This window comes from Rhineura floridana, chromosome 6 (assembly GCF_030035675.1).
Source record: "Rhineura floridana isolate rRhiFlo1 chromosome 6, rRhiFlo1.hap2, whole genome shotgun sequence".
Lineage (NCBI taxonomy): Eukaryota > Metazoa > Chordata > Lepidosauria > Squamata > Rhineuridae > Rhineura > Rhineura floridana.
Window position 1 is genome coordinate 81,066,639 of NC_084485.1, and position 406,323 is coordinate 81,472,961.

Below are 406,323 nucleotides of genomic sequence, written 5' to 3' on the forward strand. Positions count from 1 at the left end.
GAAAGAGGCAACCAAAATGGGAAGACCAAGAACAGAACCTGAGCACAACAGCACTCTATCCACTTGTGATTCCCAGTAACTGGTATTCAGGGGCATACCGCCTCTGACAGTGGAGATAAACACAGCCATCATGGCTAGTAGTCATTGACAGGCTTATCCTCCATTAATTTGTCTAATCCTTTTAAAAACCATCCAAGTTGTTGGCCATTACTACTTTTGGTGGGAGTGAATTACATAGTCTAACTATGCATTGTGTGAAGTACTTTATTTTGTCCGTCCTGAATCTTTCAACATTCAGCTTCATTGGATGTCCCCAAGTTCTAGTGTTACGAGAAGAAAAACTTTTCTCTGTCCATTTTCACCAGGCCATGCATCGTTTTACACACCTCAATAATGTCTCATCTTACTCTCCTTTTCTCTAAGCCAAAAAGCCTGAACTGTTATCCTCTTTCCTCGTAAGGGAGTTGCTCTATCCCCTTAATCATTTTGGTTGCCCTTTTCTGAACCTTTTCCAGTTCCACAATATCCTGAGGCAACCAGAACTGTACACAGTATTCCAAGTGCAGTTGTATCATAGATTTGTATAACGGCATTATAACAGCGGTAGTTTTATTTTCAACTCCTTTCCTAATTGGTCCTAGTATGGATTTTGCCTTTTTTATAACTATCATAAACTGGGTCAACATCTTCATCGAGCTATCCTCTACTACCCCAAGGTCTCGTTCCTTGTCAGAATAAGACCTTGAAGTCATAGTGGACCTAGGTTCTTTAGAAATTATAGGATAATACTGCTGATATTTAAAAGGCATTTAATAGTTCACTTGGACGTAGGTGATGAACATGATACAAAAAAGTGTTTGTTTGTTATAGTCATTGTCTTTACAGACATAAAAGAGTAAATTGGTAGAAGGCAACCACTGCTGCGGAATGGCAAATTTTCAAGGTAAAGAAACACTGATTGTGAGATGATTTGGCTTAGTGAAGTCTTTTGGAGGTAATGTGAATCTGGCTAAATAAAGCAGTGTTGTAAAATCTCTAACTAGAGAGAAAATTTTTAAAGTGAGATATCAAGTAGCCATGGCAGAATGACAATGAACATAAGAAGTTGCCTTACAATTAGTAGGATCATCAGTCCATTGAACCGAGTATTGTCTACTCTGACAGGCAGTAGCTCTCACAAGATCTCAGGTATGAGCCTTTCTCAGTCCTATTACCTGAGGTTTTAAGTAGATATACCAGCAACTGAACCTAGAACCTTCAGCGTTCAAAGCATACGATCTACACTAAGCTATGCCCCCTTAATAGATGAGCAGCACTGTACTGTGTTCTTTTCTCCTACTAAAAATTCAAAAGGACATTTGAATCCTGCCCCATCTGCTTCCCCACATTAATATGTTATCCTACATTTCTCCTTAAACCCCAATCTGTTTGGAAATTCCTTTGCTCCCTCTCTTGCTTTCTAACGATTCTTTCTATTTGTTTCAGCAGCTATTTCTGTGGGAACTCAACTCATTTTGCTGAGACGCAGGTAAACAGATTGAATCCCTCTTGTAATTTTATGAGGAACTTTTGACACCTTTTTGTTCTCTTCCTATTTTTTTGCAGCTGAAGCATCACTCAGTCTGTCTGCTGCTCTTGTTCCTCTCTGAATGTATTCATGTCTTGCAGGCCACGTTCACAACAGACTCCTTTCTGCAGAATAAGCTGGCAGCAGAGCATACTTTTATTTATGTTTTAGGAGGGGAGTACATTCTATACTCCTGGAGATGCCTTGAAACAGACTGTCCCGTTCCCTCTGCAACTCCAGTTTGTATATTTTATATTTATGTTTTTGACGTTCAGATCATTAAATTATGCTTTCCCTTCTTGAGACACGCGCCTCCGTGCTCTGGCCTGGAGCTGTTTCTTCTTGAGAGGACCCAGAACAGTATCTTGCTAGATCTTCTGGAAGGAAGTTCCTTTGGCATGACTTGGCGCTGCCTACTCTCGCTTTAGCAGGGACTTGCTGCTGTTGCTTTTCCGCGCCAGATCAGGTAAAAAACAACAACAAACGTTTGCTCCATTCGCCACGTGGGGGAAGGGAAGTGGAAAGGAGATTACGAGGTACTGCAGGGAGAGCTTCCATTGTGTGATGGGGGAGGAATGCAAGACCTGAGCCCACCATGCTGTGGGATTGTCAGCCCTTTGCCTCTGCTGCGTCCTGCGTCAGAAGCGAGTTAATTTTTCCAGGGTATCCACCTTTGGTGTGGTGGGGAAGCAGACTGTCTGCAAGCAGTAATGTGGTCTTCGCAAAGCTTCCTCTGGCCCTGGTCACCTGTGGATGCCATTGGCGCTTTGCAGTTTGCCCAAATCCACACGCATTACCGCGATCGATGGAGGATTTTTTTTTCTCTTAGCGGCTTGCATCAGTCTAGGTCGGATATGCTGGTACTGGTACCGGTACCTTCCTTCCTCCCTCCCTTCCCTCCGTCCCTCCCTCCCTGTATTCTTTTTCAGTGCCTGGAGTTTCTGTCTAAAACTGTTATTATTCTGACCCCCGACCCTTCTTAATCTCAGCAGAGGACAGCGGTCGTCCCACGCTATTCCTCAATTGGCCAAAGAGGATATTTAACGCAGTTCCGCCTACAGTTGAAGGGGCGGGGAGGGAGAGGGGGAGAGAGAGAAAGAAAGAAAAATAAAAAGATGCGCCCCCCACTGATTGGACGCTCTGTGTCTCCCCTCCGCTCCTCGCCTCAAATGATTGGACAACTGCGCACCTTCTTCGGTACGCTTGAGTGGGAAACCCTCCTCGCCTCTGATTGGGCGGTGGGAAGCCCCCCGCACTCCCGCAGTAGTTGATTGCTTTGTGGAGAATGCCCCTTGCCTTTCGCCATTGGCCATCGGAAGTCCCGCCTTGTTGTGTGATTGGTGATCGACCCCTCCGCCCCCGAGGCCGGCTGGTACTGCCCCCGCTGCCCGGCATGGCGGGCGGCGGGGCAGCTAGAAACCGATCCCGGAGGAAGGGTGGCCGGGATCTCCCTACTGTTCTGGTGAGGAGATGGGCTAGGGAGGGAGGTGCTGGGATGATGATGATAGTGATGGTAGCGCAGAAGGAGGAGGAAGAAGAGGGGAACTTGAGTTCCAAATCTGCATCCTCTGTGGTTTTTTGCCCGGGTCAGCCTCCCGTCCCGCAGCGATTTTTCTTATTTACGCATTTCCCGGTCTGTTGTTCCTTCTCATGTGGGCCTTCCCTGCTAGGAGTCTTTTCTCCAGGAACCCCCTCTTCCTTCTTTTCCCACTCTCACTGCCCCGCTGGCTTCTCAGGTTACTCCCCTCATTGCTCTCATCCATTCCCCCATGTTTGGCCACAAGCTCGAATTCAGCACCTCGCCTTCCATCTCTCCCTGTCCATTAAAGATATGGCCTCAATCTCGCTGACTAAACTATTCCTTTTTGGACACCCATCCAGCATTGTACTTGATTTTGAGAATCTTTCTGTCTTGGTTTTCGCTTCAGGATGGGATTGGTTGTGATTGAACACTTGAATGGGAAGGGGAGTACACTCCTGGGTCCGGTAGGTAGGTGATCAGTTATGCGGGTGCTGCCTGAAGTCTGTTCCCAGAAAGGTGGCTATCTCTCTTTGGATGGCCAGCTAATATGTATTCCTCTGTGTCAACATTTTCTGTGTATATGTGAATGGAAGAGGAGAGGACGAGGGAGGAAGAGCTAGCAAGAATGATGATTAAATCTGGAATGTGCCTGGAATCTTTTTTTGCCTCATCCTTCTTTCATATGTGGTTGCATCATATGGGTTAACTGTTCACCTGTGTAAATGAATGTTAACATATGAGTTCATTTTCTAAATAAATTCTCCAACTGCATCATCATTCACTGACTCAAAAGTGAAGGTCAACAGAATGCTGACTGTGACTGTAACTCAATCCTTTTTGTTTAGAAGCAGAGGTAACCTGAAAGGCTCCATTTAGAAATATAAATGCATTTGCTGCCAAAGCCAGCCTTTTCTTACAACCTTTGGAGGCCAAGGGCAGAGCTGTTGAAAAATAATCTCTCTGGATTGTACCAAATGTTGCAGAAGCATTGGTAACATTTATGTTGAAAGTCGCATGAGAGTTTGCTGATAATAGGAATCAATAATGCCTGACCACTCACTTATTAGAGGTATCTAGAAGATCTGATCCCTGTCTGATAGGGAGTCTTCTGTTCTCTCTGATGTATTTGAACCTTTTACCTAACATACTAGTTTTGATTGTGCAAGGATTTTTTTTAAGTGGACACATTTGAGGCAAAGCTTATCCTTTAGGACAATTCCTGAGAACAGAAAGAGATGAAAGAACAAAGAAGACCCATTGCTTATTGCGAGAGTTTAGCTATTGGCAAAAGTTTTCTGTCAGGAAGGTATTGGATCTTCTAAAAACCTTTGGTCAACCAACCTTCTGTGACTTGGAACCAAAATGCTTGTGCCTACCTTTAAAGCCCTAAATGGCTTGAGACCTGAGCACCAGGTCTCTCTCTTACATTTGAGGCTGCCCAAATACTATCAACAGAGTATTTCAAATTCATCTCCTGAAATTAGACATGTTCTCAGTTGTGGCACCCTGCATGTAGAATGTGTATGCCCCAATGTGCATTGTGTTAATCTTTAGTTGACTCTTTTCCACAGTTCTTTATCTAGTTACCAAGTTAATAGATTTCCTCTTCGAGATCTTCACAGCTTGCTTGGAATTTCATTAGGTTGAATAATTTGATGTCAACTGTATATTTGACTACTTTACTGTTCTAATTCAGGCCATTTTAAAAAACAAATTCAGTAGCCCCAGTCCCAATATTGACTTTCATATTTGCATGTTAGGAGCTGTGCCAAAGCTAGTCAGAACAGACAGAAGAGATGGCCTTGAGTTGAGCAAAGAGGGCTGGGCTACAGTTACATTTTTATAAATATTTTGTATACAGTCATTATTGTTGCAAGTTCTCCTTGCTGCTTTCATTTGATGGGGGCAAGTCTCAATCTTAAGATACTTTTATCATTCCTTTGAATTAAGGAATTTGTTTTGAGCATATATTACCTACTCCCTAGCAGTATGGCATTTATTATGGACTGAAGCTTGTGGGTATCAGTCCTGCCACAATTCTGCTAGAAATGTCAAAACGATGATGAGAAAGAGTCACTCTTGTGACCCAGTCATATGGATCTTTACTTGGAAGTAAGTCCTACAGTGTTCAGTGTGGATTATTTCCTAGTAAGTGGTTTGGTGTTATGTTTCAGTGCAGCCTTAGGCATCATTCCTGTACACTCTTACCTGGGAGGAAGTCCATTGAACTTATTAGGGCTTAGTTCTGAGTAGACAGTTACATGATTGAACTGTTAGGCTGCAATCTAATAATACTTACCTGGGAGTAAGTCCCTTTGAACCCAACAGAACTTACTTCTAAGTAGACATGTATTAGATTGCACCCTTAGTTCCCATTCCAGAATGTGGAGACATTTCCTTTGACAGCTAAAGGGTCAAGGAAATAAATTATTCTTATTAATTTCATATATCATTCACTTTATGTAATGAAAAGTCTCAAAGCAACTTGACAAAATAAAATACAGTACATGAAAACAATTAAACCATAAACATTGAAATGACAATACAAAATCCATAAAATGCTCCTCTGACAATATGTTAATAAGGAATCAGGTCCTACCCACCTCACTAAAAGATGAGCACTAATGTAGGAGGCAACATTAACTGAAGGGATGAGTGAACAGAAATGTCTTCGCTTGGAGTCTAAAGACAGCCAGGGATAGTGCTAGGCATGTCTCCCTGGAGAGGCTTTTTCACAGAAGAGGGGCTACCACTGAAATGGCCTGTTCTCATGTGGCCACCGTCCACACCTCCCTTGGATGAGGCACACAGAGAAGGGCCTCCACTGGGGACAACAGGGTTCAGGCTGGTTCATATGAGAAGAGCCAAGTCTTGAAGTATTGTGGTCCTGAGCTGTATAACCATACAAAAAGAATTATTTTGAAGTGCATATTTAATTTATATCAACACCTGGTACAATTTTGCAATGTAATAATGTGAGCAAGAATAATTGTGTTTGTGCCAGTTTCATTAGATCTAGCACAGCGTACAATACTTGCATTAATCCTGTGTGAAAATTTTTACAAAAGAGCTCTAGTGGTCAGAATTGGATGTTCTTGCCTTAAGCAACTCTGTCCTTTGTTATTAAGTGCTGCATTTGTATTATCATGAGAGGGGGTGGGAGTCTCTGAGCAATGGCAGCTGTTGAAATGTAAGCTCAACCTTTCCTCTGAATGCTACAGTTACATAGGAGGCAGTTAGATTTCCAGGTTGCCTAAATGTGATTCTGGGGCTCCAGCTGGCTGTCAAATGGGATTTCTGCAGTATATTTCTCTTCACAGCAAACTGGTGGGAAGGAAGTGAACAAGCAGTGCAACAGCAGGATACATACAGTGCATATAGGTGTTCAAGGCATGAGCTTTCCTGGTCAATTATTCATACAGGGTATTAGAGCATAGGGAATTTGCTTTCAAATAAATGGGTCTCTGGACTACTTGAGGGTGACTTCAGCATCCATCAGTTGTGTCTCTTAATATTACATGTGAGGAATGCTGGTGGAAATTCTAGGTGTTTGTCTCTTGCAGTCTGTTTGAAGTGTGTGTCCTGAAACAGGATTTGAAAAATGTACAAGGTACCAGGATAATTGAAACAAGGATAATTGGAAATAGTGGTCAGACTGAGAGACCCAGTTTAAACTACCACATCAGATGTTGAGCGGCATACTGGAATTTGTACTATCCTTCAAGCCAGTTTGACTTTGTTTTTCTGAGTTCCTTTATTTGGCCAGTGCCCGGTATGCTAGTACTTCATTTCTTTAGTTGTTAAAAGTCAAGAGGTACTCTGTCTTTTAATTTCCAGAGTGCTTGCTCAGTATTACCTCTTAAGTGGCCTGGTAAATATATACTGCAAGTGAGTTTGTCACTAATTGAAAACATCTTTGCATATGCTTGCTAAACTTCATTCAGTTAATGAGCCTCCTAGAAGATGAAGTAAATTATTATCTCTTTTCCACATGGCCCATCTGTGTGGCCCTGTGTTTTATTTTTGCATTGCTGTGTTTCCCTAGACTCGGGGTAACTGTCAGTGAAGAAAAAAGGTGTACCAATCCTACTGTCTTTTAAATAAATAAAATGAGACTTTTTTTATAAAAAAGGTGTGATTACAGTCATGGTAGCCTCTACATAATGCAAAAATGTGCCCAAGGATTTAGGTGAAGGGTAGCAGCCATTTAATATTGCAAGATTCTGTGTAGTGAAGCCTCAGAAAACAAGAAGGCCAAATGATGGTGTCTTTGTGTCTGCACACTCACTCTCTGTTCAACCTCCTCCCCTAATAAAGTAAGAGGCAGGGAGCTTGGCTATTGGTCTAATTTTCCTTTTTAAAAGAAAGCCAGCATAATTCAGATGTAGGATTGTCCTGTATACTGAAAAAAAAATATTTTGGCTCTTTAACAAATATGTGGGGGCCACATTGGCTAATTCAAACAATAGTCCAAACCATGATTTGGAGGCTTGGGAACAACCATGGGCTAGAGTGCTCTATTCTTCTTTGGTCCTTTCCCTCCTCATTCACGTGTACAGCTTAATCAATTACTTCTTTTGATCAAACGATAGTCTGCTAGTTCTGAAATAAGTAGTATATTATAGTTTGATCAAAACAGGAAACAATGATTAAGTGGGAAGGGGAAAGTGAGACTGCTTGAGCTTGGGGCACATTGTCTACCTCTAAAAACATGGTTTGGAGGGTTGCCTGAATTCAGCCAGAGTCTTGTTTTGCTGTTGTAAAAGAACACAGCCAAAACCCATTTCTTCACAACATTCATGAGTTTTATCATAGAAACAGTGACCCATACATTAAGTAACCAGTCAATTGTAGATGGTGGCTTTATATTTTTCCACCTCTAAGTAATAATCATTCTTGTTGCTTTTATAAGATGAGTGATTATTTCCAGTTTTTTTGGCTCCAAAATGGGAGTGGTTTTAATGGAACTGTATGTCTAGTCATTGTGTTCTAATATTAGTTTTCAGTACCATAATTTTTGGACAGTTCCAGAACATGTGGATCTTGTTAGCACTCTGCCACATGTCCAGCAACTGCCATGGCCATGTACATATATCTTATTTAATCTTAAAATACCAGTGGTGCAGGACTTTGCAGGAGCGTTATCTTAGATTTAAATATAATTTGTTTTGGGAAAATGTTGCCTTATCCCTGTGGTATACTCAAGACTGCATTGTTAAAGGAAGGGTGAAGAAACTTGGGAGGGAGCTAAAACTGTATATGTTGCAGTGTTGAAATAGGCTATATTTGAAGGATAAATGTTTGTTGGAAAATGGAAATGGACTGCCTTCAAGTTGATCCCGACTTATGGCGACCCTATGAATAGGGATTTCATGGTATGTGGTATTCAGAGGGGGTTTACCATTGCCTCCCTCTAAGGCTAGTCCTCCCCAGCTGGCTAGGGCCTGCTCAGCTTGCCACAGCTGCACAAGCCAGCCCCTTCCTTGTCCACAACTTCCAGCTGGGGGGCAACTGGTCTTCTTGGGACTATGTAGCTAGCCCAAGGCTGCACATGTGGCAGGGCACGTAACCTCTGAGCCACTCACTGTGGGGGTGATCTTTAGCTGGCCCTTTACACCCAGGAGACACGAGCAGGGATTTAAACTCACAGACTCTGGACTCCCAGCCAGTCTCTCCTCCCCGCTGTGCTATACCAGCTGTAAATGTTTATTAGGAAAGTTTAAAAAGTTTAAATGAATATGAATGATACTCTTAAAACTTGTACACATTAAAGCACTCAAGTTTTGTGGCACAATAATTTCAGGTGTTCCATGTATGTTGAATAATTCTCTAGTGCCTTTTATTATTTATTTATTTGATTTGTATCCTGCCCTTCCTCCCAGCAGGAGCCCAGGGCAGCAAACAGAAGCGCTAAAAACACTTAGTCTTGTGGAATATTTCTTAATTTTTAGTTTATCTTGTTTGAAGATTCGATGACTGTTCTGAACAGAGGGCATGTTTTCAGGAGCAACCCCTGATTCCCCCCCCCCAAAAAAACCATGCAGTTACTCAGAACTGTATCCTGTTCATTTCAATGGAAAGTTCTTCCATGTAGGAGTATAGAACTGGGATATTTCTGTTACTGATAAGAATGCCTACATCATATGTTTGTTAGAAAGGGAAAATGTGTGCTGCTTGATATTTTATGTATGCATGTATTATACTATAGAGGGTTCAGTAAAGTAACTACAAAATGCAAGGCTCAGACTGGTTTCTTTCCCCCAGGTCTTATAGAAGAGACAATTCTATATGAAGATGGGACTGCTGGTGTTTATGCGTAATCTGCTACTAGCCCTCTGTCTCTTTCTGGTGCTGGGATTTCTGTATTACTCAGCCTGGAAACTGCATCTTCTCCGATGGGAGGATTCAAGTAAGTATGTTGCACAGGCCATTCAAGAGCCTCTGTAGATGTATAGCTAAGTAATTTTCATTGGTTTCAGGTTTGCCACAGTGAAACAGCCTGGGACATACCCAAGCAATTGTTGGATCCTTTCACATGCTGTGGAGATTTATCTTCCTCTTAATGCTGTTGTTACCTAGATTAAGTAATTGGAACATTGTAAAATGAATTGTGGGTTTCCTGCCCTTGTTTATATAGATCCCCCCCCCGTGGCTGTATGTGACTATCATTTATATTGCTGCAATTAAGTGAGCCTCTGAAACTTGTGTGAATTTTTATTATTGTGATGGTGGTGGCTCTTCATTTCTTTAACTTTTATGTGAGTTGAAGCATGTTATGTAATGTTATGTTACGTTTTATTTCTAGGCCGCCTTTTGGCCAAATAAGCCCCCAAGGCGGCTTACACACAAATAAAAATACAAATACAAAATGCAAATAAAAACAATACAATTTACAAAAAAAAAAAATCAAACTAACAAAGTCCTAACATCTCTAAAAAAAACAGGAGCAGCAAACCAAAAGCATAAAACTTCCTGGTAAAGGGCAGTCCCCAGAAAAATGTCACTAAGAGCAGGGGTGGGGGGCAAAGCAGGTGGAAAAGCATGCCCCTTGATGGTCCCAGCACAGTCCCATCCCTGCAGCAGCATTTCTCAGTCTGCAGCTCTTCCTGATAAGGCCCAGGCAGAGGGGTGGGGCAAGGCAGATAGAAATGCTTGCCCCTTGTTGGTCCCAGCAGTCTCATCCCTGCAGCAGCACGTCTCAGCCTGCAGCTCCTCCTGATAAGGCCCAGGCAGAGGGGTGGGGCAAGACAGATAGAAATGCTTGCCCCTTGATGGTCCCAGCACAGTCCCATCCCTGCAGCGGCATGTCTCAGCCTGCAGCTCCTCCTGATAAGGCCCAGGCAGAGGGGTGGGGCAAGACAGATAGAAATGCTTGCCCCTTGATGGTCCCAGCACAGTCCCATCCCTGCAGCGGCATGTCTCAGTCTGCAGCTCTTCCTGATAAGGCCCAGGCAGAGGGGTGGGGCAAGACAGGTGGAAATGCTTGCCCCTTGATGGTCCCAGCACAGTCTCATCCCTGCAGCATGTTGTTACCATTTGTTTTCTTTTTCCTTCATTCAACTTCTCTGTACAGGCACTCATCAGATTATGGTTTTGTACCAGCTGTACAAATGATTTTTATATTGTTTCACTACGTTTGCTACAAACCAATACACAACTGAGTTATAGGAACATTACCCACAGACAGGTGTAATAATTGTGCTGGTATTTGTGTGGAGTCAGAAGCAGCTTCAGTGCCTAGCTTACTCCTGTATTAGGGCTTTGGCTACTGAGGTGGAATCTGTTCTAATCTACTCCCTACTTAAATAGAGGAACAAGATTTATTTCCCCAAGACTTCATTAAGTCCAAAGAAACCAGAGAAATTGTTTTGTTGTTGACTGTTAGGTTCAGTCCAGGATGCGACTGACTGGGTGAGCAGTTTGTGCAGAATAATCTGGGGTTCTCCCTTTGGTTCTGGAGAATTCAAAAGTCATACTTTTGTGTCATTTTGATTGTCCCAATAAAAGTATAAAAGACTGACTGACTGACTGACTATTGCCCAACTGTTCAAAATACATTAAGTTCATAGTTGTATCAAAGAGAGGAAAGTTAAAGATTATGAAGCACATTATAAATGGAAGGATAAATAACTACCATGTAATTTGATCACACAGCTTCTTGCATGTTGTATCCTCATTCCATTAGGACGGGGAGGCTCAAGTGTGGCCACGGGAAGGGAGAGGCAATCAATCTCTGGGTGAAGAGTAGCTCCTCTCAGCAACAATGCTGCAGCTGCTAACAAGGACCATAGAGGAGGTGGTGGCAGTTGCCCCTGCCCCTGAAGGCTCTTGACCACCTGTTGCTATCAAGGAAAAGCAGGGAAGTTGCAGCTGCTCAAGTGGACAGACATTGTTATGTGCCTTCAAATTGATTAAGACTTAGGGCGACCCTATGAATCGGTGACTTCCAATAGCATCTGTTATAAACCACCCTGTTCAGATCTTGCAAGTTCAGGTCTGTGGCTTCCTTTATGGAATCAATCCATCTCTTGTTTGGCCTTCCTCTTTTTCTATTCCCTTCTGTATTTCTTTTTAGTTTTTTTCTAGTGAATCATGTCTTCTCATTATGTGTCCAAAGTATGATAACCTCAGTTTCATCATTTTAGCTTCTAATAATAGTTGTGGTTTAATTTGTTTTAACACCCAATTATTAGTCTTTTTTGCGGTCCATGGTATCTGCAAAGCTCTCTTCCAACACCTCATTTCAAATGAGTTGATTTTTCTCTTGTCTACTTTGTATTTTCACTGTCCACAGTATTCGCAAAGCTCTCCTCCAACACCACATTTCAAATGAGTTGATTTTTCCCTTGTCCACTTTTTTCACTGTCCAACTTTCACATCCATACATAGAGATCGGGAATGCCATGGTCTGAATGCATTTGAGGACCTTTTCTAGTTCTCTCATAGCTGCCCTCCCCAGTCCTAGCCTTCTTCTGATTTCTTGATTATTGTCTCCATTTTGGTTAATGACTGTGCCAAGGTATTGATAATCCTTGACAAGTTCAATGTCCTTGTTGTCAACTTTAAAGTTACATAAATCTTCTGTTGTCATTACTTTAGTCTTTTTACATTCAGCTGTAGTCCTGCTTTTGTGCTTTCCTCTTTAACTTTCATCAGCATTTGTTTCAAATCATTACTGGTTTCTGCTAGTAGTATCGTATTGTCTGCATATCTTAAACTACTGATATTTCTCCCTCCAATTTTCACACCTCCTTCATCTTAGTCCAATCCTACTTTCCTTATGATATTCTCTGCATATAGATTAAATAAATTTGTTGTTGTCGTTATGTGCCTTCAAGTCGGTTACGACTTATGGCGCTATGAATCAGTGACCTCCAGTAGCATCTGTCATGAACCACCCTGTTCAGATCTTGTATGTTCAGGTCTGTGGCTTCCTTTATGGAATCAATCCAGCTCTTGTTTGGCCTTCCTCTTTTGCTACTCCCTTCTGTTTTTCCCAGCATTATGGTCTTTTCTAGTGAATCATGTCTTCTCATTATGTGTCCAAAGTATGATAACCTCAGTTTCATCATTTTAGCTTCTAGTGACAGTTCTGGTTTAATTTGTTCTAACACCCATTTGTCTTTTTTGCAGCCCATGGTATGCGCAACCAATCGGTTTCTCCATATTCTGTCCTTACAGTACCCTCTTGTCCAGAGTATAGGTTGCATATCAGGACAATCAGATGCTGTGGCACCCCCATTTCTTTTAAAGCATTCCATAGTTTTTCATGATCTACACAGTCAAAGGCTTTGCTGTAGTCTATAAAGCACAGGGTGATTTTCTTCTGAAATTCCTTGGTTCGTTCCATTATCCAACGTATGCTTGAGATATGATCTCTGGTGCCTCTTTCTTTTCTAAATTCAGCTTGGACATCTGGCATTTCTCTCTCCGTATATGGTAAGAGCCTTTGTTGTAGAATCTTGAGCATTACTTTACTTGCATCGGATATTAAGGCAATAGTTTGATAATTACTGCATTCCCTAGGATCCCCTTTCTTTGGAATTGGGATATATATTGAATGCTTCCAGTCTGTGGGCCATTGTTTTCTTTTCCATATTTGTTGACAATTTTTTGTCAAAATTTGGACAGATTCACTCTCAGTAACTTGTAGTAATTCTATTGGTATGCCATCTATTCCTGGTAATTTGTTTCTTCCAAGTATTTTAAGGGCAGCTTTACCCTCGCATTCTAAAATTTCTGGTTCTTCTTCATATGGTTCCTCCATGAATGAATCTGTCATCCTGTCATCTCTTTTATATAGTTCTTCAGTGTATTGCTTCCATCTTCTGTTTATTTCATCTTGGTCAGTCAGTGTGTTCCCCTGTTGATTATTCAACATCCCTACTATTGGTTTACATTTCCCTTTAATTTCTCTAATCTTTTGGAATAGGGCTCTTGTTCTACCTTTTTTGTTGTCCTTTTCTATTTCCATATAATTATTGTAATAGTTCTCTTTGTCCCTACGTACTAGTCGCTGTATTATTGCATTTCGGGTTCTGACTGTGTTTCTATCTCTTTTTGCTTTTGCTTTCCTTCTTTCTTTAACCATTTTAACAGTTTCTTCAGTCATCCATTGAGGTCTTTCTCTCTTTTTAACTAGAGGTATTGTCTTTTTGCATTCTTCCCTGATAACGTCTCTGACTTCTATCCATAGTTCTTCTGGTTTTCTATCAACTAAGTTTAAAGCCTCAAATCTGTGCCTGATTTGAGCTTTACATTCTTCTGGAATGTTATTTAAATTGTATTTTGGCTTTGATTGCGTTGCTGTTCTTTAGCTTTACTCTGATTTTCACTATTACCAGTTCATGGTCTGTACCGCAGTCTGCTCCTGGTCTTGTTTTCACAGAAAGTATGGAACGTCTCCATTTTCTGCTACCAGTTATATAATCAATCTGATCCCTATATATATATATATAAAATGTTTTTATTGGTTTTGGGTAGAACAGAATACAATAGGAGTTCTTGTACCTATAATGCTCTAGGGAGATAAGCATATATTAAATGGTTATTGTCCTGTATTGTTTTCCAGATAATTATCCCAATGTGGACTGCCAAATTTGACTATGCAAGGCTGGAGGCTTGCAAGCCCCATCACTTTGACTAACAAAAACAATAAAGCTATGCCATTGTTCATAGAACTTATCTGCATCTGTTCATTGTCTCATTGCTTTTGAACTATGTTAGTTTTTCCATAAGTACTAATTTCCATATTTCCTGATACCATTTATGAATCATGTGTGGGTCAAGTGTTTTCCAGGAAGCAGCTATCACCAGTTGTGCTGCTATAAAAAGAAAGTTTGTCAGGGTTTTGTGTACGATTTTATTGTTGGCTTCATCAGCGATAAGTAACAGAGCCAGAGATGGGTCTAAATGAAGGGATTGATTTGTAATCTTGTTAATTTCATTAAATACTTCCTCCCAAAAGGGAACAATCAGCACACAAGATCACCACATATGATAAAATGTACCTCGCTCCCCACACCGTCTCTAACACAAGGGGGAGAGCTTGTTATTGATTCTATGCAGGGTGTGGGGAGTGAGGTACCATCTGAAAATCAGCTTCAGTGCATTTTCACGGATCCTCGAAAAAACAGAGGCTCTAGTCCAAATACCATTCCAGTCAGATTCTGTGATGTTTTGACTAAGGTCTTTGTCCCAAGGGACTTTATGGTTTATAGAGGAACCTACTGTTGTCTCTAGTAATATGCCATATATTTTTGATCACCCCCTTGCCATTTCCCCAAGGAAGGAAAGATTCAAAGGGGGTTAGGGGTCTTGTCACTTGCTGGATGATAATTGGTATTGTGATGAAATGGTGAATTTGGTGAAGTTGAAACCAGGATGTTTTAATTTTCTTGAGCTGAAATTTTAGTTGGTCAGGCGTTTTGGGATGGCTACCTATATAAAAGTCTCTAATGCGGTAAAGATCCGCCTTTTCCCAAACTTTGAACTGCTGAAATTTATTCCTTTTATAAAGCATGGGATGATTGAGAACAGGGGTCAAAGACGAAATCAAGGGTGGTGGTAATTTTGAGTGCCAGTTTTTCCAAATCTGATTCCTATATTGACCATTTGGTGATGTCCATGTGTACAGTCGTCTTTTTGGTTGCTCAAAAATTGTGTTTGCAAGAATTCAATAAGTCTTTTTCCTGCTTCATTTCTACCTCCAAAGCCCCATTTCCCCACAATTTCTAGTTCTTCTCTGTTCCCTACTTTTGCATTCCAGTCTCCCATGACTATCAGAACATTTGTTTTGGTGTGTGATCAATTTCTTCCTGTACTTCTGCATAAAATCTCTCGAATTCTTCTTCTTCTGTGTTTGCCATTGGAGCATAGACTTGGATGATGGTTGTTAATAGGTTTCCCGTTAAATCTCATTGATATCACTCGCTCAGACCTTGCTTTATAGCTCCTAACTGCTTTTGTTACATCACTTCTCACTATTAAAGCAACCTCTTTCTTCTTAATTTCTCATTTCCTGCATAAAATATTTTGTAGTTGCCTGATTGAAAATGTCCCATTCTTATTTTATTTATTTATTAAATTTCTTAGTCGCCTATCTGGCTGGTTCTCCAGCCACTCTGGGCGACGTACAAATTAGCATATCAGTGCAATAAACATTAGAATCTGAGCCAATAATAATAATAAAATCTATCTACACATCTAATAACATAGCAATCCAGTAAACATTAAAATCTACACCAATAATAATAATAATAAAATCTAATCCTCCGCAAAGGCCTGCCTGAAGAGCCAGGTCTTCACGGCCCCACGGAAACTCATTATAGAGGGGGCAAGGCGGAGATCATTAGGGAGGGAGTTCCACAGGGTGGGGGCCACAATTGAAAAAGCCCTTTCTCTAGTCCTCACCAATCTGGCTGTTTTCACTGATGGGATAGAGGCCTTTCTGAGGCTGATCTTGTTAGGTGGCATAATTGATGATGCTGGAGGCGCTCCTTCAGATATCCATTTTAATTCACTCATGCCAAGTGTTGTAATGTCGATGCGTTCCATTTCTTTCTTGACAATTTCTAACTTTCCCTGGTTCATGATTCTCACATTCCATGTTCCTATTGTGTATGTCGTACAACTCCAGACTCTCCTTTCGCATCTGTCTGCATCAGTCTCTGGGCTTCCATTTGGCTTTGACCCAGTTGTGTCATTAGGCACAGCGATAGTTGTGCTTGTCCATTGTTCTTCCCCAGTAGCTTGTTGAGTGCCATCTGACCTGGGGGGTCTCATCTTCTAGCACTATCTCATGTTGCATTTTGGATACTCTGTTCATAGGGTTTTTGTGGTAAGAGGTATTCAGAGGCGGTTTACCATTGCCTTCCTCTGAGTCTGGATGCATCTTAGTCTGGTGTCTCAGCTTTGACTATTCCACCTTGGGTGATCCTGCTAGGTATCTAGCCTCTTGGTCTAGACTCCTACCACGTTGCTCTCAACTTCTTTGACACTCTCAAACTCCCTCACCACGTTAAGGTGTGCCTCCTAGAGGAGAAAGTGGACAGATAGTTTAAGAAAAATAGCAGCAGCAGCAGCACTAGCTATAGCAGGAGCCCAAATGTGTAAATGGAAGGGATTTAAGTTGTGGCTCAAGCACATCAAAGAGCAGTGTATTTGTATGTCTGAGACTAACAATTATTGCATTTGGATGAAACAACAGGTATAGGGAAATAAACATTAACAATATATTAACAAAGAAATGGCATAGTCTTGTTTTAAACAATTGTAATGAACCTATGAAGTTGCCTTGTATGAAGTTCAATGTTGTATTGATCCATCTAGCCCTCTATTTCATCTGGCAGCAGCTCTCCATGACCTAAAGCAAAGATTTTCCCAGGCTTGCCATCAGAGATCCTTGTAATTATAAATGCCAGGGACTGAATTTAGGACCTACTGCATGTGAGGCATGCCTGCTACCAGTGAGCTTTGGTCCCTGTGCACTTGGCATCTGAGGTGCAATGTTAGCATTAGATGGTTTGTGTGATGTTTATTTTTCAAAGGAAGAAGCTGAGGAGTGTGGGTGAGCTGACATATGTAATACCTTTGGCTGATTCTGCTTTGACTTGACATCTACCAGAACATATAAAATCATGACATCTGTTATCTCTCAGCTATAGAATATCCTTACTGATTTAGCTAAAATCTCTTGACAAACACTCCAGCCATGACCCTGTAAAAACCTGTGACTGCTGAAGCCATTCAGTTGTCAGATTTCAGCCTGTATCAGCTTCCTGCTGAAACATACACTCAGGTTCTTACTCATTGCTTCCTCCAATGGTTGTACTGCAAAAATAGTCAGAGGCAAGAAAGCACAGGATGCAGTCCTTATCTTTTCCCAGTCTGTCTGTTCCTATGGGAACAGGAATTAGACACATGATCAAGTAGTCAGACACTCGCTGCTGCTAGTAGGTTCTGGTTTGCTTCCATATTTATGGTAGCAAGCCTTATTGAGAGGTAATCTGAACTTGAATTCCAAACAAAAAGAGTTTTAAGACTTAAAAGTCTCCAGGATTCCTGTTTCTGACCATCCCCAAATCTGCACCATCTTCAAATCTGCTCTGGAGAGTTAGGGAAAAACCCAGAACAGATTTTGGGGATGCATGGGGGGAGGAGATGGGATCATTCCAGTGCACAAGGAAAAATCCTTGTGCTGACAGAATGACCTATTTAACGCTATGCTGAATACCTGAAAAAAACCCTTGCATAAGTTTAAGGTATGTATTTATACCTCTGACATGATCAAAGTATTCATTTATTCCTCTAAAACTATCAAAAGTGTACAACTTGGTATGTGTAGTATATATATATATATTTAAAAAGTACATCATTATGCTGTCTTGAATTGCTCAGGGAAGTGGCACACATTAGTCTAGTTTGTGTAAAAAAACCCAATGTTTTAGTAATGAGCTGCAACCACTACCACAAATCTGCACATTCGGCCTGCGAAGCTGAATGCAGTGAAGTATTTGATGCTTGATATCCATAATCTCTGTGTTTTTGCAGTCCAGACAGAAAGCAAATACAGGATGTTTATCAACTTAGGCTGCATACATCCCATACCTTTAAAGCACATTCAAAGCACATTTCTCCCTACCCCCCTAGAAATCTGGAAACTGTAGTTTATGCCTCACAGAGCTACAGTTCCCAGCACCCTTAACATACAGCAATTTCTAGGACTACTTGGGAGGGAGGAAATGTGCTTTAAAGATATGGGGTGTATGCAGCTATAGTCTTGCGTTTGAAGAGGTGGCTTATAAGGTGGAAAGGCCTGCATTAGAATTTGTGTCTGCAGTCTAATTGTATGCTATTGGTTGTGTTCTGTCTGCTCTCCAGCATGTGGATTATTTAGTTATTATTTATTAAATTTATATCCTCCCAGAGGAGCCCTGGGTAGCAAACAAAACACTAGAACACTCTAAAACATCTTAAAAACAAAAGTTTAAAACATATTTAAACAAAACATCTTTAAAAACATTTTTAAAAAGCTTTAAAAACATCTTAAAAAGAGACTTTAAAATATATTAAAATGAAACATCTTTAAAAACATCTTTTTTTTAAAAAAAGCTTTAAAAACATCTTAAAAAGCAATTCCAACACAGATGTAGGCTGGGATAAGGTCTCTAATTAAAAGGCTTGTTGAAAGACGAAGGTCTTCAGTAGGTGCAGAAAAGACAACAAAGATGGCTCCTGTCTAATACTTAAGGGGAGGGAATTCCAAAGGGTAGGTGCCATTACACGACAGGTCCGCTTCCTATGTTGTGTGGAATGGACCTTCTGATAAGATGGTATCTGCAGGAGGCCCTCACCTACAGAACATAATGATTGACTGGGTATATAAGGGGTAAGATGAACTTTCAGGTATTCTGGTCCCAAGCTGTATAGAGCTTTGTACACCAAAACGAGAACCTTGAACTTAGCCCAGTAGCTAATGGGTGGTCAGTGCAATGCTTTCAGCAGTGGGTAACATGTTGGCGATAGCCTGCCCCAGTGAATAGTTGTGCTGCTGCATTTTGCACTTGCTGAAGCTTCCAGATCAGCCTCAAGGGTAGCCTCACATAGAGTGCATTACTGTAATCCAGAGTGGAGGTTACCAGTGCATAGACAACAGTGGTCAGGCTATCCCAGTCCAGAAACACCCACAGCTGTTTCACCAGCCGAAGCTGATAAAAGGCGCTCCTAGTAACTGAGGTCACCTGTGCCTCTACCGACAAGGATGGATCCAGGAGAACCCCCAGACTACTTTTCTGCTCTTTCAGAGGGAGTACGACCTCATCCAAAGGAGGCGATTATATCAAACTCGGAAACCACCAACTCGCAATGCCTTCATTTTGCTAGGATTCAGACTCAGTTGATTGGCCCTCATCTAGCCCACCACCAAATGCAGGGCTTGTACGGCCTCTGATTCAGATGTTACAGAGAAATAGAGCTGGGTATCATCAGCATATTGCTGACACCTCATCCTAAATCTCTTGATGACTGCTCCCAAGGGTATCGAAAGCTGCCAAGAATAACAGGGTTGCACTTCCCCTGTCCTCCTGATAAATGTCATCCATCAGGGCGCCCAAAACCGATTCAGTCCCATAACCAGGCCGGAACCCAGACTGGAATGGGTCAAGATAATCTGTTTCATCCAAGAGTACTTGCAATTGTTGCACCACAACCCTCTCAATCACCTTCCCTAAAAAGGAGGTATTTGTGACCGGCCGGTAGTTGTCACAAACCAATGCGTCCAAGTGGGCTTCTTCAGGAGTGGTCCTGCCACTCTTTCAAAGACAGCCTCTTTCAGGACTCCATTAATCTCTGGGGACAGACCATTTTAATCTACCCACCACCTCTGCGGGGTAGGATTGGAAACATAAGTCTAAATTTCACCAGGAAGTGGTCTGACCACAACAAGGGGTTACATACACCCCTCCCATCTCCAGAACACCCCTTCCTCCATCTGGAGCTAAAACTAAATCGAGGGTGTGCCCTGCCCTGTGTGTCAGACTGGTAACAACTTGAGGCAGCCCCGTGGTCGTCATGGAGGCCATAAAGTCCCAAGCCGGAACACTAGAGGCAGCCTTAGCATGGACATTGGAATCACCCAGGACTATCGTTCTGGGCTCCTCCAATACCACAGCTGAGACGGCCTCCGCCAGCTCGGTCAGAGAAGCTCTAGGCAGCAGGGTGAACGGTACACCAGCAGCAACTCTAGTTTACTGTCTCCTTGGCCCAACACCAGGTGCAGGCCCTCACAGCCAGCTCCAAGACAGAGTGTTTCCTGGTGACAAAGATGGAAATTCTATGGATTACAGCAACCCCTACCCCCCTACCCCCATCCCTGCAGCCTGTGCTGGTGTTGGACCTAGTATCCAGGTGGGCAAAGCTGGGTCAGATCAATTCCTCCCAGCTCACCCACCCAGGTCTCAGTAATACACACCAAATCGGTACCCTCATCTATGATCCAGTCATGGATGCGTGTGGTATTATTGTGTGCCGATCTGGCGTTAAGCAACAGCACACACTGGCCAGTGGGCATAGTAGATGAGCAACCAGGAACCTGTCCATGGGAGGAGTGAGAGCAAGGAACAAGGCATAGCTAGCCTTTTTCTCATCTTCTATGGTAGCTCATCATCTCCCCATGGCTATACCTCCCTCTACCCATGATTACTGAAATTGGGGTGGCATCACCCATAATCACAGAAATTGAGGTGGCATCACCCATGTCCCTCCTTACCAAGAGTCCTCCTAAACACATGAAATGAACACAACAAGAATCATAGAATCGTAGCATTGGAAGGGGCCTGCTCAATGCAGGAATCCAAATTAAAGCATACCCGACAGGTGGCTGTCTAGCTGCTCTTGAATGTCTCCAACGTTGGAGAGCTCACTACCTCCCTAGGTAATTGGTTCCATTGTCGTACTGCTCTAACAGTTAGGAAATTTCTCCTGATGTTGAGTTGAAATCTGGCTTCCTGTAACTTAAGCCCATTATGTCCTGGACTCTGGGACTATCAAGAAGAGATCCTGGTCCTCCTCTGTGTGGCAACCTTTCAAGTACTTGGAACAGTGTGTCATATCTCCCCTCAGTCTTCTCTTCTCAAGGGTAAACATGCCCAGTTCTTTCAGTCTCTCCTCATAGGGCTTTGTTTCTAGTCCCCTGACCATACTTGTTGCCCTCCTCTGAACCCGTTCCAGTGTGTCTGCATCCTTCTTAAAGTGCAGTGTCCAGAACTGGATGCAGTACTCAAGATGGTGCCTCACTATTTCTGAATAGAGGGGAACTAATACTTCATGTGATTTGGAATGTTAATGCAGCCTAAAATAGTGTTTGCCTTTTTTGCAGCCACATCACACTTTTGGCTCATATTCACCTTGTGATCAACAACAATCCCAAGATCCTTGCATGTAGTATTGCTGAGCCAAGTATCCCCCATCTTATAAATGTGCATTTGGTTTCTTTTTCCTGGGTGTAGAACTTTGCACTTATCCCTATACGGTTTCGGCCCAGTTTATCTGAAGGAGTGCCTCCAGAATCACCAATTATGCCACCTGACAAGATCAGCCTCACAAGACCTTCTCTCGGTCCCACCGGTTAAAACAGCTAGACTGGTGCGGACCAGAGAGAGGGCATTTTCGATTGTGGCCCCCACCCTCTGGAATTCCCTTCCTTTTGATCTCCGACATGCTCCCTCCCTGATAGGTTTTCGCCAAGCCTTAAAAACCTGGCTATTCAGGCGGGCCTATGGAATTGGGGAGGATTAATTTTTATGAGGTTTTAACTGGAATTGCTTTTAAATTGATTATGATTATGTTTGCTGGTTTATTATGTTGTATATTATGTACTGCTTTTATTATTGTAAGTCGCCTAGAGTGTCCACTAACCTGGACAGATAGGCGACCAACAAATAAAATTTATTATTATTATTAAATTTCATTCTGTTGTTTTCAGCCCTGTGAGTACAGTTTTGTAGCCAACTGTGGATCCCCCTGATAGTTGTTCCATCCAGCCCACATTTAGCTAGCTTGCTAATCCAAATATAATGGGGCGCTTTGCTGAAGTCGAGATAGATTATGTCCACAGCATTCCCACAGTCTACAAGAGATATCCAAAGAGCCCACCAACAAAACCTACCAGGACCAATTTTCCTAGTATGCCTCTGAGTGAATTGGAAACAACCAGACCCACTCACTATCTTCACACAGGGCACATCTATTCTATTTCCCCCCCCATCCCATACCCAAGGAGGGCCAGCCTTCTGCCACTTGCAGACTCTCATTCTGAATGCATCTGTCAACTAATAATAATGAAATAATAAAAATCAAATAATAAATAAACTTTCTCCTATCATTCAGTTCATTGCATAGTTTTTTGCGTTCTAATTTGATAGCCTGTTGTTTAGTCTGACATTTCAGCCCTATTGAATTATTCTACCCTCACGTGACTGCTGCTACATTATGGGGAGAGCAGGGCTGAACTCATTGGCCCCACCCTATGTCCCCTATTAGCACTGACCCTTGCTATTCATGTTTTGGGGCTGTAGATTTGAAGGAAGGAACCTGCTCTTTACGTGTAGGTTCCTCATGCCGTTTAGAAATCTGCACATTCAGGGATCTGAACAGTGATGTGGGTTTTCCCAAGAATGTCGAATTGACAATTTGCATAGAGTATTTGCATAGGACATTTTTCAGTTTACATCAGATTGTTTTTATGTCCTAAATTCTAGAGCAAGGCCTCCAGGCCACTCATGGCCACTCAAGGGGTCCAGTTTAGCCCGTGAGACCATTTTCCTCAAACCACGCCCACCAGCTGATGTCACTAGTGACATCCAGATCATACAGCCAAGGTATCAGGATTTAATCACTGCTCAACAGCTCAGCATAGATTAAAGCCCCATGAAAAGTGCCCTTTGAAGCAGCGCACGTGATTTATTTCAAGGAGGCTTTCACAAAGGCTTTAAGACAGCTCCTGCCCTCCTGTTTGCTCAAACACGAGTGCAGGAACTGCCTTAAAGTGTTCTTGGTTGGGGAGTTAAAGGGGGAGGGGGAGACTTGCAAAAGTATTTTCCAAGTCTCCCTGCATTTCCTTTTAATTTTCTGTGATCAGGGACTTAAAGGTGTTGGAGGGAAGACTTAGAAAAGTCTCCCCTCTCTCCCACTTCCCCTTTCATTGTCCAATTGTGAAGAATTAAAATGGAAATATGAGGAGACTTGGCAAAAACTGGCTCATGGAACCAAAAAGGTTCCCCATCCCTGCTTTAGAGAGTGATCCAGTTCAGCATCTTCATTTTAGTTACATCTTGTAAAGAAAGCTAAACACTTTGAAACTGCCAATTTACATCAGATTTCTTTATGTCCTAGGCTGTAGAGAATTATGTAGTTCAGTAGCAGTTCAGTACTAGGAAAAGTGTAATATAGACACTGGGAAAGGGCCATTAGTCCTTGGGATCAGGTTCAGAAATGGTTGGAATAATGATGACTTCTCGTGGGCTTGCATAGCTTGCTAGCTATCACCCTAAGATCAGTACTATTGCTTGTGTCAGATGTACATACTGTGTCAAATTTTGACACAAATACCCCTGTGTGTTTTGGAGACATTGCCAAAATACTTAGATTCACATTTGAACAATAGGTGGAGATATAAGTAATAAATGGTTTGTTAATTAAAATGAGGGTTTGTGATAAATGGGTTACATCTCTCTCTTTCTCCCTGCCTTTCTCCCCCCACCGTACCTTGTTTGTCTTGATAAAAATAACCAGCCTAAAGTTTAGCTGTTACTCAAATGAGTACAGTAGCTCATGTGTGAGTCTGAACAGGTGTTTAGTTGTAAACACTGTAAAATTGGGATACTAAAAATGAGCCAGGACAGCCTAATGGGCAAAATAACGAGGGGGAGATTGGTGACATGAGTGTGCCTACAGGGCAGAGTGTCCCTGCTGATAGTCTTGGGGGTGCCAGGCTGTAGAAGGTCCTTCTGACCTTTCCTAATCAGTGCTTGTACTCTGAATTGGAACCTGGGACCCATTCATATACAATGCAAGCTGTTCTACCCAGCTCGGGCTCTTCCTGCCGTCTTTGTGCTTCTGGCTATTATTGGGTATTGAGGCTGAAGGAGGGGGCAAACCCGTGATGTGTCCGATTCCTGTTGGCTGCTGTAGCTGGAGAACTTCTCTTTAGAGCTTACAGTGTGGATTTTAGTCCTGAGAGCACCTTCTGTTTTGCCCCTTATATGGGGTCTTTTTTGCCAGTTGAGTGGAGGTGTTGCATGTCCTGACCCTCCCCTGGGCTGCTTGGCAAAAGGTCTTTCTATCTTTGAGTGAGTGCTGAACCCTCTTTCCAGAAGGGCTGAGTGTGCTCTACGCAGGTGTCCTGCCCGGTGAGTAATGTGCATAATGTGTGAGCACTTTCCCTTCCGTTTTGTGCATGTTGTGCTCCAAAAGGGTACTTGGAAATAGCATAAAGGGATTTGAATCCCTCTCTAGGGATGTCAGGGAACTGACACTAGTGGAATTGTTGCTGGCTGTGACATTGGGGCTGATGGGAGTGGGGGTGCTGTGATGTCATATTGCATGTTTGGGTGTTGAAATGCAAGGAGTTGTGCTGGGGGTGTGCCCTGATGTTGTGAGTTCATTGGTTCTCTCTGTGTCAATTTTATGCGGATGCTGTCCTTGGCAGACCCTGAGCACAGATTAAATATTTATTTTATTTATTTTTATTTATTAGATTTATATCCCACCCTTTCTCCCTGTAGGAGCCCAAATATGGTGGCTATTTCACCAGCATAGTAGTGGCATATTTCTGGTCCCAGTATAATGGGCGTATAAGATTGCTCTGCATCACAATAAAGCATCCAAGAATAAAATTACTAAGCTTTCTTAAAATGGAAGTAGTCCTGGATGAATAGTCTTGATGTGGTTACATGCATTAGGAGTTTGAGCAGTGAGTTTTGGCAACACTGATTCACTGTGGTGGTATTTATTTATTTCATCTATATACCGCCCCATAGCCGAAGCTCTCTGGGCGATTTACAGCAATTAAAAACAATAAAAACAAATATACAAATTTTAAAAAACAAAAAACAATTTAAAAACACAGTTTAAAAATACAATTTAAAAACACATGCTAAAATGCCTGGGAGAAGAGGAAAGTCTTGACCTGGCGCCAAAAAGATAACAGTGTTGGCGCCAGGCGCACCTGGTCAGAAAAATAATTCCATAATTTGGGGGCCACCACTAAGAAGGCCCTCTCCCTTGTTGCCATCCTCCCAGCTTCCCTCAGAGTAGGCACCTAGAGGAGGGCCTTAGATGTTGAGTGTAGTGTACGGGTGGGTAATTAATTAAATTTTTAAGTCACTTTTCTATACACATATGTGCACTCAGAGCAACTTAACAGTTAATAAAAAAGTAAAGTAAAAGATTAAAAATATATAAAAAGTTAAAAACCAAAACAGTACATATTGCAAATATATTCTTGCACTGTGCTGTTGGTGTTGCTAAAACTCTAGGTGTCAAGTATAGATGACTAGTTTTGTTTTTTTTTAAAGTACAGATGACTAGGTCTGTAACCCTTTTTTGTACAGACTGTTTACTATCACAAAATTATTTGTTTTTAAATTGTTTTGTTAATGTGTTGGCTGCCCTGGGCTCTCTTGCGAAGGAGGGTGGAATATAAATTCAATAGATGATAATGTGCTCCGTAATTTGGTCCATCAACACTTTCTTTTCTTTTTTTAATGTAAAGAAAAAATGTAAATACGGAATTGAATCCTATAATATTACTTTGAGTGTAACGTAGTCTAATCACATTATATTTTTAACTGTGTGACTGGAAGTTGAGTTGCTTGTCTTGTCTTTTAGGCTCTGAAATAGGACTTTAAGAATGGGTATAAATATTTTTTGTTTCTATACATTGCTTGAAGGGCCTCTTCTATTCCTTTTGGATTCTAAAAGGTTGCTTTAAAGTCTTTGAATCAGAAGGGACATAGATGTACGATGATGATGATGATAGGTTGCTTGCTCTAATATTATCTTGTATACAAGCCTTTTCTAAACCACAAGACCATGGCTTCCGCAAGAAAGCTGGTGGGCTTGCATATGAGTCTCAGTTATATGAGCTGGAAATACATGCTACTTAACAAGTAATAATGAAAGCAATTTTAATGAAAAGTCTGGCATCAATAGGAGGTTATTATCTTTGCAAACATGGCAGACACTCAGCAATGTGAGGTTGAACAAGATGCTGCCAGAATCCTTAATTGAAGAAAAATGCAAATACATCATCTCTACCAGGATTCCCTGTGCCGTGCAACAACTCTGCAATGAAAAGTTTTATCTAGAACCGTGTGCGCAACATTTGGAGCACGTATGTAATTGAAGAACCAATTACTCAAGGTTATAGCTCAAGAGCAGCTGATAGTCCCAACATAACCACTTGGGATCAAGAGAAGCATGAATGGAGTTCATTTTATGCAACAAGGCTTTCCCTTGCATCTCTTCCACTGCAGCCCATTGTACTCCCATGCATGTCTGGTATGGGATGTGCTGTGAGGGCTAGTGCTTGATGGTAGAAATTTGGGACTTCTCCTTCTTGCATACCTATAAGAACTCAGTTTGCTACACCAATGAGACAACAGCGTGAGACTTCCACTAGGTATTTTGATTTTCTTATCCACTCTCTACTTTTAGGTTCATAACAAAAGTTTTGTAAGAATTGTCAAATTCAGGGTGTTTGTACATTTGTAGTTTGTTAGTGTAGTGCAAATTACATGACAGGCATTAGTTTCATGTGACACCCATATGGATGTTTGCTTTTTTTTGAGTGAAATTTACTTCCATCAAGACCAGCAGTGCATACCTTCAGAAATTTCACGTTCTTCTGCGGTTAGTGTGCATTGTCACACCCACTTTGTGTGCTATTTTTATCAATCAATCTTTATTGTTATGGTCATAGACCCACAGTATAAAATTTAACAAATAATACAGCATCTATAAAAACACTACGTATTTATACAAGTATACTCATGATAAAAAAGCTTTAAAACAAGGAAGACTTTCTTAATGTCTGGGCTAGATTAAGAAATTTAGCAACGGATTGTGTTGTCATCTTATCATTGTCTGACATGAGGTATTGCAAGTACCAGTTAGAGGATCTACCAGGATAACGATTGAGTGTGGGGGGGATAAATCTAGAGCGTTCAGCGTTATACAAATTGCATTGAAGCAAGGTGTGAGCCAGGGATTCAGTCTCAGTGAGAGTACAGGGACAAAGTTGCTTTGCTAGGGGGATGCCTTGAAAGCAACCTTCAAGGATCGCCAAGGGAAGACAATTAAATCTTGCTTTAGAGAATACCATACGGTATTTTGAGATGGACAGGTTTGACAGGTAGGCGGCATGATTGGGGAAAACAAAGTTCAGGCCTAACGACAGAGGAGAACAAGTAGTGTTGGCCCTCGATCTTTAGTATTGGAGATCAATATCTTTAATACGTTGTTCTATGATGTATTTGGCTAAGACCGGATCCATAGCAGATAGAAAGTCTAATGAAAGACCAAGCAGCTTTAACTTGTTCTGAAAATTCTTTGCCCAGGAGCTAGTAAAGGGGTCTTTCCATATAAGATGTAAATAACCCTTAGAGGGATCAGCGTAGATCACTTTGATCCAAAATCTAAAGGCCATAAGCCACGCCGTGCATTCAGTGGAATAAAGCCCAGCCTCAAGACAGAGACCAGCAGCGGATGCACAGCGGGGCATACCAAAGATAGTTCTCAAAAAGCAAGATAAAACTGCTTCAACCTTGGCATTAAAACCCGGGTCCAAATTGGGGCCCTGTATAGAAGTTGGGAAAGGGTTTTGTATTTGAAAATTTGAATTGCTGCAGGAATGTATTGCCCTCCTGTGGCAAAAAAGAAAAGAATTATGGCTTTGGTAGTATTCAAGGCAGATTGAACCGCAGAAGAAATATGAGCAGTCCAAGAGAGTGTTGCCTGGAATATAACCCCCAGGTATTTAAACTGTCTGACTTGATCTATACACTGGCCCTTAATGATCCAGGGATGGATGGATATACGACGTGAAAAAACCATGATCTTAGATTTAGATAAATTAATAGTTAAAGAGTTTTCAGTGCAATATCCCATAAAGGCACGTAGAAGCCGTTTTAAGCCGATATTCGATAGGGACATTAAAATGGCATCATCGGCATATAGGAGCAAAGAGCATTTAACCCCAGCTAAATTGGGAGGGTGAAAATTATCAGACAAACAGCAATTACTCAAATCATTAATAAAAAGATTAAAAGTCTCAATGTGTGGATGAGACGATGGTGTCGGGTGGAAGGGTTTGGATTTGTTAGGCACTGGGGAACATTTTGGGACAAGCCGGGCCTGTACAAAAAGGACGGGCTCCACTTGAACCAGAATGGAACCAGACTGCTGGCACTTAAAATTAAAAAGGTGGCAGAGCAGCTTTTAAACTGACTGAGGGGGGAAACCCGACAGGAGCTGAGGAAGGTCCGGTTCGGAATAAACCCTCCCCCCTGGGATAAAAACCAAAGAAATGATGAAATTTTAAAAGGGGTAGGCCTAGAAGTAGGCATTGTGAGAGCAGGGGCACAGGATATAAATTCAGAAGAGCAAAATTACCGGGACTTCCCAGGAGGATCCCTACGCCTGTGCAGCCTCTGAGACGGGCTCCCGTCTTGGATGAAACTTATCCAGTTTAAATTCAGTCAGAAGGCTCTTTTCTGACTGGGAATAATTTCTTCCGGTTAAAGAAGAAACGTGAGATTTCCCACATAGCTCTGTTTTGATTGTTGGAGTCTGGAATTCGTCAGAATTGTCTGTCTTCCAGCAGCTCAGACAGAGCGAGGATTTTTATGCTAGCTCAGCTGGATAAGTGACCCGTTTTTTTTTTATACGGATTAACAGGCAAACATCCTCCTGTCTACATTCATCATTTTCTTATCTATACAGCTAAAGAGATTTGTCAAAGTAACAGCAATTGAGATAACCTAGGTGAGGTAAGACTTTCCTTTTTTTTGTTCGCGGAGCTAGGGGGGAAGAAAATATAAATAGCTTATCTTTTTTTTTTTATTGCAAAAAGCTGACATGGAAAATGGCATTCTAAAGATTACAACGGGCGAGAGATTTCTGATTGGAGGAGATAAGAAATCTATTTGATCTATGGCTGGGACTATTTTTTCTGATCTACTTTTTTTTTGACGAATCTGCTCATTCTCTCTGCTACTAGCTATTTCGACGCCGTGAACTAAAGCTGTTCTTACACTTTCAGGCAGATAAGAGATAAGGGCTGTCTAGCGTGTGATGTTAGTTTGTTGGAAAAATTAACTCCTTTGTAACTGGTTAAAGAAATAAGCTGCTCTTTGTTTGGGACATTGAAAATTGAAGGAGTTTTGTTCCTTTGGCTTTAAGAATGACAATTAAGAAGACCATGGATGTACAAGAAGGGATTTTATCTCTAGACATGTTTCAGAAAATAATGAATGGGATTAACTCAATAAAACAAGAACTGAGAAATAATAGACAAGCGTGGAGAATTGAATTTTACGAAATGAGACAGGAGCTGAAATAAACTCAGGATTCTATGAGAAAGGAGAATAAAGATAGATCTGGAAAACAAAAAAAAGATGAAAGAGAAATTAAAGGCAAGGTTCAAACTATGGAGATTGGCTTAATTATGGACATGAAAAAAGATTTGGAGTTCCTGGCTGTGATGGATCCTGGAGACAAATATTACAGTTTGGAATTCAGCGCTGTCCCTGAAGGAATTGAAGAGATTGGAGATAAAGATATTATCGGTTCAAAAAAATTCTTGGACTGGAAGGATCTGATGGAACTTGAAATGGAGAAAGTTAACAGAATTAATTCCTGTCTTGTGTCAATGGAAAAACCTTCAAGAGATGTACTAGTGTATCACATGGAAAAGAGGAACAGAGATGCGGCTTTGCAACAATACTTCAGTGATACGTTTGGATTTGATGGCAAGAAAATATCTGTGATGGAGGAAATTCCTATCAGACTTTTATTATATGACTATGACAGCAAGATTTTTGGGTGCGTAAAGATGGAAGACGGAAGATGGACCCAATATGGATAATGACAGAAGAGCGATTTAAAATCACTGGACTTAGTAGATTTGATGAGTTGGATTAATTGGCATGTTTATTTAGAAAAAAAATTGATTGACATATATCTCAAGGATTGGAAACTTCTCTTTGACTTTTTGTGGAAGATTAAAATGATATGATGTTAATGAGATTTGAAACCAACTAAGATAACCGTTGGAGGAAGGTGATTCTATAATCTATTAAGAGATAGGTCTGTTACATAGTATAGATTTATAGTTGAATTATAGTGTTTTGAAATTACTGGATTTAGTAGATTTGATGAGCTGGATTAATTGGCATGTTTATTTAGAAAAAAAATTGATTGATATATATCTCAAGGATTGGAAACTTCTCTTTGACTTTTTGTGGAATATTAAAATGATATGATGTTAATGAGATTTGAAACCAACTAAGATAACCGCTGGAGGGAGGTGATTTTATAATCTATTAAGAGATAGGTTTGTTATATATTATAGATTTATAGCTGAACTATGACAAATCGGAAGTCAATATTTTTATATATATGTATTTTTTTTTGTATTGTATTAGTTATTGATTTGTGTTGTTTTCTTTTTGTATTATTTTGGTTTTGAAAATTAGAATAAAAATTAATTGAAAAAAAAAGAAGAAGAGCAAAATTACCACAGGCCAAACCACAAGTGCCAAAGACACTTGAAGAGAGACACTGCTTACAAGTGCCTGTACGCTAATGCTAGGAGCCTCCGAACCAAGATGGGAGAACTGGAGTGCTTGGTCTTAGAGGAGAGCATTGATATAGTGAGCATAACGGAGACCTGGTGGAATGGAGAAAACCAGTGGGATACGGTTGTCCCTGGATATAAACTATATCGGAAGGACAGGGCAGGACGTATTGGTGGCGGAGTCGCTCTATACGTGAAAGAAGGCATTAAATCCAGCAAGCTCGAAACCCCAAAAGAGGCGGACTTCTCCACAGAATCGTTGTGGGTGGCGATACAATGTGTTAGCGTGTGTAGGAATTGCGTGTCCGGCTCTTTACAGGTGAACAGCGAGAGGAGTAAGAGATCCACACACACACTGTTAACTTGAATAAGAGTCCTTTACTATGGACATTAGGGACAGCAAAAAACACAGAGAGCTCACAAGACTTTTACAGCTACAAAACCTTCTTACAAGAACTTCTTCCCCCACAGAGCTTCTTTCGGTTTCTCTCCAGCCTTTTGTAGATAAGGATGGCCTCACTGGGCACAGCTGCCTGCCAACGTCCTTGATGCTCACCCTGGCTGGATTAACCCCATAATTACAGTTTTGCTCATCTACTCTTGTGAGGCACACACACACATATATCCAACACCATGCCCCAGGAGGGACTTAATACTGGGAACGATCTATCGTCCCCCTGATCAAAATGCTCAGGGAGACCTTGAGATGAGATATGAAATTGAGGAAGCATCCAAACTAGGAAATGTGGTAGTAATGGGTGACTTCAACTACCCAGACATAGACTGGCCGCATATGTGTTCCAGTCATGACAAAGAAGCAAAGTTTCTAGATATTCTAAATGACTATTCCCTAGACCAGTTGGTCATGGAACCGACCAGAGGGACGGCAACCCTGGACTTAATCCTCAGTGGGGACCGGGACCTGGTGCGAGATGTAAGTGTTGTTGAACCGATTGGGAGCAGTGACCACAGAGCTATTAAATTAAACATACATGTAACTGGCCAATTGCCAAGAAAATCCAACACGGTCACATTTGACTTCAAAAGAGGAAACTTCACAAAAATGAGGGGATTGGTAAAGAGAAAGCTGAAAAACAAAGTCCAGAGGGTCACATCACTCGAAAATGCTTGGAAGTTGTTTAAAAACACTATATTAGAAGTTCAACTGGAGTGCATACCGCAGATCAGAAAAGGTACTGCCAGGGCCAAGAAGATGCCAGCATGGTTAACGAGCAAAGTCAAGGAAGCTCTTAGAGGCAAAAAGTCTTCCTTCAGAAAATGGAAGTCTTGTCTGAATGAAGAAAATAAAAAGGAACACAAACTCTGGCAAAAGAAATGCAAGAAGACAATAAGGGATGCTAAAAAAGAATTTGAGGAGCACATTGCTAAGAACATAAAAACCAACAACAAAAAATTCTATCAATACATTCAAAGCAGGAGACCATCTAGGGAGGCGATTGGACCCTTGGATGATAAGGGAGTCAAAGGTGTACTAAAGAACGATAAGGAGATTGCAGAGAAGCTAAATGAATTCTTTGCATCTGTCTTCACAGTGGAAGATATAGGGCAGATCCCTGAACCTGAACTAACATTTGCAGGAAGGGATTCTGAGGAACTGAGACAAATAGTGGTAACGAGAGAGGAAGTTCTAGGCTTAATGGACAATATAAAAACTGACAAATCACCAGGCCTGGATGGCATCCACCCGAGAGTTCTCAAAGAACTCAAAGGTGAAATTGCTGATCTGCTAACTAAAATATGTAACTTGTCCCTCGGGTCCTCCTCCATGCCTGAGGACTGGAAAGTGGCAAATGTAACGCCAATATTCAAAAAGGGATCCAGAGGGTATCCCGGAAATTACAGGCCAGTTAGCTTAACTTCTGTCCCTGGAAAACTGGTAGAAAGTATTATTAAAGTATTATTATTGTTCCCCTTGAAGGAACAGGTTCGTAGTTTGGGGGTCCTTTTTGACCCTTCCTTGTCGCTTGAGGCTCAAGTAGCCTCGGTGGCACGGAATGCGTTTTACCATCTTCGTTTAGTAGCCCAACTACGCTCTTATCTGGACAGTGATGATCTCGCCTCAGTTGTTCATGCTCTGGTAACTTCTAGATTGGATTACTGTAATGCGCTCTACGTAGGGCTGCCCTTGAAGACAGTCCGGAAACTTCAGCTAGTGCAAAACGCGGCAGCCAGGTTGTTGACGAGGACCGATCGGTCCGCGCATATAACACCTGTCCTGGCCCATTTGCACTGGCTGCCTATTCGTTTCTGAGCCAGATTCAAGGTGCTGGTGTTGACCTATAAAGCCTTACACGGCGTGGGACCACAATATCTTGTGGAACGCCTCTCCCGCTATGAACCTACCCATGCACTTCGTTCAGTATCTAAGGCCCTCCTCCGGGTACCAACCCATCTAGATGCCCGGAGGATTGTTACTAGATCTAGGGCCTTTTCTGTAGTGGCCCCCGAATTGTGGAACAGCCTACCTGAAGAGATCCACCTGGCGCCTACAGTACTTTCCTTTAGGCGCCAGGTTAAGACCTGGCTATGCTCCCAGGCATTTTAATGTTTTTGTTTAATGTTTTAGCTTAAATTTTGCTGATACTTGTTCTTGATTTTATTGTAACATTGTATTTTAACTCTGTTGTACACAGCCCAGAGAGCTATTAGCTATGCACGTTTTATAAATGAAATGAAATAAATAAATAATAAATTAACTAAGCACATAGAAGAACAAGCCTTGCTGAAGCAGAGCCAGCATGGCTTCTGCAAGGGAAAGTCCTGTCTCAGTAACCTATTAGAATTCTTTGAGAGTGTCAACAAGCATATAGATAGAGGTGACCCAGTGGACATAGTGTACTTAGACTTTCAAAAAGCTTTTGACAAGGTACCTCACCAAAGACTTCTGAGGAAACTTAGCAGTCATGGAATAAGAGGAGAGGTCCTCTTGTGGATAAGGAATTGGTTGAGAAGCAGAAAGCAGAGAGTAGGAATAAACGGACAGTTCTCCCCATGGAGGCTGTAGAAAGTGGAGTCCCTCAAGGATCGGTATTGGGACCTGTACTTTTCAACTTGTTCATTAATGACCTAGAGTTAGGAGTGAGCAGTGAAGTGGCCAAGTTTGCTGATGACACTAAATTGTTCAGGGTTGTTAAAACAAAAAGGGATTGCGAGGAGCTCCAAAAAGACCTCTGCAAACTGAGTGAATGGGCGGAAAAATGGCAAATGCAATTCAATATAAACAAGTGTAAAATTATGCATATTGGAGCAAAAAATGTGAATTTCACATATACGCTCATGGGGTCTGAACTGGCAGTGACCGACCAGGAGAGAGACCTCGGGGTTGTAGTGGACAGCACGATGAAAATGTCGACCCAGTGTGCGGCAGCTGTGAAAAAGGCAAATTCCATGCTAGGGATAATTAGGAAAGGTATTGAAAATAAAACAGCCGATATCATAATGCCGTTGTATAAATCTATGGTGTGGCCGCATTTGGAATACTGTGTACAGTTCTGGTCGCCTCATCTCAAAAAGGATATTATAGAGTTGGAAAAGGTTCAGAAGAGGGCAACCAGAATGATCAAGGGGATGGAGCGACTCCCTTACGAGGAAAGGTTGCAGCATTTGGGGCTTTTCAGTTTAGAGAAAAGGCGGGTCAGAGGAGACATGATAGAAGTGTATAAAATTATGCACGGCATTGAGAAAGTGGATAGAGAAAAGTTCTTTTCCCTCTCTCATAATACTAGAACTCGTGGACATTCAAAGAAGCTGAATGTTGGAAGATTCAGGACAGACAAAAAGAAGTACTTCTTTACTCAGCGCATAGTTAAACTATGGAATATGCTCCCACAAGATGCAGTAATGGCCACCAGCTTGGATGGCTTTAAAAGAAGATTAGACAAATTCATGGAGGACAGGGCTATCAATGGCTACGCTCTGCCACCCTAGTCAGAGGCAGCATGCTTCTGAAAACCAGTTGCCGGAAGCCTCAGGAGGGGAGAGTGTTCTTGCACTCGGGTCCTGCTTGCGGGCTTCCCCCAGGCACCTAGTTGGCCACTGTGAGAACAGGATGCTGGACTAGATGGGCCACTGGCCTGATCCAGCAGGCTCTTCTTATGTTCTTATGTTCTTAAAATTAAAAACTGTTGGAGCCAGAATACAGCCCTGACGCACCCCACTAGAGGCCAGGATGGAATTTGTCAAGCTTCCATTGGCGCCACAACGAACGCGAATGGAAGTGTGATGATAGAGGCAACTGATAAGAAAGAGCAATCTCTTATCTATAGTGGAATGATACAGCTTGGCCCAAAGTTTTGTTCTTGAGACAGAGTCGAAGGCCGCTTTAAGGTCCATGAAGGCGACTGATAAACCGTTGCCAAGGGAGGAGGAATACTTCTCGACTAAATGTGTTAATATTAGACAGTGATCAATTGGAGATTTACCCTTTCTGAACCCGGCCTGCTCTCTGCCCAGGATATTTTCCTCCTCAATCCAAGCCAGCAGCCTAAGATTAAGATAACTGGCATATAGTTTACCTACAATAGATAGAAGGCTAATAGGCCTGTAATTAGCAGGATCACTTCTGTCACCTTTCTTGAAGACAGGGATAATTACAGCCTCAAGCCACATAGAGGGTATTCGACCAGAATGGTTAATGTGGGAAAATAGGTTGGCTAGTAAGGGTGCCCACCAGTCGATGTGCCTCTTTAGCATTTCAGAAGGGAAGGTGTCAATGCCCAGGGCTTTGCCACTCTTAAGGTTGCTAATCAAAGAGGTAATCTCTGATGACGTTACAGGAGGCCAGGAGGGGAGGGAAAGAGAGTCCACAGAGGTCAAGGGACACAATGGCCAGGTTTCATCGTCAGAAAACAGAGCAGAGAAATGGTGTTCCCAAAAAGCAGGAGGATTATTGCATTGAGAAGGAGTGGAGGAACAAGAGCATCAGTCACAAGAGACCAGAAAAGTTGAGAATTTCTATTAATGGAAGCACTAATTAATGCTTTCCATCTATTTTGGAGTGCTAATCTCTTTTTAGAGGAAAGTAATTGCTTGTATTTCCTTTTAGTAGTGAAGTATTCAGGGGGTAATGCAGAAAGATTTTCTGTCCTATAAAGCTTGTAGATCGATCTCAGTTGATTCTTAGCCTCAGAACAGCTTATCAAACCAGCGGAAAATAGCGGGGCTCGCTACGGTATTGGGAGCATAAAAATTAGGTGTTAAAACCGCATATAAGGCGGAAGATAGTAATGAGTAATCGGCCAGAACAGCGGAAGCATCAGAGGGAGCTCCAAGGCCTGCATTCACGATTTGAGATCTAAGAGCCACAGCCCTGGGGGAGGTGAGAGAGCTAGCTACCTTATTTGAGGAAGTGACGGACTAACAGATCCTCTTATAGCTGGAGGATGGATCCTTGGCTGCAAATTGCGGATGAGCAGCAGAATGACCGGGCTCAGTCAGTGATAGTGTAAAGATTAAAGGGAAATGGTCGCTGTCAAATTTAGCTGCTATTGTAAAATTAGAAGTCCGAGGAAGCAAAGGATAGGAAATTAAAACAAAGTCAATCACACTACTGCCATGGGAAGAGGTAAACGTAAATTCTGGGCTACTTCCTAATTCTACATATCCATTTAAAATCAGGAGATCATACAGATCCCTGCGTAATTTACTTTAAGATCGTTAGAAGATCTTTGATAGCTGGGCATATGGTCGGAGGAGTCGAGGACGCCCCATAAGGGCGAGTTTAAAAGGGCGTTATTATTAGGACCAATTCTTGCGTTAAAATCGCCGAGAATAATAAGATTTGCCCTGGGATAAGAAGAGATAAGACCTAAAATAAATATCTCCAAAGTATCCCAGGACAATTCTATATTTATTTATTTATTTATTAAATTTATTAGTCGCCCATCTGGCTGGTTGTCCAGCCACTCTGGGCGACGTACAAGATAAAAAACAATACATTAAAACGTTAAATTTTAAAACCATAACAGTAAAAACCTAACCCACCCCAAAAGCCTGGCTGAAGAGCCAGGTCTTCAAGGCCCAGCAGAAGCTCATCATAGAAGGGGCATGGCGGAGATCATTTGGGAGAGAGTTCCACAGGGTGGGGGCCACTATTGAAAAAGCCCTCTCTCTAATCCTCACCAGCCTAGCTGTTTTAACCGGTGGGATCGAGAGAAGGTCTTCTGAGGCTGATCTTGTTGAGCGGCATCCCTGACGATGCTGGAGGCGCTCCTTCAGATAGACTGGGCTAAAACCGTGTAGGGTTTTAAAGGTCAAAACCAACACCTTGAATTGGGCCCGGTAAACAACCGGTAGCCAGTGCAACTCCTTCAGCACTGGAGTGATGTGATCTTGCCAGCGGCTGCCTTTAATCAGACGAGCCACCGCATTCTGTACCAGTTGCAGCTTCCGGACCGTTTTCAAGGGTAACCCCACGTAGAGTGCATTACAGTAGTCTAGGTGAGAGGTGACTAGGGCATGTACCACCGGTGGAAGCAGATGGTTGGGAAGGTAGGGGCGCAGCCTCCGTATCAGATGGAGTTGATACAGCGCCGCCCGGCTCACAGCCGAGACTTGAGCCTTCATGGACAGCTGGGAGTCAAGAATGACCCCCAGGCTGCGGACCTGGTCTTTCAGGGGCAATCGTACCCCATTGAGCACCAGGTCCACATCCCCTAGCCTTCCCTTGTCTCCCACAAACAATACCTCGGTTTTGTCAGGGTTCAGCTTCAGCTTATTCCTTCCCATCCAGTCACTCACCGACTCCAGGCACTTGGACAGGGTTTCTACAGCCAACCTCGGTGAAGATTTAAATGAGAGATAGAGCTGCGTGTCATCCGCATACTGATGACATTGCAGCCCAAATCTCCTGATGATTGCCCCCAGCGGCTTTATATAGATGTTGAACAGCATCGGGGAGAGGATGGAACCCTGTGGCACCCCACAAGTGAGAGGCCAAGGATCCGAGACCTCATCCTCCAATGCCACTCTTTGGTACCTACCAGAGAGGAAGGAATGGAACCACTGCAATACAGTGCCCCCCATGCCTAACCTCTTCAGGCGGTCCAGGAGGATAATGTGGTCAACGGTATCGAAAGCCGCTGAGAGATCAAGGCGGACAAGGAAGGTGCATTCGCCCCTATCCCATGCCCTCCTCATATCATCTACCAAGGCGACCAAGGCTGTTTCAGTCCCATGTCCAGGCCTGAAGCCCGATTGAAATGGATCCAGATAATCCGCTTCCTCCAAGTGCGCTTGCAACTGCTTTGCCACCACCCGCTCAACCGCCTTGCCTAAGAATGGCAAATTTGAGACTGGGCGAAAGTTGTTCAGATCTTGGGGAGTCAAGGAGGGCTTCTTTAAAATTGGTTTTATTACTGCCTCCTTGAGCGCTGATGGCATTACTCCCTCTTCGAGAGATGTATTTACCACCATCTTGATCCCCTCACCCAGTCTATCTTTGCAGCTCATAATGAGCCACGATGGGCAAGGATCGAGTAAGCAATTGGTTGGCTTTAAGGTTGAAAGCACCTTGTCCACTTCATCAGATGGAAGAAGCTGGAACCGATCCCACACTACCAGAGCACCACTGGTCACCTCTGGCTCGCTCACTGTGTCCACAGCGCACGGAATAGCACTCTTAATACGATCAATTTTCTCCACAAAGTGTTTAGCAAACTCATCACAGGAGGCCTTACCATGTTCCATTGGTTCCGGAGCAACTGGACCGACCAGGCTCCAGACCACTTGGAACAGTCTCCTGGGACAGCACTCTGCAGATGCAATAGAGGCAGCATAAAAATCTTTTTTTGCTGCCCTTATTGCCACATGATAGGCTGCCGCAGCCGCTCTAACATGTGTCCGATCGTTGTCAGAGCGAGATTTCCACCACCGGCGCTCTAGCCGTCTCACCTCCCGCCTCAGAATTCGCAACCGTGGGGTGAACCATGGTGCCGTCTGAGCTCTATTCAGGGGGAGAGGGCGTTTCGGAGCCACCCGGTCTAATGTCCCGGCGATTGTGGCATTCCACCCCTCCACCAGGGTCTCAGCCGAGTGGCTGTGTGCATGCTCCAGAGAGTCCCCAAGCGCATTCAGGAATCCAACAGGATCCATCAGACGCCTGGGGCGGACCATCTTAAAAGGTCCTCCACCCCCACGGAGGGTTTGTGGCACCGAAAAGTCCATCCTCACCAAGTAGTGGTCTGACCATGACAAGGGGGTGATGGATGTACCCCCAATTTTCAGATCACTCCCCTCCTCTCCCGAGACAAACACAAGGTCGAGTGCATGACCGGCTACATGGGTGGGCCCCATTGTAATAAGGTGCAGCTCCCAGGAAGCCATGATTTCCATGAAGTCCCGAGGCGCCCCAGTAAGGATGGCCTCTGAATGTACATTGAAGTCCCCCAATACCAGCAGTCCTTCTTAGAAGTAGCAGGGGGAATGTAAACATTGATAAATAAAAAGGATGCAGATTTAAATTTCAGTAGGCCTGCAAGGGCAAAGTTAGCACGTGCACCCAGTACCGTGAAAATTGCTCGGAGAGAAGTGGATATAAGAATCGCCAAACCAGCCCTGGGTCTACCCCTACCGTCAGTAGCCACAGCAGTTAGCTCATACGTGGCGTATCCATTCAGATAGATACTATTAGTGGACCAAGTTTCCTGGAGGCAAATCATCTCATGCTTTTTAAGGAATTCCAAAACGTTCGAGGATGATTTTTTTGAGGCCCAGCCAGCAATATTGCACGAGAGGGTCTTAAACAAATCCTGGGGAGTATCTGCTCCGCCCTGAGTAGCCCATAGAGCATCGGCACATGGCCCAAGGGGCGGATCAGCAGAAGAGATTATGTAAATCGAGGATTGTCATTCTAACTCAGTGATCTGGTTAAGGTCACCTGCTCTGTCTACAAACACAGAGCCCACACTCCTCAAGAGTCTACCCTCCGGCAGCTGGATAGTACCAATGGGGGGGGGGCTTAGCAGGGAAATGTCCCAGTTCCTCAGGATCAAGATATCTGACACGAAGCCATTCAAGGCCTGAAGTTAGGGCCAGCGAGTGAGGCCTAGGATGCTTGGAGGGGTTCAGAAGATCTCCAGAACTATTAGCTAGATTTTGTTGGCACATGGGGGAAGATAAGGGAATCTGATTTTGGATGGGAGAGAGAGGCTTATCAAGGCGATACTCCTGATCGCAGGGATAGGCCTTCGCTTTAGGTTCACCAGAATTGGAATTGGTTTTCGGCTGATCGTTAACCAACATCAGTGGTTGAAGTGGAAGGGTCTTATTATGAGTAAGAGTGTCAATTAAGGAGATAAGTCTAGTGATAATCTGTTGGGATTGAAAGGGCAGAAATTGGAAAGATTTTAATAATTCTATTTCTTCAGAGACCAAAGTGTACATGGACAAAGTAGAGTGATCAGGGGGAGCAGATTTGAGGGAAAGTCTGCTAAGATTAGAGTGCAAGGGAGAAAGGATTATTAAACTGGATAAGAGAGTAGCAGATATTCTTCTTGTTGGAAGGGTTGGTTTCTTTAGAGAACGGGGGAGAGGGGTTTGGTTAATGAACAATCTAGATATTGGGATATTTGCCTTAAGGAATAAAAATTTCTGCTTATAAAGTGAAAGCACAGATGCCGGAGATGTAAATGTGACTATAGCACGCGCATTACATTAGTTATAAAACAAATATACAATATCAATAATATCATCAAACTGCCCACAGTGAGGGACTATTTTATGCAGCAGGTTTAGAAAATGTGTTTTACCTTGAGAAAAGGAAAGCCAACCCTTTGGTTTAGGGAAATTTGAGAAAACTAGTTTTTGGTTGTTCAAAATCAGATTCCACTTTTGTTTCGCTAGGGGGAGCAGTAGGTATCATGGTGTCTTTTGAGGGAAGGATGCAGTCTCAAGAATATATTGCCAGGGATCTTGAATTCCAACTGATGGAGATGCAGTTTCAGGGATATCATTTAAAGACGACATCGGTATTTCACGTGGTAACACTCTTGGTAGCCCTGGAAGGCAAGGTAAATTAGGTTCAGAGTTTAAGTTATTAGGAGAGAGATTAGGTTTATTAGGCTGTATAGAGACTTTCTTTTCCTTTCTTATAGGGGCAATGGGTGGTGGAGAGGAGGCAAGAAGGTTGAAGAGCCTTTTAAAATTTAGCCCATTTCATCTTTTTATTTTGTTAAGCTTACCATTACCTGCCTTCATGTTTTTGGGTTTAGGGTGAGCTAAAGATTTATGCTTTGCCTTACGACTGGGACAGTTTGCCGACTTCTTAGAGACTTTAGAAGAGGATTGATGTGGTGCTGAAAAAGTTTGTGGATCATTGGCTCCAGTAGCTTGGCCCAGGATAATTGCATAAGGATAAGATTTATGAAATTCAGCTAGCACCACCAGGAGATTATAACATTTCGATAAAAAAATTTTGACTAGGTCCAGGTCTTTGGTTAGCAGAAGGAGTGAAGCCTCAAGGTTAGAAGCCCCAGAGGAGGTAGGTCTCGTCTCCACCACTAGCTCAGCAGAAGCCTGTTGAAGGATAGAGTTGATTAATGTACTGAGTTGAGAAGGAGGAGAGGGAGCATTGTCTGTAGGGTGTAGGTTAATTGATGCAGAGAGTAAAGTCCGATCATTTGGAAAGGTAAGGTCACGTCTCGTACACAGAGGAGACAAGGCAGGGGAGCACAAATAGAGATTGGGCAGATGCTCAAAAGGGCGGTTTAGGGGCATTACTGCCTCAATTTCAGAAGCCAGATTAGGACCCCCGGTAGACCTATCGAGGAGGGGCAATCCTGCTTTATTATAATCCACCGACCAACCCAAGTATTGGGAGGCCTGAGGGGATGTTGAGGGGGCTTCATCATCCGGCAGCTGAGGACTTCCGGCCTCGCCCTCAACCTCTGTTCGATCCATTTCTAGATGATTCTCTTTAAAGGGGAAGTATGAAGAGATTTTAGTTTGTTTTTTGACTTGTTTCTTACTTTTAGTACTTTTCTTTTCCTTCTTCCTCTTGGAGGAGGTTAATGCAGGGAGTAAAGCTTTCCCCGAAGCCTTGCTTGCTTGTCAAGTGAGAGCCATGGCTGCCAGTAATTTAAGTAGTTTATGACGGGGAGAAAATGCAGGATTATCAGTAGTTGTGCTAGGCTCACTTAGAGCTCAATTAAAAACTCAATTTAGCACTGCACATAATGACAAATACAAAGTAGGGCAAAAAAGCCTGAGCTCAGCAGACTAGATAAGGTAAAATTTACATGCCGAGGCCAAATTATTTATCCTTTGCCAGCCAGCAGCCCGAAAAGCAAAGATAAAAGCAGCCTAAAACCGAAACTTCTAGGAGCAGCAGAGCACTCAGCAGCAAGCAGCAATATTTAGCAGTCCAGATCCTGAGAGAAGAATCCGGCTGTCTCATAAGTATACCGAACGTTATTTTTGTAAAGCTTGGAGAAGATTTATGATCTGTTCTTACTTGTTTATACTGGGAAGGCTGAAAAGTTCCGAGCAACGTCCGAAAGCTCAAGCGATGAAGCGTTATTATAAAAAAGCACAAGGAGGACAGCTATTCGGGGCTCAAAAGAAATATAGTTGATATAAAATCCCCAGCAGCGGTAGCACAAATAGTTTAGTCTTAAAATAAAAGCTGTAAAAACAGATAAAATGAAAATAAGATAAGGAGCTCCCAGCTTAGCATCCTCCTAAGTCGCCATCTTGTGTGCTATTGTCCTTCCTTTATCCAAGAGTCTTGTCTCTAAGCATTTAGTTTGTATACAGTAGGGCCCCGCTTTACGGCGTTCCGCTTTACGGCGGCTTTCTTTTTTAATTTAAAAGCTATTTTTTCTCTTTTGCGACGTTTTGTGCCGTTTTCGTGTCATTTTTGCGCGATGCGGCCCATTAAAATCAATGGGGTTCCACTTTACAGCGTTTTCCACTTTACGGCGAGGGTCCGGAACGGAACCCACTGTATAAGCGGGGCCCTACTGTACCAAGGAGACAGCTGTGTGATACTTGCACTAGGTATGCTGATTCCTTTTACTGCTTTTGGTGCATACGAATCAGACAGCTCTGCAAGAATTTTGGCTGTATGTCAATTCATATTTATATTTATTTTCCTTCCCAATTCCAATTATTTTTAGTTTTGTTTTTTATTTTTCCTTCCCCTAGAGCCAGTCTCATTCAACAAATTTAGTTTGAGATACTAATTAGATAACAGTGTGTTAAATGTATTAGATATTTTATCTTTGCATTTCTCTGTCCTTTGTTGCTTGGTTCAGGTTCATTTTTGGGAGAGAAGGCCTGTTAGAATCTTCCATGTTGGGGTCATGTATTCACATGTGAAGTTTTTAAGTGAAGGTTTCGTTTGTATTACGTTCCATCCCAGTTGTCCCCTTTTCCTTATTGATTAGAGCTTCTGCAGCCAGTGTTCAGCATATGACAGAATTGTTCATTTTTAACAGATTAATGTATAAACGTATTATTTATAGTATGTTTGATAATTGATCTTAATGCTGTTTGTTTGTTGATATGTATGCTTTTACAGATTGCCCTTGATAAAGGGTCTTTGTCACCCAAAATGCGTCAGGCAGCAATAAAACTACTGTTTTCATTTTTGGCTGTCTGCTGGCTAGGCTCTTTGAGGGTTTCCCCTCTTTTCATCTGCGGTACCTGTTGGAAGCAGCACTAGCTGCTTCCTTGCTGTTTCTTTCTGCCTTCTCTGTGTGCAACCTCATCAGGATCTACTCTGAGTATGATTAATGTTGGATATAACCATTTGCTTTTTCTGTGCTGTGTTGCAGAATCATGGCACACACTGTATCAATCACATTAAACAATATTTTAAAGCCCTTTGTGCAGTAGCTCAGTGTTCTGTGTCTTAAAGTAGATATTTGTTAACCACTTGAGGGCAGTAGACTTCTTCTCTTGCATTCTTTAGAAATTCTATTCAACTTTGATCCCTCCTCCATCAGTGCAACATAAATATGTTGAATATGATCTTCTTCCTGCTTATTTTTCTGTATTTAACTTCCTTGCTTTCCTGCCTTTGGTGCTATTCATGGTGCTGTTCTTCTGTCTACCTGTCTCCCAGGTGCTCTTCAGGATTTTTTTAACATTCCAAATTGAAAAGAAAAATTGGAAGTGAACAGAGATGACAAATGAGTCTGTATTGTTATAGTATACATCACACTTTGCTTTTTACAGTAATTTGCCCTTTCCTAATGGAATAGAACTATGTTCTCTTGAACAATCCTGACCACCTCCTGCATATTTTACAAATCTCTCTGTCTTTCACCATTAGCCAACTAACAGCTTTCTTCACTTTACTACTCCTTGCTTGTGGTGAATTTCAGTCACCTGAGTTATAATCCTCTAACTAAAGATCTCAACCTGAACACTTACACCAATGTGTAGACTGACCCTTACCAGCACCAGGGGATTTGTGTGGTTTATATTCCCTAGTCTCCACTACTGAAATGCTGTTTTGAATACTGGTGAATATGCTTGAAGATTCGTGGCTCTCCACTCTGAAACCCTCTTGAGGCCAGAGCCATATCAGAAGATGCAAGATATAAATCATAATTGGTTCCATTTGACAGTCTTGGTATTTTCCTTATTAGGAATTGTTCATTTCTTCACCAACGGGAGAAACTAGATTATTACATGGAAACCTTTTATTGCATTTGAAAATGTTCCACCAGAGCCCTGGGCTGTTGGTGTTGATCACAGATGTGCTTTGATTTACTTTTGTGGTGGCTGTGGGAAGGCTGGACAGATACCAATATGTAACCAGGACAGCTTAATGTCTGGATTTGCCTGCTATTTTTTTGTTAGTGCTATCTCTACTATGGTGGTCTTTAACAACTACAATCTTATCACATTAACCCACAGTTACTATACTTTCCTTGCTGGAGAATGTTGGAATTATCCAATTTCCCTTTTAAATTTGTGTTCATTATTATTAATGAATGTGTAATAGAACAAAAGGAAGATGTGATAGCCTATGTAATAAGTAAATTGCAAGCTACAGATATAAAATGAATGAATAAAAACACACATACATACATATATTCTCAATGCTGAAAAACATGGATACACACATATATTAGTATTATGCTTACTTCTTCAAAATTCAATAAAAGATCAGCGTTCTGTCACAAATTTCTCTTTACTTTCTCTTTCATCTCTATCATGATCATCATCATCATCATCAACAACAACAACATTTATTACCCACCTTTCACCCAAAAGTCCCAGGGTGGGTCACAATAATGTTAAAATCCAACATTAAAAACAACCTAAAATCACAAAATAGAGTGGGTCCTAAAAAAAATGTCTCTATTGTCAAAGGCCAGGGTAAAGAGGTGTGTCTTCAGCATTTACCTATAAGTATACAATGAAGTTGCTAGATGCACCTTGGTGGGGAGGGAGTGCCACATCTTAGGGGCCATCACAGAGAATGCCCTCTCCTGGACCACCACCCTGAGCTTCCAAGGGTGGCAGTTGCAGAACTATCAAAAGGACCCCCACTGCTGATTTCAATACCCGGGAGAGCATGTAGGGCAGGAGGTGAACTTTCAGATACTGGGGACCCAAGTCATTTAGAGCTTTAAACGCTAATGTGAACACCTTAAAATAGGCCCTGCAATGAAGTGGCAACCACTGCAGCTGTTTTAAAACAGGGGTTATATGAGATCTAAAGGGAATACCCACCAGTAATCTGGCTGCTGTACTTTGAACCAGTTGAAGCTTCCGAATCATCTTCAAGGGCAGCCCCATGTAGAACACATTGCAATAATTAGAAGTTACCAAAGAATGGAGTACTGAGGCCAATTTTTCTCTGTCCAAAAAAGTTCATAGCTGGCAAACCAGCCAAAGCTGGAAAAAGGCACTGCTAGCCACCGAGGCCACCTGAGCCTCCAGTGACAATGTTAGATCCAGGAGTACCCCCAAGCTGCGGACCTGCTTCTTCAAGGGGAGTGCAACGCTATCCAGAACAGCCGTCTCCCCACCTCCTGGACATGGGAATTCTGGACACATAACACCTGTCTTTTGTAACACTTTTGCTTAATTTTATCAATTCCATTTTTACATGTTGGAATTCTATGATTTTCTTTGCAGCAGTCAATAAATTTGAAATTAAAAAAGAATGCTCATTTTTGTACTATAAAGTTCCAAGCAGCATAAATTTTGATTCTATAGGCAATTATAATTAGTAACAATATCTCTTTTTATTTGGTGTCAAAAGTATTACAGGACACCACATGTGTAAAGAAACTGCTGTAAAAAAAGTTATATATCTCTCAAATAAGATAGGTAAGGAATTGATCTTTTAGCATGGCAGAACCTACACTCTGGAACCTCCTGCCTATAGACATTAGGCAGATGCCTTCTCTGTACTGTTTTTGGCGCCTGCTAAAAACTTTTTTGTTTAGGCAAGCCTGCCCGAATGTGTAAAGTTGACATGTATTTTAGTGTGTAATTTTATTTTAGAATGTATATTTTTAACTACTGACTTTATTTATGTTTTGTAATTTTTAATTTGTGTTTAACCCTGACTTTTATTGATAATTTCAATGTATATTTTATTTTATGTAAACCACTTAGAGATTTTTATGATTAAGCAGTATACAAATTCCATAAAATAAATAATGTGTGTTGGTTTTGTAGATCTTGTTCAAGTTATATGGTGTTAAATACCAACAGTTTTATTGAACCTTGTAATAGCTCTTTTTCAAATTTGTGGAAATGGGTTCTGTTGCTTTTATAGTAAAAATAAATTTTGTTCCACCTGTTCCCACATTGGATTTGAGATTTTCTGTTTTTGTAAATGTTTCATTATTAGTAATTGGCAAATTAAAGGCAATTATTCTTTAGCTTTTGAGGCTGTTGTGGTCAGTTTTTCAAATTCCGAAAATTGTGTTCTCCATTTGCTATGCCTTATTGCATCATTAATAAAATTTTAGAAGTGAAAATGCTGAAAGCATTGTACATTTTCAAAATGTAGTTAAAAACTTCCTTACAACAGAAACCCACAACACACCTGAATAGAAGTATTGGTTGCTGTAGGAAAGCTTTCATTATAAAAATAAAATACTCTTTGTTTCAGTTTATTTATTGTGATATTTTGTATTTCTGTACTTTTAATCTTTTGTACACCGCCCAGAGAGCTACTTGCTATGGGCGGTTTAAAAATGAAATAAAAATAAAAAATAAAAAATAAATAAAAAGTAATTGGAAGTAGAATTATGGCTACAACCTTAAACACACTTACAAGGGATTATGCCCCTTTGAAGACGGTCAGACTTAAGACTTACTACTGTTGTTGTTACATTTATTGCCCACCATTCACCAGCAGGTCCCAGTGTGGGTTACAGAAATGTAAAATACAGTATTAAAAACTATTAAAACACATTACATTCACAAGAATAGGGTGGGTCCTGAAAATATATTAGTGTTGAAGGCCAGGGTAAAGAGGCATACGTCTTTAGCATTTGCCAAAAACTGTATAGTGAAGGTGCCACACACACCTCTGTAGCGAGAGAATTCCACAACTTAGGGTCTGCCACAGAGAAAGCCCTTTCCCAGGTCACCATCCCCTGAACCCCTGAGGGTAGCAGAACTACCAAGAAGACCATCTCAATAGGTACCACACCCCTGCCGCATGAGATACCCATGTTCAGCACAAACCTCACCAGGGAACGATGAATTCATGACACCAGACTCGCAATGAGTCCCCCAATCAACAGAGTCTTACCAATCCACTCTGTTGTCCTGCCTGAAACGGTCGAAGACAGATGCAAATGAGTGGGTGTACTTTTCTTTAATAGATTTAATAGAAAGTTTCAATTTAGAGCGCTTCATGAATCAGTTTACAGATTACACAGGATTCAGTATCATAACCAGGAATAGCTAGGCGTGACTACACTGTACTAAGATGTTGTTGCAGCAGTTAGACATGCCTCCTTACCAGCCTGAAGTAAGGAGGGGTGGGCTCCCTACTTGCATGAGGAAAGTGTCACTTTTGGGAGCGTGTGTGCACACATGCACTTCTCAGAGAGACAGTGGAAACTCTGGGCTGAAGCTACAGCCTATGTTTGAGGTGAGGGCTGTTGGAGAAAGGTCCTCCTCCACAGGAGGAAGGCAGCACGGCAGTGACAGCAGGGTGAGCGAGAAAGGGGAGTGAAGAGAAAGTGGAGAGAGAACTTCTTGACCAGGCAGTGCCTCCTCAGTGGTAGCTGGGTCTACAGGGGCAGAGCTGTCACTATCAGCAATGCGGGAGCCTTCAAGCTCAACTGTGTCTGGAGACATGTCACTAGTGCTTTCCTCCAAGTCTGGTTCCTCCAAGTCTGGTTGCTCCTCCTCCTGGTTGCTCCATGCCCATTCCACAGGGCTCATGACATCTGTGGCAAAAATCAGGTTGAGGTTACATGTGTCGGACCAATTATGTACTGAGACAGCCCCATGGTTTGTTTGTTTGTTTGTTTGTTTGTTTGTTTATTTATTTATTTATTATGCTTGTATACCGCCCCATAGCTGAAGCTCTCTGGGCGGTTTACAGTAACTAAAAACAAATACAATTTAAGGCATCTTTTAAAACACAATTTAAAAATTTAAAACAATATAAAACACATGGTTGTCATAGAGGGCATGAAGCCTAGTTGAGAGAGCCTCAGCATGGATATTAAAGTCCTCCAACAGTACCGGGCAGGGGTTCTCCAACACCATGCCTGAGCCTACCTCTGCTAGCTTGGTCAGGGAAGTTGTAGTGCAGTGGGGTGAGCGGTACACTAACAATGCCCCCATTCTGTCTTTCTGGCCCAACACCATGAACAGTCCTTCAAACCTAGACACAGTGCAGATCGGTCTCCTGGCAAGGGAGATGGATATTTTATGGATGAAGCAAACCCTCCTCCCCGTCCCTCTGATCTAGACTGGTGCTGCATTGAATACCTGGGTGGTCACAGCTAAACTAGCATAAGGCCACCCAGCTTATTTTCCCAGGGCTTGGTTATGCAGCTATTGCATTTGCCGTAGACAGCAGATGCTGGGGACAATGGTGTAGCTCCCTTTGCTGGACCTCCCAAGCCCCCAGTCATTCCCCTCTGTTGAAGGACAGTAAATAAGTTTCACCTGCTAGTCCAGTTGGCTTCTGTACATGGAATGGGAGACACCGCCTTGTCTTTCATCTCAGGAAGCAAAATGTCTTGGGCCATCCCTCATATCTCATATTCTTATAATTTTTAAAGTCTTCCAGATATATGGCAGATTCTTTAGATGGATGCTGTAACTATCCAATTCTGTCAGCTGCTAAGGTACTGTGATGTTAGTAATGTGAAATGAAACAACTTTCTTACTGCCTGATTAATGTATGGAGAGGAAATCCCTTTTTGTAATAATTTAGGTGATTTCTTATTATTCCAAATATAGATAGTCCTGCCATTACTGTAAAGTTTGCATGGATATGTATATGTTTGCAGAGTGACGGGAATGAAACAGATGGAGTCCAGAGAAAAGAAACTGATATTATTTTACTGAAAGTGAACTGAACAAGAACAGTATATGATATGAGGAAAAATAAAACAAAGACATTTATATTTCTTAGGTCAGACCTACCACAGGGGAAAAGCTCCTTTAGAACTACTTTGCTCTCCAACTCTACCAACTGTCGAAACTCAGCAGTCTTCCAAACTGACAGATAAGTCCCAACTGACTAGGACCTTCAGAGTCGGCTGTCCGCCAGACCAATAACAGAATTAACCCCTGAGGTTACTTGCTGACTGATTCCTGGTATTGTACTTCCAACAATATGTTGGTCCATTTTCTAAAACCCACAGAATTTTTAGAAAGAATAACCATTTTCATGGAGGTTACTTTGCCAAACCAAGGCAATGTTATCCTATCATTTCCTTGTTTATTTATTTATTTATTTATTTTATTTTATTACATTTCTAGACCGCCCTATAGCAGAAAGCTCTCAGGGCGGTGTACAACAAGATTAAGATTATCTCATAATGTAGTGTGATTAATTTTTAGTGAATCATTTCAAAATGCCAAGATATTGAACAGTGTTAGTTGCCATTTTTAAAATCCCATAACTGTTGTTTGTTAAAGTATCATTTAGAGCTGGGGTGAGGAACCTTTTATAGATTGAGGGCAACTTTCCCAGGGACTTCATGCCAGCGATGGGTGCAGCAGTGGATATGGCTCTGTCTTTGTACAATGGGCTGCAGTCTAGTCATGCAAAAGTAGAGTTTTTTCATGTACTGGTCTCCAGGAAGGCAAGCAAGAGGCATTAGAACAGTTCAAGGACACATTCTACCCCATCCTTCCTATGTTGAACAGGAAGATGTGAAGAGGGTTTCTGAGTACATTCAGTTGAATGCTGTTGGTGCCTTTGCACTGAGGAATCCTGATAACCAGGGTTCCTCATTCAGTGTAGTGGACCCAAACCTGTCGACCTCCCTTCTAATTGAGATTAGATAGGCACCCTCCTTGTTGAGCTTCAGGCATACAACTAAGACTTTCTTGTTCCAGCAGCACAGTGGGGAGAGCCTGGCTGAGAGTCCAGAGTCTGTGAGTTCAAACCCCTGCTGACTTGTGTTGCTGATAACTTTTCCCTACAGAAAGTGGAGGAAGCAACCAGAGGATCAGCTATCCTGGACTTGATTCTAACCAATAGAGATGGTTTGGTGGATGAAGTGGCAGTTATGGGAATTCTGGGGGAAAGTGACCATGCTATACTTAATTTTAAAGGAAGCAAAAGCTGAGTAGCCATACATGTACCCTGGACCTCAGGAAAGCTGATTTTAATAAATTCAGAACAATGGTTAGTAAGGTTCTGTGGCAATCAATCAATCATTTATTACAGTCAAAGACCAGCACTATAAAATATTAAAAATCTCTAACACTCCCAGTGCTTTTATGCTTCTGTTCTAGCCTTTTAATATCAGCAAGAATAGAGAATTCATCCAGTTTTCTAGCCTTCCTATACGCTGCAAACTCACCAATATTTTGCATCCTAAAAACTGCTTTCATGCAGTCCCAGACTGTGGTCTGCGCAACATCTGGAGTAGAGTTGGTGAGAAAGCAGTCCTTAATATTTTCCTTCAATCTGTCCACCATGTCATGCAGCAACTGTAGAGGTATGTGCCAGGAGTGAGAGTGTGCTGGGAGACCCATGAGATCTAAATTTAGTGACAGAGGGGACACAGTAATATTCCCAGTTTTAGAGTCAGAACCCTTCTGGGCAAGAGTCTGTAACTATGATGAGATCTAACCAAGAATATCTTTTAAACCTTCCAGAATAGTCTCAAGTCAATGGGTGTTGCAGTTGCCAAATATCCTTCAGCCCTGCCTCTCTGAGAAGGTTGGAAACTGTCTGAGCCAGAAGCTGCTCTCTCCCCACCTCCGTTCCTATCCAGCCAGTCATCTAGCGCTACATTAAGATCACACACCGCGATGATCTGCCCCTTTTAAAACTTCGCCAGAGTATCCAAAAAATGAGAAAGAAAAACTTCTTGGGCAGAATTTGGGCCATATACTGAGGAGATAGTTAGCCACGTGCTCCCCAAAGTACCATTCACCAATACAAAGCTCCCTCTTATCATCCACCATTGTATCCATAACAACAAAGGGACAGTGCTGTGCAAAAATAACTGCCACTGCCCTTGACGTAGAATTTCCCACCACTAAAATTCTCTCACCCAGCCACTACCCCCGAAGAACAGATTTGTCCCCCTTTTTATGATGCGTCTCTTGTAAAAGAAGGATATCAGGCTTCAGTTTCTTCATCATGGACTCTACCCTGGCCCTCTTAATCACAGACCCCATTGAATCATACTACCTTAAGTGAGGATCTAGCCATGGGTGTCCATAGTTAGGATAGCCAGATGAGAAGCTCTACTAAAAGTTGAAAGCACTTGTCCATGTCTCTTCCTAACTGTAATGTTATGAAACTTCTACAGGAAAAAAATACAAACATTAACCCATAAAACAAACAAACTGTTAATTCTCATACAAAATCCTCCCGGGAGGGAAACCTGTGTCCTTGGGTTCCCATGCCAAAGGGAAATACTTCCATGCATCCCAGGGGAGGAGTAGAAGAGGGGCATGAACTTAAGTGATAGCAAGTCCACCAAAATAATTCCCGTCCCCGGAACCTTGGGTTAAGGCCGTGAAGGTTGATATAATGGGGCAGAAACCAGTCAGAAAAGCTCTGTCCTTGTGTTGAAGCATACGAAAGAGCTTATTGAGGTGCAACAGAGCACCCTATAGAAAACAAAGACTGTCCCACAACTCATATGCAACTGACATGCATGTAACAGGCTAAATAAATAAATAAAGGAGACTGAAAAGTCTGCACCAAATAGTTATTCACTTCTGCTTTTCTATACCCGATCCACCTGATGGGTTCTGCTGCTGCTCCTCTTCCTCACTTACCACTCTCTCTGATCCCAGGAAGGCTATCTTCAGTTCGGATAAGATCTCCAGTGCCTGAGCTTTTGAAGTTGCTGACCAAAGATGGCCATCATGGTGGATGATCAGTTGAAAGGGAAATCCCCACTGATAAGGGATTCCCACCTTGCAAAGTGCTTCAGTAACAGGTCCAAGTGCCTTTCATCTCCTCATTGTTTCCTGACTCAAGTCCTGGAAGACTTGAGCTGGTTGACCATGGCAACTGAGATTCTTTGACCCACTGAGCATTTTGTAAAGTTTGTTTGTTTGTAAAGACAAAAGGAAGAAAGCGATAGAAACAAATAATAATATCTTTGGGGAGGTTGCTGTCAGAGAGACCTGCTCCCAGGGCCCTTTGCGCCTTCTCGATGACGTCTGCAGTCAGATTCAGGTCTGGGCAACACTCATGCAGCCAATTCACTAGAAAAGATACCATGTCTTGCCCTTCTAAGCCAGATTTCCTATTCTCCTGATCCTCCACCTTAAGCTGCAATGCTCTGATTACCCCTGACATTTTTTCTATCTTTCTTTGATGCTTCAGCCCCTGCTCATATGCACTGTTCGCTGTCGTAGCTACATCTGAGATCTTGGCTATCAGATTATCAACTCTGTTTTCAAGAGGTTGTAGTAATTTTGCCTAGTCACTGTTCAGATCTCTTCTCAATAATTGCAATTAATCAGGAAAAGGTTCACTGTTACATGACCGGGCCGCCATTTTAGCAGTCTTTGGGGCTTTACCCATGTCTTTTCCTATTGCCAGAGTCAACTCACTGTCTGAAGAGTCAGAGACGCTATTTCCTGAATCCAGAGGATAGAAGTGTCCTTGAGACCTTTTGAAAGGTTGAGTAGGTCATTGCTGCATAACCAGAGCTCACTCTCAGGTCAATTTCTTGTCAGTTTCAGCTTTCAGTAGCAGTTAGGCCCCATGAACTGGAGAGCAAAGGCCTCAGGCACCCATCTTGATTGCTAGCCAAGCCAGTTAGTTGACTCGCTGGTGAACCACGTTCCTCTTCCTCTGTGTGTGTTATGTGTCTTCAAATCAATTATGACTTATGGCGATCCTATGAATCGGTGACCTCCAATAGCATTTGTTATAAAACACCCTGTTCAGATCTTGCAAGTTCATTATCTGTGGCTTCCTTTATGGAATCAATCCATCTCTTGTTTGGTTTTCCTCTTTTTCTACTTCCTTCTGTTTTTCCCCAGCATTATTGTATTTTCTAGTGAATCCTGTCTTCTCATTATTTGTCCAAAGTATGATAACCTCAGTTTCATCATTTTAGCTTCTAGTGATAGTTCTGGTTTAGTTTGTTCTAACGTCCAAGTATTTGTATTTTCAATGTCCATGGTATTCGCAAAGCTCTCCTCCAACACCACATTTCAAATGAGTTGATTTTTCTCTTGTCCGCTTTTTCCACTGTCCAACTTTTACATCCATACATAGAGGTTGGGAATACCATGGTCTGAATGACCTTGACTTTAGTGCTCAGTGATACATTTTTGCATTTGAGGATCTTTTGTAGTTCTCTCATAGCTACCCTCCCCAGTCCTAGCCTTGTTCTGATTTCTTGACTATTGTCTCCATTATGGTTAATGACTGTGCCAAGGTATTGATAATCCTTGACAAGTTCAATGTCCTCGTTGTCAACTTTAAAGTTCTGTTGTCATTACTTTAGTCTTCTTGACGTTCAGCTGTAGTCCTGCTTTTGTGCTTTCCTCTTTAACTTTCATCGGCATTCGTTTCAAATCATTACTGGTTTCTGCTAGTAGTATGGTATCGTCTGCATATCTTAAATTATTGATATATCTCCCTCCAATTTTCACACCTCCTTCATCTTGGTCCAATCCCACTTTCCGTACATGTTATGCATATAGATTAAACAAATAGAGTGATAAAATACACCCCTGTCTCACATCCTTTCCGATGGGGAACCAATTGGTTTCTCCATATTCTGTCCTTACAGTAGCCTCTTGTTCAGAGTATAGGTTGTGCATCGGAACAATCAGATGCTGTGGCACCCCCATTTCTTTTAAAGCATTCCATAGTTTTTCATGATCTAAACAATCAGAGCCTTTGCTGCAATCTATAAAACACAGAGTGATTTCCTTCTGAAATTCCTTGGTCCATTCCATTATCCAACGTATGTTTGCAATATGATCTCTGGTGCCTCTTCCCTTTCTAAATCCAGCTTGGACATCTGGCATTTCTCGCTCCATATATGGTAAAAGCCTTTGTTGTAGAATCTTGAGCATTACTTTACTTGCATGGGTTATTAAGGTGATAATTCAATAATCACTGCATTCCCTGGGATCCCCTTTCTTTGGAATTGGGATATATATTGATGTCATCGCCCCATCAGAGGACTCATCAGACAAGGATGACTCGGGAGTAACAGCAGCAGACCCAGAAGCAGCAGACCCAGAAGGAGAAACGGAGGAAACTCCTGAGAACCCAGCTCCTTCTCCCCCTCAGCTGCAGAGCACCCCAGACACAGCTGAAGCCCTTCACCCAGACGCAGGCAGTGAACAGGAGACTCCCCCCTCACCTGCAGAACGTAGACAGCAGAAGGTCAGGCAGAAGAGGGGCAGGCCTGTCCACTTAAGGCCAAAACGCTGAGGGCTCACACCTGCTGACAAACCTGCTCCTTAAAAGTCACACCTTGGCTTCAGCTTGTTGCTGACTACAACGTCAGGCATGACCACTGTGTGTCTTCCTATCTCCTGAACCTTGACTTGGACTGATCTCTCGGCAAACTAGACCCGGACCTTCACTGACATCTCTTCTGGATTTCTGGCTTGGCACATAAGCTTCAAACGGCCTCTGCCCTTATCTTGCTTCCTCCTTGCTAGCCTGGCAGATTTATAGCCAAGCTGGCGGCTGAGGACTTACGGCCTGGCAATTACCAAGGAATCTCCAGCCCTGCCTGCACCCCCACCGACACTGCTGTCTCAGTGAAGAGCTGACAATTGAATGCTTTCAGTCTGTGGGCCATTGTTTTCTTTTCCATATTTGTTGACAAATTTTTGTCTAAATTTGGACAGATTCAGTGTCAGTAATTTGTAGCAACTCTGTTGGTGTGCCATCTATTCCTGGTTTGTTTCTTCCACAGCAAGTTCCACCTCACATTCTAAAATTTCTGGTTCTTCATCATACGGTTCCTCTGTGAATAAATCTGTCATTCTTGCATCTTTTTTATATAGTTCTTCAGTGTATTGCTTCCATCTTCCGTTTATTTCAACTTGGTCAGTCAGTGTGTTCCCCTGTTGATTATTCAACATCCCTACTCTTGGTTTAAATTTCCCTTTCATTTCTCTAATCTTTTGGAATAGAGCTCTTGTTCTACCTTTTTTTATTATCTTCTTCTATTTCCATACAATAACTATTGTAATAGTTCTCTTTGTCCCTACGTACTAGTTGCTGTATTATTGCATTTAGGGTTCTGACCGTGTTTCTGTCTCTTTTGGCTTTTGCTTTCCTTCTTTCTTTAACCATTTTAAGAATTTCTTCAGTCATCCATTGAGGTCTTTCTCTCTTTTTAGCTAGAGGTATTTTCTTTTTGCATTCCTCCCTGATAACGTCTCTTACTTCAATCCATAGTTCTTCTGATTCTCTGTCAACTAAGTTTAAAGCCTCAAATGTGTGCCTGATTTGATCTTTATATGCTTCTGAGATGTTATTTTTTGGATGAGTTTCAGTTGGTACAGCTTGAGGACGTTGACAAGGTGCTTGGACTGGTGCGTGCAACCACTTCTAGGTTGGATCCTTGCCCCTCTTGGCTGATAAAAGCTAGCAGGATTGGGACAGCCGGCTGGGCCAGGGAAGTGATTAATGCCTCATTGCGAGAGGGAGTGGTCCTTAGCTGCCTGAAAGAGGCGGTAGTAAGACCACTTCTGAAGAAATCGTCTCTGGACCCAGAAAATCTTAATAACTATAGGCCGGTAGCAAATGTTCCAATCCTGGGCAAGGAGTGGTTGCCAATCAGCTCCAGACACTCTTGGATGAGACCGATTATCTGGATCCATTTCAGTTGGGTTTCAGGCCTGGTTTTGGTACGGAGACAGCCTTGGTTGCCCTGTATGATGCCCTGTAACGGGTGGTTGCTGGCCAGCTCCAGGCGCTATTGGATGAAACTGATTATCTAGATCCATTTCAATCGGGTTTTAGGCCCGGTTTTGGCACCGAGACAGCCTTGGTCGCCCTATACGATGACCTTTGTCGGGAGAAAGACAGGGGGAGTGTGACTCTGCTGATTCTCCTTGATCTCTCAGCGGCTTTTGATACCATCGACCATGGTATCCTTCTGGGGAGACTCACTGATTTGGGAGTTGGCGGCACTGCTTGGCAGTGGTTCCGCTCCTACTTGGCGGGCCGTCTCCAGAGGGTAGTGCTGGGGGAGCATTGCTCGACATCCTGGGCCCTCCAGTATGGAGTTCCGCAGGGGTCAGTTCTGTCCCCCATGCTTTTTAATATCTACATGAAGCCGCTGAGTGCAGTCATCAGAAGTTTTGGAGTGCGTTGCCATCAGTATGCTGATGACACACAGCTCTACTTCTCTTTTTCATCTTTTTCAGGTGAGGCTGTCAATGTGCTGAACCAATGCCTGGCTGCGACAATGGACTGGATGAGAGCTAACAAACTGAGGCTCAATCCAGACAAGACTGAGATGCTGTTAGTGGGCGGTTCTCCTAACCGGATGGTGGATGTCCGCCCTGTTCTGGATGGGGTTGCACTCCCCCTGAAGGAGCAGGTTCGTAGCTTGGGAGTTCTTTTAGAACCATCCCTGTCATTCGAGGCACAAGTAGCCTCGGTGGCATGGAGTGCTTTTTATCAACTTCGGATGGTGGCCCAGCTACGTCCCTATCTGGACAGAGAGAACCTCGCTTCAGTTGTTCATGCTCTGGTAACCTCTAAATTAGATTACTGCAATGCGCTCTACGTGGGGCTGCCTTTGAAGATTGTTCGGAAACTGCAGCTCGTGCAAAATGCAGCGGCCAGATTGATAACAGGGACCCGGCGGTCCGAACATATAACACCGATTTTGGCCCGCTTGCATTGGCTGCCTATATGTTTCCGGGCCCGGTTCAAAGTGCTGGTGTTAACCTATAAAGCCTTATACGGTTCGGGACCACAATACCTGATGGAATACCTCTCCCGATATGAACCTACCCGTACACTACGCTCAACATCGAAGACCCTCCTCCGGGTGCCTACTCATAGGGAAGCTCGGAGGGTGTCAACAAGAAAAAGGGCCTTTTCAGTGGTGGCCCCCGAATTATGGAACAATCTTCCTGATGAGGTACGCCTGGCGCCAACATTATTATATTTTCGGCGCCAGGTCAAAACTCTCCTCTTCTCCCAGGCATTTTAGTATGTGTTAAAATTGTTTTTTAACTTTTTTAAGAATTTAAAAATTTTAAAGTTGTTTTAAATTGTCTAAATATGTGGTTTATTGTATTTGATGTATGACTGTTGTGAACCGCCCAGAGAGCTTCGGCTATGGGGCGGTATATAAATTTAATAAAATAAAATAAATAAAATATTTAAATTGTATTTCGGCTTTATGATTGCTTTGTTGTCCTTCTTTAGCTTTACTCTGATTTTCACTATTACCAGTTCATGATCTGTACTGCAGTCTGCTCCTGGTCTTGTTTTTGCAGAAAGTAAGGAACTTCTCCATCCTCTGCTACCAGTTATATAATCATTCCTATATTGACCATTTGGTGATGTCCATGTGTACAGTCATCTTTTTGGTTGCTCAAAAAATGTGTTTGTAAGAAACAAATTATTAGCTTCACAGAATTCAATAAGTCTTTTTCCTGCTTCATTTTTATCTCCAAAGCCCCATTTCCCCACAATTTCTAGTTCTTCTCTGTTCCCTACTTTTGCATTCCAGTCCCCCATGGCTATCAGAACATTTGTTTTGGTGTGTAATCAATTTCTTCCTGTACTTCTGTGTAAAATCTCTCGAATTCCTCTTCTGTGTTTGCTGTTGGAGCATAGAGTTGGATGATGGTTATATTTATAAGTTTCCTGTTAAATCTCATTGATGTCACTTGCTCAGACCTTGCGTTATAGCTCTTAATTGCTTTTGCTACATCACCTCATGTCGAGCTCCAGCTCCCTCAGGGGGATCAAGGAGGGGGGCTGGATGAGCTTCAGCTCCCTCAGCTAGGGCAAGTGGAAGAATCAGAGGGTGTTGAGACTTTCGAGGACAATGAGAGGTGTGTGTGGTTGACACTGTGCCAGTTCCCACGAACAGTTCTCCCGCCGAAGAAGATTTTGCTCCACCTCCAGATACCCCAACAGAGCCGTTGGGAATGTCCTGGCACGTGTGCCAACTCCATTCCCCCTGAGCTCCCCTCCTGACACTTCAAATGCTTCCCCGTCTCCTGAAGCCGAGCTGGCACCTATTGAGCCTGTACTGTCAGATGAGCCGGCAGAGGCACGCTCCCTGTCGCCCTGCGCGAGATGTTGTGAGAAGCACTTCGGTCAGAGGGAGGGTCTTCGAAGGAGTCAGAGATTATGGGCAAAAACCTTTCCTACTTAAGCCAGTGCCCCCCTCACCTGGGTGCTGAGTGAACTTTCTTCACACGCTGCAGAGTATGCTTAGGTAGCTTAGTTAGGGACAGTAGTGAGTTAGCTTAGCTAAGTCTATGAAGCGCGCTGCCTTTGATGTTTCAGTTAATCTAATAAAACAAGAATTAATTTCATCCTTGTCTCCGTCTCGTGACTCACACTCTGGGCAGGACACCACACTATTAAAGCAACCCCCGTTTCTTCTTAATTTCTCATTTCCTACATAAAATATTTTGTAGTTGCCTGATTGAAAATGTCCCATTCCCATCCATTTTAATTCACTCACACCAAGTATTGTAATGTTGATGCGTTACATTTATTTCTTGATAATTTCTAACTTTCCCTGGTTCATGCTTCTCACGTTCCATGTTCCTATTGTGTACGTCGTACAGCTCCAGACTCTCCTTTCGCATCTGTCTGCATCAGCCTCTGGGCTTCCATTCGGCTTTGACCCAGTTGTGTCATTAGTCACAGCACTACTTGTACTTATTCATTTTTCTTCCCCAGTAGCTCGCTGAGTGCCATCTGACCTGGGGGTCTCATCTTCCATCACTATCTCTTGTTGCATTTTGGATAGTCTATTCATAGGGTTTTTGTGGTAAGAGGTATTCAGAGGTGGTTTACCATTGCCTTTACAAGTGGTAGGGTTGTTATTCTGAGGATTTGTATTTAGTATTGTGATGATTAAATCATTCCTAATAGGACTGTCCTTTGGTGGTAGATTGAGTTCTGCAGTAACTTGAATACTTGAGGTGCATTTCTGCACCTCTACGGGCCGTAAGGCAGCTTCCTCACTCCTTTTAGGGTTTTTCTAGCAGTTGCACTGGTTCACAGTGTTCCCTTGCTTTGTTTGGGCAACAATTTTTCCTCATCTGCTTATTTACAAAATATGATTTAAAAAAGTCTAGTTCCACCATGATTTCATCTTGAGCCTCTGGAGGCAACGCACAAAAGAAGTCCAAAAACATTTTTCTTCATTAACAAGAACTTTTTCCTCAAAGAGGGGTTGCCGTGCTGCATGAACCCAAGCATCTTCACTCTTGTTGTGCTCACAAGTGTGTGGGACTTTATTATTGTTAGTCATTTCATTTAAAGCATCAAAATTGATTAGATTTTTAGAGTGACCAGTCTCTACAGCAGAGCAGCTTTCTGAGCTTATTTTGCAGTACTGTATGTATCCAGCGCTGGGGGGGGGGAGAGCTAGGTTCTCAAAAAATGTTGAGATTAAGATATTGCTCTCAGTGAAGGCATCTCTAGAGGCAAACACAACATTGGATGAACTCTATTCTCTAAAAGTAGCTACTGCACGATAATGAATGTAGTTATAAAATAGATACTCCACGTGTACTATATTGGCTGAAATAAATAGACCCGGGAGGACTGTCTCCAGAATTACCAGAAGATGCAATTTACATTCATGCTGAGTTAGTAACCCCTTAAGTTTGGGGTAGTTGTTTAAAATTAACTTTTGGCAATTCAAAACTAAATTCCAATTTTTGCCAGTTTTGGTCTGCTTCTGAAATGAATTTCTTGACGACAGGATATATGTCCGAGGATCTTGCATATCAGTATTCCACACATGGTCCTGAGATTGCATTGGTATAGCGTGCTGTATGGAGGGGCCGAATTTACTTTCAAAAGTGAATTTATCATTGACTTCCACAAGTTCCTTACTCTTAATTCCCTCCCTGATGTTTTGCTCAGCTTTCTGTTTAGGACTTTTCCCGGTGTTTTGTTCAACTTTTTGCTTAGGACTTTTTCTAATAGTTTGAAAAGTTTTTCAAAGTCCATTTTCTTACAGTATGTCAGCTTTATATTTTTAATATTTTTGCTCCTCTTTAAGTTATTAACCCCCTTCTTTGAATTGCTGGACCTTTTCGCCTTAGACTCTCTCCAATATGCTTTTCTGTTCAGCACAGTTAGCTTTTTTGTTTGAGACTTGGAGTTACATGTATTGCTCAAATCCTTTATAAAACCTTCCCCTCCACTCTTCATTCCTTTATGTGTTTCCATCAATATTTTTAAAAGACTGTTGCTCACAGATAAAAAGGATTTAAAATGTTCAATCTCTTTCATCAGCAAATAAATCCAACCCTCAGTTGGTAAACAATCACCATGTGGTGACTCAATTTGAGTTGAGGGTTCATTTTGATTTATTTTTTCTTCATTGATGGCCAGCTCCTCAATTTGCTTAAGCATTAGATCATTTACTTGGTCATTTAACTGATTGCACTTTGTAGATGACTATGTTAACCCTAAGGGTGCCTTGTGCTCAGCAAATGCCAGCTCTGCATAGGATAAGATTTCACTATGATCTCGAGTGTTTCCTTTACAGTCCAGAGTCCAATCTAAGATGGAATTTGGGGAGTGCAAGGGTATATATTCAATTCACTAACAGGCAAAAAACCTTGCAGTTTAAGAACGTACCTAAGAACATACAACAGATACTTCTATCAAACTTTAAAAAGCAGGGAAATTGGGCAGCTATAGTGAATGCACCAGGGGAGCAGGAGACCTGACCTCCTCTCTGAGATATTATACTGCCCTACAAATTTGTCAAAATGCAAACATAATTTGGGTTGGTCTTTCACAGTCCAATCCACTTCCTGTGTAGCTTGGAAGAATTTGTTAATATGTGCCTCTGAGCATATGGTGAGTGGTGGCAACACCTGCCATCTCCAAAGATGGAGAATTACCTTTTTGTAAGTTTGTTGGTGTTTTTATTTATTTATTTATTATTTATTATGAGATTTGTTAGTCGCCCATCTGGCTGGATAACCAGCCACTCTGGGCGACGTACACGATAAAACAGTATATAAAACAGTTAAAAATTTAAAAACACAGTAAAACTAGCCCATTCCAAAAGCCTGTCTAAAAAACCAGGTCTTCAGGGTTCGGCGGAAGCTCATTATAGATGGGGCATGGCGTAGATGATTTGGGAGAGAGTTCCCATAGGGTGGGGGCCACAATTGAGAAGGCCCTCTCTCGAGTCTTCACCAGTCTAGCTGTTTTGACAGGTGGGATCCAGAGAAGGTCTTCTGAGGCTGATCTTGTTGAGCGGCATCCCTGTCGGTGCTGGAGGCATGTTCTTCTTACTTTGCTTCTTTTCTGTGTTACTCCTGTTTCTACAGAGAATCTAACCTAGAAAAGTATATTTCTCTCATTATTCATCCTGTATATATGGCTGTATATATGGCTGTTTTTATACGTTTAATTGTTGTATATTTTAGTTGTATTATGTGCTTCGGAGAGAGTTTTATCCATCAGGCAGGGAGACTTGAGGGGGCCCCAATTACCGTAGTGACAGGCAAAGGAAGGTATGGCGCTGTGAGAAGGACGTGCCAGGTAAGGGGAACGCGGTCCAGACATGTTGTGGCTGTGCCTTGTTCCGGTCCTTCCCACACCCGCAAGGTTGTTGGTAGTCCTATCAGCCAACTCTCAGATCTCCAGTTGCTGTTATTAAATGCCAGATCGGTATATAATAAAACCTCCCTCGTCCACGATTTGATTGTGGATGAGGCAGCCGATCTGGCATGTATAACCGAGACCTAGGTGGGTGAGCAGGGAGGAGTTGGTCTCTCTCAGCTCTGCCCACTGGGGTACTTGGTTCAGCATCATGGTAGATCTGAGGGTCGGGGAGGTGGGGTTGCTGTCGTCTATAAGAGTTCCATCTCACTCACCAAGCACCATGTTCATTCAGTTACTGGCCTGGAGTGTTTGCACCTTGTGTTGGGCCAGAGGGACAGGCTGGGAATCCTTTTGGTGTACCGCCCACCTTGCTGCCCAATGGCTTCCCTAACTGAGCTGGCGGAAGTGGTCTCGGATATATTGTTGAGGTCCCCCAGACTAATAGTACTGGGGGATTTCATGCCGAGACCACTTTGTCTGGCGCGGCTCAGGACTTCATGGCTTCCATGACAGCCATGGGGCTGTCTCAATATGTTAGTGGTCCAACACATGTATCGGGGCACACTCTAGACCTTGTTTTTGCTACTGAGCATGGGGAAAGTGATCTGGATGTGGGGAGTTTTACAACACTCCCTTTGTCATGGACAGACCACTGCTTGCTGAAGTTTAGACTTTCAGTAACCTCTTCCCTCTGCAAGGGTGGGGGACCTATTAAAATGGTCCGCCCCCGGAGACTAATGGATCCTGAAGGTTTTCAAAGGGCTCTGGGGGATTTTCCGGCTGATAGGACTGGCGCTCCTGCTGAAGCCCTGGTCGCTCTGTGGAATACGGAGATGACCCGGGCTGTAAACACGATCGCTCCTGCACGCCCTCTCCTGTGTAGAGCTCATACAGCTCCATGGTATACTCCGGAGCTGAGAGCGATGAAGCAAGATAGGAGGCGGCTTGAGCGGAAATGGAGACGAACTCCCGACGGATACAATTATGCCCTGGTTAGTGCTTCGACTAAGCTCTATGTAGGAGCAGTGAGGGCAGCTAAAAAACATCATTTTGCTGCCACTATTAAATCATCTCTTTGCCGCCCAGCGGAGCTCTTTCGAGTTGTCCGCGGCTTCTCCATTCAAACCCTCCGGACACGGTGGAATCATCGGAGGCCCGCTGTAATCAGTTTGCCGATCACTTCCAGAACAAGATCTCATGTATCCGCCAGGACCTAGACTCTCAAGTTATAGCAGTAGATCCTAGTGAGATGTCCGGAGCACAGTCTTGTCCTGTTTTGTTGGATGAGCTTCAGTTGGTTCAACTCGAGGACGTGGACAAGGTGCTTGGACAGGTACGTGCAACCACTTCGGTACTGGATCCTTGCCCCTCCTGGCTGATAAAAACTAGCAGGAATGGAACAGGTAGCTGGGCCAAGGAAGTGATAAATGCCTCTTTACGAGAGGGAGTGATCCCAGGCTGTCTGAAAGAGGCAGTGGTGAGACCACTCCTGAAAAAGCCTTCTTTGGACCCAGACAATTTTAACAGCTACAGGCCAGTGGCGAATGTTCCATTCCTGGGCAAGGTCTTGGAACGGGTGGTTGCTGGCCAGCTCCAGGCGCTATTGGATGAAACTGATTATCTAGATCCATTTCAATCGGGTTTTAGGCCCGGTTTTGGCACCGAGACAGCCTTGGTCGCCCTATACGATGACCTATGTCGGGAAAGAGACAGAGGGAGTGTAACTTTGTTGATTCTCCTTGATCTCTCAGCGGCTTTTGATACCATCGACCATGGTATCCTTCTGGAGAGGCTCGCGGAGTTGGAAGTTGGAGGTACTGCTTGGCAGTGGTTCTGCTCCTACTTGGCGGGTCGTCTCCAGAAGGTAGTGCTTGGGGAACATTGCTCGACACCGCGGGCTCTCCAATATGGGGTCCCGCAGGGGTCAGTTTTGTCCCCCCTGCTTTTTAATATCTACATGAAGCCGTTGGGAGAGGTCATCAGGAGTTTTGGAGTGCGTTGTCATCAGTATGCTGATGACACGCAGCTCTACTTCTCCTTTTCATCTTCTTCAGGTGAGGCTGTCAATTTGCTGAACTGTTGCCTGGCCGCGACAATGGACTGGATGAGAGTTAACAAACTGAAGCTCAATCCAGACAAGACTGAGATGCTGTTGGTGGACGGGTTCTCTGATCGAATGGTGGATATATACCCTGTCCTGGATGGGTTTACACTCCCCCTAAAGGACCGGGTTCGTAGTCTGGGAGTCTTTTTAGACTCTTCCCTCTCACTTGAGGCTCAAGTAGCCTCGGTGGTTAGGAATGCGTTTTACCAACTTCGGTTGGTAGCCCAGCTACGTCCCTATTTGAGTAAAGAGGACCTTACATCAGTGGTACATGCTCTGGTAATCTCACGTTTGGATTACTGTAATGCGCTTTACGTAGGGCTACCTTTGAAGACAGTTCGGAAGCTACAACTAGTTCAAAATGCGGCGGCCAGATTGCTGACAAGGACCAAGCGGTCCGAGCATATAACACCTGTTCTGGCCAGCTTGCACTGGTTGCCAATATGTTTCCGGGCTAGATTTAAAGTGTTGGTATTAACCTATAAAGCCTTATACGGTGCGGGACCACGATACCTTGCGGAACGCCTCTTCCGATATGAACCGGCCCGTGCACTACGTTCTGCTACGAAGGCCCTCCTCCGGGTTCCAACTCACAGGGAGGCCTGGAGGGTGATGACAAGATCTAGGGCCTTCTCAGTGGTGGCCCCCGAACTATGGAACAGTCTCCCCGAGGAAGTACGCCTGGCGCCGACTCTGCTCTCCTTCCGGCGCCAGGTCAAAACCTTCCTATTCTCTGAAGCATTTTAAGTTACACTGATTTACTTTTAAAAATGTTTATTGTATTGGATTGTTGATTGTATTTTAGTATTATTTTGTTATTCATTGTATTTTTATGCTATTTTATGTTCACCTCCCAGAGAGCTATTGCTAGTCGGGCGGTATATAAATTTAATAAATAATAATAATAATAATCCTAGAAATCTGTGTCATATTTATTTTTTATTAATTTCAAAGCCTTTTTATTGGTCAGTGTCATATGAAGGTGGAGGAGGAGGGGGAAGGAGGGGATTTGAAGGGGATGGGGAGGGGAAGGGGCAAGAGGAAGGGGATAGGAGGAGGAGGAGGGGAGGGCAGGTTTGATCATTTGCATGCTTTTTGAGTTTAGTGGGATTTACTCCTGTGCAGTCATGCTTAGGATAGGTGAAATTGACCTGGGGGAGTGGCAGTGAGAGGAGGAGGAGGAGGGGCAGGTATGGGAGGGGGAAGGGAGGAGATTGGATGGATGGGCACTGGGCAGAGGGGATGCCCATTTCCTTTCCAAAAACAAAACATTGTGAACAATATCATTCTTTTTCAGTGTTTCCCCCACCTTTTTGTTCTACAGCAGGCACATGTAGTCTCCCACCCAAATTTAAACCAAAGCTGTCACTGGACATATCCACACCAGACCTTTATTTCACTTTAGACAGTCATGGCGTCTCCCAAAGAATCCTGGGAAGTGTAGTTAGTGAAGGGTGATGAGAGTTGCTAGGAGATACCCTGTTCTCCTCACAGAGCGCCAGTCAGAGCTGCTGACTGTTAAACCACTCTGGCCACTGGAGCTCTGTCAGGGAAATAGGAGTCTCCTCTCAGCACCCTTCACAAACTGCACTTCCCAGGATTCTTTGGGGGAAGCCATGACTGTCTAAAGTGAAATAAAGGTCTGGCATGGATGTGGCCCCCTGATTAGATAAGCCTAGCAGCTGTGAGTCTGGCTTTTAGAACACTGATAGTTGGTTCTTACTGAGCATCCCCAGCCTTATCATTAATAGTTTAAAGGTAAATTTCTTAAATTAATTAAAAACCAGCCAGGCATTTTTTAAACTTTTAAACAGCAGAAGATGAAGGTCAGAGTATGGGGGCAAGGTTAGTAATAGGATTACAGGTACACTGTGAACATGGCTGATTTTTAATTAAACAAATATGTTATGCTATGTTATGTTATGGTTTATTTCTAGGCTGCCTTTTGGCCAAAAAAGCCCCCAAGGCGGCTTACACACAAATAGAAAAGCACAAATACAAAATACAAATAAAAACAATACAATTTACAAAAAATCAAGCTAACAAAATCCTAGCATTTCTAAAAAGCAACAACAGCTAACCAAAAGCATTATCTTCCTGGTAAAGGACAGTCCCCAGAAAAATGTCACTAAGAGCAGGGGTGAGTGGACAAAGCAGATGGAAAATCTTGCCCCTTGATGGTCCAAGCACAGTCTCACCCCTGCGGCAGTATGTCACGGTCTGCAGCTCCTTCTTATAAGGTCCAGGCAGAGGGGTGGGGCAAGGCAGGTGGAAAAACGTGCCCCTTGATGGTCCCAGCACAGTCTCACACCTACAGCAGTTGTTGTTGTTGTTTTTATTATTGTTGTTGTTTATTTCTATCCCACCTTTTGGCCAAAAGCCCCTGAAGGCAGCTTACAAAAAATAAACACAAATATAGAAATACATATCAATAAGAACAGTACAATTTACAAAAATTAAATAACAAGGTAATAACATTATAAAAAAGCAACAGTAACAACTTTCAATGAAAATACAACAAATCACACTTTCCTAACACTTTCCTAACAAATTCCTAACAATCAGACAATGTCTATGAGAACTCTGACAGAAAAAAGTCCAAAAGGCGTCTGTTTTATTTCTCTCTTTACACTTTGAACTCTCGATTCTCTCTGACTGTTTTGTATATTGCCATGAAAATTTTGTTTAGCAAGCGTTTCTAAGTTCAGGACTATACGTTTTGTAATGTTTTGTTTTGAAATGAGCTTATGGGAAGCATCAGAATGGCATGGTGGGTATTTTCAATTTAACATTGCAGAATGCGAAAAAATCCATGCTGACTATAGTATACAGCCACTCTTGTGGCTGTACAATCTCATTTACATCTTCTGTGTTAGGGGGGAAAAAGAGTGATTTGTGTTTGTTTTTTAGGTTTGTTTAAAGGGACATACCCTTCAAGGGGACAATCCCTTGAGTCCTATAGCCTTTTCTGGTGAGCACCATATCTTTTAATGCAGTTTCCGACACTGGCTTCCCTGAATAGAAGTTTGAGCTGTTTAAAGTGTTTAGACTGTTTTAAGCAGTTTAAATGCATCCACCCCAATTTACCCTACTCACTGCTCATGGTTGCTTGCAATGTCGGGTTACTTGCAGCTGGAAGGATACCTTATCTCTTGTTTCTTTTCTTCTTCTGCTCAAATCACTGTATTTACAAAACTCCTCGTTTTCTGTTATTAGAGCTAGCAAAGCTAGCAAATGCAGCACAAAGGTGAGTATAAATAATAAATATCAGAAAGCTGTGGTATACCAGATAGGAATCACATCGAGCTCAGACCAAGTTAAAATAACCAGAGTAAAGGTTAAAAATTGTAAGGATGAAAGTTTTTTAAAAATTTTAAATTTAAGTTTTTTAAAAAGTAAAAACCCCACAATATAGCATACATACTTTTAATTAACTTCTTATCAGCAAAGGCTAGCATAGTTACAGCCCTTATCTAAAGCCAATTTTAATAAACTCAGAACAATGGTAAGTAAGATTCCGTGGCAAGCGATCCTAATGAGAAAAGGAGTCCAAGATGGGTGGGAGTTTCTAAGAGAGGAAATTCTAAAAGTAGAATGGCAAACAATTCCACCAAGGAAAACAGGGAAGACAGCAGAAGAAGCCAGTGTGGCTTCACAGAAAGGTTAGAAATGACCTGAAAAGGACACATACAGGAAATGGAAGGAAGGCCAGACCTTCAGGTGCATCCATAGTACAGTAGGGCCCCACTCATACGGCAGGTTATGTTCCAGACCCCCTCCTAAAAGCGAAACCTGCCTAAAAGCAGAACTCCGTCAATAAAATGGCCCTACTGTAAAAGACAGAGAAAAGAAATTGTGGTACAGCTACTCGATGAAGATGGCAAAATGAGAATAGATGACAAAGAAAAGGCAGAAGTGCTGAATTCCTACTTTGTCTCAGTCTTCTTCCAAAAGAGGGTCTATGACCCTCCTGGGAAACGGCAGTTGAAGGGGCAGGATGGCAGCTTGAAGTTGATAGACAAATGGTCAAGGAATGCCTAATCACTTTGAACGAGTTCAAATCTCCAGGGCCCGATGAACTGTGTCCTAGAGTGTTGAAGGAACTGACTGAAGATCCCTCAGAACCACGGTCTATTATCTTCATGAAATTGTGGAAGATGGGCAAAGTGCCGGAAGACTGGAGGAGGGCTAATGCTGTCCCTATCTTCAAAAAGGGCAAAAAGGAGGAACCGGGGAACTGCAGACAAGTCAGCCTGACATCAATCCCTGGGAAAATTCTAGAGCAGATTATAAAGCAATCAATCTGTAAGCACCTCAAAACCAATGCAGTGATTACTAGAAGCCAACATGGATTTAGCAAGGACAAATTCTGCCAGACTAATCTTATTTTTTGATCGGGTAACCTCCCTGGGAGAATGTGGGAATGCTGTGGACATAACATATCTCGAGTTCAGCAAAGCTTTTGACTTAGTGACCGATGATATTCTGATTAGCAAGCTAGCTAAATGTGGGCTGAATAGAAGAACTATCATGTGGATCCACAGTTGGCTACAGAATCGTACTCAAAGAGTGCTTATCAGTGGCTCCTTCTCAAACTGGGGGGAGGTAACAAGTGGGGTACCGCAGGGCTCAGTTCTGGGCCCAGTGCTCTTCAACATTTTTATTTATGGCTTGGATGAGGAGGTACAGGGAATGCTTAGCAAATCTGCAGATGATACAAAATTGTGAGGGACAGCTAATACTTTGGAAGACAGAAACAAAATTCAAAGGGTTCTTGATAGGCTGGAGCACTGGGCTGAAAACAACAGTAAGAAATTTAACAGGGATAAGTGCAAAGTTCTACACCTAGGAAGAAGAAACCAAATGCACAGTTATAAGATGGGTGATCCTGGGCTCAGCAATACCACATCTTTTATCTTGTACGTCGCCCAGAGTGGCTGGACAACCAGCCAGATGAGCGACTAATAAATTTAATAAATAAATAAATAAATAAATAAATAAATGCGAGAAGGATCTTGGGATTATTGTTGAAGGATCTTGGGATTCAGAAACTGAATATGAGCCAACACTGTGATGTGGCTGCAAAAAAGGCAAATGCTATTTTAGGCTGCATTATCAGAAGTATAGTTTCCAAATCATGTGAAGTACTATTTCCCCTCTATGCGGCACTGGTTAGTCCTCATCTTGAGTACTGCATCCAGTTCTGGACACCACACTTTAAGAAGGAAGCAGACAAACTGGAACAGGTTCAGAGGAGGGCAACGAGGATGATCAGGGGACTAGAAACATAGCCGTATGAGGAGAGACTGAAAGAACTCAGCATGTTTACCCTTGAGAAGAGAAGATTGAGGGGGAGATATGATTGCACTGTTCCAAGTAGTTGAAAGATTGCCACACAAAGGAGCGCCAGGATCTCGTCTTGATTGTCCCAGAGTGCACGACATGGAATAATGGGCTCAAGTTGCAGGAAGCCAGATTTTTAATCAACATCAGGAAAAACTTCCTAACTGCTAGAGCAGTACGACAATGGAACCAATTACCCAGGGAGGTGGTGGGCTCTCCAAACCTGGAGGAGCAGGGGGTTGGACTCGATGGCCTTATAGGCCCCTTCTAACTCTATGATTCTATGGTCATCACTACTGATTAGTTTCCAGGCTCAGGTCAATGTGCTGGATTTGAACTATAAAGCCTTACGTGGCTCAAGAACCCAATAATTCAGGGACTGTGGCTCGCCACATGAATCAGCCTGGATGCTGTGGTCTTCATGAGAGACCCTTCTATGTACCTCATCCAGGGAGCTATGGAGGGTGCCAACACAAGAACAGCTTTTCAGTGTCCCCCCCCCTTTTTTTTTATAAATGCTTTCTCCAGGTCAGTTTTTAGGCACCAGACTAAGATGGGTTTATTTACCCAGGCTTTTAGTGGTTAGGTTTTTGAGAATCATACTCATGTATTATTTTATTTTCTACTGCGGTGCTCATCTGTTGGGTGGAGTAGGATTTGTCCCTTTTGTTGTATTGTTGGATGAGCACTTTTAGGAAATATTTGTTTTGTATGATGATCTTTTTATTTGGTTTTTAATTAATTTTGTTTGTATTTTGTCTTGTTCAGTTGCTTTCAGACTTTTTTGTATGAAGTGACGAACAAATTGGCAAACAAATGCAAATAATAACTGATATTAAGCAGAGTTTCCTGTTTTAGACATAGTGAGAAATTCTGGCTTAGTGCAAGCCAGGAATGAAGATCCAAAGCTGGCACATGAGGGGTGAGGTGAAATGACGCAGGAACACTTAGGTCTGATTCTCATTCCCAGCTTCATAAGCCACGATGTTTATGATGCCACGAAAGACTGGCCAAACTGGTCCAATTAGTAAAATCCTGTTCTTAAGAGCAACAAAACTGACAGAGGAGAAGCCTGATGTTACCCCTGTAAAAGGGAAATTTAGATGAAATTTGTCCATTTATCTACAATGTTGCCTCAGGTTTAAGGACATAAATAGAGCCTGCTGGATCAGCTAGTGGCCCATCTAGTCCAACATCCTATTCTCACAGTGGTCAGCCAGATGGCTGTGGGAAGTCTGCACGCAGCACAAGACCACTTTGTAGATTATTATGTTTATTGTAGACAGCTTCAAGAGAATGTTTTAAATTATCTGTGATATTACCACCATTTCATTTTCCAGAGTACTGAATATCCAAAGATCATCAGTCTTTAAAGGACACTGCAGAAGCCCAGTGATATTAGATGTTGTGTGGAAGTTTACATCCCCAATTATGGTGAGATGAAGGGTCATCCCCTTCAGTGCATAGTATTCTGCAGTCTGTCATGCAAGCGATGTCAAGCATTTGACACCCGCACTGATTTGCACACCTTCTGTTCCAAGCTGTATTACTTATTTCTGTATTATCTTTCTTACAGTTCAGTTGTTGAATATGGTGGTTCTGAATCTGTATTCAGTAGCGCTAGGAGTCAAGATTGTGCATGTACCAGAATTAAGTCATTTCTTAAAATTTGCACAAAAAAGAGGATATCACAGGACGGTTTTGCAAATTTACAAAATGTATTTCAAGGAATGAGAATTAAAATGTTTCATGGAGAAACTTCAAGAAACTGCTTAAAGTAGGATATGTTCAATTCAGCTTTGGGAATTACACTGTTATGTTGTTCATTGGTGGTATGAATGGCTCCTTGTTACATATTTTCCATTTATTCTGCAATTGCAATAAACAAAGGTTTCTAAGTATAGATGACTTTTTAAATTTAATGTGATTCTACTTTGATTATTGACCAGGACTTGATGGACTTGGTTTAAATCTGGCTTGGTTAGACCCTTTGCAGATTTATTTGGAGAATCAACCCATGTGTGTTACAGCCACATGTTACTGGTTGTGTAGTTCTACTACCTGTACAAGATCGGTGGTGTGTTTGTGGAGACCCAGTTCTGGAGGCCTTGGCTCAGTACATACTTGAGTGTCAGTTATATACAGACATTAGAGAAAGTTACTTAGAGCCTTTCTTAAAGAAAATGAAATATTGGGGTGTAAAAAAGAAACTGGGCTTTCTGTTACAAACAACAAATCAGTATGTGATCTGGAGGGTCTCTGCATTTGCAGTTCTTGGATTCTATCTCTAAAGTGTCATAGAGATTTGGAGATATGAGACCATAATGAAATGTTATTTTGCTTCTTGTTATAAGTAAAGCTCAATATATTTCAAAGCTAGTCATATATCTTATTTATTAATTTTAGTTGTGATTTTTGATGTGTGAAAGTATTTTAATGTCTTAATGTTTTGTATTGTTCAGTGCTGCAATAGACTTTGTACTTAGCAATAAACGTATTGATTAATACTCAGTTCATTGATATCCAGTTCCCATATTATCCTGACCACATGAAGGACATCCTCTTCTGAGTGCACTCAGTGAGCGGTCACACATTATGTTTCCTGAAATATACAAGCAATTGAGGGCTGCAGAAGGGCAACTGAGTGTTTAAAACATCTATGTCCATACATACAGAGCTATGCAAGCTGGGCCTCTCATTCGTGCACTCTGGAGCTATACTTCTTGGGAGCATTTCTCCAAGAAACAATTAGTTTTAAATAAAAAAAGAAAGATGTCCCCTCCCCCCCGGGTTGTTTTATTCTGTCTTTCTCTTTCCAATCAATGTTGTAAGTACTTTACAAATTAAGCATTTGGTTCCAGTTTTCCCCTTCTGAGTCATCCTCAAATGCACTTAAGGTTTTTTGCCTCATGCAGACTTAACTAAACAAATAAATATTTGTCATATGGACTCATTCAGTATTAAAACAGTTATTGGCATGATTTTGAACTGCTGTCCCAACTGAATAACTTCAGTTCCTGTATTCACTAGAGAGTTTATTTACTATTCCTTAGGCATAAATGCCTGATTGGTAACGAAAGGTAAGAGGAGAGGCCTTGGCAACCAAAGCCTGGAAAAATTTATTTGAGCCTAAACACAGATTTCAATTGGCCATAGCCTGCAAGCCTATGCATACTTACAAATAAGCTCAATTCTTCCAAACAAACCACAATCAGGAAGCCAAGAGCTTCAGATTGTGGCTTGTTTGGAGAGAAACAAACCAGAAGTGCTGGTTTGAACATAATGCTAAGCCAGCTGCTCCATGGTTTGTTTCCCCACTTGACTAAGGGAGGAGTCCAGTAGGAGAGCTCGAACTGCATGCGCGCAGCTGGTGGACAGCATGGTTAAACAAGCCATACCTTGTGTCTGAATGCGATCTCTGGCATTTACATCCAATTTAACATGCATACGATTGCATTGATGGAGAATACTGCCTTTCATCCTGCATATTCAAATATTTCCATAAAATTTTAATCTTCCTGATGTCCCTAATACAGCTAGTGATGCCAAGTAGGTATACAAGAAATGAAAAAAATAATTATGGGAGGATTTTGGGGTTTTTTTGTTCGATTGGGAGTTTGTATTTTTGTAACTTGGAAGAGCACTATCATATGTTGCACAAACAGTCCAGATTGGCTCAGAGCCTGAAGGTCTTGATCTCCCTGATGGTTATAGTAATACCAAAATCATCTGTGTATATGCTTGATTATGTTTTCTTCTGTTGGTAGAGAAGGGTGCAGACATGAGGAAAAATGTTTCCCACTTCTCTTTTCCCTGCTCTTGGGCCTTTACATATCTAATGTGGCACTGCTCCCTCTCTTGATGTTTGGGGTGTGTGTTCAGGTGGCTGCTGCTGAAGGGGGCAGGATCAAACCTGAAAAGCTTCCATGTGTATGAAGCATTGCACACCGTGTGTTGAAATCCTGGTCCTTCCGTCTATGTCCAGCTGTTAGGGTTTACCAGAATCCTTAATCTAATGTGTGTCTTAGCTCAGCTATTATCCAGCCATTTTGAACCCAAGCTTCTTACTGCCTAGCCTGTTCGTATATTCCAGCTGTAATTAGCCTTCATCTGGATGGTGTCTGTCTCTGTGTTAACAATTCCATTGGATATAGGGATTTTTCTTGACAAAGACAAATATATTTCTTTTCTTTTTTTAATGCTTCTGACAATTTTCTTTATTAGACCCTAATGGGACTGTTGCAGTGAGCATTTCTAGTAGGCTTCCTCTTGCTTCCTGTGCTATTTCCCATATCCTGTAGTACAGGAATGGAGAACCTGTGGCTGTCCAGATGCTGTTGGACTTCAGCTCCCATCAGTTCCAACCAACATAGCCAGTGGTCAGGAATGATGGGAGTTGTAGTCCAGCAACATTTGGAGGGCCACAGGTTCCTCATCACTGTGGTAGTTTGCTGGTTTTTTGGGAAGGGGATGTTGGCCTGTTGTCTTGCAGTACTTGGGAACATCCAGTGGTGTTCTTGTTTTACAGTGTCCAAGGCATCCAGTACAAAACATGTGTGCATATGTGGTTTTTTAGAAGTGATTCAGATTGCCTTTCTGTTAATCAATCTTTCTCCCTTTTTTTTTGTAAGAGAGCATATTGTGCTGGGACAAATGAATGAAAGTGAGATAAAGTGAAAAGAGAGTCTAAATTGTGACTGGGAACTAAATCCATAGTTTCTGTTTCTGCAGTAAAACCCAGATTTAGTTCTGGTCTCTTCTGTGCCCTATATGGTTTCAGACTGCAACTCTCATCAGCCCAGGCTGACCAATGGTCAGGAGCGATGGGATGGGAGTCCTCAGCATCTGGAGGGCACCATGCTGGCTTTTCCTGAAGTAGGCTAATGTTATCCTGTTCTGATGTTTGAAAGTGCTTTCCAGAATACCTACATGATGCTACCTTTTCCCTTCCTTTAAATCCCTACTCAAAATCCACCTTTCTGTGAAGCCTTTGGCACATCTCTCTAGCTCCTACTGTAACTGAGCCTGAAACTAAGGCTATACATTTGCAACTACAACCACCACGTGTTGCTTCTCTGTTTTACCCCTGCTACCACTTCTCTCCTCTTGCTCAATTGTTTTCCCTCTATCGAATTTTAGATTGTAAGCTCCTTGGGTCCTGCCCATTTGTTTTCTGCAAAGTACTACAATGATGGTGCTAAATAAATTAAATAAATACAGTAGACAGGGTTGTATAGAAGTCTGCATGCTTCACAGCAAAGAGTCTGGTATCTGGTGAAAATTTAGTGCGTTGAGGTTAAAATTTTGCTTTATTCTTAAATGAAACTTTTTGGTTGAAATAAGGTTTTGAGCAATCTTGTGAACTGATGGTCAACTTGGGCAGGGCTTCCTTCCAGTGCAGTAAGCATGGGGCTGCCTTGTGCAGCTCCCCAGTTTTTGCTGTTTCCTTATTTTAAATATTGTACTGGGATTACTGAGGCTTTTTATCATATATGACTGGCATACTGATTCATTTATCAGTCAAATATTCCTTGAAGTCATGATATTATTCCGTGTCCTGCACTCTGGGATGATTGAGAAGAGTTCCTGGTTCTCTCCTATGTGACAGTCTTTCAAGTACTTGGGAGAATGCTATCATATCTTCCCTCGGTCTTCTCTTCTAAAGGCTAAACTTGCCCAGTTCTTTCAGTCTCTCCTCAAAGGACTTTGTTTCTAGTCCCCTGATCTTCCTCATTGCCCTCCTCTGAACCTGTTTCAGTTTGTCTGCATTCTTCTTAAAGTGCAGTGTCCAGAGCTGGACGCAGTACTCAAGATGAAACCTGACCAGTGCTGAATAGAGGGGAACTAGTACTTCACATGATTTTGAAACTATACTTCTGTTAATGCAGCCTAAAATAGCATTTGCCTTTTTTGCAGCCACATCACACACTGTTGGCTCATACTCAGCTTGCGATCAACAACAGTTCCAAGATCCTTCTTGCACACAGTATTGCCAAGCCAAGTATCACCCATCTTATAACTGTGCATTTGGTTTCTTTTTCCTAGGTGTAGAACTTTGCACTTATCCCTGTTAAATTTCATTTTGTTGTTTTCGGTTTACAAACTAGTTTTCATAATTAGTGGAAGTAGTAAGCCTAGTAAGGATTAATGTATCTTTTTTGTTTTTCTAATCAAATTGATGCTTTAATAATACTTGACTGTTATTTGAGTAATGTTTAATTATTTAGTTGATGAAATATTTTTGACTTGTCAAATGGCCAACTCTGTCTGTCACCTTGTTCTTTCTCAGAATTGTTCTCAAAAGCAAGCATTTCTGTCAAAATAAATTATATTTATTAATACATATATTGAAGCCTGAATTCACGTGAGTGTAAAGCTGAATAGGCAGTCTTTTTAGCTCTGAGAGCCATCTGAGGTGCTGGGTCAGGGACCTCACACTTGCACACACACAAATATACACACCCTCCTCCCACATAGCCTCCCCCCGTAATCATCTCTGTCTGTCTGTCTGTCTGTCTGTCTGTCTCTCTCTCTCTCTCTCTCTCTCTCTCTCACACACACACACACACACATACCGCTCTGCCTCATCTCAGCATGAGAGGAGGCATGGGATAGGAACTTTATTTTGCTCTTTTTGAATACTTTTTTCTCTTGCTCTTCCCACTCCGCTCCCCCTATCTGAGTTGCAGTTCCTTCCACTGTCACCACAGAGCTCTAGTTGGTATTCTCAGTTCGGTTTGTCTTTCTCTGTTGCAGCACTGAGTTCAGTGCTGATGTTGCTGCCTCTTGCTGCCATCTTCCTTCTTCTGATTATAGAATTCACAAGCTGTGTAGATGCTGTACTTGGTGCAGCTATGGTTGGAGGAAGCAAAAAGCAACATAGCGAGTAGACAGGTGGCAACATTGGCTCAGTTCCTCAGTGGAGATTTTTAAAACAGTAATGGGTGGCTGGCAAGAGTGTGGGCCTACTTCTATCCTGTTCACATATTTGATGTCATTTTTTGAGAAGTCATGGGCCTATTCCTGAGTTATCATGGGCCTGTTTCTAGTAGCAATGTGGTTTGTTTTTTTGTTTTTTGTCATGGATGAATGTATCCTGGGAAGGAATATATTCTATAATGGCAGTTGGCAGAAACAAGCATTTCAGAAACATGGATCCTTTAAACAGAAATCTGTACTCCATGTTCCTTCACTTTTCCTCATCTCTGTGTGAATAGTACAGGAGTTTGTTTGAACATGTTTTAAAACTGCCTACTTGATTATGGGTGCAGAATTTATTATCTACTAAGGTGAACACTCAGCTGTGACTTTCCTGATTAAAGATGCCCATTGATTTTCAGAAAATTTGTTTTTGAAAGTTCATAAAATTTGAAAATAATTGTAAAATCTTAAGCAGTTGCTGCTTGGCTCATGCTCCATGACCTCAAAACCACTGTGCACGTGTGTACATTGAAAATTCTTTTACACGCATACGTAAAAACGTCATATTTATGGAACAAATATGTGTTTACCACAGCATGTATTATACAGGTCCATGTGCTAGGAAGTAGAAGAGTTAGCCACAGTTCCTTGCCACAAGTACATAGGATAGCAAACACATTCCCTATTGTTTAATGTACAACATGGCCCTGAATTTCAACTGAGTGAAGATGTTTTTGGAGAGTAGAGAAGGACGATAAGTAAGGGTTATATCCAACCAAATAATTGTGCACATGGAACAACTTCCATGAGCACAATGGAACTTTCCCGCCTTCTCCTTCCCTCTGCCCCCACCTCAAATCTGTTCCTAAGGGAACAACCAGAGCCGATTTGAGGATGTCCAAGGGTAAGGAGAGGGAGGGGAAGTTTCATTTTGCTTGTGAAAGTAATTCTGTGCAAACACAATGGTTTAGTTAAATATAACCCAGAGTTGGCACATAAAAAAATGGAATAATTTTATGTCTTCTCATGGAGGTTTTAAGAACAGTTTCTTTGCACAATTAGTTTTTCTTTTTGTTTCTTGGCCTATAAAGATGATTCAGCATGGGGAAAATATAATTTATCATGAAGTTTACATTGGTTAGAGGCAGCTGGCAAAGGTGAATAACTTCACAGCCTAGTTGTAGGCCTAGATCTAAAGGTGCAACAAATGCAATGTAAAACCAGAGAGTTAGAGAGATTCTCTGAAACAGTGTGGGAGGTGGCTTGGGGGGCTACAAAGGAAAGGGGAGTTTATAAAAATAGCCTCCCCTCCCTTCTATCCTCCATTGGGAGCCTTTGCTGGACTGTAGTCCCTTCTGTGAACAGAAGAAGCCCTTCATTTTTGGAAAGGCAACTCAGGACCTAACACTATAAATTTAGCTGGTTTTCTGAGTGCCAGTTGCATAAATGTGTTCCAGATTAGGTATGCATCTACATAGACATCCTATAATCTGTGTTTATTGTAGTGATGTCACCTCATTCCAAGAGATTAAAGCCTGCTAATGTTATCCTTGAGGTATCCGTGTTGGAGAATGTACCGTATGAGAAATTAACGTTTCATACCTTTAGTTGAGCAAACACTCTGCTGTTTATTCTTTATTCCAGTAGAGGGCACTGTTGCTGTAGACTATTTTCATGCATTTGGAATTGGTGATGACAAGGTGATATCTGTGAAAATTGTGTAGAGCATTTGGGAGTGGGGCTTGAAGAAATTCTAATTAGTTGGCTGCTGCGGCCCTTGTTATAAAGTTGCTGGAGCCTTCCCATTCCTTTCTGCTAGCTTAGAAGTAGACTCCCATGTGGTTCTATAAAGCTATCTTGTAAATAGTGTGGCACAGCTTTCTAGTTGTCTAAAGGATGCTCCCCTTTCAAGGAACATAAAGTGCTCTCATGAGGATGGTAATTAAAGGGGGCAGTGGATCTTGACAAATCATTTGATATACTGTGTTTGCCTGTTAGGACTGTATCTTGCTTGTCTCCACTTCTCTTTCTCGTTGTCTTTATTGTGTAACTAGGTAGCTTGTATTTTGTTGCCTTTCCCTCCTAATGGTTGCTTTGAGGTCCTCCCCTTGGATCTTCCATCCAGTGACATGTTACTTTCTGTTGTCTCTAAGCCCACTTTCATCTCCTCAGCTGTTTTGCAACTTCTACTGAAGAAGGGCCGTAGCTCAGTGGTAGAGCATCTGCCTTGTGTGCGGAAGGTCCCAGGTTCAATCCCCAGCATCTCCAGGTAGGGCTGGGAGAGACTCCCTGTCTGAAACCCTGGAGAGCTGCTGCCAGTCTGTGTGGACAATGCTGAGCTAGATGGACCAGTGGTCTGGCTCAGTATAAGGCAGCTTCCTATGTACTCTCAACATTTTGACTCTCCGCTCTTCCATATTTTGGAACACTGAAGGTTTGCTTCAAATGAGTGTGTTGAAATATCCCAGATGCTCATTTCAATGAACTTAAGTTAGAACTATGGTTATTTGCCATATTGTTGTGAGTGAGTGTGTATTTTATGTATTTGAGTTTTTGGTATTTTTCTTTTTGTATTTATAGTTTATAATGTGCCTGGGGAAGAGATCTTTCCATCTAGCGGGGAGACATGAGGGGGCCCCAATTGCCGTAGTGACGGGCAGAGGGAGGTATGGTGTTATGAGAAGGACGTGCCAGGTAAGGGGAACGCGGCCCAGACATGTTGTGGCTGTGCCTTGTTCCGGTCCTTCTCATACCCGCAGGGTTGTTGGTTGTCCTCTCAGCCAACTCTCAGATCTCCAGCTGCTGCTTTTTAATGCCAGATCGGTTCATAATAAAAAACCCCTCGTCCATAATTTGATTATGGACGAGGCAGCCGATCTGGCATGCATAACCGAGACCTGGGTGGGCGAACAGGGAGGAGTTAGTCTCTCCCAGATCTGCCCACCGGGGTATTTGGTTCAGCATCATGGTAGATCTGAGGGTCGGGGAGGTGGGGTTGCTGTCGTCTATAAGAGTTCCATCTCACTCACCAAGCACCATGTCCATACAACTACTGGTCTGGAATGTTTGCACCTTGTGTTGGGCCAGAGGGACAGACTAGGAATCCTTTTGGTGTACTGCCCACCTTGCTGCCCAGTGCCTTCCTTAACTGAGTTGACGGAAGTGGTCTCGGAGGTATTGTTGAGATCCCCTAGACTATTAGTACTGGGGGATGTCAACATTCATGCCGAGGCTACTTTGTCTGGGGCGGCTCAGGACTTCATGGACTCCATGACAACCATGGGGCTGTCCCAATATGTTAGTGGCCCAACACATATATCGGGGCATACACTCGACCTTATTTTTGTTACTGGACATGGGGATGGTGATCTGGATGTGGGGAGTTTTACATCTCTCCCTTTGTCATGGACAGATCACTGCTTGCTGAAGTTTAGACTTTCAGCGACCTTTTCCCTCCGCAAGGGTGGGGGACCTATTAAATTGGTCCGCCCCCGGAGACTAATGAATCCTGAAGGTTTTCAAAGGGCTCTGGGGGATTTTCCGGCTGATAGGACCGGCGCTCCTGTTGAAGCCCTGGTTAATCTGTGGAATGCAGAGATGGCCCGGGCTGTCGACACGATCCTCCTGTGCGCCCTCTCCTTTGCAGAGCTCATTCAGCTCCTTGGTATACTCCAGAGTTGAGGGCGATGAAGCAAGATAGGAGGTGGCTTGAGTGGAGATGGAGACGAACTCCTGATGAATGCAACTATACGCTGGTTTGTGCTTTCACCAAGCAGTATATAGGAGCGGTGAGGGCGGCGAAAAAACAATATTTCGCCGCCACTATTAAGGCATCTCTCTCCTGCCCAGCGGAGCTTTTTAGATTTGTCCGAGGGCTACTCCATCTAGGCCTTCGGACACTGTAGATACTTCGGTGGCCCGCTGCAATGAGTTTGCTGAGCACTTCCAGCATAAGATCTTACGCATTCGTCGGGACCTAGACTCTCATTTTATAGCAGTTAACCCTAGTGAGGTGTCTTGTGCACAGTCTTATCATGTTTTGTTGGATGAGTTTCAGTCGGTTCAGTTCGAGGACGTGGACAAGGTGCTTGGACAGGTACGTGCAACCACTTCGGTACTAGATCCTTGCCCCTCTTGGCTAATAAAAAGTGGCAAGGAGGGAACAGTTGGCTGGGCCAGGGAAGTGATAAATGCCTCCTTGCGAGAGGGAGTGGTCCCTGGCTGTCTGAAGGAGGCAGCAGTGAGACCACTCCTGAAAAAGCCTTCCCTGGACCCAGAGGATTTCAGCAGCTACAGACCAGTGGCAAATGTTCCATATCTCAGCAAGATCTTGGAATGAGTGGTTGCTGACCAGCTCCAGGCGCTATTGGATGAAACCGATTATCTAGATCCATTTCAATTGGGTTTCAGGCCCGGTTTCGGCACTGAGACGGCCTTGGTCGCCCTGTTTGATGATCTATGTCAGGAGAGAGACAGAGGGAGTGTAACTCTGTTGATTCTCCTTGACCTCTCAGCGGCTTTTGATACCATCGACCATGGTATCCTTCTGGAGAGGCTTGCGGAGTTGGGAGTTGGAGGCACTGCATGGCAGTGGTTCCGCTCCTACTTGGCAGGCCGTCTCCAGAAGATAGTGCTTGGGGAACATTGCTCGACACCGTGGGTACTCCAATGTGGGGTCCCGCAGGGTTCGGTTTTGTCTCCCATGCTTTTTAACATCTATATGAAGCTGTTGGGTGCGGTCATCAGGAGTTTTGGAGTGCGTTGTCACCAGTACGCTGATGACACGCAGCTCTACTTCTCCTTTTCATCTTCCTCAGGTGAGGCGGTCAATGTGCTGAACCGTTGCCTGGACGCGACAATGGACTGGATGAGAACTAACAAACTGAGACTCAATCCTGATAAGACTGAGATGCTGTTGGTGGATGGTTTTTCCAATCAGATGGTGGATACATATCCTGTCCTGGATGGGGTTACACTCCCCCTAAAGGAACAGGTTCGTAGTCTGGGAGTCGTTCTAGACTCTTCCCTGTCACTTGAGGCTCATGTAGCCTCTGTGGCACGGAATGCGTTCTACCAACTTCGATTGGTAGCCCAGCTACGTCCCTACCTGAGTAAGGAGGATCTTACATCAGTAGTACATGCTCTGGTAACCTCACGTTTGGATTACTGTAATGCGCTCTACGTAGGGCTACCTCTGAAGACGGTTCGGAAGCTACAGCTAGTGCAAAATGCGGCGGCCAGACTGCTAACAAGAACGAAGCGGTCTGACCATATAACACCTGTTTTGGCCCGCTTGCACTGGCTTCCAATACGCTTCCAGGCCAAATTCAAAGTGTTGGTATTAACCTATAAAGCCTTATACGGCGCGGGACCTCAATATCTGTCGGAACGCCTCTCCCGCTATGAACCGGCTTGTACACTACGGTCTGCTACGAAGGCCCTCCTCCGGGTCCCGACTCATAGGGAGGCCCGGAGGGCAGTGACAAGATCAAGGGCCTTCTCAGTGGTGGCCCCCAAACTATGGAATAGTCTCCCCGAGGAGGTTCGCCTGGCGCCGACACTATCATCCTTTCGGCGCCAGGTTAAAACCTTTCTCTACTCCGAGGCATTTTAATTTTTTGTTAATGATTGTAATGTTTGTAATTTGATTTTAGCCTTTGCTGTTTTTAGATTGTGAAATTTGATTTTAGACTGATGTTTTGTATTATATTGTATTTTATTGTATCTATGTTCACCGCCCAGAGAGCTATTGCTAGTCGGGCGGTATATAAGTTTTAAAAATAAATAATAAATAAATAATTGTGGAACTTTCTTCTGTTTTGGAAAGTTGGGGGGAAGGCTTTGCCCTAACTCTTTTCTGCATGGGTATACAACCTAACTTAAGCCCTTAAACAGGGATAGCTAACCTGTGACCCTCCAAATGTCACTGGTATACAACTTCCAGCACCCCTTACCATTGGCCATGCTAGCTGATGAGAGTTGGAGGGCCACAGGTCAGCCACCCCTGCTTTGAAGAACTCTGTTACACCCCAGTAAGTATGTCAATATTGCCTCTACAGAGCCTGGTAATATTAGTGTATAAGTAGGCAGCGAATGGATGTAGATTTTTTGTCACTACTTCTGCATTTGCATCTATCAGTCATTGCCTTAGAAGCATTTTGCATTCTATGTCACGCTGTACAGTGATGCAGCAACATTGGGGTTCTCTGCATCTGTATATACTGGTCAATTACAATTGTCATGAAAGTCAGAGCTCTTGTTCTTATTTTGATCCCAGTAATTGAGACACAAAACAGGGAAGAAAAAACACCCCCATTAAAGCCAAGCCCTTGAGCTTCATAGGGCTCTTCTTTAAGTAGAGCTTAAAATTGATGTATTCCTCATGTCCATGGCTTTGTTGCAGAAGGGTAGAACTGGGTATCTACCATGGCATTTGGCTTCCAGAGAATTTCACAGCTGGTTCACATCATCCCCCTCCCCACTGTAATGTTTTAAATTGCTGTTATGGTATTGTGGTAAAAACCACATATTGAAAATCATGGGAAACCAAAGTGATGTTCAGGATGCTGCTAACTTGTGTGTGATTTTTACCATGTAGTTAATAAAACCACTTGCTCATATTAAAACTGAGGAAAAAGCATGCTTCCTGATGTCAGTTCTGTCTCAAAGATGACCATGTAAGTAGTCTTTCAGCTTTCTTCTGAATCAAAATAAAATAAAGCAATTGTCTAACTCGTATAACTCATACAAAGAATTTCAGCATTTTTCTGAGACAAAAAATAAAGCAGTTCCCTAAGTTGAAATACATTGCAATGCCTCATGCAAAATCTCCTTCCACCATAATGAACCCACCGTGACAAATGCCCTGCAGAGCTCAGTGTCCTTCTCCAGTGGTTACCATCCCCCTGCTTTTCTATTCTTGCTGTCCCTAAGATCCCTTACTTTCTGTTTCTCTGCCCTAAGTCTCACTAAAAATTCTGTTATATTTTAACACTTAAATCATAGAAGCAGAATAAAGCAGGCCAAATGCAAAAATATGAAAATTTACTTAATTCTAATCAAAGATGTGGCAGATTTTTTTTGGTGCAGACAACCATTTTTGCACAGAGTAAACATGGTTGTATTATTTGAAGAGAGCTTGAAATTAACACAGATGAGTGAAAGGTGAGGTTTCTTACTGTCTTTTTATGTCACTAACATACCTCCTGTCCACTTCAGTGGAGGTCTAATAAGCAAGTGAAATTGTGCAGTGCCTATCCCTCATTTCATTTGTGTAAGTTCAAAAAATGCTCCAATCAAGAGAGTGAATTTCCCAGTGACAAGCCTCTTTGCTCAGGGTTGCATCACCAAAGGTTCAGATACAACCTGTCTGGCATCTTTTTGTTTTGAGAGACGAACAATCCTCTACATGTTTGACCAAAAGTGAGTCCCATACAGTTTAATGGGGCTTACTCCCCAGTAAGCAAGTGTAGGATTGCAGCCTTAGTTAATTCTGTTTGTTTCATTATTTTAAAATACTGGAAAGGACAATGAATATGCATGTACATTTATATTTCTGCAAACTGACATATTCTGTTGGAATAATTTGGAAACATTTATTCAATACTCTGTTTTATCTTAATGGTCAACTTGTATTGTATACTCCCCCACATAGCAGAATTCTCTGTTGTTTCTTTCCTTCCTCCCCTACTGTTTTTTTTAAGTTTAGAACTACATTCTGTCCAGCATTACTGTCAGTGAACAGCAGTACATGCCCCCAAAAGAGATATGTTGCAGAAAATGGTCTCTTTTGTAAATCTTTTAACTACAGAGACTTGTCAAGGAGAATTGAACTGAAGAGGGAAGACAGCTGCCTCATAATAAGAAGATTAATAAAATAACTATTGCCATTTATGAGGAACTCTGGTACTAGAAATAGCCCAGTAAACTGACATAGCTGTAAAGCTTTTCAGTCCTATGAGTGCATGATACCTTTCCTGTATGCCTGACGTGACAGGTGGGTGGAAATATTCCAAGAAATGGTTAGGAGGAAATGACAGATATTTGCTCAGGTCTTCCTCTTTCCAGGCTTTGAGCAAGAATTCATGGCTAAAGTGAATTTAAAATGTGAAATTCTTATTTGTGAGGTGTTATTCATGAGATGTTTAGTGACAGGATTGGCTGGAGAAATAGGAGCTTTATTTATCCAGAATCACAAGAGATGCTCTGTAAGGGTGTATGGCCACATAAATAATACAGAATGCTCAATTCTTGTAGGTTTATTTCATTGTTTTCTTGAGCATCTCCTGTGACCTCTGCCTTCAAACGACTCTTAGGTCATTTGTGGTGTGTGTGTGCATGCGTGTGTGTGTGTGTGTGTGTGTGTGTGTGTGTGCATGCATGCATGCATGTGCACACACACATACACACACACATTGTTTATTTATAAGATTTCTTAGCTACCCTTCACCATAAATTCCTAGGGCAGGTTACTACACTAGCATATATAATTATAAAAATGATTAAAACCATTGCAGTGATAAAATGCATAAAGCCATTCAAAATGGATCAGAACAGTATGCATTCAGCAAAACAGGTGGGTCCCATAAAACAAAATACCTTAACTGTCAAACACCAGGGTAAAGAGGTGTGTCTTTAGTATACATTGAAAGCTATACCATGAAGATGTTAGACATACATACATACAAACACACACAAAAACGGTGACCTCCAAATAAGTGGGTCAGACTTCTTTCCTGCTGAGCTCTCCTGCTCAGATTGCCCACAAGCATCATCTTGCTACAGATGTCTGCTGGAGCAGAACGCCCTATTAATATATTGGCTAATTGGTGGTTACTATTAAGTAAAGCTGGCACTTTCCTCTCCTTATTGGGGTATATAAAGGAATATGAACAGCTGCTTTAGAAGAGCCTTGGTGATTTATGACAGAGTTTCTAGATATTTGGTAATAATTTTCATGTTTTATGATCAGATAAAATATTTCTCTGCATTTACACTTCTAGAAGCCATAGGATGTTGTTCTCACTAAATCGTGTCTTTCCTAAGTGCTAGTTTGAGAGACCTTGTTGTGGTTTGGTTTTCATACTCTGTGTGGTGCAAGGAATGTTTTTCTTTTTGAAAACGTTCCAGCTCTATTTGTCTAGAGCTGGAATAGTCTGTTTCCTTGTCATCTGCTCTTGTTTTAATAGTTTCATGACCATACTGCTTTTTGCTTATAGGAGCTTACTGGTAACTCACAGAGCCTGGTCTCTGGCTTATTTAAAATGTCCAAGCTTTTCCCATGAAGCAGATCCTTTTCTGCTCTGAGATCATGATCCCATTTGTGGGAATTTTATTTTATTTGAGTTTTTTGGCCCCTTGTCAGAGCTGCAGTGGGCTTTCTCAGTTTTTCAGTTTGGAGGCTTTCAAACCAAGTATCTCTGGCAAATGACCCCTGAGCAGAGGAGGACAGCTCCATTGGCCCTGAACCTTTCCTATTCTGTTCCTAAAATACAAGTAGCTTGATTTGTTGGGACTGCTTTTACTTTATTATTTATTACACTGTAGGTCACAGAGTTTATGGAAGCACAAGCCTACTTTGTCTGTAATTTTTAGTTTAAAAATAAATTATGTTGCTTTTGGTCTTTTTATTTTATGCCTTGTTTTTCTGCAAAGCGTGTTCACTCCTAACTTGGGTCAATGATCATGTAAGGCAAAGAAACATCTTTGGACTCTCAGCCCAAAGTTACAGCCATTGTGAGTCAGCCAGCCAAGGCCTATGTCCACGAGGGCAATTGTAGAAAACCAGAGGCATTCACTGCGTCTGTTCAGTGTCAGCTTTCATTGAATAAATGTCTTGTTCGAGCCCTTGTAATGAAGAGAGAAATGGGGCACTGCCACTTCATAGAGAAAGGGTGTCTGGGAGACCTCTTAGTCACAAGATAGTTTAGTTTATGTCACCTGTTTTCTCTCTCTCTATTCTTTCTTGTGCTTCAACCTTGCCTGCCACTTGTTCATGTTGTCGGTGGAATTGATACAGGCAAGCTGTATCTGTGTAGAGCTGTCATTAATGAAATTGCTGGCAATTCTTTAAGCAGCCAGGCCAGGACTTTTAATGTTTTGGGAGGTTTTTGGCCATACACTTCCTTTCTGAGAAACCAAGCAGCATTGCAGCCTTTATGGGAAGAATGTTCATTTGAGGGATGCCTGGCACAGCCATAGTTTAAGGGAAATCCTGCTTCATTCATAATGGGCGATTACATTTGGGATAAATATTGCTATTTTAAGAAGTTTGTGTTTGATCTGCCCTTGTACTTGACCGAGAGCTTTAATGATTTCATCTCCTCTCTTTGGGCATATGTAGAAGGTATTTGTGATACAGATTTACAGCATGCAAATCTGCATATTTATTAATTTGCAAAAGGATACTGTTCAAAGAATCCTTATATTCTCTTGCTACAAAAATTGTAACTACTGCTTACATTTCAAATAACACTAGTTAGAAACAATTTACATAAACCTGACTTGGAGTAATTGTCATGGGTGTTTCAAGGAATTAGAAAATCTCCTGTTGAATGACACAATATAGTTATAAACTGGTTCTTTACTTCATTCGTAAGGGTCCTTGAAAGCCTAGATCTTCCCAACTGAATTGGTTGATCATCTTTTGGGCGTTCTGGACACACACTGAGAAAGAATCAAAATTCTTGTTCCTTTGTAACCAATACCTCAGTGAATCCTCTCTATTTACATAGGTATTATTTCAAGCAAGGATGGAGGGAATGGGTCAGGCTCTATAGGAGCCTGAAAAATAGTCTGCAAGATTCCTCTCCCTGGGTGCAATAATGAGTTTTCACATATGTACGCATGTGTGTGTTTGCAGATGTAGGGGTGGCCTGTCTATATGTGGAAAGAACATAATACGAGAACGGTAAGAGATGCATTTTGCCAGCTGACAGATCTTAGATTTTGAGGGGGGGGGGAGTTGTAGAATTCTGAGTTTTACATTTTTGTTTGTGGATTCAGAACTTGGAAGAAACTTTGAAAAAACTGCACAATATGAGCCAGCTTTTAGTTTTCATGGTTTCTTTAGAGCCATCAGGGTCAACTTGGATGACTGCCATCTTTTATTGGTGAAGCAGTTTACCTGAGCTTGCCAAAATCTGTTCCTTTGACCCTTCAAAGTATGCTTTCTGTTCCAAGGCAAGTGACATACTAGCATAGTTTTCAGCAATCTAACGGTGTCTCTCTTTGTGTATATAGTAAATATATATATAGTAAATTTGATTTGAAACTGGAGAAGACCAGATTTCTTGAGGGCCACATCAGCTTTGTGCGATTAAAAAAACCACTTTTCTAGTGGAGTTGCAGCATTTTTATATAGAAATTTATGATTTAATCGTTTAATTGTACCAGATTTGTCATTTACTGCACTTGCAACTCTGCAACTTTATTTAGCTGTTGCAGTATTGTTAAAATTTACAGCTTTTGTTTACATCATAGTAAATGTTTATATTCCCCCTAGCAAAGGAAAAAACTCTACCAAAAAACAATTTAAGAAGTTAGAGTCTTATCTGTCAAACTTGACAGACTCTTTTCCTGAAGCCATTTTAATCCTAGCGGGGGATTTCAACGCCAGAATGGGCGCATCAGATAATGACCTATATTCCAAATATCACCTAGAACCTCCGTTGATAGATGATCCACCAAGTATCCCTTTAAGACAATCTAGGGACAGAGGTATGAATTATGCGGGTCTATGTCTAATGCTTATGTCTGCAAAACTAAACCTATCCCTCCTAAATGGCCGTACAAGAGGTGACCTTGAGGGAGAGTTAACCTATTTAGGGGCCAGGGGAGTATCTGTTATAGATATGATCTTTGTCTTGCTGCAACTTTTTGCTCAAATTAAATGCTGCAGAGTCTTGGCACGTCCTGAAAGCGATCATTTTCCGATAACTTCTATTGTCCATGGTACAAATAAATCCCCTTTTTTAGAACAACGAACATTCGCTGTGACGGATGTTGAGGTACGTCCAGCGCGGATTAAGTGGATCCCTAAACTTCAGGAAAAGATCGCTGAAGGTCTAAATTCCTTTGAATTACAGACCATTAAAAACCAAATTATAACAGCCACTTATAGTTCCGTAAATTACCATCACTTATATCATCTAATAAATAAAATCCAAGATTTGATAAGACAAGATCCTAGGGAGATAATGAGAAGGCCTACCCATAAGGTGAACCTTTGGTTTGATTCTGAATGTTATGAGGCAAGAACACAAGTCAAATCCTTACATCAAGCATTTAACTTGCATAGATCTCATGAACATCTAGAAAAATTTAGGGCAGCTAGGAAAATGTTTAAACAGTTAATCAAACGGAAGAAGATTATTGCCCTAAGACAAACGTGGCAAAATCTCCTCCAGGCTTCTGAACTAAAGGATTCGACTATGTTCTGGCACATAATAGCCCAACAGTGGCCTAAATCTAATTTCCAACTAGAATGTGCCATTGCACCAGCCATTTGGGAAAACTATTATACTACTCTATATCAGGGAAATTATATTATGGATGATCCCCTAGTAGACCCTTCTATAGAATTCCCTGTTTGGTCACCTGTTACCTCGGCCGAAGTCTTAGATCTTATAGCCACCCTTAAATCAAACAAGGCACCAGGGCCAGACAATATCCCTCCAGAGGTCTTTAAAGCAAATGCAAAGTGGTGGGCCCCCACCTTGGCTGCGCTATTTACCAATATTAACTCTTCCATGGTTATACCACAAGGATGGGGCGCTGCTATAATAATTCCAATATATAAGAAAGGATCTCGGTTGAACCCAGCAAACTATAGACCGATAAGTTTGCTTAATATAATAAGTAAGTTATACACCACTTACCTCTATAGGAAATTATTAGACTGGGTCAACCAAACTGATTTGTTAGCACCTGAACAAGCTGGCTTCCGAATAGGACGATCATCGTCTGACCATGTCCTGGTTCTTCAGCACCTTATCACCAAATATAGTAAAACCAACGGCCATGCTCTATATACGACCTTTGTAGATCTAAGAGCGGCCTTTGATTCTATATCCAGATCAAGACTTTGGCTCAAAAGCAAATTTTGGGAATTGATAGGCGTCTTTTAACCTTGATACAGGGCTTATATCATAACACTTCCCTGCAGATTCGATGTAATAATCAAGGCCACTTAACAAAACGAATTTCAGCTTTCAAGGGTGTCAAACAGGGGTGCATTCTTGCACCCCTATTATTCAACATCTATATAAATCCTTTAGTGGCCAAACTCACATCTATACCATCGCACCCTCCAATCTTATTATCTATCCCGAGATCCTGCCTGTTATATGCAGATGATATACTGCTCCTTTCGCAGACACCCATTGGCCTTAAAAGACTTTTGGCAGCTCTGACATCCTTCTGTTTTGAAGAAGAACTAACAGTTAATCGACAAAAAACCAAAGTTCTTGTCTTTACTAAAAAAAAGACAAAACACATTTGGAGGATCGATAAACTGCCGATTGAGCAAGTGAAAACTATCAGATACCTTGGTATTGTATTACAAGCATCAGGTTCCTATCAGATGCATATTTCCTCCCTGCTAACTACCAGACGTACAACAAAGGCCTTACTATCTTTCTTTTATACCAAAGGGGGCCAAATTATCTCTCACGCCATAAAAGTATTCATTGCTAAAATTCTCCCACAACTCTTATATGGGGCCCAAACTAGTACATATACTAACTTTACCAAACTAGAAGCCATTCAAAACTCCTTTTTAAGATCAGTATTAGGAGTTCCTACTTGTGTCCCAAATTACATATTGAGATTAGAATGTGGTCTTCAATCTATTGAGTCTTGTGTATGGAAATTGAGAATATTATTATGGCTGAAATTGATTTTTAGTCCCATAGGTCTGGCTCCGCATGTACTTTCAGATACATTTTGTTCTCCTTGGGAAAAAATGATCCACGATAAACTATTAAACCTAGGTTTTTCTCTGCCTTATATTTTCCATCTGGGTTATGATTCTGCTCGTGTGATAATCAAACAACGACTTAGAGACATCGATTTCCAGCATCACTTACTCCTTGTAATCCAAAGTTTTTCACCTTAATGTCATACCTCTCGACTCTGGAACTCCCCAACTATAGAAGGGCTTTTACCCTAATTAGATTAAACATACTCCCATCTGCTGTATTGTCTGGCAGATATAATAAACCCCCATATTCTGAGAGAATCTGCCCTGTGCTGATGGAGAAATTGAATCGAATGAACATGTTCTTCTTCGTTGTATATTTTATCATGATATAAGATATGAATTAATTGCGCCTATTTTGTCGTCTTTTCCAGCTAAAACGGATTCTTTCTACCTAGATTATTTATTAGGTGATTATAAACCGGAGGTGACACTTGCTGTTGCCAAATTTAGTGCTGCTGCTATTAAACGTAGGAAAATAAAGGTGCAATAATTTAGTTTTAATGTTTTCTTTCTGTATACTGTTTTTACTTGATTATATATTTTTCTGCTGTTAAATCAAAATGATCCCATCTATACTTGTTTATACTGTAATATTATTTTGTACTGAAGGGTCAATTTGACTGTAAATAAACTCAACTCAACTTTATGGCTATCATCTCTTCATGCATTTTAAAAATAATTGCTTTAGGAATATATGAAGGCACATATGTTTCTCAGTCAGGCCTCACAGGAGTCCCTCCAACATTTGTGGTCTATGGAGGTAATTTAGCAAAACACACACAGAGCAAGACTTTGTAAAGCAATCTCATTTTAAGGAAGTAGTTCATTAAAGTAGAAAATGCCGAATTTATTTGAAATGTTTTTTACAGTCAGGTGTGTGTGTGTGTGTGAGTGAGTGAGAGTGAGTGAGTAAGAGTGAGTGAGTGACAGAAACAAGATTTTGTCAGCGTCCGTACCCTCATAAACTATTTGAACAGATTCTCTGTGTATACAGCTTTATGTGTGAGGGAGGATCTTGCAGGGTTTGCTCGCCAACAAGTTTACTGGCAGGGTACATTTCCCAATAATGTTGTCTCAAAAGGGCTGCCGTCTTTACATATTTGTAGAGTTGTCGCTGCAGTTTATAAATTGACCCTTCCACAATCCCAAATTCTGTAACAGTTCCAATAATATGGCTATTGGAATACTTGGAAAGTTGTGATTCTATTTGTGTGTGCCCATAGCGTGGCGCTGTTGCTTAAATTTTTGTAATAGTTTGTGTATACTGTGAAATAGAACAATTGGAATTATATCAACTTTGGAGCATACCTGTGTAAGTGATTAGAGTATCTGCATGCCTGCACCTTTAGGAAGGCACCTAAAAATAGATAATGATGGAGGTGTACCTTCCTGGGGAGTGTTCCACAAGCAGGGAGCCACCACTGAAAAGGCCCATTATCATGTTGCCACTGTCTGCACCTCCCCTGCAGGGGGCATATTGAGAAGGGCCTCAGATGAAGAACACAGGGTCCAAGTTGGTTTATGTGGGGAGGGGCAGTCCTTGAAGTTTTGGGGTCCTGAGCTGCATAAGACTTTATAGGTCAAAACCAGCACTTTGAACTGAGTCCGGAAACTAATTTGGAGCCAGTGCAGTCATGCCAGAATAGGTGTTATATGTTCCGACTATCCTATGCCAGTTAACCATCTGGCTGCCAAATTCTGCACCAGCTGCAGTTTACGAACCATCTTGAAAGGCAGCCCCACATATAATGCATTGCAGTAATCCAACCTAGAATTACTAGAGTGTAGACAACTGAAGTTAGGTTGTCCCTGTCCAGATAGGGGTGCAGCTGGGCCACCAGTTGAAGCTAATGAAAGGCACTCAGCACCTCTGGGGCCATTTGAGCCTCAAATGACAGTAAAAGATCTAGAAGTGCCCCTAAGCTACATACCTGCTTCTTCAGAGGGAGTGTAACCCCATCCAGATCAGGCCATGCCCCACCCATCCTGTCTAGCTGTCTTGCCATAGTCTTGCCATAGTAGCTGTGTTGCCATAGTAACTAGATTGACCAAGGGAGAAAAGTGGACAATGCAGATTTACTGAATTGTAGATATATATCAAGTTAAAATGAAAGTATGCACAGAAAGTACATGTAATTAAAATACTCTATATTATAAAGATAGTATAAAATATGAAATGTACACTAAATCTTTGATTAACAACTTGCATGAATTAAGATTAATGTACAATCTCTAGAATGAAAGAGGTTGCTTAATCCATTTGAAGCTATTTATGTTACAGGCATTTTTTTGGGTGTGCCCACTCTGATTGATAGACACTTTGATCTGGTTTTATGAGTCTGTATGAGATAAGGATGCCTGTGATAAGTGTCTTCTGGAAGAGGACTAGAGTTGATCAGATATCTTTGTGCCCGTTCTGCTTCTATGTTTCCATGGAATACATGTGCACAACACTGGTCTCACTAGTTCCTGCAAGTTGGATACTCCCGATGTTAGCCCTGTGCACATTCAGTGAAATGTTGTTTGTTTTGCAGGGGCCCTTCCTCAACAAAGGTAGGAAAATGCTATAGTAGTGTTGCTACCTTTTGATGTCCACACTGGAAGATGAAATGTCAGCAAATATATAGCAATAGAAATTAAGTCTATTGAGGGAATGATGGAAAGAGGCCAAGTCAAGGTTGCATTAGCCTAAGATAATCTTTCCCAACCTGGTGCCCTCCATACATTTTAGACTACAACTCCTATTAGCTGTAGCTGGCTCTGCCTGGGATTGATGGGGTTTGTAGTCCCAAACATCTGGAGTTGCATCATGTTGTGGAAGGCTGGTTTATCTGTCCCTTTCTGTGTCATTCATACAGACATTCCTTTGCAGTGAGGATGTGTTGTCTTGGAAGCAGCAGAGTATGTTGGTGCTTTTGGGAATCCATTTGTACTAAGCCATCTAGAGGAGAATTTCTGTGTAGTCTGTAGTGATATGCTATTTCTGTGTTTGACTAAGAAGAGCCTGTATAATATATATTCAGTGCAGGGAGAGACATGTACGTACCAGTTATTTCTAACTCTTATAGGATAGTTCAACAGAATTCTGAGTCTATAGGTGAAATGAAAGGGAATACTGTAAAGGAACAGTTCTACTGGATGACAAAGCAAAGAACTAATTGTGTAGCATGTGTTTCAGTACTATTGGCAGTGTTCTGTTCTCTTTAAAGCAGCGTTACCCAATCTTTTTCGACCCAACGCCCCTTTGCAAAATCTTTTTGTGCCCAATGCCCCCCTCAGATTAAGTATATGCCAATGCTTCCTATTATACTTAATATACTTAACAACAAACATTCAGTTTATCTGCATTGTTTCATTAAACAAGTTCATTTAAACATCACAGAAACAACAGGTAGCGAGTGTGTCCCATTCCTGAAGAAAACCAGCGAATAACTGACTGTCTGTGTCACCCGTTTGCACACGGCACTCATCCGTTGGAAGAATGCGCCCTCCACCAATACTCCCAGCTTATCAAACACTCTCTTGTGATTGGTTCCAATATCCCTCAAGACAGCATCGGAACATTACCTAGTGCCGGGGCGTGGCTAATATCCCCATTCCTTGATATGACACTGGACGCTATTCAGAATTTCTTTACTAAAGAGCACACACTTATAGTGTTATTTCCATGAACTGAGACTATTAAATACATTCTAACTGGGGACAAAACAGTTTAAAAATTGATGATTTGTGTATTAAATAAAATTAAACTTAAATGCTTCAACTGTCGCATCAGACCGCCAAATGTCAACGCCCCCCTAATGAACCCAAACGCCCCCCTAAAGTTTGCAGTCATGCCAATGCCCCCCTGAAAGGCTGTAACGCCCCCCAGGGGGGCGCTACCGCCCACGTTGGGAATCGCTGCTTTAAAGCATTTTGAACAAAGGTTCAGAAATGTGTTAATAACTCTGGAGGAGGTACTGGTGACTGCCAAAAAGGCCTGAGTGGCTGATGTAGGAGGCTTCTAGCCCAGACAAGTGAGAAGCACCAAAACAAGACAGGAACTCCAATAGTTGAGGATATACATTATTATGTTAGCAGCTTAGTAACCTTTAGACAAGGTGCAGATTCTCCAACTCTGCAGATGTTGTTAGATTCTGACTCCCATCCGCCCCAGCCAGCATCACCAATAGTCAGGGATAATGGGAGTTGTAATCTAGCAGCATCCAGAGAGCCACTGGTTCTCTACCCCTGACTAAAGAGTTTCACATATCTCTTCTTCAGATATAAATCAGAACAAGGGCCCTGGAACTGATGGGAGCAATCCACTGAATGGTTGGGTCCTCTTAACATATATAGTGGGTAACCCAACCAACTGGCTGTAAGACTGGGAGCAAGAAGAATAAGCCTTCCTTGTTAGTTATTAGCAGGTAGAGCAGTTTCTTATAGCTCACTTCTCTTGGTGTGGGTGAGGAAAGGGGATAATACATATATGGTGAGGTGTATGGGGTATTCCCATGCACCTTTAATTGGTAGTGGTTATATAAGGTGGCAGTGACCAGTGGAGTGGACGGAACTGACTCTTGACAGATTGCTGCACATATTTTTTTTACTATGCTCTAATACACATATTATGTATATCCTTTATAAGTGGAGTGTTGGTGAATGGGTAAAAAGCATGTTTGTGGTCCAATACCTTTCTGACAAACACAACATACATGATACATTGTTGCATGTGATTTTGACAAATACATTTTGAGATAACAAAATTTCTGATTGGGAAAGTAGGTGAAATATTGACTAGCAGCAATCTCAATATTCTGTTTCTCTCATTGTGTTTAAGAACTAACTGTTGCTAGTTAGGTGTTTGCATTTCATTATTTTTTTTGTAAAAACTGCTAGCAGGTTATTTGGAAAGAAACATCATAAACTAGACTTCTATTTCAGGTTGTTCTTGAACAAGCGACATGCAGAACTGGTTTTGTGTGAATGAGGAGAGTTTTTCTAATCAATACATTTGTGCAATAATGTATAAGAAAGCTTTGGCTATGGGGTGGTAAATAAATGCAATAAATAAATAAATAAATAACTAGAAGTCAACTAATATAATTCTTCCTAATATTCACATTTGTGAATTAAAGCTTTGTTTTGTACTTCTTCTAATGATGCTTGGTTTGGTGTAATACAGTTAAAAAGCTATGTGTGTATATGCTTCAGTCTTAGTATTTCTGTGAATGGAATCCAACTTGGAATGGAGAAGGGGATCTGGCACTAGACTCAGCATTGACTACATGAAATAGCAGGGCACTGTTCCAGGAAGCAACACATCATGTGTTAACCATGCCTTTGAAATAATTTATTCACAGATTTGTGTGTGTGTGTGTGTGTGTGTGTGTGTGTGTGTGTGTGAGAGAGAGAGAGAGAGAGAGAGAGAGAGAGAGAGAGAGAGAGATTGCTTCCAGGAACAGCTACAATCAAGTTAATGTCAGTGTCAAGTGGGATTTATGTATAGAACCGCATATGCATGATAGATGTTCATTGGATTTGTGAATAACATGCAAGGTTGGGGAAACTGTCGTTATTAGTAGAAGCTACTAGCTGGAATTTTGTCCTGTGATCTTGCTTTTCATTGGAAATTACAACTTATTTTTGAGATAGGATCAAGAGATCCCAAGCAGTTTGCATGATACCACCCACTTGACATGTAACGCTCAGCCAAGCCATGGCATAGTATGAATGCGCCAATGTGCCAGTTTCCAGAGCAAATATCATAGCTGCTGTGCTTCTCTTCTGGTCCTGCTGCTGCTGCATTACCCGAGGTTAAGCCATGGTTTGGCTTGATGTTACATTTGAACCTGAGCTCATGGTTTATCTCACTACAGACAAACCACAAGCTGTAGTCAAGATTTGTTTTTCATTTACCACTCATGATTTGTCTGGAGTAGAGAAACCAGAAGCCTGTGTTTGGAATGTAACACTAAGCCAAACCATGGCTTTGTCCTGGGTTCCACAGCAACAGCAGGACCAGGGAAGGAGTGTAGAGGCTATGATCTTTACTCCAGGAACTCACATTTTGCTCATTCTCACTAAGCCATGGGTTAGCTTAGTGTTACATGCAGACTGCCCACTGCAGCACACTTTTTTGTTTTGTAATGCTATATTATATATTTCCAAATGTTTTAAGTTTCCCCCTTTTTAGAACAGGTATTTCTTATGAGCCTTGGAGTATGCTAGCACAGGTGATTCCTGTAATCAAGGTTGGCACTTCAGCTGTAAATCAGATGTGTGAATGCAGTACCTGGGGAAGCAAAGGTACAAATTGGAACATAGTTTTGCATACTAATTATGCTTCTGTCTTTGTGTGTGCTACAAGCTACAGTTCCTGCTATAAGGTGAAGGACTTCATCCAGCACTCTTAAAAATGCTGTCCTGACTGTGGAATTGGAAATGTCTGGGCAGTTGGTATGAGCACTCCAAAATGCCCATTCCAACTTGCACAAGCCTGTTTGACTCATTTGTTTCTTGAGAAATTGGTGGTAATGACAGCAATTATAGCAGCTAGAGGATAAAAGGAGAAAAACTAGTGACAAATCTTGAATGAACATAGGCTAGCTAGAGCCCATTTTACTGCTTCTCCATAGCAGTATCAGCAGTAAAGAAATATAATTTTTCTACCACCATTGCAACATGCACAGTGCCAGCTGGTGCAGGGAACACTGGATCATAGAATCGTAGATTTGGAAGGGGCCTATAAGGCCACTGACTCCCTGCTCAATGCAGGAATCCAAATTAAGGCATACCAGACAGGTGGCTCCAGCTGCTCTTGAATGTGTCCAGTGTTGGAGTCCACCACCCCCTTAAGTAATTGGTTCCATTGTCGTACCGCTCTAACAGCTAGGATGTTTTTCCTGAAGTTCAGTCGAAATGTGGCTTTCTGCAGCTTGAGTCCATTATTCCATGTTCTGTTGAACAGAGATTCCGGCCCTCCTCTGTATGGCAACCTTTCAAGTACTTGAAGAATGCTATCATATCTCCTCTCAGTCTTCCCTTCTCAAGGTTAAACATGCTGAGTTCTTTCAGTCTTTCCTCATAGAGTTTTGTTTCCAGTCCCCTCATCATTCTTATTGCCCTCCTCGGAACCTATTCCAGTTTGTCTGCATTCTTCTTAAAGTGCGGGGTCCAGAACTGGATGCAGTACTCAAGATGAGACCTAACCATTGCTGAATAGAGAGGAACTAATGCTTCACACAATTTGGAAACTATACTTGTGTTAATGCAGCCTAAAATAGCATTTGCCTTTTTTGCAGCCACACCACATTGTTGACTCATATTCACCTTGTGATCAACAACAATCCCAAGATCTTTCTCGCATGGAGTATTGCTGAGCCAAGTATCCCCCATCTTACAACTGTGCATTTGGTTTCTTCTTCCTAGGTGTAGAACTTTGCACTTATCCCTGTTAAATTTCATTCTGTTGTTTTCAGCCCAATGCTCCAGCCTATCAAGATCCCTTTGAATTTTGTTTCTGTCTTCCCAGGTATTAGCTATCCCTCCCAATTTTATATCATCTGCAAATTTGCTAAGCATTCCCTGCACCTCCTCATCCAAGTCATTAATAAAAATGTTGAAGAGCACTGGACCCAGGACCGAGCCCTGTGGTACCCCACTCGTTACCCCCCCCAGTTTGAAAAGGAACCATTGATAAGCACTCTTTGAGTACGATTCTGTAGCCAACTGTGGATCCACATGATAGTTGTTTCATCTAGCCCACATTTAGCTAGCTTGCTAATCAGAATATCATGGGTGACTATGTCAAAAGCTTTGCTGAACTCGAGATATGTTATGTCCACAACATTCCCACATTCTCCCAGGGAGGTTACCCAATCAAAAATGAGATAAGATTAGTCTGGCAGAATTTGTCCTTGCTAAATCCATGTTGGCTTCTAGTAATCACTGCATTGTTTTCAAGTTGCTTAGATTGATTGCTTTATAATCTGCTCTAGAGTTTTCCCAGGGATTGATGTCAGGCTGACTTGTCTGCAGTTCCCAGGTTCCTCCCCTTTGCCCTTTTTGAAGATAGGGACAGCACTAGCCCTCCTCCAGCCTTCCGGCACTTTGCCCATCCTCCACAATTTCATGAAGATAATACACAGTTGTTCTGAGGGTTCTTCAGTCAGTTCCTTCAACACTCTAGGACACAGTTCATCGGGCCCTGGAGATTTGAACTCGTTCAAAGTGATTAGGCATTCCTTGACCATTTGTCTATCAACCTCAAGCTGCCATCCTGCTCCTTCAACTGCACGTTTCCCAGGAGGGTCATAGACCCTCTTTTGGAAGAAGACTGAGACAAAGTAGGAATTCAGCACTTCTGCCTTTTCTTTGTCATCTATTCTCATTTTGCCATCTTCATTGAGTAGCTGTACCACCATTTCTTTTCTCTGTCTTTTACGGTAGGGCCATTTTATTGACGGAGTTCTGCTTTTAAGCAGGTTTCGCTTTTAGGAGGGGGTCTGGAACATAACCTGCCGCATGAGTGGGGTCCTACTGTACTATGGATGCACCTGAAGAAAGCTTTTTTGTTGCTTTTGGCATCTCTCGCTAACCTCAGCTCAGCTCATTCTCAGCTTTAGCCTTCGTGACACCATCCCTGCAATACCATGCTACCTGTCTGTACTCTTCCTTTGTGGTCTGGCCTTCCTTCCATTTCCTGTATGTGTCCTTTTCAGGTCATTTCTAACCTTTCTGTGAAGCTACACTGGCTTCTGCTGCTGTCTTCCCCCTGTTTTCCTTGGTGGAATTGTTTGCCATTCTACTTTTAGAATTTCCTCTCTTAGAAACTCCCACCCATCTTGGACTCCTTTTCTCATTAGGATCGCTTGCCATGGAATCTTACTTAACATTGTTCTGAGTTTATTAAAATTGGCTTTCCTGAAGTCCAGTGTACGCATATGACTACTTCCAGCTTTTGCTTCTTTTAAAATCAAGAACTCAAATATAGTATGGTCACTTTCCCCCAGAGATCCTGTAACTGCCAATTTATCCACCAAATCATCTCTGTTGGTTAGAATAAAGTCAAGGAGAGCTGATCCTCTAGCTGCTTCTTTCACTTTCTGTAGGAGAAAGTTATCAGCAACACAGTCAGGAATTTCTTGGAGAGGCCGTGTTTGGCAGAATTTGTCTCCTATCAAATATCGGGCTAATTGAAGGCTCCCATTACTATTATGTCATTCCTCCTTGAAACATTGGCAATTTGCTTCTCAAAAGTTTCATCCTCATCTTCTCCTGGATTTGATGGTCAGTAGTAGATTCCAACTACCATGTTCTTTTTATTCCTTGCCCCATTAATTTTAATCCAGATACTCTTGGTGGAGCTATCAAGCTCTTCCTCCTGTATTTCTGTGCAGGGATATATATTTTTAACATATAGAGCGACTCCGCCTCCCTTTCTATTCCTTCTATTCTTTTTGAACAAGTTATATCCTTCAATTGCTGTATTCCAGTCATGGGAGTCAACCCACAAAATTTCAGTTATACGTATCAAGTCGTATTTACTCTCCTGTATTGAGAGTTCAGGTTCGTCCTGTTTGTTTCCCATACTCTGGGCATTAGTATACAGACATGTGATTTATGATCTGGCTTCCTTCCTAAATTTTTATGAAGACTATTTCTAGAGCCATTCTCTCAGTTCCTTTTATGGTCTGATCCTTTGCGATCTGCTGTGACCTGTTTGCAAAGCACTTTGCAGATAAAATTGCTTGCATCTATATCAACTAGACTTCTACATTAACTGCAAAATCGGTCCTAAACATATCTGTAGTCTCTGCTTGTCTGATTTTCTGGATCCCTTTCAGTCTGTTTCAGGTTGGGATTTCGCAATACTGTTTTCTGAATCTATAGTCGTCCTGATTATATGGTAGGGAAAAGCAAATTGGAAACTGCACTGATGTTAAAAACCAGGCTAGTTAGGCTGATCTGTAAAATAATCACATATTTAGTTAATTGAATTTTGCTAACTCTTTCTGCATCAGTGACTTAGTTACAGGCAACTTTGTGGTATTCTGCATATCTGGACAATGGTGATCAACGATGAGAAACATGGTTTTCGCTGGTAATCTTGGTGAATGTTTTGGAGGTAATTGATATACCATATTTGTACATTACTGCATGATAGTAGCCTATGAGAAATATCCAGGTGCTCAAAAATTCTCAGGTACTCAAGAACAGGCAGTGATACATTTTGTTCCCAGCCAGCATCCAGTATGAATTACTCATATCAAAAGGTTTTTAAAACTCTCCAATTTTTGGTGAATATGTCAGTTTTGAAAAAACTTTTCTCTTCACTGGTGACCACTGCCTGCATTTCTTTAAAGGAGCTGCCAGATTAGTGTTGATGCCTCACTATGTTTGGTTTGGATTCTGGAGAATACTATTCCTGTGGTATGTAATGCAAAAACTGCATCACACTTTTATTTATTATTCTTGTGGGACCAATGGTTTGTTTTGTGATTTTTCTGGACTCTATTCAATACAGCATACAATCTGTATATAAAATTCTATACTTTCAGAATAAAGATGGCTTATTGCGAAACATGGTTCTGCTGAAAACTTTATTTCTTTGGACACACAAGATTATTATTTCCTTTGGTTTGTAATGGGTTGAGGGAGACTGCAAGGGAAAAGAAAGTGGGAAATCATTCTTACAAGACATTGGCTTGGATCCCAAAATATTTTAACTTAAGGAAATTCACAGAGGTTTCCCGTCCCCTATTTCCCATTGCAGCCAACTGCACACGCACACACACACGCATGCACACACACACACACAAACTGAATCTCTCTGTAGGCTTGAGGGGCCCTTCTCAATAATGGGGCAAGAGACTGCTGTGGGAAGGGAGAATCACCTAAAATTTGGTGATATCCTCCTCCCTCAGCAGGTCACCACCACTCATCCCACATTGTTCAGGGAGTCACAAGTGGCTGGGGGTCAGGGGGAGAAGGGATAAGAAACTTTTCTTCCTTCAGATTTCCATTCAGTCACATAGCTTACAGAGTCACCTTAGTCCAGTCATTCTCTTTCTGGTTAACCTACCTCACAGGGTGGTTGTGAGGATAAAATGGGGGACAACCATTTGTGATTTCTTAACTTTGTTGGAGGAAAAATGGGATACAAATGTAACAATTTTTTTTCTAGAAGAAAATATCAAACTTAATAATACACAAACAGTTAAAGTGTTATTAAGTGGTAAATTTCATTTCTGTTTAGGAAAACCTAGGAATAGGAAGCATTATGATAATTCACATCTGTAGATGTTCTGAAAAAGACATGCCAGGTTTGGAACATGTTAAGCCGAACAGAATTATTGCTTTAATACAGTATTCCACTTGCAGTGTGGTTGCAGATGAAGGGGCAGAAATATACTGCGTTGTTTAATAATGATAAAACCCACTGGATTACCATTTTTTCTCTAAAGTTTATTCACCATATTTATTACGTTTTATTTATTGCTGATATTCAGCAATTTAAGTGGTTGTTATGATGCACCATCCATAAACACAATGCTTTTCTAAAGAATGAGATGACTGGTCCCTGCCCCAATGGCTTTACAATCTCTAAACAAACACAAGGGAGACAGCAGAAGATAAGAAGAGAAATGGAAGTTGGGGTAAACAAAATATGATAATTTCCGTTACATGTATGTAGGCTTATTTATTGTTGGATATTAGAATTTGTGTCAAAGGCATCATGGAAAAAGTGAGAAGGGATTTGAAGGAAGAGAAGGCAACTTGGGAGGCAGCTCCAGGCATTAATAGGTCTTCTGAGGGACCAGGAGGCTTTTGGACAGCTGGGGATGGTAGAGCTGGAGGAGTGAAAGTTGCTGGCATGTGGTCAGGGAGACGAAGGAAGTGAATAATATTTTTGTCAACTGTGAATCCCCCCCCCATACATACACCATTGAGGAGCTGAATCTTCCTTCAATCCTTTATTTCATTTAGAACATTTATAAACTGCTTGATCAAAGACTTCTCCAGTATTGTTTTCTGTTCCTTCTGTTTTCAGGCTTCACCATGTTGTTTACGCTTAGTAGCCCTATTTTGGAGACAGGAAATTATGAATAAACTGGCATTTTATCAACTGAATTCCGTATTTGTCAGCTGGCCTCTTTCAGTCTTTGCCTCCATGATAATTAAGAAACAAAAACCACTGCAGTACTTTCAAAGTCTAGCTGAAATGTTAGTACCTTCTCAAAGCCAGTGGGGAGCTTGCTCCCTACTGCCTTTCTCCTGTGGGCCGAGTGTTCTGGTAGGACAACTTACCCCTTTCCTGGAAGGAATATAATTCTAGGCCAAAAGTATTTTTATGCTTCACTCCAGCGTGATTGATCAGCTGCACATGTAGCAGAAAAATGCCATGGTTAGAATTTCGCTGCTGAATGTGTAGCCAGTACACTGATTTTATTGAGGAAGAGGAAATAGGAGCCTCTTATAAACAAGTAATGGATTTATATGACAAGGGGAAAATGAACTTGTACTCTTGTGTTACAGATTCAGTGGTTCTTTCCTCTGACTCCGTTGGACGTTCAGTAGGCTCAGGTACAACATTCCTTTCCCCTCCCTTCCCCTCCCCTCTCCCGTAAAACAACCTGCCATTTTATTTATATTTGACAGCCATGTTGGGAGGCAGAGAAGAGGCTGTCAGGCCTAGTTCAGGATTACCCCTCAAGGTAGCCTTTGAAAGAAATCTACTAGATCCCAACTGGTGGGCCACCAGATGTTGTTGGACCACAATTCCCATCTTTCCTGACCATTGGCAATGCTGGCTGAGGCTGATGGGAGTTGTGGTCCAACAACATCTGGTGGCCCACTAGTTTGAAAAGGCTGTACTAGATGAACACATGTCTTAACAAGGAATTACTAAAAATTATTTAGTGTAACATGGTAACTCAAAACCACTTAGGGTGGGAACTTATTTGTTTGTATTGCATTTTTATTGTTTCAGTTGTGAATTTGATTAAACATATGTTCTAGATCAGCCTTTCCCAACTAGTGGGCCACCAGATGTTGTTGGACCACAACTCCCATCAGCCTCAGCCAGCATTGCCAATGGTCAGGAAAGATGAGAATTGTGGTCCAAAAACATCTGGTGGCCCACTAGTTGGGAAAGGCTGTTCTAGATGGTGGACACAATAGAAGCAGGCTGATGTGTTCCACATTATGAGACTTTATTGCAGAGACAGGGAACCTGTTGCCTCCAGGTATTTCTGGAATTCAACTCCCATCAGCCCCAGCCAGCATGGCCAATGGTCAGGGGTGATGACAATTGTTGTTCAACAAAATCTAGCGTGCTGCAGGTTCCCCATTTTAGCTTTTGTGTTCCTTGCTACCTGCCCTCTTTTCTCAAACACTGGTAGACTGTTGATTGCTAAAATGGTATTCCTCAGGCCCCATATGCTGTCCCACTTTGCGTACCATTTAGTGGAAAGGCAGGATACAGATTTAATTAATGATGATGATTACAAGATTCCTCTAGGCAGAGGGTTTAGCCACAACTAACATATACATACACATGCACACCTCACCCCCCCACACACACACACCATAGAGTGCATTATACACTAATTGGAGAAAAATGTTCTTTCAAAAGAGGGCATTCAGTTAAACAGGTCACTTATCCATGCATGGGAAGAAATGCATGCGAGAAATTGGTTCAGGAGGGATTATGGAACTGTGTAAATTTTTAAATGTTTTTGTGGAGATATATGAAATTAGAACGCCATCGAGAAACTTCTTTTTGCTTCTGGATTATGACTGAATCCTATAATTTGACTAATTTGAGCCACTTGGGCCACGTTTAGACACACATGATCCAGCAGTGCATAGACCGTATCTGCAGTGTGCTGTCACTAGGATGGATCAGTGTTCTGGCTCATAACCACACAACACAAGTGCTGATGTTCTGTTAAGGGAACATGTAAATACTCTGCAGTGTGGGTTCCTGGAAGAGGAGGGATGGGAAATTTCTCATTGTCCAGATTTTGTTACAGCCATAAAGAGGTGTAATGCCCCTAATAAAAGATGCTCTGTTCACCTTCCCTTTAAAAAACTAGTCCAGTTCCTCCCACGCTCATTATAAGCTTAATTTCAGGATTTCTGATTGTACTTTGGGAAGAATGTTTGCTGCCTTCCAACATGGTCACAGGCTCCTGCCTGCACAATAATCAAGCACAGCTTGCTGCCTAGCACTAACAGCAAAGCCCTTGTGCAAAGGATGCTGAGTTACTAACCTCAGACTTGGTTTTGTAAAAAGCACAGGCTGCTTCTTGTTCTTCTTACTTCATTCTTGAGATTGTGTTCCTAAAAGCTGGTCTTGCTCACAGATTGCCCAGCTTTGCTTGAAGAAGGAAAATATCCTTAAGTTTTAAAGAGAAAACGGAGGGGTCCAACTTAGTACTGTTCAAATGCTCTTGCAATAGTGTCTGTATGACTGGTGAACATTATGTGGTGCTAACAGACAATGAAAAATAAAAGAATTAGTTCCTCTGCCTGCCTCAACAAAATTCCATTATTCTGTCTTGATATTAAAGTAGCCAGCTATGGAGAAGAAGCTTGGAAATGGTCCCAGTTCATTAATCTGCTGCATGTTAAACTTATTTAGTATTAAGAGCTTTGGCTTTATTGTGCTTCAGGCTCTAGCTACGATTTAAAAAGAAGCTGTGTGATAAGTTTGGGTTGTGTGGTCTCTTGCTGGACTGAGGGATAGCTTTCCTTGTTGAAACAGGAAGGAGGGAGAGAAAATCCACATCTCTTGTGCCTCTGTCATCTCTCCCATCACATCTTGCTGCAGCCCTGGGAACAGGCAAAGCTAAGAGAGAACCTGTTGCTATTCCACGCCCAACTATTCCTAGTAGGTACTGCTTCAGGTTGGGGAGAAAACAAAACAAAAATTAAATGATACATAAACTGAAGAAATTATAGTTCTGGACATGTTTCAAGGGTTGGAAACCTGTAATGGGTGATTTGGGAGTGGACATATGCTATCTCTGCTCCGTGGGACTGGGCTTGGATGACTTTGATATTAACTTCCAGCTCTGCAGTTTTCCAATTATATGAATATATAATAACTCTGAATTTGGTTGTATTTCATGTTTACACCTGATTTTTATCCTATCCTTTTGTTTTTGTTTTTACCTTCCAATTGATTCTTAGATTCTAAACAACTGAACTCAGAATCCTCTGTAATTTTATGAATTCCCTTCAACATTCATAGCACTAGAAGTTTTAAATAGAAAATCACTACTGCATTATATAATGTCTTCTGTCTTTTAAAAAGTAAACTAAAATAGGTGATCTGATTGTGCATTTTCATCCCAAGAAGATACATTGCTACTTGAAGGACTACCTGTTTCCACATGAACTGGCCCACGTGTTGGAGGCCGTAGCCCTACCATCAGAGATTATGCAGACAGCAATCAGGGGAAGGTCCTTTACAGTGGTGCTGCCCTGATTCTGGAATCTCTTGCCTTGACTGCTCACCCGGAGCCTATCCTAATATGTTTTGAGTACCACAACCTTTTAATTTGTCCAGGTATTTAATTAGTTTTTAAGTGCTATTTAAATTCTAGTGCTGTTTTGCTTAACTCAGTTTTATTTTACTGTTTTTACTGGCTTATTCTTCTTATGTAGATTTTTATCAGCTGTTTTGAAAGCTTTGATGTAAAAGCAGTTTAGGAATAACTTGAATCAATTAATATTTATTCTGTTTACCCAAGTGCAGGATGCTGCATGCTTGCCCCAATCTGAACAGTGCAATGTGATGTGTGAGGGCCTTGAGAGAGTTCCATACTCTTATCAGCCTTCTCACAACCTGGTGACCTCCACATGTTTTGAACAACTCCCATCATCCCTGAACATCACCTGTTCTGACGTGGACTGTTGGAAGATGTAGTCCAAACCTTCTGGAGGGTACCAGATTGTGGAAGGCTGTCCTATATAATGCCTAAATGTTGACCTTTGGTATATATTGTCTGCAGGAAGGGTTTTGTGGCTATATATCTTCCTATATCTATATTTTTCTTAGGCTGCCATCATGCAGTAGGACAACAGCCATCCGTGGTGGCAGGTGGGCTAGGTGCGGCAGGGGGCGAGCGGGGAGAGGGGCGAGCAAGGAGGTGGGGATGATGCTGCAGGGCCATGGCTGGTAGCAGGCATGACAGGTGAGTGACTGGGGCCCCAGCAGCTGGGCAAGCCATGGAGAAACAGTCAGGACAGGCGGGGGTACCTGTTCCTGTGCAGCTCACCTCAGTCAGTTGCCTCCTCACGGGAGAAAGTCTAAAGGGGGGGAGGAGGCTTGGTGACCTGTGGCCAGGTACAGGGGAAGCTTGGCTTGATCTAAGGGGAAGGGGAGTTTGGCAAAGCCTGTGAGGGGGGTTGGTATTCCTGGGGTTAGGTGCTGGGATTGGTGCGCATAGCACTCAGGCGCAGAAGCCATGTGTGTGTGTGTGTGTGTGTGTGTGTGTGTGTGTGTGTGTGTGTGTGTGTTCTCATGTGGAGTCTTAGGCTGCGAGCACATGAGTTGCCTACAGTAAAGCGTTTTAGTTGGCCACACATGGAGGAGGAACGGGTTGATCTGCCAATCACTTGTGAAGTCCCTTGGAAGTGATTTTTTTTAAAAAATAACTCAAGCAGATCCCACCAGGTTTTACAGTAAAAAAGGCGGGGTTTGACTAGCGTCATGTGCCCCCGTTTTCAGAAGAGAGGTGGAGAGGCATTGGAACCGGCAGAACAGTAGCGTCTCTACCCTTATTGTCTATGCACTTTATAATGCATTAGAAGTAGGCCCTCCAACACCTGAAGCCTCAGTTGTGGTAGTGAGGAATTTGGAACACTTCTGTCCTTCTAGCCTTGCTTCTCACTTTGAAGTTTCAGGTTGGAGCTTTGCTCACTGTTCTGGTTTAATGCCTCAATTCATTTTTCCAATGTCCTCCTCCAACCTACAGGATATTGTGGTGCCACATGTCCCTGAAGTTGTGAACCTGTCTGACAGCATAAGCCTGTGTATTACATTTGCACCTTCCCTAACCAGGCTATTTTGTATGACCATTGGCTGTACTTTTTCTTACCTTCTGCTGACTTTTGCATTTCTACTCCAGTATAGGCCTGGGCCCTCTTCACAGGAGTCTGCGTACAGCCTCTGGGGACAGGAAGGGATGCCTTTTGTTTTGAACTTTAAAAGCATCAGCACATCTTCAGATTCTACCCTCTGTATGTGCTGAGCTATTTTCTTGTGAGATTATTTCCACTGTGCAGAAGGGAATTCAATTTAGATTTTATCCAGATATTTAAAGATCCAACCACTACCCTTTTTGCTAGTCATAATGAAGTGAGGGTAGTAATCTGCCCACATATAATGGATTAGGGTAAAGTAGCCTAGTTGCAGAGGGATAGCCTGTTTGCTCTCTTATTTTTTTCTAATAAAAACAAACCGATCATTGTAGATGTGCATTTCAGCAGTGGAGATGGGGAGGACACATAATTTAAAAACAATTCATAAAATGGCAGGCATTGCTGTTGGAACAAGTGTTGTTATGGAAGGCTTAGAGCAGGGGCTGGCAGACTTCAGGCTTGATGGATCTTTGTTTTTTATTAGAGCCTTGGGAACCACCAACCACAGCCAGATACAAAATGGTGGCACAACCAGTCTTCTGCAAACTTAATAATTAAAGACCTCTGAACACATGCTCAGCCCAGCAATTTGTTTTCAGGACCAAAACTGGTCCTATAACATATAAATCCACTCCTGGTTTCCCCTCAAGCCTTCTTTCTTTCCGCAATTTAATTTAGAAGGGGGTGGGAAGCCTTTTATTGTTGTTGCTGTTAAACCTATAAGTTAAAAATTCTTGCTGATCTACTGGAGATCCTCCCTATATCTGTCAGTGTATTCTGATCAATCTTCAGCCCACCCCTGGCCTACAGAATACATCAGCCAGGAACCTAGTCAAGAACTTTTTGACTCTCTCAGAGCAAAAACAACAGACACAGAAAAATCCTTCTACTAGTGCCATCTGGTGACTAAACTGTAGAGTGATACTATCCACAGAAGTAGGTAGCATTTTAATGTTCACTTACTCTTTTTTTTTTAAGGACTGTATCTTAAGTGAAATAACAAGAGGACACAGCCTGGGAAGATGGGAGGGGGAGTAGTAGTAGTACTTGAACTTTTTTTAAAAAAAGTCACATAGTAAACAAATAGTTGGGAAGTGTGTGTATGTGTTTTATGATTGCCATAACATTCCAAATTGCAAGATCTCAATAACTTTTCCTAGTGACATTGTATTTTGAATAGACTACTAGAAAATTCAGTGTTCCTGAAACAGACACACTTTGTTGATGGAAGATTTCTGGATGACATACAAAAAAAGAACAACAGTTGCAGAGTTTTTTTTCAGTTTTAGTAAACTAATCATTGAGAAAGGCCAGCTCTGAGTTCTAAGAGAGGATTAATCTTCACAGAAGAATAAACTTCGGTGAAGAGGAGAGCAATTTTAAAGAGCTTTCTTTTGGAGTGAAATTCTTGAACAAAATTAATAGGGATATAGATTTGATTTTACAAGCATCTAAAGCGGTATTGTCCAACAGTTGATAGTAAAATAAAACTGCAAAAGAGCACTTAGTGTCTATTTAAAGAGAATCATGTCCCATTCTGCAATACCCTTTCATTGTGTGTGTGGTAGTAGAATTATATTTGTCATCTGTGTACCGACTCCTTTCAACAACAGTATTGAGAATTTGACAGTTGGCTGGTTTAGTGTTCTCTGCCACATCATGAAAGTTTCCATGCTTTGATGAAACTGAATATGTCATGGCTAATCAGCTGCTTTCTACCCATAGTCTTGTGTGGTTAGAAACTTAAATTGCATAATACAAAGGCCACCAAAAGAAAAAAATCTTGAATTCATGGACTGGATTCCTGAATCACAAAGCTCTCCTTACCAATATTAGTGCCCTGGAGGGATGCTGTTATAGAACCATGAATGATCTATCTGTTGTTTGTTACCAGATCAGCCAAGAAACAAGCTTGTGTAAATGAACCAAATGAACTAATACATTAGCCTGCGTTCATCTCTCTCTCTGGGATTAGGGAAATAGATTGCTGCAATTAGAGGACTTTTACAGTTCTTGAATTGCTTGTTCTCTCTCTCTCAGACCTGCCCCTGATGTGACCTCTTTCTGTATTACAAGTTGATTGCTTCTGGAGGAGGGCCTGCTCCTGGGAAGGACTGATACTAGTGAACAGCATCTAGTATGTCCAAGAGAAAACCTCCCAGAGAGTTTAGCTGCCATGTCTTGTCTTTCCTTAGGACATTTCCCAGTCCTTGCAATTCCTCTAATATTAGACTTTGGTGAAAGGGTTCTATGATTGAATTGTGGCTATCATTTGGAGTTGCTTACTCTGGAGTTAAGGGGAGAACTGCATTAGAGTTGTCAGGTTCAGGGCCTGAGACTGATCCTGTATCTTTAGGAGAAGAGAAAGTCAGCCAAGTGCAGGTGTTCTTGCAACACTGTAACACTGAAAAAATATTTTCTGCAAATACTATTACACAATGAATGTGGGTGAATATTTAAAAAATCCCCCTCCAAAAGGCAAATGTGAAAACTTTGCAGAAGGGGCTTAGGCTCGTCTCCTGTGTGCAGGAGCTAAAGACGAGGGACTCATTAAGAATTCACTGTACAATTAACTTACAGTACAATGTATATATGTCCACTCAGAAGCAAGTTTCTTTGTTTTTAATGGGGCTATATGTAGGTATAGGATGGCAGCCTAGGCTTTGATTTAGGGTTGACATTAGGAAAAACAGGATTTGTGTACCTTTAACAGCTGTATGGCAGGCAGAAATTCAACAGGACAATCCTTTTCAATTAGGGAAATACAGTCATGGGAATACCTTCACCATGACTACTCTCTAATTTTGTGTTATGCCAGGCCTCTATGGCAGCCATGTTGTGACTGGTGCCCTTAGCACTCTCTCAAAATTTGAGATTTGGTCCAAAAATGTTAGTGACCCCTCCATTACTGAATCCAGCCATCAGTCCAGTACCTGCATTGTGGTCTCCTCTGATTAAGATGACAGCAAGAAATACAGCTAGATGTCAAACAAATACTGCTGCCCCCAAATACCTGTTGACTGTTCCCTGTGGCTTCATATAGGGACAGAATCAAATCATAAGGGACCTGTAGCATAATTGCCAAGAAGCTGAAGGCACCCCTTCCTACTCTTTCGGACCAGTTCTGCAGGATGGAGTGGAACTGTGCCGCCAGTTCCCAACCTTCAAAGCCAGAGGTGGGGAATCTCTGGTCTGTGGGCCTTATTGGGCCTGGCATGGGTCCCAGTTTGGTCCATGAGGCCATTTTTCCCAAACCATGACCACCCTGTCCAATACATGACATTATATGTGACATCCAGTGTGGGATAAATAGACACATAGCTGCCAATGCACAATTGGGAGTCTTAAAGTGTATTCCTGATTGTGCATTGGCAAGAGGGGCTTGATGGCAGAGCAAGCTGGCTGAGATGGAGAACTTGGTAGTGCAGCCAACCATGGCCCAAAGTGGGACATGGGGAAGTCCAGTGGGTTTGAAGTCACTGCCTATTAGCTGATAGGTGCAGTAACTCCAAGCCCGTTGCATCAGCAGCATAACAGAGTTCCCTGTGGAAAACTTGGTCGTCCAGCTGATCCATTTAGAAAGCAGGCTAGAATTCTGGTACTCTGAAGTGCCACTGATCAGCTGAGGGCTTGGTTACAGCTGATAGGTGGTGATTCCAATCCTGCAGGATTAGCTGCACACTGAGTTCTTAATGGAATTCCAGTTGATCCCTGCAGAAAGCAGGGTTGAAATCACAGCTGGCAGGCAGTAACCTCAAGCTTCAGCTGATCAGCAGCACTTCAAAACACCATATAGAACTCTTTGCAAGCCCTGTGTGGTGCTCTGAAAGTCTGACCATCATCACCGGATGTCATTGTGACATTAGATGATTGACAGGTGGCTCCTACCCCACCCCACCCTGGCCAGATCCAGTATCCCACCCCTGCCCAAGGTGAAATCATGGTTGATGGTATCAAAAGCCGCTAATACAGGTCATCAAACGGGCCAACCAAGGACATTTCAGTATCAAAACCCAGGCTAAAGCCAGATTGAAATTAATCTAGATCTCTTTCTTCCATGCATGCCTGAAGCTGAGCAGCCACTACCTTCTTAAGCAGCTTGCCCAAAAGGCGATATTTGGAAGTGGGCAGTAGTTCTCAAGTATTCTGGGTCCAGGAAGGGCTTTTGGGGAGTGACACACCACTGCCAACTTTAAGGCAGCTGATACTGCCCCCTTGTACAATGATGCATTAACCACCCGCTTTACCTACCCATCCATCCCCTCTCTCACAAGCTATGATGGGCAAGGGTTGAGACTACATGTGGTAGGCTGGATACCTAATCAAGTCCCAACAACTGAAACTGGAACCTCCTCCCAAACTATACTAATGGCACCAAATTCAGCATGAATTCTAGTAACTTTACCCTTGTAAACTTGTAAAGACAACAACTTGTCTTACATATACTTGGACCATAGCTTGTTAGATTCTTCTAGAATGTGGGGATTATTTTTCTTCTCTTTCGAAAATTCAGGGTAGTCTTCAAGACAGAGAAAATTCGCTAGATGGAATTAGACTGAAAGTTCTATGACTGAAAAAAAAAACCCTCTTCTCCAACCATCATTAGCCTTTAGCTGTATTTGGACATAAGCTATACCACAGTTCAGTTCTATGGGGATGAGTCTTCTTGGGCATTCATGTTCCCCTTCTCCTCTGCAAAGAACAGACTGACAGTTTTCATTTAGCTTTCAACTAACCACAGTTACTTGTTTTGTCCAAACAGAGAACTTTGGTTAGTATTAATCAAGCCAGAACTGAAAACAGTGAAGCTAAATTGTTTCCCTAAAGCAAAGTTAGTATTAATCAAGTCAGAACTGAAAACAGTGAAGCTAAATTGTTTCCCTAAAGCAAAGTTAACACTAACCACAATTTGTCCTGCTCAGACAGTTACACTGGAGGTGGCAGGGGGAGGGAGGAGTGTACAAGTCCTGTGGCTGTTGCATTTAATACTAAACCATAGTTTGGTGTTACATGTGACCCAGGCCTTACTTTGTATTTCATGTGAAAGGGTCTGTAGTGTACCCTGCATTGGCTAATTCCAGAATGGTTGGTAATTTGTCAGAAACATCTTTTAGCGCTCATGGTGATAGCAGAAGGAAGCTAGTTCATTAGATCAAAATGATGGTTTGGAACATAATTGAGATTCTGGGAATGGGAGTGCTTTTGTTCATGGACAAGTCCAAGATCCAGAGGAGAATCTTGTTGCCAGATAAGGGAGAAGCCTTTTTCACCAATTTCCCCCTGCAGCCCTCTACACTGCCTTTCATGCTGCTTTAGAGAACCCCAGCCCTCCCAAATAGATTTGGGAGAGCACAAGGGGGAAAGAGGGAGTTAGTAAGAGGCCTCTCCTCAGTAGGAGTGGCTTGTGAGCAGAACTCTGCTCAGGGGATGTTCCTACCAGTTGGAACAAAATCAGAACCATAGCCAGTATATCCTGATAATAGTTGTAAATAATACAGTCTCATTTAAAGGACTAATTGTTCACGGATTATGAAAACATTTTATTTTAAGTTCTGTGATGATGGGAAAATTTGTCTCTAGAGTGCTCCAGATTGCTCTATGTCCGTGCTACCCTGAGGACATCTCTGCCTGGAGCAGTAGAGCTTTGTCTGCGTAAGATAAATAATTGCCACAATAGCCCATAAAGATTTACTAGATTCAATGGACTGTACAAGCTCATTTACTCTGCAGTACTTTTCCTCGTTTTCCTCTGGTTCATCTTTGGGTAATAGTGCTTAGTCCATGTTTTATGTTCCTGACAGTTTAACTGGGAGTTGGCTGATGGTTTGCCAATTCCTGCTGTACTTCGGTTGTCAAGTGCAGCAGTTCTTTTGTATTATTGGTCTCATCCCACCTCCTTTCTCCATTAGCTATGGGATATGAATATCTCTGGGTGGGAATCTCTATAGAAGTATTCTTTATCTGTTCTTGCAGTAAAATATTCCTATGTCCTATTATTTATTATTTGTTATCTTTTGCAGATCAAGCTGACTCACCCCAGAGGTCACCAAGAACTTGTGCACATTACTTTTTGTTAATATTATCTTTGACATTTACTAGGGAATATGATACAGCTTCTGAAGCAAAAAATCTATTTTGTGAAGCAGTCACTTAGGAATGTTTAGCTGCATTTATACAAGGATACATAGCACTGAATGAAATCACAATTTATGTAACAAAGACCTCCATGTGTCCAAGTACCTCACTTTTTAGAAAAGAAAGGGCAAAGACGATACATATTCCCTTTCTTTTTTAGTTTAGTTTACTTTTGTATAAAAGGTTTCCTGGAATTTCCTTAGTGTTGAAGGCTGCCCTGAATTTACTACAGAGAAGAACAAATCTTCACAAACTTGAAAATCTTCACAATCCTTACAATTCTTTTGTCTCTGACATTATAGTTGTAATATTTACTCTTTTTGGACCAGTGGTGTCAGTTCTTGGTTTATTCAGAAATGATCTGGAGCTGGCACAGTGCCACTGAGAAGTGTTCTGGATGTAAGCCCAGAAATGGAGTTTCTGAGGAATCTAGTCTGGCATTTTCATGGGAAAGAAAATTATACTGAAAATGCTGTGCCTGAATTACATAACTTGCTGAATACTCAGCAGCAAAGAATGACATTCATAATTGAAGATTGTTTACGTGACATTTTTCTTGGTGAGGAAGATATAAAGAAATAGGGTATAAAGTATCATTCTTGACATAACTAGAATAACTTCCATGCATCTGTTAAGCCTTTTCTGTTGGATATTATCCACAAGAATTAGCAGGCAGATATAAATAATGTTCTCAGGATTATACAAACAACCGACCTACCAAGTAGTTGCATGCAAACTATGGTAAGTGGGTAAACAATCATCAATACCTACTCATCTGAATTTGGGATGGGAGGGTCCTTTCCCCCAAAAAGCTGAAACAATCACCACACAGCCTCATTGTGCTATCACTTCTCATCCACGCTCACCTACCTTTGACAGTCTGCATGGTTAACTATTGAATTGTCATTTAATTTGTTTTTTCAGTAAAACCCATTTTCTGAAAAAGTTATTATTTCATTGTTGTTTCCACCATCCTGAGGACCTTACAAGGGCATTCCACTATTCAGAATTCAACCCATACTACCTCATGCTAGGCTCTTGTGTATTTTAGCAAATGTACTAGTTTCTGGGCCCGTTCTACTAGACAAGACAATAACCTATCTTCTGGCAGAATAGAGCCAGCCTTGCAGTGGTAAACAGTTCCCCTAGCACATTTGAGCTATATTTCCCCCCAGTTATTTGTATTCCATAGGGTTTATTACCTGGATGTGGAGAAGTAATCTGCCGATGTGTATAGTGACATAAGTCTCAAGCAAGCATGGTAACAGTCCATTTCCAGTAAGAAACAATGATCAGAGAGATCAGTCTGAACTCTGCCCAACAGCATGAATTCCCTAACTCCTTGGATACATTGGAACCATGAAACAGGATTCTCAAACTAGAAACCTGTTATGAACATAAGCACGGGCACACCCCATTTTACAGAACTGTTAGTCTCAGACATTAGAAGGCAGGATTCAGAGAAGACTAAAAGTTAATACCAGTGCACTTCAAAGGAAGGTTTTATGGTAGCCAAAGTTTACTATGTACTATACACTTCTGTTACCATTATCCAAACGTGCAAAAATGAAAAGATTCCTCAGTGCCCTTGCTGAGTGGTGTTATTAGTAAACTTGAAATGAATTAACAATAATCTCTACTAAAATTAGCCTGATTGCCCACCTATGCTCCATAACTTCTATTGTCTTTGCAAACTGAGACTGTAACAAACCCAGTGGCACACATACAATAATTGGATGGAACTTTATGCACAGAACTTGGGTTGGGCATGTTCCTGTAACCAGTACAGACATATTTATAGATCTGTGCCATAAATGTGCACATGGCCCCTCAGCATGAAAGTGCGGTGCAGCTCTTCTTCCTTAATGAGGGCAGAAATAATTGACTCTGCAAGAAGGAGTGCTGTCAGGTAGGTGCTGAAGTTGTAGTAACTGTGTCCTTTGATTTGACTTATGTACTGTATATAGTTTTTTCATAATGATGCTTATGGAGTATAGTTGTTTTTGTGGTTTTGTTCTTGATGGATGCACAGTAGAAATGAATCAGTTTCCTTCTCTCTGTGTAAACATGTGGATGCAGCTGGAAAATGTGAAGGTGAATGGGTTGTACATGTATTTGCTTTTTCTGCTCTGTTGTCTGGGTGGTCTGTTGGGAGCTCGGCAATTAGACTAAGCATTTCTCACTTAACTGTCCAGCAGCTAGACTGATCCTAGATGTTCGGATGAAAGTTCCATATTTGTGCCAGTGTTTAACTTGGCATGAAAAGTGTATAGTTTATTGAGCTTGATATGCTTGGCTGTAAGTCTGCTTGTGTTATTGCTGTTATACTTTTAGCATTAAATTGTTGGCAGTGACTAAGCTCTCATTTGAGGATTCCTGACAACTTAGAAGAATATGTTTTTATCTCTTTTGACTCCAGGCCCAGTGTGTTTTCTGGTATAAAATTGTTTTTTTGTACTTCTAAAATGCTGGGGTTATCTGTGAGCCATTGTCTTATGTGATGGTCCTGCTTATATTGTAAATATGGTAAGTGCTGGTTATATAGAAGACATATGGTAAGTGGAGTGAAAGAGGAGGGGGAGTACATGAGCAGTAGAATGCTGGATGATTAGCTGAGCGTTTGAATAGCTGGAAGTATAAATGGAAGAATGACAGTTGAATCAGGGTGGTGGATGTTGGAGGTTGAGAGAGGTGAAAGAGAGGTTGTGGTGGATGTTGGAGGTTGTTGTTGTTGAGAGTGAGTCGGAGTTCTGAGGCAATTAATGAGAAGTAAAGTACATGTCAGAACATATATGAAACCATAAGCTTGTCAACAAAGTAATTAAGTAATCTTGTTATTTCTAATTCTTAATAAATATTTCTTGGTTAAATAAAAGCCTGATTCCTTCAGCTGGGATACACATACCAGGGGGAATAGCAAAGTAACCAAGGCTGAACAGTTTGTATCGAATGGTGGCAGCAGCGGATCAGAGGAAAGTGTATCCAGTCCCACAGAGAAACCCAGGGCTGTATGCTTCAGAGTCAAGGGGCTGCAGGGGGGTTTACAAATTACCTATACCCATTGACACAAGGTATCAGAATAGCCAGGCAGAGACTAGACACAGTCTATTGGCTAAAAGGGTTACAGAGTGTCAGGTGGTGCTGCCTAGCAGTGAGATCTTTTGAGATTGGTGCTAGTGCTGTAAAGGGTAAGAATAAACCTGACGTTCCTGTCTGCTGGTAGCCACAAAGTGAGAGCTTCACAGGTGGTGCTGGGGAAGGACGTCACATCTTACATAACACACAGAAAGATATCCCCTTGCCTATTTTGTTTCCACACTTTAATGTTTCCACACCCCCTAGTTGAATCAGATGGGCTTGAGTTCCTCTTTATGTTTCTTAGTTTAGTAAAATCAATTTTGGCAGTTCTCTAATCATTCATTGGTCAGTGTTTTATTTATTTATTTATTTATTATTTGATTTATATCCCACCCCTCCCAGCAGGAGCCCAGTGTTCTCGTGTGTCAGGCCCAGGATGTGACTCAGGAACCAGACCAACGGCTGTAGTTAATTCGTGTTTTATTAGGGTAATGTCCAAACAAAGACTGCGTTTTCTCATGAAGCAATACAGGGATACAGGTCCTGCGGCACTGGGAGAAAGTTGACAGAGCAAGGGACTTCTTCCTGCCTGTTCTTTAAGAAGGGGCCAAACGGGCGCGCAATCTTTCGCTCCTCCTTAACTGCCCCTCAGGTACTGCCCGCCTTCCCCCCCTTCTCTCCTGTCTTTTCAGCTGTCTGCGTGTGCGCGGTGAGGGGGGAAGCATCACCCCCTCCTCTTCTGAAGTTTCCGATTCCAGGATGGGGGATAGGGGAGGGGCTGATGGTAAACTGCCTCCCCGCTTTTCGGCTGTGAGCAGCCCTCCCTCTTTCCCCTCTTGCTCTGAGCCTGAAAGAGGGGGAGGCGTGAGAATGTCCAGGGAGGGCTCAGGCTCCCCGTCGCTAAGCGACCTTATCACTGGCAGTTCCTCTGTTTCGTCTTCGCTCCAAAGGGGGGAAGTTCCTCCCCCTTCCCTCTGCCATCCATCCGAATACTCTTCTCCCAACTCTCCGGGATCCAGCTCCCCGGGATTGGGACCCCAGCTCTGCCTTCCGACATCGTGTAGTGAAAGCTCTCTAGGCTTCTAGTGCCTTTTATTTCAAGCACAGCTCTCTATGATGTCTAGAATAGCTGTGAATCTCAAATCTTTAAGGCTGATCCATTCATTAGTATCTTGTTTTACTTTGAATTGTCCTTTCTTAATTCTTACTTATAAATAAAAACAAATCTTATGATGTGAAATTTCTGGTTTGGATTCATGGAATAAAAATCTTTATATCCGATTTTTAAAACATGCTTTTGGAAAATTTGAAATATTTGCAGCATCTCTTTGACAGTGCCAAATTTGGATAGCCTTTTCAGCTGCAAAGTAGAGCATATAAAATTAACCTGGATTGATATTATCATGTAGACACAAAATTCATTTTTACAGAATCCATATGATTCTGTTTTAACTTTCTGTGTAGGTCAGAGACATCCTGTTTTACGCTGCTCTTGGGTGACTGGGGAACTATTAGTATTTTTAGAATTCAAAGCAAGAGGGAAGCTGTGTTATATGTAGGTATATTAAAGTTTAAGTATACAGGATATGTAACTTTAACATTGTTCCTATACCCGGTGTTTCCAAACAGTTTGTTTGTACTCCTCTCCTCTTAAATAGAACTGCATATCTGCAAAATTTCTTTTGCTACTCTATTGATTTTTTTTTTTGCATTTTTAAAAACTGCCTTTTCTTACTACAACTAAGTGTTATTTGAAGGGGAAGCATATAGCTGTTCAGCAATGAATAAAAGATTGTATGGCTACAGTGGAATAGTAAAGGTTCACTGGAGTTCTGTTGCATTTCATTTGTGCCTGAAAGAGGCTTAAAATTCAGCTTGCAGAACAAATGCAATCAAATTTCTACTGATGTGTATAAGATTTTGTATGTTCTTGGGGGGGAAATGGCTGAGATCTCCATCCATGCAGATCCCCACCCCAGGGGATTGATGATTGTTGTGAATTTCATTGCTCAGGAGATGGAAGTAGCAAATTCTACAGTACTTAATCTTCAACTGAAGGCATTGGAATTCAGTTTCCATTCTCTTTATTACATTTACATTACCTGAAACTGTGCCTAGACAACATTGCTTCTTGCCTGTTACAGACCTGGTGTTGGACAAGGCTTTATTCAGTTGTTTCCTCACAACTTTCACATGTCTAAGCCCACAAAGAAAAGTGTTTTTTTTAAGTATGTGTTGTAATAAATACTACATAGTTCTGCAGTTTCTCAAAATGTGATATTGTTAGTGGGAAAACTCAATATTGTTAATCTTGTCTTTTAAAGAGAATGTTGTGTTTTTGGCGAGGTAATGGAATTCTTTTTTTTTTTACTTGATGAGGACTTGTAAATGCAACCTGTAAATTTTGCACATCAGCACTTGAAGCAGCTGGAAGCAGGCAGCTGGGCTGCTACTCCAGAATGCTATTTGGACTGACATCTTTGTAAGTCCGCCACTTGGAACAGATTGGGAAGATGTTAATACTCATGTTGTAGGTTTCCGCAATGTCCTTTTTAGTGAAAAGGCAATAGTTAAATGGAGTTCTTGGCTATGCTTTATACAGACTACAGCATGAGGAAATATATAAATAACCAATCGAAAATAACAATCTTGGGACATCTTGTGCTGTTTTCCTGGGTAAACATATTTTGAAGGGCCCCCCACCCAGTAAATGTAGGCTTTGCATTTGATTGTGGCAAGAGTTACAAAATAGTCTAGAAGAGGGTGAATATCATGGTTCAGAAAAGTTGCAAATGAAGTGTATATAGAAAGGAAAATGCATCTTTATTCTTTTTTTCTAGTCTCTTTCTGTAAAATAGTCCATCTATTTCTGACTTTAGAAATTAAGAAATTATTTAAGCACTTGTTGATTTCCATTAGGGCTGCCAGGTCAGAATCATCCCAAACCCTGAGATTTCAGGGGCGAATCCTAGTGATGTCATAGGTGGGCATGCCCTAATGATGTCATGGGGCAGGCCCTAGTGATGTCATTAAGCATGATACATTCAGCATCAACCACACTTGCTTGGAGCATACCACACTCAATACTCAAACAAAAAAAATTATCTGATTGGAAATTAAGATAGAAATCTTAGCTAAATGAGGGTGTTTCCAGGTGAAGCTGAAGTGATGGGATCATTCCTTCTTACCTGCTTAGAGATCCTGGGTAAAGAACATTTAGCCTATTTGCTTCTGGCAAGAAGGTTTTAAGTGCCCTCAGGCCAGGCCAGTCACCAGAAGGCCGTTGTAGGAAGAAAGCCTAGTGTTGTGGGGATGTTAGATGGAAGCACTCAGGAGTAAAGATGGATGCCCCTGAAGGCTGCAATTCTGAATACACTTACTAAGGGACTAAGTCCCATAGAACTCAACAGGACTTACTTCTTGGTAGATATTGGTAGGATGGTGCTGTTGGTAAGTCTTGACTAGGGATCCTCTGCAGCGATAACCATATCAACGCAGGATTGGCAACCCCCTGCCTGGAATGCCGTGCCTACCTTTTGACGTGGTTGCTCCAAACTTCTTTACAGACTTGGTCCCTCACTATAGAGAGGGGTTTGAGAAATGAGTAAGAGTTAAGAAGATTCTCTACTCTTTCCTGTCTACTCTGTGGGCTGCTATAAACTCACTTTGACAGTCAACCCAATTCCAATGAGTAATAATAGACAGAGAGAAAAAACACATGGTTTGGTGTACCTTCACAGACAGTAGATTGGGAACAACAGCAATTGAAGCTACACTTCCCAGTATGTGAATTCTCTTTTAGCACTATTGGGCAAGAAACAAACCATCATGCAAATAACAAGGTGCATCATGAGTGAGTTTAAGCGGGTTGAGTGGAGTGCATGGAACCACTGTTGTTGCTTCTATGGATGTAAAGGAGTAAGGTCAGAGGTAAAGGAAATGCAAACAGAAAAAGAAAAAGAAAAGACAATGATAGTTTCCTAAATGCAATACCATACCAACAACAACAAGATTCCTATGAGTAAGGCAGAAAACTCAGCAAAACCAGTCAGGGTTCCTAACCAAAACTAAGAAAATCTTGGCAGCCAGTGAGCCAAGGTCATAGAAATCCCCATGCAGCACAACCTGACTCCAGGTCTTCAGTTAGTGTAGAATGCTATGTCACGATTGCTAACATGAGTGAGACCCTATCAGCACATAATACCTCTCCTCTGAAATCTGCACTGGTTGCTGATTTGCTACCAGGCCAAGTTCAAGGGGTGCTTTCCATGTTATGGGTGCCACATAGTACTTGTTCTGCTCTTGTAAGAAATCGATACTTCAGTGTGGTAGTACCTATGCTTTGGAACTTCCTGCCTATTGTCATTAGGCAGGCACTTTCATTATACTCATTTTGGCACTTACTAAAAACATTTTTGTTTAGGCAAGCCTACCCACGCATTTTTTAAATCTGTTTTTAACTCACCCAATCCAGAATTCAGAATCATGCCACGTTAAGCTGTTTTGCAACTGTTTAATACTTGTTTTATGGTTATTGGATTTTAAATGGCTTTATTTCTTTTTGTGAGCTACCTTGGTTTCTAACCCTACCTCATAGGGTTGTTGGAAATATTCCATATATACACACACTGGAGATGTAAAAATACATGCACCCCATATAATAGTTTATTGTCAAAACCAGTTGGCTATTGCAGAACATTTTTTTAAAAAATAAGTATTAGTTTCCTGCCAAATAAGAGCAGTAACATCTAAGTAAGCCCTGCCTAACTGCTTAAAAAAAGATCAGAGGGGGAGAGAAAGATTTACAACACAGTCCTTTTTTATGTTTACTTAAAAGTCCCATTGATTTTCAGCAGAATCCTAACCAAATCTACTCAAAAGTAAGTCCTGCTGAATTCAATGGGGTTAGCTCCCAGGTATGTGGAATTAGCACTGCAACTTTAGTCCCAGAAAAGCTTCATACTGGGAAGGTTTTCAAAACAGGTTACGAATAAGACAAATAAACTGCCCTCTTCCAGTAAAATTTAAACTTGTTTGACTCCTTAATTAGAAAAGTATTACAATGCAGCGTGTACAATTTTTAAAACTTCTGTTCAAAAATTATTTGAAAGATAAAATGTATAATATGCCATTTTTGCAGGTACTTAAAAAAAAAACCCTGCATGTACACTTTTATGCCTACCAAGATCTTGCTATGATCTTCTGTTGTAGTGCAATCCTATGCATGTTTACTCAGAAGCAAGTCCCGATCCTTTACAGAGAATGTACTCTTTATGCTGCTGAAAGCTATATATTTACTGAATTCCTGATGTGAGACAAGCAGGAAAAGAAAACTGTGAGTTTAGCTATTGCCAACAAATCTTGTCAATCACAACCCTGACTTCATTTATTGGCTAAAAACCTGAAAGTAGGGTTACCAACCGTACTCTTTTAAGAGTACATGTACTCTTTTTGAGATGGTGCAACAGCATACTCTTACTTTTCACTTATCAAAGCCAAATGTACTCTTTTTGAAATAACAAAATGATGGTAACCCTACCTGAAAGGGCAGGGATTAGAGTAGCCAGTAGTAACAGAAGTTGTGGGGGAGGGCAGCAGACATTTTGGTTTATACCTTTTGAACTAGACCACCTAGAAACATAATATTTTTTAAAATGAAAGCGAAGAGTCCGGATATTAAGGTGAGTCACCCGGAGAAGACCCCCTAAGACCGGAGTCTCCGGGCAAAAACCGGACACCTGGCAACCCTAATTTCCATCTTAAAAACTTTTATACCTTTCACAAAAGAGCTTCTGCTCTCTGGTGGAGCACCAGACAAAGAAGAGTGGTTTTGCTTTAATTACCTAAACTCTCCTGCTTTTGTCTTTCAGAATATGACAAACTCGGGTTTCTCCTGAAGCTGGATTCCAAACTGTGAGTAGAACTATGGAAATACCCTTTCTTGATCTGGCAGTATCAGTTTTCTTCAGTGACAAAATAAATTCTGATCCTGGCTCTGTGGGGTAGGGCTCAGTAGTGTGGCACAAAATTAATAGAGTAGGGTGGCAGCTTCTTACTACTTAGCTCACAGATTTTACTGTTGGTCAATAAAAGATCCAGAATCGCACATTTTGTTCATGATAGCTGATTTACTGTGCAGTCCTTTATGTATCTACTCAGAAGTAAGACCAATTGAGTTCAATGGGAGTTATTCCTAGGTAAGTGCGTATAGCAGGGGTGGCCCACCTGCAAGCCATGTCCTGTCCCCCAAGTGATTTCTGGTTGTCACCAAGCCTCACCCCACCCCCAGTTTGGCAGCGGTATAGGTATTTTAAACTATTACCATTACTATTATTTCATTTTTGCTGAGCAGCAAGTAGCACTGTTGAGCCCCATCATTGCAGTGGTATGGGCAAAGAGGTTTCAACCTCTTCACTGAGACCATTGTGACGACAGGGATGTGATCTCCCCTTCCACCTGCTCATCAGATCGATCTGAACTGATGTGTATTCTTGTCTAGTCTTGAGGAAGGTCTGTCACCTCGCATTGTGTGTCATAAATTTTAAAATGAGAACTGAATTTAAAAAACAGCAGGTGGCATTCCCTGAATGGGTTTCAAAGGGCAGAAACTTGAAATCATTCACCTATGCAGTATTCAGGTCTTAACTGTGTTAGAGTTCTGTAGGCCAGAAGTGTGGTAAATTAGTCAGTATACTATTATGGTCTCACATGTTAAGTCCTTGGAATGATTATGTTGTCAGTAAAGACTAGTTCACATGCTCACTGCTCTAGTGATATTCTTATTGAATTAATTTTATTCCACTCTTCAGCCAAAAAAGGCTCCCAGAGGGGTTAATTGAGGTTATTAGTTACAAGTTCTAATGACTAGCTAGGGTGGAAAAAATCAAGGAGAGGAGGCACAAAAAGTTACATTAATGGAGTGGTTCTGCACCCCTTCTTTTCCCTCTGCTGCAGCCTGATGTAATGGCTGCTGCCAGGTGACAGCCGATGGAAGAAAGAGCCTGGCTTCTCAGCAAAGTTAATTGTGGCCTTGCACCCCTTCTTTTTCCTCCTCTGTTGCAGCCTGACATTAATGGCTGCCGCCAGGTGAAAGCTGATCTGTAGAAGGAGTTGTAGACCAAAGTGTCTGAAGGGCACCAGGCTGGTGAAAGCTGTAGTAAGGGCACATGGAGTTATCTGAAAAAGGCAGTGACAAGATACAAGAGGAATGATGTAATTAAATTTGCTCATGTGATTTCAGATGTTCAGATTTCCTTATTTGTGAGTGCTTGTTTTACACCAACAGTAAATGTGCAAAAATGAAATAGTGCCTATTTAACAATTGCCAGCAATTGCATTTAATATTGTGCTTTTTCTGTTGCTTCATTTCAGGTTACTATTTAATAGCCAGTGCAGAAGTATAAAACAGGTGTGAAATGAAGACTAGATTGAAGTAAGCTGTAACCAGTGATAAGTTCCAGAACAGAAACTGTGTTAGACTTTAGCAGTAAGAAGATAAAAGTGTGGTGCTGTAAACTAGGGGTGGGAAGCTGTTTCCACCTGGCAGACCAGATGCTAAGGTCCTCCAACCATTTTGATATTATGTCAGGTGTAACATTTTCTTTTGCCCTTGCAGTTTGAAATCAAGGCTTTGCACAGGGCTTTGCAAGTGCCACCTATCAAGTTGAGGGTAGGTGGGTGTGGTTTGGGGAAAGTGACCTCGCAGGCCAAATTAGAACCCCTGCTGGGACTAATTAGTGCCTCAGGACAGAGGTTCCCCATCGCTGCTATAAGCCATGCTGTCTAGTTTGTGGCACAAAGCTTCTTCCACAAGCAGAGGAAGCTTTCATTACATTCAGTCACATATATGCCATCTTCTACCTTCTGAGAAGATAGGTTAAGGTATGACAACACCAGCGATCTTGTATTTCAGTTCTTCATGTATTCTTCCTTTTAGTTGTCCCTGATGTTGCTCAATATTCCCCTATTGGTTTTCAGCGTGTTTCCTATCTGTATGTACTGGTTTGCATTTTAACCCATCATATAGGGTTAGTGAAATATTGTGGCCAGGATCCAACCTTCCTGTATGTAGAAGACTGGAAGCAAACAAGTTTGGTCAGTGAACAGAGAGGAATAGAATTGTCTGGCCTGCTTGCCTTATTCTCCTTCCTCCTGACCTGCTTTCCTCCTTGCTGGTCAGCTAATGGCATCTGACACTGTATCTCCTCTTGAGTGCTTTCAGTGACTTAGGTCTGTGGATGGAGCTACTTTTTGCTCCTTCTGCAAACTTGCATGAGAACCATTTCATCAGTGGATGTACCCAAAGTGAAGCATGCTTTAAGAGTTCTACACTAAAGGAAGAATGAGACAGACCAATGTACCTCATTCCTCCCAGCCCTTCTATCCTTTGAGATCCTCCTTTCTCACTGACTTCCGGTGCTCTGTCCTTCTCAGGTAGAGGGGCTGGATCACAAGCTGTATTAATTAGGAACATTGGAAGCTACCTTCTGCCAGGTCCCTCTAAACCAGTCCTGTCTATTCCTGTCTAGGAGGAGGTTGTTCACATTACATGCTACACCAGGGCAGAAAACCTTTTTGGTTCCAGGGGCCAACTCTGACAGGCAACCTGTCAAAAACCCCTTCTGCAGGGCTCTTCAGCACCTGACAGCCAGCTTTGGGAAGTGCTGAGCATAGTGCTGGCAAAGCACTTCTTTCTCCCCACCACATCAGCTGGGGTAGGGAGGGTGGGAGAAGCCTGCATTTTATAGGCATCTCTGTGCATGCAAGAAGTCCCTCTCACAGAAAGCAGGTTTCTTCCCCCCTCCCCAGTGGGGAGATTTCTATTTTTTCCTCACTATTATCCAGCAAAACTGCATATAGCATGTTTTTCTTTGAGCTTTCTATCTGTCTATGATGCTTACTATTATTTATTTATTTATTTATTAAATTTATATCCAGCTCTTCCTCCCAGAAGGAGCCAAGGCGGCAAACAAAACACTAAAAACATTGTAAAACATCTTAAAAACAGACTTTAAAAGCATATTAAAACAAAACATTTCTAAAAACGTCTTTTTTTAAAAAAAAGCTTTAAAAACATCTTAAAAAGCAATTCCAACACAGATGCTTAAAAGTCTCTACTTAAAAGGCTTGTTGAAAGGGAAAGGTCTTCAATAGGTCCCAAAAAGATAACACAGATGGTGCTTGTCTAATATTTAAGGGGAAGGAATTCCAAAGGTTCGGTGCCACAACACTAAAGGTCTGCTTTCTATGTTGTGTGGAATGGACTGCAGGAGGCCCTCACCTGCAGAGCTCAGTGATCAACAGGGCATATGCGGGGGTAAGATGATATTTCAGGTATCCTGGTCCCAAGCTCTATAGGGGTTTGTACACCAAAACCAGAACCTTGAACCTGGCCCGGTAGCTAATGGGCAGCCAGTGCATATCCTAATATTGCATCAACACAGGACTCCAAATTCAGTATTAAATTATTTTATTTTAGTCTTCAAAAATATGTGGTTGGTTGCATAAATATTGGCCTCCAGTAAGTCTTAGTGACATCTCAGACAATTTGGGCTTGCGGTTTGCAGAAGCAATTGTATTGAAGAGACACTGTTTCTTCTTTTTTTATTCCAGTTTGATCTTTGGGGGACAGGTTTTCTTTTTATAAGCATGATAATTTTAAAGTTTCAGTACATTTTCATTAAAAAAATAATAAAGGATAAATTTTTATTTATATAGAGAGAAGTTTCAGTGGATGTCTCCAGTGAAGGTAGCAATGTCTTGCTGCAAAAATGGAGGATTCCAAATGTGGAAAACAATATTTTAGTATATTTGCAAGAAAGTCAGGGGAAAGGGTTAAAATTAATTTCTCTGCAAGCTAATCCTGGGGCAGGGAGAAGTTCACAGTGGAAGACATCTGGGCATGGTGCTGCATGGATATTAGGTTCTGGCTGATGACCCTGTTGACAGAAATGGTTTCATTATATGGCTGTTTTGTAGATGTGATTGTTCCTGTGGAATTCTTCTGATGATATTTAACTCTGTACCAGTGCCTTTATTGGTGATGGTGTCTCCATGTATGTATGACTTGGTGAAACAGGGCAACAGAATTCAGTTTCTGCTTACTGAGTTCTGATATGGAATTCTTTGTCATTTTACTAATAAAGATAAAAGAAACAAACATTCTTGTTAGATTAGCTCTTGAATAATACATATCCCTTGGCTCACAGCCAAGATGCATCTATATTTGGGAAGTTATTCAACTGGTGTAAATACAATGAGGCATTTCACATTTGGCTGTTTATGACTTTCTATTTGTTGTGATCTCTGCCTTTTTTACATTGTTGACATCCAGCCTGTACTGTTTGCTGTGACATTAGTCATACTTGCTATGTGCACAACTAGGTAATGATACTTGGAACTATTTTGTAGAATTCATGGGAACTGAAAGGAGAAAAGGAGACTTCCAATATATCATCACTATATCAAGGGGAAAGAAATATTAAGAGTGAACACTGTTGTGAAATTTCATGAAGGCTAATATTGTCAGGCTGAAGTGCTGTCAAATAAGCTGTGTTCACACTGAGAATGAAAAGATGGGGTTCAGAAAAGAGGGCAATTCATAGGTTTTTTTAATTAGATGGTAACTTGCACATAAAGCTTTAATCAAATCAGTAGCTGCTATGCATACTGACAGGCTGACTGTAAGCTGAATGTCTCTGGTGGACATTTTAGGCACTATGTATAAATTATGTCAAGCTATAGATTGTAGGCCTGTGTCTTGACCCATATAAACTTAACTTGGCAGTCATTCCTTTATCTAGCTGCCTGTCACTAGAAGAGTAGCCTTGCATCAACAGTTTGTGATTAATCAACACCATAAATAATGGCAGATGATAGTATTACTGCAGCATGTATTTTGAAGCACAGAAAGACAGTTTTGCTAAAAACTGCAGAGATTTGATACAATACTTGTGAGGTGGTGGTAGGGAGGGGGAATATAGTATTTATTTGGCTGCTGCATTAGTTGCAATGTTACAATCAGGTGCTCTATGTACATACATTCACAAGTCTGTAGCAGTGTTGCCTTCAGGAAGATGATATAACTTAAAGGACCTATGGGAGGGCTTCCCTAGTAGCCAGACATTGTGCAGACTCTGAGGATTTGTCTTTGTTTTATTACATACTTGTGTTATAGCTCCCGTATCTACATTAGATATCTTATATGTGTATGCACATATATACATGTTTTATGTTTGTATGTGTATGCATAATACATTTATGTATGTATGTGCATATTGCATTTTATGTATTTTAATAGTATTTTATACATTTTAATTTACTGTAATTTTTAATGTTTTATTCTGTATTTTATTGTGTATTTTATTATATAAGTGTGCAATTTTATTGTAGCCGCCCTCAGTGCCCTATTGGGCAGGATAGAAATATTTTAAATAAATAAATAAATAAATAATAAATTAGAAAGGACACATTACATTCTGACTGTAGACTTTCTTGTAAGAAATATAGTGTGTAGAATGGAGGCCTTTGTCCAAAATAAGAGGAGAGCCAAAAATAATAAGCTTCACCCTCTCAAACCCAAATGAAACTCAACCCAGACTGTGAGAAGACCATAAAAATGGAGGCAGCCTAAGCTTAGGAACCCATGGAGCTTGAATTACTAGTGTTTATTTAAATATCTTCCCCATGCAGCATTAATGAAAGCTTAAGTAGATTCCTTTACCTCCTCATTTCTGGGATGGTCTTGCATACAGTGTTTTCCACTAGAAGCTGAAGACAAAAACTTTTAAGAGGGCATAAATGAATACTGTGGCAGATCTGACCACTTTTACACATGCCTTCGTAGTGCCCTATGTGCTAAACCTAATTCAGATTAGATTGCTGCAGTGTGCTCTTTGTGATGCTGCCCATATAAAGTGTTCAGTTGGTGCAAAATGCTGGGGTCAGCTTCCTGCAATATATTACTCTAGTTTTACACAAGCTGCAGTGGCATCCTGTTTGTATCCAGGCACAATTCAAGGTGCTAGTTGTTATTTAGAAAGCTCTAAATGATTTAGGACCAAGTTATTTAAAGAACCTCTTCTCCCCAGCCTTGGTCGCCCTGTATGATGCCCTCTGTTGGGAGAGAAACAGGGGGAGTGTGACTGTGTTGATTCTTCTTGATCTGTCAGTGGCTTTTGATACCATCGACCATGGTATCCTTCTGGGAAGACTGGCTGAGTTGGGAGTTGGAGGGACTGCATGGCAGTGGTTCCGCTCCTACTTGTCGGGTTGGCTCCAGAAGGTGGTGCTTCGGGAACATTGCTCAGCACCCTGGACTCTCCAGTATGGGGTTCTGCAGGGGTCAATTCTGTCCCCTATGCTGTTCAACATCTACATGAAACCATTTGGTGCGGTCATCCGGAGCTTTGGAGTGCGTTGCCATCAGTATGCTGATGACACACAGCTCTGTTTCTCCTTTTCATCTTCTTCAGGTGAGGCTGTCAGTGTGCTGAACTGGTGCCTGGCTGCGACAATGGACTGGATGAGGTCTCATAAAGTGAGGCTCAATCCAGACAAGACTGAGATGCTGTTAGTGGGTGGTTCTTCTGATCTGATGGTGGATGTCCAAGCTGTTATGGATCGGGTCACACTCCCCCTGAAGGAGCAGATTTGTAGCTTGGGGGTTCTCCTAGAACCATCTCTGTCACTTGAGGCTCAGGTAGCCTCGGTGGCACAGAGTGCCTTCTACCAACTTCGGTTGGTGGCCCAGCTACGCCCCTATCTGGACAGGGATAATCTGGCTTCAGTTGTCCATGCTCTGGTAAACTCCACGTTAGATTACTGCCATGTGCTCTACATTGGGCTGCCTTTGAAGATGTTTCGGAAACTGCAGCTTGTGCAAAATGCAGCAGCCAGATTGGTAACAGGGACCAGACAGTTCAAACATATAAAACTGATTCTGGCCCGCTTGCATTGGCAGCCTGTATGTTTCCAAGCTTGATTGAAGGTGCTGGTTCTAAGCTATAAAGCCTTACACGGCTTGGGACCAGAATACCTGATGGAATGCCTCTGCCGACATGAACCCACTCATACACTACACTCAACATCTAAGGCCCTCTTCCTGGTGCCTACTCGGAGGGAAGCTGGGAGTCTGGCAACAAGGGAGAGGGCCTTCTCAATGGTGGTCCCCAACTTATGGAATGATTTACATGATGAGGTGCGCCTGGTGCCAACACTGTTATCTTTTCGGCACCAGGTCAAGAATTTCCTCTTCTCCCAGGCATTTTAGCATGTGTTTTTAAATTGTTTTTTTTTTTAAAAAAATCTGTTTTTAAATTTGTATGTTTGTTTTTATTGTTTTTAATTGCCGTAAACCACCCAGAGAGCTTCGGCTAGGGGGTGGTATATAAATGTAATAAAATAAATAAATAAATAAATTGGAGGTAGAACATAACCATCATGATTAGTAGCTATTGATGGCCTTATTTTCCATGGATTTGTCTAATCTTCTTTTAAAGCCACCCAAGTTGGCAGCCATCATGGCCTCTTCCATTGTGCTGAATGAAGAAATACTTTATTTTGCCTGTCCTGAATCTTCCAACATGCCCATGAGTTCTAGTATTATAAAAGACGGAGAAAATTTTTTATCTTATCCATTTTCTCCACACCATGCATAATTTTGTATACGTCTACCATGTCACCTCTATTCACCTTTTCTCTAAAGCCCCAAATGCTACAACCTTCCCTCATAGGGGAGTCTATCTATTCCCTTGATCATTTTGATAGCCTTTTTCCAACTCTACAATATCCTTTTTGAGGTGAGGCAAGCAGAACTGTATACTGTACTCCAAATGTAGTTGCCCCATAGAGTTGTATAACAACATTATGATATTCGCTGTTTTATTTCCAGTTCCTTTCCTAATGATCCCTAGCATGGAATTCACGTTTTTACAGCTGTTACACACTGGGTCAACATCTTCATTTTGCTGTCCACCATGACCCCAAGGTTTTGTTCCTGGTCAGACACCACCAGTTCAGACCCCATGAGTGTACATGTGAAATTAAGAGTTTTTGCCCTGATGTGCATTACTGTACATTTGTTTACATTGAATTGCATTTGCCATTTTATTGCTCATTCACTCAGTTTTGGAGAGGTTTCTTTGGACCTCTTCACAATCCCTTTTTGTTTTAACCACCCTGAATAATTTAGTATCATCGGCAAACTTGTCTACCTCGCTGTTCCCCCTATCTCTAGATAATTTATGAACAAGTTAAAAAGCACAGGTCCCAATACCAATCCTTGGGGGACTCCACTTTCTACATCCCTCCACTGGAATAACTGTCAATTTATTCCTACTCTCTGCTTCCTAGCCATTTCCTGATCTACAAGAGGACCTCTTCTCTTATTGCATGACTGCTAAGCTTACTCAGGAGTCTTTGGTGAGATACTTCGTCAAAACCTTTTTGAAAGTCCAAGTACACAATGTCAGCTGGATCACCTGTATTTATATGCTTGTTGACGCTCTCAAAGAACTCTTAATAGGTTAGTGAGACAGGACTTACCCTTGCAAAAGCCATGCTGGTTCTGCTTCAGCAAGGCTTGTTCTTCTGTATGCTTAGTTATTTTATCTTTAACAATATTTTCTAAGTTCATCGCAGGAGGCCTTGTTCCATGTCTCTTTGACTTCAGAAGCTTGGCTGGGACTTCTTAGTAGCAGTGCTAAGGTTATGGAATTCACTCTTTTGGCCTTCAGGCGAGGAGTGAATGAAGACATTCCTGTTTCACTAGATATTTGGTTTGTTTTAATTCTCCTACCATTGTGGTTTGTGGTATTGCTCCTGTTTCTTTTATCTCTCTGTTATTAACCATATCTTATTGCAGCAGTTTTACTGTATATTGTCTCTTTAAATTGTTATAAGTCATTTGGAGGACTTTGTTGTTGAAAGGTGGGGTAGACATTTAAAAAAAACAAATAAAAAATACCAGCACCTGAGTGACCTGCCTGAGCCTCCTGATTTGAATCAGCTCATGATATTAACTTAGCGTCACAAGTATAGAGCACCAAATAGTTGCACCCAAGTCTAAATATTTTTTACCAGTCCAGTGACTTATAATTAATAGGATGTGTTGAAACTCACTCGAATCAGAGGCAGTTCTAGAACTATGAAATGGCGTTGCAGTGGGAGTTAAATTTGCTGTGATTTCCTTGACTTGTGGATGGTGCATAATAGTGGTAGGTTTGTTGGGGTGGGGTGAGGGACTAGCATTCTTTGTGCTGTAGGAAACATGGTATAGCTGGAGCCAATTTTGCAGCTGTCAACATAGGAACACTGGCAGTTTGTAAACTGAAATTGAAATGTAAAAGTACTCTTTTTATTCTTATTAAAAATGTCCTGCCCATCACTCTCAGATTCAGACTTGGAGGCTCTGGAAGTCTTTTTCTCGAAAGCTTTATTGCACCACTTAAAAGGACTTCAAGACATAGACTAAAGTACAGGTTACACAGGTGGTTCACAAAACCAACAGCATGCATGACTACGCAAGCTCAGACGTCACAATAGTTAGTCACACCGCCAAGACCCTCTTAAATAGAATGTGGGCAGGCATCTTATTTGCATGGGAATTGTCTTTCCCGTGCATCTTGCACCGCGTCCTTGGCAATGGAAGGGGTTGGTGCCTGCCAACTTCCCCTCTGGCCCTTCCTCTTCCAAGTGCTCAAACTGGAGCCGGTTCTCATCCCCTTCAGAAGATGGGGCAGCTGGTGGCCAGCTTGACAGGGATGGGGAGGGCTATTCCACAGAGCAAGCTGGCTGCAGCTGGCTTTCATCTCCTTCAGAGGGAGGAGCGGAGGGAGGAGTGGGCAGTGGCTGACTTGACAGGGATGGAAAGGTGGCATGAAGGCTTGTCTTATTAACCCCTTCTGCAGGAGTCTGCTTCTTTGAACTCCAGCTGTCATCTGACAACTCACAGCTCTACCCATCCACACCTACAGCCCCCTCTTGCTGATCCCTGGGCCTGTCCCCTGGGTTCCATTCCTCCTCCTCATCAGAAGGAACTTGCCAAGGGGTTCATGCCAAAAAATGGTGTTGGCACCTACCAGATGTTTGCTTTAACAAATAATCAGCATATCATCCAGCACTTGGGCACTTTTCTATAAAATAAAAAAGGATAATTACAATACAATAAAACAATGTTTAAATAGACAGAAAAGCTCTATTTGGCAAAAAGTGAAAACTGTTCCCAGGAAAAGATGTGCGTGAATAAGTGTTATTTCTGAATTCTTCAATAAATATGGCAAAAGCCAAATATCTGAACACAGCAGGTACCAAATCTCCATACTGAGGTCCAAAGCCTGCTCCTAGCAGAGCATGCTCCAGAAGGCTTTAAGGTGGGATGGTGGGATGGGAGTTGAAGCTGCTGGAAGCAGTGAGGGAAAAACAGCATAAAAAAAATAAATAAAAAGCACCGTAGGAAGAAAAGGAGAGAAATGTTGGCTTCCTATATTGATATTGATACTAGTTATGTATTATCATTTCCCAGTGGAAAGGAGCAGTGCTGACAAAAAAGTGGCCATAGGCCCAAGCTGGAATAATGATGGGTAGTTTTGGCCATCCTGGACATAGCCTGAGATTTAACGTTTGCAGCTGTTGTCCAAGATGCCATCCCCCAACTTGGCTGGAGCAACCATTACCCTCCAGGCCTGGAACAGATTTCCATTGTGGAAGTGACAACGAAGATGTGGATGAGCCCTCACAAGGTGACTGTCCTGAAAGTGAGCCTTAGGAAATATGGAGTAGTAGAGGACAGTCTGCTGAAATGGCTGTGGGGAGACACTCTCTGGAGTCTCTAAAGCCATATAAAGCAGCCAACATCCCACTCAAACAGGACAGCTGAAAGAGTCCCTGGTCCTAACACCTGGGTAACTCTGCAAGATTGATGAAACTGCAGAAGTATTCAGTGTGGTATGTAACATTTCTAGATGCTATCTTCTGGTTTAGGTAGGTGAAAAGTACCAAAGGTTCATATTCAAAAAGGAAGTATAATCAGTTGACAAGTCAATAGTATCAGGGAGTAAGTATAGAAGTGTTAAGAATCACTATGTTGTAATTATTTTTAGTTCGTTATTGTAGTTTTATTGTACTGTATTGTACTGTTTATGGTTGACAGTGGTAATACTGTGTTAAAACTGCTTTAGTTAATGTCATAAGAAGCTAGTGTACCTTGTTTTTATTTCCTTCTTTATGTTAATATAAAATATTAGCGTACCTGGTTTAGAATTCATGGCCAGATTTTGGATCTTTGTGAGAATCTGTCTGAGTACTGACAGAGTATCTGTCAGGGTGCTGTGGGACAGCAGTCTTTTCATTCCTCTGCGGTGTTTTCTCTGATGTGGTCCAGGTTGGCTGTATGTGTTACATAAGTATTCAAGCTGGCTGTGAATGTCTTTGTGACAGTTTTAAAAAGATTGAGATCTGTAGTGGTTGATAGGACCAGAAAAATAAATACTCTTGGATGAAGTTAAAGGGTAACAGTGCTTGAGAAACAGTGCTTGATAAAAGACTGACCAAGGGGTTATGAGTAGTGCTGATGAGCAAATGGAGCTGAAAGCTATTGTTGAATTGCAAGCCTAGTTTTGCTTGTGGCACTTTGGAACAGGAACCTTTGTCACATTTGGAAAAGGTTAACAAGTTTGTCTGTGACTCCAACGGCTTTGTGGGTAATTGTGGGTTTTATGATATACATGCGCATACAATCCTGGTATGGCACCAACAGGTCATCACTAGTCAAGAAAGGATTTACCCAAGAATATTATTCTTTTTAGGATCAGTAAAGAATACACTTTGGCATTTTGAATTTAATGTTTTTAACAGCTTTCAGGGCAAGCTGGGGAAAGATATCTTTATGTATTGTGCTAGATATTTTATGTAAGTGTAGACATTCTGAATGGATAATAGGGTGGTGGTGTGACTTTTATTCACTGTAGATGTTAGCTGCTCAGATACAAGCACAAGGATATTCTTAGTTGTATGGACCTTAAGCAATGAATGCATGTGACATGAAGAGTTGTATCTAATGATGGCTTTTTGCTAGTGCCCAACTCACACGAGGCAGAGAAACAAATTTTCCTAAAGTCTGAATTTCTGTTGTACAGCGATGCTCCTTATAGGTGGGGCAGTATCAAGGGTCAAATCTCAAAGCTTATGAATATTTTACATATTTAAAAATGTTGAGTTCAGTTCACTACCTAAGGCATGCCATTTTGTATTGTCTTGAACAGCCTTTCCCAACTAGTGGGCCACCAGATGTTGTTGGACCACAGCTCCCATCAGCCTCAGCCAGCATTGCCAATGGTCAGGAAAGATGGGAATTGTGGTCCAATGACATCTGGTGGCCCACTAGTTGGGAAAGGCTGGTCTAGAATAATGGGAACCTGTGCATTCTGCCAAGACTTGAAGGTTTGGAGAGACTTCTTCAAAGAGTGGCCTTTTTTTTAAATAACCCTGCTTCCTGTACCTACACTCTGGCTTTGCACTGCCTTTTCAAAGAAGTTATTATGCTATGACTGCTTAGATGCCCTTAAGCTTTATTAAAGATGGTGGTTCCAATATTTGTATAGGAGAAGATGGAGCCCATAGAAATGGAAGTGCAGTTGCCATAGTAACTGTGATCCTGTGAGATCGCTCTATTTCCTTACTACTTTTAAGCTTAAAAAATGTTTCCCATGATTTATTATGTAGTGGTGGTATGGATAATACAGGATCAGTTTGTTTTTAAAACCAAAGTGCTCTGCTGAAAAAGCAATCATTTTACATAAGGTACATATGTAACAGGTTACAATTGTTGTGTGGCCAATATTCTTTCTGTATTAGTCAATAAAACCTTGAAAATGGGGAAATAAAGGCAGTTATTGAGTTGTATCTAACAATACCTACCCATAAAATTTGTGAGGCTTGGTCCTTAATAGTACAGTATAGTAAGATGGAGTTGGTGGTGACAAAATGGGGCACAAAAAAGCAAAGCAACTTGTTTGTGTCACATACCAAGTGGCTGTTAAAAAATACTTCATTCTCCTCTGGCTAACAGACACATTAGGTGCTCAACCACAATACTTTTCATTAGAATATAAAGACATGCCCATGGATTGTGGGAGAGGCTAAGTGATTGGAAAGTAAACTCAGGAAACAATGGTGTGCCTGTGATAACAGAAATGTCAGCTCCCTCCATTCCCACACTGGCTGGTAAAAATTGTGATAATTGGTTAGACTTGCTCTGCAGATAACAGCTTCACAAGACGTGTAGATCTGTCATGTAACAGAAAAATAGTCTGACAAGAGATTCTTTGTTAATATTCACTTTCATTCTTATTGGAAAGTTAAAGTTTAAAATAGCATCTGGGATTCCTTTCTTGGTTCCTACAGTCCTACAGTGGCAGGGAGCATGTTAGATGCCAGATGCCCCTTAGGATGGTTTGATGCTATCCCATTATGATTTAAGATCCCCCCCCCTTTGCTGCTCTTAAGTATTTGAGGAAATGCTATTGGTAAAAGGATTAAGGTGGCACGGCTGGCACTTACTATATATGACCATCTTAATTCTTTTTCTTTATTCACAGGCCTCCAGAGTTAGCATCAAAGTATGCTAACATCTCAGAGGGTGTCTGCAAGCCTGGATATGCATCTGCACTCATGACTGCCATCTTCCCAAAGTAAGTGACCTGTTCCCTCAGGTTTGTGCATTACAGTCCTGTTCTTCTATCAAAATATTTCCCCGTTTGTGGTAGATGCTGCTTTGATGATGACTGAGATAGTATCATAATTCATGGATTCTTGGAGCTATGTGGCACTGTTCTTAGTGATGTAAAAATGATCAGGGATGTCTGTGTGCATGTGTGTGATGCACACAACTAAATAAATGTTTAACTCTTTAGAATGAAAGGTTAATCTTTCTTCCCTCTTGCTATGACATTGTAGATAGAAAATAGAGTAGGTAAAATAAAACAAGCTAAATTTTATGAAGCCATAATCAATGCCACTTAACATATTTTTGAAAGGTTTAAAACATTGCCTCTCCAAATAGTATCATGTCATTAAAAGTCACTAGCTAATTTGTGGGTAAAATCAGCACCTTTCATAGTCTAAAACTGCTCTAGAACAGGAGTACATAGGATCAGTACTTGTAAATTGCTGAATATAAATTTACATGCATGCACATTACTTGATTTCTTATTATGACTGCCATCCTTTGTGACTTTTAATAATGTGGAACTGTGCCTGAATAGTCATGTATTGTTTCTCCTCTCCCATTTCCTTTTCTTATATATCCCATCTTATTCGATTGGAAGTTGTGGTTGAGGAATTGTTTTATCCAAAGTTGATTGTCCATCACCAGGCCCAGCCCTATCATGAAATATTTGTCTCAAGTGGCAGATCATCAGAGATAGCCAAGTAGGAGGCAGTGTATGGTGGGACTTATTTCTGGATAAATGTGCCTAGAATTGCACTGATAAATAATCAGTTGTGCCCACAAGGCTGACCCTACCATTAGTCAGAGTGAAGGGGCTGCTGTGATGCCCCTGTAAATGTTGTACAGTAATTATGGTAAGTGTCAGTTTTGTAGGGTAAATGTAGTGAGTGAGAGGGGGGAGTACATGGGTTGGAATGTTGAAGAATACTGAGTTGTGATTGGCAGAGCGTCTGGGTGGTTGAAGGTACAAATGAGAGAATAACAGTTGGAGAGTGGTTGGTTGTTGTTGATTCTGGGTTTTGGAGAGGTGGATTTGTGTTTAGGTGGGTAGTGAGACAGGTTTTAGGACTAAGATATATAAAGAGAAAACTATTATGTGTAACCACATGCATGTTGACTGAACTTAAAGTAATCTGGTTTATTCCTTGTGTTAATAAATAAATAGTTTTGGTTTAACAACATGCCTGATCCTTGGCTGGGATATTACAGACCAGATCAAATACCAAAGCTGGGAACAGTATCAATGGTGGCAGCAGTGAAGGGATAGTGTAACAGCACCAGGTATCCAAAGCAACCCAGGGCTGTAATCTTTAAAGGCAGAAAGATACCGGGGGGTTGTGGCCTGTAAGTGCACCCAGTCACTACGTAGCAATCTGTGGAGGAGACTAAGGCACAGTCTCAGGGCAGTATTGTGTTAAAGAGTGTCAGGTGGTAGCGCCTAGTAGTGGGATTGTGAGAGACCTGTGCTGGGGCCAGTGAGAGATCTCTTACAAAACCAGACCCTGAGTAGGGGTCTGACAGTTGCCTCAGCTACCTAATTGTAGGTGTCGTGAAAAGGCAGAAAATAGTTATTTAATTTATTATTATTGTACATCCTTCTCCACATGATCACTTGATTCCTCGCTTGATTTTGCTGCCATCAAGTAGCTTGTGTGTGTGTGTATCAGACTTCTTTATAGTGAAATTTGGATCTCAGATAAAAATAAAAATATGTTGTAGTATGATGCTGCTGGTATTTCTTAAATATATGCATATATCTGACAGCATACAAGAGAATTTGCGAGCCAAAGGGAGGCACTGACTAATCTTTGACTTTAAGTATTGCTGTGTCCTTGTTCATTGAAAGGATCTTTCTTAACTGGAAGCCTTTGGTCATCTAAGAGTTCCATTGCTAAATAGCTTTTGACCTTTCTTTGGGAAGAAGGGTCTGGCTTTCAGCATTTAATACAAGGGTCTCCAGTCCTGTGGAATATGTCTGCGGTGTACAGGACACAATGTGACAAGTAATGAAGATTTTCTGCTCACAAACAAGCTGCAGTGTGCAAGGTCTGTCTGCTTGCAGTTTTCCAGTTCATTGTTTTGTAGAAAGAACAGAGAAAGCATTTGCAGCATGTTGATAACTGCTAGTCTGCCATTTAAAAAGGATCCAAGCTTATATAACTCATTTTGAAGTTGTTCCAGTAGTGTTTCTCAGTGCAAGTGTGTTGGGATATGACTCTCCACTTTAATGCAACAAAGTATGAATGCAGTTGGGTTTTATAGTGGGACTTCAGGACTATCCATGCAAAAAGTATGAGTTCACTGTACATCAGCAATGAATGATGTACAGATGTGTAGAATCAGAAGGTGGTGGTCACTTTTTTGTCCAATTTTGAGAACAATTTAGTAAATAGAAAAATGTGGTCTGATTGTACGAAAAAAGGCTCTAGGATTCTGCACTAAAATTTCATAGTCTTCAGAATCTAAATTCTTCAGTTAAGATAAACTAAATAGACTTTGAAAATATGCTTTTTTTTAGTAGGAAATGGTATTTAGTTTCTATAAGCAGGGGTGCTTATAGTGGGCCAGATCTTTATCTCCTCTCACCTTCATGGGGCCACTACCTGTCAATCATCTGATGTCATTAAGATGGCAGGTGAGTTATAGATGGGCAGGACTGTCAAAGCTGACCTGTGAGGGTTGGGGGAAGGGTTTGCTTTTCTAATGCATTCCCTGCAGGGAACATGCTGGCAAAGCAGCATTAAGCAGGATTGAACCCTCCGTTCATCATCTGATGAGCAGAGGGTTCAATCCTGCTGGCTGCAGGCATGTGCATCACCAGCATGTTTTCTTACAGGGAACATGCAGGTGAAGCAGCAACCAACAGGATTGGCCTCTGTGCTCATCCAGATGCCTCTGGCTGCCAAGGATTGCTTACCAGTCCATTCCCCATAGGGAATACACAGTGAAGCAAACCCCAGCAGGATTGAACCATTTGCTTACCAGCTGATGAGTGGAGGGTTCAGTCCTGCTGTGGTCAGTTTCATTAGTGTATTCCAGTGATGTCACCTGATGGACCTGTGGACATGGTTTGAAGGAAATGGCCTAGTGAGCCAACTTGGACCCCTGGTCCCCATCCCTGGATATAAGGGAATGGTATGGGATTGTTGGGTCTGCCTCATGGAAAATGTGAGAATGGAGGCCAGTAGATATGAAGGACAAGGCAACCTGGATGAGGATTAAGTCCAGAGGGTGGTAATGTAGCTATAGCCTCCTCCACATCTGGACTGGTTTTTATTTTATTGGCTACTCTCCTGGACAAGCAAAGGGGTTTTCCACATACCCAAGCCTCAGGCAGCTCTTACAGATCTTCAGATAAAGAGATGTGCATATTTAGGAAAGAGCTACAGAAGATCAAGAACAGTTGGAGAGCTGATGGCACATCACTAGCCGAGGATGTCTTGGTTCACAGACCTGAAAACCATGTCATTACAGGTGGTCTAGATATTCCAGTGTGTCAGGTGCTTCTTATTCATATCCATCTAAACAATCATTCCCAGCCACCTTGAATTCCATGACGGAGAAAATGTGGGATATAAATGTACTAAATGTGCCTTGAGTGTTTGCACCTTGGGTTGGGTCAGAGGGACAGACTAGGGATTCTGTTAGTGTACCCCCCACCCCGCTGCCTAACAGACTCCCTGACTGAGCTGACGGAGGTGGTCTTGGAGGTTTTGATGAGATCCCCTAGACTATTGGTCTTGGGTGATGTCAACATTCATGCCGAGGCCATCCTATCCGGGGTGGCTTAGGACTTCATGGTTTCCATGACAACCATGGGGCTGTCCCAACATACCACAGGCCCAACTCATGTAGCAGGTCACACTCTGGACCTGATTTTTATTACGGGACATGATGATAGTGATCTGTGTATAGGGAATCTTACATCTACACCTTTGTCATGGACAGATCACTGTTTGTTGAGGTTTAGACTCACAACGACCTTTCCCCTCTGCAAGGGTGGGGGACCTATTAAGATGGTCCGCCCCCAGAGGCTGCTGGATCCGGATGGTTTTCAAAAAGCCCTGGGGAGTTTTCCGGCTGATAAGGCTGGCGCTCACGTCGACACCCTGGCTGATCTGTGGAATGCGGAGATGACCCGAGCAGCTGACGTGATCGCACCTGTGCGCCCTCTCCGTTGTAGAGCTCAGTCAGCTCCATGGTATACCTTGGAGCTGAGGGTGATGAAACAATATAGGAGACGGCTTGAGTGCAGATGGAGGCGGACTCCTGACGAATGCAACCTTGCACTGGTGAATGCTTATAACAAGACGTACTTTGGGGCGGTGCGTGCAGCAAAGAAACAACATATCACTGCCTCTATTCAAGCCTCGATCTCTAGTCCGGCGGAGCTGTTTCAAACTGTCAGAGGACTTCTACACTCTGGCACTAAGGATGAGATGGAATCTTCTAAAGCTCGATGTGATGAATTTGCGAAGCATTTCCAGAATAAAATCTCTTGCATTCGCCAGGACTTAGACTCCAAACTTATAGCAGTGGAATCAACTGAGGTCTCCGGAGCACAGCCTGGTCATATTTTGTTGGATGAGTTTCAATTGGTACAGCTTGAGGACGTTGACAAGGTCCTTGGACAGGTGCGTGCAACCACTTCTGTGCTAGATCCTTGCCCCTCTTGGCTAATAAAAGCTAGCAGGGCTGGCACCGCCGGCTGGGCCAGGGAAGTGATTAATGCCTCACTAGGTGAGGGAGTGGTCCCACAATGCCTTAAGGCGGCGGTAGTGAGACCGCTTCTGAAAAAATCTTCCCTGGACCCAGATAATTTGAATAACTATAGGCCGGTAGCAAATGTGCCATTCCTGGGCAAGGTTCTGGAGAGGGTGGTTGCATCCCAGCTCCAGGCTCTCTTGGATGAGACCGATTATCTGGATCCATTTCAATCGGGGTTCAGGCCCGGTTTTGGTATGGAGACATCCTTGGTCGCCCTGTATGATGATTTGTGTCGAGAGAAAGACAGAGGGAGTGTAACTCTGTTGATTCTTCTTGATCTGTCAGCGGCTTTCGATACCATCGACCATGGTATCCTTCTGGAGAGGCTGGCGGATTTGGGAGTTGGAGGCACTGCTTGACAGTGGTTCCGCTCCTATCTGACAGATTGTCTTCAGAAAGTTGTGCTTAGGGAGCACTACTCAATACCCTGGGCACTCCAATATGGAGTTCCGCAGGGATCAGTTCTGTCCCCCATGCTCTTTAATATCTATATGAAGCCGCTGGGGACGATCATCAGGAGTTTTAGAGTGCGTTTTCATCAGTATGCTGATGATACACAGCTCTACTTCTCCTTTTCATCTTCTTCAGGTGAGGCTGTCAAGGTCCTAAACCGGTGCTTGGCCGCGATAATGGACTGGATGAGAGCGAACAAATTGAAGCTCAATCCAGATAAGACTGAGATGCTGTTAGTAAATGGATCCCCTGACCAGTTGGATGTTCGACCTGTTCTGGATGAGGTTACACTCCCCCTGAAGGAGCAGGTGCGTAGCTTGGGAGTCCTTTTGGACCCGTCCTTGTCACTTGAGGCGCATGTGGCCTCGGTGGCACGGAGTGCTTTTTACCAACTTAGGCTGGTGGCCCAGCTACGCCCATATCTGGACAGGGAACATCTTGCTTCAGTTGTCCATGCTGTGGTAACCTCAAGGTTGGACTACTGCAATGCACTATACGTGGGGCTGCCCTTGAAAACGGTTCGGAAACTACAGCTTGTGCAGAATGCGGCGGCCAGATTAATAACTGGGACCAAGCGGTCGCAACATGTGACACCAATTCTGGCCGGCCTGCACTGGCTGCCTATTCGTTTCCGGGCCCAATTCAAGGTGCTGGTTTTAACCTATAAAGCCTTACACGGCACGGGCCCACAATACCTGGTGGAACGTCTCTCCCGATATGAACCTACCCAGGCACTACGGTCAACATCGAAGGCCCTCCTCCGGGTGCCTACTCAAAAAGACGCCTGGAAGGTGATTACAAGAAAGAGGGCCTTCTCGGTAGCAGCCCCCGAACTATGGAACACCCTTCCTGACGAGGTACGCCTGGCGCCTACTTTATTATCTTTTCGGTGCCGGGTGAAAACCTTCCTCTTTACCCAGGCATTTTAAATCATTTTAAATCATTTTAACCTTTTAAATCTTAAAATTTTGTATCTTGTATCTTTGTATCTGTATTTGATATTATTTAAGTTGGCTGTGTTTTGTCTGCTTGTTTATTGTGTTTTTAAGGATTGTTTTAAAAATTGAAATGTAATTATATGTCGTATTGATTGTACACCGCCCAGAGAGCTTGCTACAGGCGGTATAGAAATCGAATAAAATAAAATAAATAAATACTAAAGAAGTTAGCTGCCTGAAAGGTGGCCAGCAACAACTTGAAGGTTTTGGTTACTCCAAGTATGTGCTTTCTGCTTGCAAGGCTCATCTAACAGGGTCTATATGCTACTACTAGCTTCTGCTTCAGAGGTTCTAGAATTTTCACAATCAGGATTGCACAAGAGATTCTGCATCATTCTCCTGAGATGCCACGTTTCTGATTCAGTATCTAGAAATGTGAAGGCCCAGAAATAAACTGGTAAAATTTGGGGGGAAACTGTTCCCTTCCCCCTTTTTAAGTTGTTTTTGTTTTTTTCTGAAAAATTGAAAATAATGAAGAAAAAATGGATTATGGAATGCTTTAGTTTAGCATGATGAATAAAATGTTTCATTGAATCTTGGTCCCCCCATTTTTCTCAGTTCTTTTTATAGGAATGGATGCTTTATGTCTGCTTGACACTGTGGAGGACTAGTGGAGACATAAATAATTTTCTTTGTTATTAATGTTGATGGTTTCTTCTGTTTTTTTAGTTGTTTTTTGCCTGCTCCTCATAAACTGGCAAAACAAAAGAGGTTCCTTACAGTTCAGGTGTTCCTTACAGTTCAGGATCTTGTAGATCCATTTGTTACCAAAAAAAGTAAAAAAAATTAAAAAGTAAATTCAATTTGTAATAATTGTTTGAATAAAATGTACTTTTAATATACCAAATACGATAATTTTATGCCAAATCAACTTGTACATAATTACATTTTATGTTCCTGAAGTAACAAAGTGACTTTCAATCTGTAAAAACTGCTAATATTGCATTTTTTCAATTTTTCCAAAACATTCCATTTTTTTCTGAAAAAATGGGAAAAAATGATTTTTTCCCCATGGCTTCAACATTTCTGGAAATAATACATCTCTATCAGTATCTATATTGAATTTGAGGAGCAAGGGATCCAGCAGTCCCTAAAAAGAGTAGTTCTGATGTATTCACTCTCCTGTGCACCTGGAATGTTAACACCATTTTGTAAGAACTAGTGGTAACTCCCTTTACACCTCTGGCATCCATTCCACTGAAAGAGCTCACCTTAAAGACTGTCTTCCTTTTGACCATAGCTATCTGTAGAGTTTCATTTCCTACCATCATAAGATTGGTACTACAACCCAACCCTGCTTTCACCCATTTTCCATAGATCTCAGTGTGTTTTTCCTATTTTTCTGTTCTAATTCTTCCCTCTTGGGAAAAGAAATGCAACATATTAGATATATACAAGGCTCTGAAATTCTTCTTAGGATGCAGAATGTTAGTCAAAGAGAGAACCTATTTATTTTCTTCATGAATTCCTTTCAGGGTAAAAAGATCCCTACTATGGTCTTATCTAGGCAACTCAAAGAATGCATCCCATTAGCTTGCATTTCTTGGGTAGGGAACCCTCCAGGGTATTATGACCCATTCCCTCAGAGTAGCAGCAACTTCAACCAGCGTTGGGGTTTGAATTCTGGGTGAGGAAATCGGTAGAGCAGCCACTTCAGTGTCAGTTCATAATTTAATGAGGCACTATAAGACTGATAACATGCTCATTTACAGGTCCCACTTCTGAAAGGTGTGTACTGCAGAGTATTCTGGAAGGTTGAATTTTTGAGGGAAGTCGTACACAAGATGAAACTGGAAGTTTTGCCTTTTTTGTAAATTTCTTGTTCTTGATGGGCAGAAGGCAGACTGGTTCATCTGTTATTGGAGTCCGTCTCTATTGTCTGATTTAGGACAGTTAGACACCTGGGGATGTTCCTCTGTCCTGTCCCTTCACTTTTCTTCCTCTGTTCTTAATTGCATGTTAACAAGTTTGCTAAGTTACTGCTAGGTTGGTAAATGCTTGGAGCACATTGCTTATGCAAAGTTTGTGGGAGCCCATCTTTCCAGAAGAAGACCAAAATGGAGGAATACCCTTTCTGTGGCCAAGAATAGGGACAATCCTAGTCTGCCCCATGTCCAGATAAGGCAAAATTCCTGTTTTTCAGCGGTGGGTGCTCAGTTAGGTGAACTGTAAGGCTGCTGCTCCATTCTAGCAGTGACATTTGTTCTTAATGATAGATGCGTATGTGCTGGACAAGATGAATGGTGCATAATATCTGTCATAGCAGGGCAATATAGGTAATAGTAGTTTTGGTGAAGCTACTATAGGGTGAGTTATTATTTTAATTATTACATTTTAGAAGCTGTCAAGTGTATTTGGTATCACCTTTAAATTAAAAGCTGGAGCATTTCAAAGAGATGTATATGTAATGTTTCTGTGTTGCTTTCTTCACACTTTTTCATCATGTGCCTGTGACAGCTTCATAAAACATAATCTGTTTTCTCCAGTTCAGCTTCAGCAAGTATCCTTTTAAACCACAAGACAGCAGTCCTGTTGCTGTAAACCCCCTGTTAAATTCAAAGGCTCCAGGTTTCCTTGCAGATTAATTTAGCTCTCCACTGAGCCAGCAGTATCTGCTCCAGCTATTAATTCTTTCGGTTAAAATGAGATTATCAGCTTAATACTTTTGCCCCTCTTACCAAAGCCTTTGAAATCTTAAAAGGGAGGGAAGATGTGCCCATTCATGACCTAGTCTGATTTGATAGTTTTCTAGTGGCTATGTTGCATTGTAATCTTTGTATGACCCTTGCTCCCTCCCTCCCCCTTTTTGTGATTCTAGGACTGGTATCTTGTGCCATTCTGCCTTCTGCAAGATGGTCTGATGGGAGGATTGAATTAACAGTGATACTCCCTCAAGTAATTAGTGAACTATATTCTTATTTGATGTGTGTGGCAGTGGGAGAGCCAGGAAATATAAAATACTATATTTTTCTGGTTGACAAATTAGTGGAGATTAATAGTTTTACTGTTAATAGTTAATAGTTTTGCTGTTTAACATCTATATGAGGCCCTTGGGAGTGGTCATTAGGAGATTTGGGGCAAAGCTTCAGCAGTACACTGATGATACCCAGCTCCATTTTTCTGTACATCAGAATCGGGAGAGGCCGTGCAAGCCCTGGACTGCTGCCTGGACTCAGTGGTGGGCTGGATGAGGGCCAGTAAACTGACTCTGAATCCTAGCAAGACAGAGTCGCTGTGGGTTGGTGGTTCCCAAGTACAGATAATTGGTCAGGTGCCTGCTTTGAATGAGGTCATACTCCCTCTGAAAGAACAGGCCTGTAGTCTCAGGGTGCTCTTGGATCCATCTTTGTCACTAGAGGCCCAGGTGACCTCAGCGGCTAGGAGTGCCTTTTACTGGCTATGGCTGGAAAGACAGCTGTGGCTGTTTCTGGACCGGGATAACCTGATCACTGTTGTGCACGCACTGGTAACCTCCAGGCTCAATTACTGTAATGCACTCTATGTATGGGGCTGCCTTTGAGGTTGGTCTGGAAGCTGCAGCTGGTGCAAAATACAGCAGGGAGACTGCTCACTGGGGCAGGGTATCGCTAACATGTCACCCTGCTGCTGAATGAATTGCACTTGCTATCTATTAGCTACCAGGCTAAGTTAAAATGCTGGTTTTGGTGTACAAACCCCTATGTAGCTCGGGACCAGGATACCTAAAAGACCGTCTTACCCCTTATATACAGTACCCAGTTGATCACTGCGCTCTACAGGTGAGGGCCTCCTGCAGATGCCATCTTATCAGGAGGTCCTTTCCTCGAAACAGTGGACCTTTAGTGTAGTGGCACCTACCCTTTGGAATTCCCTCCCCTTAAATATTAGACAGGCACCATCTGTGTTATCTTTTCTGCACCTCCTGAAGAGCTTCCCTTTCCAACAAGCCTTTTAAGTTGAGACCTTATCCCAGTCTGCATCTGTGTTGGAATTGCTTTTTAAGATGTATTTAAAGCTTTTTTAAAAGATGTTTTTAGTTTTGTTTTAATATATTTTAAAGTCTGTTTTTATGGTTTTAGAGTGTTTTTTTGTGCTTTTGTTTGCCGCCCTTGGCTCCTACTGGGCGGAAGGGCAGGATATGAAAAATAAATAAATAGTAATAAAAATTCTGTTGGTTCATAGAAGAGGAAAAATGAGACAGTACCTTTTTATATTGACCAACTAAAATGCTATAAAGATTCTTTTCAGTTGCATAAAGCTCTCCCTTGGTATGATAAAGGTTAAACAAATTGATATTGTTTTTCATGGTGCTGTTGTTTATCTAGTTTTGCCAGGATGGTCCTTACACAGTGTTGGCAGACTGTTTTAATACCAAGGTAGAAGAAATCTATTAAACATACACTTAACTCAAATACAAATAGTCCATGCTGTTAAAAGGTTCATGTTGTATAGAAGGTAGTAAACAGTGGTGAGCACAGCCGTGGCACAGAAGCGCTCCATTTGGAAATGCACGTCTCCATCTCTAACACCATTCAGGCCTTCCAAAACCCTTGGAAAGCAGACTGGAAAAAGCTAAGCTCCTGTACTCTTACATGTTCCATAATGGACAGTAATTCAGAGTGAAAGTGTTCCTAACATAGAGCAAGTCCTATAGGGGCATTATACCTGTTACCATAAGAGCCCTGCTGGGGTGACTGGTTGTCAAACCCACACATGTGACTTTTTTCTCTTTCAGCAACCATCCCATCTAGCCACTGTGCTTCTGACATCTATGATTGGTTTTTGAGGCTGCAGGTGGCAGGCAGGCAAGGTGGGAAAAGGACAAATGCCACATGATGTGTCTGATTCCTGCATATTTTTTTGTTGCTAAGTGCTTAGGGAATTATTCTGTGGAGCTAATAGTGTGTGTTTGAGCTTCCTCTTTTTTGGCCTTGATAATGACTACTTTTTGTCAGGCATGTAAATGGTATGTGGGGATGCTGTTCTACCTCTCCTCCTGTTGGGGCTTGAACTCCTATCTCTAGGTTCCCAATCCTGTGCTAGGTGGCTCTCTCCTTGTTCCCACCTCAGCACATCTACTCTGCTTCACAGGAATGATGCACATATAATATATAATACTCAACAACCAGGGTACTGATGCAAATGCAGAAAAACAGCAGTTTTTCCAAGAAGGGGATTGAAAAAGGACTGGATGGTGGGGGAGAATCCACTGAATTATCAGCAGATTCAAAGTGCAGGTTCAACTTAGCACTTTGACAGACTTAGCTATGACATTTGTTGGGAAACATGACCCAGTCTCATTCACACTACACAGACAGAAGATTATGGGATGTTCCTGGCCATGGTCAAGGGATGTGTGGGTCCTAGAAAGAACATGCATAGCCGTGGCAAATTGGCCACTCTGCTGGTGGACATTTTATGGGGATGGTACAGGACTGACTGCTGTTGGAGAGTGGTTGAAATACAGGTGGAGGAAGACAGAGGAAATTGGGATGGTAAAATGGAAGAAATAGATTTGTGGTGAAGAGCTGAAACTGCAAGTATTGTATGGATTGTGGATCCAGCCTTGCTGGATCAGGCCAAAGACCCATCTAGTCCTGTCCTCACAGTGACCAATACATACTGGTGGGAAGCCTGCAAACAGGACCTAAGTACAACAGCACTCTCCGCACTTTCGATTCCCAGCAACTTTTTTTCTGAGGCATATTGTCTTCGACAGTGGAGGTAGAACATGGGCTTTGTGACTAGTAGCCATTGATAGCCTTACCCTCCATGAATTTGTCTAATCCTTTTTTAAAGCCATCTAACTGTCAGTTGCCATCATCATCTCTCCAGCTTCTGTGGAATCCTGATTTGTAACTCCACCAGCATGACTCCTGAATATGGGTGTAATTAAAAAGGCATGAATTGCTAGAGAGAGCCTCTGGACACTTGCAGCGGTTCATGAATCATTTTCTCTCCCCCTTCCCAAATAACCAGCTAATTACTAAATAAAATATATCAGCTTTCAAGCTGATTAGCCCAACTCTAGGTTAACGGGTGGCAGATTGTTTTATTCCCCATAACCTTTTATCATGATGAAGTGTGATGTTGCTGTCGCCACCAAAGCAATGTGAGTGGGTGAACAAAGAATTCTATCCCTGCTCCATTCTCCACCGTCCGTACCAAAAGAGGCCTGCTGAGCCCAGTGCTGCTGTTGCTAACAGACAACAGTAGGTAGATGGACAGGCTAGCAAAGGAATGCCCACTCAAATGCTGAATGGCCTCCAACCATCACCTCTTTCTCACAGAATGGCCGCCCCTCCTTTATCTGATTGACGTCCAAAATGGAAGAGAGGGCATCTAATCAGAAGTTAATGGCAAAAAAGGATGTGCTTACATTGCAAGAAGTAGGTAGGCCCAAAATGAGGAGGAACTGGGTGCAGTGAAGGGGAGAAAAAAGTCTTCCTCCTCCTTTTGCTTGAATACCATGGGTCCTTCCATGGGTGCCAGAATGGGTCTTCATGGGAACACCTGTGCCTGTGGGTGCCACATTTGCACCCCTGTCCAGCCAAATAAAAAGGAACTTACAGAGGAGATTGGATTTTTTTACCTCCTCCTGAGCATTACTCACAATTTTGCCTTCTTTATTCAGCACTCAAAACCTATTAAGTGATTCTAAGCACATACTGAAAAATGTATACTATGCAAATGTATACAATTTATTATTTTGTTCAGCACTGGGATATAAGAAGGAGGGGTTTTTTAGTATAAAGAATATAGACAAGCTCTGTGAACAGGTGCAGGATATCTGATACTTGGGAAAGCTGGGTTCTGGTTGCAATTGCTCTCTGGCAATTCTAAGATGCTCCTTCTCTGGAAATGTTATAGTACTGTATATGGATGTTCTCAGAAGTGCCTATCATGGCCTTTGTTTAGTCTGGAGAGCATATACCAAAGCAGATACTATTAAGGACTTTTATTAGGCTTTCCACTGACACTTGTGGTCATAACTGAGAAATTTGCAAATAACAGTGACACAAGGCAGTGATGGCTACCTTGAGGTGAAGTCATGACTTGGAATAGAATTTTCTCAACTTCTGGGCCGTCGTCTCCTATACTGAAGACACATTTCCTCCCTTTTAGTGCTTAATGCTAATAGCTTCCGTTGTTAATCTCTGTGTTCAGTCAAACTAATCACATCAAATCCCCAGATGAAAGATACAATTATAGCTGGACACATTCAACATATGCCATGTTGTTTTATGTTTTATGTGTGAAATGGATGTTCACACTAGGGATGGGGGGGAATATCCACTAAATTGGATTTAGTACCAAATTCTGACTGAATTTGACAGTCTGCTATCTTTTCGGACTGGCACTGATTTCTTGCGGCGGGCTGTGGCAGCAATCAGTATGGATTTTTTGTGGCGGAGTGCAGCTGCAATTGGCATGGATTTTTTTTCTGAATTTCCCCCCAAATTTTATGTAATTAACTTTGTAATTCCCCCTCTAGGATGCACACCTTAACATTGTGAGGGGGTTTGAGAGTGTTGAAGAAGCTAAGAGCAATGCCGTCAGGAGTCTAGACCAAGAGGCTAGACTCCTAGCAGGGGCACCCAAGGCGGAATGGTCAAAGCTGAAATACCAGACTAAGATGCATCCAAACTCAGAGGAAGGCAATGGTAAACCACCTCTGAATATCTCTTACCACGAAAACCCTATGAACAGAGTATCCAAAATGCAACACGAGATAGTGCTGGAAGATGAGACCCCCCAGGTCAGAAGGCACTCACCGAGCTACTGGGGAAGAACAAAGTACAAGTAGTGCTGTGACTAATGACGCAGTTGGGTCAAAGCCGAAAGGAAGCCCAGAGGCTGATGCGCACAGATGCGAAAAGAGAGTCTGGAGTTGTACGACACACACAATCGGAACATGGAATGTGAGAAGCATGAACCAGGGAAAGTTAGAAATTGTCAAGCAAGAAATGGAACGTATCAACATTACAATACTTGGTGTGAGCGAACTAAAATGGACGGGAATGGGACATTTTCAATCAGGCAACTACAAAATATTTTATGCAAGAAATGAGAAATTAAGAAGAAATGGGGTTGCTTTAATAGTGAGAAGTGATGTAGCAAGAGCAATTAGGAGCTACAACGCAAGGTCTGAGCAAGTTATATCAGTGAGATTAAATGGGAAACCTATCAACATAACCATCATCCAAGTCTGCTCCAACGGCAAATGCAGAAGAGAAATTGGAGAGATTTTACGCAGAAGTACAGGAAGAAATTGATCACACACCAAAACAAGATATGATGATAATCATGTGGGACTGGAATGCAAAAGTAGGGAACAGAGAAGAACTAGGAATTGTGGGGAAATGGGGCTTAGGTGACAGAAATGAATCAGGAGAAAGACTTATTGAATTCTGTGAAGCCAATGATTTGTTTCTTGCCAACACATTTTTTGAGCAACCAAAAAGGCGACTGTATACGTGGACATCACCAGATGGTCAATATAGGAATCAAATTGATTATATAATTGGTAGTAGAAGATGGAGAAGTTCCATACTTTCTGCAAAAACAAGACCAGGAGCAGACTGCGGTACAAGTCATGAACTCGTATCGAAAATCAGAGTAAAGCTAAAGAAGAACAACAAAGCAATCATAAAGCCAAAATACAATTTAAATAACATCCCAGAAGCATATAAAGATCAAATAAGGAACAGGTTTGCGGCTTTAAACTTAGTTGACAGAGAACAGAAGAACTATGGACTGAAGTCAGGGACATTATCAGGGAAGAATGCAAAAAGACAATACCTCTAGTTAAAAAGAGAGAAAGACCTCAATGGATGACTGAAGAAACTCTTAAAATGGTTAAAGAGAGAAGGAAAGCAAAAGCAAAAGGAGATAGAAACACAGTCAGAACCCTAAATGCAACAATACAGCGACTAGTATGTAGGGACAAAGAGAACTATTACAATAGTTACTGTATAGAAATAGAAGAGGACAACAAAAAGGGTAGAACAAGAGCCCTGTTCCAAAAGATCAGAGAAATAAAAGGGAAATTTAAACCAAGTGTAGGGATGTTGAATAATCCACAGGGGAACACACACTGACTGACCGAGATGAAATAAACAGAAGCTTAAAGCAATACACTGAAGAACTCTATAAAAGAGAAGATAGGATGACAGATTCATTCACGAAGGAACTGTATGATGAAGAACCAGAAATTTTAGAATGCGAGATGAAAGCTGCTCTTAAAATACTTGGAAGAAACAAATCACCAGGAATAGAGGGCATACCAATAGAGTTGCTACAAGCTACTGAGACTGAATCTGTCCAAATTTTGACAAAAATCTGTCAAGAAATATGGAAAACTAAACAATGGCCCACAGACTGGAAGCGTTCCATATACATCCCAATTTCAAAGAAAGGGGATCCCAGAGAATGCAGTAATTATCGAACTATTGCCTTAATATCCCATGCAAGCAAAGTAATGCTCAAGATTCTACAACAAAGTCTCTTACCATACATGGAGCGAGAAATGCCAGATGTCCAAGCTGGATTTAGAAAGGGAAGAGGCACCAGGGATCATATCACAAACATACGTTGGATAATGGAATGGACCAAGGAATTTCAGAAGAAAATCACCCTGTGCTTTATAGATTACACCAAAGCCTTTGACTGTGTAGATCATGAAATACTATGGAATGCTTTAAAAGAAATGGGGGTGCCACAGCATCTGATTGTCCTGATGCGCAACCTATACTCTGCACAAGAGACTACTGTAAGGACAGAATATGGAGAAACCGATTGGTTCCCCATTGGAAAGGGTGTGAGATGGGTTATTTTATCACTCTATTTGTTTAATCTATATGCAGAACATATCATACGGAAAGCGGGATTGGACCAAGATGAAGGAGGTGTGAAAATTGGAGGGAGAAATATCAATAATTTAAGATACGCAGACGATACCATACTACTAGCAGAAACCAGTAATGATTTGAAACGAATGCTGATGAAAGTTAAAGAGGAAAGCACAAAAGCAGGACTACAGCTGAACGTCAAAAAGACTAAAGTAATGACAACAGAAGATTTATGTAACTTTACAGTTGACAATGAGGACATTGAACTTGTCAAGGATTATCAATACCTTGGCACAGTCATTAACCATAATGGAGACAATAGTCAAGAAATCAGAAGAAGGCTAGGACTGGGGAGGGCAGCTATGACAGAACTAGAAAAGGTCCTCAAATGCAAAGATGTATCACTGAACACTAAAGTCAGGATCATTCAGACCATGGTATTTCCGATCTCTATGTATGGATATGAAAGTTGGACAGTGAAAAAAGCGGATAAGAAAAAAATCAACTCATTTGAAATGTGGTGTTGGAGGAGAGCTTTGCAGATACCATGGACTGCGAAAAAGACAAATAATTGGGTGTCAGAACAAATTAAACCAGAACTGTCACTAGAAGCTAAAATGATGAAGCTGAGGTTATCATACTTTGGACACATAATGAGAAGACATGATTCATTAGAAAAGACAATAATGCTTGGAAAAACAGAAGGGAGTAGAAAAAGAGGAAGGCCAAACAAGACCTGGATTGATTCCATAAAGGAAGCCACAGACCTGAACTTACAAGATCTGAACAGGGTGGTTCATGACAGATGCTCTTGGAGGTCTCTGATTCATAGGGTCGCTATAAGTCATAGTCAACTTGGAGGCACGTAACAACAACATCTTTGTAATTTCCTATAAGTTGATGCATTCGTAACAGTGTGTAGGTGTGATAAGTAGGAAAAAATATACCACGTGGAACACTGTGATCATTTACATAAGAATTTATGTTTAAAAATTATGCAATTCTTTTCGCAACCAAAAAGAAACACTCCACAGCGGATCGAATTGGCAAGTGCCAAAGCAAGCGGGAACAAAAAATGGGCAGATAGGGATAAAAAAATATTCAAGCAGATTGGAACTAGGGCAGCGAACTCGATCCCTAGTTCACATCTCCACAAAATCCTATGCTGCTATTCTAAGATATTGTCAACTGCTTACTAACCTTTTATCTTACCCAGCTTACTTCCTGTTTCTAGCTTTACCATAATTCTTGGTGACACCAGGCTGCTCCTGAAAAGACCAAGAATCTGACAAAGTTAAGACTGCACATTTACCTGGGACTAAGTCCTACTGAATACAGTGGAACTTATTTCTGAGGAAACATGCATAGGATTGTGCTGGTAGTGGTATATTACATTTAGTGAAGCACTTTGCACTTTCATTGGGATACATAATGTAAGTGGGTATTGTCTGATACATAAAACCAATAGCACGGTATTACACAAAGCAAGTCCTCTTTCTTTGCATCTGTCCTCTTAACAATCTGTTTTTCAAACTTGTGTTAGGAGTAAGATGGTTATGCTTAGGGGTATAGTCCTCCAGAGTTGTGGGGAGCCATAGACCCCTTATGTTTTTGGGAGCAGGGTCCCAGCCAGGTTCCTATGTATGAGCCAATCATCATGAAAAGGGATGATGTTAGCCACTAAAAGGAGTCCTTGACCTTTCATGCAGATTGAAGCCAATCAGAGTGAAAGGAGGTAAGTGAGCCACTGAGAAGACTCTTCTCAGCAGCTAACACAGCCTCCCCTTTCATGCCAATTGGCTCCTTGTGGAGTGTGGGCTCGGAGACAATATGAAAGCAAGGTTGCCAAAGAAAAATGTAAGGGTGTGTGCTTGTGAGGGGGCATGGTGTGACTATCATGAAGGGACCCTGCACCTCTGAATTTGCCACTACACTACTGGTTACACTACTGCAGTATTTAAAAAATGGTCTCTTCCATATCTATGGTAGGATATAATCTGGTAGATGCAAGATTAATAACTGGATCACAAGAGTTAAAGTATACAAAAAGCAACAGAAAGAGGACCTGCCTGTATATTGGGTGCTGTTTATTTATTAATTGGCTGATTGCCAGCTTAACATCAGGTATCAAAGTGCTTCAGCTGATGTAACTGAAATATAGTTTCATGTAGCTACAACTGGGATTCGTATTTGGAGAAATAGAGTAGATTGAAAGCAAGGAGTAGGCAAGGTCCACACTAAATCTGGATGTGGAAGTTCCTAGTGTGTTTTCAGCAGGATGCAGGCAATCTGACCCTCTGACCTGACAAGGCTTGGGCAGGGATATAGAGATGGAAACAATTTCAAGAACCTGAGCAGTTCCTGGGGGAAAAATTCCCATTCTAACATTGCCTAGGCCTTTCACACTGTCTAAGTGATTTGATTGTAATTTGTGATCTAGGGCTTGGGCCTGCAGCATCCTTCTCTTAGGACATATGTTATGTTTGTATACTCTGTATACATGGACTCATTAGGTTTCAATTCTCCCCTTCCCCCAAAAAAGAAACTTTGAGACCTCATGGCTTTGAAAACAAAATACTTGGATGCATGACGGAAATTTGCATGAAAACTAATAGGCAACATATCCACCAAATTGATATAAAATTTATTCTTTTCCCTTTTTGAGAAGCTATCACTATTGAGAAATTCAGCATTCCAGGAATTTCTGCCTGAAAATAAAATACTAAAGTCAGATATGCATGGCTTGTGTGCATAGAATACAGTGCATAGAAAAAATACAGTGCGTACATCAACCATGTTCAACCAATTTTCATTGTTTGATTCTTTCTGACATCTTTCTGGGGACTGCCCTTTACCAGGAAGATGACTGCTTTTGGCTTTTAGTTGTTGCTTTTTTAAAATCTTAAGCTTTTTGTTGTCTTATTTTTTTGTGAATTGTACTGTTCTTTTCTTACTTGTATTTTGTATTTGTATTTTTTTGTGAGCTGCCTTGGGGGCCTTTTTGGCTAAAAGACAGCATAGAAATAAACTATAAAATAACATAATGCACATAAAATATTTTTATTAAAGCCGTGGAATTATCCCTATTCTTAGGGGGGTACGGACAGCGCCAAAGGAACTGTCTTTACATGTTGCCGCCTGGGCTATTAGTGTACCCTCTGATGATGATGATGATGATGATACTTAAGAAAAGTTCTATATACAAACTAAATGCTCATAGCTCTTCATATACATTATCTCAGTAATAATGTTTATCCCCATATTACAGATAAGAGTGCTGACACTTGCTTGAGGGCTCAATGAATTCATGACTCTCTTGAGATTTAAATTTCCTAACTATTGAGCCATTATTTTAGGCAGCAAGTTCTATCCAACATCCAAAGGCAAGTTTATAGTCACTTGAAGTATGATCATGCCTCTGCAGTTTATATCAGTTGTGGTACATCATGAAGTGTATTGCAGGAGTGATGACATGATTGGAGACAGGGCCAGGATCAGCAGAACCGATAAAAGTAGCACAAAATACACTCAGAGGGGAATTTGCCTGTTTCTGGAGTTTGGACTTTTGCCTAGTGGTGAAAGTATCTACACAATAAAACAGCTATGCTTATTTGGCATACGTCCATGTTAGTTCCAGAAAAAGAGATAAAAATTAGGTAAAATGTCCAACTCAGTTTTGTGGACTAAAGAGAGGTTTTGGATTCTTGGCTTATTTCAACATTGGTCAATTTAATTTAGAATGGAGGGGAAAGGCCAGCCTTGGATACCCCTGCAGCACAAGGTAGAGAACAAATACTTAAATTAACATACCAGTGGTACACCACTCCGACTCTGCTGTCTAGAATAACAGCAATGGTTTCTCCAACTTGTTGGAGAGGATGCCAAATGAAGGGTACGTATTATCACATGTGGTGGTCATGCCCCAGGGTGACAGAATTTGGAAATTTGTTTTTACCCAGATTATAGTTAAATGGCCATTGGACATGACCCCCCAACTGGCATTACTTAATCTGATTGATGGAAATAATGCAGACTTAAAATGCAAAGAATTAGTCAGGTGTCTGTTCAGCTGCTTGATTAACCATAGCTAGGTTCCGGAGGGACCTTATCAGGGCCACAGCTGATTATTGGCATAAAAAAATCTGGCAACTGGCTGTGGCGGAAAAAATCACTGCTAAATTGAGTATTGAGGGGGGCAAGTAAAAACTGACTATTTTATAGGAGAATGGTATAATTTCATTTGTTTTGTTAATGATGAAGCTAATAATATGATCCCTCCAGCACAACATGTATGGCTATGGAATGCTTGATCACTTTTACTGTATTACAGTATCAGTCTTTGCTTGATGCTGATACACGTTAAGAAATGAATGGAATTTGATAATGTTATGTCCCTCTCAGCATTTGACAACTTTAATACCTCTTTAAATACTTACCCCATGGCTTCCTTTGCAGGGTTCAATTAGTCAGTTTATTAGTTTAGTTGTTTAGTTTCTTGTTAATATATGGGAGGAACAGAGAGGGTCTCAGATTATCAACAGCAATAAGTGTAAAAGGATTTAGTAAACTCCATTACCTGTAATCAGTATATCCTGTTACATTTCTTCTTTTATTGTTGTGATTGCTGTATATTTTTCTGGAGTCAATGTAGATCTTTCTTTTTCTGTAAAAAATAAAAGGTTAATTCCAGACAAAAAAAGAATGGAGGGAAAAGGTGGCTGTTATATATATGAAAAGGACTATAAAAATTTGCATTCACATCAGAAAATGTTGCTTTGCATATAGCTGGAAGCTTTAGCTACTTTTCTGATGAAGAGGTCATCTGCGCTTAGATGACCTCTGTCCCAGGGTGATTGATATTCAATGCTAGTCCTACTCAGAGTAGATCCATTGAAATTAATGAAGCTATTCATGTCTATTAATACTGACATTGAATATCATCCACTAATTTCAGTGGATCTACTCTTAGCTGAATACAGCCTCCAGATTTGGAGCTATTCTTCCCATGAATTTTAGATTTAGAGCCTTCTTGAATGTTATAACAATACCTATAATTTGACTTTCCTTACAGAGACTTTATTTATTTAAAATACTTACATCCTGCCTTTTGTGGCTAACAGTTTTTATACTTTCACTTATCTATAGTATTAATTAATAGAAATAAATTGAGATTAATTAATTAAAATAAATTAAAAATCCAAAATTCTAAATTCTAAAAAAATTCCATATTAGTAAAACAGTAGTGCCAATAAAAACAATGTACCACACACTCAAACCCTATCAGAACTTGTCTTAGCATGGCACCTAAAGGTCAACAGAGAAGACAAGCATGTGTCTGTGGGGCAGGCATTCCTCAACTAGGACACCACTACAGAAAATGCCCTTTCTGCGATCGATGCCTAAATGCTGAAGGCAGAGGTGCATGATGTAGAACCTCTGAGTATCTTCTTTAAAAGTGGGCAGGTTCACATGGGAGCAGGCAGTCCTTTTTACAGTGAATATACATTCATTTCCTACTATAGACTATCCAAAACTTTATGATCCTAATGATTTCATATCTGCTCCAGAAATTAACCTGATTATGAATCAGAGTTTCTCCTGTGATGCAGATAACTAGTTTACACAAAGATGGAATATTAAATAATGAAAGTCTTCTAGTATAAGGAAGAATATTAGGGAAATTAGAAAATCTCTTTTCTAGAGATCTCCAGGGGGCAAATGAAATATAGGAGTTCCTGTTTTTATGAGTTGACAGACTCCCCCCCCGAGGGGGGGATCCCAAATAGCACAGATTACCCAAATTGCAGTAGATAGCAAAGACAAGAGTCTAGAGGTTTGAGTCATCTCTGTGTTTGTGATTACTGAAAAAATTAGTACCAGATGAATTATCTGCTAATAGATTTGTTGTTGCCTTCAAGTCGTTTACGACTTATGGTGACTCTGTGAATCTTTTTTTGGATATATTCATAGAGTTTTCATGGTAGGTATTCAGAGGAGCTTACAAATGAATAAAACAGTGAATGGCATTGGTATATTGTTTGGCACCATGTGGCATACATGCCTTTGGAAAGTATACAGTATAAAGTGCAGATAGGATCATTTTGTCCCTTAGAATCCAGTGTAAGACAAAAATTAGCTTGAGTCACAGTTTGTTTTTATGGGTCTGTAGCCTGCTGTTCCCAAGAAGTGTCTTGAATTTATCTGGGGAAAATCCAAGTAGATTAATATGCTCTGAAGAAGAGAGTTGTTCTGAGGAGGTTTGAAACTCAATGAATGTTATATTTTCTGAAGAAGCACAAGTGGAAGATTGTGCTACCCAGTGGGAAGGCCAGACAATTCATGGGCAATTGGCAAGTTCAGGCTGTATCTGGGAAGATGAATCCACATACTCTGAACACATAACATACAACTGGTAACTGGTGGAAAGGATTTGGGTGTTTATTTTTTGAGTGTGGGGACAAGAAGGGTAAAGTCATTTAGATTTCTGTTCTGCATATATATCTCTGTTTCACAATTTAAAAAATCCCTGAGTTAAGTGGATTCAATATTCAAGATGAGTTTGGTCAATGGTCCACAAATTGTGCCTTGAGTTTGGTAACCAACCATTATTTCCTAGTGCCAATCCTACTACAATATATTATTATTATTATTAATTATTATTATTATTATTATTTCCATTTATAGACCACTTACTATCTAAAAGATCTCAAAGCGGTTTACAATAGAATACACAAGGTACAATAAAAACATATCAAATTAATTTACAAAGCAAAATACATAAACAGTATCCACATACATAAACATATACATAAACACAGTATAAAAGTCAGAATTCACCAAGGGAAGCCAGTAAGCCGCCCTCCCCACTCTATGCAAGTGTCAGAAAACTAAAATTATATTGACCATAGAGGAGGGCGACAAGCAGGTAAAAGGTTATCACTCCCCTGGTGCAGCATGCAGCCATTTCTCTTGCCTCTCCTTCCTCCCGGGGGAGGGGTGGTGGGACCTCCTACTGGCTGCGAGGCTCCGGGACTCAAGCCTCGGCGGGCCTATGTGTCCATTGTTCTGAAGGCGGAGCATGTCTCTGGGAGGCAGGTTGTGATCAGAGAGCAGGACGGGCTTTAGCTGGGGGCTAATTTCCCATAATTCCTTAGAAAGAGCACATAAATTCTATACACTAGAGATGGCTGGCATAGAAGCCTGCTTTCAGACACAACTGGAGGAGTATGAGAGATTCTTTCCTGCAGCATAGTCCCCCACACTGCCCCAGTAACATCCGTACAGAAGTACCACGCTGGTCAGCCAAATGACTTGGTCCATTCCCACCTTGGGTTGCTCCTGGGGAAGAAATCATATTATTTGGCCAACCCACATAAATTCTTTTTTATAGACATTATTAGAGAGGTATGGACTGGGGAGAAATTCAATTCAGTTCACATTTAAAGCTGAACGAATCAACAGTTGATGGCATCTTGTTAAGCCAAATTGTCCAAGAGCATCAATTACCTGGAGCTTCAAGTTACCTATCTTGATTCTGTTGAGTCTTTTGGAAGCAGATATTGAATCAACTCATGTTAGTCTACACAGGCAACATTGCCATGAAGGTATGTATGAACAAGCAGGGAAGTCCAAGTCCTTTCTGCAGAGGGATGTTATGACCCCGCTTCACTGGGTCGAAAGCAATCATGACAGCCAGCCAGCAGAGTACTTAATCTTGTGTTCTTCAAGCTGCTGGTTCTGAGACTTGGAATAGCAGAAACAGACATTCAGCTCTTCAGATGCTCATCAAATGCTAAAGCATGCCTTGTGGTCCTTGCCAAAGGTTAGAGACAGATGTGCACCAAAGGAGCTGTTGTTTATCTCACTCTCTTAATGCATTTGATCTCAAACATCTTCAGAAGATACACAAGAAACAGGTGCTGATCATCCCAACAGCACCTTAATGACCCGGTAGCAGGTTTAAATGGATCAGTCTAATTCCAGTCCATGTCACTTTCTCATGTGTTCATTCATTCGACCTGTACCATTTTGTTTCCATGTTGATCTGCATTTTTTGAAAATCCACATTTAAATATGTGTTTTTGAGTATATTTTCTCACCAAATGTCTACACCTATTTTATCTCAAAAGTGGAAGGACTGTGACTCAGTGACAGAGCACATGCTTTGTGTGCATATGGTACAGGTTCAATCCCTGGTATCTCCAGTTAGGGCCAGGGGTGTAGCTGTCCAGGGTCTCTGGGAGTCTTAGACCCTTTACTTTTTTGGGATCAGAGTCCCTGTCTCCAGCATCCTGTGAGCCAATCAGCAAGGAAGGGGAGTGTCTTAGCCACTGAAAAGAATCTTCTAACAGGCTTCCTTGACCTTTCCTGCTGATTGTAGCCAATCAGAGTGAAAGGAGGTGAGTCAGCTACTGAGAAGTCTTCTCAGTAGCTCTCCCCTTTCATGCTTATTGGCTCCTAGGGATATCTATTGTGGGAGAAGGCATTAGCAAGGATCTCATTCTCAACCCCACAACAAAAATGGGGAGGGCCATTGCTATGACTAACATGAAATAACCCTGCACTTCTGAATTTGCCACTGTACTACTGCTTATCAGTCACAGCTCTGACTTCACTCATTGGCTAATAACATTGACAAACAGGAACAGCCAGGCCAGCTCATTTCACATAAATTGCTTAAAGGGTACCTGTATATTTTACTCCATAACTTTCTTTCTAGGAGGGCTAGAGACAGTTGGATGACCCCATCCTAAAATATCATACATAAAGATCAATTACAAAAATACTTTAAAAAAATCCACGTTATAACAATTAATTTAAAATTGAAATGTAAATTTATATTTTTATTGTTGTACACCGCCCAGAGAGCTTTGCTATGGGCGGTATAAAAATTGAATAAAATAAATAAATAAAATAAATAACAACCAAATAGGGCACCATCTTATGCATCAGAATACACATGAAAATCAACTACAATAATACAATGAAAATTCCTCATTTTAGAACATAACAACTGAACAAAATATCCTCTATTTTGAATAAACAAATAAAACAAAATATAAATTTCACATTTTTAAATAACATATGTAATTGACAACGAAGCAAAAGAAAAATTCTTTCCAATCCATCATATATCCAGTCAGTTATACAATTAAACAAACCATCCAATTAGATTCCCAACCACCATACAATGGTAAACACAATGTATCTACAACTAAAAATGCCTTCTACTCAGTTCCGTTCAAGCACTCACAACAATCAGACATGTAAATCAATGTTTTTCAAACAGTGGGCCAGAATTGTAGTAGTAGTAATAGTGAATAATAATATTAATAATAATCTGGAAATAGAAAGCAAGGGATAAGGAAGAAAGAAATGCATATAAAACTCAGAAGGAGTGATGAAAGAAACTGGCAGTTGACCAGGACGGTGGGGGAGGAGAATAAGGTACAATTACTCATTTCTGAACATCTGCTATAGATTGATTCCACTGAGCTACACATTTGCATCTGTGAAGTCCTTAATAATCTCCTTGATAATGGGTTGGTATGATGGGATAGATTTGGGGCATATTAGTGAATACATGAGTTATGAACTACTTATGTCTAGGACAATCTGTAGTTGCAATGCATTCTTTGTAGCTGGGTGTATGTTGTGTGTGTATTCATAGGTAAATAGAAAAGACCAGTTAAATGCTATTGATGCTGTATTCTTAATATCGTTCATTTCCAAGTAAGTCATTAAACTGCTGTTAAACCATTGCCTTTATGAAGCAAAGTTATTCCTTGTCTTGCTAACCCACTTGCCCCACTGAAATGAATTAGCCAGGTTTTCCCATCAAAATTAATTGCTCTTGGTTTATTATAGAGATTGTTTGCCCTCTTCCAAGGACTGTTTGTTCCCAACAGTGTGTTTTAGGATATGTTTGTATGTGCTGGAAGTTTTTTTCAGCCTATTTTTTGTAAAGGTCACCTTGGGTTCAGAAAAGTTTAGAGAGCAGTAGCAACTAAAATAGACCCAAGTAAATTCAGTAAGATCAAGGAAGTGGTTGATCTGAAAAATAGTTTTTCCCTTCAGATGTTACTGACAAAATATTCTTAAATTAACAAGTGACACAGTCCATCTCTTATAAGCAGTATTTTGGGTTTCCCCCCTTATTCTATTGCTTTCCTGGTGCATACTGCCATTTGAATGGTTTTACAAAGGTCTATGTATTGAAATCCATAAATTTTCATGGGTGATGGGGGGGAGTGGGATAATGGGGTATTTAATTATTTACCTGTAGAGTGTTCTTTATACGTAAACGGTGAAAAATATTTTTAAAAAAAACAAAAAAAACCCAGTGCTGCTTAAAATTAGCCATATCCATTATGAACTATAAGCCAAGGGTTGTATTCAGCGTAGCATTAAGTCACTGGTTCCATCAGCACAGAGATTTCTCTTTGTGCAGTGGAACATTCTCCCCCTCTCCTCCCCCCACATGTCCCTTAAATCTGTTCTAGGGGTTCCCCCAACCTTCTGGAAAACAATTGAGGATTCCACAGGGCATGCACAAGGGGAGGAGATTTGGGGGGAAAGTCCTGTTGTGTTAGCTCTAATCCTTGCACTAGTGCAGTTATTTAGTTAAATACTGCCCCAGTTATTTAGCCATTATTCAATAGAGTAAAAATAATCCTTTATTATTAACTGAATGAACAAATGGAAAAACAGCCACATTAGTTAATGTAATTTAAAAGAGTTTCAGTATCCAAACTGGATATCATCCTGGCAATATGGATTTTTTTAAAGTTTGGGCATTAGATATTAGACTTACTATAGAGTTAACCACAATTTTATTATGGAGAATTTCATGCTCTTGAAGATTCAAACAACAATGTGATTGCAAACCCAGGTCCTACTGGTCTTTGATAATTGTAGACTCAGCTGAAAAATATATGTTATCTTGAAATGATTAACACTGTCAAAATAATAAATAATAGGAATTCTACAAGTCCTACATGTCATTGCCTGATGGTAAAAACAGATTTCTTTGCCAAAGTGACTGAAATGTAAATGCTAACACTGTGTATTTTACTGGATAGTCACATCAAAATAGTGTAAGTGAAAAATGAAGAGCATAGCATCTTTGTCTCAGTATATGTAGGGGTTTTTTTATCCAGGTAATCTTTCTTTATGATCCTTGTTTGTTAGATGTATTGTGTAGACCTGTCCCCCTCTCATGTTTCTGTGGCTAGATCATGTAACCTTTCAATGAGACCTTTACTATGTTGCATTGTTTACTCTGAATGCATAAACATTATACATCAGTGAGCTTCATAATGATCACAGGCCAACAGTTTGATGTCCTTCCATATTGTCCTTCCAAATAATCCTGGAATGTACCTTGGAATAGGCCTTGGCTTCACAGAGTCTTCATAATGCAATCAAATAGGCAATAAACAGCAAGTACTTGACAAGGAAATCTAACCCTTATGCATTCTGGGCTGTCTTGCACAGTTTTCTAAATAATTCAATAAGAAAAAAAGTCTGCTTGGTCAGATTTGCTTTGCAGGGGATACTTTAGCACAGTTGTAGTTTGGGGCAGGTATTTTAAGACTGATTCTGATATAAATGCTTTCATTCATAGAGAAAAACATGTGAAGAGTATTATGCTGGAATGCAGAATACTTGTACACTTTGCATTCAGATTTAACATTTTTCATATGTGCTTCTCTGTGGAAGAAAATTGTGTATTATACCTTATGTTGTTAAGCAATGCCTCAAAGGGGAAATAAATTGATATTTTAAAATAAAAGATACAACCATAGCAAGATGTAACTGTCATGGGAAGAGCTGAATGTTGGAAACAGGTAGTAACTGATGCAATAAAAAGAAGTGAGTAGTGCATCAGGACTGAGTGAACGGAAACCATCTATATCTGAATGGTTGAAGTAAATATGTAAAATGAAGTGTTAATTGACTATATTGTTCCTTGATTAGGAATTCTCCACACACACCCTTGAGACTTGGTTACAGATGGGGGTACCCAGATCATGAAATCATCTAGAAGCACTATTGGATTATAGCCCAGTCTGGAACTAGTAAGAGGCAGATGTTCCTTGACATAAAGGAGGGGCCAACCTAGGTAAGTCAGCAGAGGCAGTGTTCAGAAGGAAAGGATCCCCTTCAGTACAGACCTTTTGGGATTTGGTCTTAGCAGAAATCAGCTTTGTTATAAACTACAATGTTGTACAAGACCCAAGGTTATGTTTGCTTTCCACATTTGAAGGAAGTAACCTGGTAGAAAGACAAAAGTAGAATTCCATAAAAGAATATGGAATGAATGCTGGTACCAAGCTTACACTGAGCTCTCACAGCTCTTCGAGGACAGGTTGGCCAGAAGGAGAATAGCAAGGAGCACAGACTACAGGTGGGAGAACTATGCATATTGGACATTTTGGTCCAGTAAAGATTACCAGCCGGATTCATCTACCTCTGGATTTCTTGAATCTTCTGTTCAGCCATACACTCACTCAAACTTAGTTTCTACCCATATCCAGGTAGATATCATAGGACACCATGATATGGTGCCACTCCTTGGAGCTGCCATTATTGTGAAAATTGCTAGTGTGTAGTGCTGTTTTCAGCCCAACAGTGGGCTTCTGCATGATGGAGTCTGTTGTGTGTTGTTAGTTGTTGGAATAGGGAGGAAACATTTGGAAGAGAAATTTGTCTTTTCAGTATTGACTAAAGATTTTAATTGTCAGTAGATTAATCCATGCTTGTTGCTAAACACTGTGATGTCACTTTTCTTCTCATATTTTTTCTTTATAATAACATAAAGAATCTGTCATTACTCACTTTGCTTGGCAGTACAAATATTGCTATGGGGAAGGGAAAGGAGTTTTACCCTGAATCACCTATGTTAATTCTCTATGTTTGCATTGTGCTCTGAGCTACAAGTAAAACTCCATTAAGCTAGAATTTTAATGGGTATTTGCAGGAACTAAAAATATTTGTGGAACATTAAAACTGTTGTTATGCTTGGGCTATAGTTTAGTGTCCTATCTTCGTTGCCATCTCAGTGTGCTGATGAGAGGATTATCTCTTCCTGAAGGAACACAGTATTCATTTGATGCTGCATCTTTGTGTATGCTGAAAAAGAATGAGAGAGGATAACAATTGTTTTTCTAAAGGTCAGAGCTGTGTCTTCCGAATATTTTTGGGTTGCACATCAAAAGAAAGAACATCCCTTTCATGTTTCTCTCAAAATGAAAAATGAATGCTGCACAGAAAAGTTCCATGTTGAGAAATATTTGCTATGTTTCTAACATGGCAACTTGAATTTTGGAGTGATTCGTAGTAGTAATGTTGATCAGAAGCATATAATAAAATGGCTGCTTTGAGTATCCTGTTAGTTGTCTGATACAACATTCATGTAGTCTCTTAGAAGGTGATAGGAGATGGGAAGAACTCTTGGGGTCTCACCTATTAACGTTCCAGTGGAGGGCATCTATTTTGCCCACCTGGTTAGGTATAAGTGAGCTGCAAGATTTCATGCATATGGGTTTTTGTCTTTTTCTCAGACGAAACTTGGGATGAACTCATTGGCATTCTAAGGGCGGAGAGTAGGATAGTGGATTACCAGCCCATGATATTTATGTCTAGAGGCCCCAACATTTCTTCCAAGAGGTCTGAATACTTGTCAGTGCTGTTTCAAAAGAAGAAATTTTTAATGAACATGAGCCAGGGCCAGGAAAATTACAGGATTGGTAGCTCAACTACCTATAAAACTGGATGCTTGTGCTTAAAATAAACTGAAAATTTTTCAACTCTGTATACTGGATGTTACCACATTTGTAGCATAAGAGAGCAAACACCTTTGATTTCTTATGCTTTATTTGATGCCAGGTATTTAGTATCCTTAAATATTGCTTAATGTATGCATCTGTCATTTTGTGGAACATAATTGCCTTTATGAAAGAGCTTCTTCATTTGTTCCAACCCAAGGCATCTTTGCTTTACTTTAGCTGTAGGGTAACTCTGGCCCTTGGGCCTAATTAGGCCTGCTCCATTTGGCCTGTGGTGTGGTTTTCCCTAAACATGCACCTAACCATCTCCTGATGTCAGTAATACAGGTACAGGCACAGTACAGGTAACCCTGTGGGACTACAATGAAGAGGAAAAATCTGAGTGCACTCCCAAATCTTTCTTTCAACCCGCTGGTAGAATCTGGCACTTTTTGAATTTGGTGCTTGTGGCGACAGAAAAAGGAGCCAAATTCAGAAACTGCTGAAGTACCGCTGAAAAGGAAGAATTGGGAGCGCACCCTAAGTTTGCTCCTGATTCTTTCTCTTTTTTAATGTTGCCCTCACCTACCTGTCAAAATGTCCCATGGGGGTGGGAGAGTTTTGAATCCAACCTGTTGGCCAGATGCATTTCCTTACCGCTGCTTTATTTAATCTTGGCATTTTGGTTCAGTTTTCCAAACTTGCAGTTTTGTTTTCTTAACCTTAATAAAAGGAGTTTTATATAGTAATATGTGTGCCCGTAACAGGAAGGCAATACAGAGCCCTGGTTTGCATGTCATATTAAACCATATCCTGCTGTGCCATGGATGAAACAAGACAGAGCCTGGCTTGCTTCATTTGGACCTGGGTTCATGGTTATTTCCTCCACAGAAACTGTGAGCTGTAAGCAAAGAATTGTGGTTTGTTTGGAGGAAACAAGCCATCATCCTGTGTTCAGATGACATGTTCCTGTGTTCGGATAGGAGGGTCAGGGGAGGAGCACTGTGTGAACTCCTGAACAGTGTGCATCAGCAAGCTATTCATTCACATTAAACCATATGTTTATTTTAAACTGTGGTTTTAATGTGATGTGTGAACTGGGCAAAAGAGAGGCTCCCAAGAATTGATGAAGATTCTCAGCTGAGTTGGCATGAAATTTAGTAGACTCTTTGCAGAGTGCCTCAAATTAAACCCAATACCCAGAAATAGTACTGGTAGTAATGGTATGGATACTTCAAAGTGATCTCTGTTGTTTTGATTATTCACCTGTTCTTCATCAAACTTGGATTCTGTTATCAGGCAATATTTTAATATGCGCTTTACTGCCTCTCAAATGTGCTGGCTTTGTGCTTTATTTTAACAGATCTGATTCACAAATGCCCACCTTTGCAATTCTAGGCCTGCTTCTTCCAACTCAAACGTTTTGCTGGTCCTTCTGCTATTCCAGTGCTGTTCTGCTACATGCCTCAGTCTTGGCCTGTAGCACCCTACCCTATTTTAAACTAATCTCTCTTTAGCAAAAACAGTTCCTCATTGTGAGATGGAATTTTAGTGTAAGTTTATTTATGTATCTCAGAAGTAGCTACTGTTAGAACTGGAAGATGCTGAGCTGTATAAAGGTAAATCCAGGGTGCTTTGCAGATGGTGTGAAGCATAAAAGTGACTCATAAAGCAAATACTTCTTAAAACTGTTAGTTCTTATTCCCACCTCAAAACTAATGGAACTGAATGGCTCAGTATCAACAGCAATAGCTTTCTGTATTATTAGAGGTCAGTTAAGCAGGTGTGTCAAATAATTCAGCACTTTCTGCACAGAGTTTCTTCTGCAGACAGATTAAAGCCACCAATCTTGTTTTTGTTATAAGGATACCAGAGTGAGGTTTGTACATGAGTGTGTGTGTGTTTGTGCAGATGCCCATATTTCTTGTGCAAGGGTAAACAGTCTTAGGGCTGCAGGCCTGTTAAGGCTTCTGTCTCCCCTAGCAGCCTATGTAGTCCTGCACTGCTGTGTGGTGACTCAGTCACAAGTACATCATTCCAGGGGAGAAGATGGTGGGAGAAAAAAAGCCTTGATGGACCAGATATAGTTTATGGACCCTAAAGTTGCCCACTGCAGTTATAGAGCATTAATTCATAAGCTGTTTCACCTAATAGCACATAAGCTTTGAATTCATCAGGGAGAATTTAGGTATGTTATAATTGTAGGGTTTTTACTAGGAAATGAATGTTAAATCTCTCTTACTTCCTACATTTTATATGTATTGTTTTTATAGTAGAGAATACAAGAAGCAGATAGATAAATGGAGTGCCTAAACAAGTCCCTTCAACCAAGTCACTTCCAAGTTAACGGATGCTACTTTGACACCCTAGAGCAGCCTTTCCCAACCAGTGTGCCTCCAGATGTTGTTCGACCACAACTCCCATCTTCCTGACCATTGGCAATGCTGGCTGAGGCTGATGGGAGTTGTGGTCCAACAACATCTGGAGGTACACTGGTTGAGAAAGGCTGCCCTAGAGTCTTACTGCTAGGCTGGCTCCACAGCGGCCACTCCCCCCCCTTCCTATGTTCAAGATTTGCTTGCATGCCAGCTTGTTGATAGCTGCTGGACATTATCGGCTGCAGTGTCCTTTCCAACACTGGTTCCCACTGACTGCAGATGGAGAGGATTGAGCCATGTGATCAGCTGTCATTTGTAATTGCCTGAATTCCTCATTTCCACATAAAATCTATGCTCTTTTAAAAGCTATAGATGAAAATTACATCTGTTTTACTTTTGGAAAACCTTAGCCTCTTCTTACTGGTGTAGGTTGGTGGGATATGTATTCTCAGAGCGGCCAAAAGAGGAGATTGCACTGTTTGTCAAGTATAGCATTGTGGAGACTGACAGTTCTGTTGTGTAAAACACAAGCAAGCACTTACCTGAATTTTGACCCCAGGGTACATTGGTAGATTCCTTTGTTAGGATGACACAAGACACTCAGCTTATCATTCAACCATCAAAAGATAAAATTACTAATACTTCGGTTATAGCTGGACTACAAGAGGTTTATTGGCCAGTTTAATATTTTTTTTCATGTTGGTGTTCTGAATTACTCTAGCTTTATTTTTAAATAATCTAGTACTAGTAAAACTGAAGGAATAGTAGTAGCTGTGGCAAGTTTAATGGAAACATATTTTATTTACTAAACAGACTAGGGTCTTGAAAATGCAATATTTGCCTTTTTAAAAAATGAGTGATTTTTTAATCCGTTTCAGAGATGGCTCATACCCCAAAGCAGTGCAGAAGGGTGATGGGTGTTTCTTACCAGAATTGCCAGTGAGTCACTATTCAGGCTGGCTAGTCTGCACAGAGGTGAATAATAATTTCAGGCATCTTACTATGTATGTAATAAGTTGGTCCAAATTGGGTAGTATACAAGGGCATGCCCCAACATTAGAAAGGTATGCAAGGGACCTGAAAAGGTTCAGAAGGACTTTAGTGACTTCCAAACCTGCAGTATTCTAAATCCTATAAAACCAACAGCTCAAAAAGCTGTGCAGATGTATCCTGATTTTAATTACTGAGATTTGAATTCTTCACATGTGCTATATAATGCTTAAATTGTTATTATTTATTAATCTTTGATAACAGAAACTTTGGACGTATAGCCTCAATTTATGCTATATGTAGGTAACTACATTACCTGTTGTTGAGAGCCTGGTAACAGTTACAATAGTTATGTGAATATAGGAAGAGCCGTGCTGGATCAGAACAAAGGCACATTTAGTCCAACATTCTGTTTTCTTCAGTGGCGAGCTAGAGGCTTATGAGAAGCCCACAAGCAGAAAATAAGTGCAATAGCCCTAACCACTGTTGTTCCTCAGTGACTGATATTCAGAGGCATTCTGATTATGATTCAGGAAGTAGCATATAGCCATCATGACTAGTATCCACTTTTGCCTTATCCTCTGTGAATCTATTGAATCCTCTTTTAAAGTCCCTAGGGCTATATAATCCTACCCTGCTTACATGGAAGTAAGCCCCATTAAATTCAGTGAGGCTTACTTTGTTAGATGATCCCAAGTTCTAGAGGAGAAAAACCACCTTTTCCTACTTTCTCTGTACTGTGCATGTTACCTTTTTTCTAAACTAAAAAAATCCAAATGTTGTAACATTTTCTCATAGAGATGTTGCTCTAGCCCCTTGATCATTTTGGCTGCCCTTTTCTATGACCACAACTGCACACAATATTCCAGGTGTGGTTGTGCCAAGGGTTTGTAGAAAAGCATTATAATATTAGCAGTTTATTTTCAGTTCTCAGCACAGAATTCACCTTTTCCATTGCTGTTGCACACCGCATCTATGATTTCAATTGAGCAATCAACCAAGACCCCAGGATTCTTTTCCCAGTCAATCACTGCCAGTTCAGACTCCATCAGAGTATATGTGAGGTTAGGATTTCTTGCTCCAGCTTGCATCACTTTACATTTACCTTGAACCGCATTTGCTATTTAGTTGCCCCTTTCACCCATTTTGGAAAGGTCATTTTGGAGCTTCTTCACTATGGCCTTATTTGCACATTTCTTGAAGCCATAGTTGAATGGTTCCCAGCTATGGTCTGAAAGCACATAAGGCCAGCTCCCTGCTGAAGCTAAGCAGGGTCAGGTCTAGTCAGTGCCTGGATGGGAGGCCGTCTGGGAACCATAGGTAAGCCGCCTTGGGTTTCTATCATGAAAAGAAAGGCAGGGTATAAATCTAATAAATAAATAAATAAAACCATAGTTTAAAGGTAAGCATGCAGCATGCTGATATATACTACTGAGATCACAGATACTTCACCCCTCCCCTGCTCATGCTGCTACCCTGAGCTACATCATGGTTTGGTTTAGCGTTACATCCAAACTCAGTTTTATGGTTTGTTTCCCCCCCCCAAAATACCATGAGTGGTAATCAAGAACAAACCTTGGTCACAGCTCATGGTTTGTTTGGAGAGAACTCCTGGCAGAGTGGCAGCAACAGGAGCAGTGAAGGAGCAAAGCATCTGCGATTTGAGCAGCATGCATGAGCATACTGCATGTTTAGTTTAACTATGGTTTAAAGCAGGGGTGGGGAACTTTTGGCCCTCAATATGTTGATGGACTCCACCTCCTATCATCCCTAACCATTGCCTATATTGACTAGGGTGATGGGAGTTAGAGTCCAACAACATCTGAAGGGCCACAGGTTTCCAAACCCTGGCTTAAACTGATGTGCAAACCAGGTCAATCTGTTTTTTGGTTTTTTTGTTGCAACCATCCAAAATAATTTGGTGTTATCTGCAGACTTGTTCATCTGTGCTTTTCAGTCTAGATAATACTGTATGATTGCATTTTATATTTTGCACAACACTTCACATTGTTGTTGTCAACACAGGTCTCAAGACCTAGCAACACATGTTCAGTTGAAATATCTACCTTTCTCCCATGCTATCCAGGCCAAAGTCAAAAGTAACTTCCACTGACACCTCCAAAATAAAGGATTCCATGCACTCTCAGACTGCCCTTTCCTTGGCTGCTGCAAAAATCAAGATACTAGGTGAGATTTTGAAGGAGCTTCCTCTTTTAGGGCAAGACAGGGTGCATCTCTTCCTAATTAGGAGCAGAACTGTTGGGAGAAGAGAGAGAGAGAGTGGAATCATATTTTTTCTTTCAGAATTCCTATCATATCATTTGTCTTCTCTCAGACCAAGCCATAGTTTGCCTTTCTTAGACTTATTCTGAACTATTTGCTTAAAGCCATATCAACAAGCAGGAGTTCAAATGCTTTGTCCAGCTAGTGCATACAAGATTAATGGCCTTATAATTAAAATATGTGTTATTTTACTGTTAACCTTGTATTGAACAGCAATACAGTGGGGCACCACTATGTATGAGACCTGAACATCTTGTACTGTGACCCAGATAATGTGTGTTCCTCTCCTCCCAGTGAACCTGGCAGTAAGGACAAGCATTGTTAGTGCATGGAGAGATGCTAGAGGATGTTCTTTGCTGGAAAGAGGTAGTTCTGAAGGTGGATCATCCTAGAATCATTGAGTGGGACAGAGGACCACAGGACAGGGAGGCCTGTGTTAGTTTTTGGAAAAGATTAAAGGACCCTTATAGAGTCTGGCATCAAGCTATGGGGCCAGAAGTGGGTAGCAGAGGAAGGGCTGCCAAACCTGGAAAGTGGAAAGGCACTGTAAGGGTGGCACAGGCATTTTAATATTCCTCCTGGATGACAAACTGCCTAAGGCTGGCTCTGGGTGCTTGAAATAGAATCTTAAAGCTATCACAGTGGGAAATATGATTTAAGCAATTCCCACTGTTTGGCTTACTTTTAACTGCTGGAATGTAACAAGGTCAGGAGATGGAACTGCTGGCACAACCACTCCTGTCTATTACATTTATTTGGAATGTTGGTGTTAATGGTGGTGCTGAAAGCATTCATGGCACTGAAGAATTGAGAGAGAGTGAAGCTGGAACATGGCTGGATGTTGAAGAGTTTAGAGGAAATAGCCTGGGAGTGGGGAGGTGTGTTTCTAGCAGGAACTCTAGGGAAATCACTCAAAGCAGCAGAACATCACTTAGCTCCAGCAAATGAAGCCCTTATGAACATTCCATCCTCAAAGCCCTATAATTGCCACCGTGGCAACAGCATCCTTTCATTTTTATCAGAGCAGCTGACAAAGGCGGAAGGTGAAACATTTTGCCACCTAAATAAAATTTCTGTTTTGCTGTCCACAGTAGTGATTAATTAAATAAAATGGAATCCAGAGCAAGCTTGTGTGAAGTGCTGTTAAAAACAAATTCATATCTTTTGGCTCCATTGAATGGGTAGAAGAGGGAGGGAGAGTACAACTCTGTTGTGTTCTTAAAGTCATTTGGAAAGATCTAAAGCGGGAATAGCCAATGTGGTGCCCTCCTAATGTTGATGGACCACAATTCCCATCATCCCTGACCATTGGGCATTCTGACTGAGGCTTATGGGAGCTGTAGTTCAACAACATCTGGAGGTCAGCAAATTGGCTCTCCTTGATCTGAAGGATAGAAATGTAAAGTAGCAAGAACTACTGAAGGATAGAAATGTAAAGTAGCAAGAACTACTGAGTGAGAATTGCAGTCCAGTGATCTAGAGATGATAAGGCAGGAGAGGCCAATGTGGTACTCTCCAGATAATGTTGAACTCCAGCATGGCTGATGGCCAGGGATGATGTCACTTGTAGTCCAACAAGTGCTGCCCTCCAGAAGTTGGATGGGCTATCCCGGTGGAACAGGATGAAGTCATTGGGTAGACTTGACTGAGACTTCGGGGCATGAGAATGAGGCCTAGGGATGTGAGGTAAGCACACCGCATCACACTTCTGAATACACACGTTAGTTGATTTAATAGTGTTTGGAAAAGAGCTTTGTTTAGGAGCGTTTCATGCCCAGATCTAAAAAGTGAGAAAAGCCTTTCTAGAGTGCGATGGAAAATTTGACTGTTCTTGAAGATAAAACTTAGATGTGTCCTCAAGGATGACACTCCATACCCTTGAGATATGTTTTTGTTACTTCTCTCTCAGGATCAAATCACATGGGAGCAAATCTTCGCATCAGTTGTTATCAGTCCTACATCTTAATCTATAGAGGCAAATGCGATCACTAATACAGTTGCATGGCCTTTAGAGCAGTTTCTACTATTGTTCCATGCTGTTTGGGCTTTAGGTCCAGTGCATCTTTTAGCCTCTCCTGCTTCCTGCTGCATATAATTATTAGCAAACAGAAGTACAGTTTCATCCTTCAAAATAAATACCATGGCAGTGGTCACCCAACCCTCTCCTTTCGCTTGCAGCTACTTTAGGTAAGTGTGCTCTCCCTCCCTTGTCTAGAAAAGAAAGAGGGAGCGTCAGTGACAATCGGCACATACTGCTGCAACCAGAACAGTCCCCTACATCCTTAGTGTTCTTTTGCTGTGTTTCTCTCTCATGAAAGAAATGAAATAACAAACAAAGCAGTGACAGCAGCCATAGTGCACCACAGACTTTCCAGAATGCTATGACTGTTGCATCTGCAGTCAGAGCTTATATATTAGAGGTACTTGACAGCTGGGAGGCAAGTTATTTATTTGCTATAGGTGAACAGGTAAAAGTGTCTGATTACAAAGCTCATGAATACAAACCAGCTTTCTATGCTTAAAGACTTGCTAATTGCAAGAGCCATTTTTTGGATGTGCTTAAAAGAGCCAGTGTGGTGTAGTGGTTCAGGTGTTTGACTACAACCTGGGAGACCAGGATTCGAATCCCACACAGCCATGATGCTCACTGGGTGACCTTGGGCCAGTGACTGCCTCTCAGCCTCAGAGGGAATCCCCTCTGAATACCGCTTACCATGAAAACCCTATTCATAGGGTCGCCATAAGTCAGGATCGACTTGAAGGCAATCCATTTCCATTCCATTCCATTCCATTCCAAAAGCATTAGAAACAACACTTAATTAAATTCAGAGGACCATTTGTGATCCTGTGTGCATATTAAGAATCTAGGATATTTGGGGGTTTCTCTACTTTTTTATCTTAATTTTTGACATTCATTCCAGAATATTCATTCCAGAATTGTGAAATGCAGAATTTTTTCTCTTCGTTTTAAAGGCTGATAATGCCAAGTTTTTCAGATGCTTACTACTAAATGCTTTCATAGTAATTGTTGCTTAAATAGAAATGCTCAGTGTAAATTACTGAGAAGTTCTAGATCATTCATGTGAGTTGATGATAAATGTCTCCAGGAGTGGTTAAAAAAGAGAAGAAATCTAAGATGAAGTGGGATGTTATACAAATCTATAAACATACCCAGATGCTTCCAAATGTGTTAGGTGAGTTTTTGTTTTTAGCCAATGTCTTTCAGTTCCAATAAGAAACACGGCCAATATTATCAGATGTTTCTCTCTCTTTTTTTGATATTATGGAAAATGTGCTGCAGGACAGGCACTTTGGAAAGGATTTCCAATAACTCCCTTAAAATGTACCATGGGATTAATTATATTTATTTATTTATTTATTATTTGATATATATCCCGCCCTTCCTCCCAGCAGGAGCCAAGGGCGGCAAACAAGAGCGCTAAAACACATCAAAACAAAACAACTTTAAAAACATTTTTTTAAAAAAAGCTTTAAAAACATCTTTTAAAGAGGGTTAAAAACATATTGTTTAAGATAAAAAAAATATTAAAAGCAATTCCAACACAGACGCAGACTGGGATAGGTCTCAACTTAAAAGGCTTGTTGAAAGAGGAAAGTCTTCAAAAGGCACCGAAAAGATAACAGAGATGGCGCCTGCCTAATATTTAAGGGGAGGAAATTCCACAGGGTAGGTGCTGCCACACTAAAGGTCCGTTTCCTATGTTGTGTGGAATGGACCTCCTGATAAGATGGTATCTGCAGGAGGCCCTCACCTGCAGAGCGCAGAGATCGACTGGGTATATAAGGGATAAGACGATCTTTCAGGTATCCTGGTCCCAAGCTGTATAGGGCTTTGTACAGCAAAACTAGAACCTTGAACTTGGCTTGGTAGCAAATGGGCAGCCAGTGCAATTCTTTCTGCAGCAGGGTGACATGTTGGCGATACCCTGCCCCAGTGAGCAGTCTCGCCACTGTGTTTTGCACCAGCTGCAGCTTCTGAACCAACCTCAAGGGCAGCCCCACATAGAGCACATTACAGTAATCCAGACTGGAGGTTACCAGTGCATAGACAACAGTGGTCAGGCTATCCTGGTCCAGAAACGGCCGCAGCTGTCTTACCAGCCGAAGCTGGTAAAAGGCACTCCTAGCCACAGATGTCATATCGGCCTCTAGTGACAAAAATTGATCCAGGAGCACCCCTAGGCTACCAACCTGCTCTTTCAGAGGGAGTATGACCCCATCCAAAGTAGGCAACTGACCAATTAACCAAACTTGGGAACCACCAACCCACAGTGCCGCCGTCTTGCTAGGATTCAAACTCAGTTTATTGGCCCTCATCCAGCCCACCACCGAGTCCAGGCAGCGGTCCAGGGCTTGCACGGCCTCTCCCGATTCAGATGTTACGGAGAAATAGATCTGGGTATCGTCAGCATACTCCTGACACCGCACCCCAAATCTCCTGATGACTGCTCCCAAGGGCTTCATATAGATGTTAAACAGCGTGGGGGACAAGATGGTACCCTGCGGCACCTACAGCACAACTGCCAGGGGACCGAAAGACAGTCACCCAATGCTATTCTCTGAGAGCGACTCTGGAGATAGGATTGGAACCATTGTAAAACAGGGCCTCCAATAGCCATCTCACCAAGTCGGCCCAGAAGGATACCATGGTCAATGGTATCAAAAGCCGCTGAGAGATCAAGTAAGAATAACAGGGTTGCACTCCCCCTGTCCTTCTCCCAATAAGGGTCATCCATTAGAGTGACCAAGGCCAATTCAGTCCCATAACCAGGCCTGAACCCAGCCTGGAATGGGTCAAGATAATCTGTTTCATCCAAGAGTACTTGCAATTGCTGCACCACAACCCTCTCAATCACCTTCCCTAAAAGGGGGGTATTTGCAACCTGTCGGTAGTTGTCACAAACCTATGGGTCCACGGTGGGCTTTTTCAGGAGCGGTCGGATCACCGCCTCTTTCAAGGCGGCTGGGACCACTCCCTCCCGCAGTGATGCATTGACCACACCCTGGATCCATTTGGTCAAACCCCCTTGGCAAGCTTTAATAAGCCAAGAAGGGGAAAGGTCCAGAGGACACATTGCTGGCCGCATCATCGCACCTTGTCTACATCTTCAGGCCGCATCAACTGAAATGGTTCCTACGAAGTTGCAGCAGACGTTGCACTGGACACCTCATTGGGGACTACAGTAGATGTAGATGGGGCATCAAGACTGCTACGGAGGTGAGCAACTTTACCCTTAAAGTGCCTTGCAAACAATTCACAGTGGGCCTCTGAAGCATCTAAAACTCCATTTCCTGGAGTTGATGTCAACAGACCCCTGACAATGCAGAAAAGCTCCAATGGACGGCTACTTGAGGATGCGATGGAGGCAGAGAAGTGGGCCTTCTTCGCCACCTTACCCGCCACACAATAGGCACGGTTATGATGTTTTACTCATGCCTGATCAGCCTCACAGCACGTCTTTTGCCACTTGCGCTTTAGTCATCGTCCAGCCTGTTTCATTGCCCTTAGCTCACTGGTGTACCAAGGTGCAAACCGGGCTCCACAATGTCGGAGAGGGTGCTCGGGGGCAACCGTGTCGAGAGCCTGACGCGTCTCACTGTTCTACAGCGTGACAAGGGCTTCAACAGGGTCACCTGCTCTATCTACTGGGAACTCCCCCAGGACATTCAGGAATCCTGTGGATTCCATTTGTCTCTGCGGGTGGACCATCTTAATCTGTCCACCAACCCTGCAGGGAAGCATGGGAACCATAAATCTAAACTTCACCAGGAAGTGATCTGACCATGACAATGGGGTGACATCCACACACACCCTATCTCCAGACCGCCCCTTCCTCCATCTGGAGCAAAAACCAAGTCGAGGGTGTGCCCTGCTCTATGTGTTGGGCCATTGACAAGTTGAGACAGCCCCATGGTCATCATTGAGGCCATGAAGTCCCGACCCGGAACACTAGAGGCAGCCTCCGCATGGACATTGAAATCACCCAGCACTATTGTTCTGGGCTCCTCCAACACCACAGCCGAGACGGCTTCTGCCAGCTTGGTCAGAGAAGCTGCCGGGCAGCAGAATGGACAATACACCAGCAGCAAGCCTAGTTCTGTAGACCACAGCAACTCCTCCTCCCCCCCCAATCCCTGCAGCCTGTGCTGGTGTTGCACTGAGTATCCAGATGGGCAAATCTGGGTCAGATCAACTCCTCCAGGCTCACCCACCCAGGTCTCGGTGATGCACACCAAATCGGCACCTTCATCCACAATCAAATCATGGATGAGAGTGTTCTTATTGTGTACCTATCTGCTGTTAACACACATAGGCGAGTGGGCACATCAGATGAGCAACAAGGAACCCATCCATGAGAGGAATGGCAGCAAGGAACAAGGCGTAGTAGATAGCCTTGCCCTTGTTGTCTATGGTAATTCACCACATCCCCATGGCTATAATTATATTCACTAATAGGCAAAAAACCTTGCGGTTTAAGAACGTACCTATAGCCAACAGCTATGTCTATCAAACTTTAAAAAGCAGGGAAATTGGGCAGCTATAGTGAATGCACCAGGGGAGCAGGAGACCTGATCTCCTCTCTGAGATATTGTACTGCCCTACAAATTGGTCAAAACGCAAACACCATTTGGGTTGGTCTTTCACAGTCCAATCCACTTCCTGTGTAGCTTGGAAGAATGGATAACATGTGCCTCTGAGCATATGGTGAGTGGTGGCAACACCTGCCATTTCCAAAGATGGAGAATTATATTTTTGTATGTTTGTTGGTGTTCTTACTTTGCTTCTTTCCTGTGTTACTAATGTTTTTACAGAGAATCTAAACTAGAAAAGTTTATTTCCCTCATTATTCATTCTAGAAATCTGTGTCAAATTTATTTTTATTAATTTCAAAGCCTTTTTATTGGTCAGTGTCATATGATGGTGAAGACAGCATTTTTTTGTGTTTCAAATTGGAGGTTATGTTCTATTTCTATTTTGGGTGCTTTAACAGTGGAATCTGAAACTGCAGTTTGATGTAAAATCAGACTGATTCAAATGTGTTGCTACTTCAGCAATGACACTAGCTGTTGGAAAAAAGAGGGTGCATGTTTTCAGCCCGCTATGTTTAAACCACTTCATTTAAGGCAAGGTGGGCATGGTCAATTAAAAACATAGAGCACACCTAGAATTTTGCTAGAATATATTTCACCTCCCACTGTTTTATCTTGTGCAAATTGAGATACTCCTGAGGTCCACTGGAGACTATTCTGCAGAAGTCAGTGCCATTATTCCACAATTATGTTTGGATTTTTTTTAGTATAAATCTTGCAAAGTGTTGCTGTACTTCACATATTCACAGAAACAGAAAAAAAGAAATTGATTTCCTATAGGAAACTTCACTAAAATTGCAACAGAAATCAGACATATTCAAATCTCTATGTATGAATGTGAAAGTTAGACAGTGAAAAAAGCAGATAAGAGAAAAATCAATTCATTTCAAATGTGGTGTTGGAGGAGAGCTTTGCAGATACCATGGACAAGTAATTGGGTGTTAGAACAAATTAAACCAGAACTATCACTAGAAGCTAAAATGATGAAACTGAGGTTATCATACTTTGGACACATAATGAGAAGACAGGATTCATTAGAAAAGATAATAATGCTGGGGAAAACAGAAGGGAGTAGAAAAAGAGGAAGGCCAAACAAGAGATGGATTGATTCCATAAAGGAATCCACAGACCTGAACTTACAAGATCTGAGCAGGGTGGTTCATGACAGATGCTCTTGGAGGTCTCTGATTCATAGGGTCGCCATAAGTCGTAGTCGACTTGGATGCACATAACAACAACAACAACAACACAGGAAGTGGATTGGACTGTGAAAAATGGTGTTTGCATTTTGACCAATTTGTAGGGCAGTACAATAACTTAGAGAGGAGTTCAGGTCTCCTGCTCCCCTGGTGCATTCACTATAGCTGCCCAATTTCCCTGCTTTTTAAAGTTTGATAGAAATAGCTGTTGGCTATAGGTATGTTCTTAAACTGCAAGGTTTTTTGCCTATTAGTGAATTTCCCTGCTTTTTAATCCGGGCCGTAAGAAATGAGATCCTGTGTAAGTTTGCTGAGAATGGATTGATCATTTGCATGCTTATTGAGTTCAATGGGATTTACTCCGCTGCAATCATGCTTAGGATAGGTGAAACTGACCACAGAGGATGGGGAGGGGAGGAGGAGGGAGGGGAGGAAACACAGAGGGGAGGACGGAGGGGAGCAGGCAGGAGGGGTGTGTGGAGAAGGACAGGTTTGATCATTTGCACATTTATTGAATTCAGTGCAATTTACTCCCGTGCAATCATGCTTAGGATAGGTAAAACTAACCTGGGGGGAGGGAGGGAGGGTTGGAGTGGGCAGGGGAGGAGGAAGAAGGAAGAGAGGAGGGGAGGAGGAAGGGAGAGAGGAAGGAGGGGGAAAGCAGGTCTAATCATTTGCATGCTTATTGAGTTCAATGGGATTTACTCCTATGCAATCTTGGTTAGGATATGAAAAACTGACCATGGGGGAGGAGGAGGGGGAGGGGGAAGGGGAAGGAGTGTATTGGAGGGGGGCAAAGGAAGGGGGAGGGGAGGGCAGGTTTGATCATTTGCATGCTTATAGAGTTCAATGGTATTTACTTCCATGCAGTCATGCTTAAAATAGGTAAAACTGACCATGGGGAGGAAGAAGGGGAAGGGGAAGGAGGGGATTGAGGGAGCGGCAAAGGAAGGGGGAGGGAAGGGACAAGAGGGAGGGGATAGGAGGGAGGAGAAGGAAGGATGGGTTTGATCATTTGCATACTTTTTGAGCTCAGTGGGATTTATTTCTATGCAATCATGTTTGAAAATGGAAATGGACTGCCTTCAAGTCGATCCCCACCTATGGTGACCCTTTGAATAGGGATTTCATGGTAAACGGTATTCAGAGGTGGTTTCACCATTGCCTTCCTCTGAGGCTGAGAGGCAGTGACTGGCCCAAGGTCACCCAGTCAGCTTCATGGCTGTGTGGGGATTCATACCCTGGTTTCCCAGGTCATAGTCAAATACTGACCCAGGGAAGGGGCAGGGAGGGGAGGGGGAGGAGATTGGGTGGGTGAGCACTGGGCAGAAGGGAAGCCCCTTTCCTTTCCAAATGGAAAACATTGTGAACAGTCTTAACATTTTTAAAAACAGTATTTAAACTCTTGGAAATATCTTCTGAAGAGGGGACGCGGGTTCGTAATTGACTCAAGGGCCAACCAATCAGTTCTGTGCAAATCTGGTTTCTGCTTAACACACACACACACATTTACCCCTCTCCCCCAACCAATATATGTTAATACCTAATCAAGTAAGCATCCCCCAAATAAACATGGGCATGAGATTTTTTTTCCTGCTTCTGAAGTACAAAATAATAGAGATACTGCTTTTTATTGGAGTAGTTCTTGCTGTTAAGTGTGTGTTAGCCTGACTGTCCATAGAGTGGTTGTTTATGTTCAAAGAGAAGAGCTTTATACAAATAATTATGATTACAATTATGCTGAGTTCCAGCCATTCTCAGAAGTTACAGTCTCATTTGCTAAATGGTTAATCAATATATTTGCTTTTTGAGAATAAATGATGGGGAAAATGCAACACTGTTACTTTCCAAGTGAAGCGGCTTTTCCTCTCGCCTACTGCATGCTGTTGAGATGCTTTTTCCCACCATCTGCTGAGAAAGCTATATACTTAATGAGTTGATGTTAGTCCCCTTCCAGCAAGCAAGCCCTGGATGAGATAACCAACAGAAGATCACTAGGATGGCCAAGAGAAATGCTTAAAGTACACAAACTCTACTCAAGATGCATGCTGCAACTATTCCCTTTGGTTGGCTTGAATTGGAGACATGCAGAAAATTTTAAGTCTAAAGAATCCCTTGCAGCATTGCAGGAGGTGTCAAATCACAACCTAACAATGCACATTGTAGCCACTTCTCTCAGCCACATTGTACCAGACATCAGCAGTCCACTTTCCTTAACCACCTAGCCTTTCACAGGCTGTGAATAATGAGGAAGACAGAATCTTGCAGCAGGATGTACATTCACGTAACTGCGTCCACATTTTGTTTACAACCAATAAACAGTGGAAGCCTGAACTAGATCCTCCATTATTCAGGAAGCCTCTCTTTCTGCTACCAGTGATCATTCAGAAGACTAAATATATGCTACCCAATATTTAATGCTCATTGAGTGAGCCACACTTTTGGATTTTCTTTTTTAATTGACATATTTGCAAGAGCATCTGGCATACTCCTCACAGCTAGCTTTCTAAACCTCCAGCCCATCTCTGATCCATTTAGGGGAAACCTACACTGTGCTTAAGGGTTTGTTTCATAGCCCTTTGCCTCACTTCCAACATAGCAGTTTCTTGTGTATCCATATCACATGTATTATCTCTAAAAGTGTTCTCGTAAAGAGGTATTACAAGCTTACTCTTCATTTGGTAAAATATCTGTTTATATAGTTTTTCTTTAAAAATGTGTCCCCTGAAGTTCACAGATATGTTTATATTAAACAGCAGGAATGTAAATCAGTATGATTATAGAACATGCTGATAATTTGGGAGTCAGAAATAGTAAAACGGATAGAAAAATACATGGGCAGCCTGTGTATGACAAGGTTCCTCCCTGTCAGTCATAACATTGAAGTTTAGAGACCTGCTGGTATAAATTGAGAAGACTGTTTAGCAAAGGGTCATTATTTTGGTCTTTTTCTTCATGTTGTGGACAGTATTGGGAACTGTTTTCTAAGAAATTCTGATAATTAGATTTGAAAGCGTATACTGAAACAACATTGGACTTTGTTTAATGTAATGCAAATGGAATTCCTGTGAAATGTAATAGAAGATGCTATCTAGAACAGTTTCCTGCTTAAATTGCTATAGAAGTCATTAATATAGGCTTTGCTGTTCCCCAGTAATGGCTTTTCCCTTTTTTTCTGGGGAGAAGGTCTAGTACATAGTGTACAAAATGCACTAAAATGGGTGATATGGCTACCTTTGAAGTACTTGAGCTTAGACAAATGCTCCCCTTCCCCTCCCAATCACATTGTATCTGGTTTACAGAGGAACAAACGTGTCTCATGAAGCAAATGAATGATTCTGTTTTGATTCCCAAAACAGTTAGCTGTGACAGGACTTTGTGGTAAGATGGGTTGAACAGGGGGAGGGCTAGTTTTTCATGTGCTTGCCACTTACAATGTTAAATTATTAATGTTTTATGTCTTGGGAGTGGTACAACAAAGAGATGCTCAGCTTCTAAAGCTTACAAAATATAAGAATATTAAATGTTTTAAAGGTCCCAAAACAGTGCAGTCATAAGGAGGTGTTGTTAATTGTCATCACATTCATCATACACAGTATCCATAAAGCACCCATGACACTTGTGCAGCTTCTGCACACAACATTATTTATTTATTCAGTAGATTTATAGTCTGCTTTTTTACTAGAATCCTCAAAGCAGCTTATAAAATTGTAAAATATAATGGATACACCAAGAATTACACACTCCAAACAAAACAGTTGACCCCACCGGAGGAGGAGCTGGCCACCTGGCATTCCTTCTCAGAGCACTTGGTAGATGGCCCGGAGGGGGGCACAGTCAAGCTGACTATTTCTCAGTTACAATGCATATACTGTTTTAAAATGTGTTACCTGCACATCAAAAGCTCAAAGAAAGATTCTACTGGGTAACAAATGCATATTTATTGTGCTGGAAAAGGCAGCAAATGTAAGCCTCTTTCATAACTGTGAGAGCCAGTGTGGTGTAGTGGTTAAGGTGTTGGACTGCAACCTGGGAGACCAGGGTTCGAATTCCCACACAGCCATGAAGCTAATTGGGTGACCTTGGGCCAGTCACTGCCTCTCAGCCTCAGAGGAAGGCAATGGTAAACCACCTCTGAATACTGCTTACCATGAAAACCCTATTCATAGGGTCGCCATAAGTCGGGATTGACTTGAAGGCAGTCCGTTTCCATTTTTTCATAACTGCACACAAGATACTTTTTGGATGCATTCTCTCTTATTGCAGAAATGTTTATCACAGTGGTTTCTCCTTCTTGGGTCTTTGATTCATCTTTATATTTCAAATGATCATCTTGAATATAAAATCATGTTTCTTATTGTGGCATGAATTGAATACTTCCATAAACTTCTACCATGCCCCCCTTACTTGCCTTTTTTCTAAGATACCCTTCCCCATGTTGTAGCCTTTTAGCACTGCAAGTGTTAAGTTGGAAATGTAGATTGTGATGGTTATTGTTATTTAACTCTTGCATGTTGTGTTTTGTAAATCGTATTGCTTTATTGTATTGCTTTATTGTTTTATTGATGTATTCTTATATTGTGATATTTGTGTCTTCTGTAAGCCGCCTTGAGGGCCTTGGGCCGAAAGGCGGGGTATAAATGGACAACAACAACAACAACAACAACGGGGAGTTCCTCCTGTTTCCTGATCATTTTGCCCTTTTTTGCATCTTTTCCAGCTTTGCAATATCCTTTGTGAGATGTAATAACCAGAACTGTACACTATATTCCAAATATATTCGTAGCATAGATTTGTAGAAAAGGTATCATAATACTGGTAGTTTTATTTTTGACCCCATCCCTGGTATTGTCTAGATCCATTTCAATTGGGGTTCATACCTGGTTTTGGCACAGAAACTGCCTTGGTCCCCATGGATGATGACCTATGTTGGAAGAGAGATGGGGGAGTGTGTCCCTGTTAATCCTCCATGGTCTCTCAGTGGCTTTTGATATCATCAGCCATGGTATTCTCCTGGAGTGGCTGTCCAAGTTGGGGGTGGATGGCACTGCTTTGCAGTGGTTCTGGTCCTACATGGATGGTCGCTCTTGGAGGGGGTATCGTTGGCTCTGTGGAGCCTCCAATGTGGAGTTCCGCAGGGTTTGATTTTATCTCCCATGCTATTTAACATCTACATGAAATGGGGTCATCCGGAGATTTGAAGTAAGTTGTAAGCAATATGCTGATGACACACAACTCTATCTCTCCCTTACATCTCCAGGTGTGGCAGTAGATGTGCCAGATAGATGCCTTGCCTCGGTAGTGGACTGGATGAGAGCCAATAAACTGAAACTTAATCCAGACAACACTGAGGCATTGTTAGTGGGTGGTTCCCTAGACAAGATTGAGTGGTTGGGGCCTGCTCTTGATGATTACACTCTCTCTGAAGGAACAGGAATGTAGCTTGGGAGTAGTTCTGGATCCACTACTGTCACTTGAGGCTCAACTGGCCTCAGTGGCAAGGAGTGCCTTCTATCACCTTCGGCTGGTGGCCCAGCTACAACCCTATCTGGAGAGGGATAGCCTGATTTCTGTTGTCTTTGCTGTGGTACCCTGTAAGTTATTTTACTGCAATGTGTTATATGTGGGGCCTCTTTGAAGACAGTTTGGAAACTGCAGCTGGTGCAGAATTCAACAACCAGACTGCTCACCGGGATAATACTTTTTGAGCACATAATACCAATTTTGGTGCAACTGCACTGGCTACCAATTAGTTTCTGGGCTCAATTCAAGGTGCTGGCTTTGACGTATAAAGCCTTATAAGGCTCAGGACCCCAATACCTCAAGGACCACCTCTCCCTATATGTACCAACCCAGACCCTGCACTTGGCATCACAGTCCCTTCATGTGCCCCCCTGAAGGAGGTGCGGAGAGTGGCAATGCAAAAATGAGCCCTCTCAGTGGCAGCCCCCCATTCGTGAAACACTCATCCCAGGGACGTATGCCTGTCACCATCATTATCCCTCTTTAGGCACCAGGCAAAAACATTTCTCCCAGGCATTTGGGTCTGCTGTGCAACCTTCCTAAGAAGAGTTGCTCCACCGCCTTATATAGTGTGTGTGTGTGTGTGTGTGTGTGTATTAATCTTTTACTTTTACTTTTCAGTTTTATTAACTCACTTTGAGTGCACATATTTGCGTAGAAAAGTGACTTGACAAATTTCTTATTGTTGTTGTTATTATTATTATCAACTGCCATGTACTGGGTTCACACTTCCATTGAACTATCATCCATGACTTCCAAGATTTCTTTCCTAGTCAGATATGATGAAAAAATAAAATAAAATAATTTTTTTTACCACCCCAATTATTTGGTTCCATCAACAAACTTGGCTAGCTTATTGCACATCCCAACTCCTGATAATGTATAAACAAGTTAAAAAACACTGGTCCCAATACAGAGCCTTGGAGAACCCCACAGATTTCTAGGATGAATAATGAGAGAAATATAATTGTCTAGGTTAGATTCTTTGTAGAAACAGTAGTAACACAGAAAAGAAACAAAGTAAGAAGAACACCAACAAACATACAAAATGTAATTCTCCATCTTTGGAGATGGCAAGTGTTGCCACCACTCACCATATGCTCAGAGGCAATGTTACCAAATTCTTCCAAGCTACACAGGAAGTGGATTGGACTGTGAAAGATCAACCCAAATTGTGTTTGCATTTTGACAAATGTGTAGGGCAGTACAATATCTCAGAGAGAAGGTCAGGTCTCCTGCTCCCCTGGTGCATTCACTATAGCTGCCCAATCTCCCTGCTTTTTAAAGTTTGATAAAAAATATCTGTTGGCTATAGGTACATTTTAAACTGCAAGGTTTTTTGTCTGTTTGTGAATTTCTCTTCTTATTACTCCCGGAGGTAAGAAATGGGATCCTGTGCAAGTTTGCTGAGAATGGATTGATCATTTGCATGTTTATTGAGTTCAGTGGGATTTACTCCCGTGCAATCATGCTTAGGATAGGTGAAACTGACCACAGGGGAGAGGGAGGGGGAGGGGAGCGGGAGCAGGCAGGAGGGGGAGGAGGGTAGGTCTGATCATTTGCATGTTTATTGATTTCAGCAGGATTTACTCCCGTGCAACCATGCTTAGGATAGGTAAAACTGACCGTGGGGAGGGAAGCCTGGAGTGGGCAGGGGAGGAGGAAGAAGGAAAAGAGGAGGAGAGGAAGACGGGAGGAGGAAGGGAGAGGAGAGGGGAAGGAGGGGAAAGGTAGGTCTGATCATTTGCATGCTTATTGAGTTCAATAGGATTTACTCCTGTGCAATAATGGCTAGGATAGGTGAAACTGACCATGGGGGAGGAGAAGGCGGAGGGGCGAGTAGAGGGAAGGAAGAAGGGGGAGAGGGGAGCAGAAGGAGGGGGAAGGAGGGAATTGAAAGGGGAGGGGGAGGAAAGGGGCAAAAGGGAGGAGATGGGAGGAAGGAAGAGGGGAGGGCAGGTTTGATCATTTGTACACTTATTGAGTTCAGTGGGATTTACTCCCGTGCAATCATACTTTAAAATGAAATGGATTGCCTTTAAGCCAATTCCAACTTATGGCGACCCTATGAATAGGGTTTTCATGGTAAGCGGTATTCAGAGGCAGTTTATCATTGCCTTCCTCTGAGGCTGAGAGGCAGTGACTGGCCCAAGGTCACCCAGTGAGCTTCATGGCTGTGAATTAAACCCTGGTCTCCCAGGTCGTAGTCCTAGGATAGGTAAAGTTGACCATGGGGGGGAGGAGGAGGAGGGGGAGGAGGAAGAGGAGGAGGGAGAAGGAGGGGATTGGAAGGGCATGGGGAAGGGGAAGGGAGGGGTGAAGGAAGGGAGAGGGAAGGGGCAAGAGGGAGGAGATAGGAGGAAGGAGGAGGGGAGGGCAGGTTTGAATATTTGCATGCTTTTTGAGTTCAGTGGGATTTACTCCTGTGTAGTCATTCTTAGGATAGGTGAAACTGACCTGGGATAGGGGTGGAGGGGAGGAGGAGGGCAGGAAGGGGGGGGGAGGGGAGGAGATTGGGTGGGTGGTCACTGGGCAGAGGGGAAGCCCCTTTCCTTTCCAAAAGGAAAACATTGTGAACAGTATCATTCTTTTTCAGCGTTTCCCCCACCTTTTTGTTCTACAGCAGGTACATGTAGCCTCTCACCCAAATTTAAACCAAAGCTGTCCCTGGCCACATCCACACCAGACCTTTATTTCACTTTAGACAGTCATGGCTTTTCCTAAAGAATCCTGGAAAGTGTAGTTAGTGAAGGGTGCTAAGAGTTGCTAGGAGATGCCCTGTTCCACTCACAGAGCTTCAATCAGAGTGGCTGGCTGTTAAATCACTCTGGCCACTGGAGCTCTGTCAGGGGAACAGGAATTTCCTCTCAGCACTCTTCAAAAACTACACTTTGCAGGATTCTCTGGGGGAAGCCATGACTGTCTCAAGTGAAATCAAAGTCTGGTGAGGGTATGGCCCCCTGATTAGGCAAGCCCAGCAGCTGCGAGTCTGGCTTTTAGAACACTGACAGTTGGTTCTTACTGAGCATGCCCGGCATTATCACTGAGTTCAAGCCAAAATTTCTTAATTAAAAATCAGCCAGGCATTTTTTAAACTTTTAAACTGCAGAAGATGAAGGTCAAGAGTATGGGGCAAGGTCAGAAATAGGATTACAGATACTTTTTAATTAATTTCAATAGAGTATGAGAACTCTGACAGAAAAAAGTCCAAAGGGGGTCTGTTTTTTCTCTCTCTCTTTTTACATTTTGAACTTAGTGGGTTGTTAAGGACGTGTTTCTGAGTTCAGGACTATAAGTTTTGTAATGTTTTGTTTTGAAATGAGCTTATGGGAAGGGGGGTATTTTCAATTTAACATTGCAGAATATGAAAAATCCATGCTGACTATAGTATACAGCCACTGTTGTGGCTGTATAATAACATGGCAAGCCTTGGACTTATGCACTCCCTCTCTTCCCTCTCCTCTCTGTCCTCCTTTTTGTGCCAACATGAGGAGGAGATTGAAAATGTTCACTTCCATTTTTAACTAACCACAGGTTATTGTTGTGTCTGAACCTGGACAAACGTGATTAGTCATAGCTATGATTTATTGAAACAAACCAACTTCTTCAAAGCATGGCTTTGTTCCCTAAACCATAGTTAAGATTAACCACATCTTAGTGGTCATATGGCCACTGCTGATCCATGTCACCAAGAGACAAGGCAAAGAGACATCTACCTGAAGCAGATGTATGATGTAATGCCCTCCTGTTCAGCATTTTCTTGCTCCTGTGTGATTTCATTGATGGACACTTCATTGAGTGCTAGATGTAAGTGGTGGAGAAACACTGAACATAATGCCTATTCAAGCATCTCCTTCAGCTAGAGGTTAACAGGAGAACAAAGGGCCATGGATTAGCATGGCCATGTGTTTCAGATAATGTTCTGTCTCTTGCCCTGAATGAAATTTGTAATATCTTGGCTTTGATCCAGGCTCTGTCAGCATCTAAGTAGTTTAGGATGATAGCTCTGATGCTTCTTATTTGATTGTTGTTTAGTTCATGTAACTGAGGCTAGTGATGCTAAAAAACTGCATTCTTCTGCCTGCCGGAAGTCATTCCCCCTCCAATATGCGATCCTCCAGCTTCGGTTTTCTTAGTATCATCATCATAGTTAAGACTGCTACCTACAGAGTCTGTTTGGATGCCAGCTAATACTGTAAATGCTATCCAGCAATGGACTTTCCTCCCTCCTCTTCCTTTCATGCTAACTTGTACTAACAAAATATGATCAATGTGACGCTTTGGTTTTCTGGCTGCTGTTACCACATATGGGGAGGAAGGCCAGCATGTACAAAAATGTACTGACTGAATGCTCTCTTGCTATTTATTCTTCTTTTTCTAACCAAAGCTTTGAAAACTGAAAGTAATGCATTCCTTCAGATTTTGCTTACCATCATCATGTTTCAAAATACCTTGAAATTGCATCACTTCAGCTCACAACATATTAGGCACCTTGAGTGCTCCTGCTGGTTTATAGAACAGCCCTTCCCTATCGCAAAACGCTTATTCAACTCAGCTGCTTCAGAATAATACATTAGATACAAAAAATGATACTGAAATAATGGTAACAATCTGGCTTTAAACCAGTGTAGTACAAATTGTAGTTCAGTGTAGAAGCCTAAAATTCTGCTTCTCATTCATATCCATGACCACATAATTGCAGTGAAAATGTCATGCAAAAGGCAGCTTCTATCTAAATTAATGTTTATTTGTTTATTAAATTTATATCCCGCTCCTCCTCCCAGAAGGAGCCCAGGGAGACAAGTTCCAAAGTACATCATAAAAAGTGTCTTAAAATGTGACTATTTGTCTGCATGCATTGTGAGAAATAGCAGACAAAGACTTACTTTTGTAACCATCTGCACCTTGGAAATATTTCATTGTACTAATATTGCATGGCAGCAACTTGTCACACGCTCATGTTTGTTATTGAGACATTGACAATACTTAGCCAGATTGTAACTGCAAATTAATGTGTGTGTGTGTGTGTCCCCAATGTGCTGAACAGCCAAGAGCTGTTCTTATCCTTAGTCCTGGGTGCAGCCAGAGTAGGGATGCAGCCAAGTGCTTACTGATTCTGACACTTGGCAGAGAGAGGTGACTCTCACATGAAAGAAACAGAAATTGGTTTTGGGTCAAACGGGGGTCTGAAGGACATTTCTCCTTTGTAACCATAAATCTCTGAAAAACAAGCTTTGGAACCAAGCCAGCTGGCATTATCCAAAGTGGTACTCACTCACCCGTATGGCAAAATACACAATACATTATTTGAACTTGATCAGACCGAATCTCTGTTTCCCCTTCTTTCTCTAGCACTAGTTTGAAAATATGTGAGCCATATATTAAATATAGTCAGAGTTGTTGTTTCTCCTAATAAATATCTTTAAAGCGTTGCTTCCAACAACTTTCCAGAGCATCCATAAGGGAAGACCTCTGTAAATAGTGACACATTTCCATTTTGTTTTCAGTTTAAAACATAAATGTGCTTTTTGGCGCTTGAAGCCAGGCATCTGTGTGACAGCTGTCTTTGCTGGGCATTTTCTTCCCCTTAATATTCAAAGGAAAAAGACAGATGAAGGGTTCTAGTTATTTGGCTAAATGCTGGTCTGCTGTTAGTGAGCAGTTGAGGCCAGGACACTTGAGCTTACATTACAAAAGAAAAAGACCGTTCCATTCTATATAGTTAAGGTGTGCCCCTGTGAACAGATAACAAGCTCTTGTTCTTAGAGTGGTGTAAGGCCCACCTAAAACAGTCAATCTACTGTTGATGGTATAGCTACACTTGAGGTCAAATGTGGCACATTCTAGGATTACAGGCAAGCTACCAAAATATCCTTGGGAAACAGGTAGTGTAGGAAGCCAAATGGAACATGAGAAAAATATGAAAAAAGAGGAGAATGGCTACCTGGCTCTCAAACAAAAAATAATTAGTAACAATAACGAGAGTGCATTGTGACATCCTTCCCCAGCACCACCTGTGAAGCTCTCACTCGTGGCTGCCAGCAGACAGGAATGTCAGGTTTTCTTCTTACCCTTTACAGCTCTAGCACAGATTTCAACAAATCCCCCTGCTAGGCCTTACTACCCCACATTCTGTATCCCTTTTAGCCAATAGACTGTGCCTTAGTCTCTGCCAGGCTATCTCGATACCTTGTGTCTATGGGTATAGGTAATTCACAACACCCCCCCTGCAGCCTCTTGTCTCTGAAGCATACAGCCCTGGGTTTCTCTGTGGGACTGGATACACTTTCCTCCAATCCGCCCCTGCCACCATTCGATACAACTGTTCAGCCTTGGTTACTTTGCTATTCCCCCTGGTATGTGTTCCCAGCTGAAGAAATCAGGCATATGTTTAACCAAGAAAGTATTTATTTAATATTAGAAATAACAAGATTACTAAAGGAATGTTTCGCAAGCGTATGGTTTCATCTATATTCTGTTAGGTACTTGACTTCTTACTAATTGCCTCAGAACTCCGACTCACTCTCAACAACAACACCGACCACCATCCACCTCCTCAATTCACCTCTTCCAAACACCTTCTCAACACCACCTCAACCTCAACCTCCCAGATTCAACTGTCATTCTTCCATTTATACTCCCAGCCATTCAAGCACTCAGTCAATCATCCAGCATTCTACTGCTCATGTACTCCCCCCTCCTCTTTCACTCCACTTACCATATGTCTTCTATATAAACAGCACTTACATATTTACAATATAAGCAGGAACATCACATGCATCTGAAAAGTTTTTTTTTATCAAGGGGAATATAAATCAAATAAATTTCACAAAAACGTAAGTATCCCTTGAAAAGTAGGTGACCTGGTACCAGCTCCTTTTAGTTAGCCTTTTTTGTCTGTGTGTCATATAAGTAGTATTGACTCAGGAGGAAGTGGGTGTGGTATTGATGGGTACTTGTCATGCTTTGTCTAAATCTCACCAGCGATTTCATTGGTAAATCTTGTACTCTTGTGCCTGATTTCGTAGATGTCAGTTTAATCCTGAGTGTGGTTGAGCCTGAAATAAACAGAGTTCATTGTCTTGCCAAAGCAAATAAGTTGTCTGTGAGTGTTTATTTTAGAAAACTGAGTTTGGAGAGTATACACGTTGTTTGTAAGGTTTACAGGCCTGTTCTGCACATATTCTGCCTCTACCAGTCTAGTGTGCTGTATTTTTATGTTCTGAATTCAGTGTCTGCCTTTAAAAACCAACCTAGCATTTTAGATCCACAGTGTGATTCAGGAATAATACAATTAAAATAAAGTTATATTAGAAATACTAATTAATTTTCAGAGAAAAATAAATCTTGTTAACAGCATGTCTTCATCATGTGGAGGCTTTCCCACTTTCCCAGTGTCTAGTAATGGATTAACGTGAATACAGAGACTGAATTTTCTGCCTTTGTTTACTTTCTAAAGAGCACAAGAAGCAACCTCTCTCCCCGCCCCCAATCTTTGCCATAACCTTCCAGATTCCCGTTCCGCGCCTGGGACCTACCGGGCAGAGGGACGAGCTTGCGGCCGCTGTCGATGTCCCGGCCGCCATCTTGGATGGGATGCGTGCACACACGGCGCGCTGGCGCGCCGTCGTGTGACGCGGCAGGGAGGCGGGGCGGCTGAAGGCTATTTAAGGCCGCCCCGCCTGCTTCCCGCCATCCAGTTTGAATTTCGGCGGCAATCGGGGCAGCCGCAGCAGCAGCAGCTTCGGCTCGGCGCGGCTTCCTTCAGCGGCTGCTTCGGCCGGGCTCCTTTGGCGGCAGCTTCGGCGGGGTTCCTTTGGCAGCGATCGCGGCAGCAGCAGCTTCGCAATTTCGGCAGCAGCAGCTTCGGCGGCGGCTTCTCTGCCGGCGCACGTGGGCCTCCGGAGGCTTCCTGTGGCCAGGGTGGCTGGGCGGCATCGAGCGCCCCCCCCCAACCTCATTGAGAGACAGGGAGGCAGTGGCGGCGGGCAACAAGGCCTAGGCGGCGAGGATCCTGGGGCAGTCACGACGAGGCGGCAGCGCAGGATCGGATCCAGCACGGCGAGGACCACAGGCTAGGCGGCCTTTGGCCGGCAACTTTTAAATTTAATTGTTAATTTTAGTTAACGCGGGGGAGGTGGGGCACGACCCCAACCATCAACCCTTGCCACGTGCAGGGCAATTAGGCTACCCTCCAGGATAATTGGGTGCCGGGTGGGGGTATTGAATAAGCAGGCGGGCTCCTTCACAACGCTTTGTAATCACGTCCTTTTTTTTTTTTTTTTTTTTTTTTTTTTTTTTTTGCAAGCGGGGCCCCCTATCTCCCTCTAGTATGCCCAAGAAAGGACAAGGGGGGCCAAAAGGGAAGGGAAAGGCCCCCAGAGCAGGGGGGAGATGCCCACCCCCAGCGGCAGAGGGGGCAAGGAGTGGGGAGGGGCCACCATGGGCGGCCATATTAGCCAGGTTGGAAGCCCTAGAACATGGCTCAAGCCACCCTAATGCACCCCGGGACCAACCTGTGACAGGGAAGAAGAAGGACCCACCACCCAAACGGTCTCGGGGGAAAACACAGCGGCCAGTGAACAGTGCTGATGCAGGGGCTGTTGCTTCCATCTTAGCGCGACTGGATGTGCTGGAGGCCGGGCTCAGGGCTGAGGCGAGGACGCCCAGCATAGAGCCAGGCGCAAATCCCACCCTGCAAGCAGCCCCAACAATGCAGCCCGCACAAGGACCTTCGGCGGAAAGCACACAGGGTGAGTCCTCTATCATGCCACAACAACAAGGACAGCAGCAGTGGAGCTGGGCCCCCTGGGGGTACCCCTACTGGCCCTTTTCCCCACCAGCGGTAACCGAGGGATATGGGCAGGCAGGGACCTCCGCCTGCGGGGGGGAGGTTACGCCACAGCAGCAGCATCCCCTAAGGGAGGCCTGCGAGCAGGTCTGGCACCTCGCTGCTGGGACGGCGACGGAAGGAGGACAGCAGCCCGCCCTGTCTGCCAACCCCCCTGCAGAGATATCCGACCCCCTGGGATCAGTCAGAGAGGGGGCCATACCTTTTGGGGAAACGTCTGCCCCACTGGGTTTTCATCTTCTGCCTGCTACGAAGGACAGAATATGGAGGGGAGAGTATGTGGACCTATTCTCGCTCCTGTACAGGGAGCCGGTTGGGAAGGATAAGGATAAAGGAGAACATGCAGAGCCCGATAGGCCCAAGCGCCGACGGGTAGAGCGCTCTTGGGCTAACTGGCTGCCTGCATTCCTTACCTACATGGGGGTGGTAATACAGAGGCAGCCTCACAGGGCCTCGGTACTAATCAAATACCTCGATATCATATACCGGGGCTACTCGGAGTTTCAAGGGACGGCATGGCTAGACTACGACCAGGCGTTCCGTATGAGGGCGGCTTTTGATACATCCCTCCCCTGGGACAAGAAGGAGGCTGACCTGTGGCTGCAATTTATGGCGCATTCTAGACCCATGGCAGGCGATAGGGCGGACAGCGGCCATCTCTTGGCGCGCCAGGCATCAGCAACTGCTTCCCGCGGGCCTGCGGGGCAGGGGGTTCAACCCCGCCTGCTTTGCTGGGAGTTCAGCTCGCGTGGCCTTTGCGGTCGGAGCCCGTGCAGGTTCAGACATGAATGTGCCATATGTGGGGGCCCCCACGCCTGCACTAGCTGCCCCAGGGGCCGCCCCTTCAGGGGTGGAAACAGGGATTCGGCTGGCGCAAGGAGGACAGGGGCTGCAGGCGCAGCTCAGGGAAAGGGGCCCCAGCCCAATTAAAATTGCCGTGCTCCGACACTTACTCCACCTTTACCCCCTAGTCCTAGATGCCCAGTTTTTATTAGAAGGCTTCACAGTGGGTTTTCGGATCCCCTATTTAGGTCCCAGGCGACCTTTCATGTCCTGCAACCTTAAGTCAGTGGAAGGCATGGAATCAGTTCTGAGAGAAAAAATTAAGAAGGAAGTAGTAGCCGGCCGGGTTCTGGGCCCCTTTGCTGCACCACCCATCCCCTCACTCAGAGTTTCCCCGTTGGGCCTCGTTCCCAAGAGGGCACCAGGTGAATTTCGCCTGATACACCACCTGTCCTTTCCACAGGGTGAGTCAGTCAATGACTTTATCCCAGCGGAGCTGTGCTCAGTCCGCTACACATCATTCGACTGTGCTGTGCGAATGGTCAGGGACTGCGGGGTTGGGGCCCTTATGGGAAAGTGTGACATCAAGTCTGCTTTCCGCCTCCTCCCGGTCCACCCACAGGACTTCGAGCTGTTGGGCTTGGCTTTTGATGGGGAATATTACGTGGACAGGGCATTGCCTATGGGCTGCTCTATATCATGCTCTGTTTTCGAGCGCTTCAGCTCCTTCTTGGAGTGGGCGGTCAAGAGGCGCGCAGGCTTGCAATCAGTGGTACACTATTTAGATGACTACCTGTTTGCGGGCCCTGCGGACTCAGGCACCTGCAGGGCGTTCATGGCACATTTCGCGGGGCTGGCTGGGGAGCTGGGCGTCCCCCTCGCGGCCGAAAAAACTGAGGGCCCATCCACTGCTATCACGTTTCTGGGCATCGAGATAGATACGGTGGCCCAATGCTGCAGGCTTCCTCAGGACAAGTTGGGGGCCCTCAGGGAGAAGATCTCAGAGGTGGTCAGTTCTAACAAGGTGACATTAGCCACTCTCCAACGGCTGGCAGGCCAGCTGAACTTTGCCTGCAGGGTTGTAGCGCCCGGCCGCGCCTTCCTGCGGCGCGTATATGATGCCATGGCTGGCCTATCACGATCCTACCACCGCACATGGGTGACAGCCGCTCTTAGGGCTGACCTGACAGTGTGGTCCACCTTCCTGCGGGACTTTAATGGGGTCTCCCTATGGAGAAGGGATCGCCTGTTGGAGGCAGAACTACAGGTGCACTCCGATGCCTCGGGTGCCTTCGGTTTTGGGGTCATTCTGCATGACTCATGGTGCCACGGCAGCTGGCCACAGGGCTGGACACTGGCGGGCCTGACCAGAGACCTGACGTTCTTGGAGTTCTTCCCCATCGTCGTGGCCGTACACCTCTGGCCCGACAAGCTGTGTAATTCCGCAGTCCACTTTTGGTGCGACAACCTCCCCACAGTGCACGTTATTAACACCCTGTCCTCTAGAAACCCCAACGTTATGCTTCTGGTGCGAGCATTCGTGCTCCAATGTCTTCACTATAATATTCAGTTCCTGGCGCGCCACGTTCCGGGTATTGACAATAGTATTGCTGATGCTCTATCACGGAACCAGATGGAGAAGTTTCGCCAGCTGGCACCGTGGGCAAGGGCTCTGCCGGAGGTGTTCCCCCCAGCGCTATGGGAGATTGGAGGATTGAATCAGAAAGGGCCATAAGCCTTTCTGTGGCGCCCAGCACTTTGGCCAGCTACCAGGGGGCAGGTAGGGATCTATCTAACTTCAGAGAGTCCAGGGGTTACGTCCAGGAGTGGCCCATCCCGGTCGAGCAGCTTATGGAGTTCTGCGTGGAGGGGAAACGGAGAGGCCTTTCAGTCAGGACCATCAAAGGTAAGCTCTCAGGCCTCGCTTTCCTAGCGAAGGCACGGGGCTTTCAGGACTACACGGGTGACTTTAGGGTGCGCCGGATGCTGGAGGGTTGGTCCCGCGAGCGCCCTTGCCCCCCGGATGCCCGCCTCCCCTTTTCCCCAGAGCTATTGTTTGGCCTGCAGGGACAGTGGAAGCACTTGTGTTCTTCCCCTTTCGAGGCCCTGCTATATCATGCTGCGGCCCTCACTCTGTTTTTTGGGGCCTTCCGAATCGGGGAGGTGGTGGCAGCTTCCAAGAGGGATAACTCCCTCCGAGCCCTGCTAGTCTCCGACCTCAGCTGGAGGGCAGAGCGGGCCATCCTGCGGCTCAGGCGGTCTAAAACGGACCAGCATGGTAAGGGGCGCCTGGTGGTATTAGCCCCATGCCGGCAGCAAGAACTCTGCCCAGTAACAGCCCTGCGCGGTTTTGTGGCAGCGAGGGGGTCGCAGTCAGGGTACCTATTTATACATAGGAACTCCCAGCCCCTTACCAGATACCAGTTCTGGTCCGTGGCGAAGGCCGCACTGGGGAACTTAGGCGTGGACCCCAGTAAGTTCGGGACACACTCCTTCCGGATAGGCGCGGCCTCCACGGCGGCCCTATTGGGCTTTACTAAAGACAGGCTTCAGGCCGTGGGCGGGTGGTCCTCGGACGCGTACAAGGCCTACGTTAGACCACTTGCTGACACACACGGCGCCAGCGGCTAGATTTTGCCCCCCCCCAGGGGCCCCCCCCATTGTTACCCAATGTCGTTGTTGTTTCAACAGATCGCCGGACAAGATCGGAGCTGCCACGCATCCTCCTATGTGGCCACAGTATGATGTTCTGGGCAGGCCGCAGGGCGGCGAAGTCTCGCTTCGGCACGCAGCTGGGGCTCAGTCAATGGGCCGCAGTGCGGTGGCTGGGACGTCGGGGGATGCGTTGGGATGGGCTCCTGCCAGCCTTGTTTCAACCGGCTGTGGAAGTGGCAGCGCCCCAGGTGCTGGTGATCCACCTCGGGGGCAACGACTTGGGTCTGTTAAAGGGCAAGGCCCTAATTGAACAGGCATGCGGTGACCTCCGGGCCATTGCACGTCGCTGGCCGGGGGTGCACTTAGTGTGGTCAGACATCCTGCCGCGCAGGAGGTGGAATTGTGCTGGTGACCCACGAGGGATGGACAGGGCACGGAAAAAGGTGAACAGGCAAATTCAGAGGGCCCTTAGGGACTTAGGAGGTTCTGTCATCCACCACCCAGAGGTGGGCCACAACAAGCTTGAGCTGTTTCGGCCTGACGGCGTCCATTTGACGGACAAGGGCAACGACATCTTTCTAAGGGACCTGCAGAAGGGTTTACACCAGATTCTTATCGGGTGTGGGGTAAAGGGGGACTAAGCAGAGGCTTGTCCCCCTTCTGTGGCGAAGAAGTGCGGGGAAAGGTTAAAGGGAAAGGGCAGCTAGGTGACACCTTTAGGCACCTTTGGGGGTGACAGGCGGTCCGGAGGCCTGCAGCTCAGGGCTACACGGCCCGGGGACAGGGTACGGGCCGCCTTTGGGGCCAACGTGCCTCATCCGCTCAGAGTTTCAGGGCTCCGAGGGGCGGTGATGCGGGTTGGACCCCCTACACATCTTCAGGGTGTGGCTGGAGCTGGGGGGGCTGGCACAGGGCAGCCCCCAGGCTCAGGCAGGGCATGATCGCCCGATAGCTGCTAACAGGCTTTGCCTGGATCTCCAGAACGCCCCGCCCTTAATCTCCCTTCTGCAGGTTCATTATTCAATTGATTCTGTTTAAATAAAGTGGCCCATCATTTACCCAAGCAATGGTGTCTGTGTTTTATTTCGGCAATAGGCCGCAATCCCGTTCCGCGCCTGGGACCTACCGGGCAGAGGGACGAGCTTGCGGCCGCTGTCGATGTCCCGGCCGCCATCTTGGATGGGATGCGTGCACACACGGCGCGCTGGCGCGCCGTCGTGTGACGCGGCAGGGAGGCGGGGCGGCTGAAGGCTATTTAAGGCCGCCCCGCCTGCTTCCCGCCATCCAGTTTGAATTTCGGCGGCACCCGCCCGACCCTCCCTCTGCTGCAGTGTGATCCATTTGGTCGCTACGGGGCCGACTAGGAATTTTTGGCCTGCCTGCCTCGCTTTGCTGGCAGGTTTCTTTTGCCTACTCCACACTGTGGTTGGGGGGAGGGGTCAAGGGTTAGCACGGGTGCCCCTGGGGGTCAATAGGCTGATTGGGCTGTTTAGTTTGTATTGTTAACGGTCACTTTTGGATGCAAGCGAAGAAGTGCGGGGAAAGGTTAAAGGGAAAGGGCAGCTAGGTGACACCTTTAGGCACCTTTGGGGGTGACAGGCGGTCCGGAGGCCTGCAGCTCAGGGCTACACGGCCCGGGGACAGGGTACGGGCCGCCTTTGGGGCCAACGTGCCTCATCCGCTCAGAGTTTCAGGGCTCCGAGGGGCGGTGATGCGGGTTGGACCCCCTACACATCTTCAGGGTGTGGCTGGAGCTGGGGGGGCTGGCACAGGGCAGCCCCCAGGCTCAGGCAGGGCATGATCGCCCGATAGCTGCTAACAGGCTTTGCCTGGATCTCCAGAACGCCCCGCCCTTAATCTCCCTTCTGCAGGTTCATTATTCAATTGATTCTGTTTAAATAAAGTGGCCCATCATTTACCCAAGCAATGGTGTCTGTGTTTTATTTCGGCAATAGGCCGCAAACAAGCATTGGGAGGTACCCTTCTTTCTGTCTCGCCATGCACATAGACCATTATTTGTTACAACTAAGTATTCCATGGAATCTTGAAAATATAACAGATTTATTGTGGTATAAGCTTTCATTGACAAGAGCCCAGTTTGTCAGATGCATCACAGTCCCTTGTATTGGTGTCACCTGGATCACCCAATTCTGTTTTTTCCTACTCCAGAAGGATTCCCTGGGGTCTCCAGGCCCTTCAGTGTTCTAGAATACATCAGGAATGATGAGTTTGCCACTCTAGCATATATTCTAGGCATTTCTTCCCTGTCTGCAATATGCTCCAGCAACAAGAACTGCCTGAAGGTGTAAGCATAGAGCCGTTAATGTTGTTTCCAACAGTTCCTGCAAGGCATGCATATTTCTAAGTAGCTTTAACAGGGGAAAAGCAAATTGAATGTGCATTACTATTAATCTGAATTGGGCACCTGATTACTTATATTAATAACCACCCACAGTTGATGAGATGTTTTCTCTATTGCAGGTATGCTGGTCTTTGAAAATGTTTTTGCTGTGTAATGTTTAACAGACGTTTCACTTGCAATTTGTCACGCTTCATGATCCAATAAAAGTCTAACACCAGCTAAACTTTGAGTTTTAATTTGGCATATTTTATTTAATATTTATAGAAAATGATGGGTTTCTGATTACATCTCTCTATATATCTTGCCTAACTTGTTTGAAGCAGCAATCTATAGTGGCTTTGGGTGACTATACTTTGGCCCTCTGGCATTTATATAAGGGATTGGGAACCTGAACTGAATAGACTGAATGCAGCCCTCCAGGCCTCTCTCCGGCTCTTGGAACTCTCTCCATGCCATCCTCCCTCCTCAACCACATCCCCCCTCACCAGCCCATACTCCCTCATTGGCCCTGCTTTGCACCCTTCTTGTGCATATTTCCCAGGCTAGAATGTGTCCTTCAGCTCTGATAAGGCTTCTTTCTTGCCCAATTGGAAGATGGAGAGGGGTGTTTTGAGTGTGTATAGAAATAAGCCTGCTGTATAAAGGTAAAATTAACATCTGTTGCTCTGCTCACTTTTGCTTTTGGTCTTACCCACCACTGGCATGTGGCCCCCAGAACATTGCCTAGAAGAGAATGTGGCCCTTGGGCTGAAAAGGGTCCCCACCCATGTTCTAAATGAAGCTATTGGGAGCAGTCATTAAGGAATTTTGAGCATGGTGTCATTAGTATGCTGATGACACCCAACTCTATTTCTCTGCCACATCTGAATCAGGTGTGGCTGTGCAAGTCCTGGATCTGTACCTGGACACAGTGGTGGACTGGATGAGGGCCAATAACCTGAAGCTGAATACCAATAAAGCAGAGGTCCTGAGTGATCTGTCTTGATGGAGTTGCACTCCTTCTGAAAGAGCAATTTCCTCCTTGATCCATCATGGTCATGGAGGCCCAGGAGGCTGAAGTGACTAGGAGCACTTTTTACCAGCTTTGGCTATGTGCCAGCTGTGACCATTCCTAGACCAGGATAACCTAGCCTTACTGAGCATGTGTTGTAACCTCAAGACTGGATGTCCTCTATTGGGGCCTACCCTTAAGGCTGGTCCAGGAGCTGTAGTGGCTAGGTTGTTGACTGGGACAGCTTACTGCAACAATGTGACACCACTTCTAAAACATGTGTGGGGAACCTTTTCTGGTCAGTGGGCCAGATCCTATCTTGCTATCCCTGGAGGACCAAATTTGACAGTTTGGCAGGGCTCTCCACCTGTCAATCACCTGACATCAGGTGATGCTGTACTTTGAAGCCCCAGTTGTTGGGACTTCAAAGCACGGTGTGGAGCTATTTGAAAGCCCTTTTGCAAGCAGCCCAGCACTGCTCTTTGAACCTCCAAAAAGTGAGGTTCTTAAAGAGCAGTGTGGACCTGTTTGAAAAAAAGCTTTCAAGCAGCCCCACACTGAGCTTTGGCTGTGTGCTCCTGTTCCCAGCAGGGGAATAGGTGTGCATAGCCAAACTGAGCAGGATTTAACCCCTACTCATCAAAAGGGGAACTGGCATATGCGCCAATGCAGAAACAAACCTCACCCCTCAGCTGATATCACTCCCCAGCAGAGTGACATCAGCTTATTGGCAGATGGACATGGTTTTTAAAAGATGGCATTGCGGGCCACATTTGACCCTCGCCTCTGCAGGCCAAAGGTTCCCCAACACTATCCTTAAAGTATGTGCTGCCAGTATGCTTCTGGGCCAGTCTTAAGATTTGGTGCTTTCCTGTGAAGCCCTAAACAGCTTGTGATTAGGTTGTCTGAGGGAACACCTTTTCCCATATAAACTGGCCTGATCACTAAGATCTTCCAGCAAGGTCTTCCTGGTTGTTCCTCAGCCTGTGCAAGTCCATCTTGTGTCAACTGGAGGAGGGTTTTTTGTTGTTGTTTTGCCCAGCCAATGGAACAACTCATCCACTGAGATAGGCAAGCACCTACTGCTCTTGGTTCTCAGCACTTGCTAAAAACTTTGGAGTAGGTGATACTGGAATGCTTTTTGCACCCTTTGCAGAGGCACTCCTGAGATTAAAATAGCCACAGGCTCCTTGTTTTCTGTTTGTTTGATTAGCCCGTTATCATTGCTAGCTTCTGAGCCACAAGGTTTTATAATCTGCATTTAGATAATTAAACCTTTCCTCTTCCTTGAGTTTCCCCTTTTTTAAAAGATTCTGCTTCATTATTTTTAGTGCTTTTGTTTGCCGCCATGGGCTCCTACTGGGAGGAAGGGTGGGAAATAAATAAATAAACAAACAAATAAATAAACAAACAAATAAATAAATAATGTTTTTCAGGTTCTCTAAGCCAGCACCAATGTTTTTGGATGATTCCTTCAGAAAGTGGGCACGGATCCGGGACTTTGTACCTCCTTTTGGAATTAAAGGACAAGGTAGGATGGCACTAGAGTGCCCTGCAAGTTCATTTACCATGCAGCTATGGCCCTGGTGAGGTACAAAAATAAAAGGTGCCTGTAGTCAATTGTGCTCTGTATGTCTATGATATCTGGAGATTGTGGACTTAAAAATAGTGTATTACAAGAACCTGAATGTTCCTTTTTCTGTATGTTCAAATTCAACTTTCCTTCTTTCAAGTAAAATGAACAGATCAGTGAAGGTATTCCGAAACCTTGGGCCCAAAATGACATAGCTTTGTGTTTTGATGGTACGTGGGATTATTTGGCACAGAATATAAGACTTCAGGTCATGATACTAGCTGCATGTGACAGTATACCATAACACAGTCACAGAATTGGGCTTCATGAAGTCTTGTCTTGTCCAATGTGATTTCATTAAGATGGTGCATGGGAGACTGGTAACAATCTCACCATAATATCTGTCTTCACATCACAAATAGGAACAGAACTGAGTGTAAATAAATTTGATAGCTCTATGCAAAGCAATATACTGTATGTTTTTATTTATATAGTGCAATTAGTTTCCCTAAGGAGAGGAAGGTCTTGGAAGCAAGAACTTGCATTTCTCAATGAATATAAGGAGGAATGGTTCACATATAGGTATCATAAATTGTGTACATCATTCTTATCTTCCCATTAGAGGTGCTTCCCTCTTTTCAGAGCTGATGATTAAATACAGCTGTGCAAATTGCCCATTAAGGGTAGCGGTGGAAGCCATTAAAAATGCTGATGGAAACAGAAATGCTTGATTGACTGCAAGAGAATTGCACCATCCTTTCTCTGCTGGCTCCCAAGGTGTGTAGAAACAGAGGGGAATGCTGGTCTTGCACCAGGTTATTTTAGGTCTCACAGGCAGCTTGTCAGTTTTTCTGCCAAGTAGACTCAAAATGAAGAACTTCACCACAGGATGACTGAGTATGTTTGGCAGTCTTTGCTTTGCATTTCCAGGTTGCTGCCAGCTTGTGTCACCACCACAGTGTCCTGTAAATCTAGGGTTTTATATTGGATTTTCTTCAGTTAAAAACAGAGACTGACATTACTTAAATGGCTGGGAGCTGAAGCAATGGGGCAAAACAACTGAATGGATTGTTTAATACCCTCATGGGACAGAACTTTGTGCCAGGATTTAGTCTAAAGTAGTTTGTATATGTGGGAGGGAAGAATTATTACTCTCTGTAAACCGGTGTGCCTAATGGCTGTGCTGACAAGCCAGGAGCGTGAGAGAGGCAAATGGCACCCCATCGCATCACACATTACTGGGATTCTTGCATCAGCTTTTTCTGCTTATCCCAGGGGATGCATTGGGGATGAATAATAGTGACCTGATGATGGGATCACCACCTCATTAAAGTCTTCAGTCAGGACTAGTCTGATGCTGGCTGAAATGAGACTGCAAGAAGAAGTTGCTGATGGTTGCCAGAATCACAGCAGTCAGAGAGACTGAGCAGTGCTTGAGGAAAAGATGTTCTAGTTTAGCATCAGAGATGAGCTAGTCCTTCATGAAGATGCTATCATTGTCAAGGGAGTGTACAGTCCCTGCCAAGAAATGCTAGGTGCAAATGTTCAGGAGCTTCAGCATGTTTGCCAGCTGTTTGATTTGAAATGGCATGGAGATTAACTTGCTTTGTTCTGTGAACTTGAGATCACCCTGGCTGTGATCTGCATAGTTTGCACAGCCACTTTGTTAAAGTTTCAGGCTATTGTACCAGACTGTTTTAGCCTATTCAGTCTTGAGTAGATTGTAGAACTCATCATCACAGAATGAAATTTCATACGCAACCTTTAGTGTGGAGGTTGATTCCAGGTGGGACTCATATTTGTGGGCCATATTTTTTAATTACTAATTTACATGGCTGATTTCAACACAGCAATTTGTTACAGATGCCACACCTGAAACTTCCCAAGTTATGTACCTAAATGGAAGAACAATTACTCAACAGCAATAGAACTAAAACTTATTTATTTAACAAGATTTTTGTTGGGGTTTTTTGTATCAATAATTTTTATTCAAAGTTTCAAAAAACAAAACAGAACAAAACAAAACAAAACAACAACAACAAAAAACAAATTAATAACTAGTACAATAAAATAAAATGTTGACTTCCGATTTGTCGCAGATCAGTTATAGATCTATAATATATAACAAACCTGTCTCTTAATATATTACAAAATCACTTTCCTCCAGTAGTTATCTTAATTAATCATCAAATCTCATTAATATTACTTTATTCTTTCCGCAAAAAGTCAAAGAGAGGCTTCCACTCCTTGAGAAATATATCCATCGATTTTTCTCCAAATAAACATGTCAATTAATCCATCTCATCAAGTCTGCTAGGTCCAATAGTTTCAATAGCCATTCTCAGTGTTAATTCCATCTTCCATCTCCATCCTTGCACCCATAATAATCTTGCTGTCATAGTCATAGTCATATAATAAAAGTCTGATAGGAATTTCTTTCATCATAAATATTTCCTTGCCATCAATTCCGAATGTACCACTGAAATGTTGTTGTAAAGCTGCATCTCTGCTCCTCCTTTCCACAGAATGCACCATCACATCTCCCGAGAGTTTTTCCATTGTCACACATCTGGAATTAATTCTGTAAACTTTCTCCATTTCAAGTTCCATCACATCCTTCCAGTCCAGGAATTTTTTTGAACCGTTGATATCTTTATCTCTAATCTCTTCACCAATTCCTTCAAGGACAGCGCTGAATTCCAAACAGTAATATTTATCTCCAGGATCCATCATAGCCATAAAAATCAAATCTTTTTCCAAGTCCATAGTTGATATATCTATTCCAATCTCCAGGGCTTGAACCTTTCCTTTAATTTTTCTTTCATCTTCTTTTATTTGTCCAGCCATATCTTTGGTCTCATCCACCTCCCCTCTCACAGAATCCTGAATTTCCTTCAGCTCCTGTCTCATTTTGCCAAATTCACTTTTCATCTCTTGTTTACTCTGTCTCAGCTCCTGTCTCACCAGCTTAATATCATTCATTATTTTCTGAAACATATCTAGATAGAGAATCCCTTCCTGTACATCCAGGGTCTCAGCCACCTTCTTGATTGTCATTCTTAACTATTCCCAAGCAAAGAACAGTTTATTTCTTTTTCCAGTCACAAAGGAGTTAATCCTCCAAGCCTGCAGACATCACCCTCTAGACAGCACAAACCGCCTTATCTCTTATGTGTCCAAAAGTGCAAAACAAATTTGGTTCACAGCATCCAAAAAATTAGTGGCATAAAAAAGTAAGCAGATTCGTCAAAAAAAAAAAAAAAAGTAAACCAGAAAAAATAGTCTCAAATGTCATAAAATCAGATTTCCTCTTTAGATTAGTTGCCCCTCATCCGTTTATATCTTTAAAATGCTCGATTCCATGCCAGCTTTTTGCAATAAAAAACAAAGATAGGCTATTTTGATTTCTTCCTCCTTAATTCCGTGTATATGAGAGAAAGTTATAACTCACCCAGGGATTCTTTGTTGCTGATCCTATAACAAATCTCTTTTACTGTAACGATAACAAAATGATAAGAGTAGATAGAAGGATGCTTGCCTGTTAAATACGTTTTTCTTTAAAGAAAAAAACAAGATTTTTGTTGTTATGTGCCTTCAAGTCAATTACGACTTATGATGATCCTATGAATCAGTGACCTCCAATAGCATCTGTCATGAACCACCCTGCTCAGATCTTGTAAGTTCAGGTCTCTGGCTTCCTTTACAGAATCAATCCATCTCTTGTTTGGCCTTCCTCTTTTTCTACTCCCTTCTGTTTTTCCCAGCATTATTGTCTGCCATTTACAGGAAACATCAGAAAATATACAGTTAAAAATACTGATAAAATCAAACATTAGAAAGAATGTCTGGGTAGACTTTCCTAAACAAAAAAGCCTGAGGTCTGCCATTTATTTATTCAGATAGTGCAGGGTCCCAGTAGTTCAAAAATAAGATATGTTTTAATAAAAATCCTTAGGTCTGATATGCCACAAAGTAATAATTCTAGAAAAAGAGGACTTTGCAAAACTACAGCATGCCAAAAGGATTTTTACCTGCCAAATCATAATTGCAGATAAGCATTGGGGTAAGAAATAAATGTTCTTCGTCCATGGAGAATTTTCCTTATCAAACAAAGTGTTTATTAAAATGTTTTCTGTGGTTATATTGGAGTCTTGCTCAGGTCATGAATGCAGATACTGACCAAGTTTCATTCACACAAGTTTGAGGGGAACTCAGGCAAGTCTCAAGGATTGTTGCTAGCTGTAGCTATGTGAAAAGAATCCAACATACTTTTTGTCCCAGAATAGATACTGTGGTCCTAAACTGTACCCCCAGTTGCATAAGGGGGTTTCTGTTTCTATGAAATAAAAGAAGCAGATTCCTTTCCTCTAGGTATTGACTGATGTTTTTGTTTAATTGCTTTTCTTTTAAGTTCCTTACTGATTCTTGCATTTTGATGCAGCCTGTTTGGTGAAGTGGATTTGCTGTGTCCCATCTGGAGATCATTTGGAGCAGTACATTGGGTCTAATCATTATATTACATTCAGATTTATGTGTGTGTGTTTTCTGGTGGCATAGCTGTTTCTCTTAATGTACCTGAAAGGGATGCTTCCTAACTCCCATTTAGCTTTTGCTTCTGTTGGAGCATCCTTTGAATGACGTTTATGGAGACACACATGTGAAAAATGTTGTGTCAGAATTCTTCACCTGTATGAACTTTCTGGAATGGTACCATGAGCAAAATTTTAAAATACTCATGCTGCCTCAAGATCATGTGATTGTCCTAGAAAAATCTGTGGGGATGACCAATTTCAACGTAATGTTTTTCACATATATGCCTACAGGAATCGTTCCAGGAACATTCTTGTGGAGGCGAATGTTACGTCAGAGTGTTGTCCATTTGCTTTTATGAGTTCTGCAGGGTAGAAAACTATGCATGTGCAGTTGGAAGTATTGACCTCCAGGGCATACTGGAATATGCACATCTGAGCACTACCAAACACAGTCTATGCCATTCCCTTGCTTATACATTCCTTTAGTTGCATAGCAGTCTCTTTTCACATCTGGCATCCTGACATAAATAATACTTTATCTCTGTTGATAAAATACAGATGCATGCTGACATCAAAATTCAAATTTACACTATTTGTCTTTACACCTCCTTCTTGGCTTCTTGCCTAGATCTGTGTCTGGAGGAGCTGAAGTTCTGTAAGCAGGAGCTTCCCCATTTTCACTCCTTCTTCAACCTCCTGTGTTCATTGAGGACATTTTTTCAGGCTGCTATGCTATGGTAACCATTCTACATCAAGATGATGAGCGTCACTAGCCTCTTTCTTTCATGAATGGAACTTTTGCAACCTACAATGGCTTTAGGGCAATTTCATCTGCCTTGTAATGAAAAAAGTAATCAAAGGACCACAGTAAACGATTAGATCATTTCTAATTAACCTGTCTATGCATAAGATCTGCAATGAGAAGCGCTTATGTAGGTGCCCCCACATCACAAATTGAGGCAAGTGGTAAACAAGGGAAAGATATAATTGGAATGCCACTCCTGAAAATATCCTTCCTCTGTTCGCTACTTGCCTAAATCTCTAGTGGGGGCAGGGGAGAATAAATAAAGAGCATATTATATTGCAGCTTTCCCCCAAGGAGCTCAAGGGGGTGTACATAGTTCCCTCACTTTATCCTCATAACAGTCATGGGAAGTAAGTTTGTCTGAGAGAGTTTGACTGGCCTATGGTCACCTAATGAGCTCAATGGCCGAGTGGGGATTTTCTGTTTAGAGTCTAGAGTTTTAGGGTTTTATATTGTTATAAGCTGCTTTTTAGAATTTTGGTTTAAAAGGAGGTTAGAAATAATTTGAACAAATAAATATTGTATGTTGTGTCAAGTAAGAGTGGAAGGTGCTGATATTGCAAAGTAAGGATTTTGAAGGGCAGTCTGTTAATATATTTGAAATACTAGTATATGTGTCATGCTTACATATTTTGGAATCATAATGTTCCAAGGGACTTTAAAGATCATCTAGACCAACTCTCTGCTTTAAGGCAGAATGTTCCATATATGAAACCTTTTACAGATTAACCTACATTCATATTTATGTGTGCCCTAAGATGAAAGAAATTGTCCAGGTTCATTTTGCCAGAGGCAAGGAATATTTGTTTAATATTTTAATAATTAAGTTAGTTAGGTTATAACAGATTACAGTGTGTGAGGAAAGTTCTGTACCCTCAGTGGAATCCACCAACTTTTGTCAAGTCTGGGTTTTAGAAAGGCTTGTTTCACGTGGAGGCAAATCCATCAAATTCCATTTTAAGCAAAACTCAGCTGTTCTGTTACACTGAGACTATAAGTCAGAGTCATTACCAACTAGACGCTGCTGATGTCAAACATGAATGTGACTTACAGAATCTAACTTGGAAGGGGCTTTCATGTTTTAGCTGTCAGGCTTGCATCTGACAGCTGACATTACCTAGGTACATGTGCTCAGATTTCATCCCTCCCTTCCTTATGTCATGAATACGGAAAAGTAGTCAGAGGCAGTTGTGTGACTCTATTCTCTTTGTCTTTAGCCCAGGAAATGATTAGATTATATATTCTAAGAACCTTTTAGTGTGATATATTAAACCTTGCTGTGCTCCAGAAAATTTGAAACTTTAGGGACAACATTTCATTGCATGCTTTCTATGGACTTGCGTTCTTTCTCTTGACTTGAGGCTGACCTTGAACTTTGTGAGCTCATAGGGGAAAAGGTAAATAGTAGAGAATTAGACAAGCAATGACCACACAGAGAGCCAGCCTTCTTCTATCTTTGAAGTGGAAGGGTGGAAAATCTCTTCACAACATGTAAACAGTTGTTTCTGCTCACTATGCTCCTGCTACTTAAAGACAAAAATTTAAGAATGTCTCTCCCCAGTCTCCATAGAGCCATTGCAGTGCTTCTGGAAGGTTCCCACTCTTTTTAGCTTCTGAAATGATTTTTTTCAGCTCTTTTTGGCTCTGTTTCTAGAATGTTGGGGAGCATTTGCAACATGTATGGAAAAGACTCTTTCGGTATCATTTGTGTCTAGTGCACATATGCTAATGTTAGCTAAACTCTCTGTGTATTAACTCCTTCAGTCTACAAAAAAGTTTACATAGTCATCTAGCCAAAGGTCGTCTTTGTGTGATCATTCACATCTTCACCACAACACCACCTCCTCTTCTTTTAAAGTGAAGAATTATGTAATCTGGTTCACTCTTTGGAGTGTTTCCATCCAACATTATATGTATAGAGCAGCCCATGTACATCTTTTCCACAAGAGAAAGAGCCTCTTAGATGGTTTTGATACTGGGACACTTTATATGTTCACCCAGACAGCCATTTTTCTTTTCCCTCACCCATGTTTTTTTAAAAACATCTCAACTGATGAAGAGATCTGGGGAACTTGAAAGCTTACACACTATTTTGTGACATTTTGATTGGCCTAATAAACTCTAATATGGACTTTCACATTTTTCTTATGGGCCAACACAGCTGTCTTTACGCTCTGTGAGACTTGTAAAAACCAAATTTAGCCACATAGCAGTGGGATCCTAAACTGGAGGAAGAGAATCTTATACCATCTGAAGTTGGAGACTTTTTTCTCTGAAAGAACATTCCCTCCAACCATTAAGTAAAGCTACCCAATTTGGCTTCCATTTACTTTTCTTTTAACCTAACACAACACCTAAACTTAATCTCTGCCTGTTTTTATAAAAAGTCTACCTAGTTTCTTTATTTCTGTTCTCCACCTATCAAGGAAACTTGTGTGTTTGCCCAAGGATGGAGACAGAACTGAGTAACAGCTGGTTGGAAACATGGGATATCTTCCTTTACGTGTTTCTTCCTCCCACAGTGCAAGATGAAACATCCAAGAACCTGAAAGCACCTCATTGAATATCTACTATCTCGTCTCACACTCCGTCTTAACACTTACCAGATGCAGACATAGATGGCTTAATTGACACCAACAGCCTTTTTTTGTATCCCCCCACCCCTGGGTATTTTAACAGATAATGTTATGAGGAGCTCTGAGGAAATTGAAAGATTGTACATTGGTGACTATTGTATTCCATTTTGGTTGGCCTAATAAAGGTATTGCCTTAATATGGACTTTGGAATTAGTTTTACTGTGGCATGAATGTTTTGGGATCTGTATTCAAAGAAATCTTTTACTCAATGGGATAGGAATCACAGCACCTACCCTGTGGAATTTCCTCCCCTTAAATATTAGGCAGGCGCCATCTCTGTTATCTTTTCGGTGCCTTTTGAAGACTTTCATCTTTCAACAAGCCTTTTCAGTTGAGACCTTATCCCAGTCTGCTTCTGTGTTGGAATTCCTTTTTAATATATTTTTAAACTTTTTTAAAAAAAATGTTTTTTAACCTTTTTTAAGATGTCTTCAAAGCTTTTTTTAAATATGTTTTTATTTATTTATTTATTTATTTATTACATTTATATACCGCCCCATAGCCAAAGCTTTTTAAAGTTGTTTTGTTTTAATGTATTTTAAAGTCTTTTTAAATCATGTTTTAAAGTGTTTTTAATGCTTTTGTTTGCTGCCCGGGGCTCCTGCTGGAATGAAGAGCAGGATATAAATCAAATAAAATAAATAAATAAATAAATAAAATTACTCAGAGGAGGAAATATAATTATAGCTCCCTTATCAAACAGTTACCTATGCATTTGGATGAGGCATTAGTAGCCCATATATCTTCATTGGCCTATTTTCCACTAAAACTTCCTTTGGAACCCCTTTGAATTTTTTCCCTAATACCCAAGTCTCAAAATAGCTTGCATGCCCCTGGCAAAAATCCTGGAAGCTTAGGATCAAGAATAATGCCCCCTAAGGAATCAGAAAAGGAAAAGTATGTTCCATGTATATTTACAGCTGGATGTTTTGCTACCCTGGACAGGAAGGGCGGAATATAAATCTAATAAACAAAATCTGATAAATAATGTTGCTCTACATCAATTTTTGCAGTCTTTCCACATGTGGTATAGCCCATCTGCATAGTTTTCTGTGGTCTTGATTTATTGCTATTATACTAAACCAGGAACTCAAGAAGTTTAAAGTCTCAGAGTAGGTACAGCATAGACTAGATGTACCCTGCATTGGTATCATACACCCAGAGCTTGGAAGATTACTTTTAAAAAGTAATAAATTACAGTTACAGTTACATGGCCCAAAAAGTAGTAATTACCATTACAATTGCTCTGAAAGTAACTAATTACTTTACTTTTTCTCAAAAGTAATCACTACAGTTACATTTCAGTTGCTTTTAAAAAAGCCTACAAGGTGCTGGCCTTGGCTGCTGCACAAGTAGCCTAAAACAACATTAAAAATAAACAAACACATACAGAGGTAGTAGAATAATTATTTTTATTCATAAGATAGCAATGGTGGTCTCTCCGCTGGTAAGGGTGTTGGGGAGGGAGACTGAGGCCACTACTCAGATCTTTGCACGTCAAACCAAGTGCAACCCTCCCCCACTCAGCCAGCCAGCATAATCTCTCTCACTTAACCACCTCCCAGACCCTGCCCTGCCACCAACTAAGGGACACTCACTCAAGCAAACATTTTCCCCTGAGATGCAAAAAAGTTAAAATACTGCAAATGCAGCACAGTAGCCAGAGACGGTGGTGGAGGCCACTTTGTGTGCCAAGTGCAAACACAGTATTCTCTCTCTCTCTCTCTCTCTCTCTCTCTCTCTCTGTCTCTCTCTCTTTCTCTCTCTCACACACACACATGTGTTGTCATTTTCTCCTCCACAGTTCTTTATCTCCATTCTGCTGCTGCCTCCTCCTTTATCCATGTTCTTCACCTCCGGATCCTTTTTCCCTCCACTCCATTCTTCACCACCATTATTCATTTTTTTAAATAATTGTTTTCTCCACTCCACCCCGTCTCACTCTCTGCCTCCTCCCTCGTTGCCTCCTACCCATCCACAGAGCATGAGGAAAGAGCAACACTGCACAGAAGCCCAGTTAGAGGCACATGATTTTCATCCACAAATCAGAGGAGCAGAAGACTTCCCCTGCTCCCCTCCCAAGTAATGCCCAAAAGTAATTCTGGAAACGTTACAATTACTCCACAAAAGTAGTAAAATTACTCCTAGTTCTGTTACAATCAAAATGTAAAGGAATTACCCACTCGTTACTCAAAAAAGTAATGAATTACAAGTAATTCATTACTTATAACTAGTTACTTCCAAGCTCTGCATACACCTAGTTAGAAAAACTGCATGCATCCATCCAGAATGAAGCATACTGCAACATAACACATTTGCTTAAAGAGCAACAGCAGAGCACTGGATATCTCTGTGCCATAGCCATGTTGTTTTCAAACAGTACAGACTCTGACACTACAGTCGTATTCTTATGCAGTGTGCTGCTGTGGCAGGTTGTGAGCCACCAGTGCTGAACATGACGTAGAGGAGACTGATCAGTACCGTAGTCCAGCAGCAAGTACCCAGGTTAAGTTGCTAAGACTGGATCAACAAGGGTCAGATAGGTCAGGACCTGGAACAGCTCACAGTGCATATTCCTGGGAACAACTGAGATTATTCTGACAAAAGATCTGGTATTTGTAGGGCAGATTTAGTTATATGTCAGAAAACAAATAGTTAGGGGGATATGAGAGATCTGAGTGCCTTCCATTCTCCATCCATCCCCTTTTCTGATGCAAAATACTCTTGCATTACTTCTTATTCTTCTTCTAATTTATTACCCACCCTACATCCAAAGGTCCCAGGGCAGGGACCAATTTTAAACACATAATTAAAAACAGTTAAAAACAACCTAAACAACATCACAGAAAATAGGGTGGGTCCTAAAAATATACACCTCAGGTGTTGAAGCCCAGGATAAAAAGTTGTGTCTTCAGCATTCGCAGAAAATTGTACAATGAAGTTGCCAGACAACCTTGGTTGGAAGGGAGTTCTGCAGCTTTGAGGCTTCCATAGAGAATGCTCTCTCCCAGGCCACCACCACCCTGAACTTTCAAGGGTGGCGGAACTACCAAAAGGGCCCCCTCTGCTGATCTCAACACCCAGGAAGGTCTGTAGGGAAGGAGGCAGTCTTTCAGATATTTAGAAATGGAAATGGACTGCCTTCAAGTTTATTCCGACTTATGGCGACCCTATGAATAGGGTTTTCATGGTAAGCGGTATTCAGAGGTGGTTTTCCATTGCCTTCCTCTGAGGCTGAGAGACAGTGACTTGCCCAAGGTCACCTAATGAGTTTCATGGCTGTGTGGGGATTCAAACCCTGGTCTCCCACATTGTAGTCCAACACTCTAACCACTACACCACACTGGCTCTCATTCAGATATTTAGGACCTAAGTCATTTAGGGCTTTAAACACTAACGTGAGTACCTTGAACTTGGCCTGGAAACGAACTGGCAACCAATGCAGCTGTTTTAAAACAGGGGTTATATGAGTTCTAAAGGGAACCTCAGCCAGTAATCTCGCTGCTACTGCATTTTGGACCAGTTGACTTTTCTGAGTCCTTAAGAATCTCTTTTCGTACATTTCTTACATGGGAGAACATGGTGATTACACATCCAGCATTACAACAAAATGTCTCTGGATTAAATTTGCAGCAGATTAATACAGTAATGATGATCTTGTGAACATATTAAACCTTGGGTTTTTTTGACACAAATATGATCAGCTTTCCTAGCACCTGCCTTGTGTTTTGGAAACCTGTTGCAGGAGCCCCCCATGTGAGGTCAATGTAATGAAATGTGCAGGCGCCAGGTGTTCATTGCCAGGGAATTTAGATTGATGAGTTTGACATTTTTGCTCAAATTAATTTTTCAAATAGAGTCCAGTGGGAGATACAATACTAAGTTTCACTTTTTCTCATTGTATACTGTTTTGGAACACTTTATATGAGAGGCACTATGTAAACTTGGATGGAGCTGACTCATATGGCAAGCTGACCAAAGATGCTTGGAACACCACATCCTATCAGTGCTTGTTGACCCCAAGAAGTGGATGATGAGTCATTAAGCCCAGTGGCTGTTTATTCAGCCTTAATGTAAAAGAAGAATGAAAGCAGCACATTGGAGAAGAGAGGCTGAGTGTTCTCTGGAGGGGAACTCTTATGGTTTGGAACTCTGGCAGAATCCTTGCTCTGTTCCTGACAGGTGGCTTTAGATGAGTGTAGCAAGATGCACTAATTTTACTAGGATCATTTTGGTATTTGTAGCTATATCTATTACAGAGCTGCATAGTTTGAAAGCAGGATAAAGTTATTCTGAGTCACAAAATTATTTGGCAATGACTCAGACCAAATAACCTGGGGCCAACCTGGGACCTAAAAAGCCCCCACTACCTACATTATGAGAGCCAGTGTGGTGTAGTAGTTCAGGTGTTGCACTATGACCTGGGAGACCAGGGTTCAAATCCCCACACAGCCATGAAGCTCACTGGGTGACCTTGGGCCAGTCACTGCCTCTCAGCCTCAAAGGAAGGCAATGGTAAACCACCTCTGAATACTGCTTACCATGAAATCCCTATTCATAGGGTTGCCATAAGTCATAATCGACTTGAAGGCAGGCCATTTCATTTTCACCTACATTATTGTCTGTGCAGTCTGCTCCCTGAGTACTAAGGAAACAGCATTCTGATGTGCATTCCAGCCTGTCATAACAATTTTGCTTTCCATGGAGCCACGCCCCCACACCTCATTAACTAATAGAAAATGTCACAGATGGATGCAAAATATAAGAATATGCAAACTGGCTGGATAGCTATTGAAAAACCCTCTGATTTTCTTTACCATTTTTTTTACTTTCTTTCAGAATTTCAGTCCTTTAATATAGAGACCTGACTTGCAGGATCTCCTTTTTTGCCACAGCCTAGAGCTCTACCAGCTGGAGCCACTTGCAAAATAGTAACTTGGGGGTAGAGCTAGTTGCAGGTACTTTCTGTGTTCCATGATGAGCCATATTGATCTCTATGTCCCATGATGAGCCTGCATTGATACACAATTGACTTGAGTTACTACTTCACAGGATGTTCAAGTGAAAATAGTGCCCAGAACACACTTTTCTCTCCCCCTCCATTTTTAAATGAAAAATGCACACTTTAGAGAAACTGAACACAATGGGACCGAGTAAAATGCATAGGATCACACCCTCATCTCCTCCCTACCCCTTTCATTGTTAAATGAAGAAATACAGATTGAGGCTCTGTCATTTTGTAGGGAGCTCCATCTGAGGTGAGGAGCTGTAAAAAGTCTGCAATGCTAGGAAGGAGTATAGACAGCTGCCTAACTCCAATTCAGAAAATTTTCCCTTCTTCCTCCCCTCCCGCATTTACAGTGCTGCTTGATAAAAGCTGCATCCACTCTGGATATGCACTCTGCGCTGCCATGCAGTCCTTTCTTCACTTTACAGCCTATGATAGATAGATCTTGTAATATTTGCATATTATAATTATGTGTATTTTCCATTAACTTACATAATTGTCCTAGTGTAAATCTTTCCTTTACTCCAGTGTAGTTTTTTAAGCAAAACTTTAATCTCTTTCGCATCCTTTAACTTGCTGAAGGACTTAGTGCCTTCAATCTTACCTCCTTAATTATACTTACAATTTTAATAGCTGCTCTTTGCAGTTGTTCCAGTTCTAAATCATGGGTGACTAAAAAGTTTGTTTTTTTATTGCAGTTATATATCGACTTTCTGCTAAGGCACCCAACCTGATTTACAGTTTAAAATATTAGAATAAGCAAATGCTACAACAATCTCAGGCCAACTTCAAGAACTGATGGCACAAGCTCATCAGCTTGGGCTTCCTCGTTTCTACCTTCTCTCAGAGCATACAGTGTTAAGTAGCCCCAGGGAAGGGTGAGGGGTGCTGCTCCAACAGTTCTCTCAGGCTCTTGGTTCTTTCAGGAACCCTCATAAGAAGCTCCTGGGAATATAAGTATTAATGGTGAGGGTATATAAACATATATGAATGTATGAAGCTGCCTTTATACCAAACCAGGCCGTTGGTTCGTCTGTTTACCTAAATGGCAGCATCATTCTGCTTCCTGGGTTCCTGAGGATTGAATCTGCGACATTATAAAGCATATATATAACCTTTAGGCTCTCCCCTGTAGGAGCTTTGTATAACATTGTAAATATTTCTCTGTCTTTAGTGGAATGCCTCATTTGGCTATTCTACAGCACTAACTGATGAATTGTTAAAACAGAATGTGTTGATTTTTGAGAAATGTGTGTTCTAACTTATGGTTTGCAAACCAACCTAAATGTAGAGATGTGAAGGCTTGGGGGGGGGGAGGAAAAATTTGGCAGTAAGGGGACTTCTTTATTCATTTTTTTCCTAAGCCCTTTTTGTGTGTTTTTCCAAAAAATTGGGGAAAAAATAAAATGTTGACTATGAAATGTTTTATTTTAGAATGATGAATAAAATGCTTAAGGTGTTCATGTATTTACACACCCAAAATGATTTCTCAAAATTATGTAACAGGAAGACCTTTAAGTAAGACTATGTACAGTATCAGATCATTACATTTCTTGTATACTGAGGAAAAGCAAGTCCTGAGATGTACACTGAGAGTACAGGCGGGCCCCGCTAAATGGCAGGTTCCGTTCCAGACCCCCACCGTAAAGCGGAAATCGCCGTAAAGTGGAACCCCATTGAGTATAATGGGCACGTTGTGCTAAAATGCCGCCAAAGTGCTGCAAAATTGGCTTTAAAACGGGGAATGAAAGCCGCTGCATTAGCGGAACGCCGGTAAGCAAAGCACCGGTAAGCGGGGCCCTACTGTATCTCTCAAATCCAAGAGCAAAATGCATTTCTGCCTCTAGGAGGCACTGCCACTGACACAAGAGAAGGAAGGATTCAGTGCCTTCTTTGCTTATGGGCTTCTTCTTGTTGGCATAGGTGATAGATCTGTTTCTGTCCTCTTTACTGGGCCTCAAAGGACTGGAGTGGGAAAAAGTTCAGAGGAACACAAAAGAAGCAGAAACTGATAGAGAAAATGAGACTGATTAAATTGCATGTATTCCTTGAGACTTGGTTCCCCTGCTTGGTTCCCTCTGTTTCTCAGCTCTTTCTGTGGAAACGAGTGCTTTATGTCTGCTTGGCACTGTAGAGGGCTCGATGTAACAATTTTCAGAATGCATAATAGTTTTCTTTGTTTTACTTTTTAAAAACTTTTATTGCTTATGTGTTTGCCATCTTGGGCTCCTTTGGGAGGAACGGCAGGATATAAATTTAAGTAATTCTTCACGCAGTGCATAGTTGGACTATGGAATTCGCTCCCACAGGAGGCAGTGATGGCCACCAACTTGGATGGCTTTAAAAGAGGAATAGACAAATTCATGGAGGATAAGGCTATCAGTGGCCACTAACCATGATGGCCTTGCTCTGCCTCCATGGTCAGAGGCAAGAATACCAGTTGCTAGTAACCGCAGGAGGAGAGAGTGCTTGTGCAATGAATGAGGTCCTGCTTGTGAACTTCCCATAGGCATCTGATTGGCAACTGTGAGAACAGGATACAGTAGGGCCCCGCTAATACAGCAGGTTAGGGACCAGGCCCCCGCCGTAAAGCGGAACCCATTGACTATAATGGGTCACATCGCGCGAAAATGACGCAAAAATGTCGCAAAATGCCGTAAAAGCGCAAAATCGGCTTTAAAACGGGGAATTTCCCTGAATTGAAAGCTGCCACATGAGCAGAATGCCGCAAAACGGAACGCTGGTAAGTGGGGTCCTACTGTAGTGGACTAGATGGGCCATTGGCCTGATCTACCAGGCTCATGTTTTTATATTCTTAATGAATAAATAAGTAAATAAATATAATGTTGATGTTTTTTCTGTTTTAATTGATTTGCCTGCTCCTCATAAACTGGCAAGACCAGAGATGGTTCCTTACAGTTCAGCAGCTTGCAGCTCAATTTGTAATCAATTTTTAAATTAATTTTTTAATTAAAGTAAATTAAGTAAATTACTTTAATTAAAGTAAATTCCATTTCTAATTTAGTCTGAATAAACTGCACTTTTAATTCTGAACATCATAATTTTATGGGCAAATCAAATTATACATAATACATTTGATATTCCTAAAGTAACAAAATGACTTTTGAACTGGAAAGGGTACGAAAAAATAAGTATTGCATATTTTTCAGTATTCTCCAAAATTTCCTCTCTTTTTTTCTGGGAAACGTTTTTTTCTCATGGCTTCAAAACTTACAAAAATTTTACATCTCTACCCAAATATAAAGTGACAGAAATTTAAAAAGAGAATGGTGCATTGAACTATATTTACTTTATTGGAAGGCACCAATTTTGGGATGAAATAATTTATTTTTGTTTATAAAAACTTTACAATAGGACCTGCATTTTTATTCAGGAGCTAGCATTATGTTGGGAAGGGAAAAAGAAAAAAAATACCTTCACTGAAAATAGGCTCCAGTGTATGATACTTCCCATTTAGTGCCACACCATGCATCACCTGGAGGTCCTTAGTTAAAATGAGCCCTTTTATAATTTACTAGTGTATGTTGTTTCAAAAACAGAGATCCAATGCTGAAAATTCATGTACAGCATTACTAAGTGCATTCTACATCCTGAGTAGCCAATCTGTTAATGAGTTTGTAGTATGTCTGGACAAGAGTTGGCCGATTAGCCTGGCTGCGGCATAGAGGCAGGTGTCTATACGTCTGCCAGTCTCTAGAGTGCTAAGTTGTTGTTTGCTGCCTGGTTCAGTAAGAGGTCAACCACACCGATCCATTGGAGGCTACATATAAACTGTACTACATACTAGGGTGGCATTTAATATTTTGAAGTTGACTTGTGGTTGATTAGCCACCCTTTACTGCATTAAACAGACCTATTGTACATATGAGTAATGCAAGGAGCTCCCTTGTGACAGAAATGCAAAACAAGCTGCAGGTCTTTAGGGAAAGAAATGTTTATTAAAGCTCAACACATTTGTGAAATTAAAATTTCATTCTTTTGGGGCAATCTAAATTCTTAGTTCTAGGGCATTCCTGAATCAAACTATTTAGGCAAATGAGAAAATGTGATATGATACAAATTATGTACGGTATTTATTTATTTTTTTTAATTTGTTCATTGCCTTGTCTAATTTATAGTTGTTAGGCTATAACTTAAACATATCAGTGCAACCTCATTCATTAATCACCTTGCTCCTAGAAGTCTTTGCCCATCAATACTATGAAAAAAATATTAAATGGCCTCATCTTTCTCATGCATTTCTTTCATAACAGATAATCTGATCAAAGCCATCTTATCAGCAACCAAAGATTATCGTCTTACTCCAGCCCTTGACAGGTGAGTAAATTTTGTAGGAGTTGCTAACCATTAATAAACAGGCATCCTATAGGCTCTTTGCTTTCGAAAAAAATGAGGAGCTGGGAATAGTGCTCCTGTTCCAACCTATAGTGTCTGTAAAATAGTTTTTTGACAGCTTCAGAAATTTTATTTTCTAGTGATATCACAATCTGTTTGATTGCCTACCTTTCAAAATAAATAGCTGACTATATTTCAACAAATGCATTAACTTGTCACAGCTTCCCCTGAAGTATCACGGTAAGGCAACATAATTTCATAGTGTTTATTCAAACAAAAGATAAGGTTCAGCTTGTTCTCACTAACAGGTGCTTTGCTAAACCCAGTTTTTGTAACTGTGAAACAGTGGAGCTGATGACAAGACTAATTATGGGAATTTTTACCAGATTCTGGTAGTGTTGATGTTTATGTACATATTCGTGGGAGCAATAGACTTGGATATTGCTATTTGTGCGTGTTCTTCCCCCCCCCCCCATTTTGCTTTTAATGTAAAACATTCTTCAGTAGCTTAATGGCACATTGTGGAACCGAGTCTCACCAATTATTGCTATCTAAAGCTAGCTTTACCCCAAGTTCTTGGTATCTTTTTTCCCCTCCACTTCTTCTATTGAGTTGTATATTTCTTCCCAGTGCCATTCCAGACTTCCTTTTCTGTATTGATTTTCTTTACCAAATGTAAGTGGATCAAGAATACTTCAGTTAAAGTAACCCACATTCTGAATTGACAAAAAAATTGAATAACTCACTAGCTTAGTTCACCTGTCACATTAACCCATACTTTAAAACAAACAATGGTCTAATGTGAACAAGCGGCATGTTCCATTCCTCCTGCTGCCAATCTTGGCTTGTTTTTATGCAGTCAGTCTGGCTTCTTGTGTGGTCTGTACTCATTCCACAAGTTGTAACCAAGATCTATTTTTGGCTTACTGCTTGTGATTTGTTTGGAGGAAACAAACCACAATCCTGGGTTCAGGTGACACAGTAAACCAGACTCTGACTTGTTTGGGATGTGGCAGGACCAAGGAGCACTGCAGGAATTTTTTCACATTAAACCATAGTTTGTTTTAAACGGTGGTTTAATGTGACATGTGAACTGGGCCATTTTCATAACAAAATATGGGGATTAATTTACTACAACTGGGACACATTTGGCAGAGACTGAACTAGTGAAAGAGATAAGAGATGCTGAAGGAAGTGTGCAAGGAATGAAGGCTGCATGGACAGAGATAGAAGGCTGTGGACTGCAGTAGGGAATTCTACAGAACAGAGGAGATTTAACCCATTCAATTGAATCTGACAACTTTTAACAAATACTTTTCCAAGCTTTTCCTAGATGCGTGATTAAAGTAAGTCATTGTCATGCTCCTTTCCATTTACTTACCTTAAAATGGGAAGAAGAATCACTTTTTTTACAGAGTGCATATGAGGATGAGTTAAATCAAGATTGTAGATCACTGAACATATAAGAAATAATTCTGAAATGAGGTGGTTGTACTGCAGTTTTCAGCTAAAGCAGAAAACATTTTCCTTGTTCTTGAACCATCATTCAATTATCATCTCATCTGTCTAGGAGTATTTAGAAGTATCTGTCTTATTTCTTGATGTGACAATTTTATAAAACTTTCATCTAGTTTACAGGCAGCCTACTAATGTATTGTACTTTCTACAGCTGTGGTGCTCCTTTGAGGCAAATTTCACAGTTTTTCTACACATCTTTGTATTTATGGTATCCCAAAGTGTTCTCACTCTCCCCTTTCACATTATTGTTGGAGCCACTAAATGTAATCACAGATCACATGGTATTTGGACACTTATTTATAAAGATCTATTCAAGGAGGATTCCTTCCTGCAATATTTTTATAAGACTTTACAGAACAATGAGTGTGAGGAAGCAACAGGAGGAATGAATTAAGGAAGTGACTCATGCATTACGTAGACAATTTTTATTCCTCCTTCAGCTTCCAATCTGTCCATTTACATGTATCTTTTTCCAAATGAAGCTCTGAAGGTTGTACTCTTACTGTCCTGAGACAGCGGTGTGAGGAATTAGCCAGAGAAAAGAGCCCTAGACTGAGTCTCTCTTATTTTCTAGTTTCATGTGGCAAATCCTTGGCATTCATTAATATTTATCAGGTGGCTAACCCTTTTGGCCCCAGGGCTGCATTTAAGGCTGACCAACCCTGTTAGCACCATATTCTAGCTGTGGTTGTGGTTAAAAGGATTGGGTGCATACTGCTCTTACCACACATACAGACCACACTCTTACACATTCACACATGTAGGCACAGAGTCCTCTGTCTCACACACATGGTGTAATGCATACTGTTACACATTGGTATACGTATGCACACACATGCACATACACTTGTATATATGCACATGCTCATATTCACACACACACATACACACACCCTGCCAGATGCATGCACACCAACAGAGAAACGGGGGCATTTTCCTTCCCATCATAGCAGTGGGCTGGGAGCAGAGGTCAGAGTGCTCTGGAAACACAAAGCACTCTTTAGCACCTCCACAGCCTGAGGAAGAGTCACCTTTGCAAGGTATCTTCCTCCCCATTGCAGGAAGTTCCTCTGCAGCCAGCCCAGCTTTGCTAGAGGTGTGGAAATGCTGTCTTTGCTCTTCAGAGAACACTCCCTGAAATGCAGAGATAGTATCCCCCCACATCACAGCACAGAAATCATTATCTGAAAAGCAGAAAGAGTGTGTCTTCTCCCTAATTGCAGCACTGCAATGAGGAAGAGAAGAAACACTGTTTCTGCTGTTCAGAGATGTTCTGTTTCTGATGTTCTGAAGAGTAGAGACAGCAGACTTCTTCCCTGTCAGAGTGCTGGGCTGGGAGGAGAAGATAATTTGCAAAAGCACCTCGCCCCGACCTTGCAAAAGTGCCACCTCTTCTTCTTGGGCTGCCATTCCTAGCACATCAGCGGTGCTCAGGAACAGTTTCTTACAATTGGTATATAAATTTTGCTAAATAAATAAATACATTTTTTTAAAAAAAGAAAAAGGAGCACTCTCCTATTTCTGGAGTTCTCTGATGTGCTAGTGATGGCAGTGCCAAGAGGAAGGCGAGGCACTTTTGCAAGGTCTGGAAGAGGAGCTTTTCTCTCTCTCTCTCTCTCTCTCTCTCTCTGTGTGTGTGTGTGTGTGTGTGTGTGTGTGTGAGAGAGAGAGAGAGAGAGAGAGAGAGAGAGAGAGAGAGAGAGAGAGAGATCACTGTGAAATGATGGTCATCTCACTGTGCCACTAGGGTATTAACAATAGATTGGTGTTCCTACTTTTGAGGTTTTCATATTGTTGCATCCCTGGGATAACATTTCTATTTGGCATTAGTTCTTAAATTTTATGCAATGCTCTTTCTACATGCTTGAAAAAGGATGCAGAGAGGAGCATATGAAAGCATTCTCTCTGACTTCTCCTGAACTACCAGGGAGTGATGATGAGGAAATGTTGAAGTATCTGAAATTGGGAATTTTACCTTGTATAGAAAGGAGAAGGCACAGGATAATTATATTTTTATTTATTCCATTTATGGTTTATTCCATTATGTTTATTATTTATTCCATTTATGTTCCTATTTTCCTCCAAGGATCTCAAAGTGGCATACATAGCCCCTCTGATTTTATTCTCACAACAACTCAGTGGGATAGGCTAGATGAAGGAAGAGTGACTGGTCCAAGGTTACCAGTGTTGTGTGGGAATTTGAGTCTGGGTCTTCCCAATACAAGACTTGACACTCTAACCCCCCTATACCATACTCAAATATATATTTCATATAAAGCAGCAATGTGTGTGATAGGATATGAAGGCAAGTATATCTTCCAATCTATTGAACAGAGGACAAGAGGACTTAAATGCAAGATTTAAGATCTAGGTCTAATGTCAAGATGAATAGTAAAATAAAGGGGAAATATCTCAATTGGATTTTTAAAATGATTTTAAACAAACATCATTCTGTTCGGATCGTCAGTGTTTCTTTGAGTTTTATAGCTGGATAATTCTCTTCGGATTTTGTGAGTGCCTGTCTCATGTAGCCCTCATGCTCCCTACTTGGAGGATGGGTGGGGTGATAAGCCATAGGGGCCTCCCTCTGACACATTAAAAAAAATGCCGGGCAACTGCAGCTTTATGTGGCTGTTGCTGAAGTATAGTAGACCAATATTTCAATGTTTCTTACTCTTACTGACCTCTTCAACTGTTATTTTCCCCTTAAAGATTCTTGATTATATTCATCTTAAGCATGTAATTGGTTCCTGTCCCTGCATGTTTAGGAAGGCTGCCATATAATCATATCCTTCTGCATAGGGTTAAACAGCATTTGATTAAGCACTTACTAAACTTTCTACAAAAGGAGAATTATCTGCATACTTTCACTATTTAATGAGAAAGTGGGAATCTTTCCCTTGCAGTTCTTGTTTCATTACAAAAATAAACATTTTACTAGCTATTAAAATGCACAGATTTCATTTTGAGCCAATAAGCCTAAGAGATAGTGGGAAGTGTTCCTCCTTTGGCTTGCCTGTGTTGCTATGCTCCCTCTACTATAAAGTGTCAGTTTATTATTGCTGATTATTCTTGCAGTGCATGAATCAGATCTTTACCAGAAGGAGCTGTGTGTTTAGTGGATTTTAGCGTTTAACCAACTGCCCTTATCCCTGTTTCCTTCCCAGTCTCAGTTGCCGAAGATGTGTTATTGTGGGAAATGGTGGCATTCTAGCAAACAAGTCGCTCGGGGTGAAAATCGATGACTATGACGTTGTTATCAGGTGAGTTGTCCACGCAGGGGTAAGGAGGAGGTATTCTGTGTGTGTTTTTCCTATATAGTTTGTCAACATCTAGATAAGAATCAGCAATCGTAGCTCATATTATAATGAATAGTAGAGGGAGAAGTCATTCATAAAGCTTTCAGTCTCTCTGAGTGCTTTATCCCTTCTTCAGTTCTTGGAATGCCTACCTTCACTGTTCTGTCTTTATTGAAACCTTCTCATTGGTGCATTTTTCATTTTAATCTGTTTTGCTCAAGTTAATCATTAATAGCAGTCAAAACAGTACTGGCTGTGCATGTGTATTGAATCTTGGAAGCTGATATTGCAGAGTTGTGTGTAGTCCATAATGTCATGTTATGTTACAGTTTATTTCTATTCTGCCTGTTGGTCAAAAAGGCCCCTAAGGTGACTCACAAAGAATGAACAAATACAAAATACAGTAATGGGAGGAGGGTTTTTGGAGCAATAACCCCTGTTGTCTTTTGCTCTGAGCACAAAGAAAAATGTTTGTAAGAGTAGGGTGAGGTCATATTGCAGCTTTTATACCAAATTTGTGCATCATGTAATCTTTGTTGGGGACAAGAGACAGCTTATAAGACAATAGAAGGAAAAGCTTGAAGGCTTTGTTAAGGCACTCACTAAAAGAGTGCTTACAAACATAATTTCAAAATGGGATTCTTGGCAAGGAGTCTAGAAGTAGTCTCCTGGGATGAGCATCAGGGTGCACAATAGGTGACTTGCCATTTTGTACCCAGTGTGACCTTGTTTTTAATTTCATATCTGAAGCTACTTTTTTAAATTTAGAGGCAGTAAGGATGGGAGCCCTCATTGTGATTGTACAGAGAAGAGACAATATGGCAGCTTCAAAGGTTAAATGCATTCGGATGTTTGGATGAGTGGACAAGAGTTAAACTGCTTGAATATACTCATCTGCTTGCTGGAACCACATGGGAGTGGCAATGAGAAAGGGCAATCCAGAACCTCTATGTTGATTACTGCCTGACGTGGATGCTCCAGTTTCTTTTAAGAACTAGACATGGACGTACTGAAAAACTAGAGGAGAGTCTCTTAGGAGAAATCCATTTCAAACATAAAAGCAGTGACAAGCTCTGTATAGAAATTTGTTTTATGTTTCACTTGGCTGAAAGAAAAAAGCTGATTAACTAGGCTGGGTAATACATTGGGGCTATAAAGATGTTTACTGATCGTTAGAAGTAGAGTAGAAGAAAGGGGATCCCAGGGAATGCAGTAATTATCGAACTATTGCCTTAATATCCCATGCAAGTAAAGTAATGCTCAAGATTCTACAACAAAGATTCTTGCCATATATGGAGCGAGAGATGCCAGACATCCAAGCTGGATTTCGAAAGGGAAGAAGCACCAGAGATCAGATCGCAAACATACATTGGATAATGGAATGGACCAAGGAATTTCAGAAGGAAATCACCCTGTGCTTTATTGATCACAGCAAAGCCTTTGATTGTGTAGATCATGAAAAACTATGGAATGCCTTGAAAGAAATGGGGGTGCCACAGCATCTGATTGTTCTGATGCGCAACCTATACTCTGGACAAGAGGCTACTGTAAGGACAGAATATGGAGAAGCCGATTGCTTCCCAATCAGAAAGGGTGTGAGACAGGGGTGTATTGTTTAATCTATACACGGAACATATCATATGGAAAGTGGGATTGTACCAAGATGAAGGAGGTGTGAAAACTGGAGGGAGAAATATCAATAATTTAAGATATACACACGATAACATACTCTTAGCTGAAACCAGTAATGATTTGAAATGAATGCTGATGAAAGTTAAAGAGGAAAGCACAAAAGCAGGACTACAGCTGAACATCGAGAAGACTAAAGCAATGGCAACAGAAGATTTATGCAACTTTAAAGTTGACAACGAAGACATTGAATTTGTCAAGGATTATCAATATCTTGGCACAGTCATTAACCAAAATGGAGACAATAGTCAAGAAATCAGAAGAAGGCTACGACTGGGGAGGGCAGCTAGGAGAGAACTAGAAAACTTCCTCAAATACAAAGTTGTATCACTGAACACTAAAGTCAGGATCATTCAGACCATTGTATTCCCAATCTCTATGTATGGATGTGAAAGTTGCACTGTGAAAAAAGCAGGTAAGAGAAAAATCAACTCATTTGAAATGTGGTGTTGGAGGAGAGCTACCATGGACTGCGAAAAAGACAAATAATTGAGTGTTAGAACAAATTAAACCAGAACTATCACTAGAAGCTAACATGATGAAACTGAGGTTATCATACTTTGGACACATAATGAGAAGATATGATTCACTAAAAAAGACCATAATGCTAGGAAAAACAGAAGGGAATAGAAAAAGAGGAAGGCCAAACGAGATGGATTGATTCCATAAAGGAAGCCACAGACCTGAACTTACAAGATCTGAACAGGGTGGTTCACGACAGATGCTCTTGGAGGTCTCTGATTCATAGGGTCGCCATAAGTCGTAATCGACTTGAAGGCACATAACAACAAAGAAGAAGAGTAGAGAACCATTCTTGGAAACTCTGTAGTGACATAGCTTTCACTCGAAGATGAATTTGCAGTGAATCTATTTGTGTAGGAGAAGCTACATCTACTCTTCCCTTTAAAGTTAATTGTTTCACTCTGAGGTCATTTACATAATATGGTTGTCTCTCCTTCTATTTTCCAGATATGATTATTGAGCAGTGTCTTTGAAATGGTTCCTCGTTGATGGGAGTAGTTGCTCCCTGTTCCTGAACCTTGAACTTTATTTTATTACTTCAGTTTGCTACCGATTCCTTTAGGGCAATCAGTCATAATTAATTTCAGTCATGATTTTCTAAATACACTGCCATTTGCAACATATTATATGGTATATAGTATGCATATGCAGTTATTTGATCTGAATAAAGTCTTGTTAGTAGTAGGATGAGTGATATTTGAGATTGTGAAACAAAGGAGCAGCAGCTGATTGGAGCACAAGGTGGTAGAGATAATAAGCTAGGGTTGTACTTAACTGCTAGGATCTGTTTCTCCTGGCTGCCTTTCTCTCACCTTTCTTTGTTCACAAGGTAGTAAAGTCAGAACAGTAGAGTACATCTGCTGTAACTTTCTGACTAGATGTTCAACTGATGAATTAATGCTCCTGCTTCTGCTCACACTTTGACATCCAACTTGTTATGACCCAGGACCGGGGGGGGCTTCGAGGAGGAGGATTCTGACTTTGAGGACTGGGCAGATGACTTGAGGGAGGATGGCTTGCAGTGCGCCCAGTCCCATGCCCTCCCCCATGGAAGCACAGCCTGGGCAGTCAGAGACTGCTCCTTTGGATGCCCCCCCTTGCCCTCACCTGAAGTGCCGCCTTGCCAACTTGCTGGTTCCCAGCTGGGCGCCCAGCTGCTTCCCACCTGAATAGACTGTTAGCCCCCATCATTCAGAAGGGGAAGCTGAGGTTCAGCCCCTTCGCCCCATTCCCGCCAGCTTCTGAGGTGCGAAGAGCAACAGTTGAGGTTAAGGAGGAGCCATCTTTGCACGAAAGTGAAACCTACTTAAGTGGGCGCTGAAGGGGGGAAGCTGCTGCGTCAGTGTCTGTGACTGCGAAGACATGCTTAGTCAGTGCTGGAGAGGGAATTAGTTCCTAGAAAGCATAGTTAGGTGAATGAGTCGGAAAGCTTTTGACATAACTGTAACCTTAATAAAAACAGAAAACCTCACAGAACCATGTGTGTCTGCATCTTTTGGCTTCAGGCAGGATAGTTTGACGCAGACACATCCTTCTCCCTCCGATGCCACCATGACCAACAGCATGGAAGCAAGCAGTGGAGCAGGGTAGGACCTTCACCAAGCCATGCAAGCCATGTTAACTGAAGTCCAGAGCCTTCAAACTGAAACCCAGTCTCTTCGAGCTGGGAATCAAGCATTGCGCCTTCAAATGACTCAGTTGGTGACCCAGGGACTCCCTGTGCAGCAAGTGCAGGGAGTTGCCCAGCCCCAGCCAGCTCCTCGAAGCAAGCCTCCAGTGGGAATGCCAGCCTGCTATGGGAGAAAGGTGGAGCAATTCTCCATGTTCTTAACCCAGTGTGAACTGTACAAGCGAGTGCGACAGTCAGAATTTCCCAATGACGATGTGAAGGTGGCATTCATCATCAGCCTGTTGGAGGGAGAGGCTGCCCAGTGGGCCATCCAGTTGCTGCTTTGGAACAATCCTATCTTGGCCCAGTGTACAGCCTTTGTTAATGCAATGGCCAAGATCTTCTGGGACCCCCAGCACAAGGAAACAGTGTCCAGGTAACTGGGGCGCCTGAAACACGGAAAAAACTAAGTCGGAACTTACACCAACTCTTTCCACATCCTGGCTCAAGAGACAGATTTCAATGACTTTGAACTTTTTATACCTCCAGGGGCTCAACTCGGAGGTGCTGGATGAGTTGGCTCGAGCTTCTCAACTGAGCACTTTCTCAGAACTTGTTCAGCTTTGTCTACAGATCGACAGCCGGCTCAAGGGTTGCTGCCAGGAATGCAGGGCTGAGACAGCACAAACCCTGCCCCCCTTACCATTCCTCCACATCTGCAATCCACTCAGTGTGGGAACTTCATTGCAGCTGGGGGTGGAGCCCATGCAGATAGGAGGGGCGTGGCCACATCTGACAGAGGAGGAGAAGGAGAAGCAGCGCAAGGAGAGTCTATATCTATATTGCAGGAAGGCAGGGCATATAGCCAAGTCCTGCCCCCCAAGTCAGAAAAGGTGCTAGTGCAGGAAAACTACAAATCCCAGCCCTTATAGAGGTCCAAGAGCTGGGATTGTCTGCAAGTCAGCAACCTCAAGTCAAGCCTCTCTCGCCAAGATCCGCCTTACAACTACCTGTCTGCTTATCCTTGCCTGCAGAGGAAGAGGTTCAAGTGTTTTCCATGGTGGACTCCGGAGCCTCAAGTAATTTTATGAACTTGGACTTTGCACAAAGGCACTAAGTGCCTATCATGGAATTCACAGTGAAGACCATAGATGGGCGGCTGCTGAAGTCTGGAGCGGTTGCCAGAGCTTCTGAGCCACTGGGGGTAGAAGTGCCCAGGCATGTGGAATGGTTGTCCTTCTATCTAGCTGCCTTGTCCCATTTCCTGGTGGTGCTGAGTATGACCTGGCTGGCTCAACATGATCCTGTTATTTCCTGGAAGGAGGCTACCATGATGTTCTAGTCAGACTATTGCGAGCAGCATTATCAACCACCCCAGAAAACTACGCCTTTAACGCTGGCAGCCACATCCCCACCTGATGAGATGCACCTACCCGCAAAGTATCAGGAATTCAAGAATGTGTTTGATAAAAAGGAAGCTGACCAACTGCCCCCTCACTGCCCCTATGACTGCACCATAGACTTGTTGCTGAGGGCTACTATCCCGTCGGGACGCATCTACTCCCTGTGAGAGCTGGAGTTGGCAGCGTAGTGGGAATTCCTGGATAATAACCTGCAGCAAGGTTTCATACGGCTGTCCAACTCTCCTGCTGGGGCACCGCTGTTGTTTGTCAAGAAGAAGAAAGGGGAGCTATGCCCATGTCAGGATTACCATGGGCTGAACAAAATCACTATTCCCAACCAGTACCCCCTCGCTTTAACTGGGGAAATGCTGGAGCACTTGCGCACCGCTAAAATATACACCAAACTGGATTTATGCAGAGCTTGCAATTTGGTCAGAATCAAGGAAGGGGATAAGTGGAAGACTGCTTTCAAGACACGTTATGGACACTTTGAATACTTAGTCATCCCATTCAGACTCTTTAATGCCCCAGCTGTCTTCTAGAATCTCATGAAAGACATCTTCTGGGACTATTTGGACCACTTCACGATAGTTTATTTAGATGAGATTCTCATTTACTCAGACTCCGCGAACAGCACGAGGTGCACATGAGGGCTATGCTACACAGACTCAGAGAGCATCACCTGTACACCAAGCTGGAGAAGTGCAGGTTTGACCTGACCACTTTGGATTTCTTGGGCTATCACATCTCCCTTGCAGGAGTCAAGAGGGATCTGGAGAAGGTGCGTTGTGTGCTCTCGTGGCACCCCCCCAAAAACCAAGAAGGATCTCCAGCACTTTTTGGGAGTTGCTAACTACTACTGCCATTTCATCACTGCCTTTTCCAACAAGACAGCCTCCTTTACTTACTCTTTAAAGGGTTCAGGACCCTTTCATTGGACTGACTCTGCAACAAGCATTCAAAGAGCTGAAGCAGATGTTCACCTCAGAACCAGTACTTCAGCAAGCCGACTCCCAACAGCCTTTCGTGGTGGAGAGTGATGCGTCAGACATAGCTATTGGAGCGGTGTTATTGCAGCCAGCCCAGAAAGGGGGGGCTTGCAGCCCTGTACTCACTTCTCCAAAAAGCTGACAAGTGTTACATGGTGTGGGAGAAAGAACCCCTGGCCATTCAGGATGCTTTTGAAACCTGACATCACCTTCTGGAGGGGGCGCAACACGAAGTGGAAGGTTGCATGGATCATCGAAACCTGGAGAGCCTTCAGACGGCCTGGAAACTGAACCAGTGTCAAGTGCGTTGGGTGCAGTTCTTTGCTAGATTCCACTTCCGCAGTAATTATATTCCTCAAGCACAGAACCGTCAGGCAGATGCCTTGTCCCTCAAGCCAGAGTCTAAAGAGGAGCAACCTGCTACTTCAGAACATCACATTATACCATTGGATAAGTTGGTGGTGGACAGTTTCCCTGACTCTTGGGTTGAGGACTTGCGCAGCGCTCAATAGAAAGACCCGTACGCTCAGGAGCAGATACTAGAAATGGAGTAAGCAACGCAGAACTGTGCATCTGGATTCTCTCAAAGGGAAAGGTTGCCTTACCAGTATAAGGCTTTGTATGTGCCTCCTGGAGAGTTGCAATCCAAAGTCCTCCGCCAGTGCCATGACACCCCCACTGCTGGACATTTTGAAGTTTTTAAAACCTTGCAGACGGTCACAAGGGACTTTTGGTGGCTGAAAATTAAGCATGACATAGAGAGGTACGTCCAATACTGTCCCAATTGCATGAGGGCTAAACATGCGCAGGAATGACCCTCAGGCTTGTTAGAGCCCCTTCCCATGCCTGAGGGGCCGTGGCAAATGGTGACTCTTGACTTCATCACGGATCTCCCCGCTTCCCAGGGGAAGACAACTGTTTTGGTGGATGTAGGTGCTTTCAGTAAAATGGCACATTTTATCCCCTGTACCGGGTTGCCAGCTGCTCGAGAGACTGCCCAATTATACATAGAGCACATTTTTTGGCTCCACAGACTCCCCTCCAGTTTGGTTTCGGATCAGGGAACCCAGTTCACATCCTGCTTCTGGCAAGCGTTACGGCATTTGCTGAGGAGCGAGCTGAGACTGTCGTCTGTGCACCACCCCCAGACAGATGGACAGACAGAGAGAGTGAATGCTACTTTGGAGCAGCATCTTGGTTGCTATGTAAATTACCAGCAGGACTATTCGGTGGCTTTACTGCCTTTGGCAGAGTTTGCGTATAACAACTCTGTGCATGCCTCAACACAGCAGACTCCATTCTTTGGCAACTTGAGATATCACCCGCATACCTTTGCCCATCCCAGCTCTACTCTGGCCGTACCAGCAGCAGCGGAGTTCATGCACGAACTGCAGGCGCAGCAGCACTTACTACAGGAGCAACTAGCATGGGCAAAAGCCAACTATAAGCGGCAGGCAGATCAACACCGCCAGCCTGATCCGGAAATACAGGTTGGAGACAAAGTGTGGCTGTTCATATGTTACTTGTCCACAAGGATTCCTAGTCAAAAATTGCAGGCTCGGAGACTGGGACCCTTTGAAGTAGAAGCCCGGATCAACCCCATGGCATTTTGTGTCTGCCTCCCACCTCCCTTGAGAGTCCATCCCATCTTTCACCACTCTCTGCTTACTCTAGAGCAGCTGCTGGATCCCCATCGAACATTGGAAGCCCCTCCTCCCCTCCTGGTGGTGGATGGTCAGGAAGAGTTTGAAGTGGAATGGATCCTGTATTCTCAGCGCCGCCAGGGAAAGTTACAGTTCTTGATCCAGTAGTAGGGGTACCCTCCAGAGACACAGTCCTGGGAGGCGGCGACCCAACGTGCACACATTGGATTTGGTGAGAGAGTTCCATGAAGCTAATCCAGACAAGCCCATACTCCTGGGGTGGGGGGAACTTCAGCATGGGAGGGGGGATGATGATATGATCCAGGACCGGGGGGGCTTCAAGGAGGAAGATTCTGACTTTGAGGACTGGGCAGATGACTTGAGGGACGATGGCTTGCAATGTGCCCAGTCACTTGACATCCCCCACAGAAGCGCTGCCTGGGCAGTCAGAGGCTGCTCCCCCCTTGCCCGCTCCTGAAGCGCTGCATGCCAACTTGCTGATCCCCAGCCGGGCTCCCAGCCACTTCCCATGCCTGAACAGACTGTTAGTCCCCATCATTTGTAGGGGGAAACTGAGGTCTAGCCCCATTTGCCCCATTCCCGCTGGCTTCTGAGGCACGAAAAGCAACTGTTGGGGTTAAGGAGGAGCTGTCGTTGTCATGCAAAAGAAAAACCTACTTAAATGGGTGCTGAAGGGGGAGACGTTGATGCATCAATATCTGTGGCTGCGAAGACATGCTTAGTCAGTGTTAGAGAGGCAATTAGTTCCTAGAAAGTATAGTTAGCTGAATGAGTCGGAAAGCTTTTGACATAACTGTAACCTTAATAAAAAGAGAAAACCTTACAGAACCACGTTCATCTGCATCTCTTGGCTTCAGGAAGGACAGTCCCTCTGTTTTCTTGTTGTTTGCTAAATACTCCAATGCGCAAAACTATAATGGAAAATTCAGCACTATACTCTGTTTAAGGAACCATACATGATAGAGATTTGCAATAGCACCTCTGGCCCAGCTGAATTCCATTGTGCTTGATACCATATGCTCTACTCACATAAAAGGCATGACTAAGACTGAAATTAGAAGTTATGGCAGATGTGAGGCTGCTGCTGAAGACAGCAGCCTCTTGTTTCTTTGTCTTCCTGTCTAATAATACAATGTGTAACATGGCATCATCTTATTCTGCACCCCTCCAAACAACCAGTGACATGCAGTGGATAAATCTGGAGCACACTGGCAACACATTAAATGTTTAGTATTACATTGGGGAGAAGAGGATGCGGAACTACTGTTTTTCACAACAGCCAGTCTGATAATGTCTGGTTCTGAACTATGAGAGAGCAGAGATTCAGTTGCTACAGTGTCTGGTTTCCTGTCAAACAGAAATCCAGCCCACTGCCTCATATGGAGAGTATACAAGGCATTCATAGAAGCTCCTTTTCCGGGGTTGGAGACTGAAAATCTTCCTCTTCCAGTGCTTGGGGATGCTCTAGTTTGTGGACATCTAGCTTCTTTTCATAAGAGAGTGTAGCTAGTGCTACCTCATGACCATAATTATACCATAGATGAAAAGTGCTGTGCACTTATTGGGGCACTTATGCTTTACGATAAGCATTGATTATGATGATCAACCGCAGTGCTATCATCCTAGCAGAGAATAACTGCTTACCATCAGATCCGTATGTTCTAGGAAAAACTAAGATAATGTAGAGGCATGAGAATGGACATTAATGACTGGTTTGTATTGAGAATAGTGGCTTGTTCTGTACTTGAGTTCTCAGCTTCTCTTTGGGCCTGTGGAAGAATCAGGAAACACTGTAAATTCTGAAATTGTTGGTTGCTTAGTCAGATCCAATTTGTCCACCACTTTCTACACATTACCTCCAATGATTAATTACCCACTGTTTGTACTAAGAGCAAATGCAGATAGTTTTAATTGTTTTGCTGGTAATGAGCTCCCAGCACCTAACCATTTGCTCATGTCTGACTTCTGTTTAATTTGATAGAGTTTCTGTCCTGTGTTTTTGCTACCATTCCAAATTAAACTCTGGTATAAATGCAACTCATATATCTTCTCTGGTCTCACTGCAGGCTTAACTCTGCTCCAGTGAAAGGTTTTGAAAAGGATGTTGGTGGCAAGACGACAATGCGGATAACATACCCAGAAGGGGCCATCCAGAAACCAGAGCAGTATGAAAAGGACTCCCTATTTGTGCTGGCAGGGTTCAAGTGGCAGGATTTCAAGTGGCTAAAGTACATTGTTTTCAAGGAAAAAGTGGTAAGATAAGAACTAGAGAAGAACTTTCTGGTGTTTTATGATTATTTGATTGTAACCAGGATTTAGCTTCCAGTGTTGTGCTTACGTTTCTTGTACATCTCTGTTTCTTTGGAATATAGCCTTCTGTCTGCCTTACTTGTAACAATATGGTCTTGAGAGCACCATTCCAATCCCAGAATCACCTTATTTTGAATATCCACTAAATTCAGTTGAAGCATGTAGATGTTCATGCAGAAACATGGGATTTGGGGCATGCAACAAATAAATAATTGAAAATGGTGGAATAAGAAAAACAAATCTTTGTAGGCTGCTTTTTACCAAGTAGGTGTTGAGAAATCAATCCAATAGTCACAGCAGGTAAATTCAAACAAAATAGGAAGATGTATATTTGGGAGTTAGCTAGACTATTTAGAAGCACCTCCAATCCCAGCAGAATATAGTCTGCACAGCCCATTGATAAACAGATTCCCTGGAGGGTTTTAGTGAGTGTTTGGGAAAGAAAAGTTCCAGTCAGGCTCTCATGCCTTTTTGGGTTATTTTTGGTCTCATTTGCTTGTTTCATTCTGGCATTTGTTGGCTGCTTGAGACATATGCTGTACTATACACATGAAACACATTTTGTCATAGGCTCAAACCTAAGTTAACAAATGTCAGAGACAGCCATGCTTTTACTTTGGAAGTGTTAGCATTGCCTGATCTATTCTATTGAAAAAGGAGGCAGCAGAAAGTTATTTCAAAAATGCACTCTGCCAAATTCAGCTTAAGACACTTTTTAAATAACTAGGCCAACCTAAGAAGACAGACATGATTTATACAAACAAAGCTATTTAGTGGGCTGGATTCAAAGACAATTCCTTACTTTAGAAAAATGATTTCATCTGTAGGGAGCTCTCCTTGAACATCTGGTTTATGTTGGTAAAGGAGCCAAGTGAGGGCAAAGGTTTTCTTGGAAATAAGTAGCTTCCGGGCATTTTCCTCTCTCAAGAATAACCCTATACCCACTTTTACCAGTAGACTGTCAAAATGAGCAGCTTATGGAGCAAGTGCCTGTGGCGTCAGGAAGCTGTCTTTAGTAGTGTAAGTCTGGTGAACACCTGCAAGCAAGTACAGCCACGTTCATGAGCCTGCTCATTGCAGAGGCGTGTCTGATAAACAGTGTGCAGGGATGACGTTGGAGGTCGAATAGGGTGCAGCTGTATTTCAGCAAAAGAAAATGTTTCCATCTTCATTCCATATGCACATCAGGAGGCTGCCAAGTTACCTTGGAAATCTGAATAATCTTCAGGGCTAAAAGCTATATAGCTTAGCAAAGGAAAACACAAGTTACTGTGAACAAAATGTTCTCTCCCAGCAAATCTTACTGTAGTGGACTCCAGAGGTACCAGTCGAGGATGGAATGAAAGAAAGTGACCACCTCTTGTACAGTACACATTTAAATTATTTTTTCACTACATATGTGCTTTGTAAGGTAGAGTTGTATATGTGAAGAAAGTATTTGAATGGGAAAATCTCTTAGTACAGTGCATCTGACCAGTAGTTTTATCATATTCTTATACCTGTCTGTGGAATCCCTAGAGAGTAGGGCAGATTTATCTGCTGAACCTCTCTTTAGGACAATAGAGACCACAATATACTAAAAGCAGCAAGCTTTTTTTCTTTTCTGGTCTTGAATATTGTTTAAGCATGCAGAGAAGAGTGTGAATAGTTCAACTGGCAACTCATTTTTCTTAGTTGTGCAGCTAATCACCACTGCTAGTATTACCTTATTAGCAGTTTTATTTAGACACACATGAATTCCTTGCTACCATCTGAGAAAAGCCAGTACAACAATATGCAGTCTTGCCCAAAAAACCAATGAGTGATCCAAATAGGTTAAAATTAATCCTCTTTGCCTTTCATCAAAGAGGAAATGGGTGCTTTAGCCATTTAAAATGAGTCACAGCCACAGGGTAAGCAAAAGGGGAGTAAAGGGAGGGGCAAAGCCATCAAGCTGATTCTCTCCAGAAGATGTTATGCACAAAGGGAGTGGAACAGAAATTCCCCTTCACTCCCCCTGTTTCACCTTGTTCTTGCAAGGCAGTTCTTCAGGACAAACTGAGAGGCACGTTCAGTTAAAATATGTGTCATAGGAGTTTGTAAAGGTCTTCTAATCCTTTTCTAAAGCTATTGCCAAGTTGCTGCTGAGAAAGGAGTTAGCATTCTTGGGGGGACAATGTACAGAGCAGTAGTCATCCTGAGTTTCTTTCATCCTGCCCAAATAAGAATAACATTTCTCACATTATAAATATGGAAGGAACTACTTTCTGCTTTGAATTTTTAGCTTTAGACCACTCCACAATATTGCATCTGGAAACCTTGGTGCTCCACAGGCCCGGTACCAACGGGTGGCCAGGTCAGGCACTGGCGAAGGGCCCCTGCATCTGACTGAGGGCCCCTGTGGCTGTGAGGATGGAGCTCCCGCTCCGCAATCCCCACCAGCATTGGGTTGCGGCACATGATTGCAAATTGCGACCGGAAGGTGGCATGGATCACAGAATGGGAGCTCCACTCTCCCAGGCAACACCATCCCTGCATGCAAGTGCAGCCGGTGCACACTTAAATATGCCCGGTCATGCCACCTCTTGTGTTTCCACATAAGTGCACTGCATGCACTAGCCTGCCATCACGCAAGATGGAGCTGGGGATGTATTTAAGTGCATGTACGTATTTAAGTGCATGTCGTGGTAAACCATGGTTTAGTATTACATGGACAAGTCTTGGACTTATGTGATTGCCCCTCTCCTCTTCTTCTGCTTGGTTATGAGAAGAAATCAAAAGCTTTCACCTCTGTTTTTAACTAACCACAGTTTAGCATTATGTCTGAATTTGGACAAACTATATCTAATGAAAACAGTATTAAAAGTTGGAATTTAAATTTTCTTTAACTCCAGCCTAGAAATTGCAACTTCCTTGCAGCCGAAATACCTCCTGGAAGAGGAAGGTTTTAACCAACATCCTGCTCAGTGGCCTGATTTGGGAGAGAATCTAAAGGAAAAAGTGCCACCCAGAAAAGAATGGAATGAATAGCTAGGACAAATCTTTGACTATATCAAAGAATTTGGCTGGTCTTTCTCTCCACTTAAGGTAGATTTGGTTATAGGATGAGAAACTAAAGGCCTTATTTGACCTATCAAAAGCTTAGTGACTCTTGCCTAGGGGTGAAGCAGCACTGGTTAAACTCTTTTTGATTTTTACATTGCTGTTGTATTCTGCTACTGAAGCCAAATAATGCTTCCTAAGGGTAAATTAGAACTAGGCTTGCATTTAGAAATTTTATTCAGCATGCCATTTATTTGTTTACATTATTTGTATACTGATTTTTGAGCATAATGTTTCTCAAAGTCTTCAACAAATTAAAACAACAATTAATTTAAAATCACAAACTGCAACAAAAGAAAGCAAAGCAGTAAGCTCCAAAATTTTATTTATTTTTATTGTCAATGTCAGCTGGCAATGGATTGTTGTTGCTGTTTTTAATCAATTTTTTTCTATTACAATTGCAAATTAAAATATATTTATTTTCATCATCATCATCATCTTTAATGTTATGGTCAATGACCAGCATGAAGTGATCAGATAAAATTGTTAAAACACAATACTATAAAATAGAATTGTCAAAGACATAGTTATTTATTTTATTTAAAACTCCCAAAGATTTTTTTAAACTCCCAAATTGTCAGAGTAATAATTAATAATAATACTTTGATTTATTCACCCTAAGGTCCCAGGGTAGGTTACAACAAATTAAAATACAACATTAAAAACAAATTAAAATCACAAAAATAGGGTGGGTCCTAAAAATATACATCTCAAGTGTCAAAATCCAGGATGAAGAAATGCATCTTCAGATAGATCAAACAGAAAAGGCACGGTGTGGAGAATCAGTAAAACCTGAGATAAAAGTTTACAATGATACAGTGTGTATGTGGCCTACAGTTGGCAGCTCCATACCTTTACACCTCAGTTAGAGGTAAACTGTCAGCCTTTTAACTTTACACTGTAAACCACTCCCCATGCCAAATGATCTTGCACCAAAAAAAGCATTCTTCTTTATAAAATTATCTAATATAGTTATGACAAACTTTTACCTCAGGCTTTACTGATTCTCTATACACAGCTACACAGATAGTTGTGTCAGAAATCAGGCTGCAGCTCTACAGCCAGATGTAAACCAAGCCAGGCTGGAAGTTACAGAAGACTGCTGATATCTGGATCCCAGTGTCCCAAATCAGCCTTCGCCTCTATAACTGCCACCACAGGAAGAGCAATGAGTACATGAAGACTAAGCAAAGGCATACAAACATTTAGCAAATGATATGTATTTCCCCGAATAGCTGTTCTTTCCCCTAAATTTGTATAACAATTAATTATTCATTTACTTAGTAGCATTTTCCAGACACTGAATTTTGAAAAGGAAAGGTAATATCAACAGCAACTCTAGCTGGGTATAAAACAAAAAGAGTTTTAGTCTGTTAGAAGGATGACCATTTAGCAGCTAAGAGACTTGATCAGGTATATTGAACACTTTTATTTAGACCATAGTGGATCTGACAAACTTTAATGAAAGTGAGGTAAAAATGTTGTCCACAATACACTTTTGATTAGTGCCCCAGCTTATAGGTACATGAAGACTTTATTAGAGCTAACGGAAAGTTGTTATGAAGGTTAAAGGTGCAATCCTACAGGAAATGGTCAAGTGTTGTTCTGCCAGTGGAAAGGAAGACCACCAGTGGGGTGGCACAACATTCTGCCAACCATAGGTGTACATGTCCTGCTGGATGATACATTCTGACAGTAGGGTTAAAATGAGTGTTCAGGGAAAGCCTTAGATCTGCAGGGTCATAAACATCCTCAGTCCCCCCCCACACTCTCCAAATAGCTCCAGAACTACACCAGCTCTGGAGCTAGCATAGTCATTTCCCTCCTATTGTGGTCAATGGGAAGAATCAAAAAAGGGAAAAAATATGAAAAGCAGCCCCTTCCTCTCCCTGCTTTAGAAGTGGTGACTCCTTCACCTCAGATTCTCCTCACACAATCACTCCATAAAAGATTTAAAAGTAGGTAGTATTTGCATACTTCCTTCCCCCAGACATATCTAAATCCTTTTTTCTGGAGAAAATATTTTTTTCAATTAAGCATGTGCCTGTGTGTGGAAAAACTTTTGGGAATCAGATTCCTTGATTTGGTGACCTTGTTTGGGAGGTCTTTTTCTCCCCATACTGTAATCTCTGGATTCCACTTGCTGGAGATGATGAGTGGAAGAATGCTAATGCACTCATGTCCTGCTTCTAGGCATCTCACAAACATCTGTGAGAACAGAATGCTTGACTAGATAGGTCCTGGGTCTAATCTAGTAGGGTATATCTTCGATCTTTCAAAGCACCTGACTTTAAACTTTGTTTTCAAACCAGTTCTAGCTCAGTGGCTTATTCAAATCCTATGAATGCTTTCCTAACATTTTTCTAACTGTAATAGATATATTATAAATCCTGATAACAGTGATACCATATAAATCCATGTGTTGTTAAAGAGGAGCTGCTATGAGAGAGCATGCATGTGTTTAGACTAGATATGAAAATATCCAACATAGTGTATTTGTTTCTTGGGTAACAAAATGCATAAGAAATATTTCTGGCAGATGGTATCTTAAATGTGTAGTCATGGAACTGCTGTCATAGTTTAGAGAAAAGACGGGTCAGAGGAGACATGATAGAAGTGTATAAAATTATGCATGGAATTGAGAAAGTGGATAGAGAAAAGTTTTTCTCCCCCTCTCATAATACTAGAACTCATGGACATTCAAAGAAGCTGAATGTTGGAAGATTCAGGACAGACAAAAGGAAGTACTTCTTTACTCAGCACATAGTTAAACTATGGAATTTGCTCCCACAAGATGCAGTAATGGCCACCAGCTTGGATGGCTTTAAAAGAAGATTAGACAAATTCATGGAGGACAGGGCTATCAATGGCTACTAGCCGTGATGGCTGTGCTCTGCCACCCTAGTCAGAGGCAGCATGCTTCTGAAAACCAGTTGCCGGAAGCCTCAGGAGGGGAGAGTGTTCTTGCACTCGGGTCCTGCTTGCGGGCTTCCCCCAGGCACCTGGTTGGCCACTGTGAGAACAGGATGCTGGACTAGATGGGCCACTGGCCTGATCCAGCAGGCTCTTCTTATGTTCTTATGACAGTGCCCTTACAGAGCCTGTATAGTGGTACTTTTCTGCATATAGTGTCATAGGCACATAGTAATCATATATAAAAAAATATCTGTGCAGTATTCATTTTTTGTTTATTGATATGTCTCACTGTTTTACCTCCTTTCTTTCTTTATAGAATTCAAAGCAATATATGTAGGCTTTCTAAGGAGTCTCCTATGTAGGTGCTGATCAGATTCAGACCTGCTTTGCTTCAGCAAGTTTCCTACATCATGCTGCTTCAGAGCAGATCATTCCTTGTGACCTACAGCTGTATGTGAAGTCTCTACCTCTAACTTGTGCTACACTAATTAGTACCCAATGTCCTTGCTTCTCAAAATTTCTGTTCCCTTGTATTTAATTCTTAGTTATACTGTTGGAACTATAGAGGACTTTACTCAAGCTAGTGGAATTAGATTTAGTTTTGTTACACTAACAATCAGGCTTGTGCCCTGTTTGGTTTGTCTAAATGGAAGTCAAGCACACAAATTTTCCCAGCAGGTTCATGCTATACGTTCCTCAGTTTAGCACAACAAAAGATCCTGCAAACCCACACATGTTAAACAAAATTTGAAATTTAAAAAGCTTATGTTTTTTATCCATAAGTTCACAATGTGCATTTATATAAACGTAAGGCAAAATGTCCTAATATCAACCACAGGAATGTGCAAGCAGTTGAGGATGATATAATATACACTTACATATACACTCATACACACACTCACACCTCCTTTAACACACTGATGCTGCCTACAGTTCAGTGCTCATCTTTATTTATTTATTTTATTTATATCCTACCCTTCCTCCAAAAGGAGCCCAGGAAGGCAAACACACCAAAAATAAAAATATTTAAACATTCTTAAAACATTTAAAACCATTATCTCAACAAATGGTCTCAGAATTGCCAGGAATAGTCCGCCTTCAGATGCTTGGGTAAAAAAGAACGTTTTTAAATTCCTCCTGAAAGCCAATAATGAGGGAGACAGATACACCTCCCCGGGGAGGGCATTCCACAAACAGGGAACTATTACTGAAAAGGTCCTATCATCTGTGAATACCAACTAGGCAGCACCTAGTCATGGTAGCACCAGTAAGGTCTTATCTGCCAATCTTAGGGTCCAAGATGGTTGATACTAGGAAAGGCACTCTTTTAGATATTTGGGTTCCAAAACATTTATTCATTTATTTATTTATTTATTTATTATACTTGTATACCGCCCCATAGCCGAAGCTCTCTGGGCAGTTTACAGTAACTAAAAACAAATACAATTTAAGATACATCTTTTAAAAAACAATTAAAACACAATTTAAAAATTTAAAACAATATAAAATATAAAATTTAGGGCTTTATATGGTAGTACTAACACCTTGAACTGGAGCCAGTAGCTCAGAAAGTGCAGCACTTTCTAGACCAATGACACATGGTCCCAACATGCTGCCCCACTTACCAGCCTAGCAGCATTTTACACTAGCTGCCGGCTCTGGACCATCTTCAAGGGCAGCCCCACATACAGTGCATTACAGTAGATCAGACAGAAGGTCACCAGAGCATGGACACCTGAGGTCAGGCTATCCTGGTCCAGGAATAGCTGTAGCTGGCAAATCAGCCTAAGCTGGGCATAAGCACTGCTAGTCACAGAGGTCATTTGAGGCTCTAGTGACAAGTTGGAATCTAGGAGTACTCCCAGACTGCAAAGTTGTTCCTTAAGGGGGAGTGCCAACCCTTCCAGAACAGGTTGTACACCTAATTCCCCGACATTGGAATCACCTACTCACAGTACTTCTGTCTTATCAGGATTCAAACTCTGTTTATTGGCCCCCATCCAGTCCTTCACTGCTTCTAGACTCCTGTCCAACACCTTCACATCCTCTCCTGATTTTGATGGATTGAAGAGGTAGAGCTGTGTGTCATCATATTGATGACACTATGCTCAAAATCCTCGGATGACAGTTCCCAACAGTTTCATACAGATATTAAATAGCATAGGAGACAGAATGGACCTTTGTGGGACCCCACAGCCCAAAAGCCATCAAGCTGAGCAACAGTCTGCTAGTACTTCTTTCTGTTAGCAACCTTGCAGGTAGAAGCAGAACCACTGTAACCACTATATCTCCAACTCCCATTTCCTTCCAGAAGAACACCATGGTCAAAAGCTGCTGAGAGGTCAAGGAGAACCAACAGAATTACACTTCCCCCGTCTCTCTCCCAATAAAGATCTCCAATCAAGGCAACCAAAGCTGTTTCAGTGCCAAAATCAGGCTTGAAACCAGACTGGACTGGATCTAGATAATCTGCTTCCTCCAGGCGTACCTGCAGCTGGCTGGCTAACACCCTCTTGACCACTTTGCCCGGGAAGGGAATATTAGTAGATGATAGTTTTCTAAAACCTCTGGATCCACAGAGGACCTTTTGAAGAGAGGCTGCAATACTGCCTTTTTCAAGGCAGTGGGCATAACTCACTTCCATTGGGAGGCATTGACCACTCCCTGGACTCATCCAGTCAGTCCCTCCTACTACCAGCCATGATGGGGAGGGATTGAGAGAGCACATGATTTTCAAAAGGCTTTGCCAATATCTTACAAGCTTACCAGCTACTGACTAAAACTCCCTGTTGATTATTTTTCACAACAGAATTATTCTTCCTTGTCTCCTGCCAAGGCACCTGAAGGGTAAATGTAACCTGATGGGTGTGAGTTGCTCAATGGGAGTGCTTACTTTAGGTCTAACCAAAGTTATATGTGGGCAGAAATGCTTCCCATTTGTCAATCTGGTAACCCTACCCTTGTGCAATGCTGTCAGGGATTGTATAACTACATTCCTGGTTGGGTGGGGCAGACAAAGAGGCACATGGTGAACTGGAGCATTGTTGGGTCTACATCTGCACTTTTCCTCTCCCAATTTTATGCCTTCTGTTATCAATTGTACCAAAGGCTAATTGCATTCACTTAGATACTCAGATCTTCTGGGCAGGTCTCCATTCTCGTTCTTTGTTCTTTGTAATTTTCACATACCTGTTCCTGGAGCATAAAGTGCAAACATCTCCCCTTACAGAAGCCTTCATTTCCAAATCATTTGTCATTCCTGCTGACCTATCAACCATTCTTTTTCTTTCCTGCACATGGGGTATACAAGCCATCAGGGATCAATACTGCAACAGGGAATTATATCTGACTGAAGTTTTGTTTACAGGGCACGGTGTGCTTTAACGTGATGTAATCTGCAGAATCTGTGTGATACACAGATATGAATCAGCACAGCTCTTGAGTTATAGATCTTTAAACTAAACTGGATGGAAGGAGCTTCATCTCTTTACTGCCCTGGGGGCATCATGCACAAACAGGCATAACAGAGTCCCAATATCATATTATTTATTTATTTATTTATTTGTATTAGATAGATAGATAGATAGATAGATAGACAGATAGATAGATAGATAGATAGATAGATAGATAGATAGATAGATAGATAGATAGATAGATAGATAGATAGATAGATAGATAGATAGATAGATAGATAGATAGATAGATAGAAAAAGAATTTGGAGTGCCTACCTACCACTTCTCAATATCACCCCCACTTCCAGGGTTCCAAATTCATGTTTTGGGAAGAAGCTGCATGGGAGGTAATTTCAAGCACAGAAGCAGTAACCTGGAACAGTGTAATACATCCACCTTGCAATTATTTTCTCTATATGAGATTGGCTAAAGACTAAGCCACAAATCAGGAAGTCCCTGATTCAAATGTCACCTCTGCCATGAACCCACTAGCTGGCATTCTCCCTCTTAGGGTTCCATCTGCAAAATAATAACATGAAGCACTTTGAACACTTGAAAGTGCAATACTAATGTCAAGTATAATTTAACCACTTTTAGAAGCAACTTTTTTTAAAAAAGAAAAGGTACCTTGTTACACATATTTGTATGTAATGTGTCATTAGCCTTCAATTTGCAGAGGAACAAAATGTGCACAAAGAGCTCTGTGGCCTCATGGGCAAGCAGAGCAGATCCCATCTTTGCACTATTCTTCAGTTGTCTGTCTGCCTGTCTCTGACCCCCTCCCCTTCTACTGGTTAATTGCTCAGTTACACTGTATTTGCGCACATTTTTCAGTAGTACTACTGAGATTTCAACCAAAAGGGGAAGAAGTCTCTACCAAGAGGGTAGTTGATAACCCAACCCATCTATGCAACTTAAAGAACAGTCCATTTATCCCTTGGGCAGATGAAAGGAAAAAGAAATGCAATTCAGATAAAAAGTATGGGAAGGAGTGTGTGACACAAGACAATGGTACTGTGAGCAACATGAACAAGAGTTAAATATATCCTGGCTGTCTCCTACGCGCACACACCCTTTATAAGGGTTCTGTCTGGACCTTTTTCTGTTCCTCCTAGATTTCTTTTTGAATCTTGGGCATGACTGGACAGGAGTGTCCCATGCTTCCAGATTAGCACTTTCATAATCAACTATAATTATAGCCAGCCCTACACAGCTTGAGACCAGGATACCTGAAAGACCATCTTATCCCTTATATACCCAGTTGATCACTGCACTCCGCAGGTACCATCTTATCAGGCGGTCCATTCCACACAACATAGGAAACGGACCTTTAGTGTAGTGGCACCTACCTTTTGGAATTTCCTCCCTTTTAATATTAGACAGGCGCCATCTCTGTTACCTTTTTGATGCCTACTGAAGGCTTTCCTTTTTCAACAAGCCTTTTAAGTTGAGACCTTATTCCAGTCTGAGTCTGTGTTTGAATTGCTTTTTAATACGTTTTTAAACCTTTTTTCTTTTTAAAAGATTTTTAAAGCTTTTTTTAAAAAATGTATTTTAAAGTCTGTTTTTATGATGTTTTAAAGTGTTTTTGGTGCTTTTGTTTGCAGTCCTGGGCTCCTACTGGGAGGAAGGGCAGGATATAAATTAAATAATAATAACTATGTGTGTGAGAAACTGAAAGAAACAAGTACTGTATGGTCTATGCAGATAACCCACTCTGCAAAACCCATAAGCTGAACTAATTATGCAGTAGTCCCAGTCTAATTGGTGGTGTGACTGAACAGAGAGACAGTATAAACTTGAAGAGCTGGTGTGGCTATGTCCTTTTCCCCAGGTCAAGAAGGCTAGAGCTTGGGAGAGGGTGGTTACTTCAGCAATGAAGCAGCTCACACTGGAATCTTGTGTAGGCGCTGGAGGCTTTATCCCTTCCTGGCTGTCAGCCAGGCACTTATCCAAGTAGATGCTTACATGTACGCCTCCCTTCCCTCACATAGCCTCACATGTAACTAGCTGGGCACATCATCAGCGGGTTCTCTGACTGATTCTGAGACACACACCCAGTCTTTCCCAGGGCCACAGAAGCAAAAGAGACAACTTCTGCTCCTGTTGCCCTGGGAATGATGAGGGGGGTCTGAGAACCAGTCAGGAACCAAGGTAGCTGGTGCAGGGACCTACAATCTCGGGACAGGAATATCTGAATCCATTAGCTCTTCAAGATTACTAGCAGCATGGAGATCAGAAGAATCCTGTTCTCCTTGTCCTTTCATGAAAAGATGCCAGTTTCAAGGTCTGGCAGGGCAGAACCCTGACACTTAGATATATTTAAGGGTATCATTTTCTTTAAAATACGCCTATGTAAATACACCCCAAGTTAACTGGTTTTAGTCCCTTAATATACAACATTTATGTCATTCATGATGCCTCCACCTTGTAAGATTGAGTTCTGGGTGATTTATCTATAGCTGTCTTGTGCTGTAGCACTAAATTATAGTGGGTAGAAAAATTCTGCAGGAAAGAGCTAACTTTCCTTAGAGTTCTTGTGCTACAGTCACTATTTAGATTATGCTTGAAAACAAGCTAGTTTGATTCAATAAAATTCCAGATTTCTAGCTGGATTATCAGGGACTGGCTGTCTCTTCATGGCTTGTGGATGTCAAGCATGCTGAAGCAGCATGTTTAACACTTTTTTTAAAAAAAAAAAACACCCTCAACCCTTTGATGGAATTACTTTCGAAGCCTATTTGAAAATGTTTCTGGGGTTAGTAGTAGGATGAGAAGAGTGGTGATTATGTTGGGGAGAGCAGATGCAATCCAAACGCGACTTCGCCAGCTGCCCATACTGCCTGGTGGCAGTGACCAGGCTGAAGAGCAGAGTCTGTATTTTATTGTCTGTTGCTTCAATGATAGGTAGGGGTGTCCAGGGAATTTCTGTCAGGTTTGCTTTGCCCAGTTTCTGCTTTCATAATATAACACTCCTTATTTAATAACAAATGCAGAGTTTATGAGAGTTTATTGCTCGCTGAAGGAAATAATTACTTCCTGCAAATAATTATATAAAAATGAAGTCACAAGAACAGGCCAGTTGTCTGGGAAGTGACTCAGTGAGATGGTTGCAAGAAAAGCATTGGAAAAGATCTCAGCAGTAGTACTTCACTAGACCTCCGTTTTGGCTTTCTGAAATGAAGAATAAACATACATCTTTCTGAGCCGACCCAACACATAACTGCAAAGGAACAGCAAAATTGGCAGGACCGATATCATCCTTCACACATTCTTGAGATATCTTGTCTTTTTAACACCGTCTGCGGAGCTCTTACTCGGTTCTATCAGTTGAAACATTCAGATAACAAGAATCTAAGGATACCTTAATATCCCCCAAGTTGCTTTACACTGTTCAACTAGTGCTGGTAATTAATTACAGACACAGGGAAACTCACAGCTCTTAAGAATGTAAACTCCCCTTTTTGGTGGTGGAAACAGCCTCAGTACTTTTCAAGGAGAGGAGGATGGAAATGTTCTGGGTGAGAGGAAAGAGGAATGAATTTAGTCACAAATCTCAAGAAGGAAACATAATAGCACAATCTATACTTGTTTTCTCAGAAGTAATACCCATTGAGTTCAGTGGGGCTTACTCCCAGGAGATACAGGATTGCATCCTAAGGTAGTAGCTAGGTATTCCTAGTTGACTTTCTGCTTTCACTGTCCACATTCTTCCATGAATATCTACATTACATGTTCCCTTAAGCAACTGAAACTTGCCACTCCCGTTCTGATACTGGGGGCTGGGGCTAGGGTTGGGAAACAGAATAAATAATGGCTTCTAGAAGAGGTAAAGGCAAACTTAATAACTCATGTATGTCCTGCTTTCTTAGAATGTTTTAACTGTAACTGGTTTTAGAATGTTTTAAATTGTTTTTAGAATGTTTAAATTGTTTAGTTTGCCACCCTGGGCTCCTTTGGGAGGAAGGGTGGGATATAAATTTAATAAATAAATAATACAAATAAGTAATCTATGTTCTCATAGACGAAATAATTCCATCCTCCCAATTCTACCTTACAAACCGCAATTCTTTCTTACTATTTTATATGGAATGACCTTAGTTGTGTTTTTTCTGTTCCTTGAGAAGTGCTCATGATAGTCACTGTAGTGTCATTGCTAGTACCTTGGAAAGAACAAATACCAAACTGAAATCAAGAGGCAGCCTCCTTCTTGAGCTCTTTCTCAGGAATAGGTTCTTGTGTTGGTGCTTCTTCTTGATAATCTTTATTATGCAGCTATATTAGCCTTGCTTCATCATATTTTCCCTTTCCATATAGATGCCACTTTAGGGCATTAGCCCTGAGTGTGTGTATGTATGTGTTTTATTTATTTAGATATTTTCATACTGCCTTTCATGTGGTATCCCGCATGATGTGGCATCACTTGACTGAAGTAAAAAGTTAAAGCAGCGAGCACATGGATTGTTGGGAGAAGAGTGTAATTTGGCCACAAAAGCTCACACAGAAACTCATAAGGAGGACAAAACATGATCCCTCCCTAATCATTGACCAAACTGTTTTGATACAGGAGAATCTGTTGCTTGCGTGCTTCATTTTAAAGTTCTAGGGCTACAAGTATTAAATCAACCCCCATCAACTCATATCCAGTTCCATTCCTAAAATGATTGCTCTGATCCCAGATAAGTTTCGATGCAAGCACTCAGGATATATTCACTAATACGCAAAAAAACCTTGCGGTTTAAGAACCATAAATATTTCTATCAAACATTAAAAAGCATGGAAATTGGGCAGCTATAGCGAATGCACCAGGAGAGCAGGAGACCTGCACTCCTCTCTGAGATATTGCATTGCCCTACACATTTGTCAAAATGCAAACACAATTTGGGTTGGTCTTTCACAGTCCACTCCATGTGTAGGTTGGAAGAATTTGGTAACATGCCTCTGAGCATATGGTGAGTGGTGGCAACACCTGCCATTTCCAAAGATGGAGAATTATATTTTTGTATGTTTGTTGGTGTTCTTCTTACTTTGCTTCATTCCTGTGTTACTATTGTTTCTACAAAGAATCTAATCTAGAAATTTTTATTTCTCTCATTCATCCTAGAAACCTGTGTCAAATTTATTTTTATTAATTTCAAAGCTTTTTTATTGGTCAGTGTCATATGATGGGGAAGACAGCCTTTTGTGTTTCAGATCGGAGGTTATGGTCTATTTCTATTTTGGGTGCATTAACAGTTGAATCTGAAACTGAAGTTTGATGTCAAATCAGACTGATTACAATATGTTGCTACTTCAGCAATGACTCTAGCTGTTGGAAAAAACAAACTTAACCTACCCAAGATGCATGTTTTCAGCCTGCAATGTTTAAACCACTACATTTAAGGTAAAGGCAAAGGATGTGTTTTGGATTACCAACCACCCAAAGTAGCACGAGCGCCGCTACCACAGTCATGGAGGCGTCGTCGACCTCACCTTCCTCCTCCGGCCCTGCGGTGCTTTCCTCGCCGACGTCGTTGTTGCCGCTTCCTCTGGTGCCTCTGTTTCCTCCAGCACTGGTGCTGCTGGGCCAGGCCAGGTTGTGGGAGGAGGAGGCAGCCCACCTGCACAAAGCACCCCTGGCTGAGCTGCTCCTCTCCCGGCACCATGCTGCTCTGGTGTGTTGGCTGGAGGCCCGCCTGGGCTGCGGGGAGCACACCATCAGCCTTGAGCAGTTATGTGAGGCCCTCGACGCCCATGCCAGGCCCACCCAGGCTGCCGCCGGGGCAGGGGGAGGAGCCGGAGCCGGAGGGGAAGCCGCTGCCGCCACCGCCGAGGAGTGAGCCTGGAGCAAAGAGATATGCTATCAAGATCTCATTTCATATCCAGCCATACCAAGGGCATGATGATAGCACAGTGCACAACAACATGAAATATATCCTAGGCAAGTAAGTGCTCCATGACTAAGAAGTCCAAATGCCAGGTCAACTTCACTCACTTTGGAACGTGGCAACAAAATCTTGCTGGAGGGTCAAAAGGATAGGACAGACCCTTGTGAGGCTTGCATAGAACAAAAAGGACATTTTTTTCTTAATAAATAATGTTATTTGTTATTTAGTTTAATTTTTGTAAATTGTATTGCTTTTATTGCTCTATTTTTATATTTGTGTTTATTTTTCTTTGTAAGCCGCCTCGAGGGCCTTTGCCCAAAATGCGGGGTATTATTATTATTATGATTATTATTAATAATAATAATAATAAACTTAGAGCACACCTAGAATTTTGCTAGAATATATTGCACCTCCCACTGTTTTACCTTGTGGCAGGTTGCCAAATTCTTCCAAGCTACACAGGAAGTGGATTGGACTGTGAAAGACCAACCCAAATTGTGTTTGCATTTTGACAAATTTGTAGGGCAATACATTATCTCAGAGAGGAGGTCAGGTCTCCTGCTCCCCTGGTGCATTCACCATAGCTGCCCAATTTCCCTGCTTTTTAAAGTTTGATAGAAATATCTGTGGGCTATAGGTACAGTCTTAAACCATAAGAGTTTTGTGTGTATTAGTGAATTTCTCTGCTTTTTAATCCAGGAGGTAAGAAATGAGATACTGTGCAAGCTTGCTGAGAATGGATTGATCATTTGCTCCCCTGCAATCATGCTTAGGATAGGTGAAACTGACCACAGGGGATGGGGAGGGGAGGAGGAGGGAGGGGAGGAGGGGGAGGGGAGCAGGAAGGAGGAGCAGGGGAGGACAGGTTTGATCATTTGCATGTTTATTGAGTTCAGTGGGATTTACTCCTGTGCAGTCATGCTTAGGACAGGTAAAACTGACCGGCGGGGGGGAGGGGGGGATGGCTGGAGTGGGCAGGGAAGGAGGAAGAAGGAAGAGGGGAGGGGAAGGAGGGGAAAGCCAGGTCTGATCATTTTGCATGCTTATTGAGTTCAATGGGATTTACACCTATGTAATCATGGTTAGGATAGGTAATACTGACCATGGGGGAGGAGCGGAGAGGGAAGGAGAAAGGAAGGGGAGAGGAGAGCAGGAAGGGGAGGGGAAAGGAGATTGGAGGGGAGGGGCAAAGGAAGGGACAGGGGAGGACAAGTTTGATCATTTGCATGCTTATTGAGTTCAGTGGTATTTACTGCCCTGCAGTCATGCTAAAGATAGGTGAAACTGACCAGGGGGAGGGAGAGGGGAGTGGGAAGGAGGGAAGGGAAGGGAAGGGGCAAGAGGGATAGGAGGGAGGAGAAGGGAGGGTGGGTTTGATCAGTTGCATACTTGTTGAGTTCTGTGGGATTTATTTCTGTGCAACCATGTTTGAAAATGGAAATGGACTGCCTTCAAGCTGATCCTGACTTACGGCAACCCTATGAATAGGGTTTTCATCGTAAACGGTATACAGTGGTTGTTTTACCATTGCCTTCCTCTGAGGCTAAGAGGCAGTGACTGACCCAAGGTCACCCAGTGAGCTTCATGGCTGTGTGGGGATTTGAACCTTGGTGTCCCAGGTCGTAGTCCAACACTGACCTGGGGGAGGGGCAGGGAGGGTAGGAGGAGGGGCGGGGAGGAGATTGGGTAGGTGGGCACTGGGCAGAGGGGAAGCCCCTTTCCTTTCCAAAAGGAAAACACTGTGAACAGTATCACTGTTTTTCAGCGTTTTCCCCACCTTTTTATTCTACAGGCACATGTAGCCTCCCACCAAAAATTTAAACCAAAGCTGTCCCTGACCACATCCACAACAGGCCTTTATTTCACTTTAGACAGTTATGGCTTCTCTCAAAGAATCCTGGGAAGTGTAGTTAGTGAAGGGTGCTGAGAGTTGCTAGGAGATGCCCTACTCTCACAGACCTTCAGTCAGAGCTGCTGACTGTTAAACTAGTCTGGCTACTGGAGCTCTGTCAGTGGAATAGGAGTCTCCTCTCAGCACCCTTCACAAACTACACTTTCCAGGATTCTCTGGGGGAAACCATGACTGTCTCACTGAAATCAAATTCTGGTGTGGGTGTAGCCCCCTGATTAGGCAAGCCCAGCAGCTGTGAGTCTGGTTTTTAGAACACTGACAGTTGGTTCTTACTGAGCATGCCCAACATTATCATTCAGCTCAATGCAAAATTTCTTAAATTAATTAAAAATCAGGAAGGCATTTTTTTAACTTTTAAACAGTAGAAGATGAAGGTCAGAGTATGGGGCATGGTCAGTAACAGGATTACAGGTACTCTGTGGCTGATTTTTAATGAATTTCAACAGATTACGAGAACTGTGACAGAAAAAAGTCCAGAAGGGGTCTGGTTTTTTTCTGTCTTTTTAGACTTTGAACTCTCTATTCTCTCTGACTGTTTTGTGTATCACCATGAAAATTTACAAGGTTGTTAAGCAAGCATTTCTGAGTTCAGGACTATAAGTTTTGTAAGGTTTTGTTTTGAAATGAGCTTATGGGAAGCATCAGAATGCTACGCTGGCTATAGTATACAGCCACTCTTGTGGCTGTATAATCCCTGGCCTCTCTTCCCATGACTGAGCTATAGGAAATGTGTGTTCTTCAATAGTGCCTGGCATGTGTTAACTGCCCAGTCTGTCTGCTTTTCTCAGTTTAAAGAAGGGCAGGTATCCCCCACAGAAATTAACAGCTTTAGAAATTTCCCTGAGCATCTGTCTCTGTTCAAACTATTAGACATAATAGTGGCTGCCTCAGTAGAACACCGCAGCTGAGAGAATACCTTACTATCAGCTGCTAAAGCCTGCAGGGGTTAGCTGGCTATGAAGCCAGCTGCTTGTGGTTTGTATAGTGATGGAGCTGAGCTTTGAGCTGAGAAACCAGGAGCTGTAGAACAAAACCACAAAGCTTCAGTTTTGGAACCCAACACAAGGAACAGGATGCTTGTATTTAGAAGGCATTCAGTGTGATAGCGCATTTAGGTAATGTTGATGGTCCTAGGATAATACAAATGGAATAGTTGAGAGTATCATCCATATCCAATTTCCCCCAAGTAGAATCTCTTTTCAAATCCCAATGTGCCCAAAATAGATGAAAAAGTAAACAAAGTGCAGAGCTTGGAAAAGTTACTTTTTTGAACTACAACTCCCATCAGCCCAATCCAGTGGCCATGCTGGCTGGGGCTGATGGGAGTTGTAGTTTAAAAAAGTAACTTTTCCAAGCTCTGACAAAGTGTACCATAGTGAAATGACTGCACAGCTAATAGCTCTGCAAGTGAACCCAGCCACATCTCGGTTCCATCTGATAATCTGTTTTGAGTAAGGGGCGTTTTTTCCTTACCCCAGATATGACAGAGGTTCTATCTGCACTATACAGTTAAAGCAGTATTATACCACTTTAAACAGTTGTATCTTCCCCAAAGAATCCTGGGAACTGTATTTTGTTAAGGATCTGAGCATTGTTGGGAGACCCCTATTCCCCTCACAGAGCTACAATTTACAGAATGGTGTAACAGTCAGTCCCTCTTCCCAGGGAACTCTGGGAATTGTAGCATTGTGAGTGGTATGATACTGCTTTCGATGTATAGTCAGATGAGGTCAGAGTCTGAAGCTGAAAGGAAACTTATTCACCAGCGCTCTCCAACAGGAAGCAATGGGGGTGCAAAAGTCTATTCCACATGTCTCTAGAAGTAAACTTGTTGATGGTTCAGAAGCAATAAGTTATATAAGTCATTACAGCACTAAGAACAAAATTCATACACACATTTTTTATGTATGAAGTTTGCCAGCTCATCGCACACTGGCTCTGGCTTGCATGCAGATGTTCTGGCAACAAGAGAAGACAGTTAAGATAAACCTAGAAAATTTCATGTTTAGAAAACTTCTTGTAACCTTTTCTTTGCTGCCATCTGCAAAATGCAAATATTTCAGACTTTTGGGTTTTGTTTTTAGATGTTCCAGAGTCACAGGTCTGGCTCCTGGGCATAAAGAAAAGCTACAGGAAGCTTTCCTAACTAACAATGTTTAGTTAGCAGTTGTTTAGGCCCTGGAACCTGTATAGAACACAGAAGGTACTTTAATCCAATTTGTAAATCTGTATATAAAAAAGCAGTCCACCTGCTTCAGTTCACACATGCATACAAAGCACTGCAGTTCATGGTTCTGAGTCATGGGTCCTTCTTATTGCATTGTGGATTTGGCCAAAGTCCTCCCATCATTCTGGGGTTGCAAACATGGTGCCCATGGGTGCACCGGCAACCTTAATTACTTCCCTGGTGCCCATGAGCCCTCTGTGCTCCCTCCTCGGTGTCCCCATCATCATGATGTGTCAAGTTATATAGAGATGAAAGAGGAAATTGGAAAACCAGCACTCTTTCCCACTGCCTTTCAGCTCTATGTACTTCTCAAATCTCAGATCAGCACCCAAGCTGCCAATCTAAGTCTTGCATAGCACATACAGATGAAAGAGGAAGTGGGAAGACTTAGTTTCAAGGCAGTCAACAGCTGAACAGAAAGCAAGGTGACACAGAAGGTAGGAGGGAAAGGGGGGTATAAGGAAAGAGGAGTAATCTGGGAGATGGGGGCATGAGTGAACAGGGGCATGGAAGAGAAAGTGGGGTGCTGCGGTAGTCAAGAGGGAGAGAGAGAAAGAAAGCATGCATGCGTGCACATACTGTAGCTAGTAAAATGGATCCTCTTGAAATTGCATAGTTTTCCACGGGTTTCCCCTGAAACCACAACTGAATCACAAATCATATATTTTCCCAGCAACTGAAACTTAAAAATCATGGATCCATTATTTTCCAGCGCTGCCATGGCAAAAAACACGGATCCAAGGCACAGATCCTTATGGATTGTTAAAATTTCAAGGGATCACCTCAAAACCACCATCAAATCATAGATCATTTCTGTGTCCACAGTTGTGTTCTATGATTTGTTCACTGTTCTGTTGTCATCCTATGTAAAAAAAAATGTATCCATTACTTGTATCAATGTTTTTGTTGTGTTGGCAAGCACTAGATCTGTACTTTTACTGTACAGTCTCCTAATGTAAGCTTTAATTTGATGGGGAGTTTTTGAGAACCCTATGTAAAAATTCATGACACTCTAATTTTACTGGATCCAACTTTTATCCAGATGCCATGAAAAAGCAAAGAATATGCATGTGCTTTCTCTCTTTCTGGTCTGTTGTGAGGGGCAGGGAGCGTGACCAGGGGATGTGAGAAGATAAGTGATGGGGAGTGGGTGCCACGGCCTTTGCAAAATTCCATATGTACCCACAGGCTCAAAAAGGTTGGTGACCTCTGCGTCATAGGTTCAAAATCAGCAAATCAACCAGCAGCAACAAAAGTTCTCTGGGCAGCTTATAATACAAGTAAAACAATTATTTACAAAATTAAAACCATAAAATCTCAATACAGCCTAATGCTAGGAGCAGAAAATAAAATAATATAGTAAAACTCACAGCAGCACCAGCATCTTCTACAGTTTTTGATTAGTTATACTATCCAAACCTACCTGTTTTAAAAAACTGCAAGGCTTTTGTTGGAAATCCTATATACCCCAACATAAGATTAAATCTCTGTCTACATTCTCCCCATTTCTTTCTCTAAACTACTGCTCTAGAGGGTGTTCACACACATGAAGCATTTTCTACATAGATATTTTACATGCAGGAAATATGTCCCCTCCAGTGCATAACAAATGCTCATGTCTGTTTTTCATGCCTACGTGTGGTTTGTCCTACTGCCAACTCGGGCTTTCAGGTGCACGTACCTGTAGCAAATGACAATTGCAGTTTCTTTCACAGCAGTGATATTATAGAAAAACTGGTTTGTGTATTAAGTCACCTTCTCCACTTTCTCCTTCTGTCCACTGTTAATCAGGGGATCCAATCAGGGCCCATGCACATCATGCCAAATTCTTGCCTTTGCATAAATCTTCATTGGGTCCTTCAATCCTGGGCCCAATTTGCTCAGCAGCAACCCAGTGGAACAGGAAACAAAGCATGACCACTGAAAAACCAAAACTCAAAGCTGTAACTGAAATGAATACATTGATTTATTATACAAAGCTTAATAGTAATATAGAACTGATAAAATAGAACATAAAACAGTTTAGCACCTGTTATACACTATCTACCAACTGATGCTGTTATGCCAGTAGGAGATCATGACAAGTCTTTTTCCACATATTTTCAGGCCTCAAGGCAGAGGCTGTAGCTCAGAAGCAGAGTATATGCTTTGCATGCAGAATGTTCCAAGTTCAATCCTTGGTGTCCCTGAGTAGAAAAACTCCTGTCTGAAACCCTGGAGAAACATTGCCAGTGGCATCTGAGCTAGATGGACCAATGGTCGACTCAGTATAAGGCAGCTTCCTATGCTTCTCTTTATCCCACTTGGCAAGGAGGAGGTGATACTTCTGCTAGTCTTTGTTTTAATGAAGACTGTTTTGTCAGCTTTAGTGTAAACATTTTACCCTGGGAAGCAGAAATTGCTACTAATCACACATTATATGAAAGTTGTTTTTATTTATTTATTTATTTAAATAATACAGGAGAAAGTCCAAGTAGGGACAAATTGCTTAAAGTGGCAACTGACAATATAATAAATTGGTAAGTTCGCTGAGGGAAACCAAAAAGTAAAGCTGAAGACTTATTTTCAGTGCGAAATAATTATATAGGGAAGTCTTCAAATTTTCCATGGTAAAAAGTTGCTAAATTTCTATAGTTATATTCTGCACATCTGTGAGTCTGCCCACCTTCTACTCTTGAACTTCTATACTGGCAGGGTTGGATTGACAGAAAGCTGCAAGAGAGGGAAGGATAATAGGCAATGTTTATGTTCTCTGCACTGTTTTACATGGGCAAGAACCACACCCCAGTGCCCCTTTTCCCTCCTAGGAGCTGCATGGGGGAATATTTCTGCTTTCCCCTGCTTTCAGGAACCATCATTGTCTTTGCAACAGCAGCTATTACACAAATCTGTTTTAAACTGCCTGGAGAGCTTTGACTATGGGGCAGTTTACAAATGCAATAAATAAATCCCCAGGATAATCTCTTATCTATTTGTATACCAAGCAACCAATACACCCCACACAGGAAAATGGCACAGACTGATGCTTAACAGAGCTAGACTGCTAACATAAATGAATTTGGGTATACAGAGGAGACAACCAATCAGCACAACTTACTCCCTGGAGAAGCACGGTTTCTTGTTGAATCTAAGCCCTTTCCACATGCATGAACAATGGATGCACATCAGGGAAAAGGAAGGCTCCATGCCTCAGCTTACGTCCTTTATACTGTCTGATAAGGTCTCTTACATGCAGCTATATATGCAGGAATCTGTTCCCTGTGCCTTTGAAGGAAACTTCAAAAACAGGATTCCTGAGCACCCACAGAAGAATCCACATACAATTCTACAGAAGTATTTTCAGACAGTACAATGAACCTGCGTACATTGTAGATGGACCTGCTGCCACAATGTCCCCTCCTCTCCCCCACCCCCACTTCACATGTGTTCATATGTGAAAAAATGTCTGGAAAAAGTTATGCTCTACTCAACAGCCTTTCCCAACCTGGCATTCTCCAGATGTTTTGGACTATAATTCCCTTCAGCTACAGCCTGTGCAGTTGCTGGGGCTGATGAGAGTTGTAGTAAAAATACATGGAGGGTGCCAGCTTAGAAAGGCTACTCTGCAAGGCTGGGGGCAAACAAAGCATGAAAATTTGGTGCACAACTCTCTGGGCTTAAGGGTGGAGGGCTGGATAGCAGGTGAGAATCTCAAAAGAGGAAGAGGAAGCAAGAACCAAGGGAAAGAGAGATAGGGAAAGTCAGCAGGAGAGGAATATTGGAGCTGGGGCTGAAATACGCCTATCCATTAACCTACAGGCCCTTTTTATGCCCACATTTCCATGTACTTAACTGTTTGGGCATTTTGCTAGTTAATCATTAAAAGGTAAAGGTGTCCCCTTACTTATAGTACGAGTCGTTTCCAACTCTTAGGGTGACATCTTGCGACGTTTACTAGGCAGACCGTATATATGTGGTGGGATTGCCAGTTCCTTCCCCGGCCTTTCTTTACCCCCCAGCATATGCATAATTAAAGCCTAATATATTTTATGATGCTTGTTCTTTTAAAACAGGGGTGCTTAATCTGTGGCCTTCCAGAAGTTATTGAAGTAAACTTCTTATCATCCCTGGCCATTGGCCATAGTGACTGGTTCTGATGGGAATTGCAGTCCAATAAGTAGGGCCACAAATTAGCCAAAAAGCATAGTTTTATATGTCAGACTGCAGACTAGATAGAGGTAGGCATATTGGGAACTTCTGGGAGTTCTTGAGCAACATCCAATCTCTGTTTCATATTGAAACATTAGCAGGTTTCTAGATCCACTGAAGGTTATAAATATGGAGTAAGGAGTAATAGTGAGATCTAACTAGTGCTGTCATGCTCCCTACTGTACACAAGTCTTCAGAAGAGAAGGGTTTGATGGTCCTCTCCAAAAATTCCTATATGACATATCCTAATTATTTTCTGAAATTCATAATATGAACTGACTACTTGTGAAAAAATACTCAAAAACTGGATTAGGTACTGCAGGGAATTGTACAATTGAAGGCTCTCTGTAATTGGAACTGCTTGATTCGTCTCCACTAATCTTTCCTCAACGTGGATTTTACATCAAATAGCTAGTTTTCCCAGGGGCACCATAAGAAGCACAGTCCAAGCTACAGTAAATAAAGATACATAATCCATTTTAGACATGAGCCGAGAGCCTAGTTTCCTCATCTGTCAGGGTTCTCCCTTCCTTGGATTTATGAGGTGTTTCATTCTGCAGACATTCAGTTTTTGCTATAGTTCATGGGTGCAAAGGGCAGGGGGTCTGTATGGTTCATTGTAAGAACAAGATAAATATATTAACAGTGTTGATGGTCAGTCTAGGGAACAGCCATGCTAGAGATACTTTTCTATTGAAGCTTGGGTTGAGATTCATCTTACTCACTGTTTTGAGAAAGCAAAAGTCTGATAGTGGCATTTTAAGTGAATCTGGGCATATCTTGATTAGTTCTCACATACACTTCTTTATACAGATCACCTACTTAATCAATTGCTGGATATAAGCAGAACATGTGCGATTATTGCTATCCATAAAATCTTTGACGTATGGGCATTATCGTGGGAAGAATGTCGCAAACCTCCAGTCTTGAATGCCAAGCTCAGAAACTGTATAGTGATTGGTGTGGATTTAAATTCTACTAGTAGTTCTCTCACCTTATTTACCCTGATATGCATTTCCCTTCTATTTTCCTGCAATGTCCCAAATTTCCCAATTATGAAGTATTCCCCCCAAAAAACAGAAGGCGCAAAATGGAGAGTGGGTGCTAGGTCTGTGTATAGCCCGATTAGTGGGTAAAGTCCCCAAAAGTCTTGGTCATAAGTTTAAAAGCAAGCACCGAACCATCTATTATGTTTACAATTTATTTTATTTTCTCATTGCTGTATGTGTAGCATTTTTCAGAACAAGTCTTATTTGTCTTGGATTGTAAATCAGATGTGACCTAACAATGGCTGAAGTTGGAATATGGACGGAATGTATCTTAACGGCCCAGGAAAGAATGGCTGGAACAGACCTATCATTTAAGGGTGTTTTTTTAAGAATTGCCTGCCCATACCTTGGCATAATTCCTCATTAGAGGCTAGAGTCCAGAGTACATTCATAGTTTTGAATTCCTTCCTACAGAGCTGGTGGGTTCAAATGAAAAATGGGATTGTAAAATTATAGTATGTGAGTTCTCTAACCATTTGCCTTTTCATTTCTACAGAGTGCCTCTGATGGCTTCTGGAAGTCTGTGGCAACTCATGTTCCAAGAGAGCCTCATGAGATTCGTATCCTGAATCCATATTTCATTCAAGAGGCGGCTTTCAGCTTTATTGGCCTTCCTTTTAACAATGGCCTGATGGGCAGAGGGGTAAGTATGCAGGAAAGCTTACCCCCAAGATGGCACTTGCTTTCTATTGTGCTGCTAATGGAAAACAAAATTTGAAATTAATTCATTATCTTGTGTTCCTTTCACAAACCACCACCTATCTAATGGAGGTTGTAAGTCCTCTGGTTAGGGACTATGTCAGTTCTGTGTTTGTGCAATGTCTACCATGCTGGTGCTAAATGTTAGATAGTAGCAGTAACAGAAAATAGAAAGGCAATTAAAATGATAAAAATACATTTCACAAAAGTGATGTTTCACACAGTATGTATATCAGTTGGTCAGATCTGCTTGCATGTGGTATTTGCTTTAAGATGAGACATCATATGATACTGCATGATATCATTTAAGAGATTGTGTACTTATGTGCTTCCATGGCACATGAGGGTAGCAGACTGTTCTCTCTTCTTTCACACGGGAGCATAGTTCATTAATTGGTGAAATGGAATTCCCACAGAATGAATCTTTCATGTAGCTGAGAGATGTCAAGATAAGTTCTGAGGTCTTACTGGGACTTTCTGGGTCCCCAAAATGGTATGCCTCAGTGATTTTCAAGGCTATGGAGCCAATGCTCTTAGTGAAACAAAGGTTCTTATTTGCCATTGACTCCCAACTGCTTGCCACAGTATCAGCCACTTCCTACTTTATTTTTAAATTTGCAGCTTTGAGTGGCAGGTACTGCCAATTAGCATAATATATTGTGAAATTTGCTGCAATGTGCAGGCAAGTGTAAGTAACTCAGTATGGACATTGGAGTGAAATTGACATTTTTGGTGAAAAGCTGTTGCTCCTTGGGAATATCATCTTCCACTCATTTGAGTTTTACATTCCATAGCTAGTATTACATGGACTAGGCTAGTCTCACCAGGAGAAATATGCAATCTGGCCACCTGTTGCTTCTTTGGGGAATACAAACAGGGACCTGCAAACAGCCTGGAACCAGTCTGGAATAGGAGTCTTATAGCGCTGTTTGGCTCATGTCTTGTATAGTGTGGAGAGGATAATTTTTTAATTGGATGGCACACATCCTTGCTTAATACTACTCTTTCTTCTAGCACCTCTTTCAACAAGCCTTTTAAGTAAAGACCTTATCCCAGTCTGCATCTGTGTTGGAATTGCTTTTTAATATGTTTTAAAAGCTTTTTTTAAAAGATGTTTTTAAAGCTTTTTTTAAAAAGTTGTTTTTAAAGCTTTTTTTTAAAAAGATGTTTTATTTTAATATGTTTTTAAGGATGTTTTGTTGTAATGAATTTTAAAGTCTGTTTTTATGATGCTTAGAGTGTTTGCCGCCCTGGGCTCCTACTGGGAGGAAGGACAGGATATAATCTAATAAATAAGTAAATAGGATGTCATAAGCTATTAGAGACTCAAGCAGGCCATTTTCTTCCTCTCTCCATTTTCCTTTTTATTTCTTTTCTTTTCTACAACACCTTCAGCAATCTGTGGCTGAACTTCCCACAATATTCTGTAGGTTGTAGAAGCTCATAGAATCATAAAGTAGGAAGGGACCTATAAGGCTATCGAGTCCAACCCCCTGATCATTGTAGGAATCCAAATTAAAGCATACCTGACAGGTGCCTGTCCAGCTACCTCTTGAATGCCTCCAGTGTTGGAGAGCCCACCACCTCCCTAGGTAATTGGTTCCATTGTCATACCACTCTAACAGTGAGGAAAGTGCTGTTAGGGCATTTTGGCATTGTTGTTATTTAAATCACAAAGTAATATGTTTTGCATATTTAGGGTATCACCTCAGTGTGCAGAACTGCTGCCTTTTTTGGTTTTGCTTCCCAATGGATACACGTGGAATTATCTAAATTTTGTATTGGAGGAGATTATGATGATGATGATTCTATGCTAAAAAGAAATTATAATTATAAATTCAATTCTATATTTTGGGCTTTATTTCTACATCCTTCACTCATCGTCTTTTGATTATCCCGCACTTTGAGGGATGTACCTTTCATTTAGCCAGTGTGTTAGAAATATCAATAAGCACAGGGTGTAAAATAAATTGTGGATGGAACGGAGTTGCTGACTGGAGGACATAGAAAACAGTGTCTCATCTATATCAGAGATACTCTTCATCCTTACACTGGAACTGGTAGAGAAGGAAACTGCCACACAGATATTCCCTAAACTTCTCCAGCTCTTATTTATTTCTGTTACAATATATCCTTTCATTATAAACAACAGTAAATGTCTTTTAAATATTGGGGGGGGGGGGTTAGAGGAAAATTGCCTGACCAGATCAGCTTCATGGTCAGGTATCCTATCCCCAGTATTAGTTAGAATTGTTAGAATTATCTGATTCAAAGGAATGGACAAAAGATACATAATTTTTTAATAGAGCCAGGACAAGCTGCCTCTTAACAAGATTTTAACTCCTTCCACACTTGCTCACACAATATGTTTTGCTTGTTCACTCAGAAAGGTAGATACATCTTTCAAAAAACCTCTTGATTAATATTTTACAAGTGTTTACAGTTAAGATCATTTTTATTTTTATTTTGTATTTACCTGCGTATGTACTCATAGTTCTTTTTTTTAATCCTGGTAAGTTTGTTATCCCGGTTATTTGTAGCTAGTCACAACCAATCTAAAGGTGACGTGTGGAAAAATATTTCCTCATCTCAGTTTTCACTCTTTGCTACACAGAATGGCCCTTGTTCTTTTATACTATGAGGCAGGGAGGCTAGATACTGCCTCTCTGCATTCCTGTTGGGCTTTGTAATTATAAGGATATTTGTCATCTCCTTTCTAAGGTAAACAATCCCAGCCTTTGCAATTTTCCTGTACAGAAGAATCATTCCAGGCCCGTGAGAGTTCATTCCCCTTCCTTTTCTGGTATGCTCCACCCACACAATACATTTTGAAGTATTTTTTTCTGAAACAGGAGACCTGAAATGAATATGCTATGGCTAGGTGGGATTTCTAAAGGTGTGCCATGGACTGCCACAGGAGAGGAATAGGAAGTAAGCTTCTCAGAGATTAAGTGAGTCAGACCACCTAGATACTTAAATGGCAAAGAGTCATGTGATAAATTTCAATCAGTTTACTTATGTAAAATATGGCGGAATAATATCTAGCGATTAGACTCTGAATTAAGAACATTCAACCTTGGTACTTCCAGTTGTTAAAGATAATTGCACTCAAAACTGCTCACAGAGAATGATGAGAAAGCCAAGGATTCTACTGTGATCAACTATTTTCCAAAACAAATCTAAGTAATCCAGTTGTTTAGTTTTTACATATATAATAGATAAAATAAGATGGTCAAAGTGCTCCTTTCAGCTTAAAAGGAATCTTCAGAAGTGGGGAAAATAGATGGAACTGAAGATCAGGAAATCATATTGCTTTTTTTCCTTTTCAACTAGGCCCAGCTTGCTAGATTTTAACACATAGCACAGCAATTCATTGTTTACAGATATGCTGAAAATGTGATTCCATAATGCATAATAAATACCTTAATTCTGTACTTTCTGGTGGTCATTTTTATATCTGTGTTCTGCTTACTGATGTACCTAAGCCTTTACATACTAGTGGCTAAATTCAGACAAAAGGAGGAGTATAGCAATTAAACTTCACAAATACGCTCTGTCCCAGTAGCATATTGTTGTACAGTAGGGCCCCGCTTTACGGCGTTCCGCATTACAGCATTCCACTGATGCAGCGGCTTTCAAGCAGGGGAAAATTCCCCGTTTTAAAGCCGATTTTGCCGTTTTGCGATGTTTTCGCATCATTTTTTCATGACAGGGCCCATTATAGTCTATGGGCCCCCGCTTTACGACGATTTCCGCTTTACGGCGGGGGCCTGGTCCCTAACCTGCAGTATTAGTGGGGCCCTACTGTATTTGTATATTCTTTAGGGTTGCCAGGTCTCTGGTTTTGCCTGGAGACTCTGGATTTTTGAGGTCCTCTCTAGGTCTCCGGGTGAGTCACCTCAATCTCTGGACCCTCGGCTTTCATTTTTAAAAAATTCAGTTTCTAGGTGGTCTAGTTCAAGAGAGATATACCAAAACATCACCCCCCTAGCTTCTGTTAAATTAGCTTGTAGCTGGCTGCTCCAATTCCGCTCTTTCAGGTTTGTAGCCAATAAGTGAAGTTAAGGTTGTGATTGACAAGGGATTTGTTGACCACCAGGCAATAGCTAGACCCCATTGCAAGTCCAGAAAACTCATTTTTTCTTGCTTGTCTGAAAATCTCGTAAACTGAGTAAGTTTATAGCTTTCAGCAGTAGCAGATGTCTCTTTCACTCTTGTGTGCAGAAGATCTAAGTGCCGTATAAGTGGGGCACGCCTGTATGAAGCTTTAATTCTATACCCACTTTTCTGGGAGTAAAGTTGCAATGGTAATCTCATATACCAGGAGTAAACCCCATTGAATATAGTAGGATTTACTTTTGAGTAGACCTGGTTAGGATTGTGCTATAAATCAATGGGACTTTGAGTAAAGATAGCAAATGATTGTGTTTGTGTTGTAAATCTTTCTCTATCCCTCCAATCCTATTATTTAAAGCAATTAGGCAGGGCTTACATAGGTATCACTGCTTTTATTATGTAAGAAACTAATACTGATTTTTTAATGTTCTGCAATGACCAAATGGTTTTGACAATAAACTATTATATGGGGTGTATGTATTTTACATCTCAAGTGTGTTTGTATATGGAGTCTTTCCAAATCCCTGTGAGATAGGGTTGCCGAATGGAAACCAAGGCAGCTCACAACAAGAAATAAATCCTTTTAAAATCCAATAACCATAACACAAGTATAAAAGTTGCAAAACAGCTTAAAGTGGCATGATTCTGAATTTTGGGTTAGGTAATGAAGTTCCATATCACTTGAGTTGCAGTCCTGTGCACCTTATTTATTTATTTATTTTATTTCATTTTTAAACCGCCCATAGCGAATAGCTCTCTGGGCGGTGTACAAAAGATTAAAAGTACAGAAATACAAAATATCACAATAAATAAACTGAAACAAAGAGATTTAAAATTGTAACATTAAACGCTTTAAAATGCCTGGGAGCATAGCCAGGTCTTAACCTGGCGCCGAAAAGATAGAAGCGTCGGCGCCAGGCGTATTTCTTCGGGGAGGCTATTCCACAATTCGGGGGCCACTACAGAAAAGGCCCTAGATTGAGTAACTGTCCTCCGGGCTTCCTGATGGGTTGGTACCCGGAGGAGGGCCTTAGACGCTGAGCGAAGTGACCGGGTCGGTTCATAGCGGGAGAGGTGTTCCACAAGATACTGCGGTCCCACACCGTGTAAGGCTTTATAGGTCAAAACCAGCACCTTGAATCTGGCTCGGAAGCAAATAGGTAGCCAGTGCAAATGGGCCAGAACAGGTGTTATATGCGCTGACCGGCTGGTCCTCGTCAGCAGTCTGGCTGCTGCGTTTTGCACTAGCTGAAGCTTCCGAACTGTCTTCAAGGGCAGCCCTACGTAGAGCGCATTACAGTAATCCAACCTAGAAGTTACCAGAGCATGAACAACTGAGGCGAGGTCATCCCTGTCCAGATAGGGGCGTAGCTGGGCTACCAACCGAAGGTGGTAGAATGCATTCCTTGCCACCGTGGCCACTTGCACCTCCAGAGACAAGGAAGGATCGAAAAGAACCCCAAGACTACGAACCTGTTCCTTCAAGGGGAGTGTAACCCCATCTAGAACAGGGTAAGCATCCACCATCTGGGCAGGGAAGGCATTCACCAACAGTGTCTCAGTCTTGTCTGGATTGAGTCTCAGTTTATTAGCTCTCATCCAGTCCATTATCGCGGTCAGGCAGTGATTCAGCACATCCACAGACTCACCTGTAGAAGATGAAAAGGAGAAATAGAGCTGTGTGTCATCAGCGTACTGGTGGCAACGCACTCCAAAACTCCTGATGACGGCACCCAGAGGCTGCATGTAGATGTTAAAAAGCATGGGGGACAAAACCGACCCCTGAGGGACTCCACAATGGAGAGTCCAAGGAGTTGGGCAATGTTCCCCAAGTACTACCTTCTGGTGACGATCCGCCAAGTAGGAGCGGAACCACTGCCAAGCAGTGCCTCCAACTCCCAACTCTGCGAGTCTCCCCAGAAGGATACCATGGTCGATGGTATCAAACGCCGCTGAGAGATCAAGGAGAATCAACAGAGTCACACTCCCTCTGTCCCTCTCCCAACAAAGGTCATCATACAGGGCAACCAAGGCTGTTTCAGTGCCAAAACCAGGCCTAAAACCGGATTGAAACTCTGTTTGAGTAAGCCCCATTGAACACATTGGGACTAGCTTCTGAATAAACATGCATGCAGGTTGTGTAAATAATAAACATATTTGACTGACATGCTTATATAATTATTTCTTTATACTATGTCCTGACAAGTATCCAATTTCACACTATGGTTGTACATTATTATTTCCTCCACATATTAAGTGTGCCCTTCTTCCTTGGGGTGGTCATGGTCCCCCTCTGTTGATTTCACCCTGAAGGGCAGATTAGGCTGAGAGATGGTGAGTAGCTTATGGTCACCCAGTAAACTTTGTAGCTCATTTCCATTTTGAAAAATTAATTAAAACTTTTTCCATGCAGGCAAAGTTTATGAAGTAGATCCATACTTCCAACTTGCATTTAAAGTGCATGAGTTCCCCCAAAGAATCCTGGGAAGTGTAGTTTTCCCCTCACAGTTATAGTTCCCACCACCTTTAACAAACTGCAGTTCCCATGATTTTGAGATGGGATTCATGTATTATTATTATATTATTAATATTATCTTTATTTATACCCCGCCCTTTTTTCCAAACTGGAACTCAAGGCGGCTTCCAGATAAAAATAGTACATATCATTAAGAACCTATAAAAATATAAAACATATAAATATATAAAATCAGCATTAAAACAGGATTAAACTATTAAGATGTTAAAACCAATTACTCTTAAAAAACTGCAACCCAGTTTAGGAGCATACAAGTAAAACAATAACATACAGCATCCTCTTCAGTCACTACCCTTAAAACCTTCAGTTCCAAAGGCCTGCCGGAAGAAAAAAGTCTTTAGCTGTCGGCGGAAAGACTGCACAGAGGAGGCCATTCTTGCCTCCCTAGGGAGGGAGTTCCAGAGCCTAGGGGCAGCCACCAAAAAGGCCCTATCTCGTGTCCCCACCAGTCGCACTTGTGAAGGTGTTGGGATCGTGAGAAGGGTCTCTCCTGAAGATCTCAGGGCCCAGGCAGGTTCATATAGGGAGATACGGTCTGACAGATAGCCTGGACCTAAACCATATAGGGCTTTATAGGTCATAACCAGCACTTTGAATTGTGTCCGGATGCATACTGGCAGCCAGTGGAGCTGTTGCAGCAGGGGAGTTGTATGGTCCCTGTAACCAGCCCCAGTTAACATTCTGGCTGCAGCTCGTTGCACCAACTGAAGTTTCCGAACAGTCTTCAAAGGCAGCCCCACGTAGAGCACGTTACAGTAGTCTAAGCGGGATGTAACTAAGGCATGTGTCACCATAGCCAGATGAGACGACTCCAGGAACGGGCGCAGTTGGCGCACTAATCTTAACTGTGCAAAAGCATTCCTGGCCACCGCAGAAACCTGGGCCTCCAGGTTTAAGGCTGAGTCCAGGAGCACACCCAAACTGCGAACCTGCGTCTTCAGGGGGAGTGTAACCCCATCCAGCACAGGCTGAACCCCTATTCCCTGATCCACCTTTCGACTGACTAGGAGCACCTCTGTCTTGTCTGGATTAAGCTTCAGCTTGTTCACCCTCATCCAGTCCGCCACTGCTGTCAGACACTGGTTTAGAACCGAGACAGTTTCCTTGGAATTAGGCGGAAAGGAGAAGTAGAGTTGGGTGTCATCTGCATACTGGTGGCACCGAACCCCAAACCTCCGGACAACCTCTCCCAGCGGTTTCATGTAGATATTAAATAGCATGGGGGACAAAACTGAACCCTGAGGGACCCCACAGGCCAACGGCCAAGGAGTCAAACAGGAATCCGCCAGCACCACCTTCTGGGTTCGACCCTCCAGGAAGGAATGGAGCCATCATAAAACTGTGCCCCCAAGTCCCATCCCGGTAAGGCGACCCAGAAGGATACCATGGTCGATGGTATCGAAAGCCGCTGAGAGGTCCAACAGAACCAACAGGGACACACTCCCCCTGTCCAGTTCTCTGCGTAGGTCATCTACCAAGGCGACCAGAGCCGTCTCCGTCCCATAACCAGGTCTGAAACCAGACTGAAATGGATCTAGATAATCCGTTGCATCCAGGAATCCCTGTAGTTGGGAGGCCACCACACACTCTATTACCTTGCCCAGGAATGGGATATTAGACACTGGCCGATAATTATCCATAATGTACTTTAAATGTGTGTTGTATGTGCTTTAAATGAATGGTGTGGATCTGCTCTAGGTGTGCTATGCATTCATTAGTGAATTGAATTTAAACAGGGGAAGGGCTATAGCTCAGTGGTGTAGGGCATATGCTTTCCATGCAAAGCTCCAGAATTCAATCTCTGGAAAAGACTATTGCCTGGAATCCTGGAGAGCCATTGCTAGTCCATAGCATCAGTACGCAGCTAGATGGTACCAAATGGCTTGAATTGGTATAAGGCAGATTCCTTTGTTCCTAAAAGTGGAAAGAGAACCAAGGGCCACATTGATTTCAAAATTTATTTATGTATTTTATGGACAACTTTTATATCCTGCTTTTTTGTAAAAAACAAAACAAAAAAACCCCCTCAAAACAGTTTACAGAAGAAATCAAAACAATTAAGCTATTGGCAAAAATAGTTAAAAGACAGGTATTTTAAAACATTCAAAATAATAAAACCAACAACATGTTAAAAACAGATAAAAATGTAATAGCTTCTATATGCCTGGGTAGGCTTGCCTAAACAAAGTTTTTAGCAGTTGCCAAAAAGAGTACAATGAAGGTATCTGCCTAGTGTCAATAGGCAGACAGTTCCAAAGTATAGGTGCTACCACACTAAAGGATCGATTTCTTACAAGAGCAGAACAAGTACTATGTGGCACCCATAACATGAAAAACACACCTTGAACTTGGCCTGGTAGCAAATCAGCAACCTGTGCAGATTTCAGAGCAAAGGTATTATGTGCTGATAGGGTCTCACTCATGTCAGCAATTGTGCCACAGCATTCTGTGCTAACTGCAGCCCCCGGGTCAGATTGTGCTGCACAGGGATTTCTGTGACCTTGGCTGACTGGCTGCCAGGATTTTTTCATTTTGGTTTATGGTTAGGAATCCTGACTGGTTTTGGGATTCTGAGATTTCTGCCTTACTCATAGGAATCTTGTTGTGATTGGTATGGTATTGCATTTAGGAAACTATCACTGTCTTTTGTTTTTCTTTTTCTATTTGCATTTCATTTGCCTTTAACCTCACTCCCTTACATCCATAGAAGCAACAGCAGTGGTTCCATGCACTGTTGGCTGTCAAAGTGAGTTTATAGCAGCCCACAGGGTAGGCAGAAAAAGGTAGAGAATGTTCTTACTCTGACTCATTTATGAAACCTCTCTCTGCAGTGAAGGGTCAAGTCTGTAAAGAAGTTTGGAGCAGCCACATTAAAAGGCAGGGCAGGGCATTCCAGGCAGGGGGTTGCCAACCCTGCTTGGATATGAATATCTTTGCAGAGGACCCCTAGTCAAGCATTACCAACAGCACAATCCAAACCATATCTACTCAGAAGTAAGTCCTATTGAGTTTATGGGGCTTAGTCCCTTAGTAAGTGTGTAGAATTGCAGCCTCCAGGGGCATCCATCTTTACTCCTGAGTGCTCCCGTCTAACATCTCCACAACACTAGGCTCCCTTCTTCTGGTGATTGGGCTGGCCTGAGGGCACTTAAACCCTTTTTGCAAGAAGCAAGTAGGCTAAATTAAATGTTCCCTACCCAGGTTCCCTAAGCAGGTGAGAAGGAATGATTCCATCACTTCAGCTGGACCTGGGAACACCATCTTTTCACTAAGATTTCTATCTTAATTTCCAATCAGAGAAATGTTTTTGTTTGAATTGTATGCTCCAAGCAACTGTGCTTGATGCTTAATGTGTCATGCTTAATGACATCACTAGGGCCTGCCTCTGAAATATTAGGGTTTGGGATGCTTCTGACCAGGCAACTTTAATATTCATGCACCAGAACAATCTAAGATTCAGTTTTATTTATTTGTATTGAGACATCAGACCCCCGTTACAAAGCAAAGTAGCACAAGTTAGCAATAAATCAAAATGTGCACAGACCAGAATAAATTTATGTAAAAAGTATAAATGACTTAAAATTCAGAATCTCCCAAATTCAACATGGCATTCTCCTTTAAAAGATTTTACAAACCTGAGTGAAGTTATGAAAAAGCATAAACTTAAAATTCATCAACATAAGAAGAGTTCTGCTGTATCAGATCAAAGGTCCATCTAGTCTTCTGCTAGGGAACCTCCAGCCCATAAGTCTAATTAGGCCCACAGGGCCATTTTGGCCAAGCCACACCTACTGTCATATATGATGTCAGATGTCATGCAGATACAGATGAGGCTGGGTGAAAAAGGAGGTTGCAGGGATGGCCAAACAGTTGCATCTCCAAAACCCTGCACAGAGCTGTGCACAGTGCTTTCAAGTTCCAACTATCATCAGGGCTTCAAGCCCCACACAGGTTGAAAATGGGTCTCTTGATGTAATTGTGATATCAGTTGATTGACATCTGTCAAACATAGCCCATGGGAGTAGGGAGTATAAGGATCCAGCCCATCAGCTAGATTCGGTTCCCCATCCTTTATCTAGTGCAGCACCCTGTTTCTCACAGTAACCAATCCGACGCTTTTGGGAAGCCCACAACAGGACATAAAGGCAATTGCTGTCCCACACAGTTGTCCCCTAGTTTTAGTTTGAAATATATTATCATATATTTTTAATTTGAAATGTGTTATCTTAAATGTGCACACAGTTACATTTCTTTGAAATGTAGAAGAGGGACTGCTAAAATGTTAGTGAATTTAACTTTCTGGGTGTTTGATAGGTTGTGTTACAATATAAAATTGGTAAAATCAACCAAGGAGGGCTTTAATTAGAACCTGGTGTTTAACTTTATGAAAGTATGCTTGGGCATTTCTTTTTCTTTTCTTTTTTAAGGTCTAGTTTATGAGACTTTGAGGAAAATAGATATTTTTTGCCAATGGCCTGTGTCAGATGAAGTAAACAGTAAACTATTCGGTCAGATATTTTGAACAAGAGCAGAATTAGCTGTGTAGGAGTAGGGCCTTAGAAAGTTAGGTTCTTGTGCTGCATATAGGGACAGTTATGATCCCTCCTGAAAGCACATTTGCATCCACTTGAGATAACGTACTCATGGGTTATACTTTAGTGCACAACTAGAACATGTGAAGCAACCTTAGGGAAAAGGAGGTTGGTTATGATACAGGGTTTCTCTCATTAGCATTGCACCTTCCTGTGTACAGACTGTGATGCCTATTTACAGCCTGTTATTATTTCAGAACAGATACGGTGGGAATAAGGAGATGCTTTTCCTCTCCTATGGCTCTCAGATAAACCTAATTATTGTACTTGACACCCACAGAAATTCTGTACAGAAGTACCCTAAGAGGTAATGTGCAAGTGTGACATATTTTTCTTTATATATAGAAATTCATTCTTAGATGTTTCATGAACAGGAGTTTTGTTATACAAGTAGGACTTGGAACAAAATGTTGCAATGTGCTCTCACTTCCTAAAAGGTGTGCTCCTTTTCAGGTGCTAGCCAGCCATTCCCTCCTCCAGGATACTCCATCCCATTCCCCTCCTCCCCCCAAAAAAGGAAAGTGGAAATTAACATTCCGTGTCTATTGCACATGTTCAGTCCTCATTTTGAGTTTGTTTATTTGGTTTTTTGTTGGACTGTTTGGGGGAGTGGTGTTAGCAGGGTTTCTTCACTCACCCCCCTTAAGTTTTCCTTTGAAATATTTTTTGTATATCTGCAAGCCTCAGTTGTTTTATGAACAGGAACCTTCTTCCCCCAAGCAAGCTGATACTCCCTCCTGTTTCACAGTGGCCTGTTTTGGCTCTAAACTTGTTGGCACTTGTCACCTGAGTTCACTATTAGAGGGTGTGATTCGCAGCACAGTCGTACCAAATTGCTGCCACGGGTGAATCTTCACAATAAAGAAGACATTGCAGAGTCTTCATTAATGTAATGTGCTGCTTGCTCTTTAATCTTCATGGTATCTTAAAAGTCTGTTAAACAAACCTCCTCTGGCATCAGGAACTTATTAAAAAAAGGTGCTGGGGATTTAATAAAAGATACTCTGTGATGAAAGCCCTCTCACAGAGTGCCTATCTTGAGCATGTCCAGAATTGTACAAATAGGCACCAACAAAGCATAAGGTCAGGCTGAGGCTTGAGGTAGATTATCTCCTTAATAACTAGGGCCAATCTGAAATCCTTATAAAGGGTCGTAATAGTCCATACCTCTTTCCAAGCTTAAATAAACTTCAGAGTGCTGCTAGCACACCACATATGGTAACAATGTGCTGCCAATTAACTTGGTAATTTTAGGGTTTCTTTTTTTCAGCAGGGTTGAGAAGGCTGAGTGAAATGGTTCAAGGCTGATCCCAAAGTGTTTCTTCCAGGATTTAATAAATGGTTAAATGCAGAAACATTCTCTACTTTGAGACTATAATTTGTACCAGATGAATCTGGAGAATGCTGTGAGGTACAATAGTGCATAGACAGCAAAGATGGCTGAAAGATCCATTCCATTCTTGGATACTTGCTTTCTAGGCAGAATTGGATAGGGTGTGTGAAGAGTGAGGAAGCTTCAATGTGTTGTACATTTTTGACTGAGACCTGCTTTTGTATTGGGAAGTGGATGAACCAAGCGTTCATGGAGAAGATCATCAACTCCTCCCCCTTCCCCTAACATTGACTGTATTATTTGAGGCATAAAAGAAACTTCTGGTTGCAGGACTTCAGCAACATCTGCTATGAAGGTAGGGTATCTGTAGCATGTCACCCTACTGCTGAAACTGCACCGATTCCCTATTGGCTTCTGGGCCCAGTTCATAGACCTTTAAAGCCCTATATCATTTAGGATCAGAATATTTGAAGGATCGCCACCTCCTGTCTGAGCTGTCCTACTCATTAAGATCATCCATAGAGACCTGCTTGTCGATTCCAAACTCATGCATGAAACAAGGGAGAGGCTTTTTCTGTTGCTACGCCCATACTTTGGCACACCCTGCCACAGGGAAGTTTGTTTTGCTCCCTGTTTGTTTGTCTTCTACCAGTGTATTAACAGCTTTCTCTTTAGGAAAGCTTTTGGCCTTCAAAGGCTGATCTTTACCACCTGGCCTTGCCATACCTGATATATAATCCTTCTGTCTCTATTATATTGTTACTGCTGCTGTTTTTAATTGCTTTATTTGCTATTTGATTCATTTGTCTTATGTTCTTGGTTTTATTGTATATTATGATATCTCTCAGCTGCCTTGAACTGTGTAAGAGAAGGTGGGATATAACTATTTCAGCTAAATAAAAAAGACCACTACTGCTAATTAACATTCAGACTGCATCCTTATTAATCATTTCTTGTAGCACTTTGAGTATGTAATTTATCCACTTTTATCTTTTCTGTCCTTGCCACTATCATTCCAATTATACAGACTGGAACCTAATGTTAGGAGAGATAGTATCTAGCTCACTGTGTGGTCCTAGGTAATTCATGAGCTAGGCTTTAGTTGTCCTTTCAGCCGGTTTGTTGCTGTGGTGAGAAATGACATCCATAGGGCAGACTGAATTCAGCAGATACATATTGATGCTGTGCTGATGACCTGACTTTCCTTACCTGCTGTAATGTATGTTGCATTTGTATCTGTTCAGCATGATCCCAAGCTAAAGGGTGCATTTTATTGAGTTTAGTTTATTGAGTTTTTTTGTGTTTTAAGATAGAGAAATGAGATAGCATTGGAGACACAGCTCTCTGATACATGTCTTCTTCTCCTCCTCCTCCTCCTCCTCCTCCACCACCACCACCACCACCACTACATGCAGGCTACATTATCTTGATCTTGTCACATCATTCTAACAAAACAAATCTATACTCTCACTATATTGGGGATGTAGTGAGAGATACTCTGGTGCTACACCAGTGCAATGGCCACCTTGTCTAGTGTGTGCTCAGCCTTGGAGATGTGGAAAGCGGGGAGGGCCCTCCACCTAGGCACACCTGAGTCAATCAAGCAGAGTACTATGGGCCAATAGCCTAGATCCTGCATTGGCCAACCAGTCTATTTGGCCTATCCACTCTCCTAGTAATCCTTTCCCTAGCAGGCCTGAATGCCCCTCTGATCATCCTTTCCTCTCCCCTCCACATCCCACTGACTTTCTCTTACTGTTAGTGAATCTGCTCATCTATCTATACAAACACATGCATTTGTATCTTACATGCATGTTCACAGAAGTATCACTTTGAAGATCTTATCTGGAAGTGATTGCATGCCACCAAGGTTATTGCATTTGACATGATTACTTTAGAAACACCAGTATTGTGCTTACTTGGGCGAATTAACAAGAACCAACAAAAGGCAATGCGAATGAATATAAAATTAATACAGTGAGTAAAATAGTTTTACAGCTTGAAGCACCAGTACAGAAATGCAAAATATCAGGTTAGTAAGCTGTTACAAATTACATAGGCTACCCAAATCCATGTTGCCTGGATCATAAGCTTAAACAGTTCCTAACAGGGTTAGATGGTGAGAGTGCCTTGTATGGGATGGTGGCAGGTTCTGGGCGACCAGGCAGTGTTGTAGTTGAAGCCTAAACACATCAGGGGGAAAACTCAAATGCGAAAGACTAGAGGTTTGCTAATAAGAGGGTTCAGAGACATCAAGATTAGGGAAATTAGAAAGATAGAGAAAGGAAGCAGCTCCCAAGGAAGGGAACTGGTAAGAAAAGTGTCTTCCTGACTTTGACCATGACCTCAAGTGTATGGTTGCAGCTGAGTCCAGGGTTTCTTGCAGAGGCAAAGCTCTATTTTGGTGACCAGTCCATCTGGATGTAAGATAGCAAGACACTTGCCTCTTATTTCCTACAAACATCCATAAAAACAGGCTTAGATTCCAGTGATGATGGGATGCCTGAAGGTTGGCTAGAATTAAATGTCAAAGGACATTTAGGTAAGCATTGTGAGACAGTTTTCCCACCACAGAGATGCAAGGAGGACACAGTATATCTATGTCTAATCAGAACTCACAGCCAGCTGACTGAGATGTCCCTTGTGAGGAAAAACAGAATGCATATTTAAACTTAATCCAATTACCGGTAAAAGATATTTACTGGAAGAAGCCTTTTGTTCCTTTCTCACAGTTAGTTAATAGCTGAATATAGGTATAGGGGCATTGGCTTGTGTTAGATATGACAAACGTTCTGGGAAATAATTCTACTTGCACTTCTGTTGTAGATAATGCAAGTGTTCACTCTCATACATGCTATTTAGCAAGAACTATTAGCAAGATCTTCCTGCTATGGGACGAGGATTGGCTTCCTCTGTTATCTCTACAGTGGCACCACACTCATTGCCCGGAGCAAAGCCAAAGCAGACACATAGTTCCAGGTCATATACAGCGTTCCAGATGAATGGGATTTCTCAGTAATGATACACCCAGGCAGCAGAACCCATTTCACTCAGAAACCTGCCCCCTCACAGTCCAAGGAACACTCTACTGAATGGGGGGAGGTTTGCATCTGGGATCATCAAATCTTACTGCCTTTCCACCCCTTACATTTCCCTCCTGAGGTCACCTGAAGCCAGATCCTACTAGGTTGGGAAAAGGATTCCTTATCAGCTATTGTCTAGCAACAAAAAAACAATATAACAATATGAAAGCCCTTCTTGAACAGTATCCAGGATGAAGGAGATGCTGAAAAGGGAGACAGATGTGTGGGGGGACCAACAGTTTGTCTCGTACCTTGGACAGTGGTTCAACACATGGCAAGGCAGTATGTACAGCGGCCTTTATGGCAGCAAACCAGTTCCCTGCTAGGAAATTTACTGTTTGTCATGGAGCTGGAAATGGTACAGAAGCCTGTCTGGAACAGCAGGGAGCATCCTGGTTATTACTGCTGGTCCTGGCGTGGGCTGCTCTCATGGTCAGCATGGCACTGAGTGTGGGATAGATTCTGAATCTGTGAGAACAGCCTGTGGAGAGCACACAAAATCACAGAGAGAGAATAAGGACCAATAATCAGAAACAGTGGCACATAGTCCCTGGGCTTAGATGCACAATAGGTGTTTCTGAGGAGGTGAGATATATGTCACTTGGGTGCTCATCCAGGACTCATGCCTCATAATCCAATACTCATGCCTCAGCCTCCCCACCACCACCACAGGATTGCAGTGACTCTATTTCCCCCGTCCCCATGGAGATTGCAGTGGAACTTTGACGTTTGCAGGGACAGTTTGTTCTGCTCCATGCATCCAGGCTGTGATCCTGCAAATTATAAGTGCTTATGAGTGTTTGGCCAGTAGCGGCAGTGGTTGGATCAGAGTGCCTTACCTTTGCCAACAGAGAGTTTAGTTGATATGGGAGGCACTGCTCCCTGCTGTTGGGATGGAAGAGTGCTAATGAAATACAGTTGAGGAAAAATACAGTATTTACATATAGCAAAGGGGGGGGGACACAGAAGACAGTTGAAGCAATTATACAGTATAACATGTGTTCACCTTTGCTTACCTATATAGGGTGCTGTGTCCTCCCCCTCCTCCTTAGTTGTTGGAGTGGAACAGGGATTTCTGTTGGTCATTTGCATCTGGAGTCCCAAGATGAGATATTGCTTAGGGTTCTAGGCAGAGAAATATTAGCAATGTACTGAAGTTCCCTTGTGAAGCCAGGCTATTTTGTTCAAAGCACCCTTTCTCCTTGTTTTCCATCACCAAAGTTCCACTATGAGTTGTAGCCCCATGTCACATACCCTATCATCTGAGTTATGATCTTCCTTTGTGGGGTTTATATACTAGCTGTATGTGCTGTGATTGGGTGCTGAATTACACCATATCTATGCTCTATCATGATGTCATGACTAGGCAGTTGTCAAGGGGGGTGTACTACTTTTAATTCCCCTTCCCATTGAAGTCAATAGAAGGGAAATTATTTGTGTGAAGTCTGCAGCTGATGTAAAGGTGTGACATCAATGAGGTGTGTGGCCATGGATTAATGAGGTATAGGATAGTATGCAAGTGTGCTCCCCCCTTGTGCTGTCCATGACGCACCCACCCATGCAATTTCAGCTGTTTTGCTGGGGGGTCTTCACTGCCAGAACAGTTTTGCCAGCAGCATGTACCACTGACATATCAGGTGACTTCCACCAGATTTTCAACTATTGCCCCTGTTTTATGGAATGCTCTTTTCTCTACCATATGTGAAGTAGAAACCATCAATTGATTCAAACGTCTGTGAAGACATAACTTTTTGCCCAGGCTTTCCCTTACTCTTAAGATCAGATCCTGTCTTCATTTGTCTGAATTCATTGAATTCTTGTTTTTTGCTTTTATATGCTTATTCTACTATTTTACTGGTTTTATGTTGTATTTTTGTTATAATTATCTTGTTTGTAGTTTATTAAGCAATTTATAAATGCTTTAAAATGAATGAACAAGTAAAAATTATGTTGTGGCAGTGACAGATCTGGTGTTCCGCTGTTGTGGTGGGGCTTCTGCTGAATTGTACAGCCCTTCAGCTGGCAAATCTTTTATATAGGTCCCATTGTGCGTGCATGCCACTGAGTAACAAGCTGTGATAATATGCCTTTGTTGGGAAGGCCTGGTATCTCCACTTCTTAAACGGTACTAGTTCTCATGATTTGCCATTGAGCTTGAAATATATTATGCTTTGCATCTTAAATTCAAAGCATGCAGTTTAATAAATACTCTAGAATCCTACCTTTCATTTAAAAATATGTGTAGCTTAAAAACATTCCATAGCACAGTGGGTTGGATAGGCACAGAGGTAAAAAGCTTTTTTAAAATCATTTTTAAATCCTGCCTTTTCTTCTTGGAGTACTATCTGGTTCTTTAAATCTGTCACTGCCCTTGTGGCGGTGTTAAATATAAACTGGGGAATAGACTTTGGGTCCACATACAATTCTGCTGGATTCCCCATCTCTTTGTGATAGGTAGGGCAAGGAAGGGGAGAAGGAGGCAGAGGAAGGCGACAGTGAGCGCTGCTGCCGGGCGACCGACGAAGGGAGCACAGAGCTGTGCTTGGTGAGGGGCACCATGGAGGAGCCTCTGGCGCAGCCCCCCGGAGGTGCGAGATGTGAGCTGCGCCACTGCCCCCCTTCCTCGTAGTCAGCCAGCCAGCCATGGGGCCACTGCTACTGAAAAGAGCCTCTGGAGCCCTGAGGGAGTTGCTTCGTTGTTTCCTGGCACCCCCTTATTGCATGCACCCAGGGCGGACCGCCCCCCGTCCCCCTTGGTATGCCACTGAATTAGACAAATTCTAATGGCAGCAGCCATCCATGATAGCTTTGCTCTGTATCCAGTGTCTGAGGCAGTATGCCCTGAATACCAGTTTCTAGTCTGGGAATCACAAGTGGGGAGAATGCTGTTGCACTGATGTCCTGCTCGCAGGCTTCCCATGGGCACCTTGTTATTAATTACTTGACAGCCACTGATTTTAAAAAGTGAAATGAATTAATTGGTAACAATGAACGTAAAATTAATTTAGAAAGCACGCTTCTTAAGTCATCAGCATAGGATGGGAACTTGTCTGAGAAGGGTTGCAATCATGGATGGACTTGACTGCTCAGGATAATAACTGGAGGGGATTCATAGCTAGAAGACAGAAAGGGGGGGCCTCATTTATAGCCTGAGGGTAAGCAGCTGCCTAGAGGCTCTTGCTATTCTAGGAATGGTTTGGCAGGTTACCACCACCCCCTCACTCAAGCTGCAAGGTGTCTGCTTGCTTGGTGCCCTGCATGGCCCACTGATATCAACAAATGTATATCTGTCTTCCTTCCACAAACAGCCCAGCAGGTGCAACTGCTGCAACCATACCTCATTCTCCCTCCCTCTTCCCTCCTCTCGCCACTCCTCATCTGCCTTCCCCCACCAGCCATCCAGATTGGAAGGGGGAAGAGAGACAAAAGGGAGTGATTGAAGGTATCGCTCAGGACCCTTTAACTTGTCACAACTGTCAGTGTGCAGGTTTCTTAATTTTGCCACCATCAATGGGGAGGAAAATCACACCCTCTTCATTAGAATGGCCAGAGTGCAAATAAAAATTCATCAAAATCCTGTGTTAATGCCGCCAAATTGCAGCTATTACTTTTATAAGTTCCCTTGGCCCTGCTGCTTGAATGCAACTCTGTTTTCACTATTATTATTGCTGCTGCTAATTTAACCACTGCCACCATGCCACAGGCAAACTTTCTAAGGGATTTGCAGTGCTAAAGCAGCCAGGCTTGGGGGCCAGACCTGGCTCATGGCCCAACAGTTCACTACCCATGGGCTACATGGATGCAAAGCTGCTGTGAGGTCCAGAGCTTGGAAAAGTTACTTTTTTGAACTACAACTCCCATCAGCCCAATCCAGTGGCCATGCTGGCTGGGGCTGATGGGAGTTGTAGTTCAAAAAAGTAACTTTTCCAAGCTCTGGTGAGGTCACACATTTAGCTCCAGCCCCAAGAGGTTGTGAGACTCCTCTTGGCCTTTCCCATGTTGAAGGATAACTTTTCAAGTGGAGAGCCTTTTCTATCCTTGTAGGCTTCCCATGCAATTTAGAACACTGGAAGATCATCCTGGGCTGCTTGGAAGGGTAGGGTTTAAAGGCAACAAATACAAAAAATAAACAGATGAAAGTAATGAATATGTATAGACACTGAATATTTATTTACTTTGACATGTATGCTTACAAATATCAGTTGCTGGAAACCGCAGGAGGGGAGAGTACACTCAGGTCCTGTCTGCGGGTTTCCCATGGGCAACTGGTTGGCCACTGTGAGAACAGGATGCTGGACTAGATGGGCCACTGGCCTGATCCAGCAGGCTCTTCTAATGTTCTCATGTATATCCCAACTTTCTAGGATACAATCAAACTAAAATCAGCTTACAGATAAAAATATAAATCACAACAAAAATTAAAAACAATGACAATAAAAATAAATGGCATCATAAAGTCCATGTCAGTATCGGTGGACTATAACAATCACAAGTCCCTCATAAGAAAAAAACAAGCAAAATAATACATGTACATTCAAAGTCCAAAAGAGAATGATGCTGTTCCTGTGGATCCTAGTAAATACGTTCTGAGTGCTAAATAATTGTTTTTTAAAAACAACAGTATGAAGATTTCTCACACTCAAACAAATTCTATCTCAATCGATAAGATGGAGGCTTCTCATGGGAAACATACCTTTTCAATTATACTGGTTAAAATAAAATGTGAGATTTCTTCAAGAACATTTGTGCTTCTCAGTGGGTTGCAAGGCAAAAAACGTCAATTCAATTCATTTCTAATCATGATAGCAATGTTGAAGGTAGATGCCAGATTCAAATTTCAAGAGCTAAATAGTTGTAGGGCTTTCATCACACTTCTCTTAAGTGAATTAGTTTTCATTGCCTTTGGCCATGTGCCTTTGCTTTTTGCCTTTCCTGATAAATCTTCATCATCATTATATCACATCATCTGAAAAATGAGCAGAGGGAAACCTAGGATCCTGAGTCCTTGAAAGCAGAGGGACAGAGGGTGCCAGATTTCCATTTCAGTTGACTTTCACACACGGTGATGCACACATTTTTAATTTGGCTCAGGATTAATTTCTGTGAGTTATAGGAATTATATGGGATCATCTCATGGCCTGGGATAACTGTACCCCATTGCCTAAAGTTGTTTATCCCATCTGATCATTCTCAGTTATTTACACCAGGCCTCTTCCTCTTCTTTCTAATGAGCAAGGCAGCATTGGTGGCTCCCCCACCATGCATACAGGCCAATAAAATGTTATTTTTACTTGGAGGCCAATATGCTTCATGAGTTACAAGAGGCAACTGAATGTAATGTGGATTCTCCACAGTGGAACCCCAGGCATCAAAATAATTGAACTAGCTTTAAAATCATAAAACTTAATTACACCAAGTTATTTGCATTCTAATTTTTTAATCATTTGTGTATATGGCAATCATAGTTTCTTGACTTTTCAGGTTGTATTAAGCTAAGTCCTATTCAGAGTAGACCCTTTGAAATTAATGAACCTAAGTTAGTAATGTCTATTAACGGCAATGGGTCTACTTTGAGTAGGACTAGAATTGAATGCCACCCTTCATTTTTGCTTGAGAATTCTTAAAATAAAAACTGATACTCTCACCATTTCATTAAAACCTGAAGATGATGCATGATTGATCCCCCTTTGGAAACCTATTCTGTGGTTGTTTGGTTAGTTTTATTGTCATGGCAATGGCTAGGACTTGTATTTTGGGCCCCTTATGAGTAAGAATGAATTTGTCTCCCTTAAGGCACCTCAACCTTACTGAGGGAAACTGCATACTACAGAATTAGACATAAGTTTCAAGTAATAGATTTATATCTCTGTCATGTTCTGACAGCCCTTGCCCTTGGGGGTTAACCTGGGAGGTTGAGAAGTTTGTGAGATTCACAGAATCATCATTTTCCTGCTGTTTTATAGCTTTGTCTTAATGGTGTATAGCCCATGCTGGGGCCTAGGTGTTGACAGGTCATCTAACAGGGGTCATATTGGCCAGCAGTGGTGGCAATCATACCAATTTTGCCAATCCCTGGAGGTCATAGACCTGCTGATGCCAGTTTAAGCCAGCAGGCTCTGAGTAAAGGAGGGCTTCTGCTGTAAACCAATAGAATTTCTATTCCATGCAATCTTCTCTGTTCCTGTGATTACCAAACACTTCCCCAGAACAGAACTGTACTATTCTTCTCCATTCATGTACCATTTCCTTTCTCTGATGCCCTTATAAGATTTGAATTTTGCCACACTTAATGGAGGGGAGGCGTAATTGGCAGACTCTAGCAAGACGGTGGTGAGGATTGCAGTATGACATGGACTTTCCTCTGCCAAAGTGTTTTTATAGATATGGTTTCTGTTTGCTCCAACTTTTAGAAATCCTGTTGTCTTCAGGTCTTCTCTCTATGGCTGCTTACATTTCTGGGGGTGGACTTCAACAGTTCATCTTATCTTGAAAGCCTTGTGCATCATAGTTCTTGTTTCCCCACGTTCTTGTAATGGCTGAACTAATATAATCAATAGCCTCTTTCTCAAGAAACACCTAAACCAGTGGTTCCCAACCTGGGGGCCATGAAGCAAGAAATGCATTATTTATTTATTTATTTATTTTTTAAAAGTCTTCACTGCCTGGATGCTGTCTGCTCCCCACTGTTGTTGCAGATGACACCTTCCCCTTGCTCCAAACTAGAGGGGAGGACTTTACTGAAGTGCCAAAGCGTCTTTCAGGCACGCTGAGGGCAGCCATCAGCCTATACCACACATGGCAGATGCCAAAGGAGGTTGAGGTGCTACCAGGAAGAAGAGGGGATTACTATCCCAACTCCCAACTCCTTGCACTGCCGCTGCTGACGATGTCATTACTCAAAATTAAAAAGGTAGCAGAGCAGCTTTTAAACTGACTGAGGGGGGAAACCTGACAGAAGCTGAGAAAGGTCCGGTTCGGAATAAACCTCCCCCCTGGGATAAAAACCAAAGAAATGATGAAATTTTAAAAGGGGTAGGCCTAGAAGTAGGCGTTGTGAGAGCAGGGGCACAGGATATAAATTCAGAAGAGCAAAATTACCACAGGCCAAACCACAAGTGCCAAAGACACTTGAAGAGAGACACTGCTTACAAGTGCCTGTACGCTAATGCTAGGAGCCTCCTAACCAAGATGGGAGAACTGGAGTGCTTGGCCTTAGAGGAGAGCATTGATATAGTGAGCATAACGGAGACCTGGTGGAATGGAGAAAACCAGTGGGATACGGTTATCCCTGGATATAAACTATATCGGAAGGACAGGGAAGGATGTATTGGTGGCGGAGTCGCTCTATACGTGAAAGAAGGCATTGAATCCAGCAAGCTCGAAACCCCCAAAGAGGCAGACTGCTCCACAGAATCGTTGTGGGTGGTGATACCATGCCCCAGGAGGGACTTAATACTGGGAACGATCTATCGTCCCCCTGATCAAAATGCTCAGGGAGACCTTGAGATGAGATATGAAATTGAGGAAGCATCCAAACTAGGAAATGTGGTAGTAATGGGTGACTTCAACTACCCGGACATAGACTGGCCGCATATGTGTTCCAGTCATGACAAAGAAGCAAAGTTTCTAGATATTCTAAATGACTATTCCCTAGACCAGTTGGTCATGGAACCGACCAGAGGGACGGCAACCCTGGACTTAATCCTCAGTGGGGACCGGGACCTGGTGCGAGATGTAAGTGTTGTTGAACCGATTGGGAGCAGTGACCACAGTGCTATTAAATTAAACATACATGTAACTGGCCAATTGCCAAGAAAATCCAATACGGTCACATTTGACTTCAAAAGAGGAAACTTCACAAAAATGAGGGGATTGGTAAAAAGAAAGCTGAAAAACAAAGTCCAGAGGGTCACATCACTCGAAAATGCTTGGAAGTTGTTTAAAAACACTATATTAGAAGCTCAACTGGAGTGCATACCGCAGATCAGAAAAGGGACCGCCAGGGCCAAGAAGATGCCAGCATGGTTAATGAGCAAAGTCAAGGAAGCTCTTAGAGGCAAAAAGTCTTCCTTCAGAAAATGGAAGTCTTGTCCGAATGAAGAAAATAAAAAAGAACACAAACTCTGGCAAAAGAAATGCAAGAAGACAATAAGGGATGCTAAAAAAGAATTTGAGGAGCACATTGCTAAGAACATAAAAACCAACAACAAAAAATTCTATAAATACATTCAAAGCAGGAGACCATCTAGGGAGGCGATTGGACCCTTGGATGATAAGGGAGTCAAAGGTGTACTAAAGAACGATAAGGAGATTGCAGAGAAGCTAAATGAATTCTTTGCATCTGTCTTCACAGTGGAAGATATAGGGCAGATCCCTGAACCTGAACTAACATTTGCAGGAAGGGATTCTGAGGAACTGAGACAAATAGTGGTAACGAGAGAGGAAGTTCTAAGCTTAATGGATAATATAAAAACTGACAAATCACCGGGCCCGGATGGCATCCACCCGAGAGTTCTCAAAGAACTCAAAGGTGAAATTGCTGATCTGCTAACTAAAATATGTAACTTGTCCCTCGGGTCCTCCTCCGTGCCTGAGGACTGGAAAGTGGCAAATGTAACGCCAATCTTCAAAAAGGGATCCAGAGGGGATCCCGGAAATTACAGGCCAGTTAGCTTAACTTCTGTCCCTGGAAAACTGGTAGAAAGTATTGTTAAAGCTAGATTAACTAAGCACATAGAAGAACAAGCCTTGCTGAAGCAGAGCCAGCATGGCTTCTGCAAGGGAAAGTCCTGTCTCAGTAACCTGTTAGAATTCTTTGAGAGTGTCAACAAGCATATAGATAGAGGTGATCCAGTGGATATAGTGTACTTAAACTTTCAAAAAGCGTTTGACAAGGTACCTCACCAAAGACTTCTGAGGAAGCTTAGCAGTCATGGAATAAGAGGAGAGGTCCTCTTGTTGATAAGGAATTGGTTAAGAAGCAGAAAGCAGAGAGTAGGAATAAACGGACAGTTCTCCCAATGGAGGGCTGTAGAAAGTGGAGTCCCTCAAGGATCGGTATTGGGACCTGTACTTTTCAACTTGTTCATTAATGACCTAGAATTAGGAGTGAGCAGTGAAGTGGCCAAGTTTGCTGACGACACTAAATTGTTCAGGGTTGTTAAGACAAAAAGGGATTGTGAAGAGCTCCAAAAAGATCTCTGCAAACTGAGTGAATGGGCAGAAAAATGGCAAATGCAATTCAATATAAACAAGTGTAAAATTATGCATATTGGAGCAAAAAATCTTAATTTCACATATACGCTCATGGGGTCTGAACTGGTGGTGACCGACCAGGAGAGAGACCTCGGGGTTGTAGTGGACAGCACGATGAAAATGTCGACCCAGTGTGCGGCAGCTGTGAAAAAGGCAAATTCCATGCTAGCGATAATTAGGAAAGGTATTGAAAATAAAACAGCCGATATCATAATACCGTTGTATAATCCATGGTGCGGCCGCATTTGGAATACTGTGTACAGTTCTGGTCGCCTCATCTCAAAAAGGATATTATAGAGTTGGAAAAGGTTCAGAAGAGGGCAACCAGAATGATCAAGGGGATGGAGCGACTCCCTTACGAGGAAAGGTTGCAGCATTTGGGGCTTTTTAGTTTAGAGAAAAGGCGGGTCAGAGGAGACATGATAGAAGTGTATAAAATTATGCATGGTATTGAGAAAGTGGATAGAGAAAAGTTCTTCTCCCTCTCTCATAATACTAGAACTCGTGGACATTCAAAGAAGCTGAATGTTGGAAGATTCAGGACAGACAAAAGGAAGTACTTCTTTACTCAGCGCATAGTTAAACTATGGAATTTGCTCCCACAAGATGCAGTAATGGCCACCAGCTTGGACGGCTTTAAAAGAAGATTAGACAAATTCATGGAGGACAGGGCTATCAATGGCTACTAGCCGTGATGGCTGTGCTGTGCAGCATGCTTCTGAAAACCAGTTGCCGGAAGCCTCAGGAGGGGAGAGTGTTCTTGCACTCGGGTCCTGCTTGCGGGCTTCCCCCAGGCACCTGGTTGGCCACTGTGAGAACAGGATGCTGGACTAGATGGGCCACTGGCCTGATCCAGCAGGCTCTTCTTATGTTCTTATGTTCTTAAAATGAGAGGAGAGGACTTTTCGTGAAGCAACAAGAAACAAGGCTACAAGGAAAGGCTGCTTTCCCCCTTCCTTCCTGACAGCCAGCCTGCCTGCCTTTCTTGACTCCTGTTTCGCTGTCACCTCCTTTTAAAAATTATTCTTATTTCCAAGGCTGTCCAGATCTTGCCTTCAGCCCACATGGAGCCAAGGAGCAGTGAGGAAGCTCAGGACTTGCTCGCCCCCCATCTCTGAGGCTGTGTGTGTGTCCAAGTACCCCCCTTTCTTCCACTTACATTCCACCCCCCAACCTCTCTTTCCAAGATGCTGCAACAGTTGAGGGTTTCCCCCCTCCCATGTGCCCAAATACATGCACGTCTGCAGATGCTTGCAGGAGGGGTCGGTGTGCTTGTGTGTGTGTGTATGTGCGCGCTGATCTGTCTTCTGCTCCACGCCCATTCTCCAAGTGCACGCTAACCAAGATCAGTTCTGATGATCATCCCAAGGCCTAAAAGCACTAACCCCCCTCCTCAACCTATCCACCTTTTTGTCTTCACAGTCTAGCATCCCCACCACTACCACATTGGTGCTTCTTGATGATGACGGTGATAATTTTTAAAAAGCTCAGCAGGTTGGCTGAGGTCCACATACTGCAGCTGAAATTTATTTATTTATTTATTTATTTATTATTGCATTTATATCCCACCTTTCCTCCCAAGTTGCTCAGTGTGATGGACATGGTTCCCCCCCCCTTTCCATTTTATCCTTACACCAGCCCTGTGAGATAGGTCAGGCTGAGAGACTGTGTCAGATCCAAGGTCACCCAGGGGGCTTCATGGCTGGGTGGAGATTTGAATCTGAATCTTAGCCCAACACTGTAAACCACTTCTGTTGGGAGAGAGGACTGTACATCTTTCAACTGTTGGGGGTGTGTGATCCCAATTTGATTGGACCTTTGCATTAACAAAAGAAAGCAACACCTCCCTGTGTGCAGGGAGCTTTTTATGGAAAGGAATATTTGGAGATGTGATTTTGCCGCACACCATTTTTTCAATTAACAGAGACTAAAATTAAAATTAGTGGGGAGGTCACAAAATTATTTGAGCTTACAAAGGGGGTCCCGTACTCATAAAGGTTGGGAACCACTGACCTAAGGCAAACTATGGTTTAGTGCAAAAGCGCTGGATCTTGCAGAATGATTGCAGCCAATTAGCTCCTCCCCTGTCCTCAGTGCAGCATGGCCATTTTGCCCAAACACAGAATCATGGTTAAGCTCTCTCCTCCTTAACCATGATCTGTAGCCAAAATCTATAGCTTGAGAAACACATGATAATGAAAAAAGCAGCTTTTACTATTATACTATTTAAAGAATGAGGTAGTCACCCTCTTCACTACTGGGTTATACTAACTAAAGCAAGGGTGGGGAATTAGTCCTTGCCAGCAGATTAGGTCATTATCTCCCTCGCCCATGGGCCAAGTTTGACAGATGGGCAGGGCTGACTGTAGGCTGCTGAGAAGTCTATGTGTCTGGTTTTCCAGAAAGACAGAAATGAGAAGACGTGTTATGGGTTAACACTGTGCAGCAGCTCAAGGTCAGAGACTGCAGCTGGCATGAAACAGAACATCTATAAAGCCTTGAAAGAGAAACTACAAGGTGTGGGGGTGTGAGGTGTTAGAAGAGCTAGGAAAGTATTCGTGTCTGTATCTGTGAGAGAAATCCTGTCAGTAAAGACTCTTAACAAGTAACGTCTGTGTGTGGATATCTTTCGGCTGGTTCTATTCTTACTGGGCACAGGGCTGGCACATGCTAGCAATACGCCACTGCAACAGGGGTTATGGGCCCAGCCTAGGGGCCCAGACTAGTAATCCAGCCTAGCGGCCCAGCCTACCAGCCTAGCCAACCAGCCTAGCAATCCAGCCTAGCGGCCCAGCCTACCAGCCTAGCGACAACAGCCTAGCGACCTGTCTACTCAGTCAGTCTGCCGGAGTGTTGTGGAAGTGTGCTTAATCGTGGAAGCCAGTCGGGCAAAGGAATAGTGTTTAACTGTGTGCAGAAGAAGTGGCTGCAGGCATGGCAGTTTCACTTTCAGCCGGGATGCCTTTGGAAAGGCTTACTGAACGAAACTATTCCAGTTGGCGATTAAGGATGCAAGCGTTCCTTACCAAGGAAGATTTATGGCAGGTAATTGTGACCGACCCACCGGCGGATCCGCAACCGGCTCCGTGGATTCGAATGGACGAGAAAGCGAAGGCATTAATCATCTTGGCGGTTGATGATTCTCAGTTGCTGTTTATACAAGATAAGCCGATGGCGAGGCTTATATGGACTGCGTTAAACGAAGTGCATGTGAGAAAGACAGCCAGCAGCAAAATTCACTTAGCTCGAAGACTCTATCAGATGAAGCTGGCTGAGGACGGGACAATGTCTGCTCATTTGTTGGAAATAAAGAAGCTGTTTGCAGAGCTGCAAGAAAGGAATGTGGAACACACACAGTTGCAGCAAGTGTACATCATCCTCTCTTCACTGAATTCATCTTGGGATCCGATTGTGAGCTCGCTGGAAGCTATGCCAGATGAGGGTCTGACAGTTGAGTACGTCTCGGGCAAGCTGCTCCAGGAGTGGGACAGACACAAGGAAGCCGATGGAAGAGAGAGAACTGAGAAAAGAGAATGCAGAAAGCCAAACTTCAAAGACACAGAAGCAAGATCGTTTGGACTGAAAGCCTATTACTTCTGTGGTGCTACAAATCATCTACAAAGAGACTGTGAAGCAAAGCGAAAAGGACGAGGCAGGAAGCCGTCATGCGTGCAGCTGGTGAGTGCTGACAACTGCAAAACTAAAACCAGCAAAGACAGAGACAATACTGTATGGGTTGTAGACTCAGGCGCTACCCACAGTATGGTGAAGGACATAACTTTGTTCAAAACTACACTTCCCGCGAAAGAGGATGTTGTGCTTGCGGATGGCACGCACAGACAGGTATTGGGGAGGGGAACTGTAAAGTTAAGTGACTTGAACACCATAATGACTGATGTATTGTTTGTACTAAGCTTAGAATGCAATATCGTGTCTGTTAAGAAACTGAATGCAATGGGATATGTTGTCACGTTTAGACAAGGGACATGTGAGATAAAGAAAGGGGACAAACTCTGTATGAAGGGATATCTTAAGAAGTCACTGTTTTATGTATACATGAGTATCCTCAGGTGTAGGAGAAGGGGGGATGCTGAAGTAATGATGCCAAGGGGGGGTATCGGCAAGAGCCCAGAAGGTGCAACAGTAACGTGCCCGGTGATAGAGTCGTCTCCGGCATTCACCGCCACTATAATAGCACCTGAGGTGATACAGGAGGATCCCTCTAGCATCGATGATATCAGGCAGTTGCCTGTAACCGAGCAGGCCAAATGGCAGGCAGCCATGAAAGAAGAGCTGCAAGCCATAGACAATAACGGCACATGGACACTGAGCAGTCTTCCCACAGGAAAGAAAGCCATTGGATGCAAGTGGGTGTTCAAAAGAAAAAGGACTAGCTCAGGAGAGGTGCACAGATATAGAAGTGCGCTTGGTAGCTAAAGGGTTTACACAGCAGTATGGGACTGATTACGATGCTGTCTTCGCACCTGTCGTAAAACATGAGTCCATTAGAATACTGCTGAAGATAGCTGCAATGAAGCACATGCAGGTCTATCATTATGATATAGGCACGTTTTTCTTGCATGGAGACCTGCGGGAGGAGATATACATGGAGCAACCTCCAGGGTTTATAACGAAACCAGGGCTAGTATGTAAGCTGCACAAATCTTTATACGGTCTTCGCCAGAGTGCAAGATGTTGGAATGCAAAGCTGGATGAAGTATTGAAGTCGATGGGTTTCAGACGCTGTATAGCGGACACTTGTGTGTATGTCAAGACAAACGGAACAAGCACCACGTATTGTTCCGTGTATGTGGATGACATACTATACATATTCCACGATGAAAGAGATGAGAGAGACTTCCATGATAGCCTGCGACAGCATGTAGACACAAAGTGCTTGGGGCCAGTGAAGCACTATTTAGGAACTGACATCATACGTAGTGATGATGGTAGCTTTATGCTGAGACAAGAAGGGAAAATAAATCAGCTTCTGGCTGAATGTGGGATGTCAGACTGTAAACCTGTAAGGACACCCATGACTGTCTCATTTCAACAGGAAGCACAGGACACACAATGTGCGAACCCAACTCTATATAGGCACATCCTGGGCAAGCTTCAATACCTCGTAAAGGTTACACGCCCAGACATATGCAATGCAGTTGGTATCTTGAGCAGAAAGGTGGAGAAACCCTCAGAAACAGACTGGCAAGGTGTCAAGAGGGTGCTTCGATACCTCCAGGGCTCAAGAAAGGGCTGGTTCTCTCCGTGCAGGACCAGGGTGGCATGGAATGTTATGTAGATGCAGACCATGCGGGTGAACTCACAAGCCGTAAATCAACCACTGGCATAGTGGTGATGTTGCACGGGTCAGTGATTGATTGGAGCAGCAGAAGGCAAGCGGAAGCGGCTACTTCCAGCTCCGAAGCAGAGTACATTGGCTTGTCGAGCACATGCAATGAACTGCAGTGGTCTGAGCATCTAATGCACGAAGTGGGAATAGAGGTTAGGAAGCCTATCAAGGTACATGAGGACAATCAAGCCTGCATAAGGCTGGCAATGTCAGAAGCACACACCAAGCGCACAAAACACATAAGTGTCAAATACCACCATGTAAGAGAAAGCATACAGCGAGGGTTCATTGAGTTGGTATACTGTAACACTGCTGACATGCTGGTGGATATCATGACCAAGCCCACATGTGAAGAAAAGTTCAACAAAATGATTACTATGCTTGGTGTGTTTGACTTGAACAATGAATAATCCAATGTGACATGTATGTAACGAAGAAAAAAAAATAACTGTAGAAAAATAACTGTAATTGTGGAAAAGCAATGAAATGTATGTACTCATGTCTTTATGGAAAAGGTGGGGCTGACTGTAGGCTGCTGAGAAGTCTGTGTGTCTGGTTTTTCAGAAAGACAGAAATGAGAAGACGTGTTATGGGTTAACACTGTGCAGCAGTTCAAGGTCAGAGACTGCAGCTGGCATGAAACAGAACATCTATAAAGCCTTGAAAGAGAAACTACAAGGTGTGGGGGTGTGAGGTGTTAGAAGAGCTAGGAAAGTATTCGTGTCTGTATCTGTGAGAGAAATCCTGTCAGTAAAGACTCTTAACAAGTAACGGTCTGTGTGTGGATATCTTTCGGCTGGTTCTATTCTTACTGGGCACAGGGCTGGCACACGCTAGCAATACGCCGCTGCAACACTGACAACCTGTCAGTCACCTGACATCACAATAACATCAAGTGACCCTTGTTTGTTGGCATAATTTGAAATCAAACTGTGGGCAAATGCACAGCCTACAAAGCACCTTTCAAATCGGTTGGTTCTTGAGTCTTGTGAAGCCCATGGCAAAGTGCTCCAAAAGTCAGGTCTTGCAAAGGCCTTGCAGAGTGTTTTTCAAGAGGCTTCATTTATTGTCAGGTCTTGTGAAGCCCTTTGCATAGGGCTTTGCATGCATCACCAATCAATTGATTGGCACTTGATGTCATAAATGACATCAGATATAGGGCAGGTGGTTGTGGCTTGACCAAGGTCTGGCAGGCTTAATTAGGCCCATGGGTCAGAGAGTCTCCACTCCTGAACTAATGAATGCACTCCTACATATAAAGATATATCTATTACAAAGTTATTTTAATTTATGTAGTAGTTTCAGAATAACAGATAATAATCCAAAAGTACTGCTGTAGTACGTGAGCAATCCTACCATTCATTTCATTGGCGATCACTCGTGGCCGAGTAAGATTGTCTTCGAAGATAAGGTCTTTAACAATGGGCCCGTAAGTGACTGTGGAGGGCAATTCTGGATCCACACAGCTTCCCACAGTGAGGACATAGGTTTCCAGATGGAAGATGGTCTTGATGAGGATTTGTTTGACATGCCTTCCACTTAGCTCGTTTGTCCCGTTCGCCCTGTATTCATGCTTCTTCAAAGTCCACAGCACCTTTGATAATAGCCGACCTCCATTTGGGACGTTCATGGGCCAAGACTTTCCAGTTCTCGATGTTCATCTTACATTTAGATTTGTTTTAAGAACATATTTAAACCTCTTTTGCTATCCACCGGTATTCCGTTTTCCATCCTTAAGTTGGGAGTAAAGTAGTTGATTTGGAAGACGGTGATCAGGCATTCGAACAACATGGCCAGTCCAGCAAAGTTGATGTTGAAGGATCATTGTTTCAACACTGGTAGTGTTTGCTTCTTCCAAAACGCTAACATTAGTCCATCTGTCTTCCAAAGTAATTTGCAGAATTCTCTGGAGGCAGTGCTGGTGGAATCTTTCAAGAAGTTGGGAGTGGCGTTTATAGACAGTCCATGTTTCACAGGCATACAGTAAGGTCAGTAGTACAATGGCTTTGTAAATTAGCATTTTGGTCTCCCTGCGAATATCCCGATCCTCGAACACTCTATGCTTCATTCAGGAGAATGCGGCACTCGCACAACTCAGACAATGTTGAATTTCAGCATCGATGTTAGCTTTTACAGAGAGATGGCTGCCAAGATAGGGGAACTGATCAACGTTATCCAACATCACACCATTAAGCTGGATTGATCGTGCTACAGAGGGACTAGTTCGCACCTGTTGATGAAGCACTTTGGTTTTTTTAATATTAAATGAGAGCCCAAGCTTTCCATATGCTTCTGCAAAGACATTTAGGATAGTTTGAAGATCTTCCTCTGAATGTGTGGAGACTACATTATCATTGGCATATTGAAGTTCTATGACAGAGGTTGCCATTACCTTACATTTTGCTTTCAGCCTACTAAGATTAAAAAGCTTTCCATCTGTTTGATATATGATTTCCACACCAGTAGGAAGTTTCCCCTCAATAAGGTGTAGAATCATAGCAATGAAGATAGCAAATAAGGTAGGGGGAATGATGCATTCCTGTTTTACGCCTGATGCAACTTTGAATGGATTGCTCTAAAAGCCATTGTTATCCAAAATTGTCATCATGTTGTCATGAAGGAGTCACAAAATATTCACAAATTTATCCAGGCATCCAGTTTTCAGAAGGATTGTCCAGAGAGCGGTTCGATTCACAGTATCAAAGGCCTTAGTCAGATCAATAAACTCTCTATATAAAGGTCGGTTCTGCTCCCAGCATTTTTCTTGAAGCTGTTGTGCAGTGAAGATCATGTCCACTGTCCCCCTGGAAGGGCGGAAACCATTTTGAGATTTGGGGAAGACATCCTCTGAGATCGGCAGAAGGCGATTTGTGAGGATCCTTGCAAGGATTTTACCTGTGGTAGCAAGAAGATACCTCGATAGTTCCCACAATCTGTTCTATCACCCTTCTTAAAAGGGGTGATAATTATGGCATCCCTAAAGTCTTCTGGGATCTCCTCCCTCATTCAGATTATTTCAATTAGCTTATGAAGTTGTGTAAGTTCAGGCCCACCTTCTTTAAATACTTCAGCAGGAATCCCATCAGGTCCACTAGCTTTGTTGTTCTTCATTTGATTGATGGCTTTACTGACTTCATCCAAATTAGGAGATACTGCAAGCTTGTCTCTAGTTGTTGTTGTGGAATTTGCGAGAAGACCTCACCAGCCACAATAGAGTTACAATTAAGGAGATTGTGGTAATGCTCTTTCCAGCGCAGTGCAATAGGCTCTTTATCCTTAAGAAGCTTGGTACCATGCATTGAACGTAAGGGATTTGTACCGTAATTTGTTGGTCCATAGATGGCCTTTGTGGCATTAAAAAAGCCCCGTGCATTATGAGCATCTGCAAAGTGCTGGATTTCTTGGGTTTTTTTAATCCACCAGGTGTTCTTAAGATTTCTAGTTCTTTGTGGACCTCAGCCTTTGCACTGGCATAGATGTTTTTGTTAGAGGCACAGTTAATGTCTATCTGCCATATCTGGAAGGCTTTCTTTTCCTTGTCGATGATATGTTCAATCTCACTATCATTCTCATCAAACCAATCCTGATGTTTCTTAGTTTGGTATCCAATAGTTTGTTCACATGCTGCAATAATGGATGTCTTCAACTTAATCCAGTGCTCTTTGACATTTTCAGGGAGTTCCATCAGTAGATGTTTCTTGAGAGTGGTTTGAAAGCAGGCTCACTTAATAGGATCTTGAAGGGCATGGATGTTCATTTTATCCCTTGGTTTTCTTCTTGGAGCCTACGTTGAAGAACAATATTAATGGCCATAGTGGATCGAATTTATCGGTGATCTGTCCAGCAGTTATTGGCACTCGTCATGGCCCTAGTGAGGAGTACATCACGACCATCTCTGGCACAGACAATTATGTAATCCAGGAGATGTCAGTGTTTTGACCTAGGGTGCTTCCATGATGTTTTAAATTTTTTTTTCTGGCGAAAGAGTCTGTTTGTAATAACAAGATTATGTTCTGCACATTTAGTCAGAAGTAGAATTCCATTCAGGTTGCTATTGCCAACTCCTTCTTTCCCAATGGTTTCTGGCCATAAATCGAAATCACGTCCAACTCTTGCATTGAGATTGCCCAAGAGGTAATTTTATCCTCCTTAGGTATCTCTGATAAGATGGTGTCCAGCTGGTTGTAAAAAATTTCCTTGATGTCTTCATCAGCATCTAATGTTGGTGCATAAGCACTTAGAATAGTTGCCTGCTGGTGGCAAGTGTTAACCGGAGAGTTGAGAGTCGATCATTAATGCCAATAGGAACTTCTGACAAGAGCTTCACAAGATTATTTTTAATAGCAAAGCCTACTCCATATATTCGTCGTTCTTGTTCAGGCAGTCCTTTCCAGAAGAAGGTATAGCCTCCTTTTTCTTCCTTCAGTTGTTCTTCTCCTGCTTTTCAAGTTTCTTGGAGTGCTGCTATGTCAATATTAAAACATCTTAACTCCCTTTCGATGATGGCAGTCCTGCGTTCAGGACGTTCACAATCTGCATTGTCCAGCAATGTCCGTATATTCCATGTTCCAAAGTTCAATTGTCATTTGCGACCGCAAAGTGGTGACCCCACTGGATGCAGTAATCCAGTCAGGGAGAGAGATGAGGCAGGCGATGTTTAGGGCACCTTTTCTAGCTCCCTCCCCATACGGGGTGAGCAGAGTGGATCCTGAATAGGACTGCTCAGTTGTGGATATAGCTGCCGAACCACTCAACTGCCTCAGTCCTCAAGCCAGGATGACTGTGTCTGTATCCACCGCCCATGTGCTGGTCCATGGTTAGGGGCTTCCGGATTTCACAGTCCTGCCCCCGTTGCCATTCGCCGATTGCCATGGAACTTTTGGTTTGGTTTGGTTGGAAGACGTCTGTGTGTGAATTTGTTTTATGTGGGGAGATCGGTGCACAACGATCAACACACAATCTAGACAAAAAAAAGGCTTTGATCCAATGGCATGGATACCCCGCCGATTGGAAGTCTTTTATGTGCTGCAGCCTTCATCCACCTTCACAGCTGTTGTAACATACACATGGTTAGCCTCCACATGTTCTGCCGTTGAGGACGTTCTCGGATCGTTCTTTGTCTGGTTCCTCTCCCTTGACCTTACTGCTATGGGTGACCCTGCTGGGAGTACATGACTCCCGACAGCATCACTCATAGGGTTCATTGGAACACACAAGCTCACTCACCAGTACAAGGTGACTATCCTATAATTGCCACAGCATTGATAAAACGTCGCTCAATCCTTTGAAATCCTGTGGGTTGATTAGGTGTTCTGGTATCAACATTGCAGATATTATTACAGTAGTCACAAATGCACCGTTTGGTCCCCTGTTCTCCAACCTTGCATTCATTATGGTTTTTCTGCATTATGCTTCATAACTGCACCATGTATCTGTATCTGAATTCAGAGAGTTCCATGTTGATCAGACTTTGTGATGCTTTGTTGAACAGGAGGATTTCCCCTCCAGGCACTGCAGTCACTCATGTTCTCAATTAAAATAGTGTCTGTATAATGAGGTACACTACGTTCTGTTATCAGCTCAGCTTATTTACCTATCCATTCAACTGTGCTGAAAGCTGCTGTGGTCTGATGGCCTTCCATCATGAAAAGCAGTCCTTTGGGGTCACCTTCAGACTGCTCATCATACGTTCCATTCATTTGCCCTTTTAGTTGTTTATTTTCTTAGAGACTTTACTTCATGTACTCAAGGAAATTTCAATGTTTCTGTATCTTATGATGTCTTGAACCAACATATTATCTTAGACAGCAGCTTGGAAGCTTCCATAATCTTGTCTGAGGTTCTGTGTGATTTTTCGTCATAAACAAGCAAATTTTGTTTGATGAATTCTCATTGTTCTTTCCCTGGTTTTGTATGGAGTTTATATTTAGTAAATCACACACCCATCTTATCTATATGATAGTGAAAATGCTTTAAAATACAAAACATAAGTAATTTTCCTCACTCCCAAAGTGACAGAATGAAAGCTCAACCACCTAGCTAGAATTACTGGATGTTAGATCCATCTAAGGAAGAGGAAGAAAGCCTATGGTGCCTTTCATCATGGCCTTAGCATGTATGGCCCTAATGGCAGGGTTGTGGTCTGACATAAGTTTTAATTCAATTGCCCTTGCTAGAAATATCTGCCCAACAGGCTCTTGGCAAGAGATTGCCGCTCCATGTGTGAGACTGTGTGTGGGTATTGCTTGGGGAAGAATAAATGTTTCTATGATCCAAGTGTTCAGAAAACAATATAAATGTATTATGATATCTTGGCTGACTTTAGTGGCGTATTAACTTAATGTCAGTTTCAAATTTCACAAATGGAAAGCTGCTCTTTAAAAATGTTTGTGAATAATTGCTGTATTGTCAGTAAATATTTTAATGGCTCTTTGCAAGCTTGATCTATAAGTTAATATCGGCAAGGTTGTTTGAAGAAAATATTCTAAAACTATTGTTATGTATTATGTTATACAAAAAGTAAGTACTTTTAAACAGATCACAGCCAAGACATGTTCCGTAAACAAAGAGTCCTTCCAGACTGTCACTATTTGGAGTGGAATTCAATCACAACTGATAAATTCAGGTTTGATTTGGTGCTCTTGCACAATAAACCCACTTCCCTAAAAAACCAGTCTTTTTCGATAAGGAAGTAGCAGGTAAATGCACTGAAAAGTGTGGAGTAACAATTGTTTGGCACAGCATCTTATAACTGCCCCACAAACAAATCGGAATGAATGCTCAATAAGTAGCCAATGTCATATAACCTCCCCACAAATTTTGTGCAAACAAATCTCAAAAAATGGGTCTTCTGGAAGCAACAAAAGATCTTAGAATATGTTTTCTTGCAAGTGATCTCAGATAGATGCATATGTGAATCTTGAAGGGGGCTGAAAGTCTGGTCTTAAAGGACAAGGATAGACTATAGTTTGAAACTCCAGCAGCCTTTGCTTAGAAATATCAAAGCTCGTTTTTCATCCAGCCTTAGGGGTTGGCTAGACTTGTGTATTTGTTTGTTTGTTTGTTTTGTATGTATCTGTGCTTACTTGGATTTATAATCTGTCTCATTTATTGTGTTTGAGATGTTGTGGGATCATGACTGGAGCTGGGTTTCAAGCAAGGAATTGATAATATCCCCCTGTTGTTAACCATGTAAAGTTGACTTGTTAAAAATTGCAGAGAACTCTCTTGAAGTCTCACAACAACTATTAAACCAAAGGAATCACATTTTGCTGGCCATTCTCTTGAGGAATCATGATTATAGGTGGGCTCCCCCCCCCCATTGGATCAAATAACAACTGAAACCTCTATGCGCAATGCAGATGTCAGGTACTTCTCCAAAGAAATTTACTGCAACCATTTCCTCCCAGTCCAAAAAGCAATGACACAGAAATGACCCCAACATCCCATAAAGCTGGCAAGGCACTGAAGCAACAGGAATTTTCTCATGCATCAAACCCTCTATTGTAGAAAATGTTGCTGTCCTTAGTTAAGAGAAATGCAATGCAAGGAAATAAACACACAATATTTTTTTCTTATTGAGTTAGTGTCCCCAAACATAGGATGCACATTGTTCTGAAGCTACTGATCTCGAGAGCCAGTGTGATGTAATGGTTAGGGCAGCCTTTCCTAACCAGTGTGCCTCCAGATGTTGCTGAACTACAATTCCCATCTTTCCTGACCATTGGCAATGCTGGCTGAGGCTGATGGGAGTTGTGGTCCAACAACATCTGGAGGCACAGTGGTTGGGAAAGGCTGGGTTAGGGTGTTGGACTATGACTTGGAAGACCAGGGTTCAAATCCCCACTCAGCCTTGGGCCAGTCACTGCCTCTCAGCCTAACCTACCTCACAAGTTGTTGTGAGGATCAAATGGGGAGAGGAAAACCATTAACTTCTTAGAGGAAAGGTGGGATATAAATGTAATAAGTAAATAATACCTGTTATATCTTGCTTCAAGCTTCTTCTGCTTCTCTCTGTGGAAAGGTGACTGGTATATATATGTATGTGTGTGTGTGTGTGTGTGCGTGCGCGTGCGTGCATGCAATCATGTTCAGAGCACTTGGTTGCTAACATGAGATCCAAGACCTAAAACCAGGGCCGTGTGTATGTTAGAATGTATATTACTCTCTGGTAAAGGTTTTTCTAGCCCAGGCCAACATAACATAAACCTCACAGGCCAATTGCAGCCCATTCTTGAATAATTTGCAGCCCCCTAGAAGAATACCCACTATTTGTGGGCTTTACCCAGGTCTTTGTAGGTTTTATAGCCTGCCCAAGCCCAACAGTTCTGGTAGAGATGGAAAACTTGTGTCATCTGCATTGCCCTTACTCTTCCCTAGATTTGGAGGTGTAAGGTGCTGGTGCCAGGATTTTCATGTTTCTAGTGCCTGCTACAGCTGTCTCCACTGTATGGCCTCTTTTGTGTCCAAGATTCCCTTTGCATATGACTTGTTAGGAAAGTGAAAGGTTTATATTCTGTTGCTGTCACAAAACTAAACATGTGACAAAATGCTTTTCTTGTGGTTAAACTAGTGGCACAACCCTCTTATGTTAATAAAAGTGTAAAAGTTATTTTAATTGTACACCCCTGCTCCAAGGCAGACGTAAACTTGAACAAGATCTTCTGCATTAGGGATCATCTCTCTAGAACAGCCTTTCCCAACCAGTGTGCCTCCAGATGTTGTTGGACCACAACTCCCATCAGCCTCAGCCAGCATTGCCAATGGTCAGGAAAGATGGGAGTTGTGGTCCAACAACATCTGGAGGCACACTGGTTGGGAAAGGCTGCTCTAGAACACAAGTGCTACAGATTATTCCTCAAGCAGCTAGGCAATGGGAGAGGAATGAGGCAAATGGCAGCATTTATCTGCTTGTGATAGGGATAGGGTTATCAGACCTCCGGCTTTTGGCCAGAGACTCCAGTTTTTTGGGGTCCTCTCTGCGCCTCCGGGTGACTCACCTTAATCTGCAGACTTTCAGCTGTCATTAAAAAAAAGTTTCTAGGTGGTCTGGTTCCAGAGATACACACCAAAACGTCAGATTCTGCCCACCCCCCACAACTTCTGTTAGTTGCTCTAAATTCTGCTCTAATCCCTGCCCTTTCAGGTTTTTAGCCAAGAAGAAGTCAGGGTTGTTATTTACAATAGCAAGAGCTAAACCTCATTTGAGGTTCTGAGAAGAGTTTCCTTTTCTTGTTTCCTTTCTCATCAGGAATTCCATAAATATATAGCTTTCATCAGCATAAAGAGTACTTTCTCTGTACTTGCTTCTGAGTACACATGCGTAGGATTGCAGAAGGATCTTGGTAGGCATAAAAGTGTACATGTAAGGTTTTTTTAATTACTTGCAAAAATGGTATATTATACTTTTTCAAATAATTTTTGAACAGAAGTTTTAAAAAAGTGTACATGCTTCAGTGTTATACTTTTCTAATTAAGAAGTCAAACAAAGTTTAAATTTTACAGGACTGAGGACAGGGGGCAGCTTATTTGTCTTATTCATAACCTGTTTTGAAAACCTTCCCAATGAAATTTTTCTAGGAGTAAAACTTCAATGCTAATTCCACATACCTGGGAGCTAACCTCATTGAATTCAGTAGTACTTACTTTTGAGTAGACATGGTTAGGATTGTGCTGAAAATCAATGGGATTTTTGAGTGAACATAGAAAAGGATTGTGTTGTAAATCTTTCTCTCCCCCTCTGATCTTTTTTTTTAAGCAGTAAGGCAAGGCTTACTTAGGTGTCACTGCTTTTATTTGGCATGAAACTGTTATTTTTTTAAAAAAAATGTTCTGCAATGGCCAACTGGTTTTAACAATAAACTATTTGATTGATTGATTTGATTGATTGATTGATTGGGTTTATTTATATGCCACCTTTCCATACTGACCTGTGCCCAAAGGGGCTTACAACAAACACTCAACATAAAAGCACTGGGGTAGGGGAGAGAAGTCGGATTACAAAACATAGTGATAAATTCAACTAAGACAAAAAATTTTTAGCAAACATAAATTCAATACTACAAAAGAAATAATCTAGATTTAAATAGATAAGTACAAAGAAGAAAGCCAACAGAGTCCCAGATATGCATCTTGGGGTGTATGTATTTTTACATCTCCAGGGAACAGCTGCAGCACTAGGGGACTGAAGAAGACCTGCCCTGGGAGTGAGTACCTGAGCATCTAGGTGCTTGCTGCTCACTCCTTTGGGTTGCTGTCCCTTGAGACAGCTGAAGTCCCTGGTAAGTGCTGCAAGAACTGGGACCCCCTGCCTGACCCGGTTTCAGAGAGAGGCTGCAGTCAATCTTGCGGCCTCTTGCATCAGCTGCTGGCTGGGGCAGGAGGCATAAAAGCCCAGCTGCCCTTGGGCAGTGGGTCTGCTGCCGGCGGGGTCACCACCAAAGGGGGTTGCTCTTTGGGGAGCACCTTAGGGAGTCCCGAGGATGAGGGTGCTACCTCCCTTCTATTACCTTTTATTTTTATTTTTATTTTTAATTTGTTTCCTGTTAAACTAATCTAGAGGAGATTGGTAGTGGGGAGGGCGTGTGGTGCATGTGTAGTTCCTGCACAGGGTGAGAGCCGGTGCAATGAACTGAATGATAGGAGAAAGTCGCCAGATGCCTTCAGAATGAGAGTCTATAACTGGCATAAGGCTGGTCCTCCCTGGGTATGAGACAGGAGAGGGAGTAGATTGGCCCTGTGTGAAAAAGTTTGAATGGGTGTGACTGTTCCCAATCCTCGCAGAGGCCTACTGAAATAATTGGCTCCGACAGGTTTTGTTGGTGGACTCGTGTTGGGTCCATATTAGGTGTTTAGGATAACTCTTAGTATGGAGGAACATGGGTGATGCCACCCCAATTTCAGTTATCACGGGCAGAGAGAAATATAGCCATGGGGATGTGGTGAATTTCCATAGAAGACGAGGGCAAGGCTATCTGTGCCTTGTTCCTTGCTGCCACTCCTCTCATGGATGGGTTCCTCATTGCTCATCTGTTGTGCCCACTGGCCTGTGTGTGTTGTTGCTTAACGCCAGATCGGTACACAATTAGACCACTCTCATTCATGATTTGATTGTGGATGAAGGTGCTGATTTGGTGTGCATTACTGAGGCCTGGGTGGATGAGCTGGGAGGAGTTGATCTGACCCAGCTTTGTCCATCTGGATACTCGGTGCAACACCAGCAAAAGCTGCAGGGATGGGGGGGGGAGGAGTTGCTGTGGTCTACAGAACTTCCACCCCTGTCACCAGGAAACCACTCTGTCTTGGAGCTGGCTGTGAGGGTCTACACCTGGTGCCTGGTCAAAGAGACAGTAAACTAGGGTTGCTGCTGGTGTACCGTCCACCCTGCTGCCCGGCAGCTTGTCTCAGCTGTGGTGTTGGTGGAGCCCAGAACGATAATGCTGGGTGATCTCAATGTCCATGCGGAGGCTGCCTCTAGGGTTCCGGCTCAAGACTTCATGGCCTCCATGATGACCATGGGGCTGTCTCAAGTTGTCAGTGCCCCAACACATAGGGCAGGGCACACCCTCGACTTGGCTTTTGCTCCAGATGGAGGAAGGGGTGGTCTGGGGATAGGGGGGGTGGATGTCACCCCATTGTCATGGTCAGATCACTTCCTGGTGAAGTTCATACTTATGGCTCCGATCCTTCCCTGCAGGGGTGGTGGAAAGATTAAGATAGTCCATTTCCGGAGCCTAATGGAATCCACAGGATTCCTGAATGCCCTGGGGGAGTTCCCAGTAGATAGAGCAGATGAACCTGTTGAAGCCCTTGTCACGCTGTGGAACAGCGAGGTGCATCGGGCTCTTGACATGGTTGCCACCGAGCATCCTCTCCAGCATTGTGGAGCCTGGTTTGCACCTTGGTACACCAGTGAGCTAAGGGCAATGAAACAAGCTGTACGATGACTAGAGCGCAAGTGGCGAAAGACGTGCTGTGAGGCTGATTGGGCATGAGTAAAACATCATAACCATGACTACTGTGTGGTGGTGAGGGCAGTGAAGAAGGCCCACTTCTCTGCCTCCATCACATCCTCAAATAGCCGTCCAGTGGAGCTTTTCTGCATTGTCAGGGGTCTGTTGACATCAACTCCAGGAAATGGAGTTTTAGACCCTTTGGAGACCCACTCTGAATTGTTTGCAAGGCACTTTGAGGGTAAAGTTGCTCACCTCCATAGCAGTCTTGATGCGCCATCTACATCTACTGTAGTCCCCGATGAGGTGTCCAGTGCAAAGTCTGCTGCAACTTCTTGGGAACGGTTTCAGTTGATGTGGCCTGATGATGCACAAGATCCACAAGGTGCTTGCGATGATGTGGCCAGCAACGTGTCCTCTCGACCCTTGCCCTTCTTGGCTTATTAAAGCTTGCCGAGGGGGATTGACCAAGTGGATCCAGAGTGTGGTCAATGCATCATTGTGGGAGGGAGTGGTTCCAGCTGTCTTGAAAGAGGCAGTGATCCAACCACTCCTGAAGAAGCCCACCCTGGACCCATTGGTTTGTGACAACTACCGACCGGTTGGAAATACCCCCTTTTTAGGGAAGGTGAATGAGAGAGTTGTGGCGCAGCAGTTGCAAGTACTCTTGGATGAAACAGATTATCTTGACCCATCCCAGTCTGGGATCAGGCCTGGTGACGGGACTGAATCGGCCTTGGTCGCCCTGATGGATGACCTTTATTAGGAGGACAGGGGAAATGCGACCCTGTTATTCTTACTTGATCTCTCAGCGGTTTTTGATACCATTAACCATGGTATCATTCTGGGCTGAGTTGGTGAGAGGGGTATTGGAGGCACTGTTTTACAGTGGTTCCGATCCTATCTCCAGGGTCACTGTCAGATAATAGCATTGGGTGACTGTCTTTCGGTCCCCTGGCAGTTGTGCTGTGGGGTGCCGCAGGGTACCATCATGCTGTTTAACATCTATATGAAGCCCTTGGGAGTGGTCATCAGGAGATTTGGGACGAGGTGTCAGTAGCATGCTGACAATACCCAGCTCTATTTCTCCGTAACATCTGAATCGGGAGAGGCCGTGCAAGCCCTTGACTGCTGCCTGGACTCGGTGGTGGGCTGGATGAGGGCCAATAAACTGAGTCTGAATCCTAGCAAGATGGAGGCACTGTTGGTTGGTGGTTCGGATAATTGATCAGTTGCCTGCTTTGGATGGGGTCATACTCCCTCTGAAAGAGCAGGTTCATAGTCTGGGGTGCTCCTGGATCCATCTTTGTCGCTAGAGGCCCAGATGACCTCTGTGGCTAGGAGTCCCTTTTACCAGCTTCTGCTGGTAAGACAGCTGTGGCCATTTCTGGACCAGGATAGCCTGACCACTGTTGTCCATGCACTGGTAACCTCCAGGCTGGATTACTGTAATGCGCTCTATGTAGGGCTGTCCCTGAGGTTGGTTTGGAAGCTGCAGCTGGTGCAAAATGCGGCAGCGAGACTGCTCACTGGGGCAGGGTATCACCAACATGTCACTCCACTGCTGAAAGAATTGCACTGGCTGCCCATTTGCTACCGGGGCAAGTTCAAGGTTCTAGTTTTGGTGTACAAAGCCCTATACAGCTTGGGACCAGGATACCTAAAAGACCGTCTTACCCCTTATATACTCAGTCAATCACTGCGCTCTGCAAGTATCTTATCAGGAGGTCTATTCCACACAACATAGGAAATAGACCTTTAGTGTGGCGGCACCTATCCTGTGGAATTCTCTCCCTTTAAATATTCGGCAGGTGCCATCTCTGTTATCTTTTCGGCACCTTTTGAAGACCTTCCTCTTTCAACAAGCCTTTTAAGTAGAGACCTATCCCAGTCTGTGTCTGTGTTGGAATTGCTTTTTAATATATTTTTTAAAAACAATATATTTTTAACCCTTCTTAAAAGACGTTTTAAAAGCTTTTTTAAAAAAATATTTTTCAAGTTGTTTTGTTTTGGTGTGTTTTAAGGTCTGTTTTTATGATGTTTTGATGTGTTTTTAGAGCTTCTGTTTGCTGCCCTGGGCTCCTGCTGGGAGGAAAGGCGGGATATAAATCAAATAATAAATAAATAAATAGATAAATATGGAATATTTCCAACAACCCTGTGAGGTAGAGTTGGAAACCAAGGCAGCTCACAACAAGAAATAAAGCCATTTAAAATCCAATAACTGTAAAACAACATATAAAACAGTTGCAGAACAACTTAAAGTGGCATGATTCTGAATTTTGGATTGGGTGACTGAAGTTCCTTCTCATTGAATTGTAGTCTCGTGCGTGCTTCCCTGTCTGAGTAAGCCCCAGTGAATACATTGGGACTTGCTTCTGAGTAAATGTGCATAGGATTGCACTATAAATATCTTTACAGGTTGTATAAATCATAAACATATTTGACATTCATGCTTATATAAATATTTCTTCATAATATGTCTTGATATGTATCTGATTTCACACTATGGTTGTAAATTATTATTTACAAATGATTATTTCCTCTACATTTTAAGTGCGCCCTTCTTCCTGGGGATTGTCATGGTCCCGCTCTGTTCTTTTCATCCTGAGGGGCAGGTTAGGCTGAGAGTGTAGCCCATGGTCACCAAGTAAACTTTATAGCTTGTTCCATTTTAAAAAATAATTAAAATGATTTATACGTAGGCAAAGTTTATGAAGTAATAGATATCCACATAATACATTTAAAGCACATCCAACTCGCATTTAAAGCACATGACAGCCCTTAAATCCTGGAAAGTGAAGTTTCCCCCTTACAGTTATAGTTCCCACCACCCTTAACAAACTACAGTTCCCAGGTTTCTGTAGTGGGATTCATGTGCTTCAAATGTATGTTGAATGTACTTTAAAAGCATGGTGTGGATCTGCCCTAGTATGCTGTGTATTGATTGAAAAGAAAAAGAACAATTTTAAAAGATACATTTTTAAACAGGGCTGTAGCTCAGTGGTGTAGGGCATATGCTTTGCATGCAAAGGTCCAGAATTCAATCTCTGGAAGAGACTATTGCCTGGAATCCTAGAGAGACAATGCTAGTCCATGTCATCAGTACTGAGCTAGATGGTACCAAATGGCCTGGAATGGTACAAAAGGGGAAAGGGACCCATGGGCCACAGTGACTCCAAAATTCATTTGTTTATTTTATTTACAACATTTATATACTGCTTTATTGTAAAAAAAACCCCTCAAAGTTGTTTATAGCAGGAATTAATATAATTATTGAAAAAATAGTGAAAGACAGGTATTTTCAAACATTCAAAATAATAAAACCAACAATGAGTTAAAAATAGATAAAAACATAATAGCTTCTACATGCCTGGGTAGGCGTGCTTAAAAAAAAAAATTAGAAGGTGCCAAAGAGTACAATGAAGGCATCTGCCTAATGTCAATAGGCAGGCAGTTCCAAAGTATAGGTGCTACCACACTAAAGCATTGATTTCTTACAATCGCAGAGCAAGTACTATGTGGTACCCATAACATGGAAATCACACCTTGAACTTGGCCTGGTAGCAAATCAGCAACCAGTACAGATTTCAGAGCAGAGGTATGCTGATAGGGTCTCACTCATGTCAGCAATTGTGCCACAGCATTCTGTGCTAACTGCAGCCCCTGGGCCAGGTTGTGCTGCATGGGGATTTCTGAGACCTTGGCTGACTGGCTGCCAGGATTTTTTTAGTTTTGGTTTATGGTTAGGAATCCTGACTGGTTGTGGGATGCTTAGTTTTCTGCCTTACTCATAGGAATCTTGTTGTGGTTGGTATGGTATGGTATTGCATTTAAGAAATGATCACTGTCTTTTGTTTTTCTTTTTCTGTTTGCATTTCATTTACCTTTATCCTCACTTCCTTTCATTCTTAGAAACAACAACAGTGGTTCCATGCACTTCTCTCTACCTTCTTAAACCCACTGATGATGCACCTTGTTGTTTGTTTCTTGCCCAATAGTGGTAAAAGAGAATTCACATACTGGGCAGTGTGGCTGCAATTGTTGTTCCCAAGCTGCTGCCTATAAAGTGAGCTTGTGTGTACCAATGAACCCTATGAGCGATGCCGTCAGGAGTCATGTACTCCCAGCAGGGTCACCCATGGCTGTAGGGTCAAGGGAGAGGGACCAGACAAAGAATGATCCAAGAACATCCTCAATGGCAGAACACGCGGAGGCTAACAATGTGTATGTTACAACAGCTGTGAAGGTGGATGAAGGCTGCAGCACATAAAAGACTTCCAATCGGCGGGGTATCCAGGCCATTGGATCAAAGCCTTTTCTTGTAAAGATTGTGTGTTGATCATTGTGCACCGATCTCCTCACATAAAACAAATTCGCACACAGATGTCTTCCAACCAAATCAAACCAAAAGTCCCATGGCAATCGGCGAATGGCAACGGGGGCAGGACTGTGAAATCCGGAAGCCCCTAACCATGGACCAGCACATGGGCAGTGGACTCAGTCATCCTGGCTCGAGGACTGAGGCAGTTGAGTAGTTCGGCAGCTAAATGCACAAATGAGCAGTCCTATTCAGGATCCACTCTGCTCACCCCGTATGGGGAGGGAGCTAGAAAATGTGCCCTAAACATAGCCTGCCTCATCTCTCTCCCTGACTGGATTACCGCATCTAGTGGGGTCACCACTTTGCGGTCGCAAATGACAATTGAACTTTGGAACATGGAATATACGGACATTGCTGGACAATGCAGATTGTGAATGTCCTGAACGCAGGACTGCCATCATCGCAAGGGAGTTAAGATGTTTTAATATTGACATAGCAGCACTCCAAGAAACTTGAAAAGCAGGATCCATTCAGAGTCGGATCAGGCGTAAAACAGGGATGTGTTATTGCTCCTACCTTATTTGCTATCTTCATTGCTATGATTCTACACCTTATTGAGGGGAAACTTCCTACTGGTGTGGAAATCATATATCAAACAGATGGAAAGCTTTTTAATCTCAGTAGGCTGAAAGCAAAAACTAAGGTAATGTCAATTTCTGTCGTAGAACTTCAATATGCCGATGATAATGTAGTCTCTGCACATTCAGAAAAAGATCTTCAGACTATCCTAAATGTCTTTGCAGAAGCATATGGAAAGCTTGGGCTCTCATTTAGTATTAAATCATCAACAGGTGCGAGCTAGTCCCTCTGTAGCACGATCAATCCAGCTTAATGGTGTGATGCTGGAGGACGTTGATCACTTCCCCTATCTTGGCAGCCATCTCTCTGTAAAAGCTGACATCGATGCTGAAATTCAACGTCGTCTAAGCTCTGAGAGCGCCACATTCTCCCAAAGTGTAGAGTGTTCGAGGATCAGGATATTCGCAAGGAGACCAAAATGCTAATTTACAAAGCCATTGTACTACCGACCTTACTGTACTCCTGTGAAACATGGACCATCTATAAATGCTACTCCCACCCTCTTGAAAGATTGCACCAACACTGCCTCCAGAAAATTCTGCAAATTACTTGGGAAGACAGATGGACTAATGTTAGTGTTTTGGAAGAAGCAAAGACTACCAGTGTTGAAACAATGATCTTTCAACATCAGCTTCGCTGGACCGGCCATGTTGTTCAAATGCCTGATCACTGTCTTCCAAAGCAGCAGAAGAGGTTTAAAGATGTTCTTAAAGCGAATCTAAAAAAATGTAACATGAGCATCGAGAACTGGAACGTCTTGGCCCATGAACATCCCAAATGGAGGTCGGCTATTATCAAAGGTACCGTGGACTTTGAAGAAGCACGAATACAGGATGAACAGGACAAATGAGCTAAGTGGAAGGCACATCAAACAAATCCTCATCATGACCATCTTCCATCTGGAAACCTATGTCCTCACTGTGGGAGGTTGTGTGGATCTAGAATTGGCCTCCACAGTCACTTACAGACCCACTGTTAAAGACCTATCTTGGAAGACAATCTTACTCGGCCACGAGTGATCGCAAATGAATGAAATGAATGTAGACCAAATCATGTGTGTTTTCTCTTTCTCCATTATATTCACTGGAATTGGGTTGGCTGACGAAGTGAGGTTATAGCAGCCCACAGGGGAAACAGAAAGGGTAGAGAATCTTCTTACTAATTTCTCAGACCTCTTTCTGAAGTGAAGGGTCAAATCTGTAAAGAAATTTGGATGTAAAAAGGTAGGGGCAGGGCATTCCAGGCAGGGGGTTGCCAACCGTACTTGGATATGAATATCTTTGCAGAGGATCCCTAGTCAAGCTTTACCGATAACACAGTCTAAATCATATTTCCTGATAAGTAAGTCCTATTGAGTTCAATGGGGTTTAGTCCCTTAGTAGGTGATTGTAGAATTGCAGCCTTCAGGGGCATCCATCTTTACTCCTGAGTGTTCGCATCTAACATCTCCACAACACTAGGCTCCTTTCTTCCTACAATGGCCTTCTGGTGACTGGGCTGGCCTGAGGGCATTTAAACCCTTTTTGCCAGAAGCGAGTTGACTACATTCAATGTTCCCTACCCAGTCTCCATCTTTTAGCTAAGATTTCTATCTTAATTCCTAATCCGATAAATGTTTTCCTATGAATTGTATGTGCCAAGTAACTGTGGTTGATGCTTAATGTATCATGCTTAATGACATCACTTGGACCCACCCCATTACGTCACTCAGACCCGCCCCCATGATGTCACTTGGATCTGCCCCATGACATCACTCAGGTCCGCCCCAAAAATCTCAGGGTTTGGGATGCTTCTGATCTGGCAACCCTAGATAGTGAGGAAGTTTGAAGTATCCTCCAAATATTAGGGTGCTCCTGATCTCTGCTAGAGTGGTTTGAAAGAGGTCTAGGTTAATAACAACTTTTTGCAAAGGGAAAAAACACACACAGCTATTATAGATAAGTTTGATTGGTTTATTTTCCAGCCCTGAAAAATATAGGCCACTGAATAGTAACTATTACTTAATTAAATAATTAATTAAAAAGCAAAATTATCTTATTAAACAGCTCCCACACCATACCTGTGCTCCTACTGGGAGGAATGGCAGGATATAAATCTAATAAATAAATAATTACATACATACATACATACTATTAACAACAGAAAGTGAGCCAACAACAAATAAAATTATCCATTAATACAGAATGTCCTAATTTAAAGATCCTGCTTTTCTGTGTTCCCCTCAGTTGCTCTGAAGCTGCTGTATGCCATCAACACTCATTGTCAGAGTTGTGATCTATGGCCCTCCGCTCAGGGATAATTGTAAAAAATCTTTACCTCTTTTTTTTTTCATTGCTGCTCCAATTGAAAACTTTTTCTTCTTTTCCCCCCCTCCTGCCTGTCTTCTGCATTGCTATTTTTCTCTTCTCCATTGACTCCACTTCTCCTCTTGTCAATTGCCATGGAATCTTTCTCCATGTTTTCTGTATGTAGCTTACCTTCAATTTGCTCTGGAGGTAGAGTTTTTACTATTTTTTCCAACTTGGGTGCAATTAACAGGATGAACACTCACTTAATAGCTTATGTTGTACTTCTTCCCCCTTTCTCCACAGAACATTCCAACTCTGGGAAGTGTAGCGATAACCATGGTGCTCCACAATTGTGATGAGGTAGCAGTGGCTGGATTTGGTTATGACATGAACTCTCCAAATGCACCATTACATTACTATGAAAACATCAAGATGTCTGCCATCAAAGAGGTAAGGAATTCTATGTTCAGTCGACATTAGCCATGGTAGCTAAATCCATGTTCAAAGACAGAATATCAGTGAATACCAGAGACAGGAAAGAAACAACAGCAAAGGGCTGTTACCTTCATGCTCATTTCATGGGTTTCTGGAAGGCATGTTTTGGCCACTTTTAAAAACGAGATGGTGGACTACATGGCCCTTTGGTCTGATTTAGCAGATCTCTATTTATAAAGCAAAAATAATCAGGTAGTGGCTTTCACTATATGGCGGGAACTAGGAAAGTCAACAAAGCAAATCCAGCAACACTCAGACACTGTGCTTCTAGGGGCTCATACAAATAGTGGAAGCTCATATTACATGTGACTGCTTGGAGCGGGGGGGGGGGACTTCTTTGCAGTAGAATTCTGTGTTTCTTTCACTTCCAGAGCAATCATCACAGGGAGGGGTACAAAAAAATAAGCTGTCAAATGGATAATTCAGAAGATATTATTGTTCTGGAGTAAGGGGCTGAGCAACGTTTTGTAGGCCCTTTCCCCTTTATTTGACTTACAGTTAATGCTTAAGCTGCATCTATGCCACAAACCCAAACTGGTTTTAAATAGTCTGTGAACTCTCATGGTTTCCCCAGAACAATGCTGAAAACTATAGTTTTGTGAGACTGTGGATAATTATTTTTTTGAGATCCATAAACAGCTACATTTCCCTGAGTTCTTTGGGGGGAATGATGTGACAGTTTGAACCAAGCAATATGTATTTATTTGGTTTACATGTGTGATCTACAAGGTTGTGAGAGATAATTTTTACTCTCTAAGGGAGAAACGGGCAGGATTGCAACTCAAATAATGGGAGCTTTCAAAGGAGAAACAATTAAGATTTGTAATCAGACTTTTTTTTAGGTTTTTTTTATTAAAGAACAAGATAACAGAAAATTAACAGAAACTGGGCATTACAACTAGTCTGGTACAGGGTGATAGATCATAATATGGTGCTATGCCCCAGCAAAGTATCTGTAATCAGACAAATCTTGCATTTAACAAAATACATTCCTGCTATAAATACTCATTCCACAATTAATTTGGTTAGTGTTTCAGGTGTTGTAGAACTTTTTAAAAAATACTTTAGGAGGGTACCATTTTGAAATAATCAGATACCAACATACATTCACTTCTTTGGAAATCAGGCAGTGCTCCCCGTGCATTAAATGTGTGGACCAAGGGTGTGGTACCTCATTCCTGGAGGGCCAAGTGCAGCCTTCCAGTCCTCTCCGTCTGGCCCTCGGGACTCTTCCCAGGTTATGCCCCTCAGTGACCCCATTCTGCGATTTCTTGAGTGCTTTTGCCTAGTGCCTAGATAGAGTAAAATAGAGTAAGATGTAAGACAGAGGCAATGTACTTTTACTGTACAAAAGTAAGAGTCACATCTTAGTGCTACTCGCTGCCCATTAGTGGAATGTGGCCCTCAGGCTGAAAAGGGTTCCCCACCCTTGGTGTAGATGATATGACAAGTTTTCTTCTCCTTCCTCACTCCCATTTGGCAGAGTGAAAAAATGTATTCCATATCTGAACTGCCTTTGATGCATCAGGCGTCATGGAGATGATTATGTGCCTTATGGCTGCTATAGGCTCATGTATTCTGAGAGACCCACCTGGTTGTCAGGTCAAACTACAGGCAAATGGAGCTATAATAGTCTTCAACAGAGTGCAGCTCTGAAGTATCCTGGACCTGCTCACCAGCTAATGGAGGAGCTACTCACAGGTGTGTGAGGAGTACTATAAACAGAGGTGCAGAAGGATGGCAAGCTTTTATGACGGGCTCAGAACCTTTTCTGGCCATGAGGCCAGATCCTTATCTTCCCCACTCTTGCTGTGTCAAATTTGACAGTGAGTGACACTTTTATGTCAGATGTTCAAAACAGAGGTTCAAAGAGCAGCAGGGGCTGTTTGCAAAAGAGTTTCAAAGAGCAATTCTGGGCTGTTTGAAAGTGCTTTTGTAACAGTCCCATGCTGCTCTCTGAACCTCTGAAAAACCCTCTTGGAGTAAGGCAGGCTATCCCTGCCCATCAGCTGATGGATGGCAGGAGTGCATGTTACTCCATCAAAGGAAGAATCAGGAGCTCACTTTAAGTTCCCAATTGGTCCTTTGAAGTCCTGCCCTTACCTGCCCCACACATCACACCATGTATGTCCTGAGGTCGTACACTTTGTGTATTATGTCATGTGTAGGTTGGATGAGTGTGGCTTGCCCAAAACGGCCTTAGCAGCCAAATAAGGAGGCCTGACAAGCCAAGTCTGGTCCACGGGCTGGAGGTCATTCCCTTCCCCTCAGCTTTATGAAGTAATTCTAATTGTCTTCCCATAAGGACTTCTGATTACATCCAGAACCATTAGAAAGAGCTATTAGGAATAAATTGCTTTCATCTCATCTCCCACATAGATTACCTTTTCCCATTATTTGATCTGTGGGTACCAGGCTAATCCTCACCTCTCAAGCCCAGGTTCTCTTAGATAACACTTCCCCTAATACAAGAAGAGCCATCTGCTCCCAAGTATCAATAATTTATTATTCTCCAGACTTCTCTTCTCCCCTCTGGACTAATTGTTTATAATATTATGGAATCTAACTACATGAGAGGGGATTGCATTTCTGCCTTGCCTCTCCTTTTTAAAATAATAATGACAGCTAGTAATTGTTAGACACTTGGGAATTCAGATGAAAGACAAAAGGGACAGTGGCCTGTTTTGTCATCTTCTGCTTTTCCCAGGAATGTATCAAGTGAGAGTTAGTGCTGCAAGACTGGCATTCCATGATCAGTAGACTATACAGATGCTAAGAGATTAGAAGAACGTTGTATCATTAATGATCCACAGTTAAAGTCACATGTACTGTCCCTCAGCACTAGTGCTCTGAAGAGCTCTTTGTCCTTTTGATACTGACTCAGCTGAGGGTGTATCCCTACCTGTCTTTGCGTAGAGATTCTATATATTCATTTCACCTTACCAGTGTTCATTGGCAGGATATCCCACCCCATGCTATAAAGAGCCAGTTCTGTCTATGATACTTTGAAGCTTTTTCAATATCAACATTAGTGCCAGATAGGTGCAAGATTCATACACGATGTGGTGTTGGGAAAGAGAGGAGGAAATTAATCATCATCTCTCTTGGGACACAATTATGTACAACAATAGGAGGGAAGGGTAATGAGGGTGTGTTGAATTTATTTCTCTTACTTCTATTCTGTAGTAACATTTACATGTGCATTAAAACCTTGAGCAGTTTCATTTGGGCTTAAAATCGATGCCTTTTAAAAAGGAGTCTTAGGGATTCACCCAGGAAAGTAGGTGTAACACTTTTGGGGCCTAAAACAACTACTAGATGGAATCAGTGAGCTGAGTCTAAATTGCTTTGTCATGGGGCAGGGCAATACAGTAAAGTCCAGTAGACAACAAGCAAAAATATGATTTATTTCCATCTCCAGACAAAGCAATCCCCAAATAACTAAGCCTCCAAAATGATGGCCTGTCTGGCTAAGCACAAAGTGAATGTAGATCCCATGATAGGTTTTGTGCCTAGTGCTGCAAAATATATTGCAGGGGTGAGGAACCTTTTTGGCTTAGTGGATCAAATCCTTATCAGGATTGTCCTTGCGGGCCAAATTTGGCAGGTGGGAGTCACAATGACACCAGATGATGTGGCTCTTCAAAATTGTGAAGTTGGGACTTCAAAGCATCTCACAGCCAGCGAGGGACACTTCCCTATCAGAAAGTGGGCATGGCTGTCTTGCACATCAGCTGATGGGTGCTTTCTGATGGGGGGGGCTTGTCTTACCCTAGAAAGGGAAGTGGTTTCCGTTGAAACTGGTGCTAAAACAAGTTTTTTCCCTTCATTTTAAAAGTGGTTTTAATAGAAACCACTTCCCCCTCCTGGAGAAAAGTGTACCCCCCCCAACACCCATCAGCTGATAGGTGGTAAGGGTACACTATGCTTCTGGAGAGGCAATTGAAACTTTAAGGTTTTATAGAGATTTTAGTGTAAACCCCAAGCAGGACTGAATTCCCCACCCATCCGCTGATGCATGGAGAGTTCAATGCTGCTTTTTGCAGGAGTCAGGTGTATAGGGGAGCTCCCCACAAGGAGCTGCCCTGCTCACTGAAACTCAGCAGGATTGAATTCACTGTACATGAGTTGAATCCTGTTTTCTGCAGGTACCAGTAGCTGCATCTCCACCTGCCCCACACCTGATGTCACTTATAATATCAGGTGTAGGATGGGTGGGTGTGTTTTTGAGAAAATGGCCTTGTGGACCAAATGGGGAGGCATGGTGGGCCACATTTCCCCTCGGAGTGGAGGGTCACCACCCCTGATGTATTGGGGAAAAGAAGAAAATGCTTGTTGGGTTTCATTTGGTATAAAATGTGCTGCCCTGTTACAACTCCTATTCTGATACTAGGGAGACGGATAGAATAGCCAGCTAAAGAAAGGTTGTATGCACTGGGCAATCTATATACCTCTCTGCTAGGTTCAGTTACCAGTTTAGCCCCAACCCAAATCTCTATTGTTTTCACATAGTAAGAATAAATAGAAACTCACTGCTAGTTCCAAAAGTATGTGTGTGTCTGTGTCTGCATGCACGCGCATGTGCACATTCATTCATAAGAACCTCTCTAGGAATGTCCATCAGCCTGCAATTCCATTGTGCTGTGTCTTAGAGGGAACAGACCTGCAGGCTACAGTGTGTGTTCCCTAACACAAGGTGTGTCATTGATTTACACGCAATGTCTGCTTGACATCTCCCTGGACACAATTTAAAAACTCAGTGACTTATCTCTAGGGAATTTCTTCTTAATAACACACAAAACCAATGAATTGCATTTGTTTGCAACAGGGTGGAGAGGCCCCTCCTGTGCCAAGACATTGGTAATAAAACCTCAGGTTAGAAATAAATGTGCTTTCTCTCACTACCCAGCTACATTCTATAAGGCTACAGGTTTTGTCATATTTTTAAGGGCAAAAAAAAAATTCAGTGTGTTACATGAAATTGTGCGTTTCTGGCTACCAGCTACATATTGGAGGTGTAAGTTGTATGCATATGGAAGTTTGCAAATTACTAGGAAACATCCAGCCCAGGTAGAGCAGGTAGGAGTCACTGAGTTATGTGGGACTACTCATGAGTAAATTTGCATAGTTGCATCTTTATGGTAAAATTGCTGTCATATTTTTTAAAAATCCAGACAGCTGGCACCATCAATAGTCTTATTTTCACAGGCATCATGTCTGGCATTGTGGACACCTCCTTCAAATGTAAGCATCTCAATGTCTTGTTCATCTGAAAAAAAAATCAATAAAAACATTTTTTAAATGTAGGAGTCCTGGTTCCGTGCCTACCATGAGGGTGACCTTGATCTGTAAAGTGGTCAGAGGGGGATGGGATCCATCCTGGATAGCAAAAGACAAGGCAGCCAGTTTGGCCAACTGCCTGAATCAGAAACACTAGGAGGCAGCTGGCAGCAGTCTAAACATGAAGCAGTAAAGTGGGCGAGACTAGGGAGCAATGAGCACTGCCAATCCAGGATAAGAACTCTTCTAATCTGCAAATTCAGAAGGAGGGTCCAGCAAAGTGGATGGCAGCTGCAGAGCATTATCCCTAAATAAAGACCGCCAGACTAGCAGATCCCAGCAGAGAAAAACTGCCTAAAAGCTATGTTGCCTCTTCCATCCTGCTCCAGATACCTCTTCAAACGGCTCCCTGCTGTTGGAGCTTTCACTTCAGGGACGACCTTTACAGTAGGAACTGCTGTTTAATCAGGCTAGACCAGGGGTGGGGGACTGGATCCAGTTAGCAAGCCAAATTGTATCTCCTATGCCCCCACAGTTTAAGTTTGACAAGTGGGTGGGGCCACCCACTTGCCAATAACCTGGCATCACAATGATGTCAAGTTACTATTTTTGCCCACATGGTTTGAAATGAAACATTGTGGGCAAAGGCACAGACTGCAGGCACCAACCATCAGGTAACTGTCACTGCTTGCAAAGTGCTGAGCATAGAAATGTACAGAACACACAATTAGCTGATCATAGCATTTATGGAGCGCTATGCATGAGACTTTGCAAGACCCAGTAAGCAGCACAGCTGTGTCTTTACTTGTCCCATACCTGATATCATATGTGATATCATATGTCTAGGAAAAACTAAAGTATACAATAGTGCTTGGTTTTGGTCCAAAAATACATGCATTCATGCTTTCATCCTAGGTCTTCACAAGGATAAAGTTGGCTGAGAGGTTGTCCTTACATTGAAAGTGATGTGCAAAATGACTATGCAAATAATGCTATTGGTGAAGAAATCTATCTAGTTTGTTTAACTTTTTTTTAAAAAAGGTGTTTGTCCTATGTTCAGGATCACTGAGGGGGTACAGGGATTACTGTTACAGATAAAAAGCCACCTTTTTAAATTAATGTTGAAACCACTCTACTGTCGATGGCCATCTAATCTTCAAGGGAGACTGTTCCATAGGGTAGGTGCTGCCATGGTCCAGGGAGGGCTTTTTTAGGGCAGGCTGCCTCCTTAAGGAATGATCTCTTTTAAAGGTGGCCATCACTGCTCCCTTGCATACCAATGCATTCACTGCTCTCTGGACCCGTCTGGTCCACGTCCCCTGGATAACTTATATAAGCAGGGTTCAAGAGAGCATGAACCACTACAAGCATCTTGCTCAAATCCGTAGGCTGCAACGATTGAAATGGATCAGCAAAACCAGACAAGACAGTTTTGGACACTTCACTTAAAACTATACTATCAGTGATGTTCTGATCCCTAAAGAGGCAAGTGATGTTATCCTCAACATTCTGAGCAAAATTATCACAGCAGGCTTCTAAGGGTTCTAATACACCATTTGTGAGGGTAGGTGTCAATAAACACAGAACTACTTGGAAGAACTCTGCAAAATGGCTACTCAAGGATCCAATGGAGGCAGTAAAGTGAGCTTTCTTTGCTGCTACCGCTGCCACCCAGCAGATACGATTATGGGATCTAGAGCATGTTCTGTTGCCTTAACAGCAAGTCTTGCACCATTTTTGCTCTAGGTGTCTTGAGACATGTCTCACTGCCCAAAGCTCCATAGAAAACCACAGAGCAATCTGGGCTCCACAGCATCAGGGCCCTCAGGAGCGCTCATGTCAGTGTCCTTGACACATCTCATTGTTTCACAAGGGTTCAACAGGATGCTGTATTGAACACCCAGGTGGGTACATCTGGATAAGATCAACTGAATCCAGCTCACCCACCCAGGTTTTGGTAATACATGCCACGTTGGTTCATTATCAAACCATGGATGAATATGGTCGTATTATGAATCAATCTGGCATATGACATAAAGCTTATGCAAATTTTATGCACGTTTAAATCCTCTTTTGCGAGAGGGGCAAAGGGCCCAATCCACATAGTGATCCTGTAATCACCCTTGCCTGTGCTTAACGAGTATTTTAGCAGAAGTTATTTCTCACAGCAACACTGGGCTTTGGTCTTTTCCTACCCTACAAACAGGCTGCAGACTACTCTTTTGCTGCATCCTCTGCCGACATAACTTCTCATGATCTGATCTGGTGCTCAATGGGGTACAACTGCCCCTGAGAGACCAGGTCTGGAGTTTGGGGGTCATTCTTGACTCCCAGTTATCTATGGAAGCGCAGGTGGCGGCCATTACTCGGGCGGCGCTTTATCAACTTCACCTCATACATAGGATACGCCCTTACCTTCCGAGCCGCCTACTCCAGTAGTTCATGCCTTGGTTCTGTCTCGGTTGGATTATTGTAATGCTTTATATGTGGGTCTTCCCTGGAAAATGGTCCGTAAGCTGCAGCTGGTGCAGAAAGCAGCGGCTTGCCTGATTAAAGGCAGCCGCCGCTGAGAGCTTATTACCCCAGTCCTCAGGAGCTGCGCTGATTACCGGTGGCTGCTCGGGCCAAAGGTCTTGGCTTTAACCTTTAAGGCCCTATTTGAAGCTGGCCCACTCTACCTGAAGGGTCGCCTTCACTCTCAGCAAGGGCACCGGCTAACAAGGTCGTCCCGGAACGGACTACCCCTCATTCCCCCCTAAAAGCAGCTAGACTGGTGAGGACCAAGTCAAGAGCTTTCTCAGTCGTAGCCCCCTCACTTTGGAACTCCTTGCCAACTGACCTCTGCCAGGCCCCCTCCCTGCTGTGTTTTTGACGGGCCTTGAAGACCTGGCTCTTTAATCAGGCATGGGAGGGGGGTTAGGCTGTCAGAGTGCAATTCTAGGGGTTTTTAACTTTTTAATATTTTAATGTTTTCTGTCTATGTTTTTCTATGGATTGTATTTGTGCTTTTGTTTTACGTCGCCCAGAGTGGCAGACTAATCTCTGACAGATGGGCGTCTAACAAATCTAATAAATAATAATGATCATTTGCCACTCTATCCTCCCAGCAAATGAGCTTGTATTGCTTTCATTTCCACCCTTCTCCTGTTCTAGGCGTGTGGGAAGGAAGGCTGCAGTGCCCTATGGTCAAATAAGACTTCAAGAAAAAATGACACTGAAGGGGTCAAAGGAATAGCCTGTGCTGTACCCTCTGCAGGTTTCAAAGCCATTCTTCCAGCCGCACCAATATGCTGCAGGGTGGCAAACCTGGCATTGCTTATGATGCTACTGCAGAAAATAGAGACTGCTAATATTGACTAATACTGTGGGTACGAATGGTAAACTAAATAGTAATTCTGACCATATTTCAACTTCTATGAGTAGCCCAGGACCTGCCACTGGCCAGTTGTAAATTCTATTCTGTCCTGGAGGAATGAGATAACATTTTATCTCCTTGTTCAAATAGAAAGCTATTAGGTGTAGAAATACAATTATGTCAGATAAATACACTGCATTATTGGAGAGTTATTAGAATTAAAAATGACAGACTTACCATTTCTGTCATAATTTATTCAAATTACATTTCCAACAACGTGCTATAGTGGTGTCTTCTGGTAACTATCTTCTTGCACAGATCTGAAATAATTGTACTTGATTAATCTGCTGTGGAGGCCAAGCAGGGGGTCTGGACAATGGCTGCCACTGGAGTACTCTTATGTAATAATGCTTATGATGTGCAAATGATGGTAACAACAAAGTTCCCATTGCAGTCTGCATTAATGCTGTGGGAACAAATGGCAATGTTTTCTGCGGTGTAGCATGACTTTATTATATTTGTAAATCACACTGACACTGGAGGTATGATGCCACCCAGAACATATTGTACAAGTCTATTTGTCTACAGGTGCATCTGGCTGTATGTTAAGCACTATTCCCAAACTTGCTCCATACATAGGGTTGTATCCAATTAGGACCAACTCAGGGTAGACCATTGAAATTAATGAAACTAAGAGAGCCATGTACATTAACTTTATTAGGTCTGAGGACTAGCATTGGATACAATCCACAGTCTACATAACTGAAAAAAGACAGAAATGCTCTGTTACGAGAATTGTTTGTAAAGCTGTTCTCATTATGAAAAGGACAAATAAACTTTTAAAAGGCCAATGCTATGGAATGGCACGACCTGAAGAACCTTTCCCTGACTGGAGGAGCACAGTAGAGTCTCTTGCCAGAGAATGTAGCATGAAGTGAGACTGAAAGAACTGGGCATGTTTAGCCTTGAGAAGACTGAGGGGGAATATGATAGAATGTTTCAAGTGCTTGAAAGGTTGCCACACAGAGGAGAACCAGGATCTTTTCTCGATCGTCCCACAGTGCACAACACAGAATAATGGGCTCAAGTTGCAGGAAGCCAGATTTCAACTGAACATCAGGAAAAACTTCCTAACTGTTAGAGTAGTGCAACAATGGAACCAATGACCTAGGGGGATGGTGGGCTCTCCAACCCTGGAAGCCTTCAAGAAGCAGCTGGACAGCCACCTGTCAGGCATGGTTTAATTTGGATTCCTGCATTGAGCAGAGGGTTGGACTTGATGGCCTTATAGTCCCCTTCCAACTCTATGACTCTATGATTCTATGAGTTCTTTATGCTTTGTCTTGGCCATTTAGTAACTGATAGACAGAAAAAGACTCTGGAAGTATTCATCCTGATAAACAGATAACAGGGCTCCTGCTGGGAGGAAGGGCAGGATATAAATCAAATAATAAATAAATAAATAACATAGAAGCAGCCATGCCAGCCAAATGCTCTGAAGCTTTTTGAGCAGGCATAGCTAACCTTTCTTGGCCACAATGCCACATTCACTGTTGGCCAACTCTCCTGGGGCCACATGCCAGCGGAGGATGTGGACACAAGTGGGAATAACCACCACCACCCATACACAGGCACAGAGGGCTCATGACAGACAGGTACACAGATTGCTCATTTGATGAGCAGAGATGGGAAAATGACCCGTCCCCTCATCTGATCTGTACAGTTTAGCTGAGGAAAAGGGGATTTTTTTTCTGCTCATCAAATGATTGATCTAATGACCAAGGAGGGGGCAATTTACATCTCAGTCAGTCCACCCACTCAAATGTTTTGTCTGTTTGTTTTCTTCCGCTGCCAAAATTAGTGGGGTCTGTTTGGGGGAGAAATTTGGGTTAACTACACTTGCTTTAGAGCAAATGTCCACTACACATAATTTACAAAGAACAACCAGTAAATATGTTTGCCATTTTTGGCCAAAAATACAACTCCACCATGATATTGTCTTCAATTTCTATAGTCTAGGCCACAAATAGGTACCTTTTTTCTGTCACCATAGATGTTAAATAGCATGGGAGATAAAATCAAACCTGCAGGACCCCACACTGAAGGTTCCATTGGACTGAACAACATTTCCCAAGCATCACCCTCTGAGGATAACCATTCAAGTAGCACTGGAACCACTGCAAAGCAGTACTGTCCACCCCTAATTTGGACAGCTGTTTCAGAAGAATACCATGGTCAATTATATTGAAAGCTGCTGAGAGATCAAGGGGAATAAACAGGGACACATTTCTCTGTCTCTCGCGCGACGTAGGTCATCATACAAGGCAATCAAGGCAGTTTGCATCTAGAAAATTGGTTTCATCCAAAAGAATCTGGATCTGGCCTGTAACCACACACTCAATAACCTTTTCCAAGAAGGGGAGATTAGTAACTGGCCAATAATTATTTAGATTTTCTGAATCCAGGGAGGGTTTCTTAAGGAGTAGTGAGGAGCAAGGATGAAGACTACAAGTGGTTGCCTGGACAGAACCAATCACCTTGTCCACGTCTTCAGGCCTTACTAACTGAAACTCATCCAACACAACGGGACAAGATAGTGTTCTGAAGACCTCCTGAGACTCATCTGCTATAATGGTGGAGTCAAGGTCCTGGCGGATGTTAATGATTTTACCCTCAAAATGCTTTGCAAACAGTCACAGTGAGCCACCATTAGTTCTACCACCTCCTTTGGGGCAAAGTGTAAAAGGCCTTGCACAAACCAGAAAAGCTCTACTGGATGGCATAATGAGGATGTAATGGAGGCAGTGGATACCTTCTTTTCTGCCTTTACTGCCACTAAGCAGGCTCAATAATGAGCACTCAAGTGTTCAATTGCATTCTTCTGGAGTTTTCCTCCACTTGCGTTCAAGCCCACCTTATTTCATTGCTCTAAGTTCTGATGTATACAAAGGAGCTGAACGGGCTGTACAAAGCAGGAGAGGGCACTCAAGGGCAATCGTGTCAACAGCCTGGGTTATCTACATATTCCACAAATCAGCCAGGTTTTCAACATCTTAGCCAGTCATCTTAGCCAGAAAATCCTCTAGAGCTGTCTGGAAGCCAATTGAATCCATCAGCCTCTGAGGGTGGATCATCCTAATAGGTCCCCCACCTTTGCAGAGGAGAAAAGATGCTGAAAACTTAAACGTCAACAGGAGGTGATCTGACCATATCCCCCAGTTTCAGATCACCTTATTCTTGTCCAATCAAGAAGACCAGATCCAGAGTGTGGCCTGCCACATGCATCAGGCCAATTACATGTTGGGACAACCCCATGGTTGTGATGGCTGTCATGAAGTCCTGAGCTGCCCCAAAATTAATGGCCTCATTGTGGATTATTTGTTTGCTTGCTTGCTTGCTTGTTTGCTTGATTTATATCCCGCCCTTCCTCCCAGTAGGAGCCCAGGGTGGCATGTTGAAGTCCCCCAGAACTGGGAGTATTCACACTGCCTCCAAGCCCCTGAGACCATCTCTGTCAGCTCAGGCAAGGAGACTGCTGGCCAGCAAAGCGGACAGTAAAGCACCAGATATGGACACTCTAGATCCTCAATAAAGACAAAAGGAAGCCTGGAGAGGGAAGTAGAATCCCTATAGACCACAGCAACTCCCACTTCCTGATCCTCAAGTCTGCCTGATGCTGCAGAGAGTACCCATGAAATGAGGTTGGCCACTATACCCAACTGTGGTCTAGATAGTGGGACATAATCACACACCACCGCTCCCAGTGGGTGTTTCCTTGCCCACCTATTAATGTAGAAAGAAGGGATGTGGATATCTGATTTTCAAAAGAAAAAGGGTGCATGGGTGAGGAGTGAGGAACTTTTCTCCTGCCTGTGACTGGTTTCTGCAAGCACTTTTCTCCCAGCCTGATCTATGATACCAGATGCGACTCTAGATGAGAGAAAAGGTGCCTGGGAAAGGGGCTGAAAGGAGGTAAGCCGTGGGTGGGGAAAAGGTTTGTTTTTATTATATTGTATTACTTTTATTAAAACATGTGTATGCAACTTTTCCATTGTTCAAAGCAGTTGACAAATCAGTAATAAAAGATACAGAATTAACATGTCCGTTGATTTCAGTGGGTGTACTCTGAGTATGATTTAGTTAGATACAATCCACAAATAAAAGCAAAATTCAACAAAATCAGATTGTGTCATGTGTAAGTCCCTTTTGCTTTTTAAATTGTACCCTCTTTCTGCATGATTGGAATAGTTCCATGTTTAAACATAGGGAGTTGTATCCAGCATAGCACCAACTCAGGGTTCTATCAATGCAAGGATTACTGCTGGTGCAATGGGACTTCCCTCCTCTCCTTCACCCACGCACCCCCTAATTCTGTTCTAGGAGTTCCCCCAACTCTCCAGAACACATTTGGAGAGGGGGGGTGTTGCAGGGGTAGAAGAGGAGTGGAAAGTCCCATTGCACTAACAGCAATCCTTATGCTAACAGGATGAGTTAGTTGAATACCACCCAGGGAACTGATGCCATCACATTTAGGTTTGGCCCTTAAATTTTGCTTTAGGTCACCAAAGCTAAACATGTAAATCCAGTTTCTGAAATTGTATGTGGCATACAAATGTATACAGGTACATTCACTGGAAGAACTGGGAGGGAAGGAGCTAGTGTAGAGTCTACAACATATAATGTTCAGATGTTGCTTTGAAGAGGCACAGATCAAAAATATTGGATTTTATTTTTATTTTTTTACCAGTCAAAATTAAAGAAGCTTGGGAAAGCATGAAATGTATTGTTTTCCTGAATGGATCCCAGTAATTGCTGGTAAGCATAAAGAACAAGACTCCTTTCAAAACTTTATATAAACCTAGCTTGATGATTAATGAACTGACAACATGCTGTCCCTCAAGCCTTCCTGACAAATTGCTCTGGAATTGTGGCGAGGGCGCAGTGGAAACAGTGGGACATGTGTTGTTATCCTGCCCTTTTTGCCGTGACCTTCGAACCGAGCTACTAATCCCAATTATACGGAACATTCCTGGTAGGGATGAGGCTTCTTACGCTGAATTTCTTTTATCGGACCAATTCCAACAGATTTCCCTCAAGGTAGCTAATTATTGTGCAGCTGCCATTCGCTGTAGAAGAACACTGTTAACCTGAATGTTAACCTGAATGAATTTTAATGAGATTTTAACTGTTCCATGTGGTTTTGTATTGCTCATTCGATCATTTTAATGATACTTATTTTATTCTGGTCTATGACTGTAATAAACTTATTGATTGATTGATTGATTGATTGCTCTGGAAATGCAAGAAACAGCACTGGCTGAAAGAAGGATCAGATTTGGGAGGCAAAGGGCTGAGGCACTATGATCAGCAAAAGGATGATACATTTTTAGGTGCCTCCAGTGATGACTGATGGGGTTTATTCTTTTCCCCTCCTTATCACACACATACACACTGCTGTTTCTTTTTCTGCTCCTTATTAAAAAAACAGGATTTTCGTTTTGAGTGAGCTGACATGCAAGTATTTCTAGTGCAGAACTACTTTGGTACAGATATATGTGGAAAGGGGCATATTGTGTTTAGTGTTGTTGGTGTGCTTTCAAAGGACATTCTGATGATCAGGAAAGCTTGGTGCATCAGGGAGCTGCAGACTTTGATATAAAGATACTTGATCTTCGTGGCAGGAAAGCTGTTCTTGCGGCTGCCAGATCAAAATTGGGACTGGCCTCTAATATCTTTAAGATATGATGAAGAACTGCAAAACACACAACTCTATCCAGAATTCAGACTGGCAGCTTAGTCCTTTCTTCACTACCAGATTCATAGAAGTCTGAGTGTCTTCTTATATTTTGAGAGATGTACAGTCTGCTCTGTCAATTCTATCTCACGAAGGATAGTAACATTTTAAACTCCTTCATTCTATTCTATTTTACTTTTGGAAGCTGAGGCTAAGATACAATGAGTTCAGCCAACCTCAGCTCTTTACCACAAAATACTTTATTGCCAGTTAAAATGAAAAAAGAGAGAGAGAAGTAGAAAGAAATTACAATAGATAAGAAGCACCCTGATGGATTATACCATGTCCAGCATTATGTTCTCACAGTGACCAAACAAATGCCTATAGGAAGCCTTGCTGTATGTAATTCTCCTGTTTGTGGTCCCTAACAAATGGAAATCAGAGATAGAGACATCATGATTAGTATCTGTTGATAGCCTTATCCTCCTCTGAATCTTTCTAATCCCCTTTTAAAGCTGTTCCAAATTGATGCCTATCACTACATCTTGTGATAGCAAATTTCATAGTATAACTATGTGCTGTGTGAACAAGTAGTTCCTTTTGTCTCCTTAATCTCCAGACAATCAGTTTCATTTGATGATCCCTTGTTCAAGGAGCAAAATACATCTTCTGACTTTCTTCATGCTGTGCATAATTTTATATGCCCATCATAGAATAGTAGAGTTGGAAGGGGCCTATAAGGCCCTCAAGTCCAACCCCTGCTCAATGCAGGAATCCAAATCAAAGCTTACCCTACAGGTTTATTTATTTATTATTTATTTATTTATTAAATTTTTATACCGCCCCATAGCTGAAGCTGTCTGGGCGGTTCACAACATGTAAACATCCAATACAATTAAAACATTATTAAACAACTAAAAATGCAGAAAAATTATACCAAAAACCAAAACATAATTAAACACATAGACGAGTACAAAACTCAATACTAAAATATTAAAAAAGTGTTAAACTGTTTAAGATGTTAAGATGTTAAATATTAAATAATTGTATATTAAATATTAAAATGTTAAAATGCCTGGGAGAAGAGGAAGGTTTTTACCTGACGCCAAAAAGATAGTAACGTTGTCGCCAGGCGTACCTCATCAGGGAGAGAATTCCATAGTTCGGGGGCCACCACTGAAAAGGCCCTTTTTCTCGTTGTCACCTTCCGGGCTTCTCTCTGGGTCAGCACCCGGAGGAGGGCCTTTGATGTTGATTGCAGCGTATGGGTAGGTTCGTATCGGCAGAGGCGTTCCAACAGGTATTGTGGTCCCAGGCCGTGTAAGGCTTTATAGGTTAAAACCAGCACCTTGAATTGAGCCCGGAAGCATATAGGCAGCCAGTGCAAGCGGGCCAGAATCGGTGTTATATGATCGGACCTCCGAGTCCCTGTTAACATTCTGGCCGCTGCATTTTGCACGAGCTGTAGCTTCCGAACCGTCTTCAAAGGCAGCCCCACGTAGAGTGCATTGCAGTAGTCTAATCTAGAGGTTACCAGTGTGTGGACAACTGAAGCAAGGTTGTCCCTGTCCAGATAGGGGCGTAGTTGGGCCACCAACCGAAGTTGATAGAACACTCCGTGCCACTGAGGCTACCTGTGCCTCTAATGACAAGGATGGTTCTAAAAGAACTCCCAAACTACGAACCTGCTCCTTCAGAGGGAGTGCAACCCCATCCAGGACAGGTTGAACATCCACCATCTGGTCAGGAGAACCACCTACTAACAGCATCTCAGTCTTGTCTGGATTAAGCTTCAATTTGTTCGCTCTCATCCAGTCCATTATCGCAGCCAGGCATCGGTTCAGCACCTTGACGGCCTCACCTGAAAAAAATGAACAGGAGAAGTAGAGCTGCGTGTCATCAGCATACTGGTGGCAACGCACTCCAAAACTCCTGATGACGGCACCCAGTGGCTTCATGTAGATGTTAAAAAGCATGGGGGATAGTACTGACCCCTGTGGAACTCCATATTGGAGGGCCCAGGGTGCCGAGCAAAACTCCCCAAGCACTACCTTCTGTCCAGCTGCTTCTTGAAGGCTTCCAGGGTTGGAGAGCCCACCATCCCCCTAGGTCATTGGTTCCATTGTCGTACCACTCCAACAGTTAGGGCGTTTTTCCTGATGCCCAGTTGAAATCTGGTTTCCTGTAACTTGAGCTCATTAGTCTGTGACCTGCACTCTGGGATTATCAAGAAGAGATCCTGACCCTCTTCTGTGTGACAGCCTTTCAAGTACTTGAAGGGTGCTATCAAATCTCTCCTCAGTCTTCTCTTCTCAAGACTATAAACAAGTCTAGATCTTGCTGGATGAGAATACAGAGAGTTAGCTTAATAACATACACTAGGTATGGGGAACCTTTGGCCCTCCAGATATTGCTGAACTACAACCCTTATTATCCCTGGCCATTGGCCATGTTTGCTGGGGCTGATGGGAGTTGTAGTTCAGCAACATCTGAAGACCCAAAGGTCTTACTTACTTACTTTTTTTCCTAAATGAAAAAAAAACAAAAGTTGTAACCTTTTGTGATAAGGGAATTATTTCACTTCCTTGATCATTTTGCCCTTTCCTGGCTCTACAGTATTCTTTCTGAGGTGCAATGACTAGAATTGCGAACAGTATTTCCCGGGTGGTCATACCTCAAATTTGTAGAAAGACATGGTATTGGTAGTTTTATTTTCAATCCCTTTCTTAATGATCCCTAACATGAAATTCACTAGCTACAACTAGGGATGGGGTTTGCTGCCCAGTTCCAATCCAATTGGATTCCGAGAGTCCATATTTCCTTCCCAATCTGGCCTTGTTTTGTTAACTTTTGCTTTCACACATGCCAATCTGCTCATTTTTATTTAGCAAAAAACCCATAATTTTAAGCAAACATGCTTATGAAAATGCTTATGATGTTCCATGTGGGTTTTTTCCTCATTCATTCATTGGTATCACACGTGGCCGAGTAAGATTGTCTTCCAAGATAAGGTCTTTAACAATGGGCCCGTAAGTGACTGTGGAGGCCAATTCTGGATCCACACAGCTTCCCACAGTGAGGACATAGGTTTCCAGATGGAAGATGGTCGCGATGAGGATTAGTTTGACGTGCCTTCCGCTTAGCTTGTTTGTCCCGTTCGCCCAGTATTCCTGCTTCTTCAAAGTCCACAGCACCTTTGATAATAGCGGACCTCCATTTGGGATGTTCATGGACCATATCAATTAGGTAAATAATCGCCCATTGAGTCTGTCTCTTGCCTCAGGCTAAGTGATGTGCTGCTTAATGATCCCCCCTTTTGCTATTCTTGTTGTTTTGCAGTACTTTCAATTTTTACTGTTGAAAAGTCAACAGCCTCTGCTTATTTTAACTTCTTGTTTCCTGCTAAATTTTAATCTTTCTTAAAAAAATAAAAAAATACTTTTTACCAATAATTTCATTTTATCTATTCTAAGTATTTATATAATGGAAATTGTGAGGATTATGTTTTAAAAGCAGAAAGTAATATTGCTACTGCTATGATTTTGTCACTGTTATTTTATATTTGAAAATCGTTTATTTTTTCTTTAATTAAAAGTGTATATTTAAATAATAAATTTTAACCCTGCAAATGTTATGCTTGTGTGACCTTTTGAATACTTTTGTCCACACTACAGCATCAGTACCACTATCTTCACTGTATTTTTATTTATATGATTCCTTACAAGATCCTAAAGAAATCTACATATTAGCCACTTTATATACACGACACTACTTAATGTGCCATATTTGATCAGCATGGCTGAGGAGGAAAGGACAGTAGGGAGGGAATTTATAAGTAAGTCACTTACTCACACACACAAGCAAGCAACAATGTTACAAGCAGTCATGTAATGCAGCAACACAATCAGTCTCTGTCTCTGTCTCTCTCTGTCTCTCTCTCTCTCTCTCTCTCACACACACACACACACACACACACAGAGAGAGGCAATACAGATTCAAAAGCCCAGGTGGGGGATCCTATCCATAAGAACATAACAACATAAGAAGAGCCTGCTGGATCAGGCCAGTGGCCCATCTAGTCCAGCATCCTGTTCTCACAGTGGCCAACCAGGTGCCTGGGGGAAGCCCGCAAGCAGGACCCAAGTGCAAGAACACTCTCCCCTCCTGAGGCTTCCGGCAACTGGTTTTCAGAAGCATGCTGCCTCTGACTAGGGTGGCAGAGCACAGCCATCATGGCTAGTAGCCAGCACAGCCATCATGGCTAGTAGCCATTGATAGCCCTGTCCTCCATGAATTTGTCTAATCTTCTTTTAAAGCCATCCAAGCTGGTGGCCATTACTGCATCTTGTGGGAGCAAATTCCATAGTTTAACTATGCGCTGAGTAAAGAAGTACTTCCTTTTGTCTGTCCTGAATCTTCCAACATTCAGCTTCTTTGAATGTCCACGAGTTCTAGTATTATGAGAGAGGGAGAAGAACTTTTCTCTATCCACTTTCTCAATACCATGCATAATTTTATACACTTCTATCATGTCTCCTCTGACCCGCCTTTTCTCTAAACTAAAAAGCCCCAAATGCTGCAACCTTTCCTCGTAAGGGAGTCGCTCCATCCCCTTGATCATTCTGGTTGTCCTCTTCTGAACCTTTTCCAACTCTATAATATCCTTTCTGAGATGAGGCGACCAGAACTGTACACAGTATTCCAAATGTGGTCGCACCATAGATTTATACAACGGCATTATGATATCGGCTGTTTTATTTTCAATACCTTTCCTAATTATCCCTAGCATGGAATTTGCCTTTTTCACAGCTGCCGCACACTGGGTCGACATTTTCATCGTGCTGTCCACCACAACCCCGAGGTCTCTCTCCTGGTCGGTCACCGCCAGTTCAGACCCCATGAGCGTATATGTGAAATTCAGATTTTTTGCTCCAATATGCATAATTTTACACTTGTTTATATTGAATTGCATTTGCCATTTTTCCGCCCATTCACTCAGTTTGGAGAGGTCTTTTTGGAGCTCTTCGCAATCCCTTTTTGTTTTAACAACCCTGAACAATTTAGTGTCGTCAGCAAACTTGGCCACTTCACTGCTCACTCCTAATTCTAGGTCATTAATGAACAAGTTGAAAAGTACAGATCCCAATACCGATCCTTGAGGGACTCCACTTTCTACAGCCCTCCATTGGGAGAACTGTCCGTTTATTCCTACTCTCTGGTTTCTGCTCCTTAACCAATTCCTTATCCACAAGAGGACCTCTCCTCTTATTCCATGACTGCTAAGCTTCCTCAGAAGCCTTTGGTGAGGTACCTTGTCAAACGCTTTTTGAAAGTCTAAGTACACTATGTCCACTGGATCACCTCTATCTATATGCTTGTTGACACTCTCAAAGAATTCTAACAGGTTACTGAGACAGGACTTTCCCTTGCAGAAGCCATGCTGGCTCTGCTTCAGCAAAGCTTGTTCTTCTATGTGCTTAGTTAATCTAGCTTTAATAATACTTTCTACCAGTTTTCCAGGGACAGAAGTTAAGCTAACTGGCCTGTAATTTCCGGGATCCCCTCTGGATCCCTTTTTGAAGATTGGCGTTACATTTGCTACTTTCCAGTCCTCAGGCACGGAGGAGGACCCGAGGGACAAGTTACATATTTTAGTTAGCAGATCAGCAATTTCACCTTTGAGTTCTTTGAGAACTCTCGGGTGGATGCCATCCGGGCCCGGTGATTTGTCAGTTTTTATATTATCCATTAAGCTTAGAACTTCCTCTCTCGTTACCACTATTTGTCTCAGTTCCTCAGAATCCCTTCCTGCAAATGTTAGTTCAGGTTCAGGGATCTGCCCTATATCTTCCACTGTGAAGACAGATGCAAAGAATTCATTTAGCTTCTCTGCAATCTCCTTATTGTTCTTTAGTACACCTTTGACTCCCTTATCATCCAAGGGTCCAATCGTCTCCCTAGATGGTCTCCTGCTTTGAATGTATTTATAGAATTTTTTGTTGTTGGTTTTTATGTTCTTAGCAATGTGCTCCTCAAATTCTTTTTTAGCATCCCTTATTGTCTTGTCATGCTGGTATCTTCTTGGCCCTGGCAGTACCTTTTCTGATCTGCAGTATGCACTCCAGTTGAGCTTCTAACATAGTGTTTTTAAACAACTTCCAAGCATTTTTGAGTGATGTGACCCTCTGGACTTTGTTTTTCAGCTTTCTTTTTACCAGTCCCCTCATTTTTGTGAAGTTTCCTCTTTTGAAGTCAAATGTGACCGTGTTGGATTTTCTTGGCAATTGGCCAGTTACATGTATGTTTAATTTAATAGCACTGTGGTCACTGCTCCCAATCGGTTCAACAACACTTACATCTCGCACCAGGTCCCGGTCCCCACTGAGGATTAAGTCCAGGGTTGCCGTCCCTCTGGTCGGTTCCATGACCAACTGATCTAGGGAATAGTCATTTAGAATATCTAGAAACTTTGCTTCTTTGTCATGACTGGAACACATATGCAGCCAGTCTATGTCCGGGTAGTTGAAGTCACCCATTACTACCACATTTCCTAGTTTGGATGCTTCCTCAATTTCATATCTTATCTCAAGGTCTCCCTGAGCATTTTGATCAGGGGGACGATAGATCGTTCCCAGTATTAAGTCCCTCCTGGGGCACGGTATCACCACCCACAACGATTCTGTGGAGGAGTCTGCCTCTTTTGGGGTTTCGAGCTTGCTGGATTCAATGCCTTCTTTCACGTATAGAGCGACTCCGCCACCAATACATCCTTCCCTGTCCTTCCGATATAGTTTATATCCAGGGATAACCGTATCCCACTGGTTTTCTCCATTCCACCAGGTCTCGGTTATGCTCACTATATCAATGCTCTTCTCTAAGACCAAGCACTCCAGTTCTCCCATCTTGGTTCGGAGGCTCCTAGCATTAGCATACAGGCACTTGTAAGCAGTGTCTCTCTTCAAGTGTCTTTGGCACTTGTGGTTAGGCCTGTGGTAATTTTGCTCTTCTGAATTTATATCCTATGCCCCTGCTCTCACAATGCCTACTTCTAGGCCTACCCTTTTTAAAATTTCATCATTTCTTTGGTTTTTATCCCAGGGGGGAGGTTTATTCCGAACCGGACCTTTCTCAGCTCCTGTCGGGTTTCCCCCCTCAGTCAGTTTAAAAGCTGCTCTGCTACCTTTTTAATTTTAAGTGCCAGCAGTCTGGTTCCATTCTGGTTCAAGTGGAGCCCGTCCCTTTTGTACAGGCCCAGCTTGTCCCAAAATGTTCCCCAGTGCCTAACAAATCCGAACCCTTCCACCCGACACCATCGTCTCATCCACGCATTGAGACTGCGAAGCTGGGCCTGTCTGGCTGGTCCTGCGCGTGGAACTGGTAGCATTTCAGAGAAAGCCACCTTGGAAGTCCTGGCTTTCAGCATCCTACCTAGCAACCTAAATTTTGCTTCCAGGACCTCACGGCTGCATTTCCCCATGTCGTTGGTGCCAACGTGCACCACGACCACTGACTCCTTCCCAGCACTGTCTACCAAACTATCTAAACGACGGGCGATATCCGCAACCTTCGCACCAGGCAGGCAAAACACCTTGCGGTCTACATGCCCATCACACACCCCACTGTCTATGTTCCTAATGATCGAATCACCCACTACAAGGATCCCTCCACCCCCTGGAGATATATCCTCGGCACAAGAGGATAGCTGCTCATCCCCCAAGGAATGGGTCCCTTCTAAGGGATCGTTTCCCTCTTCCTCAGCTGGATGCTCTCCTTCCCCGAGACCATTGTTCTCCATGATAGCTGGAGAGCTATCACCGTTGGAGTGGGACACAGCTATAACGTCCCTGAAGGCCTCCTCCACACACCTCTCTGCCTCTCTCAGCTTTTCCAGGTCCGCCACTTTGGCCTCAAGGAAATGAAGTCGTTCCCGGAGAGCCAGGAGCTCATTGCACCGAGAGCACACCCACGACTTCTGTCCAACAGGCAGATAGTCGTACATGCTGCAGGCGGTGCAAAACACTGGAAAGCCCCCACACCCCTGCTGGCTTCTTACCTGCATAGTTTTGTTTAAGGTTTATTACGTCAATGGGTTGGAGACTGCGGTTTAGTTGAGGTCAGGGAACAGACGGGCAGAGTGGGGGGCCCTGGCCTCCTCGCCCTGCTGCCGAACTCGCTCTGCTGCTTAACTCGCCTTGACGCTTCATCAGCTGGGGCTCCCTCTAGCTCATGGAGCAATCCAAATCTGGTTGCTCTATAGTCTACATTATAATGGGCAGGAGAAAGAAAAAAATGATGAGTTGTTGAATGTGTGTGATAATGAAAAATCTGAAGATGAAAAGCTGTGCCTTGTAAACAACACCTGCTTGTAAATGGTGGGGTTTTTTTACCCAATGAATGTGAAAAATTAGGGATTAGGATTTTTCTTCTCCTGCCTGCTTGCTGCATTGATTTTGTGTTGTCAACTACTCAGTGTCAATTTCATAAAGACGATAATGTTGAAGGACAGCCTCACAGTGTACGCGCACACACACACAAGCACGCACGCACCTTAAGTCTGGACCACTGTCACTTCCTCGACCTTATTTGGACTAAAGCTCAAGCTGCTGCAATTTAGCCATTTTTTTTAATAATGTGTTAATTGTGATTATAAAAAAAGCTGCTGTGAGATGAGAGTCAAGCTGCTGCAATCTGTAGGCAGAAATGTTGGGCATTATATTTCTAGCCAAATCTGGTCTGTTCTCTGGCTCTGGACTCTGGAGTTCCTTCCCGTACGCAGTAAGATGTTTTGAAATGTAATTAATTTTGAAGTTTTAGCATGGGAGGGGTGGACATTTTATTTTTGTTCTATTGTTACTCCTACTAGCATGTTGCTGCGTTAATGAGGTCAAGCTTATATAATGGCAATGCCACTAATGCTGCTTGTGTGAACCTTACATACCTAAGCTATGTCTCTCTCTCCAATCCACTCTATCACCTCATTTAGGAAACTTCCTTTGTTTCACAACAACACAGTTGACTGAATTGATACAGTCGCACACACACATACACACACAAATCTCACCCCCCACATTTCAACAAAAGTCATTCACCATTTCCCTTTTTCAGCTGTGTGGTTGTGGTATGATCTCTCCTTTTTCTTACTTTGCAGATAAATTTATGTAGTATTTTCAGACTCATTATCAATCAATCATATATTATTACCTGGGGGCTGGAGGCCATAACGCCTGCCTGCCTGCATATGGCCAAAGTGAGGCTAATTATTAATATATGATGCAACATGCTGGTGCCTAGTGTATGTGTACAGTCCACACAGTTGCACGCATGCACGCACCCACCCAGGAACAAAAGCAAATACAGCTATGGAAAGAAGTTGTAATTAGCAATGGATTTGGAAGAATACACAGCAGTACAAATAAGCATCATCATCCCCCCTCTGGCAGCTGCACTCAGGGGCTTATTTCTATAACTTATAAGAGAAAGTCATAACAAATATGCTGAGTACTGAGTAGTGAATGAAGTGAGTCCCTCCTTTTGCATTCAGAAAGTAGTGTCCACTGCATTGCAGTGAAACATAGTAATTTTCATAATTGGCATAATGGGCAGACATGACCAATTCATATAGTAGCAACTAAATAAGGAGAACCAGTCAGTTTTTTTTCATGTATATGTAAAATAGCATCTAAATAAGTCAGTGTGAGTGAAAAACTGCTGCAATTGAGAGACTGTTGTAATAAAATGGTGTTGCTTCGATTGCAAACCTTAATGCAGTGTCCGTCCACCTCTGTCCACCAGTGCAATCAGCACACTCTGCAACAAAGCGTTATTTAAGATCCTCCACAGAACACTTATGCAGAGTATCTGCTGTGCTGTGTGTGTATCTGTGATGTTGTTGCCACTTAGAAGAAAAATTTATGTAGTCTTGCATAGATTAAAATGAAAAATTGCATTGAAAGATTGCTTTAAGACATCATTTGGTAGACTGACAAAACTACATTTTCTTAAGCGATTTAATTTTATAATGAATAATAACCAAAATGATGACTTAACCTAAACATTATTTAAGGAACAGTAGAATTAGAGAACAGATTAAGAAAAAAAACACATGAATGTTAATAGCCATTTCTGAGAATTAACAAAACAAAGAGAAAATTGGAGGGAGGTTAATGGCTGTAATTGGCTATTGTTATCACCTAGACAGCCATTAAGAATGCATCAGCTTAGACAACAGCCAATTACAAAGATATAACTTAAAGTTCAGAGCAGATTTTATTTTAAAAAGCCATGCCATTGAAAGGTGCGACCCACCGCATTAAATCAGTGCCAGTCCAAAAAGACAATGAACTGTCAGATTGAGTTGAAATCTGGGTCTAAGTCCGATCTAGCAGATATTCTCCCCCATCCCTAGCTGCAACACACAGTCTGTGTTTCATCAGACTATCCACCATGACCCCAAGATCTTTTTCCTGGTCAGCCACTGCTAGTCCAGACCCCATTAGGGTACATTTGAAGAAGTTAAAATGTTGTCCCAATGTACATCACTTTACATTTGGTTACACTGAACCATCATTTTAATACCCATTCACCCATTGTGGAGAGGATCATTGTGGAATAAATACAAAACAAATTGAACTATAGACTGGAAATATCTGGCCTATGCTACCATATTAGACGGGAAGTACTAAGGTATATTTCATTATACCAGGTTTCCTCTTTTATTCTAAGCATATTCTTTTGTGCTAATTCAAGAGCCATAAGAATGTAAGAAGAGCCTGCTGGATCAGACCAGTGGCCCATCTAGTCCAGCATCTTGTTCTCATAGTGGCTAACCAGGCCAATGGGAAGCCCACAAGCAGGACCTAAGTGCAAGAGCACTCTCCCCTCCTGTGGTTTCCAGCAACTGGCATTCAGAAGCATACTGCCTCCAACTATGGAAACACAGACTTCCTCTAAACTATTTTATCCTCAGATCCCACATTCCAGCTCTCCAAGGCTGCCAGAACTATCGTTTATTGGTAACAAATTTAAGCTGCTTTAAGTTTTTCTGTTGAAAAGAAAGGTGGCGTTTATATATAATAAATTAAATAATAAGATTATCCATTTTCTTTTCTCTGAATAGCATTGGAAGTCAAAGCTTGGAAACTCATTTTCATAAGATTCTGAGCTGTCTTTTAAAAAGCAATTTTCGTGCCTTTCAGCTTACTGAGGAAAGCATTAAAAGTAGGAGCATTTTCTCAGAACATTTTAAAATGCTAGAAAGGGTCTGGGTAGGGTTTCTAATAATCAGGCTGAGATAATACCTTCACTACAAACTCTACTCCCTCCCTTCTCCTATTTGTCTTTCTGCCTCCACACATATATTGCTCCTCTGATATTGATAATCCCCCTTCTCTGGGGGGAAATGAATAATTCAGAATTTAAAATACTTGTGTCACAAGAACAGAGCATTCAGATTAGTTAAATATAAGGTTGTCCCACATTTTCCTAACCCATTTGCCATTTTGGGGGTTGCAGACTTTTGGCATATCTTTGATGTTGAATTCCAAATCTCCAGTATACAAGAGTTTAATAAGCGGTGTCCTTTTAGTCTCATTCTGGAGTGTACCAGTTCTACCTGTTTGCCTTTTACAATGTTGTCTCTTTTCTTAGGAACTGTCAGTGATTTTTTTTTGTAACCTGGAACTCTTAACTGTGATGAGAAAATCTGTCAAATTTTTCACCCAATGTTTCCCATCTTTCTTATGTTTCTCCAACGGAGATACTAATTCAGGCCCATTTACTGCAGCGTATAGAATGGGTGATTAAAGATTTTATGCAATTACGTAAGCAATATACTTTGGAAAGAAGCAGCAGAACAGCATCTGAAGGATGCAAAGTCTTCTAAACAGCTTAATCCTCTTTACAAAAAACGAAATGTTGGACTTCAGTATCTTATGCATAATAGCAAGTAGGGTTGCCCTGCCTTTGTCTGAAGAACATGCTCTGAGGCACTACGAGAGCCAATGTGGTCTAGTGGTGAGAGTGCTAGACTAGGTCCTAATTACTAGGATCATGGAGACCTGGGTTCATATCCCCATTTGGCCAAAACGTTTACTGGGTGACCTTGGGCCGCTCACTAACTCTCACCCTAATCTATCTCAGAGGGTTGCTGAGAGAGTAAAATGGAGAAGGAAGTTCACACCCACTGTATAAATGTTTCCTTAAGGGGGGTGGGACAGCAAAATCCTCCAGTAGTCCATAGGTTTCCCACTTGGGACCTGAATCATGTGTTGAAGGCAGTGATGGGGTCCGCTTTGAGCTCATGGCTATGTGTTTGCTTAAGATGTTCACACTGATGATTGTGTTCTTGGTGGCTATTACATTGGCCCAGAAGGTGTCCTAATTAGGGGCCATATATTCTGACCCACAGCTATAGGTGGTACTATGTTCTGACCCTTCTTTTGTGCCCAAAGTTATTTCATTGTTTTACAGGGTCCAGGCAGCGGTGTTGCCCTCCTTTTGTCCCAATCCATTGCAGGCCCAGGAAGGAGCCTGGCGCACCTTGGATGTCCAAGGGGCTCTGTGTTTCTACATGAACAGAATTGCTAAGGTCAGAAAAGGGGAGGCTCCCCTTAAGGCGTTCAATGGGCCTTCTGTGGGGAGGAAGGTGTTGACTTCTTCCATTTCTACGTGGCTCCAGGACATAATTGTTCAGGTTAACCTAGCTCTGGGAAAATTTGGAGCTCCAACATCTATAGTGTGTAAGGGCAATTTTCCTACTGCAGATATTTGTAGGGCAGCGACTTGGGCATTGTTTCATACCTTCATCAAACATTATAAAATAGACTTTTTTTATTTTGCTGATACTGCCTTCAGCTGTAAAGTGCTGTAGAAGGTGGTTTGTGTTTTGACATGCTTATTCTGGAAGGCCACTCTGGATGTTACTGCTGTAGTATATCTGAGGTGAAGGACTTCCCCCTAGGAGACAACCAGGGAACAAAATAAAATTCTTACTGTGAATTTCTGTTTCTAGTTGTCTCCTGAGGGGAAGTCCACCCAACTCATTCTTCCAGAGTCTGTGTGTCCGCTCAGAGTTTTTTTCAGTTTCTAATTACTTCTGCCTACACCATACATAGTGGTGCTGTCAGGGACTACAGAAGTGTTTTCCCTTTGCTGTCTGGTTCTTGTTTAAGGAATTTGTTCTGCTAAGATCTGTGGAACCATTGTAGAGTTGAGAGGTTTGCCATGGTCTGCCAATAGGTCTGGAGCAGCCTTTCCCAACCAGTGTGCCTCTAGATGTTGTTGGACCACAACTTCCATCTTTCCTGACCATTGGCAATGCTGTCTGAGGCTGATGGGAGTTGTGATCCAACCACATCTGGAGGCACACTGGTTGGGAAAGGCTGGTCTGGAGGGTGGGGTGGCCCCTCCCCTGGTGAGATGGATAGAAGAATCTTAGAACCTGCCCATCTGAGCAAGAGGGAGGAGCCATCTCAAGGTAAAGGACAACCAGGAATAGAAATTCACAGTCAAAATTTCCATTTGTTTTATCTAACAAAGTTTCCTGGACCAGAAGGATTAATTAAAAGTGAAGGATGATACTCTTAAACAAAGCTCAGAATATCTGATTTAAAAATGAGGACCAATGAAAAGGGAACCAGTTATTATTAGGCACAAGATGTGGTGTGGAGTTTATTTTAAAAACAAACCCAGAATTGAATTGGTTCAGGTTTGCTAAGAATGGGAAAAAGTGTTTGTGTGTGTGTACGCGCACACGTAAACTCTGGAGAGATAGAGGAAGCAAAAAAGTAGTCAGTTTCCAATTGCTAGTGTTACAAGACCAGATGGAGAAAATTGTTAACTGTAAGGGCTAAATTTTTTTTTGTTAATGTTAAAATACATTTATCTTAATATTACTTTATTATGGAATTTGTGTTTTTACACATTCTTGTACTTTTAACTTACATGGAATTTATTCCTCACCATTGAAAAGTAATTTTAAAAAACACTACCTCGATCCCCATTGGGTACATTGGGTAACTAATGAGGCACTACCTTTGCCAGCCACATGGAGGCAGAGACAAAAGCTGACACTAGAGAGCACTCATTAGAAGGACTGGTTCTTCCTACCCAGATCCAGTTAAATTCTAGTGAAGTTTGTTAACTCACATCTGTCTAATATCATTTAGCCATAAAGCTATAATCCAGGTGTGGGGGTGGAGACTCTCTTCAGCCCAAAGGCCACATTTCCTCATGGGGAGTCTTCCAGGGAGGCGCATACCTGTGGTGAGCATGGCCAGAGACAATAAATGTGCAAAGCAACAGTTGTTACTCTAGGCTTCATTGAAGGCATGCAAAATTCAGAGGTTTCTACACACACATTTCTCTATCCAGGCAAGTAAGAGGCATTATCACAGTTCAAAGATGCTTTTCAGATGAGCAAAAGTACTCAAGGAGGGGTGGAGTAGGGCCAGTGAGGGGCATGGCATGGAAAGAGGTGTGGCATGGGAAGAAGCCCAATGGGAGGATAGAAAGGCCTGGATTTCCCCACTCCTACTATAATCCTATACTCCTTGTACCAGGAAGTAAGTCCCATTTTGCTCAGTTGAACTTTTCTGAGTAGATATGCTAAGGATTGGACTATAAAAGAGACAAAAGAATGAAAGAGTAGATATATTGAGTAATGTCCATGAATATCTGCAAATAAATTCACCAAATGAATCCCTAGTTTTTTAATTCAGGAATAGGATTTGATTAGGAGTGCCATCTTATAATTTCCATTTCCCCTTCCTTAACTGTAGAGGTGAGGCTGAACACATGCAAAAGAGGATATAACTTCTATATATTTTTGTAGAAGAAGGAATTGTGGTCAATTCAGTATTTCTCACCCCTAGATGACAAGGTTACACCTGCCAAAAATCTGCTCAGTATTAAAGGTCCAGAAGCCGGAAACTCCCTTGCCTCTGACCATTCTCCTCCCCCGTCTTCCATAGCTGTGATTATGCTTCCCTTTGTGTACTCGAAAAATATCCCTAGTTAAAACTTCTATACAATAGGCATGCACGAAAAGAAAGTTTGAGATTAAATGCTAAATTGAACACAGAATAAGTTGGCAGGTATTATACTGTGTGTGGCTGATTAGCCAGAAAAGAACTACTTAACTTCAGGGGAGGGAAGGGGAAGGTAGAACAGGGTATACACAGATGGTCAATAGGGAGCTTTTGCTGCAGCAAGACAGTAGCACGATTTCCTGGAAATATGGCTGGCTTTCTGTCAGATGGCAAAGGCATTAGTACTAGGGCATTTCAGGAAATGTCCCTGGTCCTAGCCTGTCATTCTTAAGCAACAGGGGCTGTGATCTTATAGGTTTTCCTCCTGAGGTTTAATCTTTATGGGATTTTGGTGTACTGGTCATCAAGATAAGTATGTCTGATAACAGGGGTCCAGCAACTGCAGTGAGACTAATTGGCTGTGGCTGGTAGCTTTTCCTCCTGTTGAGTTGGTTTATCACACATCTTTATAAATTGGCACAGTTCTCCAGTTGCTATCTGTACACTGAGGCAGTAAGTAAGAGAAAAAGGAAGGGAAGTGGATGTTCTTCAGTTGTGCATATTCAAGACTGTTTTTAAAGGCTACATAGATAAGTCAAATAAAAATGCAAATAAAGGGTGACTGCATTCATGTTATCCACTCTTGTTCTCCATGCCTCAGCTCACACTTTTTCACACTCACTCACAGTGAATGCATCCAGAATTTCACCTTTTGTTTTGCAGAGTAGATTTCTATCATCTCCCATCACTCGTTACCACTGACAGAGCACAATATCAGACAGTCCAATCAAGACTGTAAACAGAGGAAATCCTATCTTGATCCCCAGAGAGCAGGGAGAGATTTTTTACACCACATGGAGCATTCTGGCTGGAAAATATAGAAATCTGTAATTTCTGCCATCCCCTCAGACCATCCGCAGGTTTGTTTGCACAACTGAGAACAGTTGAGAGTTTTTATTGGAAATGAGAGACTGGGAAAGGGGGAGCATGAAAAGAGTGGGCCAAGAGGTTTGCTAGCGGAATACAAGTGTGCTTCTCCAGGGCTCAGTTCCAGTAATAATAATCATGGGTTGCTTGAGGCTAATATTGTTCTGACAGCATGGCTCCTCAGCAGAAGCCCTGTGTTTGTGCTCCTTATACGGAGGAGAGAGTCCTGGGGACATTACCATCACATTGCCAAACCTTTCTAAACAGTTCAAGTCATCTGCCGCAACTGGAGTCAATCCACTGCCACAAGAGTCTAGTGAACAAAACCCAGTGAGGTACAGAAAATGAAATGACTGAGTTAAATCCATTTTGTGTTCCACTAACCCTCACATTTTCCTGACACCCTGCTCTTGCTGGCATATGCATTTGATTATTACAAAGAGCCTTGCTTCACTGCAAAGAGTAACAGGAACACATACACACCCAAAGCAGGAAATTAGGCTGGAAATGCCCCACCCATTGTAGAAGGACAGATGGGAGAGCTGAAGTAGACAATACGCACTTAATAACCCACCTGAACAGAATTGTTGTCTAGTGTAAGTCTTCTCAAGAAGCTAGCTAGCAGTAAGAGAAACAGGGAAATGGTTAATATTACCATGTTGTCTGAGGCATCCTAAGGCAGAATTAATTACTTTTTTCTATTTGAGAAGGGCTTCTCACCCACTACATAGTCCAAATAATGAACATCCCTATGATGGGAGTTCCCTCTGTAGCATATGCATGCTCATGAGCTGCCTTGTCCACCAATGGCATCAGTAGCCAAGACTTTTCAAAAGCCTCTGCTTGCTTGGTCACCTTTCTTTCTCAGAAAGCACAGCACTTCCTTTTATCACTCTCACCTCATGCTCACTCTTCTAATCTTTAAGTGCAGGAATGCAGTTCAATTCAATTCAATTTATTGTATTAGCCAAAGGCCATGACAAATACAGGAACGCAGTTATATTTGCCTGATTCTCCATGTCTGTCATTTGCAGTAAGATTTTCTTCTATAATTGGTAACCTGAGATAGTGCGGAAAATGAGCCTCTTCGCTTCAGTCCAGCTCACAACTCTTAGCTAATAATGTTCACAGGGACCCTGGCACTAAACTGTCTTTCTGAAAGTGGTGTGACTGTTTGCCAAAGAAGAGGCTCAATTGTGGCAAATAGTCTCACCTGGATTAACAGCTGCAACTTTATTCCCAGGTCCCTGAAAATGCTTTCAGTTAGTGTTGCAATGCACCTAGCAAATGACACACATCGCTAATGCTAATAATAATAAAGGTAAAGGTGTCCCTGCACTTACTAGTGTGAGTCATTTCCGACTCTTAGGGTGACGTCTTGCAACGTTTACTAGGCAGACCGTATATATGGGATGGGATTGCCAGTTCCGTCCCCGGCCTTTCTTTACCCCCCAGCATATGCCGGGTACTCATTTTACTGACCATGGATGGATGGAAGGCTGAGTAGACTTCGACCCCTTTTACCGGAGATTCGACTTCCTCCTTCCGTTGGAATCGAACTCCGGCCGTGAGCAGATCTTCGGCTGCGTTACCGCAGCCTACCACTCTGCGCCACAGAGGGTCTTGCTAATAATAATAGCTAATAATAATAATAAAATAAATAAATAATAATACAGCCTTTTCACTGGTACAATGAGCTCAATGTGGTAACTTTAATTTCAGAACAGCATATGTTTGTTGCAAAAATATGCAATGATATTCAGTCTGGCTATCAGTATGTGTAGCTCCATTGGCATGGTAGAGTGTTCCCCAGAATGAAATGGCTCCTGCAAATTTGTATTTAGTTTGCATATGACAGCCTGGAATACCACAAGTTAAATGCAAATATCCAGCACTACAACTAAGGCAGGCTGGGTGCATCTGTCTGCTTCTCTGTCTTCATCATGTGCCATGTGTGGGTCAGGCAGTGTGAAGCCATGACACATATAGTGCAGAAATGAGATGGCTACTTTGTATTCTGCCATTACAATAAAGGGAAGTTTCATAATGAGAGGCAGCTGTCAGTGAATGATATTGGGGCTGTGGATGTGATGCGGAAGCTCAAAGATTGTTGTAATGTGCAACTTTACTAAACTTGGTTCCCGTGTCTGTTTGAGACTACTTGGCATTCACTTTCCAGCTGTCAGTTTCTGTTAGCTAGACAATATGCCTGTCTACCTAAAGTTTCTCTTCGGGAATTTCCTCACTCTTCCAACAGTGCATCCTAATTTTCCTTGTAAAACAATGAGGTATTTGGCCTTGAAATCAGAAGTTTTACTCCAATTATGCTGGTTCACAATGTGTGTGTTTTGCCTAGAAGAGTAGAAGTGTTTGAATAGCGGCAGTGCCTTCATCTATGTATAAATAAGGTGATGCTGGGGAGCATATAAGATATTTAAAGAGATTCTGATGGTCTATATGATCCTATATACAGTGCATGAAGAAAGAGAGACAATTCCCTTTTATCTGTGCAAGGATTTGTCACTGTGATATTGGATGAAGACACTGTTAAGAAGCCCAAAGGCCAACTGTGAGAAGTGGCTTCCAGGACTTGTAACCAAAACTTTACCTCTTTGCAGAAGTTGTAGTTTGAATATGCTTGCTTGACAAGTTTACTCCCATTCAAAGAAGATGGAGATTTTAGTAGATTCTCCTTAGCCTTCTAGAGAACAGGGTGTACATACCAATGACCTCAGCTCTGCCTCTGTTGCTAAATCTGCCAGTTACCGCACGAGACTGTGATTAGCTGTCTTCATGGCCTAGTAATAACCATCTCTGAAATGTTCTGCATGATTATCCTATTAGATACAGTACAGCTCCCAACATTCTCAAGCTCTGCTTCTGTTTGCTTTCTAGCGTCCATAAAAAAGTAGATGAGAGGAAAAGGGAAGTAGTCTTTGAGGTGTTGATCTCTAGGGGCCCAATGCAGGACCTAGGAGAGGACAAAGTGATAGGTTTGCGGGAAAGGAATGGCCTTTCTTGGTTCGATGAAAAGACTTTACATCCGGGGGGGGGGGCTATGTTTAGCCGAGTTTATGTCAATTGTTTCTGCAGATGAAAGTGTAGTTGGAACTGCATCTGAACAATTGGTTAGGTCAGTATCAGGAAGGAATGCCTGGAGATCAGAGGTCCTGCGAGTGGAGTCTGGCTGCAGTTTTGTGGAAAGGCTAATTTCTTAGGAAAGGACATCATGGTTCTTTTGTTGGAATGTGCTACTACTAAATGCCAAATTTGTAATAGAGGCTTTTATCTTTACCTTTAGATTTAGAAGTGGAGTTCAACATAAATTAGAGAAACACCGAGAAAAGATTTTGACAAACCTTACTGTGAATGATGTAAGAAACTTGACCACAGTAAATTTAAAACTAGATGCTTTCAGACAACAGTTAGGCTTGTAAATTCTAGCACACACCCCTCCAATATATCTACACTTCCAAACAAAAGACCTTGGGAGAATCTTTCTTTCCCATTTCTCCCTCCTCCCCCTCTCCTATGATGTATCCTCTGGTCTCCATCTCCTTTTTCATGTGTGCTCAGCATACACTCTCTCTTGTCCTTCTCCCTCTCTCACCTGTTACTTCTTCCTCTCCCTCTTTCCAGTCACCTCTGACACATGCACCCTCTGTCTCTTCCCGTGCCAATTCTTGAGTGGCATATCCTACTAGGCAGACATGCTAGTGGCCAATAACTCTACCCACCTTGTCTGTCCTTTTGGAATTTCTGAGAAAGACCCATAACTTTCATGTGATATTTTCTTGCAGTGTATATATTGCACTTGGAACACGTGGAGTGCACAAAGTTGTATGCAGATCTGCTGCATCCACTGAAACAAATGAAAAAAGCGGATGATGAGTGTACATTGGAGCATTCTGTACGAACTTGATGGGTCAGGCTGAACATTTCATTAAAAAGTAGGATAATGTGGGTGCTTTTGTTTTTTACATGTGTGCTTTTTAATAAACAAAACATTTGAATAGGAAGCTGAGTTCCACCATTGGTGTCTATGTTTTAAGGTGGCACATTGATAATTCTGAAAGTGGCAATTCCTCATTTAACTTGGCCACATTGTGTACCTATAGCTTTTTTAGTTTTTACTTTAGGTCACTTAATCCAAAATAAATGTTATCCCTTAGCTATATAATAATATGTGTATCTAAGACTACCACTCCACCCCTAAGTATGTACTGAAGGAATGTTCATACCTATAGCAACAAAAAGTGGTGCTAAGAGGTATGTAATCCATGTCATATGGAAGATTCATAATCTATGTTGGGAGGATAAATTATCATCTGAGAAGGGATTGTCATTGCATGTGCACTATTTCCCCCTCTAGTCTTCCCCGTCTTTCAGATGTCTGGTAGCCTGGTTCCTGTACCCTCCAGCCTAGTGATGCTGTTAATTAACACCAGGTTGGACAGCAATAAGACCATACTCAGATGGTCCTGGATGGCAAACTGGGCAGCATAGCTTTGCCCACATGGGTACTCCATGCAGACATGATCCATAAAGATTATTTATTTATTATTATTTCAATTTATATACCGCCCTTAGCAGAATAGCTCTCAGGGCGGTGAACAAACAAGATAAAATACAATATATCATAATGAAAATAATAAAAACATATACAAACAAACAACAAAAAACACTACAAAAACACAATACGACAAACATTAAAAATACGGATTAAAAGATTAAAATGGTTAAGAAAATTAAAATGCCTGGGAGCATAAAAAGGTCTTTACCTGGCGCCGAAAAGATAAAAGTGTAGGCACCAGGCGTACCTCTTCGGGGAGGCTGTTCCACAACTCAGGGGCCACCACAGAAAAGGCCCTAGATCTAGTAACCACCCTCCGGGCTTCCCGATGGGTTGGTACCCGGAGGAGGGCCTTAGATTCTGAATGAAGTGAACGGGTAGGTTCGTATCGAGAGAGGCGTTCCACAAGGTATTGAGGTCCCACGCCGTGTAAGGCTTTATAGGTAAGAACCAGCACCTTGAATCTCGCCCGGAAGCAAATAGGAAGCCAGTGCAGACGCGCCAAGACAGGTGTTATATGCGAAGACCGACTGGTCCTTGTCAGTAGTCTGGCAGCTGCGTTCTGCACCAGCTGAAGCTTCCGAATTGTCTTCAGGGGCAGCCCTACATAGAGCGCATTACAGTAATCCAATCTTGAAGTTACCAGAGCGTGAACAACGGAGGCGAGGTCGTCCCTGTCCAGATAGGGGCGTAGTTGGGCTACCAGCCGAAGATGGTAAAATGCATTCCGTGCCGCCGAGGCCACTTGGGCCTTGAGAGACAGGGAAGAGTTGAGAAGAACCCCCAAACTACGTACCTGTTCCTTCAGGGGGAGTGTAACCCCATCCAGAACAGGGTTAACATCCACCATCTGAGCAGGGAAGGCATTCACCAACAATGTCTCGGTCTTGTCTGGATTGAGTCTCAGTTTATTAGCTCTCATCCAGTCCATTATCGCGGTCAGGCAACGGTTCAGCACATCAACAGACTCACCTGAAGAAGATGAAAAGGAGAAATAGAGCTGCATGTCATCAGCATACTGATGGCAACGCACTCCAAAACTCCTGATGATTGCACCCAGCGGCTGCATGTAGATGTTGAAAAGCGTGGGGGACAAAACCGACCCCTGAGGGACTCCGCAATGGAGAGTCCATGGTGTCGAGTGATGTTCCGCAAGCACTACCTTCTGGTGACGATCCGCGAAGTAGGAGCGGAACCACTGCCAAGCAGTGCCCCCGACACCCAACTCCGCGAGTCTCCTCAGAAGGATACCATGGTCGATGGTATCAAACGCCGCTGAGAGATCAAGGAGAATCAACAGAGTCACACTCCCCCTGTCCCTCTCCCGACACAGGTCATCATACAGGGCGACCAAGGCTGTTTCGGTGCCAAAACCGGGCCTGAAACCGGATTGAAACGGATCTAGAGAATCGGTTTCATCCAAGAGCGCCTGGAGTTGGCTGGCAACCACCTGCTCCAAAACCTTGCCCAGAAAAGGGACATTCGCCACCGGTCTATAGTTGTTTAAATTATCTGGGTCCAAGGAGGGTTTCTTTAAAAGAGGTCTCACTACTGCCTCCTTGAGGCTACCAGGGACCACTCCCTCCCTCAAGGAGGCATTAACCACCTCCTTGGCCCAACCGGTGGTTCCAGCCCTGCCAGCTTTCACTAGCCAAGATGGGCAAGGATCCAGAACAGACGTGGTCGCCCGCACCATTTCAAGCACCTTGTCCACTTCCTCGAGCTGCACCAACTGAAACTCATCCAATAAAGAAAGACAAGGCCGTGCTCCGGACACTTCAATGGATTCATCTGTCACAACATCAGAGTCAAGGTCCCTGTGGATACATGCGATCTTATCTTGAAAGTGTCCAGCAATTTCATTACAGCGGGTCTCAGATGTTTCCATAGTATCGTGGGGGCCAGAGTGTAAGAGCGCTCGCACGACTTTAAAAAGCTCCGCTGGGCGGCTTAGAGATGATCTAATAGAGGCAGCAAAATAGAGCTTCTTTGCTGTCCTTGCCGCTTTTGTATACAACTTATTGGTGGCACTTACCAAGGCATGATTGTATCCACTGGGAGTTTTCCTCCATCTGCACTCCAGCCTCCTCCTCTCATGTTTCATCGCCCTCAGCTCCGGGGTATACCACGGAGCTGTATGAGCTCTACACCGGAGGGGGCGCGCGGGAGCGATCATGTCAATAGCCCGGGTCATTTCCGTATTCCACAGTGCGACCAGGGCCTCGACAGGAGCACCGGTCCTATCAGCCGGAAAATCTCCCAGAGCCCTCTGAAAACCTACGGGATCCATCCGGCTCCGGGAGTGGATCAACTTAATAGATCCTCCACCCTTGCGGAGGGAAAGAGCTGCTGTAAGTCTAAATCTCAACAAGCGGTGATCTGTCCATGACAATGGGGTAGATGAAAAACACCCCACCACCAGATCACCATCTCCATGTCCAGTGGCGAAGATCAAATCAAGAGTATGTCCCGACACATGCGTTGGGCCGGTAGAAAATTGAGACAGCCCCATTGTTGTCATGGAGGCAATGAAGTCCTGAGCTGCGCCAGATAGGACAGCCTCAGCATGGACGTTGAAATCCCCCAGTACCAAAAGTCTAGGGGATCTCAACAGCACCTCCGAGACTACCTCTGTCAGCTCAGCTAAGGAAGCTGTTGGGCAGCAAGGTGGACGGTACACCAACAGTATTCCTAGTCTGTCTCCCTGGCCCAACACAAGGTGGAGACATTCCAAACCAGTCGCCGTCTGGACAGGGTGCTTGGTGAGAGGAAAAGAACTCCTATAGACCACAGCGACCCCCCCTCCCCAGCCCTCAGATCTACCACAGTGCTGAACCAAATACCCGGGTGGGCAAAGCTGGGAAAGAGCAACTCCTCCCTGATCAGCCACCCAGGTCTCGGTTATACATGCCAGGTCGGCACCCTCCTCCAGAATTAAATCATGGACAAGTGAGGTTTTATTATGTACCGACCTGGCATTCAAAAGCAGCACTTGGAGATCCGAGAGCTGGCTGATAGGACAACCAGCAATCCTGTGGATATGAGGAGAACCGGAACAAGGCACAGACACAATTTGTCTGGGACAAGTTCCCCTTACGTGGCCTGTTCTCCTCCTAACGCCATACCTCCCATTACCCGTCACTATGTTAATCGGGGGCCCCGAGAGCCCCCCCATGAAGGATGGAATCTTATCTCCCAGGCACATGTTAAAAATACACAAAACCACACAAACAAGCAAACATACCAATCATTCACCCCACATTAGCCCCCACACACACCCAAACAAACATTAAAATGAGTTAATCCTCGTCAAGCAGCGATGGCAGTCTCAAGTCCCATCCAAAGGCAAGCCGCAGCAAGGACACCAGGACAGCAACACAGCCCCAAGCAGCAACAGAAGTGCCACACGCGAGCAAGAAAGCGGCGAGGTGGCAAAGATATACGCCGCAGTGATAGTGTCCTGGGCAATGGCACGGCCCTCAGCGATGATGAAGATGCCTGCAACCAGCGGCGGCGATGGCAGCAACACAGTCCGCAACAGCGAGGTCCACCGACAGCAACGCGGCACCTCGGCGAAGATGACAACGCCCCGCGCGTAAGCGGGCAGGCAGCAGCAATGGCGGCAGCATGGACCACAGCAACGGAGTCTCCAGCAGCGATATCTCTTGAGGCCTGAATCTGTAATGGTTAGCCAGTATCAGCTGAAGCAGAAGAAGAGCAGGTTTTCCACAGAATCTCATTGATATAATCCAGCCAAGCAATGGCTTTGCCAGGAAACCTCTCCTTGGATGGGCTTTGGGGGCTTGTGCTGGGCCAACAAGACAGATTGGGGGTATTGCTGATATACCACCCACCCTACTATCCATCAGCCTTCCTGACTGAGCTGGCCAAGACAGTCTCAGAGAACACCGGAATGGTGGTTCTGGAGGACTTAAATATTAATGCTGAGGCTATTCTAAGTGGCTGAGCTTGAGGGTTCATGGTCTTCATGAAAACCAAGGGACTGTCTCAGTTTGTCAGTGCGCAGAGTGGGGCATACCCTTGATTTAATCTTTGTCCTGGAGCATAGGAGGTATGGTCTGGAAATGGGTTTCAGTTTGTGATTACTCTGTTGTCAGAGAAAGACCATTTTATGTAAGGTTTGCCTCACAACACTGTTGGTCCACTCTTGGAGACATTAAATTTCCAGCAGAGCTAATCTGCTGGATGGTACAATGTTTGTTAACATCAACACCAGTGAATGGGATGCTGGAGCCATCAGAGCCCTGCTGTGACAAGATTGGTAGGCCCTTTGAGGGCAAGCTCACTTGTATGACGACTTGAATGCCATCATTGTCGCAAATCTGAGAGAGGTGCCCTGTGTGCTATCTCCTCTGTTTTTGTGGGATCAGTTTCAGCTGTTGCAGCCTGAGGATGTGGTCAATGTGCTTGCAAATGTCCATCCACTATGTGCCTTCTTGGCTGTTGCCCATCATGACATATTTAGACAAGCTGAAGGAGGTTGACCAGGTGGCCCCATGGTGTGGTGAAAACTTCTTTACATGAGGGGGTGGTGCCTGCCACTGTTGAAGAGGCAATGATGCATCCACTCCAGAAGAAACCCAGCCCAAACTTGGAGGTACTTGACAATTACTGTCCGGTCATGAATGCCCCTTTTTGGACAAGGTGTTTGAAGGTGATGGAGGATCAGCTGCAGATGCTTTTGGAAGAAACTGATTATATAGACTAATTTTTATCTGAGTTCAGGCTTGGTTTTGGGACTGAATAAGCCTTGGTCATCCAGATGGATTATCTTTGTCAGGAGAGAAATAGAAGGAGTGTGATTCTGTTGCCCTTACTTCACCTCTTAGAGGCGTTTAATACCATCAACCATTGTATCTTCCTGGACTGGCTGGTTGGGTTGGGAGTTGGAGGCATTGTGTTACAGTCATTCAGCTCCTGTCTGCAGAGCCAATTTCAAAGGGTAGCTTTGGGTGATGGCTTTTCAGGACCCTGGCAATTATGTTTTGAGGTGCTTCAGGGAGCCATCTTGTTCCCAATTTATTTAACTACTTAACATCTATATGAAGTTGCTGTTGGCTGTCATTAGGGGGATTGGGAGCATAGTGTCATTAGTGTGTTGATGACGCCCAACTCTATTTTTCTGTTACATCTGAATTAGGTGTGGTTGTGCAGAACATGGACTGATACCTGAATGCCATGGTAGACTGGATAAGGGCCAGTAAGCTGAAGGTGAATCCTGAGAAGATGGGGGGCTTGTAAGTGAGCAGTTCTCAGGTCCAGGAATTGGACAGTTTACTTGCACTCCCTCTGAAGAAGCAGTTGAGCAGTTTAGAGGTTCTCTTTAATACATTATTGTCACTTGAAGCCCAAATGATCTGAGTGACTAGGTCTGCCTTTAAACAGCTTTATCTGGTACACAACCTGTTCTTAGATAGGGGTAGGGATAGCTTTGCTGTGCATTGGCAACCTCCAGATTGAATTGTTGCAATGTGCTCTGTGTGTAGCTGCCCTTAGGGCTGGTTTGAAAGCTGCAGCTGGTGCAAAATGCTGCAGCTAGATTGCTAAGTGGGACATCATATCATACACATGTAAAACCAGCACTGAAAGAATTGCAATGGCTACCAATTTGCTACTGAGACAAGTTTAAGGTATTGCTGATGACTTATACAGCTTGGGACCAGGTCATCTGAGATAGTGATTTCCCCTGTTTAGATCTGCTGACCCACTATGGTCATCTGATAAAGCCCTTTTGGTCATGCTGCATTCTATGGATATTCATTTTATAACTACACAACAGTGTATGTGTGTGTGGTTTTTAAAATAAATGAATAAATAAATTTGCACGTGACCTTAGCAGAAATATCTCATTTAATCATACTGACCTCTTGGTCTAATGCCTTTGTATCATTCTGTAAATTGATTGAGAAGGCTCTGTTGTCAAAGTTGTTTCCTCCTGTGCTTCCAAACGGCTTGTTTATTCAGCAGTCATTCTGATACGTTTGCAGGGAGATTAGATGATGTGGACTATTAAATGAGCATTTATTCCAATTTGTTTGCAGGGAAGTTAGATGATGTTGCATCAAAACCCTTTTCAGGGGCAAATCTGCACTTGAGTTTTCCCCACTACTGTAGCATGTGGATTTCATGTGTTCCACATGACACATTAGCTAATCTGTACTTCTCCTATGATTTCTTCCTATTTGTTCTGTGTTCAGAGTTGTTTTATTATGCCCCCCATGCCCAGTGTATGCACTAATGCATGTGCTATGTTATAGCATTGCACTGTTATCACTCTAATTGGTTGGAGCTTCCAAAACTGGGGGGGGGGAATGATTTTCATCTTTTTGCTCCACCATTGTCTTAACCTTTGGCTAGTGGAAGAGGCTGTCTGAGCAGGACATAGTTATTCTCAATTTTATGTCCATTGGTAAGCAGCGCAGAAGGCAACCCTTTGACACAGCACAGCTGTGAGGAATTGCTTTTTAATCTTTCTTTCAGAAGCACTCCTGGAGAGCTGTGTTGTTATGCCTTGTGAAGTACAACAGAGTACTTTTCCCCCCCTTTTGCTCCTGCCTCAATGTGTACAAAAAGAATTGAGAAATCATGTGAGACAAAAAAAGTCTCACTAATAACTAACCTCCCATGGTAATCACTATCATATGGCAAAGAATTTTGGATTAGTTTAAGAGAAAGCACACTATACCACAACATGTGACTGCCGAGCAACAATTAAATTTATAACACAGCAATGCCACAAGAGCAAAAAGCCATTAAATGCAAATCAGTGGAGGATTGAAACTCTTTGTATGACCTTTTTGATCAGAGCTCTAAGATTATCAATAGAAATGTACAAACCTGGAGTGAGGCAGTGATTGACTTTTTCTTTGCTTGATCTTATCTTTGCTTCTTTCTCTTCCTGCTCCCCCCCCCCATGCAGTCCTGGACGCACAATATCCAGCGAGAGAAGGAGTTTCTACGAAAACTGGTAAAAGCTCGAGTAATCACAGACCTCACCAGTGGAATCTGAGGAAGCACAGCCCCTGTGTTGAAGGGCACAGCCACATGCATATAAGCTGAGAATAAGGGCAGCAAGAGGTCCATGGCAAGAATCCCAGCTTCTTCGGGACACACAGTGCCCTTGGAAAGTCTCCCTGGCTTGCTCTGTCTGCCTGCATCAGGGTCGCAGCGGCTATTAGCCTGAGGGAGCAGGTCCCACACTCGGAACTGCAAGGGGATCTTGTGTTTGAGATGGAATATCACTGGAGAGAACAAACAAAAGCTGGTGAAACAAAACAAAATTGTGCCAAATGGTAACAGGAGCCAGGCCAGAGGCAACAGCACTTGAATGTACAATGCATTATTTTTTTATATAAAGACTCTTGAGAATCACATATGTCAAGGTGCAAAGTGGAGCCTGGCATGTGTACCAGCCCCATGGGCACCTGACCTGGCACTGCACTTAGCCTGCCTCTGTGCCAGCCACAGCCCCTTTGCAGGGTCTGACTCCATCCAAGAATTGTCTGTTGTTGGTGCTGCTATAATTTAAAGGTATTGTGGCCTCTCTTTGTCCTAGATGGAGCAACTGAGAGACCTGTTGGATCTTCAGACTCCCTACTTCTTATGGGGCAGTCACTGATGCCAACATTCACCAGGCTGCATTTTTAGCCATTGTTCACAGAGTTCACTTCATTGTGTTGGGGTATTTTTATGTGTTTGGTCAGCTGGGTGCAGCCCCTGCTGGGAGATACCCCAGTATTTGTTTTCTGAGGCATCTGCATCATGATTCTGAAGCATTCTGTACTTTTTAAAAACTTTTTTTTTCCTTGTGGAGAAAATAATTTATTTTTTGATCAGGTCAGAAATTGTCCTAATATGTGAAATTTCATCAGTGTTTAGCAACTAATGGTGCCAGAGAATACTCATTCTGTTGTATTGTAGTTTAAGTGACTACTAATGTGATAGTGTTTAAGCTCCTCTGGAAACAGTGGTAGAAATTACCTGGCTGGCAATTACCCTGTTTTTTGCTTCCATGTGTCGGGTTTTTTTCTTAGTCTGTTTCCAAATCCTTCTGCATCCTTTTTAAGGGGGCAGAGGGGTGTATTTCTTATTCTTCTGCCCTGAGACTCAGATGCAATATTTGCACAAGTGTGTTCTATTTGTATTGGGAATGTTAGAAATATATTGTGCAAAGTGACCAAACAGTGGGAAGGGCGGAATGACATTACTTGTCAGGGGATCTGTGCACCAAAGAGGCATTCTTGGAGCTCTTACTAACCCCTTGTATTAAATATGAATATATTTTGCATTGGTGTGACGTCCAATGGTGCATTAAAATGATTAGCTTGCCTTTCCTAGCACAGAGATGATGTGAGAATCTACCACAAATTATGCAGTTGCAGTCGAGTTTCCTGCATTTGGGGAAATTGCAGGGGTCAGCACACCTTGAATGCAATAGATGAGCCTCACCCTAGGAAAATCTCCTTCATGATTAAGGTATCTTGTCATGCAGATAGACTGAGGAATGCTCATTCTGTATATGCCAATGGTGCTAGCCTGCCTTCTGCAGTGTGAATATTATTTTTTGCCTGCTCAGTGTCCCAAATTGAGTTAGCAGACTGTTAAGGGGCACTGGCCACAAAATAAGATAAAATAGATCAGCTGAACCCATAATTGTTTTTCAGGGACATTTGGAAAGGTAAGAGCATCATTACAAAACTGATTAATGATATAAGAGCTAACCTAAGGCCACTGGCTGGTTACTGTATTCTTCCACGGTAGCAGTACTATTTAACCCTCTGTAGCAGTACTATTTAAGATGAGAAGAGTTCCCAAATGCTGCCATTTTCCCCTTTTACTGACCCCAAACACATAAGCTGACATACTCTGGGTGAAGGTTGTGTTGAGCCTGGCAGCACTTCTCAAGTGTGCAGTTTTCCTTGCACATGCATCAAAGTGTGTCTTGGAAGAATGGTGGGCTCCTCATAGGGCAGGATGACTTCTTTGTTTGTTGGCCCTTGGGTTCTTGACTGACCCTAGCCAGCAAAGAGTAATGGGGTGGAATGTGGGGTACTTAATTTTGTTGTTATGTGCCTTCAAGTTGATTTTGACTTATGGCGACCTTATGAATCAGCGATCTCCAGTAACATCTGTTGTAAACCACCCTGTTCAGATCTTGTAAGTTCAGGTCTGTGGCTTCCTTTAGGGAATCAATCCATCTCTTGTTCGGCATTCCTCTTTTTCTACTCCCTTCTGTTTTTCCAAGCATTATTATCTTTTCTAATGGATCATGTCTTCTCATTACGTGTCCAAAGTATGATAACCTCAGTTTCATCATTTTAGCTTCTAGTGATAGTTCTGGTTTAATTTGTTCTAACACCCAATTATTTGTCTTTTTTGCAGTCCATGATATCTGCAAAGCTCTTCTCCAACACCACATTTCAAATGAGTTGATATTTCTCTTATCCACTTTTTTCACTGTCCAACTTTCACATCCATACATAGAAATCGGGAATACCATGGTCTGAATGATCCTGACTTTAGTGTTCAGTGATACATCTTTACATTTGAGGACCTTTTCTAGTTCTCTCACAGCTGCCCTCCCCTGTCCTAGCCTTCTTCTGATTTCTTGACTATTGTCTCCAGTTTGGTTAATGATTGTGCCAAGATATCATTGACAAGTTCAATGTTTTCATTGTCAACTGTAAAGTTGCATAAATCTTCTGTTGTCATTACTTTAGTCTTTTTGACCTTCAGCTGTAGTTCTGCTTTTGTGCTTTCCTCTTGAACTTTCAACAGCATTCGTTTCAAATCATTACTGGTTTCTGCTAGTAGTATGGTATCATCTGCATATCTTAAATTATTGATATTTCTCCCTCCAATTTTCACACCTCCTTCATGTTGGTCCAATCTGCTTTCCGTATGATATGTTCTGCGTATAGATTAAATAAATAGGGTGATAAAATACACCCCTGTCTCACACCCTTTCCGATGGGGAACCAATCGGTTTCTCCATATTCTGTCCTTATAGTAGCCTCTTGTCCAGAGTATAGGTTGCACATCAGGACAATCAGATGCTGTGGCACCCCCATTTCTTTTAAAGCATACCGTAGTATTTCATGATCTACACAGTCAAAGGCTTTGCTGTAATCTATAAAGCACAGGGTGATTTTCTTCTGAAATTCCTTGGTCCATTCCATTATCCAACGTATGTTTGCGATATGATCTCTGGTACCTCTTCCGTTTCTAAATCCAGCTAGGACGTCTGGCATTTCTCACTCCATATATGGTAACAGCCTTTATTGTAGAATCTTGAGCATTACTTTACTTGCATGGGATAGTAAGGCAATAGTTCGATAATTACTGCATTCCCTAGGATCCCCTTTCTTTGGAATTGGGATGTATATGGAATGCTTCCAGTCTGTGGGCCATTGTTTAGTTTTCCATATTTCTTGACAGATTTTAGTCAAAATTTGAACTGATTCAGTCTCAGTAGCTTGTAGCAACTCTATTGGTATGCCATCTATTCCTGGTGATTTGTTTCTTCCAAGTATTTTAAGAGCAGCTTTCACCTCGCATTCTAAAATTTCTGGTTCTTCATCATACGGTTTCTCCGTGAATGAATCTGTCATCCTGGCATCTCTTCAGTGTATTGCTTCCTGTTAGCGTATTTTACACAGTCTGTAGCCCAGCACCAAGTAGAGTAGAATAAATGCCAGTCACACAGTGAAGAGCTTCAAGTAAGAAGGACTTTATTGGCATGCAGTACCAACAGGTCCTATAGGTATAGTCCAAACACTCACTTGCATAAGTTACCAGCAAACTGCTCCGCATCAATTCCTTTTCTCCCCCACACAGGCTGCTCTCTTTTACTCTGCTTTATTGGCCTAAGTGTTAAGAGATAATCTCCTGCAGCTGTGTCTCTAACGGTCACCAAGGTTGTTCACTCAGCCTTCACGTTAACCCATTCCTATCCTGTTTTCCTAGAGGATCTAAAACACTTTTTTTACTGGTAACAATCCCCCACTTTTCGATTCGCAAGGAAATACAGGTTTCTTTTTACATACATACAAACAATCAAATATGTTTCTGCTACATTGTTACATACATTCAGTCAAGATACATTTCTGCTATATTGTTACATACATTTAATCAAGATACATTGTCATCAATATGTTCCATCCAGTCTCTCCCCCCGTCCAACATGGCGAACCACAATTTATAATCCTGCGCAGTCCAATCATCTTCCTCTTCATCAGACTGTACTGGTTCTAAGGTTTTCTGGATATTTATTTTCGCTACAGTAAACCTTTCTGGCGGCTTACCCAGATTAGTCCTTTGTGATCTTCGGGGCTCGGTTTCTAACTGCCTCGGCTCAGTTTCTGTATCTGTCTGGCCTTCCATTTCCCCTTCTTCTTTTACATCATCTGTTTCATGTTTGACAAACATTCTATCATGCTCTGTATGTGCATGTTCTATACTCTCTTCCTCCTTACTGCTGTTCTCTGTGTCTGTTTCTGCTTCTGTTTCAGACTCTGATTCTGATTCCCTTCCGCATATGGTCAGTGTCATGAATGTGTGTCAGTGTTCTGTTCTGAAATATCACTATGTCATCCTGTGATTTAAAGGGTTCAGTGGTTGCATTAATTGCCTTTCTTTTTGTACCGTCTCTTGGGCTCCTGTTGTTCACTTCCCTGCTTAATATTACTTTTTGTGAACCTGCCACCCATATTCTGTATGCTGCTCTGTCACATCCCAGAACTTTTCCTTTAACCCATTTGTGCTCAGCATTAGCAGTTCGTCATGCCTCATGCACAACAGCCCAGCATGTTTTACCGAATTCTATAATGTGTGAATGCTTGGGCTTTTTACCATACAGCATTTCGTAGGGTGTTTTCATAATTGGGCTTGAGTACAGTCGGTTTAATATATAATTTGCGTACATAATTGCTTCACCCCAGAACCCGGATGATAGATTACAGCCATGCATCATTGCACACATCATATCCTGAAGGCTCCGGTTTCGGCGTTCTGCCGATCCGTTCTGGTGCGGAGAGCCAGGAGCTGTTAAGGAATGTTTTATGCCCCTTTCTTTAAGGTATCTCCGAAATGAGCCTGAAAGGAATTCACCTCCCCTGTCTGAATGAAGCTGTGCTACCGTAACTTTATGCTTAGCTTCTACCCATTTTACAAATTGCTTTAAGTGTCTTTCAGCTTCGTTTTTCGATTTCAATAGGTACACAAAACTAAACTTGGTGAAATGATCTATAATTACCAAATAATATTTTGCACCTCCCTTAGATTTATTAAATGGACCAGCTAAATCCATACTAAGTAACTCGAATGCTCTCTTGGATTTCCAATCACTTTTAGTGCTAATTGGTGTTGCTGTAGCTTTGGTTTCTTTACACACAGTGCACTCAACAAAAACATTACAGGGTTTAAACTTTATGTCTGCGCTGTGCTTAGGCATCAGTTGTAAAGTAGAGTAACTTGTATGCCCCAATTTTTTGTGATAATCATGAATGCATCCTTCATGTATAGGTTTGTTTCTTGTTACATTAACAACCACCTTAGGGATTTGCTCTATTACGTAAAGTGAGTTCTGTAGATATCCCTTTACTAGCACCTTTCCTTGTTTCATAATCTCACACACTCCGTTAGAAAATAATACATCATACTGCATTGCATTTAATTTAGATACCGACATTAAATTTGATGAAATAGTAGGAACATATAACACATTTGTAACCAACGTTTTGAGACAGTGTACATTAATAACACCCCTCCCAAGTACTTCACGTGTTTTTCCATCCGCCAAGTATACTTGTTCAGAAGTGGTAGTAAGCTCTCTAAACATTGCTTTGTTGTTGCATAAAAAATGAGATGATCCAGAATCGATAGTCCATTCCGTGTTTTTGTTCTCTTCGTCTTCTTTTTCTGTTGCTGTTACGACTCGCACAAACATTGTCTCTTTTCCTCGCTCGGCTTTTCTTTGCGACTTGCAGTCTTTACGTAAATGTTTCTCAGAACCGCATTTGAAGCATTTCTTTATTGGTGTTTCTCTGGGGTCGTCTCTTCTTTGTGATGTGCCTTTCGTGGAATGTTGCATACTTTCTTTGCGACGTTCCAACTCATGTAAAAGTTTATCAGAGACATAACTCATTGTGAGCTCGCATTCGGGCATTGCTTCCAACGTGCATATGACAGAATCGTAGGATTTATCCAATGAAGAAAGTAACACAAAAACTTGCTGTAGGTCCGAGTATTCCACATCTCTATCTTGTAATTACGCAAACAAGCCTCGAATAGTTTGTATGTGTTCATGCATGCTTATTCCCTCTGTTAAGCGCGTTTGGAATAGCTTTCTCGTGAGTAGAACTTTACTGCCAGCTGTGGTTTTAATATGAACACTCCACAGCGCCTCCCAGACCTCTCTTGCAGTTTCCGTTTCTCTTACGTACAGTAGCTGAGAGTCTTGTACTCCAAGTATGATAGTGGCTCTTGCCTTCTGGTCTTGGCGTTGCCATTCCTCCGTGGGGTTAGAAGGTGCGTCTGCCTCAATGACGTTCCACAGGTCCTCTCGGATTAGCAGCATCTGCATCTTTATCCACCAACTTGTGTAATTCGTGTCATTTAGATGCTCCAATGGCATTCCTGAGGTGTAGGACATTGCCATACTGGTTTCTCCAGGTGCTTTAGCTTGACCACGGTTTTCCTGCTGGTTTTCCCTTCTTTCAAGCGTGTTCTGGCTTACTGGTACTGTGGGTTAGACCGTGTAGTCTGGGCCCATAACCCTTAATGTTAGCGTATTTTACACAGTCTGTAGCCCAGCACCAAGTAGAGTAGAATAAATGCCAGTCACACAGTGAAGAGCTTCAAGTAAGAAGGACTTTATTGGCATGCAGTACCAACAGGTCCTATAGGTATAGTCCAAACACTCACTTGCATAAGTTACCAGCAAACCACTCCGCATCAATTCCTTTTCTCCCCCACACAGGCTGCTCTCTTTCACTCTGCTTTATTGGCCTAAGTGTTAAGAGATAATCTCCTGCAGCTGTGAAGGTTGTTCACTCAGCCTTCACGTTAACCCATTCCTATCCTGTTTTCCTAGAGGATCTAAAACACTTTTTTTACTGGTAACACTTCCATCTTCCTTTGATTTCATCTCGGTCAGTCAGTGTGTTCCCCTGTTGATTATTCAACATCCCTACACTTGGTTTAAATTTCCCTTTCATTTCTCTAATCTTTTGGAACAGGGCTGTTGTTCTACCCTTTTTGTTGTCCTCTTCTATTTCTATACAGTAACTATTGTAATAGTTCTCTTTGTCCCTACATACTAGTCGCTGTATTGTTGCATTTAGGGTTCTGACTGTGTTTCTATCTCCTTTTGCTTTTGCTTTCCTTCTCTCTTTAACCATTATAAGAGTTTCTTCAGTCATCCATTGGGGTCTTTCTCTCTTTTTAACTAGAGGTATTGTCTTTTTGCATTCTTCTCTGATAACGTCTCTGACTTCATTCCATAGTTCTTCTGGTTCTCTGTCAACTAAGTTTAAAGCCTCAAACCTGTTCCTTATTTGATCTTTATATTCTTCTGGGATGTTATTTAAATTGTATTTTGGCGTTATGATTGCTTTGTTGGTCTTTTTTAGCTTTACTCTGATTTTTGATACGACCAGTTCATGATCTGTACCGCAGTCTGCTCCTGGTCTTGTTTTTGCAGAAAGTATGGAACTTCTCCACCTTCTGCTACCAATTATATAATCAATTTGATTCCTATATTGACCATTTGGTGATGTCCATGTGTATAGTCGTCTTTTCGGTTGTTCAAAAAATGTGTTGGCAAGAAACAAATTATTGGCTTCACAGAATTCAATAAGTCTTTCTCCTGCTTCGTTTCTATCTCCTAGGCCCAATTTCCCTACAATTCCTAATTCTTCTCTGTTCCCTGCTTTTGCATTCCAATCCCCCATGATTATCAGCACATCTTGTTTTGGTGTGTGATCAATTTCTTCCTGTACTTCTGCATAAAATCTCTCCAATTCCTTTTCTTCTGAGTTTGCCGTCAGAGCATAGACTTGGATGATGGTTATGTTAATAGGTTTCCTGTTTAATCTCATTGATATCACTCGCTCAGACCTTGCATTGTAGCTCCTAATTGCTCTTGCTACATCACTTCTCACTATTAAAGCAACCCCATTTCTTCTTAATTTCTCATTTCCTGCATAAAACATTTTGTAGTTAGTTGCCTGATTGGAAATGTCCCATTCCCGTCCATTTTAGTTCGCTCACACCAAGTATTTTAATGCTGATGCGTTCCATTTCTTGCTTGACAACTTCTAACTTTCCCTGGTTCATGCTTCTTATATTCCATGTTCCTGTTGTGTGCATCATACAACTCCAGACTTTCCTTTCACATCTGTGTGCATCAGCCTCTGGGCTTCCTTTTGGCTTTGACCCAGCTGTGTCATTAGTCACAGCGCTACTCATACTTATCCTTTGTTCTTCCCCAGTAGCTCGGTGAGTGCCTTCTGACCTGGGGGTCTCATCTTCCAGCACTATCTCGTGTTGCATTTTGGATACTCTGTTCATACGGTTTTCGTGGTAAGAGGTATTCAGAGGTGGTTTACCATTGCCTTCCTCTGAGTTTGGATGCATCTTAGTCTGGTGTTTCAGCTCTGACCATTCTGCCTTGGGTGCCCATGCTAGGAGTCTAGCCTCTTGATCTAGACTGCTGACAGCATTGCTCTCAGCTTCTTCAACACACTCAAACCCCCTCACCACGTTAAGGTGTGCATCCGAAGAGGAGGTACATACTATTTTGCACAGGAGGCCTGCCATCAAGCGGGGTATCATAGCTCCACCTATTGTCTGAAGGCAAGAATGTTCTGAAGTCAAGACTAGGGGCATCAGGCCCCTCCCACTCTCTAGTTCATTCTTGCCCTCGTCCGTGCAAGTTGTATTAGATAGCGTAGCATATATATAAGTTTTGTGTTGATATCTGTGTGATAGTGGAGAATTGTGTACGGTATTTCCTTTGTTGTTCCCTTCCCTCTGTCATTGACTTTAGAGTGTGTGGGACTGATTGTTCTTTTCCTCCCCCCCTTTGTTACCTTCTTTCTTCGTTCTTTATTTTGCTGGGTGGTTTTTTTGGGGGAGGTTGTTCTTTGCCCTTTTTCCTCTCAGTCCCTAGCTGGACTGCGCAAGTTGCTACCCTTCCTTTGCCTGGAAGACCGCGGCTGTGGTTCTCCCTTCCTCAGGTGGCGGGCGCAGCTTGTAATTCAGGAGCTTGCAGCTGCAGCTTCCTGCTTCGTGCCGCCTACTTTCGTGGCGGCTCCGTTAGTTTTTTCTGACGAGGAGCCTGCGGCTGTGGCTCCTTTTTTGCTCTCTAACAGCCCTTAATTTCTGTTGGGCTGCTCCGCCCCCCCATCCCAGCTCATTCTGCGGTGTTTTAAAACAACCTGCAACTGCCTTCAGGAGCCTGCGGCTGTGGCTCCTTTATCCTTTTGCAGCCTTAGTTTGTCGTTGGGTGGCTTGGCCCCCCCCAGCTGCAACTGTGTTCGTCAGCTTCTTCGGCTGTAGGGAGCATGCAGACCGTTCTGCTTCCTTGGCAGCGGTTTTCCTGGCTGGCTCTTAAAGCCGCGATTGCGTTCCTTAGCCCTGCGGCTGTAGGGAGCACATTGAGGCACTCTGCTTTGGCAGCGCTTTACTGTGGGCCCTGTTTGAGGTCACTGGTGTTCTTCAGTGACCGCCATTGCTTCTTCTTCCTTCCAACACTTCTCTGATTGGCTAATTTTTCCCGCTTTTTTAGCGGGCACCATTTTGTTCGTCCTTTCTTTCCCGCCCTTTCTGTTTAACCTTACATTAGCAAAGGATCCTGTACAAGGCCCTTTAGTCAGTTAATGTGTGTGTGCTGTGGGGTAGAACAACTGAAAATCCTGCACAAGGTTCTTCAGCATTCTTGTTTGAACGTGCACTAAGGTTGGTTACTGAGGCTGTTTGGGTTACTGACTCTGTTTGGAACTGTACATTCTGCCCCATCCATGGCCGTGTACCAAGGCTGTTTGGAACTGTACATTCTGCCCCATCTGTGGCCGTGTACCAAGGCTGTTTGGAACTGTACATTCTGCCCCATCCGTGGCCGTGTACTAAGGCTGTTTGGAACAGTGTATTCTCCCCCATCCGTGGACATATACTAAAACCTTTGAGTCGGTACATTCTGCCCCATCCGTGGCCGTGTACTGAGGCTGTTTGGAACTGTACATTCTCCCCCATCCGTGGGCGTGTACTAAAGCCTCTGGGTCTGTACATTCTGCCCCATCCGTGGCCGTGTACTGAACCCCCCTTTGAAAATATATGATGGCAGAACAGCCAGTGGCAGCTCAGGCGACCAAGCCTAAACAATCTTATAAAACCTCTTTGCTTCACAAGTCAGCCAAGCACAAGCACGCCAAAGCGGTTGCTAAAACTAAGCATCTATCCAGCCACAGCATGGCCAAGCATGCACTCTACGTTTACCAGGGAGCTGATGGTGATGAAACAAATGAGACAGAGACTAGAGCGACGTTGGCGGAAGACTCGGAGCGAGTCTGACCGAACATGGGCTAGAGCCTATCTGAAGGCCTACTCCATGGCAATGCGGGCAGCAAAGAAATTATTCTTTTCAGCCACCATTGTGTCTGCGGGGAGCCGACCAGCAGAGCTGTTTCGAGTGGTCAGGGGTCTCCTACATTGTGGCCCCCGAGAGGGTAATATCGACCGCTCATCAGCCTGCTGTCAAGAATTTCCACGGCACTTCGCAGACAAAATCGTTCAGATTCATTCCGACTTGGATGCTATAGTTGATACAGGCTCAGTGGATGTAACTTTGGCTCCTGCTTGTCCAATAATAATGGATTCTTTTCAGCTTGTACAACCCGAGGATGTGGACAGGATCCCTGGAGAGGTGAGGCCCACCACATGTCTGTTAGACCCTTGCCCTTCCTGGCTTATTAAAAGTGCCAGAGGGGGCCTAGCCGAGTGGGTGAAGGAAGTGGCCAATGCCTCCCTACAACAAGGCAGAATTCCAATGTGCCTAAAGGAGGCAGTTGTAAGGCCTTTGTTGAAAAAGCCCTCCCTGGACCCCTCTATTCTGGATAATTATCGACCAGCGTCTAATATTCCATTCCTGGGCAAGGTAATAGAGCGTGTGGTGGCCTCCCAACTACAGGGATTCCTGGATGAAACGGATTATCTAGATCCATTTCAGTCTGGTTTCAGACCTGGTTATGGGACGGAGACGGCTTTGGTCGCCTTGGTAGATGACCTACACACAGGGGGAGTGTGTCCCTGTTGGTTCTGTTGGACCTCTCAGCGGCTTTCAATACCATCGACCATGGTATCCTTCTGGGTCACCTTACCGGGATGGGACTTGGGGGCACAGTTTTATGATGGCTCCATTCCTTCCTGGAGGGTCGAACCCAGAAGGTGGTGCTGGCGGATTCCTGTTCGACTCCTTGGCCGTTGGCCTGTGGGGTCCCTCAGGGTTCAGTTCTGTCCCCCGTGCTATTTAATATCTACATGAAACCGCTGGGAGAGGTTGTCCGGAGATTTGGGGTTCGGTGCCACCAGTATGCAGATGACACCCATCTCTACTTCTCCTTTCCACCTAATTCCAAGGAAACTGTCTCGGTTCTAAACCAGTGTCTGACAGCAGTGGTGGACTGGATGAGGGTGAACAAACTGAAGCTTAATCCAGACAAGACAGAGGTGCTCCTAGTCAGTCGAAAGGCGGATCAGGGAATAGGGGTTCAGCCTGTGCTGGATGGGGTTACACTCCCCCTGAAGACGCAGGTTCGCAGTTTGGGTGTGCTCCTGGACTCAGCCTTAAACCTGGAGGCCCAGGTTTCTGCGGTGGCCAGGAATGCTTTTGCACAGTGAAGATTAGTGCGCCAACTGTGCCCGTTCCTGGAGTCGTCTCATCTGGCTATGGTGACACATGCCTTAGCTACATCCCGCTTAGACTACTGTAACGCGCTCTACGTCGGGCTGCCTTTGAAGACTGTTCGGAAACTTCAGTTGGTGCAACAAGCTGCAGCCAGAATGTTAACTGGGGCTGGTTACAGGGACCATACAACTCCCCTGCTGCAACAGCTCCACTGGCTGCCAGTCTGTTTCTGGACACAATTCAAAGTGCTGGTTATGACCTATAAAGCCCTATACGGTTTAGGTCCAGGCTATCTGTCAGACCGTATCTCCCTATATGAACCTGCTGGGGCCCTGAGATCTTCAGGAGAGACCCTTCTCATGATCCTAACACCTTCACAAGTGCGACTGGTGGGGACACGAGTTAGGGCCTTTTTGGTGGCTGCCCCTAGGCTCTGGAACTCCCTCCCTAGGGAGGCAAGAATGGCCTCCTCTGTGCAGTCTTTCCGCCGACAGCTAAAGACTTTTTTCTTCCGTCAGGCCTTTGGAACTGAAGGTTTTAAGGGTAGTGACTGAAGAGGATGCTGTATGTTATTGTTTTGCCTGTATGCTCCTAAACTGGGTTGCAGTACTTTAAGAGTAATTGGTTTTAACATCTTAATAGTTTAATCCTGTTTTAATGCTGATTTTATATGTTTATATGTTTTATATTTTTATAGGTTCTTAATGATATGTACTATTTTTATCTGGAAGCCGCCTTGAGTTCCAGTTTGGAAAAAAGGGCGGGGTATAAATAAAGATAATATTAATAATAATAATAATAATAATAATAATAATAATAATAATAATAATAATAATAATAATAATAATAATAATTTGTTCCGGTCTCCGAGGATGCGGGCCAGGAACAATTAACTAATCTTTTTCATTCTCTGACTGCTTCCTCTGAGGAGGATTTTGAAGGATTTCCTGACCAGCCAGGAGCCAGCTGCCCTCCCCCCATATTACCACCTAGGGCTCATTCATCCTCTCAGCCTGATGAGCCGCCTATAACTTTCCCTCAACAAGCACAACCATCCCCCACACCGGGGCTGCAGCTGTCTCATGAGTTCATATCACAACTACAAGACATGCTATCATTCTTTTTTCAAGCGCAATCACAGTCACAGGTCACAGGTCACTGCCCTTCCTCAGCGGAGTGTTCACAGACAACGTAAAAACCACGAGGCTACCTCCTTTACCATGCAGGCTTCTGCTTCTGCTTCCATCTTCTCCAGAGCAGCACTGATGTGGTTGGATGACCTCTTAGATGATCCCAATCCCGATCCGGTCTCTCTGAGAAGGTCACTGGTGAAATTACACAAGACCGCAGCGTTTGTAGCTGATGCCACCTTGGACGCAACTCAGCTGGGAGCAAGAGCCATGGCAGCTCAGGTAGTCGCTCTGCAAACCCTCTGGCTCCGTCATTGGGAGGCAGACTCTACAGCCAGGGTCAACTTATCAAGAGCACCCTTTGCAGGATCATTACTCTTCGCCGAGGAAGCCCTAAAGGCAGTACTAGTGGACCCCAAGGATGTTTGGAAGCCTGTCTTGGCCACTGCCAGGAATGTTGATCGCAGGCCTTTCAGACATTTCACCCCATTCCGCACATCTCAGCCCTTTTGAGGAGCGCGGCCTGGGGGACCAGGCTGCGATTTCCAAACCAATGACTTCTGTTCCTCCAGGGGAGTCTGGAACAGACAACGTTACCCGGGCAAGGTCAGTACCAGGGACGCAGAGGTGCCTCAACGTCCTCATATTGTGGAGGGACTCGCCAGCGCAGACAATACTGACGCAATACTGGTCAGGGACAGATTACTTCTGTTTGCAAACCATTGGCTACGTCTGACACAGGTCGCATGGATCAGAGATCTTTTTTGTCATGGCTATGCACTAGAGTTTTGGGCAACCCCTCCGGACAGATTTCATCCCTCTCCTTGTCCCAAGGCTCCTTCCAGGCACTGCATCATGCAGAAAGCTATACATCACCTCTTGGACGCAGCGGCAATAGAGCCAGTCCCTGCAGTAGAGAGGTCGGAAGGGGTGTACTCTCTCCTATTGGCAGTGCCCAAACGAGATCTGTCATGGAGGGCAGTGTTGGACCTCAAGTTCATCAACTGTTTCGTAAAGTATCGCAGGTTCAAAATGGAATCCCTCCACTCCATTACAGAAAGCCTTCACGAAGGAGACTTCTTGGCTTCTATTGACCTAAAGGAAGCGTACCTCCATGTGCCTATTTGCGTAGCCCACAGAAAGTTCCTTCGGTTTGCCTTTGGCCCCCAGCACTTTCAATATCGAGCAATGCCATTTGGTCTCTCGTCCCCGAGGGTCTTCACCAAGGTGCTACTCATCCTAGTGGCTTACCTCCGCCTACTAGGGGTGCATATATACCCCTACTTGGATGATCTATTAATACAGGCGAGTTCCAGGGAGCTGGCTCATCTCCATCTGAACCTCACACTCCATGTCTTGCAGACCCATGGATGGCTAGTCAATCTCGACAAAAGTCATCTCCAGCCTACCCAACGACTACAACATCTAGGGGCAATGTTAGACACCCTACAGGCGATGGTGTTTTTGTCTCCAGACCGCATAACAGCCATCAGAGACATGGCACGACTTTTGATGCATCACCCAACCGCGGATGTGATGCTTCTAGCAAAGGCTCTGGGAATGTTGGTGCCTACCATCCATATTGTGCCATGGGCTCAAGCTCATACTCGCCAACTTCAGTGGGCCTTATTACCGTTTCAGCAGGACATTGCCAGGTCCAACCACCGAACAATCCCCTTGAATCATACACTGCATCTTTCCTTCCACTGGTGGACAATGGTCCAAAATCTCAACACGGGCACTCCGTTCAGAGAACCCCACAGGACTGTTGTAACCACAGACACCAGTCTCATTGGCTGGGGAGCCCACTGCAACTCCCAGTTCGTTCAAGGGGTTTGGTCTGATGCCGAGCAGACTCAGAGCATCAATTGGCTGGAACTAAAAGCTGTACACTTAGCTCTGCTTCATTTTCAGTCTCTCTTCCCCTTGGACCATGTCCTCATTCGAACGGACAACATGTGTGCAAAATCTCCAACGTCGGTTCTGCGTTCTCTCAGTGGATCTTTTTGCCTGCAGTCTCAATTTCCTGTTACCCAGGTACTTCGCATGATACATGGACACAACAGCGGAAGCGGTGGATGCTCTGTCGATTCCGTGGCCGGATGGCCTGCTGTATGCCTTCCCTCCAATACCACTTCTGGCCATAACCTTGAGGAAGGCGCGACGCGAGAGGGCCAAGCTGGTTCTGATAGTCCCCTTTTGGCCCCGTCGACCGTGGTTCTCGGACCTCCTTGCCATGTCAGTGACAGACCCTTGGACGCTCCCAGTCAGGCCAGACCTCTTATCTCAGGGTCCAATATGGCATCAGGACTCCAATTGGCTCAACCTAACAGTGTGGCTTTTGAACGGGGACATTTGAGGACTGCAGGACTAACTGAAGCGGTTATTGACGTTATACTGGCCTCTAGACAACCATCTACCACTCGCATATATCAGAATACTTGGGTGGCATTCTCTAGGTGGTGTCAGTCCCAGAATTTCTATCCCTCTCAGGCCACAATACAACAGGTGCTGTAATTCCTTCATAAGGACCTAACGATGGGGCTTAGACCCAACACCTTACATCGACATGCGTCCACTCTGTCGTCCATTCTCTCAGTTTCCTCCACTGGTGCTCCTATTGCCTCGCACCCTCTCATCAAACGTTTTTTGAGGGGAGCAGCTCTACGTTCGCCGGCTGTATCCCATCGCTTCCCTTCATGGAGTTTGTCGAAGGTCCTGCAGGCTCTACAACGTCCTCCATTCGAACCCATTAGGACTGTGCCATTACGCCTATTGTCATTCAAAGTCCTGTTCCTGATCGTTATCACCTCTGCGAGATGAGTCTCGGAACTGGGCGCATTGTCTTCTGCCCGCCATCTCTGTGTTTTTCACAAGGACTCTGTTGTACTGAAGACAGATCCTTCCTTCCTTCCTTCCCAAGGTCAATTCAGTTTTTCATTGCAACCAGGACATTGTTCTTCCTTCCTTTTGTCCGAATCCCATCCATCCTCTGGAGAAGGCTTGGCATTCATTGGATGTTCGGAGGGCTCTCAAAACCTACCTGTCTCGGATCGAGGATATAAGACGAACTGAGTCCTTGTTTATATCCTTTCATCCACGTTCTATGGGGAATAAAGTAGCTAATTCCACCTTATCCTGCTGGTTGCGAGCATATATTACCTTAGCTTATGAGTCCTTTAAGCTTCCTATCCCCTCTAAAATAACAGCTCATTCCACTAGATCAGCAGCCACTATGGCTGCTTTTGATACCAACGCTTCTCTTGCTGATATTTGCAGAGCTGCTGTTTGGTCTACCCCATATTCATTTATAAGGCATTACAAAATAGATCGTTATACCTCTGCCGATGCCTCTTTTGGCAGGTGGGTGTTGCAACAGGTTCTTAATTATGATTAGGATTTGGGTGGTCCCTCCCTGTTATGGGCTGCTTTGGTACATCCCGCTTGATGGCAGGATTCCTGTGGAAAATGGACCATTGGTCTCACCTGAAGGGTGATTTTCACAGGAGGCCTGCCATCACGACCCTCCCAGTTGGAGGATGCCTAGAGATTTTTTACCGGTTTCTATATATTTCTGTTACGCTATTATGTTTAGGTTTGCTAGTGAAGTCAAGACTTCTAATCCTGTTATAAAGCATGTATAAAGAATGGAAGGAAGGACGCATCACCAAGGAAGAGTACCGACGAGCGGCTTGGGCTTGCAGGAATAGCGTAAGGAAAGCTAAAACCCAGAATGAGCTGAGGCTTGCGAGGGAAGCGAGGAACAACAAAAAGGGGTTTTTCAGATATGTTCGAAGCAAGAGAAAGACCAAGGAAACGGTGGGACTGCTGCTCAATGAGGATGGCAAAATGTTGACAGATAACAAGGAAAAGGCAGAACTGCTCAACACCTATTTTGCCTCCGTTTTCTCCCAAAAAGAGAACAGTATGCAACCTTGCATCGGTAGCAATCTCAGTAAGGGGTCGGGATTGCAGTTCGAGATTGATAAGGAGATAGTCAGGAAATACCTAGTTAACCTAAATGAGTTCAAATCTCCAGGGCCTGATGAACTGCATCCCAGAGTATTGAAGGAACTTGTACTCTCGGAACCTCTTGCCATCATCTTTGAGAAATCCTGGAGAACAGGAGAGGTGCCGGAGGATTGGAGACGGGCAAACGTCGTCCCGCTCTTTTAAAAGGGTAAAAAAGAAGATCCGGGGAATTACAGGCCGGTCAGTCTGACTTCAATACCGGGAAAGATATTAGAACAGATAATAAAAGAGTCCATTGGCAACTATCTAGATGACAATGCTGTGATTAGTAGGAGCCAGCATGGGTTTGTCAAGAAAAAATCCTGTCAAACTAATCTTATCTCTTTTTTTGATCAGGTCACTAGCCTAGTAGATGGTGGAAATGCTGTAGATGTCATCTATCTAGATTTCAGCAAAGCGTTTGACAAAGTCCCCCACGACCTTTTGATTAGCAAACTCATCAAATGCGGACTACATGGAAATACTGTCAGGTGGATTCACAACTGGTTGGAAAACCGTACTCAAAGAGTGGTCGTCGGTGGCTCTGCTTCGGACTGGAAGGAGGTTTCGAGTGGAGTGCCACAGGGTTCTGTCCTGGGGCCGATACTCTTCAACATTTTTATCAATGATTTAGATGATGGGGTGGAGGGAAGCCTTATGAAGTTTGCGGATGATACGAAACTGGGAGGGATAGCTAACACAATGGAAGACTGGAATAAAATCCAAAGGGACCTCGAAAGACTAGAACTTGTTCTAGAACTAGAATTGGGCTGAAATTAATGAAATGACATTCAATAAAGACAAATGCAGGATTCTGCATTTAGGCCACAAAAACAAAATGCACAGGTACAGGATGGGAAATACCCGGCTTAGCAGTAGTGCGTGTGAGAAGGACCTTGGAATTGTAGTGGATCGCAAGTTGAACATGACCCAGCAGTGTGATGCTGTGGTAAAAAAGGCAAACGTGGTTTTGGGCTGCATAAACAGAGCTATAGTTTCCAGGTCGAGGGAAGTAATAGTCCCACTATATTCTGCATTAGTCAGGCCTCATCTGGAATACTGCGTTCATTTCTGGGCGCCTCATTTTAAGAAAGATATAGACAAGTTAGAGCGGGTTCAGAAGAGGGCGACAAGGATGATAGCCGGTATGGAGAACAAGTCTTATGAGGAAAGGTTGAAGGAACTTGGCATGTTCAGTCTGGTGAAGAGAAGGCTGAGGGGCGACATGATTACACTCTTTAAGTACCTGAAGGGTTGTCACATAGAGGAGGGTACAGATTTGTTCACTGCTGCCCCAGAGGGTAGGACTAGGTCTAATGGTTTTAAGTTGCAGGAGCGTAGATTCCGATTGGACATTAGAAGGAACTTCTTGACAGTAAGGGCAGTTTGGCAATGGAACCGACTGCCTAGGGAGGTGGTGGGATCCCCTTTGCTGGATGTCTTCAAGCAGAGGCTGGACAGCTATCTGCGGGAGATGCTCTAGCTGTGGATTTCCTGCTGTGAGCAGGGGGTTGGACTCAATGGCCTACAAGGCCCCTTCCAACTCTATGATTCTATGATTCTATATTGAAATGCTAGAGTCATATTATTATGAAATTGCTATTATGTCCTTGCTGGTAGGCCTGTTGGCCTCTTTTCATGCACTTTTAGATCTCTCTCTCTGGACTCGTCACGAATGAACTGGAGAGTGGGAGGGGCCTGATGCCCCTAGTCTTGACTTCAGAACATTCTTGCCTTCGGATAATAGGTGGAGCTATGATACCCCGCTTGATGGCAGGCCTCCTGTGAAAATCACCCTTCAGGTGAGACCTATGGTCCAATTCCCATGTAACCACACTGCAGACTGAGGAGATAGACAGTGTGCTTCACACAAAGAAAGCCACTTCATGTCTTCTTTCTTCTTGCTGCTGCTGCAGTTTCCCACATGAGACCAAAATGGATTGTTGTATGCATACTTACTGTTGCAGAAACCCATTGATTTTGACTGAAATTTTAATGAGAGAACCACATTTTTGAATCAACAAATCTTTCCTGGAAAACTTTCATTTTTGCCCCCACATCTGGACATTTAAAAAAATAGATAGTTTTAATCGTTATTTTCCCTATCACTACCATCACCAAAACCAGTTGATATTCCCCCAAGGGAAATGCACAGTACATATAAGCGCTCACAATGCAGAATCTGATTGGTCCCTTGTTTAGCTTCCTGTGCTGCTGATTTATCATAGGTGTTCTACACTCTGAGTACTTCTCTGGTTAGGTTGATACCTGCAAGCCTTTTTTCTGTCTTGGATTCAGCTTATTTGAATAACCTCTATTATTTGTCTGTTCTGTTCCACTAATCTTGTGGTTGTTGTCAGAAATATCACACCTGGTTTGCTAAGCATCCAGTGACACAAGTGTGCAAAAATATTTATCCATCCAAATTTTACCTACTCAGATGTTCTCTTGTGAGCCTCAAAGTAGAATGGGAATTGCTGGCCAGTCTAGAAGAATGGAGCATAATTGTCTCAAAATACTCTGTCTGGTTTCCCAAGTTATACAGGCTTATTTTCAACTGGGACTCAGATCATGTTAATGTCCATCTCTGTGGTTTCAGCAGCTGGGTTTGCAGAGTTCAGGGAGTGGGGAGATTTCAGCTACATTAATCACTGAGAAATTTCCAAGATAATGGTAGTTTCTTAAAAATATGTAATGTAATCTGGATGGGAGGTGTGTATGTTCTGATAGGCCCAAAGAGAGTGTAAATGAGGTGGACAGTAGGGGAGCAGCCTCCACCATACTGAACGATGCTAAGTCTCCCATTGACAATCAAGCCACACAGAAAGCAAGGCTGTGGCATAAGTCTGTCAAAAGGGATGTGCTGTGTAAGGATAAAATGATGCTGCTGTTAGTTCTTGTGCTGTAGTGAGTCTGTTTCATTCTCCTGTCCTGGATCAATTACCCCAGACCCCTGGCCACAAAGCTGCACTTGTGCTTTCTCGGAGTGGAAATGGAGCCACTGCCGCATTTGTGGATGTAATGGTAGAGTAAGAGGAGATGGGTTGAACTCTCTTTTATGCCAATCTAGGCCACAAAAACTCTGCTATCATAGTACATTTGGATTTCAGCTGCTTCTTGGTGCATGCCCTTTCCACCCTGTTAGCCATGCACCTTCCTAGGGCAATTACAGAAGAGGAACATTTGTCAGGAAAGGATACACTTGATGGTATGTCTTCAATCCCTTTCTGAGCTACAGTTCCTACCCCTCCCAGAGGAGAAAAACAGACATTGCTCATTGGCAAATGTTAATTCAACTGCATGTATGCAAAAGGTAAAACTGAGTATTTCTAATGCTTTATGAATATTACTTCTTTCAACTTCACAATAACTATGTAAAATTGGCAATTATTCCAGTTTTACTAGGGCTGTCACCCAGTTAAAGAAAGCGTATTACATGAGTTTTAGTCAATCAAATTTGTATATAGTTCTGAAGCAAAAATCATGTCTTTGTTGGCCAGTGCATATGTGTGTCATAGCAGGAATCATCTTAGAAGAGGCATTCCCTCCTGTTTGAAGGAAACGGGAGGATGCCATTGTTAAGATGATGTTAGACAGTTCTTCTAAGTATTTGTATTAAAAGTAACACTTTTTAAAAAGCTGCTGAATTAATTGAGGCACTTCTTCAGTGTTTTAACTGATTACTTCAACCAATTAATTGATTGAATGTTGCAGTCCTACATATTACAGACAGGGAACTGAAACAGGGAGAGAGTCATTTGTCCAAGGTAGACCAAATATACTTTGGGATGGGGAAGATGCTGCACAGGAGGTAAATAGCATGTGTCTCCCAACTTGCTTCTACTGCTCCCTGACTTCCCTCCACCTTGAAGACTGCTGTTATGTGGTTTATACTGGAAGCAGCCACTGGGAACTTTACAGAGTTGCCTTCTGGCATTTTCTACAGAAATTCTGTGAAAACTAATATTGTTTGTGACAATTACTACTCTTGATGCCAGTTCAATTTTTGTGACTATTTTTTCAATGTCAGCATCTTCATCTTACAAGTTGTTTTGTAGGCTTCAATGGGAATGTGGCAAATCCTTCCTAAAACAGTATGTTTGCTAGCCTGGCAAGGCTGGAGCTTTTGTGGGCAGAGGTCAGGAAGATGCTTCACAATCCCACTGAGCTTCAGCAAGACACCTTTGTTCATGCCATTCACTATCAGCCATCTGCCCTGACATTCACAGTTTAGAAACACTGTCTTTCTATATCATCCAAGGAGTTCAAGTATTAGAGGGCGCTCTTGGTCTTTGCTGGCACATTCTACAGAGGGACTGATCCAGATTGCAATGGATGGTGAAGGTCCCCATTCTGTTGTTGTGCTTGGGAAGAAGTATTAGAACATGCAGATTTTATTAAATTGTGCAGTTTCTATTATTTAAACTTTATTTGTAGCTAAGAAAGAGGTGAGATGTGTGAGCCTCTAAGTCACTTGTGACTTATTCATATCATGGAAGCAATAAAACTATAAAAGGAGTTTTCCGGATCTCTGTCTCTATGTTTCTTTCACAGGCCCCAAGTGGGAAGGTAGGTGGATGTTACAGATACTGCATCCTGTTCCTAGACTCACTTCCATAGATTAAACAACAGCTACTGTTGACATCACACAGAAAAAAGCAGCTCTTAGTTTTTAAGGAGATGTTTCTGTGAGAAAATGAAACTAGGAGCAACTTCCTACTGTATTTTTCCAGATAAAGTCAAACTGGTGAAAATAGGTACTCTAGAAGTGGAAGCCTTGTGTACGTAGCCTCTTTTTCAACCATATTAGGTGGTTGTGGACCAGCTAACCTCAGCACATGGTGTGCTGTCATAGCTTAGGTATATGCAGACCAATCCATACAATGGGCATCAGGTACTACTCTTTCACACAAACTCCCAAGAGGTGCTGCGCTTCTCATACTCCACTTCTGGACAATTTCTCCCCACCGGCTGGACTCATGCTGCAAACTCTGTACCACCTGGAAACCACTACAAAACCTGTTATACTGTCTTTCCCAAACTATGCACAGTCTCTGTAAGACAGCTCACCCTACCCCTTCTCTCCTGTATCATTGGTTCTGACCCCCACCTTCTCTTTTCCCCTGCCCTACCCCCTTTATTTTTGAGTTTGTGTTGGCCCTTTGGACCCATCTGTTTATATTATGCATAATTCTCAATAAAAGATCTATTTTTAAAAAACAATCCTCCCAAGAGGCCACCTCAGATGTACATTAACTTCTAGGGCTGCCAACGCTCCCTCTGGATTATGATCTTGAAAAAATCTAATTATGAAAATATCTGGGGTGGGAAAATCTTTGATTTAAGAGATTAAGAATCATCTCCAGTCATGCTCCAAGAAAGCATGGAAATTGTAATTAAAGGCTTCCCACCTTAACACACATGCTATGTAAATCCTAAAGATGTACATTCTCACAAATTATGGGTACTTACACCTTAGGCTCTATTTATCCACACAATGCCTTTGTCTTTTAGCCCCAAACAATATCCAGTTCGACACTAAGCACTGATGTTGGCTGTTGTGATGGTGGCTCAGTTGTTCTGTTTCCCACCACCACTTCTAGACAGATGTCCAACTGTTCCTATAACAGAGAAGGCAGAGAAATGGCTCTCAAACTACTTATCTCCACAGCTCTCACTCTAGCTCCATGCTCACATAGAAAAGACTCTTGCAGTGAGGTGTATCAGCTCTGTAGTATTTAAGGAAGTTGCAGCTTATCTATACAGACCCAAATGGTGCCGTGCCACAGCTTGGCCTGTAGCCAATTGACTTGAGGGCACTACAAAAGCAATGACTTTGTTCTAATTAGAAATAAGTAAAGTGTCTGTTTAGTGTTTTTGTTATTAGTACTGCCTGGGAATAGCTGGTATCCATATTTTGATTATTTTGAGAAGATCAGATTTTCTTGTGAATGCACTCAGTTCCTGTAAACCACATGCTCCTGAGGCTTCATCTAATACGAGCACATCACTGACCATACAATTGACAAAGATGTGAGTGGACCAGGATGAGATGTGCAGCTGTACAGCAGACTTCCTATTAGTGTTGTAGGAATAGTGAGAAAAGACTGCTACCACTGCTGAAAGTGCATCAGCTACACTTTAAGCTGCATAAAGTCACACTAAACTAGCAACATGGGTAAATACTATGTGGATGTATCCAGAGAGTGGAAACCCAATAGCCTTTCATGAAATCTGCTTTCATTCTGTTTCCTTGCATGTTTGAAGGGTGTGGGGTGAAGTAGAGCAGAAGAATCTGATGCTGGGCCACTAAGCAGATAAAATGGTATCTTTTCCTGTGAGCTAGGGGGAGCTCTTGCTATTTAAAATTGAGGTTCACATCCTTTCTCAAAACAATACAGAAACAGGCTCTAGTAATTATGCCATTCCAGGGAAGACTCTTCTGAAAGGCAGGGATGGGTAAGGAGAGGAGCAAGAAACTTTAGTTCCTTTCAACTGGACAGAACCATTGTTATTTATTTTTAATGTGAACTGTCTTCTGCATCCTGGAAAGGCAGGATAAAAATATATTTAAAAATTAAAATTGTGTTCTGGGAAACTGCTTCCTTGAATGCTTATTCACAGTGCTTCAGTGCAAAAATCAATAGTGATGGATAAACTTCTGTGATTTTCCTCTGCAATGTGCAGCCACAGGACAGTTTTGAATATGGGGTTGCTACCTTGTTATTAGCTTGTTCCTGCATCTTTAACAGAAGCCTACCTTGCAGAAATTAAAACAGATTAAGTGTTTCCCATCTATATATCCTTTCTCCATCCAAATGTGCTCATGGTGGTCTGAAGGCACATTAGGCCACCACGTTTCTGAAGCTAAGCATGGCTGGGTCTGGCCAGTGCTTGGATGGGTGGCCACCTAGGAACTACATGTACACCTTGTGTTTCATGATGGAAGAAAAGCAGCATATAAATTCAAGAAATAAAAAAGTGTTTTTCCTTTTTGGACGGAAAAAGGACTGCTATTTCACTGAGCAACAATTCACAGTATGTAAAAGTGTGGATTCACTATCTAAGCGACTGGGCAATCTGCAGTCCAAGGGTGACATGTGGCCCTCCAGATGCTACAGGCCCACTCTTGCTCTCTGGACCACACCCCTGGGAATTGCTTCCTCTTCCATATTGTGTGTGTGTGTAAGAGAGATCGGGAAGGAAACAGAGCTGCTACACAGCCCAGAAAAACACAGCCTCACAATAAGGTGCCCAGAAGGAGGGTGAGAGGGTAAAAAATGGAAATGAAAAACAGGGAAAGCTGTAAGTTCCAACTTGTGTTAATAGAGGGGTGAGGACAGGAAAGAAATGGAGTGATTGAGAAATGGAAGGGGAGAAGCACAGAAAGAGAGAAGGGGCTCCACAGAGAGAGAAAGAGCTATGAAAACATAGGACCATAGGAAGCTGCCTCATAATGAGTTGGACCATTTGTCTATCTTGCTCAGTAATCTCTACACAGACTGGCAGCAGCTCTCTAGAGTTTCAGGCAGGAGCCTCTCCCAGCCCTACGTGGAGATACCAGGGATTGAACCTGGGACCTTCTGATACTTTACCATTGAGCTACAGCCCCTTTTCTGTCCTGCAAACTCTGCCCACGTTTGACTCTGTCTCCGTCCACTGCCAGTCCTCGGCATAAAAACGGATCTAAATATAGCTTAAAACAACACACAATTGTCTTCTTTTTCAGCACTGAGGAGTCCCTGCTAGAAACAAGTGCCTTTGAGATGTTGGTTGAGTCCAGCTTCAACACTTTCAGCTGACATGCTCTCTATACTGGAAAGAAGGGAAGCTGTAGGACAGTAACCATACTCAGAGAGAGACTACTGTAGAGTACATAGTTTGAGTGCAGAAAGTCCCAGGTTCAGTTTCCACCAGGCATCTTGCATTGAAAGGGTAAGATAGCAAGTGATGTGGAAGTCTTCTGCCTGAGGTCTTGGAGAGCCATTGCCAGAGTACACAATACTGGACTGGATGGACAAAGAGTCTGACATGGAAAGAAGCAACTTCCTATGGTCCCATGGGGCTTTATTTATCAAAGGCAGTAGAAAGACACCCAAATTCCTAGGCAGGTGAGAGGGCTTTTCTCCACACATACTTAAGGATACTTAAAAGGGAAACACTGAGAAACTTTCAGTCTCACATGTGGAGCCATTGATGTGTTCCTGCCAGGGATCTATGCACATGTGCATGGATCAACAGCTAAGCTGTAAGGAAGAGGGGCTGGTTTGTGTTCCAGGATTAACCTAAGTACACAGTTCCTCTGTCTAACGTAACTATTTCAACATAACTCAATGGGACATAGAGGCTTTGTCTAAGCTGAATACTTCCTGACACATCATTTGCATTGGAGATGGTCACAGATGTAAATTTTAGGACAGTTTATAATATTAGGGAAAAACTCATAGCCATGAGAACAAGTAATAAAAGGAAAGAAAATAGACTCAAGCCATTCTGGTAACTCTTACATAAGAGGTAGGTTGGTTTTGAATAATAATTTTGGATCCTTATCAAACGCTACAGGTTTACCCAGATGATCAGTCAAGGCATGTCCCAACTGTATGTCATTACTAATGCAATACCCATTGTTATGTACCGAGGGGATCTTTAAGAGAGTTCTTACCACCTTCTGTATCCTGGCACCCAGTAGCGCAGTGATAAATTCAGAAGTGCAGGGTCCCTTCATGATAGTCATACCACACCAACTCATAGCCACACCACCTTTTAAGGTTATACAATAAAATTAACTTTCAGTCTTTTACTTTGTTTGGAGAACTTTCCCTTAGTGATGCATTGCAACAATCAATGCAGATCTGCATGTGTTGCCTTTCAGCTAGATCTACTATTTTCTGTGCATGTACATGATCAAATTTACTAAGATTCACTAAGGTAAGGAACTTCCTTTGCTGAGTTTCACTTTTTGGTTGCCGTTTTAACACTAACAGTGAGTGTGTTAGCTACTGAGAAGAGTTCTTAGTGGCAGACTCGCCTCCTTTCACTCTGATTGGCTCCAATTAGCACAAAAATATACTGAAGACATTGGTACCCTGCTCCTAATACAGTAAGGGGTCTAAGACTCCCCAGGGCTCTGGACAACTACACCTCTGCTGGTCCTCCTAGAGATATTTTGTAAATTGAACATTACAACAACAACAAAATAATAGTTAATATATGCTTAGTGTTTTCAAATGTTCAGTGTGCTTCAAGGGCATTATTTAGTTATAATCCTTACAACAATCCTGTAAGGTAAATTGGGCGGCAGCATTATACACTGCTGGTAGAAGTCAGATGCACTGAATACAATAGGACTAACTTCCAAGTAAATACTTGTAGATTTGTACTGTCCCTTTTATTATTCTCAATGTTGCTGTAGGGGAGGACTGAGGCTGAGAGCAAGTGGCTTTCCTAATGCCATCTAGAGAGAGAATTCAAACCAGGAGCTCCCTAATTTGCATCTCAGACTTTAAGCCTCTACACTACACCAATTCTCTCTGATAATAATGGGTGTAACCAGCGCTTTTTTGTTAAAAAAACAAACAAACCCTGAGGTAAAAACAAACCCTTGATAAAAGTACCATGGGTGCCAGCATAAAATGGCTTGCATGGCAACAAAAAAAGAGGTGCTGGTTCTCTGAATACTGTCACAAAAAGCCCTGGGTATAACCCTCCAGTGTTCATCCGCTACATAGCAGATGCCTCAAATGTCATGGAGAATTCCTGTAATGACCATCCAAAGCAAAGGGCTCTGCCAGTTTGAAGTTGTATACTGAAATACTTAAGCATGGGAAACTACTGTACTTGAACAATAATCAAATGGCACTTATAAGCGGATGTGTCAGGAGGATTAGATATTTAAAACTTTGTACAGGTGCCAATTAATAATTAAAAAGAGGTCAAAGACCAAGATGCTGGAAAATGGGAACTTTTATTTTTTATAAAACCCAACACGTTTCAGCCTGTTATCTACAGGCCTTCATCAGGGGATAATAGCTTGTAAGATTATAAGACAAGCAAATCGCTTTCTGTACTGTACCAATATCAAACGTCTCCTAAGAACTAGAATTAGAGTTAGAATTTATTACCCACCCTTCACCCAGAGGTCCCAGGGCAGGTTACAACAATTTTAAAACACAGTTAAAAGCAACCTAAACATCGTGGAAAATGGGGTGGATTCTAAAACTATACATCTCAGGTGTCAAAGCCCAGGGTAAAAAGGTGCATCAGCATTCACAGAAAGTTGTACAATGAAGTTGCCAGATGCACCTTGGTGGGGAGGGAGTTTCACAGCTTAGGGGCTGTCACAAAGAAGGCCCTCTCCTGCCCCGCCTCAAACTACCAAAAGGGCCCCCTCTGCTGATCTCAACACCCAAGAGGGTCTGTAGAGAAGGAAGCAGTCTTTCAGATATTTGGGACCTAAATCTTTTAGGGCATTAAACAGAATATTTGGAGAGAGGGGGAAAGAAACTGAATGAACTGCTATACCAGTGTTAAAGATTGCCCCACAGATGCAGTAGGTGAATCAAGGCCAGTAGAGTGATTATAATGTCTCCATGGAAGGGATGAGGTACAGGCAGCTTTGTTGCCTTGAAAATAGTTGTGCTGTGGTGCAGAGGAATTACCAGTTTGGCAATTAAAAAAAAAAAAGAATCCATAGGACCTTCACAGAAAGAATATGAAAAATATTTTACAATTACAAAAAACCTTTTAAACAGGTCCCTCTTCAGATTGTACCTTCTCTTCATAGTCAACAAAAGAACACTTAGTTCAAAAAAATTCTAAAATTTGTCTTCCATTTCGTACTCAAACATATCCTTTGACACTTCTGGCAGCCTCACTTTAATTAGCCATTGCTTCAATGCAAGCCTTTTTTCCCCCAAAGGAAAATTAAGAACGGCCCCTTTTGTGCAAATTGCATATGATGTATTATCAGGAATCAATGTCATTAATTCCCTTCTTCATCTAAGCCTATAGATACAATCTTATCCATGTTTACTCAGAACTAAGGTAAGTCCCACGATGTTCATTGTTGCTTACTCCCTAGTAAGTATGTTGTAGATGGCAACTTTAGAGCCTTCCCTTTTGAGTTTCTCCTTTGCTTATTTAACAAAGTATGTGAACTCCAGCATTTGTGTGAAACATATAGCCTAGAGGGAATATTATCATAATTATAATTAATATATTAGGAAATGGCAGGGCAATGTTGTTGGGGAGGGAATAGGTTTGATGGAGTTCCCCCAGTTTGTTGCTGCTGTTTTCTTCTTCTAGTTAGATATTTAACCAGTCTACAATTGGTGCTCTTGTATGGAACAGCAAGAAGTGCTTGTTAAAGAACTGTATACTCCTTAAAAGAGTTTTAAAAAGAAAAAATGTTTTTAAAACCTTACAAAATCACACTGGGAGAATGGAGTGGTACTTGTCACCAGTGACATCACTGGCACTAGCCAAAAAGTGCTTTTGACATGCCAGAATGGCATTCCACACCATACACACTGCTGCAACTGACATGCTGTCTGGAAGAAGCAGCACTTTTTACCAGCAGCATCAACAACAGCTATTTATTGCTGGGAAAGTATAATTTCCCCACAACACAAGTGATAATTTGGCCGACATTTCAAATTGTTGTCTGAATCCTAGGCAGACCAACTGAATAAGTGCTGTACATTCCTAGCATAGAAGATAACACACCATCATGTCAAAAAGCCCTAGAACGTTCTCTGAGTAGACAAAGGGCAGAAATCACTTCCAGACTTTGCCAACTTGGTGTCCTCTAGATGTTTTGCACAACTACCAAACATCTGGAGGGTCTTAGGTTGGCAAAGGCTGCTATGGTTGTACCTCACACCATCTTGTCTGAAACTATTCTGGAGAGATATTAGATGTTCTGGCAAGGAGGACAGCTGGCCCTCACAAACAGATCATTTTTCTTGTTTTACAGTAACTTAAGGACCAAATGTGCCTTTGAAGCTGCCTATGTAGCGCGGGTGGCACCTCTCATAGTTTAACCCTTCACTTTTTTCCACTACCCTCCATTCTTCCACCTCACGGAAGGATATGCATATATGTATGTGTATGCGTACATCCGTGCGTGTGCATGTGTGTATTACTGTTTTCAAATACTAAACATAGAAACAATTACAGAAGGTGTTACATTTGCAGTTGGCATACTCAGCTATACAGTGTAAATACAGAGAAGAAAATTGTGCAGATACAGTTGTTCCTGTATCTTAACCTAGATCATCTGTCCGGAGCTTGCTGAATGTATCTGGAATCTTTCTATTCCATCTGTTTTATTTCCAGAGGTAAGGAAACAAAGATGTTCAGCAAAGTCATCTAACCCATTTTTTTCTCTTTGGCAATTCTTTCATGGTTGGTCAGTTTTTTGGCAAAAGGAATGTTCCATACATTGTTCTAGTCCAAAGATGTATCTGTTTGTGTTAATTCTTATATTTATTTATTTTATTTTATTTATTTGTTTCATTTTTAAACCGCCCATAGCGAGTAGCTCTCTGGGCGGTGTACAAAAGATTAAAAATACAAAAATACAAAATATCACAATAAATAAACAGTAAACAAAGAGATTTAAAATTGTAACATTAAACGCATTAAAATGCCTGGGAGCATAGCCAGGTCTTAACCTGGCGCCGAAAAGATAGAAGCGTCGGCACCAGGCGTACTTCTTCGGGGAGGCTATTCCACAGTTCGGGGGCCACTACAGAAAAGGCCCTAGATCGAGTAACTGTCCTCCGGGCTTCCTGATGGGTTGGTACCTGGAGGAGGGCCTTAGATGCTGAGCGAAGTGACCGGGTCGGTTCATAGCGGGAGAGGCATTCCACAAGATACTGCGGTCCCACGCCGTGTAAGGCTTTATAGGTCAAAACCAGCACCTTGAATCTGGCTCAGAAGCAAATGGGTAGCCAGTGCAAATGGGCCAGAACAGGTGTTATATGCGCTGACCGGCTGGTCCTCGTCAGAAGTCTGGCTGCTGCGTTTTGCACTTGCTGAAGCTTCCGAACTGTCTTCAAGGGCAGCCCTACGTAGAGCGCATTACAGTAATCCAACCTAGAAGTTACCAAAGCATGAACAACTGAGGCGAGGTCATCCCTGTCCAGATAGGGGCGTAGCTGGGCTACCAACCGAAGGTGGTAGAACGCATTCCTTGCCACCGTGGCCACTTGCGCCTCAAGAGACAAGGAAGGATCGAAAAGAACCCCAAGACTACAAACCTGTTTCTTCAAGGGGAGTGTGACCCCATCTAGAACAGGGTGAACATCCACCATCTGGGCAGGGGAGGCACTCACCAACAGTGTCTCAGTCTTGTCTGGATTGAGTCTCAGTTTATTAGCTCTCATCCAGTCCATTATCGCGGTCAGGCAATGATTCAGCACATCCACAGACTCACCTGTAGAAGATGAAAAGGAGAAATAGAGCTGCGTGTCATCAGCGTACTGGTGGCAACGCACTCCAAAACTCCTGATGACGGCACCCAGAGGCTGCATGTAGATGTTAAAAAGCATGGGGGACAAAACCGACCCCTGAGGGACTCCACAATGGAGAGTCCAAGGTGTCGAGCAATGTTCCCCAAGTACTACCTTCTGGCGACGATCCGCCAAGTAGGAGCGGAACCACTGCCAAGCAGTGCCTCCAACTCCCAACTCTGCGAGTCTCCCCAGAAGGATACCATGGTCGATGGTATCAAACGCCGCTGAGAGATCAAGGAGAATCAACAGAGTCACACTCCCTCTGTCCCTCTCCCGAAAAAGGTCATCATACAGGGTGACCAAGGCTGTTTCAGTGCCAAAACCAGGCCTAAAACCGGATTGAAACGGATCCAGATAATCGGTCTCATCCAAGAGCACCTGGAGTTGACCGGCGACCACCCGCTCCAGAACCTTGCCCAAAAAGGGGACATTCGCCACTGGTCTATAATTGTTCAAGTTATCTGGGTCTAAGGAAGGTTTCTTTAAAAGAGGTCTCACTACTGCCTCCTTGAGACTACTAGGGACTACTCCCTCACTCAAGGAGGCATTTATCACTTCCTTGTCCCAGCCGGTGGTAGTAGTCCTGCTAGCCTTCACTAGCCAAGATGGACAAGGATCTAGAGCAGACGTGGTCGCCCGCACCAATCCAAGCACCTTGTCCACTTCCTCAAGCTGCACCAACTGAAACTCATCCAATAATGAAAGACAAGGCCGTGTTCTGGACACTTCAATGGATTCGTCTGTCATAACATCGGAGTCTAGGTCCCTACGGATGCATGCGATTTTATTTTGGAAGTGCCCTGCGATGTTGTTACAGCGAGCTTCAGATGTTTCAATAGTATCTCGAGGACCAGAATGTAAGAGTCCTCGTACAACCCTAAAAAGCTCTGCAGTGCGGCAGAGAGATGTCCTGATAGAGGCAGCGAAGTGGAACTTCTTCGCCGCCCTTACCGCTTTTATATACGACTTAGTAGAGGCACTTACCAAAGCATAACTGCATCCGTCTGGAGTTCGTCTCCATCTGCACTCCAGCCTCCTTCTCTCTTGCTTCATCACTCTCAGCTCCGGGGTATACCACGGAGCTGTATGAGCTCTGCATCGAAGAGGGCGCGCGGGAGCAATCGTGTCGATAGCCCGGGCCATCTCCGTATTCCACAGTTCGACCAAGGCCTCGACAGGAGCGCCAGTACTATCAGCTGGAAAAACTCCCAGAGCCGTCTGAAAACCAATAGGATCCATAAGCCTCCGAGAGCGGACCAACTTAATAGGTCCCCCACCCTTGCAGAGGGAAAGAGTCGTCGTAAGTCTAAAACTCAGCAGGCGGTGATCTGTCCATGACAATGGAGTAGATGAAAAACACCCCACCTCCAGATCACCATTTCCATGACCAGTGGCGAAGATCAAATCAAGAGTGTGACCCGACACATGCGTTGGGCCAGTAACAAATTGAGACAGCCCCATGGTTGTCATGGAGGCCATGAAGTCCTGAGCCGCCCCAGATAAAACAGTCTCGGCATGAATGTTGATGTCCCCCAACACCACAAGTTTGGGGGACCTCAGCAATACCTCCGATATTATACTTGCATAGCTGCCACTATCATAAATAACAGAATTCCTTGTATAGTTTTGTTTTGTCCATCAAATAATGAGATCAATTTCAGCATTGGGGTACAATATATCTGTTAACCTATTATAATACTGCATTCTGCAAAACTTTCAACCAAAAATTATTAATCATTCCACAGGTCCACTACATGTGGAAAAATAACCACAGTTTGGCACTTCCTTGCCAACATTGTGGACTAGTTGTATTATACATACAACTTTTAATGGTGAAAGCCGCTATCTATTTTAAATGTATTTGCTCTAATTGTTAAAATAGATTTAAATGGTTAACTTAGCTCCATTTGAGGCCTGTTTGAGATGCAACTCTTCTTTCTTCAGGTCAAGTTAGCTGACTGCAAGCAATTTGCTTCATTTTATTTATAGTCCACCTTATCTCATGGGGTCAGGGCAGGAAACAATCATTTTATCAAAAAATGGCAGACATATCCCCATCCTTGAAGGAATAGGAAATTAATACAAACATCTTAGGGCTGCTGGGGGAAGGAAGAGGAATAACAAATAATTTGAACAATGTAGTATAATGAAAAGGTGTCAATAAAAGTGAACTCCATCCACACCCACTCACATTTTGTGTTATCTTTTACCCTTCAACACACACACACACACACATTTTTGCCTAGGTTTAAAGAGCAATTCATTAAGTTGGAGCATATCTGTGGACCAACATACCACAAGACAAATGGAGGCAGGAAGTTTTAAAAACTAACATTAAAAAAAATGTTTCAGCATTTTTAAAATATATACTATTAAAGGGTTGAGGAAGCTGCAGCACTCAGCCTGGTTTCAAAACTCCCCCTACTTGGCTCCAGTTCCAGTGGTATCCACCACAGTGTGTGCCCCTCAAAAGATTAACCTGAGGGAATGCAGCCCTTGACAGAAAACATGTTCCTCACCCCAACTTGACACAGGTGGCCTTTTGATAATTTGTCCTGTGGTTTTACAAAGTTCAAAGGCTCTTTTAATGCCCTTGTGAATCTTGTTGTGAACCCAACACAGACCAGCCAATTTCACAATGTTGTGATATGAAAGAGTCAGCTTACACCACACATTTCGGAAGAGGTGCCATTTTCCCACTCCAATGCCCATGTTTGTGTATCACTTAAAAATGAAAAAGTCCTCCAGTCCAGACTATACATCAGTGTATATATTGTTGTTTGTTGCCTTAAAGCTTATCACTGCATACAGTGCTATTGCACTGGTCATTTATGTGTCCCTCGCAGGGTGCAACAGTGAGGGAGATCATCCAAGATTTAGCACAAGCCATACACTCTGCACACAACCAGCTTTCTGCTATCAAAGTGGGGAGAAATATACTACCTGTATGCACTTTTGGGTTTTACCACAGTTGGCTTGAGGTTGCAATCGGTACTTGTATTGATCATGTATTTGTTTCTTCCCAGCTTTTCCATTTGTATAATTTACAAAGTGGCTTATAATAAACTGATTTAAAAAATACCTAACAACAACAATAACTCAATATAGATATTAAAACTGAGATAAAATGGCAGCAAAATTTAAAAAGAGACAGTTCAAAAAAGACCTAAAAGTGTGATGTCAATGAAAGCTAACATAAAAAGGACTTCCGGGAAGGGTGACTTAGCCTGTGCCTGCTTTTGAGACGGGCTCCTGCCTCAAAAGAAGCTTATTCAGATATATCAGTCAGATTTTTTTTTTTTTTGACTGATTAAACTTCTCCCGGGTAGGGAGAAACGAAGAGATTAACCTCAAAGCCTATTTTTGTTGGGACGACCAGATCTCATTAATTTATGGGACGAGGTCCAGCCGACGAAGGTGGGACGGATTTTCAACAACAAGCTCTATCTGATAAAGCGAACGTTCATCTTATCTTCTAAGAGAGAACGCACTAACAGGCAAGCACCCTTCTTTCTATATTTTTCTTTTACTTGACTTAAATTGTTGCTGTTTAAAAGTGATTTGCCAGATTGATCGGTTTTTGACATCTCACTGGGGAGCCATAACTTCTCTCTGCTACTCACTAATTAATAGCTTATCTCTGTTTTTGTTGCAAAAAGCTGTCCTGGATTTGCATTCTAAAGATATACACAGAAGAGGGATTTCTATTCCAGATTTTTATTTTGAAGAATATTATATTGTCTGAGACTACTCTCTTTTTGGTCTATTTTATTTTGACGAATCTGTTTCCTGACGACCGCCATTAATTGTTTCGATCCTGGGAACTGCATTTTGTTTACTTAAGCATGGAGAGATAAGGCTGTCTGCTCTGTTTATACTGTGATGTCACCAAGTTTGGAGTATTAACCCAATTGTTGCTGAAATAAGAAGTGGTTTTCCTATATTTTTCTTTTAAAATGGCAATTAAGAAAGTGGCTGAGAAGCTGGAAATAACTATGTTTCAGAAAATAATGGATGAGATTGAGATAACGAAACAAAACCTGCGACAGGGTTGTAAGGAGCTGAAAATTGAATTGAGTAAAATGAAGCAGGAGATTAAAGATATAGGGGTCCCTGTGAGAGAGGTGACCCTGGAAGGGGTCCCTGTGAGAGAGGAGACCCCGGAGATTGGAACAAACGTGGAACAGGAAAAAGATTTGGAGTCTATGGACTTTAGAAACAAAATCTATTGTTTGGAGACACAGGAGATTAAAGACATAGGGGTCCTTGTGAGAGAGGAGACCCTGGAGACTGGAACAGGGGTCCCTGTGAGAGAGGAGACCCTGGAGACTGGAATAGGGGTCCCTGTGAGAGAGGAGATCCCGGAGATTGGAACAAACGTGGAACAGAAACAAGATTTGGAGTCTATGGACTTTAGAAATAAAATCTATTGTTTGGAACTCAATGTTATCTCTGAAGAAATTAATGAAGATTCTAGAGATAAAGTTATCAATGGCATGGATAATCTTCTGGACTGGAATGATGTGATGGAGCCCAATATAGAGAAAATCTATGGAATTAACTGCAGCCATGTGACAATGGAAAAACTTTCAAGAGATGACCCAGTGTATTTTGAAAAAAAGAACAGAGATATGATTTTACAGCAGTATTTCAGCAACCTATTCAGAATGGATGGCAAGAAAATATTTGGGATAGAGGTAATTCCCATCAGACTCTTACTATATGACTATGGCTTTGACAGCAAGATTATTATGGAATACTGATAATGGAAGATTGGATACTGAAATTACTGGACTTAACAAGACTACTGAAGATGGAAGATGGAAAATGGAACTAATAGGGATAATAGAACAATGGCTACTGAAATTACTGAACCTAACAGATTCTGATGTGATGGATTAATTGAAATGTTTATTTTGACTATGGTTATGACAATAAGATTATCATAATTAGTAATGAGATGGATTAATCGATATGCTTATCTGGAAAAAAAATTGATAGATATATTTCTTAAAGAATTGAAACCTCTCTTTGACTTTTTGTGGAAAGAATAAAGTAATGTTTATGAGATTTGATGATTAAGTAAGATAACTACTGGAGGAAAGTGATTTTATAATATGACTTAAGAGACAGGATTGTTATATATTATAGACTTATAACTGATTTGATCTTTGACAAATGGGAAGTCAATATTTTACTCTTTATTTTTTATTTTTGTTTTTTTTTTCTTTTTTTCTTTTTGTTTAACTATTTTTGATTTTGTTTTTTGTCTTTGAATGTTTTATGATTTTGTCTTGTATGTTTTATGAAAATCTGAATAAAAATTATTGAAAAAAAAAAAAAGAAAGCTAACATAAAAAGCTCAGTTAGGCTGCAATCCTAAAGCAAAGACCATCTTAAGGGTGGTGTAAGTGCTGCTGCCTTCCCAGAGATGTGCTGGTAAGACAGCACTTATGCCACTGGAGACCCCGTCAGACCAAAGGCCCATCTAGTCCAGGGTCATGCTCTCAGTGGCCAATGAGATGCCAATGGGAAGTCCCTAAGCAGAACCTGAGAGCAACAGCACTCTCCCCACTTGTGATTCCCAGATGTTATTCAAAGGCAAACTGCCTCCCACAGTGGAAGCAGAATATAGCCATCATGGCTAGTAGCCATTGCCTTATCAATTTGTCTAACCCTCTTTTAAAGCCATCCAAGTTGGTAATCATCACTACATCTTGTGAGATCACTTTCCATAGTTTACCTATGCACTGTGTGAAGTATTTCCTTTGCCTGTCCTGAATCTTCCAACATTCATTGGATAGTAGTAGTAGTAGTAGTAGTAGTAGTAGTAGTAGTAGTAGTAGTAGTAGTAGTATTTCTCATTTATAAAGTACCTGAATTTTACTAAACCCTGTACACAGATTAAAAACAAGACAATCACTGTCTGCAAGCCTACTATCTAAAAGACAGTACACAAAAGGAAAAGGGGATGAAGTGGGAAGAGGAAAACAAGCAAACTCAGGCACCAGTTCTTGAAATGTATAGCTGTTCTTATAATTAACCAGTCACACAACATGAGGTGGGGAATGGCACTGCTGCCTGATGGGACTGGGGTGATAATGGATGCAAATGCACACACACCTGTGCTCACTGCCGCCAACCTGGTGCTCACCTGCTGTCCTATACTGCCCCATCCCAGGCCTAGCAAGCAGCAGTGCCACCGTTGCCACTGGTGGTGCCCCACCTCATGCAGCCCAACTGTAATTACCAGAATAGTTCAGAGAGAGGAAGATGCAAAAAAGCAGTGGGAATTACTTCTAAATATGCATAGGTTTGCACAATAAATTGTCCTCATGGCCAGGACCATAAGGTCTAAATTCAGCTGCAGGCACAAGCCTGGGCTTGTAACCAGCAGTCTGAGCAGCCTCCTTGCAATGAAAGCAGCAAAAAGAAAAAGACAAAAAGGATGCCACAGTTGCTGTGCCTAGCTTTTCAGCTGTGTATAGAAAGAAGCAGGCCTTTAGACTGGTGCAAGCCAGTGTGGTGTAGTGGTTAAGGTGTTGGACTACGGCCTGGGAGACCAGGGTTCGAATCCCCACATAGCCATTAAGCTCTCTGGGTGACCTTGGGCCAGTCACTGCCTCTCAGCCTCATGAAAACCCTATTCATAGGGTCGCCATAAATTGGAATTAACTTGAAGGCAGTACATTTACATTTAGAGAAAACAAACATTCAAGCACCACCAGCACCACCCCATCTCCCTCTCCAAGACCAGTTTGCGAAGGATCCCAGGTCCTCACTAATTGATTTAGCATGACATCCTGGATGGATCCAGCACTGATGCTGGTTTTCTAAAGCGTTATCATGCTGAGATTGCCTTGAACAGGGTCTGTTTTAGCAAGAGGTTTACTGGGTGCTATAATGATTACGATCACTTCATGGCAAGTGTAAGAAAGGGAAGAGTGGCTACACTTTTAACGAAGTGGAGCTGTCCTTCAGGATAATCCTAAGGGGTTTATGCAAATGTGCCCGGGGGTAAGACCTTATATGTGGCTCAGCGTAAATAATGCTTGGCCTATATATAGCTGGCACAGGGCGGGAGGGGGGGAAGGGCCAGGTGCAGAGACATAGTCCAGGCCTACTCTCTGGCCAGCAATGGAAACCACTAATGAGTGTGCAGTTCCTCTCCAGAGCAAAGAATTATTATATAAGCCCAAAGATACTGGATTGGCAATTTATCAAGCGATCCCAGATTAGATCCTGTGCCAACAGCAGTTGGAAGAGCTAATCAGAGGAAGAGCTAATCAGAGGCAAAAGAGAGCAGCTGAGGGCAAGTGCAACCAGCAAAGAAACAGAGCAAAGGGGCTTATGTTGTGCAGCAGCAGGCAGGGGAGGAGAAGGGATGTGAGAACTGGATGACTGCTGGTGTCATTGGGAGCTGCCTGATGCCAGGAGAGCCCGAAAGGCACGGGAAACCCGACCCCTCCCAAGGCCTCCAAAGAGCAGGCCTTTTGGTGTCTGGGGTGGCAGTGGATCTGCTGAGCCATCTCCGTTCCTCAGTTGAAGTCCAGAGAGGAACATACAGTTGGAGGGAAGAACTGGGCTGTCTACCCTCAGCAGCTATGGGGGTGTTAATCCATGAGCCACTTGGTGTGGGGAGAGGGTTCACGGGACATGTGAGCAATCCCAGTGGTGGCTTCTAGCAAAGACGCAGAGTTGTCCTTGCAGCCCCAAGCCAGCAAGGAAAAGCCATCGTTCAGTGGCAGAGGGTTCCTCGTTCAGTCCCCATCATCTCCGGATAGGGCTGGAAAGACAAATGCTGGAGAGCGGCTGCCAATCTGTGCGTAGATCAGCCTTCCTCAACTTGGCGCCCTCCAGTTGTTTTGGACTGCAACTCCCACCAGCCCCAGCTAGCACAGCTATGGGGAAGGCTGGTGTAGACGATACTGAGCAGGATGGGCCAAGGGGATATTGGTCAGAGATAACCAAACCATCCTAAGGCAGATATGAGAACCAGTGTGGCATGGTCGCTTGACATTTGTGTTGAATCCCCACCAAAAACAGAACTGCTACAGGCCCTAGAAAGGAGAGCCAGTGTGGTGTAGTGGTTAAGGTGTTGTACTACGACCTGGGAGACCAGGGTTCAAATCCCCACACAGCCATGAAGCTCACTGGGTGACCTTGGGCCAGTCACTGCCTCTCAGCCTCAGAAGAAGGCAATGGTAAACCTCCTCTGAATACCGCTTACCATGAAAACCCTATTCATAGGGATAGGGTCGCCATAAGTCGTAGTCGACTTGGAGGCACATAACAACAAACAGGCCCTAGTCTAAAAGAAAGGAAAGGAGGGAGTGGTATGTGCGCTTGAATAGATGGGAATAGATGTACACTTGTTACATTGGCCCTACCTGGCAGCAGGGAGGTGACTTGGACCTATTTGATGGAGTAAGAGAAAGGAAAACTTGGGTTTGGTTTGGTTTTTCAATGTGGTGTGGCTACTCTCCACATTCTAGCTTACACTGTAGCTTATAACCCAGAATTTTCCAGACCCCCAGCAGCTCTCTCTGCATGTGCGCCTGAGCAGTAATGCTGTCAGGCCAGGATTTGGGGACAGAAGTCTGCGGTCCCACTCAGTAAAATTAGGACACCCTCCTCCAACCAAAATGCAACACGGCTGGCTTACCATATTTTGGAGGGAGTGAAGTCATACAAATTATTATCATCTAAGAATGGGGAGGACATAAGACCATTAAGTCCAGAGTCTAACACTATCTAACTGCACACTGCCCCTGAGCATCTGGGCGTAGAAACCCAAGCAGCTTTCCTAGGGAAGTCGGTGGAACAACACCGTGTGCCTGTCATCCTGTCTGGAGAAGACCACAACCATGATACAGTCACTAGGGTCAGGGATCAGCAGTGTCAGGCACCGGCCGAGGCACCAGCACCTCATTGACCTGGACTGCTGACCAGTTCCTGCTGTGGTGGTGCAACAGCCCTTAGAGGTTTTTGCAAGGGGGCAAGGTCTGCTCTGTGCCTCCCCTTGCAATGGTTCTAAGGAGCCACTGCCCCGGCTTCTAATTGCTCACCTGTTTTCTCTCTCTACCCCTGGACAAATGCAGCCTTCTCAAGGCCTGCCCACACGCAGAGGGAGGATGTAGGTGAGAGGACAGGGGCTGCTCCTTGCAGGACCACCTACCTCTGCTCCCTTGCACACCTGCGTCCTTCCTCCCTTTGGGCATTGGGCCCAGTGGGCCCAATGCTCCCTGCGACCCCGCCCACAGAGAGGTCAGCAAGCAGGCAGGTGTGGCAGCTTACTCTGGCTCTCCTTGGGCAGTGCCACAGGACCCGATCCTCTCGACCGCGCTGTCCAAAGAGAGAAAGTGCCCCCAGCCCCTCTGCCCACCTGCTCGGCCTCTCTCTCTTGACCTCGCGGTAGGAAGGATTGGGGGTCGGGACAGCAAGGGGGCTGCTGGGATAAAAGTGCCAACCGCAGGAGCAACCCCGGGGCCTCGGCGCACAGGTGCCGTCGAAAGGGCGGCGCCTGCGTCTGTTCCGCTTGGGGGCCGGCAGGGGTGGGGTGAGTTCCCATCCGTGGATCTCTCTCTGTCTCTGTCTGTTGGGCCGAGCCCCGCCTTGGGGATCAGGTGACAGTGAAGGCTGGAATTTGACACCAGACTCTGCCAGCCGCGGAGATGGAGCCGGTTCTTTTCTCCTTCCCAGAGGACGCCTGCCCCGGAGTCCTGCCGGCCTCAGGTTCGCGTCCCAAGGGCCGAGCGCCCCGCCGGCTCCTTGCCTTGCCGTGTGCGGTGAGTCCGGCCCAGCGCGGATGGGGATCGTGGGATCGGGGCTGCCCTCCAGACCCCGGCCAGGACGCCAGCCGCTCTAACCCGATCTTTCCCCGCAGGGGGGCGATGAGCCCACCGGGCACCTGCCGGCCATGCAGAAGACGTGAGCGTCGGGCGTCCAAGGGAGCGATCCCGGCGGGGCCGGGCTATGGCCCCCGGGGCCGGCTGAACGCAGGAGCTGCCGAGGAGCCGCTGCCGCCGTCGCCGCCGGGAGGTAAGGGGGGGCTGGCGGGCGAGCTCCTGGTCCCTTACGGGGAAAGGGGTGTGGATGTGTGCAGTTCTGTCCCAGAGGGGGAAGAGGCGAAATCCGTGGCCGCCTGGAAGAGCGAAGGGGCCACTCTACGGCTGTTCCTGGCGAGGGTATTCCCTGTCGCTCTGACCTGGCTACCGGTGACCGGCCGTGTATCTCCGGTGCAGGGAGCGGATTCGATGCCCTGGAAGGGCCGGTACCCGTGGGCAGAGGGAGGCGCTTCCCGGCCCGGAGCCTCGGAGGATGGTCCCCGCAGAGCCGCGCGCAGCGAGAGGTGCTCGATCTGCCGAGACGGAGCGCGCGGTGAGTGGGGCGGACTGGGAAGTGTGAGCGGAGCGACTTCCAGAGTGGGGGGCGAGCCAGCGGGCGGGCGGGGAGGAGAGATCGGGGCAAATGCGGAGCCGGGTGGGGGTGTAAAGTTCTTGTACGGAACGAGCAGATCGGCTGGCTGCGAAAGGAGCTTGCAGTGTGCATGGGCAATGCTGGCTCGTCCCTACGCACCGGGCTAATTCTTGCGGACTCCAGCACATTCGTTCCCCACAGAGCTGCTTGCTCAGATCGCTCGCTTGCTCTCGGTTTCCCGCTCCCCACCGCTCAGGTTTGCCTTGTGGCTCCAGTCTAAGTTTTCCAGGCAGCTCCTCTGGGAAGAATCGTGTGCGTATGTGAGTGAGTGTGAGAGAGAGCGAGAGCGGGCGAGCGATGAATGCAGGCTATGCAAAAAGGGTGACTCCTTCCCTTTTCCTGCTGGTCCAGGGTCCTCTTCCCTTCTAGGGGTTCTCTGGTATTTACTTCGAGCCCAGGAGTGGCTAGCCCTCTGGTCCTCCAGATATTGCTGGGCTACAGCTCCCATGACCGTTCGCGACCATTGGCCGTGCTGGCTAGCTAGGGCTTATGACGTCTAACAACTTGTGGACAGCCACTGATTAGCCGCTGCCCCTGTACTCTGTGGGGCCCTTAGCCCAAGCCTATCAGGAAGGACTTCTCTGGCTTCCTCCAGCACTTCCAGGGTATGCTCCACCAACATTCAAAGGAGAGGAAGCTAGGAATTCTACACAGTTCAGGACACCATCATAACTTCCGTCTGAGTTTCTGAGGCTGCAGTTCTATGCAGAGGTCCCTGAGAGTAAGCATCCCTGAACACAGTAAGACTCCCTTCTGAGTAAACATGCATAGGGTTGTGCCACAGGTCTGTTTCCCACTCCCCATCACCACTGGAGTCATGCAGCTCACTTTTCCCTGGTCCTGATCTTGGAATGTTTTCATTTGCTTCCTAGCAGATATCATTCCTGCTGTTTTGGTTACTGTTCAGGGGAATGTGCCATCAGGTTGTGATTAGCCTGTTTGCTCATTGAGTCTTGTGGCTGTATTCATTGAGGACACAGTGGACCTGATCAGCGGCTTCGGTGGCTAGGTGTCCTGAGATGAGACTCCAGAACTGACACATTGGGTTGCATTTCCAGCCACTAGGGGTCCAGGACAGCATATGCATGGATGCTTTTCAAAGTGATCAGGATGTTCAGAGTTTTGGCGGGTGGCGGAAGGGGGAGTATTGGCTGCTCACCAGTTCCAAGGAAGACTTTGCTGCCAACATCTCTTTGTTTTGGAAAGTAAACATAAATCTTCAAACAAGCATCCTTTGAAATCCTGCAGTTCTGCAATGGACTGCTTTAGATGCACAACTTCGGCTTGTTATGATAGTTCAAGGCACAAGAGAGAGAAGACTCTCTTCTCCGCCCCTTCTTATAGTCATCCACATGGGATACTCAGAATGTCTTGAGGTCCTACTGTTCCTGAAGGAACTTTGAGATAGCCTCACATATTGTCTATGAACTACCAGGTTCAAACTGTCAATTTTGTCCTTACTATCCATTATTTTGTATGTTTGCCAAATTGCCTGTGAACAGATTCTGTGCTCTTGTGTGCTTCAACTGCCTATATGACTCTCCCAAAATCTGATCCAAACTTCCTTCCCAGATTTGTGGATCAAACAGCCCTTCATATCTTAAATGGAACATCTGGATGACAGGGGAAGCTGCTATTTTGGCAATGTCCTTCCCATGTGTGTTGCTAGCTGGTACATACCAACAGGAGTGTAGTTGTCTGGGGTCTCAGAGGGTCTTAGACCCCTTACTTTTTTAGGAGCAGGGTCTTAGCAGGGTCCCTGTGTCTCCAGCATCCTATGAGCCAATCAGCATGAGCGTATTGATCACTGAGAAGAGTTTTCTAACCTGCTTCCTTGTCCTTTCCTGGTGATTGGAGCCAATCAGAGTGAAAGGAGGTCAGCCACTGAGAAGACTCTCCTTGGTAGCTAACACACTCCCCTTTCATGTTTATTGGCTCCTAGGGACATCTGTTGTTGTGGGAGAAGGCATTAACAAGGGCCTCATTCTCAACCCCCCAGGAAAAAAAAGGATGGGAGAGGGCATGGCTGTGACTGTCATTAAGCGACCCTGCACTTCTGATTTTGCCACTACACTACTGCATACCAAGTAAGAGTCTTCAGGAATGTATTTAAAAGGACTTGTGTGGTCCTTCTGATCCAGCTCCTGAATTCATTTTGTAGCTAACATTAATCCATTCCAGGGATGTTGTTCTCAGTCCCCTTGGATTTTACTGGGAATTGAAGTGGTTCCCCTCCCCCCCATATGTGGTGGTGCCAATTCTGATCCAGGACAGTGCAAGATTTGCGCTGATGCAATTAGATTCATGCCTCTGTGTAACAGTCATCCAGAGGTCTTGGGAAAGGGAAAATATGTCTTTACCTGAAGCCTCCAGAGTTGCTGCTGGAAGCTGATAACTCCTGGAAGCTCTGCATTCAGCATAGCTTGGTTATTACTCTGTGCTGGGTTTGGTCTGCAAGATACGGAGGCAGGTTTCCACTGCCTAAATGTCTGTGTGGCTGGGGTCTCTGCAGAGCTTACTTCTTATGGTTGCCTAGATGGCAGATAATAAACAGAAGTCTGAATTCTGGAGTTCAGTAGCATCTATTGGGATGTGCCTGGACTCTGGGCCCAGTTGGGGGTGGGAGTGGAAGATAAAATGTCCACATTCTATAGGTTGATCCTCAGAAGTTCTTCCTTTCCCTACAAGATCACTGGTAGATTCTAGGACAGACATGAACATTCCACATAGACCTTAAAGACAGGGGTGTCCCTGTTTCAGTGAGAGACCTGCCTTGTTCACAGTTATCCCCAAGAAAACATTGAGACATTCCTGGCAACAGTTGTGTCTTTAAATCACTCTGGATATCTCTGTGTCCCAGTCTGAAGAACCAGGACTAAGATCTCCCTCCCAGACATTGGAATGGGGTAAAGGGTCACCCCGCTGTGTGTGGTGTGGGCAATGATAAAAAGCAGCCAAACTCTGGTTCTCTGTTGACACCTTGTGGACGTCTGGGAAAGTGCATATCTCTGCAAACTTAAGCAGGAATCCCAGACGTTCCCTCACAGGAGATAAATCCTGTTCAGTCAAGTCAGATTAATGCAAAGAGTAGACTAATAGTGAACCAAGTTCATGAAGGTGCTGGCAACTTCATATGGCAGGATCATCAAGAAGCAAAAGAATTTACTCTTTCTTCTCTGGACCTCTGCTTTCAGCCTCTGCACAAGACTGTTTAAGAGTGCTCAGCTGTGTCTGGAAAACTGTGCCAAGTAGTTGCAGGGCAGAGGGGGTGTGAGGGTAGGATGTGCCCCAGATAAATTCTAGTGTTCCATTCACTAGGTTAGCTCTAACAGCAAAATGCCATAGGCAGCTAGAAGAGATGCAGTAGAAGCAATTAAGAAATGCAAAAAGACAGAAAGAGGTGTGTGTGTGTAAATAGCTGCCAACTGAGTGCTGACAGCTGAAGATAGTTGAGAACTGGGGGTGGATTGAGTGCTTGATGATGAGGCAGGGATCTGTCCCAGAACTATTACATGTAAGGACTTTGACTTAAACACATTTTATTTATTATTTATTATAGCATCATCAGTGTTGCATGCGTGTGGTCAGATCCTGCTTTGAAGGAGCTTACAATCTAAAATTTGATACAGGAGATTAAACTGTCTGCAAAGTGCAGGGAGCTGCTCAGATTGCACAAATCATAGTAGCTGCATAATACAGCCCCCATGTGGAGGCACTTACTAGCATAAATGTCTCTTCGATGTGAGCATTTCCTGGTTACGTGCCTGGTAGAAACTCTTACAAACTCCCCAAGGCATTTGTGTGCACATCACCATAAGTATGAACCAGCACAGTCTTCAGAAATGATCACGCTGGGTCCTATCAGAGTTGGAGTTGGTTAGAAAGCCCTACTGTCCAACTAGTGGGAGGGGACCTGAATACAACTGAAATGGATCAGAGTTTCAACCCTCTTCCCTGATTTACTTATTTCAGTACCAGTATCCATAAGATAGTTGCTTATTGTGGATACTGATGTTCTTAGCTGATGCCAAAGAAATGGCTTGTTTTAATTTTCCAGGCAACATTACTGGGACAGAGCCATGGGAATGTCTTATATCCCAGCCCCTTCCTGTTACAGGCTCATCCCAAGGAGCCTGTTAGATGGCCGTATATCAGAACCAAAAGCACAAAACTGTCAGGCCAATCGCCTCTTGCAAGAGTCATCTGAACTACTTTTATTTAGCTGGACCGACTCAGTTAGCCAGAAAAATCTTGCCATGGAGGAAGGAGCACTCAGGAAGAAGTGCAGAGCTGGGCAAGGGTGATATCTGGGCCAGTAGGTTGTAGGGGCAGAAACTAGGCTATCCAATCAAGCAAGTGGGGTCCGGCTCCTGAACTATGTCTTTGTGTTGCAGGTAGGATGGAGTGGCGAGTGGAGGGGCCAAGGCACAGATCAGACAGATCTCCCTCCACCTACAGGAGCTTGCCTGTCCGACAAGTGCGATATAGGGTGAGTTAGCCTTGCCAGGGTGTGTTCTCAATATGGGATCAGTAGCTACAGAAACACTGGATAGCTAGAGAGACCCTTGTCTAGAGGAGCATCCCATACCACTCCAGTGCATGAAAGAGGGAATGGCTTTTTTGTACATCACTTCCCTTTGGTCTGTGATGCATGAATCTGGTTCTTTGCTTCTCTCTGTTAGGCCAGCCTTTCCCCACGTGGGAGCCCTGTCTCAGAGGGCCACATGGTATACTGCAGTTTCCTTACACAGGTATCGTTTTTGTGGGGGCCAAAACTTGTTCACTGCTCATGTGCTGCCTTGTGTGAACTTACATATGTCTATTTTGCTGCATGCGTATGTGACTTCAGCTTCTCACTGGGTGTACATGTGATGAGATAGACTCCTTTGCATCCTCATCTCTGCACATAATTGGATATACAGTATGTGGCCAACGAGCATTTTCCAGCACAGCAGTGATGCCCATGTAAGAAGGATCATGATATGTGACGTGGCCTGGAGACGCTAGCATAGCACATCTCCTCCTGACAGCATTCTCTTTTCTAGGAGGGCCCTGCTGCCTTCTCTGTGTCCTTGTTTCCATGAGTATACTTACTGGGACGTGCCATCATCTCTTTCCTAGGAGTGGGGTTTGTGGGGTACAATCACCCTGCTGTCATTGTTTGCTGGTGCAGTCATGGCAACCTCGCAGACCTGGCATCACAACCAGACATTGGGAGCAGACTCTGATGGAAGCATGGGCACTGCCAGCCCTCCCCATGAGGAGGAAAACAGCAGGGAAGCACCATCACTGGCTGCATGGAGCCACTGGCACGGTAGGAACCTGGCAAGTCTCTAGGGAGGGTGGATGAGGGCCCTGGGGTAGTGGCTGGCTGACCTTTTTCCATGTGGACCCTCAGCCCGAGGCTTTTCCTTCATGTGCACACAATGGTCTGCAGCTTCCTTTGTCCCAGGCTCTGCTCTGGCGTTCCCTTTCCCTTTCTGTACTTTATTCCACTCCTTGGAGACAAGCAGTCCACTTGCCCCCTCCCCAAATGGAAACAGAGATGTTTTGGACCATATCTTGTTGGGTAGTCATGAAAGCTGAGCCCCCATGCCCCTTTCCTTGATTTATGGAGCCAAACAGTCTCCCTGCGGTCTTCTCCCTTTGGCGGGCTCCCAAGGGTTGGGAAAAGCCCTTCTGACTCACCCCTTCTCTTTTTCCTTCAGGAGAAAACATGACCATTGAAGGGCTGAGCTCTTCAGAACTGCTCAGGGCTGAGCGCTCCCCACCAAGCTCCAGCAAGGCCAAGAAAGGCTCCAAGAAGGCTGGTCGTGGGAGCCGCAGCCGCTACTGCCGCCTGCACAGCCTCATGGTGAAAGTGCGGGACCTGGGGCTTGGCTTCGAGTCGGACGAGATTGTGCGGTTCAAATACTGCAGTGGGTCATGCCAGCGTGCCCGCACAAACTATGACCTTACCTTGAGCAGCCTGCTGCAGCAACGTGCCATCGTGCCTGGGCCTCATGACCACCCCTCCACCCACCCCTGCTGCCGCCCCACCCGATATGAGGACTTCTCCTTTATGGATGTCCGCAACTCCTGGCGGACTGTGAGCCGTGTCTCAGCGGCAGAGTGTGGTTGTGTGGGTTGAGGATGCCACCTGCTTAGAGCTCCCAGTGTTACCGAGGCTGCAGCGATGTCAAGAGCCTGCCTGTCTGTGGGGCATGGGACGAGGAGAGAGACAGTCTGTGGTAGGGCTTTCCAAGCCAGACAGAAACAGCATGTGAACAATAAGCAGGAGGGCAGTGTGGCATCCTTAGTTCAAATGTGCCAGGGCCTTCATCTGCCCACTTTGTGGCACATCTTTATAGGGCACCCTGTTCACAGCAGCAATGGGATGGCAAGATGGAGGCCAGCCAAGCCTGTAAGGGCTGCAAGCCCACTCTGGGTGGATCTCTTTCCTTTAGGGATTGGTCTGTCAACTGTGATGTGAATTTGCTCGTCCATCAAGTTGCATCCTCCAGTGGAGAAGCAGCACCGGAATCCCCCAAACCTTATTCAAGGGATGAGGGTAGGGATGTAGCCTGAAAGGCCTGTGATGTAAATGTGTAGCTCCTTGAGCACCACTCCTTACCACTAGTTCTTTGTCAGGCAGTTTAAAGAGGTAGGCTGCTTCCTTGGATCACCCAGCCCTATCAGTTGCAACACTCCTGTTCTCTTCCTGTTCAAGCCTACAACCTCTCTTTCCCAAAGCAACATGGTCTAGCTCCATCAGGGAGCAGATGTAGTTGAGCATGAAGGACAGATTTGCAACCCTTAGTTAGATGCGTCAAGGTCAACCTACAATTGTGACTCTATACTTTCTGTACCCTGGAGGCCCATTGATTGCTACTGCCATCAGACTTGTACTAGGATAGTCAGCACAGTTGTTGAGGACTAAACTGGGCACCTTCCTAGTTTTGTTTTGAGATGGTTTTTAATTCTTAGAGCCTGCAACATGGTTGAGGAGCTTCTCCTGGTGAGAACAGGCCCTTGGCAGGTGGAGGCTGGACCATTTGAAGGAGATCATGAAGCATAGCTGCTGAATCCTCTGTTTCCACAGCACAGCTAAGGCATCTGTAGCTAAAAAAGGTCTTATCCTATAAAACCATGATGGTGTTAACTTGGTTTGCAGCATTCCCTAACACACCAGCAACAGCTTGGAGTCTGGCCACTGCACTTGTCAGGCCAACACTGGAAGCAGCAATAGCCCCTGCCATTCCCTGAGTCAGCCATCACTTGGTGCCAGCAGGGTGGGGAACTCCCTGCCATAGAAGTGACACTTTCTGAACAAATTTATTTATTCTCTAACTTATTTATTTATTTGTTTGCACCCCCACCCCCACCAGGTGGCACCTATTTATGATGCTGAGAGTTGGGCCTGGTGTACCATTGAAAGCGGGTGCTGATGTTGTGCCCTGGCCTGTGATCAGCAGTTCCTTACTCCCTTTTCCCTACTTGACCTGATCAAAGGCATTTCCTCTTCCTCCTTTCCTGATTTTGTATTCTCTGCCCTTGATTTGCATTTGGATAAACTCTATTTTTGTACAGCAGCAACTTCCTGTAGCAATAAAGCCTGTTAAGGCAGTGAGAAATTGGCTTCATGTGTATCTGTGGGGGAGGGAAACAACAACAGCTATACATGCCAACTCAATTCATAAATATGGTCCCTGAAACAAATATGACTCAAATGGTTGATTGGGCTATGTGCCTTGTCATCTCAAACTTTATTGTCCATGTGCCAGACCACTTGTTTATCCATGTTACATACTTGCATGAAAGTGAGTTAAGGGGCCAGCAGTTTGAACTTTGCCCAGCAATTACTGGGAGAGTTTGCAAAGAGCTGCTCCCCTTCCAGGTAAAACCTGGCATATCTTGGGGTTCTTCTCACCTCACTTTCATTGTGAAAAGAGGAGTAGTGGCAACAAACCTTAAATAAGATGGAGATAAGTGCTACAGACTGGTTTATCCTACAGGGGGATTGGCATTCCGTTCTTCAAAACTGGACCCATCGATATCCAGTTGTTGGTAAAGTATTATGAAAGGTTGCCAGATAATGTAAAAAGAAGCTCTAAAGCATTTCAGAGAAGAGAAAACTTTTAAAGTATGTTGTTTTATTCACTTCTAACCACAAGGCAGGTTTCTATAGGATGGTGCTGTTGAGTTTTTTCAATTTTGAGCCATGGTTAAGACTGGAATCTATCAACACATTCCTCAAAAGGGGAAAGAATTGTGGTGAATTGACTTCCTCATACAAGACAAAAAAAATATGAAAAGTAAGGGCCAATTAAGACTCTATAGTCAATAGGGCTATTTTCCCATTTATTCAGATGCCAATCTCAACTAATGATGCTCTTGGTGCATGAAAAAATATGCATGTTTATAGTTGGATAAATATTGTACGAGCCACAACTCCAACCCCAGTTAGGACAATCTGAGAAGATTTTCTTTTGAAATGAGCTTATGGGAAGCAGCAGAATGGCATGGGAGGCTGTATTTGCAATACTGGAGACCCAGTGCCTGCAGGAAGAAGGGGACTACCATCGCCCAGGGAAGAGGGAGAGCCATCTGCTGCAGCTGTCTGCCTCTCTGCCTGCCTGCTTGCTGCTGCTGCTGCTGCTTGGCTACCACCACTGCCCTCTCCCTGTTGGACTTCTGTGCTGCAGGTTGCCACGCCTTGCAGGACCAGACCCCCAGGTACTCAGCCAGCTGTTGCTGATTTTGTCCACCTGTCCCTTCCTTGGAGGGGATACATAAGCTGGCTGGCTGAGGTGGCTTAGGAATCCCAGTGCCTGCAGGAAAAAGGGGACTACCATCGCCCAGGGAAGAGGGAGAGCCATCTGCTGCGGCTGGCTGGCTGGCTGGCTAAGATTGCTTGGCTTTTTGTAGGACTGGCAGGTCTTGAGTTATATGCCTGGGAGAGAGGACTCAGAGCCAAGTGGGGAGACTTGAGGGGGCCCCAATTAATGTAGTGATGGGTAGAGGGAGATATGGCATTGTGAGGAGGACTTGCCAGGTAAGGGGAATGCAGCCCAGGCAGTTAACAGCTGTGCCTTGTTCCGGTCCTCTCCACACCAGCAGGTTTGTTGATTGCCCTATCAGCCAGCTCTCAGACCTCTGGATCCTGCTCCTAAATGCCAGATGGGTGCATAATAAGATCTCCCTCATTCATGATTTAATTGTGGATGAGGCAGCCGATCTGGCATGTAGATCTGAGACCTGGGTGGGTGAGCAGGGAGGAGTCAGTCTCTCCCAGCTATGTCCGCCAGGGTACCTGGTTCAGCATCAGGGTAGACCTGAGGGTCGGGCAGGGGAGGTGGTTGTGGTCTATAGGAGCGCCATCTTCCTCTGCAAGCACCCTGTCCATGTGATTACTGGTTTGGAGTGTTTGCACCTTGTGTTGGGTCAGCAGGACTGGGGATTCTGTTGGTGTACTGTCCATCTCGCTGCCCAACAGACTCCGTAGTTGAGCTGACGGAGGTGGTCTCGGGTGTACTGTTGGATCCCCCAGACTGTTGGTTCTGGGGGATGTGAACATACATGCCAAGGCCATGATCTGAATGTGGGGGGCCTTACATCAGTCCCTCTGTCATGGACAGATCACTGCTTGCTGAAGTTTAGACTTACAGAGGCTTTTCCCCTCTGCAAAGGTGGGGGACCTATTAAGCTGGTCCGCCCCCAGAGACTAATGGATCCGGATGGTTTTCAAAGGGCTCTGGGGAGTTTTCCGGCTGATGGGGCTGGCGCTCCTGTCAAAACCCTGGTTGAACTGTGGAATACAGAAATGATTGCTGAAGTGGTTGACGTGATTGCTCCTGAGCACCCTCTCCTGTGTAGAGCTCGTATGGCTCCATGGTATACCCCAGAGCTGAGAGCGATGAAACAATATAGGAGACGGCTTGAGTGCAGATGGAGACGAACTCCTGGTGAATGCAGTTACACACTAGTAAGTGCCTATAGTAAGCTGTATTTAAGGGCAGTGAGGGCAGCATAAAAACAATATTTTGCTGCCACTATCAAATCATCAATCTGCCGCCCAGCGGAGCTCTTCAGAATTGTCCAGGGGCTATTACATGCTGGTCCCAAGGACATGGTAGAACCATCTGAGGTCCTCTGTAATGAATTTGCTAGGTACTTCCAAGATAAAATCTTTAGCATCCGCCAGGACTCAGACTCCAGTGTTATAGCAGGTGAATCAAGCGGGGTATCCAGAGCACAGCCTTGTCCCGATTTCTTGGATGAGTTTCAGTTGGTACAGCCTGAGGACGTTGACAAGGTGCTTGGACAGGTTCGTGTAACCACTTCTGTGCAGGATCCTTGCCCTTCTTGGCTAATAAAAGCTAGCAGGGATGGAACAGCCGGCTGGGCAAGGGAAGTGATTAATGCCTCTCTGAGAGAGGGGGTGGTCCCTGACTGCCTGAAAGAGGCAGTAGTGAGACCACTCCTGAAGAGACCCTCTCTGGACTCTTATAAATCTTAATAACTATAGGCCGGTGGCAAATGTTCCATTCCTGGGCAAGTTCCTTGAATGAGTGGTGGCAGGCCAGCTCCAGACACTCTTGGATGAGACCGATTATCTGGATCCATTTCAATTGGGTTTCAGGCCTGGTTTTGGCACAGAAACAGCCTTGGTCGCCCTGTATGATGACCTTTGTCAGGAGAGAGACAGGGGGAGTGTGACTCTGTTGATTCTCCTTGATCTCTCAGTGGCTTTCGATACCATCGACCATGATATCCTTCTGGGGAGACTGGCTGAGTTGGGAGTGGGAGGGACTGCATGGAGGTGGTTCCGCTCCTACTTGGCAGGTCAGCTCCAGAAAGTGGTGCTTGGGGAACATTGCTCGGCACCCTGGACTCTCCAGTATGGGGTTCCGCAGGGGTCAGTTCTGTCCCCCATGCTGTTCAACATCTACATGAAATGGTTGGGTGCGGTTGTGACGTCCTTCCCTAGCACTACCTGTGAAGCTCTCACTTGCGGCTACCAGCCAACAGGATCGTCAGGTTTATTCTTACCCTTTACAGCACTAGCACCGATCTCAAAAGATCCCACTGCTAGACAGCACCATCCGACACTCTGTAACCCTTTTAGCCAATAGACTGTGCCTAGTCTCTGCCTGGCTATTCCGATACCTTGTGTCAATGGGTATAGGTAATTTGTAAACCCCCCTGCAGCCCCTTGACTCTGAAGCATACAGCCCTGGGTTTCTCTGTGGGACTGGATACACTTTCCTCCGATCCGCCGCTGCCACCATTCGATACAAACTGTTCAGCCTTGGTTACTTTGCTATTCCCCCTGGTATGTGTATCCCAGCTGAAGGAATCAGGCTTTTGTTTAACCAAGAAATATTTATTAAGAATTAGAAATAACAAGATTACTTAAGGAATGTTTCACAAGCGTATGGTTTCATCTATATTCTGTTATGTACTTGACTTCTTACTAATTGCCTCAGAACTCCGACTCACTCTCAACAACAACAACCACCTCCCAACACCACCTCACAGCCACCACCTCAATTCACCACCAAACCTCCACCCAGATTCAACTGTCATTCTTCCATTGATACTCCCAGCCATTCAAACGCTCAGCCAATCATCCAGCATTCTACTGCTCATGTACTCCCCCTCCTCTTTCACTCCACTTACCATATATCTTCTATATAACCAGCACTTACCATATTTACAATATAAGCAGGAACATCACAGCGGTCATCCGGAGTTTTGGAGTACTTTGCCATCAGTATGCTGATGACACGCAGCTCTATTTCTCCTTTTCATCTTCTTCAGGTGAGGCTGTCAATGTGCTGAACCAGTGCCTGGCTGTGACAATGTATGGATGCGGGCTAATAAAGTGAGGCTCAATCCAGACAAGACTGAGATGCTGCTAGCGGGTGGTTCTTCTGACCAGATGGTGGATGTCTAACCTGTCCTGGATGGGGTTGCACTCCCCCTGAAGGAGCAGGTTCGTAGCTTGGGGGTTCTCCTAGAACCATCTTTGTCACTTGAGGCTCAGGTAACCTCGGTGGCACGGAGTGCCTTCTACCAACTTCGGCTGGTGGCCCAGGTACACCCTTATCTGGACAGGGATAACCTGGCTTCAGTTGTCCATGCTCTGGTAACCTCCAAGCTAGATTACTGCAATGCGCTGTATGTGGGGCTGCCTTTGAAGACGGTTTGGAAGCTGCAGCTTGTGCAAAATGCAGTGGCCAGATTGGTAACAGGGACCAGATGGTTTGAACATATAAAACTGATTCTGGCCCACTTGCATTGGCTGCCTGTATGTTTCCGAGCTCGATTCAAGGTGCTGGTTTTAACCTGTAAAGCCTTACACGGCTTAGGACCACAATACCTGATGGATCGCCTCTCCCGACACAAACCCACCTGTACACTACGCTCAACATCTAAGGCCCTCCTCCGGGTGCCTACTCGGAGGGAAGCTGGGAGTCTGGCAACAAGGGAGGGGGCCTTCTCAGTGGTGGCCCCCAAATTATGGAATGATTTTCCTGACAAGGTGCACCTGGCGCCAACACTGTTATCTTTTTGGCGCCAGGTCAAGACTTTCCTCTTCTCCCAGGCATTTTAATATGTGTTTTTAAATTGTTTTTAATTTTTTTAAATTGTGTTTTTAAATTGTTTTTTGTGTTTTAAAATTTATATATTTGTTTTTATTGTTTTTAATTGCTGTAAACTGCCCAGAGAGCTTCGGCTATGGCGTGGTATATAAATGTAATAAATAAATAAATAAATAATTTAACATGGCAGAATGTGAAAACTCCATGCTAGCTATAGTATACAACCACTCTAATTTTTTTAAACCTGGCAGATAGTAAAT

The 406,323-nt window shown here is 42.9% G+C and overlaps 2 protein-coding genes across 13 annotated transcripts; both read left to right on the forward strand.

The window, feature by feature from the left end:
- Positions 1-2,932: 2,932 nt before the first annotated feature.
- ST3GAL3 (ST3 beta-galactoside alpha-2,3-sialyltransferase 3) lies at positions 2,933-365,053 on the forward strand. 12 transcript variants are annotated; one of them, XR_009763520.1, is made up of 14 exons: positions 2,933-3,029; positions 9,354-9,498; positions 103,252-103,299; positions 105,485-105,610; positions 122,952-122,994; positions 136,677-136,769; positions 202,688-202,782; positions 220,081-220,144; positions 224,848-224,943; positions 234,922-235,108; positions 260,355-260,501; positions 310,328-310,474; positions 352,355-352,764; positions 365,037-365,053. XR_009763520.1 is itself a non-coding variant. In XM_061632682.1 (13 exons), exons 2-13 carry the CDS (start codon positions 9,378-9,380, stop codon positions 352,442-352,444), a joined length of 1,257 nt encoding a protein of 418 aa, XP_061488666.1. In that variant the 5' UTR covers positions 2,933-3,029; positions 9,354-9,377; the 3' UTR covers positions 352,445-353,783. The 12 variants fall into 12 exon arrangements, 11 of the variants coding, with proteins under 11 accessions (XP_061488666.1, XP_061488667.1, XP_061488671.1 ...); XM_061632682.1 differs by lacking the exon at positions 365,037-365,053 and having other exon boundaries at positions 352,355-353,783; XM_061632683.1 differs by lacking the exons at positions 352,355-352,764; positions 365,037-365,053 and adding an exon at positions 344,642-344,722.
- A 27,613-nt stretch (positions 365,054-392,666) lies between these two features.
- ARTN (artemin) lies at positions 392,667-401,043 on the forward strand. Its single transcript, XM_061630426.1, has 5 exons — positions 392,667-393,038; positions 393,242-393,377; positions 397,875-397,965; positions 398,598-398,790; positions 399,185-401,043. Exons 1-5 carry the CDS (start codon positions 392,672-392,674, stop codon positions 399,604-399,606), a joined length of 1,209 nt encoding a protein of 402 aa, XP_061486410.1. The 5' UTR covers positions 392,667-392,671; the 3' UTR covers positions 399,607-401,043.
- Positions 401,044-406,323: the final 5,280 nt, after the last annotated feature.

Bases quoted from the DNA above. Each gene is read 5' to 3' on its own strand.
- ST3GAL3 (XM_061632682.1), top strand. From the start codon at position 9,378: ATGAAGATGGGACTGCTGGTGTTTATGCGTAATCTGCTACTAGCCCTC. The intron at 220,145-224,847 runs GTGAGTAAATTT...TTTCCTTCCCAG, and splicing joins CTTACTCCAGCCCTTGACAG to TCTCAGTTGCCGAAGATGTG. The intron at 310,475-352,354 runs GTAAGGAATTCT...CCCCCCATGCAG, and splicing joins AGATGTCTGCCATCAAAGAG to TCCTGGACGCACAATATCCA.
- ARTN (XM_061630426.1), top strand. From the start codon at position 392,672: ATGGAGCCGGTTCTTTTCTCCTTCCCAGAGGACGCCTGCCCCGGAGTC. The intron at 393,039-393,241 runs GTAAGGGGGGGC...TCTCCGGTGCAG, and splicing joins GCCGCCGTCGCCGCCGGGAG to GGAGCGGATTCGATGCCCTG. The intron at 393,378-397,874 runs GTGAGTGGGGCG...TGTTGCAGGTAG, and splicing joins CTGCCGAGACGGAGCGCGCG to GATGGAGTGGCGAGTGGAGG.